The 553,299-nt window shown below is 33.8% G+C and overlaps 21 protein-coding genes and 2 long non-coding RNA genes across 43 annotated transcripts; 12 read left to right on the forward strand and 11 right to left on the reverse strand.

Moving 5' to 3' along the window:
* Positions 1–7,488: 7,488 nt before the first annotated feature.
* On the reverse strand, positions 7,489–13,202 carry LOC132698324 (uncharacterized). 3 transcript variants are annotated; one of them, XR_009618358.1, is made up of 7 exons: positions 13,062–13,202; positions 12,454–12,606; positions 11,660–11,834; positions 11,095–11,234; positions 9,992–10,476; positions 8,340–8,527; positions 7,489–7,912 (listed from the first exon to the last, which is right to left on the reverse strand). It is a non-coding gene; the product is annotated as an uncharacterized LOC132698324 (long non-coding RNA). The 3 variants fall into 3 exon arrangements; XR_009618360.1 differs by lacking the exon at positions 9,992–10,476; XR_009618359.1 differs by lacking the exons at positions 9,992–10,476; positions 11,095–11,234; positions 11,660–11,834.
* Positions 13,203–13,858: 656 nt separating this feature from the next.
* On the reverse strand, positions 13,859–18,916 carry LOC132698619 (uncharacterized). The gene is made up of 4 exons (XM_060664811.1): positions 16,921–18,916; positions 16,139–16,873; positions 15,635–16,082; positions 13,859–15,587 (listed from the first exon to the last, which is right to left on the reverse strand). The coding sequence occupies exons 1-4, from the start codon at positions 18,914–18,916 to the stop codon at positions 13,859–13,861; spliced, it is 4,908 nt and encodes a 1,635-aa protein (XP_060520794.1).
* Positions 18,917–23,036: 4,120 nt separating this feature from the next.
* Positions 23,037–23,966, reverse strand: LOC132698764 (uncharacterized). Its single transcript, XR_009618417.1, has 3 exons — positions 23,835–23,966; positions 23,436–23,604; positions 23,037–23,179 (listed from the first exon to the last, which is right to left on the reverse strand). It is a non-coding gene; the product is annotated as an uncharacterized LOC132698764 (long non-coding RNA).
* Positions 23,967–38,699: 14,733 nt separating this feature from the next.
* Positions 38,700–340,829, reverse strand: LOC132698592 (calcium/calmodulin-dependent protein kinase type II alpha chain). Of its 5 annotated transcripts, none has more exons than XM_060664775.1 (19): positions 340,350–340,829; positions 244,774–244,868; positions 212,306–212,365; positions 165,824–165,878; positions 149,195–149,333; positions 137,634–137,915; positions 129,002–129,124; positions 126,693–126,776; positions 126,595–126,637; positions 113,303–113,392; positions 92,133–92,189; positions 65,780–65,923; positions 55,657–55,740; positions 53,696–53,740; positions 51,004–51,066; positions 50,337–50,412; positions 43,416–43,510; positions 43,250–43,364; positions 38,700–40,461 (listed from the first exon to the last, which is right to left on the reverse strand). In XM_060664775.1, exons 1-19 carry the CDS (start codon positions 340,412–340,414, stop codon positions 40,326–40,328), a joined length of 1,851 nt encoding a protein of 616 aa, XP_060520758.1. In that variant the 5' UTR covers positions 340,415–340,829; the 3' UTR covers positions 38,700–40,325. The 5 variants fall into 5 exon arrangements, with proteins under 5 accessions (XP_060520758.1, XP_060520757.1, XP_060520759.1 ...); XM_060664774.1 differs by having other exon boundaries at positions 53,696–53,743; XM_060664776.1 differs by lacking the exons at positions 53,696–53,740; positions 55,657–55,740; positions 65,780–65,923 and having other exon boundaries at positions 340,350–340,819.
* On the forward strand, positions 150,716–155,099 carry LOC132698435 (uncharacterized). Its single transcript, XM_060664484.1, has 2 exons — positions 150,716–150,947; positions 154,294–155,099. Exons 1-2 carry the CDS (start codon positions 150,832–150,834, stop codon positions 155,066–155,068), a joined length of 891 nt encoding a protein of 296 aa, XP_060520467.1. The 5' UTR covers positions 150,716–150,831; the 3' UTR covers positions 155,069–155,099.
* A 3,152-nt stretch (positions 340,830–343,981) lies between the features above and the next one.
* On the forward strand, positions 343,982–366,520 carry LOC132697909 (glutamine--fructose-6-phosphate aminotransferase [isomerizing] 2-like). Of its 3 annotated transcripts, XM_060663666.1 has the most exons (12): positions 343,982–344,115; positions 353,016–353,123; positions 353,178–353,267; positions 353,322–353,635; positions 358,162–358,303; positions 358,692–358,715; positions 359,547–359,567; positions 360,765–360,919; positions 360,971–361,186; positions 361,405–362,028; positions 363,540–363,917; positions 365,868–366,520. In XM_060663666.1, exons 1-11 carry the CDS (start codon positions 344,109–344,111, stop codon positions 363,912–363,914), a joined length of 2,076 nt encoding a protein of 691 aa, XP_060519649.1. In that variant the 5' UTR covers positions 343,982–344,108; the 3' UTR covers positions 363,915–363,917; positions 365,868–366,520. The 3 variants fall into 3 exon arrangements, with proteins under 3 accessions (XP_060519649.1, XP_060519650.1, XP_060519651.1); XM_060663667.1 differs by lacking the exon at positions 359,547–359,567; XM_060663668.1 differs by lacking the exons at positions 358,692–358,715; positions 359,547–359,567.
* A 4,159-nt stretch (positions 366,521–370,679) lies between these two features.
* Positions 370,680–393,895, reverse strand: LOC132698833 (NAD-dependent protein deacetylase sirtuin-1). Its single transcript, XM_060665163.1, has 7 exons — positions 393,686–393,895; positions 392,319–392,491; positions 391,934–392,246; positions 391,377–391,879; positions 391,048–391,325; positions 382,784–383,411; positions 370,680–371,738 (listed from the first exon to the last, which is right to left on the reverse strand). The coding sequence occupies exons 1-6, from the start codon at positions 393,834–393,836 to the stop codon at positions 382,796–382,798; spliced, it is 2,034 nt and encodes a 677-aa protein (XP_060521146.1). The 5' UTR covers positions 393,837–393,895; the 3' UTR covers positions 370,680–371,738; positions 382,784–382,795.
* On the forward strand, positions 393,888–394,886 carry LOC132698834 (eukaryotic translation initiation factor 1A, X-chromosomal). The gene is made up of 3 exons (XM_060665164.1): positions 393,888–394,027; positions 394,153–394,340; positions 394,420–394,886. The coding sequence occupies exons 1-3, from the start codon at positions 394,012–394,014 to the stop codon at positions 394,660–394,662; spliced, it is 447 nt and encodes a 148-aa protein (XP_060521147.1). The 5' UTR covers positions 393,888–394,011; the 3' UTR covers positions 394,663–394,886.
* A 970-nt stretch (positions 394,887–395,856) lies between these two features.
* Positions 395,857–400,353, forward strand: LOC132698271 (aldose reductase C-like). 7 transcript variants are annotated; one of them, XM_060664246.1, is made up of 5 exons: positions 395,861–397,532; positions 397,589–397,666; positions 397,716–397,823; positions 397,883–398,151; positions 398,203–400,353. In XM_060664246.1, exons 1-5 carry the CDS (start codon positions 397,463–397,465, stop codon positions 398,542–398,544), a joined length of 867 nt encoding a protein of 288 aa, XP_060520229.1. In that variant the 5' UTR covers positions 395,861–397,462; the 3' UTR covers positions 398,545–400,353. The 7 variants fall into 7 exon arrangements, with proteins under 7 accessions (XP_060520231.1, XP_060520230.1, XP_060520234.1 ...); XM_060664251.1 differs by having other exon boundaries at positions 395,858–397,536; positions 397,592–397,666; positions 397,883–400,353; XM_060664244.1 differs by having other exon boundaries at positions 395,858–397,532; positions 397,883–400,353.
* Positions 400,213–429,706, forward strand: LOC132698269 (catalase-like). The gene is made up of 4 exons (XM_060664242.1): positions 400,213–400,353; positions 413,322–413,616; positions 415,530–416,014; positions 428,963–429,706. Exons 1-4 carry the CDS (start codon positions 400,294–400,296, stop codon positions 429,641–429,643), a joined length of 1,521 nt encoding a protein of 506 aa, XP_060520225.1. The 5' UTR covers positions 400,213–400,293; the 3' UTR covers positions 429,644–429,706.
* A 1,841-nt stretch (positions 429,707–431,547) lies between these two features.
* Positions 431,548–433,933, reverse strand: LOC132698270 (caspase-1-like). Its single transcript, XM_060664243.1, has 5 exons — positions 433,570–433,933; positions 433,161–433,411; positions 432,957–433,106; positions 432,492–432,879; positions 431,548–432,055 (listed from the first exon to the last, which is right to left on the reverse strand). The coding sequence occupies exons 1-5, from the start codon at positions 433,704–433,706 to the stop codon at positions 431,974–431,976; spliced, it is 1,008 nt and encodes a 335-aa protein (XP_060520226.1). The 5' UTR covers positions 433,707–433,933; the 3' UTR covers positions 431,548–431,973.
* Positions 433,934–437,312: 3,379 nt separating this feature from the next.
* Positions 437,313–445,800, reverse strand: LOC132698243 (mediator of RNA polymerase II transcription subunit 24). Its single transcript, XM_060664206.1, has 10 exons — positions 445,137–445,800; positions 444,832–445,077; positions 444,599–444,789; positions 443,271–443,522; positions 443,011–443,218; positions 442,710–442,958; positions 442,462–442,651; positions 442,160–442,411; positions 438,578–438,788; positions 437,313–438,526 (listed from the first exon to the last, which is right to left on the reverse strand). Exons 1-10 carry the CDS (start codon positions 445,675–445,677, stop codon positions 438,143–438,145), a joined length of 2,724 nt encoding a protein of 907 aa, XP_060520189.1. The 5' UTR covers positions 445,678–445,800; the 3' UTR covers positions 437,313–438,142.
* A 69-nt stretch (positions 445,801–445,869) lies between these two features.
* On the forward strand, positions 445,870–447,046 carry LOC132698245 (mediator of RNA polymerase II transcription subunit 27). Its single transcript, XM_060664208.1, has 2 exons — positions 445,870–446,587; positions 446,636–447,046. The coding sequence occupies exons 1-2, from the start codon at positions 445,996–445,998 to the stop codon at positions 446,929–446,931; spliced, it is 888 nt and encodes a 295-aa protein (XP_060520191.1). The 5' UTR covers positions 445,870–445,995; the 3' UTR covers positions 446,932–447,046.
* Positions 447,047–447,184: 138 nt separating this feature from the next.
* On the forward strand, positions 447,185–457,260 carry LOC132698242 (DNA-directed RNA polymerase III subunit RPC1). The gene is made up of 20 exons (XM_060664205.1): positions 447,185–447,390; positions 447,452–447,587; positions 447,650–448,224; positions 448,274–448,363; positions 449,139–449,316; positions 449,378–449,713; positions 449,772–450,008; positions 451,013–451,210; positions 451,265–451,544; positions 451,599–451,907; positions 451,964–452,077; positions 452,592–452,749; positions 453,288–453,565; positions 453,621–453,896; positions 454,542–454,671; positions 454,726–454,844; positions 456,201–456,354; positions 456,403–456,587; positions 456,641–456,809; positions 456,861–457,260. Exons 1-20 carry the CDS (start codon positions 447,347–447,349, stop codon positions 457,062–457,064), a joined length of 4,170 nt encoding a protein of 1,389 aa, XP_060520188.1. The 5' UTR covers positions 447,185–447,346; the 3' UTR covers positions 457,065–457,260.
* A 102-nt stretch (positions 457,261–457,362) lies between these two features.
* Positions 457,363–457,991, reverse strand: LOC132698246 (prefoldin subunit 1). The gene is made up of 2 exons (XM_060664209.1): positions 457,855–457,991; positions 457,363–457,802 (listed from the first exon to the last, which is right to left on the reverse strand). Exons 1-2 carry the CDS (start codon positions 457,882–457,884, stop codon positions 457,467–457,469), a joined length of 366 nt encoding a protein of 121 aa, XP_060520192.1. The 5' UTR covers positions 457,885–457,991; the 3' UTR covers positions 457,363–457,466.
* Positions 457,992–459,042: 1,051 nt separating this feature from the next.
* On the forward strand, positions 459,043–462,696 carry LOC132698524 (HIV Tat-specific factor 1). Of its 2 annotated transcripts, XM_060664648.1 has the most exons (3): positions 459,043–459,139; positions 459,197–459,847; positions 459,899–462,696. In XM_060664648.1, exons 1-3 carry the CDS (start codon positions 459,112–459,114, stop codon positions 460,531–460,533), a joined length of 1,314 nt encoding a protein of 437 aa, XP_060520631.1. In that variant the 5' UTR covers positions 459,043–459,111; the 3' UTR covers positions 460,534–462,696. The 2 variants fall into 2 exon arrangements, with proteins under 2 accessions (XP_060520631.1, XP_060520630.1); XM_060664647.1 differs by having other exon boundaries at positions 459,197–462,696.
* Positions 462,697–463,023: 327 nt separating this feature from the next.
* LOC132698244 (uncharacterized) lies at positions 463,024–472,604 on the forward strand. The gene is made up of 6 exons (XM_060664207.1): positions 463,024–463,105; positions 463,262–463,356; positions 463,663–463,819; positions 463,872–464,672; positions 467,065–467,935; positions 469,918–472,604. The coding sequence occupies exons 2-6, from the start codon at positions 463,322–463,324 to the stop codon at positions 470,241–470,243; spliced, it is 2,190 nt and encodes a 729-aa protein (XP_060520190.1). The 5' UTR covers positions 463,024–463,105; positions 463,262–463,321; the 3' UTR covers positions 470,244–472,604.
* Positions 472,605–476,513: 3,909 nt separating this feature from the next.
* LOC132698796 (ATP-dependent RNA helicase p62-like) lies at positions 476,514–481,223 on the reverse strand. Its single transcript, XM_060665081.1, has 7 exons — positions 481,082–481,223; positions 480,863–480,949; positions 479,232–480,233; positions 478,935–479,173; positions 477,278–477,456; positions 476,866–477,049; positions 476,514–476,751 (listed from the first exon to the last, which is right to left on the reverse strand). Coding segments are annotated over exons 2-7 (1,614 nt in total). The 5' UTR covers positions 480,865–480,949; positions 481,082–481,223; the 3' UTR covers positions 476,514–476,743.
* Positions 481,224–481,503: 280 nt separating this feature from the next.
* LOC132698797 (probable ATP-dependent RNA helicase DDX17) lies at positions 481,504–485,686 on the forward strand. 2 transcript variants are annotated; one of them, XM_060665082.1, is made up of 8 exons: positions 481,506–481,574; positions 481,749–481,835; positions 481,918–482,940; positions 482,993–483,225; positions 484,807–484,985; positions 485,042–485,168; positions 485,364–485,394; positions 485,459–485,686. In XM_060665082.1, coding segments are annotated over exons 2-7 (1,572 nt in total). In that variant the 5' UTR covers positions 481,506–481,574; positions 481,749–481,833; the 3' UTR covers positions 485,372–485,394; positions 485,459–485,686. The 2 variants fall into 2 exon arrangements, 1 of the variants encoding a protein (XP_060521065.1); XR_009618427.1 differs by lacking the exons at positions 485,042–485,168; positions 485,364–485,394; positions 485,459–485,686 and adding an exon at positions 484,232–484,668 and having other exon boundaries at positions 481,504–481,574; positions 484,807–484,946.
* Positions 485,687–492,174: 6,488 nt separating this feature from the next.
* Positions 492,175–492,708, forward strand: LOC132698590 (nuclear nucleic acid-binding protein C1D-like). Its single transcript, XM_060664773.1, has 2 exons — positions 492,175–492,524; positions 492,574–492,708. The coding sequence occupies exons 1-2, from the start codon at positions 492,246–492,248 to the stop codon at positions 492,658–492,660; spliced, it is 366 nt and encodes a 121-aa protein (XP_060520756.1). The 5' UTR covers positions 492,175–492,245; the 3' UTR covers positions 492,661–492,708.
* A 1,072-nt stretch (positions 492,709–493,780) lies between these two features.
* LOC132698589 (nucleoprotein TPR) lies at positions 493,781–518,171 on the reverse strand. Of its 5 annotated transcripts, none has more exons than XM_060664768.1 (12): positions 517,869–518,171; positions 517,029–517,804; positions 516,761–516,953; positions 513,451–515,000; positions 509,989–512,374; positions 509,763–509,929; positions 509,535–509,711; positions 504,174–504,768; positions 501,343–501,687; positions 501,179–501,286; positions 494,035–494,412; positions 493,781–493,919 (listed from the first exon to the last, which is right to left on the reverse strand). In XM_060664768.1, exons 1-12 carry the CDS (start codon positions 518,020–518,022, stop codon positions 493,831–493,833), a joined length of 6,918 nt encoding a protein of 2,305 aa, XP_060520751.1. In that variant the 5' UTR covers positions 518,023–518,171; the 3' UTR covers positions 493,781–493,830. The 5 variants fall into 5 exon arrangements, with proteins under 5 accessions (XP_060520751.1, XP_060520750.1, XP_060520752.1 ...); XM_060664767.1 differs by having other exon boundaries at positions 509,535–509,723; XM_060664769.1 differs by lacking the exon at positions 501,343–501,687 and having other exon boundaries at positions 509,535–509,723.
* A 2,367-nt stretch (positions 518,172–520,538) lies between these two features.
* LOC132697974 (mediator of RNA polymerase II transcription subunit 18) lies at positions 520,539–521,539 on the forward strand. The gene has a single exon (XM_060663778.1). It carries the CDS (start codon positions 520,773–520,775, stop codon positions 521,430–521,432), a length of 660 nt encoding a protein of 219 aa, XP_060519761.1. The 5' UTR covers positions 520,539–520,772; the 3' UTR covers positions 521,433–521,539.
* LOC132697973 (cilia- and flagella-associated protein 91-like) lies at positions 521,533–545,948 on the reverse strand. Its single transcript, XM_060663777.1, has 12 exons — positions 545,848–545,948; positions 545,717–545,793; positions 545,299–545,614; positions 539,738–540,045; positions 538,981–539,149; positions 538,742–538,927; positions 531,462–531,620; positions 528,873–529,045; positions 528,669–528,815; positions 528,214–528,612; positions 522,739–522,889; positions 521,533–521,837 (listed from the first exon to the last, which is right to left on the reverse strand). Exons 1-12 carry the CDS (start codon positions 545,894–545,896, stop codon positions 521,533–521,535), a joined length of 2,439 nt encoding a protein of 812 aa, XP_060519760.1. The 5' UTR covers positions 545,897–545,948.
* Between the last annotated feature and the right edge of the window lie 7,351 nt (positions 545,949–553,299).

Below are 553,299 nucleotides of genomic sequence, written 5' to 3' on the forward strand. Positions count from 1 at the left end.
TCATAAATTTATGGACTCAATCCCCATAATTGACCACATTTTTTTTGCTCAGCTGCTAATGACAAAAATTATATTTCAAGCAAAACACATTTTCGTTTGCAGTAGGTAGGTTTCGAATCTACGCTGCCATGGAGGATCTGATTTCTAGTCAGACGCCTTAACCGACAGACCAAGGCTAAATCTGTTTGAAAGTCGAACTATTTCTGGTGATGTGCCATGAGTTGAAATATAAGTCCATTATATTTTTATAAATTTATGTACTCAATCGCCATATTTGAGAAAAATGTCTGGGCTGAGCTGTTAATTAAAAAATATATATTTTAAGCAAAACAGTGGCAGTTTGCAGTAGTTAGGTTTCGAACCTACGCTGCAATAGAGAATCTGATTTCTAGTCAGACGCCTTAACCGACAGACCAGGGCTAAATCTGCTTGAAAGTAGAACTATTTCTGGTGATGTGCCATTCGAAATATAAGGGCATTACATTGTTATAAATTTATGCACTCAATCCCGATAATTGACAAAATTTTCTTGGCTGACCCGCTAGTTACATAAATTATATTTCAAGCAAAACAATGGTCGTTTGCAGCAGGTAGGTTTCGAACCTACGCTGCAATAGAGAATCTGATTTCTAGTCAGACGCCATAACCGACAGACCAGGGCTAAATCTGTTTGAAAGTAGAACTATTTCTGGTGATGTGCCATTTGAAGTATAAGGGCATTATATTATTTTAAATTTATGAACTCAATCCAAATAATTGACAAAATTTTCTGGGATAAGCTGCTATTTACGAAAATTATATTTCAAGCAAAACAATAGTCGTTTGCAGTAGGTAGGTTTCGAACCGATGCTGATAGAGAATCTGATTTCTAGTCAGACGCCTTAACAGGCAGACCAAGGCTAAATCTGTTTAAAAGTCGAACTATTTCTGGTGATGTGCCATGCGTTGAAATATAAGTAAATTATATTTTTATAAATTTATGTACTCATTCCCCATATTTAAGAAAAATTTCTGTTCTGAGCTGTTAATTAAAAATTATATATTTCAAGCAAAACAATGGCCGCTTGCAGTAGGTGGGTTTCGAACCTACGCTGCCATAAAGAATCTGAATTCTAGTCAGACGCCTTAACCGACAGACCAGGGCTAAATCTGTTTGAAAGTAGAACTATTTCTGGTGATGTGCCATTTGAAATATAAGGGCAATTTATTGTTGTAAATTTATGCACTCAATCCCCATAATTGACCACATTTTTTGGGCTGAGCTGCTAATTACAAAAATTATATTTCAAGCAAAACAAATTTTCGTTTGCAGTAGGTAGGTTTCGAATCTACGCTGCCATGGAGCATCTGATTTCTAGTCAGACGCCTTAACCGACAAACCAAGGCTAAATCTGTTTGAAAGTCGAACTATTTCTGGTGATGTGCCATGCGTTGAAATATAAGTAAATTATATTTTTATGAATTTATGTACTCAATCCCCATATTTAAGAAATATTTCTGGGCTGAGCTGTTAACTAAAAATTATATATTTCAAGCAAAACAATGGCCGTTTGCAGTAGGTAGGTTTCGAACCTACGCTGCCATGGAGAATCTGATTTCTAGTCAGACGCCTTAACCGACAGACCAACGCTAAATCTGTTTGAAAGTAGAACTATTTCTGGTGATGTGCCATTTGAAATATAAGGGCATTTTATTGTTGTAAATTTATGCACTCAATCCACATAATTGACAAAATTTTCTTGACTGAGCTGCTAATCACAAAAATTATATTTCAAGCAAAACAATGGTCGTTTGCAGCAGGTAGGTTTCGAACCTACGCTGCAATAGAGAATCTGATTTCTAGTCAGACGCCATAACCGACAGACCAGGGCTAAATCTGTTTGAAAGTAGAACTATTTCTGGTGATGTGCCATTTGAAGTATAAGGGCATTATATTATTTTAAATTTATGAACTCAATCCAAATAATTGACAAAATTTTCTGGGATAAGCTGCTATTTACGAAAATTATATTTCAAGCAAAACAATAGTCGTTTGCAGTAGGTAGGTTTCGAACCGATGCTGATAGAGAATCTGATTTCTAGTCAGACGCCTTAACAGGCAGACCAAGGCTAAATCTGTTTAAAAGTCGAACTATTTCTGGTGATGTGCCATGCGTTGAAATATAAGTAAATTATATTTTTATAAATTTATGTACTCAATCCCCATATTTAAGAAAAATTTCTGTTCTGAGCTGATAATTAAAAATTATATATTTCAAGCAAAACAATGGCCATTTGCAGTAGGTAGGTTTCGAACCTACGCTGCCATGGAGAATCTGATTTCTAGACAGACGCTTTAACGGACAGACCAAGGCTAAATCTGTTTGAAAGTAGAACCATTTCTGGTGATGTGCCATGCTTTGAAATATAAGGGCATTATATTGTTATAAATTTATGCACTCAATCCCCATAATTGACAAAATTTTCTTGGCTGAGCTGCTAATTACAAAAAATATATTTCAAGCAAAACAATGGTCGTTTGCAGTAGGTAGGTTTCGAACCTATGCTGATAGAGAATCTGATTTTTAGTCAGACTCCTTATCCGACAGACCAAGGCTAGATCTGTTTGAAAGTCGAACTATTTCTGGTGATGTATCATGGGTTGAAATATAAGGCCATTATATTTTTTTAAATTTATGTAGTCAATCCCCATATTTGAGAAAAATTTCTGGGCTGAGCTGTTAATTAAAAAATATATATTTCAAGCAAAACAATGGCCGTTTGCAGTAGGTGGGTTTCGAACCTACGCTGCCGTAGAGAATCTGATTTCTAGTCAGACGCCTTAACCGACAGACCAGGGCTAAATCTGTTTGAAAGTAGAACTATTTCTGATGATGTGCAATTTGAAATATAAGGGCATTTTATTGTTGTGAATTTATGCACTCAATCCCCATAATTGACCACTTTTTTTGGGCTGAGCTGCTAATTACAAAAATTATATTTCAAGCAAAACAAATTTTCGTTTGCAGTAGGTAGGTTTCGAAACTACGCTGCCATGGAGAATCTGATTTCTAGTCAGACGCCTTAACCGACAGACCAAGGCTAAATCTGTTTGAAAGTCGAACTATTTCTGGTGATGTGCCATGAGTTGAAATATAAGTCCATTATATTTTTATAAATTTATGTACTCAATCCCCATATTTGAGAAAAATTTCTGGGCTGAGCTGTTAATTAAAAAATATATATTTAAAGCAAAACAATGGCAGTTTGCAGTAGTTAGGTTTCGAACCTACGCTGCAATAGAGAATCTGATTTCTAGCCAGACGCCTTAACCGACAGACCAGGGCTAAATCTGCTTGAAAGTAGAACTATTTCTGGTGGTGTGCCATTCGAAATATAAGGGCATTACATTGTTATAAATTTATGCACTCAATCCCGATAATTGACAAAATTTTCTTGGCTGACCCGTTAATTACAAAAATTATATTTCAAGCAAAACAATGGTCGTTTGCAGCAGGTAGGTTTCGAACCTACGCTGCAATAGAGAATCTGATTTCTAGTCAGACGGCTTAATCGACAGACCAGGGCTAAATCTGTTTGAAAGTTGAACTATTTCTGGTGATGTGCCATTTGAAATATAAGGGCATTATATTATTTTAAATTTATGAACTGAATCCCCATAATTGACAAAATTTTCTGGGATAAGCTGCTATTTATGAAAATTATATTTCAAGTAAAACAATGGTCGTTTGCTGTAGGTAGGTTTCGAACCTATCCTGATAGAGAATCTGATTTCTAGTCAGACGCCTTAACCGGAAGACCAAGGCTAAATCTGTTTGAAAGTCGAACTATTTCTGGTGATGTGTCATGCGTTGAAATAAAAGGCCATTATATTTTTTTAAATTTATGTAGTCAATCCCCATATTTGAAAAAAAATTCTGGGCTGAGCTTTTAATTAAAAAATATATATTTCAAGCAAAACAATGGCCGTTTGCAGTAGGTGGGTTTCGAACCTACGCTGCCATAGAGAATCTGAATTCTAGTCAGACGCCTTAACCGACAGACCAGGGCTAAATCTGTTTGAAATTAGAACTATTTCTGGTGATGTGCCATTTGAAATATAAGGGCAATTTATTGTTGTAAATTTATGCACTCAATCCCCATAATTGACCACATTTTTTGGGCCGAGCTGCTAATTACAAAAATTATATTTCAAGCAAAACAAATTTTCGTTTGCAGTAGGTAGGTTTCGAATCTACGCTGCCATGGAGCATCTGATTTCTAGTCAGACGCCTTAACCGACAGACCAAGGCTAAATCTGTTTGAAAGTCGAACTATTTCTGGTGATGTGCCATGCGTTGAAATATAAGTAAATTATATTTTTATGAATTTATGTACTCAATCCCCATATTTAAGAAATATTTCTGGGCTGAGCTGTTAACTAAAAATTATATATTTCAAGCAAAATAATGGCCGTTTGCAGTAGGTAGGTTTCGAACCTACGCTGCCATAGAGAATCTGATTTCTAGTCAGACGCCTTAACCGACAGACCAACGCTAAATCTGTTTGAAAGTAGAACTATTTCTGGTGATGTGCCATTTGAAATATAAGGGCATTTTATTGTTGTAAATTTATGCACTTAATCCCCATAATTGACAAAATTTTCTTGGCTGAGCTGCTAATTACAAAAATTATATTTCAAGCAAAACAATGGTCGTTTGCAGTAGGTAGGTTTCGAACCTATGCTGATAGAGAATCTGATTTCTAGTCAGACTTCTTATCCGACAGACCAAGGCTAAATCTGTTTGAAAGTCGAACTATTTCTATTGATGTGCCCTGCGTTGAAATATAAGTAAATTATATTTTTATAAATTTATGTACTCAATCCCCATATTTAAGAAATATTTCTGGGCTGAGCTGTTAACTAAAAATTATATATTTCAAGCAAAACAATGGCCGTTTGCAGTAGGTAGGTTTCGAACCTACGCTGCCATAGAGAATCTGATTTCTAGTCAGACGCCTTAACCGACAGACCAGCGCTAAATCTGTTTGAAAGTAGAACTATTTCTGGTGATGTGCCATTTGAAATATAAGGGCATTTTATTGTTGTAAATTTATGCACTCAATCCCCATAATTGACCACATTTTTTGGGCTGAGCTGCTAATTACAAAAATTATATTTCAAGCAAAACAAATTTTCGTTTGCAGTAGGTAGGTTTCGAATCTACGCTGCCATGGAGAATCTGATTTCTAGTCAGACGCCTTAACCGACAGACCAGAGCTAAATCCGTTTGAAAGTCGAACTATTTCTGGAGATGTGCCATTTGAAATATAAGGGCATTATATTGTCATAAATTTATGGACTCAATCCCCATAATTGACCACATTTTTTTTGCTCAGCTGCTAATGACAAAAATTATATTTCAAGCAAAACACATTTTCGTTTGCAGTAGGTAGGTTTCGAATCTACGCTGCCATGGAGGATCTGATTTCTAGTCAGACGCCTTAACCGACAGACCAAGGCTAAATCTGTTTGAAAGTCGAACTATTTCTGGTGATGTGCCATGAGTTGAAATATAAGTCCATTATATTTTTATAAATTTATGTACTCAATCGCCATATTTGAGAAAAATGTCTGGGCTGAGCTGTTAATTAAAAAATATATATTTTAAGCAAAACAGTGGCAGTTTGCAGTAGTTAGGTTTCGAACCTACGCTGCAATAGAGAATCTGATTTCTAGTCAGACGCCTTAACCGACAGACCAGGGCTAAATCTGCTTGAAAGTAGAACTATTTCTGGTGGTGTGCCATTCGAAATATAAGGGCATTACATTGTTATAAATTTATGCACTCAATCCCGATAATTGACAAAATTTTCTTGGCTGACCCGCTAGTTACATAAATTATATTTCAAGCAAAACAATGGTCGTTTGCAGCAGGTAGGTTTCGAACCTACGCTGCAATAGAGAATCTGATTTCTAGTCAGACGGCTTAATCGACAGACCAGGGCTAAATCTGTTTGAAAGTTGAACCATTTCTGGTGATGTGCCATTTGAAATATAAAGGCATTATATTATTTTAAATTTATGAACTGAATCCCCATAATTGACAAAATTTTCTGGGATAAGCTGCTATTTACGAAAATTATATTTCAAGTAAAACAATGGTCGTTTGCTGTAGGTAGGTTTCGAACCTATGCTGATAGAGAATCTGATTTCTAGTCAGACGCCTTAACCGGAAGACCAAGGCTAAATCTGTTTGAAAGTCGAACTATTTCTGGTGATGTGTCATGCGTTGAAATAAAAGGCCATTATATTTTTTTAAATTTATGTAGTCAATCCCCATATTTGAGAAAAATTTCTGGGCTGAGCTGTTAATTAAAAAATATATATTTCAAGCAAAACAATGGCCGTTTGCAGTAGGTGGGTTTCGAACCTACGCTGCCATAGAGAATCTGATTTCTAGTCAGACGCCTTAACCGACAGACCAGCGCTAAATCTGTTTGAAAGTAGAACTATTTCTGGTGATGTGCCATTTGAAATATAAGGGCAATTTATTGTTGTAAATTTATGCACTCAATCCCCATAATTGACCACATTTTTTGGGCTGAGCTGCTAATTACAAAAATTATATTTCAAGCAAAACAAATTTTCGTTTGCAGTAGGTAGGTTTCGAATCTACGCTGCCATGGAGAATCTGATTTCTAGTCAGACGCCTTAACCGACAGACCAGAGCTAAATTTGTTTGAAAGTCGAACTATTTCTGGAGATGTGCCATTTAAAATATAAGGGCATTATATTGTTATAAATTTATGGACTCAATCCCCATAATTGACCACATTTTTTTTGCTCAGCTGCTAATGACAAAAATTATATTTCAAGCAAAACACATTTTCGTTTGCAGTAGGTAGGTTTCGAATCTACGCTGCCATGGAGGATCTGATTTCTAGTCAGACGCCTTAACCGACAGACCAAGGCTAAATCTGTTTGATGATGATGATGATGATGATGATGATGATCTGTTCATGTAATTAAAACATATATCAAGATTATTTTTTACAAACACAAAAAGTGTAAAATTGCACATTTGAAAAAAATTACGGATAAACGGATATCGTGAATATACTTTTAGATCAAATGGAATTTCATTATTAAATACTGTTGTTATTTTGTAATAGTTTTCTAGTAAATTAAAATGTTATCTTTGAAATCCACCGCGACATTCGCTATTGAATTTGACGCGTTACGTTCCATTATTCCATTATTAATTTATTTATTATATATTATTATTTAAAAATTTTATAACAATAATTTTGAAATATTCAAAAAATTTAAACTTTGTAGTATATCAAAAGTCGAAAGATTAGTAACGTTTAAATTGATTTTTAGTAATATTAAGTAACTGATTATTGATCACTATACAGATAAGAAAATATTTTAAAAGATTTATAAATAAAATTCAATATTAAATATTAAAAAAGTTAAACACAAATAATTACTCATGCTAAAAAGATTGAAATAATAAAATGTAATTATTAATATTTCATTTCATAATATGTTTGTAAGAGGAGAGAAATTGTAACATAATAATTAAAATAAAATTACTTGTAAATGAATCGTAATTGTACAATCACATTTGATTATACGATATATAAATATACATTTCAAATCGTTTAACCGCATATTACAATTTACATTAATTTTCTATTTTTATATCGCACCTTATTTCCAATGAATATTTTCCTGTCCTTGTTATATCTCCTTCCATACTTGTAGGTTGTTTGAATTGTTTCCTTGATTCGTGTCGTACAGTTGTTATCTTTATTTCAATGGTTGATGAATATTCTTGATGTCCAACAGGCAATAATTGGTTTCCGTCAGATGTTTGATTGTAGTCTTCAAGATGACTCGTTGCATAGTGAGGGTTTCCTTTATCTAAATAAAAATAAATAGAAAAATTGAATTTTGACTTTTAAAAAACAGATTGAAATTTAAATGAAATTTTATTTTAAAATATTTGTGAACATATAAAACGAAAATATTATGAAAATAAGTTAATGACTGCGTTATTTGATTAAACAAAGAAACAGTATATATAAATAAATTAAATATTAGTATATCGTATCAGAAAGTATTATTTAACTTGAAAAGGAAAATAAAGAATAACTAAAATTATTTACGTGATTTTGAAAAAAAATTAATACAATATTGATATTATAATTAAACATGTAACTATATAAAAAATTATTAATAAATAAAAATAATATTTTTTATATAGTTTATATATTTCAATTAGAGAATTACTAATTTTTTTTAAATATGTTCATAAATATATTGTTTTTAAAGTGTTTAAAAAAGTTACTTTTTATATTTAAATCTATTTATTGAAGTGATATACTCCGCAAATGATTTTCTTCTGATTAAATGATGATGATTCTTGGTAAAGTTTCAATGATCATCCTTTGAGTGAAATCGTCAAGGATTTCGTTTCCGATAACTGATTGGCGCTATTCTTTATAATTCAGTTGTCGATGATGATTTGTTGTCTACCTGCACAAACATAATAAAGTTAAAATATTTATTTTTGAAAGAAATAAATGTAAAATTTTAAAATTTATAAAAGATATTAAGAAATTAAAACATATTTATTTTAAATAGTTTAAAAAAAACGTATAAACGATTTAAGTATCATTCAATATATATTAAAAGTTAGTTTCATAAAAATTTTTAATATGAAACACTACATATAATATACGATATGAGTTTATTTAAAACTTACTTGGTACGTTTGAATCTTTTTATTCGAGTATCCTATTTCTTGGAAAACCTATTCTCGTCTAGATGACATTGGTCCTTGTAGGGTCACAACGGTATCTTTTTGATGAAATTATCAACGGCTTTTTTTTTGGATGGATGGTCAAAGACATTCTTCATAAAAGTGATCATCAATGGTCAATGATGGTTTGTTGTAAGTAATTTATGTAGTAATGAATATTTTTAATATCGTATATGATATTCATTTGAATTTTTTTTTTTAAATAAACGATATTTTATTCTTTATAGTTTTCTTTTATTTCATTTCTTGTCGTCACTTTATTTGCTTAAAAGAAATAAAAAGGAATCTGTAAATAATGCCGAATTTGTTTGATAGATTATGTGGATTTATATTTTACATTTCTTGTGTTAAACTGGAAAATATTAAAAATTATATAAAGTAATTATTGATTTTGTAGTAGTAGATATTACATATAATATGTTACAAAGTTTCAATGATCATTTATTTAATAAAATTGTTTTCTTTTTTTTTTTCATAATTGATGAATGATTTTCTTTATAACTAAGTTGTCGGTAGTAATTTATTGTCCACTTAAAAATATATAATAATTTTTAAATTTCCATTGAGAGAAATAAATGGAAAATTTTACATTCAAAAAGAAATATTAGGAAATTAAAATTTAAAAAACTTGAATAAATTTAAAAAATATATAAATAAATGAAACACATTAAAACACTAATATTTCATATTAAGAGTAATAATATAAATATTAAAAGAAAATTAAGATTAATTATCATCATCATGTTTTCATTCATTCATTTAAATATATTTTTTTAAATTATTTCTTTTTTTTTAGATGATATAAGTCTTTGTAAAATGGTGATGGTAATTTTTTGAATGAAATTATCAGTCGGTCCATGTTCAATAACTGATTGAAGGCATTCTTTATAGAGAAATTGTTAATGATGGTTTGTTTTTTATCTGCAGGATTACAACATGAAAAAAATTTTACCGTCAAAAGAGTAAATAAAATATTTTAAATTTATCATGCAATTTTGGGAAACAAATTGAAAATCGTCTATTTGAAATACTTACACATATATATGATTTATGTAAAAGTTGACAAAAACAATAAAACTAACTTGAATTGTATAAATAATTTTGAAAAATTATATGAAAAATTAATTTAATATCAAATATCAATTAAGACTTATAATTTGAACATGATAAAACTTTACCTGTGTTTATATCCATTTATCCAAATAATATTTTACTTGGATAATTTTCTTTCCAAATTGGCAATGATGGTTTATTTAAATTTCTTATGGTAATTTCTCTCGAAGTTATCAGAAGTCGTTTTATTGATAACTCATTGATGATAAATTTTGCTGTTAAACTACCCTCTTCTAAGCGGTTTTTCAATGGCCTAATTATGTACCTGGGACATCAGCTTTTTTTGCGATTCCGAAATAAATAAAATAAACATTTGGTTATTTTATTATTGGGGGTAGTTTTACACATTCTCGACCGCTTCAAGGTGATTGAGTAGTACGTCATTTTGAAGCTCTCTCAAGTGGCTCTTCAATGGTCTAAACCCATACCTGGGACGTCAGCTTTTTTTGCGTTTCCGAAATAAATAAAACGAATATTTGGTTATTTCGTTATTAGGGGTAGTAAAACATCTAGTTCTTGTATCAATTGTCTTTCTGCAATTTTTTGAATCCTGTAACCATCAGAAACAAAACGAATATGAATTAGAGGTTATGGAAAATAATATCGTATAAAAATTAAAAATGTTATATTAAATACCTTTAATTTGTAAAACGTATTTGTTTCTCTTGGAAATAAACCCCAGTGATGCATTTTTCACGCGATTGACGACGACATGCCAAAATTTAAAAATTCGTCGACATGTACTCATTTTGACATTTTCTATGTTTAACTGTGTTCGCGTTTACCATAGTTTGAAACTCGGATGGGCATTGTAAAACCGCATCAAATAATCCCACAACTGTTGATGACGTCATAAATTTAAAATTGTCATTATTAATATTACAATTAGGATTATGTATTATTATTGTTGATTTGACAAATAAAGTAATTATATACGATGGAAAGACATTACAATTTTTGTCGATTTCATCATGATGTTTTGATATTGTTTTACATTATTTTCTTAAAGAAGTAAAAAGGAATCTGTAATTCCGAAATTGCTTGATAGATGGCGTAGATTTACGCTTTGTATATATTTGTTTTTCAGCTTGAAAATATACGATACTATGTAAAATAATTATTGATTTTAATTTTAATATATTTTATGAAATAAATATTAAAGACTTACTTGTTAAACTAAAATTTGTTTATCCAAATAATGTATTTCTTGCTTGATTCGACAGATTCCTATCGAGTTCTGATAACATTTATTCACTGAAACTTTTTTTTTTCTTTTCATTACGTTGTCCATGGTGATTTGTTGTCCATCTACATAAATAAAGAATAAATACAAAATTGTAAATTTAAAAAGAAACGTTGCTTAAGAAAATACATAAATAATTTAAACAGTGAAGTACTAATATTTCATTTTAAAAACTATGATGTAAATATTAAAAAACTGAAATTAGTTTTATTTTGTTTTTTTAAGGAAAAGGAAAGTGAATGGCATTTTTCATAATTGTATTGTTAATGAAAATTAGTTTTTTATTATTTTTTTTTTAAGTTAAATTTTACATTTTATAAAAGATATTGGAAAATTAGATTGTGTAATTTGAATAGAAGGAAAAATATAATTTGTTTTGTAAAAATAACCTATTACCTAGTTAATTTTATAAAAATATTATAGCAACTATTAACTTTCGAATATTAAAATACTACATATAACGTACGATATGAGTTTATTAAAAACTTACTTGTTATATTTAAATATATTGATATAAGTGATGCTTTTTTTCGGAATATTCCTTTATGTCTAGATGATGTTGGTCCTCGTTACAATAGTAGTTTCTTCAATGAAGTTATCCCTTTGCAATGATTGGTCCAAGACATTTTTCATAAAACAATTGTCGATAATGGTTTACTTTCTATCTGTATGAATATTCCAAATTTTTTATTATTTCAATAAATAGAAAAACAATTTAAATTTTCCAAACTATTCTAAGAAATCAATTAAAAATAATCTATTTAAAATATAGCCATTACAAATCATATTTTGACAGAAAAAAAATGTAAATAATTTAAATCGTATAAGTAATTTTAAAAAGTTATGTGGTACGTTGATGTTGTAATGCTCAATGTCATCTATAATTTATAATATAAACATGGTAGAAATTTACTGGATATGTTTGTATTTATTTATTTAAGTGATATTTTTATTAAGTGATATTTTTGTAGTTGAATTTGTAATAACAATTGTGCAAAGTTCTTTAGGATAATCTTTTTAGAAGTTGTTGGCAGTTGTTTTGTTAATAATTAATTGATGATAATTTCCGCAATGGTATGAAGTTTAACGAGGCACTTTCATCTGCATTTAACAATAACTATTGAAGTTGAAATCCAACCAATCTTCATGACAAAACATCTCATTGTTGTACGTAATTTTGTTTTTATATAAATTTTTGGATCCCGTAATCTTCAAAAATGAAATGAGAGTGAATTAAACGTTATTAATATCGTATCGAAATGAAATATATATTATATCAAATACCTGTTATATGTAAAATGTAGTTCTTTCTGCTTGAAACGAATTTTCGAAGCACCTTCTTCGCACGATCGACGAGTATCTTGTAATTTATCGGCATTTGTTCTTATCGTAGACATCGTATCGGATAACCTCACAACTAACGATGAGGTTAGAAATCTTAAATTTTTAATATTGTTAATATTACAATTGAAATATTATTATCGCTAATTTCATAAATTGTACAATTATATAGTGTGGCACGAAATTTTAAAAAAGCGTTGTAATTTTAACTAATTTGGTGACGACATTTAGACATATATTGGTAAATGTGTTTGAAAGTTGTTCAGAATGATCTAAATTATTGTCGTTATTCTTACCCTTTTCTTCAACTGTAACGTTTTAAGAAGAAAAATAATTGATGTAATAGAGAATATTTTCAATTAAAATGTAGTTTTCATTTAGGTAATAGTTTTTTTGGAACAGAAATGGGTTCATTGTATTAATTAATTTTAGACTATCGGTGGAATTTGTAACTTTGAATTTGTATTTGATTTGACGCACGCACGCGCTGTAACATATAATATTTGTTTTTAAATTATTAAATAAATAACATTATGAAATGTAACACTCACCTGACAATGTAGATGCCCATTGGAATAATAAAAAAAATGTTTCGTCTTTGTTGAGACTCATCAGCATTGCCTAGCGCGTTTCTTTTCAATTGTTCTTCCAACGAAAATAAACGTCAGCAATGGACATTTTTTTTATTTTTTACCAAAACTTGAAATGAAAATATAGAGAAACCGAGTGCAATTGAAATCGTTATATCGGAGATTATAAATTTAAAATTAAGTTAATAATGTGCTTTATAGAGAGTGATATGAAAAAAAAAATAAAAAAAATGTCCATTGTTGAATTGTTTTACATTAAACAATATGTTGCAATAAAAAAGAAATTCAGCAATGAACTTACAAACTAAGGGGCAATTGATTTAAAAATTTATATAATAGAATATTTGTTGAATTGAGAAAATTTAATGAAGTTATATAATGTAAAATTTAAAAAAAAATTAATTTATATAAATTGCTTTACGAGAGAAATATGAACATGTTATTGTAAACAAATATAATCAACAACGACTAATTTAAAAGAAAACTGTGAAAAAGGTAATTAAATATTGAATAAAAAAGTGAAATTTATAGAGTGAAATAACAATAAGAAGGTTGTAATAATAAAAAAAACTATTTGTTGAAGATATACAATATTGATCATAAGTAAATGTCGTTGTTGTTATAACGGCAGCATTAACGAACGTGTAAATGTGTACTTTGAAAAAAAATATATTAAATTTGAAAAAAAAGAGTTTTAATTTCACTTTTAAAATGGAAATGTTGGTTAAAAAATTGTCTAAATCGAGATGAAAATTAAGTCACAACCGGTGATGGCACGTCAACTGAGGATAATGTCGTGGTTGTCCCCGATGTTCCGGGAAAAAATCGTAGTCTTGTTCGAACGAAGTACTGGTCGGTTCGTTAGACGTTGGTGGAGAGGGTGACGTGCGTGCCGGAAGCACGACTTCACCCTGACCCCCAATAATCGCACGAGTAGGATTCCAGGGTAACCGTTGTCGAAGTGGTTCGGGGTTGTTAAAAATGTTGGAGTAAACGACGTTACGCGTCAATTTAACTCCGTCTCTGCGTCTGAAAGCGCCTTGATTTGCCGTGTTTTCGATCACAACACGCACATCTTCAGGCGAGCCCACCCTAGAGAAGGCCACATAAAGCTGTCCGTGCGCGAAACACGGGCTTGGCAAATGGATTCCTACTCTTGCGTACGTCTGTCCTTGACTTTTGTTAATCGTCATGGCGAATGCCAGCCGTATGGGAAACTGCACTCTCTTGATCGGGCGAGGAAGTTGCGGAACGCTCGATGTAATTTCAATTTTGGGCAAGTTGATGGTCTCCCCTTTGCGGGGACCCGATAAAACCTTGACTTCCAAAACTTCCTCGCCGAGACGCACAATCATCATTCTGGTGCCGTTGCACTGTCCATGCCGGACGTCTAGGTTTTTAAGCAGGACGACAATCGCTCCCGTCTTGAGCACGAGCTCATGTGGCGGAAGGTTGGACGCCGAGATCCGATGAACGACGTCCAAAAGGACGTGAAATTCATCATCCTCGGTCGCCGCATTGCCGGCATACTCGTCGACCGAGTGGTAGTACCTTGGCTCACCAATGATTTTCCGATTTAAAATTAGCAAATTAATGTCATCTACCGCGACATTGGTGGGACACAGTATCACTCGATCCCCGATGTCGTTTTCATTTACTCTGTCGTAGACCCATTCGATCAATTCCTGTATGGTTGGCATTACGAAATGACGATCGATTTTGATGAGATCGGCCGGGACGAACGTATCGCGCAAAATTGCCCTCTCGATTAACCCCTCCCCCATACGCAAAAGCCAATTGCCGTACTCTCGAATGCGGTTCCAAACGACTTCCAAGTCGACCATTTCGGGATGATGAGCCGCCGCCTCGGTCGCCGATTGTACCGCGCGATTCACTCGCAAATTTGTCTGAAGACAAAACACATTCACCCTGCGCCAAATCTGACTCGATTTGACACAGTTTGCAAAGATGTCCATGCGCGAACCGCGCACCACGATCGGCAACGTTTGACGAAAGTCACCCCCGAAAAGGACTACTTTTCCCCCGAAAGGAACCACATTGTTCTCGCACACGTCACAAACATACCTGTCGACCGCGTTCAATGCATGCTTTGAGGTCATCGACACCTCGTCCCAAAGAATGACGTCGGTTCGACGAATGTTTTGCGACCTTTCGTGCTCGGCCGGCCATCCGACCGTGGACTCTTCGTCCAGGTCCAGAGGGAGACGGAAAACGTGGTGGCAGGTCCTCCCCTCTATAAGTAAAGACGCAGCGATTCCCGTCCACGCAACTGCCATCAGACGGACACCGCCGGCAGACAGAATTCGCTCCGCGATTACGTTATAGAGAAAAGTTTTGCCAGTTCCGCCGGGCCCGTCAACAAAAAATAAATTTCTGTTGACGAACGTCTCGTCCGCCTCCAGTCCCGCAACGATAGCCCTGTCGAGGTGGAAATATCGCAACGCACTCTCCGAATCTACGCTGTTTCTATTTTTTAACAAAGTGTAAATAACGGCGTTGTAAACAACTCGCACGCTCTGTCCCTGAATCTCAAGAGCACATTCTCGTGCTCGTCTGACGCCGGCGCGCATTGTCTCACTTCCGCAAACGCGTTCGCTTCATTGACGCCAGCAGCTTCCGGGTCGTCCAGACCGATCTCGTTGAGGTTTATTCCCTCGCGATTTGCCGCCACGATTTGATCAATATTAATGAGAGCGCGGCGAAGCGCGATCGGCCGCGGAATACCGCGTCTTATGAGATCAGCGATCATGTAAGGATCTTTGAACTCCTCCCATAAGGCCGGTATTTCGTGCCGATGGCGCTCGAATGAAACTAAAATAATTAGAGGGAAAAAATTTCTGACGCGCGGCGGCAAATCGCGATCGCAAACCTCGCGCATCGCGTTGCGGTAAATGTCAAAATTGGCGAGTAACCGACGCTTCTCGCAGGCTTCACGGTACGTTTGACAGACATATCCGTCGGCTAGCGTCCGGATCGATTCGAAGGAGGTGGGCCCCGTAAATGTTGTAACAAAATACGCAGGTGAAACCTTTCGTCATCCAACGGGGATACTTCCCGTATAACTCCCACGATTTTATTAAAATGTTGACGCGCACGCCATTCCCCCTCTCCTCTAAACCAAACGTAGTTTTCGGGTATCTCGACGTAGCGCAGCCGCCGTGCTTCGGGGTCGACCGCATTCAGACGGAAATACGCCACCAATTTAGACACGTAGTTTGTTGCGTCCGCGACACGGGTCAGTAATTCATCTTCGTCTTCATCTTCATCGAAAGTGACGGGTTGTTCATTCTCCAAGTGAACGGGCAACGTAACTACGGCGTGGGGACGATCGTGTAATTTATACGCGAAAATACGCCAGCACGCTTCCATCGAGCTGATATATCGACAGTCGGTATAGTTACGAATCTCGTCCCAATCGACTTCACTATTCTGCCCGCGCATTTGGATGGTGATACAATCTGGTCCTTTGTGGCAATATTTGTACAGGTATCGGATAGAGGCAAAAGATCCGACCCCTTCGAAATTAATGTGAGTCCGATATCTCATCGCAGCCCAGCGGTTGTAAGGCACGATACGCCGATTATCATAACGATTGCCTGCGAAAATGACAAACCGACCGTCATCGGGACGGGCATATTCCGGTCTTCCGTTGAAACGGTGGAAATTTAGAACGGTATCGCGTCGAAAGGCTTTTGGATAGCCTTTCGCGCACACGCGAGACTCCAAGTTGGTACACGGGGCGGCCGGATTGTCTTGACCGCAGACACGGTGCACATAATAATCACGCACAACACCGTACAGATCCGTACAGATATAATCCGGTCCATCTTCTCCGCGTCGTCGATCCGATCCGTAGGTTCGAACCCGATTAAAATGTGAGCGTGTGGCAGTCCTCTTTTTTGAAACTCGATCGAATAATGATAAGTGCGGACAATTCCTAAGAATTGTTCTTTGACTAAATCGTTCATGAATTGTTGGAGCTTTGTATGGAAGACTCGGCACACCAATTCTGGACGATTTTCCACGCGTTGATTAAAATTTAAATTTTGAGTAATTTCTGGCCAATGGGGGTTGCAGGTCATCGTTATAAATAAGTCTGGTTTACCGTGTCTGGCAACGACTGCCATAGCGTCCAGGTATAGTTTGTTCTGTCCGCGACAACTACCCTTAAACGTGGCCGGCAGGATGGTGATACGGCCGATCCTCGCATTAGGCCCCGCTTCGGCTACGCGCTTGCGCACGTAGTCGATTAAGCGGTTGTAATACGTGGTCCGAACTTGACGTTGATTCGTCCGATACCACCACAACTCTTCCGATTCTATTTTCACGTACGTGTCAATCACGTACTGTTGAAATAGTTTCGCGGAATTGTGCAATATGGAAAAAGTCCCGTCACGTACCATCAACCTGTGCTGATAGAAATCCCGGAGCGAGACCTTTTTGTCTCGTCTGCTCGCGTATCTGAGACGCATGTCATAACCGTCCTCTCCGGGAGGGAAGAGTAACGGGTACACCATGGGATCAGACACACGAGACAAATTACTAATTTTATTTTGATGGTCGATAAGCGGACGTCGTGGATACACTCGCAGATCAACATCGAACGGTATATCGTTATCAAATACCGCTGCTATTTCGCAGCGGCTCTCGGGTAAGTTAAAATTCCGTCGATCTCTATTGATGTTGTTTTTGAATCCCACCACGATGTTCGCTACCGAGTTTGGCCCGTCACGTTCGATGCGTTCCCGAATCATTTCCCGAATGCAAATGTAACTATGGACGAGTACGTTCGTGCGCCTCAATATTTCCTCGAGGATCCGGAAAAGATGCGGATCTATTCCCGTCTCGTCAAAAAAATCGTTGCGACGTTCGAGCGCTTCCGCGACATCAAGAAAATAATACTGATTGTTTCTGATTGGTTCATCACGATGCGGCACATTTAGAGGGATGTCCTGAGCGTGGTGGTAAATTTGTCCCGTGATTGTGAAACAAACAGCCCCTTGTCCAACATTAACATCCGCAGGAATAGTAGCGTGCATGGAGGCCATGGCAAAATTACTATTCAATTTCGGGATGTTATTCAAAAACTGCCGAGCAAGAGGTGTATTCTCAGTTAATAATTGATGCAATTCTCTCGGACATTCCCCTAAAGGCGGTAGAATAACTTCGCCCCCTTTGCAACAAATTAATCTAATATTATTCCGATTTTTCGGTTCCAATTCAAAAAACAAAGCGTTGCAAAAACGGCATACGTCAGTCATTGGCCCGCAAGAATGAATTTCTACATGAAACGGTTGTCGTTGTGCTAAAGTAATAGCGTGTCGGTGCGTTCTTCTAATAGGTATGTCAGCGTGCCTTCGTCTAGGAGGCGGTAATAATACATTCACCGGCACGTCGTTGTTATTTAAATTTAGAAAATGTTGATCGTTAGCTTCTGAAGGGACAGTTGTTTCAAGTAAAATATCATCGTTGGCGCATCGTTGCAAATTTGGAGAGACGGACGACGAAGTAGAATTTGTTGTTGTTGTCTGTACTTGGGGCGGTTGCGGCTGGTCTTCCATGGACGCGACTTGCAATCGAGGTTGAGAGATAGATGGTATCTCTCGTTCCTCAATTGGGAACAAAGGTGGCAAGATGACAGGGAAACCACGTAAAATAACGTATCCCTCTCTGGGAGTTCTCGAAACGCGATTTGATGTTGTTGGTAAACGATGTAAAACCACCCGCAATCCGCGCAACGTTCGTCCAAAATGTCTGTTCGTTGCCGATAATGCTGCCGGTTCATCCAATAACATGTTTCGAATCGGTATAATTACACGACGGGCATTGAAACATTGCAAAATTTGAAAAGACGTTAAAGGTCGGATAATTATACTTAAATCGCGGATGGTGTTGAAAAAATGAAGACGTCGTATTATAACTATTAATCGACGTCGAGATTCCAAAGATTGGCGACCTCTCAGTCGATCTCTAGAAATAATACGCGATTGATTATTAACAGGCATAATTAAACCGATTCGTTTTAATCTAAAAAATATTCAAAATTTATTAAATTTTAAATATTAATATTTAAAAAAATATTAAGATCTAAGCCAAATATTCTGAAAAAAAAAACAGTTGTAAAACAGCTTTTAAAATTTTGTATAATTTAAAATAATTAAAACTAAAAGACGCAAACACTAAAACGATAATCGTAATAAGAGTACTTACATTATTAATTGCCCCACGATAAATGATAGCCGGATCTCTAAAATTAGAAAAAAAAAGAAATCAATTTGTTGTATTAAAACGGTTATTTCATATTTCTCGATGGTACAAATTTAAAATTTAAAAAATTATCTAATAAAATAATTGGAAAATATTGATAATTATTTTCTAAAAGAAAAAGAATAAAATAAAAACAACACCAACATAATAAACAACTATAGCAATTAAATAATAACTTTACTCGATTATTTAAAAAAATAGTTATAGGCAACCATGCATACAAAAGACGGACAACGAAATTATAGGAGCGAAATAATTGCCTATGTGATTTTCAATTATCAATGCATTAAGTCAACGAAATTGATTTAGCGGCAATTGAAAATATTCAATTTATTATATTTTTTAACTGGATAAATTTCAAAAGAAAAAAAATTAATACCGAAAAGTAAAAAATAATTATATATTATGAAATAAATTAATAACCTATAGAGATCGTGTGAAACATATTCCTATATTATTCAATGAAATACGCAATAAACTAAAACACTTTTAAAATGTACAAAAATCGACAACGTGTGAGAGAAATAGTTTCGCGCCTATTTTTAAACCGTCAATCGTTTAGTAACAGCGAAATTAATCATAAATTTAAACGAAAAAGACGATAAATGCATTGCTTTCTAATTACATACTGCATATTTTATTTATTATCCAAATTCGAATATATATTAAATGAAAACGATTTTAAATTGCACGAAAAATTGGCAACAATGTAGCTAACGTACGAGAGAAATAATTTCGCGCATATTTTGAAACCGTCAACCGCTTAGTAACAGAAAAATTAATAATAAATTAAAGGTATAATGAAGGTGAATGTGTCGTACATTCATGAGAAAGTTTATTTGTAATAATGTCTAACTGTACAAAATAAAAATTAAAAACATAAGTTATCCGCTACATAAAAAAAAAACGAACTTACGAAAAGTGAAAGGAGAAATAATATAGCGTGAATTTTTCCAATTGCATGTTTTATTTAGATATAATCGTACGATTTAAATTTGAAGAAAATCGCACGTAGGAAAAACAAATTTTAATAATATGAAAGAAAATAATTTTATCGATTTATTTAATTGAAAATAAAATAAAAAGATACTTAATGTTTTTAAGGTTTTAGCTATCGAATTTGAAAAATAATTTGGGAAAAAATTTACCTTAAACACAGAATTTTGTAACTCGTAGACCACTGAAACAATACTGGATAAAAAAAAGTGGGGGATCAATATTTATATATTAAGCCAAATCGTTAATTTTCGCGCCTGAGATTTACACAGTTGCCGGTTTTCAACTTTACTGTTTCAAAAATTGAAATTACGTATAAAATTTAATTTCTATTTCACGTATATGGTAACGTTGATAATATTGAATACGGAAAATACAAAATTATTTCTTAAAGTGGAAAATTATTTCTAAAATAAAACAAAAAGTAACATGTATATTTGATACTGGCAACAATGTATGTATGCAATATGTATCTAAGGCGGGGTTGCAATATTTAACGAAAAAATTGGCGCGAAAATGGTGCAATTAAAAATAACGGTTTTTAGTAAATGGAAAAAAATAATTTTCACGATTATGAAGGGATTTTTATTGATAACATGTAATTGAAAATATGTATGTAAATAGTTTTGATTTTCTCTCTTCGTAAATTTGTGGGAATGTGAGAAAATGAAATTGATTTATAAATGGTGAATTCGCCGGGACTAATGCATATACATTATTTAAAAAAGAAATGAAACGATATTTTAAATGGCGAAAATGTATGAAACGTAATTTACATGTTATATGATGAAAATTACATTTAATAAAAATGAATATCGTATAAAAAAACTGGAAAATACGCAATGATAATTGAAATGTGTTTTATTCAACGAATTAAAAAAAATACATACAAATATGCGTTAATATTATTACATACAAATTACTTTTTCTAGTTGTATATTATAATTGAAATAAAATTATTAACATTAAAACATATTCATCAGTTTAACAAATTAAATAACAACGGTTCAATATAAGTTTAATAAATTTATATCCAGATTTATAATAATTTAAGAAAATATAATACAACTTTGTTAATTATATACAAAACTATAAAAATTTCTAATTGTCCTAATTGTTTATTTCTTTATTATGATAAATATAAAGTAAATGATAAGCAATACGAATCTTAAATTTATAATAAAAGTAAGTTTTTGTTTAAAAATTTTTAATGAATATAATTCAATAATCGTATCGATTTAATTAAAGAAATGTGTTGAAAAGTACATGAATTCCATTAAATGTGTAGCTTTCCTAATCTTCTTTATTGTTATTAATTGTACCATTCCAATTATTGATGAAGATGTTGTTTTTCACAAACGTACGTTAGTCATTGTTGTCCTTAAATTATAGTTGGATCTTCTTTGTGTCTACAAAAATAAATGTTTGTTATTAATAATACATCTGTTAAATCTAACAATGCACAAAAATATTAATTAAAAATGTATTTATTACATGCCTTGGTTCAATTAAAAAATACATATATATTTTAAAAGTATGAAAGTAAAATATTGTAAATATTAAAATTACTGTTTCTTTACATTTTAAAAATTTGATATTTTTACATGTACAAAAAATTTATCAATTGTGAGAATTCTTTTTTAATAATAGGACAACATATTTTTCTAAATTCATTTCAAGTACATAATTACATTAATATTTAAACTACATACATTATTTTATATAATATATATATATATATATATATATATATATATATATATATATATATATATATATATATATATATATATATATATATATATATATATATATATATGTTATTTTCAATATATGAAAAAAATATATATATTGTAATTTGAAAGTGAGAGAAATATTTACATGAATAATACTAATTTATATAAGAATTTTTTGTTTATAATCAATCTTAATTGAATTAAAAAATATTAATACATATTAAAAATTATAGGAAACAGTTACGAATTGTATAATCTAAATATCGTTTGTAATTTACTACCTGAAATAATTTTAAAAATTTACTTATTATATTTGAAGGTATGTAACTAAACAAACCATCTACGGTCCGGTCCTACATGCAATTGATGATATTCTCTATAATTAGCTTATCGATGATGATTTCTCCTCATATCCAACTAATAATTATTTCACCATTAGTTGTTTGGTAGCAGGGTTGACGATGACTTGATGAATAATAGTCGTTTCTTTTATCTAAAGAAATATAAAAATTAAGTTTTCAAACAATATATTTTAATATTTAATAAAAAAAAAGAAACAATTTATATAATTTAAATTATATATAAATTAAGTAAATGTGAATTTGTTGCATTAAAAACGATTATTTAAATTGAAAAAGAAAACAAAGAATAATTGAAATTGTTGAAATAAGTTCGTAAAAGAATTTCATAAAATATTAATTCTACAATGTCAATTGTCATTTGGAATGTAATATATCACTATATTAAAAATTCATTGTTATAGTTCGGCTTTTACCTGTGTTCTTTGAAGTATCTTTAAAAATATGGTTTTTAAGAAAAATTTTAATACACCTATTTACTACTTTTTATATAAGAATATTTGAAAAACTTACTTGCTGTATTTAAATCTGTCCATTGAAATGATATACTTCTCAAGTGATTTTCTTCCGTCTAAATGATGATGATCCTTGCAAAGTCGTAATGATAATTCTTTGAATGAAATCGTCAATGATTTCATTTGCAATAACTGATTGATGGTATTGTTTATAATCCGGTTGTATATGATGATTTGTTTTCCATCTGCAGAAACGTAATAACATTTAAATTTTTATTGTTAAATGGAATAAACATAACATTTGAAATCTAATAAAAATAATTAAAAAATTGAATTAGGTCCATCTCCAATTTAACATAATGTAAAATGATTTAAATATTAAAACTTTTGTATTGAAAATTATTAGATACCTATTAAAAGTTATATGCTTTGTAAAAATGATTTAATTACATAACTAATTAAATAAAAGCATTTTATAATATTACTTAATAAAAAACTTACTTGTTACATTGAAATATGTTTATGTAAGTATTGTATTCTTCGGAAAACTTCTTCTCTTCTAGATGATTTCAATTCATAATGGCGATGCAAATTATCAGCGACTTCTTTGCCGATGATTGGTTCCAGAAATTGTTCGTAAGGAAATCATCAATGATGATTTGCTCTTTATCTGCCCAGATATATGAAATTTTTTACTATCATGAAATATAAAAAAAAATTGAAATTCATTACAATATCTCGAGAAATTAAAATTGTTTATTTGAAACAGGTATAAAAGTATAGCAATTATTTAAATATGAATGTTATATTAATTTTAATTATATAATTTAAAGAAATTACATAAAATATTAATATGAAATATCAATTATGATTTATAATATGAATATAATAAAAACTTACCCGATGTTTGTTATCAATTATTCAAGTGATATTATTCTCGATGTTGATTCTTGTAAATTCCTATCGATGATTTCTTTAGAGGTTTTGATAGTAATTCTTATAATGGTATGAAATTTGACGAGGTACCTTCAGTCACTATTGACAAACACTATCTTAACTAAATTAAAGGATGATGATGATGAAACATCTCATTGTTCAATTATCTATGTTGTTTTATTTTTACATAAATTGTTGAATACTGTAATCATCTAAGGTGAAACAAAAATGAATTAAACGTTATAAAAAATAAAATCGTATAAAATTTAAAAATTCTATATTAAATACCTGTTATTGGTAAAACGTATTTGTTTCTCTCCGAAATAATTCCTCACGATATGCTCTTCACGAAATTAACGATGATATATTGAAATTTCAAAATTTGTTGATTTGTGCTTCTTTGGACATTTTGTACGTTTTCTTATCGACGTTTAACTATGCATTTATCTACAACAGTTACAAATTCAGATAGAAACCATAGAACAGTATGCGAAACCTCACAACTGTCAATGACGTCACACATTTTCATTATTAAAATGAAAGTCAAAATATTTTATTTCTAATGTGAATTTCATCACGATTTAAGCAATTATATATTATGAAATATGGAAAAAGTATTGTAATACTTGTGAATTTATTTAAAATGCTTAATTATAGTTATTCGAAAATATATTAAAAGATAATCAAAAATTACCCGCGTTATTATCTTTTTCTTAATTATAACACTTTGAGAGGGAAAGTAATTCATGTCGTAATAGACATTTGTAATATATGTGATTTTCAATTAAAAATTTATTTTTTAAGTAAAATTATTTGTTTACAGATTTCTTCTATCTCATTTCTTGTAATCATTTTATTTTCTTAAAGAAATAAAAAGGAATCTATAAACAATTTCGAATTCGTTTCATAGATGGCGTGAATTTAAGATTTACATTTCTTTGTTTAAACTGTAAAATATTCAAAACTATATAAAATAAATTTTAAAATTTACATATTGTATTAAAGTTTTTTCGTCTTGAACGATTCAATGGATTTTTTTGATAATTGGTCAACGGCATTCTTCATAACTAAGTTGTCGGTGATGATTTGTTGTCCATCTGCAAATATATAATAATTTTTAAAATTTTATCGACAAAAATAAATATAAAATTTTAAATTAAAAAAGAAATATTAATTAATTAAAATTTGTAAAACTTGTATGACTTAAGAAAATACAGAAATAATTAAAACATATTACCTGTTATCTGTAAAGTGCATTTGTTGCTCTCCAAAATAACTCCCTACGATGTATTCTTTATGCCATCAACGATAATATTTTAAAAATTTCATGAAATAAATAAATAAATAATTTTATGAAATAAATTCCCGTGATACGTTCCTTATGTGATCATCAACCATATTCTAGAATCTTGAAATTTATAGACATGTATGTTTTCTTACCATCATTTGACTGTAGTTGTGTCTATCATAATTTCTAAGACTTTGGATGGTGATTTAAACATTCATTGTATGTCCCTATAATATAAAAATAACTAAATTTCATTACATTAGATAACAATTTTTAATTAATAAAATTTTACGAGACACCTTTATTTATCTTTGATTCAAACCATCCTAGTTCAAATGTAACGAGTTTTCATGATGACAGTTCCTTGTTTGTTTCAATTTTGGACTTTCATATTTACTGAAAATAAAAAACAATAAATTAAAAGACATGAAAAACATTAGTCTATTCAAAGTTATTATTTATGAAATTAATTGTAAAATGCATCTTTAATAACTAATCAATGGTAATCCTTATATATTCATTGATAAATCAAAACAATGTTCAATTTTCTTTCTTTCATTATTTTAAATTACTAACAATTATATTTCGGTCAAATAATAATCTTAATATGGCAATGATATTTTCATAGCAAAAATGTTTATAAACAATATTAAATTCTTTACAGTAAATGAAATTAAAAATTGTAAAACTTTACAAAACATAAAAATTCTGTCTAACAATGATAAATATTTTTAAACGTAATTTAATTACTCACCTGATATTTCCTTAATATAAAAATAACTACAATTCTCTCTATGAAACATTAATTTTCAGTCAACTAAATTTTAGAAATTATCTTTACCTATATCCGATTGCATGAAAAGAGAGAAGGCTCCGTATTTACTGCTTACCGAGTGCTCTGCTTTAACATGAGCAAGATTGGAAGTCTTCGGAACGATCCTGATTAATCGAGATTCAACTTATGGTATTATTAGACTAAAGAAGTTACTAACCTTCTATGGAAGAGGTGGCATTTTGGACGCCCTTTAGAGCCCTCCTCCTTAATACCAATACTAATATTAATATCCATATCCCATAAAAATCATTTTATACGAATTATAATGATGCTTGACAATGAAACTTTTAAAAGTTATGTAATATTAATATTTACTTCAGAATTTATCTTGTTCATAGTCTATATAATCCCACTTTAGTGTAAATTGTAGAATCTTTCTATCACTGAAAACAAAACGAACACAAATAGAGGTTAGAAACAGACATATAAACAATAAGTTTAAACATTAAATACCTTTCATTTATTTTAGAATATGTTAGTTTCTATTTAAAAACAATCTTCGACATATATTCTTTATACAATTGATGATATCTTTGCTGAAATTTATCAACATGTTTCCAAAATTTTCTATGGTTAATATTTGCAAATTGACGTTTTACCATAGATGTATCTCTTATAGTTCCTTTATGTATTCTAAGGTTATAAGAATGCATTGAATAATCTCTCAACTATCAATGACATCACAAATCCTCAACATACCTCAAGAGTAATAGAACCACCTTCAAAATTTAATTGTTACGTATTAGTATTTTAGAATTATTTTATTAGTAAAACGTAATGTTAGACAGAATTTTAAATTATCACATTATCTTCAGCGCATCTAAAGACTTTGAAAATCTTTCGCATTTTGTTTTCGTTGGTATTGATGACGTTTAACAAAATTCCATAATGACATGAGTCTCCGACGACATGCAGAGCTTGCTATTTATAGTTAAACGCATAGATCAATAGGATTAAAGTTTGAGCAAATTGCACGTATAATTGTCGAACCAATCAAAATAAAGGATTCATATAGATCTCCCAGCCTACTCTTGAATTACAAACATTATTCACAGAATATTTACATTTCTAATGATTTTTAAAATACTTACATTGTTTCGAAAGGGTTGAATTTTTTTTTCAAGATAGCGATTAATAAGGTCCATTCGCAAATACTATAAAATCTCTCTCAACCACCCAATTTTTAGTTAATATTTTCGATTTATTGATTTGATGTTAGTCATAATTTTTTTAGCAAATGTATATTTTTTATTTTTTAAAACACTTACGTTGCTCCGAGAAAGTTCAAATTTTTATCGAAGATGGAGGTCAATGGGGTTTATTCACAGATACATTAAAATTCCCCCCCAGCCCCCTCCATTAAAATATTATTAATTATTTGCTAAAAATTTGCAGTCTCACGCATAAACCGCTCCCGATGGTAAACGGTGTAACTTGTGGGAATATTTTTATTATCATTGGATAGAGGAAGGACCAAAGTATTTAACGCACAAATTTCAATTTTTCAAAATTATAAGTAAATAAGATATAAAACGTTAAAAGTTGATCATTGATTTTTAAGCCGATTTTTCCATTTAAAATGATATTTCAAGGTTATTTCTCAACTCATATTAAGCCGAAAAAGTTGAAATTTTTATGGAAGATACACACCAACGAGATCTATCCGCAGATACTATAACGTCTCCCCCAATCTCCTATTTTTGGTAAATATTTGCAATTTATTATTTTCATATTTATCATGATTTTGTTCAGGAATTTTTAATTTTATTTTTTTTTTCTCCAAGAAAATTGAAATTTTTACCAAAGTTAAAGGTCAATGAGGTCTATTCGCCAATAATATAAAATCTGCCTCCAGCCCCCTCCATCATTAGTTAATATTCTCAATTTATAATTTTCATGGGTATCGAACGAAACGTCGAACATAATTTTAAATCATTGCATCGTCTTCAGCGCACCTCAAAACCCTCGGAACCACCATCTAATTCCAATTATTACGAATTAGTGGTCTGAAGATGGCTTCTCAGAACCACCTTCAAATTCCAATTATTACGAATTAGTGCTCTGAAGATGGTTTCCTGCTAAAACGAAACGTCGGACATAATTTTAAATCATTGCATCGTCTTCAGCGCACCTCAAAACCCCCGGAACCACCTTCTAATTCCAATTATTACGAATTAGTGCTCTGAAGATGGTTTCTTACTAAAACGAAACGTCGAACACAATTTTAAATCATTGCACCGTTTTCAGCGCACCTCAAAACCCCCGGAACCACCTTCAAATTGCAATTATTAGGAATTAGTGCTCTGAAGATGGCTTTCTGCTAAAACGAAACGTCGGACACAATTTTAAATCATTGCATCGTTTTCAGCGAACCTCACAACCCCCGGAACCACCTTCAAATTCCAATTATTACGAATTAGTGCTCTGAAGATGGCTTCCTGCATAAACGAAACGTCGGACAAAATTCTAAATCATTGCATCGTCTTCAGCGAACCTTAAAACCCCCGGAACCACCTTCAAATTCCAATTATTACGACTTAGTGCTCTGAAGATGGCTTCCTGCTAAAACGAAACGTCGGACACAATTTTAAATCATTGCATTGTCTTCAGCGCACCTCAAAACCCTCGGAACCATCTTCAAATTCCAATTATTACGAATTAGTGTTCTGAAGATGGCTTCCTCCTAAAACGAAACGTCGGACAAAATTTTAAATCATTGCATCGTCTTCATCGAACCTTAAAACCCCCGGAACCACCTTCAAATTCCAATTATTACGACTTAGTGCTCTGAAGATGGCTTCCTGCTAAAACGAAACGTCGAACACAATTTTAAATCATTGCATCGTCTTCAGCGCACCTCAAAACCCTCGGAACCATCTTCAAATTCCAATTATTACGAATTAGTGCTCTGAAGATGGCTTCCTACTAAAACGAAACGTCGGACACAATTTTAAATCATTGCATCGTCTTCAGCGCACCTCAAAACCCTCGGAACCATCTTCAAATTCCAATTATTACGAATTAGTGTTCTGAAGATGGCTTCCTCCTAAAACGAAACGTCGGACAAAATTTTAAATCATTGCATCGTCTTCAGCGAACCTTAAAACCCCCGGAACCACCTTCAAATTCCAATTATTACGACTTAGTGCTCTGAAGATGGCTTCCTGCTAAAACGAAACGTCGGACACAATTTTAAATCATTGCATCGTCTTCAGCGTACCTCAAAACCCCCGGAACCACCTTCAAATTCGAATTATTAGGAATTAGTGCTCTGAAGATGGCTTCCTGCTGAAACGAAACGTCGGACACAATTTTAAATCATTGCATCGCTTTCAGCGCACTTCAAAACTTCAAAACCCCCGGAACCACCTTCAAATTCCAATTATTACGAATTAGTGTTCTGAAGATGGCTTCCTCCTAAAACGAAACGTCGGACAAAATTTTTAATCATTGCATCGTCTTCAGCGTACCTCAAAACCCCCGGAACCACCTTCAAATTCCAATTATTACGAATTAGTGCTCTGAAGATAGCTCCCTGCTAAAACGAAACGTCGGACACAATTTTAAATAATTGCATCGTCTTCAGCTCACCTCAAAACCCCCGAAACCACCTTGAAATTCCAATTATTACGACTTAGTGTTCTAAAGATGGCATCCTGCTAAAACGAAACGTCGGACACAATTTTAAATCATTGCATCGTCTTCAGCGTACCTCAAAACCCCCGGAACCACCTTCAAATTCCAATTATTACTAATTAGTGCTCTGAAGATGGCTTCCTGCTGAAACGAAACGTCGGACACAATTTTAAATCATTGCATCGCTTTCAGCGCACCTCAAAACCCAAGGAACCACCTTCAAATTCCAATTATTACGAATTAGTGCTCTGAAGATGGCTTCCTGCTAAAACGAAACGTCGGACACAATTTTAAATCATTGCATCGTCTTCACCGTACCTCAAAACACCCAGAGAACCATATTCAAATTTCAATTATTACAAATTAGTGCTCTGAAGATGGCTTCTTATTAAAATGAAACGTCGGACACAATTTTAAATCATTTCATCGTCTTCAGCGCACCTCAAAACCCCTATAACCGCCTTCGATATCGTTATCATTGATGACGTCGTGATTCCAAGGAATATTTATAATGAAAGGAGCCTCCCACGACATGCATGGAGCAATAGGATTAAAGATTAGGAAAATTACAGGTATAATCGTCGGACCAATCAGAATAAAGCATTCAAATAGATCTCATAGCCTGCTCCTAAATTAGAAATATTATTTTCACAATATTTACATTTCTAGTTTTTTTTTTAAATATGGAGGTTAATAAAGTCTATTCGCAGATACTATAAAATCCCTCCACACCCCCCATTTTTAGTAAATATTTTCGATTTATTGTTTCAATGTTTGTCATAATTTTCTTTAAAAATTTAGATTTTTAATTTTTTAAAATACTTACGTTGCTCCGAGAAATTTGAAATTTTTATCAAAGATGGAGGTCAATGAGGTCTATTCACAGATACCATAAAACTCCCCCCACCCCCCACCATTTAAATAATATTAATTATTATTTAAAAATTTGCAGTCTTATGCATAAACCGCTCTCCACGGCAAACGGTGTAACCTGTGGGAATCTTTTTTGTATCGTTGGATAGAGGAAGGACCAAGGTACTTAACGTGTAAATTTCAATTTTTCAAAATAATAAGTAAATAAGATATAAAACGTTAAAAATTGATCATTAATTTTTAAGTCAATTTTTCCATTTAAAATAAGATTTTAAGGTTATTTCTCGGCCCGTATTGATCCGAGTAAGTTGAAATTTTTATGGAAGATACACATCAATAAATTCTATCCGCAAATACTATAATGTCCCCCCAACCCTTCATTTTCAGTTAATATTTGCAATTTATTATTTTCGTAATTATCATGTTTTTCTTTAAAAATTTGAAATTTTTAATTTTTTTAAATATTTACGTTTCCCCGAGAAGATTTAAATTTTTGCCGAAATTAGAGGTCAATGAGGTCTATTCACCAATGCCATAAAATCTGCCTCCAGCACCTTCCATCAGTAGTTAATATTCTTAATTTATAATTTTCATGGGTATCATGATGCTCCTAAAAAATTTTGGTTTTCATTTTTTAAAAATACAAAAAAAGTCTTCTCCAGCTCTCACCATTTAATTATAAATAATAATTAATACTAATTTGTAAAAAATTGCAGTCCCCGACATAAACCGTTCTCGACCAAAAACCATACAACTTGTGTAAGATCTTTTAGTATCACTAAATAGAGAAAAGAACAAAGTTTATAATGTATAGGTTTTTAAATTCCTAGAATCATAAATAACGGAAGTATTAAACATTTTTTGAAAAAAAACCGTTGTTTTTGTTAATATTTCGTCCCCCGGAAGGACTAAGAAACTTATAATTAAACAAATGATTTTTTTTTTGAATACCCCCCCGATCCCCTATCTTCGTGCCAAATTTGAGCCGGATCGGTTAATATCGACCTCGATCCAAATTTTCATGAGTGATTTTGTCCAAAAATTTACATTTTTATTTTTTTAAAATACCTATGTCGCTCCGAGAAGATTGAAATTTTAACAAAAGATGGAGGTCGGTGAAATCTATCCGTAGATACCATAAAGTCCCCCCCAGCCCCCTCCATTTAATTGTAATTAAGCATTTTTTAAAAATTTGCAGCCTCCCACAAAAACCGCTCCCGACGGCAAACGATACTACTTGGATAAAACTTTTTGATATCGTCAGATAGAGGAATGACCAAGGTATATAACGTATAAATTTCAAATTCTCAAAATTGTAAATAAGCGAGATATTAAACTTTGAAAATCGACCATCGATTTTCGAACCTGAAATGCGATTTCGAGGTGATTTCTCAAAATTGGATAAAATTCTGTATGGGGGGGTTTTCGGGGACGAGAAATTCGAATTTGTAATTATTTTTTGAAAATATCGATAAATTATCGATGATTTATCGATATCAAATCATCAGCTTAAACTATCAATTTTTGATCCAAAAAGTTACATATTCATGTCAATATCTTTCAAATACTAGCCAAAATTGGCGTCTTTAAGCATTACAGTACAGAAAATTTTTATAAACCATTAAATATCGGTGTAAAACCCACTAACTGAGTCAAATAGTTGCCGATTTCGATAAAATCTCTGCCAGAATCTGCTTTTTCGCCTCTTAATGCACCCAAATCTACCTTAGAAAAGCAGATATGTACTTAAAAACCCTCTTTTTGGGACAAATAATTGGTTTTCGCTCTCGATTTCGAGCAGATTATAGTTACAAACTGCATTTTTATAACTTTCCGAAATGAAATCTACATTAAAATTGCAGATAAATACTTAAAAACCACTTACTTGGATTTATAGTAAAAATAAGTAAAATAAGTTATAAAGATACTAAACAATATTTATTTATTTATTTATGTATTTATGTTAAAATCTAAAATAAAACTACAAATTATTTTTATTACCTACTCAAATTACTTAAAATTATTCACATAATATATCAGTGTCGTTATCGCTATCATCGCCTGTTCAAATTGTTATTTGTTCTATATTATTTGCTAAATGGAAAGACGGTTGTTCTAGTTTTTCAAAATGTACAACGGCAAACGGTAGGTACAACATGGATAAGACTTTTTGGTAGTCTGTATTATGCTGGGCCTAGAGCACTTGCCCAGGAATCCAAACAGAAGAGCAGACGAGACGCATGGTAATGCAAGGTCACTCACTTGTATTCACTTTGAGTTTAAGAATAAAAGTTGTAAATGAACCCACTTAATAATTAAATAATAAATATTAAATAATTGAACAAGTAATAACGAGTATATCATTCTTGTAGTGTGGCATTATGGCAGAAGCCTGTGCAGGTGCCGTTACCAATAAACTATTAAAAGCACATTGTTTTAGTAGTCTGTGGCGTGAGTCATACTTTGGCTGGCCACGCCTATGAAGACATAGTAAGGGAACACTACAAATGGTTGACTGTTTAGATGATTTTTAATGGTTAAATTTAGATGGCCGTATTTGTCCAGCGCAACAAAGCGTGTGACTAGTAATATTAATGAATAAAGTAGTGACTGAAGAAACTTATCAATTTGTCTCATACAACACTACATTTTTTTAAAAAATACCGCGATCAAATTCTAGCTTTTCTGGCATATTAGTCACATAAATCACGAGTTCTTGTCCAAATGTTCATTTGTCCAAATCGTTCGGGGCAGCGCGGGAGGACGACATTAAAATGTTTTCAAGATACATCTGATAATATTTACAGTGTTTAAAAGATTCAATTGCATTTTAATTAATCAAAGAGCCAAAAAAATCATTGCGGTCATAGTAAATTGCATTTAGGTACCTTGTACTCGGAAAATTGCATACGGCGATTACCACGAATCATGAAAGGTTAATAAAAAACGTGTGGCCAATTGTTCCCACAGCTAAAATTATTGATGATTTTTAAATTTATTCAATAAGCAATGTGATTTATCAATATCTTTATCCAATACTTCAGCTGCGACTATTTTGAGGATATGGTCACCAATTGAAAAACTTTGGATTATGCAAGAAATTAACCAGCTACCTAGCATACTCAAGAAGCCAAAAGTTAAAGTTACCTAAGTAGTTATCAAGATAAAAAGTATGAAAAAATTGAAAATGCATTAAAATTTTAGTAAACAGCGCCCATGACCTAAAGGTCAAATTGTAAAATAAAAAACCCTTAGGTGCCAATAAAATAGTTACACACCTTCATTGAAATATGTTTAATAGAAGTTGTAAGTTTTTTTTTTAGCTTAAACAATAGCGTTAATTGTTGTTTTTTATATCATGTCCAATAAAGTCTACTTTATTTTGTTTGTAAGTACACTGAGAGTGTAAACCACCTATATAGATAATTAACAAAAGAATAATAATTTTTGCCGCATATTATAAATTAATTTGCTATCTGAACCGTATGTGAACTTGTATCTTAACTCTCTATTTGGATAAATGTTTGGTCCGCTTTCGGGTGTTTGTCGCCGGTGCCTCGGGTGATTTGGACAAATGCACATTATAGCATTTGTGGTTTTCCCGAGTTGGATAAATGCACATTATAGCATTTGTGGTTTTCCCATACGATTTGAACAAATGAATATTTGGACAAATACGGCCATCTCTATTTAATGTACTGAGTTGGACACAGCGCTTTCTAGAAGCTAACAGCGTGTTTGGAGAATCGATAATCCTGCACGTTAACGTTTGTAGTAGGGGGGGTCATAGACAACACAATTGTTAGTTGGTTTAATCATAGTTCATCGTAGCATTTCTTCCTCTATGGTTGCATTGTTGCCAAATATTCCATTATCACTTCTAAGGTCGTGTTGCTTGTACATTCCGCTCACAAATTATGAATATTATTTTTGGTCTTTAACATTTTCAAAAAAATTATAATGGCGTATGGACTGGTACCTGTAATTAATGTTGTTTATCTCGAATTTAATCGAATTTTAATGTTCCAGCAATGATGATGGAGAATTCGTCCCTTGAAGGTCTATGTTAGTTTTAAATTATTTTTAAAATAAAATTTTGTTCACATCGGTGCTTATGAGGATTTTAATTTATAATTATTTTTTTAGGACACACGTATAGGTGCTGGTGATGACCCCTTCTAACAACTCAGTGGCGGGCGAGGAGGCGTCTACTTAAGAATTGTAAACTGTGTGTCTGCATAAAGAGGTCCGACTTAAACGCCGAGTCGATCTGGAAATGTCGAGTGTGCATGGCCAATAGGCACCTCCTGTGAAGACAGATTATAGCATTCATACTACTGTGGATTGGGCTTCCTTTTGCGGCTACATTTTTCAAAGTAATATTGACCAAAACCTATAAATAATCTGAATAATGGTGGCACATCAAAAGTGGTGGAAATAAATGAATCATAATATTTCCATCGCAATTATCATTGACGCCAGTAGACACAAGGCCATTGGGTTTTTGTGGGATATTTGTGGACATTATTCTGTAGTTAATTGTAATAGTTTTTGTATTCACTATAAGAAATTGATTTTCACTCATGTGCCACAATATCATTTCTGCTGATAGTCTGCTATACTTTTAATACCACTGTCGTAAGTGATGTGTTCATGATAATTTTAAAGCCCCAACAACTGATGTATCTAAAATAACCACATTATTTTGTTATATAATATTGCTATTGCTGTTACATTGTTACAATAATTAAATAAAACCCTACCACTACTAAACTCGCCGTTTTATATCCTCTAAATTTTTGCTGCTTGCTAACATCTTTGAAAATTTTATTTCATTTTTGCCCCAGTATATTCAGTTCATGCCTTAAACTCAACAGTAAAATAGAAAAACTGGGGGATGTGAATTTTATTACTGCATATATATAAACTAGCCACAGATTGGTAATATTGTGCATCTACCAAATTCGTTAACTACAGGATTGCCAAATTGTGACTTAATATGCTTAATGTTTTTTTTTAAATGTATATTCAACCTGACGGGATTAATGTGGGTAATGATCAGTAAGCAACGCCACTGTTACAGATCGTTAAAGTAATACCAGGCTTGGTTATATATTTTTTTCAATTTATTTTTCCATAAAAGTGATTTACTCAAACACTTGATTGTAACAGGAGAAAACGCATTACAATTATGTCGAAACTTTGCAAATAAACATTATTATATACAGTTTTTGAACTAGAGTGTCAACTTAACAAAAATAAAATTTTTAAAAACATCAAAGTATAAGTACAACAAAAAAATGGCACTATAATGAACAGGTGATGTGTCCACAATATATAGCAAATACATCGAATCAATTTCTCTGACAATGAGTTGTTTAGATCGTCTATTGTCCCTTTTCGTTTTTATAGCTGTTGCCAAATATCCCCACAAACAAAAGTCATCCTGACCCTTTTACTGTTGACGCATGCAAAGACTATTTACAATCGATTTTATGACGAACATATTTTCTTGGAACATCAACAGACAGGCGACACAATGAGGAAAACAACAAAATCACAAAAACCTAGACGCTATTCCATATTGCACAGAAACCTATTTTACACAAGAATAATTAATTGTATAAACACACAGTATATAAATTTCATTACAGTTAATATTTTATCGAAATGACACTAATTCTGAAGGTTTAGGGAACCGCAAAAGCCAGTCTTTATCACGAGAGTCTGGCCGACATGCTTTTGCGTTTCAAGCTAAATTGCGTTTATATTTTACTCTGCCATTGCCATAAATAATCAGATTTAACCTCTATAAATACAAGTGTAAAAAAACAATAAACATTCAATAAGTGTATAAAGGACTTTGTATGCATTACTTTAATAGGTGCCTTGCTCTAGTTTTAGTTGACTAGTTTTATTACCGAGTAACACACAAAAACTCCTTGCTTGATTCTTTTTATCATTATCATTGATAAAAAATTACGAAAAAATGCACTGATATACAATATTATGTTAATAAGCTCTATAGTATTTCACAGAATTCCATTTCTTTTTGTAATTACATCCTTAACTACATATTTGAGTGATCATAAAGTCAATTTAATAATTTTAATAACTATAAACTAGAGAGCGATTAGTGAGGAAGGAAGTTGTGTTCTATTTCCAACAATTTAAGTATGTTATTGAAGGTGTAACAAGTGTTGGGCAAACCTTTTCGGTTTCAGCTACAACTGATTGTTCGTTCCCAGAAAATCAATCGCGATAAATATGATTTTACTCCAATTAACTTTAGGCCGAAAACAATTTTTCCTAAAGCCAATTCACACACTATACGGCTCCCGTATATCGCTGGGATAGGAATCTCACATGCTACATTTAGCCGATAATTTTATTTTAAATTCGATAATGTTTGTTAAAGTCGACCTTAGCAATGTCAAGCTTTTCGTTAAATATCGTTGAACATTATATTACTAAAATAAATAAAGATAAAATGTTCGGAACTCTACAGGCAGATTTATTTATTTCACTGATTAAAATGTTTCATGAAGAAAACTGTAAAAGGACAATCGTTATTCTCTAAGTTTTTAAAATCAAGAGAAATAAGTTTGGCATTCTGTAGTACATTTTTTTAATATCACAAACTTAAATTGATCGAGGTGCCTTTTTTGTAACATTTGGAATGCCATGCCATCAACGACATGTATTGTAGTTAGCCTTTAGTATAGCCAGTTGCATTATTATTGTGGTTACAATATTCACTATAATTTGTTGTTTTTTGTAACTTAAGGAGAATACGATGCCCAGTGCAGATATTTTAAATTGTGCAGGTGTGCAGAAAATTGAAAAAATCCTAGACCCCTATACACCGAATCGGACATTTACAGCTACTCTATAAGAGTAAATAATTGCGATTGGGTGAACAGAGTCGAGGCACATATGAAGATTTTTCATATCCAAAAACAAGTACAAAGCTTACTTATCACCCTAAAAACCTTAATAAATATAAGGCAGTACTGCATAATGTGTTTAACGTAGTTATACTCTAACCAAGTAACATAAGGATATATCGCTTCCAAGAGGAAAAAAAGCGGTGGTAATGTACAAATTGTTAAATGTTGTAGCTAACGCTAAACTAACTAAACTGGTTGGACATGTTGCAATAAATCAGTTTCACTCTCTTTTGGCCAATTGTTTTATAAGGTTCTTATATAATTTGACGTGGTCTGAAAATATTAACGTAACCATTGGCCACTCGCTTATCGTAGAAACTTCCGATGTCTATCAGTTTAATGAATCCAAATAATTCTTTTATATTTTAATAATATATTTTTAAAAATTTAGATTTGTTACATTCATCGCTTCCTTGCTTCTTCTTTGGGAGAGATTTTTTAAAAACACCTTTTACAAAAAAGTTAACTAATTTTATGTAATAAAAGTGGAATATCATTCTAAATTATAAGTACCATTTCATCAAAATGCCGGTATGAAATAACAACAAAAATTCTGTTGTGATAATATGTTGCGCTCAGTGAAGATTCAAACCCATAAAAGTTCTGAATTCACTAGACTGAAAAAATACAAATTATATTGCGTCCCGTTGATTTTCATTTTTAATATTTCGCTTTTTTGTTGATATCAATAAGTTTTGTTTATTAGTAACCTAAGTTTTTGTCAAATTTTCTTTTAATCTGGATAATTTTCAAAAAATTTCATAAACAATTTTTGCACCCTTAATACAAAAATAATACATAATAATACAAAAATAAGTAATAACCAGTCCGTTTGCACCGCAAGCCTTCCGTTAGAGATTTTCCTCAATATGTATAAGTATTTTTTGAATAATCCTACCACTGATTTTTTTGTTCTTTCTGTTTTTTTTTTTTTAATTAATGATTGAATGATTAGAAGGTTCCCAAAAAATTTATTTATTTTATTGAATTTTTATGACAATTATCCCATGTAAGATGTTTGTACTGGAAATGAATTTTATTAATACACTAGATGCCCTGCAATTAACGCTACTAGCCATAATATTTTTAAGTTTAAACACAGACAAAACAAAAAAAAGACCATTTTCAAAATGACAAATCAATGACATAAGGAACGTAAAAATCATTTTGTGTAATTTAATAACATTTTAATAAAAACCTCGATATTTGATTTTAAAGAAATCTTCGTTTTTTTTTGGTGTTTGTTTTCGTATTTTTTAGGATACTCGTAATCATTAAAAATATTTTTTTAATCATTAAAAATAGAAGTTACGACCTATGAGTTCAATGGTGGCAATAAATAAGCTACCAGACATGAAATAAAATACATTGAACCGAAAATATAGTTTGAATCCCAGAAAGTACATGTCAACTATTGGAAATGAATAAAAATAGAGTATAATTTTTGTACAACTTCTGGACATCCAGTAGCTGATATCTTTTGGATATCCTTTAAATATATATAATGATAATAATCAAGCAAACCATACCAAAAACTTATTTCAAGTATTCTAAGAACCTATTTTTGTTGGATTTTTAAAACAAAGTCAGACAGATATAGTCACGATCTATTACGTTATAGCTGATTTGAATTGATCGCTCTATATTTTAATTATAATTATACAGTACAGGTTCAGGTAATTCGTGATGGTACAGTCTAGAGTTAGTAAGCAGCGTTACTAACCAAAAACTAAAATTCATATACTTTGGTTAAACCTTGACAGCCCAACCAAACAATTCTCGTCCTGTCATCTTGTTCGCTTATTGTGTTATTATTAACGGCTTGTAGTTAGTACAAGTACAGTGCAGTTTAAACATTTTAATATTTATCTTTTCAATATTTCTTAAAAGACGCTTTATAGATTTTAAAAGAATGTATTGTATGTTGTAATGTATTGGATGTACGTTCCAAGAAAAATCCATACTTCCGTTTCATTCATTATTAAAGTCTGCCTGGATTCCAAAATGACATGCGACTCCGCCCCACTGGATAGCCCATTTGCCCAGAAAGGGCAATTCGTTGGATTTCCAATAGCTTCAAGCATACTATTTGGGATACTGTCACACCAAAGTGCCTATTTGAAATCGTCATATCGAAAATTGACAGGATCGCTTGGTTTTTGAAAGTAAATATCCACAGGGTGAAAGGTTGAATTGATCGCATAATAATAAGCGACCCCTTTTTGGTAAATCACACAATGGGGAAAGTTCTCACAATGAACACCTCCAGGAAGTTAAATGTAAACTCAAAATTAAAAGGTTTGTCTTTGTGGATATATTGATTAAAAAATCTCACTTTCTTCCAAATTTTGGTGCAATTGGATAAATTTATATAAAACAAACTCTAACCAATCGAGTTAAGTAACTGTTTAAGGCACCATCAACCCAATGAAAAATAATCTATGTAGGTGTTCATTATATTAGAAATCATTTTTTTTAAAGGGTAGTACACCATCATCAGAACTGGCCACAACTAAAACATGTCAACGTAATTATTTATATCACCAACCTTAGCTATAACAGAGAGACTAGTACAGTTAAAGAAAGTCTTTTGCCCCATTTAAAGCAACTCTGTGCTTTAACGCAACTCTTTGCTTTAAATGGCATTTACAAAGAACCTCCAGCTAATTCGACAAGTGTGTAAGGTTACACAGACATCATCATCCATAAATAGTACGTGTGTAAGATAACGTAAAAGCAAAAATACAAAATCGAAAATTATGAATGTCACACATCACGAAGAGACTTTTTCACAGTAAACGAAGTTTTTTTTCCAGTAGGTTTCTCTAGACGCGGTCCGGTCGAAGACCACAGATCTACGGCTCTAGGCAGTTCTATTTGTGTGAACTAAATCCGAACGCGGCGCCTCCGTTACCGCCGCTGCGGTGGAAGTGGACGTTTTGCCACTTGTTGTCTCGCTTATGCCACACCCTGCTCTCCTCCGACTGATGGGTGTGTGCCTGGCCGTGCCTTAATTGCAAAAATTAGAATTACTGCCCTCCTTAAAATTTTGATCATATAAAAAGGTTAAAATTTCTTTTTTTTTTAATTTCCACTATTAAGTTAATAGAAAAATCAGTATGATATTATAGTAGGTACCCATAAGTATACTCCATTGTTACCATAATCATAAATAACGATTTCAAAACTGACAAATAAAATTTCTGTGTTAGTTTACAACATCCAGTAATAAACTAGATAAATATGTTATGTTATGAACCTTGATTTATAGAAACTTTTCTCATACAATATTCTGAGGAATTCTGAATCCTATATCATCATTCCACTATCATTCATCATTATATGAAAAAAGTGACGTGAACTGAGCCTTAGAAGAAAAAACTATTTTTTTATCATCATTATCAAACCAGTCTACCATTCTAGTCTATCCATTCGCTACACTGCAACAAGCAACAAAAAACATTTTTATGGAAACTATTTTCATAAAAATTTACTAGTCGCGTTCGTGGTAGATTTGTATGGAGTATTTTTAAAGAAAAAAGTGTCAGGTTACTGCCTTTTCCGAACATAAAAAATATTTTTGAAATTTGAAAGATAATATGCCATAAAATTTGGTGCATTTTTTGAAACACCCTGTATATTTGGGGTTGATTTTTTTATAGAAGGCGATTGCTTATTTACCGATATGTGAAACATCACTATTCTTATTTCTTGACAGTTTATGCCAGCTAGTTTAGTTATTCGTTGTTTTAATCAAAAAGATATAAGTGTATAAGTGTATAAACAACGCTTCTCTAAAAAATAAATAATGAAAGAAATAGTAACAGCTACTTCAAACGGCACAAATATATTAATATATTGTACATTTATGAGGACGACAATAAAAAAAAGAGAAAATGTAAATGTTATAATCCAAATGTAAATGTATAGTTTACAGCACAAAAAAAAGTAAAAACATAAGGCATAAATTATTTCTTTAGTATCTGTCACGAGTAGTAGTATTTTTGAATAAGGAATTCCTTCACATTTACTTTAAACTGAGAAAGCATGAGGTTCAAATTTAACGGCTTAACATTTTATTAAAACATTTAATAGCTATATAATTCGTCGGCTTTCCTTACTTACAAATAATCTTGAGAATAGTTGAATGATTGAACAGGTTTGTGTTATTTTGTTTTACATGTCCCAATACGAGTCCGAAGTATAAAAAAAATTCGCTTGAGACCGTTTCCATCAAATTTCTTATTACAAAACAATTTAGAAGTTGCGAAACTAATGTGATTTTTCCAAGTTAGTTTTTGATCCAGTATTATTTCTAAGAAACTAGTACATTCTACATTTGCAATAGACCTCCCTCTCCTGGACACAACCGGACGAGTTTCTTGGATATTCTTGTTTTCACATGATGGCATTTAATGCCAGCCAGCCCATCGTCATCACAGCATTCTCTTATTCTCTTCTATCGCAGTCCGCCCCTACTTTAGCGTTAAAATCACCAATGATTATTCTTCGGGTGAGCACTGGGTTTCGAAGGGCTGTCTAGTTTATTTACCGATGTATGTGCAATATTTCCTTTCAGCAGAAGTTAAAAAGAATAAATCTCCCTCGTTGCTTTTAATAAATTCTGTTATTACCACAATGCAATTCGTACAAAATAGGACATTTCAAAATGGGACCTATACTCTTCGAGCACTTAACCTTTAAGTAAGAAAGCAGATGTTTTGAAATTGAAAATGCAGGACCGGCTTCGACGAAATGTGAATTGATGTTGATGCGTAGAAAGCAGCGCCCTCAATCTTAGTTATGCCTCTCATTTAGACTTCGTAGTACTTCGCGGATTTATTTATAGAACTGCTTAACTACTTCATTTGATTTATCAGCGGCAGAGGTGTAAACCTGAAGAATGTTAATGTTTATGGACCATTTTGTTAACGTATTTTGTTAGTGATTAATGAAAGGGCTATACATAATGGGGCTACACTTGCATGATCGGGAGTTAGACCACCTGGATTAACTGATACCTATTATATCTGCTCGGAGAATTTTTGATTTTCCTGACATAATAAAGTGGGTTTGTGAGCATAAGATTGTTAGGTAGTTGAAGTTAGAATTACTTTCCTCAATTCTAGTTCTTTTAGTTATACCGCCGATATCCGGTCGGCATAAGAAATTGAGAAGAGAATGTAAATTATTATTAGGAATAAGGTAGATATCACATGGATCCCCCGTCGGTATTGGAGGAGAAGCTAAGGCCCATGTGGGTAGCTGCCCTGTAGTAAACCTATCCTTCACAATTTGTTGCTTAGTAATATATTGGATTATTTCTTAGGGGTTGAATTTATATTAGTATGTACCTTGATTTGTATCAAAAATCAATAGGAAAGTGTTTGTTGTGTTAGCAGACAAAGTAATAATCATGCTTAATTATATTTGCTGCATTTGGACGCATTACAGGAACGCTGGCCAAATTGTGTTAACACTACGAATGGAACAAATTATTTGTTGAGGTTTGAATTTAGCTGATTAGCGATGGTCTTGCAAAAAATTAATCACGGATCTTTTACAGCGAGAAGCATTTTATACGACATTTTTGGAGAAAATTTTCGGAACACCAGGCTGGCTGCAACCGTTATAACGACTATTTTTGCCATTTGATATCATTTCAATAACACCCTGTATAAGATTCACTGGACAATGTATTTTTTGCGATGTGTGACAAACCTAACTAACATGACTAACCCAAATTAACCAAAACTAACCAAAACTCCGTCAGTGGTTACTGGGTAAGTATACTCACTTGTCCATATACTGAGTTAACCTCACGTAAGCGATACAGGCAGCGTCTTCTCCCAACAAATGTACGTGCGGATTTAGTATTGTTGTATTCACCGCTTTGCAATTTTTGCCCAAGACTAAAACAAAAGTAATTAAGTCTTCGCGGTAAATTTACGAACAAGTCTTACCGTTGTCGAAGTAGAATTTGTGAAAGTCCATACCCTCGACTAGATTTCCCATCGCTTCCGGCTCGAAGGCTGTTAGATGAGGATCGCATATCTTCCTAAAAATGGTTTGATAAAACTTCACAGGTAACACTCTTTAGAGATGGCATTTGTATCACGTGTAGACTAATTGCAGTTCTAATACTAGGTTTACACTGACAATAAATTAATCAACGATGAAATTTTTGTCGAAATATAAACTGAGAAATAGTCATGTCTAACTGTTTTGATGTTTTAGAATTCCATTTATTCACAATAATTTTCAGTTAATTGAAATGTTAAAGCCTTACTCGTTTGTAAAGAAAAATATGATTATACAGGAATAAGAAACAGAAAAGAAAACATATGGGTCAGTCCTCAGGTAGAAATTAACAATAAAGCGGGGTGAAATTTTCTTAGTTTTGGTTAGTTAAAAAACCACTCTGATCACTTTAAATCGTTTTTGAGGATGGAAATAGAAAGTTTTGATAAAATATTGAGTCGTGTAAGCCCCAGATAAAAAAAATGAATGCAGTGGAAATTTGTCACATGTACAAATGATTTTATTCGAAGATTTACTTGGGTATATTATTAACAGTTTCATATTCCACCCATGTCTTTTTGTAGTATAAATAGAATATGGTATATTTATTATTTATAATTAACAATAACCTTAAATTAACTTCCACTTTTCACTTGTCGCTTCATTGGTGAATACTCTGGCCGAATATTATTCACCCATAGATATTATGCATCAAATTGATTGATTGACCACTCGACATTTTCGGTGACCAAGAGGAATTAAAATAGTAGATGTGACATGTATACCCCTCTAACTTTTCACCTTATATACAATAGTATCCAAAAAAAGTATCAGATAAAACATATTTTTTTTCTTATGGAAAGCCCTGTTTATTGTACCTTAATGTCAGAGCTCTTTAAACAAGGGTTTTAAAAATATTATGGTTATTTTTTACATTATCAAGTTTTAATATTACTAGGATCGTTTCGTCGTCTGAATTTAGCAATTCTGAGAGAAAAAAGTGTTTAATTATGGTGTTTCCCAAAAAAACTTAAAATTTTCAATCTATATTTTAAAAATAATAAAAATGCAGTTGCGGAAAGACGCGAATATATGGAAATCCACGGTGATGTTAACAATAATTGTCCTATACAATGTATAAAGGCATTATTATTTATTTATCATGTCACAGGAATAAATTTTAAAAAGAAGAACAAGGCAAACCATTCCAAAGCTGGATGAAGAATAAGACGTCTGTTTATATTATGGTGGTAAGATCTACTTTGAAATTTTTAAATTTCATCGTGCGTCATATTACAACCAAGAGCAAAATACAGAATTCTGTTCTGGAACAAAATTGTAGGGTCTATATTTTATGAAGGTGCATTATCAAGTGATATATATCAATTTGTAGAAGAGTAATTGCCACTGAATGAAGTTGCCGAAATTATTGGGCAATAAATATAGAGAAGGGATTATTAGACACGGAAAAAACGAAAAAAGATATGGCTAACTAACAGTCGACTTTACGCTTCGTTTTAAAAATAAAATTTATTTTAGTACGCAAGAAAACATTAATATAATAAAAGAAGTATTTGGAACTGAAATAAATAATATAAATACTTGTAATTTTAAATGGATTAACCAGCTATAAGAAAACTGAAAAGGGCTATTAACTGTAAGAATACAATAAATAAATAAACGATAAAATAATGTCGTTAACGAAGCCTAAGTATGTTTTATAATCGTATTAATATTTATTGCTATTTTTATATAGTAGATATTAAGTATTCAACAGCTTAAAAATGTATTTCTGCCAAAATGGCTTAATAAAGGCGCCAAGTGAATTTTTTTAAAAAATGAGTTTTATGGTTTGCGAAAAGCCGCGAGATATACGAATACAAATGGCTTTTATTTAATTACAACCCTGTATCATAAAAACCCTGGACAAAAATGTAAAATGGCAAAGTACATGAAGTATTCAGACGAGATTAGTATTATTTAGAAAGATAGTTCAATAGTTACCTTAGTGAAGTAAGAGACTCGGTGGAGTTTCAAATAAAACACTGTATTCATTAATTTTACACAGAAGCTTCCACAATACTTTTTACAAATCTTCTAGATTCCATGCTGACGTTTCAACAATTATCCTATTGCTTCTTCAGAGCTTCAACGGCCTCAAGCAGTATACAAGCAGGAACAGAGTAGAGTGCAAACCAGTCTTAGTTAAGCTCTGAAGAAGCGAACAGGGGGATAAGTCAAGAAGATTTGTTAATTGTATTACATTTATTATATGTTCACATTCATTTTGACGTTCATTCGTTGCCTATTTTATTTTCAATGGGACGCCTTATATAGTATCACAAATATATATGACGCAGATTAAGATGAGGTGAAATAATTCGGATTGAAAAATTGACAACAACACCGTGACTGAGAAGTGAAAATAGAGCTTCGATCAGTAACATAAGGACACACACCATATTTTATTGCATTTTTAGATTCACTGTTTCTGGTAATTATATTATTCTGCCCTATACCTGGGTAGTACGGTAATCAATTTGCGAATTTTCCTAGACAAGTCTAATATACTATACTCGTTTAAAATGAATGGTTAAAACTTTATTTTTGTAGATTATTCAAAATTTTAGACGATTAATAAATTTTCTTTATAATTTTCTGTATTTATATTTGTATTATTCACTTACTCCTTTTAATATTTTCTTAAAAAATGACGCAAAATAATTACTTCCCTTTAAGAATTTTAAATAACATACAAAAAAAAGTTTTGAGCATTTTTGTATATTAGATCAGAATTTTAAACCGCAGCAGTATCACATTTTGAAGAGAAAAAAAGAAAATAAGTATAAATAAAAAAAGTATAAATAATCAGAAGAAAGTAGTGAAACAAAAAATGTAACAAAATATTTCACATAACCATGTTGTGCCATATGCCATTGATAGAAGCGGCAACGCTGCGTCGTAAACATTTCAGTTGGATGGAGCGGATTCGATAATTTGGATCCAAGCTTAAAAAAAACTTTTTATTCCTCTGTAAACGTCTGGTCAACCATCGCAAACTACTGTGTGCAGAGTTTTTCTTTCAAGAAAGTGCTTAATTTGTATTAAAAGAAAAAACTAACGCCCAGCCCACAACACAATGACTACATACAGTAAATGGTTAAAATATGGAACAAATTCATTTAAAAATCAAGTATTGAATAGAAAATATACAGGGTAGGGTGTCAATACCAAGTTAATTTTTTTATTCATTCAATTTTTCTTAATCCATTTTCCAATCCTGTATCAATTTTTACGCTTACTTTCTATGAGCAAAAGATTAAAACACAGAAATTTTATTTTGAAAGGAACAGGCAAGTAGCTAGTGCCAGTAAAGTTCTTGAATTGTCACAATTATATTTCCGTTAGTAAAGAAAGTGTGTATGGCGTAACTAAATAAAACCCAGAGAATTGAAATTTATTTTTAGTGAATATGGAGACAAAACGAGAACTCAAAAAGAAATTTGTAATTCTTTTAAAGCAAAATATATAGAAAGTCCCATTACAAGATCCATAGTGAGCGTAAAACTAAGAGAAAACTTGCAGAAACAAAGCATGTCTACTGTCAGGTCATCCAAAGCTAATGAGATCACAAGATTAAACATTTTATTAGAAGTTGATTATAATTCCCAACGTGCATCTTCTGCAGTAGTTTCATATAACGATATTAGCCAACAGCCGAACAGCTTTGCGTTTATTAAAAGAAAAAAAGAATCATTCGTACAAGATTACATTTTGAATAACAAAATTATGGGATTCTATTTTTCAATTAAAATCTTACTGGAGCCCAAAATTTGTAATTTCTTCAAAATGACTTAATTCCTACTACCTCCATTTCTTTCCCAAATTCAAATCAGCCTGATATGCAAGATGCAACGGTACTGTTTATAAAGCTTCTAAATTCCTTCTGCGTGGGTTGTTGACGAACTCAACTTGCAGACGTTTCGCCAATCATCCTGTTGGCTTCTTCAGAGCTTAATTGAAACTGTCTCGCATTTTACTCTGTAGCTGCTTTTATATTGTTTGAAAGGGGCGGAGCTACATGAGGGGCATAAACACCGACTCGGGTGACTGATTTCCACATCTCGACCTGAGTCGCGGTTAAGATTGTTTGCTTATAGATTTCAATAGATTCTCGGATTTCCACATCGCGACCTGAGTCGCGGTTAAGATTGTTTGGTTGCTTATAGATTTCAATAGATTCTCGAATTTTTCGTTGGTAGAAGAATTGACTACATGCAAGAATTTCAGTTTTATGGAATAAAATTTGATGTCCGTTTTCGTGATTGTGTTCAGCAACTGCTGATGAATTTATTTGTCTTAAGACTCTTTCATGTTCTTTGAGCCTAGTTAATATTTTTCGTCCGGTGTCTCCAATGTATTCTTTGCAGCGCATGGATAGAATGCTGTAAACCCCTAGTACCTCAAACTGAATTTTGCCTCGCACGGATCGAATATGTTGAGAGATTTTTGGACAAGTGGTAAATCTGGTTTTGACGTTATATTTGTCAAGAACTGTTGATATGTGGTCAGTGATGTTTTGAATGTGGATTAGTGCGTGGGATCTCTGTAAACAGAATGACCCAATGTTAGCTCTGATTTTCTATTTTTTTCTAGTATTAGTTTCCAATTCAATGGTAAAACGTATGTTAGGGTGTATAGACTTTAAATGGCTAAGAAAATCTCGAAAAGATTCTTTGCCATGGAAACAAATCACACATGTATGATCAACGTAGTGTTTCCATAATTTTGGTTTTGGAAGAAAGATGTCGAAGGTTTTTCTCTCAAAGGCTTTCATAAATAAATATATTCCCGAGGACTGGTGATAGTAGAGAACCCATAGCTGTTCCCGGGGTTTGTTCAAAAATTTTACCATTCTAATAAAAACATGCTCCAGACAAGCATTTTTAATTGTTCAATGAAATGAAAAGAATTAAGTTCTAAACTATCAATTTTCCTACCAAAGAGTTTTAATATAGAAGCTAGATATTTTGCTAGAGAATGCTAGGAAAATCAATGGTGCTAACAATAGGTTGAAAGGTTTATCCTGGTTTGTGAATATTATGGAGTCCGTAGAAACGAGGAATTTTAGAATCATAAGAGGTGGCAGACTTCTGATTCTGATAGAGAAGAAGCCTTCATAACAGGGATAAGGTTGCGTTCCATAGATGACGTAGGATCTTTTTTAAATTGACGATCTGATGCATCTGTAAGAATATTTTCAATTTTTTCCCGATATTCACTTGTGTTCATGAACACTTTCTCATGAGCAGTCCCTGTATTAGCTTTTGAGAATTACGATGTCGGGATTAGATTTTAGGCTTTCATATATTAGATTACGTGGTTTGGATTTTTAAAGGATTTTTACAGTTTGAAATCGAATTTCATTAGCTGTTTGAGATGGTAGTTTGTTTAGAATACACTCGCATTTGAAATGATTTACTTTTTGGGATAATACGTGAGGCAAAGTCGAAGTTGGAACCTTTTTGCAAGAACTGATTTTTCCGTCTCAGAAAGTTGGTGCGATGATACATTTAATACAGTGTTTGATAGTTGAGAAAAGTGTGATGGTTTCACTAGTGTTAATATAAGTTTTTCAAAGTTTTGAACGTGATTCTGAGTAGAAGATAAATAAATAAAGATTTTCAGGTTTGTCATGAAACAGGTTTGAAAGACAAAGACAGAAGAGTCTTATTGATTTCTTTAAGGGGTGATGAATTATTTCTCGTAGTAAAGCTAAAACTAGATTTACGAAGAATTTTACAAGCAGATGAGGTTTTGACAGAATGGGATAATTTAAGAAAATTAGCGATAACGTCGTGGTCATGCTTTGTTTCCATAAATGTTCTGTCAATTTTTCTCAGTGTGGATCTTGTAATGGGTCTTTTCGGATATTTTCCGTTAAACAAACTACACACTTCTTGAGTTCTCGTTTTTTCTCCATATTCTATAAAAATTAAATTTCCAAATTCACTTTCGTTACTGACAGAAACAACTAAAGTACTTACCTGTTATTTTAATTTCTGTTTTTTATTATTTATGCGTGAAATTTAACACAGAATTCGGAAATGGATTTAAAAAAATGATGTTTCAGTAAAAATGAATATAAATCCTTGCGAAACCTTTTTCCTGTGGCTCGCAGAAATAGATTTTTAAAGGAAGTGTTCCGCCTGCTGCTGGTAAACAAGAGGCTAATAACAATATGTTTTCGGAGTTGTATTTGGGTGGTGCTTATGACGAAATTACTAGCCGGCTTAATATTGCAACTGTAACAAAGGAGTATGTGGAGTGAGCAATTCCCAGATTTAACTCAATCTTTCTTTCTTTTCTTCTCACCTGACACCATTGATGACCTTTATTGTTAACCAATGTATTATTACCTGCAAATTTCCCTCCTTGTGGAAAGAGAGTAATATAATACCTATTCATAAGATAACTTCACCATCTGAAATCTCACATTTTCGCCCTATTAGCTTACTATGTAATTTCTAAAATATCGGAGAGGATTATATGATCAACTTAATAATCATGCTGTTGCTTCAAATATTTGGCATGCCTCCCAACCTGGGTTTAGGCCCTGACACAGTACGACCATAGCACTACTTAACGTCACTGATGACCTGATGTGTCAAGAAATATTTGTTTGATTGTGTTGGATTATAGTAAGGCCTTTGATACCTTAAGTCATAGTCTTCTTATTTTAGTTAAGGTATTTCGGTTTAAGTGTTATTACTATTTAGGGGAAGTTACTTGGGGATCCCGGCAGAGGGTTACGTCGGGATCAGTAGTGTTTGACTTTCTATCAATTTTAATCGGATACTTACGTGTACGCTTCGAAATCTCCGGTATTGATCGCTTCGATGAGCTGCTCTGTCATCTTGATGATTTCCTGACGCCGAGCTGTGAAACGAACAGCACTTAATTACGTCCGGAAAAACGTCACCACGTTAGTCCAACAACCACCAAACAATGACCAAAAATAAAGTAACTACAAAGTAATACCAAGTACCACTGGTTTATACGTGAAACAAAAATACACAATACCGTGTATCCAAAAATTGACATGCACAAACTCCCATGTACAAACTTTTAAAATACAAAAATAAGCGAAAAAAATGTGTGTCGCGTTTATACATAAAGTTATGTTATTAATTCGAAATGGATCGCAATATTAACAATTGTTTCGCTAGCGTCGTATTGTTATATAGTTTTGCATTTCTACCAAATTTTTCACCTCCTTGGGCATGTCAAATCGAATTTTTGGTAAAAATTCACAACTAATAAAAATAAACGATAAATATTTTGGAAGAAATCTTCCACATCAATTGAAACACATTTGACTAATAAATTAAAACACGCGTTATAAACTATTCTATGTACCTACTAGCTGTAACTACTATAAAACTCAGATAGTTAGATATACACGTATACGTGATTACTGATTCGCAACCTCCTAAATATAAACAAACCCAATTTCCGTTTGAACCATACCTGACAATTGAGAATTTGTAGATAACTGCGAAAATGGCTTTTCCGGGCAGACAATCCGTATTTCTATGCAAACAAGCAATTGTTAGTTAATATAGCGAAAGGCGTGCGCAACATTTACCGACAGAGCGCATTTGCCCATGAATAGAACAGAAACACGTAGAAAAAGTAGAAAAGAGAAGTTCAGCAATTCAAAGTGGACCGAAAAACAAAGTTTGAAATTTGAATTATCTGTGCATTATTTGCTAGTGGACTTATTTACTATGGCCGGTACGGTTTGTGTGGCTTAGTCGGCAATAAAATGCCCGACAGATCTTGTTTCCAGTTATACTTCAACATAATTTAACTAAATAACAGATCAGGGTGTTCCTTAATGATATGCGAATATTTAAGTGAATCTACGTGAAAAAAGTGTGAAAATTTGTTAACCATTGTTCGAAAGCTCTGACCATTCAATAAAAATTAAAACAATACCAAAAATATATCACAATATATAAACTATAATTTGTCAAAAGTAAATATATAAGTAAATCATATTAGGTTTGTACTTACAATGAAACATCTTCATTATCAGGGCCACAATTATAACTGCTACTACCAGAAAACGACCCTTCTACATTAATAAAAAGTGGTTGTACCGTTATACAAGTGTACTCTGTGTTTCGCAGTATTCTTTTATCATATTTACTGCATTTGTTATACAACTGACAAAAATTTTCTTGGGTAACTGGCCCACACCAATTCTATGGCATTAAATATTCAATGGTAAGGAGGCAATCTCAAAGCTAGATGATCCAGTCAGTAATTATTTCGTCCGTAGCATACGGCAAGTTTGTTTTGTAAATTTTGACAATTTTGAACAACTCATATTTTAGTACATTAATTAAAGACGAACTTTGGAGCTTCGGCAGCAGTTTTTCAAAAGTGCAAGGGTGTTTTGTAGTGGAAACCACTGTAATAGACAAAGCTAGGTAATTGCAGGTAAATGGGAGGGGGGTTGCTATTCTTCAAGAGGAAGCAGCTAAAATATTGAGGCACCTTATCTCTCGGTTTTATTTCAGACTATGCCATCGCAAATCGTAGCAATTATATTTACTGTACACTTATTGTCGGAATGTTCAAAAAGACTTAAAATTACTGGAAGCGAATTCCCAGATTATTTATTATTTATTGAACTGAGGAGGCTTTTACTTGATGAAAATCCATTTATCAAAATAAATAAGAACTAAAAGTTCAGATTTCCACGAAATTATATATTTTGACATGACAATTGTTTCGACAACAATTGTTTATCAACATTTGATAAAGACACGGTGTTGTCGAAACAATTGTGGTGTCAAAATATATAATTTCGTGAAAATCTGAACTTTTAGTTCTTATTTATTTTGATTTATTATTTAGTTAAATTACATAGAATAATAAAATTAAAATTGGAAAAATGCTTAAAACACTAAAGATTGTGCAAACCGATATCCGGTTTAAACAATTAGACCGACCGTATGAAATTAAGTAGGCAGTATTGCTAACTTTTCATTATTACAGATATCAATTCGGGTAAATTAGCAAAGTAGAAATATTTTCAATTTAATATCTCATTTCCGAATAAAACAGAAAAAAACTATTTATTTATATTCTTAACTCTATGTGTCTACGAAATAAAACCACCTAGAAATAAAACCCCGTTTTACAACAAACCGGATTAAATATTCAAATATGTTCTGCTATTGTTTCTGCACATTTTATAATCTTCATAATTTTAAATTTACATAGATAATTTATTCCGTAAAGTGTTGTACAAAGCTCTCTTTGTGCAACTCAGAAAGTAACTAATAGTGATAACATGGCATACGGCAATCACAACTGAAATGTAGAGGGAAAAAGAAAAAAAGGAATGGGCTTCATTATCGTATCGTAAATGAGGTAAGCAAATAGGGAGTGTTTTTACAATATAAAGTAACCAGGGTAAATAAGTAATTCATTCTAGAAAGAAGATGATCTTTAACTTTATTACTAAATTGGGAAAGCATAAACGCCAGTACATATTGCACAGGAATTTTTATGTCCCCAACGTCAAAATGCGATTACTTTGCTAATTTAACAGATTTCTTACCTCTAACAATAAAAGAGATGGTAATAGAGCGAACTTAATTGGATACACCGTGTATAATTCGTAGTTTCTTAAAAATCCTAGGTAAAACATAGTAATACTATTTATCGAGGTATGTACCTGTAAGTACCTGTAAAAAAGCGAGTTGAAACGCGACATTTTAAAGTTCGAGATAAAACATGGAATTTAACATTGCGTAAATTGATTGAATTGAAAGATGCTCGGACCACTTCGGCAAATATGTGGATTCACTGTTTGAAGTTGTAAAATTTGCATGTTTTTTTTTTCTGTTAACCGAATAATAGCAAGAACGATGAAAACAGTGACATTTATTTCGATAAAATTTATATTTATTATTTATAATTGGACAACAGTTTTTCCTTGAAACGAATCAAAAAGAGGCAAGCAACGGTCTGTCGGTAATGTGACAACATATCTAAAAAAAACGAAATATTAAAATAATTTCATACAAAAAAATCAACTGAGATTACCCCCTTTTACTAACTGCTTCGCAATTTATTTTGAGACCGATTATGTTCGTATTTTAAAAGAAAATTTTCAAGATTTCCTGTTTCTGAAAAATCTTACCGTCGTCGCAAGACTCGAGCCGCTGATAGGCCACCAGCTGAGACCCTTCTAAAACATGCAAAAATACCAGCAACCACAAAAGAAAAACGAACATGCCAACTTACTTATATATAGAACTACGGCCGACAAAGTTTTTTAATTATTGTAAAAGGCGAACTTTATTGAAAAAGTTTCCCGTATCGTCCGTCTAGGTGCCGGGCTCATCGAATTTTGTTTGATTATTTACGGATTTCGAAAAACCAAAAAAACTTTTCGTATTAATACGGACAAGTGTTACAATCTCAAGACGTTCTTTTAATCAGAAACAGAAACAACTCAAGCTTTATTTTCCAAACTCTTTGGCCTCTTAGAAGTATTTAGTATTGTTTTGGTCATGACAGCAGGGTTGGCAAATCTTGTTAAAAGTCGCAATATTCTAAATTTGCTTTCAATTTAGAATGTGAAGTGATTTTATATGCTAATTGCAAACGTATTTTTAGTCAACATTTTCTAACAATACATAAGACTTTCTCTCAATCTAATATCTAGTATTTAGTTGGGTATCCATTGCTTTCAATTATTTTTAAACACCTCCTAGGCAAGCTTCTCTTATACTCCCGAATGGTTCATCGAAATTTTGGAAATTTCTTGAACTTTATAAAATTTGAATAAATTTGAATTAAAATTATCGTAACTTATCATTTCCAATTAGGATATCAGGATTTATCTGGGTGTTTAAAAAAATATCTTCAATTTAATAATAATAAAAAAAGAATGAACCAATCCCATCATTATAGACGCTAATATGTAAGGGTATAATTAATCCAGAAATATATGTTAATCCCATGGCGAAATTTAGCCAGTTGCTATTTAAACTCAATCACAAATAAAGTAAAATATGCATCTAGATATTTAAACAAATAAAAAACTAATTCAGTAGACGTCAATTAATAAAGTACAACTTATACTATAAGGTTCTACAGGCTGGTCTGTTTTTTAAATAACCCAACTTTTAGACTAACCAAAATTTTGCACTTATGGGATACAAATTGAAACAGATTTGATTTTAGTTCTGGTCTTTACTTTAAAAGATTTTACACAAAATTACCTAGGTGGAATAGTTTTACGAGATACTCTGTCATACTGTCATACAAAACGTATTTTGCATCTTTTGTATTCTGCATGAAAAGAATAAATCATCTGACTTTGAGCACCCTGCATGTGATTTGGGAATTTTCTCATTAAACTAATATCGATCGATCGATTGATCCTTGGATGTACCTACTTAGTAAGACCAAACTTTCTTATTTTAAAGTCATGTTTAACAATAATTTTTTTTTGAAATTAATTTATGACTTGAAAACATGTCTTCTCTTACCAAAGGACATTTTTACCAAACACATTTTTAACCCTAGATTACAATTTTTTTAAACTCGACCCTATTTTAAAGTGGAAATTATCTCATATCAATTTCTATAGATTTGTTCCTATACTTAAATAGAGTGGTATTGTTCTCATCCAAATAACTAAACAAAAATAATAAATCATAATGCTTTGGCAAGTATCTAAATCAAATGTAACACATTTCTTATGGCAACCTAGCGCTTTTTTTGGCTAATTATTCTCATAATAAATGTGTTTCGATTTACAAAATTTTGACTCACAATGGCATTGCAAAATTGAACCTGCCTTTAAGTACTCTACATGTGATTAGGAAATTTTCGCATTAAACTATTAAATCACGATATCCGCGAGTATACCTACCAAAATTAAGACGAAACTATGGCTTATTTTTCAAAAAAACTGTAACGTAGAAGGAATCCAGAATATTTGTAAATAGTAAGCCATTACCAAGTTTTATAGAAATTAACTTACTAAGAAAATAGTTGAAGTTAAAATCTATATATCGTAGGTGAATTAAATTTGGAATTATTTGTAGAAACAAAATAATCAAAGTTGACAGGTATAGAATATATACATACCTGTTGATCCTTTCTCGGGGAACATTTCCCTGTTAATTGTAGTTTCGACCCATTTTTCTATGTCCTGGTGCATAGCATCCATATCTAACGTGCAATAAACGAGCATGCATAATATAAAGCACATAACAAACATTAGTAAAAAAGTCGTCACTTACAATTAGAAAATTTATCTTAAGCTTAGAAGTTATTAATAATATATTGAATATGTTTCACCTTCGTAATTAAGTGGACAAATTTTTAATAATAAGTTCAAGAAACGGAATTAATTCAAGCCACATATACTATGTGAGTCACAAACCGCAAAAAACAGGCATGTCTCCGTCGTAATGGCGTAATGGTCGGCCAAATTCTCGACTTACAAATTACAACGTTAAAAAATCAAAAATAAAGCGCTATTAAAAAAAATATATTACGTTTTCTGGGGGGAGCTGTATGCGGTTTTAGCGTTCTGAAAGTTAGCCAGTATCATCGCGTTAGTAACGTCCACAGTGATAAACACACCATCCTTAGAACTTGCAATATGACTGTGCAAACCGTACCGCAAAAAAACTCAAATCGTCAGGGCGATTCATGGATAATTTCCCAAATATCCCTAGCAGAAACCCTAGATAATTACAAAAACATTGAAAAAAAAACTAACCCAAACTATACAACCTTAGATAAATATTTTATACTATGTAGGGTTGTTCACGATGTCACAAAAATTCGTGGTTTTTCAAAAAAGTGTTATTTTGGAATATGCGGTGGTTACTTTTTCAAATTACCTTCATATAATCCAGGCGGTATGTTTTTTAATGGAAGCCCCTGTAAATTTTCGCATTTTTTGGAATCTTTGGTTAAAATAAATACCTGTTTTATAAAGATTTATCATAAAACTTTATTAACCTAAAAAGACCACATGTTTTAACCCATCGGATGATATTAGCGCGTCTTAATGGTTTTCACATTCTCACAGAATTTGAAATAAAAGTTTTATTGCGTATGGTATTTTCAAGTGTCAGATAAATTATGTAAATTGTTAACATGGTATAAGATGGACATTTTATAGCTGGCAGTGATGAGTTCCCCTCACACTTTATGGATGCTGCTGATTCGGGCTCTAACATTAACAACCGTTTTAACTGGGGTGGTGTTTAAACCAAAATTAAAAGAAGCGTCTTTAATACTATATTATGCAACAAGTTTTATAAATGACGGTTTAATCACGAGTTTGTGTAGGCATGAGTGGAATACATTTTTTATTTTATTGTTCTCAAACATACAGTTTTATCGTCATTTCTATAGATTACATTAATATTATTAGAAATTACAACATTTAACAAGTATCCTCAGTCTATACACGAAGCCAAAAAAAAAATATTATATACTAGGCACAGTGATGGCCATAGCCTATTAGCAGTATCTGGCGAACGGATAACCGGGTTTACTTTAAATTATACAGAGGAGGTGCTCTATCGGTCTAAAATATTAGCCAGTATGCAATGCTGAATCGAATATTTTAAATAAAAGTTTTATTACATTTAGTAGTTACCTATGGTATTTAAAAATGCCAGACATTTTCAATATGTTCTCTCGCATTTTTATTAAAACTTGAGTCTCCTTTAAATTGACAGTAAATACCTAACTAAACCTCTTTTGTGAACAGGGTCACAATTTTAAAGGTCATACTTTATTAGATATTATTAGATTGTTATTATTAAATAGTTGGAAACGAAGTAAAATTAAATGAAAATGAAGCGTTACAAAGTATATTCCGTCTATCAGGGACGAATAAAATAAACATTTTTTTTTAAGAAACTTCCTCTTTTTAAATTTTGTTTTGAATTCGTATTGAAATTTTTCAACTTTTTTATTAGTAATAATACATACCTAAACGTAATAGTTTTTCCAATATTTTAATTTTTTTTTAAAAATACTAATTTCCCACGTGCAAAGAAGTTCATATTTTGTATTAGCGTTTTTCGAAGATGGCCTAAAAGATATATGCAACGGTATTGGAATAGATACTAGAGGCTGTTCAACTCAGTGTTCAAAATAAACGAATATATTTCAATCATTTTAAATTGAAAAATTGCTATATATTAGTTGGCAATGTCAAAATTCTGTTAAGATTAAAAAATTAATAGGAGAAAGAACTTTTTTCGATACCTAAAGCAACAGATAGTTATTAGAAATTTTGGTAAAAATAACAGCTACATTTTAAATTCACAGAAAAAGTAAATAATATTACATACGTATTACTAGAAATTAACGTATATTGTTTTTAATTATTACTGTCACGCAATAAATGTTGAAAAATATGCCCTTCTACTTGGATACACATATTTAGGCTTTTTCGTATATTTTCTTGTTCCTTAGCATAAACGGTTTCTCCTGCACGTGTCCGGAATTCTATTTTCCATATCTTTTGGTGCTCTAGGGGGATCCACATAAACACAAATTTTAACATATCCCCACAAAAATAAATCTATCCCTACCGTTCCATTTCTGAGGCTAATAATTATTTAAAAATTCTCGAACTTCTCGATGGTAATGAACCCAATGTGATACATCTCAATGTTACCAACTTCTTGAAGAAGTTGCTGCAAAAAGTTTAAATATCTAGGTCAGTTAAGTGGTTCACGAATAAATATGGTCCAATGAGTTTAAAGTATTTTAAGCAACTATTGAGTGTTCGAAGTGTTTTCGGAGCGCGAGCATTGAAGATGCCAAGTGAGATTTTGGCGAAACGTCTGCAGGATTCCAGTCGGATGCAGGATTTGCAGGATTCCAGTCGGAGTTCAACGAGCGAACGGATGATATCCCGGAATATATATATATATATATATATATATATATATATATATATATATATATATATATTGTTGTTAAAATAATATTTTCGGCTGAAGTTACTTTGCAAAATTATCCAACATTTGATCCATTCTGGCTACGGGAACTACAAAACTAAAACCACTAGTTGCTTAAGGTGAATAAAATACTTTAAACTCATTGGACCATATTTATTCATGAAAAAAAAAAGTTGAAAAATTTCAATACGAATTCAGAACAACATTTAAAAAGAGGATGTTTCTTAAAAAAAAATGGTTATTTTATTTATCTCTGATAGACGGAATATACTTTGTAACGCTTCATTTTCATTTAATTTTACTTTGTTTCCAACTATTTAATAATAACAATCCAATAATATCAAATAAAGTATGACCTTTAAAATTGTGACCCTGTTCACAAAAGAGGTTGAGTTAGGTAGTTACTGTCAATTTAAGGGAGACTCAAGTTTTAATAAAAATGCGAGAGAACATATTGAAAATGTCTGGCATTTTTAAATACCATAGGTAACTACTAAATGTAATAAAACTTTTATTTAAAATATTCGATAAAAAGTATATTCATGGCTAGGCTAAAGTTTTTTTAAATTTCTTATTAGATTAGAATAAATGTTTGAAGATATTTCATTATATCTGAAATTTGTTATAATTTCGATATCTATATATAGATGTAGAAATCTAGTGAGAAAAACATAATTGTAATTTGAAAGTTCATCTCAAATGGGTCAGTGTATCAGAGAAACTTCATAAACCCTTCCTCCTGGACAAAACACAGTACCTATATTTTATATAAAACTATATAAAGAGTGTTTGTAATAATATTCTACACATAGTTTTCATAAACTGCCGTCTACAACTTCTTCGCTTTTAAGTATGTGGTACTTGATACCGGTCAATGACATAGTTTCTAAACCTATAAAGGTGGTACAGAACAAAATTTCCAACAATCAGTCAACTTCTGACGTTTGGTATTGGTTCATCTTCTTAAAACAAATAAAACTAACTTGTTAGTGAAAAAAATCAAGACCTAAACATTTCGGGCAAGGTTATGCTTCTTATCCATGAAGATGATTCCAGACTAAATTTCAATCCATGTAATAATGCATTCAAAGTTGCAAACTTGCTCAGTTTTATTCAAATATGTTTAGAGGTTTGTGCGTTAAAGATAATTTTTCACATCTTGTATATTAAAGAATAAGCCGTAAGAATTCGAATTCAATAATAATATTTCCTTATACAGGGCAATAATTAAAAATCGTGAACAATATCAATATACATAGTATAAATAAATATAAATGCGAATATAGAGCTTTAAATATTGACGTTTGCTGTCGGGACATCTTGCAGAAATTACGCACGATGTTGCCAGGGTCGTGCAGAACTGCCGACATGTAGAAAACATATTTTAAGACCATAAAGAAAGTATTCATTGATTCGTTTTCCAAATAGAGCAAATCCATTATGATCCGCCAACAATACTTGCAGAAGAAATGGGTTCTAAATTTTGATAAAAGAAATGGAAAAAGGAATAATTTCGTATAAAATGTTTGAGACCACAACCCCATACCTCTGGTAGAGTTCTAAGCTCCGCCGGCCATAATTGCATTACAGTTTTAGGCGAGAAAATAACTCACTTATCGGTCCGTTTTCTAAGGATGGTTTCACTACCAAAAAATACGAAAAAAAAAAACACCCTCCACTTACACAGAATTAAATTTCGCGATCCCAACCTTGGCCGTTTAGAAAGAGGACCTGAATCTTTGCAAGACATATAAAAATAAGTCAGCAAGTCGCAAGCGCACTGAACCTGGTTAGTAAGTTAAAACACGCGGCAGAAAGTCCGTTAGCATCAAATGACGAGAATTCATCCATGTTTATCGAAGACCAGATATTTGGATAAGTACAAGTAGTTAACGCCCAGACGTGGTGCTTCTTGTACCTACTCATTAGTAACACTTTTTTCGGTTCAATACTAAATTGCGACGATATCGCTAATAACAAACCTTCTAAAATATTCCTAAAATATTAGATTATAATTAAATTTGGTAACGTGTGAAAAATGGGCAAAAATTGAAAAATGCCCTATATCTCGGTTGGTAGTTGAAACACTCTAATTACGACCTTTAATCGGCCAATTACCAGTTAATCAACAAAGGACGATTTGGTCCTTAGGTATCTCCTTTTGAGGAGTTCTCAGTACAGAAAATTGCTTTCCCAACAACTGTGCTCCTGTTTACAATTTTTGATCTTTTAAGACATCTCCTTAGAAAGTTAAAACCTACAACATACTTAATTTTCAGGTAGATTGGCGGGGCCCGTTTGCCACTAATACAGGGTGACTCAGAGTAAATTTCACTATTTAAACGCGCCTTGTACATCCAACTTAATATTTGTGGGGGGGGTTAGCGCTGGCAATGTGTGGCGACTGCGTGCGGATTATCAGTCAACATGGAGCAGTGGTCAAATGAGCAACGAGCGCTTATGGTCGAAGCGTTCTTTAAATCGAACGATTCGTATGTTGCGGCACGGCGACGTTTTTGTAACCGTTACAATATTCGGCGTTTACGTGATGCTCCGTCAAACAATTTATTGAAATCGTGGGTTAAAAGATTCAGACAAAGTGGTACAGTGGCAAATCAGAAGCTTCCCGGTCAACAGAGGTCCATCAGAACGCCAGAGAATATTGAGATTGTGCGATGTGCTGCGACTGAACATCCGAGGCGCTCAATTTGAAAACATGGCCAGGCTCTGAATATTCATCGCTCAAGTGTGCAACGGATTTTAAGCAAAGACTTACGGTTCCATCCCTACCAAATACAATTGGTGCAGTTTCTAAAGCCCACAGACTACGAATTACGAAAAAATTATTGTGAGGCAATGATGAATATGTTTTGGAACGAAGGAGAATTTGGACAACATTTTATTCAGTGATGAGGCTCACTTCCATCTGGAGGGGTATGTTAACAAACAAAACTGTCGCTTTTGGAGCCCCGACAACCCCAAAGAAAAGCATGAAAAACAATTGCATTCCAAGAAGGTAACAGTTTGGTGTGCCATGTTAGCTACTGGAATAATTGGGCCCTACTTTTTTGAAGTTGCCCATGGTCGCTCTGTAACGGTAACAAGTCAAAGGTACACTGCAATGCTCCACCAATTTTTGACTCCATCTCTTCAAAACTTTCCTGGCTATAACCCCAATTTGACCTGGTTTCAACAAGATGGGGCGACGGCACACACAGCAGCAGTATCAATGGACGCTGTACGTGAATTGTTTCCAGGAACTGTTATTTCAAAATTTGGGGACATCTCTTTTCCTCCAAGATCGCCCGATCTTACGCCCCTAGATTTTTTTTGTGGGGATATTTGAAGAGTATCATCGTCTACACTGATCCACCAGCCACTACGGAGCAGTTAAGACGCAACATTCGAGAGGCTATTGCCGACATTCCTATTGAAATATGTCAGCGGGTCTTTCAACATTTAAGAGCATCATTGGAGGAGTGTTATCTAAGGGATGGTCGACATTTGGACAACATTGTGTTTACAAAATAAAATCCGCATTTCTGTACTTTCAAAATTTATTATTAAAATTATGCCAACACTTTTTATTCCGTTTTTATAACATGTTAAAAAGGGAAATTTACTCTGAGTCACCCTGTACTTCTTATATTAATCACTTTGTAACTCAGCAGGGAGGCACATTTTATCTAAATGGTTTGGGTAATCCCAAAAGTACTCCAACTGGAATTGTAATAATAAAGAAAAGGATTAAATAATCTTTTCCTTATTATCAATTTAATGAAAAATTAAATTGATTAAAATTATAATTATAAAAGCGCCAAGATTTCGGCACATGTTTCGAATGTTGGTTGGTTCCTTTTATTTTAAATCTAATTTTTGCGATCTAGCGCCGTAAAGACTTTCCATTCAAGCGATTAAGTCATGATGTCGTCGAGAGTTTGCTTTACAGCGCCGTAACAGCTTTCTTAAGCTAAAGCGCAATTCCAATATTGAAATCTTTGCGCGGGACTCTTTTGTAATTTGGGGTTAGTTCTCTTTCTTGAAAAATTGTTCACTATGAAGTCTCCCATTAGTTTATTAAGAGTTTATTTGTTTTCTGTTTCATGTTCCAGGTATTTCAGTACAGTTATTCACATTCGCCTCAATTATTAATAACAACGTTCCCATCTTTGGCGTTTACGACTTTGTGTCAAGTGTAGGAGCCATAAAAACTGTTCATAATCTTCGTTCCAGAAATATAAACAAAAATGAGTTTCTCCGTAGTTGAAGGTGTTCAAAAAACATCGATGAGCTCAATCAAAATTACGTAGTATGTACATAGCTATAATTTAAAAATCAGGCATTGGATTTCAAGAAAAATGATCGCACACACCCATAACAATTTTTGTGACGCATTTTTTGGCAGTAAAGGGGTGGGTCAATATTTTTAAATCCATTTTGGAATTTTGTGTTAAAACTCGCGCCTAAGCCATGTAAATTGCATATAACTGGTTCTTACTTTTTATAAGCAAAAAAAATAAAAAACAAATTTAAAGAATACTTAAATTTTACTAATTACAGTTCTGTGAGTAAAGAAAGTGAATATAGCACATCTAAATGAAACCCAGATAATTGAAATTTCAATTATTATTGGATATGGCGACAAAACGAGAAGTCAAGACGAAGTTTGTAATTTGTTTAACACAAAATATCCAAAAACACTCATTACACGATCAAAAGTGAGTAAAAGTGAGAGAAAATTTATAGAAACAACACGGGTCTACAGCCACGTCGTCTAAGAACTAATTAGAACACAAGATTAAACATTTAATTATAAGTTGCGGATAATTCCCATTGAGCATCTTCAGAAACAGCTTCAAATGATGATGTTAGAGAACGAATAGCTTTGCGACTATTAAAAGAAGAAAAGTATTATCCGTAGAGTAAGTTCTCTAAATATGGACTAGGCGGATAATATTCACCATTCTGATTTTTTTCAATGGCAACAGCGCACTTATCGAAATCTTGTCTCATTTAATGCTACACTGTACATGCATAATGTCAGCAGTTTTTAAGCAGGCTGTGGGGAAAGTATATTCGGTGGCGACCATTTTCCAGCGTCTGATGATGATGCAACAAAAGATATGATTTTATCTTCGTTCTATTGCATATTATTTAAAAATATTTAAGCAAATTATTGCCTTACTTTTTTTTTTATTTTAGAATATGGTTTGATCGCAAAAGCAAAAAATTTCCTTCAGGAAACCTCGGGATAGGGAAGCAATAGAAAATGTTGTACTTGCCGTTAAAGAGAATATAATGGAGTACTTAAAAGCAGCCAGATCTTTTAGCGTTCAAACCAACACTCATTCGTTTATCTAAAAACAGAAATTCACCGACTTACAAATATAAAGCTTGGACGGAGAGCCGTTTTACCAGAAAATTTAGAAGCAGAGTTGATCAATTAAATCCTCACTATGGAGCAAACTTTGCTTTGAGCAGACGCGACATTAAGTTAATTACTTATGACGTGGCAAGAATTTAAGTAAGCCATTCTCAAGACGAAGTAATTCTGGACGCAAAACATGGTTGAAGCTGTTTCTGGTTCGTCATCGTAACTATCCTTTCGCCGTCCAGCAGGAACCTCGATTGCACGATTAAAAGCTTTTAAGAAGGAAGGCGTGACGATTTTTTAAAATTTATTAGAGAAATAAATGAACGATTTTAAATATCCTGCCTCGAAAATTGATGAATGAAACCGGGATATGGGTTTTACCCAATAAGATGCAACAAGTTTTATCTCTAAAGGGGAAAAAGCAAATAGCTGTAACCACTACAGAGCAACGAGGTCCAACAATAAAGTGCATAATTTGTATGAATGCAGCTGGATTGTTTGTTACTCCCCAATGATGATACTTCTTCAAAAGCGAGATTATTCACAGTTAAGGAATGGTGCGTGCTCCAACTGGATCGATACACGCTTGTCATCCGCCAGACTGGACACAGAGAGAGCTTTTCACTAAACGGTTTAAATGGAGCTCCAATGGAAATTTTCAATCTTTCCACTACTTGTCGGGAGCTTCTCGATATTAGATAGGCACACAAGTCATACCCGTAATATCGAAGTAGTTGATTTGGCACAAAAAAATAATGTTTTTTTTTTGGAGATAGTCACCTAAGGAGAGTAAACTGTCAAAGATAGTTCAGATGAAGATCCTGATCCTACAACCCAAGAAAATGCAACATGTTTATATTGTGGTGGCTTATTTTCGGAGGATGCTGGTGGTGAATTATTGGCTCAGTGCATTTCCTTCTCTCGATGACGACATGAAGATTACTCCGGGGTAGAAAAAAACATTTCCATATGCTAGGTTTGTAGTAGCAGTTGATGTTGTAGGACCAAGCTAAATTTTGATTTATTTTGTTATTGTTATAACACTAGTTTTCTTCCAAGAAGCAGAATATTGTACCATGTAAGAATCGTTTTGATCTATATTAAATAACAGTGATATTAGATATCGGAATGATATGCCAGATAGACAGGTTTGGTTTCAACAGGATGGTGCTCCGCTCCATTTTGTTCGACAATTGCGTGAATTTTAAAATAAGATATTTCAAAAGTCAAAAGGGATAGATAAAATATTCTGCAAAATCTTCAGATATAACTTCACTGGATTTTTATGATTTAGGTGATTTAAAACTTAAAATTAGAATATTGCCAACAAAATAATTTCTTAGACGTGACAATAAAAATTTCAATTTTAAATTGAAAAAAAAAAGATGTTTCATTTAGAAAATACAACCTTTTGACACATGTGCGTGTGCGAGCCTTTTTTTTTGAAATCCAATATCTGATTTTTAAATGAATTTGTTTGATATTTTAGCAGTTTACTGTATTATAACATTGGGGCCGTTAACACTGTCGAATGATCGTTCGCACAAGCCGCTGAATTTTACAGAGTAACCTTCACTTTGATCAAATTTTCTCTCTAAAAAACGGTGTTTATACACACACTACTTTTTTTCCGAAAATTTAACGGAATATTTTCATACTTTAACTAAACACCACACATCCAAACGGAAAACTATGCCATTAATGAACTGTCAGTGACCATGTTGATTTGGAACGTCGAAAAGTCTTATTGGTTCGTAGGAAGTTGTTTTTTATTTAAACCATTTCCAGATCAAGGGGTTAATAGTTCGATTCGTTAGTAAAACGCGGAAAAATGAAACGTTAGACGTTAGCAAAACAAATCACACGGATAGTTACTGTTGCTTTGGCACACGACTCTAACCTTGGACGTTTTGCAACAAAACCTGTCCTAAATTGAGCGCGTTCGTTTTGTTGTTGGTGGGGACAGCGACCACCGAACTAGACGGCGATCCGGAAGACGTAGGCGGTGCGGCTCTGGAAGACTGCGGCGGAGGGGTACCGGGGCCTAACAATTGGCAACGTGAAGAACTTTAAAAGCCAGAACAATGACAACGAGGCATGTGGACAGAACTAGCAAAGCGCTTTAGCGTATTGTTTACGAAAAACAAAACCGGAAGAAACTATGTTTTAATTCATATATATATATATATATATATATATATATATATATATATATATATATATATATATATATATATATATATATATAGGAATTAAAACAGTTTCTGTTAGGGCACTTTAGCGCAGTAAATACGGGTTTTGGTGCCGTCTCATATCTCAGCGGTTGCTATGGCGAAAATCCACGAATTACGGTTTGAACTGCCTGACCATCCGCCTTACTCGCCAGATTCAGCGCCAAGTGATTTGTTTTTGTTCCCTCATCTGAAAACTGTGCTCGGACGACAAGGGTACTATTTGGACGGGTTAGAGATGGGACCGTCGCTTGGAGAAGTGTATAGATTTACAAGGAGACTATGTATAAAAATCTAAAAAATGAGAAAAAATGTCTTGTATCATTGTTATATCGATATTGACCCTCGTATGTGTCTCTTTACTTTAAATCGAAACATTCGGTTAAGAAAATGCGTTCCTCAAAGGAAGAAAAGATTCAGGTAATTCGTCTTTTTCGTAGAAAACAGGGAACCGTTGTCGGAAATGAAAGTGAAGATATGAAGATTTTGTTCTTTTATGAATAGTAATTAAAAATAGAATTAATTTCATATAACTTTTAAGAAAATCCAGAAAGTTTCATCGCAATTGTTGCTGCACAATTGGGCATAACATAATTCGAGATTCAGTCCACTTTAAAATATTTAAATATCAACCCTAAAAATTTATTCTAGTCCAATGCTTATCTGAACGAAAAAAATTTCAACGATTACAATATTGTCAAGCAATGTCGAGGCATATAACAGAGGATCCCGATTTTTCTGGGAAAAAAATATTTTTACTGATGAAGCCTTCACGACAGCGGCTATGGTTAATCTGAAAAATATGCATTTTTGGGCAAACGAAAACCCATATAAGATTCAACTAGTGTGGTGGATCGGTTCCTGTGTGGTGTGGCGTGCTGGCCAACCAAATAATCGGATAGATTTTTCTGGGTGGATATCTGACGGGCAATCGATATTTAGATTTAATTGAAACTAACATTGAAATTCATGTTTGAAAGGCTTTCCAGTTCGCCAATACATTAACCTGGTTTGGCAACAAGATGAGGCAATACCTAAATGATCCTGATAGGCAAACGTGGCACAATTCAGTGGCCGGCTAATAGCCCGGATTTAAACCCGCTCGATATTTTCCTGTGAGAGTTTTCAAAAACCAAGTATACAATGACTGACCTCAAAATATACGATATGCTATTCATCATAAAATGAGAGGTAATATTACAGAAAGTTTGGGAAATAATGGTGGATATATAGAAAACACCTAACCATTTACTTCACGTTCTATTTTCATTATTGTTCGTTTAATTATCGTTGTCATAGGTTTTATTCTCGTTGTTGTTGATATTATGTTCTTTAGAATTTTTAGTATTATTGATTAATTAATACTTATTGAAATAAAGCGGACGAACTACTTGAATCTTTTGTTACTCTGGAAAACCTATTTTCCTAACTGAGGGTTTCAACTTGCGGAACGCCTGGTCAATCTGTTTAACATTTGTTTGGTTAATCAAACATTTAAACTTAACTTTGCAATGCGCAATTTGTTTACTTTTACAAGTCTAATAGAAAAATGATACAACTTTGTATTAAAAGTTTTTCTCGGTAATTTCAGTTAACCCCTGTGGATTGGCACGCAAATATAAAAAACAACGCTGTATCTAGCGCAGTCTGTAACATAATGGACTAAACAATAGTGTACCGGAGTAATCCGATTTTTATTATGGGATGACACTTATATATAAAAAAAAATTGTTCGGATTCTCATACTTTTTAAATATTATATTGTTATATACAGGGCGTTTCGAAGAGGACTAATCAAATATGGATAGTGTATGCTCATCTAGGTATTTGTGGCTAACTATGGTTTAATTTGAGCAAGGATACATTACAGTCCAAAAGTATACAAAATAGTACATTATGCAATAAGTGCGGTGTGGCATTGGAGTCATGAGTCTATTTGGCATGAGCGGAGAGAGTTTTGAATAGATGAATGGGATAAAGAGTTTACTAAACGTGTTGCAAAGTATGCTTTTTCTACGACCGTCACGAAAAAATCACAATTTAACAAATTAAAAATAGTAACGATTATCGGATTACTAAATTTCGTACTATTCAAACAAAATATTTGCTAGTTGCCATTAAACCGATCTGTTCTGCTATTGTTGTCTCTTTTTAACTGTGTACGTTAGACAGAGAGAGATGTATTATTGGATATGTCATATAAACAACAGAATAAACACAATTTTAAAACGTTATGTTGTTTATTTAACTTTTACAATTGATATTAAGTAGTTTTTTTAGAGAAAAAGACTAATTTTTGCTTTGTTTGTACTGATGAGACATATTTGAGACAGACAGATTTGAGATATATGAAAATGGTTACCGGTCGTTTGAATGCGGCCTGCTTAAATACACGAATTTCTGCTAGGTGCTTATTCGACAAAGCATCGCCCAGTTAAATGGAGTACAAACATACTAAATTAGCTAGTCAATTTAAAAAATATCGACGTAACAAAAACAGCTATGAAAATAAAGTAGCGGTTCATACACTTAAATATATGACAGTTAGGGTAAAATTGTTAATTCCAAATACTTCTTATTTTAATTTTGACATATACAGTATGTAAATTCCAAAATTGGCAATAGGCAAATAGCAAGTATTTAACTCTTTTTTCCTATTGAACGTCAATGCAGATTCGACGATTCAGAAAATGCCGGTTCATGTTGTGCACTCCAATAGAATATTATTAAACTAATCATTAATAAATTTGGTGCAGAATCTGTGCTCACATTTTATCAATTCTTACTAATCACACTTAACACAACCATAAATAGCCGCGGGTAAAATTTGGGTAAATTATTTGAGGAATATAAAACCGTACCGAAGAGGGTATGACAAAATGATGAGCCACAGACTAATGTGGCAATACAAAAATATAATCGATTCGTCAAGCTTTCACGGAATGGCCGTCAAGGGGTATGATATTGGAAGCAAAGAGGGATTTATAAAAGGTTTGCTAATTTTTCAGTATTGCTATATGGGAAATTGCCACGAGGACATGAATTCGGATGTTTTTGAAGATCGTAGATTCAGTAGTAGTTTTGAATAACGATGCATGGTAAGGACTTCGACTTCGTTTGAGAAAACAAGAAATTATCGACTGGTTAAAATATTGAAGTTAATTGAAGTTCGAGATTAATTGATAAAGAGGGAACTGCTACATATGGCTAATTTACAAAAGTAGTCCACCACATGTCGTAGAATGGAACGAGTCCATGTTAACTGTTGGACATGGGGCTGAATTTTTTTTTGGGAAACCTGAATGTGGCAGTTTCAAAAAAAAAAGGGATAAAAAATCAAGCCATTTTATATCCCAATCTGCGGCAGGCTTATTGTTGTTTTAATCTTTGCTAATGATTTTTTTTTGTGACTACATCGCATCAATCACCAATTATATATTTTTAACTCAAAAAGGTTCGAATTTTCGTATATAGATCTAATCATTAAGAAAAATAAACACTTCTATTAAATATTTTTTATAGTTTTGGACTTAAAACAATATTTTATTTTATTTTTAATATCGAAGAGTTATATTGAGTTAATTTTTGTCTTGTTAAATATAAATAGCTTTTTAATATTTTGGATGAGTTTCTAGATAGCTGATAATCCTTAATGTTTCCCATTTGTATGCTTTTTCTTACCTGATAATGGAATACTATTTCTGTAAATCCTTAAACGTGTAACATTTTCGTGAACACTATTTTATTTTACATTAGCCCGAGATGCATTATTACTAGCCTGTCAAATCTTGTGTAGTTTCAAAAGGTGATATAGGAAATATTGTACAATGTCCAGCAAAATGTCTGTATAGTCACTGCGTGACGCTTTTTCAGATGACACACCATTTTCAGTGTCGGTGAATGGATAATAATAGGCAAAACCCACAAACTGATCCAAACCCGGGCAGCACTCGATGAAAAGCAAGGATTTTGCAATGGAATCAATGCCAAACAATAAAAGTCGCTTTGGGTCACTCTATAATTCTTTGCAAACCTTATGAGGTGTTATTTCCTTCCACCTATCTAAAATACGCTATAATACTACCGGCAATGACCTTCTGCCAGTCTCTATATACACGGTTGACGGCGAACGGTACATTGCATTGTTCTGAAAATTTGGGTAGTTCCACAGAGCGTCGTTGTTCTATAGATCTAAAATATCTTCAATGTTGCGACGTTGCCGCCTCTTCGAAAAAGTAGCATCAACATTGAAAGTTTATTTATTTATTTATTAGCAATTTAGGTTGCATACAGTACAAAGTACCAAAAAAAGCAACTCCGTTGTATTGTAGAAAGAGAGGTTTACAAATAAATCTAGATTTTAGCACTCATCAGCACAAAGTAAGTATAGCATGATGTAAAGTGATACAATAATATTACAAGTTTACATTTTAATTAGGGTGTTCTATGTCGTTTTAAGTCCTAGAAAGTATTTTTTGACCCCGCATTCAAAACCTTTAATAGGAGTAACAAACATATCGACATCAAGAAAACAGTTATGAAAATTAAATATATAAATAAATCTAGCGATTGGAGAGTTCTGTCCTATGTTGGTTGGGTAGTGGTCGACATCAAATAGAGCCCTCTTGCGTTCTGCCTTGCTATTCGTAGGTTAATCTTTGGTAAGAGGTAAGGAGCGTTAATTTGATCGTTTAAAATTTTGTTCAGCATTAACATGTCTGTTTGCGTTCTTTTGTTTTGTAGAGTTAGAATTTTAAATTTTTATTTAATGTAGTTTTTCAACGTCAGTGTTAGATTTATATGCAAGATATCTTAAAAATCTGTTTTGTACTCGTTCCAAAAGCGTGATGTTCATGTTGGAAACAAACGAAAGTTTACTATGAACAAACGCATAGTGCAGTGCAAGAAGAGATTTTTGCTTTTTAAAATCTATTAAGTTTCTTTTTATGAAACCGGTCGTTTTATTCGAATCGATCATTACCCTATCCATATGAGTCTTAAAAGTTCACTTCTTGTCCAGCGTTACGCCCAGATTTCTAATCTCCGCCACTCCCTCTAAGTCGGTGTTATTAATACTGCATGTTGAGTTTATTTTTTTTTACATTTTTGGTGAAGGGATATGCTAATACATTTGGCGGGATTCAGGAAAAGATTATTACTTGACAGTATTGTTCCAAGCGCAGAAGGTCTTGGAGATTTAGACAGTCACCGGTAGGTTTCGATCTTGGTGTATATTTTCAAGTAGTCGGCGAAGAGTAGTATGCTACAATGTTTGAAATAATTTTGTTTTGAATTAATATATATTATAAAAAACAAAGGGCCAAGATGACTGCCCTGTGGTACACCGGATGTGAGACAATTGCTGGACAATCTAACCATTTCGGCCTCAACCCCGACCTCTGCAAGCCTAGTCGACAATATTTGATGGTGTATCTTGTCGAATGCCTTACTAAAGTCGGTGCAGACTACGTCAACCTGTCCTTTACTGTCAATTGCCCTAGTAACAAATTCAGAGAAACTCAGTAAGTTTCTTTCGAGAGACCTCCTTGGAAAAAAACATTATTTTATTTTTTATACCGGGAATAATACTGTCGTACATAGAGTTTCTCTAGGAGTTTGCCAAAGGCACACAACTTGCTTATAGGCGTATATTCTTAACATCCTCTCTATCGCCGCTTTTTAAAATTGGTGTAATTTCACTTACTTTCCAACGGCGGGGGAATGTACCAGACGCAAGTGACATCTTAAATATTGTCAAATTAATGCGCATTTTTTGATAAAAACAGGTGGAATGCCATCCAGTCCTATATTTAAGTTATAACATACTTCAGTGAATTTATTACATGAAAACTCGTTCTTTTTCCTTTTATTATTGTTCAATTTCAAGTCTTGCATAATAATTGTATTTGGTTCAATGTACGCTTCGGCAGCCATTTTGCCGCCCTTTGCTAAAGTTTGGTTGTGCTTTACTGTGTAGGGAATTGAGACATTATTTTTTCTTTTACTTCCAATAAAATTCCAATTTTTTTTTGGGTTTTCTCAAAATGTTGGTCTCTATGCTTGCAATCTATTTATTATAGTCGTTTCTGATCATTTTCTTTGATACGGTTCGTAATTCACGGAATCGATCATACGTAGCTTGGTCACGATATATTTTACATTTTTTATGAAATGTGTTTTTTTCTTTTATTACTGACATTGTTTTAAAACTAAAATACATTTTGTTTTTACGATTGTGTCTATTATGTTATAAAATTGATCTGTCATTGTATCCACATTATCACCTGTCAGAGTCCGATTCCAGTCTATTTCTGATATATAGTATTTACATCGTTAAAATGAGGTTTATTAAAATTATACATTCTTTTGTTTGGGGGATTAAGAAGCTTAACGTAAGACACAGACCAGAGGAATTATATAGCTTTGTGGTTGGCATTTTCGGCAACAACGGCAACAATTGACCGATTCGTATAAATTTGTTACAGTATCTTTGTTGCAGAGAATTACATCCAATGTCCTGTTAATATCATTTTTCATGTGATTGTATTGCATAAATGCGAGATATAAAAATGTGTCGATTTTTTCTGAAAATTTGTGCCCGGATTGAATTGGTTCTAAAAACGATTTGTTGGGAATTAATTGGCAACTTACCGCGGACATGTTGAAATTTCAACAGAACAGAACTATCAAGTAGAATTTTGTCATGTTTGGCCAAACCACTCAGAAACGCTGTCAATTAATGTTAAATTACAGCTCTTCCAGAACATTGGTGTCCGTGACGCGAATAATTCGGAAAGCGTCGTCTTTCCGAATAAATATCATTCCATTTTTCGACCAATATTTGTAATTTTTGTTCTTAGCGGGAAATCTTGTTTCTTTGAATAGAATTTTATTTTTTAATGTAAGATGCTCATTTATGTAGAAGTTGTCGGATATTTGACATTTTTGGAAATCCATTTTCTTTTTGCATGCGTTTTGTTTTTGATGCAGCGAGAAAGTTGTCTTTATCTCGACGACAGGTAAAACGAACGCTAATATTTTTAGTTGTATTCTATGAATTTTTGTTTAACGGTGCTCTTGTAACGTATTTCATTGTTTCCTCTTTGATTTCATAGTTTACATATTGTGCTATTTTCTGAACGACATTATTAAGGCTTTCATTCTCGCTTTCGCGTATTCCCTGAATTTCGATGTTATTTAGAAGGGATGTTGGATCTATCTCGTTTAGTTTAGACTCAAGCGTTAAAACATGTTGTTTAAGGCTTAGATTTTCCTTAATAATTATGGCGCATCCATTCGTCGATTTTATTGAGTTTCTCCTCAAAATCGCACACCTCATACCCAGTAGTTCAGATTTTAGATTTTCAATTGCATGTAATATGTCGTCGTTGGTCGTGGTTTGGGAGGGCCGTTGTTGTTCGCAACTAGGGTCAGAATCAAAGAAGCTGGAGTCCAAGGGTGCGCCTGCTGATTGCGAATTTTGTGATGTGGACGAGCGAGAGCCACGCAGTGTAACCAATTCCGAACTACGACGCCGACAATCGCCGCACCTCCACGTGGCTCCCACGGAACGCATGCCGTCGAGTTGCGAACTGCTGACACCGAGACAATGGCAATGAAAAAAACTCTCACAAAAACCCGCATACTGGATACCCGCCTTTTTCAGATTCACGTTAATGTTAAATATTTTATATAATTTGTTCATGTTTTCTTTTTGTATGCCCGATATTTCAGATATTCCAATGCACTGACTGCAACCAAAGGTTTTCACATAAACTGGTATTATTTTTTTATTAATTTTGGTTTAGAAAAACCTATCGAAAACTGTAATTTAGCGAGAGCACGATCTGCATACGACTCTAAGTTGTTAAATGTTTTAAATGTTGAAATGTTGATAAAGAGTTAAATTCGCTACCTAAATCAACATTTCAACAAAATAAAACTAATTTAAATTTACCAAAACAGAAATGTAAAAGGCCTAGAGTACAATTTTCACCAATAAAAAAAAAGTTTAAATGAGATGCCATGTATTCTTCGGCGGTTAAATATTTATTTTCCGACCAACCAGCCAGTAGAAAGTTAAAATTTTCGACATAGCTTTCTTCTACATTATACAGGGTTGGTCAAAACTAATGATGACAAATGATAATGAAATCTACCTAATACGAAAATATGCATTTTTTTAAAAATGAAACACCCTGTATATTATCACATATTCTAAGAGTAAATTAAATTCGCCTTCGAATGATGTACCATGTTCCTATACCTAAGTCGTTTCGTTTCTAAAATAAATGCAAGTGTCTCGGACAACTGGATTACTTTGGTATAATTCACCTTTTGGCTGGCCACAAAATATCCGTATTTTGTTAAATAGTTAATTTTCAGTTTGACAGTTCAATGTAATTTTTGTCGATAACACAGACAATGCAACCACATTTTAGCCAAACATGCAGAAAATTTAATGAAACGTATTCTAATTTAAAACACACGAACAAGAAAAAATTTGCCAAAACTAAGAAAAGTTTTACAAACCATTTTACGAAAAATATTTTACTAGTATATTATGCAACAAGTGTATAAACGATATTTGACTTGACTTTACTAAAAAAGTTTACCGAACGTGTCGCATACTATACTTTTTCTACGAACGTTAGTTGTTGGGTATATTTTTGTAATATATATATATATATATATATATATATATATATATATATATATATATATATATATATATATATATATATATATATATATATATATATATATATATATATATATATATATATATATATATATATATATATATATATATATATATATATATATATATATATATATATATATATATATATATATATATATATATATATATATATATATATATATATATATATATATATATATATATATGATGACACTATATTCCGGGATATCATCCGTTCGCTCGTTGAACTCCGACTGGAATCCTGCATCCGACTGGAATCCTGCAAATCTTGCATCCGACTGGAATCCTGCAGACGTTTCGCCAAAATCTCACTTGGCATCTTCAATGCTCGCGCTCCGAAAACACTTCGAACACACACACAGTGTTCGAAGTGTTTTCGGAGCGCGAGCATTGAAGATGCCAAGTGAGATTTTGGCGAAACGTCTGCAGGATTCCAGTCGGATGCAAGATTTGCAGGATTCCAGTCGGATGCAGGATTCCAGTCGGAGTTCAACGAGCGAACGGATGATATCCCGGAATATAGTGTCATCACATTTTTCCATCCGTGAATCAATACGTGAGAATATATATATATATATATATATATATATATATATATATATATATATATATATATATATATATATATATGTATGTGTATATATATATATATATATATATATATATATATATATATATATATATATATATATATATATATATATATATATATATATATATATATATATATATATATATATATATATATATATATATATATATATATATATATATATGATGACACTAAATTCCGGGATATCATCCGTTCGCTCGTTGAACTCCGACTGGAATCCTGCATCCGACTGGAATCCTGCAAATCTTGCATCCGACTGGAATCCTGCAGACGTTTCGCCAAAATCTCACTTGGCATCTTCAATGCTCGCGCTCCGAAAACACTTCGAACACTGGGAGGTTATCGGCGGTGCGTGCGGTATTTATACTCTGCGCCGAAGATGGTAACGGTGCTGCTTGTGCGTGGGGGGAGGTGGCTCCGCCCCCTGAATTGTCGCGTTGTTAATTTCGCCCGATCGTAGTTGCGATGTCCCCGTTGGCTGCTGCGCATCGCTCTGCTGTTTGATTATCGTTCTCCACGTGTTGGATAAATGCAGAGCGTCGTCTCTCGTATTGAGGTGTCCGGACTTTTCTATTTCGATGGCCTCTCGTATAATCCTAGTCCTAAAATCAGGAATATTAGCTATTTGTTTGCAAGTGCCGAAATCAATTTTATGGCCTGTCTGATGTTGGTGCTGAAACAAAGCAGATGTTGTTTGTTTGTTTCTTATGGCTAAACGATGTTCCTCGAGCCTGGCTGAAATCCTTCTGTTGGTCTGTCCCACATACGTCAGGCTGCACGATCCGCATGCTACACTGTATACTCCTTGGTTTTCCAGAGTAATTTTTTGTTTTGGGTTTCTTAGTATTGCTCCGATGGTATGGTCAGGTTTGTATGCCGTTGATATGTCGTGTTTCCGTAATATTCGGCCGATTTTGTCAGTAACCCCTTTGATGTATGGCAGGACAGCGATCGATCTTCGTTGGGTCTCGTCCTGCACTCTCTGCTGCGGCTGTTGTTGTTTACTGATTGCCTTGCTGATGGTGCGCCTTTGGTATCCGTTTTGTTGAAGACAGGTACTAATTTTCTTCAAGGCGCACCATCAGCAAGGCAATCAGTAAACAACAACAGCGGCAGCAGAGAGTGCAGGACGAGACCCAACGAAGATCGATCGCTGTCCTGCCATACATCAAAGGGGTTACTGACAAAATCGGCCGAATATTACGGAAACACGACATATCAACGGCATACAAACCTGACCATACCATCGGAGCAATACTAAGAAACCCAAAACAAAAAATTACTCTGGAAAACCAAGGAGTATACAGTGTAGCATGCGGATCGTGCAGCCTGACGTATGTGGGACAGACCAACAGAAGGATTTCAGCCAGGCTCGAGGAACATCGTTTAGCCATAAGAAACAAACAAACAACATCTGCTTTGTTTCAGCACCAACATCAGACAGGCCATAAAATTGATTTCGGCACTTGCAAACAAATAGCTAATATTCCTGATTTTAGGACTAGGATTATACGAGAGGCCATCGAAATAGAAAAGTCCGGACACCTCAATACGAGAGACGACGCTCTGCATTTATCCAACACGTGGAGAACGATAATCAAACAGCAGAGCGATGCGCAGCAGCCAACGGGGACATCGCAACTACGATCGGGCGAAATTAACAACGCGACAATTCAGGGGGCGGAGCCACCTCCCCCCACGCACAAGCAGCACCGTTACCATCTTCGGCGCAGAGTATAAATACCGCACGCACCGCCGATAACCTCCCAGTGTTCGAAGTGTTTTCGGAGCGCGAGCATTGAAGATGCCAAGTGAGATTTTGGCGAAACGTCTGCAGGATTCCAGTCGGATGCAAGATTTGCAGGATTCCAGTCGGATGCAGGATTCCAGTCGGAGTTCAACGAGCGAACGGATGATATCCCGGAATTTAGTGTCATCACATTTTTCCATCCGTGAATCAATACGTGAGAATATATATATATATATATATATATATATATTCTCACGTATTGATTCACGGATGGAAAAATGTGATGACACTATATTCCGGGATATCATCCGTTCGCTCGTTGAACTCCGACTGGAATCCTGCATCCGACTGGAATCCTGCAAATCTTGCATCCGACTGGAATCCTGCAGACGTTTCGCCAAAATCTCACTTGGCATCTTCAATGCTCGCGCTCCGAAAACACTTCGAACACTCAGTGTTCGAAGTGTTTTCGGAGCGCGAGCATTGAAGATGCCAAGTGAGATTTTGGCGAAACGTCTGCAGGATTCCAGTCGGATGCAAGATTTGCAGGATTCCAGTCGGATGCAGGATTCCAGTCGGAGTTCAACGAGCGAACGGATGATATCCCGGAATATAGTGTCATCATATATATATATATATATATATATATATATATATATATATATATATATATATATATATATATATGTATATATATATATATATATATATATATATATATATATATATATATATATATATATATATATATATATATATATATATACATATATATATATATATATATATATATATATATATATATATATATATATATATATATATATATATATATATATATATATATATATATATATATATATATATATATATATATATATATATATATATATATATATATATATATATATATATATATATATATATATATATATATATACATTCGCTGACATAACTCAAACGGTAAAATTAAACCAGTGCAGTAATATCTCGGAAGTGCCCGAGTGACTCGGATCCGTGGGAAATGAAATTGACGGGGTAAAATGAAACTTTCCGCAAACTAGATCGGTGCATAATTAAGTATTATAGAGAAGGGAATAGAAAAAAAAACTATTTAATCAACAAAATATTAGGTACTTAAAATAAAAATTGCACACAGAAAAATAAATCCAATTTTTATATTAAGTGTTCTAAGTGTTCACCATTCTCAACAGAATTTGTTCAAAGCATCATACAAATAGACGCGTACTTTAATGCAGGTAAAAATCTAAAGGCGTGAGATTGGGCGATTTTGCTGGCCAATCCCACGGCCCCAAACGTCGAAAGCAATTGTCATTAAATAATTCTCATAATTCTTGTGATACCTATTCTGTCAAGTGAGCAAATATTTATTGACCTGTCAAACGTAAAATGAGTGATTTAATATAAGACGGATGTTTCATGGCCTTCTATAAGGTAATTTAGTTAGTTTTTAGGCAAGATACATTATTCGAAAGTGAATTTAATTTGCTTTTGGAATATGTTATAATTTACTATATAATAATACCCCATATGACCCATTTAAAAAAGTTAGTTTTCACCATTTATGTATCTGGTAGGAAAATCATTAGTTTTGACCAATGCGGAAATTCTGTTCGGTACTTCCCTAATCTACGTCCACAGTTTTAACTTTCTACTGGCTCCAGTGTCGTAGTAATAAACATTTAATTGAAGCTACGTTTCGGTCGAAAAATAAAGAAAATAATTATTTCCTCCAAAACCGCTGAAGGTAGTAGGTATAGGAACGTATTATCCGAAAACAATCATTAAGGGAAATGCAATAATATGTGTTTAGAATTTCAATGATAAACTAATCCAAAACTAACCAAAATTTCAGAACAAGACAATATAGCGTTCGTCGTAAACGTCTAAAACATCATCAACCGTGAAACACCCCGTATAAATTGTCAGTAAGGTTACAGAAAAAAATGTTCCTACAAAATACCTACGAGTAATAAAAACAGTTTAATTTTTCTTGTGCGCTCAAATCGAGTGTGCCAACATAAACGTTTCGGAAATGTGACATTTCCAACCTAAATTGTCGCGCAATGGTGGAATTCCTCCCGTCATAAGCCGAGGTTTTATTTACCGGTTACAGCGGGTTAGACACGTACTTTCCCTGCGTTTCGTAGTTCTCAGCACGGCCGCCAGAGCAGACATACCGTTTCCGAAACACCCAATTTTGGCGGGAAAATCGAAACGCACCAGAAAAAACACGCCAAATACCGAGTTATTTATCGCGTGGCGATCGATCGTGGCGCCGAAAGACTTTTCGGCTGTCGCCGGTCCAAAATTAACTGACGGAACACTCCTAATCGATCTGGACAAGAAATACAACTCAAGTAAACTATTAATAGCGGCCGAAGGTACACATGCAAGCCTCAATGGGGAAAACCGCGAAACTTTCGGGTGCCTTTCCGGTCGCAACGCGCGCGTTATACAATAAACTAAAAATATAACTAGACTGGCGGTATTTGAACGTACGCGTTTATATTAGACGGGACCGCGAAATGCAAACAACAAAAATCGGAACTATAAATACGTCCGCGAAATTATTTTTTTCTCGAAGTGCTTACGAATATCGGGAATCGGTTTGCCGCCGCGATTAATCCGCAGTCGGCCTGAATCCAAATACTATTTTCATGCCGAGATTAACGTTCGAGTTGGACGATTTATCCAATGTGTTGATAAGATATTGGTAAAGTCCAGTCAGAGCAGTTGTGCAGTTACGTCACGTGTAGTGACCTAAATGTCTTAGCAATATTGCTACCATTTTTCGGATTGCAATCCTAACAACTAAGAAGGGGTTCGCTTTCGACAGATTCGTTTATAATTGTCCCAAAAAAAAACTGATATCGGTTTCAATTGTGTGGTTGTTCGTTTTCGTTTAGTGAAAGTTTTAAAGTGTGTAATCGTTGTCGGCCCCCCTGTTTTTGTCATCTACGCCGGTTGGCGGCCGCACGAGCCCGAATGGTCCGTGGCGGAAGCGGAGGTAACCATTTTTCTCAGCTGATAATAAATATTGTTTATAGTTTTGTGTACGTGTTGGTCTGCGACCAAAAGAAAATTCCTATGCGGATGCCGGACAATGGGCGACATGGCAAAATATATGGGAGAAAACAGATATCAATTAGAGAGGTTTATTTTTGAAAAACTCCCAATGATTCAACAAGAAAAACCAAAAAAAAAAAACCATAACGCAAAGAGCAAAGATGGGGAACAAAAACTAGTTATCATTGGAAGAATACAACTGAATGAAGCCAATGAATCTGATTCATGCATTTCGATAACAACTCGGAGAATATTTGCTCAAGCCTCACTTATAAGGCGGTCTGTGTACCTACATAAGTTCTTCCATTTTTTGGGTGAAACCTCAAACAAAGTGTTATGAATACTCTATTAGAAGTAGTATAATTATTTTACTTGAGGAAGTATCAGATGTTACGGGATTGATGGAATCTATTTTGGCATCATAATACCGTTTAAAATATGCATGAAATTGCGACGACCATTTTCCAATGCTAACTTGTCCAATCTTAACATATTATATTTTCAAATAATTTTCTATTCAAAGAAAAATACTTTGTCTGCTGGTCTTTCATTACACTTGGCTAAAATGGAATATTCCTTTTTTGCAGCCACTCGACGAGACTGCTTGATTCAACGTTGATTCGATATTGGCTCAGCAAGTTCACAGTGAATGCTAAAACTTTTATCTTTGTTCATAGGTTAGAAACATAAAACATAACATAAAAAAGGAATATAAATCACCTTTCAAAATGGTCAAATTTTGAATCATGGTAGTACACCGATTTGCAGCACGATTTAAAAATAAGACTGACCACAAAGTCATTTTTAGAGCCAACATGTAAAATTATATAACGAAGTCCTTCACCATTTTTTTCACGAACTATGTATATGCATATGTCTATACGTATATGGATGTATGCAGCAGATATGAAGAAAAAAAAATGAAACTTTTCCATTTTCCAAATGAATAGTATAATTTGTGGCATTGCTTCTTTGTGTGCAAAGTGGAAAATCTATATAACTATTTCCGTAGTTTTTGGATCGAAAAATTCATTCATTTTAATTAATTAAACCTGACGTAAATACCCTTCAAACATGTGCAGGTTCAAAGAAAGCCACACATAAAGCAACTATCCCATTATTTACATGCTTTGGTATCACCGAATCAAATGAATTTATTCTATACCCATTTCACGAATATTTTGACGGTATTTTAGGAATTAAAGATCTTTGTAAACTAAATCTAAATATTGATTTAAAGAAAATGAAGTTAAAAAACCAATCTATAGAAATTCCCTTTCAATATAAACAAAATTTCGACGATTACGTAGTAGAAATTCCCCCAAAAACTATACAAAGAGCAACACTTAGGACTAATCTACCTAATAATGCGATAATGGATAATGCTCTACTATCGTGACGATGAAGTTGAAATACCCTTGTTAGGATTACAAATAATTCCTATACGATCGATATATCTAACCATTCAGACAAATCAATTGCCCTCGAAGGTAGCGTTAATAACAACTTACCGTTAGAACCATTCGAACTTAACAACTTGGAAATATTTACTTTAGAAACACCAGTTCTCAATTGTCAATGATAGAAAATCTAACGTTTCAAAACAATGATATTGGAAATTTAATACGACACGATCATCTAAATTCGGAAGAAAAGGAACAGCTTTTTAAATCCATAAGAAAATTCGAAAATGTTTTACATAAACCCAGAGATGCTTTAACTTTTGCAAATGAAGTAAAACACACAATTAAAACTAGCGACGAAATTCCCGTACATGCGAAATCATATAGGTATCCGTATGTCCATAAACAAGAAGTCAATAGAAGAAATGTTAGAAGAATAATTCAACCCTCAAGTTCCCCTTGGAGTTCACCTGTGTGGATTGTACCAAAGAAAGCAGACGCATCTGGACGTAGAAAATGGATACTCGTCATAGACTACAGAAAATTGAATGAGAAAACTATAGACGATCAATACCCAATACTTAATATCACTGATATATTGGATAAACTAAGACGATGCCAATATTTCACAAAGTTGGAGCCAGGGGATTTCATCAAATCGAAATGGATCCTGAAAGCATCCCAAAAACAGCATTGAACGTACGAATATACACATATGCCATTTGGTCTTAAAAACGCACCCTCTACATTTCAGCGCGCACTTCACAATATATTGCGTGGATTACAAGGAAAAATATGTCTTGTGTACATGGACGACATCATTATATACTCGACCAGTCTTCAGGAACACATGGATTCGTTAAAATTATTCTTTGAACGACTTGCATCCTTCAATATTTAGATACAATTGGATAAATCTGAATTCTTAAAGAAAACAGCGGAATTCCTAGGGCACGTGATAACACCAGACGGAGTTAAACCAAACCCCAGAAAAATTGAAGCCAATAAAAATTTTAAAATTCCGAACACTCTTAAAGAAATTAAATCCTTCCTTGGTCTTGTCGGATATTACAGGAAATTCATCAAACATTTTGTAAAGAAAAACGTTAAAATAACCCATGATAAAGCGTTTATTAGGGCATTTAATCTTTGTAAAAATATCTTAACCAATGATCCTATATTCTAATACCCGGATTTCAATAAACCCTTCATTTTAACAGCAGACGCTTCAGACTACGCATTCGGAGCAATTCTTTCACAAGGAACCATTGGAACTGATCTACCGATAGCACACGCTAGCCGAACACTCAATCCTGCAGAGCTTAATTACTTTACAATAGAAAAAGAACTTCTTGTCATCGTGTGGGCTGCAAAGTACTTTCGACCTTACCTTTTTGGTAGAAAATTCACTATAGTAACGGATCATAAACCTTTACAATGACTCTTCTTCATTAAAGAACCTAATTCAAAATTAGTCAGGTGGAAACTAAAACTTCAGGAATATGAATATACTTATTCAATATAAAAGAGGCACACAGAATGTCAACGCTGACGCCCTCTCATGACCAGCCAAAGAAATACACCCTGTAGACCTAGTAAAACCCCCACTAACACATATATCAGCTGTATGTGAAGAAGACGAGGAAAAAGATGACAAATATTTATGCCGCGAAAAAATTAAAAACTTCGAATCACAGGAAAACCTGTTTGAAAAACCGCAGAAACCCAAAATTAAGATAGTTCCAATATTCAAATAAGACCTCCAAATACAGTTAAAAACACTACAACCCGAAAGACTAGAAGAACGAAACAAATCATCAACAAGTAAAGAAGCTCAAGAAAAGGTAGACAACTTCGAAACGGACATTATAGGAGTTCCATATCTCAATAAAGCTTTAAATAACTTTAAAAACCAAATTATATTTAAATGGACTGATTTAACACACCCTCATGCAAGAACATAAAGATTATTTGACACCAAGAAAAGACTGATGATATACATTAACAAAAACCCAATAATGGAAGAAATCCAAAAGCTTTTACGAGATAATTTACCCCCAGACACTTACTGTTTACTAATAAAGAACTAGAATCAGTAATTATAAGGACCTTCCAGGAAACGTTTAAAAATAATGCATGTAAACTCGTCATTTCTAACACGTTACTGGAAGATGTAAAGGATCAAAATGAACAGAAAGAAATAATAGAAAGATATCACACCACGAAGAAATCGCATCGAGGAATGACAGAAAACATAAAAAACATTAAGCAAAAATATTATTGGCCAAGCCGGGAAAGAGACGTAGTTAACTTGGTTAACACATGCGAAATATGACAAAAAACGAAATATGATAGACATCCTTATAAAATCGTTTACAAACCTACACCAATCGGAACTAAACCCTTAGAACATATTTACATGGATATAGACTCGATATCAGGACAAAAATATCTTACAATAATGAATGAAACTTAATGAAACGTCCTTTGAAATATGTCAAAGCTTAACTAAATTCTTTTCACATCATGAAACACCAAGTAAAATTACGCACAAAGCTTTAAAAGTAGTACAACACTTGTGTAAAACGTATCGAATCGAGTTACATTTCACTACCCCGTATAATCCAAATTCAAACTCACCAGTTGAAATTGTACTAAAACGATCCAAGAGCTAATGGATATCGCAATATTAAATTATAATAATAGTATACATTCTTCTGATGAGTATACTCCTTTCCAAATTCCAAAAGTAAATCTGAACTATCAATTAAATTTCGAGAAAAACCTACATTAATTGCAAACAGATTATGTGCACGAACTTGCGGAAATCTTTAAAGAACTGAACGAAAAAATAAATTTAAAACTTAATGCAATAAAGGCAAATGTTTTAGCAAAACTAAATGAAAAAAGCGAAAATGACCCCGAAATACCCGAAGGTACTAATCAACTATTAAATACACCTCGGAAGTTAACACAAAAATTACAACCTAAATATAAATTAACTCAATTTAAAAATCAAATACACCCTAAAGATGTTAAAAGACATTTATAACTTTTAGCTAAGAATGAAGATTGCCATTCTCCTGCTGCCGCTAATCGTAAGTGCCCAATATAAAATCGAAGATATAACAACCCCCTGTTACCAGTACATCAAGGTTGTTGTAACAAACGTTCGTCATGTCTATTATCATGTTAATTTGACTAACTTATAAGATTGTTTAAAATTAACGAAATCAACGGTCTTACGAATTAATGCTACCCTAAGTAATTTAAATACGCCCTTAGGTCACTTATTAGTAACTCGGACCCTAGATTTTATTGACCAAGCGGAATCTATTAAAGTCTTTATTAATCGTTATACTATTCCAGTAAAAAGAATTAAAAGAGGCCTCTTTAATTTCGTTGGAAAAGCACAAAAATATTTATTAGGAACTCTAGACTCAGATGATGGTCAAAGATATATTAAATAATAATAATATAATAATAATTATATATTACAATTCTTCAATAAAATCAAGAAACCTTACACCGTTAAACGTTAAACGGATAACAAAGGACATAGACGCTCAGCTGAATAATATAAAAAATAATCAGCAAAATATACTGACCCAAATTAACTACCTAACAAAAATGACGGAAACTATAACAATAACCTCTTATTTCATTATACTTTATCGACAACCTAGAAAACAATCTTCGCGTTATTAAAACACTTAACTTTGGTAAAACTCTAGTGTTTCGATTACTGTAATAATCATTATTATAATTGTACTAATCATAATCATTGTATTCTGTTATTACCTAAAAAGAAAACAAAATGTAAAGGTGAGCATAGAACTAAAAACTCTCGAAAATCGACCCCGATTTTCTCAAACTTGAGGAGGGAGGAGTTATATGGCCACTTATGATGAGCATGTTGATAAGAGATAGTAATACGAGACATATGCTTATTCAGCAGCTTTAATTATATAAATACGTGCGCTAATCGTAGGATAAAACAGTCTTGAAGTCGCTTTGCAGTAGTAATTATTGTGTTACTCGTATTTCAAATAAAAAATCGTTTTTTAAAAATACGAGTTTCACATTTCGAAATAAAATTGTACCTACTTCAATCTAATGAATTGATAAAAATCTGAACACATCTAGAAATAGCACCATAGACATAGTGATCATTTTTGATTATGTCACTATACGTGACATAATTACACAACTACTCTGACCTTGTACATGCACTTATCGTAAAACTTTTCTAGAAACACAGAGAGTCGAGAATAGGAAAAAATATTTTTCATAGACCGCTAGATTTACATTTTAATTTTTGTGTATTTGCACAGCAATAGTTTCATCAGACAGTGTGTTTCCAAAACGCTAGGGGAGTTCCCGATGCCAGATGCAACCCACATTATCACACAAATATAACAGAATTTCTGAAAGCATATATCTGCCAATGTTCTTTGTAGATCAAATATGTTGAAGCACTTGCTTAAATTTTAAGAAAAATATTTCGCTGAGTCGTTTAAGAAATTTGCTATGTAAACAAAATTGACGGAAAAAAGCTAGATTTACAATAATGATTCACATTTTAACAAAAATTCAAAACATATGCTGAAAATGTTGTCTAGGTCTCTCAATAAACAATTACATTCTTGTTTTTGACATGACACATTTGTTATCCTCCATTGAGAGCTGTTCGCTATAGTTATAAATATTCTACGTCTGTAAATGAGATGGTCTATATTCTCGTGACGGACTTGAGGCAGCTGTTCACTATAATTATAAATATTCTACGTCTCTGAAGGAGATAGTCTCCACTCTCTTGACGGACTGGAGGCGGCTGTACGCTATAGTTATAAATACTCGACGTCTCAGAATGAGATAGTCTCCACTCTCTTGACGGAGTTGAGGCAGCTGTGCGCAATAATTGTAAATATTCTACGTCTCTGAACGAGATAGTCTCTACTCGCGTGACGGACTCGAGGCAACTGTTCGCTATAATTATAAATATTCTACGTGTCTGAACGAGGTAAGTCTCCACTCCCATGATGGACTTAAGGCAGCTGTTGTAAACAAAATTGACGAAAAAACGCTAGATTTACGATAATGATAAACATTTTAACAGTAAATTCAAAACAGATGCCGAAAATATTGTCTATGTCTCTCAATTCTTGTTTTTGACATGACACATTTGTTATCGTTCTAGATATTTTAATCTCTGTAATGGCGGTGAAATGAAGATACCTGATATTTTAGCAATTACTTAATTAAGGACGCTGTCAAAAATTGCGAAAATCCAATATGCCGTAAGTACAATTTTTTTGGATTAGTCAAAATATGAAGGTAGAAAAAAATTTCAACCTGAAAAATTTCAAAGATAACTCTCAATTTTTTTATGGAATATTATCAACGTCACCGTCATATAAACCTCCACCCAAAATACGTTTCGCTAAAACCATAATACTTACATAAAAAAAATAGTACATACTCAACTGTAGAATATTTTTGTCCACAAAATATTCAATTTGATAAATATGTGATCGGACTGCCTAACCCAAATCAAAGAAGATGATTTATAGAGAAATCAAAATGAAAAAAAAAAAAAATCAAATTGAATACCTTTTACGATTTTTGTGGTCCATATCGGATTCCTCTACATTTGTACATTTAAAAGGGGATACCTTTGCCACAACCAAATGGAACGTGTTATCTCTGGTAGAAAAAACAGTAAATAGCGACGCGCTGCCATATAAAAGCCTCGCACATTTTCAATTGCATACGTCAAATAATATACTGGATGGCCTATGAAAAGCTATTATTTGAAACCTGCTTCAACGAGCGGATATTATTTTTCGTGTGCTATCCGGTATATCGTAGCCTCGCACAAAGTCAGCTTTTCGAAAAATCTCAAGCAATTAGTATAAGCCGGTAAAATTGGAAAAAAACGAATAAAACAGACACGGCGTAGAAAAATAAAAATAAAACGAGAGATGGTGTGATTGATCGCGCATATTCTGCACCTCGAAATAACTTTTACGACGTCACTTGTTTAATTTGCATCATCAATAAGCCGTAACAATTTATTTTCAATCCGAAACTATCGCACAGAAATCGCCGGAATGAAAATAATTATTCCGAATGTTCAGGTGAATGTGTTTGTCTATGTGTTATTAATACGCGTCGCTCTCTTTGATGATCGCATTTGTTGGGGAATTATTTAATTTTGGTGGTTATAAATGCCACATCTAATACGGGTTGTTCTGAATTAATGAGCAAAAAATTTAGGGGTGGATCCTAATCGAGAAATTAATATTATATTATTTATAGTAGTTGAAAAAACATGTTCCATCGCTGAAAAAAAATCTGTTTCATTTCATAGCTACAGGGTATTAAAGAATTTTTATTTCTTCGATTTAGTGTAAATTTATCGAAAATGATGCTAAATCCTAGAAAATTTATTAAAAGCTACCTCTTGAACGTTGGTCGATTTAGATTTCTTTAATGGACAAAGTGTCCATGAAGCAAATATCCCTATTAACTCTGATTTAAATAGATTTTATAATTGTGTCACTGATCATATGTTAAAGCTAACCCTAATAAATCATCAGTGGTATTGTTTAATAGCGAGGGCCAAATCGATCATATTGAACACTGCAAACAATTGTCTATTAATCAACCGGTTCTTCCCTTCGTTAACAGCTGCAAGATTTGGGTCTTATATTGAATTCTGGGTTGAAGTTTAGAGAGCACGTTACTAGTAAATTAAAGGTTGCATACAGTACAGCTTCTTTGTGATACACTAGTTTTATCTCAATTTGATCACTGCAGCAGCGCTTTTAGTAGAGTCAGCTCTTGAATTTTTTGCTTATCATTTCCGGTCTTAAAAATGGTACATAATCAGTTGTAGCGAGATCGTGGAATCGGTAGCTACAAATTTGGCTTCATGTGAAGAATATTGTATAATCCAAGAACTAAGAAAATTGCCTCTATGAATTTTTTTAAAGGTTTAGAAATATTTTCAAAATTTGGTACTACTAACTGATTAGGTATTTGATATTAAAAATTAAGAAATTGTACTGGGGGTCAATTTGAGATGCTCCTATACCTTATCCAAAATAAGTACGACTCTTTGACCCTAAGTATATATTTTATTTATAGTATTTTTATGTGTGCCAGAACAGGAACGAATAAAAGCTAATAATTAGATTTTTAGAAAATATTTATAGCATTCCATTTAAAAAATAAACTTGGTTACTGTCCTGGCACAACGGAACCCATAAAAATACTATACTTTTTGTATTTAACTTTTTTTCCTCAGTATCGTACTTATTCAGATAAGGTATAGAAGCATCTCAAATGGATCACCCTGTACATAATAGTAATTACCTTCAACAATAGCAATTATTTTGGCTAATGCCGAAAAATAAAATTAATAAATAAATCGAATCATTTTGAAGAATAGAAATTGCTCATATCAAAAGCAAGCCGTCGTTAAAAAAAACTCTAGATGAAATATTACAATTAGAAAGATAAATATCTCAGAACATTATTTTAATTACGCAATTTTTTTCGTATGTTATCAAACCTCTGTACTTCTTTTTTGTTTGAAGAAAATAATTGTTATGGTTTTCGAAACTTGTCATTCGTAAAATTTATAGTTAGTTTTTTCGATATTCCTGATATTATTCTATTTGACTTTTGCGCTATTGCCGTGGTAAAATTGGTCATTCAACATGAAACATTCTTCTGTGTAATTTAACAGTGCTCATATTTCTCAAAAATATATATCAGTTGCTTTTTAAATAAAAAAATAAGCGATTTCTAATACGTTTAGTCTATTTACGTTGGTTATTTTTAAAAGTCCATATGTCATTGTTATTGTTCTCGCAGTTTACATTAATCCTCACAGCGAAATGTTGTCTTATTGTATTTTATATTTTATTTTGTTTTGGATGCTGTTTTTTGACGTTACTTTAGTATATCTACAAGACTAATTTGAGTTTTTGCGTAGTAGTATTGTTTAGGCCACGTAGCGGTAAAAAAGCATTATCCCTTGACACTGAATATTAAATTCATTAGTTTTTATTTTCCTTAGTGCTGGGTTAGCCAATTTAAACACATTATATTAAATCATTTACAAAGTGGTCGTAATTGTTGGGTTTTAATAGGAAAAATATATTTCTGAACTAGAGAGAGCAAAATCGACATGTCAAGGGCTCGATTTAAAAAATTGAACATAACTTTCTTATTTATGGGAATTATGGATTCGAATACCAACATTATTACGGCAGTTTTTTTAGGCAAATGCAGTGGCGTACTCAGATTTTTTCTGTGGTTCTCCCTGTTCGTGTCTGTGACGGAAAAATTCGGAAATATGGGGCACACACACCGACCGACTGTTTTTTAATTAATCAAAAATATTAAAATTAAATATTACAAATTACATCTAAATTTAAAATTAAAATATTAAATGATTTTTGGGTTTCGTGCTTTTCACCTAAGTTGTTTCAAATTGGCCTTATCTCCTTTGAAGTTTCAGTGTTGATTAAACTATTTTTAGTTTTCATGTCACGTCTTTTTGAACATATTATGCACGGCCTACTAATACATAAACAAAAAATGCCCTACGATTACCATATAAAATAAGAAAGTTGTATTCATTTATGAGAAAACGGAGAATTGTAGAAAAAATCTGAATACGAGTTTATCTTAAAAATGCTCAAACAAAATTTTCACTAATAAAAAACTTAAATGTTTGTCAAAAGTCGAACGCTTGACATGGGAGTCGATTTTGCTTTATCTAGTTCAGAAATAGGTTTGCCCTGTTAAAACAATCCAATTATGATAACCCTGTACAGTGTCACTTCCTTAATCCGGATCTCAGTAACTCGAACTCTTCATTAATTCCAACGGACTTTGATTGTCATGCTTATTGGACTACTTTTTTCATGAGAAATTTAATGCCGTAACCTTGATTTCGGCTCGAGAGTTCTGTCCAGGAGAAGACATAATGACCTGCTGTGTGCCGTGGCATAAACCATCGTCCTTCACTTAGAGAGAAGTAGTTTATCAATTTTGAGCTGTGGTGGTTTTGCACTGACGATGACTGTGCGAAATAATAACTAGTAAGTCGATTAATAAGAAATAGATTGTTACAGCCAATTTAATTGGTTTAAGTTTCTACTTTTAGCACCAAGATTTGGGTTACTAAAAATAAAATCATCACGCTACGGTAATAAATATTCAAAATAAGTCCATGTTAAATCAACACTTCTCATTGATTGATTGGATAACTTTTTGAAAACATAATACTCATACCCTGACAATGCACGTCTTACATCGAGTACTGCAGTCTTGACATAAAAATCAAAAAAACCTTTACGAAAATTCAACATTTCGAGAGCACTATTTCAAATAAATAGGTAATTACGAAAGTTAGGTTAAGAGGAAGCTTTATTTTATTCGTTGGTTGAAAACTGTTGGACAATTTTAATGTTTGCTATGGAAATGGAAATGTATGGCGCTCCATGAATATATTCGAATATTTTTGAAAGTCACGTTAAACAATTTTAATAAAGTTAATTACAATTTTAGTTACTATTATATAATTTTACCGTTTAACAGTGAACAAATGGGAATTTGGCAAAATCCTTTTTAAAAATGAAACTTAAAGCAAATATACTGACAAGTTCCGCAACTTACCAATGAACAATTTGCATTTTCGACAAAGAATATATTTCATTAAACATAAAACAAATGACATGGACCAATTGCAATATTTGTAAAACAATTTTATCAAAATGTCAGAATTCCAAGTTTTACCATTTATTTCTGAAATAAGTAATGTCACATGCCATGATTCTTCTTCTTTGTTAGCATCTATCTAACCCAACGCCCAAATAACATTTAAAATTAAAGGAAAATATGTATAAAATATTCGAATTCGTCAACTAAATTGTGCTTGCGCTTCATGAATTTTACTGTACAATTTTTAAGTTATAGAATTTTTGTTTTAACATATGAATAATTTTTAAAAACCATTGCAGTCAGTTAACTATTAAACTTTAAACTATGGAAATCAGCTTAACAAAAATTTTAATTATCAGCATATAATAGGCGGAGCTGTTTTTAAAACCGAATATTAAATCTAATCAAAATTTATAGCTTACAGCGTGTGCATTAACTGGAAAACATAAGTAAATTATAAGTAATGAAAACATTTTTAGGGGATTGATTTAGAATGGACTGGCTACTGCATATTAACATAAATCTTGAATTTGATCCGTAATTAGGAAAAATTAAAAAAATATTGTGGTTAATGCGTCACCAGAGAGAGAGAGGCAATTTTCCAAATATCCGGTGTCAGATGGCGATGCGTAAGAAACAAATTAAATAAAAGAAGAAGAATTAAAAAATCCGACGGGGAAAAAAAGTGAAAAGGATTTACCTTCGGGTTCTTTAGCAATAACAGTTGAACTGCGATCGACTCCTCCCTTCTTGTCTTCTGAACGTTGTCCAGAACACAAACAAATTATCTAACATGTCATTTAGGTTATATAAAATAAAATTGTTTTGGTGTACAGGTTAGTTCACAATTGACAAATGCGTCCCGCGAAATAATCGATCGATGACGCTGGAATTCCAAAGTTTAATGCGTTTGTTTAATTTAAATTAGCCAAAGAATTGATGTGACGGCATAGGCGGATAAGCCGGAATCGACATCAATGTATCTGGTTAATATTTCCTTAAGTGTGATCAAAATCCGAGGGTTTATTTTTAAACCATGTGAAGCGAATTAGCAGATTTCGCATCAAGTAAGGGATCAAAGAAATATGCTTTCTCTACCTTTCCCGGAGGGAATAGTCGTAGTCGTTATCTTTAATCAACTCACACTTTTGAAGTCCTAGCGAGAAAAAGAAAACATTCCAAACTAAGGGAAAGTCTTTAAGAATAGTGAGGGAATAAACTTATTTATTGTAGGGTGGACATATATCTCTGCAGGGAAATTCAAATTTTATTTGGGGGGGGGGGATTGTAGCCTCTTAAATTAAAGGCAAGTTGCTAATTGTAGTATTTCCATGCTTAGAAATATGCTTAGAAAATTTTAAAATCTCGAATAGTTCGGAAAAAATGGAAATAAATGACACCAAACGCACATTTTTACTGCCAAATATCTTCAGTTTTCAGATAGGCGATGTTACATTATTGGAAAGTGTGCCATCTTCGGAAGGTAATTTTAAGGTCTTATCAACTGTTCAAAAACATCCCCTTTTACCGATAAATTGAAGGCAAAAAGGTGCTTTGGAAATGTTTTCATAGAAAGAGAAAATTTTTCAAAACGAAAAAGTTTTTGATTTTCGATTTCGATTCCACCCTGTACAGGATGAGTTAACGATAAAGTCAAATTCATTATTTCATTGGTCTCAAAAGTTGTGAGAAAATGGAAAATACGAATATTGCAAAGATTGTTATGATGCAAATTACTTGAACGCGGCGACGGATAAAAAATCTTTTTTTTTTTAAAGGAACACCTTACCCCATTTTTAAATGTTATTCTGGATTCCTTTTAAAATTCTTTTTTATTTATAATAATAAATACCTAAACCTAATAGTTATTCGTATATTTTAATTTTTCTAAAAAAATAATAGTTTTCACACTTTCACTCATATTTGATATTTGTAGCATCTAATTCAAATTCCCTTGTATATGTCTTTTACGTAATCTTCGAATAACGCTAATATTAAATATTATTATATTAACGCATTTTTTTGTGTGAAAATTAGTATCTTTTAGAAAAATTAAAATATATTGGAAGACTACTAAGTTTGGGTATCTATTATTATTATTAAAAAGTTGAAGAATTTCAAAATAAATTCAAAACAATTTACAATTGGGGTGTTCGATTTAAAAAATGTATGTTTTATTCGTTGCGCTTTTTTGAGCCACCCGGTATACCTAAAAGTAATTTGAAATTTTACATGCTAATAATATGTACAATTTTTGTATTTGCCATTTTCTCCTAACTTTTGTAACCAATGATCTTTACTCTAGCGTTGATTCACCCTGTATAGTGCATCTAAAATTTGCAGTCCCCTAAACCTATCTTAAAAAAGTTTAAGGTACATATTCGCAACTTTGGTTAGTTAGATAAACACATTTTTCAGAGTACGCTATATCTATATAACCTATTACAAAAATATATTAAATTAAAATTCAGTAGCGTGCATAATTTGCTTTTTACCATGCTGTTGTATTAGCTGTTGTATATGTATCAGGTTTTGTATCAAAGAAAAGATTTTGAAAATGTCCCCTGCATTTAGCAAAAAAGAAAAAAAATAGTGCTGCTGAGATCTCATTGAAGAGAAAACATGGGCCAAACGGCGTGGAAATGTTTAAATATTAGTTCCCAAGATAGATATGGTCACTCAAAATTTTCCTAGTGGTTAGTGAGTTAAAACAATTTTTAGTTTTATCATCTATTTTTAGTTCGAATGAGCGTAACATCTATCATCTAGGAAGATTTCTGTAAACTATAGTAACCGTGGGCTTATAATTTATAAATTTGGATACTATACTTATGTTTTCGACATCAAGATATTGTTATATGTTGGAAAGTATAATAAATCTAATATTTAAATAAAATGGACGTTAATTGCTTTTATTGACGGTTGATGGATGTAGGTGTTGGCTCGACATTTTTGAGAGTTGAAATTATATTACTAGTCTTATTACTGACACAATAATAGTAATACTTAATTGTTTTGGGTATAAGGATACTTAAAGTAATAGGCTCTATGAACGTTAAGGTTTGTTTAAACTGTAGGCGTGAATATGAGAGCAATGGTCAATATTGATCTAAATTTCTTTATTTCTTTATGATCCAATATCATCTTTGTTAGCTTTTTGATATTTTAATTATTTTTTTCATTAATTGTTTATTTTATATATTTATTATTTTATTAATAAACATAAACAAATTAGACCAATTCGCATTGTTTCAAACAAACCCATATTACAGATGTCTTATCTGATTTCTGTCGTCTTTCCGGATAAGTCTTTGGACTGTTTTTTATGAAATAACGTTTTGACGTATGTCGTTTGTTTGTATTACAGAAAAACTTTATGTAGCCTAAATTTCGCTTAACAAGACAATGTAATGTTTATAACGTTTCTAGTTACATTAAGGCGATATTATTTTTATTGAATATTTGGTGCAAAAAATACAACAAATTATGGGGATGTGGAATCAAAATCAAAATCTATAGCAGAAAAAAAAATGGCAATGAATATGTGCTTTTGGTTTTGGTATATCTTGTTAAGAAATACATGAAAAATTAAATCGAGATCTTTAAGATAATAGTTTCCGAGAAATAGAATTTTTATTTCTTGACCATGGTTTCTATTGAGCAGTCAGTTGAATATTAAATAAATATCTATTCTGTATACTTTTAAATGGCGCTTTAGTAAACTGCTACTTTTTTAACAATATTGAAAACAATAGGATACAACAAAAAATGAAAATTTGAATCTATATCAGTGAATTCACGCGCATCCACCGTTGTCAATAATACATTAGAAATTATATTCAGTCATTACGAATTTACGAATTCCAGCAAACACCGATTTATATGATAGCACACCCGTATGATTAATCTTTCCATACATCTCAAGTACATGAGAAGAGTAGATATCAAGAGTTTAACAAATAATATTACATCCAAAGGAGACCCGAAAAGCCCTTAATGTTTTCAAATTCATTACTCGTTCCCAACGAAAATATACTTCGAGAAACGCACAACTATTTAAGTTAGACAATAATTTATTTCATAGGAATTAGCAACTACACTAAAATTCTTATTAGTTGTACCACATAGATAAAAATAACTTCTTAAAATTTATTTAGTTGAAACTTATTATAAACATTCTTGACAACAGAGATTCTTTTATACTTAAATTTGCAATTTATAAGTTGAAGAATTTTAAAACTAATTTAAAACAAAATTTAAAAACAAATAAAATGTATGTTTTATTAGTCACAATTTTTTGAACCATCCTGTTTACTAGAAAATAATTTTAAATTGTGCATCCAAACAATCTTTACAACTTTTGTATTTTTCATTTTCTCATAACTTCTGAGATAATGAACTTTATTCTTATTGACTCACTTTATACAAGGCATTCTCTGAATAGTCAGTTTTTTGGTTCTAAATGTAAATCGATGTATGTAATCGAATCGATTGATTCAAGAAATTATTTCTGAGCGAATATAGTTTGATTTAAATAATATATAAATATTAAACATATGTTTGTTCACTACTTTAGAATAAATAAGTAAAAGAACCAGAAGATATTCTGCTTGTATGCGATAAAATTATCTATTTTATCTAAGAGTTCACTATTCGTTAATACTATGGTCTGTAGATGGGCTATGTAAATTTCGGAATATTATCTACAGTAAACATTTTTAGTCATAATAAAGGGAAAGGTATAAATTAAAACATATTTTTTTAAAATTAAGAGTCAACAGAAAAGTAAGTGGATGTTTAAGTAGGTTCAAAATATATCATCTAACTATAAGATGGTCCGTTTACTGAGTCCATATTTTTATTTCTTATTTAAAATTTGTTTTCAATTGATAAGAATAAGCATGCTCACTAAAGTAGAGAATATTCTTCTCATAAATTATTTTTAATAACCATTTTGAACTACTTCTAAAGACCTTATATGGCACTCCCTTATTAAATGTTGAAATTTGGATATTAAGCTACTAATTTTTCTAGTTATTCCAGTAAATATGGCGATCCAAAGTTATATTGAACTGACAATAAAGGGAAATACTTTTCTAAAAATTCAATTACCACAATATCAATGATTTATCGCCGAATCATTTGGTTATTTCTGTCAAGATTATGTGTTGTCTTGTATGTAACTTAATGTACAGGGGTGGTCCATTTAAGATACGTTATCTCAATACGTACGATACTGAGGAAAAAAAGTTAAATACAAAAAGGAATTGACTCTAAGTATATTTTTTATTTATATTCTTTTTATGCATACAGGGTGCTCCGTTGTACCAACAGAGAAACCAGTTTTTTTTTTATCGAAAGCTATGAATATTTTTGATTGATTGATTTTAAGATTTTTTGACATTACATACGAAATTATGAGTAGTTGAGAAAAAATAACTTTTCCATTTTTTTTTGCGGCAAAACAAGTCTTTGACAGAATGTGTTTTTACACTTGAAAACTAAAATTGGGAATTTTGATTATGGATTCATAAAACAGTGTGAACACAGTGTTCGAAGTGTTTTCGGAGCGCTAGCATTGAAGATGCCAAGTGAGATTTTGGCGAAACGTCTGCAGGATTCCAGTCGGAGCAACAAGCGAACGGATGATATCCCGGAATATAGTGTCATCACATTTTTCCATCCGTGAATCAATACTCCGGGATATCATCCGTTCGCTCGTTGAACTCCGACTGGAATCCTGCATCCGACTGGAATCCTGCAAATCCTGCATCCGACTGGAATCCTGTAGACGTTTCGCCAAAATCTCACTTGGCATCTTCAATGCTCGCGCTCCGAAAACACTTCGAACACTGGAATAATGTTTTCGGAGCGCGAGCATTGAAGATGCCAAGTAAGATTTTGGCGAAACGTCTGCAGGATTCCAGTCGGAAGCAGGATTTGCAGGATTCCAGTCGGAGTTCAACGAGCGAACGGATGATATCCCGGAGTATAGTGTCATCACATTTTTCCATCCGTGAATCAATACGTGAGAATATATATATATATATATATATATATATATATATATATATATATATATATATATATATATATATATATATATATATATATATATATATATATATATATATATATATATATATATATATATATATATATATATATATATATATATATATATATATATATATATATATATATATAATTTGTCGCATACAAGAAGAATATTTTCTGATTCTTTTACTTATTTATTCTAAAGTAGTGAACAAACATATATTTAATATTTATATATATTTAAATCAAAACTATATTCGGTCAGAAATAATTTCTTGAATCAAGCCATTCTGATTATTCAATAAATAAAAAGAATGCCTTGTATAAGGTGAGTCAATAAGACTAAAGTTCATTATCTCAAAAGTTATGAGAACAGGAAAAATACAAAAGTTGTAGATTGTTTGGATGCACAATTTAAAGTTATTTTATAGTATACAGGATGGTTCAAAACATCGTGACTAATAAAACATACATTTTTTTGTTTTTAAAATGTTGTTTTAAATTAGTTTTAAAATTCTTCAACTTTTTTGTTAATAACAATACCAACCTAAACCAATACTTCAATTTTACTAAAAAACATCTTGTTTCAGAAAATATTAGATAATTTCGTTATTCGAATATGACATAAAAGATATACGCAGCGGAATATGAATTAGATACTACAGGGTACTCAAAATAAACGAATATATTCCAAGAAAACGAACTGTGTTGGAGCAGTAGTTACAGCAACAGCAAATTTATAGTATAAATACTTATTACTACGAATTAACTTATCTGTTTTTTAATAATACAAAAAACAAAACAAAACAAAAATAATGGCGCTATCGTATTTTTTTTGCAAGTGCGAAAACTCCTATTATTTATTATACTGAAAAAACCATTAGGCTTAGGTACGTATTTTTAAAAATTTCCAATTTTAGTTTTCAAGTGTAAAAAAACTTGGTTCCGCTAAAAAAAATGGAAAAGTTAATTTTTCTCAAAAACTACTCAAAATTTCGTATGCTACGTAATGACAAAAAATACTCAAAATTAAGATAATAATTTGACTTTTTAAAACTTCATAGTATTCCATTTAACAAAATAAAGTTGCTTACTGTCCTAGCACAACGGAACATCCTGTATTAATAGAAATTCTATAAATAAGGGTCGTACACTTACTTAGGGTCAAATATATTTTGTATTTAACTTTTTTTCCACAGTGTCGTACTTGAGATTGACATATGATATAGGAACACCTTAAATTTACCATTTAAAAATTTCATGCCTCTTTTTTTCTCTTAATATTTTTTCCTACCATTAATTAAGATAATGAAACCTGAATGAATATTATAAATAGAATATCGGAAAATATGAATAGACGGAAACCAAGAAATTGGTGGATTTTTGTTAAAATAATATTCATTTGGTCATATGGCCTTGGCATAACGGCGTTTTAGTTTTGGTTATGATATTTTCTTTTGTATATGCTATGAATAAAGTTAACCTTTCAGATTTGGGGTTCCAATATGGGATTTAACTTAACTTAATAAACATCAAGTGCGTTGATAATTTTGACGTATTTTTGGTGATTTTGCGATTTTTGCGCTTCTCGAAGAAGTGTGATATAACAATTGTTACGGGGCTATAGTTATGCTTTTACCTTAGCCGTCTCCTTTGGATATGCGCAATGTCAACCCACTTCCTAGATTACAGAATGGTGCCGCATATGACAGAAAAAATAATCTGCTGAATCGAAAACCAAAAAAAGCGTTGCGAAAAAAGTGACTAGCGTGATGAACTTTTGCGAAAATCCTTTACAGATACGTTCGTATTGGTAAGTTAATTTGTGAAATAGTAGTATAGATAATAAGTGAATTTAAGATGAATATCGTATATATAGTACATATTTACAAACCAAGCATCCGTTAGAGAAAATTCTTTTCTTATGATCCGTCACTTTCTCAGATGAATAGTAAAAAATATGACAAAATTATTTATGTTTTTGTGGGGAGAAGCAATTTTATTAGATAACTGCCCATGTTCTTAAAAGATTTGTACAGGGTGCCGGTTTAAGAGCGGCCTATACCTTACCTTATCTAAAAATCTATGAGTGTTATAAAAACAGTTTGAATACAAAGGTTGTTTCTAGTAAAATGATTTTTAATTTTTTTATATTATTTCATTTTTCACAATTACATACAGGGTGGTTACTTAAAATTACATTTTTTAAAATGGAGCACCCTATATTTTTATTTATCCAATGATATATATAAATATCTATTCATCTTAGAGACCGATATGCACCGTTATTAGCAAATTTCTTCAGGATTAAGTTGCATATTGACTTTTTTAAAGATATTTTAGAAAATAATACTTTTTCTCAAATCAAACACCCTGAATATTTTTTCATTTTCGGCTAGCTTCGAATTTATCGACAATTTTTTATCAATTCCCAAGCAATATTAAAGTAAGTAATAAAGTTCTTAGCTTATTTCATTTAATCATTTTATTTTAATTTACATTATATAACATAACATTACATAATTTAAAAATATGCATTATTGGAGCTCTGAAAATAAACTTTCTGAATTTGAGAAAAATCACAAGGTAGAACAGAACATCATCAGTTAAAGTGTGGTGCGGTATTTGAACAGATAGAATTTTAGGCCCAATATTTTATGAAGAAAAATTAAAAGCACGATTTTTAGATTTATTAAGAAATGCTGATATGGTTGAATTTTTACATGGAAATTTTAGACAATGCATTGGACAAAGACACACCATCTGGCCAGCAAGGACTGAAGTTCTTTTTGTGAGGAATTAAAAAAAAATAGTATTCAAAAATAAACCCTTAGAAGTTTTTGCATTACAACAAATTCGGGATGCAATGAACCAATTAATTGCCACCAATCATTTATTAAATGCCATAAATCATTTACAGGTAATATATTTAAAATTTAATATAAAAATATTAATTGCATTTTAAAATGGTTGGTCAAATGTTACCTTTTTAAAAATGAAATAAACTACAATTTTTCAAAGAAACTTCCACAGGCTACTGTAATACTTTTTACAAAACTTCCGGATTCCTCCTGCGTCGGTTTTTGCTGAGTCGACCTTCCTGACGTTTCTCCAATCATCCTGTTGGTCCAGTTTCAGTCAAGCTCTGAAGAAGCCAACAGGATAATTGGCGAAACGTCAGCAAGTTCGACTCAGCAAAAACCGACCCAGGAGGAATTTACAAGTTTCATAAAAAAATATTAGAAACGCTTTTAGAATGAACATTGCGTTGTGTCTCGAAATTGAATAAAATGGTAAATAAATTCAATATTCTAAATAACAATTAATAAATAATTAATTGTAGGTTGAGTCACGAAGTGCAACTTCAACTTTGCTTCTTGTGTCATATTATTATTATATTATCATGTAAATGTAAAAAATATACAAAAATCGAGAAAAGTAACATTTTGCGAAACATCTTACTTGATAAAAATATGCAACGTAACAAAAATCTTTCCAATAGAACCTGAATGCCGAAAATATTAGCTAATAACCGCGCAGTAGACACAGACACCCTGTATGTAATTGAGTAGCAATTGAAATAATACAAAAAAAAAGATCATTATACTAGAAAACAACTTTTGTATTTAATTTTTTTTTATAACACTCATAGGTTTAGAGATAAGGTCACTCTAAACCGGCCATCCTGTATACTGCCATAAAAATAGTTATACAGGTTCTTACAACCAGCACGTACTTAAAATAGTGGATAAAGGACCGCTATTTCTGAATAATATATGCAAACAATTATAGAGCAATAACGTCACATTTTGAGTGGTGAATTGAGAGATCAAAATAAGAACAAAAGCTCATATGAAGATGTCCCCCTAAAGGGGTTGGAGCATCTGAATATTTAAGAATATATCAAAACATTCTTTTCTTTTTATTTGCTTTGTCTCGTAGAAGAGGTTTTTGTTGCATTTTTTTTCTCTGTAATATATTTGTATTTTTAAGAACAAACTCGTAAATCTCAGAGATTTCGAAAGAAAAAAAGCAAATAATTAATTTTGAAACCATGTTGCATTAAAATTAGAGTTGTTAAGGAGCAATTACAAAACTGAGTTTTAGTGAGTGATTCCAAAATACCTTTTGGTGAGCATGTTTCAGCGCATGTGCTTGAGAAAATATTTGGACCTTATTTCCACGAAGCCCTGCTATTTTTATAACGTCCAGACTAAGCTACATTTAGAGTAGTCAAACTCAATAAAGCCGAAATATTACACAAAACTTCCAACTTTAAGTTTAACATAAATCATTAGATATTCGATCGGTCAAACTTTATCAAATAAAAATAAATGATAAATTGACACGGTGCGATAAAAAGGACCCAAAATCGGCGAGACAAAAAATCGCCCTTATCCGTCACTGACCTCAATTCTGAAATTAGATTTCCAATTTATACATCCCGTGCTTAAATGGGAAAGCAAGTTGCGACATCTGTAATCAATATTTTGAAGAGCCTCGGCGAAGGAATCATCAAAAATCATTATAGGTTATTTCAGGAAAGTGGGGTGTAGACGTCGGTAAACGGCCCTCTTTATGGGATGGTTTTCGTGTCAGGTTTATTTAAATTATAATACTATCCACCTAAGTCTAAAAATTTTACTTCCGACAACATATAAAAAGACTACATATTGGCGCAAATAATATTAAGTAAATAAACATAGGCTTGTTTTCTTTCTTTTCTTTTTTCATTGTATTGCTTGTGTATTGTATGTGGCTAAATAACAATTAATAAATAATTAATTGCAGGTTGAGTGACGAACTTCAACTTTGCTTTTTGTGTCATACTATTATTATTATCATTAATATTATTATCAAATTATTCTTGATACATTTTTCACAGAAACGTCTACAGGCTACTTTTTATAAAACTTCTGGATTCCTCCTGCATCGGTTTTTGTTTAGTCGAACTAGCTAAAGTTTAGCCAATCATCCTGTTGGCTTCTTCAGAGCTTGACTGAAACTGGCTCGTATTTTACTCTGTACCTGCTTTTATATTGCTTATCGTTTTCTTTTTTTTATCGACTTTCGTCGAAATTCGATTAATATATCTATGTATATATATATATATATATATATATATATATATATATATATATATATATATATATATATATATATATATATATATATATATATATATATATATATATATATATATATATATATATATGATGACACTATATTCCGGGATATCATCCGTTCGCTCGTTGAACTCCGACTGGAATCCTGCAGACGTTTCGCCAAAATCTCACTTGGCATCTTCACACACGCACTAGAAAGACACAAGCTATCCTGGACAAAGCTAGCAAGGCCCTACTCCAAGACCAGATCAGGCGGACCCGGTACGAAATTAGTGAGAGTGAGCTACAACTTTTCAGACTCCACCTGAAACTGAGCAACAAGATCCATCAGTTGCTGTGAGACCGCATAGAATTATTAACATCATGGCGCACTGAGAAAGACAAGGACATCACGTCAAAAAAACTGTGGAAGAAATTAGAAATCCTTCAGTCAAATTCCAAAAAATCAGGACAAGTGCCAAATACAAACCGAAGCAGTACAGTTCATAATATTTCAGCATACCATCTTTCCGATACAGAAGTCAGCGTACTGAATAATAGCTCCAAAAAGAGTACCCGTCGAAGAGATCGTTTCCAACGTCGAAGCAAGTCTTTCCACCGTAGACGAACAAGATGCGGAGTTAATTAGGCAAGATGTCGCCAGAGTCTTAAGACAGTCAAAACCACCGCAACCAAACTTAAGCAGAGAAGAAATGCAAGCTTTAAGGAATCTAAACAAAAACGAAAACATTCTAATAATGCCAGCAGACAAAGGAAATGCCACTGTCGTCATGAATACGTCGGATTATAATGCAAAATTGGAGGATATTTTGAACGACCCAATATACAAACTAGTCACCAGAGATCCCACGACATATTTGGAAAAAACAACTAAGTCCAAAATTCTCGATTCATCAATAAACGAGGATACAAAGAAGAAACTTATTCCGAGGGAAAAATCGAGTCGTTGCCCAAAATTCTACGGGCTCCCAAAGATCCATAAGGACGGGGTTCCCCTGTGTCCAATCGTAAGCGCCTTTAACTCACCATTATGCAAGCTGGAAAAACATCTGGCCAGTGCACTTCAGCCTATAGTGGAAAAGGCAGATTCCTATGTTAAAAACTCAGAACATTTCACTCAGATTTTAGGTTCTCTCAGGATGGACAAGGACGACATTATGGCAAGTTTCGATGTCAAATCCCTCTACCCGAGTATTCCAGTAGAAGAGGCACTCTTGCTTATAGAAGAAAACGAAGATCTTCCGCCATACATAATGGATCCGTCAAGACATTGCCTGAAAAACGCTTACTTTATATACAACGGGAAAATTTACCGACAAATAGATGGAGCAGCAATGGGATCATCTCTCTCACCTGTGATTGCCAACCTCTTCATGATTTACTTCGAAAAGAAAGCAATAGAGAAGGCAAATCTGAAGCCAAAACTATGGACAAGATACGTTGATGACGTATTTGTTGTATGGCCTTTTGGCAAGGAGGAGCTTTTGAAATTCGTAGATCATCTGAATTCCATTCACCCAAGGAATCAATTTACAATAGAACTTGAAGAGGATAACAGTCTGCCCTTTTTAGATGTGCACATCACAAGGACCGAAGCTGGGCACTTGGAACACACTGTCTATAGAAAACCAACACACACTAATAGATATCTGAACGCTAAATCTCATCACCACCCATCACAGATACAGGCAGCGGCAAATACATTAATTGCTCGGTCCTTCAGGCTCACAAACGAGAGGAACAGAGATAAAGAACTGAAGAAAATTAGTACCTGTCTTCGACAAAACGGATAGCAAAGGCGCACCATCAGCAAGGCAATCAGTAAACAACAACAGCCGCAGCAGAGAGTGCAGGACGAGACCCAACGAACATCGACCGCTGTCCTGCCATACATCAATTGTGTTACTGACAAAATCGGCCGAATATTACGGAAATACGACATATCAACGGCATACAAACCTGACCATACCATCGGAGCAATACTAAGAAACCCAAAACAAAAAATTACTCTGGAAAACCAAGGAGTATACAGTGTAGCGTGCGGATCGTGCAGCCTGACGTATGTGGGACAGACCAACAGAAGGATTTCAGCCAGGCTCGAGGAACATCGTTTAGCCATAAGAAACAAACAAACAACATCTGCTTTGTTTCAGCACCAACATCAGACAGGCCATAAAATTGATTTCGGCACTTGCAAACAAATAGCTAATATTCCTGATTTTAGGACTAGGATTATACGAGAGGCCATCGAAATAGAAAAGTCCGGACACCTCAATACGAGAGACGACGCTCTGCATTTATCCAACACGTGGAGAACGATAATCAAACAGCAGAGCGATGCGCAGCAGTCAACGAGGACATCGCAACTACGATCGGGCGAAATTAACAACGCGACAATTCAGGGGGCGGAGCCACCTCCCCCCACGCACAAGCAGCACCGTTACCATCTCCGGCGCAGAGTATAAATACCGCACGCACCGCCGATGACCTCCCAGTGTTCGAAGTGTTTTCGGAGCGCGAGCATTGAAGATGCCAAGTGAGATTTTGGCGAAACGTCTGCAGGATTCCAATCGGAGTTCAACGAGCGAACGGACGATATCCCGGAATATAGTGTCATCACATTTTGCCATCCATATAAATATATATATATATATATATATATATATATATATATATATATATATATATATATATATATATATATATATATATATATATATATATATATATATATATATATATTTCTTTTCTATTTCGCCGAAGCATTAGCAATTTTGTATGCTAAGATGGCGTTGCAATAATTTTTTTTCTTTCTTTCGTTTTTAATATATCTGAGTTTGGATATAGGAAAGAGAATTTGTTTCGAGCAAATCCAATTGACTTTACCTTTACTTTGAGAGGCATTCTAGCCGGGTTTAAATCTTGACTAGCCTCATTTTGGAATTCTTAATTTAACCTAAATAACTGATTACATTTTATCGGTAATTAGCGGCGCCAATTTAGAAAATTTCGGGTCTTTTTTTGTCCATTTTGTTATTGGAAAATGGCACCCACTCTTTCGGCTTCCAATACTGAAAAATTAAATAGATATATCGTTCAAAGAACTACTTGTTTAAATAGTATTAGAGAGGCATACTGTAAAAGCCAAGGCTGATGACTCCCAAATTTATGAACTCAAGGGTAGATATGAAAATACATTGAAAGAATATACAAAATTTCAAGAACTTCATAACAATTTTTAACTTCTGTTTTGGGGGAACAAGAATTTTTACAACAGGATGAAGTTAGGGCCACTCCTTCAAAGATATTTTATGGGTTCAAAGCGATTTATTTCGAGCTCGTTGGTACTGGTTCTTCGTCCGCACCCATTTCGCAATGTACAAAAAAATCTATCAAACTGGAGCCTTTAGGCGTAAAGGTTTTTTCGGATAACTATAAAGAGTGGAGAACATTTCTTGACATGTTTAATAGTTGTATTCACCGCGATACCGAGATAGCCGATATCGATAAATTTAGGTAATTGCTTAAGTATTTGGAGGGTGAGCCTTTAGCTCTTGTTCGCTCTATGCCTCTTACGGACGATAACTATTCTATTGCATATAATGCACTGGTTAAAAAATATGAAAATCATAGACTGATTGCTACAAATTTTTGGAATGAAATTTACTTTTTTCCAACATTGAAAAGTGATGATAATATTACCGAGTTGAGCAAACTCTTGAATACATTTTCCAAAAATTTGGAAGCACTCAGAAACTTGCAATACCCGGTTGATCAATGGGATTTCGTAAATTTTCATTTGCTTTTGTATAAAATTCTTGAATTTGCTAATAAAACAAACGATAGTAGTAGTGGCACTTCGAAGGGACAACCGTCATATAAAGACCTGTATTCACTTTTGGATGCGCAACTTCGGGCTATGCAGGCTTCAACTGCAATACAGGTGGCGGTTAAAAATAATTTCAAAACTTCATATCCAAATAAAGATGCGCTCGCTTCGTTTAAGAAACCACAATCAACGCCTGGTGTTTTCGTAGCCGGTGGAGTTGTTTGTTCGTTATGTAGGGCGGAACATTCTTTAGCGTCTTGCAGTAAATTTTTGGGGAAAACTCCTTATGCCAGATTTAATTTTATAAAAGGCAAAAATTTATGTCTGATTTGTTTTGGAGCACATGTTGTTAAAGATTGTACTGTGTCACAGATTTGTTGGTGTGGCTGTCGCCACAATGCTTTGCTACACCAAACGAAGATCGAGATACGTTGAATAATTGTGATAGTGTTATTCCTGTCGGAACATCGTTAGTTTCCTCTTCCAATGCAGTGTCAATTTTTCCTACGGCTGTTGTTCACATTTAGAATTTTAGAGGGGAATTTGTGTCAATTCGTGTTTTGCTTGTCTCCGCTTCAGCGGCCAATTTTATTTCGGAAGATTGTCTGATGCGTCTTGGGCTGCCTTGGGAACAGTGTAAAACTCATATAGCGGGCATTGGCAACCAAGAATTCGTAACGGCGAAGCGGGTTGTTAATTGTATTGTCAGACCTCACTTTTCACCAGAACCACAGTTGCCATTAAGGGCTTTGGTCCTTCCAACAATTTCTTGTTCATTGCCAAGTCTTTCAGCGAATATTCCGCATATGCCATACTTTGATACTTTTGAACTGGCCGATAGGAAATTTTGGAAACGTGGCGATATCGATTTGCTAATTGGGGTAGCGGAGTTTACATCTAATATGAAAAATAATAGGATTAATATCCCCAACCCGGAAGGGCCCATGTTTATTGAAACAATTTTTGGTTGGGTTGCTCTAGGTAAATCTAAGATTTCGAACAAAAATAATGTCGCTTCTTTACCGACGTATTGTACAAAAATTTTGGAGTCGCTAAATAATAATATTAAGCGGCTATGGGAGGTCGAAAGCGTACCTAATATTAAAACGGTATCGCCAGAAACTGAATTTTGTGAAAACCTATACAAGAAAACCCATTTTAAAGATTCATCTAGTTGATACGTTGTCGCTTTGCCTGTTCGATTAAAGAACCCAATTTTTGGTGAGTCGAAAAATTTAGCTTTACGCAGACTTTATTCTTTGGAAAATAGATTATATCATAACCCAGCTTTGCTCGACTTGTATAGAAATTTTATGAGGGAATATCTCGAGGCTGGTTATATGTCGATCGTTAGTCGGACCGATGAGCTTGCTTACAGAGCCGAAAAATTATCTCCATCCGAGTCATTGAACCCAGAATTTAAACACCTTACCTCTGTTCTTCTCTCTAATAATTTCCACATTGAAGATATTAAACGTTCTATCACAAAATACACTGCACCATAACCCTCCAATAGCAATGAAATCGAAAGCAAGCCCAGAATTTGCCACTGTTGTCCTTCCTTATATTCAAAACATCACTGACCAAATATCAAAAGTTCTAAAGAAATATAATGTTCAAACCAGATTTACCACTTGTCCAAAAATCGCTCAACATCTTCGATCCGTCAGAGGCAAAATTCTATTTGAGATGCCAGGAGTTTTCAGCATTCCATGCATATGCGGCAAAGAATACATTGGAGAGACCGGATGAAAAATATCAACTAGGCTCAAAGAACATGAAAGAAGATTAAGCCAAATACAAACAAACTCATCAGCAGTTACCGAACACAATCACGAAACCGCACATAAAATTTTATTCAATAAAACAAAAATTCTTGTATGCAATCAATTCTTGTACCAACGAAAAATCCGAGAGTCTATAGAAATCTATAAGCAACCTAACAATCTTAACCGCGACTCAGGTCTCTACCTGTCATCAATATGGGAATCAGTCATCCGAGACGGTGTTTATGCCCCTCATTTAGCTCCGCCCTCTGACACAATATAAAAGCAGGTACAGAGTATAATACGAGCCAGTTTAAGTCAAGCTCTGAAGAAACCAACAGGGTGATTGGCGAAACGTTTGCTAGTTCGACTCAACTAGAACCGGCGCAGGAGGAACGTTTTATAAAATTTATTCTTGATACATACCCGAAATTAATAAATAGACTTTACTGTCACCTTTGACCCTAAATACCCTAAATCTGGAAGTAATTATATTTTTTAACGCAAAATTTGTCTGCAGGTCTTCTAAAAACTTCAAAGGCCCTGAAAGCTGCCATTGGGATTACAGTGGAGCTAAATGGCACTCTAAGCTCAACCATGCGATTCCTTAATTCCTTAATAACTGACAGTAGCGAAACATTGCGCCCATGTTTGCACAAAATAGGATTTAGATTGTAAATTATTGACAAACGTGGTTGCATTAAAGAGACCCAACGATTAGTGTAATGGCGAGAAAAATATTTAACTCAAATTCATCAATTTCGCGTAGTACATCGAAATATATATTATTTGGACGAAACTTGGATGATCCAGCATACAGGAAACCATTACTGGAGTTGGAAAGTTCACCCCTTGCATGAGCAAAAGTCTAGGCAGATCAGAAAAAGTCCTTGATAAGACACCAAAAGTGTAATTCGCAAAAAAAATCTTTATTTCTAACTTGATTTGATTGATAACTAGAAAAAGTTTAATCGACCATTTATGGATTTGGCAAAAATATATGTGCTTCCGAAGCTTTCATGGAAGGCCTTTCAACGGCGATTAAGGTATGTCCAGGAAAAGAGCAAAGACTAATAATATTGAAAGAAAGAGGAATTTTTAAAAGAAGCTTTTGAAATAGGCCGTGGAAGATATTGTATACCATCGGAGCAAGTGAAAGGATCTGTAACAAGACATTGAATTGAATGACATTGAAAATGAAGACCTGCGAGAAGGAAGTGGGATAGAGGCTGTGATTTGCGCTTGCGCTTGCGCATATCGATAGGTAAAAAGGAGTTTATAACCTTAAAACCTTGGATCAATTTTATAGTCAAGCAAGAACGTTCCTATTGAATATTTGTTGAACAAAGGGAAGAAAATTTCGGAGGTTTGCACTGTTGAACTAGAAAACCAACCAATAACCCCACGTCACAATTTTTTATAATTTAATTTCTGTATAATGATTGATAATAATGAAAAAAATATTGCACTCCATAAATAATTTTGCAGAAGTATCAGTGCCAAACAATGAAAGTACATTCTGTAGTCGCTGTCATACCTAATGAGGTTTTATTACGCCACACTTTTCTGCAATAGTCTATAGATTAAATTTTGGAGATAATGTTTTTCATTGTTTAAAATATGTAAAAGTAGACACAGACAATTATAGTGAATAAGGTATATTCCTTTTTGATAACACAACACGACCAAATTATTTTTAGGCAATTTTCATTTTATATCCTATAAGCGAATATTCAAACTATAACTTTCAGGCCAACATCTAATCAAAATTGTACTTTCTCCCTCGATTAAGCAAATAAAATGTTGATAAGTTTTTAAGAGATAAAATTGTTATATAATTAACTATCCAAAACTTTCCTAATTACGCATGAAATAAATAATTATAATTATAACAATTTTTATTATTCAAGGTGCAAAAATTAGTCAAAAGATTTGTGACTTTGGTAAAATTTAACATTTTATTTGTTTTGCTATTAACGCTAAAATAGTGCAATATTTCAAAGACCGTATGACCGTAACAGCAGCTATGAGCAATATTCCGGGTTATGAAAGAATTTGACGTTACCAGTTTTTATTAGGCGCCAGATTCCGAGGCCACATTGACACCTAGGTTTAACTTTTATTTTTTAGCTAAAACTTTGAAATTTTTTTAAGTTTTAAATTAAATAAAACCGATTAATAACATTTTTTAATAATATTTTCTCTTAGAAAACTATTGATTGCAATTAACGAAAATTAAATATTGTAAAAAAAAAGTAATGTAATATCAAAACACTAAAGTTTAATTTTATTAAAAAAAAAATACACACAACACACAGGTACATATATAAAAGGTCCGACAGCCGTCTGATGAAACTTTAATATGTGTTTTGACAGCATTCATAGACAGGATACAACTTTTCTAGAAATGAAATTATTTTTTTCGATTTATTATACGACTTAACATCGATTAAACAATGGATTGTTGTAATAGACAAACACTATATTGTAACAGACAAAACAATAGGTATGCGAAACTGCTGGGGTTAAATCTGCTTCGCATCTCTTGCAAAACGCACTTCTCATAATTTATAAGTATTTTTCTGTAAACCCCTTCATTAAGAAAGTCGAGCTCATAACGATATCACATTTTTTATTTTGTTGTCTTCAAAAATAGGTCTTAAATAAGTCAATCGATAAAAAAATCACTAGAAAAAAAATCGCTGCGGCTTTAATCGAAGACAACAGATAGGTATTGGCTGTGATACTAGATATTTTTCTTAAAGCACTTCTTGATGGTTTACGTAGTACAAAAAAATTCATACGACTTCAAATGTTCTTAACTAACATGTTTTTTGGGCGGTTCAAGAACAGCACATGATAATTATTGTTTTGTCCAGAAGAAAGAAAATTTTAGTGACGATGAATTTTTATACTTGTTTTCATTAAACAGTTTAGGGATCTTTATGACCACTGTCATTCTGCCATCACTATTTCAAAACAGAATCTTTATGTTTTCTCTGTAAAATGTATCAAGAATTCTCCGACGATTTTTTAAAGTATAAGTTAGGTGAGCCTAACTATACTAAAAGTATTATTATCCTTGAAACCACATTGTGCCAATTAATTTGGCAGATAACAAGACAAGAATACATGAACAACCATGTTAGTGAATTTTCCAATATTTTTTACAACGAAACTCCGGAAGTATCAAAAGCCATTACAGAAATAGACGGTACATACATAAAAATTGAAAAAAGTAGAAAATTTAGGGTTCTAAGAAGATCAATTTCTGTGCACAAACCAATACTATAACTATAACCATGGGCCGTACCTTCTCAGACAGTCACAGGGACGCACAAGAATTTTTAATGCGATCACAGATACAGATTGAGGTCCCGGTACAACTAGGCAACACACTGCAATAACTGACAGTGACAGCTACAGATTTAACAAAACAGTTCTATTTATATCGTATATGAAAGCCTTATTCGCAAAGAGAAAAACATTCACCTTTAATCTGTGGGTGATTTCTGTTACATCCTGTAAATATAAAAATATATCATCCAAATAGCTTACTATTTTTTGAACAAGTTTTGTGTTTGATGTTTTTTCCCAAACGTTAAATAAAAAAGTTACAGGGGGAGGGGCGACATTATGAATGACGGTACATGTCGATCGGAAGCTCGTACGGTGGGAACATATTGCGATATAGCGAATGTCTTGTGGCTTTCAGGTATGCTGGACACCAGGCATTAAAATAATATTTTCGAGAAAGTTGAAGATGCCGCCAATATGAATGTAATGATGCCCTTAGTGATTTAGCAATGTAAACATATATTTATTAAAGCAGCTGTATTCGCCGAGTAATAAAAACCTGTATTGTAGTTTCAGAGATTGATAGTTGAGTTGGAAAAAATTAGAAAACTATATTTAAGTTTTATGTTATTGCCTTTTTTATTGTATAATATAAATATTCCAATTTTTTTGCTAACTTTAAAAACATATCAAAATATTTCCTCCTCATTAATATAAATAGATGACTTGGGATGTGATATTAGTATATAGAAAGTGCTCGGTAATGAAAAATGAACATACTGCTTTAGTTTTCAGACTCGTTGTCTCGAAAATCTTTTCTCTGCGACTGTTACGATTCATAAATAAAATATTTAATGTACCTACTTAATTAACCGATTTTTTCGAAAGTGGATTTTTCTTTTTTAAACATATTCTGAAAAAAAATGCTTCCGTCATCTTGAATTGTATGACATTTGTCATTTTGAGGTCAGGAATTTACTATTTACTATTCTAGTGCACCAAAAAGACTTATTGTTTTAAAATCGGCTATTAATAAAAAAAGATTAAAGCAACATTTTAAAGTTTGCATTTTTTTATAACTTTATAACACAAATATATGATCTTTAAAATATTCCATTATTTTAGTCGAGGAAAGTAAATAAAATGTTAAAATTTGGTTAAATTTTATCGAAGCCACAAATCACCTATAATCAGTGCGGGGTCCTTTGTCACTGCAAGAACACCCTTTATAACTACTATGTTTGCGCCTTCCTGCATAGTATGTAAATAAAAATTGCAAAAAAAATTTTCTCCAACGGGCGATGGTGAAAGTAAGAAAGTGAAAGCAATATCAATAGCTACAGCGCGAGGAGCTCTAAAGAACGCCACGTCGAGTAAAAAATAATCTATCAAGAAAATCGAAAGATAAATGTAGATAAATAAAAAAACATTACCCAGCATCGGAAAATAAACCAGTGGTATGTGGAACAAATAAATGGATGATTTATTTTATATACACATGGGGGCACTTACAGAAAATCGAAATAAAACAGGTAGCGGAAATTTCAGTCTACTAAATGGATACAGTAAACGAGGATAATAAATAATGGGATGATCGTTCTATGTACACTAGGGAGTATATATATCAACTATGATTTATTTACAGCACTAAATCTAATCAGGGACCATGGTATATATTATATTTGCGATTTAGGATTGTTGTAGACATTTTTGGCGATTTTCACTCGCCTAAAATGTCATATTTAAAGATATTTACAGTTCAGTTTGTTCGGAACAATACAACGGCAAATCTTACCTTTAATGTCGTCGTCTTCTAGAGTGGTCGAGCTGTCGGTCGATTCTTTCACTTGAGATCCGTCACCTTTTTTCACAATTATGCTTCGACCTAGAAGGGCAAACATTTAGTAAAACCGCTGGCAGTCCAAGAAAATAGAAACGATTCAGAGATAAAAACGAACCAATTCAATATAAGGTGTGACCTATTTGTTCTGCGTTTAAAAATAGGAGCAAGTATAGCTAATAAATCATAGAATAGGTCATAAATAAGTAGATGCATAGAGTTCGGACGATCATAACCTCAAACTTTAAAATCGCCTCCCTTGCCCCTCGCGTGGCTCCGATGCTTGTAAGGTGTGCTCCGCCTCTGGAGTGTGGATCCGATGCTTGTAGGGGGGCGATTGTAAGTTTTGAAGTTATGTGAGTCCGAACTTACTTTATGCAATTACTTAAATACGTCTCATAAAAGAACCAAAACGGTTGAATAATTAAAGGTTTAATAATATCTGCAACGTTGCCACCTGTAAAGTTTTTCTTAATTTTCAGGCATTATTACTTTGAAATTACTATGATCCTGTAATATCAAATTTGAATTCTTTTCAGTGTTCTTTATCAATACGGAAAATCAGTATTTCGTTAAAAAATATGAAAAAATTTTAATATTTCGATAAATCGATTTTGATATGACGACAAATTAATATATAATATTTTGCTTATTAATATATTATAATTTTTTAATAATAATATATTTTTTTTTAATATTTTTTTTTGATTTGATTTTTAATAATTTTAATGATTCAAATATTTGAAAAGTATCATATTTTAAAGTAATAAAAAAAAAATAGATAAAAACTTATTCCAACTTGAACAATTTTAATTAAAGCTTATATTGAGCCAGTACCTGAGTGAGCACTTTTTAATTATCCATCGAATGGTATCAGTTGATCCTATAGATAACTCTTTCTGATGTTGTTTAGTTCAAATTAAAAAGCACACAAAAATTGTTTACTGACTTTTCAAGCATATGCCGAAAGGTTCCCGTCAGTATTACTAGATTATCGAACAAACCCAAAAAGTCGCATTGACTCCGCTTCAGACTTTACAACTGATTTAGATCACTTTTTATTGTTATTTAATAGCTGAGTTTTGCTCTGGTTGCTAATAAAATTAATGAAAAACCAGCCATTTTTTTCATTTATAGACCGGAGTCCCACCTCTTCTCTTTTGGAAAAAGCAAGAAATTCGTTCAGACGTACTTCAGACCAACTTAATATGACATGTCACTATCACACTCAATAAAACAGAACCATTGAAAATTTACCGAAATACACTGAATGCTTGCGCACTGCATATTAACCGTAAGTATTTTTCCGAATTATAGAACTTCTATATAGCATCTTCATCCTCATGCGCATCTAAATTTAGACGGATTTTTAAAAACAATAATGCAAAACTATTGGTCTAAAATACAACTTTCTAGCAGCAGTTTTTTTTTGAAATATGTTTGAAATTAAACATTGTTAAAATATTTACTTATTTACTTTTACTATCTATGAATACGTTAATACATTTAATACGTTAATACGATTTTAATGTTGCCTACACGCACCAAAAATTTAAAATCTCTGTATAATATTTTAAAATTACCAAATATATTAATCCTTAAGCGAAAAAAGAGAAAAGTCTAACCTAAAATGTTTGGATCTTCTATTCTTTTTACGGTTTCAGGCATTTGATTTTAGTCAAAACCCGAAGTATGTAACCTCTTGATTACTATGCTAACAGTAACTAAACAAGTAAAAACGAATGAAGGACAGCAATTCCCCATGATTAGGTTACAAAACTTGTTCAGTTTATATTCGCATAATATTTATATAATTTGTAAATCTTACCGAAAGCGATAAGTTTCAAGTATTACGTTTAGTTTCTCAAAATGTATTTTTGCAAGTAAATTACAATTAATAGTGATTATAGTGGATACTATTTCGGTGCATTGTAATATCTGAAACCCCAATTTGTAATAAATAAATCAATCAATACGTAAAATCAATTTCCTAGTCAGCTAGAGTTTGGAAAATATTGTACTGTATGACGTACACCATCTATATTTCTAAATGTATCTTAATCTTTATTATTATTATTGCTTTCGAAAGAATCATGCTCGTGTTATCTTTTAACACAAAAATATATACAACACAGTGCTGAAAATGATGTTACGTTTGAAATTTTTCAAAATAATAATTCGCAGTAGGGATAGGAAAATCAACAATGAAATTTTTTCTCAGAGATTAAAAATAACATGAAAGGAAATCGAGAATAATTCAACAAACCATTTTTTTTCTATTCACAGACTTATTAATGAACAGCTAGGGCGAGAAACTCAGTATAAATGAATATACAATGTGTTAATTTACTTTGGTACTTGGAAATGTAACAACAAAAAGTATTTTTTAGTTAATTTCATAGTAATTTGACGAAACTTAAGATTTAAACAGAAATAACGACGTGCTGAATGAAATTTTTCGATAGATAGGCTTCGCCAATTAACATAATTAAGATTTGGCATTTATTAGGTAGACACTCGTACTTCGAGTATTTTAATTGAAAACAACATCGAGGGTTTAGAAAAACGAATAAGCCACACCTTATAATTCTTGAGGTTTCGCGTTGTTATTAATCAAAAGACCGAAAGCGCCACTTCATTAACCTGAATTTTTTATATTTTCTTTGATTTAAAATTCTGTTTTGGTTGATTAAACAAAACACGCACTGCGAAATAAAAGTTTACTAATTAAACATGCCTAAAGTCGGGAAGTTAAAGCTTGGGGCGGTAAAAATAAACAATGAAAACCAAAAATTAACATGGATTTTAATCGAGAATAAATAACGGTAATATCAGGGTAAAAGTTTTTTCTATAATTTTCAAAAAAACAGAAGCAAAATTTTGTTCCCGAAATTTAAAGGTAATTTTCCGGTTTCAGTTAAGGTCTAAAAAGCCAACATGAAGATTGGCATTAATTTGCAGGGTAAATAGAATAATATAAAAGAACGTTAGTAAACATGGGCCCGAAATAGCAAAAGCGGCCCCAAAAATTGTTTTTTATTATTTCTGAAACGGTTTAAGACAGCTAAATAGAAATTTAGACCACAATTATCTTGATTTATCTTGATCAAAGTGACTACTGACAAAGTAAGCTCAAAATTTTCAATATTTCTACTTCAATAGTTGTTTCTGAAACAATTATTATATTATAGATAGTCAGTTCTTAAGTATGAAAATTGCTTAAATTCATATATAAATTCGGCCAGCATTATTTGCTAAAACCACAAATAAATTAGAAATCAATATTTGATTGACTTTAAACGAGAGTATGTTTTGTATGAAAAGCTGCTGAAAAAGTATTGTTTTGCGAATAAAATTGAACAGATCCAAATAAAAAAGTTGGCGATTCCTGAATCGTTTGTAACCTATGCAAAAAGGCTCCAGGAGATAACTGGATTTCGATCGGGCTAGTATTTTAGTGCACCAGGTGGCTTCATTAGTATGGTGGTTCGATAACATATTTTGATGACCAAGAAAAATTACTGGTAATATTTTTTCAAGCTTATATTATATCTTTCGTACGCAAGGGGGCGGGTAATTGGACGAAAGTTTTAACTTTTGAAATTATTTCATCAGTTTCAGAAAATAGGTCAAACTGACGAGACTAAAACGGCACATCAAGCAGAATAACTCACTAAGTTGCAACAGGCCCTCCATTTCCATGATCCATTTCGGCACAGAAATCAATTTACCTAATTAATATACCAAGGAAAATATAATTATAATGTTCTTGGATTTTAAATTGGCTTTATTAAATACGAAAAATATAAAATACAAGATGATATCGGAAAAATATCTGGAATTAAAAGTAAAACTCACCCTGTATATGGTTTATTAAATTATTATTATTAACATAATAATATACCATTTTAATATATTCTAGTTTCGATAATGTGTTATGTTTGTATCTTGTGTTTTTCTTACCAATAAAATCATATTTTTTCCCTTCAGTCTTCTTTTGTGTGTCGAATCGAACACGGGCGTTCATTTCGTTCCTTTTTTTTTAAGTGATGGTGCACAATTTTAGCGTTTAGTCGGGTAAGATGACCGGTGATAAAAATAGACGAAGTAAGTCGAAAGGAGGAAATCCAAAGTTTAGATAATTCTACTGAGGGTTATGGGGATATGCATATATATATATATATATATATATATATATATATATATATATATATATATATATATATATATATATATATATATATATATATATATATATATATATATATATATATATATATATATATATATATATATATATATATATATATATATATATATACATATATGCACTCCCTTCGGAAGATGAATATTCGAATAATGATAGGTTGTCGCTGACAACAACCTGCAGGTCTCGTGTTTTTTGTTAAAACATTATTTTTATTACGATTTATGGTTTGTTTGTTGTTATTTGTTAAGAATGGGTGTGTTATTTGATGACACATAGCTTTGTGTTATTTGTTGACACAGATTATTTTTATTACGATTATGGATTGTTTGTTGTTCTTGTTAACAACCTTCATGTGGTTTTTGGAGACACCTATATATAGTGATTCCCCTTTGGTTTTTTTCGAAACACCCTGGGGCTGGCGGTGGAGATATCCAAGGTTTAAGTGTTCAGAGTGTGGATCACTTTCAATCAAAATCAATACAGGCGGGCTATAGGAGAGTATTTTGCAGATTTTAGGGTTTGAGCCTACTAAAGCAGAGACATAAGATCCGCCTATTCATGCAGCTGGATGGATACCTTGATCAATGGTGATCAAGTGATGAAGTGAAATCGGAAATTCTTAAGAAATATGTTATTTCTGAAAATTTTCCCTACCTTAAAGTACCCAAGTTAAACCCGGAGACTAAGGTAGCTCTTTCGGTATAGATCCTATATAGGGACGAATGTATGGTTAGTAAAGAAGCGCAACTTTCTGGTTGACTTTCGGCTCTCGGTCTGGTCTTGACTTCACTGCTTTCAAAGGAGGGAGAGCGGAACGATTATGGTGTCAAGCTTATTGAATACTTGAATGATTCAGCAAGAATTTTATGTGACTATTTTCACTCAGAGTCGAAAATTCGCAGGGACCTAATATTAATGAACCTAAACAGGGTCTAACGTGATGTTTTGTCGGAAGGCCCTGTTAAAGGTTTTGTGTTTGGCGATTCCTTCGAAGAGCGCCTCAAGAATGCAAAAAATTTGGAGAAAGCTGGCTTAGAGTTAAGAGAACCCAAAAACCAAAATTTTTAAAAAGTCAAAGGTTGTGTCATCACCTTTAAACTTCAAGAGTCCATTTCGAGAAGTAAGAGGGTCTCGAGAGGGATATTCACAAATAAGGGCTTCGTACCAACAACATTCACAGCAATGTGCTACGACCGGTTCCCCAGAACTCTCTGTTGCGCCGACCAACTCTCAACACTCGAGATCAAGCTCGTCAACGGGTCAGGGCAGAGACCAACAGACAGAAACGTTAGCTCCCAAGGTAATTTTGGATAACAAGGCTAATTATTATTGTGCCGGTAGATTAAAAGATTTTATTAATGAATGGAGAAAAATTACTTCCGATAAAGTGATATTATAATATGTTAAAGGCCTTAAATTGCCATTTTTAGCCTTTCCTAGACATACTGTTGTTCCAAAGTAGCCTTTATGGTCTTTGGCCGAGCAGAAGTTGATTAATGACTCTATCTCATCAACAACCATACATTGACCAATATATTTCTAGGATATTTGCAGTGTCTAAGTCTGATGGCAGCGGCAGACTTAGACACTGCCCTCAAGAGATATGTTTAGCATCTATGACTCTACTGTTCGTCAGTATAATATATTTCTTAAATTGTGGTGGACGTTTGAGAAGAACCAAAGGTTGCGGAGGTTTTGCAATTTTTTACAATTCGATTTAATAGAGGTGTTTCATTTAGAAGACTTTATAAACAGAATCAATGTCGTTACTGGAATTGTCTCAGAAACTGGCAATGCTTCTGGCCTGAGCAACGGGTCAGAGAATCCAGACTTTGTCTAGCATTGAGGTTAGCAATATTATTCAATATGATTCAAAAATTGTGATCAATGTGTGGCTTCAGCCCAATCTTATTTCTCTTTTTTGATTCAGACGAGGATATTTGTCCTGCTAGGATGCTTCTTTTTTATTTAGATAAGACTAGAATTTTAAGAGGATCATCGACTGACTGTCTATTTATTACTGTTAAAAAACCATTTCATGCTGGATCTTATCAGACGCTTAGTCGATGGTAAAAAAATATTCTCAACGAGAGTGGTCTGGATACTAACTTTTTTTCTGCCTATAGTACTCGTCATGCTGCGACTCCCGCAGCTGCTAGATACCATTCGATTAGCAGCAGGGTAGACGGAGACGTCCAGCGTATCTGCTCGATTTTATAGTAGACCATTAGTGCCGAGTGATAATTTTGCAGAGGCTGTTTTTAGTGGTTAGGATTTTTGTTCCTTTTTTCATTTCTTCATGTATTTATATTTTATATAAATATGCGTTTTGTTTCTTTTTAGTCATGTTTTATGTTTTTTTTTTAATTTATTTTACGTCACTACATAGAGTTTTTGTTTGCTTTTAGTATTCTACATGTTTTGGTACCAGATATTATATTCTCTGTTCTTAATATGGTTTATATTATAGAGGTATATGTACACGTACACGTTTTGTACTAAATTTGTTATTTTATTCTTAATGTTGTTGCATTTGCTTTAAACAACTACGTAGCTTATTTACGAAACAAGGACGTAATATAATGAATTGATCAAACAAACTTACCTGTGAAGTTTGATCTTGATTATATTGATTATATTTTATATAATATATATTTTATATTGATTATAGTTTGTAACAATATGGGCTATAAAATAACTGAAGGGAACCCGCGTGGGTGTAGTAGTCGCCGTCGGGGTGGCCGGCCGCTTTGGTGGAGTGATTTTCAAGGTCTTTTTTTTGTTTGTTTTTAATTTGTGTGAGATTCGATATATGAGGGAGATACTACGTACTAGTTTTATTTACTTCAACAAGGACTAATATAAGGTAAGTTCGTTTGATCAATTCATTGTTTTCAGTTTGGTTGTGTAAATAACTGCTTAAAATATTCCATACAATAAGCAAAAGTACCATCCATATAAAATAATACTGGAATCGCAAAAAAACATTAAATTTTTAATACTTTGCAAACACAAATTTTAGATGCACACTTCAAAATTTTTAACAATTTGAAATTTATTGCTCTTCATAACATTTGGGCAAGAATGGTCAAGATGGATCTTTTAACCTGGTTCTGATAACTTTGTGCGAAAATGTGATTATTACAAGGGTTACAAAAAGGGTTTCACCAAATGTACGGGAATTTTGTGCCGAAATAGGCCACGCCTGAAAAAACATAAAAACTGCTTGCCCTTATTTTTATTCCTATTATTACAAATTAAATTAAACCTTTTGCATATTTGCTTATAGCATGGTTGAGAAATATATTTTGTGCCATGCAGTTTCTGTAAACACGTCCTGTGGCAAAACCAATGCAAATTTGCTCAAATTGACCTTTATTATATCGAATGCCGTATTGCCATAATTTTGCGTAATGCATTAAGTAATATAATGGGGCCGGTTTGCACATTTTTCAATTCCCTTTCCGATTTTTGTACGTTACATTTGATGAAATGTCATCTAGTATTGATAAAGGAGAATTGGGTGGCCATCTTAGGGAACCGCGTGTGTCAATCCTATAATCAATGAAATCAATGAAAGTTTTTATCTAAATATGGACGTATGATTTGAGAATTAGGCGCAGGCGCTCAGTCCTGTTGAAAAAATATACTGTGTAACTGAGCTAACGGGACTTCTTCGCATATTTCTGGTAAGACATTTCCAGTATTCCCGGATATTTATTTGCTGTGAGGCTACTTTCGTATAATCAAAATTATATATTACTTAGTAACATAATTTATAAGTTTTACACTTTTGGTGTACAAGGCCTTTGAGAAAAGATAAAAAAATTAATTAGGTTAGTTAACCTAAACATCCTCTACTGAAATATATAGCGCAATTTGCTTTAAAAACGCTGTGACGCTCTTAATAGACAAAGAAGGTATAAAAAAACTGCAATATTTTGAGTAGACGGATGCGTTAGAATCCAGTCAATAGGGAGTGATAAAAATTCAGTTTCCCAAGGTAGCCTTACGGCGTAAAATTAATAAGAGTGAAAATGTGATTTGATTAAAACTACATTAAAAATTCATTATTGTTGTATAAAAGCTTAACAAATCCGCATCAATATTTATTTTCAGGAAATTACCGGTAGGATCGCGACAGTCTTTTGATTATAAACAACACATTCAATTCATATATTATGGTAAGATAAAAAGGAAAAGCGTTCGACGAGTGTCATGTTGCTAGACGCGATGATGATGATGATGATGAGAAAAGCGGCCACATATGAAAAACCATAAGAAGACATACAACGTGATCGAACAAAAATCCATGCATGAAACACGTATAATAACCTAACATGCCGGCATTTAAAAATGATATAGCTGCTCCTTTATTTAAAGTCGGGAGATTGCTTTAATTATTTCAGTCTGACCGACAACATACTGCAGTCTCATAGCCCTGTTCGACTTCTTTAAACAACTGTTTATCATGTTTACGTTTGCACAAAATGCCATAATCTAGTCATTTAGTGCCATTTGTAGACTGACGGCTTGTATTGTGGAACTCGAAGTAGTTCAAAATGGTCCATATTGACCAAGGTAAACAATTAATTTGGTAGGAAACGCCGTGATATTAAGAATAAGATGCTGCGTAAGATTGTCATTTCAATAAAGAAAGTTCAAAAACATAAGAAATTCTATGACTTTCAAGTTTCAAAAATAAGTGAAAAATCGGCAACAATCAAACTTTGTTCGTGATTATTAATAAATTTGCATCGTTTTTTATATTTTAATTTGGTAATTTTTTAAATCTCCGCTCATAGTTTAATACATTTTTTTAAATGTGTTTTATACACCAGGTCCTTAGTCTTTTTCACTAAGTTTATTTAAAAACTTAAATTATTAAATAAATACCTCGTCCCATTATGGGTAAGGGCAAAAGCATGATGCTAATTGAAGAGAGCTAAAGATCCGTTAAAAAGAGACTTGTCTTAAGCTATCGATGTATAACGATTACAAGGTCAGCCACATGGCGTTTTATAACATAATTGCTAAAAATATAAATTTTCTGAAAAAAAAAAAGGTTGGATAGGGATATATCGTGCAACACTTTAACAAAAACGGAAGTAATAAAAATCTGATATGTTGGATTAAAATTAGAGTATGTATCAGTAGTTTGGTCTAGACTTAATAGCTTAAACAGACCAACAATTTTTAAAATTTGTTGATTTAATTTTATTCTGTATAATTTCGGTTTCTTAAATTCAAATTAGATAAGCATTTTCCTCTATCAAGTAAGTTTTTTTATCAACATTAAAAGAATTAATAACTTAAAATCTTGGTTATTTTAAACATTATCCTTATTAGTATAAAAACTTCATTTAGTGGATTTAGAAAAGCTTTTATAACAACAGTAAATGCAACCCATGCAACATTCGATCATGGTATTCACAAAGTCTTGAGCTTCCATAAACAATGGTCTGTGTTTAATTTTTTCAAGCAGTACTTCCAGATTTTGCTAGCATTGCTGTATTTGCACGGAATAACCAACAGGTACAGAAACAAGAACATTTCCGTTGTGCAAACGAACAGCTTTAAGACTTCTCTTGGATGAGTCAATAAAATTTGCAGTCTGCACCAAGTTTGTGTACTAGATCAGAAATATTGATGTAATAAACGAGTGAACCTCTATGTTTAAAATAGCTATAAATTCTGTCTCGCGCTTCCTGAACGTCTTGTGCCAGTAAATTTTATTTCTAAGCCTAGAAAGATCTTTCGGTTTACCTAAGTTCCTCACTATTATTAATTAGTTATTAAGTTCTGATAGTGAAAATAACTGTCGTTGCTGAGAACACTCCATATTTCAACAAGATCACTAAGGGTATCTTCATCTATTTTAGGTTGAGACATCTGGGCCATGTGGACGTGATCTAATTGCAGATTTGTGGTTCTGATAAACAACGTTTTTCAAATTTTTAGTATTATATGTAGGTATTTCAAAAAATAGGAATCGCCTGGTTCCATTAGGCCAATGTCTTAAACGTTTTTGACATACCTTACATAAAATATATGGCGCCCAAGTTTTGTGTTGCAGCAATTTTTACTTTAAAATAAGGGTAGTATTAATTTTTAAACAGGGGTGTAATTTTACGTCTAAATTTCTCGACCGCAAAACGTAGCAAAACAGACAAAGCCGATCAAAGCTAATAACGTCAGCATTTCAGATTGGAAAGCTATATCATCAGGCCAAAAGCGAAGCGAAAAGAAAAGGAAACAGATGTGGCGTTTATCTTTTTGTTGGAAAATTTCAAAGAAACGAAAAATTGCGAGATGCTTTCAGTGTGTTCTTACCGCATTCTGGTTGCGTCAGGGTGAAGTGAAGTGAGGTAAGGTGACAAGTCCGCCACAACCGACAAAACAAAATTACCAACTACCCAATGCTCACTAATTCTAAATATTATATTATGCATATAGCTACTAAGTGGAAAAAGTAGACAGAGCGTGTATGTGAGTGTGTGTATGCGTATGGCACGTATATGTGTGTGTCTGTGTGTGTGTGTGTGTGTGTGTGTGTGTGTGTGTGTGTGTGTTTGTGTGTGTGTGTGTGTGTGTGTGTGTGTGTGTGTGTGTGTGTGTATTGACGAGCATCACTTTTTTTTCCAAACGGAAAATAAAGTCATGCTCGTTTCGGAGTGAGGCGCGTTTGAGCAAAATAATTGACAAAAACGAAAAATAAACGGTGTAGCTTGGAGCATCTTCATATAGCTCTATTTACAGAGGTCAGTAAACACTATAACGTAACAAGGCCGGAAGAAATTGTCAAAAGAGAACCTACAATTTAGCGCTCGACCTAAGGTCGACTTTAATCAAAGGCTAGCACTAATTAATTCATGCTTTACGTCTCAGAGGTAGGAAATAGAAACTATATTTACAGGCTATAGAGATTGATGTAGTGCAAAGTTTCACGTAGACATCGGAACTGAATCTCATGGTATTCTTTAAGAATCGGTGAATCGAAAATATAGTTAACGTTCAAGATAAGCAGGAAACAGAAAAAGGCAAAAACCGTGTTTATAACCAAATACAAAGAAGCTAATTTTGATAAAGTTTGACCAGAGGATAAATGTAAAAGACGATCTAAATTCACATTTCCTGACTGGAATAAAATGGACTTTCAAATTTCGTTTTATGTCTGCGATAGCAATTTTTGACGTTTTACTCAAAAATCGAACCTTTTTCAAAAAATGAATATGTTACTGTGTTTCAAATTTAACCGCCTAACGATGGACCTAAGCATTTTTTTTTAAAGACTATGCGTTTAATTGTTGAGAACTAATTTTTAAAAAGTATGGAAAATTAATCTAACGAAGAGTCACTTTGTAAAGGGTAATTCAAGAAAGTGGTAAATATTTTTTAATATTTACTGCGCCCTAATAATAATCAAAAATACGATAAGTAAATTTGTTGTAATAGGTATTTAATATAATTTACTTTTTTTGTTGTTGCTTTATAAAGTCCTTTCTCCTGTTCATTTTTCAATGTTAACAGAGCTTTGTTGAATAACTTTTGGAAAAGTTAAAATAAATCGCAAAATATTAAAAATAAGAATATAATTGGTGTACCATTTAATAAAATCGAGAATTTTTAATTTAAATTAATTCAAATATATTGGTTTATTTTGAACACCCTGTATCATCTAATTCAAATTACGTTGCATCTTCGAATAACGCTAATATCAAATATGTGTGATCTACCTTCAAAAATAATGGCGCTATCCTAATATTTTTGCAAGTGTGAAACCTAGTTTTTTTTTAAATAGAAATATTGGAAAAATAATTGGGTTTAGGTATGTATGTATTATTATTAATATAAAACGATTCAAAACAAAATAAAAAAAGGCCGTTCCATTTAAAAACAATTATGTTATTTGTCACGCTTTTTTGAGTCATCCTGAATACTTGAAAATAATTTTACAACTTTTGTTCCAAGAGGATAGCAGCCAATTACAATATGGAATATGAAAACTCAGATAACCAATCAAATTAACAGGGTGTTACAGAAATCAGTACAAAATTTTTTAAGAGCGTATTTATCAGCCAAGAATTATAAGCATCTTCTAACTTTCTTAGTTTTTGAAATACAAAGTTTACAGAAACCGACCGTTTTTTTATCAATTACTCAGAAACATTTTAGCTGATTTTGACAAAACTTGGCACGTTTATTTGTCATCTTAAGTGATTTCATTTTGTTGTATCCCAGAGGATGATCTAATTGATATTAATAGGTAAAATTATTGGACATAATTGGCTTTGCGAAGATTAATAATTTTTTTCGACCAAGCAATCCAAAGTGAAACTTTTTTTTCATTGTTTTTTTTGTAACTATAACGTCATGTTCAAGATAAAAGTTAAAAACCGTTATTTCATTAATCAGTCTACAAATACATAGATAGACAAGCCTTTAGAATCCTTGCATTGCATTTTAAAACACTCCATTAAATAGAATATTAAGAAAATTTTGTTTATTTGTTGACGTTTATCGATTCATTAAGTCTGAAACACACTGCATATCATGTGTCATATGATTAACGTTATAAATTAAATAGGTATTATACAAGTTATTTATGTCTTACAGAATTAAAATTATATGATGAACCATCATCATAACGAACATTATCTATGCCGTTAGCATTGATTGATTGAATTGCATTGATCATGAAATGCCATGAAAATAGATCCGATGTAAAAAAAAAATATTGAAAAAAAATCTTAATTTTGCTCAACATTGTGTAAATTTTGTCGTGTATGTTTTCTATCGGTGAGTGTTCGGGACTATCTATCCCTTAGATTAAACAGGACGTCAGATCGGCAGATATGAGAGATAAACGTTATGTGTTCCGAACAAGTGAAGTTACACATGGTAATTACCGATAACAAATCTCTAAACATCGAGTATTAGTATCGTGATATTTTCTGAAATTATTCAAAATTGAACCGATTAAAATAATAACCGAAAATATTAATAGGTCTACCTAAAAAAATGTGAGTAAACTTACTTGAGAAGTTACGCGTAGCCAACATTGTGGTGAGAATAGCACCCTGCAACATACATTTAGTACCCAATCTGGCATTGCGGAAATTGATTCTGACTGACCTTTAGTTTGCGTCTAGCGTTGAATTTCTTGAGGCAGTCCACGGTCTCTTGTCGATGAACCACAGAAGCGACACGTTCCCGTTGCTGAAATACAAGATTGTGCAAAATTTCTTTAGTACTATTTACAAATCTTCTGGACTCCTACTGCGTTGGTTGTTGATAAATCGAACTTACTGACGTTCCGCCAATCATCCTGTTGGCTTCTTCAGAGTTTGTACCTGCTTATATATTGTTTGAGGGGGACGAGCTAAAGAAGGTTCAAGAACATTGTCTTGGATGACTGATTTCCACATTCGTGAAAGGTAAAGACCTGAGTCTTAAGTTAGGATTGTTTGGTTGCTTATAAATTTCAATAGATTCTCAGATTTTTCGTTGGATAAACAATTCGTTGTATAGATTTGATATCTGGTTTCGTAATTGTGTTCGACAACTGCTTATGGGTTTATTTGTCATAATTTTAAGGCTCTTTCATGTTGTTTGAGCCTAGTTGATATTTTTCGTCCGCTGTCTCCAATGTATTCTTTGCCGCATATTTATGGAATGCTGGTATCTCAAACGGACTTTTGTCTTTGCCAAATCGAAGACGTTGATAGATTTTTGGACAAGTGGTAAATCTGGTTATGTTTCTTAAGTTTTGATATTTGATCATCAGGGATGGTTTGAATATAAGGAAGGACAAGTGTGGAACGCTTAATATCTCTCAGTCTTAGTCATTCCACACAATGTTCATGTCCCTCCTTTAGCTCCCCCTCTCAAATAATATATAAGCAGGTGCAGAGAAGAATGCGAGCCAGTTTCAGTTAAGGTCTGAAACATCAACAGAATGATTGGCGAAACGTCAGCAAGTTGGAATCATTAATAACTGACGCAGGAGCAATCCAGAAGATTTGTAAATAGTGTTACAGTAGCCTGTGGAAGTGTTTGAAACATTTTCTTATACACTGCATCCAATTGGACACTTTTTTTCTCAGTTTTATCAAAAAAGTATATTCCTTTAGAAAGTTTTCCATGACCTGTTTTTGAAAATATCGACAATTGTTAATAGTTGTGGGCGTTGTTGTTGAAATTGATCATAATTGAAAACTACTGTCGGATATCCGAAAAAACAGTTTTGGATATCTGACTTTTCAATTATGATCAACTATTCCAATAACCATTGTCAATAATTTTAAAAATAAAGACCCTTTAACTCTTATCTAAAATTAATATTATTCGACAAACCTGGTACACGGTTCAAGAAGTTTTATAACTCTTTTAGAGCTCCTAGGACTTTTTATGAAGACGTTTCGCTAAGTAACTTTTGACGAGGTAGTCGAATCAGCGGCTTACAACCATTTTAATTTTATCATTTTAAGTGTAAATAGAATTGTCTGTACTGACTGAATACTTGATTGGTTTTAAGACAAAAAGAAGAGTGACAGGTCTTTATTACGTAGCCGATTGTTATTAATTTTTTGAATAAATTGTCTTAAAATAAAAAAACATTCAAATTTAAAAAAAAATTAAAGCACAAGAAAAGGAGAATTAAAATACAAACAACACAAGAAAATGGAGATATTTTTTCTATTACACTCAACCACGCTCTCTAACCGAATTACGTTTATACCTAAGTTAGAAAAGCATTCCAATTTCATTGACGAAGAGGGCAAATTTTAAATTTGTGGTCTGCCCTGACCGATGAAAAATGGTTTTGCGGTCTACTATGTGCGGTGTTCGGAAGTTGGTACATATATCGGAAAACGATTACTTTCCGAGGGAATTGAAATTATAAGAAAATAAATGTTTTTATAATAATTGTCAACCCATATTTCATTGACATTTTGTACAGTATTTTTAAGCAGCAAACGACATTTGTTACATTGTTTATAAAAACTTAGAAAAAATTATTTGAAACTTTTTTAAACATCTTTTTTACCGAAAAATGGTGCAACCTTCGGAAAAAAGTCAAAAGATCAACATTGTTCCAAATTCAATGGGGATTTATTTCTTAAAAAATGTTCCACACAATTCTGGCATGGATGCCACTGTCAATTTTTTTAAGAAATATGCTGCTCGAAAGCAAATATCTAAATGAAATATAAAATGGTTTGAAAATTATGATAAAAAATAGTTTTATAATGCCAACTCCCAGTATCTCGAAGTAAACTATAGCATACATTTCAGAACACCCTGTATAGTCAAATTCTATCGTAACAAAGAATACCGAGATTCCAATAGAGGTTCAAATAAATCATTTGAATTGAGACGCAAATGTCGCAACAAAAACTAAATGACGGAAATTCAAGAGGAATTACTTCTCTCATACTTACGCAAATCCAAGGATGTTTCAAGGCTTCCGCCGCCGTGATCCTTTTGCCAGGATTCACCGTGAGCATTTGATTGATTAGATTCTTGGCTTCTGGAGTTACGGTATCCCATTCAGGACTGGGATACTGGAAGCATAAAAATAAAACAGTATTTTCTCAATAAATAAAACGTTCATTTCAACATTTGTAACAATTTACAACCCTGACCTAGTATCACTGCATCATATGAGAATATTTTTTATAATTTTTTTTTATTAAGTTTTAATTTTTAAAATATTAGATAAATCAATTTACGATTGTTTATGAACATTTTCCTTTACTTGTCAAAATATTAGTTCTATAGAGAGGGTGTTCCACGATATAGCTTGGGAGAGTGTAGCTGGGATGATTAAAAATGCCAAATGAACATATATCCTGAACGTTATCCTAACTGAGCTTTAAAATTTTAAAGACTGTTTAAAAAGAAACCGCTTTATTGAATTAGTTGATCCAGTATTACGTTCGACTGGTGGTATTATTATTAAGGTGACTGTGAATCTTAGGTGATAGTAAACGTCAATTAAATTAATTTTGCGTGTTTATTTTCGTGTATTACATCTTCAAGGTACAATGTTTACTTTTTCGAATGAAGAATACGCCGACATTCACTTTGTTCATGGATTGTGTAATATCGTCGAAGATTTTCCACTCGCCGAGTGCCTTGTAGAACTGGTTTTTAGCAATGTCCATCGATCTTTGAAAGAAACAGCAACTTCCGTACGCCCAGTTCAACAGGAACTTGCTTAAAAAAAGGCAATACTTAATAAGAATCATGCTCAACCTTCTACTAATGTCCGAAGAATAGATAATAGACTTAACGTAAGCGGGATGAAAGTATGGACAACTTCGCACAATATTTGGTGTGGCATTATTGATAACCGCCTCATTGGTCCGTTTATAATTGAAGAACGTCTCACGGCCATTCGTTATTTAAGCTTCGTTGAAAATGATCTTCCAATATTACTGAATGATGTTCTTCTTAATGTAAGACGACGAATGTGGACTCGGCACAATGACACATCTCCTCACTCTGGATATGAAAAATTATACAAACCGGTAGATTGGAAGATGTTCAGCAGTTCCTCACCCATCAAGGTCACCTGACCTTAATCCCTAAGATTACTTGTTATGGGGAAAACTGAAAACTTTAGTTTATGCAGAAAGTACTGAAAACAGAGAACAAATGGTAGCTAGAATTATGGATGCCGCAGAAACTATTCGTGCTGATGCTCTTCAATTCTAAGAAGAGCTAGACCATGTATACAGGAACTGGGTGGACATTTTTAATAATTAATTCAATAAAATATAATTTAAATAAATAAAAAATAATAAAATAAAAAGTAGGTAAAAAAAGGTTTCTTTTAATTGGTCTAAAAATGGTTGTAGCTCAGTTAGAGTAGCGTTCCTGGTAAATGTTCATTTGTTAATTTTGAATTAATATCAAAATAATTTATCGGAAAAAGTTATTTTTTCTATTTTCTACACTCAACTTCAAAGCAAATCTTGAAATGCACCTACAGAAATCGTCAAAATTGATCCAAAGTTAATATGGTTTTGACATTCTAAAATTAAATTAAGTTTAAGTTAATTTTATGGGAACTTAAAGAGGTACCTGAATTAAAAATGCTATAATTTTTTTTTATATTTTTAAAAACAACCTATATATTAAACAAATGTTGAAAAACTCTTGTAAATCGATTTATTTATTATTTTTGATGCACAAACTATCTCCAGGAACACAATTTGCCGAAATTTAATTCCAGATGATGCAAATGTTAACTGGAACTATGTAGTATCTAGGTACTTCCATAACAAAAAATGAAAGTTTGAACAGTCAACAGACAAGAACAAAAGTGCTTACAAGAAATAAAACTAATCACAGATTTCACCATCGTCACAATTTAGACAGTAAAAATAGTCGGTAAATTGCATTTACAAATAAGTTCTTAAATATCCGGGGGAGCCCCATTAACATATTTTCTAATTAAATTTACACCCAAAGCGCTTAAAGCGAGAGAAGGATTTTTTCAAGTGTTTAATTTTAGTTGGTGCCACATCTGCTCTATAGGATTGAAGGTACATATGGTGGCAATATTTTATTTTCCATTTCTTCTGCTTACGAGTCACAATTATGCTTTTCTTTAACTTATAAAAGCTAACTTATTTTTACAACTTTCTTCTAAAAAATCTGCTGCCATCTAATTATCAATATCCAACTTTTATTTGATCCTTGAACTCTGAATAATGTTAACTTTATGAACCATTGTTTCAAAAAGTCTGCAGTTGTATCATCATGGTAGTTTTAACGTGTTTAACCATGTTTGTAAAAATCAATATCTGACAAAACAACTTTCCCTGAGCAATTAAGACTAATTTTGTAAAAATAATAAACCATATGGACGTACTACCTTTTCAAATAATAATTTTAGTCCGGCACATACTACTGCAAACTTACGACTGCAGATAAGACAACTTTTTATTGCAGTTATTAGGCGAAACCCATTTATCTATGAAAGGACTATACGTGATTTGTGCTCATATGCAATGAGCTGCAAGTCGCATCTGAGCTAAGCTTATAAAATGTCAGCTGAATCATCACCTGTGCTATCGTTCGGTTCATCTTTTTCTTTTAACTTTAAATTTTTGCTTTCTTGTTTTATAGATGTTGTAGTTTTTGGGCTCAATTATCGTCACTATCCACTGTTAAATTTCCTGCAGGTCTGAGTAGCTTTTGGAAGTGACCTTATTTTCTCAAGCAGACTAAGAACTACCAATTTTCTCGGAGTCAAGGTAGCTGGGCCAGGAATAGCAATTTGGTCAAAATGTATAATCGAAATCTTTTTCAGTATAAACACAAAAAAGATAACAGCTGAAAGCATTATATGTTTTGATAAAGCTTGTTGTTGTTTTGACGAAAGAACCCTAGTATGGGTATTGTAACCCATTTTTGGAGTTTCATTATTTTTAATTTTTTTCAAGTAGAGTGACAAATAGTTAAATCTTGCTCGATAAGATATTGTTCTAGAACTAGGTTAGTAGCTCTACATTTGTTCATCTGGTGTGTCACATGTCACAATTGTACTTTTAAAACTTATTACATTTGCACCACAAAGGACTCCAAATTTACATATTAAAAAACAAAAAGTCAAATACTTCGAAAATTCCAGCCATAGCCACCTGTCCCATGATTACAACGAACATACAACAGAAATGGAGCGCAAAAAATATATTTTGCATTCACATGATAGCATTACGTCGATTGTCACCATGGATCCGAATATTATTTAATTTCGCCTATACGAAACTACGCAAAACACATATATACGAATCGCATAATATTCTTAAATGAAGATGTTATAAGTGCACAATCATAATGGATCTCCCCTATAAACAAAAAATTAAATTAAATGTTATAAATGATGCACTCGCATGCCTGTGACCTATTAGCGCTGTAATTGTTATTATTCCTTTGTGCTTAAAGTTTTTATTTATTTCATGTGTTGACTTTTAGTACTTGTGGAGAAGGTTAAATATTCTAAATATTCTAAAATTCAACAGAAGTCATTAAATATAGGAAGTAAATAAAAAAACGGATTTTCAAGTTTTCCGTTAATGTTTCTCAAGAGTTTATTTCGAAAGTCATAGAAAATGTACAAATAGGTATGCTGTCTCTTATAGGGCTATTTTGTGGTTTAAAATCGATGTCAAAATCTCTGGCCTTTAGTGCCTTTAAAAAAAACCTTATTTATCTCACCAACTAGAACGGAATTTCGTTTTAAAACAACAAGTTAATTTATACCCCAGGCGAAAATACCAAAATATGAACTACAAACTGAATAACTGAATATCATTATAGACTTTTAAGAATAAATAAATAATAAATAAATTATATATATCCTTACAACGTCGACTATTAGCACTAGATATGGATTAACGAAGAAGATCGGTTGGTAAATCAAGGCTCCAAAAAATTAGAAACGAAGTCATTAGAGAAATAAAGAAATACAGAAACGAAAACTAAGGTGTTATGGAAAGAATGGATGAAAAACGTATTCCGTAGCAAATATTGAAATGGATCGTATGGATATATATATATATATATATATATATATATATATATATATATATATATATATATATATATATATATATATATATATATATATATATATATATATATATATATATATATATATATATATATATATATATATATATATATATATATATATATATATATATATATATATATATATATATATATATATATATATATATATATATATATATATATATATGGAATCCTACAAATCCTGCATCCGACTGGAATCCTGCAGACGTTTCGCCAAAATCTCACTTGGCATCTTCAATGCTCGCGCTCCGAAAACACTTCGAACACTCAGTGTTCGAAGGATTCCAGTCGGATGCAGGATTTGCAGGATTCCAGTCGGATGCAGGATTCCAGTCGGAGTTCAACGAGCGAACGGATGATATCCCGGAATATAGTGTCATCATATATATATATATATATATATATATATATATATATATATATATATATATATATATATATATATATATATATATATATATATATATATATATATATATATATATATATATATATATATATATATATATATATATATATATATATATATAACACTGAGTGTTCGAAGTGTTTTCGGAAGATGCCAAGTGAGATTTTGGCGAAACGTCTGCAGGATTCCAGTCGGATGCAGGATTTGCAGGATTCCATATATATATATATATATATATATATATATATATATATATATATATATATATATATATATATATATATATATATATATATATATATATATCCATACGATCCATTTCAATATTTGCTACGGAATACGTTTTTCATCCATTCTTTCCATAACACCTTAGTTTTCGTTTCTGTATTTCTTTATTTCTCTTATGACTTCGTTTCTAATTTTTTGGAGCCTTGATTTACCAACCGATCTTCTTCGTTAATCCATATCTAGTGCTAATAGTCGACGTTGTAAGGATTTCTTGATCTGCCAGGTTTTGTATCCATATAAGCCTGTACTCAAGAAGACACTTTTTTCGTTCACGAGATTTACATCTGGACCACGCGGCCGATTGTTTGTATTCCTATCATAATTCGATGTTCAACTTCTTCTTCTGTCCTTGTTTATCAATTTTTGTCCCTAGGTAAGTATACTCAAGATATGCATTAATGATTGTTAATCAAATTCCAGATCCTCTATTTAGTCCTCCCCTATTCGGAAAAACAATGAACAACAACAATTTGACCAGGTTTAATACGTATGTAAACTTCTTTAAGCGCAAATCACTGAAAATTTCAAATTCTTATATTCCCAACAAAACTAATGATAATGTCGTAAACAGGACTCACCTGCTTGATGATCTCAAAAGGTTAGCTTTACATATTTAAAATCAATATATGGAAAAGATCATACATAACTAAAACCACTAAAATGAATCTGGTCCGAACGTTGGTCTTTCCAATCTTCTCATATGGCTCAGAATCGTGGACACTTAAGAGTTAAAGAATGCAAATATCGCAAAGAGAGATCCCAAAAAGAACTAATCACTCATATTTTGAACACATAGCTAGATGACAATATAGACAGGTGATGGGATAAGTACAGGGAAAGAGAAATAGAGACCGATCGCCTATGAGATGGTCTCAGTCATATCAATAAAGTTCCAGAGAAATATGTAAGGAGACAATAGGAAAGGAAATAGGGACATTCCAAAGAGGTCACGATCCTCATGAATGAGGAAATGAGCAAAAAAAGTGCGAGATTTTTTGTATTTTTCGATTGATTGATCTCGAAATTCTGTTATGGTTCCTAACATTTGCTTAGTTATTCATTCATGTATTTATAAATGAAAACATGTCCAATAATTAAGTACGCCAAACATAAAAGAACGGTACTTTCCGCAAGCGAGTAAAACATTGCCACACCCTTCAAGAAGATTTATTAGTACTCGACATAGCCAGGCTGTAGTGCTTATCGTATAATGATCGGGGATAGAGGGCGTTTGTTTAATTGGGGTTAATTTCTGACCGTTTGTTAAAATGATATTATGGGTAGATATCTGGAACAGTAGACACGATTTGGCAAGAGCCTTTTTCCACAGCTCGTCAGATTAAGCTAATAACAACAATAATATTATAATAAGTTTCGATAAAATTAAACAAATGAATTACGTTCTGAAAATATTATGTTCGAATAAGAATTTGAATTTAGAAAAAATTATTGGGGCATACATGCTACGGAGTTTGAAGATTTTTCATGAAAATTTCAATAAAATATAAGAAAATTTCTAAATATAGGTGACAAAACTTGTGTTTAAATCTGGGATATATAAGTTTCCACTATTGTTATAATGAAAAATTTATTTATGTAGCTAACTTTTTTAATATTTAAAAATATGTTTTCATTAGCGCTTGGCAGGCTGTCCTTATCTATTATGCTTAACTAGTATTACTTTTAGTTTGCATTATTAAAAACCCAGAAAAATGAAACTAGCCCAAATGTTGAAAACCCAGCATTACAACATATTTTGTGGACCACAAATAAAGTCAGCGGCGTACCATATTATTGGCGAAGAAGCCTCTTAGGACGTCACTGAACTTAATGTTACATTTTTAACAATTCCTTGAAATATTATTAAAAAAGAATCAAAAAAAGGACCTTTACATGTTGAAAATCTAAAATAAAAGCTGAATTTTACAACTTCTATTTATAGAAACTTATTTGGTCAATTTAGCACTAGGAGTACGCCCTTAATTTAGTACCTACATACTTTTAAGTAAACTCAGGATGATGGAGTGCCAATAATAAATATTTCACAATAAGATTTGGCAATCCTAATATTAAATTTCAAGTGGGCGGAAATAAATAAAACGTGAAATATAAGTGGTCCTTATACAGGGTCTTTTACGGTTGATGGTACCTTAGACGTTTACCTCGAACGGTACATTGGAACGTCCTGAAAATTTAGTAAGTTCCAATAGCGGCGATGCTCTATCGCATTTTCCGATTCGCTAAAAAGTTATGATTGCTTTTGAACAATACGGTCCTAGAAATAATTTATTTTCTTTATTTTTCGCTTCATTTAAATTTTTGTTACTACGATACTGGAGTCAGTAGAAAATTAAAATTTCGGTAATAGCTTAGAGAGGTACTGAAACATCCTAATATCGAAATTAGTTCTATATCATACAGAGTTGGCCAAAACTAATATTTTGCATAATATACAAAAATGTCGAAAACGGCTTTTTTTTAATGAAACGCTCTGCATATTACCAAATATTCTCAGAGCAAATTAAATTCCTTTTGGTTTCTGAAATAAAATCAATTATCTCCAAAAACTGGATTTTTTTGGGATAATTCATCTTTTAGGTGGCCATGAAATATCCATCTTATGTAAAATAATTCATTTCAGTTCAATAAAGATTTACCTATTTCTTGATTGTGACGCAAACTGTTGATACAATCGGTTCAAATTAGAAGGAAACCAGTATTTTAATGTTGTTTTAATGAATATCTTTATTATGCATCGACAATGGATAATAACCACATTACCAAAACATTCAGAAAATTGAATGAAATTATTCTTGTTTCACAACACAAGAAAAAATTTGTCAGAATGAGGAAACGCTTTACAAACTATTTTACGAAAAACATGTTAAAAACTATTTACAGTAACAAAATATTAGTTACTTAAAACAAAAAATTGACACAGAAAAGTCAATCCAAATTTAAACACTTTAAAATCCGCTGAACTGACGTGATAGTAGTAGCCTTTTTCATTTCCGATAGATCTATTTGTTCAAAGCAACGTAAAATCCGATGACAAAGCTCTTTCTTGCTCGGCACCGGTGCCAAATAAATTTAAAAATGTACTTTTCACAATTTTTTGTATCTGGTAGTTAACCCAAACGATTGAAAAATGCATTGTATCTAGTTAAATCAGAAGTTTTGAGCAACCCTGTATAATGTATGTCCAAAATTTTAACTTTCTACCGGCTCCAGTTTCGTAGTAATTAAAATTTAATTGAAGCTATGTTTTGAACGGAAAAGTGAAGAAAATAATTATTTTCTGGAAAACCGCTGAAGATAGGTAAGTATTAACGGATAAGAAAATGCAATAACATACATTGTCTGCCATTAAAATATTTTACATCGCTAGAGCATCGCCGCTTATACAACAACAAAAATTTTCATAACAATTCAATGTACCGTTCGTCGTAAACGTCTAAAGTAATATCGACTGTGAAACATCACGTATTTTATTTCCAGTTTTTTTTTTCAGTTACATATTGTTTTTTTAGTTATTAAATACTATTATTATATGTACATTTATTTATTTGTAATAATAATATGATAGATACCAACAGCCAAGAAAAACAAAAGAAAAAATCGGTTGAATACATAAAACAAGTAATTAAATTTTTCCTATGCTTCACGCTTACGAAATATACTGAAAGTCACATAGCACAATCCCCCGTAACTAGAGAAAATTGTAAAACTACAGGTTTGTAAATTTTTTTAAATGTTTGCCATCTTACGTCATAAGCCCCGGCTTTTATCTGGGCATACAATCGGTGTTGATCCTCGTCCCAAAACGGTGGATAACCGACGAGCAGAATGTAGAGTATGACCCCACAAGCCCAGATGTCCACCGGCTTCCCATAAGGTTCCTTCTTGAGCACCTCCGGGGACAAATAGCCGGGGGTACCAGCGAACCCGAACCATGCCTGTTGCTCCCCCTGCACCTCGATCGCCAGTCCGAAATCAGCCAGTTTCACAGCCGCTCCTTTCGCCTTGCTGGCTAACAGAAGATTTTCCGGCTGTAAAAAAAATAACACCAATTTTTAATTTAACGTTTTATTTTCTCCGTTAGAAAAAAGGTAATATAACGTTTGGAAACATCGTTCAATATTCGTCTAAGAATTAGCAACACCACCACCGTATTCTTACAGTAACTTGTTGCAGACATGTAAGTAGTGAAGTTCGATTACTTATCCACCCTACCGACCGCTACTTATGGACTTGCGTTAAAAAAAGATGAAAACTGGTCTACGTAATTTAATACGCGGAGAAAATAAGAAATTACAAATCCGCGACGTACCGACCTAAACTCCGCAAAATTTAATTGCCGTCCCCACAACAAGTTGACAGCCCGTTTAGTACGTAATTCCCAAAATAATAGAAATACACAAAAGTTAAATTTCCTTAGGTGATCACCACAGGCTAACAGGGGCAATATAGATAACTAATTATTAATAACTCGACAACGATCATACTCAGTATTACCGGTACGTCAACTTTTGTATACAAATTTTTCGAGAGTAAAACTACATGATTATTGAATCTCCGTGTCGGTATAGCACAAAAAAATCTAACGATTATACGACCGAGCGTAGCAGAAACAGAAAAAAAAGGGTATGCCTAACAATATCTCGCGAAGCGCTTACATCGAATTGAACGTCACCTCGTTTATTCCCGACCAGTGCAGTTGAACTGTGCAACGAGATACTTGTAGTGTGGGTGATTAGGCGATAACTATAAAATTTTCGTTCAAAAATCTTAAGTAATTTGCGTGATTGCTTCTGCGCATGTGTAGTCCAAAATAGCGTGGGCTCCACGTTGGGCGCCGAAAATTTGCCACGCAGCTCCTGGTCTAAACAATATATAAAAGCAACTCGAAATACTGGTTAAAAAAAGGAAAAAAAAAGAGACATAATTATGATAAGAAAGAGGAAAAAAGGGAAATAAATGAATAAATAGATTAAAAAAAAAGGATTCAATTTCTTGCAAAACTGGGTCGCTGGGTGTTTGCAAATTAGTTACCCGTAGTGCTCAAAGTTCTGGAACGATTTACAATTTACAAAAACTTAATATATTAAAGTTATAAATCGTTAATGTATAAATAACACACAATAACGCGTTTTACCACAAACCGAAACTCAATTTTACGTACTCGACGCGCGTTTCGCCAACCAAGTTGGCATCTTCTACTAACTAGTTTTAATCTTCTCCCGAAGATGCCAACTTGGTTGGCGAAACGCGCGTCGAGTACGTAAAATTGAGCTTCGGTTTGTGGTAAAACGCGTTATTGTATGTTAGTACAGTGCCGAAGGTTCCAGTCAAGAGTTTGATAATATATAGTCTGCACACTTTTGGTGTTTCAAAAATTTACAATTAATTAAGAAATTAACAACACATTAGTTCCATAGTAGATGGATCAATCCCATCTGTGGCCCATAAAATTTTAATAGGGCTTATTTCAGACAGATGGAATTTCTTCAGTTCCAAACACTAGGTGATGTTCTACTTTAAAACAAATTACATTTTGTTAGTAAATCTAAGATTCCTTAATATTTAAACTTCCCTATTGCTATATGAATTATTTAAATAACAAAGCTTACATATAATTCATAAATAATAAAAAAAATAAACCAAAATATTCCGATTTTTACTATCTTCATTATCTCAGACACATTAATCTTCGTGGCCTAAGCCGATACAAAACAATCCCAAATTTCCGTGTAATATTTTTATTAAAAAAAATATTTTTTACCAATTAAAGTTTTCCCTACCAAAATTTTGTAAAATTACTTATTTTTTGAACAAAAATTTCTTTTCTCAAATTTTAACAATTTTAGATTTTCAGATAAATGGATCAAACTTACCTTCAAATTAAATTTTCCATGATTTTTTATCCAAGTTATTTTTTTTTCACAGACCTATAAATTTAGAACCCCAATCGGAACCTGCACAACCCTCTAATTTACTTAATACTTAAGATTCACTTCCAAAAATGAAAAAAAATAGCAATATTGATTTTCTATTCATGGCTAGTTGCAGGTTAAGCAACTACCAACAAATTAATTGAGAAAACTAATACAAAATTGACAGGTTTCTAATAACTATTTATTTGCTTGGCCAACTTACAAGACGCGATTTGAAAACTTTATTTTGTAGTTTAATAATATTTTGGGCTTTAAGAAAGGCAGAATTTGTAAATTAATGGAAAGAAAGGAAATATTTTTTCTTAAAAGTTTAGGTATTCATGTAATTCATGGAATTATAATATACGGGCATACAGGTTTCATTTGCTTTTTTATCTAAAATTAATATTTTTAATTTTTACTCACTTAGCATAAACGATTCGAGCTCACTTCAAGACAAGTAGATGATACTGCATTACTTCATAAAATTGTTGGAATAATGAAATTACAGCGTCAAAAAAATAGGGTATTAAACACAGGGCATTTTTGACGAAATAAATAAATCCGAGAGTACTCAGTATAGACCACAACAACCTAGTATAAAACAACCTTGAGTATAAAAAAGTATGAAAAAATATTTTCCATATATTTTTGAATCAGCTTGTATATTTGAAAATAATTTTGAATGGTTTGTTTTAGTCTCATATTTATATTTAATAGAAAATCATGGCCGATGGTTTTTAAACAGGGTTTAATAAGGAAAAAAAATTACCAATTTTGTTGGAAGGGGTTTTCGTGATGGGAGATACGTGGTTTGTTCGCTTTATTTTTTAGCCTTCCTTAAGAAATCTTCGAAAATTAAACTTAGTTTCCTTTTATTATTTTTTTAGAATTGTACTGATAAAATTCTTCCTGCGCACTAGCAAAATTTCATTCCATAGAAGCAACTAATCACTGTTCTAAAGAATAGGTCGAAATAATGAGAAAACTGAGGAGAATCGGCAACAAATATGGTCTAAATCTAATAAAAAAAAAATGACGAAAATAATCTTCAGATATTAGAAGTTGTTAAGATGTCTGAAAGAAGGATGTAGATTGGCAATAGCACGTAACGCAACCATAAAGTTATATGGCAAGGTTCGTCAACTTCTGAACACCACAAAATGAAATTATTTGTGATTTTGGTATTCGCTATTACAACTTACGCATCTAAGACATGGCACTACACATAAGATTACACAACACACAAGACCTTGCCAAAAATAAATCGTCCTACTTCAGATACTCTGGACATATTCTTAAATTTGCATTATTTCGTGATTCGCATTAGAATAAAATAAAATAGAACTTTATTAACCACTCAGGTAAGTTGTACACCAACAAAAGGTACGTCCAAAATAAAAAAAAATTGATACAATATAGAGAAGTAACTAATAACTTTTATATTATAGACAAATATAATAATAGGACACAAAATATTAAAAGTTCATCACAGCGTATTATGACTAAGTAGCTCCAAGTTATTGAGATATTATTCGATTAATCTTAGAGGAATACCTCTGATGCCATAGAATTCTAATTTATTTAAGAGTAGACGGTGGGCCACACAATCAAAGACTTTAGTAAGATCGTATTGTGAAATGTCGTCATCATCGAACCCTTGAACCACCCTGCCTACAAAATGCATACGCGCATGTGTAATAGTTTTGTTGTCACGATAACCGAACTGCGATTCACTTAGAAATTGGTTCGCTTCAAAGAACATGACTAAACAGTTTTTTAAAGCCTTTTCAATAACTTTCCTAAAAAATGAGGCTATTAGCGATAGGTCTGAAATTATTTGGAATATCTAGATCCCCTTTTTTTATGTACGGGAATTACTTTAGAAATCTTCAAATCTGTAGGAAATTCGCTACTCGAAAATACGGCATTTGTTATAGCTAGCTATCACATATACTTTATACTGTGCTTTATTATTATTAAATTTAAACCGAAGCAATCAGTGGAACTTGAATTACTTAGGCTCATAATAATGTCGCGCCTTCAGAGACTGGATTCAAAAAGAAAGATTGGATTTTCTTAAATGCATATAAGGGTCATTCGATTTATCAATGGACACAATTAGTTCCTTAACTAAATTCGCGAAGAACAGGTTGAATTCATCTTGCGTAATCGATTTCGGCGTTGAAGATCGGGTAATTTTCATGTATAATTAAAGTTTCTCTAACGAGTTTTTTGTAATTAACATTGGCCAGTCTATACTCAGACCACTAATCACTCTTTTATTTTTGATGTGATAGTTGAACCAAAGAACCAAAGGACAGACTTGGAAATGTTTTTCAATATTCGTTGTATAAATCTGGAGCAGTTGTCTTGTAGCAAGGGAAGAATCGAGGGTATTTTCAAAAAAAGGTTCCCAATTGACACCATCAAAGGACGCACAGGGATTGTTCAGGTCCATCTGAGTAGTTCGTCTAAACATAATTCAATAAATATTGCTGAATGACCCGAGAGCGCCGGATCTACACTACCAGCAGTAAGCAGCACACGGGTATGATCAGTAAGTGTAGGGAATAAATCAAAGGAGGCGAGTAAATTGAGAAACTCGGTTGATAGAATGTCAGATGTCAAGTTAAATTTAATATTAAAATCACCAGTAATAACAATGTTTCTTTTTTGACAGTAAAATTCATTTTGAAGAAGCTCTAACCTAGACATGAACAGATAAGGTTCACTGTGGCTTCCCGACCTGTATACGTTGATAAGTAAAACATTCCGCGTGGATGTCTAGAGAGCATTTGTCTAAAACTAAGATTTTGCATAGAATTTTACTTTTGCTAGTCAGTATGAAGTTGTCTGCAAATAAATATTTTAAAACTTCCTCATCACAGAAGAAATGCTCGCATAGACAAAGAATATCTATATTTTTATCTATTAAATAACTATTAAGCAAGTCAATTTTACTTGAAAGACCATTTGTATTTAAATCAAAATACTCAGGTTACTTGGTTACTTGGTTATTTGGTTAAAAGGTTCATAATTTTCTGGTACTCAGCATCTAACACCGTACATTTGAATGAAGCGCAGCTCTCAGGGAACATAGACCGAATCTGGTCGATTTTGATCTCTACTATAGACTTCAGGTATTCTTCGATGTGACAAGGTTTTGTACTCGGATGCATTTTCGAGATGTGAAGTTGTGCCCTCTTGGTCGCCACTTATAGTTTGCACGAAATAATGCCGTTAAGGTTGCAAACTATATAGTTGAAGCCTGAAGGTGTGACCGGGACAATTTGGGTACAACCAACAACCAATAAGCTCAAAAAGTCATGTTACACCAAGGTTTCATATTAGGAATATAGGTTCTTCCCAAGATGGTTGTTTGAAGTTTATCACATATATTCCGTACTAAACTTGCGTAAAGTGTGTCACGTGACGCTGACACCTATCAAAACACCCTTCTGTACGGTTCGAAAACCAGACTCGAGCAAGATACGTCGTCGGGTGACGTTTTTATCAACGAATTTCTAAAAGCTTTTTCGCACCTCGCTCGGAATAAATTTAAAACGGATTTCCTTAGTTCCGACTCCAATGTCGAACGGCGAAAATCCCCTTTTACTTTATACCGAAAGAGGATTTGGCTTTAGTCGTCAAATATTTCCTTGGAATATTTGTTTCGTACGAACCAATGAATCTGAAAGGCACATTCTAAATTTGTCCGTTTTGCGCGGAACAAAAAGCGGTTAGAGGAAATTCGTTAGCTCGAATTCAACCAAATTCGGGTTTAAATTTTAAGTAGCTCGTTAAAAATAATATCTAGTCTGCAGCCAAAACACCCTTTTACCGACAATTTGAGTAAACTCCATAACTATCAATTTTTGTTTAAAAAGAGGACCATTGCTTTGCCAGATTATATTTAATTTTTTAATTTAATATTAATTTATACAAGGTGTATTAAAAAATCAAAAAACGTTGGTCCCAGATTTTTTTCCTTTCGAAGGTTGGCAATCCAAATGGCTAATGACACAGCTATGCAAACAATATCTGGCGGAGGGCAAGTAAACTACAGTTTGGTGTACCGATGAATTTTTTTTCGTGAATTTTTCCTTGCATAATTAGGTCACAGAATTTCACACTTTTCATGCATGAGGCTTTACTGAACGGGACATAGAAACTCCCACGTAAGTTTTTAGGTGCTCGAATGTTGGCGCCCCTATAAAGTTAATAGCAAAGTTGTAAAATGACTTTTTGAAGCGGCTACTAGTATGATTAACTCATGTGCCAAGTTTGAACAAATTTTAATACGCCAATCGTCAAATTCGTGACAGTAACAATATTTTTAGTTGTGATTGTTCTACATTATTAAACGCGATTTAGTTAAAGCTATATATGCTTTATTCAATTAAAGGAATATTATCCCTACGCAGGAAACAGTCTTAAAGCAGTGTCTGAAATGAATTCTTGGACTTATTAAATTAAAATTAAATTAAATTAAATTAATCTGGACCCGCTGTTTGCGAAGGTCAGGAGATCAAGAGATCTGGATATCTGGTACCAGATTGATAGTTGTCCCGCCCACAATTCTCGCTTGGTTAAGAAGTATTTGGGGAATACTTTTAACGGGAATATTATTGGCCCAGGTCACCCGACTTCTTTCCGAACGATTTCTTCTTTCTGTGCGGTCATTTGAAAATTCTTATCTATAAAAATGTTTAATTTGAAAATCTTCACCAGTTATACAAAACACTATTTCTTTAGAATATTAGAGGATTTCCCAATATCAACTAAGCAGTGGTAGAAATGAATTTTATGGTTGCTTGGGATATTGTTTAACTGTGAATGGAGGGTTATTTGAACATATAACATAACATAACATAATAATAACATAAAATAATGTTTATTTTAAATAATGTTTCTTTTTAGCAATGTTTTGCAGCCGCAATTTTATTATAATTATTAATTATTGTAAATAAAAGATCTGAGGGTCAAATTTATAGTCGTTCCTTGATGCTTCAACCGTCCTTTAAATAAATGAAATTGATTGAGTGTGATAATAATCATATACTCACATACTAAGTTTATTCTAAATGTGTGAAATCAAATGTGCATGTTTTTATTGTAAACCAACCTTTATTTGGTTTATCATTGTCCAGTCAAGTTTTAGAAATAGCATCATGGAAAATATTCGCTGGTGTTTGTTGTATTGATCTTTCGCAATTTTGCCATCATATCTAATTCAATAACTGAACCGTTCGGCAATGCATCACCTGGTATTCAAAAAATACGCATTACACTTGGTGGGTAAAAGTGAGACTACGCAGCGATCATTAACGTATTCAACGAAGGATTATATATTCAACGTATATGAAAAATATTTTTATAAACTATGACTAAAAAAATTAGATACAACTAAATATAACGTAACGACAGACAGAAAGGGAATAGATACAGAACCTCGATTGCTCCAAATGAAACCTCAGAAAAGTATAGTAAAAAGGAAAAAGAAAACTGCATTTGCGGGATAACACTATGTTCCAGTTAAAGATATTTTTTATATTTCTTACGAAAGTTCTATTTTTTTATAATTTGATATGATTAGGTATGGCATTCCACGTACTAAAGTAATTGTGCAGTTACGTCATAGCACGATCTTTATCTAGTTGTAAATTGACACAGAAATTTTGTTTGCCAGTTTTGAAATCCGTGTCAAAAGCCGAGTCAAAAAAGAAAAAAGAAAAGAGCAACAAGTTTTTTTTTAAACTAACCAAAACTAGAGAAAAAAATTCAAAACCACTTTTAACCTTTATGTACGCAGCAGCTCTGGAACAAATTTTAATATATTCCTTTTCCTAAATAATATGATTTGTGGCACTGCTTCGTTGTGTGCAAAGTCGAAAATATATAAAACTTTTTCGTGGTTTTTGGATTAAGAAACTTCATTCATTTTAAGAATTACTTTTTCTCCCTTATAGGATAACATATCGCAGTAGAATATTTCTCACATGGCTTTTTGGAGTATGTAGTCTTATGTTTAAATCGGATTGCAAATCGGAAGATTACCATGATTCAATAAAAACTGAAAGTTTGGAAAGGTGACTTTTATTCATGTTTTTATGGGAAAGTAGACTTTTTCTAACCTATGATCTAATTGATATTTGTTTTCTCCCATATATTTGATGCGTTTTATTTTGTCCATTCGTATAGATACGCCACTGAACCAAGTTGTCATAATCTCATTATAACAAAATTCAAATATGACCGTGTTTCTAATAGGTTATATTATGTATAATACGAACTAATGTGCACGTTACAAAAACCCTTACAAAATAGAATTGCAAAAGTCTCCATAGATAATGTCACCGTAATCAACCAACGATAATAGCAGAATATCACAAAACCGAATCTTTAGTGTAGATGGCAAGTGTTATTTAAAAAAGTTTAATTTTGTTAAGCGCATATAGGTAATTTAAAACTTTTTCCGAAATGCATTTCAAACGATAATCTGGTATCAAAGATTACGCCCAAATTCGTTGCTTCATTAACCAGTATTAACCATATCTTGAATTTTTTTTTTAAATGGTCTTAGTGAACTTAAAATGATTTTGAAAATATTGAAATATGTGAATGACATGGGTAGTTGAGAGTCGTCAGCGCATTGCTGCAATTGAGATAACGAAGTGCATTTACCCGAAAATAATAAGCGGCCTACAATAGAACCGTGCGGTATAACCGCGGACACTCTATCGTAATTTTCAAAAAGCTTGATTGCACTAGATGAAAATCCTAAATAGCGAAGCTTGGCTAGCAATAAAGGATGGCTAATAGTATCAAGCGCTTTGCTAATGTTCAAGAGGGCGAGAACTGTATTTTAATTTTTATCGCGGTTACGCTTGATTTTATTTAAATTGTTTACCAACACTGAGTATGTACTATAACTTCAATGAAATCCAGATTGATAACTGGGAATTATGCTGTTTGAAGTTACAAAATGGTAAATTTCATTAAGCATATGTTTTTCAACCACTTTGGAAGGCGTAGGGAAAATACTAATTAATCTGATATCCCTTTGGATCTGAAACTTTGGCCGATGGCTTAATTATAGAATTTTCCCAAATATTGGGGAGCGTATTTAACAGATTTTCTGGCCATTTTTTGGTTTTGTTTTTAATCAAGTGAAGATGAACAGTGATTAAAAAAAGCATTATGCCATATTTTGTATAGTTTCTGAATTGTCTATAGTACTGAAAATGAGGTTGTGTTCTAGTTGTCAAGTTTGTGTTTTATACTTTGTCTTGCAAACGTCAGTTATCCAACACATACGGCTTTTTTGTTTCTGTTTTTTGTATTACAGGGGAGCATGTTTATTAAGCAGACTCAAAATATTATTAACAAATAGCTTTTCGTTAAGGACAATTTAATACTGCATACACAAGATGATGGTCGGTGACGGCCTCAGAAACTGGTATAGAATCGGAGTTAATACAGGTGCAATAATTGTTCATTACAATAACGGCTATTAGACTGATCCTTGATTGTACGCGGGCTTTCTTTTTGTTTTCGCTTGCGACTAAGGACTTCTTCATTCGTGTTGAACCCATGATATACGTAACGTACAGTACAGATACATTTTGAATGCATCTATTTTCCTTTCCATAGAGGGTCCTGCTCTCGCGTCTAGACAGAAAAAATGTACATGTGAAAAATTCATGATCTCTTTCTCGTTCTTTCTTAGATTAATTTTAATTTAATTGTTAAATATGTTCGAAGATCCTTAAAAAAACTCATTTGTTAACTTATTTGTCGATGACACGCTTATCTCAGTCTCTGGAAACGATTGCAAAGAGATAGCTACCAAACTGAATACCGAAATTCAGTATTTATGTGAATGGATGTGCCAAAATAAAGTGAAATTAAATAGCTCCAAACCATGGTTATAGGTTCTACAGTTAACTGTCAAAAATTCTACAGAGTATTAAAATTGAGTTTGTTTCCGAAATTAAATATTTAGGAGTGTTCTTAGATCCACAAATATGTTTTAGTATTCATGTTGAATATGTATGCAAAAAGATTGGTAAGAAAATAGGGTTTTTTAATCGTGTATCCCGGTTTTTATGACAGTGGACTAAGATATCAGTGCATAATAGTATAAATTTGCCTTATTTTTCGTATGTTTGTTCATTGCTTATATTTTGTACAAAAGAAGATTTAAATAAGTTACTGATACAACAAAATAGTGTTATGAGAATCATACTGAACTCTGATAGATATACTCATATAAAGATTATGTTCGACCAGCTAAATGGGCTAAATGTCGGACAGTTCATTAAAAGAGCAAGTTTAATGTTGGTTTCTGGAATTGCGCTCGATCACCAACCAGGCTATCTCAAATTATGGTTGGAAAAATGGTAAAATTTTTATGAGTATAATATAAGTTCCAAGCAGCATTTTTCACTTACAGTTACAACAAAATAGGGTCATGAGAATCATACTGAACTGTGATAGATATGCTCATATAAAAAGTCTGCTAGACTAGCTAAATGGGCTAAATGTCGGACAGTTCATTAAAAGAGCAAGTTTAATGTTAATGTTGGGAAAATGTTAAAATTTTTAAGAGTATAAGTTCCAAGCAACACGTTTCAATAGCAAAAACTACAACAGAAAACTGTATTCTGAGATGGTGTTAGCAGTTTTAATGAAGTGCCGGATAATATTAAAAACGAGTCTTGCCTAAGAGTATTCAAGAAGAGATACACGGGGTATTTGCGAAGTTCATAGTTTGTTAATGTAAATTTGCTTAAGCAAATAGTCAAGTGGTAACTAAATTCATAATAATAATAATAATTATTATTATTATTATTATCATTATTATTATTTATCTTTAAAGCTGTTTTGAGTCAAACAGTGCAAAAAATTAATGTTTATAAAACTGGTCAACGCAGAGTCAAAAAGTAGTACACAGAAAAAATTGAAAATGACACAGTAGCTTGCACATCTCTATGACAATATTATTCCCCAAGATTCCCGGGGCGCAACTGGCAACACAATGTTAATATAGGTAAACCCGAATTATCCCTTTTTATTAATAAATGACATTACCAAATTTAAACAAAATCGGGCAAAGTATATTTTTAGATAATATATAATATATAAACATTAATAGACCTACGTTCAGGTGGATTTTTTTTTACAATTTACAAATTACAATTAGCGCCAAATTATATACTAACAACAATATCCTTGATTATTCAAGAAACATATTACCGTATTAGCGTAGTAGCCTTTTAAATAAATCTTGCAAACTAGCTGTTCAAACTAAAAAAGGTTGTCGTTATTGTATAAGTAGACAGCATTTTCTTTAGTTGCAGTTCAATAATCAATAAATATACATTATTTACCTTGAGATCTCTATGTACTACGCCGTTTTGATGACAGTGATTTACGGACTCTAGAATCTGTTGTATACAGTGCGATGCATCTGCTTCCGAATAAAATTCTCTCGCTACAATATCTTCGAACAATTCACCACCGGTTACCCTGAAAAGTTAAACGAAACATTACTTTAAACAAGTATAAAAAAATGTTCCTTTACAATTTCTTGCAAATTCGTATTTTATAATTATACCGCGTTAAACCGCAATAGAAAAAAAGTTAGATTAGAAACAGGTGCATCAGACGAACAACACATGATGTACTACAAATTATGTGTTAATAAAGTTATGATCTTTCGTATGAAACGTCCAATAGATTTCTTCATATTCATTTTGCTGAAATCACGATTCAACTGCTTAAGTTAATACGGTCAGCGCTATATATATATATATATATATATATATATATATATATATATATATATATATATATATATATATATATATATATATATATATATATATATATATATATTGTCTCAAATATTTGAGAGAAATTTAAAAACTTCATACCTCAATTTCTTAAGATGGAATATTTATTTTTTGGTTTGAACGGAATAGAATATATTTTACCTGGCAAATAGTGTTAAATAGGGTGGTTTGACCATTTCTGCGCAATAATTCCTGAATTAAACAAAGATTAGTAGTTCAATATAACTACCACTTTTTTCAACGCACATTAAGAACATAGATCGTATTATTCAAATTTAATGTGGAAAATTCCATCTTTATAGCTATCAAGGCACACATCCAATGTGACACTTTTGGATTATCACGGCCATCTTTACGTTGTAACGAACCAACCAACTTTTGAACCGAATAAAGGAATATCATATTGAACGAAATGGCATTCCATTAAAAATATATATCATGTTTCCAAATTTCTTCGTTTCTATCCAATATTTGAGCCACCTTGCTTTGAAATTCATATATCTTTTGCATAGTTAATAAAAAAACTAGTACGTTTAGCCATATCATATAAATGAAAATAATTATGAGTTACACGTTTACAGATATCAACAGCCGAAACACCATTGGGACACCATGTATGTATAGAAAAACTGACAAACAATTGAAACACACACGCACACAGAGGGAAACTCAGAGCTAAATGATTTGTTGGACATAAAGGAACTATTAAACTTTATTGATAATAAATAATCATATAAAAGACATAAAATTCTAGATTTCTCTTTCTAGAGTAACAAAAGTGCGCGAGACCAGTATTTACCTAGTCTGTCACATTTCATTACTGTCTGACTACTTCATAAATGTCATTTTTCTTTCGATGTAAAATGTAATATGGTAAAGGGATGAGGCAATAATATGAAATAAATCGGATAAAATGATGAATGTAAAACGTCAAATTACTCCTGACAAGTGTTTGGGGACAACCATCAATTTTGTATGTAAACGTAAAGTTGGGAAAGAATTTGAAAACACATTAACTAAATAAAACAAATTTTGACAATAAAAGTCAAAAAATACCTGACATTACGAGCCTTTCGCACAAATTTCAAGTCATTATTCTATGTATACCACCTCCGATCATCTGCCAAAATTTTGGTATTTCGTCAGAGAAATCATGTAATTAGGAAATCGCAATGGAAACTCCGACTGAGTGCCTGATGTGCGGTCAACATTTGGACAAGTTTCCTTCACATCACTCTCCTCAGGCGCATCGACAGTGTCACAGGCCGGGCATAGGAAGACCCGCCAGGTACGATTTTTAAACGAACATTTCTTAGAAATTACGGTTGCCAGTCAAATAACTCGAACACATAATCTGCTTTATGCTGGGTATAGTCCGTACCCATTTTAAAAGCGTGTTTTTGGTAATCTGAATTGTGGCAATATCTGAAAAAACTAAAACGGTAGGAACTCGGTTCTACAATTGCGTCGAAGTCTAAAAAAATCACAGAAAGATGTCGCAAACCTTTGTTAATATACGTAATCAATCAATCAATCAATCAATACAAGCAAAAATCAAAAGTTTAGCTCTAACGAAGGTGAAACCGTTTTCTTGTACAACCTTGGAATAATTTTGTCAAAGGAAGGAAATTGTTGCCAGTTCTTAGCCTCATTTTTAGCTTCGTTTATAAATTTTGATAGCTCAATGACTAATTAACTGTTTAATAAACAAACAAAAAATACAATCCTCTACAAAAAGGAGAAAAATTTAAATTAACACAACAAAAATTAGGCATTATGTAAACAGTATAAGGTATGTGCACTTAAACATTAAACATGATGAAACTTGGTAGCTTAAGGTCCATTATTTTTGAACTATTACTGTTGTGTCTTGATACAAATCCACTTGTGCCCATATAAGTGGGGTGGGTACTTAACTTTTCAAAGAAACTTTCACACACGCTGTATTGCTCTTTACAAGACGTCTGGATTCCGCCTGTGAATGTAAATTGCTGACCTTTTGCCAATCATCCTGTTAGCTTTTTCAGAGCTTAACTAAAATTGGTTCGCACTCTACTCTGTGACTGACTGCCATATTGGTGAAATATGTTTTTTTTTCTTAACAAAAAAATTCTATAAAATCAGTTTTCAAAATAAAAACATCTGTCAAAGTTTAATTTTGTAGAACGGTGTTGTTATTACGCATCGGCAATCGTATCTAACAAATTGATGATGTGTACAATTTAAGATTTCGCTGGTACATATCTCTTCCACCGCATAGCACAGTCTACTATGAAATATATTAAATAACATAATAATATAACAATATATCAAATAATATAATAATATTTCTTTATTGTTTAATAATATTCCTCACAATTTAAAAACATTATTAGTGGGCGGTTTTAAAAACCAATATAAACAGTTTTTTTTAATTTAATATTATATGAGTGACCTTTTTTATATACAGTTTTTATTAAGTGGACATCGCACGAGTGAGTCCTTTTCTGTCTCTTTCTTTCCTTCTCGTGCAGTCTGCTTTTTGTAGAGGATTTAGAACTTTAGTGTAATGGTCAACATTAATTTGACCTTATATGCATACAGCTTACCTTGGGGGCTGAACTAGAATCTTTTTCAAATTGAATTTTGAGACTCAGTTTTGCCTATGAAATTGGTTATTGGATATAGATTGGATAGAACAAAGCACCACAATGCGTTTGCGGGACTGCAGGTCAAACCATATCACACATTGTGTCTGTCTACCCCTTCAAGTCTACCGAGAAAATCCTGATGAAGTGCGGAACGTTCACCAAAATTTAAAATATGTCTTGTCGATATACATTTTTGTTACATGTACCGTTTGTTATGTGATGCATTGCCCAACGGAGCATAGGAAATCCCATGTAAATTTTTAGGTACCCGAATATTGGCTCCCCTATACATTTTATAGCAAAGTTGTATTATAACTTTTTGAAGGGACCGGTATGATTAACTCACGTGCCGAGCTTGAATAAATCTTAATAAGTCAATCTTCAGTTATTGATTTAAATGTGATGGTAGAATTGAATGGTCAATACAACGATCATCAGCGAATATTTTCCATGACGCTATTTCCAAAACTCGACGACGTCAAGCTGGACAATCACATAAAGGCTGCACATTTGGTTTCATACATTCGAAACAAACTAAGTATGTAAGTATATCATTATGTTTTTCTTAGGATCATACTCATACTCGGGTCTTAAGACCTCCTTGGTCATTAAAGCGTTCTTGGAATGAATTTCATTTAAAGGACGATTCTAGAAACAAGGAAGCTTCAAGGAAATTTGACCATCAAGTCTTTTGTTTAAAATAATTAATAATTAACATAGAAATACCGTTACAAAAAATTGAAAAAGAAACTTTACCAAAAATAAACATTACTTTGTAAGTAAGTGTTCAAACAATCCTCCATTAACAGTTAAAGAATATCCTAAGCCATCATAAAATTCATTTCTTACATTGCTTAGTTGATATTGTGAACATTGCAAACGTTTTGTAACTGGTTAACATTTTCAAATTTAACATTTTTATAGATAAGACCCAACAGAAAGAAGTCGTTCGGCTGCAGGTCAGGTGACAACCATCCATTCGATACCAGATCTCCGTAGTTTCTCGAGCAACTTCTTCTAGTGCCGGTACAATTTGATTTTTGTTGCGAGGTTATAGTTCATAACAAATGGCCCAATAATATAATGTCCGCAAATTCCCATTACAAAGTTTATTTTTTGAGGATATTGGCTTCGAGTATGAACAAAATGATATTCTTGGTCTTGGCCTCAATGCCGCCAGTTTTGAACATTTGGTTCGTTGTTGAGTGTGAATGTACATTCATCAGTTACACAGGTATTTTTTTAAAAATCCCGACCATTATTTGCTGTTTCCGTCATTTCAAAACAAAATGTTACTCTTCGTCTTCATCGTCTTCCCGGAGCTCTTGGTGCTTTTCGTATTTGTAGGAAAAATATTTGTGTTTTTTTAATGCGCAACACTGTGGTTTGATTGTTTATTTACAGTTTGTCCAAGAATCCTCATACTAATCATAATGTTTTCCTCCACATGCAGTAACCTGTCTCAAATCTCTATTGTCTCTTTCTTGTGTTTTATTATCGACATTTTCAGTTGAACATTTGTTTATTACAGTGCTTTTGAACTTGAGTTGGGTAATAATACGCTCAATTGTTGAAATATTTCAGACACTGCTATAAGACTGGTTACTGCATAATACCACTTAATTATGGTTACTTTTTTTTCAATTGAACACATATTTGGCCTTAATTGAAGAGCGCGCAAATACAAATATTGTTACTGCCAGGAATTTTCGTGTTGTCATTGTTAAAATGTGTTTTACTGGTGTTTGATTTATTACCTAAACTATAAAAATTTTCTAATTCTGCCATCATATTTATTCAATAACTGAAGATTGGCTTATTAAAATTTATTCAAACACGGCACACGAGTTAACCATACCCCTTCAAAAAGTTTTATTATTATAACTTTGCTATAAAATGTACAGAGGAGCCAATATTTGGGCACCTAAAAATTATATGGGATAACCATGTTTGTATTTCACATATTGAGTGTAATATAACAAATAAATAAATAAATTTCTGTAGGTACAGCGCCAATGAAACGCCCACCTTGGGCAATCAAGCGGGTGGATGGCATGGAGACGGCCACGGCGACGAAGATAAAACATTCGAAAGCTTAATCGGAATGACCAAAGAACAATTTTACGCGCATCAGTCGGATCAGAAAAGGGACGGCCGTAAAAAAGCGATGAGCGTACCGAAACCGAGATTTCATTTGTCCGTTTACTCGCGGGGACCCCTCAAATGTCCCCATAAATCGTGTCGGAAAACTGTTGCCGTGGCCCATTTCGTCAATCATTTCAAGTCGGAACACTCCGACGTGGGGATTTGCTCCGTCGAGAGGGACAAAGAATTGTGTGTACCGCTTGATATATCGCTCGTCGAGCACGGTCTCCATTTCTGTCTCACAATGATCACCGTCTATCAAATGAATCGGGTCGATTTCGTCAAGTCGGGCAGCTCGGAGAGCGTGAGACGCGCGTGCAGCAAGTTCTGTCAAAACGTGCCGGTCGACACGTTTTGGTTGATGGCCAGCGGGTCCGTCGAGAGGAAATCGAACGTGGCCTATTGTTTTTTCTGGCTTTTGACCAATTCGGAAGGGAGTTACAAGTGCTCGATGGAGCTGAGTTCGAAGGACGATTCAGTGTGTTTGTCCACGTACTGTGCAGTGACGAATTTCGGTAATGGCGATTTTTCGCGAGCAGCGAAGGAACTGAGGGCGCTTCTGGTCACCCGGTCATCGCTTAAGTTCATTTTAAAGGAGGGCGCTCCGTTAAATTTAAGGGTAACCGTCCATTGAAACTTTGTCGCACGGTAAACGATAAAGTGAATTCAACAACTTGTTTGAGTTATTACATTTAACCTAGTAACCTGCACTTTGCACCATTTTATTTCTAAACAGCTATTTCCACACTTTTAACTCGTTTTGTACAAAGATTTAACGAGATCTATGTACATTTTAAGAAAATACTCCCGTAAAATGCCGCACCTGAACTTATTGACAATTCGTTGATGACTCACGTTGGTCCCCCCAGCCCACTCAGCAAAGTCGTTGGTTAAAAACGCGGTTTTAAATCTCGCGTAAGCGCACGATCAATGAACCTTCTCAATATTTTTTCCATTACTTCCTAAATTCCTTCATAAGGGACTCTATATATCTAGTGAATGTCGGAAGATCTCTCAACCGTTTTCGGCTAGCTCTGAAAATTGCGCAATACTTAAATTGCACAGGACGTATAGGCAATGTTAATGGCGCCAGACAAAGATTTTACATATTTATGCAACCATCTAGAGTCGATACGATGGCGATGGCATGTCATCACCAAGAGGGAAAAGGGCCTTAGTATTTTATCTGCTTTCACTATTCACTTTCACCTGCGATGTGTTTTACGCATTACTGAAAAACTGCTGTCGAAACTCTTTGAATTATTATGGATAATGCACGATATCATTGTAGACTAAGTGAAAGTGTACCAAATACATCGACAAGAAAAGAAGAAATTATAGATTGGCTGCCCAGTAAGCGGATTAATTAAACCGAAAATGGTCTAAAAATTGTCAATAACAAAACAAACTTACTGTATGCTACAGACGAAATAATTGCCGAAATCGAACATCAAGTTTTAAGATTGCCTCTTTACCACTGTATATTTAATGCCATCGAATTTGTGTGGGCTCAGTGCTAAAATATTTTTGAAATAAAAATATTGTAAGCGAGGCAAGGCACGATGATACTGCAACAGTATCTGTTTCGAAGGCAGTAGTCCAGACAGTTAACAAAGAAAATTGAATCAGTTGTATAACACATACGAAAAATATAGTAAAAGAATAATGGGAAAAAGATACTTGATATAGCGGTTCCACCAATTGTTATTAATGTAGACGAAAGCTCATTTTCTGATAGTAGCAGTTCCAATTTTGGCTCTAATGATGAAGATATTTCATCGAAAATACAAACTAAATATGGTTTACTTGTATATTTACCCTTGGCAAATTATATTTTATAGGGTACGACATATATTTTTGGTATTATTTTAATTTTTATTATTTATAATTATCATAATTTGTTATGTAGATTTTATGTAGACTTTAATATTCGCACATAGTCATCATCAAGGAACACCCTGATCTATTTTTCCAATAAAATACGTCTTTGAGTATGGGCGTACTATTTAAATTAATAAATGCTAAGTTCAACTGATGCTGTCTCTTGCATTGATCAACAATATCTATTGAAGTATAAGTGGAAGCAATATGAATGCCATCATAAATTGTACCGACTAGAATGCAACATTGTTGCATCTGATCTAAGTGTTCAACTGACATAGACTCGTTTTTGTAATCGTGGAATGCACAGCGATTTCTCAACGTAAAATAATTCTCTTTTTGTGAAAAGAATGTGGGAAAACATCAGAAAATATTCAGTAACTGGTGAGCCTTCAGAATCCAAAATTACAGTTTACCGGTGGACCAGTCGTTTTTGAAACCGAAAACACATAACTAAGAGAGGATTAACATAAGCAACCAAGCAAATCGTTAAATGAAAGGAACATTATATAGAAGACCTACTTAAAGGGGACAACGAAGTCACTTTACATGACAAGTTCATACAATCTTGCATAATGGCGTTATCACAGTTTGGACGCGTTGGATGCCAAGGACGGAGAAATGAGAACAGAAATCTCCCTCAGTGATTAAATTCATGAGCTGTTAGCCTATTATGGTGATGAATTTTGGCAAAGAATAATAAACACTGTAAAATTGACAAAAAATTACAAAATTAGCAAGATGTTTCCAAAGTTCAGGAAACTGTGCTATAATTAAATTACACAGAATTTATACGCAAAGTTATTGCCGCCAGACATATAGCTGTCATCTGTAGGTTTGAAGTTATTTTCAAAAACACATATACAAAGGAATGAAACAAAAATTTCTAGGTTAAACCAAAAATGTAAACAGAATCACAGCACAGATGAAGAATTAACTGATGCATATGTGCACAACTGTATTCCAAGATGAATGATTGAATGATTTGACGGTTTTGCATTAATGACTGGAATAAGAGGAGTACAAACTTCAGACGTAAATTTATATTACCACTGGTGTGGGATCGAGACGATAATTATAAGGTAAAAATTAAATTAAATTGAGGGTATTTCATTTTTTCAAAATTTGATCTTAATTTCTCACGGAAAGACGTCGTAACGTTTTTGGTTAGAAACAGTGTTTTATTGAAGCACAATGTGTTGCTGCAAATGAATAACCATATAACTCTTCATTTTTGTTAAAGTAGTAGTATCAAATTCAATTAAAACAAGAAGAAAAAGTAAATATTTGGGTTGCGGCAAATGTTTTGACGAAGATATGTACACAGAGCAAAAGCAAGTGGTATCTACACTACGAAGCCTGAAATGACGAAACCGAAATACATCATAAACATCATGATCAGAGCACTACAACCATAGGCTAATCGCTTGTTTTCCAAATGACCACCTTCCATCAACTTCTAATCAAAAAGATGTCTAATTTGATGAGTCCGAGTGCTCTTTGGCTTGTTGCGATCTCCACCCACATTAGGAGTCTTTCGCGAGCAGCTATTGTACCTGTCCAGACCACTTTAATTGCTGGGACAATGTACGACTATTGGACATACGTAGCAATTGGTGGACGGAACGTTTAATTAGCCTTTAATAATTTTGTCCACAATCTAGTTCAAATATCACAAAATAGTCAAGAATCAAGTACTTATAGAATGCCAACGATAAGAAATTTCCATCTGATCAATCATTTACTTTAATGTTCCCATGCTTCCAGTAGGTGTAGAAAAACAGCTTCCTCTAATAAAGGGAAAAGGATGAAAATTTTATGTTTCAATTCAAAACACGGTTGCGTCCCAAAAGCTTTGTGGTAAAAATATTAAAGACCTGTGTGTCGAGTACCATGGAGATACAACAATAGAACTTTTAGAACACTAATTCGATCCAGTGTTTCCTAGACGCCCATGTTGTGGTTATTTTGGATACACACAAACATAGAATACCTTACTGAGGTTATCTAACAAATCGATATATAGTGGTAAAAGGTGGTATTACAATTCAAGTTAGCAGAATATGACCCTAATTGGAGTGTTTTAATAGGAAATACCATATTTCTGACCTAGATAGTGAGAAATATTTAATGGTAAAAATCAGCGACCGAGGTATAGGGTGTTTTTTTAACTTTCATTATGTCAGAAAGTGCCGACATTTTCTCTTATTTGTTAAAATTTCTAGTTGGGATGAAAACATTGCCACATTTTTTTAAATCAAATCCAGTGGCGTACTCATACTTTTTATAGTTTTTTGTTTTCCCCAAATGAATACGACTTTATTAATTTTTTATGTATAACTGCGCCGTGTATACATCTGTCAATAAACATTTCACCTATTGGATTACGTGTTTTGTCACATATAGATTTAGTTTGCTTGACTTGGGAGTAAACTATGTCCTTCACTTGTAAGTATCATCTTGTGTACATAACTATTTAGTAAGGGGTGTTTTTTTTCGATGTATAGAACTTTAAGTTGCAATAAAACAATGATGGATTTTATTTATCCGAAAGATAATCTTGTGGCATTACATATTAAATACGATTTCTGGCATATCACCGCCACGGCTGGTGCGAATGTAGTCCAATCTGGACGTCCAATTTTCGAGGACTTTTTCCAACATTTGTGGCCGTATATCGGCAATAACACGGCGAAAGTTGTCTTCCAAATGGTCAAGCGTTTGTGGCTTATCCGCATAGACCAATGACTTTACATAGCCCCACAGAAAGTAGTCTAGTGGTGTTAAATCACAAGATCTTGGAGGCCAATCCATAGATCCAAAACGTGAAATTAGGCGGTTACCAAACGTGTCTTTCCATAAATCGATTGTGGCACGAGCTGTGTGACATGTTGCGCCGTCTTGTTGAAACCACATCTCCTGGACATCATGGTTATTCAATTCAGGAATGAAAGAGTTAGTAATCATAGCTCTATACCGATCACCATTGACGGTAACGTTCTGGCCATCATCGTTTTTGAAGAAGTAAGCACCAGCCCATAAAGCGCACCAAACAGTCAGTTTTTCTGGATGTAACGGTGTTTCGACATACACTTGAGGATTAGCTTCGCTCCAAATGCGGCAGTTTTGTTTGTTGACGTAGCCATTCAACCAGAAGTGCGCTTCATCGCTAAACAAAATTCGCTTAAGAAAATCAGGAACAATCTCAATCTCGTTTTGGGCCCATTTGCAAGAGTTGTTAAGGCGTGAGTCTATTCATGATGAATTGGCAAACCAAACTGAACAGTAATGCCAACTTAAAGTTCTATACATCGAAAAAAAAACAACCTTTGTAAGTTTTTGGGTTACATTACAAGTCCCATTTTTGATGTAATAATCACTTATCATTTTACATTTTATTTTATAGTTAACCAAAAGATGAAATTGTAAGGAAACATTCCTTGTCAAAAGTAGGGCGATAACTTTAGAAGAGCATCCATATGTGGGGATCACATCACTCCTTCAAGCTATAGGAGAAGTGGTAATCGCTTGATCAAGTAGTGCAGTGTCTTTTAGGTAGATATTGTTATCAGTTATGTATCGGGTTACTTGTTTTCTGGTCATTTTAGTTGTCGATGCTACTTGACAGTTTATATTTAGAATGCCAAACGGTATAATTAACAACAGTTTAATGTATTATAAGTAAACATTTTTTTATTGCTTTCATCTCCTTTTTTGCAATTTTTAAACCAAGTACAATTTCTACATGTATTTTTAGCAGATAACAATGGCTGTTAAAAATGCTTGGCAAAATGCGCTTGCTTATTTCGATGAAATTTCTTTTTTGAATGTTGTTTCTTAAATTTTGATACAATAAACAATATGGCAAAACTTTCTCCAAAAATGTTTTTATCACGCGTATGTTTATGGGTATATAAGAAACATCCATAATGCGGATGTTTTTTTAAAGTGCTAAATAAAATATATTAATTCTCCAAAACTAATTTATATGCAATTCTCATAAATTTATTTAGGATATATATTGAAATAAAGTTTTTTTAAACAAATTTTTTATTGGCGTGTTTTATAGTCTGTAATTTTCGTGGTTATGTTTTCCAATATCCATAATTATTTAAACAAATTATCCATTGCCACTTTTCATAATTACATATTTGGTTGGCGAAACTTTCATCTGCTAAACGTTCTGTCTATAGGAGGTGCTTCTTGAACATTTTTTCCACTTAGATGTTTCTTGTGCGATATCTAACATCTCAAAGTTATATTTACACTTTTAATAGAAGTTAAACCAATGAGTTTCTGAAAACGCTTTGCGCGGATTTACAAAATCGGGAAAAATAGCTTACATGAAAAAATACATGCAGAAATTGCATCGTACTCTACAGCACTTACAGAACAAAACCGCCAGTTAATTACTAATTACAGAATTATACTAATGCTGACACCCACACACCTTAACTGCTTTTTTTGCCTGAAAATTTAATAGGATTTCGACATATTTTGAGAAAATACTACCCTAAAAATATCGCATTCAAACATTGACGATCTTATCAGCGGCCATGTTGTTTGTTGAAAGCCGGAAGGGCTTATGGGTCCAACGTCAGAATTTGCAATTTGAGCTGCCATGGCTCATGGGTTCCTGTACTATCAGCATAGGGAGGGCCTCTATATGTCTGGTAGCTATATGGTTATATGACTTAGAAGCACTTTTGTGTCGTGTCTCTTAGGTCATCTCCTTCCAAAAAAAAAGTGCTCTAATAATCTACCAATCTCAAGATCATTTACTTAGATTTTACAATTTTCAGACGAAATTGGAAAAATCAACTTTTTATATTTTTTCGATTTTCTCTGAAACGGATTACGATGGAATTGTGAACAGATTTAAGTTTCTAATAAAATTCTTTAAAACTTTGCTAATTTAATCGATACTGTATCTACTATAGTTTCCTATGTGCCCTTGCTATCCCATCCGTATATTGAAACTTGAGAATTTAATTTTTATATTTTGACAAAAAGCAGAATACGTATTTCATGCGGTCCTTACAAAAAGATCTGGTGATAAATATTCCGCCATGATTCAAATATAAGCTAACTGGTGGAATATGAAAAATGTCTAAAATTACGTTTTTGATGTGAAACCTAGTTGTGTAGCAGAGCAGGTTAGCGAGCAGTAAGAAACCAACAAAGCTCTCATTTTATGTTTTATGCACTAGATGGTGCTAGGTACAACGTCATATTCGCAAAATTGTGTTGGTCGTCCGTTGCAAACAGTATTATTTCGGCCCACTACGCGCGATTTTCTGATTTTCCGAAGAAAAGTGTATTAAGTATTAAAATAAATATTATAATCTAAGATAAGATATAAATGTCTCTTCCCCGGTCCACATTTTGAAACAAAATTCCCGAAACTCACTCAGTTTCATTTGGACCCACCCCTTTCTCAAGTTTGGAATCAACAAAATTAATAGGCGTAAGCTGAGGGGCCAGGTCATTATTAAAACACGTTAGAACGTCTCCACCATCAATAATATTATGATATGTGGCGGTGTAGTCAAATGCCTCAACTAAGGGTAATTTCGCCTTCCTTCTAAAAAAGTTATGATTTTCTTGATAGGCAATATATAGCCGTAATCGTCTCCGATTCCAAAATTGCCCTGCAGAGCTTCGGATGCAGTGCGGTTGAAGCCTCCAACAGCTACATTCTACTAGATATTAAAGCAAAGATTGATATTTTGAAGCGCAGACTTGGGCGGAAAATATCGTTATGCTGGATTCCAAGCCATTCGGGGATAAGACATAATGAAACGGTGGATAGAATAGCCTCAAAAGCCAGACTTTTAGACCCGCTGAATTTAAGGCCCCCTTTCAGTGAATTTATCCCGATAATTAGAGCAAAAATGTGGCATATCTGGACCATCAAGTTGAAAGATTGGGGCCGTTCAAAGGGCAGACTTTATAGTGCAGCTTATAAGACCCCTCCAACAGTTCCATGGTTCCATAAATTGCAGCTTTCCAGAAAGGAGATTACAACAGTGTGCAGAATGAGGAGTAATCATTGTAGTTCCCTGCACATCTTTACAAGATAAACGTAAAACCATCTAATCGGTGTGCTTGTGGAGAGGTGGGAGATATTGAACATATTTTGTTTGATTGTGCTCTGCCCGGAATAACTCCCAAATTTTGTATGAGTCCCTTATTGATGCCAGCTTACCCGCTCCTGTTAGTACCTTTTCTGCACTTTTTCACCCTGGATGTATGGATTTTGTTGCACGACTTGTGGTTAGATTCCTTGATGCATGTGGTATCTGCTTATAACCGCTTTTGGATTTGCTAGCTCATAGTTTATGGGTTGGTTTTAATGATTATGTATATTAGCTAGAATTTCAAAGAAGAACTCCTTCGCTGGAGAATATCCGAAAACCCTCGACATTTAGAACTTCTGAGATTAGTCTCCTTCGCTGGAGAAGATCCGAAAATCCTCGACATTTGGAACTTTAAAGTTTAGTCTCCTTCGCTGGAGAAGATCCGAAAATCCTCGTCATTTAGAACTTCAAAATTTAGTCTCCGTCCTGAAGTCGGCAATGGACGAATGATCCTGGTAGTCGTGCCCAACAGTTATTTGTAAAACGCATCATTGAATTGAATTGAAGTATTAAAATTGTGTACTGTGCGATATAAATTTCTTATAATTTTTTGAAGAAAAGCGTATTATTTGTCTTTGATACGCTTTTCCTTCAATTGTCAAGGTAAGAAAATTCTATTTTTTTTATGGATAGGTGTATTATATGCGTTATTCTTCAATTATGTTCGCGTGTGGGTAGTATTATCCTAGATTGATACCTTTTTTTTATCAAATAATTTTTTATAATATGAAATTTTAAATTTGAAAAAGGTGGTATAAGTTCTTAATACATTTTTACAGTAAAAAAGTTAAATTTTTCTTAACTTAAAAGAGAAAGGTTCCTCCTTTGCTCCTGGAGCTACTGAAGTAACGTCTTGCATTTTTAAGTACTTAGAACAGAAGGCAAAGACGGTCAATAACGCAGAATTGGAAATTGCTTTTTATAGTGATAACTGCGGACCTCAGAATAAAAACAAGTAAGTACTTTTAGTTTTGTGAACAAATAAACATTAAACGGTGTTTATCTTGTTTCGATACATGATTGCTCTTTTAATGTATACTGTACAAGTACTCAAGATAAAAGAGCATTGCTCAAAATAAAGGAGACAGCACACAATCAACAATTGAAAAAGAGGTATTTTTTTTGCTATAAAACTGTTCTCGAAAACTTCCGAAACTTAAAGAAAGAAAAGAATTAACACACAAAGACTTTATAGATGTCAAACAATTAACAACAGATATTGATAATAATTTTGATAAAAATGTTGAAAATGAACAGGTTTACTTATCCCAGATTAAAATTGTAAAAGTAGAAAAGGAACAGCCTTTCATGTTTTTTTATAAACAGTCATGTTCGGATAGCCAATGGAAGTGTGTTAATGTTAAACAAAAAAAAATAACGAGAAAATCTAGATCTGCGGCATCTTCTTTGCCAGCAGAACTCAAACTTAAAAAAGCGTATAATTCAAAACGCCCAATTAATGAGAATAAAAAAAGGATTTAAAATTCCATTTTTACGGGCCTCTGTTTTAATTAAATTTTAAAATTGTGTTGACTTAACTTAATAATACTTAGAAATAAATGCCATTTGAGTCATTTGTTTGTTTTAATTCATCTTTCATCGACAATTCGGAAAAAAATAGATTATATTTTTTTGAGAAAACTGTATTAAGTCAACAAAATCAAAGTTTTTTGGGGTTTTTGAAAAAGTGACCGAAATATCATTTTATATTTTGTAAATACTTATTATAGTTAACAAAAATAAAGCAATATAACAAATATCATAAATATAATAAACTCTGAGAACAAAATGTATTATATGAATTCTTTAAATGCTCCTCCTATAAAATTGTTAATTAGGCCCTTAATACAGTTTTCTTTGGGATGTGCGATATGTTGGTATCATTGCACACACCACATAAAAGAGCAAAAATTATGCGGAATAAAACAGACTAAAAGATAGGAACAGTTCCGTAAATTGATAAAGTTGTTTAAAAACTGTTAAACTTTCTAAGTCAGATGCAAACTATACAGCACCATTTTTACACTTAGGGAATAAACGTTGTAAAATTTAAAAAAAATTCTAACGATTTTATCTAAATGAAATATGATTTTGCTTTAAATAAATCAATAACAAGTCTTCTTGAAACTCATACGTGCATGCTAATATTTATTTGGATTGAAAAGGAAACCACTGAAACTATAACTAAAAGATAATAATAAAATAAACATCACAAAATATTATTTCAAATGTTTAAAATAAAAATTTAAATGTTATAGATTTAAAATAAAGAGGCCATCATTATAAATTGAAAGGAAAGTGCTTTTTTCTGTTAATACTATCCTTAGACTAGAAAGTCAGGTTTTCTTATAAAATATAATATTTTCATTTGAATTAATAATATTAGTCTTACTTAAAATAAAAGGAACAAATTTTTTAAATTGCGTTTACTTAGGTTGTGCTAATAAAATGAAAGAAAATTATCAACAACGTTTAGGCATGATCTTTCACCTCTTCTTGATTGCACTATTTTGTAGCGCTTGATATTATACAGGCCATATATACTACTTGATTGTATGCTTTGGCCCAACAATTTAAAAAATAAACTACTATTAAAACCAACAAGAAAACGGTTACAAAAACTTGGAAAAACTGAAAATGAAAACAACACAAGCGGACTACAGAGAAGCACCATGCAGATGCCAATGGCGGCTTTATCCTATTGCTCTATTGGCTGGTAAAAAATCTTTTAAAAGTAACAACCGACCGCCCGTAAAATATAAACGTTCAAGTTTCATTAATGTAGTTGTCTTATTATTATAAGAGAACGGAAAACGTTCTGTAATAACTTGTTTTAAACATAATTCCGTTTAAAACAAATACGCAATATACTAAATATAGGAAAAAAGAAAATCGTTGAAATTTTAAGGTAACCAAACCAATAACTTATAAACAAATCAATATCAAAATATTTTCAAACGTCCCTAAATTCTTATATTTTCATTAGTTAAATTGTAGAATAGAGTTGGTATATTATTAGGTGATTTTTTGTGCCTATTGAAACACATTTCTGTGTAACAACAACTGCGTAACAACTTCAATGTCACCCTTTTAAATCAATGCTTTTACAAAACCGCCAAAGTGATTTTCTACAACGAGAGTAAATATCAAGTGCCAACTAACTTGAAAATAGTTTGACAAGTGGAAATATCCGAAACATAAAACAAAACCCATTGCGGCGGATCTGAAAAACTTCCGCCGAAACTTTGCACACGTCTATGGCTTGGCGTGTATATATACCAAAACCGAAACACAAACTTGTTGATTGAATGATTGATATAGCGAACAAACAACATAAACAAAGACGAAGTAGAAAAAGTTATACTTACAAATCAAACACTAAATAATGAAAATTCTCCTCTTGTATACTATCGTGTAATCTCACTGAAAAAAACAAGAAAATAATTATCAACAGACGTATGGGATGGCGCTACATTAAAAAACATGCAATTCGAAAAGAATTTTTTACAGAAAAAAATAGAAGCAATCCTAAGAGCAGTATCAGTTAATCCGAACGACCAATAACCTAAACAATTAAATAGGCATTTTATAACAAGTTGTGGTTGCGCATCATAGAAAGAAAACCAGGCAAGTCGTAGATAAAATGCCTAAACAGTTGCAGCGAAGCCAAACCAAGGCTTAACATTATTAAATGAGGCTTTTAGTGCTACCACGCTGAATTCTCAACGCTGACTCCGGGTACCTGATCAAATTTATATTTTGCAGGAACGGTTTGTTCTTTCTAAAGGTATTGGTATTAATAAATTATTAATGTGACAACTGCAACTACAGAACTTGTGCGGCTTGTTGAGTTTCCTTCAAATGCAGGGAAATTAAAGCACATAATATTACGGCCAAAATAAAAGGTGGTCGCTTTTGGTACAACAATAGAAAAAGACGACGTAATGGGGATTCCAGTCCTTGCTTTTCTCATTTATACAGGGTTATTTATTCATGCTGGCGCGGAATGTTGCGGACGAAATACAAGGTTTTAATTTTAGGTTATGGTTGGATTTATTATTAGTTAGTTTTTAAAATAATTTTCACATTAAAGTTTGCCTAAAAAGTGCTAAAAGTATCAACGTTGTGTTATTAATGGAATCCCCGATATATTATAGCACTAAGGATCCTTCAATAATTTGAATTTTGTCAAAAAGTTTTAATTTCTCCAATAATTAAGAAGTATTTAAGTTATACAGTGAAGCGAAACAAAAGTATGATTTGTAGCAGTTTCTATATTTCTATTTGCGGCTGTGAGTTGAATTACAATTTGATAGAGGGTGCCCCACGATTATCGTATTGAGCAACAGCCGGTAATGCCCGACGGCGAGAGAGTTGTAGGCCGGCATCTCACAAAATAGTGCTTATAATTCTAGAACTTGTGTAATTTGAGATATTTTTCAAATCGAGAGAACCCGTGGCCTGTTATATCGCCGTATTGTGTGAATACACTTTACCGGACATTTGCCTGGTCTTTTGGAAGGTAAAAAATGCCTTCTAAACAAAAGCAATTGGGCTGGTTCGAGGAGTAAAATTAAAAAATATATATTAATATAATATATAAAGCCATCACATAAAGTACACAACAACGCTCGACATTTTCTTACCAATAATTTTCATTTAGAAGTCCCCAGGATGCCACCGGACTTAATAATTTTAATTTGCTAGGGTCCAATTAGCCTCATACTCTACTAGTGTGTACGTTGATAACAAAACTTCATCGCAGGTAGTCCAGATAAAAATTGTATTGTTAAATCTGAATATTAAAACAGGCTAGGGTCCTGACGGTAAACCCGTGTACTTTATCAAACAATCAAACATCGACTGTATCTGCTTGCTTGCTTTGGTATAGTTCTTTTGTGGTCAAGAAATTTAGACATCAAATTATACCTCTGTTAAAAATACAATACTACGCTGAATTTAAAGCAAAAATTGGTGATCAAAACAAAACTTGGGCGCCGCATATTGTTTCTAAGATATGTGAAGAAGGTTTAAGTCTTAAAAAAAATTAGTAAGTGAACCGTTACCCCGCGGTGTTGATAAACTGCACCATTCAATAAATCCTTGTCTAGTTTCTAGTAACACTTTTATCGTGAATACATAAGAATAATGGAACCAAGCGGCCTTTTGGAATACCTATGATATAGAGAGAGTGAGCAAATCTCCATGATGACTGCTATTCCTGCATGTGTAATGTTCGTAGATATAACAATAACAATAAGCCCAGATGTCCCAATACCTGAGAATCCAGCCAATTTAGAACAAGCTACCAAAAGTATTTTTGAACCTGAAATAGATGAAGATGCCCTCAGTGATGACATATGGAGTATTTCTCAATAACCACAGTTATTTTCACAATCAGAACTTAATGACTTAGTCAAAGACTTAGTGTTACCTAAGGATCTTCCAAGCATCTAAGCATCTACACTTCAAAATCAAAATTTACTGGCAAAAGACGTTAAAATCCATATTTCAGGAAGCGCCAGGCAGAATTTATAGGCTATTTTACACAAAGTGATTCCCTGGCTTACCGCACCGATATTCCTAATTAAAAAAAGAAACTTAGTACAAACTACAAGTCTGAGTACTTTTTATTGACTTACTCAGAGAAGCCTTAAACCTGTTCTTTTGCACAACGGAAATATTCTTGCTTCTCTGCATGGTGCTCATTTTGTGCAAATGAAAGAATGCTTCAAAAATCTACTGAAAATCGAATACAAAGACTATAGTTCGATGATTTGTGGTGACTTAAAAATTGTGGGGTATACGAAGTATACCAGTAACACTTGCTGAAAAATAACTGGCCAAAAAGGGTTAATTTAACTCCCGGATCAAAGAATATTTTCTCGATAGTCTTATTGATTCACGAAGAATTGGAGCTGCAAATAAAGATGGAGAATGTTTTTAATACCTATGTAGAAAATTTGACGCAAAGTTTTTGGAGTTTTTCAAATAAGGCGATTAATGGAAGACGGAAGACGTTGTGAATTACAAAGATATTGTAGGAAACATGTTAGATAAATTTAGGGAAATGATGGCAGATTACCGCTGGTCATTAAATAAATGCATCAATGCAATATACAAGAAAATCTTTTTAACGAAGTTTTTATGACTAAGAGGTTTAAGAAACTTTGTTATTTAATGTAATTTTTTAATTCGTTTTTTGTTCTTGTACTAATAAAAAAATGCTTAAATCAACCGAGTTGGTGATTTATCATTTCTTTTAATGTTGATAAAATGCTACGTGATAGAGGAACCATGTTTGTCAGATTTAAATTGAAGAGGCCTAAATTATACAGAATCAAATATGTTATAGACCGGTTCCTCTCTGAACCATTTCGGTAAGATCTTCAGATAACTCATGAGTTGTTCTTTTTGTCGAGTGGTTGTTTGTCTGTGGAACAGTATGAATTTTATCAAAAGCGTTTAGTGGTAACTAATCTAGTACCATATACACACTACATTTAAAATTCGTTTGATGAGGGGGAGTCTGTGGGCTCCGTGTATTTTTCTAAAGCGTTCGATAAAGTTCACCATCTGCTTAAGAAATTAGACCTTTTCGGTGTGCAACGACTCTCCAGCAGCGTGTTAGTTACCTCCGGTGCAACACAGGGTTCCCACTCAGAGTCATTGCTTTTCCCAATTGTATTCATTTCTCGAAACACATACGCGGATGACCTTAAATTCTTTTTGAGTATAAAGACCTTCACAGACTTTATAAAGTTTCAGTGTGACCTTGACCGTTTCGAGAATTACTGCAAAAATTACAGCCTTCAATTGAAAGCCGAAAAGTGCAACTCAATTGATTTCTCACATGTCAACACAACAGCAAGAAAAGATATTTTCATATTCATCAGAATGGTTTTGTTAATACCACTGAAGACTCGGGAATTTATTTAGATTCAAATTGACATTCGAGGGCCACGTTGTTAAAATAGCTGCGAAAGTCATGGGGATGGTTGGTTTCGTATGGCGTTTGGCGAAGGATTTTGGCACAATTACTTCTAGCAGTATAAGCAACGGTCATTTTCATTTTCAAAATAAGATAATTACGTATTACCTCAGCAACACCATGCTATGTAAATTATGCGCTATCAAAGAAAGAATCTCCAGTGTTGCCGAGTTTACCCCGTAAACACCTATGACTAAAACAAGCGTTACGATATAAATCTCCATATTGGATTAGGTTAATATCTGCCCTTCTAATACTGAATTATCACTGAATTAAACGGTATATTTCATGTTATTCACGCAACGCTATCTTATTCTGACCTATTGTGGTAGCCTATCTCGATAGGCCTTTGACGTTTCTGTTAAATATTGCTCTATCTTTGGGTCATCTCTTCAAGATTGGTCTTCTTGGAGCGCGACTTCCGTTTTTGGGATCTGGCGTTTTGAGATAGTCGAATCCGAACGATTTCCGTTGTTTTTCCATCTTCCGTTTGCCGATATAGAAGTGCTTGCCATAGGACTTGAAATTCGGATATTCTGTTTTGCGCTAGATTTTGACGAAGGTCACGCATTCCTCTTGCAACCAAGTTTGAATGCATGTTTCTTTCAATAAAGGCTCCCGTATGAGAAATCCGATTTTCCTGATAGATTGGAAGACAAGTGCCCTATTAATAAGATATAATCTCTTTTCCGGAATATCTCGTGCTATAAGCACAATCCCGTTATAGAATGGGAATATAAAACAATCATTCTCGAATATTTTCCGTTATCTAGGGTTTTATTGGTGGACCAAGACTTCTCAACTTACGCTGATACCTGTGCGTTTCATCGTTAGGCCGAGCTTGTGCATGCTTACGACGTAGCAACTCTTACATCGAAGCTACAATAACTGTTTCGGTTTGCTGCTTACACTGTCCAACTACCGCCATTAAGGTAAGATCGATTCGTAACAAGGAAACTGAGCTTTCACTCATAGTTACATAAATTATTTCCGTCTCTGTGCAACGTGAGACATAAATAAACTTCTGGACAAGATTAACGCAACATCATAAATCTACCAGATTTTTTATGCTATTTTTTCCTGAACTCAGGATCCGATTTCAAAGATTTTGTTTACATTGTATGTTAATTCCTTGACAATGTCATAGTTTCTACTGATAATAATAGAATGTTCATTTTCGATTTATACCAGTTGTAATAAAAATGTTACGTGTTTTCCGAAAATTCGTAACACCGGTGGAATAAACTGGTCACTGAAATGCAGTTGACATTATTTGACAATTTTTTCTTTTTTGGTTTACTTCAATATTTGTGTTATTCAAGGAGATACACAATTTTATAGCATAACATGTTTTTGTAGATTATATTGTTCAGCCCGTAGACTCTGAAATTTTTCTGATATTTCAAGGGATTTGTGAACACATGTTGTGTTTTAAATTGACAAAGATCAAATAACATTCACCATACTGATAAAAACTGTTCGGAAACTGCTTATTAAACGTTCTTTTCGTGTGCCCAGTTGCCCGGCGATTATTTTATTCTTGAAAAATGAATCGACCAAAAAATTAATGAGAAGAAGAAAAGCTTTAATTTTAGTGGATGAGGACTATTCAATGTGTCATGTTGCCAATGTGATAGGAAGATCTCGTTCGACTATGTCGTATGGTTGTATAACAAGGACGAAAACGATATACCGATCCAAGGGATGAGCGTTTTATTAAGCAAACTGCTCTAAGAAATAGAAAGATCACTAGTACTAGGCTAAAAAGTAAACTTAGAACTGTTGAATATAAGATGGCGAGGAAGGTTTAAGAAGCAGAAGACGGACAAAAAAAAACAAGTGCTCGCCAGAGAACACAGAGTTGCAAGATTACATTTTGACAGAAGTTATGAACATTGGGGTGTTGATGATTGATGATTGGCGTAAACGTGTTTGGCGAAGGACAGGAGAGAGATTTTCAAGTTGCAATATCTCACCAAAAATACCATTGGGCGGGAGCTCTGTAATGTTTTGGAGAGGAATATGTTTCAATGGACGCACAGAATTAATCCCTATATGTCAGATCAATGAACGCCGACTATTATATAAAAAACATTGTAATTGAACATGTAATATCATTTGTGGCTTTTTTGGGACCGAATAGTTTATTTATGCAGGACAATGTTCGTCCCCACGTGACTAAACAAGTTATGGATGACATGAACTCTGTAGCTATTTCATTGATGGAATGGCCACCTCGCATTGTCGATTTAAATCAGATAGAGCATCTATGAGGATGTATTTTACAGAAGGAAGTAAAAAAAATTGTTGCAAGGAATAGCGTTATCATAGGGTGTAAGCACATGCGTCCCTCTGCATATTACCTAAAAAAATAGAATGTAACCGTTTTCACCATCTCAAAAAAACCCGAATCCAAGTTTCGATGTCGATATTTCAAAAACTGCTTAAGTCATAAAGAACTGACCAATTTCTGCAAAAGAAATTGTCATTTCTTTTTATCAGATAACAGTTAAAGAAAAGCACACTAGCTCGTGGATAACCTATAATATAAAACTTTTAATGAAACTAAGGGATCAGGCGCATCTAAAATACACTAAAAATAATACGCCAGCTAGATTACAGCCCTACAGGGAACTTAAGAATCATACAAGCATGCAGTTATTAGGGAGAAGATTTCTTTCTCTTGTCGGCAAAAAAAGGAATGGACTTTTGGGTAGGGGCAAAACAACTTAATCTTACTCGAACCAAAATAGGTGATCTCCCGGAGGAATTATGTAAGTACTTAATAAATATTTTGCATCGTGCACTTAAGTCGTTGATAGTGTTTCAGTTGATAACATAAACTATTACAACTCCAATGTCCATCCAAATATTACATATAATCTAAATATTACTTTAATTAGCAAAGATAATAAACAGAACTTCCACAAACGCGACTGGAGAAGACAGAATTTCTTTGCAAGATGTGAAGCTCTGTCTTCCATACTGTATAAATCCTTTAATAAATATTATTGAGTTGTATCTTGGATAATTATTTGAAATAATTATTTACCCATCGATACCGAGGCTAAAAATTTAGGAGAAATTTTCCACAAATCTCCTGCTTTTCAATCACACATTAATAAAAAACTGAAAATTGCTTATATGCGTTTAAAAAAACTGCACAATTTTAAAAAAGTTTTGCCGCTAAATCTAAATAATATTTGTGCGATAGTCTCATTCTGTCTTTGATTATGCGGATTGTGTTTATGGGAGCTCACTAAATACTCACCCAGCTCATGCTACACAGAATCACGTAATCACATTAAGCCATATTTAAATAGTTTAGTTTGATAGCTAGTTAGATATTTTTTGTATATTTTTCTTTTTGTTTATTCCTTATACGGGCTGGTCTGTTGTTACATAAATGCATAGTTGTGCCACACATGCTTGATGCTTGTGCGACGGTTTTTCATTTGATATTCCAGAATATTTTTTTACCATATATAGAACATAGAATTTTTTTTGCAATAATCTTTGAGAAAAAGTAGCGGAACAGAAACAACAAAGTAGCATGAAATACCGAGGATAGGATGTAACTAGCGCCATCCGCATGTTTATTTATTTATTTGTTTATTTATTTATCAAGCTATTATTAACAATTTGTGAATAACAATAATAGTAGCACAAAGGATTGCACGTCGATTATAAAAAAAAAACCGTCGCACAACTATGCATTTATGTAACAACAGACCAGCCCGTATAAGGAATAAACAAAAAGAAAAATATACAAAAAATATCTAACTAGCTATCAAACTAAACTATTTAAATATGGCTTAATGTGATTACGTGATTCTGTGTAGCATGAGCTGGGTGAGTATTTAGTGAGCTCCCATAAACACAATCCGCATAATCAAAGACAGAATGAGACTATCGCACAAATATTATTTAGATTTAGCGGCAAAACTTTTTTAAAATTGTGCAGTTTTTTTAAACGCATATAAGCAATTTTCAGTTTTTTATTAATGTGTGATTGAAAAGCAGGAGATTTGTGGAAAATTTCTCCTAAATTTTTAGCCTCGGTATCGATGGGTAAATAATTATTTCAAATAATTATCCAAGATACAACTCAATAATATTTATTAAAGGATTTATACAGTATGGAAGACAGAGCTTCACATCTTGCAAAGAAATTCTGTCTTCTCCAGTCGCGTTTGTGGAAGTTCTGTTTATTATCTTTGCTAATTAAAGTAATATTTAGATTATATGTAATATTTGGATGGACATTGGAGTTGTAATAGTTTATGTTATCAACTGAAACACTATCAACGACTTAAGTGCACGATGCAAAATATTTATTAAGTACTTACATAATTCCTCCGGGAGATCACCTATTTTGGTTCGAGTAAGATTAAGTTGTTTTGCCCCTACCCAAAAGTCCATTCCTTTTTTTGCCGACAAGAGAAAGAAATCTTCTCCCTAATAACTGCATGCTTAGTATGATTCTTAAGTTCCCTGTAGGGCTGTAATCTAGCTGGCGTATTATTTTTAGTGTATTTTAGATGCGCCTGATCCCTTAGTTTCATTAAAAGTTTTATATTATAGGTTATCCACGGGCTAGTGTGCTTTTCTTTAACTGTTATCTGATAAAAAGAAATGACAATTTCTTTTGCAGAAATTGGTCAGTTCTTTATGACTTAAGCAGTTTTTGAAATATCGACATCGAAACTTGGATTCGGGTTTTTTTCAGATGGTGAAAACGGTTACATTCTATTTTTTCAGGTAATATGTAGAGGGACGTATGTGCTTACACCCTATGATAACGCTATTCCTTGCAAGAAATTTTTTTACTCCCTTCTGTAAAATACATCCTCATAGATGCTCTATTTGATTTAAATCGACAATGCCAGGTGGCCATTCCATCAATGAAATAGCTACAGAGTTCATGTCATCTATAACTTGTCCAGTCGCGTGGGGACGAACATTGTCCTGCATAAATAAACTATTCGGTCCCAAAAAAGCCACAAATGATATTACATGTTCAATTACAATGTTTTTTATATAATAGTCGTAATATAATGATCTCCGACTGGAATCCTGGATCCGGCTGGAATCCTTATTTTTCCTCTTTAATTTTTGTAATTGGGGAATTTTTATATCGAGCAAATTGAAATTGGTTTTCATTTAATTAATTGCTGCGGTTATATTCTCCGCGTATTTTGGTGACAATCTCATTGGGTATATGGCCAGAAAAAACTCGTAAGTTGCTTAGGTGTTGTACTCCACTGTGATCGGGACTAGTACGACTCAGGTAGAGACCAACGTGAGAGCATTTTCCACGTGCCAGAATAAAAATCTCGAGTGCCGTCAAGTATTGCATACCTAATTGTGCCGGTCAACAGCCAGAGCTACATCAAGGTAGACCAAGAAGAAAAGAGATTTTCATTTTTCGTCTCGTTACATCGATATATTATTTTTTGAATCGCCGCGTTATTTGTAGCTCCAATTTAACAAAAAATTACAGTCCATTGCTCTTTCTCGTCCATTTTTTGGTCCAATCGATCACAAATATTTAATTAATCGCGAAAATAATGTGGCCAAATTTCAGTTTGCTCGTTTGAAAAGGAACGGAATTTAAAAATTTGAGATTTTTTGTGGTTCCATTCGGACAGGCACCGAACTCGCACCGATTTAACGTAGACGTCGCCGTCGCATCCAACGATCGATCGCGCTATTTTCGGCACTGCGTACTCGCAAAAAATTTATTGGTCGCATAAGAAAGATTATTATTTCGGCGTTTTATATTTTTGTTTAGCATTTAATTGTCGCATTCTTTAAATATTCTCTCAAATATTCTAATTTAAATATTAGCTCGTTAATCAAAAAATTTCCACGCCACTCTACTCTCGCTCTCTCCCCCGTGTCCCCTATTTCTCTCCCTATCTCTCCGGTGTTTGCAAGCATTTATATAGGACTGCCTATTGTTCACTACTAACTAAATTATTTTAAACTTTTGGTTGAGTGATTAAATATTTATTGATTATTATTATTGTGATCATTATAAGAACTTGTAGAGTTCAGCTTGTTGTATTTTGGCTCAATTAGCTGACCGTAATTGATATAATCAATTTTTCCTTCACATTTATTTCTTTGCTTAAAAACAAAAAAAAATGAGCGATAAAAAACTTAAAGATTTGATAGCCCAAAGAGATAATGCTTCTAGTCGTTTGAAAGAAATGTTCGCAGTGGCTACTCGAGCTTTAACCGATAATGCAATTCACATGGAGTTCAAGGTTCGTTATATGCATTTACCAGCTATTCTTACGGACTTTTAAACCCCACATGCAGCTATTTTAAATATTTTGGCAACGGTTGACGATAGTGACCTGGACGAACAGAGACATATTAGGAAAGTTTTTGACGACACATATTCCAAGATTGACCTTTTTAATTCTATGATTCACAATAACTTAACTCTTTCAAATGTTGAAAAGTTTACATACCTCACAAATTCCTTAGAAGGGCCCCCATTGAGCATTGTACAGTGCAATCCTTTAACTGAAGGTAACTATATCATTGCTTATAAGACATTGACTGAGCGCTATGAGAACTCTCGCTTGATTTCTGTCAGTCATTGGCGTGAAATAGAAAAAATAAAACCCCTCCAAAGTGAAACGGACGTGAAAGCCCTGCAGTCATTATTAGATACATTTTCCGAACATTTATCAGCCCTCGACTACTTAGGTCATCCTACTAAACAGTGGGACTTTGTCCTTTTTTACATGCTATTCGATCGTTTAGATTCAAGCACTGCAACTCGATTTGAGCTGGAATGCGGAAACTCATTATATGATATTAACTACAAAAACAAACATTTTGAAATTTTGTTAAACTTTCTCAAAAAACAATGCGTTGCTTTAGACACTGTCTCCCACTCTTCTGATTCCAAGATAACGGTAAAGGAAAAACCCTCTAAATCGCAGAAAAGAACCTTTCCTTTAAATTCTGACTCCTCCAATTGTCATAAACGAGGCCATTTAATTTATAGTTGCCCAGAGTTTTTAGAAAAGGATTCTGCTAACAGATATAAGTTGGTAAAGATTAAAAATTGGTGCACTAATTGCCTAGGTTTTAAACATACAGCATTCAAATGCTCATCTCGTGTACGTTGTGGAAAATGCTCAAAGCCACATCATACTTTATTACATCATGATAAACAGCTCAGCCGTGATCATAATCCTTCCACCAGTTCAAATAATTTTATTAACAAATGTGATGCAGGAACACAGTCAGTTACTTTAAAGAACATTGATTCTAGCCCTGATGGTAGAGATTCTTCAGTTCTTCTAGCTACCGCTCAAATCAAACTTTTAGACTCGCTTGGTTACTACCGACCTGTTCGAGCTTTACTTGATAGTGGCAGTCAAGTGAACTTTATAACATCAAAATGTTCTAATAGGCTTGAACTTACTCGAAAGCCTCTCTCACTTTTTGTAAAAGGCTTGGGAAATACCACCTCGAACGTTTCTCAAGAGGTTACTTGCACGTTTATCCCTCGAATGTCCAGTGAACCCCGAATATCCCTTGATCTTGCAGTTATACCCCAAATTTGTGATAACATGCCCAGCTCTGATTTACCGGATGTTAGCTTTAGTAAATTTTCCCACTTAGACCTTGCGATGATAAATTTAATATTTCAAGTCCCATTGACATGCTTCTTGGTTGCGATGCATTTGGATTTCTCTTTAAGTAAGGCTCTATTTCTCACTCTATCAATGAACCTGTGGCTATTAATACACATCTGGGTTGGATTATTACAAGTCGAGTACCAACATCACCACCAACTCTCTCAAACAATACCCTTTGTTGCACCTCTACACTTTCACTCGAAGAGGTTGTTAATAAATTCTGGCATCTCGAACAGATTCCTCAAATAAATGCCCACTCCCTTGAAGATCTGGCTGCAGAAAAAATCTTCGTTGAAACTTACTCTCGAGATAATACTGGTCGATACATTCTTCATCTCCCGTTTAAATTCCCTTCTCTACCGGTATTGGATCATTCAAGAGACATTGCCTTACGTAGGTTTTATTCACTTGAACGACAACTCTTGCATAATCCAGAACTCCGCAAAGAATATAACCTATTCATGCAAGATTATTTGTATTCCGGTCATATGGAACTTGTTAAACCTTTGCTCCATACTAATCATCAATACTATATACCTCACCATTGTATACTTAGACCTGAAAGTGTAACTACTAAATTTCTCGTTGTCTTTGACGCTTCGGCAAAGGCGGCTAATAACTTATCTCTTAACGACTGTTTGCTAGTTGGACCCAAACTTCAACAAGATATATTCTCTCTACTCCTCCAATTTCGCACTCGCTCTGTCGTTATTACGGCCGATATAAAGCAGGTGTTTAGGCAGATACTGGAGTCGGAACCCCACAGAGATTATCAGCGGATTGTCTTCAGATTCTCCAAAGATTCAAGATTATAGGCTTAATACTGTCACTTACGGAATCTCTTCCTCCCCTTTTCATGCCATTAGAACTTTAATCCAATTGGCTCAGGACCACGAAGATCAATTTCCTCGAGCTTCAAAGGTTATAAAAACCAACGTTTATGTTGATGACATATTGTCAGGTGCTGATTCTGTCGAAACAGCTTTGAGCCTTCAATCGATCTCCTTGCCTTAGGGGGTTTTCAACTCCGGAAATGGGGTAGTAATAATTCCCTTCTTATTTCCAATTTAGATAAATTGCTCTCCCAAGTTCCGGTTTCGCTAGAAAGTGATCAAACTATTAAAATTTTGGGTCTGCAATGGTGTCCCACCTCAGATACATTTACTTATGAAATTGATCCCAGACAGCATACATGTACTAAACGTAACTTACTGTCCGATTTGGCACGAATATTCGACCCTCTCGGGTTTTTAGCTCCCGTTACTGTCTTTATCAAATTACTATTTCAAAAACTATAGTCTTCTGGAATAAAATGGGACGAATTGACTCCAGAGTCGGTGTCGTCCGCTTGGGCTTTATACAAGGAGAATCTGCCACTCTTGTCCTCTCTATACATTCCTCGAAAGGTTACCTTCGATGACATGAAATTCTGCGAATTACATGGATTCTGTGATAGTTCTGAAAGTGCTTACGCCGCTGTAATTTATGTACGAGCGGTGCTAGGTAACCAAGCAAAGACTTTTCTTCTTGTGTGCCAAATCAAGAATAGCCCCACTCAAGAAAATTTCAATTCCTCGTTTAGAGCAATGTTTTCTGTACTCTTAGCAGATTTGATCAAAATTGTGATGCAGTCGTATCAAAATATGTTACCCATCAGCTCAGTCTTCGCATGGTCTGATTCAACTGTTACGCTTTCGTGGATTGAATCCTCACCCCCTAAGTGGGCAACATTTGTTAGCAACAGGGTTACCCATATTCAGGAAAAGGTATCTCCTAGTCAATGGTTTCATGTGTCTACACAAGAAAATCCTGCTGACTGTGCTACCTGCGGCATTGTACCCTGCGAATTACTCCATTTAGAAAAATGGTGGGCGGGGCCGTCATTCCTAACTTCCCATTGTGACCCTTGGTCAAACGAGTCTCTAAAGATCAACGAAGTGACATTAGAAAGACGAAAGACGACTCTTACAATTTCGACTACAGAGAGATGTTGCTGGGATAACCTAATAGATCGGTTCTCATCTTCATCAAAATTCAATCGCATTTTCGCTTACATAATGCGCTTCATCTTTAAGACTAAAAATCCAACGCTGTTGCTAAATGAATGTTTTTCTCTATCTGAACTCGACCAAGCGCTCTTAATATTAATCAAGCAAATTCAAAGATTTTACTATAACAAGGAAATAACTGCACTCCCTAAAAAAGACTCGTATAATTTGAAGTCCTTCCCGAAATATTTTCGCAAGCTCACTCCCTTTCTTGACCAAGATGGTATTCTCAGGGTGGGCGGACGTTTACATCACTTTTCTATTCCATATAGTAATAAACACCAGTGTTTACTTCCAAGTGATCATAGGCTGACTCGTCTGATTATGGAGCATACACAAGTTAAGTACTTACACGTTGGGCTACAAACTAGCCAATATTTACTTAGCCAAAGATATTGGATCCCGTACTCTAAAAGAGTGATACGAAAGGTCATCTCTGCTTGCGTTCGTTGTTTTAAAAGTAACCCCTATTCTTCTCCTCCGGTAATAGGTAACTTACCTGCAGTGCGAGTAAATGAAATAAAATGCTTCACCAAATGTGGGGTTGATTTCGGTGGACCCTTCCAAGTAACGATGGGCAAAATGCGAAGCTCGAAAAGTTATAAGGCTTATATTTGTCTTTTCGTATGCTTGGCCACCAAGGCTCTCCATTTAGAACTCGCTACTGAATTGTCTACCGATGCATTCCTTGCGGCGTTAAGACGGTTTATTTCTCGGCGTGGTCGTGTTACGGACATTTACAGTGATTGTGGCACTAATTTTATTGGTGCCGCCAAACAACTCGCTCAAAAGATGCGTAATGCTTCCACACTAGAAGGCATAAGTTGGCACTTTAACCCTCTTTCGGCGCCAACTTGTTCGGGTAGTGGGAACCCATATTTTAATCTACGAAGAGTTCATCACAGTTCTGACCGCAATTGAAGCGATTCTAAATTCTAGGCCATTGTGCCCTGTTAGTTCCGACCCTAACGATCTAAGCGTTCTTACTCCTAGTCATTTTCTAAATCTTCAACCTCTGAACACAATTATTGAATCATATTTAACAGAAGTTAAATTGGGAAGACTCTCGCGTTGGCAGTTATTACAGCGCATGCATCAGAATTTTTGGAGTGAGTATCTTCACACCCTTAACCAAAAATCCAAGTGGTATGATCCCTCCACTGATATTAAAATTGACACCCTGGTGTTAATTAAAGAAAATCTCTCTCCTCCATTGGCTTGGCATTTGGGGCGCGTAACAGAAATCCATCCGGGTACGGACGGAGTGGTGAGAGTAGTCTCTATTAAAACGGCAAAGGGTATTCTCAAACGCCCAGTTTTAAAGGTTTGTCCTTTGCCAATATATTAGTTATTAATGTTTTCCGATATATTAATTTTTAATTTTAAGCTTAGAATTCGCGTGGGTATCGGAATTGTTATTACGGTTTTTGTTCATTATTTTCTTTTTTTTGGATTTATTAATAAAATGTTGCCATTTTAGGTGGGCGGTATGTTCCGTCCAATCGGAATTGTTTTTTTTTATTTTTCCTCTTTAATTTTTGTAATTAGGGAATTTTTATATCGAGCAAATTGAAATTGGTTTTCATTTAATTAATTGCTGCGGTTATATATATATATATATATATATATATATATATATATATATATATATATATATATATATATATATATATATATATATATATATATATATATATATTTCAATTCCACTGTAATTCCACAGAATTCTACGGGGTTTCCCCGGAATTCCTTGACAGTGTACACTATACTGCGGCCTATAACTCGACTCGACTGGTTCGTATAATCGACGCCTCGCGGTAATTTATATATTGAAGAAAATTTATTTTTTTAGTACGGTCGGTCCTTAGGTGATTTTGCATCGAGTGAATTTAATATGTCCTCGCTTAAGGGACAATATTTCTCTAGGCAGGACTTCGAAACGTAAGCCAATTTGGAGTCAAATTGTTCCCCTTTGGAGTTAATAAAAATCCGCACTTATTAAAACTCATTTCGAAAAATGGAGTAGGTTTTTATTCGGCAGCGCAAGAAAAAAAACGGGCGAAAATGAACGTTTCTCCTGCAATATCGTCGGAATCGTAACGGACCGAGTTTTATTGCTTGTAATGTTGCATGGCCGGTTAGATTTTTCGGGCGTCGGAAGTATCGGAAAATATTTTCGCCAACGCGGCACAAGACATAATTGGACGGCCGTCGTTAGTCAGGTGCATCGACTTATAAGCGGCAAATCTGTAGACGCATTAAGCGAATACAGTTAAATTTATCAAAGGAAGTTGATTTCTCGGGAAAACGCCTCGTATCGTCTTTCCATTGGTCGTTTCGATAAGTGGCAATTATTCGCTGATTCCAAACTATTATCGAGACTTCTATCGTGTCGAGTTCATTTAGAATATTTTTAGGAGCATCTGCACTCTTCTACAGGCCGTTGAGAAATACTCGATTGGAAAACGGTGAGAGAGAGAGAGAGCGATAAAAAATGTGTTTGTTTACAACTACCTCGATGCCAGGATACGTTCTGAACAGGACAATAACTATTTTATAGAGACTAGATGCAAGTCCGCAGCCGCGAACATAAGTAAACGTGGTAGCTCTGGCACCTGTCCATCTGAAGCAAACGACATGACATTATCGTTTGCAGTAACGTTGTAGAATATGTTTATTTTGGTGCATAAAAGCAAAATTATTGGGTTTACTTGTAGTTTCTTAAAAAATACTAATTTACATTCAAGGTCTGTTTATGTATAGTCCCCCAATTTGAAATCTCAAAATTTTTACTCATAATCAGGAGGAAATGTTATCCAAATATCTAAAACTTTCTGCAAAAATGTGCTTTGGCTTGACCACGGTGCAAGTCGGAGAATTGGCATATGAGCGTGAGGGGAAATTAGAAATTCCCCCTGAAAATGGCTTGCACGGAAGATTGCTAGTGTAGATTGGTTAATTTTCTTTTAAGAATTAAAACTTTCACAGTTGGAAAACCTAAGAGAACCTCATTGCCAGGACCACTGGTTTTAATATAGTTAATGTCAGTAACATTTTTGTTACCAATGTTACAAAAAAATATGCATTTTCGGAAAATATGATCTAGCATCTGGACATTACTAATATTCCAAAAATTATACCTTACACAGGTATCAAAAGGGTGGGTCAAATTAGCTCCTCTGAATGTGGTTCGTTGGTTACAATTTTGTTATTCACCAATGCAGATGGAGGTAGTAATCAACCGGTTTTTATATTTCCGCGAATTAATTTAAAAGATACTATAATTCAAAATGGCCAAAGAATCGGGATGGGTTTTCTAAAGTAATTGAAGCAATTCGTGAAACTTATAGTACTAGACAACCACCCTACTCATATATAAATGTAATCGTATTTGCTCGTCAAAATAATAATTCATACTTTCCCTGCACACTGCAGCCATCGGATGCAGCCTTCGGAGTATTTGGTTCGTTTAAGGTAGGTTAACAATCACCAATGAATGACACAGAAATATTTTTAATGACTTTCTTCCATCAGCAGTCACTGGGTACAATTGGCTCAACCAAGAAATACAAATTCCTTAATTGAATAAATGACGGAAACAGCCGTATGTTGTTTTAGAAGAAGTTCAAGAGAAATAAAACCTGAATATAGATATTTTCTTTGCTACAGTATCAACTTCAAAAGACTACTTTGCTGCACCATCAACTTCATCAGGCGGCATTCTTACATCATCCACGTTAAATAGCGTTGACATTCCAAATTCCGGAATCTATGTATTCTAATTAGTCCAGAAATGATTGGTTCTCCCCCGAAAGCTTTACCACGAAAAAGATTGATTGCTTGCTGAATCTATGACCGAACTACTATCCAAGAAACTACAGGCGATGTGACTAATGTAAAAAATATTTTAAAAATTCTTTTGGGAGAAAAAGACCAGAAAAAACGCGAAAAAACAAAATCAACTTGCATTAAGCGAGTAAATTTTATAAAACTGAAAAAAAGAAAGATTGTATATACATGAGCAGCAATGAGGATTCAGATTTTTGCAATGATGGCTCCGACACCACCATGGCTTTACAGAAAAAATCTAAAATGATGAAATCTACACACTCGTCTGACAATGGGTGTTATGTCTGTAAAAAAAATTGATACCAGTGAAGAAGACAACCTTTGTGAAAAATGGGCATACGAATCATGCGAAATAAAGAGAGCGTTTAATTGTTATTGCACACTGTGTCATTAGTTGAATTATAAAATATTTGTCTTAAGTTTATTAGAAGGCATTGGCAGTTATTTCTCTAGTATTTATGCAGATTTATAGACCTTCGTTAATGTTATATTATTTTTAGAATTTATTTTGTTTTCCTTCTGATAAGTTGAATACAATGAGCTATTTGTTATTTTATTTGTCTCGTTCATCACTTCCGTGTGTCCCATTCGAGGTATCAAAGGGAAAAAAAGAACGAAATTACAAACTTATATATTTCAGTAATACATGAAGTTTTTTTTGCCTAAACGTTGCCAAATATGTGTTTAACTAAAAAGCCATACTAGAAAAAATGTCCCATTTATGACGCCTATCCCCTACATTGTCTGCTTACTAGTACTGACTAAGAATCGCGTGATTTTTTTGTATTTGTTCAGTACGAAATAAACTACAGAAGAAAAAAATATAACATATACAGGAGAAATAATTAATTGATAAAAGTAGGAAATATTTCTGGCATTAAATAATTAAATACAAAGTTCGGTTCGTTAGTTTATTTAATTGATGAATTTTTTAATTGTGTTATTTGGTACACAGCAATACGTACAGTTGGGACAAGATACTACTACTAAATTTAAGTGTAGAGTCATCATACGAATACTTAAATTTTTTCATTGTGTTCATATTTGTTTATAGAAATTTGAAAAAAATTGAGTAAAGTAGTAAGTATTTTCAAATAGCGGAACGCCAAAGAGTCTTGAAGATATTAAAAAAAACTTTAAAATTAGGATCCTTTGACGTTTAACGAAAAGAACATGGGCAGACTTTCAAAACTGAAAACCAATACAGTTAAAATTGCAGCATTGAGAATCCCCTCACCTAGAACTAAGCTGTTTTTTAAAATGAAAACCTAAAGCGAATCAAAACACCCTTATAACATTGTTCATTCCGCCGCCTGTTTTCCATATCCTGAAATACAGAGAATTATAATAACCAACTTAATATTATTACAGTTGACCATTAATAATTGTATCTCCATGCACTGGATGAATAAAATTTGTTTGATCTTTGGAAAAGACTAACTATATGTAAAGGGTTGGGGGAAGATTAACGCTAACAAAACTCAGCATTCCTTTCTTAGGCGATATATAGTACAACATTAAAAATATTTTATGTAAAACTTTTTTTTAATTTACAGGTTCCATTCAGAATGGTTACTAATACTTTTTACAAAACTTCTGGATTCCTCCTGCTTCGGTTTTTGTGGAGTGGAACTTGCTAACGTTTCGCCAATCATCCTGTTGGCTTCTTCAGAGTTTTGTAAAAAGTATTACAGTAGCCTGTGGGAGTTTCTTTGAAAAATTAACGGTTAGTACTCTTACAAAGTTGCTCTAGAAGCTCCTCAAAAGTTATAAGAAAATGTAAAGATTGTTAGGATGCACAAGTTGAAATTATTTTGAAGAATACAGGGTGTACATATATATTATTATTTTTTTCTGATAGATCTTACAAAAATCTATAACTTTTATTTAGTATATCCTAGACCTGTTTTTAATATTCTAGGATTTATTTTAACTTTCCCTATATATAACCTTCTTTCTGTCTGAGACTATTGCAATAACATTAGTTGTTCATGACAAAATAACATTGTCAAATTTTTACTTGTGGTGTCAGTAAATTTAAAAAGCAACAAAGTGTGGATTTTCCTAAAGAGGAATTAATTGATATGATTTATATACTCGGTATATGAATCGTTAAAGGAGGATTCATTGGATGGTCCCTCAATCATGTGACTTAAAACCAGTAGATTTCTTTTGGTGGGGCTATGTTAAAGATCGTGTTCATATAAATACTCTTTAATACCAGAAGATATGGAAAATTGGAGATGGGACGAGTGCAGAAGAATAACACGCTTTATGCTAAGTAACGTCCAAGAAAACATACGAAAAAGACTAAACATGTGTATCCAAATAGAAGAGCATATTTTTGAAAATTAACTGCGCCACAATAGTAATTAAAAAGAAGATAAGTGAATAATAATAACGCTATATTGCTTTATCTAGGGATCCAACAAAGTTCTTTCTTCTGTTCAATTTTTGATATTAAGAGAGCCCACTTACTAACACAAAAGTTTTATGAATTTATTTACTCAGTTGTCAGGTAAAAATTTGACAATGTCATTTTGCCATGACCAATTAATCTTATAGTAATAGTCTTGAAACAGAAAGAAAGGTGAATATTGGAAAAGTTTAATTAAATGACATATATTATATGACATATATAATAAAAGTTGTCGGCTTTTGTAAGATCTTATATAATCGTTATTTTGAACAACCTTTAGCTTCTAATTGAAACTCCATTACATACATCTTCCGCGTCGTCTTCGGACAAGGTCAATATCAAATATGAGTGAAAGTGTGAAAACAATTTTTTTTTTGGAAAAATTATAATATTGGAAAAACTATTAGGTTTAGGTATGTATTATCGTTAATTAAAAAGTTGAATATTTTAAAAAGAATTTTTAAAAAATGCCTGTTTAATTCGTCGTGCTTTTTTAATCCCTACGTAGTTTAAAATTTTAAATTGTGTAAAAATTTTGTATTTATCATTCTTTCACACCTTTTGAAACCAATGAGATAAAGAACTTTTTCTACTCCCGCCTCTAAAATGCCTGATTACACACCGATTAACGTGCGGAAAGAGCCACTTCAGTCTCGTTTCCAACAGATCTGAGCCACTTCGGACATTTCCGGGATTTTATCGCACGGTTTGAATTTTAACGTTTGTCAATTTTGATGGTCATGTTAGAGAATGTATTCAACAATGCACTCAAAAACTAATACACAGAACAATGTTATGCAATATATCAGACAATTTAAATTCTAAAATTGAAGATTCGGACCTGTTTTTTCTTGCTTATATGATCTTAAAAATTTAATCCTTTTACATTTTTTTTATATTCCATACATACGGATCTAGCGTGCGGGAAGCGTCACTTTACCACGTCAGTATCCTCTCCCACGGATCCGAGCTACTTCGGACATTCCAGGGATTTTATCGCACGGGTTTGGGAGCAATTCGATGTTTTCGGAAATATTTCCCACGCCTTGAATTTTGACGTTTGTCAATTCTGAAGGTCATATCAGTGAATGTATTCTTATTGTTTTGCAAAAATGTACCCAAAAACTAACGTGGAAGTATAGTATGGAACACGTTCGGTAAACTTTTTAACTCACTCGTTTGTTAAACAATCGTTCCGCTGTGCTCCGCAGATTACCGCACTTTTGCATAATATACTATTGCCACTATCGTTAATGCACCCTGCACTGTTTGTTATACTTACCCGCAATTTTTAAGTCATAGAGAAAAATAAAGATTCCTTAAATCTAGCCAATACCAGATATTTTTATGTTTATGTTTTACCAATCACATCATAAAGGAGAAACACTACTTTGAATAATGATGCTTGCAATCTTAATTTTCGATCTAAAGGAACAGGTAACTGGAACACCTTAAATTCAAATATTCTAAATCATCTTGCTTAAAACGGCGTGATAAAAAATTATTCAACACCTATTTTCTAAAAAGAAACGATGATAGGGTTGGGTAAACTTAAGCTGAGTCAGACTGTCAAGAATTTAATCCAATTGATACCCACATTACTGACAGGCGGAAGTAACTAATTACATTACAGCACTTTTGATTATTTTTGGTCAGCTTTAAAATTCAAGAATTTTTCGGTACACGCAGAGGGTTTTTTGTAATTTTACAAAAATAAGAACGTATAAACACGTTTATGTCAATTTTTTTCCAGTGGAAAATAATAGCAAATTTTGGTTGATCATGATTCATGGCGCCGAAGCAACATTCGACCAACACGCAGGCTTTAAATTTTTGAGTCTTACTTCTTTTAGAAAGTTTGTGAAAATTCACGGTTAGAGAAGCTAAGCTAACTTGAAAAATTTGCCAAGAACCGCATTATTGTCAGATATACAATTAAACTAAAATATGTCATTTGAATTGGGTATACTGCAGAGGGCGATAATGAAGAGGACATTGTGTCTTCAAACTAGGAAAATTAAATGAAATTATGAGGTTATTAAATATAGTAGAATGGCTGTAGAGCAGTAGCGCTTTTGTTAGGACAATTCGGCTTCGTCGCCCAATCTTACATTTTTACTTCTTATAAAATTTAAAATGGGGAAGATTCTATTTCAACTGAGACACTTTAAATGATTCTGAGCTATTGACGAACTTTTCTTTATGTCATAAACAAGTTCTTGAAACTGTCCACAACTTTATATTAGCTAAAAATGTTCAGGTGTTCATTTACACAGAAAACCAAAATGGTATCTTTGACATTTGACAGATATTACTGTTTTGAATCACATATTTCACTTTATTGTCCAAATTTACAATCAAAACGTCTCGTAAAATTTGAAAATAGGTTTTAATTTCAAAAAATACAATTACCTGAATCTTATTCTACAAGAAATTGTTGATCGAATGACGAATTCGACAGTTCATCGTTTTTAAATATCCTAAGCTTAGCCGTGAAGTAATGAATGGCGAATCAAATCCATCCTCGAGGGTAATCAATAACACGATTCAAGCTGTCACGGAATCACTAGGCTTAATGCAAAGCTCAGTGTTCTGTGCGGGAGGAAAGCTGACACCTAAGTGCTCTTGTGCTTGTGCCATTGAAAATACAGATACCCACTTATCTGTACACTGATTTTTTTGTTACGTTGTAGAGAACATAACATTATGCCTATTTTTTTTTAAATATCCCATTCTGTCAAAACCTTATATGCTTCGTGTGTCTAGAAAGAGGAAATCATTTCAAATGTCTATCCTAAACAAAGTGCCATCTCAAACAGCTATTGCAATTCGATTAGAAACCACAAAAATCCTTAAAACAACCAAACCTCCTAATCCTAATATTCCAAAACCTGAACGCATTGCTTTAAAATCTCTAAAATCTCATCCCGACATGGTAATTCTAAAAGCACACAAGTGAATATGAATATGAAAAAATTGAAAATATTCTTACAGACGGATCATATCGTCAAATTAAATAAAAACCTACCTCATATATGGGACAAAACTTTAAATCTGCTGTTCTCTATCAGAATCCGTGATCCATCGTGACTCTGAAATTCCTCATCTCTACGAACTCCCTAAGACTCACAAACCAGGATTACGCCTTCGACCTATTGTCAGCACCATTGGTCCTCGAACATATTCTCTAGCAAAATATCAAGTTTCTATATTAAAACCAAAACCAAAACAAGAAAAACTGATAGTTTCCTACTTAGTTGCTTCCATTTCATTAAACAATTAAAAACAATTACATTAGATCCAAACGATTTTCTGGTTAGTTTCGACATATAATCCCTCTTGACTAAAGTCCCTATTGCTGAAACTCTCAACATTCTTTTAGATATCTTAAAACCCTAGAACCTTCTCATCATAAGTCCAGAATCCAGTATAGAAGATTTGTAAATAGTATTACAGTAGCCTGAGGAAGTTTCTTTGATAAATACAATTGCTATCCTATTCAGAGAGATCCGGCAATTTTTGTTAGTATGATTATTGCCTAGCCGTTGTCTGTTGCGACGACCTTAACGATTCAGGCATCCAGACTGCAACCACTTAATCGAAACCAAATATCTTGAAATATACTATACTAGAAAAACCCTAGTCTAAACAATGGTTTAGCAGGTCGCTACCTAATCAATGGAAGTGTTTTACAACTAAACGAGACGCACGCCACAAAGGGGCATCCAAATAAAGTATAAACCACGAACAATTTTTTTCCTTTTTGTTTTGTTTGTTGTTTAATTTGGCGGCGTACAAAGGGTCGGAATAAACAAAGATTATTCAATCGCATTAAAAAATTTACAAATCTACTAAAAACGGCCAGGCTTTGATTAAGGATGTGTAATATCTGAAACGATTCTACTAACCTCTAAACATTCCAGCAACTTTCGCCGCTTACCTTCGTCTCAAAGGGGCTGAGAAATGTATTGGTCTCGAAGGGGAGATTGACAAAAGGCCATTATTGTTATTTTACCTTACTCGACTCTCAAAATTACCAATCTATAAAACATTTATAAACAAAGATTTTATAATATCAATTACACCGAGTATCCCCAGGAGCACGAAGGAACGGTATTTGGGAAACAAAAAGGCCCTAGAAATTTGAAAAAATAATTTCGAATCGAAAAAATACTACTATTTTGGCTTCTTCAGAGCTTAACTAAAATTGAAACTGGAAACTGTAAGTCTGAAGAAGCCAACGCCCAACAAGTTTGATATATAAACAACCGAGGTAGGAGGAATCTAGAAGATTTGTAAATAGTATTTACAGTAGTCTGTCGAAGCTTCTTTGAAAAATTAAATAATTACACATTATCAACTGCTTAATTACCACATTAAAATTAGCGATAATTTCATGAAGCAGAAATTATTTCATATGGCAAATTTTCACAAACATTTTTTTACGCCTGAGCTTACAATAATAATAATAATAATCTTACATATACCATAAATATAAATTTTATATATATATATATATATATATATATATATATATATATATATATATATATATATATATATATATATATATAAATTCAAGACTTTTTTCAAAAATATCTAAAAAATTGACAAGGTTTTATACAAGGCAACGCGAACGAGAACAATAAAACTTACCCTAATTTTGAAATCGATATAGAAATAAAAACATTTAAATACAACACACGACGGCACGATTTAAAATTGTAGAAATAAAACTGTAGATATAAAATTGAGATATAAACGATGTAAATATTGACAATAACAATTTGTATGCGCGTGCCTGCGAATCTATCGTGCGGACTGAGATATAAATATTGGCATGCGAAGCAGAACTACGAAAGTACGTTATTTTTCCGGCGATGTTATTTATTTACTTCATTTTTTACTTTAGATTTAATTTTGTAACAGCTACCCTTATTTATTTAGTTTTTAGATTTTATTCTATATTTAAATCAGAATTGCATGGTAAATTTTACTGGATTGTTTTGCTGGTATTTTACTCAGGTAATCAGTTTGATAGTTTGATGAATGTAGTAATGACTTCACTATGTTTTCAGCGACTGACCTAAATCACATTAAAATCATCTGGTTTTAAGTTGTCGTTCACTGAATTCATTTTTCTATGATTTTTTTCAGTATTAACCAATTTCCAGCAATCTATTTTTCTATTCTGGAAATTCTTGGTAAGCACCCCTTTTGCAGTAGAGATAGACATCCTGTAGTTGTTTTTTAACGATTTATATAGCTTCCAAAGATAAAGATCATTTTGTGTAATACATTTTTTTTTTGTTTTCTAGGTCCTTATTAAACCAGCTTACTATAAGTTTCTGTCCATTACGAAATGATTTCCTAGGAGGGAGACACTCCACAAATATCTTTCCCCTGCTCCGTGTCATACGTGCAAGATATACAATTATTATTTTTAACATTGGTAAAAATATCAATACATGTGGCAGACCGCGGGGTTACTCTAGTAAAGTTCTAAAAAATGTGCTATAAATCGAAAGAAGAAAAAATAGCAATAAGCTGATTTCGATGTGCAGATTGAATATTAAAATTAATATTAAAATCGGCTGCAAAAAATATCTTAAAATTATTGATATCACTCTTCATTCTTTCTAAAAAATGTGCTATAAATCGAAAGAAGAAAAAATAGCAATAAGCTGATTTCGATGTGCAGATTGAATATTAAAATTAATATTAAAATCGGCTGCAAAAAATATCTTAAAATTATTGATATCACTCTTCATTAGACCTTTAAGCTGATTAAAAAGGATATAAGGATCACTATTACAAGATTGATACGCAACTATATCAATAATTTTAAGTGACTTTAATTTGAAAAAACAAAATTCAGAATGGAATTCCTCAATGTAGTCATCCATATTATATTGCTCTGAGACAGCATCATTTTTTATAAAAATACAAACCACTCCGTATTTGTTTACCTCCTGCAAAAATAATTTGCTTATATGAATTGTTTCAAATGTGTTCACATAGCCAATGCTCCGAAAGAAAAATTATATTAACATTTAGCTTACTTACTTCCTACCTTATCAACTTTGTTGCCTAGGTACTGACGATTTAAATGAAACACACTACAAGAATTTCTCTGGGCTGAGAGATATTTTAGTTCGATGTTAAAGCTGCAGGCATCAAGATGTCTTTATTTTTGCTGCAACCCTGTGAAAAAAATCTGTTTACTTGCACATTTTTAGGCCAAATTGAAGGGTCCGTTGCTAATTGTAGATGGTCCTCGTGTAATGGTAATAGTAATTTGAAAAGTTTGCATTTTTTCACATAAAACTTCTGGAAATAAAAACCGAGGAAACAGCTGATCACATCCATCATTGAAACACAAAACCAACAATAAATGCTTCTAAAAAATGTCACACAACTTTCTTGACTTTAATAATTTATAGCCGAAACGTGATAAAATTAATTGATTAAGGTATTATGCAACAAACACATAATGCATCCTCAGATAAAATCCAAAGTTTTCGACTTGTGCAACGTAGCTTACAGACAGACCAGTTCAAAATTATTTAAACTTCTATTTTAAGCCGGGGTAGTAAAAAGTACCGGAAGGCTTAAATAGCTGCAAAACTGCCAAATCCGGAACGATAAAATTGGAGGTTTTTAAATATGCAGAATTCAAAAATGCTGCCCGCATTATGACTTTTACGTTATACGTCATAATTTTATTATTTTAAATAAAATGCCCTATTAATTTTTGTTGCAATAAATTGCGCATGTGGAAATTAGTAAGGTCTTATCTATTCATCTATTCCACTCTATTTAGCACGGCTTTTGAGTAAAAGGTATCGGAATTCGATATTGTCAGATTTCGCTACAATATTTATAATTTTGGTAACCCAGCAATAAGAATAAATAGGGCATTTAATTCAAAATAGCAAAATTATGACGTGTAACGTAAAAGTTGTAAATCTGACAATACGTTAAAATTTTTGTATTCTGCACATTGAAAATTTTTATTATATTTAAATTATATTTCTTTAGAAATGATTGGGAGATTGTAAGAATAACTTTTACTTTAAGAGAAACCAGTGGCGTACTATCAATATTTTCAAAATAAATAGGTAAAATTCCGTACCCCCGCCACTGGTGTATTTCAAAAAAATTAAATAATGCCTCTTGATACATGGTACATTTGTGCCAAATTTCATTACAATATCTAAAGTGGTATTGGAGATATTAAGAAAATATATTTTACTTTTAAAAACTTTGCTAGCCTGTATCTCAACAGTTAAGACATCTTATATAAAGTAATTAGACAATCCTAATGTTCGCGTAGAAATGTGACAAAACAATTTTGTAAAAAATAAGAAACAGAGCACAGTTTTGGCAAAATTACATTAATTCATTAGGTTTCAACACCCTTAAAGCTCGTCGTGACGAAGCCGACCTGACGTTGCTGTTCAAACTTATAGTACATTTATTTGTACCGTATTACAGAACCAACTATGGACGTACTGAGAGTAGGTTTAGGAATCAGATTCAAGCAAGAATAACATAACATTACATAGCTTACATTAGTTAATTATTTTTCCCTTCTTAGCTTGTGAGATTGTTGCCTAGGCCTTTACTTTTAGTTTTTACTTTTGTATAAGCCCGTAATTTAACTGTGCATTTTTCCGAAGTTTCATGTAAAAATGGATCTGTCCGTAAAATTAATAACAAATAAATAAATAAATTTAGTTATTTGGCTGTTACATCTTTTTGACGTTATCTATATTTGACAACTGAAATGGATTAAACAGTAGGGTACCAGAAGGTTGAATTTTTAACTGTAGGACATAACGAAAACATTAAAGTAGAAACCAAGTATATCTGCGAACGCTACGATATGAAAAGCAAATGTTAAATAAATAATAATTGCGACGGAATAAATGAAAATATGCAACTCGAAAAACCCATTGTGTGACCTGAAAACAGGACTGGAAAAAACGAGACTAAGAAGAAAAAACGACATTTTAACATTTTCATATTTTAAACGATTTCAACGCCATGGCAACAAAGAGCATACCCGTGTGAAATGAAAAATGCAACACACTCTGATTGGCAGACCATCTCCGTGTTTTTATTCTGCACACAAATCGTTCATTACCGAATTATAGCTTTCATTTGTCCGCAACTAGAAAGCTCTGCCGTTATCCGAAATCTAATATATTGATCAAATATCAATATTTCTAACTTACACCGGTTAATGTGAACAACATTCATCATGCAATCGCTCATGGTGTATGTAAAAAATATTTGTTTTTAATAAATGAAAAGAGAATAAAAACTCCACAGGTTATTTATGTTTGATTAAAACATAAGAAGAGTTTTCCAACATAAATAAATTGTTGAACTTAAAACAAATAACAAACATATTTTTGTAGTAAAATATTGAGAAAAAAAAAGCACGAATTACAAAAAAGACAGTCCTGTCCGACATCGACAAAAGCGTAATTGTGTTTCACGATATACAATGCAGAAAGTCTGAATTTATAATAAAACTAATAATTGTTATTATACATTTATAAAATAAATGGGCCCGTGTATGTATGTGTTTCGGGCATTCACTGGAACATATACAGTGAACAGATAAAATATGAATCAAATTAATTTAAATATCAGGTATTGGGTATCAAGCAAAATGTTTGCACATGTCCTCTGCCAAGAACAGAAACAGGGTGGGTCAAATGTGTACGTAGATAACAAGTTAGTTTCTTAAATGGAAAACCATTTTTCTAAATCGATTTTCGAATTGTGCGGCAAATTTCATTCATATTTCATATAGCACACGCTAAACCCATCTATTAATTTTTATGAGAAAAAGAAGTGCAAACAAACATTCAATTTTGAAACGAAAGGTAAGTACCATTAACGTTCTTAAATTGCATTGCAATTACGGTGAATTACAGTCGAGAAAGTGAAGATGGCGCATGTAAATGAAACCCAGAGAATTCAAATTTTCATTTTTATTGGATATGAAGGCGATACGAAAATAAGGGGTGTTTTTTTTCGATGTATAAAACTTTAAGTTGCAATAAAACAACGATGAATTATTCGATTGACATGAATTTTATTTATTCGAAAGATAATCTTGTGCCATTACATTTTAAATATGATTCCTGGTATATGACCGCCACGGCTGGCGCGGATGTAGTCCAATCTGGACGTCCAATTTTCGATAACTTTTTCCAACATTTGTGGCCTTATATCGGTAATAACATGGCGAATGTTGTCTTCCAAATGGTCAAGCATTTGTGGCTTATCCGTATAGACCAATGACTTTACATAGCCCCGCAGAAAGTAGTCTAGCGGTGTTAAATCACAAGATCTTGCAGGCCAATTCACAGGTCCAAAACGTGAAATTAGGCGGTCACCAAACGTGTCTTTCAATAAATCGATTGTGGCACGAGCTGTGTGACATATTGCGCCGTCTTGTTGAAAACACATCTCCTGGACATCATGGTTATTCAATTCAGAAATGAAAGAGTTAATAATCATAGCTCTATACCGATCACCATTGACTGTAACGTTCTGGTCATCATCGTTTTTGAAGAAGTACGGACCAATGATTCCACCAGACCATAAAGTGCAGCAAATAGTCGGATGTAACGGTGTTTCGACATACACTTGAGGATTAGCTTCGCTCCAAATATGGCAGTTTTGTTTGTTGACGTAGCCATTCAATCAGAAGTGCGCTTCGTAGCTAAACAAAATTCGCTTATGAAAATCGGGAACAACGGCAATCTCGTTTTGGGCCCATTCGACGAATCTACGCCTTACTTGATGATCGTTTGGCTTCAATTCTTGCACGAGTTCTTCCATAAAGTGGATGGACACAGATCCAATTTCTGTGTTCGATGGCGGATGAACTCATTCGAGTCTTCCTCAATGCTACGCTCTACAGCAGCAATAACTACTTCTGTACGCACCGTACGGCGTCTCTGGGGATGCGAGTTACCAATAAGAGTAAACGTGGTGCGAAAACGTTCCATGGTTAATCGAATTAATTGCTCTGATGCACGGTTTTGTCGACGACAAAATGGACGTAGTGCGCGATACGTATTCCGCACAGAACCATTATTTTCGAAATAAAATTGCACTATTTGCAAGCGTTGTTCAGGCGTGAGTCTATTCATGATTAATTGCCAAACCAAACTGAGAATAAATCACTTGACAGCTGTCAAATCGGTCACCATCTTGAACAGTAATACCAACTTAAAGTTCTATACAACGAAAAAAAACACTCATTATTTATCTAATGAATTGGCTAATTAGCAAACTAAAAGAAAATGCAAAAAATATTGATATAATTATACCAGATATTCTGATGGAAACAAGGATTGATAAATGTACTTGGATCTGTTTTTAATGCTATTACAGAAAACCTTGATGCATCTGTTGGTGAATGCTACCAGCACCTTATTAAAAAAATGCAACACAACGAAAACGAGTGAACTGAAAGTATTTTAAAACATAATTCTTTAGCTCTTAATATTCTCGCGAAGTTTAACAAGACCTCCCAACAAACGAAGATTAATCAAATAGGTCTAATTGTTCAAACATCAACTTATCTTTATTAAATTAAAGCTTTATTAAATATGTTGATATAAGTAGTTATTTGAATATTTTTACAATATTTAGAAAATTCGATAACTTTGTGAAAATTAAACATTATTCACCCAAATATAATTAAAATTAGAATTTAGAAATTAGGAACGAACTTTTTATTTTCCAAACTAAAATGAAAAAGAACAAATGATTCTACCTGTCACTTTAGAAAACACTTTTATTTTTGAAAAATTAATTATTAATAATAATTTATAAGCTTAATTACTTTCTTAGAATACCAGAAACGTATCTAACAAGTTTTAAATAATCGATTCCCTTAAGACATGACAGGAACGTTGGTTATTTTTTCGACGAGTGCAAAGTATTTAATAAAAACCGAAACACATACCAGAATGAGCCATGTAAAGAAGCTTCTAAGAGTCTATTCGTCTGTACCCATGAAGAACTGAAGAAAAATGAAGATAGCAGTATTTGCGAAATCGCCTTGTAGACCGCAAATCCACAAAGCACAAACTGCTGTAAACGCAACTTCACCCTGTCAATTGTTAATTATTTGAAAAATTCACGTTAAATTTAAATGTAACGCTCAAGGCCAATATCAAAAGCTCCATGGAACATACCAGGTTAAACTTAAAAATGGATGTCTGTTGGACATAACTGTTCATCTAAAGGAAATTAAATTAGACGAACTCCTGAAGTTCTAGGATTTCTCCAAATATATGGACCATCGTCGTCTATCAAAATTAGTCTTTGTCGGCTGTTGTTGTTTGTTGTTGTTACAGTTAAGATGTAGCAAATAAACCAAGAAGAAATCGGAAGGGTCTGAAGAACCCAAAGGTCTAAGATGCGTCCAACCACCCTTCTTTCCTCATATAAAAACGTTAATTATTATTTTCTCAGGAGTGAAGATATGTTGTTGCAACGCCCTCATTGCAAAATAAAATACAAATTTTAAAAAGGCAACGGTCGTCCGGAGTAGTTAATTCATGTTTCTATGACATGCAATTACTGTTTTTAGACTGTCCACCGTACCAAAAGTGTGACTTAACTTACTTTCAGCTTAATTTTAGCACTAGTGCTCTATCAATTACAAATTTAATCTAAATAAAGCAATTAGAGGCCCTAATTAATATATTCCTCAAAAAGGTTGCCTGACCTTAAAGGGTAATTTTTACTCTCATCTTGATTAGTCAAATCTTGCTAACTTGCGGTTAACTGAAGATGGCTTCTAACAGTAAAAATTTCCAAATTAGTTGTGATGTAAAACTGTTAAATTATTATAATGGTAGGAAATAATTAGAGGCTTATTTGCTGCACTCAGGATAATTACATTCGACTTCAAATGACGGAAATATATACTGGTGCCAGAGAGAAGTTGAATTTGAATTAAATATGCAACTTTGCTAAGATATATTAAATGTAAAAGTGTTAGATATAGGTATACTTACAATACTTAATAGAAATAAAAACCCTGTATCTGTCTAATTAAAAGAACTGCTTAAATTTTAAAGTCATAACGGGTGACAGACTTTATCGCGGATTTAATAACAGATTTAAAGTTGTCTTCCATAGATGACGTAGGATCTTTTTTAAGTGGACGATAGGACCCTTCTGCAAGAATATCTTGAATTTTTCCCTGGTACTCAGTTGTGTTTATGACTACAGTAGCATTTCCTTTATCTACTTTTAGAATTAAATTAGATCTATGAGATTTTAGAGCAATACGTTTTGGCTTTGGAATATTGGATGTCACACGATACACTGACAGAAAAACTCAACTTACATTATTGTAAAATATTTACGAGAATCCAGTCTGCATTTTTCAAAAAGACATTGCCAATTTTGGGATGTTACAAGTAAATATGGATAAATTAAAATATACACCCATAACTTTTTGGATGTCACAGAGTAACCAGTGTTTAATTAATAAGTATAAAAATATACAACACAGGTGGAGTCAAGTAAAACGCTTTATAAAAATTTCCTCACGATGGCCGTACCCGTGGCATCCAGAAGCAAAATGCACCCCCTCATTCCCTTGCCTATATGAACCGAAATCCAAATCCAATTTTATTAGAAGTTGAGGTTAATTGAAATAGATTTAGATAATGATGTAATGAAAAGTATCATCGGTGCAAGATTACATTACTAGAGGAACTGAACGGAGATGATCTATGAAACTATCATGGAAATGGGTTTTCACCGTCAGACAGATCAACAAAAAAAATTAGTGTTTGGAAAGGGATTTTCATTTATTTTTTAATAGGATATTTACAATTTCTTCAAAATTCTTACTCTCGCAAATTCTTTCCCAAATAAAAATCAGCCTGATATGCCGAATAGACAGAATTGGTTTCAACAGTATTGTACCCGCCCCATTTTGCTCGACAAATACGGTATTTCCTGGCCAGTGAATTGGTAGAAGAGGATGAGTGGATATAATAAAAGATCTCCAGATATTAGACCACTGGATTTTTTTCCTCTGGGGATATTGAAAATCACAACCACGAAATTTAGATGATTAATAATTTAGAATTAGATACGAAATAAAGCAAATTAATGAAAATATCCTGTGTTTTGGATCTGTTTTTAAACTGATTAGCGTATTGTCAACAAGTTAATAATGAGCATTTTCAACACCTAATAAAATCATTTCTTTGACATGTTTCTTATTGTTTTGCCCAAAAAAGTAAGAGATTTAAAAAAACTCGTGTTCCATTTCAAAAAGTAACTTGGTATTGAAATCTACTGTTTGACCCTCGCTGAATATTTTTTGTTAGTGAAATAAATGAATTTACATGCATTTGTTCCATATTTTAGCCGTTCATTGTATATTAAAATATTAAAAATTATTTTAGTATTTTTTTAAGGTCAGCACAAAAACATGGGTAAAATTTTGTTAATATTTCAACTATTTTTGACTATCTGCTAAAGCAAAGTAGTGGGGGAACGTTAGATCTGATTTAATTTAAATGTTAGTAACTTCCTGGGTTATCCGATTCACACGAGCTGAGTGTCCATAAAAAGAGAGCGCCTTTATTATTCTACATATAATATGACAGCAGAGAATTTTCTCTAAACGTTCAAATGCAATATTTTAACTAGAATTAAAATAGTAAAGAAGAAATTATATTTATTCGTTTCATCTCTACGAATTTTGTACCTATCGCGTGTATCTCCTTCAGCAGAACTTCTGCCCATATCTGCTTTAATTTTTAGGACTTCATAAAGGATCCAGTCGTTCGACCTTTTGAAATCAAGCGTGGTTAGAAAAAATGTTTTGTAGGCTTTTTGCCGCTATCGGTTTATATCATTAAAATAATATTGGTAGGTTTGCTTGCGCACATTATTAGCGGATGGTCTTTTAATTAGTTATAACTATATTTATTAAGTTGGAAGTAAAAAAATTGCTTTGTCAACAAATTCGAATTTTTGCGAAGCCTATGAAGCTTATTTTAACCTAAAAATCAATGATCATGATCAAAATTTGAATCACAATAGTAGTAATTATGTTGTTTCTAGCTTGGTATAGACAAGAAAACCGACGTGAAGTTTGCGGTGCCACGGCTTTGGAGGGAACCTAGTGGTTACGTCCATGTTTTTTTTGTATTTTTTGTATAGTTAATCCAAGTAAGCGTCGATCTGGTGAAAATTCTGAAATTTTGCTTATCCTGATCTTTCTTCATTCTCAGCTATTATAACCAAAATTTTCGTGCGCCATCACGTTCAAATAGCTCTGAAGTTCAAGCGTCACAAAGTTCAACAGAATCCGGTACATCACTAACCAACACAGATTGCAGTGAATTCATAATAAAATCCCAAAGTCTTGGGCCACATTTTATCATTCCAGGTGAATTTGATGATTCAGTCCGAGGCTTGAATGTATCCTAGAGTAAAGCGAAAATTGTAGGTTCACGATTAAAGCAATGCAACTTGCTCGAAGATGACGTAAATATAACTGAGCAAAGAACACGCGATGAAAGTTTTTCATGTTTTTTCACAAAAGAAGCCAGCATTTGTTAATGTAACAACGTGACTGATATGTTTGAGACAATTGGAATATCCTTTGTAGTAGTTGACTGGCAGCTTTTTATCGATAGCACTTCCAAAAAATTTAAAAGCATTTCTGCTTCACAATAGAAATTAAGTGCCTGGTTTTTCTCTAGCACAGTTTGTATTGTAGAAACAAAGCTATAACAGCGTGAAAATAATACTAAAAAAATTGAAATACACAGAGTACCGGCGACCAGTGACCGTGATCAATAGCGTATCGGGTCGAATTTCATATTGGAAAACATAACTTAAAGTCGGAAACAATCGTACAGGCTCCAAATGTACTGATGCGGCCATTACATATAAAACTAGAGTTAATGAGCCGATTTCTGAAAGCTCTGAATTTGAATTCCTTTAAATATTTGGGAATTCTTTTTCCTAAGTTATCTGAAGCTAAATTTAAAGGGAGTATTTTCGTTGGACCACAAATAAAACAAAACATGAAAAACGATGACTTCACCAAGCTTCTTAATGCTTGTGAAAAACGAGCCTGGAAGAGTTTTAAAGTAGATGATGGTTTCGCTAGGACATCGTAATGCTGACAATTATAAACAATTTCTTAAAACCATGCTTTAAAATTATGGGCTGCAGAATGTCTCATAAACTTCATATGCTACATTCTGTTCTCCGAAGAACAAGGTGAACGTTTTCATCAAGATGTGATGGACTTTGAACGGCGTTATCCATACGTATATAACGGCGAGAGTATGATGGGAGATTACATTTTTAGACACGTATGTCTTGTTGTTTTTCACTTATATGATATTGTTTATTACAAATTTTGCATAAAAAAGACACTGATGTGAAAAAAAAAAGGTTTTTACCATAACTTAAAAAATATATATAAAAAAAACTTAAAATTAAGTTATTTTTGCAGAAAAAATGAAAAATTGCAGTAGTTTCTAGAAAAGAAAACTTTGATTAAGAAAAAACTAAATTTTCCTTGTTTTTAGTGTAAGAGAAACTGAAATTTAACATGTAGAACTCAGACCCCAAAAATCGTGTTGACTGTTGTTATTATTTATTATAATTGTTATTATTATGAAACACTCTGTATAAATGAGCAAGACAAAGACGAGAATCCCCATGTCTTTTTCTATTGCTTTGCCTCACAGTTCTATTACGCCGTTGCTATTCCAATTTAGATTGAGTTCGTTGGTAACAGACCATCGACAATTAATACGCTGGAATGATAATACGACCGACAGCAGCGACGGAGCGGCAAATCGGGTGACTAAATATTGAATCGCTGACGTCGTAATTCGGACGAACGAACGTACGGCGTTTGGACAGACAATCAAGTCCGATGCTCGCGTGACCGCCAGTCGAAACGTCACGAAATGTTAACCAAACAGAGTTTAAAATCAATGATTAGTTTCCAACGAAAATAATTCGCTTGTCGAACGCAAACACGCAGAGAGCGCTGCGAGCAAATTATCCGACGACGCAGCGTTTCTTTGATATTTATTTCCTGGAACAGACTTTCAACGCCTTAATTAGAGGATACTTTCCAAATAATAATATAGCATCCTGTTTAGGGGGGAAAGAAATCTGAGCCAAAGGAGAAGGTTGTTTGTTCTCGCGCTCGATGATAATTTACGCACCGATACCCTAATTGCCAGTTAGCAGAAGTTCCGGACGACAACTTCATGCCATAAAAAGAGCAAAACCGGCCAGATGTTGCGTTAGAAGCTTCTGGACGATATTCTGAACTTCGATGGTATTTATTTTCTACAAGAAGAATGCAGTAGAGAAGGATTTTGGTGTAGACCTCGGTATAGAGCACAGGTAAAAATAAAGTGCCAAAACTACCCCAGCGATCCAATTTGTGCAAAAAAAATATGCACGCAAAATATCTATAATATCGATTTTTTAGATCACAAAATCATCATAAAAAACCAATCATAAAATTATCTACGAAAATAGTCCTTATATTTTTTTACTATGAATCACCATCGATGCTCCAGAAAGGGAACAAATACCTGAAGTGCATTAAAAAGAAAGAATTGTATAAATTAATCTCAGCATTATAAGATAGGTAGTCTGCATTTTATACAGTGCACTAATCATTGGTGTAATTTTACTAGAAATGTGTCTGTGTTCAAGGAACCGCAAGATATAGCGATGGTAAATGATAAAAGAGTTACAATCTATATTATAGTCACACAGATCCATACGTATATACATCGTCAAGCGCATAATATTAGGAAAAATGTCAATTTGTAGTTTCTTATATGTTATTTTTTATTTATTTTTTTTTATTTAGCGTATGGCGCTTTACACACTCTATACAATATAAATGGACACATATTTCTAGATACGAAAATATACATATACACAATCATAACACAGCAAGTATACTACGTTAATACACAATATGGACATAAAAATAGAACAAATAGAACAAATAATTTCAGAGAGCGATGTCCAGTCCATTCAGCCATTGGATAGCCTCTTTAGGGAGTCCAACAAAGTCTGAGAGGGGGCCGGGGTATGCGCGATTGGGACACTCGGTCGAGATATGGCGGATCGTCTGAATACCATCTTGGCAGTCACATTGAGGAGACTGCTTTATTCCCCATTTGAAAAGTGAATCACCGCAGCGCCCGTGGCCCGTGCGAACTCTATTTAGTTTCGACCAAGTGTTACGGGGCAAATCGAAGCCACTTGGTGGCTTGTTCACATTAAGAACCTGGTACCATTCAGGGGGCGCGGCCTGGAGCCACCTTTGTTGCCAGCTTTCTTTAACATTGAAATATGAGTTTGCAAGATTGATAGCCGTGGCAATAGGCAAGTGCCTCGATTTCAGGCGTTGTCTCCCAACTGGGAAGTCTTCGTTTATAGGAAGATCCGGATTGCTTATTATTTTGTTGTATTCTCGGAGCAGGGCACATGAGCGGCGAAGGTCCGGTGGCTCGATATGGCTTAGGGCGGGTAGCCAGTACAACGGTGTTGATTTTATGGTGCCCGAAATGGTGCGCATTGAGTCGTTTAGTTGTACATCCACTAGTTTGGTGTGGCTGATGTTGATCCATACGGGCGCGCAGTGCTCTGCTACAGAGTGGACGAGGCTGAGGGCTAAAGTTCTCAGGGTGTCTGCAGCAGCACCCCATGTAGTTCCTGCAAGTTTGTGTAGGATATTATTTCGCGTTTTCAGTTTTGCAGCCGTGTTGGTGATGTGTTTTTTGTATGTTAGAGTCCGATCCAAGGTGACACCAAGATATTCAGGGGTTGAATTATGGTGGAGGAGTGCACCGTCGAAATATATACTGAGCCCTACGTTGGCCATTTTGTTGTTAAGGTGGAAGCAGCAAGACTCAGTTTTGCTCATACTAGGTTTCAATCTCCATTCTCGAAAATAGACTGCCAGTCTGGACAGATCATTTGTTAAAATATCTTCTGTTGCGGTAATGTGCTTGTGTTGAACGGCAATCGCAAGGTCATCCGCATATCCGAATTTCTTGGATGTGGTGTGAGGCAGATCCGTAATATACAGGTTAAATAGTAGAGGGGCCAGCACAGATCCCTGGGGCAACCCGTTGTTGAGTGTTTTTTTTGTGCTGTATTGATCGTCCTTGTTCACGACAAACTGTCTGTTAGCGAGCATATTATTAATAAGGCTGGTCGTCCTGCTGCATCGAGTGGCAGTTAGCAGTTTCATAAGCACCCCCTCTCTCCAGACAGTGTCGTAGGCTGCTGTAAGGTCCACGAAGACCACTGAAATTTTCTCGATGTAATTGGTAAGGGCAAAGACTTGGTCACAGCAGCTGCGACCCGGGCGGAAGCCAGCTTTCTCGACTGGGACGTTATTCAGAGCTGTCTGGCTTATTCTGTTATATAAAAGTCGTTCCAGCATCTAGTAGCGCAATGGGGCAATAACTACTTGGAAGATGATCCGGTGTCCCCGGTTTTAGGAGTGCAATAATTTTTGTTATTTTGAACTCTGGCATTTGGGCCGGTATTGACAAGGAACTCATTGTGCATTCCGTCAAAGCCTGGGGCCTTCCCTGTCTTTAGATTTCTGATAGTATCGTATATTTCATCCATAGTGAACTGAGCAGGAGGCGGGTTGGCAGAGACAGTCTTCCTCAGGATTGTGTATTCGCGTTTTACGCGGAGAAAGTGTTCCTTAACTGATGGAGCTCTGGATGTGTGGACTATGTGTTCGGCGATTTTGTTGAGCGAGATTGTTTCCTTGGGTTTAGTGATGCTGGTGCTGCCACCAAGTCTCCTTAAGAGGGACCAGGCCTTGCGGCTGGAATGTTTAAAGTCCATCTCCTCCACGGTCTCCCGCCATTTCTGTCATCTTTCATTGTTTAGGCTCTCGATTAGTTCGTCGGCTAATTCCGTATCGCCAGATTCCATAAATTCCTTCTATAGTCTATCGCTTTCCTCCGTCCACCCCGGAATGTATTCTTTCCAGTAACCTCTTGGTATGTGCTTCTTACCCACTGCAACCACCGCTCCGACAAATCGGCGGTAGTTCCCGGGAGTAGGTGGGATCCATCTGACATATTTGTCCAAGTCCGCAGCATAGGCTGCCCAATCGGCCTTGCTGAAGTTCCATCGAGGGCGTGGAGAAGATCTTATGATTGGAATCTGTGTGTGGGAAGTCCTCCAGGACTTTCCTGGCTATGTCTAGAGGTCTACCGGATTCGTCGGAAGAAACGAAGCACATGTCCGGGTTGTATTCTCGACTCCATCTCGCAGAATAGAACGATTTTCTGTCCTTGGCGTCAAATATTAGGTGGGCATTTGCGGTCTCCGCCCATTCTGAGAGAATTACCCCATTGGTGTCATTTGTGGCATATCCCCATAGTGTATTGTGACTGTTAAAGTCTCCAGCATATATTGCTGGGTGGGGTAGAGTGGTTAAAGAATCGTTTGGCCACTTGTACATGTTTAGGACCTTAATTCCCCCTATGTCTATTATTATTTGATGGATATCGTTGGCCACCTCGGCGGAAATTAACTGGACATTCTCTATGTCTGATCTAGCATAAGTTGCTATGCCATAGGCGTGATGGTAGGTTGCGCCAATAATGGTATTGCCGTGAATTATACCTCTCGTTTTAATGTCTGCTTCAGTTGCGACGTGGATTTCTTGAACAACTGCTATATCGATATTTCGGCTAAGCAGAATTTTGGAAAGGCATTGATTTTTTCCCTTACTAGATCCTTCTATGTTCAGCTATGTTTTTGTGCTTGTCGAACAGAACTAGTTTAATGTGTGTTTATTTTTATCATCCATTTTTATTATTAATGAAAAATAATTTAATATTTGTGCCCCTGTTTAGTTTTATGAAACAAATATCTGAACGACGAGAATAACGAAAAAGTCAATATAATTGGAGCAGGTGTCCCTTTTTAATAAGAAACAGTTTAAAAAAGAAAGAGTAAGTTTCTCTGAAAACTGGCATAATTCAACTTTCAGGTGGCCATAAAAAACCCTTTATGTTAAATAAGTCAATTTCAGTTTGACAGTTCAATAAAGATTTAATTTAATTTAATTTAATTTGATTGTAGTCCTAATTTTGTCGATAAAACCGGTTTAAAATGGAAGGAACCCAGCATTCTAATGCTTTTATTATTATTTGTGCATTGATGCATTGCAACAACATTGCATCCAGAACATGCAGAAGATTTAATGCAATGAATCCTGATTTACAACACACGAACAAGAAAAAATTGCCAGAATTAAGAAAAGCATAAAAAAACATTTTTAAAACTATTTACACTACTACAATATTAGATACAAGAAAAATTGCACACAGAAAAATAAATGCAATTTTTACATTAGGTGTTCGAAATCTTCACTAAACTCCTAAACTAAACTAAATCCGTTGAAGTGGAATGTTAGTAGTAGCCTTCTTTATCTCCGATGAATCTATTTGCTCAAAGCATCGTACAATCCAATGACGTAACTCTTCCTTGCTCTGCACCGGTGTCAAATAAACGCCCGACTTTAACGCATCCCTTACGTAAAAATTAAATTGCTTGAGATCAGGCGATCATGCTGGCCAATGCCGCGGCCCCAAAAGTCGAAACCAACTCGTATAATCCTTGTGACACCTCTTCAGTGTAGTGAGTCAGTGCCCCATCTAGTTGGTACCAAAAGGTCCGAAGTTCCTGAAGACTAAGATTATTGAGAAAATCATTGACCACTGTTCTTGATATTTGAAGGTATTTCGCAGCATTCAATTTTTTATCGTAAATTGGAAAACTTACTCTATTATCTCTTAACAAGCAAAAATACATTTAAACCAATTTTTTTTTCTTTTGAAATTCCATTTTTTTCTGACATGAGGAATGTCGACAGTTGAAAAGTGTTTATTCCTGCGATTGAAAATACTCTCTTCCGTGAATTTTGTTTCGCTGGCCAGATGAATTTTGCCAAATTAATCCAGTTTTAATAGAAACTTGTTGTGGTCTCAGAAACCAAACAATTTAGGTATTGGGACATGATACATTCATTCGAAAAGGAATTTAATTTGCTCTTGCACTTTTCAGCATTTTTGTATGTGGTAGACAAATAATTAGTTTTGGCCAACCCTGTATAATGTAGAACTAAGTTAAGTAAGTAAGTAAGAAGCTATGTTTTGGTTGAAAAATAAAGAAAATAATTCATTTCTCAATAACCACAACATAAAATATAAATGTTGATGCTACTTTTTCGAAGAAGCAGCAACGTCGCAGTCTCTTTTTATCACAAGATCACAAGCACTTCTCAGAGGAGGACAACAAAGAGAAAGAAACAAAAGCTGTACAGGCGGCCTTGAGACAGAATGGCTTCTCCGAGTACCATATAAAGAAAGCTGTAAGACCACGGCCCACTAAAACCTAAGATGAAGAAGAAGACAAACCTATATCCAAAGCTCTCCTGCCTTATGTTAAACGAACAACAGACAAAATAAGCAGAGTCCTTAAGAAAAACAAAATAGCAATAATCTTCAATTCAGACAAGAAAATTGCAATGTAATTCCATCACCAAAACAAAAATTCCACTGGAGGACCAAGGAGTGTATGAAATACCCTGCAAAAACTGTGACAAGAGCTACATTGGCCAGATAAACAGAAGAATACACGTACGAAGACGAAAGAACTTCTTCAATAGCCCAACATGTAAGGAATACTGCATACACAATAGACTTTGACAACACGAGGACAATTGCTAGAGAAGAACACACATATAAAAGAATAGTCAGGGAAGCTATCGAAATAGACAAACACCAAAATAACCTAAACACAAGAGACGATACGCAACGATTACCAACAGCTTGAAAACCAACAACAAGAAAGAGAGCAGCCCCAACTCCCGTTCCACATCGTCGAACAGACAACGATAATGCCCTACCGCCAACCACAAGGAGCCGTACGCGAGCGCAGCCAACCAGCACAAACCAGTCGGCATATAAAGCAGAGACAAACCAGCTGAGCACCAGTTCAAGCCGAGTTCAGACGAGAAGCAGAACGACCCGACTTGAAAATGGCAAGTGATATCTTGCCGAAACGTTGTCAGTAGAGGACTACCTCCACTTGGAGCCAGCCAGACCAGACGCGGAGTAACACCCGGAAGAAACGACAAATTGAATAAATCAAATTTTGATTTAAATGTATATTAATTTACAAAAAATTAATTCATTGAAACGAAATTAAATATTTGGGTGATATATTTAACTCAAATTTTGCGTTTTATAGTTATGCCGATTACATAATGATTTTTTTTTAATTAACTTTGTATAGGCAAAAATTTGTAATTATCACCAAAATCTTATTCTATAATAGCGTAGCTACTTCACTTTAAGAATTTTGTTCAATTTGCCAAATTATAAATTAGGGCAATTGCAGAGTGTTCAAAATATTGTATAGGTAACAGATATAGGCCCAATTCAAAGTATGTGAGTGCACTTTTCTTGTGTGTAAACCAAAAAGTTATATTTAATTTCAATGTATTTATTTTTAAAATTAAACAGCAGTGTTCCTGATAATGTTTGTGAAAAAGTTTCCTACTTTACACTACACGAAATTGTGGTCATTTTATGTTGAGAGAAGGTTATTCTAGTCATGTGTAAAACTCCACATTAGAGGTGTACATAAATTGATTTGTGTGCTTAGCTCTTAGTTTCTGTTTACCTTTTTATATTTAAAATTTCTGTTTTGTATTTTTATGTAGCATAATACCAAATAAAGATATATTATTATTGTTATTATTATTATTATTATTATTATTATTATTATTAAATAATAAAAATCACATAAATCCAAAATATCTCATTTTGACATTCAAATAAACATAAGTAACTGCGGTTAATCTTAGCAATAAATTGTTCAGAATATCTCGAAACCCCTGTTTAAATACCAATTTTAGTTGAGGGTACACACGTTAATTTTGAAAAACTGATAATCGATATCGGCAACCAATGAAAATGATATAGCAACCGAGCCGCGTCGGCGGCGCATAGATTTTCTATATTTAGCGCAAATATCTCGGTCAATTTAAATTAATCTTGTTAAATAAACAATGTACCCGCGCACGAAAATTATTTTACTCGCAACAGTAACTTCCCATTACGTCGCAATTAGAACAAAATCCAGTAAGCCTGGGGGGATTGGATAAGACTGCTCACGTTCGCTTTTTATGCCACGCCCCCAGCCCAAGGCCTGGTGCTTTGTAATCTTGCGAAGTGGGGGGCGTCTTAAACATATTCGTCGACTACTTAATTCGAATTAGAATATTCGACGAAAGCGTGTGACTGTAATTTTAATACTATTTTATAAAGGGCTAAGCAGAAGTAACCTTAAAATCAACTACGGTAAAAAACATCAGCAAAATATTGTCGGATGACAACAACTTCTAAAAAAAAGTGAACTTCTTAAAATCATGCAGCATAACTCAGTGACGACCCTGCCATATTGGTGTTTATTTATGGCATGCAGAATTAAGACAAAGTTGTCTTCCAAAGTCAGCGTGATTCATTTTTTACCAGATTATTTTGAAGGCCGCGAAAATTGTAAAGGTTTGCGTAAATATCAGCATTCAAGTATACATGGTGTCCCCGAAAGGTCTGTCGTAAGTTAAGAAATTGCTGGAAATTATTTTCAAGTAACTAAAACGGTCGTTACAGGGTGCATCTCGTTTTCGTAATATGGAATAAAGCACCACAATCAAACATTAATGTAAACGGCATTGAATTGGAAATTAAATCATAAGTAAAAAAAAATATGATTATAGAGATTTTCTCACGGTATACTAAGTGGACTTTTGTAATGACGTCATTAGCTTCAATTTAAACATCTTCTTGCAAACCTCTGATCATTTTCAGATTGTCCTACGTCTATACCGTGTACGGCCTAGCTAAGCTAAGCTAAGGGCAAGAGACTGCAAGGGAATCAGAATTCATTTTCCAGATTTGCTTTTGGCATTAGAAAATATGAAAGTATTAGTCAAATGATATACAATGAAAAAATACTAAAGTCAAAGTCACTTACAAATTTCTAATCTAATATTTCTAATTGTTTGCAAGTGCGAAAACTAATATTTTTTAGAAAAATTAAAATATTGGGGAAACTATTGGATTTAGGTATCTACTATTAATAAGAAAGTTGAAGAATTTAAAAATGAATCCAAAACAAAATTGAAAAATGGGGTGTTTACAACTGTGTACTAACTATTTTCTTATAACCTCTGAAACCAATGAGATAATGCACTTTTATCGTTGACTCGCCCTGTCTTTAAAAGGGTCAACCCTGGCAATCGTTGCCAGTATGTTAGAGTTTCTTCTGCTTGGATTGCATTTCTTGTTGCTTGGCGTGATATACCCAATATTGGTGGTGGACCAATCCCTGTTGTCTCCGCTTGCTGGAAGATTGGCTTTTTCATCTTCCAGTCCATTACATCCTGGTACCTTATTGAAGCACGCTAACACGGATAGGGCCTCTTAGCAATTTTTTACAGTCTTCCATTTATTTTGAGACGTTTTGCCTCTGCCTTTTTATTTAAATCGTTTCATTGTGAGTAGTACTGTTATATAAACATAGGTGGACCCCGGTACTCTATTATTTATTTTGAAAAAGCCTCAAAGATTTAACATTTTCAATAATTTACTTTACTTTTAAATTACTAAGTAGTAGGTTATAGCTAATTGCCAGCGAATTATTAATTTTTTCTATGTATCTCTATCCATTGACATCTACAGAATTTAGGTTAAAATTCTAGACAGACCACTTGGGAACACCCGGTAATTCCAAAATCTCACAATGTTAACAGCCAATTTCGATACTCCATTTTCCGTCAAAATAATCGATCCCAATAATTTGATAAATTTTTATCGTAAATGTTTATTAAAAACTCGATTTTTCTTTTATATGTGCGGTTCAATCTAATATCCCGCTCAACAAAAATATAAATATAAAAGTGAACTATTCAAAAATATCAGGGAAAGATACTCCAGCGTATTATGGCAAAAATTATTTCATGATTTTGTTTATTTGTTTTTAATCTATAATATGGATATAGTTTTCCATAAATGATATGAACTAAGAAAAATAGTTAAAACCGACTTTCAAATAACAAAAAAAATATATATTTACGATCAAAAATTATCGTCAGCGGATCGATTATTTTGCGGTGAATATACAGGGTGTTAAAAAAGTACGCTCTCAAACTTTAAGGCACGATTTCTCCTGAGTGATTCTAAGACAAAAAGTTCATCTTAGCTATCAAGATACGCAGCGTGGATTGGGTAATGCAAATCCTGGTTACCTTGCTGCTAATTTGACAATTATCTAGTTGTTTAATTGTGTTTGTTATTCAAATTATATTGCTTGCATTAGTGGCAATTTTTACTTATTTGTCTACAAATGAAAAGAATAACATAATTGAGAACTTGACCGAAACTAAAAACTCAGTTTCAGTTAAGCTCTGAAGAAGTCAAAAGGATCATTGGCGAAACGTTAGCTAATTCGACTCAACAAAAACCGACGCAGGAGGAATCCAGAAGTTTTATAAAAAAGTATTACAGTAGCCTGTCGAAGTTTCTTTTGAAAAGTGAAAGAGAAAGCAGAGATTATGAAAATGTCCGAAGAAGTGTTTGTCACATTTTAAATCAGGATTTAGGCATGAGGGGTGCGCGTTGGGTGCCGCGTTTACTGTCGTTAGACCATAAACGTGGTCGAATGAATGTTTCCAACGCTCTGTTAATGCAGTTTAGGAACAATAAATTCGAGTTTTGAGGATACACCATTATACGCCCGAATCAAAAATACAGTCAAAAAAGTGGACTGCGAAGGGGGAAACTCAGCGGTTCTCATGGCGAAAATCTACGAATTCCGGCTTGAACCAAATCTAGCCCGAAGCTCCCTCAACTGATCGCCAATTGAGAAGGCAATCAATCATCTTCGTGAACAATTATTTTGCAGAGAAAAACACTGGGTAATATTTGGACGCGTTAGACAGAGGTAGAGTTACAAGTTACAAAAAAAAATCGAAAAAATTTCTTCATTCTTAGGTCGGAAACTTTTCAAGTGACTCTCGTATCACTTATTATTTATTTTTCAGAGAAGTAGAGGTAAGGTGTTACTTATAAATTATTATTAACTTTTTTAATTTAAATTTGACAGTTATTTTTATGAAAATAACGGGTCAATTAGGCCAATTGGGTTCAAAATATTTTTGGAAAAGTACAAGTTTTTGAAAGTTTTTTAGAATTAAGCAACTGGAAATACAACCTCCATTTACGTGGTGTGAAATGTTTTTGTTATTTTTTTTATCTTAAAAACAAAATTATAAATTTTGGCGTACTGTTCAAACACACTGTATATTAGCGGTCAACTAAAAATCTTTTTACAAATTTTTCGGTGGTTTAGATATTCCGCATTCCTTTTTAACCACTAAACGTATAGTCGGTATTTAATAAATAGACTATTTCTTATGTAGTTCTGTTGTATGACAAGTTCGCCGCAACAAGAAAAGAATACAAAGAGTAAAATCGAAAATACAGGTAAGAGAACGATTACCTAAATGTTTGATCACCTCAGGATTGCAAACTATTTACAGATGGAGAAACAAAAAAATATGTTAAAATCACATTCAGAGGCGTCCGCATGATAATAAATAAATTGGAAAATTTAAACGGATGAGCTCTAATTTTCGGAAATAAGCACGTTCATGGAAAACATTTTCGATCCGACCGGATTTAGCTCGAACTACATACCTATATTCGGGTGCTGAAGTTTTCTGCAGATTCTCGCCTCTCTTTCTAACTTTTGAAAATCTGAAAACAGTATGCAATAATTATATTAACGACTAACGCTGCAGTATTTATTTTCGGATAATATTTAGGGCTGATAGTTCACTGATTAAATAATCCATATGTTAAAATCGAACGCATTCAGTTCAAATCTATGTTCAAATGTTTATAACTTTATATTGATTTAATTTAACCACAATTCATATGATTAATTTGGTCCATATTTCATTTCTGGGTTTAAAAAATGGCCCAGCATAACTACTGCTCCGACGAATGGCGGAAGTAATGATTAGCCACAAATGCTACCGAAATAATGAGTTTATAAGGTGACTGGCTGAAAAATCAGGAAAGTTTATGGCAGACTCTATCTATAAAATACCTTCGAAATAACCCTACGCCAAACACGCTATATAATAAGCCCACTAATAAATTTATAAATATATTTACTTTATCCTAAAAAATAGTCTCAAAAAAATACTCCAATTGATAGTACATTAATACTTTAGCCACGAGGGTCTGCAGAATTTTATAAACCTATACTCACTCTATAACCAGGACGAAATAAATTACAATTCAAGAAATTATTTAAAACATTGACTTCATCCATGACACATTTTTTTATGATTTTTAAAATCACTTTGAGATATATAGCTACAATCATCCAAGATTCAAATGTAAAATGTAATTATTTTTTGCATAATATTTCAATTGACACAACTGTTATGGATAGTCTAATTCGCCAATATTTCGTATATATATATATATATATATATATATATATATATATATATATATATATATATATATATATATATATATATATATATATATATTTCCTTCACAATTAAAGATTTGTAGATGTGTCGTTGCGTATTTTTGCCATATATTCAATATATTCCAAAATAATGAAACAGAATAAAAGTACCCCCAAAAATGTCTAAATTCTTATTAAGTTCCGATTGCTCTTAGCGCTTGTTATTTTTAACGTTTGTTCCGTTCTACTTGCTTCCTCTGCACTTAAAATCTTAAGTCGCACGCAGCGACTCCGCTCTAAGAGCTATTAAGTGAACGCGCGTGTATAATAATTACCCGTTTTAATGTGTAATGAACACTGCTATGAAAGTTAATAGGAAACCGGGGGTGCAAAACAAACCCAAACAAAAATAGAGGTGTGGCTCAAATTTGCCGCGTCGTGTAATTAAAGTTTCCCCGTATTAATTTTCATGCGGATAAAGATCGGCCTAAATATAGAGCCATTTAATAATTTAACTTGATGGGATTTTTTGTGTGAGAAACGAAAAGCTGCAATTAATCTGCTACGCTTGTACTAAAAAGTGGAACTTTGTACCGCTGCTCGAAAATCGATAAAAGAAAAAGTCAGTATTTTAATTATATAAAATTGCCTTGATATTTTTAATTTTGCATGTTTGAAAGATGTTGCAGAATGATTGGAATTGAAAATAAGATTGTATTTAAATTGTTGCAGTAAATAAAGGTAGCAGTTATTATTTTGATTTTCTTATTACTAACAGTTACACCATTTAACATATCAAGTCAATTAGAAAATAATCATGACACTGAAATGCACCTTACGAACAAAACTTCTTTTAATCCATATGCTGCAATACGTAAAAAAATTCTAGCTTGTCAGTATGGGTGATTCCGTTCTGTTATTTTTTTATTTAAAATTACAGTAAAAATACAACTTGAAAGCGTCAAGAACGAGAAACAAATTTCAAATTTTCCGATACACGGTACTGACCAAATTAATTTGAGTTCTAAAATCATATAACTCTTTGCACTATTTCATCAACTCCATGTTTGTAAATAGTAATCAGATGACGTACTTTCAACATGATTCACTAGACGTTTCATAAATCTCAAGAGAGATGGCGCTCGAGTCATATAAATTCAAATTCAAATATTCATTAAATTTTAAAGACAACAGTTAATGAACCGGAATGAACTTAAAACACGAACTAAAAAGAGTTTTTGTTTGATCATAGAAATAAGAATTTATGATCCAATTAGTTTAAATCATTTATCAATCATTTAAAATTTAAGAATTTATAGATGAATTTTAGATATGAATATGACACGGTACTGACATTTAGCTCATATATTGTAGGTTCTCTCTGAATGACAAATTATGTTATATAAAAAATATGTTGAAATAATATGTTTATGATCATCTACTTACAACAAAAATTGCATTATTAGATTATTAATTAATCGCCTTGAGAATAAACAATACAAGACATTAAGTAATGAAAGAATTCAATATAAAGAGGCATCACAAATTAAGAAAAAACAAAATCCAATATTTATTAGTAATATGTTCTCTGAACCGCAACTGCGAATCAAGAGTGAGACCCAAAATTTTGCATGACTCAGAGAGTGGCAATTTTACGTTATTAAGTTTAATTGTTATATTATACTTTGCAGGAGTTAAATAATTATCATTTCCAAAGAGTATTACTGAAGATTTATTAGGGTTAAGCTTTAGGAAGTGATCTGCTGCAATGTAAAAAAAATTTGATAAATCAGTATTGATGACATCCTCCGCGGTAGGTTGAGGAAAAAATAAGTAGTAAATTTGAGTGTCATCCGCATAAAAATGACAGTTGCATTGGTGGAGAGCTCCAATGAAGTTAAAAGTAAAAATAGTGTACAACACGGGACCAAGAATGCTGCCCTGTGGAACACACATGCGAACACCTATGAACGATGACTCCTGCTGATTGTAGACAACCCGTTGTGTCCGACCTGACAAAAAGGAACACAGAAACTCTCGAGCACCTTCGGAGAAACCAACGTAAAGGAGAATGACCAAGAGAATTGAATGATTTATCATATCAAATGCCTTACTGAAATCCAATAATATTAAAGCCGTTATCTTTCCTTCGTCAGTCGCTCTAAAAATCAGTAATGTCCAGCATGGCACTCTCACAACTGTGATTAGGTCTAAAACCAGACTGTTTCTCTGGTAGAATATGATTAGAATTTAAAAAGTTTACCATTTGATCGTTCATAATTCTTTCAAGTACTTTAGATAGAACAGGCAATATGTTAATTGACCGCAGGTGACTAAATTCGCTTGGATTGTTTATTTTCGGTAAGGGGATGACGCTTCCGTGTTGACTGAAAGTACGAATTTAAGATACACTCATTTATTGTATGCGTAATGTATGGGGCAATATATGGGCAGCAAAGAAGTATTAATTATATATTTATCTCATCATGGCGCGCAGCTTTAGATTTTATATTTTTCAGAATGTTGAGAATCTCATCTTATGTGGACAATACAAAGTCAAATTGATCCGTTCTGTCATTTATTTTTTATTTTTTATTATTATAAAAATTCAACAGTTCTTGATTGGGGCTATCATTATTTTCCACACTGTTTATAAAGAAATTATTAATTTGATCGACATTATCTAAGTGATTTGGCAAAGTACCTCTGTTACGTTTTACAACATTAAGTTTTCTTAGTTCGTTCCATTTCTCTTTGGCATTACCATGACAAAACTTAGTTCTTAAATAAGCTTTTTTCTCTGATCTAATGGCCAAATTTGTACAATTACGTAATTGTTTGTAATACAGTTAAAAAAATTTTAGCGCTTTATTACTCAGCTTTTGTAGCAGTTTTATGTTTTCTGTTATCCAAAGCGCATAGTTATAGTTTTTATTCTTCCTAAAGCGTTTTAATGGCGCGTACTTATTAAATAGTACCAATATGCAAGTATTTAGGAGGTTTAGCTTTTCTTCAATGTCACAAACATAAATTAAGTTACTTAACGGTAAATCTAGTAGATCTTAAACTCCTGAAGATTAATGGTTTTTAATGATCTATAATAAAAACTTACAGGTTCATTACCTGGCAAGTCTAGACTGAATTTTATGTATGTTAAAAACTGATCAGCGATGTTATTGTCGACAACCCCTACATCAGACACGTTTTTTACGTTGGTAAATATTAAATCTAAGAGCGACATAGAATGTAATGCAATGCGGGTAGGTTCTTGTACATATTGGTCCATATTGAAAGTAGAAAACACAGAAGTTAATCTAGTTCCAAGATCAGTATTTAAATTAAGCATATTGATATTGAAGTCGCCAAAGCATATTAAGCTATTATAGTCTGAGTATATATTAAACAAGCATTCCTCAAGGGTATTAAAAAATTGTGATACGTTAGTATTAGGTGGTCTGTAAACAGTACCCACCATAAAGGTTCGATTATTTAACAGTACTTTAACTCATATATATTCAATATGCTCAAGACAAGCAGAGGCCAAAACTTCACACCTTAAATTATTTTTAACGTGCGCCTCCGCGCCTGTCCAGACGATTGTGATGCAGAAAATTATAATTCGCAATGCCTACCATCTGATCAACCCCCGCACCCAGCCCCGTTTCAGATACACCAACGATATCATAATTGTTACTCAATAATTGGCTTAGAAAAGAGTCAAAATTGGCCAGCAAGGACCTTACATTAACATGTGCGGCACAAAAATTAAGATCCATTGAGAATTAAAGGAGGGAAGGTTAGGAAGGAAGGAAATAGTTATCAAATTCAAACAAGCAGTGGAAAGTACGAGGGTACCAAAACCAATAAAGTTGGTGCTGCATGTAACCTAAAGTTAATTTGAAGTTCGTGTATTATACAGAAACATATAAATACTGAATAAAGCCTGTATGGAACATGTGGCATATGTGACATACCTAAATTACAAGATATAAAAACTATTCTTCGAAAAGTATATTATAATTGACTAATCTCATGGTGGTAAAGAATTTACCTGGCTGGGAAATGTGAGGTTAACATTGCTTATCACTTAGATTAATAACGAAGAAAAAAAAGTAAGCTTTTTATAATTTGATTCACAATTAATTTCTGTAAAGTTGGAAAGAAAAAAATAGCTGTGAAGTGAAGTGAAAAGAAGCTACATACAGTTATTCCTTGATTTGGTCGGTGATTTGGCATATGTCGTCCTCATCCTGAACACGATACACTTCACCACGGCATTTAATGTAAATATTGCCGTTAAGACATCACACGCTTTTTTCGGAAAATTTTTTAACCGCCACTTTAAATAGGTGCAACCGTGATTGGGTAAGGTCTTCCCTAATTACGATGCCAGAGTTTTTAAGTGCTTTACGATGTTTTAACGCCATTGCACGAGCGTCAGCACTATGGAACTGGATTAAAATAGCCGGCGGCTTGTTTACTAACGGATTTTTTGCTCGTACTCTACAGCAGTTTGTTATATCATTGTTGTCAATAGTAATGTTCATCTTTTGTTGAAATACTTTCTTTACGGTGTTCAAAATATTCTCATCCTTTTCGAAATGGACACCGAAAAGACGAATATTCTGATTGCGGCTATGTTGTTCCTGCTGATCAAGTCGTTGTTTTAAATCCTTATTTCCTGCGCCATCCTATTCACCTCTCTCCCCAAATTGGACACTTCGCTCTCAACCCTCTCTATTTTTGACACATTTTTTTCTTCGAGTTTGGCAAGTAGAGAGCCAATAAGTCGGTCTTGAAAATCGTCACCAAGAATTGTAGCGGTAATTTGATCCGCAACAATCTTCCGAATATCCTCAATACCACTCCTTAATAGTATCATTGTATAAGTTAGGTGTACAGCAACCGCACGGTAAACAAAACACTTATGCCCTCACGATATAAATGACAAAGCAACTTCCACCACAGTGCTTCAGAAGAAAGCAACACTGATTTAGTAGCGAAATTAATTTTTCAGTATAAATGAAGAAAATTTGAGGACACACCGCACACCGATACCTTCTACTCCAGCGCCATATATCTATCTTGCTTTGCTTGCTTTACAGCTGCTAACAGGATTCCAATACAGGAGAGGACATTTTTAATGAAGTTTGAAAGGTTCTTAGTTGCCATAATCAAAATTAGTTGGAGTATGCACAGATGGTCGACGTACCTACAGGTTGTATCGCAGTTCTGAATGAAAAAGCAACTGAATTAAATATGCAAAAAGACGATTTGCCGGCTATTTGAATGATTTAAATTTTAAACTTCCTTCAAAAAGCAATGTACAAAATGCTCCAATACACTCAGAGTTGGAATTGGAATTGATCGAGAAGAAGATTAATTTGTGCGTTTGGCAAATGCAAATGCAAAATGCGAATACCTTTTTTCATTGATGAAAGTTAATACATCAAAACATCGTACAAAGTTAACTAAGGATAATTTGGAAAATTATTTACACCTTTGTATCAGTGGAATTAATCCAAACATAGATGAATTAGTTTCAAAAATTCAAGTTGAAGTGTCTCATTGATTTCGGTGTCGCCATTTAACATTCGTAGTGTTTAATAATTCAAAATTTCATTCATAATTATAATGTTGTATCTTTTTTGTTGATTTAATACATTTTGGTTTTTTCATACATCCCAGACGGCAGGCCTTTTCTGCACTTACAGATAAAAATGGAGAACTGCACTTGAAAAAAAAATTACTGGTGAATCGGCTTGTTTTCTGTTCAGGGGTATAATAATGTGATATTTCTCCTCATAATTTAGAAACTGAATATAGTGCTATACATATCATGTGAGCATTACGACTTGTTTAGATAATATGTATATACACATATAATTAATAAAGTCGTGCTGTTTTCTATGATTTGTTATTTGCATATCCACCAGAGAAGTTTTACTACCGCTTTTAAGTTAAATCCGAATAATTTACAATATACAATACAACCTGATGCTACTTTGTTGTGCCATTATTATTTCATCACTATTTTAAGCAGATTTATTGCCCGCGCTGAATGCAGAGATTAAAATTTATAAATTAAAAATGCACAATGACACAAGCATAAAATTTTGTAATGGGCGTAAAGAGAGACAATTGTTAGAGTGTTTGTAGATGCATATATTAACATCATGAACGAGGTTTTGAAAGTAGAAGTTTCGCACATAAAAATGTACAGTGCTGATACCACAGAACCTTTCATCAATTATTAAGTAAGGAACTGATCGATAATACCAATACACAGTTTCGAACAGAAACCAAAAGAACATCTATGCGATGTATTATTACGATAAAAATATTATGTATGAATATATATAGTGGTTCTCGTTCTGGTCAGTTTGTGGCACACTATGTTTAGATTAAGAATATTGAATTCCTCAAAAACGGAAAAAACGAAATATTAAATATTTTTATTTACATTAAAAAGTTTTAAATAAAAAAAAAAGTAACTTGGTGCGACATCTCATTAAATGTCAAAATATCTAAATCTAGATGTCTAAACATATATCTACCAAAAGCCTTTTTACACGAAACCTCCCCTAGTCTCCAAAACTGAAATTTTGAAAATTCCTTCGTCGATCCAAAAATACACCACGTCTCAAGATGAAGTTTTCATATTTGTGCTTATCTCAAAACAATACCTGCCAAAACATCGAATTTGGCGGACCCTGTACCTATGCGTAAAAAAAAGCAATGAAACAAATGGTAGCAAACGATTATTTTCAAGGACAATTTATTAATTAAAAAAAATAACAAAAACCTTTGTAGTTCATTTATCCATTACAGTTACAAGTTTTCGAATAGGAATGAATATAAACATGTTCGCACATAACTAATTAGATTTCCTTGTAGTAATATAAACTAATATTGCTTTACATAATCCGCAAACTGCAAGCCTCTATTCAATACATTTCATAACAATGGTCCAAATTTTCTTGGTACATAGTACCTCAAAATCTTTAATAGTTGAAGGATATCGAACGGCCATAAGAATTTTCGGTCTATTCAGTGCAGTAATTTTGTCCCAGCTTCCTGGTGGAGTACATATTAATGTTATTAATACCTACCAAATAAATTTAATTATAAATAAATTTAACTGAAAACTGTTCAAAGAACACACTATCTACAAAATATATTCCTCTTGCGTCGGTTGTTGATGAATCGAACTTGCTGACGTTTCTGCCCATCACCCTGTTGGCTTCTTCAGAACTTAACTAAAACCGGCTCGTATTCTACTCTGTACCTGCTTATATACTGTTTGAGGGGGGCGGAGCTAAAAGAAGGGCATGATTATTGACTGACTCTCATATTGGTGAAAGGTAAAGTCGCAATTAAGATGGTTTGGTTGCTTATTGATTGATATAGATTCTCGGATTTTTCGTTGGTAGGCACTAAAGGAATTTAAATTACTTTCCATCCACCATTTCTACATTTGCAAAGTATTTCCAGAACAAACCAGTACAGTAACATCCGCGAAGCTCAGAATTTTACTTGCAGACTGTGTCTTGGGACACCATCACTACCATCGATACTCACACACTGCTTTCTATTTGTCAAATAACTAACTAATAGATCTAATATCCTACCTCTGAAATCAAGGTAATTCATTTTTTCTAATAACTTTTTATGACAAACGGTATCGAAAGCTTTACTTAGACTCTGAAAGAGGCACATGCAGGGACTACGGCTATAAAATAAAGTGGAAATTTGAGCTGTGAGACATTTAATAGTATCTTGTGTTTATTTACCCTATCTGAAATCGAACTGTAATTTTGAATTTAAGTCAAATTTGTCTAAGAAACTGCGTTCAAATATGTTAGCAAAAACTGAAACTAAAGATATACACTCAAAAATATATCGACAAAATATCTATCAAATTGTAAACTGAAAGCAACAGCACAAAGATCTGACGATCTCATACGTGAAGGAAATCTCAGAAAAAATAGGTCAAATAGCAAAACAAAAAAGTCCGGTCCGATATTAAGGAGCATACAAAACAAAATGAAGGGTGAAATCTAATCGCGGAACACGTATGGACCAAAAAACACAATATCAAATCGTTTTTACATTATTTTGACGTAAGAAAGACAAAATTTCCTTTCTAGAACAAATTTTTATAATTGACAAAGTAATTCAGTATTATAACAGTGTCAAAATTTAGGTCTAATGTTGGACAATGAATTGCGGTTTTCAAATCACAAATATAAATCTCTTCAAAATGCATACTTCAGTTTAAGGATTATTTCCCAAAACAAGGATTATTTCAACAGCAAAACAAAAATATTGTTGTGTAATTTCTGTGATGTTATCTATCATGCATGTTTAAGTCACACTGATATTTTTCGTGTTCAGAAGTTACAAAACTACTCTTTGAGGCTGATATTCGGTGTAAGTGTATAATTTCCACTCTGCAAACGGTGGCATGTTTATTGTCTAAAATTTTGGTGAATAAATCTCCTCCTTACTAATATGAAAAAATAAAATTCAGAAGTGACGTGCACACTATCAATATTTTCACTAGCACTGACCTTTACGCACGATCATTTTCTTATGTAATAATAAATGATATTGTCAAACAGTTATTGTTCCTCCCTGTAAGGTTAAGGATTACATTGTATATGATATTTTTTCATAATTGTCACATCTGCCCTATTAGGCCTTAATTTTTAAAGTTAAGTGGAAGAACGGGTCAGTGATACGACACTGAACTGAACCTCGCCTTTTCCTAAACTTACTTGCTTTTGTTTATTATTGACTTGTTGACTATTGTAAATAAGGAACTTTATTATTATTATTATTATTATTAATTATACTGGATTTCTAGTTCCTGCCATATTTGGCATTGCCTATGCATAGCCCGGCTTTACTAATATCGTCTAACTCGCAATTTTAGAAACCTATTTCGTAAACAAATAAACATAAATAAAATACCAAATCCACAGAAAAAAATATCGATGTTCCCGTTTCTCACCGAAATTGCCAATTAAATTATATCGACATTCGCAACAATTCCGCCGTTTCTAACTATATGTGGTCGTGAATGAAATCGACGGATCGATTTAAATAAAGACGAGCCTTTTTCCATGCTCGAATTACCATTGGTAATGCCGCGACATCATGTAAACCGTTCCTTTCGAAACGTGTCCATCAGTATATGTCGATCCGCAAAAGAACTTAAGCGATTCCTTTTTTGCTTAAACGGTGAACGACTCGCATTTCTTTGCGTATTCACCGATCCTGGTACCATTTTATTAACTTCTTTCGCGAAAAAGACCACCGCGATATAGAGACACGTGTCTAGTGTCTCACATTTGCCGACTCGTTATTTTCCTGCTAAAACTATATCTCCGATTTTAACAGCTTTAACAGTATTATTACCCAATTCGAGACCAAAGGCATCGTAATAAATAACAGACGAAAACAAAATGCAAGCTGCAAATAAATATCGAACCACAATGTTGCGCACATTCAAAAATATTTTTTCTATAAATACGAAAACCATCAAGAGTTCCGGGAAGGTGAAGTGAAGAAATTTTGCATTTTGTTTTGAAATGGTGGAAAAAGCAAATAATGAATAGGACTTTTTTTAAATATTTGCTTTACTGATGTATGTACATTCACATTCAACAACCAACCAAATGATCAAAACTGTCGGTATTGGAGCTAAGACAATGAATATTGTGTTATATATTATTGAGCCATTTCTTAAGGACTATAACCTCCAAGCAGAAATCTATTTGGACTAATTACAAAATTAAATTGGATCCGTACTAGAAGAAGTTGTTCTAGAAGATCAGGAAATGTGGTGACAAAACGCTATTTTCTTAGAATGTGACAGGATTTGACAATATCAACTAAGCAATGTTATAAATGAATTTTATGATCGCGTAGGGATTTGTTTAAGTGTTAATGGAGGATTGATATATATTTTGGACTAATTATTTTTTAAACAAAAACTTGAGGAACTAAAATTTATAGTCGTTTCTTGAAACTTCTTTGTCGCTTAAGCCGTCCTTTAAATGAAATTAGCTTTAAATGACTAGGAAGTCTTAGGACCCCATTATAAGTTTGATCGTAAAAAAAACATAATGATATACCTACATGCTTAATTTATTTTGAATGTGAATGTGAAACCATGTCTGTATTGTAAACAAATCTTTATTTGATTTGTCATTGTCCAGCTCAACATCGTGAAGTTCTGGAAATAGCGTCACGGAAAATATTCGTTGGTTAGTTTGTTGTTGTGTTGACCTTTTGCAATTTTGCCATCATATTTGATTCAATAACTGAAAACTGGCTTATTAAAATTTATTCAAACTCGGCACATGAGTTAATCATACCGGAGCTTTCAAAAAGTTGTACTACAACTTTGCTATAAGAGGATTTCATATGCTTCATTCAGCAATGCAACCCGGTATAAAACAAATACAAAATTTTACGTAAAAAAAAACAACAAACAAAGAGAAAATTATTGTTTCATGAAATACAAACTTTTTTGGTTTTAAGTTTTTGTTATGCTTTTTTTATTTTTTATTTTTGTTATGCTTTATTTATTCGATCCGAGTCTACTTCTCTTCCCCAACTTATATTTTAAGACATTAATGAATATTCTGATGAGTCATTTAATAGAAAAGAGAAGAGGTATTTAAAGAGGATTTTAATGTTAAGATATCAAAATAAGAGCTACTTAATTTTTTTGATACACAGGATATTTGATTGGACCACCTTAATTGACAGTCAAGTTCTGGACCTAGAAATCATTTGGTCTACAGTGTTTTCAGGGTTTAATATAAGGTGGTTTTATATTGAGTCTAAAGACTAATTTTCACATTTGCAAAAAAATTACGATAGCACCATTAGTTTGGGAGGTAGATCACTCATATTTGATACTAGCCTGAAGATAACGTAAAAGAAACATGCAACGGAATGCAGGGTGTTTGAAACAAACGAATACATATATTTGGATCACACAAAAATAGAAAAATCTCGATTTCCTTCAATGGCAGAGTACATATATTATTATTATTTCTGAAAGATCTTATGTCTGTATGTCATATGCCTAATTATAATACTTTGTTTTAACTTTTCCAATATTTGTACTTCTCTCTGTCTAAGACTACATCAGTTGATTCTGACAAAACTATTAGCCAACAGCGCTCTGTTAAGATTAAAAAACGAACAAGTGAAACAACTTTGTTGGAGCAGTAGATAAAGCAACAGACAGTTATTAGCAACTTTGCAAAGGCCAAATTTTGAATTTATAGGAAAACTAAATAATTAAATATCTATTGCTTCAAATTAACTAATCTTATTTTTAATTTTTATTGTGGCGCAAAAAATATTCAAAAATATGCCCTTCTGCTTGCATACACATGTTTAATCTTCTTCGTATAATTTCTTTTACCTTCCTTAGCATAAAAAACGCGTTATTCTCGTGCTCGCATTCCGAATTCAATTTTTCATATCTTCTAATATTGACGAGGTGACTTTTTAAAAAACTTTATCTTCAAAATACAATCGAAATTAAGAGTTTCTGCAGCAGCAGTTACAACAAGAATAATCATATTACTTAAAACTAAGACTTTATAGGTTCGTATCCGAAAAGCTGACAATGTGAATCTCACGGTCTCTTCATAGTACCATCGTGGCCAAATGCTGACATCGTAGATCTCACGGTGTCCTATCCTTATTACGTAGAAATCATTGTACATAACTCGAGCGTTCAGATAAACACGATCTTTAACATATCCCCACAAAAATAAATTTACTGCTAAGTCACACGAACGACGGGCCATCCAATGAATGCACCTTTACCGATCCACTCCTGTGGCTAACGAATATTTAAAAATTCTCAAACTTCGCGACGCTAATGCGGCGCAGTCCATATTGCTGAAACCACATTTGTTGGATCTCAATATTACCAATTTCTTGAAGAAGTTGAAGTAAATCATTCTCCAAATTAAGCGGTTGGCGACAAAAATGTAGTCCAATAACTTTAAAATGTTTTATTCCGGAACACACATTAAGTGACCAATGGTTTTGGTCTTGCACTTCCTGTACCCAGAATTAATGCATGTTATGACGATTAGCTGTACAATTACTGCGAAAAGTAACTACATCACAAAACATTATTTTAAATAGAAAATTTGGATCGGTCTCTATTGCTCATTTAGAACGGTGCAAAAGTTTACAGAAGGGTTGATATGTGAAATGTGAAATTATTTACTCAGTTGTCAGGTACAAATTTGACAATTTCATTTTGTCATGGCCAAGTAATGTTATAGCAATAGCCCATATACCATATAGCTGTTAGACATATAGAGGCCCTGCCTTTGCTAATTATACAGGAACTCGTGAAGCAAGTATGTCACAAAATTTTGAGGTGTGTTAAATATACGCATGCGCGAGATTTGAAATTTTGTTTTTAACCAATGGCAGCTCTAATTGCAAATAGTGACGTTCGACCTATAAGACCTTGCGGCTCTCAACAACCAACATGGCCGCTGGCAGGTCGACAAGTGCAGAGTTAATAATTATGCTGAATTACAGCAGACGGATCGGCGTCCTTAGTATAATTTTGTATTTTAGCGTTTTGGTTCTTTAAGCGCTATTTGCACAATTTGCTTTTATTAAATTTATTGGTTTCACCTCTATTGAAAATGTAAATAAAGTGGAATTCACGAAATGTGACTCTAAAAGTGTAATATATATCTATATGCATAATATATATGTAAAATAAACATCTAGTGTAAATATAATTTATATATGTAAAATAAACATCTATGTGGCAAAATGTTCATCAAGCACCTCGTATAGACAGAGTGCTCATTCTTTCATCGCAATTGCAGAAAATTTCGCCTCTCAAATATATTATTATGAAAAGTACCAATGGACAAGCTCGTTAAAAAACTGTAGGTATTGGAAAATGTAACCAAGAAATTTAAAAACTAGTATAAAACAAGTCAATAAACATTAACAGAATTAACATTACCAAACGCTAAAGAGTGTCGTTTATTGTCTCAAAATTTAAAAATCATTAAAAAATATTTAACAGCAATTAAAAATTTTTAAAAATTAAATGCTAAAATTACATTGCATTGTGTCTACCAGGCTTTAAATACTAGTATCAATTCACGCAATAATTATTGTCATCTGGATTCAATTGAAATAACCAAAAATTACTTTTCCAGAAATGCTCAGAATTTTTTAAAAGTGTAAGCTCACATGAAACATTCTAAAAGGAAAATTGTCTTAATAAGAAATTGTGTTATTAAGAAATATTTTTGTTTTCAGATGCACACTCCAGTCCTGTTTTGTATACCAGATTGTCGTCTATGCCACAGCTACTACATACCTTTAATTATATTAACATTTTAGACAGTGTTTTATTAACTCGTTTTGAAGTTCGCAGAAGATATAGTTGGAAAATGTAAAAATATAAATGAATAAATACATGAATTATTTAATAAGGCCTTTATTGAAAAGAATAAAGTACATTGTTGCTTATAAACGGAACAAGAAATCAAATTAAAATATATGCTGCATTTTTTAATTGCATAATTTTATTTTTTATTTGCACAATGGCGTCCGACATAAGATGCTTCGTGTTACTCTTTTCAAGAAAATTTTATATTACTTGATTTGAGAGGATCACCACGTTTAAAAATTTATAATACATTAAACTATTTTTAATTATTAGTAGAATAACTAAAGCAAAAATTTCATTAACTGCAAATTAGAAACAAAATTTAAATCAGAAGCACTTTACTTGTTGACAATATATTACTGTACTGCTAAGTATTTCCGAGTTTTTGAGCCGTGGTCCCGAGATTACACTCGACGTTTCATCTACAACTGCGGCAGACATTTTCAAGAGCGGCGATGCGGTAACGGTCGAAGTGATCTTCCCTACTGCTCTCCGATGACTGATTTGCTTAGTGGAGAATCACGGTATTTAAGCACGCTGGAGTGGGCGTGGCCTCGCTATTAGGAATAGGTCGTATTCGTCCGGGTAGACATGATGTTTTGTTTATGACCTGAATCCACGTTCTGCTGACGTTAAGGCCTTCTTCTTTTCTGTTGAAATTATTCTGATGTTTCTGAATTTCAATGGCTTCTCTGAAAAGTCGTGGATAAAAATGTGTTGTCCTGTCCAGTATCTGAGTGTCTTCAAACATAATGCCATGATTGTCTTTGGTAAGAGTATGCTCCGCCACTGCTGACTTGTCCACATGTCCCAGTCGGCATTTGGCACTCTAAATATGGGCTGGCTGTTAAGTACCATCGGCAAACAGAATGACCAGAAAACAAGTAACTCGCTTTACAACTGATCACAATATCTATCTACCTGAAAAGCACTGCACTGCCTACTTTATAAAGTGTTTACCACCTCTTATTTTAAAGGGGTGATATCGATGCTCTTCTAAAGCTATCAGCCTCCGTGTTATCCTTTGTTTCCATACACTTTCATCTTTTGGTAAACTAAAAAATAAAATGTAAAGTGAATGACACTACTTGGATATGTGATTAATATATAAAAACTAGGAAACAGACATACATGCAAGTCTACAAAAAAGATGGGATAGAGAACATGGATCAGTCTCATAACTTGTCCAAAAACATGTACTAAATAGTTATTCACACAAGGGAGGTAAGTGATACTTACGAGTAAAGGACACAGCTTACTCTTGAGCCAAGCCAAAAAGGACTGGGAACATAGGCGGAGACTAATCTTCTTCCAAAGTTGTGCATATATTTTTTCCACTCAAGTTGTCCCGAATCCAACAAGCGGATTTACAAAATCAGTATTTATTGATAGAACTATATCTATTTAATCAGTGTCAAATTGTGTGTGTACATACGGCAGTATTCACCTACCTCCCTAAGGAGGTAGATGACCTATAAATAAAGTAAAGTAGGTTAATAGATATATGAAAGTGACTGATACGAATTAAGGAAAGGTCCGGGCAAGCTGTAAGAATGAAATATGGCTGAACAGGTCCGTACTTTGCCTAGAATTGAATTATTTGGGGTTTTGTTAGGAAAGATACTAAACAATATTTATTTATTTATGCATGTATTTATGTTTAAATCTAAAATAAAATTACAAATTATTTTTATTACCTACTTAAATTACTTAAAATTATTCACGTAATATATCAGTATCACTATCGCTTTCATCGCCTGTTCTAATTATTATTTGTTCTATATTATTTGCAATATGAATATACGATTTTTCTGCTTTTTCTGTATGTTTAACATAATTTGCCCAACTTTGTGGAGGGATGTTAAAAACTTCAGTTTCTATAAGTTTGAAACATGTTCCATGGGATTAAATATATAGTGGTATGCCCTAGATTTTTTTGCATAATTATCACAGACGTATTCCTTTTGTAGGTTGAAGCTTTGTAGAACCTCAATTAATTGCTTTTTGGTATAATCTTCGCGAAAATAAATGTCGTTATTATACATGTAGTTTTGGATTGTTGCTTTTGTGTCACATGAGGAAGAGATTTTAGAAAACCGTCTACTGTGATAACTTGCATTGTCCATTACAATGACGCTGTTAGGAGGAATGTTTGGCACTAGTTTGTTTTTAAACCAACTTTCAAATAAATCAGCGGTGGTGTCTTCCTGGTAATCCAGAGAAGAATCTTTAATATTTTTCGCAGATAGAGAAAGTCCATTTGGAATCCAACCATCTTTAGAGCCTTTACCCCTTTTTGATGGCGCGTTTGTTCAGCACTTATCAGTTGAGTCAATCCAACTCTTTTTCGGGGTATCATAAGTGTCGAACCAGGTTTCATCCAAGTAAATAATGTTGTTCTCTGTAAATTTTCATTTTTTCTAGATATTCCAGTCGCCATTTCCGAATTCTAAAAGATTCCATTAAAACTTGCCTTTTGTCAATTTTTTAAAATCTAAAACCCATGTGTTGAATACGTTTCCATAAGGTAGTTCTGCCACATTTAACACCGGTTTCATCTTTTTCAAGCTTCTTAATTTAATTAAGATATCTAAAGTAGGCACGCTTTGTTCCTCGTATAACTGGTAAATTTTACGCCGTATTATATCTTCATCAATTTCATCTATACTCGATAAAATGTCAGCATCGCTTCTTTTTTTCCTCGCTGAAATGGGATTATTCACAATTTTCCATACAGTTGATGTTGGAATTTTCGTCAATGTGGCCGTTTCTTCTAAAGATGCTTGCTTGCCAACCACGTTCAATGAGAGTCAAATAAACATTGTCTATAACTTCCTTAGTCTTAATAGAATAGTGTTTTCTAGATTTGGGCGGGAGCATCTCCCGAGATACACTAAACTCGCACATATTTTGCATAATTCGCACACGATTCAACACACGCTGTATTATACACGAAATAAGAATGATTACTAATAAACTTAAACTAAGTAGTATACCAAACCAAAGAATATTAAACACAGGTAGGTATAAAATTATTTTCTATTACGGACCACAATTTTACCTGAATTTAAATTCCGAAACTTTAGGTAATAATCTTGTGGCATTGTATGTTAATGACCACCCTTGGATAATCCCATTCAAAAGCAATTGGTCACTTTCTTATATCTATGAACAGACCATACCTCAAAATTTTAAATAGTTGCCTAGAATTCCTGGTAACTCTCAGAAATTTCCTGTAATGCCTTCAGACTTCCCAAAAATATCCTGCAGATGTATTGTTTAAATTCTTCCTGTTGCAGTTGCAGTCGAACTGATTCTGGTAATTTCCCACTTTCTGCGGTAATAATTTCTGTAATTTTTGAGCAACCGAAAGGCAATTTTATTTTCACTAAGCGTGATGACAAAGGAAAAAATTCCCACAGTGACATTGACAAGGATGCATAATTGTCAAGGAGTATTTCTTGTGATTGTTCTAGTAAAACTTGCAGCTTAATTGTTTTCTTATATTTCCTGTAATTCTTGTACACTAAAACATATTACCCAAACATCTTTCCTATGTAGTTATTTAAGGGTACCTTGCAGTTTGCTAAATCACTCGGGTTTGTTTAAGATCCTATTAGGTCCTCATAGTTGCCATACTTGTTGTAATTTCGTGAAGTAGCAAGTATTCAAAATACAAATTATACAAGTTTGTGAGTGGGAGTCCCAGAGAAACCACTTTTAAATCTTTTAAGTTAACTTGTACATGAGGCAACACTTACCCGTACATTCCTTCCTTACAATTTTGACCACAAACACAACACAAAAACACGAAAAAGGTAGGGAGAGAATCATAACCACCAAAAATGTAAACAACAATGGCACAGACTGTTAGTATTCTCTGGTAATAGCAATTTCTAGCTCGGCGTTGCCAATTATGATTTTGAAATTTAGTCAATTTTTTCAGAAAAATTAGGGCAATGTGACAACTCGTGGCTGATCCCTTCCCACGAGTGGAAACCAAACTGGTAGTTGGCGAACCAGAACCTGGAGTAGCGCCTTTTACAGAAGACGAACTAAAAAGTGCTACCAACTGCATAAAAAGCGGAAGGGCCCCTGGGCCGGATAAAATACCACCGGAGGCAGTAAAGGAGCTGGCTAGGATTGCACCCCACTGGATCTTGAACGTAGTAAATCTATTGCTGCAAAAACATTAATTTCCAAAGGTGTGGAAGGTCGCCAAACTAGTGTTAATATTAAAAGGGGGCATGCCTCCAGAACAAACAAGCTCCTATAGCCCACTCTGCATGACGAACGCTCTTAGCAAACTTATGGAAATACTTATAAGGGATAGACTTATAGTAGAAATCGATCTGAGAGGCGGGCTTCATATGCACCAGTTTGGATTTAGAAAGGGGAAGTCGACTGTTGGGAGCTCTAGAAGTGGTATTGAATAAAGCGGACGAGTTTCGCAAGGTATGGTGTGCTTTGGTCACACTGGATATAAAAAATGCTTTCAACTGTGCTAGTCATAAAATAATAATAGAAAAACTGCAGGCCAAAAAAATATCCAAATACTTATTAAACCTGATAACAAGCTATTTGGCAGATCGAAAGCTACAAGTTGATCGTGGCGTAGTCATGGATCTAGAGATGGGGTACCGCAGGGATCAGTCTTGGGACCAACCCTATGGAACGTCCTTTATGACGGTTTGCTCAGCCTGGAGCTCACTAGAGGTGCAACGATTATAACATACGCTGATGATGCGGCACTGATTGTTGGTGCAAATGATGATGCATGTCTGATGAATAACGTCAATACCTGTCTGAAACAAATTTCTCAATGGATGTCAGACCACCAGTTAACCATAGAACCAACCAAGACGGAGGCTATAATACTAAAAGGGAAACGGATGAGAGACCATATTAACTTCGAACTACTTGTCACACAAATAAAGCCTACAAATAGGATTCGTTATCTTGGCATCACATTAGATAACAAATTGAACTTCGGAGGACACATAGACATGGTTGTAGGAAAAGCAGAGCAAAAAATGGCAAAATTAAAAAGATTGCTACCAAATGTAGCAGGGCCATGAGCTGGGAAGAGACAGATACTGTGCAGTGCAACGCAAAATATAATAATGTATGGAGTACCCATTTGGAGCAAAGCCATCGAGAAAGCAAAATGCAGAAACAAAGTCCTTAGCGCACAAAGAAAGATGCTTCTGCGAGTGACATCAGCCTACAGGACGGCATCCGCGGTTGCACTTCAGGTTGTGACGGGTGTCCTACCTATGGACTTACTTATAAAAGAGCGAATATACATACAAGAACACAAAGAACAAAGGGACAGAAAAAATAGGGTAGAGTGGCAAGACAGGTGGGATAGAGAGACAAAAAAAGCGCAGCGGACTAAGAGGCTGATAAATAAAATTAAAAAAATAAAATAAATATTAAGAGCTGGATAGATTGTGTGCATCGAGATATAGACTATTTCTTTTAAACAAGCATTGACTGCACACGGATGTTACAGGGCGTATGCGAAGCGTTTTCATAAAGATGAGGCAGATCGGTGCATATACTGCACAGAGGAAGATACAGCAGAGCACACTCTATTTGATTGTGCCAGATGGAAAGATATGAAAAGGGATGCAAGTGATAAAATAGGGTACACCCTGACGCCGGGTAATATAATTCAAACTATGACCCTAAAAAAGGAATATTGGAATGTGGTGCACAAAATGATCCGTAACATTATGAGTTTAAAGGAAAGAGACGAACTCGAAAGGCAAAGGAGAACCAGCACTTAGCCAGATGCACCTGAGGTTATGTCCATAGACGGTTCCGGGTATATCGAACGTGGCGAAGAAGGGGGTAAAAATCCCACACGCTAGACTATACGGACAGGATAGTGTCTTCTTGAAGATTTCCCCCTCAAAAAAAAAAAAAGAAGTGACAACTCAGTTATTTGGAGGTGACGCATGCGCAAAAGATCCACAACTTCTCTACGAAAATATCATAGCCACCTGCGGCGGATCACTTTTTACCGTAATAGGGTCACTATATTGTCTAATAGCTATGTGCCATATACGTATAAAATGATATAGCGACCCTACTACGGTAAAATTTTTAAGTTTAAGTTATGGAGGCAAAGGTGCGAGCTTTGTAATAGGTCGCACGAAGACTCCATCTTTCGTTTTAATTTCCGCTACTCTGACCTTATTATCAGAACCAGGCATTACTTTTAGTATTCTTGCTAAGGACCAGTAAAGCGGGGGTGTGTTGCCCTCTTTTACCAAGGCTAACATATTAAGTTAAAGATTCTTGAGGGATTTAATCCATTTGGGTTTATGTTGAAGTCTGTTAAGATATTCGACGGAAAATCTTTTCCAGAATAAATGTCTAATCTTGGAACATTGTTGCCAAAAAGAAATTCTGTTGAAATTTGAAAAACGAGAAAAGATGTCTATGCGCTGACACGTGTCTTTGTTCCGGCAAAGCGTCTAGCTTTAAGATTCGCGGGACAGTTTCTATTTTGAAATCTGGATCTGTCAAACAAGTAGGACCGTGCCACCACTGCGAATTCGATAATAATGAGTATGTGTCAGCTCCTCTGGACACTAGGTCCGCTGGATTATTTTTGGAATCTACGTACTGCCAATATGAGGCGGGGAATAAATCCTGGACTTCGGAGATTCTGTTTGCAACAAATATTGTCCACCGAGATGGCGAATCGTTCAGCCATGAGAGTACGATCTGGGAGTCCGTCCAAAGAAACACATCCAAACCTTTGTAAGGTAGTATCGACTTGACTCTATTGGCAAGTTTGGCTAATAATAGCGCACCACACAGTTCTAACCGGGGCAAAGAGATAGTCTTTAAAGGTGCTACTCGGGACTTGGAACAGATAATGTTCGAAGAGACAGTTTGGTTGTGGTAAATCGTACGTAAATACAGTACTGCGCCGTAGGCAGCAAGAGAGGTATCTAAAAATCCATGAATTTCTACCTTCTTGTATTCCGGTGAATTATGAAACCATCTAGGAACTTTCAATTTTGGAATTTGGTTAAGACTTTGTGAGAATGATTCCCAAGCAATTTTTAAATCAGGGGTTAGTTTATCGTCCCAATTTAATCTTTTCAACCAAATTTTCTGCATAAGTATTTTTACGGTGATAACTATTGGGCTAATGAAACCGAGAGGATCAAACATTTCAGAAAACTGGGATAACACCTGCCTTTTTGTTATTGGGAGTAATTTTAAAAACGAAGGACCAGTGATATTGAAGTTATCTTCGAGAGGGTTCCACGACAAGCCAAGAACTTTACTTGTCGCATCCTTTATGATAATGCTTTGCATTTGATTTGCGGTTTGATCGTGAAGATCGTGATAATTGTAATGCCATTTATGCCAACTAAACCCTGCTGATTGCAGTAATTGTATGAGTTCAGAGCGGAGATGAATCAGTTCAGATTTGGAATTACAACCAGACAAAATATCATCTACGTAGCACTGATACACAATGGTCTCAGATGCAAGTGGGAAAATGTGTGAGTTGTCTTCAGCTAGCTTGACTAAGCATTTGGTAGCTAAGTAGGATGCGGGTTTGGTACCGTAAGTAACAGTTTGTAGTTCGATACATTTTAAATCATCATTGGGATTATCTCGCCATAAAATAATTTGAAAATGAACTTGAGAGGGATTGATTTTCACTTGTCGATACATTTTTTAAATATCGCACGTAAATACGTATCGAAACATCCGAAATCTGCTGAGAATATCGATTAAATCAGGTTGGACAGTAGGGCCTTTCAACATGATATCATTTAGAGAGAGGTTAGAAGATGTTTTCATGGAGGCATCAAATACGACTCTGAGATTAGTTGTCTCATTTCCTTCTTCTATGACACAATGTTGAGGCAAAAAATATTTTTGTGGTGAATTACCATCGGACAATTGGTTAAGTGGTACATATTTACCGTGATTTAAATTGGCATATTCATCAATAAATGATTCATATCTTAGAAACAGATCTTGATCTCTTAGAAATCGTTCTTCCAAAGAGAGGAAACCTAGCTGGGATGGGGCATTTTCGCTACGAAATGTACCGTCAGACAATTGTTGTGTTGTTTGACTAAATATGGACTCACATTGTTTATCTTCTGGAGATAAGAACGTTTTCTGAGGGTATTCCTCTAATTTCCAAAATTTAGGAAGTAATTCATTTAAGATCAGGTGTCGAGGTGAATAGAGCAGTGCGCAACAGTGATTGAACAGAAAGGTTTTGCATTGGAGTCGGTCCACCGACAACCCATCCTAGACGTGTGCTTTGGAGTGTTGGCAGATTTTTTCCAAGGTTTATAATTCCAGGAGCCATTAAATCGTAGTATAGATCTGCACCTATAAGAATGTCAATTTGAGAACGCCAGTAAAATTGATCATCTGCTAGAGATAAATTTGGTGGTATGTTTATTCGACTTAAATCAACTTGGACGTGAGGGAGAACCGATGTGATTTTGTCTAAAATAGCACACGTTGCTAAAATAGAAAAATCTTCCTTTGAAGAGCAAATTTTTAAGCTTACGGCTTTAGTAATTTGACTTGTTTTGTTTCCTATTCCAGTGACAGATATGTCAAATTTAAAAGATGGTGTGAATAATTTTTTGAATGATTCATTCGTTATGAATGTGGTTTGAAAAGCTGAATCTAAAAGAGCACGAGCTTGAATTTTACATCCAGTTTTAGACAGAAGGAGGACCTTAGAATTTGCTATAAGAACTTGAGTGTTGTTGAGAGACGAGCATAAAATGTTACTTGGAGAAGGATTTTCATTTGAAGTGTTTGCCGAAACCAGAGTTGTATGTTCATTCTGGGTATCAGTTTCTTGACTGACTTGAGCGTTTGGGCAGAGTTGCTCATTGATAGCGGGAGAAGATGACAGCATCTTACCTTGAGGGTCATGTAGCAAGGTGTGATGTTTTTCTGCGCAAACTGAACAACATCGAGTGGAAGTACAGCTCGAAGCAATGTGTTTGTTGCCTAGGCAATTTAAACACAACTTGTTTTGCATCACGGATTGTTTTCTTTGAGCTGGAGTGTGCTTAATGAACTTCATACATTTGTAAATAGTATGATTTTTCATTTTGCAATAAAAACATTCAAAATTGAAATTGGTATTTTGAGGACTTTCACTTGAAACATGTGCTAATCTTTGCGGTTTTGATTTGCTGTCTAAATTTGTATAACCTGTCAAAGTTTCTAATGATGAACACCGTTTTTCTAAAAATTCATTTAATGTGGGAAGGTGTTCCGAATCTCTTTCGAGTTCAAATAGCTGTCGCGTGCTAAAATCTAAATGTTTGGAGTACAAGAAAATTAGAAACAAATCCCAATTTGAAGTCGATGCACTTGAAGCTGGTAATGCTTTTAATTTTTTTTTTTAATTTTTATCACTCAAATCAATATTTTAATGATAAATTTTCTTAAAGTAAAACTGTTATTTTTAGAAATCTGTGGCACTTCTAATAAACCTTGTAAATGGGCGTTAATAATTACCAATTTTCTGTTGAACCGTTTTGTTAGCATGACCCATGCTACTTGGTAATTTTCGTTTGTAACCGAGAGATTGCTTATTAAATATAAAGCTTCATTTTTTAATGATGATTTTAAATACATGAATTTTTGTACGCCAGAAAGAGAATTGTTTTTGTCAATTAGCGCTAAAAAAAGATCAATGAATGCGGGAAAATTTTCAAATTTGCCTGAACTTGAATTGAATTTACTTGAACCGCAGATTGCGTACTTACATCAGACGGGGTTAAAGACCGCTGCAAGGGAGTATTTTCACTTAATTGTGCTTCGGTGTGTTTTTGAATCAGTGAACGAAGTTTTGCTGAATAAGAATCCTATGCTTTATTTAGTTGTAACTCCCTTACAATGAATTCATTTACATTTTCAGTGGTTTCGCAATTTTTTACAAAATTTTCTATGCGAGTTATTATGCTTTTTGTACGCGCACGTTTCCTTTTGAGAATATCAATGTCTACGCTTGGCTCCGACATTTTCCTTGTTTTTTGAGCAATGTAAATTCAAAATAAAATTGTCGACAAGTCGTAGCGAATTGACTTTCCAAATGGATTCGAACGTAAAGCAAACTAGTTAAAAAATGCTTTTGAGACCGTGTCCATTCAAATGTTTTATTTTTTTTTAATAAATCACGTATCGCAATTTAACCGGGTAGATCAAACCAGCGTGCTTCTCCGAAACACTCCGGTGCTGCGTGATCGTCGACGGCGACGGCGGCCGGGCGGCAAAGCGCGACAAAGAGGCGCCGCGGTTCGAACTCTTGCTTTGATGCGCCGCCTGCTGCCGGGTTTCCCGGTGCTTCGATGCAGCTAGCGTGCGTGCTGTTTTGAAGCGGGGGAACAGCGGGCTGCTGTCTGGTCAAAACCTCGTTCCAGGCTTACCTGCGGGTTTTGTTTCGATCCTCAGGAATAGCGGGGTTGCTATCTGGTCGAAACTCGAGTTTTGAAAGCCGTGTGCTTTCTTCCTGGGGGTTCTGAAGCCGGGTGCTTCCTTGGAAACCAGGTGCTTCCTTTCTGGGGCGTTTGAAAGCCGAGTGCTTTCTTTCCGGGGGTTTGGAAACCGGGTGCTTCCTTCCTGGGGGTTTGAAAGCCGGGTGCTTTCTTCCTGGGGGTGTGAAAGCCGAGTGCTTTCTTTCCGGGAGTTTGGAAGCCGGGTGCTTCCTTTCTGGGAGCTGAGTAAGCCGGGTGCTTTCTTTCCTGCGGGGTTTTTTTTTCGATCCTCGGGAACAGCTGGGTTGCTGTCTAGTCGAAACTCGAGTTTTGAAAGCGGTGTCCTTTCTTCGTGGGGGTTTTGAAGCCGGGTGCTTCCTTGGAAACCGGGTGTTTCTTTTCTGAGGGGTTTGAAAGCCGAGTGCTTTTTTCCTGGGCGTTTGAAAGCCGGGGGCTTCCTCCGAGCCAATTTTGAGCCGCGACTTACTTCACTTGTTGCGAGGGTAATTGCACTTGCAAACACTTTCGACACAATCGACGAACGAACCGAATGAATTATCCGGCGAGAGGACCAAAAAATGTGCGTGCGGGAACGCAATTGGGAGAATCCTTCGATGAAAATGAACTGCTTTCCTTTTGAACGATCTTATTCGCACACTTGTACAAACCGAACAAATTTGCGTCTTAATTCGGGAGGTTTTTGAAATAGTTTCTGCACGTTGTCATAGCAAGACGGCGACTGGGGAGGCTGGCGCGCGAGTGCGACGTTGATGCGCAGCGAGGTTGCCGAATGAGAATGTTAGCGTTAATTGCGCGATTTCTCCTTCGAAGGTTCCAAACCTCCTTCCTTTCATGGGTTTCCTGAGTTTTGGGAAAAGGAAAAAGTCGAAGAAGGCCATATCCGGTGAATATGGTGGCTGAGGCATGATTGTGGTTTTGTTTTTGGCCAAAAAGTTAGACACAAGCAACGATGAAGAACGTGTGCATTATCGTGATGCAAAATCCATGAATTGTTTGGACGTTTTGTTTGTATTGCTTTTTGCAAGCGGCGCATAACTTCAAGGTAATACTCTTTATTGACCCTACGACTGTGGTAAGAACTCTTGATGTACTACGCCACGATAATCAAAGAAAACAGTAAGCAAGTAAGTCTTGGAGATTCTAGTTTCTTCCGACACGGCTTTGGGTTAGACGTCATAACCACACACCCATGATTCGTCAGCAGTTCATCATTGACGTCCTTCAACAGCTTTTGGGGAAAATTGCATGGCACGAGCCAATAAAGATTCCAACGTCTTCAGTCACTTCTCTAATAATGATTCGACGATTTTTCAACACCATTTATTACACTTCTTCCACGGTTTTATCATTGACGGGGCGTCCAGAGCGAGGTTCTTCATCGGCATCTCCTCGTCCATTTTGAAACAGCTTGTACCATTTATACACATTTTTTTGCTCAAAGTAGATTCACCATATGCCGTTGTCAACAATTCAAGTGTTTTGCAGTACTGTTTTCCATTTTTTACACAAAAGTTTATGTAAATGCTTTGTTCCACTTTTTTTGCCAGCAGAAAATTGCCGAGCACACAAAACACGTCTAACAAACATCCGAATACTAGAAACGAGAGAAATGAGGATGTTTCTTTGAAGTGTTAAATAAAATATATTAATTTATTAATTCTCCAAAACTAATTTCTGTGCAATTCTCTTAAATTTGTTTAAGTTGCATATTGAAATACAGTTTTTTTTTAATATTAATTTATAATAGCCCTATTTGCCCTACAATTTTTTAAACAAATTGTCCATTGACGATTTTCATAATTATATATTTGGGAGGCGAAACTTTGATCTACGCTGAAGTAATGAGCATCCTGTCTATAGGAGGTGCTTCTTGAACATTTTTTCCACTTAAATGTTTCTTGTGCGATATCTAGCATCTCAAAGTTATATTTAGACATTTAATAAAAGTTAAACCTATCAGTTTCTGAAAACGCTTTGAAAAGAAGAAATGCATGTAGAAATTGCGTTGTATCTACATGGCTTAAAGAACAAAAACGCCAAATTAATTACAGAATTATTTTCCACACCTCAACTCTTTTTTTGCTTGAAAATTTAATAGGTTTTCGACATGAGAAAATACTACCTTAAAAATGCCGCATCCATACATTGATGATCTGTCAGCCGCCATGTTGTTTGTTCAGAATTTGTCATTAGAGCAACCATGGTTAAAAACGAAATCTCAAATCTCGCACATGCGCACGTTGAATGGACCTTCTAAAAAAATTATATTATTGCTTTATGAGTTCCTGTACTGTCAGCATATTATCTATATTATGTCTAGTAGCTATATGGGCCGCGGCCGCCTTCTTTTCTAGATATGTATGTATAGTCGCTCAACCTCAGATTTTGGATGGCGATTCGAAATTTCATAAACAATGTTAGTACCTGTCTATCTAAATGTTGTATTTTTGTTTTTGTCCTCTCTATTACGCCAAATGAGTGGAATAACCCTGGTTCCGTTAAGTTTTTAAAATTATTTTAAGCCTTTGAAAGAATTCCGTTGTTAGTCTTTCTTGGTTAGTGTTCTTGTCTATGCTCAGATCCCGCTAAATCGCTAAGTATTTATAGCTATCCTCTGTCCGTTAGTGTCAAGTTACATAAATAAATAAATAAATAAGTCCTTATTTTCCAGCACAATTCAACAAAATATACTACTTGAATTCTCCGTATATGTGAAGAATCTAAGCAGCTTCAGTCTTTGGTGCTTGTTTGAAACGAAATATGACATTACCAAATTTTCATGAGTTGCTTAGTTTTTTAAATACAGTGATTTTGGATATTATCCTATGAAATGTCGGAAAAACGAAACGCGCATCCCATATAGATTTTGCGTAGAATTTAGTGGCGTAGTCACTTTTTTCATGTAAATGGTTTCGTCTTTAAAAAAAAATATATAATGGAACACATCTTATAGGTCAGTTTGATTCCGCTCGGTATGAACTTCTGAAAAATGTATAATAGTATGGGATTATTTGTATAAATGACCTCACAAAAATGATTTTTTAAAATTTTCATGAAGTTATTTGCGGTACGGTAGACCTTGGAAAAAGGATTTGACAATACTTACACAATAATGTAATTTGCATGAAGCCAACTTATATTAATATTTTGTGGGAGTACCAAAAACTAGGATACAAAAACATTAATGGATCATAAATTTAAGCTTTATAAGATCAACGTAGTGCATCATTTACAAACTAGCGATCCAGATAGGCGACTAGTATATTGCAATTTGTTTTTGAAGAAAATTAGGCGAGACCATCATTTTGCTAAAAAAGGTAACTTGGTACCAATATATAAAATTTGAGATAGAACAAGGACGTTTTGGTTTCAGCGTGACCTGTTTCATCTAAAATCGTATATCGTATTTTTGAAGGTGTTTTGACTACCGGGTGGTATATGAAAACATTGCGAGATATTATATCAGGATTATTAGATAATGTGCAGTTGGCGCAGGTAAATTCCATATTTTTTCAACAAGATGGGACACCCGCCTATAATTCTAGAGAAATAAATCCTTTTTGAGAGGAAGAATTTGACAGATACTTCAATAGGTACTAATGGTAACAGGTGGCCTGCGAGGTCTCCCAATTTTTTTTAGATTTTTTTTGTGGCCACATTTAAAAATTAAAATAAATGCCAATCACCACAATAATATCGGAGAGCTCCGAGCAGCCCCTGATGCAACTTATGAAAGTTTGCGGATGCAACGTCTTGTTACTCGGAAAGCTTTGGACAGAATTGACACTGTACCTAAGTTGTAGGTTAGAGATAGTCGTGGACATTTTGAACAGTTGTTTTTTTAGCATTCCCTATCTTATTAAATAATTGTTTTAACGTCTAGATTCTCGTTTTGGTTTATCTCTTTTATTAATATATAGGTCACAAGCCAATGTGAAATGTTACAAATAAAATGTTAATATTAACCTAAGTTGGCGTCATGCAAATTATAAAAGTTATTGTGGAAGTATTGTCCGGAATAAATAAGGTAATTGTTTTAGATATTTAACAAATCCAAGGAATACCGCAAATACTAACCAAAACTAACAATATAGATATAAATAAAATACCTTTTAAAAAATCATTTACACAAATAACCCCATACAGTTATACATTTTTGAGAAGTTCATACCGAGGGGAATAAAATTGACCTATAAAATAAAATGCCATAAAAAGAAAACCATTTAGAAAAAAAAGGACCACGCCACTACATTCTTCGTAAAAATCTATATCGGATGCATTTTTCATCTTTCCGGCATTTCATACGATACCCGAGATACGAGGGGTGCCCGAAAACTTGAAATTTCCAAAATCACCCTGTATTTTAAAATCCTAGCAAGTCGTGAAAATGTTGTGAACGTCATCTTTCGTTTCACAAAAAAGTATCAAAGTGCTGGGACAAGACTCCATCTTGACTAACAACGGACAGACCCCTCAGTCGCTACGAAAATGGGACACAGTGTATAAGCATTTTTTAAGTCTCATTTCCATTTTAATTGCTTTGTTGAACGACCTGATAAGCTTTAATGATCTCAGCTGTTGTGGGTATTTAGCATATACTTTGATATCATCCATGTAGACTGCGTGGGACAATTTGGTATTTTCAAGAGCGTATGCATGGCCATTCTATTTTAATAAATTACTTAAGGGGTTAAGCGCTAGACAGAACCACATTGGACTTGGACACTGTCGGCTTGGAAAATCCTCTATTGATTTTAATCTCATCTGTTCTGTATTTATTGTTATTAATATTATTATTATCATTAATAGCACGCAAAAACATAAAAACTGTAACACCGCATAACACTCCACTCGAGCGAACTTCTCTGCAGTCTGTGGAACCTGGCAATGTCTATTTATTTTTATTTATTTAATCGCAGGATAAAATCAGCAAGCGGTGTAGCTATGGGTAGCGTCGCATTTCGACGCAAAACTTTGTATTATGAACGTTTCCCTTATCGCATGTTCCCACATTGTGTAGCTTTTTAAAATGTCACGAAATGGGATAAGCGAAACGGCAACGAATGGCTATACGATATGCACGGGCACGATAACTGTGGTCAACGAACCACGAAAATTTGTAACATCACCACTCGTAAGTTGGTAACGTTCGCGAAACATTCAATTTTGTTCTAAAAGGCCTTAATAAATAATTTTTACATCATTTACAACGTTCGGCAATAAATTATATAGGATGTTCGAAACATTTTAATGGTTATTTTAGAGATAAAAAGAAGTAGAGGCTGTATACCAGATGTTTTTATGTCTTTATTTTAGAAGATAGCAAAAATCTGTAAATACATTCTCATTGACACTTTTTAGGCTTCATTTTATGACTAGGTAAAAAATCCCCTACAACGTTTTGTTTTTCTCAAACCATAATCAACATTATTTTTTCCTATCGTCGTTATATTAGATTTTTGCAGTCTAGAATAGCCCGTATACCTTTTTAATAATGTTGATTTTGTGTTCCTTCAAATTCGAAATATTGAACAAAAATTTTATACAATAGTCACCTATGAATTTTCAAATCTGTCGATGACATTTGAATATCTAGTGCATTACTGTGCCGTTAAAAAAGGAATTTACCAATCAAGAAAAACGAAATATGGTAAAACTTTATTGTAAAAACGATAAAAAGGATGTCAAGACATCGGAAATGTATTTGAACGTGTATCCTGAAAGATGACAACCTATTCGAATTTTGTTTAAATTATTGGATGGATAGAAATCTCGCTGAGTTTGCTTCGTTTCAAAAACTAAGTTAAAACTGTGAATGTACAATTAAAAAGAAACTTCAGGACATTTTGAAAAAGATAACAATAATAATGGCTATACGTAAAGATAAATTAACACTTCTCTCCATGTTATGCACTGCGAGATGTATTTCCCGTCTGCGTAATCTCCCAACCTCTGTAATGATGTTGATTTGGAGATCTTCAACATTTTGGTATTCACCCTGCCCATGCATTCTATTTTTAAGTGTATCCCATAAAAATGTGTCGAGAACTCTGAGATCTGGAGACCTGGCTGGCCATCTCACTGGTCAATTATTCCCAATCCATCTGTCACCGAAATTTGTCGAAAGATAATCAGTTACCTGTATTGTATTGAGACGGGGCGTCATCGTGCTGACACCACATGCTGTTGTAGTGTATCAAAGGTAAATCATCCAAATAGTCCAATTTTAATAACAGTCAAAAAAGAAACAAATCAACACGTTTTATACACGGGACTGAATTAAACTGCTCTATCCATTTTTCGTAACTCAAATAACTAACCAAAACTCCAAAACCAAACCAAAAATCACTTGACCAGTTTATTAGAAATTTTTTGTCTCCTGCAATGTTTTCATCAAATCTGCAGTTTAGAAATAAAAAAATAAAATGTAAAGCATTGCATATTTATTAATTTATTAATTTATTAATAAACATTTCCGAAACTAAATTACAAGCTTAAATTACGAATAAATACCCTCTTTAAAATAATTTTGTAACTCAAATAAAAAAACAAAAAATAAGCAAGACACCTAAGGCAAATAATTTTAGGTGGTTATATATCTGTTTAAATTGAAAGCGCTAAGTAATTTGCAAGAAAATCCGCATTTATAACAGCATATTTGTAGCACGATATTTATTTATTGACAATTTTGGTACCACACAGCACAAAATACCACAACGGGGATGGTGATGGTATCTTACAAAGATAGATTCACAAGTAAATGTAAAGTTCGGCAATTATCAGCACACAATTAATAGCATCATGAAAAGTAACACAAAAAGACTATCACAGGTTTATATTTGAATTAGGCTGTCCTAACCTTTAATAGGAGGAACAAAAATATCGACATCAAGAAATTAATTTAATTTTTGATTAGAGTTAAACTTAATAGATCGTTTAAATGTTTGAATTTTAGTTAAGCTTTGAAGAAGCCAAGAGGGCGATTGGCGAAACGTCAGCAACTATAATTTATAAACAACCGGCGCAAGAAGAATCCAGAAGATTTGTAAATAGTATTATAGTAGCTTGTAGAAGTTTCTTTTAAAAAATAAATAAATAAATTTTGATCGAATATGGTTGTCATCATGATTTTGAATATTCGTCATAGTTTTGTATGCAAGATATGGCAGGCGTTATTATTATTAATATTAGGATTCCAAATGACTGAAGCGAACGAAAGTTTACTGTGAACAAGCGCATAGTACAGCGCAAGAAAGAATTTGGGGTTGTTAAAATCTATTGAGTTTCTTTTTATTTCTATTTTTTGTTATTCTTTTTATCTCCCTAATGGTTGGCTCTTGACTGAGCGTTTATATAATGTTGATGTTCTAGACATATTTTAACCGCGATGTAAAAGTGAAGAACACACATATTCTACACGATAGTAATTGTTAAATTCGGTTATAACCAAATTTGTTGGAAACTCTAACGGATGCTGCTTTTAGCATTACGTTATTTATGAAAATTAAGCTTAGCACATGGATATCAGTTTTAGTTTTTAAAAGGGGAGTTTCCCTTTAAAAGGTGACCACCCTGTACATCTTCAATTTTTTATTGAAATTTATTAAAAACTCATTGAACTGAAATTAGTGAACTACCAGACACGAAAGAGAGATCGAGAAACAATCGATACCGAATCTAAAGCACTTACCTCTTGCGGACAATTTTTTCGTATTTATAATTTTGGCGGCAAATTCCAAACCAGTCGATTTTTGCACGCATCTTCTAACTACCGAGAATGCACCTCTGCAAAAGAAAATATAAAAATATTAATTACAAGGCGATAACTTGTTTCCAAAATATCAATCACTATCGCCTACAAGGACAACCAAATTATATACCGATAAAATGAATGTTACCAGGCTACAGACCAGTGGAAAATTTGTAAATTCAGGAACCAATGATAGAAAGGTCTCTCGCTATCACCACAAAGTTTCGAAAGAAACTTTTGCGTATTTTCTGTGCACTTTTGACACTTTCATTCAAGATAAAGATAGAAAAATGAGGATTCCGCAATTATGAGAACTTCTTTGTGAATCGAAACTTGCCACAGGTGCCACTATTAATTGTTACTTATACAATTTTTTTAATGCGAGGCTCGCATGTAGCAAGAGCTGCCGAATCCATGTGCTGTGATTGTAAACTACCAAGGCAACCTTCAACTAGCCAGACACTGGCATATGTCTAGCCCTGCTCAATGTATAATTAAAAATTGTATTTTCTTCGCAATCAACTATCTCAACTGTTTCAAATGCATTTGATTAAATAAACCATGAAATTCTCCATCGAACAGCTTATCGCGAGCATTAAATATTCTGAGTTTTGACATGAGTATATATGAATAGCTAGTAGCAAGTGAAATTCTGAACAGCTTTTATTTAAGGTACCCTACATCTAAAACAAAGTGTTTCCGGGATATTTGACGTTTTCTGCAAAAAACGTTAGTTAGGCTCTTTCCAGTTTATTATAATTTCAGTTCGTAAAAACAGTACAGTATCCAACATATAATCTTCTTCTGCCACTCGTTTATTAAGCTCAAACAATTAACTTAAAATGTCATCATCACTGTAACACTGTGGTAATTATAATTTATTATTCGTAATATCGCTCCAAATGAGTATTGTATATTATATATAATTATATTAATAACTTAACGTTTATACTCGAATAAGTGAAAGTGATTGAAATTCTAACATTAAGCTATGACATTAATAACAATATCAGAGAACCTGGGAAATTCAGGTGAAATTGCTTTCATTAAACTTGTGGCATAACATACTATCAAAAACATATAATCATACCAACAACTTATCCTTTATACTCAAATGACTCAAAGTGATTTTGGGTTGGTCATAGAATTTACGATAATAAGCTGATAAACTTTGACCAAATTGTTGAGGATCAAACTTGTTGCATAATATACTATCAAAAACATATAATCATATCGACAACTTATCTTTATACTGAAATAAGTTAAAGTGATTGATAGTATAAATTATTGGATTTAAGATTTCTCCAAAAATTCTAACATTAGGCTATAACACATATAACTACTAGGCATATAGAAGCTCAGCCAATGCTAATAGTACAGGAACTCGTGAAGCAACTATGTCACAAAATTTCTGTTCAATATGCGCATGAGCGAGATTTGAAATATCGTTTTTAACCAATGACAGTTCTCATTACAAATTCTGACGTTCGACCTATAAGGCCTTGCGGCTTCCAACAACCAACATTTCCGCTGGCAGGTCGTCAATGTTTGGATGCTGCATTTTTACGGCGGTATTTTCTCAAAATATGTCGAAATCCCATTAAATTTTCAGGCAAAAAAGACAATAAGGTGTGGAAAGCGGTGTTAAAATAATGAGCGACAAGTACAGAGTTAATATTATGCTGAATTACAGCACACGGATCGGCATCCTTAGTATAAATCTTTTAAGTATTTTAGCATTTTGGTTAGTAATACCAAATAAATTTTTCCGAATTTGTGCCCATAAATGGGCACAAACAGTTCGTTTTTATAAATATATTGGTTTAACCTCTATTGAAAATGTAAATAAAAGTGTAAATATAACATCTAAGTGAAAAAAATATTCAACAAGCATCTCGCATAGACCGAACGCTCATTCTTTCATCGCAACTCTAGTAATTGCAGAAAGTTTCGCCACCCAAATATATAATTATGAAAAGTACCAATGCACAATTTCGTTAAAAATCTGTAAGTATCAAAAATGTCAAGCAATGTCAATAGACAATTAGTTCTAAATGCTGGAGAATTAATATTAACAAACGCTAAAAAGTGTCGTTAATTGTTATTATTTAAAATACATTTTGCTAGCAAAAATTGCATATTTAACAGCAATTGTTATCTGCTAAAAATAGGTGTAGACATTGCATTGTGCCTACCGGGGTTTACATACTAGCATCAATTAACGCAATAATTTAGCTATATTTTGTTTCAATCTGGATTCACAATGAAGATAACTAAAAGTTACTTTTCCAGAAATGCTTGGGATGTTTTAAAAGGTAAGCTCACATTAAACATTCTATAAGGAAGATGTCCTATTAAGATTTATTTTTTTCCAGATGCACACTGCAGACTGGTTTTGTAGACAAGATTGTGGTTTATGCCACAACTACGACTTACCTTTAATTATAATAGCATTTTATATAGTGTTTTACTAACTCGATTTGAAGTTCATAGAAGATATAGTGGCACGTTAGAGAACGAACACAATGTAAAAATATAAATGAATAATTACATGAATTATTTAATAAAGCCTTTGTTGAAAAGTATAAAATACATTGTTGCTTATAAACGGAACAAGAAATCAAATTAAAATATATGCTGCATTTTTTAATAGCATAATATTTATTTTTTATTTGCGCAATGGCGTCCCACATAAGGTGCTTCAGTGTTACTCTTTTCAAAGAACTTTTATATTAGATGATTTGAGAGAACGCCATCTTAAAAATTCCAAAAAAGAAAATGAAAGCAATAAAAAAAATGTTCATTTATAATATATTAAACTATTGTTAATTATTAGTAGAAAAAACTAAAGCAAAAATTTTATTAACTGTAAATTCGAAACAAAATTTAAATCAAAAGCACTTTACTTGTTGACAATAAATTCACAAAGTTTGTGTAGAATTTTTAAAACTATGAAAATTTTGAAGGAAAAATATCAATATTTTAGACGGCAAAAAAGTTGCTGACATATTACCAACAAAATAATATTTTTAAGGAATGTGGAATTTGATAAATTTTATTAGTCGGGTCAGATATACATCAGAAATGAAACAGTTAAATAAGTAAAAAAAAAAAGAAAAAAAAGGTACCATTTGGCACTCTAAATATGGGGTAAGTAAGTAACGCGATTTACAACTATAGCATAAAGAAGTGATGTGGAATGTTATACATTGGTTCCTTAAAATTTCATGTTATGGTAAAGTAAAAAATAAAGTGTAAATTGAATGACACTACCTGAATAAGTAATTATTATATCAAAACTAGGAAACAGACATGTATGCAAGTCTACAAAAAAAATGGGATGGAGAACATGGATCAGTCCCATAACTTGTCCAAACACGTGTTGTACTAAATAGTTATTCACACAAGGCAGGTAGGTGATACTTACGAGTCAAGGACATAGCTTACTTTCGAGCCAAGCAAGGGTTGGGAAAATAGTTGAAGACTAATCAAGATATCTTCTTCCAAAGTTGTGCATACAATATTTTTCCTACTCAAGTTGTCCCGAATCCAACAAGCGGATTTACAAAATCAGTATTTATTGATGGAACTGTTTCTATTTAATTAGTGTCAAATTGTATGTATACGTACTGGAGTATTCACTTAAAGTCTGTTCATAGATATAAGAAAGTGACTAACTGATACGAATTAAAGAAAGACGCGGGCAAGCTCTAAGAATGAAATATAGCCGAACAGGTCCGTACTTTGATACTAAACAATATTTATTTATTTATGTAAATATTTATGTTTAAATCTAAAATAAAATTACAAATTATTTTTATTACCTACTTAAATTACTTAAAATTATTCACATAATATCGTCGCCTGTTCTAATTATTTGCAATATGGATAAACGATTTTCCTGCTTTTCCTATATGTTTAACAGAATTTGCCCAACTTTGTGGAGGGATATTAAACCCTTGGGTTTCTATAAGTTTGAGGACATTGGAGTTAACACGGGGAAAAACATTGTTACGACGAATGGCAAATTTCAGTTGGTGCCAAACATGATCAATGGGATTAAATATACAGGCCTTAAAACTGTATGTATTCCTTTTGTAGGTTCAAGCTTTGTAGAACCTCAATTAATTGCTTTTTGGTATAATCTTCGTGAAAATAAATGTCGTTATTATACATGTAGTTTTGGATTGTTGCTTTTTGTCACATGAGGAAGGGGTTTTAGTCAACTGACTACTGTGATAACTTGCATTGTCCATTACAATGACGCTGTTAGGAGGAATGTTTAGAACTAGTTTGTTTTTAAACCCACTTTCAAATAAAACAGCGGTGGTGTCTTCATGGTAATCCAGAGAAGAATCTTTAATATTTTTCGCAGACAGAGAAAGTCCATTTGGAATCCAACCATCTTTAGAGTTAGCATGCAAAATAGTTATCCTTTTACCTCTTTTTGATGGCGCGTTTGTTTTACACTTATCAGTTGAGTCAACCCAACTCTTTTCCGGGGTATCATAAGTGTCGAACCAGGTTTTATCCAAGTAAATAATTGACCTTTGTTGTTCTCTGTAAATCTTAATCTTTTCTAGATATTCCAGTCGCCATTTTCGAATTCTAAAAGATTCCATTAAAACTTGCCTTTTGTCTAAAACCCATGTATTGAATACACTTCCATAAGGTATTTCTGTCACATTTAACACCGGTGTCATCTTTTTCAAGCCTCCTAATTAAGATATCTAATGTAGGCACGCTTTGTTCTTCGTATCACTGGTAAATTTGAAGCCGTATTATATCTTGATCACTTTCATCTACACTCGAGACAATGTCAGCATCGCTTCTTTTTTTCCTCCCTGAAATGGGATTATTCACAATTTTCCATACAGTTGATGTTGGAATTTTCGTCAATATGACCGTTTCTTCTAAAGATGCTTGCTTGCTGGCACCACGTTCAATGAGAGTCAAATAAACATTGTTTGTAACTTCCTTAGTCTTAATAGAATAGTGTTTTCTACATTTGGGCGGGAGCATCTCCTGAGATACACTAGACTCGCACATATTTTGCATAATTCGCTGACGATCCAACACACTCTGTATTACACACGAAATAAGAATGATTATTAATAAACCTAAACTAAGTAGTATACCAAACCAAAGAATATTAAACACAGGTAGGTATAAAATTATTTTCTATAATCTTGTTGCATTGTATGTTAATGACCACCCATTCAAAAGCAATTGGTCACTTTCTTATATCTATCAACAGACCATACCTACTTAAGAAAGTAAGTGGCCTACAAATGAAGTACCCCAAAATTTTGAAAAGTTGCTGGTAATTCTCAAAAATTTCCTGTAATGCCTTCAGACTTAAATTCTTTCTGTTGCAGCTGAACTGATTCTGGTAATTCCTAAATTTCTGCGGTAATAATTTCTGTAATTTTTGACCAACCGTAAGGCAATTTCGTTTTCACTAAGCGTTATGACAAACGAAAACTTTCCCACTTTGAGTTTTACAAGGATTTGTAATTGTCAAAGGGTATTTCTTGTGATTGTGCTAGTAAAACTTGCACCTTAATTGTTTTCTTATATTTCCTGTAATTCTTGTACACTAAAACATATTACCCAAATATCTTTCCTATGTAGCTGTTTAAGTGTACCTTGCAATTTGTTAAATCACTCGGGTTTGACTAAGATCCTATTTGCCACACTTGTTGTAATTTCGTGAAGGAGTAAGTATTGAAAGCACAAATTATACAAGTTTGTGAGTAGGAGTTCTGATCACAAACACGACAAGTTTTTCACAAAAATAAGAAACTTAAATAACCAAAAACTTAAACAACAATGGCACAGACTGTTACTATTCTCTGGCAATAGCAATTATCTAGCTGGGCGTTGCCAATTATATTCGGATTTCAATGAGTGATTTTGTGTTTTTATGAACATTATTCAATTTTTTCAGAAAAACTAAGGCAATGTGGCGAATAAGTAAGTTGGGGGGTGACGCATGCGCAAAAGGTCCACGAAAATATAGCGACCTGTGGCGCATCACTTTTTACCGTACTAGAGCCGGTATATTATCTTATGCTATAACATTAATAACATTATCAGAAAATCTGCTCAATTCAATCGAAATTGCTGTTGATCAAACTTGTCGCATCATATACTATTAAAAACATATATATAATCATACCTAAAACTTATTCTCTATACTCGACTAAGTGAAGGTGATTGATAGGGCGATTAACATATATTATGTTTAAGATTTATAAACAAAATCTCGAATTAAGCTATAATATTAAGCCTGACGAATTTCGCATTAGTGTATAAGAGCGCAGGAAGAGAAGGAAGGGGAAAATAATTTGCAAAATTTTGTAATGAAGTTATAAATTTGGTATCTTAAAGCTCTTCCGGTAGTTTTCGTAGTTTCGTAGTTTTTTAATGCAGATGTATCTATTAGGTATTAATATTATTAACAAATTGTAATACCCAACACACACGTAAAGTATAGAAAGATAGAACTCAAAACATACCCAAAAATCGTGTAAAGCGAACTTTTAAAAAACATATCCAAATTAGACTTTGCTTGAATGCGAAAGGAAAAGATGAAAAATGCTTAGTTTCAATATTTTAATTGGCAGTTCAAACTTACGGGAAAGGCATTACAAAATACATCATTTTTGATGTATGTAAATAATATAATTTTTTGTAATAACTCAAGTAATATCTTAAACGTTTTGCTGCTATTTTGAGTTAGGTTTCTAGCCTGTTTAAGCTTTTCATGTATTCTATTGTCCCTTTCACGTTCCTTAAAACTGACGGTGCAATTGCGACACACTTACTACTCACTGCGTTTCATTTTATTTCTTAAAAATATATCAATTGGCAGGAAAGACGCAGTAAACCGTTCTGAGATAAATTTCAATTACTCGCGAGAACACAGATATATGTATTTTCCGAAGGAGCGAAAAGTTATTCGAAATTAAAACCATTTATTACCCTTAGTAGCTGATTTATCGGTCGCCATTACAGTCTGAATGGGTAGTGTGTCAATTGGCAGCCGAATGGACACTGATCATGGCGGATAAAGGGTTTTATTGAACTCTGGTCTCGCGAAACACGTCATTTTATAGGAAGGAATAAGACAGATTTCATTTTTGAAAGTATTTATTGTCGTTTTGAGAGTTTCACGAGTCAAAGCTGTACTTTTTTGGTTATGGACTTGAGATACAAAGAACAAAATGAGTTATTTGTTTTATTTGACATTTCGTGGGAATTAACTAGACACTTTTTAAATTTTAATTTATTTTAAAACCTTTTGAGACGTTTGTTCTTAAAATTAGTAGATGAATGAATGAAGTAAAAAAAATGTCATTGGTCACAAATAGATTTAAATCTCGCTACTAAAATTTCTATTGCTATTTAAATTATTGAGAGTCAAAAAATTAAGCCAGTGTTTCATAATCTTAAAACTTAAAAACCTGGAAAGATATCAAATATGGCCAAATAGCTATGTTATCCAACATCGGAGATCATCAATGGTCCGTAAAAGAAATTTAATATCTTTACAATGTTTACCGAAAACTGGGATGCCCCAAATAGAATAGCAACTTTTAACTCTAAATTAAGAAAAAAAAAATGTCATTGGTCACAAATAGATTTAAATCTCGCTACTAAAATTTCTATTGCTATTTAAATTATTGAGAGTCAAAAAATTAAGCCAGTGTTTCATAATCTTAAAACTTAAAAACCTGGAAAGATATCAAATATGGCCAAATAGCTATGTTATCCAACATCGGAGATCATCAATGGTCCGTAAAAGAAATTTAATATCTTTACAATGTTTACCGAAAACTGGGATGCCCCAAATAGAATAGCAACTTTTAACTCTAAATTAAGAAAAACTAGGTATACCTGTAGATAGGCGCAGATGGGGATCTTATAATCAAAACACGAAAATATAGTTTCAGTATTTTGTTAAGTGAACTTTACTTATTTATTAGTTCAACTTACATGCTGATCACAAAATAGCAAGTTGCAATTAACTTAATAAACTAACTGAAAAACTAGCTTAAAACTAAGAACCACTACTTACAATATGCAAAGCAAATTGCTTCCGAAAGAGGCACAGGGGATCCGTTATTTAAAATAGATAACAATCTGGAATAAATTTTGTACTAATTTTGCAAACAATGCTTTTGAATTACTAAAGATATCTACTTCATTTTGTTATTAATTGTAAGATGTAACCATTGTCTTAACTGTGGATTTCAACTGATAATTTGTTCTTGTTGTACTTTCGATGACTGTTCTGCAGTGTTAATATTTTATAACGTTCAAAGTTCAAAGTATCAGCTTCCCTTCTTAAAATAGAGTTGGCCAAGATAAGGAATTGCATCTTGTTGTTTTCTGTTAAGAAAAACACACAACCATCAAAACGAGAATATTGTTCGTTGCCATACATACCAAATTTAACGGAAAAAATCTCGAATGTGTTTAAGGGAAGCTCTGTAACAATCTGCCACAAGGGTCAAAATTTGTTAAATAGGAATTTCAGTAAACTAAAAACACCAATACCCAAAGATAAAAAAAGTCACATTGTATATCAAATACCATGCAACGACTGTGACCAAGTGTACATTGGACAGACTAGCCAACTGTTGAAGAACCGCATCAATGGTCATAAGTACGACAAAAAAAATAAAACAGCCATCAGCAGCCATATAACGGAGAAAACACATACCTTTAACTTCGATGACACAAAAATACTTGCTACCGAACCAAACACACAAAAAAGGGAAATAATTGAGATGATACATATTCAAAGGAATAAAAACGCCATAAACGCGAAAACCGACATAAAACACCTGAGTGAAATCTATTTCGAATTGTTAAAGTAGACCATTTTAATGCTCAGATGCTTCACTGCGTATCAGTAGATCTTAAACTTAACACAAACGTACACTCTAAAAAAATAAATAAATAAAAACTAAGAGGGAAAAAAAAAGACATCAGATACAATCAATGTTTATTTTCCACTTCTGTTTGTGATTCGTTCGCCAAAGCAAGAACGTTATTGTTTTTGGCAATGATGTATGTTGTGGTACTTTTTCACAAACAGCGCTAATAATAGACATTTAAAAAAAAATAATAAATTTGTGAGTATGACTAATATATGTCATTTGTTTTTGTAATATTTGTAATTTTTAAATTCGTATATGTCTACTGTTTAAGATATTCTGTGTTAGACCCTTTTTTTGTCCTTTGTTTTGCAGTTTTTGAGAAAGACCTGGGTTGCCGGTCGAAACGTCAATGACAATTACAGTGTTTTAAAATTATTTGTGAGTTTTGTTCACTGTGGACCAAACCCTAAGAATCATCCTATAAAAAATATACAAGGATCCAAGAAAAGCATATTTTTCAACTATATATATATATATATATATATATATATATATATATATATATATATATATATATATATATATATATATATATATATATATATATACATCTTCTGTTCAATGTTTAACACCACTGCTTGGTCGTACAGAACTCTATTGCCAGTGTCGTTAACATGAATGCTCAGGCTTTTGCTTAATATTTTTTAACTTCTGTGATGTATTACCAATGTATACCAAATTACACTCACACTGTAAGCCATATACCACATGGGATGTCTGTAGGAGTGAGGTTTTATCTTTCAGTTGAGAATAAAAAGTTCCGATGGGCCTTAGGTTGTAGTTGCCCATTTTTCTATAGATGTTTTTTATTGCATGTAGGTTAAAGGGGGTGGGGGGTAATTTATCTGGTTTAATGTTAAGCAATTTGACATTTCTTTTTCGTGATTTTCAGTTGCCGTTTTAGCAATACTTCCTTGTTTCCAGTGCCGGAGTTTATCTATTTTTTTTTCGTGCATATTCTTATTTAATCAAATCTTGATTATCTTTTTATGTCAATTTCGACGTTTATCTAATTTTTTGTAACTAAAATTAGTTCAATAGAAACATTTAAGGCGAGATTATTAGGTATTAAAAAAGTCCATTTGGATGAAGTAATACTTCTTTTGTCCCGACAATGTCCAAGCAAAAACCTGTTCTAACCATAGCAAAATGGGACCCAAAACTGTGACACTAGGGGAGAGTATGCGTTATTTGAAAGTTAAATTTTAAAAATCCATTGCAAAATATTCACGGACAGGGGTCAATTTTTATAAAAATCGGAGGTCAGTGTCGGAGAAATAAAGATTCTTCCTTTTTCTCCTCGTCTGTTTTTAACTCCGTTTTGAGTAATTATTTTAGAAAAAAAAAATCAGTATCCGAAAAATTGACACACATTTCCAAGCATCAAATATAGGATAGGCATAAAATATAGGCGCCATCGCAGGCAATAATAAGTCAATAAGGGAAGTTACATTTTTAAACATTAATTCAGATTTTCGTTGGCAATATGGCTCTATTTTTGTGTTTGTTAGGATTTATAAACATAATATCAAACCAACCTTTGGACTTCCTTCGCCAAGAAAAAACTCCTAACGCGCCATCCTTGTAAATTAAAAATTTCGGTGAAGTTCATCATTGAGGGTTTTTGAATAAATTTTGTAGTAATAAGAAAAAAACCAGTTACATATTATTTTGAAACGAAAATTGGCAGCGAACAGGCTACAAGAATTTTATGTTGAAACTGTAATTAGGTCCAAGAGTACCTGACAGCATACAGAATCGTCTGGTTAATGGCCACAGACCATTAGCTTCTAAATAAAAGCGAGAAATTATAAAAACCGAAAAAATTTGAATGGAATCTAATGTTTTCTTTTTTCAAAGTAGTAATTAAGGGGAAAAGTATTTGTACTACAACCTAAGATAAATAAAATGCAAATTAAATTATTAAAAATTACCGCTTTGTTGTATTCGTTATTTACTATGCCCGAACCTACGACGACACTGGAGGGTAGCTTAAATTTTACCTTCTTGGTATACCTACCTTTCGTAGGAATGCAGGTTGTTTCACGTGTCAGTCGAAGTTTAAAGAAGCGTTTGCGTTAAGGGTTTGTTTCTGTTATCCACGTTTGTTGCTTAATGTAATATCGCCAACGAGTTTAAGTTTTGTGTTCATTGTGGATTTGATATAAGGATAAATAAAAAAAAAACGGAAAAGGATAGGTAAAAATCTTTCGAAATTGCGACTTTAATGAGTAACCGCGAAATATTTTCACCTAGTATTATGTATATGCTCGACGAGGTTTCTATACTTAATTAAAAAAAATAGTTAATTACAAATTAAAATAAAATGAGGGGAGTGAGCAAAAGAGGCTGAGGTCGGAGATCCAGATCTTGTTTAGTATCCATTTTTGTTTAATAAAACAACCACAATGCTCGCTTACGTTTTTGAAGTAGGCAAGAAGGAAACAGAATTTTAATAGAAATAACACACGATATATCTCCCAAAAAATTCAGCCATTTGAACAACACGAAGAATTTAAGCAGATAAAATTTTACAAGATTTTGAGAACAAAGTGTATATTCGGGTTGTGGAAAGTAACAGATAGAGAGAATGAGTTAACTATATAGAAAAAGAGAAACAGAAAGGTTTTTTTTAAACGTTTCTTAATCATCCACCTCTGGAGATAACATTCGCTAGTTTTTTTTGGATGTATTAAGTGGAGTTAGGAACATAATTATATCAATAGTAACAATTTAAATATGGTAATTTCTGGGGACTGTCATACGTCCGGCACCGTATTAAAAATATGGCTTTAGGGGGTAGAACTTTTAAGTTTCAACAAAAAGACCTATATCGAAATTTTTGTATTCGGAAGCTTTTGATGTTTATTAACTTGTAGACAATGGAAAATATAATATTAAACATCCTATAGTTGAAGATACGTGTCCGCTTAAACTCGAAAAGAGCTAATTTATCTTAGAAGAGCACATATTTTTGGTAAAATAGATATTTTTTATATTAAATATTTCACAGATCGATGTAATTCATCAAGCAGAATCCGAGAAGAAAAGTGACGGATGTGCTGTTTGTTGACAATCTCACCCTGCTTCGTGTACAAATGCAAATGTGGGAAGACCTGAAAGTTTTAGGAAGGCTACGTTGGGCAAATTTTGAACATGTCTTAAGGTTTAACGAGTTTTTGACATTTCGGCAGAGCTATAGACTACGAAACCTTTCGAATTCGAAAAGGGGCTTCTATTTTGAATAGGTACTTAATATTGGGATAAAAGTAATAGATAATTTTGTTTTACGCTAAATATTTGACAGATCGATGTAATTCGTCAAGCAGAATCCGAGAAGAAAAATGACGGATGTGCTGTTTGCTGATAGTCCGACCCTGCTTCGTGTACAAATGCATAGCGGGGAGGCCTGAAACTTTTCGAAACTGCGTGCGTGGAATTCTGCGTTGGACAAATTTTGAAAATATCTGAAGGTTTAACGAATTTTGGAGAATACGACAGGGCTATAGATTACGAAACCTTTCGAAGCGAACACACGTGTTTTGTTGAACTTGAAAATGGCGAAATTATTTTTAAAAAGGTATATTGTAGCGCATAGCGGCGAGACGTAAATTTTTTTCGAAATTACGGACCTTATCCTCTTGGGAGTCTACGTTGGACAAATTCTGCAAACGATCCCAGAAATATAATTGGTGAGAAAATAGTTTTTTTGGGTGTGTTAACAGTTAACAATTTTTGTGGAAATAAGGGGTTTCAGCATGTACAGGGATTAGTGAATCAGCATCTTTCAACCCCCATCTTTAAGTTAAGTCACTTTTTTCATAAGAAAATTGAAGATGTACCTACCATACTTTAAGAGCCCCTATTCCCATTTAGAGGTGATGAAATAAGAGCCAAAAACTTGTAATTAGGACGTGGAAAATGAAAAATAAATTTTGGCAGAAAATATAAGTTTCTCATATTACTTGATATGATAAGTACAACACTTGCCTCGTTTTTTTTAAGTAGGTTTAAAGCGGTGCAACGTGAGCTTTCATATATGAAACCAGTCGATGGGGACACGAGATATGGAAAGTTTAAACGTAGTCGTCGCCAAATTGCTTCCAAAACCGCATATATCACGAACCATTCTGGTAAAATTTTTAAAACATATTTACGGAAATATAGAACATCTCTTTTTTACAGGAATATTGAGACGTAGAACAGTATCTTTTAATTCGGCATGTGGGGTAAAGAAGAAGCATAAGCTCCAGTCGGGTACCATCGGTAACGTAGGCGACTGATATATTTCCACCACTATATATGTTTCCACTGAAAAATCTTCCCTTGATTGCATTCGAATTTCCTATTTGATGGTTTGACTGACTAAATTAGAAAACTTGGAGGTAACCTCTTACGGAATGCTATGGAAATATGTTTAGGAACATATTGGTGCATTACTCTGTCTTCCAGTCAGTTTCACATAGACTTTGCACGTATTACAGAAATGGCACCTACATTTTTGTGTTAGTAGTATTGAAAGTAGGAGGTGGTAGCTGAATTCGTAGGCCAATGTTAGTAATATGGGTGGACTTTCGAATATCGCCTCCCTGTTTTGAACATAATACACAAATTGGGTGTTCAATAACTCTCATTGCTTAGACTGGATGGCTTTTAGAGTGGGCGAAAACTATGGTCATATACCCTGATCAAATTCAGAACTAGAAAATCGTTGTGTCACTGCATTAAAAATAATAGTAAAATTTATTGTAGACACCTAGTAGAGTCTCGAAAATTTCCATTTTTAGTGCCAAATTGGTTACTCCAGTAAGTTCCAACTGTTCTAATTTTTTAAAATAGTTTATGATGTTAGTGAGTTTCATTTCAATTATTTGTTACTTGAATTTTCTGCGCATTAAACCTTACTTAACAATAAGCTATTAGTTATCGCAGGTAGAATTAATGACACTGACTGACCTGATTTTGTCCAGGGGGGCGTAGTTTGGTAGTGTGCTATCATTTATAAAACTGTGGAAAGTTGATTAGGACATGTACTGAATAACAAATGATCTAGCAAAAATATTCACACCCATTGCGAAAAACGTACAAATTTATATTAGAGAAAATTAACTATTTTTACAGGTTGGTTTTTCAAAAGGTGGGGATTTAGTTAAAGAACAGATATAGACTAAAGGAAGGCACTATGATAAATGTTATAACTAAAAAATCAATGTTTTCGTGTCATACAAAAAAATAATAGTTACCTTTTCACAAAATGAAGTATTTAAGTAAATTGGTAAATTATTTCTTAATATGGCTAACAAAATACACAGACAGAAAAGTTCAGATACTGTTCGTTAATGTAGCACATAAAAAATTAGAAAAGAGAACGATTCGTGTAATGCATACGTAGTTAGTACGTAATATTAGTCTGAAGGCTGCAAGACAGTCAAAGATTGATGCGCTTAAGTGTAGTTCAGAGAGGCTATTTGGGCTGTAGAAGTTTTTCTTTGAACGGGGTTGAAATAGCGTCTCCTAGAGCGTTAGCAGCGTATTTGTAGTATTTGAGTTTGAGAGTCCAGATTTCATTATTGTTGAGATTGTCACAGAAACACACTTTCATGTAGTAGCAGCAGCAGGTTTAAAGTATACGACTTTTTAGTTAAAATGCCTTTCGAGTTTGCCTCATGGGTTGATCGGAGATTAGAGGGTGGATACAGATAAGTTACGAAAAAGAAAAGTATGTACACTATCCTGAAGAATGAGCAATAAATAAAAGGAACTGATGAAATAGTAAGGTTAACTGCGATATTTGAAAAATCATCAATAAGATAGATAAATTAATTTTGAAAATATTAAATAATAAAAAAAATAGCAAAGAAAACCAAAATCATCAATAAGATAGATAAATTAATTTTGTAAATATTAAATAATAAAGATAAAATTAAAACAGCAAAGAAAACTCTAATGTAAATATTTTTAACCACGGCCACATACATATAATATTTTCGAAATATGAACTTTTCCCAGATAAATAGTGAAATATTTCAGGGTACCTTAGAACAGAAGAATGCGGAAATATGTATGAAGTTAACGCACGGTAGATGGCTCAGTAAATTAAAAAAATGTATATGGCTTCTAATATTATACTTTATTAATGAAAATTTTAAGCATGTTTTTGTTTTGCAGATATTAATGGTAGCTTCCAGTTCCGAAAAAATAAATCCAACACTTTTCGTGTTTATTTCTCCCTGTCCTTGTGCGCAATAGTAAAAAGTGCAGTTTGTACCCGCGAGGGTAACATTCGCAGAACTTTATATTTTTAAAATAAATATTTCGGTCAATATTCACTAGGTGGGGTTACCTAATTACAGAAAATCTTATTCTAAGAGGGGCACTAGTTTACATTCGAACCGCTAGAGGGTGCTGATAGTCACGCGATCAATATGATCATGTCAAGTCTCATTGACACCTTTGGGGCCGACAGTGCTTTTCTTACGGGTAGGAAAATATCTGGACTCTGATTGACTTCGCCGCCATCGCTAAGGGGCAGGATACTAGAGGAGGGGGATTGACTAACCCCACATTGGTGCTTGCTTATCCAATGGGGCGAGTTTCAAAGGATTATGAGTAAAGTGGGCGGGGTCTACAGCCATTGTGGGAGGAGCTAGGGAGTTGTCGGGAAGGAGGACATGCCCACAAAAAAGGTAGAGAAGTGGGCTGATCCCAGAGCATACACATATCTACTTCCTTTCCAACGACTTCAAGTTTGACAAAATGCATTAAGCGATTGTGAAGTCATTGACATTTATTTCCGAAAATATTCGAACACCCCCACCACTTACCCGTAAGAACTAGAGCAAAAACTATTACACGAAAAAAAATAGAATTTATATCAACTTCAAAGTGGTGTTCGTCTGTAAAATAAGCTTTTTCAGTCAAAGTCTTTGCGACAGTTACTTTTTTCGACAAAGGGCCTAGTGTCCTTAATTGGCCACGCGGTACAAAGAAATAGTAACCCCACAACAAATCTAAGCGGAAACTCGGACTGGAGCTAAAATTTCATTATAGCGACGGGAAGAATGTTCCATACTATATAGCAGTACAAACAGCCAATGTATGCCCATCCACCGATCTGATTACATTATTGGATTATCAAACATATTAGCAGATATCAAAGGCCGTGTTTCGCAATTCAACGGGTCGTGATGCAGTTCCATATCGGAATAGGGTATTAACACCGTCCAATGACGGTACAGCATTAATTCGTAAATATTAAAATCAAAACTGGAATCGGGAGAAAATAAATAACGAAGTCGAAACAATTGGAAAATATTTTTGCCATCGCTATTCTTAGCTACCGCGTTAGAAATAGTATCGGAGTTATTTCCGTAACAAGTACCGCGGGGTTCTATTCTTAGACGGTTCACCCAATTATTTCGATGAAGTGGCCATTGAAACGCGCGAAAAGAGTAAATACGCAACCACAGGCTCCCTGGTGGATATGAATATAGTTAATCTAAAGCTAAAATTTAGAGCTTCACAAAAAAGACCATATCTATATTTTAAATACGTTTTTACAAATATAATGATACTTTTTACAAAACTTCTGGATTCCTCCTGCATTGGTTTTTGTTGAGCCGAACTTGCTAACGTTTTGCGAATCATCCGTCAAGCTCTGAAGAAGCCAACAGGATGATTGGCGAATTGTTAGCAAGTTCGACTCAACAAAAACCGACGCAGGAGGAAGCCACAAGTTCTGTAAAAAGTATTACAGTAACATGTGAAAGTTTCTTTGAAAAATTAAATATAATGATACTTAATAGTTTTGTCGTGATAGTGTAAAAAAGAAAAAAATCAAGGTGGAAACGCAGATTCATTTTCTTTCATTGGAAAATTAAAAACTATTACATTAAATGCACAGAACATTCTGGTTAGCTTTTACATAGAATCCCTGAAACTCTCAACTTTATATCAGATATATTAAAATTCGAAAATCTTGAATCCAACCATCCCATCTAAATTGAAAAATGCTTCTATGGAACGGTCAAAAGTCGGTAGCAGCTATGGGTTCTCCAGTCATCGCAAATATATTAATGGAAGCCTTTGAGAAGAAAACCCACGACACCTTTCATCTACAACCAAAATTATGGAATCGCTACATTCATCAGACTTTTGTTATTTGGCCCATTAGCCATCGAATTAGAAACTAACAATAATCTCCCATAATCTCAATCAGGTCTAACATTGAGTCACCATACGCCCAAAAATCATCGGTTATCAAAGCTCTTCAAGTGTCAACAAACTTTCAAAGACAACAAGTCCGAAAGCAACCCCACACTTGCCAGTGCTATATTCATATCAATATCAACATATCAAAAGTTCTTAAGAAATTTAACGTTAAAAAAAATTTACCACTTGCCCACAAATCTCTCAACATCTTCCATCCGTTAAAGGAAAAATTTTATTTGAGATACCAAGAGTTTACAGCAATCCAAGTATACGTGACTAAGAATACATTGACAAAACCAGACGAAAAATATCAATTAGGCTCAAAGAACATGAAAGAGCCTTACATCTGAATCAATAAAACTAAAATTCTTGCATGTAATCAATAAATTCTTTTACTCACTTCCCCTTCAAACAATATATAAGCAGGTACAGAGCTACTTTCGCTTAAGTTCTGAAGCCGGCAACAGGATGATTGGCAGCAAGTTCGATTCATCAACAAACCGACGCAGGAGGAATCGAGAAGATTTGTAAATCTATCTACTATCTCACGAAGGTACAAGAACATTTTATAATGCAATTGTGTAATCTTCAATTTGTTATAGAATGTTTTTAGAGCATCCTCCTTATTCGCAAATCCAATAAATGTGGATATACAAGATTCTTTAGTGACAAAAATAAATCATGCTTCCGTGAAAGATTGAAACATAAAAATTGGATAAACATCTATAATGCTGACCTTTTAGATTTCCATACGCATTTTAACACTTTCATGAAAAAGTATACAAATATTGTCAATGAATGCATTCCCATTAAAACCAAATACTAAATACCAAAAACTGAATAAACAGAAACTCGATGTATTGCTAATTATGTCGAAATCAAATAACACCAATCTGTTCTTATAGAGAGAAACAAAAAAGCGCGAAAAGAGAATTGGAGATTCCGATCATAAAATGTAAAGCATGTGGTCAATTTGTAGCGAAATCACAGGCAAAATAAAAGGAAATTTCCCAGTATGCAAATGACATTAATCAGCACTTGATAACTGTAATCCCACATGTTTTGAACTCGCAAGCTCATTTTCTTTTTCAAAAAAAATATTAAAGCAAATATAAGGACAAATATAGCAGCGGTTATGGCCGAATTCCAGCTACTATAGTAAAATTATGGATACCAGAAATACCACTACTTTTGTACTATTTGGTAAATAGTTCCAGAGCAACTCGTAGTAGCTTTAATTAAACCATTAAAGAAATCTGAACAGACAACTATCGATAAAGTCTTTTTCCCACTTTCTCTAAGCTGTTCCAAATTGATTGAATTTAAGAAAAAATAACTCCTATAATGCGTACTTAAAAATGGAACAACTACCACTGCCATTTTTTCAATTTACTAAAGTTATATTGGAATAATTTGAAATAAAAAAGTAATAGGTTTATCTCTAGATTTGAGAAATGCGTTTGATTGTCTAAACTTTCTTGTTTACTGTAGTACTTTGTAGTACCTTACCTTATAGATGAGTTTCTCGTATTCGGCGAAACAAAAGACGATCATGATGCCAGAATGAATCAACTAATGGAAACTTTGAAAAGAAATAATGTTTTGTCACATGTAAACAAGTTGCAAGTTTAAGGCGACCGAAGTGAAATTTCTGGGACACGTCCTCACAAGAACGAGAATCAAGTGCCAAATTTAACTACTATCATAGAACTCTTAAGAAGATTATTAAAAGAAGCCAATAAACAAAACACCATAGTTTAGAACAATGACAACAAATGCCATTTGATAAATTTAAGGAAAAACTATTGAGAGGCAAATGTTTAGGTTACTATGGCCCAATAGCTAATATGCAATTAATGGCAAAGGCAAGTCCGGTAGGTCTAGGTGCCATCTTAATACAGTGTAATTCAACAACTTCAAAATTCGAGACCAAAACCTAGAAGCCAAAATCTTACTTTTCCAGCGAGAGTCATATTAATTTGGGTTGATTATACAAAACGATATTTATAGGATAACGTACAGTGAGAAACCACAACGAAATTGAAAAAAATCTTTCGAGTATCGGCAATTAATTGCGGTTCCAAACAGTCCCTATCCAGATTAATTTCCCATCGACCTTAACGAAAGCTATTGGGTTACTAGGTCGCAACAACTTCGAGCAGACCAAACCCTCACTTGTAAATTCTAAATATAGATCGCCGTATTAAAATAGGCCATTCGGGAGCTATAAACAACCCCGAAACTCTGAAATGACGTGAACCAATGCGAGTTTTTCTGATCGTTTGCGTGTCTGGCCGTGAAGTTGCAATTGACGTGAAATTGCACTGCAATATTCCTCTACAAACCGACGAGAAGAAGCACGACATAAAAAATCGCAAGCATACACCCGTAATTCCTTCTATACTTACAATTCTTTGAAATTCATCTGTAATTCCTCCGCAATTCTGTAGTGACATAAACCTTAACGGCGTTAATTCTTCGGGAGAGCACTTTGAGTGAAAATTCAAAAATACGATATTTATATCTTGAATATCGAATTTTTCACAAAAATTTACCAAAAAACATGCAGCGTTTGCTTTACTATCATGATTCTTAAAAAATTTCTGCAAAGAAAGACTCTAGTATATTGAAAAATCTATTGAAATACCTATTATAGTGATAGACGTAGAAACAATATCTGAGATTAATAACTTCGAATTAGTACAGTTTAAATTAAAATGCTGAAAAAAATATATATGGTGTTACGTGCTTCTTCTCACAATGTGTTTATACCGAGGGTATCCCATAAAATGCTAAATCACTACTTATATTGGCAATTTATTTATAGAGAATTTAATAGAGAAGGCGCCTCAATATTTTACCTGATTCCACTCATATACTAAAAATGACAAATCCCACCCATTCACCTTCCAGTTTTCTATTTAACTTTGTCTATTACGCCCCGATGTCGGACACGCGACAGAAATCGCACCAAATACCGAATAATCCACTGCAAAAAAGGCAAGAAAGGCCTTCTATAATTATTATGGATGATACACGATATCCTATTAGTGAAAGTGTACCAAATGTATCGACAAGTAAAGAAGAAATTATCAATAATTGTCAATAATTATAATACAAACTTGCCGTATGCTACAGATGAAATAATTGTTGAAATGGGTGTTTAAGTTTTAGGATTGCCTCCTTACCGTTTTATATTTAAAGATATACAATTGGGCTCAGTGTAAAATGTTTTTTAATAACATATTGTGAGGCAAGGCACGATGATACTATAGTAGTATCTGTTTGGATGGCAGCTCATCAGACAGTTATGGAAGAAAATTGGGTTAGTTGTATAACACATACAGAAATATATTAAAAGAATACTGGGAGAAAGAGAACACATTTGATATGAATGTAGATGAAGGATCGTTTTCTCGTAGTAGCAGTTCCAATTTCCAATAAAGGTGTTTCATCATAAAAACAAAAAATATGGTTTACTAGTATATTTATTCTTCGCTAATTATAGTTTATATTTTAGGTATTGTTTTAATTTTTATTGCATGGACAGAGTTTTCACACAATAGTTTATTTAATAAATTATCATAATTTTTTCATGTACTTCAATATTTGTATATCTTTATTGATTATGATCTATTATTGGTGTATGGGTGTATGGGTGTACTAGTTAAATTAATAAATGCTCAACTGATACTGTTTCTTATTGTTCAGTAATATAATCGTTATCGTTACTGGGGGAAAACATCTGTTGAAGTATAAGTGGAAGCAAGATGACCAATCTATTTTATTCTGTCTAGCATTTTATGCCAACTATTACATCACACATCGTACCGACTATACATTGTTGTATATATTTGATAGCAAGGGTCCTATTCAGACTTGACAACAATTCCAATACCATCTCGTAACAAACCTGATTGAAGTATTAGTATTATTTTTATAATGAGGATTGGTGGCTCGCAATCAATTTGTTATAAGAAGAAAAATCTTAAAATAAGCAAAACAATAGAGAATGTTTTCAAAAATATTAATAAAATTGGTACAATGAATAAAGTAATTAAAAACCTTTTTCATATATAAATTTGTGACGGACAGGCCAATCTGAATCTTGAATCCTGTTCTCACTTTTGAAGTATAGAGTGTCCGTAATTCGTTGTCATTGCGCGCTATCTCGCTTATGAGTTAAACTAGTGGCTTGCCGTTTGCGGGTCGTGTTGCTACTTTTTTTTGTGACATGAAAGATGCCGTCAACAGAATTTTCTTATAGAATTGCGTTTCTGAGCTAAAGGGTAAATATTAAAATTTCGCGATTGATAGCACTCCCTGTATCTTCCGGGGACCAACGGAGACTAAAATTTTGTCATTCCTACTTAGAAAATATCAATGGCGATTTTTATAGGAAAATTATCTCTTCTGATGAAGCTTATATTAACAGTGCCGACATTTTAAACAAGCAAAATAGTCATTGATGCTTCCAGTAAAACGAACATGAATATGCTTAGGGGCAACAAGTCAAATTGGACTCTAGTATTTCGTGTTTTATTTTAGGAAGTAAGATACAATTTTGCATATACGAATGCAGAATTAGAACAAACGGACATCAGGAAATACTGGAAAATATCTTACCAGAAATTGTTAGCTCGGCTGAACAATAAAACATTAAAAATTCTTAAATCTTATGTCCATATTTAGGCAATAATTTTCATAATCATTTTATTAGCACACGCGCACCCATAAGATGGCCACCCAGGTCTCCCGACTTATCATTACTTGATAAGTTCTTCAAAATCAAACTTACAACAATCAGCATCATAGAATGAAAGATCTGCGACATACCACTGAAAGGAACTTAAGAAATGTGCAAGCCTGTCACACTGTATTACTTAATACGTTACGCAGAATATAAAAATTATAAAAATGCTGCATTCAATATTCAATTTAAGCAATTTCTTTAGATGTAAATTTAGATTTATGTTTAGATTGTTTTTCTAAAAAATATCATTTTTAAACTAATACAAATTGAAACTAATTTTGCGAGAGGAAAATAGGTAACACGGATAGAAATACTAAAATAATAATTTAGTACTGCATAGTAATTAATATTAATCAATTAAAACTAATTTTTAAATATATAAAATTATGATGAAATATACTTATTAAATAAAATATGTTATTTTATTGAATTAAAAACAAATGGTAAAGTGTTATATATATTCGGAAAGCCCGTGGCGGATGCAATGCAATGAAGAAAAGTTATGCAGGATCTTCCATTCATATGTCATAATTCAAAAAATTTAAAATATCTGGAAAACTACTGGATTGCATTGATTCTGCGTCAAAAAATCTCTATATTCGAATTTTTATTTTTTCGATAGATTAAATATTAGGGGTGTCGAAATTTTCAAAATCACCCTGTAGCTCAGCAGCTCTCGAGAGACTCGCATAAAAAACAATCGACTTTCATTGCTGCTCACTCAAAAGTTCATGGTAAAAGACCAAGAAATATTGTCAAGTTGATTTGAGTAATCTATTTTAAACAGGGTTTATATTTACATATCGGTGTAATTAAATCCTAAAAGGAGAAATCATTGTCATTTGCCGTATCTAAATGCCCATTATTCAAGTATGGTTCGCACCTACCAGTGCTGTTAGGTAAGTGTTAGTTCTTTCTGAAATCGAATTCTGGTTCAACAAAACGTCCATTTTATTACACCATTTAATGGTTTTAGTAAATATATCCGCTGTCATCATTTTGTTGCCAGTGCCTTCCGAACTCTTGGCCTACCTGCAAAATACAGCCGTCGACACGTAAAAGCTAATTTATCTAATTTGGAATTTTACGCGTTGCTGATCTGTCGTACTTCATTACGCTAACAAGCCAAATCAGCAGCCATTATCTGTTTACGCGACACCTGCTGAAATAGAACCCTCGAATATATGCGCCAGATCGATAGATAACCCCATCGCCGCGGCATCCATCTTGCTCTTCATAACAGACATGTAATTTGTAACTCGGCTTGTCGACTCGGATCCGTGTATATATTTATGGCGGTTTTTTGTCGGACCAGCTTTATGAATTATTCACGGGCCGTAGATAAATGGATGTGTAGCCGAGAAGTAAAGGGAATTAAATGAAACCGCAGAGAATTATGTCATGTCCGAGACTCCGGTAGCATTCCGTGCTAAGGTAATTTGCAAACAATCCACCTATGGTGTCTCCAGTGACCAACACGAACAATAATGAAGTCACACCGGTCCCAAAATTCGTGAGAAATAAAACAAGCCGCAGCAGAATGTTGTGAAGAAAATTTAAAATTTTGTTTTTTGTTGGTTGTTGTTGTTGGTTTATTTTAAAATAATCGAAAACGCACTAAGAAAGCGAACTGAGTTTTGGTACAGGCTATTGCTTCATTAAAAGGGACGTTTAGATGTGATTAGATGATTAGCAAAATTCCTACAGTCGGGTCTATATATTTAGCGAAAAAAAAAATGAGCGCCACTTTCTGAAAGTCAGAGTAAAGGTGCTTAAAAAGGGTCTCTAAACATTATTTTATTAATGTTGATTAATTGTTGTTAATGTTATTACTTTATTTGAAATAGCTTTCGAACTATTTTTCGGGGAACAATGTATTAAATTAGTTACATACAATAAATCGTTTTTGTGTATTTTTCTGACTGAGCAGAATGTATTTTTTTTGAAAGTAATATGTAATAAGTTTATTAGAATAATACATATAATAATAATCTCTAACTATAGAGATGGGCAGATAATTGAGAGATTAGTTATTCTAAGATAAAGTAAATAAAAACTTATGTAGAAGTAAAAATATTTTTCAAAGAAACTTCCACAGGTTACTGTAATAGCATTTACAAAACTTCTGGACTCCTCCTTAAATTCGGAAGTTTATATTAAAGAGTTTTTTGTTGCACCTTTTGTAATTACAACTCGACTGTATCCAACTGTTACAATGTCTTATAAGATTTAAGTAATTACTTGAGAATCCAAAATACTTCAATTTTGCAAATAATAAATTATGACTCACAGTATCAAACACTTTACTCAAATCAAACATAACGATAGAAGTGCCATTTCTAAATTCATTATACTTTACATCAATTACTATGCCAACTAGTGCTGTTGTGGTGTGTTGGGTTCTAAAAACTCAGTAATTCACTTACATATATGTTTTTCCAATATTTTAGAAACTGCTGGGAGTATGCTTACAGGCCGCAAATCTTTCAGTTCTTAAGCATCTGCCACCTTGGCGTTTAATGATTGCTTTTTTCCAGATATATGGGAATTTTTCGACCAAAATGCAAGAATTTATGAAGTTTATTAATGCACCAAAACAAACAGGCCAGCAGATCTCGAATTGAAATTCCATATTCTCCAACCGCATTTGAAGTAATTGTCTGTTCCCATATTACTGTTGTTAAAAATTTAATACATCGGAAGATGTGGTATCAGGTAAATTATCGGTATCTTGAAAAAAATTATGGATATCTGTGCTCTCCCGGAATCTCGAAACGATTTTGATTTTTAAATATATTTAGTTTATCAGCGGTTCTGCAGCTTTTAGTGTTAGAGCTAGCTAGCAGCTAGACTTCGCTGCATTGAAGCACTTTGATTATCTGTGAAATGTAATTTGGGAAAAATGTAATTAATAAGATACATTTTATTACTATTAATTAACGTCAAAGTCAAGAGCCCTTCTTAGATGGAAAAAAGGAAACAAATAAATCATGGCGTACTAAATAATTAAGATCCAACTTTACGAAGTGTGTGGATATGTCTTCTGAACCACGCAGGTTTTTCTGAGCATCCTACATCGGAGGATAAGAAGCGAGGTGATCGGTATTAGTTCCTGCGGGTCTGCAATGGTGGCGCCCCTGTAACGTTGTTACTCCTAAATTACTGCCGTCGTTTCAGCGCTTTGCTTCATATTCCGTTTTGATATGAAAAGCGAAGAAATTTCGTTTGGCGCAGTCAAAAAAAAAACACGGTTTACCCCCATTTGCGAATGCCGCTATTTCGGTACAAGTATGGCCCCCAGCCAAACTTTTATGGGCGCAAAAAAGAGCCCTCGACGATGATTTAATGGACTCAATCGTTAACGGGAAAAAGGAGAGAAAATAATTGGAGAGAAGAGCGGGGCAATTCGCGGCGGACAGACGAAAATAAAAGAAAAATTTGAAGGGAAATTACTCGCTAAGGGTTTGGCGTTGTCACTCGATTTTCGATAGATTACGGGAGAAAATTTGGGGGCGCCACAAGGCTGCTCGTTTAATCTAGGCCGTCACCTTAAGTTATGAGCATTACAGGGTGTTTCACTTACAATGTCAGTGCAGATACGGGGTGAGCCACACTGTTAAAAGTGTTCGGGAACTAATAAACGCATGCAACCATATTATGTATGTATGTATATAGGATGCTCCATTTAAAATCTGGAATCTGGAAACCCTGCACTTGGCCAAAATATTTCTGAAACCTCACACAATATTTGGCCAAGACTACAAAAGTTGCCTGCCTTTTTCTGCAACGTGTTTGCAATTGAGGTTAAAAAAGCGCACATCTCAATAAGTACGACATTTAGGAAAAAATTTAAATACGAAATGCGTTTGACCATAAGTATAGGTATATTTTATTTATAGTATTTTTATGTATGTGTTCCGTTGTGCCAGGACAGTAACGAAATTCTAATTATTCGCTTGATTTTGAATATTTTTTGTCATTATATAGCATACGAAATTTTGAGATTATTTTGAGAAAAATGAGCTCTTCCATTTTTGTGCGGATGAAGATGTCTTTGGAAAAATGTGTTTTAAACACTTATTTAATACATATTTTATACACATATTTAATGCTTTACCCTATCTATGGCGAAAATGTAGTATAGATGGTGGTCACAAATGACCATCAAAAAATGTTCTTTTTTTATTAAAAAAGCATTTTTTTTTAAATAGAACATCCTGTACTTTTATTTGGTTTGGCATTTAATTCTGTGTCATATCATATAAATAGCTATTATTTTAGAAACTGGTAGTTCAGACGTTATGGCCAATTTTCCACAACAACTCGTATATTTTATTTTAAATCTAACTTAACCTATATAAGATCCTATTCTAACCACGTTTTTTTTTAAACATTAATTAATTAAATTCTTTTCAATACAAGTAGTATATATTATTTCAATTTTCGGAATACTATTTTTAACCGCGTCTGTTAAGTGATTCTACCTCTTGCCGAATTCTTATTTTCAAGCAACTATTACCCATTTCGTTTTTTATGCAGCACTATAAAAAAAGTTCAGAGGTGTGAAGTCAGAGCTCCTTACTGATCAATAATCCATGTTCCCGTACCGACCAAACCAAAATGGAAACCATTGATTTAATCAGTTTCTAACAATTTCTAAAAACAATCTCTTCTTTAATATCGTCCTGCAAATTTTGGATTAACAGGATCGGAGCAAGTTTAAATGTGGCGTGGCATTATACTCCATCGAATAATGTACTCAGTATTTCATGACTTTGTTCTGAATGGAAAGAGATATTTAAAGTTCTTGGAAAACTACATATTTCCATTAATTAATTATCTGCCGAACGATATAAAAGGAATTATATTTCAACAAGATGGTGCCTGTTAGAAGTTGTTAAAATCAACAATTTTTATTTTGGATTGGTCGGAACGGGACCATGGATTGATCAGCAAGGAGCCCTGACTTGAAACCCGCGGAGTTTTTTTATGGGTCTACCTTAAAAACGAAGTGAATAAAAATAGGTATGTCGGAGATCGTAAAATAAATAATAATAATTGAAATAGAAACCCGGAGTGCGGCGGGTTCTGATAGCGAGCGAGTCGACGTAGGGTTAGACTTTTCGAACATATTAAAAGAATGCACAACACAGTGCTTAAAACAAATAAATAATCTAATCACATAATTGACTGTGAAAGGGAATCCAACAATCTGCGAAACGATAAATCAACTACAAAATAGCCGATCAAAAATAATATATCGGAGCTACTCAAAATATGACCTCACCAGTGCTTCTATAAAACCAAAGTATCTTCGCCGGGTAGAGATTCGTTTACTTCGGAAAAATACCAAAGTGAGTTCCCATGAGTGCATAATATTACGAATGACAGAATCATAACTGTTTAGGCCAGACTGATATATAATGTGAGTCAAAAACAAACATTCCAAACACCCAAAATGAAATATGAGAAAGTATCGACCACTTAAAGCTAACAGACGTAAAAATGAGAATTCGGCAAGAGATAGAAATTTGGCCATAACTTCTAAATTAATAATTTTTGTAATAATGTGAAATAATACAGATTTAAATCCAAAAATTTGAGTTTTTTTAATTAGAATAAACATTTTTTTGGTGGTTATTTGTGACCACCCTGTAAAATATATTTTCTCTATAGAAGGTCAGAACATTAAATATATAAAAATTCCCAAATTTTAGTTTGCAAGTGTAAAAAAACACATTTTTCAAAATACCTGTTTTTCCGCAAAAAATGGAAAAGTTCATCTCTCTCAAAAAATACTAAAAATTTAGAATGCTATTAACTGACAAAAAATACTCAAAATCAAGCGAGTAATTAGAATTTTTTAAAATACTCATAGCATTCCATTTAAAAAAATAAAGTTGGTTACTATGGTAAATAATATATAAATAAATAAATTAATAAAATATAAAGAAAGGTAAATATGGTGAGCCATTCAAGAAAATCGAGATTTCTCAATGTAAAATGTTTCAAATGTATCCCTTTATTTTGAACACCCTATACATTCTAATTCAAATTCCGATGCATATATCTTTTACGTCATCTATCGTAATTTTTTGGCAAGTTTGAAAACTAGTATTTAAAAAAAAAATAAAATATTGAAAAAATTATTAGCTTTGTATTATTGTTATTAAAAAAAATTACAAAAAAATCTAAAAATAGGGTGTTCCATTAAAAAAATATATGTTTTATTTGTCACGCAGTGTATTGATAATCAACTTAACTCCATCGTTGACTCACCCTATAGATATCTATTTTTGCTTGAAGCAGTTTTTAAATACCACATAATTGTTAAAAGATTAACGGTAATGCAATGTCAAAAGTTGGTGGGAATAGAATCATAAATATTTAACAGCTATTAAATAATATAGGGCAGAAAATCGACAATTTATATGCCATCTGGTTGGTCGGAATACAAAATTATATATAGATACATACATTGTCATCACATTTATATATATATAAATATATATATATATATATATATATATATATATATATATATATATATATATATATATATATATATATATATATATATATATATATATATATATATATATTCTCACGTATTGATTCACGGATGGAAAAATGTGATGACACTATATTCTGGGATATCATCCATTCGCTCGTTGAACTCCGACTGTGTTCGAAGTGTTTTCGGAGCGCGAGCATTGAAGATGCCAAGTGAGATTTTGGCGAAACGTCTGCAGGATTCCAGTCGGATGCAGGATTTGCAGGATTCCAGTCGGAGTTCAACGAGCGAACGGATGATATCCCAGAATATAGTGTCATCACATTTTTCCATCCGTGAATCAATACGTGAGAATATATATATATCTATATATATATATATATATATATATATATATATATATATATATATATATATATATATATATATATATATATATATATATATATATATAGTTGAAAAATATGCTTTTCTTGGATCCTTGTATATTTTTTATAGGTTGATTCTTAGGGTTTGGTCCACAGTGAACAAAACTCACAAATAATTTTAAAACACTGTAATTGTCATTGACGTTTCCACCGGCAACGCAGGTCTTTATCAAAAACTGCAAAACAAAGGAAAAAAAAAAGCGAGATCATACAAAGAATTAGTTCGCTATCAAAAAATAAAACGTCTAACATAGAATGTCTTAAACAGTAGACATATACGAATTTAAAAATTACAAATATTACAAAAACAAATTAAATATATTAGTCATACTCACAAATTTATTAATTATTTTTAAATGTCTATTATTAGCGCTGTTTGTGAAAAAGTACCACAACATACATCATTGCCAAAAACAATATATATATATATATATATATATATATATATATATATATATATATATATATATGGATATCACGAATGGAGAAATGTGATGACAATGTATGTATTCGGGGATATCATCCGTTCGTTTGTTGAACTCCGACTGGAATCCGGCAGACGTTTTGCCAAGATCTCACTTGGCATCTTCAATGCTCACGCTCCGAAAACACTTCGAGTGTCGATGTTGGATGTTGACAAGATGAAAGCAATTTAAAGATGTAGGGGATAGAAGAGTCTTATTGATTTGAGTATTGAGTATTGAGTATGAACAATTATTTCTTGAAGTATTTTATAAGCACGTGAGGTTTTGACATGATAGGATATTTTGAAGAAAATTGGGGATATTGTTATGGTCTCTACAAGGAATACAAAGAATACAGGGTAATCATAGGTTTAAAATGAACAACATACTTCAATACTTCATGTTGGTGTTGCGATTCAAAAAAAGTTGTATCTAAGATATTCCATGCATCCGTAATTGGTGGAAAATATAAAAAAAAACTAGGTGCAAAAGATTTCTTTTGATAGGACGCCTGTGTTGTTTTATTATGTATGTATATATTTGTTATATTCTTCCCTTTTCTTCAAATATGGATGAATCCAGTCGGGGCAGAAGGTTTCGTTCAACGTTATCGTTAAATTTAGTTACTGAGAGTTAAATAGTTCCGTGAATTGGTAATATCCGACAACCTTTATGAGTCTTCAGTATTTACACTTTTAGTTAAGGACAAAAAGTTTTAATATGCCTTGAGATTCGACTTAAACAAGGCTTAACCCTGCGCTGTGAAAAGCAGATGGAGAACGAACTGTCTTCACACTCTTTGGTGTAATCATCCCCCACGAAATAACGGACGTTAATCGAAATCCGAATCTAGGGGAGTAATATATGTAGAAGTGCCCGACATTGGACCAACAGGTCACAGCGGGAGGCCGATATATCGATCACACACGATGAACCCTAAATACTAAATCTAAGCGACAATGTGACTGCAATTGGATGAAACTTCTGTGTATATAACGTCACTGTTCCCAACTTGTCGTCCTTTGACATATATATATATATATATATATATATATATATATATATATATATATATATATATATATATATATATATAATTTTTTTTTGACAATAGGACTGGAATCCTCCAGACGTTTCGCCAAGATTTCATATGGTCCGGAAACAAATAGAACACTTTAGGAGCGCGAGCAATTATTCTACGGTTTCTTATTTGTTGTTTTGTTGTTGTTCAGTTTTGGTTATTTATTTTGTATATTGACACTAAATATTAATTCATTACCTGGGTTTTCTATATATTGATTTCTTTATGATTCGGGGTTAATCGAATACATTTATCAATTTTTATTTTAATTTAATTTTTTATATACTTTATGGTAAAAAACGCGTGTCATTTCACCGCGATAATATGAGCCCTCGGGTTTTGTTTGGCCGAATTACCGCGCATAGTTTTCGCGTGTTTGCGATTGGTAACCCCCACTACATTGCTGCAATGGACATGGTGTGGAGAAAGAAAATCCGAGAGGCCTCGGGGGTCTTACACTAGAGTGCACATAAGGTAGGCCGTTTATTTTATAATTCGAGGGTTTATCCGTAGTTTTGTTTTGTTTGTGATCAAATTTTAAATTAAGAATTTATTTCGATGAACTTGTATACTATTATTCCACACGCGGCTTCTACAAGGAAGTCTAGGAAACATTGAGTCTCTTACAGTTGTAACTTTTTTAATTTCTTAATTAGAAACGATAAATCGCAATTAACTTTAATTCAAACTAAAGGAACCTATTAAATTAAAAGCATGGCTTTTCGTTTTATAAACAAACAAAGGAAAACCATTCCTTTAATATGATTTTTCACGGGGACGTTGTCGGAAGCTCCGTTAATTTATTTAATAGCTTTTATGAATTGCATCCATTTGCTTCACTTTGACAGTGCGTGTGTTTGAAAACTAGTTATTAGAAACATGAAACATTGAAGAAAATATCTGCAACATTTGGTTTTTCGTAATAAAAGTTAAATAACACAGCGGATAAATTTTACACTGAGCTGCTATGCTTCCTCATATAAATTAATGATGATTAATTAACTGTATGATGAAACATGAAGAGTCACCGCCAATCTAAATGTGGAAGGGTAGAGTGACCTGCCTCGACGTCTCAAGGGCTGGGGCTCTGTTCGGGATCCAAGGACATGGCACCGAAAAGCAAGGGTTTTGCTCTTCCCGGGAATATTCCCCATTGAAAATAATATTTAAATTCCCTTTAAAGCAACAGCGTTCGACCGCTACAACTAGTGGTGATGTTAACTTTGTGTGCGTTTTCTGGTAAAATATGTATTAGTGAAATTTATATAGCAACAAAGTAGAATCAAGTGCAATAATAAAATCAACATTGGATACTTTGGATAAAATACACTCCAGGCAACTAAGGAAATAAATAATGAGATTATTTTGACTAGAGCGCTCCTAACAATTTATAAACACATACGTCACTACGTCTAGTCCGGGACCAGAGTGACTGTATAATGCTTGGAGAAATTTTGAATAGAATTCTGGAATGGTCTGGCAGAAATAAATTGAGATTTGTTATTTCTAAGTTTTTTAGCTTTAGTAGGAAAGCAAAATGGACAATCAAGTAAAAACGGAAGAATCCGTTGTAACACGCGTACTTGAAATGCGAGACCTTGGAGTAATTTTACGAAAACATAACGAAAAAATCATCCTCATCCACATTGTAAGACATTGTAGGGGCTTTAAAAATTTCAACCGTATTAAGCAGCTGGCATATGTCATATCTATGACGTACATCAGTATGCCTTTGAAAACGTACAGTTTAGATTTCTGAGATTATAAAGAAATGAGACTGTACGATTTTAGCATAACTAAAGCAGAATTAATATGTGATTAGCAAGGAACCTAGTTTCCGCTATAATTAGGTTCTGTTATACCTGTGGCGTTTGTAAGCAAATAAATAAAAGAATATAAATAAATAAAACATCATTATGGTTTTTGTATTTATGTTTTGCACCTTCACATCACAGGACTTGGAACAGGTATCAGCAGACCTATTGTAGCTCAGCCCAGCATTAAGGCCATCACAAATCTAATATTCGTTCTCCTGACCCCCGTAGAAGATTGACAGGAAGTCAGAAGTTAGGTAATTCGCACAGAGTATCTGACCTATATTACAATTTACAATTTTAATTTTAATATCTTCCGAGACAGCAGTTTTCTGGTTCATCCGAACGTTTAATAAATTGTGACTAGCTTTTTTCTAGTAGACCGCTAGTAGAAGGCTACAAAGTTCAGTCCGGCAGCGTGATTTTTATGGACTGTGCATGTTCCGCCATGCAGATAGGTTTACAGTGTGCCGTAGGTACGCACACTGTAAATCTTATCCATAGCAGCCACGATATTAAATTTGAGGGATCTGAGGTACGCGTCGAATTTCTTGTCGTATTGATGTGCTTTTGTCTATATGCAAATTGACACAAAAGCTTATTTTAACCAAATATTCTCAATTAGTTGCAGATTATGTAGGTTTTATCCATAAAAAACATAATCACCTCATCTAACCTAGTGCCTTTCGTTTGGTATTGGTTTACGCGATACTTGCAAAGTCAGAGACACCTCCGATGCCATTTTAATCGAGTTTTCTTGCGGTAGCAAACAATATGTTAATAAAAAATCTCAACAAATAAAACCACTGATGAGATGCCCTTTTAAAGTGCCTAATTTTCGTATTTGGCCAATATATAACAGAATGCCTCTTGAATGGATACAATTATGGAGAAAGAATCCCGTGGACACGCTTGGACAAAGATTACAGCAGAAGTGATCCAGAGACACCGAGCTACACCAAGGAGTCATTATGGAAACTATGTGGTATAATTAGAGAGACGAACCTAGATAAGCTCTGCAACTATATAGTGGCAGCAACCGATAGGTTCAAAGTTAACAACTTTGTGTTACTGCCTTTCTATTTATTCGCAGATTCACAATGTTTCATATCAAATTTAAAATGTCTCCATTTTAAAATAACAGTATTTAAATGAAAATAAATTGTACAATATTACAAATAAAATACTTTATCAGATGTACTCGATTTCCTATCAATCCATCAAACACATACCATTACATTTTTACGTCTGTCCTTTTTAAAGCATACGGTAAAGCAAACAAAAGCGTATTCATGTCTAATACGCCATTTTATCGAACGCGTAATCGCTTCCAGAATTATTAGCTCATGCGGAGTGTAATTTTATACAACGGAGTGTGGGGTGTAAAATTATCGCGTGCCTAATTCCACGATATCAATAAAATATTATTATACAGGAAGTAAGTGAATTTTAATCATTGAAATATGTCGATCTGTAGGTTAAAGACATTAATGAAGCCGTAATGCAACATTGAAAATGGTCAAAAAGCAGCAGAATAATAATTCGTAAAAAAATATTTAATGAATAACGAGGGTGGAAAAAATTAATAAAATACGGTGCCACTCTGATAAGCCATGTTCCTGTAAATCGATGGTACTTGGTGGATATTCTATGCATACTGAATTTGAGACAAGAAGTTTTCAGGTGATTAGTAAGTAAGTAAACATATAATAATAAAATTTATTATCTGCATTATACCCCTATCTACTGAGTGATTGAAGAATTTTAGTCACGTATTGCATAGAGGAAATGAGGGTAATTCGGAATACGTTGGTAATTTGGAATAATATAATAATAACTTGAACTCATTTGGCTTTCCATCCATTTAACAAAAGTAAATTAGAACAACAAATTTCAGATTTTCACTGTTATGTATTGATTTATTTATGAAGCTCACGGATGGAAAAATGTGATGACAATATATTCCGGAATATCATCCGAAATATATTATCATTACATTTTTTATATATATGTTCGAAATGTTTTCGGAGCTCGAGCATTGAAGATGCCAAGTGAAATCTTGGCGAAACGTCTGCAGGATTCCAGTCGGAGGTAGTAATAAATTCTTAATTACAATTGTACGGTTGTAAATTTCTAAATTTGTTCTTATTTAATTGTGCAGGAAGCTGCTGGACTGGCAGTAAAGCAGAGAAAAATCCAAATCCATAAACTTTAAGGTACCAAGAACCAAATTATTCAGATTAGTTGATAAAAAGGACACACCAACTGGACAGTTTGTTTGTAAAAATATTGGGCGAAAACTCGTTTTTATTAAACACTTTGAATCTCTTTTGGTGGAATATGCGCTTAAAATCAAGTCCAAATTATAGTTAACTCAAAAGGATATACCAATTATCTGCTAAAAATACCATATTATTTATTTATTTTTCCTTCCTACAGAATAAAAAATGATTTTTTTTTATTGAAAAAATACTATTTGTTATCCGTGGAAAGATTAATCATACTGCAATGGATTGGTTTCAAATAGGTAATAGTACAACTACGAGTATATTCGTACTTTCTTCCCAGTTCTAAATTTAAAATCAAAAGTAAACAAAATAAAAGTCTAGTTATGTCTTATGTGGGGTCGAGTTTTCAACTCACTTCGTATAGCTCAAGGAGCTGAGTGTAAGACGACCAAATTATTCAAATTCACTAAATTTTGCAAAGTTCGTATTTGTAATGGTTAGTTATCACCAGGCAAAGTAAACCAAAGGGATTGGGTTGGTTACTGGTATAACTACGCTTTTAATATAGGTTAACTAATTGGTGTTTTATCAAATTTTTAATATTCCATTGTCCGATACGTACCAACTAACCTATCGCAAATATTCAGGAGGCATGCTACGTGAAAATAATAAGTGTTTTACTGCATATGACATTGTCCAATTGTTTGGAAAGGCGTGTCGCAAGTGTTAAAGTAGGGCATGCCTTTAGTGACGCCGATTACATGGAATACCGGGTCCATCTTCAAAGAATGTTCCAACACTACAGCAGTATGTGGCACTGGTTTGCTTTAAACGCCTTCTGATACTTTACCGGTGCCATTACCGCAAAAACGAGGTCGGGGTCGAAAAGCAACAAAATAAACAATTACTTAGTTCTCCATACAAAAGGAAACTTGAGGAGGCAGCAATGAAAAAACCACCAAATAGATGGTCGACTTAACTATGAATGAGACCATTAAGAAAGCCGAAAAAAGAAAAAGATTTCAGCAAGGAAAAAGAAAGCCAAAAACCAAAAGTCCTAGACAGTCAGTCTAACGCAAACTCAAATATTTCAAATTCCTCAGAGGAACTTGCTCCGGAATTCGATTTAGACAGAGAGCCAGAAGATCAGGAGACTGTATGCTTTTTCTGCAATGGAAAATTTAGCGAACATGCACGAGGCGAGCAGTGGGTTCAATGCCTCACATGTGAACTATGGGTGTATTGTGAGAGGGTCGCATATGACGAGGGATGGAAATTGTTTAAAATTTATTAAAAACTTTCAAAAATATAGCATGTCAATCGAAAGGCATTTCTTGCATTCTCATCTAAATTTTCGACAAAAGCTTGAAGACTATGTGAGACTATGTGGAGACTGTTCATTTTAAAGCCTAAATATTATAAATGTAATGCTTTAGCAATATGAAATGACAGATATCCGTTTATTTTTTTGAGCAATCTTTTCGCTGTTTTTAAGAATTTAAAACTCTTAAAAGTAAAAGAACGAGCTTATAAAAATTTTCTTTTTCTAAAGTCTCATTCTTACAAAAAAAAAATGTAATTAAGCTATAAAGAAAAATACATAATAAACAAAACCAAAAATAAATTTGATACGTAGTGTAATTGCTACAAGTAATTATTATGTTTCAACGTTTTTACGTTTTGAGTGACATAAATGAAATAATCGTCATTTGGACCTTCTTCGAATCGACAACATACATAGTGAATCTATAACAGTTTCCCGACAATGCACTCCCGCTTTATTGGCTTTGTCTGTATAATGCGGGGTATTGATTTTAACTTAAATACCCCTTAGCTTGCATCCAAAGTAAGAGAGCCGGGCCGCCTCGAGGGCTTGGGCGTCTCTGGTAATATAGCAATTCATCTATCAGTAAAATAAAAATTTAGGGCCCTTCTCGGCAACGTGAATTGCGTTTCTTCGTCATAAATTTTATCGCCAGAGACAAAGCCAGACATTTGATGAACGCAGTCATAACATGCATTATAAAACTTCGTTGCGGTGTACAAATTTTGGAAATGCGCTTAAAATGTGAAAACTACACCCAAGATGTCTTGTCTGATGGCCAAGGGGTGATGAAATTTTAACCAAAACCCCAGCCAGAAATGGTGGGGAATTTGTAAAAAATAAAAAACCAAACAACTATATTTACAAAGAGTTTACAAGAAACCAAAGCTTTATAACAGTATCTACGGTTTCATAAGAAAAAAATACTTCGGTGTTTACCGCTTTTGAAAACGTTGCAGTTTTAGAACTTACTCTGAAAAGCCCGTATAAATCTTAAAGCAAATAATAAATCTTCTACAACTACTATGAAATCTCAGAATTAATAGAAAATTTATAGCTCAGTAACAAATTTTTCATGTAGTTCATATGTTTGTTGCATAATTGCATAATTGGAATTTGATATTTACAAATGTTTTTATAAATAACTTTCTCACCCCAGGTAAAAAAAAACAAACGATTTAGGTATAGGAATACGATAAATCATTCGAAAGAGAATTTAATTTACTCTTAGCATCTGTGGTAATATACAGGGTGTTCCATTTTTACAAAATGCACTGTTCACCATTTTTGTGTCTAGTAGGCAAACATTCGACATCAAGAAATTCGGGTTGATACGTCTCTAAGCTATATCCAAAATTTTAATTTACAGGGTTTTAGGTTAACAAGGCATAAATAATAATAATAAGTGGGAACACCAAATGATATGTAATAGTTGGTTCCTTAATTAAGATAAAGTACGCTAAAACCCGTGATACGATTCCGGCACTGAATTTGGGTACGGGATCAACTATCTTCCCTTTTCAACATTTTTATAAGGCATCCTTAATTTAATTCTAAACTTTATCTAGATATAAAAAACCTTACTTATAGTTCTTTCAAAAACCAATAAATAACTGAAAAGAGAATTTTCGATTGCTTAATTGCCAACTGGCGTTAACACGCTAACGAATGTTTTAAGTTAGCTTTTTTTATATAAATAAGTTTTTTTATATAAATAATTAATAAATAAGAAATGTCTCTAACTCTTTGGAAACTTTAATAACAGTTACCTAGGTGTTTCATAGCAATAGGAATAAAACCTAAAGTGATTTGGAATACTTATGGCATTATAAGTTTCCAAATCACTTTAGGTTTTATTCCTATTGCTATGAAACACCTAGGTAACTGTTATTAAAGTTTCCAAAGAGTTAGAGACATTTCTTCAAAAATATTTGCATTCTTCTTACCTTTTAAAGTGATCAAAATAAACACGCGTTAGTTTTAGGAACGATAAAGTATAATATTATTCGATACATTCTTGCGCCTCGTAGGAAAACTTAGGAAAGTTTTTGAGCTATTATAATATTTAATAAGACATTTTCATAATAACACCAAAAAATTCAATCAACTTTAGAGTGTTTACAAACTCTGTAGGTTGCGAAGTTTATAATAATATTCCTTGCGTTATAAAACTCACCGTAATAAATATTAATTACTATAGCCCAACTTTAAGATATATTTCGACAATTTAAAAATATACTTGTTTTCTATGTTAATTTGATTCCAATTACTATATTATCATTCTTGTATTTTTTAAGAAACTTTCACAGCAAAATATATAGCTTCTATATTAAAACCCTTTGCAAAGAAAACTGATAGTACTTAATTCCTTTCATGTCATTGGATACTTAAACACCATTACATTAGATTAAAATGATATTCTGGTCAGTTTCTACATAGAATCTCTCTTGAATAAATTCCTGAAACTGTAAACATTATTTCGAATATATTAAAATCCAAGAATCTAGAACCAAACCCCTTACTTGTGTGAAACATACTTTTTATATTTTTCTTGTAACTGTCAAAACTATGAACAAACGTCGGAAACTGCTATGGGTTCTCCATTATTACCAGTCATCACGAATATATTTATGAAAGTCTTTGAGAAGAAAGCCCTTGACACATTCCATCTAAAACCAAAATTATGCAAATGCTACGTTGATGATCCTGTTATTTGGCCTGATTGTCAAAAATCCTTTCAGATTGTCAGTAACCCGTAACGTTTTAGCATTAAATTAGAAAATAATAACAATGCTAACCCTAACCTAAAATTGGGTCATTCTGTTTACAGGAAATCTACGCACACAGGCTGATCCCTTAATGCATTGTCATATCACCATCAACTTTCTTGTCTATGGAGCCGTAAAAGTATTTAAACCCAAGTTGCTGAACTCAAGACTTTTAGCATGTTCCTCTACTAAATAAAAATCAGAGAATCATCAATCAAACAACCTTACCCGCGACTCAGATCTTTACCTATCACCAATATGGGAATCAGTAATCTGAGACAATATCCATGCTCCTCCTTTAGCTATGCCCCCCTCAAACAATATATAAAAAGGTAGACTAGAATGTGAGCCAGTTTCTACGAATTCTGCTTAGAGCATTTGGGGGATAATTGATAGATCGTAGAGTCCAGAATAAGTTGGAGTACTGAGATTTTATATAAAGTATGAATTTTGAGATACAAGTCATATGAAAAAAAGCAATGTGAATTTTAAAAATGTGTAATTGTAAATATCTTTAAAAATTGGTATAAAAAATTACACTTGTTGATTTGCTTCTCTAAAATTCTAGAATATATTAAAAAATGAATATTTCAGATTATAATAATTTCGTAGTTCATTCCCATATTGCTTTCTGATCAAAGACATCCCAATATTTTCATAGTTTACTCTCAAATTATTTTTTTAAACAATTTATTTTCACTCTTTTCAATGAATACATAATTTTGATAATTCTCTTAAAAAGTTTTAGTGGTTTTCGCGATACTTACTACATTAGAGTAAGTAAAAAATTGTTCTTATCAGAAATAGAAACAGATCCTTCAACGCAACGCTCGACAGCTGTGCATATCGGTCTAGACAGGGATCAGGTGTCAGCGAACGGAAAGAACGGTGAAAAGTTACCATCCATACGTGCACATTCAGCAAACTTTGGGATACATTCAATTCTAATAATGGAATGGAAACTTGTTGCAGACGCAAATAGCCGCCATAACTTCTTACGCAAACTTACCCGGACGTTATATTAAATTTTCCAACAAGGCGTGGGTATTTTCACAGAAATTGTTACGTATTATGGACCGTTGATGCAATACCGATTCCGACTCCGTATATACGTCAATTTTTCCGCAACCTTCATGTATATCACTCAAATAAAACAAAATTTGAAGAATCAGAACTACAGAATAAACCGAAACTCTTATGTTGGAGTGTGGCAGCAAAAATGTTATTGATATACTTTGCGGCAAAATATGTTAACTTCTTAAGGCGTTTCTTATTATTGTTTTATTTGACATTGCTCAATTAAATTGAATAAAAAATACGACCAATTTAATACAAAATTTATTATCTAATCATTTAATTGTTGAATAATAAGAGTTTTAATTCAATAATGGTGAATGAGACTAATGAAAAAATTCCTTGGAAGCTTGTTTGTATACACAAACGCATCCTAATCGTAGACCTCCTTATCACACCTTGTTTAACACCCTACATGAATCTGGAAATTTCGAAAATTGAAACGCCTGCATTAGAAGTTGCTGTGCTAAATATTATTGAAGGGCGGCCGGATACAAGTGCCAGGAAAATTGAAGCAGAATTAAATACTGATGCAAAAAAAATGCAGGAGAAAATAAAGTTTCTAAGTGGGTAAGTTTTTCTTTAAATTTAGTTAAAAAGAATGATAGGGGTAGTCTAAGTCAAGCCTCTACAATTATTTAAAAAAAAATGTAGCGAGTGCGTTTTTATTAAACCGAATACTTCTGTAAAATTTTATTATTCCATTTTTTTAAGATCAAAAATAAATTCCCTATTCCCTAATGGTTGACTTTTAACCCAGCGTTTATATAGCAACCTACGTATTATTTTAAACAAGGAATCGCCTCCTTAAGTTTTGGGCATTTGTGTTAAAACGTCCTGTATATAACAATGTCATCTTTTTGATTGCCAGTAAAGTAAAACTTCGGTCCTCATATTTTAAGGCAAGGTGTCATCCCGTAATAAACGGTGAAGCGCCATTTTTAAAAATACGCAAGCTTCGCTGTGTAAGCCGCTGCAGGAAATTAATTTGAAGCTTTTAATTAACCGTGGTATATATTTTAAGTAAAATCGAGATCTCGAGAGTTTCGAAGGAAGTTCACAATAACCTCAGAAAATACGCTGCATGCAAGCAGTGGGAAATGAGTTACGTAATGGAAAATATCGATGTTGGCGTCGAAGTTACTCGCTCGAGTAGAGAGACCAACGCGGTTCATAGTTCCCTGTTCCCACCTCAGGACCCTTATTTTTGGTACTAAGGGAACACTCCTATAAAAAGGCTCTACATTAAAAATTACGCCATTTTGTGAACTGTAGCAAGTCAAAATTCTTGAAAATTAGAATTTATGGCCTCCTGAGGAAATCACAGCGAGAAGAGCTATTAATTGTTCAACAAATAATGGACAGAAATGTGATTTCATAAGGTTTAATAAAGCAAATTTTGAAGAATGTTTAGGTTGCAACTCGTAATTCGTTCTTTTTGATTTCTTATCCTGGTGGTTTGTGAAGTGTGTTTAATTAAGATCACAGAATGTGCAACCATTACTTAAAGTATGTGATAGGGGATATATCCTAGAGTAATTAAGAAAAAAAAAGTGTATTATTTATCACTTAAAAAAGGCGACAGATTTATTCGCTCTGACGGAAGACCAGAGTGGTGGAAGGAAAATAGAGGATCAGTGGATAAGAAGGACTAATATGGAGCTTAAAGGGCTCTATGGAAAACCATCCATAACATACGTTGCAAGATTAAGGAGGGTGGGCCATGTAGCAAGACTGGGAAATGAACTTGCTTCTAAGCGGTGGAATAACTGGAAGAAGAGGTAGAGGTAGGCCACGGACAAAATGGATTCAAGCTGTTCAAAATGACCTGAAGGAAATGAAAGTGCAGGACTGGCAGCCTTTATCGAAGAATAAAATCAAATGGAGACTTCTTGGCACGACGAGCTGATTTATATACTTATCACTGAACATTAGTTCTGCAAAGTTAAAACTTCGGTACAATACTTTAAGTACACCATCACCAGTTGGTACAACCTAAACTTTTATCTATTTTTCAAAATAAAAACATTAACTATTGGTGAATATTGTTAGAAATACGTCGATTATAAGAACTTTGTTATGGCATATTATTTACGAAAATATTGTTTTTACACAACTAGAGTCGCCGCCGGTCGCCCGATTTGAGGCAGATCAAAAGTATTACGATGAGGCATAGTTTTCAAAATGTCTTTTTTGTGAGATGATGTGATTTGGAGCGAATATTTGTTGTGAAGCCATTCAATTCAAGGCTCTCGGGTAATATGCCGCTCAAAGATTTATTTGCATTTAAAAAGCTAGTACATAAAGTTAACAGTCATCTATATACGCTGAATCAACGTTTGGTGTGAATTATTATTTATTTTTAAAAATAGAGAAAATTACAAGGAGAGCTGCCTGCGTCCTGATGGAGAACTCAAGCAATAATAATGCCAAGATACCAAAAATGCCCTTCTTACACATTAAGATAATCCCTGAGCCGAAGAAAAATATATCAGCACACAAGTAACAAAAAAGCATTAAAAATTATATAACACATATCGATTCACAAACCAGACGCAAGTGACTTTCAAAGGAAAGCGATTAATAAGATAAGAAAATAAGGATCCTTGCCGTCTGGTCCGCTGATGTAAATTTAGGAAATGTTCACATACATATCTTTGATTCGATACAACTGCCCATTTTTTATGGAAGTTAAAAAGGGTTAGAAACACACTGATATCAACAAAAAAAAACGGATTTTTTTTAGTTCAAAGAGTTCACGTATTTTCGAGCACATAACTTCGGCAACACTGTCAACATTGTGGCAAGAATGCGAGCTTCGCATATGACGTTAGTAAGAAACAAGAATGTTCTGACACGAGCCTTCTCCTTTGCATTTCTCAAGAATAGAGCAACAGGAAATTTCACCCAGATAAATTATTAAATACCCGGTGACACAAAAAATTGAACATTTATGTGACAAATCGAAATGATATGCGACACAAAAATTACAGTCCAGAATCTGCAATGCACCGGTATCCGTTTTGACAATGGCTATTGGATATGCAGTGTGCTATTTAATTTCGCTCTTACCTTTAAGGGCCGCTGTTTACATACTCACTTTTTAAATGCTTATGACATTTGGTACGACCGCAGTATTATATTTTTGGTAAAAAAAATATCAATCATTTTTATGTGAAAAATCTTAAACAATTGTAAAAAGAAAAAAGATGAAGTACAGTTGATTAGGAGAGAGTAGGGATAATATCAATATATGCAAGTTTTTTTCTTTTAATGATAAATTTTACCCACTTCAAACATTTCCTGATCGGATCGGATCTTTTCCGAGATATTAGGGCACGGCTTGAATTTTGACGTTTGTGAATTCCGACGGTCATATCAGTGAATGTATTGGTGTTGTTTTGCAAAATGTACCCAAAAACAAACCGTCATGCAAAAAGTATACTGTTAGTGCAAATTGAAAAATTTGTAATGCTGTATTTTGGCGACAAATTTACATTAACATTCGCCCCACTTTCTGCTGGCTCCTCTGGTGATCTCCAGGGCCCTCGGTGGTTCGCTTCTTGATTGTTTCGGGCGCGACAAGCGATTCTATTTCCGTGCAATTAACGGGTCACGAACAGCGGTACCGAAGTCGTGCGATTTATTCGACCATATATCGCTGACAGGAGCTCCTGTGCGATGGCGCTGCTGTAGCCGCGCCAGAAGGGGCTCTTAAAAGTGGTATGGCCGTTTTCACAGAGAAATATTTTATTTTAAATGTATCAAATGAAACTCACCAGTATAGAAATCTTTGCACGAACATATAGTATGCAATATATTTTGTAAACTTTTTAACTCACTCGTTTATTAATCCTTTTGGCGTTTACCACACTTACATGTACACTATTACATTTCAAAAACTTTTTCATGAAACCTAGAGTCCTATGGTGTATAGTTAAAACGGGCAGCAACCCAACCATCAATGAAGTAATCTTTAATATTTTAGAACGCCCGAAAACGAGCATCAGGAAAGTAGTGTTGACACATACAATACAGCTTTTAATTCAGTCAACAAAAGACTGAAACCGGAACAACCTCACAGCGCTTGTTTGGGTGGATTATTCGAAAGCTTTCGTCGTATGGTTGTGGTATTAAACTCAATTTGTTTTTCAGAAAACTTTGTGAAGACATCCGTAATAATGCTGCTCCTAAAGCCGTCGAGGTTTTCCACTAATTTGCTAATTAATTGCAATGGTCAAAGGATCATGGACCTAGAATCTTACATTTGAAACAAAGAAAATCGAACTAATATTTCAATAACGTTATCAGTGATGTTATAAAACCAAATTCAGTTCGTAATTTGGTTATGCATTTCGATGGTGATCTATTGAAAACGCGTCAATCACAAGTTTTTTTTTCAAAGAAACCTCCACAGACTACTGTAATACTTTTTACAAGACTTCTGGATTTCCCCTGTGTCGGTTTTTGTTGAGTCGAACTTGACAACGTTTCGCCAATCATCCAGTTGGCTTCTTCAGAGCTTGACTAAAACTCAACAATTAAAAAGCACAAATTTTTCTGCTAAGAAGATACTGTGTGTATCTCTAGTTCTTTCTAAATTTAACCGAGAAAATTATATGAATGGGCCTTCCTTGGACTCTCGAAATACAAGAATAAGCCAAGTTGTTCAAAATTTTTGTCTAGTATGCAGTGTTAAACGTTGTATTCTATATCTCGGAAACTGACACAAGCTAACGACGTAGTGGTATCGAACCATGAAATAGAAATATTTATACGATGCTTAAATCATCAGGGGTCAAAAATTCGGATTTCTCAGATATTTTTCTTTAATTCCTAATTCGCCTGGGATTTATTGCATCCAGTCCCTATTTGACAAGTTGGTCAAGTGAGTTACAGCAATTTTATTATTACTATTATAAATAAATAAATAATAATAACAACCCTCATTTATCCTTCTGCGAAAACTGATAGTTCCGATGATTTTACAATTTATCTTTGATCTTCACTAGTTTGCCGATTATGCCTGCCACCCACATGAAAAATTTCATTCTCCTACTTAAGCAAGGATTATACAAGAAAGCCAATTAAAAAAATATTAATCTTCGAAGCGTACGTTATCTGGGAAAAACTTTTTAACGAGATTATAGCAGTCTTGACAACCTATGGTCCATTTCGTTTGTGGAGGGATTCATTTTACCTCTGATCACGTTTATTCTGCGTTTTAATGTACTCCCGGGGGCTAACCTGAGCCACTCAAAATTAATTAAAAAGTTCGCGACCACCGCTGAATAATTTTTCTTTTGATCTCCGGTTTCTATTGCGTTGTACGCTAAAAACGTTTTAATTTCAATTAGAAAAACTTCCGCCATTTCAATGGATTTCCTGTGCCACAGTCACTTAAATGAAAAGTGGGAATTGTAAAAAATGGCCATAAATGAACATCTATAAAAACTAGATGAGTGCCATACACGCTTTTCTTTATTAAATGTCTTTCTTAGACCATTATGCCTCTTTTTTTAGCTTCTTTGTTGTTTGTAACTAAAACTATACAAGCGTTAAAAAAGAGCAAGAATTACGGAAAGAGCCGAACAACCAGTGGAGGCGGAGATTTCTAAACCGGTTTAGGAAGCAACTGATTTAAATTTAATAGATCTCTCGCTTTCGTTTCCAAAGAAAATATTCGTTTGCAGCTCCGTACACACTTTCATTTCTTATTTTTTTCTACTTTAATCGAAATTCACACACTATCATTTCTTTCGCTTTCGTTTCCACTAAAAATATTCTCTTGCACTCATGTACGGGAGTTGCTCTATGGTGAAACAAAACAGTATGACATGTTTTTTTTCTACTTTAATCGAAATTTACACACTTTCATTTCTTGATAAAAAGTGTTCTCAAAGGTTAGCTTTCGTTTTCAGTAAAAATATTCTCTTGCACTCCCGACGGGGGAAACAGGGTGAAACGTAAACATCTGCTTGCATTTCTGTTCTGTTTTGTGTGTTGTGAAATTTACAAGTGAAAAAAAGGTTGATTTAATAATATAATGAGCAAATAATAGGATAATTTCTATTTCCCGATAAACCTTATCAAAGGCAACTGCGGTTTTCAACTCCAACATATAAAACCAAGCTTAGTAAATATTATTGCCTTAAAATGTTAGAGCAAATGGTTTCCTTTTGTTGCGTTTGCGAGGTGTTCTTCAAATTAGGGTAATTGAACATATATTCGAAAATGTTTAATCATTTGAAGTAACTTTTATTATATATGTCTTACTTTGAAAATTGAAGATAATGCCATAAATAGATGTTATTAATAAATTCATTTTAGTGTGCACCTCGAAAGCCGCGATCGGCGGAAATTAATAGTAAATTCTCCCGTGGGCTTTGCGTTCACGGGACCTTATCTACTTTCGATGGTTCGTTTGTTTTTTTGATCGCGTAAAGGAATTGTATCCTCATAGTTTTTAAGATTATTTTTCGTCACAATTAATTCATATTTTATTCAACCGAGTGAGTTTGATTTATTTAAGAAAACACTATTTACAAAAATCAAAAAATCATTCATTGATACCTCTAAACCCAAAATTGGCAAAAATAGGTAACTTACAGAATGTAAAATTCGATCCAATACTAAGGAAAATCAGATCTGAAGCTCTTGGTCATTTAGATCGCAATAAAAACGAACTTTGGGATTTAATAATAATGCAGAGTGATCATCCAGGATACATTAAGCAAGTATCAGTGACTTTTCATGCTATAAGTAAAGGCTGTAATGGACTTCCATTAATCGAATATCTCCCACTATGTTTCAAAAATTGTGCAGACAATGAATATTCAGACGATCTAATTACGATACATTTTTGTAGCACACATGTTACGAAAATGTTTTCAAAAAGAGAAATGTTCCTTAAAGACGTTTTTGCACATGCTACAACAATAAAAAATTTAAACGAATTTACTGAATGCTTTATTAACTTTTTAATTATTATAAATTCAGAATATCAACGAATCAATTGTTAAACTCGTTTCATAAGTCTTGAAATGTAGAAATTCGACAATGACTATAACAACGTTAAAATAGTATTTTATCCAACAAGTGTGGTACACGGCATTTGACTCATGAGTTTATTTGGCGGAGCAAGTGCTTGGCAAACGAGTGGGAGAAAGAGTTTACCAAACGTGTTGCATACTATACTTTTTCTACGACCGTCACGAAAAAAATCACTATTTAACAAATTAAAAACAATAACAGATTATCGGATTACTAAATTTCGTACCATAAAAACAAAACACTTACTAGTTGCCATTAAACCTATTCGTTTATCGTTTAGAAGGGTTCTGCTACTGTTGTCTCGTTTTAATGTATTATTGGATATGTCATATAAACAACACAATTTTATAACGTTATGTTGTTCATTAAACTTTAAAAATCATCCATGGATAGGGCTTTTAAAAGGATTAAATGTTTAAGATTCTATAAGCAAGAAAAGCAGGTCCTAACCTGAAAATCGTACAATTGGTCTTGGGAAGATATTAATATAAAAACTGTAAAAACAGCCAAAGTTCATGTGAAGGTACTTTACTTACTTTACTTACCGACTAGTCCATTAGATCTTAATTGTAGCTTAGGTATAGCACATAGTATTTAAATTGATATATTGCATAATTTTTTTCTGTGTAATAGTTTTTGGGTAATTTTTGCAAAACAACACTAATACATTCACTGACATGACCGTCAGAATTGACAAACTTTAAAATTCAAACCGTGTGGTTAAATCTCCGAAAACATCCGATGTGTTTAAAGGTTCTCAATTATTTTTAATAAATCATTGCGGTCATAGTAAAATTCTATTTAGGTACCTTTTACTCGGAAAATTGCATACGGCGATTTTCACGAATCATGAAAGGTTAATAATAACGTGTGCCCACTTGTTCTCATCGCTAAAATTCTTGATGATTTTTAAATTTATTCAATAAGCAATATGATTTATCATTAGGTAATAAAATATTAAAAGACAAATATTTAAAGCACGACAAATTATTTAGTTTGGTTTAGGCTTTCACTTCCCATTAGGTATTTTTATTTCACATTTCACGACACCCTATTGACGTCTTTGTTTATCTTTGTCCAATATTTGAAACCGCGTTGACAACAAATAAATTCTTTATTCACATTTGGACAAGTTAATATTATAGTTTTTGATGCTTCCCAGCTTACAAAGCCAAATTTAGTAATATCGTTTGGCAACATTGTACGAACCGACTCCTTGGATTAGATTTGATTTCCGGATTAGAGTTGATTTCCCCCACGTAAAGCGCTTGTATCTGTAGGTCTTTGTATCAACCTCTCTCTTTATTTGGATAAATGTTTCGGCCGCTTTCGGGTGTTCGTCACCGGTGCCTCGGGTGATATGGACAAATGCACATTTTGTGGTTTTCCCATTTGAACATTCGACCATTTGTATTGTTCCCGCTTTCTAAACTGTTTTAAAAATCTCCGCCGCCACTGGTTGTTCGGCTCTTTCCGTATTTTTGGCTGCTAACTTCACACCGCAGACACGCAAAAGTTTTCAAACTATATATGGAAGTAAAAAGGTCATAAAAACGGGCATATAGATTTAGAATAATTTTACATAAATTTAAGCACGTACTGATTTAATTTCATAGTTTAACAAAATGAAAATATCTATATACTCTTCTTTTTATCCAATAGATGGCTGCACCATACCTAAAAACGAAAGATTTATTTACCGTTCTTTTTTAAACAGGTCTCAAGTTAGTATGGCGCTAGTGCTTTTGACAAAAAACTAGCGTGTCAGTATCATATATTTGGGGTTGATGGTTTTGCGATTTTAGAAAAGTGTTTTATTTTGTATTATTTGTATTATTGGTTTGTTGTATGTTCCTTTATACAATTACTTCAACAAAAACAATAAAACAATCTATCTGATCGGCTTGATGTTCGCAGAATTTCAATATTAAAACTTCCAAGTCTGGGAGAAGCAATTTGCATATTAGTTTAGGCTTAAAAATACAAAAGACCATTTGGACGCCCAAAACTTCGATCGTATGATAACATCCGGCTTCAAACGTCAACTGGGAAAAGGCGGAGAAGATGGAGGAGAATTTGATATTTCCAAACGTAGAACTTGATTGGCTGAAGAAAATCATGGAAAATTCGTTCTAACGCCATAAGACTGGAAACTAAACCTACCGGTGTGCATTTTACAATTTACGGTCGTGTCTCTTTTCGATATAAAATAATTGATTAATATCAAAAAAAATTACGGTCGTGTCTCTTTTCGATCTAATATAATTGATTAAGATCAAAAAAATTTGAATTACCAAAAACCCGAGAAAAAGCCTTATTTTTTAAAAAAATTCACATTTTGTCTCCACGAGGACGGCCACCTTTAGGTCGCAGTAGGTAAGTTACTCAGTTACTGAAGGAACATTTTTGTGCCCAATTCTTCAATAAAAACTAATTTTAACAAAAACCATGGAAGGGCAGTATTTTGCTAGTGGCATTGTCTACTAGTGAAGGAATTACCCATATTTGTGGCAAAGTGTAATGTATTTTCAAAACACATCAATAAACAAGCAACTAAAAAACAATCTGAAATAGAAAATTGCAACGTATCGCTTTGGCACTGCGAATGCGAATTGGAATCGATGACATTTTATTTGCTCACGCGATATAAGCGATCAGTTAACAAACACAACCTGCACGTGTCGCACATGTCAGTGGGTAACCTCAATGGCATTCCCAAAACATTGCCAAATATCGACTGTCTATGAATAATATTCATCATCATTAGTATATTTATCCGGGAATGTTACATCAGCATTTTGTCTAAACAAAGATTCACTATTTTCTCTCTTTAAAGAGGCCTATAGGTTTTGGTTAGTTCAGGTTTTTATCGAACATCAACATTGCATTTTTAAACAAATTCTTTAACGTTTGGCGACGTTGTATATAGATATATGATTCAGTCTCAAGAGTCCTCATTTAAGCTGCCTTTGTCTTCTCCCTCTTTCGTCCAGCACTTCTATAACTTTTATATCTTCCCTTTCTTCCAGTCCCTCACACTTTCTCTACATATGTTCAATGGTTTAATTCCGTGAGTTGTATAATCTCACTTTGCTTCAGTTCGCCAAACATCAATCTCCACACTTCCATATTAGTTTTGTGCACAGTAGATTTCCTTTTCATATCATTCTCTTTTATTTATTATCTCCCACCAAGGTCATATTTCTGCTAGGCAGGGATGTTACACGGATATGACCTCAATGATGGATTTAAAAACATATCGATACAAACAAAGCAGCAACGACAGCAGACTAAATTTGTCAGATACAACTAACTGTCGATTTTCCAATAGTGGATTGAGAATATTTTGTAATTTTTGCACGCGAAAAATGTTTCATTTGTAGTCCAAAATTACATTTTTCTAGCAAAAGATTACACGTAAGTCTAATCATATATGCTTGCCTTTTCTTTTCAACGTATACAAATATGTAGGTAACGGTTAAATCGTTTTATCAATAACAGCGATAGTGACGTATTTTTATTTCGTGTAACGGTATAATTTAAATCTTAAATATTTAAGTTCGGTAGTCCACAAAACCAAGTCACATATCTTACATTCCTTGTTAAAAAATATGAAAAAAGATACAGGATGTGAAGTTGGAAAAAAAAGGAGACACTTATCTGTGCCTTAGTGAATAAGAATAAGAATTATGGTTACCCGCAGTTGTTGGCAATCGTCCATGAAAATTGCTAGTGTTTCTGAATTTGTTCTGAATTGTTCAGAGCTCTTCGCCACCAAAACACCACATTCAGAGTTGTAAGCATTGTTGAAATATGTTCTAAAATGACTGGAGTTGAACAGTCAACTTGTGAACGATAATAAACGAGGCCCCATCGGGTCACCAAAGAAAAGTTCTGGAAGAAAAGAACCTATAATAAATAATGATGAAACACTCCAATCAGAAGAATAACGCACTCGTTTTACTTTAAAAAATGAAATACCTTTTTTGAGCAATATAATATCTGAAATCAAAAAAGAAATTCTGGAAAACTGGAAATGATTTTTTGCTAGGAAAAAAACTCAAAACCGAATTTATCTGCTCGCGTCAACTATTTTTCAGTGTGGTTAGATAGTTTCAAACCGAAAACAACAATATCTATTTAAACGACACTTGGGGAAAAAGCGCCAGGCAAGCTTTCATGGAAGGATGGTCCACTGCAATAAAAGCAGTGGTGTCTCGAATGTAAGGAACCATAACAGTGCCAAGTGTGGGGTTCCTTTCGGACTTGTGTTTGCAAGTTTGTGGTGAAGTGTATTTTGTGATGGCACGCTTAATATCTCTAATGTAGAAATTATTAGAGGGAAGAGCAGATGTAAGAGTTTAGAGGCTCGGGCTGAGATAGTTTTACGACTCTGTAAACAAGAGACTTGATAACCGGTGATTTTTGGACCGGATGTTAATGTGACAATACCTTAAGTATCGGTCTGTGTGCGTAGATTTTCTGTAAACAGAATGACCCAATGTTAGGTCGGATTTTCTTTTGATAAGAATACATAGTTTCTAATTCAATAATAGGGTGCATAGAGTTTAAATGGATTTGCAAAATATCTAGCTTATATATTAAACCCCTGTATAGTATAGCATAAAAATATACTTACTCTGTAGAGCAGCGTACGGCAGAGCTATTAATGGTATCTTTTTTATAATTGTACGCGCACCGTGAGGGCGCCACTTGACTTGACACATGTTTTGACTAAGAAATTATTAGGGTGCTCCAGGGAATGTTCCAGTAAAACAAATATTTAAAAAATTAAAAATGTATTAACTAGTATGGTACAAGAGTTTAATTTAAGATTTGCGATGAGTGTTAATGAATTGAAAAAACTTACTTAGAGTATTTCAAAACAGTTAGATAATTGAATGTGTCATATGTGCGTCAATTCGAACAGGTACCTTTATGAATAAAAAACAATTATACAAATATTAGTAATTTAAAATGAAAAATTTAAAAAATAAAAAAAGGTTCATTTTAATTAGAAGCGAAAGATTTTACAAAGGTTATACCGGCCTGGTCTTGACAGGAGTCCGATTCTGTGAGTAACCCAAACTGAAAGAATCTCTCTTTGTGAGGCGATTACGCCCCTTTATCGGAAGCTGCTTCGGTTGTACTAGCTTACCTAAAAAATGTTCAGGAAGTATTCGAAGAGTATCGCAGGTCCAAAATCCAAAAAATCAAACTAAAGCTAAATTTGCAATCCAACTAAAGTTGAGACTGGGGTTCCATAAAAATTGCTATAAAAGAAAGAAATTTTTGTAATATACGACCTAACCACTAAAGTCAACTTACCAAATGGGGGTCGTAGAGGACGATTATATTGAAAAATAAAAAAATATGTATTCACCGCGTCACGGGCTAATTTAACTGGCTACGCCATCAAATAATACTGGCTGAATTACAAGTGATGGTCCCTAAAATAAAGGTAGATTTCCTTAACACGCCATGCGCCGGCTTATCCAATAATACTAACTTACCACAAAAGAAACTAACCAAATACAAACTAACTATTAAATTAGACATCAAAATACGATCTCTATGGAGGATGGGGTGACTTTGGTGAGAAGACATCAAATCGTGCTCCAAAATTTAACGGCAGCTGCAAATCAACCAACCACTTCAGCTTCTTCACCGGAAGTGAAGTTGAAAATTTAACTATCGTCAGACAATACCACAATACCAATAATGGTCAGTTGAATAGACGTCGGCAACTAAAAGTTCCGCCCAGTTTATAAGATCACCTATCCACGCGAATTCGGACAAACCAACACGAATACTATGAAACACTCAAAAATATTGATCAAAATATGCATAGTTGTAAAAACATTAATGGGATTTTCGGAATTCCAATGTTTACTTGGAAAGGACAAGAATTAACGGAAGAACTTTTTTACAATAAGCTAAGCTGAATATCAGGTTCGAACTTAGGTTGATATTTTATGGCGGAATAGAGGTTATGTTGACCATAAGTGGAAGCTTTTAATATTTACAGAAAAGGCCTGAAACTTGAAGGAAACCTATGTTGCTGAAACATCTATCCCTGTGGAATGTCCGTCTTAGAAACCTATATTGCTCTGTTATGGTACCGGGTGGAAAATTGTATTTGTTAGTGATGGCACCGTATAAAATCCGACTAATGTTATTTATTGTTTGTAAATTGTCAATTTTATTACTAATTAAAAAAATAAAATTGCTACAATATGATAGTATCGTACTTAATTAATTTCATTTAATTGAACAATTAAAAGCCTTAGATTCTGAAGATATACTGGTTAGTTTCGGCGTAGAATCCCTCTTTACTAAAGTCGCCATTCCTGAAACTCTCAATATTATTTTAGATATATTAAAATCCGAGATTATGGAACTAAATCTTCTTATCTTAATTGAAAAATGCTTGTCTGAAACATATTTTTCTTAAAACGGTCAAACTTTTGAACAAACATGGGGAACATTATCATTACCATTATCACCAGTCATCGCGAATATATTTATAAAAGCCTTTGAAAAGAAAGCTGCCGACACCTTCCATCTAAAACCAAAATACTTTTGTTATTTGGCCTCATGGCCAAGAATCCTTACTAGATTTTTTTAACCGTTTAAACTCTGTACAGCCTAATATACGTTGTAGAAACTAATAATAATAATCTCCCATTGGGTCATTCTGTTAAGGAAAACCTACGCATACAGACTAATACCTTAATACATTGTGACATCACCATCCGGCGAAAAAATCATGGATTATTAACTCTCTTGTTTAGAGAGCGGTAAAATTAACTCAGCCCGAGTCACTGAACTCGGAATTAAAACACCTTACCACTGTTGTCCTTCCTTACATTGAAAACATTACCGACCGCATATAAAAAGTTCCTAAGAAATATAACTCCAAAACCAGATTTAACCTTTGTCCAAAAATTTCTCAATATCTTCGATCCGTCAAAGAAAAAATTCTGTTTGAGTTTACAGCGTTTCGTGCATATGCGGCACAGAATACATTGGAAAAACCGGACGAAAATATCAACTAGGCTCAAAGAATATCAAGAAACCGGTAATAAAATTTTATTCGATAAAACTAAAATTGTTGTATATAATCAATTTTTCTATTAACGAAAAATCCAAGAATCTATAGAAATCCATAAGCAACCAAACAATTTTAGCCGCGACTCAGGCCTTTACCTTTCACCAATATTGGAATCAGTCATCCTCTCCTTTAACTCCACCCTTCAAATAATTTATAGGCCAGTGCAGAGTAGAATGCGAGCCAGTATGAGTAAAGCTCTGAAGAAGCCAACAGGATGCAAGTTCGATTCAACAAGGACCGACGCAGGAGGAATCCAGAAGGTTTGTAGATAGTATACGAATCGACTTGAGAAAGATAAACCGAAAAAGCAACAACTGGAGGTTGTAAATTTAAATAAATCTCTTTGTACGAAATTTGTTGTCGACGTAGTCGCTGGAAAATGAAATGTGGTGTAAATTAAACCCCATAGAAATTGCATGGGCGCAAGTAAAATGGTTTGTGGGAAATCGTTACCCTGCTTTTAAAATGAGAGACGTCGAAACCCTCTTGCAAAAGGCAGTGGATTATGAGAAATGAAGCAGAGAAGAATAGAGGAAACATTCTACAAAATACTGTAGCGCTCTATTATTTATGTGAACGATTATAGCTCATATGACTACTCGGAACATCATGGTCAAAATTTACAAATAGCGTTATTTAAAAAAAATCTACTTTTTAAATAATATTATTTATTACAATTTATCTATTTTCATATTATTCTTACGTCTATATAACTTTTTATTTACTTGATCTTAGATTACAATAATTACAACGTAAATTATAATTATATTTATTATTCGAATAAACTACCTGCAGTAACGCCGCTGACACATTACTGTGGTTCACTAAACTCGTATTTCTGCTATATACAAATTAGTGGGACTTTAATTTAGGGAAAATTCGGACAATTACACACTAAAATTCGAAAGTTTTACGATATGTTCATTGCTTGAATCTAAGAAAATAAAATATATTGATACCACAACATACAATAAATAATTTAAGCCTTTTTGATTTAACAATATCAACCAAAACTTTCATGTATCGGAAAAAGACTCTGCGTTTACCCTTGCCCCTTCCCCTACGACATTGAAAACAATAGTTTATAATTAATGTGTTTTTTTTTGTTCTTAGTGTAATTTTGTATACATCAAAAGCAAGGCTTAAATAGTGACTGATGATGTCTGCGTTTTATTAGGTCTTTTGTTTGCCTTAAGATTGGTAATATCTACATTTTGTAGTATAATAATACGTATATTTGGCACAACAATAAATGCATTTATTATTATTGTTACAACTTTGAAGTTGTCCCTGTTATTGCAAAATTCAGGCGGCGATACATATTTCCCGAGTAACTCCCGGAAAAGGCGTCTCACCTTAATAACCACTCAGACGCGAACAAACTTTACGTAGCGTAATAGTTTAACCAACTCTGAAACTTTGCATTACCTACTCCACATTCCGTTTGAAAATTGCTGGGGTGCAATTTGCATTTCGCTCGGCCGCCCCTTCCATCCCCCTCCACTGCCACCAACCCCCTGAATATTTATGCGGGACTTTCGCGACGCCGTTTATACGGTAGCGCCCTATCGCCATCAGATAACTATTGCGGTATTATGCGAAAATTGACCCAGGCAACTGAAGTGCTTTTATATGCCTACACTTTTCCTGCAAATAACGGGAGATGCGTTTTAAAGTTAATCGATTTTCACTGGGAATCGCACTCCCATTCGTAGAAGACGATTTAAGGTAAAGAAAAAATGACCTTTGCTATATTAGAAACGCGTAGGGAGATATTTTATTATCTACGTCTCAATCCTACTATTGTCGATACAAGTTGTGATGGCATAGTCGGCAATAAAATGCCAGACAGAATAAAATAGATTGCTCAGCTTGCTTCCACTTATATCTTATTCCGCCCTAAATGTCTATCTGATCAATGCAAGACAGCCGGCACTAACGATCACGATGTCATAATACATCAGGGTGTTTCTTAATGATATGTGAATATTTAATTAGGTGTCTATGTCCATGCAATAAAAATTGAAACAATACCAAAAAAATCGGAAAATTAAAAATTGTATATCATACCGTATAAAATATAATTTGCCAAAAGTAAATATACAAGTTAACCATATTTAGTTTTGGTTAGTTTGGTTAGTTTATTTATTTACGATGAAACATCTTCATCCTCAGAGTCAAAATTGGAACTCCTACTACCAGAAATGTATCTTTCGTGACAAATGGTGATATCGTTATGTCAAGTGTATTCCCTTTCTTCTTTCTATTATATTTTTTGTGTTATACAACTCATCCAATTTCCTTTGGCAACTGTCTGAAGAGTTGCTTTCTAGACAGATACTACTGCCGTATTATCGTGCATTACCTTGTATGGAGGCAATCTTAAAACTTGATGATCCATTTAAGCAATTATTTCGTCTGCAGCATACAGCAAGTTTATTTTGTAATTTTTCACAATTTTTAACAACTCACATTTTGGACCATTTTCTGGTTCATTAATCCGCTTACTGCGCAGCCAATTGGTAATTTCTTCTTTTCTTGTCGAAGTATTTGGTACACTTTCACTAAGTCTAGAATTATATCGAGTATTATCCATAACAATTAAAGACGGCCTTTCGAGTTTTGGCAGCAGTTTTTCAAAAATTGCGACCCTGTTTTGTCGTAGAAAGTACTGTAATTATCAGATAATTGGTGCTCTATCAAGTGTACGATACCGGGGCGTAATAGACAAATGTAGTGCGCTATCAGGTAAATGGCGGACTTTTGCCAGTCTTAGTATATGAGTCGAAGCAGGTACAAGACTCACAAAAAGAAATACTGCCCTTACCGCCATCAATGATATTAATAATTTGCTACTCTGAAGAGGAAGTCAAAAAAAAATTTCGACAAAGTTCCCCTACAAAAAAAATGTTTAAAATCGTGTCACGCTGGGGCTTTTCAGGTCAAATATAAACAGTTTATACATGTAGATTCAGGTCACGGCTGTGCCTGTATAGCGCTAATTTTAAAAAGCTCAATTATAAGAACACTTTCTAACCCATTTCATTAACCTTCTCCTTAATTCTTCATAGATTAAACTTAATCAATCGTAATAATAAAAGCTTGTTCCAGAGCGTAAGAGTTTTAAAAACAAATTTCAACTTGTTACAAATTATATAAACTATTACCTGGAATAAATGCTTTTTTTCTACTCCCCACTCTAAAATACCCAATTATACTTGACGTCACTTTTCGGTACTTTAGTCACGCCCATGATCCCACCACTTAATAAATGTATTCGTGCTGTTTTGGAAAAATGTACCCAACAACTAATGGTCCTGAAAAATGTACAGTATGCCAAAAATTGAAAAACTTCTTCAGGCACACTAAATACTAGCACCAAAGTGTCGTTCACCAAATTTGATGCATCATATACAATTGCATAATAAAATTTAAGCAGTGAAAATCAATATTATGTAATAAAATAATTTCAGTTTAGTAACAAGTAGGTCAAAAAAATACGAGGATTCAGCAAAAAAAAAAGATTTTAAAAATATTATATTATCAAATGACAAACACATTTAGGCATGCAATACAAATCGATATAAAATAAAATATAAAGTAGTAAACAGGGACTGAACTCGTATTGACGGAATATAAATACAGTTTTTCCAACTTCTCAGATTAGTTTAAAAATAAATAAAATATATACAGGCCCAAAAAAGTTAAACCTGAAAGCGGTAAGTTGATATATTAAAACATTCATTACCTAAAACTCATCTTTCAAAGAATACGTTACGTTTTATACGTTACTACAGGGACTAGCCACATAAACTGAAGCACTGCATGGTTGCTTTTCTGCAGCGGCATAAGTTCCAACAATCTGATTTGCATTTACAAAATACGGGCTTAAGAATAAACTCCGGAGCTATTGCTTTATCAGTAACAGCCTTCAGTATTGCTAGTACCAATCCAGCCTTGGATTTGAAAATAAACCCGCTTAAAATGGTAGGCTGCTGAGTCAGATTTAGCTCTTGTCTGCCAGTTGTAATTTTATATTGAACATGTAGCAGATTATCTAGACTTTTACAAGATTTTTTAGCACCATAGAAAGCTGGTAAATACTCTTCACCGGCCTGCATTATTAGATCTGTATATGCCTTAGGTTTTAGAAAATTTTCTACCCATTGCTGCAAATCTTCCCTTTTTTCTAAAACAGGTAAGCTTTCCCTTCCTCAACAAAGCGGAAGTGGTGTCACGTCCTGAAATGGTATGGGAGAACAACATATACTTGAGCCTAGCGTTTCTTGTAGTTTTACGATTCCAGTAAGCTTGTGGGGCTTTGGAGAAGATCCTAGCTTTAACATATAAATCTTCTCACTTTTTACTTGAAAGATAGGTAAAACCATTAAATCGATATCTGCCCCTACCAGAGTCACAGAGTTTTGAGTGTTTCTCAATTCGAATGATTGGTAACCAGATTTTTCTAGATGTTTACTAAGTGGTAATTAAAAATGTGGTCTATTGATTTCGTGGAAAAAAGGAGCAATACTAGTTGAGTTGAGTAGTTGATTCGGAAAAGTGTACATCTGGGCAAGATACTTCGAATCTGGTCTGTGTTATGTATCGAGTGGGGTGTGTGTAGGCACACACTTTTTATGAAATATTTTGTATAAAGTTAAAAGGCCAAATAATATGGTGAAAGTGCGTTCGAAAAACTTTTGATGTTTTCGTCTGCATGCAGTAAAATATTAAAATCTTTATTCTCCCTTTCTTCTGTTCTATTATCGACATTGTCAGCTGAACATTTGCAGTTATTTATTAGGATGCCTTTGGAGTCGAATTGGGTAATAATAAGTTTAATTGTTGAAATCGAAGGTATAGCTTCAGCAGGAAAATAAACTGAAAACATTTCAGACACTGCCACAAGACTGTTTCCTGGATATTTTTCAAAAATAAAGCTTAATTGGCTTTAATTAAACCATCACAAATACAAATATTGTTACTGTCACAAATTTTGGTGTTGTCATTGTCAAAATGGTGTTTGATTTATTACCTAAACTATAAAATTTTTCTAATTTTGCCATCATATTAAAATCAATAACTGAAGATTGACTTATTAAAACTTATTCAAACTCGGCACATCAGTTAATCATAGTAGCCCCTTCAAAAATTTATACTACAACTTTGCTACAAAATATACAGGGGAGTCAATATTTAGACACTTAAAAATTTATATGGGATTTCCTATGTTCCGTTCGACAATGCATCACCCTGTATATAGTAACTTTATGGCTCATCTTTATTGTCATGAATTCCGCATCACAGAACAGCAGCAAAACATCTTATAGTGTTTTAAAAAATAAAACGGCATAGTAACGAAACCACCCTTTCTCCCCAGTCGCTGTCTATATCAAAATTCTCATTAGTCGGGGATTATCAACTTAAAACTTTTGCGCCGACGATATTCATTATCTCGGCAGAGCCGTTCGCCGTTTTTCCTTTGTCAAGTTTGGATTAAAGCTTCACTTTCATTGTCACATTTTCCCGGTAAAACCTCCTCCCCCCGGTTTACCATCGACGACAATATTTGAGTTAATTTAACTTTCGCCCGGCCTATAGTCGGCGTGACGTTCCCTCAAGATGCCTCGGGGTTAATGGCTCCGAAGTTGTTTTGGTCGATCAAGCGTCATATTTAAACGGAGAATAATTTAAACAAAATCTTATTGCGATTTAAATGAACGACGCTCCATTTTTCTGACCCGTCAATTACGATTCACGACGTGTGACGTAGGCCGCGACCGCATTCTTGGCCGTTCGCTCCAGTAATCTCCAAGATTTAGCGAGAATAAATCAGCGACAATCGTAGGTGACAAACTGGTTAGCTATTTAAATCGTAAAGATTTATTTATCGCCGAGTAATTGGCAAAAAAGAAATTCCCGCGAGTCCAGACGTCGCCATTCCAACCTACGTCTCTGTTGCCAATGGATATTTTTTCATTCTCCGACTTTATTTAAAAACAAATAACAAGTTTTTGAGGCGCAGAATGGCTTATCGAGAACGTACCTCAAGGCATTACGAGCTTGGAGAAAAATTTTCGACCAAATCCAAAAACAAGTGAAGCTTGTTTGTGAGGGGCTTCCGTTTCTGATGAAAAAAGAGTGGCAAAACTTTCAACCCCCTAAATCAGGTAGGACATGTTGTGGATCGAATTGTAGCAACAACAGTGTTATAATTTTTAACGATAGATATGCGACATTGTAATTATAATGGGAAAAATAGGTACAACATTATAATTAAATCCTAATATTTTGAACTATTACAAACTGCAAAAGTTAAATAACGACGTCGAAATCAATAAATCTTGCACTGCTTGCATTCTAGTGTGTATCTGCTTATATATTGTTTGAGAGGGGCGGAGGTAAAGGAGGGACATGAAAATTGTATCGGATGACTGATTCTCATATTGGTGAAAGGTAAAGACCTGAGTCGTAGTAAAGATTGTTTGGTTACCTATAGATTTCTATAGATTCTTAAATTGTTCGTTGATAGAAGAATAGATTACATGCAAGAATTTTACTTATATCGAATAAGATTTGATATCCGATTCCATGATTGTGTTCGGCAACCGCTAACGATTTTATTTGACGTAGTCTTAAGACTTTCATGTTCTCTAAGCCTAGTTGATATTTTCCATCCGGTCTCTCAAATGTATTCTTTGCTGCATATACATGGAATGCTGTAAACTCCTGCTATCTCAAATTAAATTTTGTCTTTGACGCTCCGCCCCCCTCAAACAGTATATAAGCTAGTGCAGAGTAGAATGCGAACCAGTTTCAGTTAAGCCCTAAAGAAGCCATCAAGATCGCCAATGATCTTGATGGCTTGAGGAATCCAGATTCATCAATAAGTTTAGATGCGGCATTTTTACGGCAGTATTTTATCAATATAAGCCTTGAATATCGTTAAATGTTCTGGAAAAACGAGTTAAGTGTGTGATTATCGTTATCTGCGGCGCATCAATTTTTACCGTATTGTCTAATAATGGTATGCTCTGTGCGTTACCTATAATCTCCTCGAAGAGTCGGTTACTACGCAATTTAGCAAGTTGGACATCTACAGGCAAGGCTAATATTAGACCTTGTCTCCATACAACGGTAAAGCGATAGATGCAAAAGCTGATGACAAATTTTAGGTCACGTTATTCCGTTTAATATTAAATGTTGTTGCCTTTTTTATTGTATAAAAATTGAATGAGCATTTTTCGTGCATTAAAAACAATTTATTGTTGTAACTGTTTAATATAAACTCAGCTTTAAACAGTGTAAATCACCGGGAGGTGGTAGTCGCATCTGTGTTCTGTATTCTATAAATTTGGAATAGAAGGTGTCCTGAACACACGTGTTTTATTATATTAATCAAATACAAGCAATAAATATTAAATATCAAATATAAACAGCTCAGAGAAAGCATAAGCCAAATCGACAGTAATGACTACCAGTGAAGAGACAAAAAAGAAGAGAGACGCCGAGGAATTGATAATAAACATACATACAGAAATAACAAAACATACAGAACACCAGAAAAAGCACCAAAAAGAGAAAAATTGAAATGATCAAAGATCCCACCTAAGAAACAAAACAAATACGAGCAGAACAGGAAGAAACTAAACTGGAAAAAAACCACGGAGAGATGGAATATTGGAACCTGGAATAAAAGAAGTTTAACGGGTAAAGAAATAGAGCTTGAAGAAAATTTTGAAAGAGTAGGGCTGGTTCCCATCGCGATAACAGAAACAAAGACACAAGGGCCATAAATGACAAGGTGGATTAATACAACTTACTAATATATAGTGGAATCAATGAAAAACTCGAGCGGCTGGAGGAGTGGGCATTATCACAAAAAATAGAAAAACCTATCTCAGGATGGAAAATATTATCAGAGCGAATTTGAATAATCGAAATTACCGATGAATACAAAAACAAAAGGAGTTTTATAGTAATTTATGGACCTAATAAAGATGACACAACGCATAATAAAGACTAGTTTTGGAAAAAAGCTAACAATTGCAACAGAACAAGCAAGAGTTCTGAGAGATATCAATAGCAAAGTTGGGAAGAAAGACAAAAAATGTAATACTGTAATTGGACCATATGGTGAAAATATAAATGTCAGGAATAGCAACAGAGAGATGATATTAGACTATTGTATGATGAACGACTTGATTGTGACTAATACCTTCATTCAACACAAAGAGATACACAAATTTACTAATGAAGTGAACAGCAGAAATGAAAAATCTCTAATAGATTATGTCCTGAGAAATATAACAGAGATTATGTAATTGATACAAAAGTGAGAAGAGGACCAGTAATTGGGAGCGATCACTATTTGGTCGTCTAAAAAGATGAAAGAGGAAAAAATAATACGAAAATACATCAATAAAATCAAGAGGATAGAATACGAGTCAATAAATACTTACAAATTAGGAAACAGAGAAATTGCAGAAAAATATAAACCACATAAAATAAAAAAATTGAAAAGAAAAAAAAGAAATAGAAAAAGCAAGCATAGAAACATTATAGAATAACTTCAAAAATACACTAATAACCACTACCAAAGAAACACAACAATATAAAACAAACAGCACAAACAAAAAAGAAAAAAGAAAGATCGAAAACATGTCTAAACAGCAGAACGGAAGAAAATTATCATCGTTATAAAACACTAAATGGGTAGAGTGCGGTGAAAAAACTGAGACAAATAGCAAAGCTAATCAAAACTTTTACAGCACGATCAAAAGATTGTTCCTTGAACTATAAGGACAAAGGGGAGATCATGATGCGCAGGAATTACAAGAAGAAGCCACGTAAGTATATAAAAAGGGAAGAAATACAACAAGTAATAAAGGAACTCAAAAATAAAAAAGCGATAAGAGAAAAAACGCTATGATCAAACGCGTTGGTGAAAGTGGAATAATAAAAATGTTTGTAAACTTATATCATAAACTGTGAACCGAAGAATGCATACCTCAAGACATCTTTAATAACCCCAATATTTTAAGAAGGGAATAAATTCGACTGTAGTAATTAAATAAAATATATAAACAAATCCTGAACAGAAAGATAAGACCGGCGATAGAAATTACTCTAAAGAATCTCAAAGTGCATTCAGAAAGAGAAAAATATACAGGATCACATATTCACAGTAAAACAAATAGCTGAAAAGGCAGTAGATCATATTTGAGCTTCATTGACTTGGAAATAGCCTTTGATAAAATACGAAGAGACAAGCTATGGAGGAATCGAAAACAAAATGATAAAGGTGAGGAAAATAAACATTTCAGAGCCATTAACAACCAAATCAGGATTATGGCAAGAAGGAGGACTAAGCCCTTCGCTCTTCACAGCCTATACTGATGAAATAATAAAGAACTGTAGAGCAACCGCAAACAAATATAATGTAGCCTATAGATACATGAGAAATGTAAGAGTATCCGAAGGAGTGTTTGCAGACGACATAGTAGTAATAGCCGAAAAAGAGATAGATTTTCAGAATAGCAAGACGATCTGGAATAAAGTTCCAATCCATTAATATAAATAGTTCAAAAACAGACGAAAAATAGATAGATTAAGGCAAGAAGGAGGACTAAGCCATTTGCTCTTCACAGCCTATATTGATGAAATAATAAAGAACTGTAGAGCAACAGCAAAGAAATATAATGTAGCCTATAGATACATGAGAAATGTAAGAGTGTCCGAAGGAGTGTTTGTCGACGATATAGTAGTAATAGCCGCAAAAGAGATAGATTTACAGAATAGCAAGACGATCTGGAATAATGTTCCAATGCATCAATATAAATATTTCAAAAACAAGACGAAAAATAGATTTTCTTCTTACAAAAAATTCAAGAAGCAAATGAACTTTGTTGTCCCAACGATCTTGGCATAACTGACATATCAGCTGAAGTGAAATTGCAAGCTCTATTGAACCACTCAGCAAAGCGTCTGATTCAGTTGCATAATGAAGTCTTAGAGACGTTGGCCGACGAGGAAAACTCTACATCGACTATAATATCAAAATGGAGATGCAAGGGAAGTTCGAGACATGACCGCCATAAACAACGCTTTAAAAATCCGGATGAAAGCATTTTTTAGAAATATTTAGTTCCAAGAAAAATTAGGTCTGTTAGTAGATAAACCTAAGCCTGGATTCGGTAGCACAAACGATAGAAATATAGCCAGACGCTTTTTTTCAGAATCCTAAATTGTCTTCAGAAATAATTGGTATAGATCAAGAGGGTATTCATTGCCAAAAAGTAATACTTTAAAATTTATCAATACATTCCGCATAAAACAGATTTGTTTCAAAAATATTGCCTATACTGCTATATCGCTTATTGTGAAATATCTTTGGTAAAACATGCCGAGTCATTCTGCTACCTACTGAACAGAGGCATTAAAATAAACCATAAGAAATACAGCGAAGGATTTTCACGAAAATGTTCAGAAAGCAAACAATGAAAGATGTTTTTAAAAGACTTTTGTTATCATCTGACCCGTTAACATCCAGTTTTGGAAAGCTACCAAAAAAGAACATTAAATTATTATTCGCTTCTGAACTAGATCAATCTATACACTAGGACCAAGAAGAACCCGAAATAGATCTCGAGAAATCGGCAGATTTCAAATATACCGAATTAAGGGAAATGTAAATAGATTACATTTATTTTTTAAGTGTTATTTTCATTTTCTTTTGATATTTTCATGTTAATGCGGATATAAATAATTATTGGAATATGAAGTACCTGTTTTTTTTGAAGAGTGATAATTTATCAAGGCTATACTTTTGGTCAGGTTTTTAAAATTCTGCCGCTCTGTGCGCCGATCAGTTTCGGACGTTTAAGCACGCCAAAGAGCTCATCATTTATCGCTCGGCAGATGTATTTAGGTGCTGCCAACGTCAGACACGCCAACCCGATCGACCCGATCCTTGTCCACGTTTATTCATCCGGTTGTTCGAGAAATCTCCTATTCAATTCCCCGTTCCCCTGTTCCTTCATTAAATTTCAAATATAGATTTACGGTCGCATTTCATTTTCGTTCTGGCATATCATCGCATGGAAAATTCATATTGGTTGCTTTTTCCGGTTCCGGTCCGCGGGTAACGTCAGACAATTTTCTTATATTGGACCGCCCCGAAAACAAAACGACTTTAATAACATCTTGTTGCCCCGGATATTTAGGGGACCTTTTTTCGCATTTCGTCTGGGGTCGTCGTCCCATAAAAGTGCGGTCCGCAAAGTTTTAAGAGCGGGTAGCTAGTTTTGGAATATTTGATGCGTCTCTCAATATGTCCCAAGTTTCAAAGTGTCGTTCGCGAAAATTATTAAAGTAGGAAAGTATGGACTTCCAAGAACGGAGCTTTCTAATGAATGATGTCATAGTGTAACTTCCAAGGAAATCACTCCAATTCTGAATTTGTTGAAATGGCGTTACAGTGGGAGTAGTTATGTTAGGCCGTTTAAGGAATACAAAATCAAACATAACCTTAAACCCTCTTTTTTTCGGTAAACTAGGTGAAGTGGTGTGCACAATTTTACGTCGGTCTGAGAAAATTTTCATCTTTTTGGTGTAATTCTCGTCTTCAAATGAATTTTTTGGTCTGGGTGGGTTTTATATTTGGTCTGCCGTAAATATCTGCTTTGGATTGGTGTCGCAGTTCGCAATAATAAAGACCTCCCGGATAGAAATGATCGATTCTCGTAGTTCGCATAGTGTTCGCAGATTAGTTTGATTCCTTTCATGCTCAACTACGCTTGCTATAAGCTTCTAGTTCCTCTAGTAGGGGTTATTCCTCAGCCTTGACGCTTTCAACTTTAGCTAAGAAAACGGCACATGCAATTCCCCAGCATTAATACTTCTGAACACCCAGTAGAGAGGAAATACAATTATTAGAGATAGAGCTTAAATCTCTCTTCGTGGAACATCAGGACGCCCTCAACGAAATTGCAAGAATTTCACTCAACATAAGGAGGACACTTATCCGGAAATACAAATATGAGCTCACTGACCAAGGGCCATTCCTTATCATAATGGAGGGAATAGCTTCTCAAGTTGGAAACATTCACCCGATGAATATTGGCAAAACCTTGAACAAAGGTGGGATCCAACGTATAACGAAAATTAATAGAAAAGGAGCTAATAAAATTGGAATTGAATTCAGAACATCAGAGTATGCTAATGAATGAAAGTTTCGGTTCAGCTAGGGGCTATAATTGGTACATGCCACAACGTCATGTCATTTACAGAGGACTAATCAAGGATCAAATCACCGAGGAGGATTTGTACTCAGAAGCGACAGCTTATACAAGAGAAGGATCCCGGTCCAGATAGATCAAGATATGAAATGTAAAAAGAGTCTTAAGAAGGAAGGAACGAAACAGTAATGAAAAACATCGCCGCAAACGAACAGTTGAAGGCAAATCATTACCCCAAACCGTAAATAATTTTAATAATGAAAGAGAAGTGGAAAAATATGTTAACTCGGTTATAATCTGCGTCAAGATCATATGTTTGTTTGTGAAAAAAAAAACACAATGAAAAAAATGAAATGCCCTGCAGATCGTCTTAACAACCCGACCAAAAAGTGTAAAATTCCGAATTGTGAATTAAATCCAAAACCAAGCTGTATAAATTGCAAGGAACATCACACTGCTACTGACAGAGCATGAGCTTCTACAACCTTCCTTTTAATGAAGCAGCAAACTGCATCCACGGTTAATTAATGCAAACACACGAACACAAGAAGATTTTCCTAGTTTAAATTGAAAAACTCAAAATAAATTTCCTCATCAAACACGTCCCCAGGGCGGTTCCTCATATACGTCAGTACTTAAAAGAAATAGGCCTGTTACACAAGTCATCAAAGGGTATGGTAAAATAGCCTAGAAACAAATTTTGCTACCCTCAAGTGGCAGAAGAAAAGTATAATCTAATACATATATATATATATATATATATATATATATATATATATATATATATATATATATATATATATATATATATATATATATATATATAAATACTCAAGCTACTCACGGGGAAGCAGAAGTGGTAACATTCTTTATGATTTCATTAAGGTTCACGATTTGTGTGTGCTAAATGATAGATCAGCTACTCGTCTCACAAGTCCAGGTATACACAGCGCTCCAGATGTGACTTTTTGTTCCCAGAGACTGTCAGGACTTTCTGACCTCAGGGTTCTCCTATCTTGTGCATCATAGGAAATAACCAGCGCAACCCAGGTTCGACGAGAAACTCCACTAGCAAATATAATTTCAATAAGGTAGACTGGGAGAAGTTTTCAGAAATTTAGAACCTGACCACCTATAAATTACGAAGATTTTATGGATGTAATTTTCCTATCTATTTCAGAATCTGTTCCGATTCACAAACCCTCATTAAACTATGGGTTACTTAACAATTTAGGGGTCCATTTTAAAAAGAAAACTTCATATAAGCATAGGTCTTAAACATCTTAACTTTTGATATTCAAGATGGTCAAGTTTTCAAGCATAAAATATATTTCTTTAAAATCTGTAATACCACTTTTAATGAAATTTGGAACACATTTAGTGTACCTTTTTTTTTCGCCTGTCCATTTTGGCAGATATTGATGGTACTGCACTGATTTCTATTAAAATAAAAATTATTCTTTCAATTTTATTTAATCCAATGTACGGGTTTCGCTCAAAAAAATTAAAACCTAATCTCTGCATGGTCATGTAGTAGTAGAATTTAAACATTAAGTTTAAGTTAAGTTTTCAGTACATGTTCGGGCTGAAATTGTTGGAAATTACTTAATTGTACCCTTTTTCCTTCCAGAAAGGCTAAATGGCCATAAATATCGCCGGTATTTAGAAAAAGATTTGCCAATATTGCTAGAAGAAGTACCATATTTAATTAGGAACAGAATGTGGTTCATGCATGACGGCACACCTGCATGTTTTAGTGTTGCAGTAAGAGAATATTAAAATTACATCTTTAATAACAGATGAGTAGGCCGCGGCCCACAAAGTCCCTAGATTTAAATAGTTTGGTCTTTTTCTAATGGCTTTAAAGTGAGCTGGACAAATACCAATTATAAAAACATGGTTCATCAGAAGAGTTAATGGTAATACTAATTCGTCTAGTTATATTTTATCAATAACAGGGGCCTTTCTTAACTTAAGGTCTTTTATTAATTCCGATACTTCATTTGAAGTGGTATTATGTAGAACAAAGTATTTCGTTGATTTATGCCTTGTAGGTTTAGGATTTTAGGGTATTTTAATTTTTCCTGCCAATTCTTTCCTTATTTGTTACATTTATTTGCTATTGTTTTCTTGTCGGTGTTTGGTGGACCAATTGCATTATTTACTTGAATGCTAGTTTCTTTTTGTCCATCTCATTTCTTTTTACTTGTTCTTTATAATAATTAGCTTTGGCGTTTTTTATTGACTTTATTAAGAACGCTTCCATGATTTATGAATCTGTTTTTTAGCTCCATATTCATAGCAAGTTCGACTCAGCAAAAATCGACGCAGAAGAAATCCAGAAGTTCTCTTCTATATCGGCGATGCTATAAAACAAGGTAAAAATTTGTATTTTGTAAATGCCGTGTTATCCCATAATTGTCTGTAATGGAAGTTTGCGAAATTGCTGTGAAATAGTTATCTCTATGATTTTCATTAAACAGGCTATTAATAAATATGTGGTCTAAACAACATGGATTCTTATTTTTGAAAGAAACTTCCGCTAGCTGCAGAACTTCTAGGTCTCTATACTTCTACAGAGCGCTGTCTGAAAGTGAGGATCGTTTGCTCTGAAACCATCTTAAATACCTGTCGGGGTGGGACGAATGGAAGGGGTCAATTACGGAGCTACTTTGTGTAAGGTGTTATGGTTCAGTAACTCAATAATGAACCCCCATTCCCAATGTAGTATGTTCAAAATATAACCGATAAAATATCAAAAATTCTGAAGAAAAAAAAACATGACATGATCACGTACGATCGATACAAGACAGAATTGATCAGGTCTAAAAAAGCAGACCTAAAGAACACCAGACATGTCAGATAACGACATCACCACTTCTCACTATCATCACGAAACGTAACACAAAATTTTATAGCGCGTTCTTCTAACTAGGAAAAATTCGAGAGTCTATGGGCCTAAAATAAGAACAAACTTTATCTCCCTTCCATTGGGGATCTCGTCATTCTTGAAGCAATAAAACCCATATATTTAAGTTGCATACAGCGCTATGCCACCAGATCCGTATGCCAGTAACTTCGTTTTTTGCTGGTATTGATTTATTTGGGGCAATATTTCAGACACCTAATACGAATAGTGTTAAAATAACAAACCCATTTATACCTTTATATATCAACAGTACAATGCAACAGTTAGAGATCAAAAATATTAAAGATATTAAGATTACGCGAAGCATAATAAATCATAGTAAAACCTACCAAAAGCAAGCGAAATATAAACAACAAAGCCACAAAAAAACTAAGGTATTTTCATTGCGCTAGATTATATTAAGGGCTATTATTTCTCTAGATTAAAACCTACGACAAAAAGATTCCAGAAATAAACACCCCTGCCAAATTTTTACGAAACATATGAACATTGTTAGTAGAAAAATCAATATATCTCTGAACAGAGTTCACAAAATACCGCATTCTATACATTGTGCCTAGGTAATATCCTAGGGACAGAAAAAAATAAACTGTTGGTAAGCAGTAAGGCATGATCAATTTGACCGTTCACTATTTTTTATACAAATGGCAAAACGCCTTTGCCGGAGAGATGTCATATTATGTATATTTGATGCCATTAATAGGATTATTATCAAAATTAAAAGCAGCTAGATTATTTAAAAACAATGCGGGAGGCACCCCGTCAAACGCCTTTGCGCCTCTCAGTATATACTGAATCGATTTGTACGTTTTGATCCAAGGCATTTGGAATTACTTACGTTCAACATGTTTGTTGTCGTTGAACGCCATGGCATAAAACCATGCTGATTTAGACTTTTTAAATTCACATATTCGCGAAGCAAACCAAATGGAAAATAGACTGAATCAAGGCATAAAAATATTGACCTAAACGGACCGAAACCCTCGCAATCTGGCAAAAACTCGGACCAATGCTCTCAAGTGCGATACAAGTTTTAGATAAATATACAATGCACACTCACGCGAAGTCAAAATTTAATAAATTCCGACGCATATTTCACTACGCTCCAGGATTGACGATGCATATTAAATTGTCTTTGGATCCCGTCCAACTATCTTGGAGAATTTAATGGGGATTATTTTGAAACCGGTTATTATTGCAAACGCATTTTATTTGTTCCGGTAGGAGACACTGGCGGGCTCACGGGTAAATAGTAGATACCCAAGAGGGTTGTTGTTATCGTCTTATCATATTCGCCGATCGACCAGAAAATTAAATAAGATTCCTCAAAAATGTTTGTTAAGTGCGTTTCAAAAACATTTTTAACGTACACGTTACACCTAAATTCGAGAAGTGACTGTCGAGTAGACTTTGATTCACTAATACCAATACCAATATAACAATGGAAAGTTTCTTCAGGATAAACTCGCAATATGTCTTTAAAAATATAAAAATATTATATAAAACAAATTCAAAATTTTACGTGAAAAAGACCAACAAACAAAGAGAAAAATTGTGTCATGGATGACAAACATTTTTCGCATTCAGATTATATAAAATGTTTGCTGCCAATAAAGATTATAAATATTTTTTGAATTTCTTTTCCTCCGAGTCTCTAGTTTCATCATGAAGCATTATAGTATGTTTGCCCGGAATAGTTATTAAAAAAAATAACTTGAAGTTATTTTTATTTCTTGTCGAGTAAGAATGAATATCAGATCTTGTTTGAAAGTTATCTTTAATTTATGTATATAAATTAATAGTTTAAGTAATAAAATACCTGACACAGTTTTAAAAAAATTAGTTCTAAAAACATATCTGCACGATTTTACTGGTTTTAAATTGTACATTAGTCGAATTATCCATATTTGTTGGACGAAGATTCGGTCCCAGTCTACTGCTCTTCCCCGACTTATGATATTATAAAGAGATTACGGAGTATACCGATAAGTAATATAAATTTAATAGAGAAGAGGTATTTAAGGAATATTTCAATGCTAAGATAGCAAAATAAGAGCTCTTAAGTTTTTTTGATACAGAGTCTATTTGACCTTAATGGACAGCCAAATTCTGTACCTAGAAATTTTTTATGCGAATTTTTAGTTATATCATTTTGGTCTATTTCGGCACTTAACCCGACTTATGTATTGACTTGTGAATTGAACTAAATCAGTTTTTTTCAGAGTTTAAATAAGGTATCGTATCGTCACAAGATCGATATAGTTGGTTATCATTGTTGTGTAGCGCTTGGCGTTGAAGATGAGCGGCTCATCAAGGTCGTGGTATGTATCATGTAATTATAGTATGACTGATGTTGATGACATCCTTTTATGAAAATATCAAAGATAACCAAAGCTTACTGATCGTTTGAGACTTATGAAACGATTGAGAAATAAGGCCTTGTCTAAATACAAAAGATCAAAGACTGCGGCAGCATAAAATGAACCTGTGCAACCTTTTTACTAAGGCTCTCAGAAATGAAAAAAAAGCTTATCCATGTTATAAATTTAGCTTAGATCCCAAAGGATTCTGGAAGGCACTGAACTAATTGAACATTAAAGTTGTTTCTGATCCGTCCACATTTAATCAGTCTTTCAAAGAAAATTTTCCGCCTCCTGCTGTTGCAGAGCAGGCTAATAAAGAAATGATTTCAGGGTTGTATTTGGGCTGTTTGTATGACGGAAGTGCTAGTCGGCTTAACTTTAAAACCGTAACAGAGAAGATATGGAAAGAGTAATATTCAGAATTAAATCAAACGCAAAAGGTGTGGACGGCAGCGATTTAAAATATATTTTCTTTAATTATTCCTCATCTGACATCATTGCTTACGTTTATTATTAACTAATGGATTATTACCAAATTTCCCATATTGTGGGAGGAAGCTAATATAATACCTATTGGTATTGGTATTGGAATTAAAGGGGGGCGCCCTCGCGGGCGTCCAAGCACTTAGGCCACCAGATGGGCCCGTTGTACCCCTAGGCCGCTCTAGAGGGCGTCCAGAATGCCGCCCCTCCTATAGAAGGTCAGCAACTCCTTTAGCCCAATACCGTGCACTGAGTCCGGATGGATCAGGGCCGTTCCGAAGACTCCCAATCTTGCCCATATCAAGGCAGGGCACTCGGTGAGCAGATGATACGGGGTCTCCTCCCCTTCCATGCACCACCTACACTCCGGGTCGTCTCCAATGCATAGCAAGCAAAGATTCCTCCTAAGCCTACAATGTCCTGTGTAGGCCCCTGTTAGTGCTCTACACTCCCTTCTGATCAGTCTAAGCAGCTCCCTGGTCCGAGGAAGGGCGGACCCATCCATCATAAGCCTCGCCTGCCTCATTCCCGGAGCAACTCTCCAGCCCCCCGCGGCCCGGAGCTCTCGCCCAGGCTTTGAGAGCTCCCCGCCTCACACACGGGGCGATCCCCAACCGGGGCTCTGGCCCTATATGCCTATGCGAGGAGCCCTAGTACCTATTTCTAAGATAAATTCACCATCGGAAATCTCAAATTTTCGCCCTATTAGCTTACACTGTGTAATATCTAAAATATTGTAGAGGATTATATATGATCAACTGGGTTTAGGCCAGGATACAGTCCGACCACAGCACTGCTTAATGTCGCTGATAACCTTTTTATGGCCCAAGATGTGTCAATAAATACTTCTTTGACTTTGTTGGATTATAGCAAGGCCTTCGATAACTTAAATCATAACCTTATTTTAAAGTTCAAATTCTTTGGCTTAAGCGACACTGCTATTACTTTTATGAAAAGTTACTTAGTAGGTTGCCGGCAGAGGGTTACAATGGGGGTGTCTGACTTTCTACCAATTTTAAGGGGAGTTGCACAGGGCAGCATTTTAGGACCGTTACGGTTCTCGATTTACACGTCTCTAGGCACCTAAATAAATGTTATTCTCATCAGTATGCTGATGATATACAAATATCACCCTTGGTAAAAGATGTAGCTTTGTCTTTCAATGGTATAAATGAGGACCTTCAAGTGATTTCTAGAATATCCAAAGCCTGTGGACTTATATTAAATGATTCCAAGATCCAGGTTGTTCTTTTTGCCAATAAAAAATAGGAAATATTATATAGTATAATGATCTGAAAATTTGCTTGAATGGTACTCCGCTATGATGATAGACTGATCAGCGGTAGTGATATACAAACAGGCAGACTCGCCACCATAACTAGTTCACTATTAAAACATACAATTCACTTCCACTGGATATAATTGCTTGTTCATCTTAAAAAGAAATTCAAAGAACTGGTGAGATTAAGGTGAGTCTGAACCGCTTAATTTCTTTTTTTTTGTCTTTCTTTTAATCGCTTTTGCTTTCTTCCAATGTCAATTGTTTTTTCTCTATCTTTCTTTGTTGGTGGACTTATGGGCTGATATTTATATTTGTTCGTTTTTTTTTCTTGTTAAATTCAGTATATTCGACATTACTAGACCTCGCAATCTGTGCAACTCTATTGTATTTTAATAAAGACTTTTTATTATTATTATTATCTAATACACGAGAATTTTCCTTGTTAACTAGCCATGAATTTTCGGCCAAAATTAGGGTCCTTTGCCAAACGATTTGAAGCTCAATTAGCGAACAAATGACGTTGTCTATGGTCGTGAACTTTAAGCCTCTGGCTCAGTTGACTATTGTGAGGGTGTAGGTCAAGGTCCCAGAACACAATTCAAAAAGTTCCACTTCCACCCTCTTGCGGCGAGGTTCTCCTCCGATTGAGCATACGAGTTTTGACTGGTTGATTACCAAACTAGTCGTCTTTAATTTTAATGGACATTAGATCACCATCAAATTTTTGCAGACTTTTCGAATTTATAAATGAAGATAACAAGATGTAACTAATATCTTTAAGAGAGGCCATTTTAAACCTTCGCTCGGCCTTTGCTTATTGCAACGACCTTAACAACTCAAAAGTGCAGATTGAAATAATGTAGTCGAAACCATATATTTTGAAACATACTATACTAAAGGAATCTCAAGTCTAAACAATAGGGGTTTGTCAGGTCGCTACCTAATTAATGGAAAGGTTTTGCGACTAAACGAAAGTTAGGCCACAAAGGGGCGTCTAAATGAACTATAAGTCAGGAACATTTTGTTTTCTGTTGTTTAATATTGTTCGTTATTAAATTTCGCGATGTACAAAGGGCCGAAATTAACTATCGCATTAAATAATTTACAAAATTAAAACTGGACAGGGTTTTATTAAGGATGTGTAATATCTAAAACGATTCTATCAACCTATCAACTTTCGACCAATTTCGGCCGATTCCCGCATTTTTGTTTGATAGAAAAATTGAAAGCAAGCAAGCAAGTTTCATTGATGTCCGGCTTCATGATTTTGTGTTCGGAAACTGGTGGTGAGTTTATTTGTAGTAGTCCTAAAGCTTTTTCATGTTCTTCGAGCCTAGTTGATATTTTTAGTCCTGTCTCTGCAATGTATTCTTTGCCCCATATGCACGGAATGCTATAAACTCCTGGTATCTCAAACGGAATTTTGTCTTTGAGGGATTGATGATAAATGAACCAATGTTACGCCTGATTTTCTATTGATAAGAATATCTAAGAATGGGAGATTATTATTAGTTTCCAACTCAATGACAAAAAAGAAAAATATGTTTCAATTAAGAAAAGGTTTAGTTCCAGATTTCCGGATTTTAATATATCTGAAATAATGTTGAGAGTCTGAGGAATACTGACTTTAGTATAGAGTAAAAAGACTCTACGTCGAAACTAACCAGAATATCGTTTGGGTCGAATGTAATGGTTTTTACTTATCCTTCCTTCCATTCAAAAAGTTAGTGACCAATTAAGAAATATATCGCCACATATCTCTCAACATATTCTATCCATCAAAGACAAAATTCTGTTTGAGATACCAGGAGTTTACAGCATCCCTTGCATATGAGGCACAGACAACATGGGAAAAACAGGACAAAAAATATCAACTAGGCAAAAAAACATAAACGAGCCTTTCGACTATGACAAATAAACTTATCAGCAGTTGCCGAACACAATCATCTGAGACAATGTTAATGTCCCCCTTTAACTCCACCCCCTCAAACAGTATATCAGCACGTACCCAGATAGCACACAATATCCCCAGTATATCCGGTCAATGTCCCATTTAAATCCCGGGACATGTGGAGGATATTCTTAGGATAGATATACATTAGCATATACACTAAGGATATACTGTAAAATACATCCCGGGGATATCCTCTGGATGGATAACTTGCGGATTTACTGTACACTATATACCACAGAAATCCTTTAAATAGATGGACTGACGATACCCCTTGTGCCATAATGGGAATTAGAATAGAAATAAGGGAAAATAAGTGAAAACCCTTAAAACAAAATGAAACCTAAAAAGTTAAATTTTGACTAGCTGAAAGAAAATACAGATACAGACAGAATACATCACACATTGGCAATGTGCACATCAACATCGACGGCAAGTCCTAAGAAAAAACGGAATCAAACCGTTAAAATCATCTTGTTATTATTTTTGGACACGAACTAGACAAGAAACACTTTTTTAATAAAAATAACACAGAAAATACGGATTCAGCTAAGTAAAAAAAATACAAAAACATAAAAATAATATATTTGTTTATAAGATTTCAGAATGCTGTTCGGCTGCAACCAATCACGCAACTACTCGCGGTCGTGCCGTGCCGGACTCGCTCGAGTCTGGTCGGCTTCTCCTCCATCTCGTCGTCCGCCATCTTTTCAGCCTTGTTTTTATTGGCGGTATACGGTATACTTCAACTTGGCGTCTATTTTGAGTATTTTCTATGCTGTGCTTACTGCTTTCAGTGCGTTCATTTCAGTTATTTTTTTGTAATATTATTATCACTGAAGAACTTATAATTCATGTAAGTAAAGGTTTATGGTAATATATAACATAAGTTTGATAAATTCTAACGAACCATTTTTGTGTGGTCTACCAAAATCATGCCTTGTTTTTTATTATTTTGCTAGGTCAATAAGATAGCTGATTTCAAATGAACTTGCAATGAAATTTACTTGGTTGGGCATGACGAAAAAGGAGAAATTTTCAAAATTAAAATTGACCAAATTAATATTTCGTAAGTAGGTATTATGTTTTTTAAAAATAAATAGGACGTAAATGTAATACAAATAAAGCAAAGAAATATAATTTCATAAAATGTATATTATGGTGATTGCTTAGTTGATACTCTTTTTAAGTGTTTGCTGGACCGAGTTTCGTATCTTATTGCTTAGTTTTTGAAAACAAAAAAAAACACTTTCTAATTTTTTATTTAAGTAAAAAAGTAAAAATGTTTAAGAAAATCCCCAGAACAAAATTATATTTTTAGTTATATAGTATAGTGAGAATATTTTTTTCTTAAAATGTATGCAGGGTTAATTCATGAAAACGTTTTTCCCATTTTTTAAGGCTTGTTTTCATAGTGATAGTAGGTACCATCACGAGCAAAAAAAAAAACTTGGAAAATTTTTAGGTTGACAAAAAATATTGCATGAAAATAGTCCTTTACTGTCAAACTGAAAAGTCATATTTGTTCTAGTTTTTTTTGCGGATGATAGAATCTTCTCTCATGAAACAGATCTTACCGATAAGATTAATGAGGTTTGTATTTAATCAAATGAAATACATAAATGTATACCTACATCATCGTGGAGATCAGCATCTAAAATCACTTTCATGAGAGTACTATTTCCGTTAAATCAAGCCTTTACGGGGATTTTTTAAATCTATTTTTTAAACATACAAGACACCAGTCTCGCATTTTTTATTTTTTTTTATAAAGTACAGATACATAAAATCTGCCTTTCTCCAAACTAAAATATTTTCACAAGCGGATACTTTCACCAAAGAATGACAGAAAACCTGTCAAATATTAGTTATTCTTTTAGAGTTTTAGTTCAACATAGAATATTACTCTATATTTAACATACTTTAGGTTAGGTTGTTCTATATTTTTGTTATATTATATACCTACAATTTTTTCGTTTCTATAATAGAAAAAAATGTGTTTTATCAATGGTATCAATCGGCAGCCTTTCACTTTTACCATCAAAAGCAAAACAAAGATTAAATATTAATTGGAAAAAACTTGTGCATTTCAAATATCGCTTGCTATTCCAGTGATGACTTCACCAACCATACCTATTGGGTTAATTCCATCACACGCGAGTACCAAATACTGGGATAGAATTTTTGTAGTAGTACAACCAATTGGACTACTATACATAACTACTATATAATAACTATATAATATATAATAACTATTACTATACTACTATATAATAACCTAATCAGTAAGGTCCACTGGTATATCTATATAAGATCCTATATCCTCACAGTCAGATATACTAGTAACAAACATCCTACAGACATACCCATCTGATATACTGTGAACGTTTCAATTATCTTATATCCTTGAGACGTCTTAGCTGAAAAGGAGGAATAAAGAAGATTTTTAAATAGTACATCAACAATGAAATTTGATGGACACCAATCTAAAGAACAGACCAGTTTCAGAAAACGGTTTAGTACAAGCGACCACTTACTAACAATGCAAATACTTATTGAAAAAGTCTAGGAATACAATATACCACTCTACCTAGCATTTGTTGACTCCGACAAAACTTTCGTCACCGTAGAGTACTGGCCTGTTAAATATACTGAGTTAATGTCGAACATATACAACTGAGCAAGAACTACCAATATGGCTTTGGAAGACATATTCAAAAATCTAAATTGTGACAGAAAAGAAATGTGCGGACAAAAATTGGGCCAGTTAGGATATGTAGCACACAGCGGTTCGAAAATTCAGGTACGCAAGAGGACTGTAATGCTGGAATTTAATTAGTCCGTGTGTACAAAATTATGACCGAAAAGATAATTCCATAGGTACAATTGCGCAACACACAACGGCGCTAACCGAAACAGGGTAGTCACCGGTAGCTGCTGGTGTTCTGCTTCTGGGACCCCTGGTTTCCAAACCATTAACTTCACTTCTGGAACTGTATAAGATTTCGTAAGGTGTCAAATAGAGAAGAGAGCGTCCGAAAATTTCGCCGATAGCAGGTCGTACTCAAAATTTTTGGGCAATCGCAGTATGGTATCCTGCACGTAGGATCACAGTTGTGTGTTTTAAATATAGATAACAATAATTTCTTTTACTTTGTTGCGTGTACGCTAACACATATCACTAATGGCAAACAACAACTAACAACGAGTTGATTCAAAGGATCGAATATATGCAAGGGCTCAAAATGAATTATAATAAAAACAAAACCATGATAAATACACAAGAGAAAACTACAAATAGAATAGGGCAACAAACAACAGAACTAGTCAAAGATTACACGTATCTGGCACAACATATCAAAATGGATAAAGACAGTCAAACAGCAAAAATCAAAAGGAGATGTAAACTTGCCGGGGTAGTACTTGAAAAGCTGAGTTTTAGCTTAAAGAATAAAAAATATCCACAATAATCGAAGGCCAGAATTTTTAGCCAATGTGTACCCTGAGTACTCGCACATGGGGCACAAGTATAGATATTTAAAGAAAGATAATGTAAACAAAGAGCGATGGAAAGACTTATGCTTTTGTTTTTACATACGGATTTTATTTTCTATAATTTATATTTTATTTGCATCATTTAGTGGTTGTGAATTTCTAATAAAATTGAGAATAATTTTGTTATGCGTTTTATTTAAATATATATTAAACACTAGCATAGTCGTTATAACAAAAATGTAAATACTAAGAGATTGACGAACTTACATTGCCTTTATTTTTTTGTTTACACAACGTCTCGGGCAGATGTATCATTTAAAACTCACGCTATAGATGACGCAATTATTAAACCTAGAAACGATAGAACCTAGATTCCTTACTCAATCATCTCAATTCCTTGCAACTATCCAGTAAATTTACCGTTGAGAGAGAGAAGACCGGCTGCCTATCGTTCTTAAATGATTTTGGGTATAACCATTCTGAAGCAAACAAACTAGGAACCATGCACTCTGCAAAACAGCAATCCTAATGTACTTAAAACGTTGTAAACAAAAAAACAGGCAATCTCTTAATATTTCTACTGAATCATTGTCTACCATCTTCAAACAGAAATTAAAATGTCAACTTCAATTTTCTAAAAAATAATGTTTTACCGCTTCAAACAAACTGTCGCAAATAATTCTTTACCCGTCATTTCTTTCCACCTTGTCCGTGACAAATTCAATCATTCCCTTAAAAATTCTTTTTCGGTTACATAAACACGCGACTATAAAATGGCAACAAATTTCAACAGATCGTTTAATACGCTTCTGCTCTCGATCGACCGATTCAACTTCATACGATCCAATGGCAGTTTGCGTCGTTAAGCGAAAAATAGTTAACCCATATACAGAGCGGATGCATCAGGACATCCAACTGAACGACAAAGGAAAATAGATGCGTACCTACCCGTGCGTCGAGTCGTAAAAATTGACGACGGAGGAGAATTTCTAAGCGACCGTGTAATTGCAGGATCGTGAAAATAGGTCTCATTTTTTTTAAGTCGCTTACAGCAACATTCTTAAGAACAGTAAAAATATTTATTGTCTTACCGATTAACACCCATTTACAGGAAATTCCCGATATAGAAACGCGAGTATGTCAGTTTACTGCCTCCAGTACAAAAGGAAGAGAATATAATGAAAATTATTATTTTCAAAATTAAATTTTCATCAAATGAAAATGGTTAATTTTTTAGAACAACAAATTGGATACTTCTAAAGGATCTGCAAAAATTAATATAATAATAATATAACTGTGACGAACTGGTTGTGGCTCTTGGTTGAACGAGAAATTTGAAATAACAACTCTTATTGCGCAAATTGTTTTTTTTTTTTTCGTAAGCTTTTCCAAAGTTTCTGTACGATTAGAATACCTAGGACCCCCATCTCCTAACCTAATTAACAGTAATTTCAGAAGAAAGGGCCAAAATTTTAAGTTCCATCTTTTTCTGTTGATAACTATTGATTTTAAAAATATTATGTTTATAAATTCCTTTACCTTTCACCACCTCGTTTAGCTCTAGCCCAACTCAAACAATATATGACCAGGTATTAAAATAACTTGTGGAAGTTTTTTTTTATTCTAAGAAGCACTTCATTATTGGAAACATGATATTACTACAGGTCCCTAATTTTGAACAATTTTATCATCTTACGGTAACTTACTTAAAAAATTTAATTCCAAATGTAAATAACATTCCACAACTCGAAGGCGAAATAGAAAGTAAGAGGACAATGGGTAGAAAGCAGCTGTCATGGGCGAGGAACAGCAGACAATAGACGGGTCTGGTGTAGCAGAGCTCATAAACACCACAAGGGACAAAAACAACTTCCGTTAACATAAAGTGAATGGATAGGGGTGTAAAGAAGAAGAAGGAATGTGGAGCGGATCTTTTCAATTCGGCATCCTATTTCAATCGAGTGGTCAGAATCTTCGTTAATAGGCTCTTTAGATGGGTGTATTGTACATGGGTAGCTGGCTGTTCACTCTTAGAAATAATCATGATTTTGGGTCTTCTTCTTCGCTTGCCTTCACTTCTTTGTTCATGAGTCTTTGGAGCCCCCGCAAATCACTTGACATAATAAAGTTTTTATTTCATCGACATTCTAATAAAAGGCAATCGGCTCGAGCAAGCCCTACAAATCGCACTAGGAGGACCGAGTTCTCCCACAAAATGAATTTTTGTTTCTTTATACAGTAGAATCCCTCAATAGCGCCCACCCTTGGAGAATCGTTTAGGAGGAGTGGCCGCTTAATAACAATTAAGAACTTTTTATGTATAATCCAGCATCAAGACTTGCCTGGCCAAACACCATTTATTCTCAGTGGGGTAGGTGGGTTGCTTACAATTAATCAAAGCAGATACCCTACTTAGAAACTAGGAGAAATGCAGATTTGCCACTTGCCTCAACTAGTAACTTGAGCGAAGTAAGAACAATAGCTTTGATAGATAACAAAAAAAGTGGTTGTTTTTGCCAACCCAGCAGAAGGGTTATTAAATCCCTTAGGGATCGAAGAAAATACATGGACAGTAGAAAGAAATTATTATGATTGAAAGTTATTGAGAATTAGTGACAAATTAGAGTAACTTTCCTGAGGAAAACGAGTAGGGTTGATTATAATACAATAAGCCCGTGATAGTTAATGCAAAGATCGTCGTAATGTTCCTTTTTTTTCTATTTTAAACTAACATTTTAAATACTCCTCTGCATTATTTGAAACGAAGGAAATTAGAACGGACACTTTATTATCTTTATTATCAGACAAATGCACATACTACTTATAGGTATTGAAATTTAAAAAAAAATGTTTGAACTGACGTTTACTATAATATTCCTGCAATTTTAACATAGCAAGTCAAAAAATCCACTAATAATTTTTATTGTTTAATGCAAAGTTGGTCTGGTTGGTTGGGAGGATAGTGGATTTAACTGGGGTCAAAAGATTGACCTTGCATCAATTCTTTGATAACGATTCACTAAAACGGAAGAAACGGATGTGAGAAAAGCATAATGAAAGTGTTGATGATGCAGAAAGTGATGATGATGCAGAGTGGATTCGCAGAGAAGTGTAAGCGATATCAGAGTAATAGTATATGATAATGATTTAGCTAGAAATGTATCAACGATCACCAACAAAAACGTATAGGTATACAAAAAACAACTAGTTCAAATTTTAAGGACCAAACAGTATGATAAATCTTATTTCGTAGACAAGCTCATAAAAAATCTGTTATACTGCTTAGAATACCCCATTATCGCGATAATTTGAATCCTATAGAAACGATATGGGCCGAATTAAAATACAAAGTTAGACGCAATAATACAAACCCAAAAATGTAATTGATGTAATTAAAACTCAGGGTGAATTAATACCAGAGCTCAGTTGGCGAGATATGTTAATCATATACTTAAAGTGGAAAATAATTACAAAAAAAAACTAGGGACAACGTAAAACCATTAATGGATGCTTTGGTTGATGGTGCATAGCACAGATTCAAACTATTCTGACGACGACAGAATGTATTCATTAATATATTTTATTTTTCAATTCTCGTAGGACTGAACTTGGAGGAGTAGATAACAACGTTTATAGCATTATTACAGCCATGCCCATTTATCGAGATCTGACTATACATAATATAAAATATTAACATGCCAACATGTTTTATTAATTTTCATTTCATGTGAGTAGATAATAACCTTAAAATACAGTTGTTACTTTTTAAAATAGTCGTTTGATACATGTTAATTTATTTTTATAAAATTCCGATTCACATTTTTACAGTTTAGATATAACTAAAATAAGAAAAAATGTTTCCAAGTCTCTCATACTTGCACATGTTTCGGACAATACAGTCGATTATCTTTGGTCTCTATTACAAGTATTATTTAAGGTAGGAAACAATTCGGCAAGGACGTCATTATCTTCATCATCGAAATCCTCCACATCTATGTTGCACTCAAATTCAGCTTTAAAAAAGCACTTTTTATTAGAGTAATGTTTTTTTTTTTATTTGGTGTAGCGGATACCTCTGTCTACATATGTTAAAAGTCTCTTAAAAAATAATAGGTAGACAATGTGAAGTGATGTTTGATAGAAGAAAAGCAAGCTTCACATTGTGCGTGAAATTTCAGACTTCGATGTTCCATTATGTTGCCTATTCTCTCTTTTCATCTATTTTTTTTTAACTGACAACGATTCAAAATACGATTAAAGTTTATAAAACAGGTAAAGCGTGAAGCCCATAAATGTAAACTCTAATTAGGCTAATAAATATTTATTATATGTGTGGCCCATCAAAAAATGAACGATATGCATCCATATTTTAATATGACGATTGCTTTATGCAGGGCTTTTTTCGCATATTTATAGATTACATAAAAAAATATCTAATATTAAAATATAAAAAAGTGTGAGGTGGTAAATTCAAAACTGTTCCTACAATAAAAAATCATTTTTTTTGTGGCGTCATTCACAGAGAACCTATCGATTTGCAAAGTACTATAAGATTTTGCTCATGATTACAAATTAGATAATTCTCCTAATAACTTTAAAGTTTCTAATTTATTATATTGTGAGCGCGGTGACGACACAAATTTATATTAGAAAATTTTCAAAAAAGGAGTGTTTGAAGTCTCAGAAAACTGTGTTACTTCATATATACATGTATCCAAAGACCATTTCTTCTATTTTGTACATCCAAAAAATGTAATCCATCGAAACAAAAAGTAATTAGCCGACCATATGCATAGCCCTGCCTTTACAAGTCGTAATAATATTTACTTATTGAGATAGACAAATGTGGCAGTGAAAACGTCGAATTTTATAATTCAGGCTACCAGACATAATCGAAATGTATAGCTTTACGAGACCGCTGCAAGCTGAGCAATACCTGCGAAATCCAAATGTAATTTAAGACGTACGTGTTTGTTTCCGTGGTGACTAGCTTTCATTGTTCTGAGCAATAAAATAAATCTATAACCTGAGAAACGAGAATTTCTTAATAAAAACGCGAGGCGCGTGGGAGCCTGATATAATATTCGAATGTGTTTCGGCTGAAATGAACTATTTTAAACTTTTACAGATATGAATAGATGTCAAAACGAAGTAATTTATACGTGGGCGCGGACCAGCTTAATTTATATATAAAAACGGTTTATTTTTTGAAAAAAATCTTATATCATCATCATCCTCACCGGAATATCCGGTTATTGCTAATGTAGCTTTGTGGTTGCAGTTAACATGTTACCTTTGAACCCTTGAGCAGCTCATTCCACCTGCCCAAGCGGCAATATCATTTATTATATTTTTTTGTGGTGTTTTGTTTGACGAAAATGACGGAATAGTATTTTATGCAACAAGTGTGGTAAACGGCACTGGAATCACGAGTTTATCTGGCACGAGAGGAGAGAGTGTTTCATAAACTAGTGACTTAAAAAGTTTACCAAACGTTTTGCAAAAAAACACGAATACATTCACTGACATGACCTTCGGAATTGACAACCGTCAAGATTCAAGCCTTGCGGTAAAATATCCGGTTGCTCCCGTGCTGTAATATACTGGAAATGTCTGAAGGGGCTCGGATCCGTGGGACAGATCACAGATCGGTATTTTACAGAAGGGAGTAGAAAAAACATCTTACTAGCCAAAGTTTTGTAGAAGCGGAAGCATTATTATTAAAAGCCAAACAAGTAATTGGAACCGATAACTTAACGGTCATTTTTACAGTATGCCTTCAATCTAGAAAAATCCCTATGAGATTAACGGTCAAATAAATATTGCAACAGGTCAAGTATCCATAAATCCCGCTTGCTTTCATTTACATATAATACAGGGTCCTGCATTAATGCGTCGTGCAGTCATAGCGTCTATATTTACCACGGTATTTTTAATTATTTTAATTTAATATATTTAATTTATAAAAATAGTTATTTATTTGCTTCGATATTTCAGGACCAATAAATAAAAAAAATGAAAATTGCTTTGCACGCTTGGAACAATTATAAAAAAAAATGTTAAATCTTTTTTTTTCATCTAAATAGTGTGAACAGTAATACTAGAGGTCTAATAATACCTTGACAATAAACACGTTTTTCTTATTTTATACAGGATGTTTAAAATTTATTTGCAAAAATGGCAACTTTCAAATCAGCTTTTCTTGATATTTTTAAATGGCACACCATATTTTATTTCATAGTTTAATGTGGAATTTAATTACAAGCATATTTTGTTATTACGAATTTATTAAAATTCTCAATGGTTTTAGAGATATTTACCAAAAACCACCAATATCCTCATTGAACTAAAGAAGTATTGGGAAAATATCATAGACTGCCATGGAAAAATAATATGTAGGTGATTAATTATTAAAAATGATTACAAGAAACTGGATATGTGAAAATCATTTGTTTGTGAAAAGTACCCATTATTTTTCCTTAGCTTGCTGGGATAATATTTTAATTCTGGGGCATTCATGGCTGGTAATTTTACAACGCACTGTACTAGTTTAATGAGGATATATATGGTTTTTCGTAAATATCTCTAAAACCATTACGAATTTTATTACATTCGTTAAAACAAAATATGCTTGTGCCATTTAAAATAATAAAAAAAACTGATTTGAAGGTTGCAAATTTTGTAAAACAATTTTGAACACCCTGTTTAAAATAAGAAAAACCAGTTTATTGTCAGAGTATTATTAGGCCTCTGAATGATATTATTTTAATTATTGCTTCTAAAATATCGAAGCAAATAAAAAATCCAAATACCAAATAAAGGAACTTAAATGTGCCAAAAAATATGCGGTGTGTTATTTAAAAAATATATATTTCATGATGCCACACCAACGCTGCACCAAGTATAATATTTTTTTAACATCGGAAACGTATTTCTTTTGTGTTTGGACGTGAAACCGGTAAGCTTTTCCTTTTGAACACTCGGATGAATCCAAAAAGGCACTGAATCGCGAACCATACCAAACAAACTATTTTTTAAACAATATCAACATAAACATATGAAAACAAAACAACCATTTCGAATATGTCAAAACGAAAATACTGTTTTAATTTTATAAAAAAATGATTTTTCACATATCAATACACAATTTGAATCTGCGTGGAAGACATATAGCTGTTTGTATTAACTCTATGACTAATTTTAATATTAATCAGAAATAATTTCAAAAGATAGTTGTTGCACAGTGCATGTGCGCTGTTGCTTCCCCTCCCCCTCTTCTCTTCTGTTCCCTTTAGAAGCTAACTAATTAATAAATAAAATTGTGAGTACCTACTATTGGCGCTTTCAAATTAATTTAGTAATAATAAAATTTCGCTGTTTTAACCGAGGCCTGGACAGTATCTAGACGTTCTATGATCGGGAAAGTATTATTTAAAAATCTAAGTTTTTCCACGAAAAACATTTCAAAGTTTAGAGATGTATTTAGGATATAAGCCTATCACACATTATGTTGACAATAAAGGACATCTGAAGCAATTCAGGGATCAATCAAGAACTTGCCATGAATTGAACAAAATATTATTAAAAAAATCTAGGGGACAACTGGGACAACTACCTGAACAGAAAGGGATATCAATCTAAAATATTTATTATCAATTTGACTCTGTTGCACTGCTTTCTTTCACTAACATAAAAGAAAAAAAAAGCACCAAGATAGGTTGGATAGGAAAAAAGATTTCTTGATTGTGGGCGAGAGGAACCTTGAATAGCCATAGGGACCGTAGATAATGAGGCAATCAATTCCATTTGCAAAACGAGAACTGTGTTACTTTTCTAAAAAATTAACCTTCCCCAAAAGAAAACCGTTCTTCCAAGGGGTAAGCAGGTTAAGCCATTTTCTACACATCAATTATGTACAAAAATTACAGTATATTGCAGCAAAAATTTTGCAATTGCAATTGTATTTTTTCATCTATTTTTTATAAATAATTAAATGTATAATAAATAAAAAGTGACAAAACTACTAAAAAGTAAGAGATGGCTGTAGCTACAATGGAAGTTGGAATAGAAAGATTCAGAAAGGAAACAAGTTTGTAACAGCTATACATATATGATTTGGAGACCAATAATTTACACTTGATAATGCACAGTGGTGATCTCTGTCCACTAGTTTTTACTTTAAGTGAGAAAACGACTACAAATTACAACTCATTGCAGTCAAAATTACATCACATTGCAAAACATTTCAATGCATTGCCCAAAATTACGTTAAATTACATTAAAATACACTCCAATATATATAAGAAGAAATTGCACACAGATTTCCGTTCAACAACACTTAATTTGAGGCTGGAATTTTCAAACAATTCAATTCGAGATTAAATACTTACATACTTAATTTGCTAAGTAATTACAATGCTTAAGGACACGGATAACTACGTGGTGAGGCTGCAATTATGTGCGTTAGAGTCAATAGAGTCGCACATAAACACCATAATTAGTAATTGCTTATGGAATGGTCATTAAATGGATTTTATGTTTATTTATGGCGTGTCGGCTTGTTTATAACGTTTAGAAATACATTGTGAGGACTTGCCGAATTCATAATGGATATAAGTCTTTGATTTAATCCGCTATAACAGTACGACACAGTATATTCGTGATCCGTGACCAACACAAAACCCCTGCAATGGTTTTCAATAGCTTCTTAATTTAAAGTTCCACACCGTAGTTCAAGTTGAAATTAATACACTCAAACCATTTGATGAGGGGTACTGAAACTAATATGCAGCACACTACCGAATCAATTTCTGTGGTCATCATTCGCACGGAATGTAATACTCTATATTTCTATGTTTTCTAAGTTTCTTTATAGTGAACTTTTAAGTTTTACTGTTAAGTAAGTACCTGTTCTGAAAGTCCCAAAACAATTTGTAAAATTGTACACCAAATGGTGGTGGCATCCAAATAGTTGATAATGGTTATTTTTGGTTAATTTTCGTAACTCCTCTGTAAATATATATTTACCACGTTTGCATTGTTTTGCTAAGCTGTGTGCATTGGGCAGTTCTTATTTGTTGTTATATTTAATAGTAACTAATTTTCCAGAAATATTTTAGCTATCAACTAGTAGTAATTTTGGTACTGATTACACACGCCAACAAAGATTTTGTGATATGGTATTTTTCATATTGCATAATGACTTAGCAAGAGACTTAAGTTTATCTAAGGATCTTTCCGAAAGTGGTTCACCTGTTTTTTGCACCGATATTCCTAATCCAATACAGAATCTTGGTACAGACTACAATTCTGAGGACTAGAGGCTTGACTCGTCCAAGAGAAACTATAAACCTATTCCTTTGTGCAATGTAAAGGTTCTTCCTTCTGTACCTGTACTGCTTGAGAAAATCAAATACAAGGATGATTTATGGTGGCTTAAAAATTGTGGGAGTTCTTCTAGGTCTGCAAAAAACGGAGAGAACTTCCAAAAATAAATGGATGGTTGTTTGAGACTGTGTTATTTAATTTAGATTTTTTAATTCGGTTTTTGTTCTTGTACTAATAAAAATTATGATTAAATCAATCGAGATTATCATTTATTAATTCTTTTAATGTTGATAAAAAACAGTACGTGATGGAGGAAAATGCTTATCAGAATTAAATTTAGGAGGCTTAAATTATACAGAATCAGATGGAAATCACCTTTCAACAGTTTAAAAATAATTGGAGTGTGTTATTATTACAGGTTTAATACTGATTTTAAAAGTCTAAAAAATCTATCCATAACCTTCAATTATTGACTTACTCCGTACTTCGTATTTTCAGGCTAAGAATCAAAAATTATTCATTTATCACACACACATATTTTTGAAAATATTATAAAAAGTGAAATTTCGGTAATTGACTTTTTTGTTAGAGAGAATGAATCTTTATTTGGAGTATTATTTGAATGATGTTCACCGAGTTTCTGACAAAAATTTCATCTCTCTCTGCAAGCTATCAAACGCCCGACAAACATTAACGAAATACATTTTTCAGCAATATATTGGGCGTTTCGCCGTGGATCGCAGATTAGATACGCCGGACCGTTCTGAAAATTTGGTGGCTTACATAAGCGAGGACAATCTATCGATCACATATTTTCAGCGATATGACAATATTGAGTCCCTCGGGCCATATATTTGAACTACTCCTTATGATTGACGTATACTTCAATATTATACACCCACATACCTCTCCTATACCTCCATACTTTTCCATATGCTTCTATATCTCTATATACCTTTCCTATACCTCCATATACTTCTTCTATATCTCCCTATTCTCCCTTATATCTTCTACCTTTCCTAAACTTCCATATACTATATCTACACACACACATACCTCCATATATGTTGGGTATAATGGGATAGGTATATAGAATATTTGGAAGTACGTATATGTCAGGCATAACTGTAGTTCAAATGGCATATCGCACCCTTGATTTCAAAAGTGACACAACTCAAAAATTAGATAGATAGATATTAAAAAAACACTTTATTTTCCAACAAAACTGTATTAATTTTTCCAAGAAACTTCCACAGTAATACCTTTTACAAAACTTCTGGATTCCTCCTGCGTTGCTTTTTGCTGAGTCAAATTTGCTAACGTTTCGCCGATCATCCTGTTGGCTTCTTGAGCTTGACTGATCAGTTTCAGTCCCTTCTTGTGATGCTAATGCTATTAGTGCAATAAGCTCTTCAGACAGCAGCGGTAGCGAAGAAAAAACTGATGAAGCAATGAACACTGAGAAGAAAAAAGTTAAGAAAAGACTAAAAAACTCTGGAGAATGGAAAATTACGAAAATTAGTAAACTTAGGAAATCTGGAAAACCGTGCATTTCAAGCTCGAAATCAAAATATCAATTTCGTGAAGAAAACTCCGTCCGGCATGTGGTAAAAAATGTAGATGCAGACTACTCAAGTGCAAAATTATAGGCAAACGAAGGCAGCTTTTTATTTTGATATTGACCATACTCGAATTAGGGTATGCAAAACATTTTTTAAAACAACTTTGGATATTAATGATAGGCCCATATGTACGGCTATTATATCATAGGTTTAAGCCTGTAAAATAAAGTCTGCTAAAAATAAAAAATACTAGATCCCAGGGTAATTTGGAACCAACTTTAGATATTCAGTTAGCTCGTCCATATACATATAATTTGCCATTGTCGAGAAACAAAAAAAAAGATTTACAAGAGTTAACCGACAAAAACATAATCCAAAAATCTTATTATAATTGTTTTTATAAAAATGTCTAAAAATATTTTTTTATTTTTAAAAAGTTCGTTGAAATATTTATATACATTAAGTTTAAAATGTTTTAAACAGTTGATGTTTGCGTTATTAATTTAATTGACTTGATTTAATTGTTTGTGCTTGTAGTATTACCTACGGTTTAAATAATAAATAATCTATCCTAAGTATTTAACTTAAAAAACTTACAAGAGTTTCGCTTTTCCAGCGCAAAATTTTAAATTTTAAAATATGGCAGGTTTATTTTTTTTTGCTGCAAAAATGTCTTAACTATAAAAAATCGCCAAAAACGTCACAATTTTCTTTTAGCCAATTTTTTTTTGTTAAAAGTGACTTAAATTATTATATTTAAATTATTTTTACACTTTAAGTGAAAACTGCAGATAATTAGTTTTATTTTTTTATTTTGGAGAAAAACACGCTTATTTCGTCTTTTTTTTATAAAACTGATAAATATGCAGTTTTTTACGTTTTCTGGGAAATTCGTTTTTTAAGTTGTGTCATTTTTAAAGCAAGGGTGCGATATTGTTATTATTATTGGTGCAATTGACAACATGTAATTCAATTCAAGCTAATGCTTAATGCATTAAATCAGAGAAAAAAGGCAGCAGTAGCACAACGTAAAGTAGATAACCCCATCTCAAAATATGTCACAATCGAGATGGTGAAATGACTGTGAAATAATAAAGCATCTTAAAGAAAAGACACATTCGCCAACAAAACAAAAAAAAGGGAAAATGTTTTTCCTGTTATGTTTGCATTGATTTTTGAACTATTTGCTATTAAGGTGTAATTTTACCTGTGTAACCTTCTTATTGAATACGTTTTAAATTTATATTATGTAGCTAAAATTACATGTAAAAAAGTACATTATGAAATGGCTTTGGATGTCACTATTCTAGCGTGAGATATTCTCGTGATGTGATATTCTATTGACGAAGATTATGACGGAAAAATTAAAAAAATCGTATTCCAGAAATCTGCCACAAATTCTTTTCAAATAAAACACCGTCACGGTAGGTATGGTGCGCATTTTGCTCAAAACGTGCGGACATCTCAATTTGCAAATCGAAGGGTTGCGTGCCTTGCGAACAACAAACAGCTTTATCCACCAATCGAGCTTCCAACCCAGGCTTTTCAATTGCGGTTTTTCATGGCATCGCGTGCACCAAATATTTGCAATTCGATTCCGTATTAATTACTTACGGCTGTTAACGTATTTTTGCTTATTGCTCGAGATTTTCACCTCGCGTTTTTCTCATTTTAATTGCCAGATATAGGATAGAGAAAAAGTTGTGACTAAGTACCTACTATATCTCCCTTAATTATCATTGTTTTGTAAGCATGTTTTAATAGATGTTTCATAAAATAAAAACTTTGAAAAGATTTCAATTGTACGCAACAAATGTTGGTATGATTATTTAAGAACTTTAATGCGACATTGCCATTTGGAATATAATTTACAAAACATTTTTTCTTATGATAGGAGATTATAATATTTGTAAATATAATAACTTTATATTATTAAAAATAGTCAAATTAAGAGTTAAGTAAAGCACTTAAGCACTTTTATACAGAACGTTTTCAAGAGTTCTTCTGTTTGTGTGAATTACAAAGCTCCGTTACAGATTTATATTCTTATTTTCCTAAAAATTAAAAAAACAAACGCCATAATGCAGCAAATTATTAAACAATATGCACAACTTTTCTAAGCGCAGCTCTGAAATCTACGCAATAGGTTATGCAACTTGTCATACCAGGAACAGTTAGTTTTCGATGTATCTCAAAAACGAAAAGGTGCCCTTACTGAAAAGTAAAGACCGAGATACAAATATCCATCATCAACTTCAATACAAATGAATGCAATTCAATAACTGGTCCCGTCTAACGAATAATATGACGTTCTTTATAACGTGTCATTGCTGGAAATCTTTGGGATATCTGTAGTTATCCGCCATTGACATTTTACTTATTTTTTAAATTTCATAATCACAAAAAAACTCTTTGGAGCAAAATTTCACTTGTCTGAAGAAATAGAACTGGAAACGGATAACTCAATTTAACGTCAATATTTAAAATTATTTTATATTAGTAAATAATTAAGTCATTAACTTAAAAAACGAGACAAAAAATGTTCAGATTCCCTAACTTATTTATTGGTTTATTGGAAGTTTTTGGCAACATCGTGCCTTTATGAAATACAAAAAATGAAAATATTTATATATATAAACAGAAGTAATAGATTTCTAATTACCGTTGTAGGGTTATAAATTTACATATAACAAGGGTGACACATTTAAATCCAATTTGTCATTAAGTAATAGGTTCGAATATCTGTTAACCTCCATTGCTTCCCACAAATTTAGTTTTTTGATTTTTGATTCAATATGGAAAATACCAAAATTATCATCAAACTTGTGCATTTCTTAATTTAAATGAATGACATAGTTAGAATCCATTTTTTTTATTTTTATACGCTGTTTTATGTTCGTTAATGCGTTTCTTAAATGTTCTACCTTTTTGTCCGATATGAGTTTTTGGATATGATCCACATTTCAACTTGTAGTTTTTTTGTTTTTTAAAAATTTTGATATGGTGTTTTCAGTTCTAAAAGCAATCTAAGATGTTTCGAATCTTTCTTGCTAGGTTCTCTTAGGTATTTTATTATTTTATAAATTTTGAGTTCGGTGTTTAATATCGAATAGATAAAGTTCAGAATTATTTGAAATTGTGATGTAGTTATAACCTTATCTATCAAAGAGTGGTCGTCATCTATTTGTTTTATAACATTTAATTCTTTTTCAACTTTTTCTGTGGAAAGTGGTATATTAAGTCTGTGAATAAAAGAATAAAAGGCAGCTATTTTGTGTGTGAGGGTGATTTGAGGTATTAAGTATTACTATGTTTAGTAATAGTTAAATCCAGAAAGTTTAAAGAGTTAATATGAGTCAAAAAGGACTGTAGTTTTTTTTCCGTTCCAGTGAACCAAAAACATCATCTACGATATACCACCAATGAAATCTTTAACTGACAATTAAATACAAAATAATTTTGGTCTAAGCAAACTGAGTGAGAATATTGTCTATTAGGTTTAATACGTCAATCGGTGGAATGCTAGGAAGTAGATTTTGGACATCAAAGGAAACTAGAGTTGCCGTAGGAGGAATTTTAATGTCTTTAACTTTGTTGATTAGTTCGAGTAATTTTTGGTAATATATCTAGCTTTAAAGGCAATATGATATTACAAAATTTTTATTAATCTTATTTAAAGTTTAACTAATAGTGCTGTTACAAAAGAAACTACAGGAATAATTAGCATATCGGGTTCATGTAATTTAATTAAGTATTTTTCTCTGTCATTAAAAAGTGATGAATCTGTAAATACAGTTTTGATTTGTTTTTGATATAACTCGGTGGGATCCAATTGTATACTTTGATATATGTCTGGTTTCAGAAATGATTAACGAACGTAACAAAACGTATAAAAATAAAAACTATACCATTCATATAAATTGAGGAATGTACAAGTTTGACGTTAAAACGCAAAAAACTAAATTTCTATCTATTCTAATTCTAAATCTTAAATCTAAAATCTAAAACTTAATGACCGATTGAATTTAAATGCGTGAATTTTTGACAGAACATTTCACTCAGATTTTAGGTTCTCTCAGGAAGGACAAGGACGACATTATGGCAAGCTTCGATGTCAAATCTATAGCATTCCAGTAGAGGAGGCTTATTGAAGAAAACGGGGATCTTCCACCGTACATAACTGATCTGTCAAGACACTGAATGAAAAAAGCTTACTTTATGTAAAACGGGAAAATATACCGACAAGTACATGGAGCAGCAATGGGATCATCTCTCTCACCTGTGATTGTCAACCCCTTCATGATTTACTTTGAAAAGAAAGCAATAGAGAAAGCAAATCTGAAGCCAAAACTATAGACAAAATACGTTGATGGCGTATTTGTTGTTGTTTGTTTGTTATTTGCCTATTGGCCTTTTGGAATTCCTAGAACATCTGAATTCCATTCAACCAAGGATTCAATTCACAGTAGAACTTGAAGAGGACAACAGTCTGCCCTTTCTAGATGTGCACATTACAAGGATCGAAGATGGACACTTGAAACACACTCTCTATAGAAAACCAACACACACCAATAGATATCTGAACGCTAAGTCTCATCACCACCCATCACAGATACAGGCCGTGGCAAATACATTAATTGTTCGGTCCTTTAGGCTCACAAACGAGAAGAACAGAGATGACGAACTGAAGAAAATTAGTACCTGTCTTCCACAAAACGGATACCAAAGGTGCATCATCAGCAAGACAATCAGTAAACAACAGCAGCCGCAACAGAGAGTGCAGGACTAGACCTTACGAGATCGATCGCTGTACTGCCATACATCAGGGGGGACAAAATCGGCCAAATATTACGGAAGCACGAGATATCAACGGCATACAAACCTTTATTATTAGAGAGTTATTACTCTGGACAATTTTTAGATGACGACTTCCCTCAAGAATAGATAGGTACCAACGGACCTCTAAGATGGCCTCCACGATCTGCAGATCTTTCAGTTTTAGATTTTTTTTTATTTGGATATATGCAAAATAAAACGATAAAACACGATACGAGTCTGTAGCAGAACTTCGAGGGGCAATTGATTTAGCTCTACGAAGAAAACCAATAATTCTTTCAAATAGCATTAAAAAAATAAGAAAAATGTGCGAGTTCTGCATTCGAGAAAATGGTCTCTAATTTAACCAACAGTTTTAAGCATAATATTATGTTAATATTCTTTTGATATGATGTTATTTCTTACTAATTAATGTAATAATCGACTATAATAAATTAAAAACTATTGCAAAGAGTAGTTCATAACGTATGAAACACATTAGTTGAAAAACAAACGAAAAGGAATTACTCACATTTAAATAATTACATTTTAAAGTAATGAGTTTCTTGTATGTTAATACTTGTTTACTTGGATATTGTTTTTAATACATTAATCATGACCTACTGCTACAAATAAAATAAAATATAAAAAAAATATTTTGAATTTAATTTTCAAAACAACTTTATACTAACATAGATCTATTTCTGAAAATCTGAAATTAATTTCCAATCAATATAAAAAATAATATACAGGCTGTTCCATTTAAAAAAATATATGTTTGCTTCATAACTAATAAACGGTTAGAGCAAGTAAAAAAATCCTATAAGAACGTTTTGTAAACTCTTCAATAACCTAAAAGGCAACGGCGATACAGGGGGTGGTCACCCGTATCTCAAAAATCAAGAAGTTCATGATAATTTTTAAATTTTTTAAAAAATTGGTCGCGGTGGAGACAATTGCACAAACGGTTAAAATAACCCCCGACAGAAAAGACAACCACCTGTCATACTGCACAGGGCTGAACCGCCACAATATTGATTTTCCGCACAATGCAGATATATCGAGGCAGCGGCAATATTTTAGACTAACCATGTATCATAAAATTTGTGCTGGCGCTCCAACCCATCGCAACGACACGCATATTATATCGCAATTAGATGGAAGTTATTTTAGCGGACGAACAGTCGCCGTCGTTACGAAACGCCTGTTTGAACGCGGCGTCGCGGCGCTCGACGTCCCGTCGCATCCCGATCTAGCACGCGAAAAATCTAGAGAAAAAAGTCGGGTACTTACTTCCCTAGTTCTTCTTTCAAGTCGTAATTATCGCTGAATCTTGTACAAGCGAGCGGAACTGCCATAACTCGCTCTTTTGTCAGGCCGACAGCTCGGAGCTCCCGATGATTTGATGGATTCGAAGAAAATAGGCTATGTCGCGCACAGCTTGCAAAACTACGCCACCCGAAATACACTACTGTCTTTTTAATGCGGATCAACTGACCTTTATTTTCCCCTTTAACCAAACGATTTTCAACTGTTTGTTAAAGCGGTGAACGCGGACGTCGCACAGCGTATTAAACACGATGTCTGATCCCCACTAGAACCGCTGAAATGTACGTCCACTGGGATCTAACCTAAAAGATCAATATTGGACTTCGTCTACACGGCGCTTTACGAACGAAGTCAGCAGGCCCGATCGACAACCATAACCTTGCAGTGTTTATTTTTGTATTGTTTACAGGAATCGTGCGGTTTCACTCCCACACCTTATCCCGCCTCATTTTTTCTTCCTTTGGTTACTTTAAAAATTATCCGATTATTCAACATATTACGAACAAAAAGAGATTCCCATGCGCCACGTCCTTATTTTCAAGCACGTACGTAGCGCGAAGCTACCGAGCGGTTGTCGTGGCGACCGAATTAAATCCGGGCAGTAACTCCGATAAGTAATTAAATAAAATTATAAGGGATTTAATCGACGCTAAATACACGGAATTGAATTAATCCAGTTGTTATCTTATACTTATGTCATAAAACTATCAGCAAATCCAACACAATTAAATACGAAAATTTCATAGCATTTCAGCAGATTTCTTTTCCAGTAGTGCGAAATTCTGGTACTTCGAACCATCTACACGACGTTGTGCCAATTTTCCGTCGTTACAGGAATCTTCTTAAACGTTTCGGAAGGTAATTACATCTATTGTTCGTAAGATGTCACCAGCAAAACAAATCATGATCGATTCTCATTACTACGTTCACAAGCAGGATTACGACGTTCAACGACAGCTCCTGCCTATATTTATTTATTAATATTTGTTCTCTTAGCCCGGTTTGGTTTCAAAATGCGCGTTCAATAAAATTTTATTTATCTTCATACTACGCCACAGATTCCTGTGTGTCTTATCTTGCTTCAAGGAGTTGATGTAAATTTCTCAAATCCAGTGCCTTGAATATTTGATTTGTTCAGTTCTTCGAAAGTTTCATATTGTCTAGAGTTCATATTTATTTGTTTATTCTAAATATTGAAAATGAAAGTCCGTACAGACTAACCAAAATTATTTTATACGATTTTTTATGTGACGCTGTTTTGCCAACAAATCAATCAAAAATACATGCTGTATGAAAGAAAAATCGAAAACTGGCATCTGTTTTGCTAGGAAGGACATAAAATCAATTTGCTTGCAATTAAACGAAATAATAAATAATAGAGATGCTTATTTATTTCTTACTTCACTGAAATTTTAAAATGGACGGTTTAACGAAATCAACATCAATCTGGCATCGCTGTCCCAGGAGATGACTACAAACAGTACGATCTCCGATCATAGCCGTGATTGTGCTTACTAGATGTCTATACAGCTGTTACACAAATACCAAGCACCACAAGATAGGTAAAGTCTGTTCATAGATATAAGAAAATGACTAACTGATACGAATTAAGGAAAGACCCGGGCAAGCTGTAAGAATGAAATATGGTCGAACAGGTCCGTACTTTTAGAATTTAATTATTTGGGGTTTTTTTAGGAAAGATACTAAACAATATTTAATATTTTTCGCAGACAGAAAAAGTCCATTTCGAATCCAACCATCTTTAGAGCCAGCATGACAAATAGTTATTCTTATACCTCTTTTTGATGGCGCGTTTGTTTTATACTTATCAGTTGAATTCAACCCAACCCTTTTCCGGAGTATATAAGTGTCGAACCAGGTTTCATCCAAGTAAATAATTGGCCTTTGTTGTTCTCTGTCAATCCTAATTTTTTCTAGCCATTTCCGAATTCTAAAAGATTCCGTTAAAACTTGCCTTTTGTCAATTTTTTTAAATCTAAAACGCATGTGTTACTTCAATAAGGTAGTTCTGCCACATTTAACACCGGTTTCATCGTTTTCAAGCCTCCTAATTAAGATATCTAATGCAAGCGTGCCTACGTTGTTCCTCGTAGAAGTGGTAAATTTTACGCCGTATTATATCTTGATCACTTTCATCTAAAGTCGAGATAATGTCAGCATCGCTGTAGTACACACAAATTAAGCATGATTACTAATAAACTTAAACTAAGAAGTATACCAAACCAAAGAATATTAAACACAGGTAAAATTATATTCTATTACGGACCACAATTTTACCCGAATGTAAATTCCGAAACTTTAGGTAATAATCTTGTTGCATTGTATGTTAATGACCACCCATTCAAAAGCAATTGGCCACTTTCTTATATCTATGAACAGACCATACATCCACATAGGATCCCAAGTACGGCCCGACGATGTACATATTAAATAGTCTCACTTTATTAATGCTATTTTGGTATTTTGGATCATCAATCACATCACAATTATGCTTAAACATTTTTGTATATAGGAGGTCGATTTAATGCGGAGCCAGTAATTTTTTCCAGGAATTCCCACTTCCTAAAAATATTTGCACTTTGGCCTTCCGTTTACAAAAACAAACCACTTCAAGCGGGATTTACATTGTCATGAAACACGTACGATGCAGTGTAAGTTATACAGATAATCCATCGATATTAGATTTAGGCATTAAATACACCAACAACTGAATCTTGATCCTAATCTATTAACGAAAAAAACACCGGACCACTTAAACGGTGGTGATTTCGTAAGAATTCTGATTGATCTATTTTAACTTTATTTTTTTACTTCCTGCTCTAAAATGCCCAATTATGCCATATCAGGCATGGGCATAGTGTCAGTTCATTGGACACTGTCACGAGCCACTTCGATTGTTTCCGGTACTTTAGTCATGGTTTAGAAGGGACCGCATGTTTTCAGTAGATCAAAAATTCATGATATTTTGACATTTGTCGCTTCTAATCGAGAGAGAGCATTGCATTCTTTTCAAAGCGATGCGAATGTCTTGACAAGCTGAGACAATGTTGCCAGTGCTGGACATGACCAATACACCAATATGTTTTTAAAAGCATAGTTAAATCATAAATTTAACTTAATATAAATTCAAAGAATGTCTTGCTAATATTTCGTTGCACATAACCCATAAGCATAGTGATATGACTTGTAAGGAATGTCTTTTTTGATTTAGCAATGTTGCAACAGATAAACGGTTTATCACAACAGTAATTTCGGAAATGACTCTATTAGGTGGACGGTTGTGTATTAAATATATTCGTGAGTTTTTGCAAAAACGCACCCAGTAACGAATGGTAACAAAAATTGTTCAGATATCTTCTCGTTTATTAAACACACTTACTTCGCTCGTTCCTAAATAAACACGTGTTTAATGAACTTTTTTTATCTCTCTTGGTTTAAAAAATGTGAATTCAACATTATGTTATCAGCACCAAATCTCGTTAATCCGATGACGAAAAATTCTTATCAAACTCGTGGTCCGGGATAAAGATAAAGCGCGTAAACCGGCGGAAACGTGGCAACGCAGCTGCGACTTTAACGATTTGACAGTTCCTTTGCACTTGCAGGTTATTCATATATAAAAAGCTGTATATAAACTTTTGGCATTAGTTTGTTGTATAGTGTGTATGGAGTGTGGTGCTTTAAGCTTCTAAAAACTGAATCATGTGTGGTAAGTTACTGTACCCAATTTTTCATGTACGTAACCTCGATCGTTTTCGGGGATGATCGCGCTTGATCTACTGGAGTTTTCGAATTTTGCTTTTCATTACTATTTGCCAATCAATTGACATAGTGTAATTGGCAAAAAACATTTTTGCGGTTGAAGCCATTGTCGATATGGCGCAATTTAGTGATAAAATATACGTCCACGTAAACTTAAAAACATTGCCATAATTTCTCTTTTCGGATGGAAAAATATGGGGCAACATTTTTCGTTGCAAAATCTGAATTATGTAAGCAATTTCGTTTCAATATTTGCCTAATTATCGATCCGTTATAAATTGATAGTCTATTAGAACAAACGCAGGTAAGCAAACTTTTAGAATTATCTTAAAAGTGAAAGTCTACGATGTACGAAAGTATCACCGTGTAGGAAAGCAATCAAAATACCAAGTTATTTGATATTTTGTTTTATTGCTTTTAAGCATCAGATATGATGTACTCTGTATGAATGTTAAGTTCTCTTCTGGAATTATAATATTAGACAAACATTTTTTAAATATAATTTTTAGTAACAATGAAATTTTTTAGTAATAATGGAATTTAATATTTCAATGCATTTGTTGCTAACAATTTGAATATCTTAATTCTTAAGGAATTTAATTAGTTGAAGGCTTTATTTGTGGCAAATGTAGACAATTTATGTTGTTGGCTTCTAGCTACACTTTCTGTTATTTTATTACTGCATTAATTGTGGTTTTAAGCCTCACCTCGTGCCATAATACACAATATTACTATTGGACTTCTCATAAATTCATAAATGGCTACTTTCGTTAATATTAAACCTGCGAGGAAGTTTAAATGACAAGAGTTTTGTATTTTGTAACTAAATTTATTCCTTTTGCTTTCGCGGGGTTGGTATGTAAAACTTACAGAGCAATCAGAAATAAATGTATCCAGGCCAGATGATTATCACACTAGAATTAAAATTTTGTAATTTTTTTGGATTCAGGCTGCGTTTTGAGAACGGAGAAAATTTTCAGCAGATACATAGATGCTTGGGCTTTTGAAAAATCCAATTACTCAGCTATACCTAGTGGCGCAAGTTCCAAATGTTATAAGTATGCAGCACAAACCTGGGAGAAAAATATTTTTGAGATAGACCAATCTTTTGTTACCTTTTGATATAATTTATTCAATGTACATAATATAGTATAAGTGATATCAGTCAAGTGTTAATAAGAGCTGAGTTTCAGAGCTTATTTGTCTCAATAATACTTATGACTTTGTGGGATGGTGAGTTATACCTCTTTTATAACCATCACAATCATAAATTTACATTTAAACCAATTTTTAATATTTCAGCTTTGTTCGTTAAATACTGTATGAATATGTAATTAAGAGTTTAATGTAAAATAAAAGTCATAAAGCTTGTAGCCATCTTGGCGCACCCTATAGTCTCCGGTAAAAGTATATGTTTCTGGGTGTAGGTATAATAGTATATTTCCTTATTTGATTTGACGGTGAACTGGATTCGTATGGATTCGGTTTGACGTACCAGCAAATGCAGAACGTTCAAGGTTAACGTTTAGGTTACGCGTTTCTTGCAACTCATTTTCTGATTTTCGTATACTTTCTATTCTTTCCGTCGCTACTTATTAATGTGACGGTAATAGAAGACCGAGAAAACTTGACCTCCGCAGAAAACGCTAACTGGTTTGTTTGGGTGAGGACTCGTAGCACCAATGCAAGGTGAATCGCGACATGCGAATTGTTTTACGACCTCGCAAACCTACGCCAAGATCTTTTCATATTGCCAAAATTCTGCATCAGTTTAATCAATTCAAAGGATTGAATTTAGTGTTAGTAATTATATTATTATTCATATTTTCTTATATTAAGCATCAAAAATCGAAGCCTGAAATAATTTTTCATAATTTCATTTCATTTTCTTTGTTAAAAAGCACAAGTTATTAGGCATTTTTTTAAATTTGAGCACAGCATAGTACACTCGCTAACTGTTAAATACATTTTGGCAAAAGAGTCTTATATACTGTGCTTTTCTCTCGCCAGTTGCGAACTAAAACTAACCAATATAAGTTTTTTATCTATGACTGCGAATGCCGTTGGTATTCACGAATGTAGCACTTTTTGAAGATAATGTTTTGGTTAGTAGAAAATAGGTGTGTCCGCCGCAATCTAGTTTTCTAGCGGCTGCAAGGTTTTTGACAGATTATGACGTTGACAGTTGCGCTACCTGGATCCGTTTTTTAAAGCAGCGGGAAAAAAATGTAGCTTCTATTTTTTGGCTGCTTCTGTTGTTAGCAGTGCACACAGTCTACACAGTCTACTACTCAAAAGTCTAATGTTAAAAGTAACAAGAGAAGATATAAAGCAGAGGAAATGAACTTAAGGTAGATAGCCACACAGACAGGATATAGGAACTAAAAATTCTTATAAAGGAATCAAACATTACTCAACAGGAGACAAATAATTTATTCAGAGATTATTTTAATCTAAAAAAAATACACCTTTTTTGCATGCTATCCAGATATGGATTTAAACTAATTTTTTTGTTGAGTCTAAATTGTTGAGGAGGGTATACTAATTATGTTTAAAATATTTTATCTTAAGTGTTCCATTATAATAGTTATAGTTATTCCCATTAGAAGTTTATTTGGTTTAATGGTGCATAGTGAGAATTGTATTTGTTTATTCCTACTTTATCTTTTGTGTTAATGTACCTTCATTTAAAAAGGTACATTTCATGTATAAATTAAAATAAATACTCTGAACTGATGACATTAAATTTTTATTTAATTAAAAACGTATAAATAACACAATAAAAAAATAAATGAAATCAAACTTAATAAATTTCTGGCCAGCAAGAGGTTAAGTTATAAAATATTCTTAAACGGTGCCCCATCTAGCCTAATTACAGGGTTGATAAATAATGACAAATTGCATTGCTCTTTTCAGTACCATTAGGTGTTTCTAAATCTAAAGTTTCAATAACATTCAAATAAAGACATTCATGTTAAAGGGGCTCATTTGATAAAATAAAGTTGTAAAATATTTTTCTTACTCCAAGTACTGCAGTCTCCTAAATTTACCTTTTACTTGACCAAAGGATCATAAAAGTTCCTGGTTCCTTCCGTTTTTTCAGAATAAGGGTCATTTTTCTTTAAAATGTTCAATCAATTTCTGGAAGAAAGAAAAGCGGTAAATTCTTCCTTTTTTCCAGAATAAGGGTCATTTTTCTTTAAGCCGTTCAATCAATTTCTGGAAGAAAAGGGGTAAATTGTCGACATTTGTAATAAAAAGACTTTAACTATTGTTATATTAATATTTTAATCCCATTTTATTTCAAAAATAAAATAGTGTACAAGCAAGTACCATTTATAAATATGGATAAACTTAATTATAAAAATGAAATAAATTTGCCTGCATGATTGAAGGACTTATATGAAAATGTGCAACATACTCTTGTTCGCTATATTTCGGCACTTCTGTTCTGCAACTTAGTTTTAAATCCTTCAGGACCAATAGTTTCCACAGCGGCTGTATCTGTGGAGCAGTTTCCTACTAATTCTTCTAATAACACTGCAACCTTATGGTTTAAATTAGTGAATTCATCTAGCTTTCTAATCCATTTTATCATCCATTATGAACTATGAACAGTTTGGAAATGCGTATTAAATTTTTAAGAGGTTAGGTTAAGCTAACGTCTTTTAAGCTGCTGCTAAAATTTTGCATGTAGCTGCTACCTTACGGTGATCCGCTTTATGCATCAAAACCAGCCTTCAAGACGAGAACATCACAACCTTTAATTTTAACAAAATTATAACAATATAAAACTTTCAAGCGTATGTACGTACAGAAAAAATAACAGCAAATATTGCAGCTGCACAGTTGTACATAGTTGGAACACTTAAGCTATTTTCTATGGGTGGGATCTACTAAACTTTTAATTTAATTTAATTGAAGCTTTTAAATTTTGGGGTCAATACGCAAACTAACAATTTACCAAATACAAATACTTATTTTTACTTACTGCACCGGACTACGGGCGGATTTATATTTGCATCTTTATCTAACCCATCGACACTTGTATTTCTTCTTCGTTTTCTTTGCCGGCTCCATTCGCAGTTCTCTAAACATTTAACCACGCAACAGATTCGTATTATGCCTGATTGGGTTTTTAAGCGGTTACGATCGATTTTTAGTTTTTTTTTGCGATTTTTAGAGATTCATACCACGCTTTTTTATTATTTGTGTCGATGAGAGTTGTGATTTGGCATAGGTCTATAGAGTTATAAATATAAAATAATATTATAATAGAGTTAGAAATAAGAGATGGTACGTTCAAATATTTCGTGAACTCCGTTTTTTTTTACTATTTTCAAGTTTCAAAATCCCAACATTTTTATTAGCAGTAGAATCTGACAATGGATACTGAAACACCGTTTTCTACAAAATTTTGCTGACGTTGCTGTTTAAATCCAAGTAAATAGGGACTTTCGAACTCACATAAAACTCAACATTTATGTTGTAAAACTATACAAATTGGTGACATCGTATATTTATACTTATATTTAGGGCAAAAAATATCCAAGTTAATACTGCTTAATCCATTTTTGAGTAATTAATCTCAAATGTGAATCGAAACACAAATATATAAGGTTTTTCCCAAGGTTGAACACAATGTATTAAAAAAAAAATCACTGAACTTTAAAAGTATTATAATATTTAAAATAGATAATTTTTTTAATTTTTCCTAGCCTTTTCCAAAACCTATTCTATATTCTATTTCTATCTTCTATATTTATATTATATATTATTATTTATATTTCTATCCGCAATGAGTTGTTTGTTGACTTTTCCATGTTACTTTCCCAAACTTTTAGTCCCTTTGTCTCACTGTAAATGCCCGGAGTACTTGCTTGACAATGAAGATAGCCTAATTTAGCCGAAACTCGATTGGTTCAGGAGGGTGCACTTAGTTCTACTAATATATTTTTCTGCAAAGTTGGACAGAAACAGCATTAGCTTCTTACTAATAGGAAACACTAATGTTTCGAGAATTTGTTTATTGTCACAATTTAGACTCAACTTCAGGGTGGCGTTTCCACTCCCAACCATCGGTATTAAAAAAATTTAACAGTGAATTTATTGCGAAACACGTTTTTACCTTTTGTCCTTTTGCCGAGAATGCCAAGGTCGCCACATTTATAAGCCATTTCAAAACGATTTTAATTATCCGCGGCGCGAAAGCGAAAGTAGCAGCGTATTATCAAAAAGAAGTTCACGCTCATCCTCGTACGAACTAAAATAATCGTTAAATGTTCAACGGTTTTGCAGGAATGAAAATAGAGATAAACATTTGGTTAGAAAATATTTATAAATATTTTAAAATGTGACTATAGAATTTTTCAACGCTATTGTATTTAACTAACATGTCACTTTTCCGAGAAAATAAGTAACTCCATTGATTGGTAAAATAATATCGAAATAAAAATAAACTTTATAATCTTCAATTTCAAAAAAATATCTTTTCTTTTCCCTGCTCTAAAATATCCGTTGCGCATTGATCAGACGAACGTCAGTTTTATGAAGCACTGTCGCGAGCCAATTCGAACATTTCCAGTATTTTGGTCACGAGTTTGTGTGCAGAGACTATGCCTGAAAAAAACTTAATAGTTTATATGTTGCCATATTAATATTCTTTCTTAAATATATATTACTCATATATTACGTAGTACAATAGATTCTTTCAATTTTGCTTAGCATATGTATAGCAAAAATTTTTTATATCGAATATCGTTTCAATATCATAAGTTTCAGTTGGGCAGTAGACTCGAAAGGAATGTTTGTCTAACAAAAATGAATAATTCGTTTCATAAAGTTAAAACGAATGGACTCATACCGATATGTTTTAAAAGAAAAATTTAAGTCTAACAGATATTTATTTACTTAAACTATTAATTTACATACATAAAAAGAAACAAAATTTTCAAACAAGATTTGACATTCATTGTCACTCGACAAGAAAGAAAGATAAGTTTCAGTTAAAAAAATTAATAACTAATGCTATAAAAAATCACATTCTCGTTCCAAGCAAACATAATACAATATGCTTGCCGCTGAAATTACAGATGTAAACCAAAAGAAATTCAAAAAGTATTTAAAATCTTTACTAACCACATATGTTTTTTATATTTATAATTTTTAAAAAGACTACTAACGCGTTTATAAACTTCTCCCGACATTCATTTATTAAACACTCACTCCGCTCGTGCCTAAAGGAACTCGTAACTAAATTATATATGTAAAGTTTTCTTCAGATATCAATTCATATTGTACTGAATAGTACAATATAATATATAATATTTACAATGTTTCTTATCAAATGTATTCCAAAAATTTTTCAAATAAATATAATTTAAGAGCGTTTCAATAACGACAGATAGGTATAACCATTATACAAAGTTACCCTTATTTTTTGTCACCAATCTAAAATAACTAACTTATACAGTGATTATACACATCGATCTTAATTTTTTTCTTGCAGTAAACAGAAAATATAAAGGGTGGATCAAATGTCGATACCAATTTTCTTTTTTTAAATAGAAAACATTCCAATTCCAACAAATCCATTTTCAAAGTCTGTGTCAAATTTCACGCATGTTTCATGTAGAATATCCTGTACGATATAAGGACGGCTACAAAATTTGATAAAACAAGCCGTTAATATCTGGAGCAGTGGACTTGCTTTCTTACCAAAGAAATAGATGGATGTATTTATTCAAAAGCAATATATTGACTGTAATAAAGTTACCGAAGTTTTTGACGATATTTTCATTAATTCTTAATTACATTATATCACAAAAAATAACGGAATGGAACACAAAAACCCGTTGGCAAGTATTCAAACACATTCGCACCAACAATCTTCAGCATGAAAACTTTTCTATTGTAATTGATTATATGAAATGAATGAATGTAATATACGGGCAAATGCTCCAGTAGAAAGAGTATTTTCTATTATGAACAAATTGTGGACATCTGAAAAAAAAACAGTTACAAATTTCCGCCCTCAAGGCGATGTTGAAATTAAGGTGAATATAAGAAAAACGTGTCAAGAGTTTCATTCTTACTTGAAATCGTCAACAGCTCTATTGAAGCAAATTTGTGTTTATAAATATATGTATAATATGTAATGTAATGTATGTAAATATATGTATAAATATAACCAAATATTTTGATTCGTAACTTGTAGGCCAACTAACTTTTTCTTAATAAATAACTTTAAAAAAGAGTTGTTTTTTTCATTGACTACCTATGATTTGACTTAAATAAACCAATATTTCGTTTTGAGTCAAAAAATAAATGGTCACATTTCCTATCTTACCTTTTGTAAGCAAAAGAATACAACACATAATTGAAAAAAAATGAAACCCACAGAATTGAAATTTTAATTGTAATTAATTAAATCTTATTTTATTAAGTTTATAATTTGTTTAAGGCAAAAGAACCAGAGAGACCGATTATAAGATTCACAATGGCATGGAAAAGATCGGCTACGGCCAGTTCGTCTAATGAGAACACAAGATTAAATATTTTATTAGAAATTGAGGATAATCCCCATCGTGCATCTTCTGAAATAATTTCGAATAATGATATTAGGCGCATACTATACTTTTGTGAAACTATGATGCAAATGTGCAACTTAAATCCATTTTTTCATCGTTAGATAGTATTTAGCAATGAACTAGGTTTTTTAAATAAACAAAATTGTAAATGTTGGAGTATAAATAATCCCCGATGGATTAAATAAATGTTGGGAAGGGATTTTGAATAATAAAATTATTTCACCTTATTTCGTGGATATCAATATCTTAATTTGTACTCTCGCAGTTTCTTTCCCACATTCAAATGAACCTGATATACTATATAGACAGATTTGGTTTGAACAGGGTGGTGCTCCTCCACATTTTGCTCCACAAGTGCGTCGATATTTAAATGCGATTTTTCCCAAACAATGTGTTGGCTGAAGGGAATTAATAGAATGGACTGCAAGATCTCGACGGAATTTTTAAAACCACAAAATTGTGATGATTTAAAATTAGATGCAAAATAGGGCTCAATTAATGAAAATATCCTGAGTAATGTTTTGGAAGGGTTGTTAAAGCAGTTAAGGGTGAGCATGTTCTACACCTAATACAAAAATTTCTTTTACACGCCCTGCTTCGATCAATTTTTTTCTCAATTTTACTCGCTGTGGATCTTGTAAAAGGTCTTTCTGGATATTTGCGTTAAGCAAATTACAAACTTCAGAGTTCTCGTTTTGTCACCATATCCAATAAAAATTAAAATTTCAGTTCTCTGAACTTCATTTGTTTACTACCAGAAATACTCATAAAAAGTAAGAGATGATATAAATAATATGCTAACTTTCTACTTTTACATTTCTACATCTACTTTTTATCGCATCCTGTATATTTTCTAGTTACTACAAAAAATGCGTAAGAAAAAATTTTCATTTTTAAATGAATTTGTTCCATATTTTATATTAATATTTATTTTCATTGTATAATTGATATCCACACTAAATAAATGAAATAAAATATTAAGGTATCATTAATCCTTTAAGTAAAAATTAGCAGTTTTGCAAAATATACTTATAACATTTTCAAATTTTGTAATGTAGGCTGCTACATTTAATTACTAAAAACTGATCTTAGCCCTTGAGCCTGCATACATAATCAGAAACGTTTCTTTAAAAACAAGAATCCTTTGTCTTTAACTGATTTTCGTAAATCCAGCTTCTGACAAAGATGATCGTGGCATCCTGTACAACATAAAGTAAACTGTATAATGTGAATGCATAAAAGTCTCCATTTCTTTTAGGAATATTTGCATACCTGAACTACTTAACCCCAAAGAAAAGGTTAGAGATCTTGGAATTGCTGGTCAACGGTCTAAAACGATTGGAATACAGGGGCTATGACTCTGCAGGTATGCGAACTGCCTTATCCGTTTTCGGTAACACTGATTGACCCTTTTTTTAAGGCATCGCGGTGGATTCTTCAGATGAGACGGCCATCGCCCTCATCAAGCAATGCGGCAAGGTCGCCGTACTAGAAGAGGCGATTAAACATGGTACCTCGAAACATTTTCGTCAGCTGTCTCAATCCTAACAAGTGACACCGTTAGTTGCAGAGAAGCTAAATTTCGACGCGTTATTGGAAACGCACTGCGGCATCGCACACACCCGTTGGGCGACTCACGGAGTCCCCAACGAGATCAACTCCCACCCCCAACGTTCAGACGAACACAATTCTTTCGTGGTTGTTCACAACGGAATCGTTACCAACTACAAGGAGGTCAAGACGTTTCTAGAGCAGAAAGGGTTCCGGTTTGAAAGCGAAACCGATACCGAGATCATTGCGAAACTGATTTACCATTTCTATCAGAAACATCCGAATTTTTCGTTTAGAGAGCTTGTAGAGAATGTGGTTCAGCAATTGGTAAGTAATAAGCAAAGCGGTTAAATAATTATTTACATACCTTCCCCAAATGTACAGTAGATATCGGTTAGAACGGCATCTTTGGGACCTAGAACATTACGTCATTACAACACTGGTCAAAATTATAATATAAGAAAAACATACATATGCACAGTATCGGACAAAAATACTGGAATGATGTCCTAAATAAGTATTGGTATGAGCAATCAACGACTATTGACAAATATGCCACATGCATTAAAAATAAAAAACCAACTTCCTGTTTACCGCGACAAAATTAAAGCTTCTAACCTGCTTAATATTAAAGTGACAAATTACTAATTGGAAGTCAGTATTTGGTCCACCCTTTATTCACAATAATCGGCTAGCATCTTTTTGGCACCGAGCAGATCAGATTTGAATTTTTTTCATGGCTTGCAAGTATTTTGGATTTCTTGAATTTTTTTAGAGCGAATTTTTTTTTAACGATCTTTCATAGGTTCTCTGTCGGGTTTAAATCCGGCATTGCCCATTCAGCATATGGCAGTCTAACTTCTTTTATAGCATTATATGAAAGTTGATCCAATTTAGTATCAATTTTATGAATAGGGCCTATTCGATAGGATTATTTGCTTGGCTTCTTCCAGGAAGTGCCGCTTTCACCAAACGACGTTGGATGGTTCTCGAAGGCACCCCTTCTGTACCCAATTCTGCTAAAATCTGACTTGCAGATAACCGTGGACAGCTTTGATTAATGTATTCGTATTCGTAGTTTTTTTTTCTCCTCGCTTCAAGTTTATAATCCTTCCACGGGGCCGAAAACTTTGTATTAGTTTTGAAACAACTTGTTTTGTCACCCTAATGGTTCCTTTATTGTTTTTTGTGGTATTCCAGCTTTATAGGCTTCTATAATAATATTTTTTTCTTTAAGATGAACAGAATAATGTATCCCACGAGGCATCTGACACTATTAGGTTGTACCGAAAAACGTTATCTTCAATGGGTTATTAGCCAACAGAAAATAAAGCAGTCATTTTAATTTTGTCTTGAATGAATGAATTTTTGACATCATTTTCTGGTTCGTTGTGGAAAGAAAAATATTTTCTAATGTATTGGATTGCGTTTAGAGCTCCTTTAGCTGTTGGTGGATCTTCTACAATATTTTCATTATCATCTTGATATTGACGAAATTTCTTCAATCGTCTTCAGCAGGGATATCATTTTGGGTCTTTCGAAAATGATTTTTGGGGCTGAGATATCACCTTCATCTAAAGGTTTGAGAATAGCTGTGGTGCTGACTTAACTTCATTGCCTTTAAATTTTGTACAAGCAGAATCTTTCTCTTTTGTGCAGTAAACTTTAAATCATTTTTTTCTAACAGTGCACCTTTCATCCACGCTTTTCTGTTGTTCTCATATGTCATGGGCAAAGTCTTTATGTTTCTCAAATGTATTTTTCGCCTTACTAATAACGATTGATTTTAACCTTTCTGTCTCTGTCATCTATGCTGTTAGTAGGAGAGTTATTCGATCCTTTTGAAAAATAGATCAGTTTCATCTATATTGAATATATCGCTATCTTGGTATCCTTCTCTGATTTTAGGTCAAACGTTTTTTAACCAATTATCACGGACAGTCTCGAAAACGGCAGTCGCTTCACCTGAAAATTTCCCCCAAGACATAGAGGGCCGTTTGCGCTTTTTTTGTAGATAACCAACTGAACACTTGAAATTTTTGCACTACAATTTTTGAAGCTGGTTCGTTGGCTTGAAACTGGTCCATTAATGGGCATGTTGTGACTTCTCTGATTTTTGATCCACTTCAGTAAAGACTGGTCAATGGTCGATTTTTTACCGTGTTCTCCCAATTGTTGCAATAGTAGAATGAGAAACCTGATGTAAACGGGGGTTAAAAATGATTTGTACATTTATAGATTAAGTGTTTAAACTTCCGTCTAAAGCAGCTGCTATGGCAGATTCTTCTCTACGCTGAACACTTTACTTGACACTTCCTTTTTTGAGCGTTCTCTGTTGCGCCTTTTAGTTCACAGCACGTTGATAACTTTAAGCTTCGAAGAATTACTGACATCAACTGTCAACGCTATGCGGGTAAGTAGGTTGCATATTAGAAGGCTGGACAATTTTCGCCGTTACACCCAATATGACGTTATTTCGTCGACTAGGTTCTTTTAAATATTTTTGAATATTCGGAAGCGAAATGGAAGTTACACTTACAAGCGAAACTAAATGTCAAATAAAAAGTACAGACTGATTTATCTAAATTTCAAAGTGAGCTTATTAGGTGTCAGATATTAATGTGCCGAGAATTGCATAATTAAGATTTAACATATTTCGTTGTACTTCAGTTGAGAAATATCCGATTTACATGAACTTGTCACTTAACACTGCTCACTTGACGAATCGATTTACAATTTGGCAGCTAAGCACTAGCAATAAACTAACCAAAGTGTAAATTAATAAAGTAAACTCAAGTGTTTTTTCTGGTTTAAAATATTGTGGGTGGTATGAAGACTACAATAATAATAAATAATAAATTTGTCTTTATCATTGAAATCAGAACAAACTATTTTTGGGATTAAAAACACAATATGGTCTCTAGAAGAGAAAATAAAGGTGATGTCAGCAGTCCAAAGAAATCTGAAAGCCTGTAATTAAAAAATAATATCCATGAAAATGGGCTTTTGATTTTGTGCTACCTTACCAAATAACGCCAGTTTTAAAAGTTACGTTTTCTTCGATTCTGTTCTTCTAGCTTTTGATCTATTTAACCCATTTTCTTTATTGATATCCTTCATTCATTTTTGATCACATGATTTGACGAAGCATGCATAATTTTTTATTAAATAGTTGCCTAGTGGCAGCACGCTGACTATAAAAATTAAAAAGATATTTTATTACACTTATGTAATAGTGTTATATGCAACAAGTTTCAAAAATATATTCAATGCGTGGCGTACGACAAACGTCAAAATACCATGACTAAATTCTGCGGAAAACATTCGATCGCTCCCAACCTCGTGATTACAGTAACGGACAGGTCAGAAGTGACTGGTGAGCTTAGGCAACCAAGCTGACGCTTGCAGCATGCTTGATTAGTGCATAATTGAGTAGGGAGTAGAAAAATGTATTTTTTAAATTGAAAATATTAAAATTTTTTAAAAATCGCTAAACATTGAAACCTTTGTTGTTATCGAACAGAAAAATATGACAAAGCGTGAAAATTGAAAATATACATTTTTAAATTAAAATTCCTTTATAAAAATGGCAATTTTTCAAATTTTGATAGTTTCAAGTGTTAAGTTGTCACTTTATGATGTATGGATGTCAGATAACAGACATTCTATAACGAATTTAATCAAATATTTCAATAGGTAATGGAACCGGATAGATAGCGTGAAAAAGAAGGGGAAACGTAGTTTACTTTTTTGAAGTTTCTGTTGCTCTCGCTAAATTAAAAAAATACTCCGAATTTTCCAACTAACCAAAACCAAATTATATTGTAACAAGATTTTATCCAAATATTTACTGCACTGCAAATTTATGTTGCGTTGAACATGACTAATTAAAATTATATTTTTTCTAGAGCTCTATAATAGGTGATTGTTTGATTTTCTTATCTGTTAATTATTATTTACTGTGTAGATAACATTCTTCTTTTGGGACACATTACAGGCATGTGTTGCATTTTTTATTTTGTATTTTATAATAGGCGACATTGGGAAAATGTAAATATAAAATGTCAGTATCAATCCAAAAGCCAATATGTTATCATAATATCAAATATAAATACAACAGATTCATTTCAAATTAGACAGGTGTGTGGGTTAAGCATATATTTTATTTTATGTTTAAATAAATATTTTCCTCAATTTTTAAACAATTTGGATCAGTACAAGGAACTTAACGGACTTACTGTCGAATACGCGATAACATTTTTTAGGGATTGATAAAATATACCCGATTTCTCAAAAACAATTTGCAAACACAATTGGGACAGACCGGTAGTGTCAAATATTTTAAAGTAATATAACGTTATACATATTTGGTACGGGCTATTTATGTCCTTCGCATATTATATTAAAACCACTGCATCGAATTAAAAGATAAGAAAGTCTTCTTAGACAGTCCCGCCCGATGTCTTTTATAGCTTTAAGGTCAAATAAAATGAATAGCAACATAGCTTAACAACAAACAACAAGAATAAGCGGTTTTATTTTTATAACTTTGGTTACTTTTTTTTAATAGTTTTGTGAAATTGTCGAGATATGTTTTCATACAAACACAAAATTTTCTCTATCAAAAAAGTTACACCGATTTCTTACAAATGCAAATTTTATCATTACACTGACATTCGTTTTGGTTAGTTGAAAACGGGGAGTGCCCTTTTAGAAGCGCCCCAATTTTTTTGGGCCGGAGTAGCAATGTAAGGTCGATTAAGGAACACAAAATCAGACATAACTTCAAACCTAAAAACGGCGTGCTATCAGAGTGTGAGGTTATGTCTTTCCTAAGAAATACAAAATTCCAGGAGGGAGCATTCGCGCTTTGCTTCAAGTCCAAGTACTTCCCTGGCGAATGCGTGGCGACAAGACGGGGTTCGCCCTTATTGGTCGGTATAAAGACCAAAACGAGACTAGCCACGGACCATGTGCCCATATTATACGGAAAGGGTAAGAACGCTTCTGTTGCACTCTTGCTCTCATTTTATTACCAAGTCTTGGTAGTTCTGTGTGGGACAAAACTTTAAAAATTTAGGTGGGTTGGGTGTCTCCTTTTAATTTTGTAGTTTTGGCAGTTCTGTTAAAATGCATGATTATGTTTAGAACGTGCTTTGTAAACTTACTAACATATATGTTTCTTTACTAGATTGTAATAACATTTCTGTTATATTGTGATAATTTACGCCAATAATCACTATATTATCCATAATATTGTCATTGTAAATAACATTTCTGACAAGTCTGTGTATTGATCCTTTTTTGTATTTCTGATGTTTATTAATTAACCAATTGTTTGTTTTGGTACTTTGTTCCTTCTTGCGGACTGTGGCAATCGTAGACGAACCTCCAATCTCACCAAAAGGTATATATAATTATTTCCTATGCTAATACTACTGGGTACTGGATTGTCTTATTTATATTATTTCGTTCATTTCAGTGAAACCTTATCTATCGTTTTTAAAAATACGGAATTTGCGGTTGTGCAATATGCAAATGTCACCGTAATGTAAATCGCGATTTTGATGTTTAAAGCGACTCGAGGGAAATGAACGAAATCATAATATAACGCTTTTTCTGTTTAAATTTATCGGCACGTTTATTGACTATCTTTTGTAACATTGTAATATGTTGAAGTAAAGTGCAAATTTTAAAAGGATTTACCATACATTCCCAAGGATTTACCATACATTCCCGGATAGTATTCCCAAATTTTCCACAAATTTAAGACTCGTGTGTATGATACCTTAAGATGCATTGCCGCGTAATCGAAAAATTAAGATAAACGCTTTATCTAATTACTTATAGTATTGACCATATATATACTAATAATTGAATGTGACCGTTGCTGTTGTTTGTCACCTAAAAATTTATTTATTCCTGGGTTATCACAAACAGATAAACATCCATTATATTGTCGTGTTAACTGCAGATTTAAAACATTGATAAACGCCAAATGCAAATGCAAATATTAGAAAAAACGTGGTTGTACTTGTTTTGTTTAGTCGCTTTTTCAACTTTATTAAAGGGTTAAAAATACGAAAATATTTGAACATTACCTACTAGTTTTCCTTCCTATTTGTTTTATAAACGAACCCATTAGTAAAGTTGAATTTGTTTATTTTTAGTTTGTTATTTTCTTTTTTAATGTTTGGTTTGTTTTTTTTTCGTTTTATTTTCCCGGGGACCCTTGCAGCCGAAACAGACCCAAATCCAGGTAGTAATCTTTTACTATTTATCCATTCTTTATTATTTTACTTACATCGCTTTTAAGCTTGGCCTCCATATTTGTGGTATTGGGACTTACAGTATTTGGGGGTGAATGACACACATTTCTAATGTCTAAGGTAAGTGGAGCGGCTTCAGGAATTTGGTTATTTGCTTTTTCTTTTTTTTTACTATATTAATTTAAAAAATGGTGAAGGCAATCATGTACTGAAATAAATACTGTAACGTTAAATTAATACTATATAACAATGATGAGTATTCTAATGTATGAGATGACTTTTTATCTTACACAATGAAATAATGCTTCGGAGAGTCTATTTTATGTTTATTCTGTTATAATAATACTAATAGCAATATTATGTAAACTAGACTGTAAATCGTATAAATAATTAAGAAATGTTTCCGAGTTTAGACCTATATTATTTTCTGTGCAGTTAAAACAAAAAAGTGCCTATTTTTTCGATGTGTCGATGTGTCCTAAAAAAATTAAAAAAAATCATCTCCTACATTAATGGAGAATTTTGTGCTGTGTAGGCTTTACGACATAATCTATATTTATCTGCGGTGTGTGGATATCAGACAATGCTTCTGCAGGTAAAATCTTTTATGCGATATTATATATATTATATATATACGTTCATATACAGTAAAACGTAAAAATTCGAAAGTTTCATCTAAACTTATAGGTTTTAAGGATTTTTTTTTAAATAATTAAAAAAAAAAGTTTTACACAAAAGTTCTTTTTCTCTCATCAATGCTATAGAGCATCTAAAAATATATGCTTCCTTGAAAAATAACGAAGTTGACCTTCATATGACCTGAAGTCGAGTGGAAGCTACGTCATATTATTTTAATTAATAGTTTTTTTGATAAATACACAAGGTAGGCCGTTAGATGATGCAAGCTTAAAGCTGGGACCCAATGTATATTTAATAAATTAATTAAACAAGCGGGTATACAAATTTGAATTACATACAGTGCATTCCATATTAAAAAATCACCAACCTCTCAAAATTTGACATTTACAAACAAAAATTACATTTTTAACAAAAATGTATTTAAATTGAAACCTACCTATAAAGTCCAAGGAACGATGATTCCACTTTATGACGCTAGAAAAATTCATCGAGGTGGTGGCCCAATTGTTCTCAAAATAATGTTCATATTAATTGGTGACTAATTTTAGAACACAGACCACACGGTCGGAACGAATACCCCACTCTGCCCAGGACCGGTTCCACTTCTGAATTTGAGCCCTTGGAAGACAAACAGGTGGAATATTTCTTTGCATCTGACGCATCTGCCATTATCGAGCACACCAACCGCGTTATCTATTTCGAGGTACGCAATAGAAACTAATGCGGAAACTGTTTAAATTCTCGTATCGTTTAGGACGACGATGTGGCGGCTGTTAGAAACGGAGTCCTCAGTATTCATAGGGTTAGACGCGGCGGAGACGACCCTAACACTCGTGAAATCACTACCCTGAAAATGGAACTGCAGCAGATCATGAAAGGCAACTACGACTACTTTATGCAAAAAGAGATCTTTGAACAGCCCGAATCGGTTGTCAACACCATGAGGGGACGTGTCAACTTTGAAACGGGGGTGAGTGTTACATATTGCTTTCCGATTTATAGAAATAACAATAATAGAATTGATACGATAATTATTAACCAAAGTAATTTCAAATTAAAAATGAGAAAATTTACGATGCTAGATAATGCACTGGGCGAGAGGTTAGAGGTTAATGACGTCAGTGCTCATATTAGTTTGCTAGACATTTGTTAGTGTATACTACCCAAAACTATTTTTGATCATTGTAGACTGTTACTTTGGGCGGTATCAAAGAACACATCCCAGAAATTAAACGATGCAGAAGACTGATGTTAATCGGTTGTGGCACAAGCTACCACAGCGCTATCGCTACCCGCCAATTGCTCGAAGAGCTCACAGAATTGCCCGTCATGGTGGAATTGGCCAGTGACTTTTTGGACAGAACGACACCCGTGTTTAGAGACGACGTCTGTTTCTTTATCTCTCAGTCGGGCGAAACAGCCGACACCTTGATGGCGCTGAGGTACTGCAAGCAACGCGGTGCCCTCATAGTCGGAATAACCAATACCGTGGGAAGCTCAATTTGTCGAGAGTCGCACTGTGGGGTCCACATAAACGCCGGACCGGAGATCGGTGTTGCTTCCACCAAAGCCTACACCAGTCAATTCATATCTTTGGTTATGTTCGCCTTGGTGATGAGCGAGGATAGATTGTCGCTGCGTAAAAGGCGGGAAAAGATCATCGAGGGTCTGAGAAACTTGCAAGAGCAAATTCGAATCGTGCTCAAACTGGATCAGAAAGTAAATGCACTAGCCGAGGAGCTATACAATAAGAAGTCACTACTTATTATGGGCAGAGGATTTAATTTTGCCACTTGCTTGGAAGGAGCCTTGGTAAGTAGAGAAGCTAGTAGTATAACATCACATCAGCTAACAATTATAGCATCCAAAGTGAATTTTTTCTTTATGAACATTTTTAACATTAATAGTATAGGGATGAGGTTATAATAATGGTGGAAAGACGCAAAGATTAACAATTAAGCTATGTACATTTTGTAAATTATGCCATTGAAAGTAGGTGGAGGCTGAGCATAGTGTCTCTGATGAATGATGCAGCTGTTTAATTCACATCCTGCTATAATTTTTGAAAGTGGTCATTGCAAAGTAAACATTTCTACAATGAAATAGCTTCTTAAGTTATGACCAATACCTTATACAGAGGTTTCTTTGGTAGACAGCCGGCAATATTTCACGAAAACTGGTTCTTTTCTTCTGTTATCACATGGTTTTTTAGAAAACCAAATATAATATACGTATCCATGCCCAGTTAAAATAATTTGAAAAATCTGACCAGTTAACAGGTCGAGAGAGACTCAAAATATGAATCCGCTGCTGTTACCACACCTCTTTTAGTAACACTTTGAGCACCTTAGGCTTGTTTTGCAATATTGTTCACGATTGATACTCCGTTACTTTACACCGGGTTTTTCGGAATTCACAACATATTTATCTGTTAAAATAACGTCTGTTCTTTATATAAACACGTCAAAATTTATAAAAATATTCTTTAAGTTGATTTTAATAGTCTCTTACGTCTGCAAGTAAGCTTGTCCAATTTTTTGAAAATCAAGTTTTTAGTAATTAATAAAAAATCGATATTTCGGAAAGTCCCGAACAAAGCTACAGAAAAAACGGAAGGAACATAACAGTTTCATTTTTTATTGTTTCAAAACATAAGTGGCGTACGTCATGACGACAAATAAGCGTGCCAAATCTTGTCAAAATCAGCTATAAGGTTTTTGAGTAGTTAATTAAAAAGCGATATTTTATAGGAACCTTGAAAACAAAGCGTATAATACAGAAGGTCAGGAAATAACAGGGAGTGACTTTAGAAAACAAAATAAGAAAAAAGTACCTACATTTAAACATATTTAATTTAATTTAATTCATTGCAATTTTGCAGAGGGCAGCACAAAATAATGAAATGTGATTTGCTTAAGACATTTCGTTCTGGACTTTAGAGAGTTATTGCGGTATTTTTTTTTATATGTTTTTATTTTTTTTTAATTAATTTCAGGATTTCAAGGCAAAAAAGCAAAAGCAAGCAAAAAAAGTAGACGTCATTGCACAGAAATTGAATTTATTGAGAAGTAGTTATTATAATGTGGCTAGGTACCCCCTTTACGAGTCGCCCTTACTAGTATATTTAATAATATACAATACAATTTTGACATTTCAACCTATTTAAGTAAATCTAATTTCAAAGTTCTATCTGTACACTTTTTAGTCCGCTTTGTAAGTACGTTTCAGGACACATTCTTATGATTTTTTTCCCTATTTTTAAAATTATTTCCATAACATTTCTAGCCTCTCTGACACCAAAGTAAGTAATTTTAAACTTTCAGAAAGTCAAGGAGTTAACTTACATGCACAGTGAAGGTATCATGGCAGGTGAACTTAAACACGGACCATTGGCATTGATTGATAACACCATGCCGGTCATGATGATCGTCATGAGAGATCCCGTTTACACCAAATGCATGAACGCGCTTCAGCAGGTCAAATCACGTGACGGAGATCCGATTTTGATATGCGAAGAGGGGGACGCAGAGACGATCGCGTTCGCCAGCCGCCATCTGGAGATACCCAAGACTGTCGATTGTCTGCAAGGCATTTTAACTGTCATTCCCTTGCAACTGTTGTCATTTCACATCGCCGTCAAGCGCAATTGCAACGTGGATTGTCCGCGAAACTTGGCTAAAAGTGTGACCGTGGAATAAAATGTGAGTTTTAACCTGAAACACTAATATTAATAGTTAATACAAACTCAGAGATGATGATGATAGTGGTATTCAAAGTATGCTAGGTGACGTGCATATAAAGCTTGCAGGTAATTGTCTGAAATAAATGTTGAATGTTACTTAACCTCAAATTCGTCCCCACTTCTCCGGTAATCAAATAATAACCTGTTGCGTTCCATTGCACGCTGTATTTTTTCATGTCAATCCTTTACATCTAGATTGCTTTTTTGCAATTTGCCAAACTCTTTATTAATAGCACTTTTTTCTGTTTTCTTAAATTTTAAAAAATATACAGTCGAAACTCTATATAGCGACATTGAAGGGACTGCTTTTTTTTTCATTATAAAGAATTATAGGCACTTAAAAAATAATAATACTCATATGTGTTCTGTAGTATTTAATTATTTTATATAGATATTTTAACACCTACTTAGGAACATTTTATATAAATATTTAAGAACTACATTTAATGTTTCAAATAATCGGTCATTTTCTTTTGAATTTTTTTAATATGCCAATATGCATCTCATACTTTGGCTTGTATTTTCACCATTTCTTCGAGAGGAGCATTTTCCCCATGATAGATAAAAAATTTTTCTAGCAGCTTAACGGAATATAGGGCTTGTTGATTGGTTGGTGGTGGTGCCAGGTCAACTTCTTCATCTTCTTCTTCCTCTTGGTGCTCTTCCTCACCTTTTCTTGCTTGTTGTAATATAGCTTCCTCTGTCAAGTCTGCTGTTGTAGGCAAATCATGATCTATCACCATAAAATCTTGCAACTCCTCACTTGTAAACGTAATTGTTGTTTGAAACTGGTTTATCCACTCGCTTAGTGGCTGATCATCTTCCAAGTCCTGTTCGAATTCTGTCTCGGTAATAAGCCCTGCATGAAGATAGGAGTGTGATAAGAATTTTATCTGGCATCATTCTGGAAAAAATACCATTTTCGTCAGCATTAGAAATGTCGTCAGAAGGGTACTTTTCTGCTAGTTTTGGCCACGTCTTCTCCAGCCAATCGTTAGTGATGTTTCTGTCGACATCGCTGGGTTCGCCACTTATCTGTCCATAATTTATACCACGTCTGTGTTTGAACTACCCCAACCATCCTTTCGAAGCCCTGAAATCGATAATGCCAAGCTGTTCGTCAACCTTTTCTGCTTTTAATTTTATGATGGGTCCAGAGAGTGGTACATGTTTAAGACGTTGCTGTTGGAACCACTGTAACATTGACCGATCCAGTCGACGGTGTAAGTCCGTATCGACGTCCCACATCACTTTTCTTTTCTCCCCGTTCTATCTCCCAAATTAAAGCAACTTTATCATTTAGAGATAAAATTTTTCGCTTACTTGCCATGCTCGCCGTATTCACTAACTCAAATTAGAACTGATTGAAACAATGGTGTGCTTTTATACATACCGATAAAGGCATTAACATAATCGCTTATTACGAGAAAAACATTTAGGACGACCAGGTTCTCGGTAATTAGATTATTAGGGTAAGAGACTCTACTAATTACAAGTCGGCCTACATTCCTTACTTTGTTACCTGATGTGCCCTTTTTTCTTTTGGTATAGAGAGTGAGAAATTCGTTATACACAGTGGATTAATACATAGCTTTGTATGTAGACCTAATAGTATAACAAATTTTGTTCGGAATACAGAGTTTTACTTTATACAGAGTTTCGCTATAGGGAGTTTGCACTGTATTTCTATAATGCATCTTATTAAATAACCTTTCTTAATTCAATTTATAATTGTTTTTAAATAGTTAACCTACCAGTTGGAAGAGTTAGAGCAAGTTTTGTTACAACAAATTGATGAAATAATTGTACATTTTAGCATTATACAGGGTCCATACTGTGAACACAGATTCGGAAATTTGAACAGAACGGATTTTTTAGAAGTAAAGAAACTTTTTACTTTTCTTTGCAGATCACAGGCAGTGCATGGATGATATATGAAATCAGCACCAACATTTTGTATTTTTAAAATAAGTGATTGTGTAAAATCTTCTCTAAAAGATACCAAGATGTTGCAATACTGTAATAGTGTGTGTATAAAGTATGCCACCCTTTTAAACCATTAGGAACCATGTTAACATTTTAAGAATGTGATAAATATGTTTACTAAATTTTTAGATTAAATTACTCAATTTTCTTAATTATATGATGAAAATTTGCACTCGATATCTTTAATGATTCAAAAAATAAGAGTGGAAAAGGACTTCCTTTATACACCTATATGAGTTTATAACTGTTAGAAATATTAGCGGAGAGAAAGATTGATTACATTGGTGTCTTTCAGAAAAGCGGTTTATATGGTTGAGGTGCAATATTAATTATTAACTTTATTTTAAAGTAGTTAATGAAGCTAAATATGAACAGCCAAACGCTCATTATCCGAAATACTTGTTAAATCCCATTCCAAAAATAAAGATGACATTGTTTTGGGTTTCTATTGAGCTGTTTGTATTAAAAATGTTTTGTATATACATATTTTTATATTTGTATTTGTTCTCGATTTTTATATGTAAAATCTGTTTAAAATTAAATAAATATATATTTTTATCATATTAGTATTGCAAATGATTTCAAAAGCTTTGTTTATTCACCGTTGGTGGCGCTGCCGGCAGTGAACAAATAAATGTGGCTCTAAGGAAGTATTTCATGTTTAAATTTTACCTTCGAAGGTTTGGTTCCCATTGTTTTCAATTGTGAAGCGGTTCCTCTTTGCAAGGTCTATCGAGTACAGGATAAGCAAACCATACAGTAAATCTCATTGGTTTCAAAAGTTGGTTTAAAAATTATTTGTATATAGTATACAGAGTGGCTTAAAAAAGCGCGACGAATAAAACATACATTTTTTAAAATGGAACACCGTGTTTAGTGTTTTTTTTTTTAATCTTTTCTTGGACCTTCCTTATCATAAACGGTGTTACTCCATATCTTCTGGTGTTGTAGGGCTATTTATTATATATTTTATATATATATTGTAGAAAAATATAGCGGCGAAAGCCGCATGACCGAAGGGGCCATCGAATGAATCCACGTCCAGTGATCCAGTTCTGTTTGTAATGATTGTTTAAAAATTCTCGAACTTCTCGATGGTAATGCGGAGAAGCTGCATCTTGCTGAAACCACATTTGTCGGATTTCCATGTTTTCAACTGCTTGAAGAAAATCATTCGGCAAAAAGTTAAAATATCTAGCCCGGAAGTGATTTCGCGTAAAATATATGGTCCAATAACTTTAAAGTTTTTTACTCCACACCACACATTAAGTGACTAATGGTTTTGGTTTTGCACTTCTCATGGCCAGAATGGATTAATTTTTAAATAATAACGCACATTATGATAATTGACTGCACCATTACTGAGAAAACATTATTTTGGACAAAAAATTTGTATCGGCCTCTATTGTTCCATTTATAACGGCGCAGAAGTGTACCTTTTGTTCAAAATCACTGTCTGTTCTTGGTGTAGTTCCATATAAAAGAGATGATACTTGTGTTTTATAGTGGTGCGACTAGCGGTATCACATAAGCTTGAGATTGTCTGGTTTGGTCAAGGTAGTATTTTTTCCGCCTCGCCTGCCCGATAAATAATATCAAATAATTCAGAAAAATCCATACTTAACATTTTTTTAATCTACAACACAAGAAGTTAAGTACTAATATCTTTCAGAAAAAATAGTAATATATATGGTGTGCCATTTAAAAAGCTCGAGATTTTTCAATTTAAAATGATCTAAATATATTCTTTTACTTTGAACACCTTGTCGCATCTAATTCAACTTCAGTTGCATAAATATTTTACGTCAGAGATCGTAAAATAAATATGCAAAAATATAAAGGGGGGGTGGGGGGCTGATGGCGAGCGAGGAGACCTAGAATTAGACTTCTCGCACATATTAAACGAATGCGCAATACAGTGCTTAAAACAATTGAATAATTTACTCACTTAATTGATTATGTACCAGTGCTGCTATAAAGCCAGACTATTCTCGCTAAATCGTATTCCGTTCTCTTTGGAAAAATACCAAAAGGGATGCAAAAGGGTCCACAAATATTACGAATGACAGAATTATAACTGTTTAGGTTAGACCGATAAATAATGTGAGTAAAAATTAACACTCTTCCATCTTGACTAACGAAGAAAAATAATAAAAGCGATGCAATTCTTCGTTATGGTTATTATTATCATTAATCAATATACAAAAACCTTCAAGCCATCAAGAATATTGTAATTCGGTTCCACCACCATCATCCAATAAAACACTATTTACTGGAATTTTTATCCACCTTTTGCGTCACATGCCCCTTCAATAACGCAATGCTTGTCAGGATAATCTTCGGTGACACGCCTCTTCAACCAAGCAATGCTCATCGAAACAATCACCTTGGGCAACACATGCCCATATAAACCTAACCAGCCAACAACACATTTTCAGTGAACCTGTTCTTACTTAGTAAACCAAAGTAGGTAACACTATGCCACTATCTTTGGTGACACTCGGCCGTGCAATAAAGCAATGCTATTTCGGCAGTTAAAAAACAATACAAATTTGGAAAATACATCGGTTATTACAGTGGTATCACTTTTGCCAGTTAGTTTACCGGAAATGTCAATACGAATTGTATACATGGGTTGATATGTCATATTTTACTATAAAAAATATTGCTTGGAATTATGGTTTTGGTTAGTTTATTGCGACAATAACGTTTAGAAGGACCTCCTCAGGTCGTTGTAATTCGATATGGTACCTTTTTCTTTAATAGAATCGTTGGAATTAAAAAGATAAACAACCAGTTTTTATTATATTGGGTTTAAGTAAATCATCAATTACGAAAATGCCCAATCTCCACTGCGTCCATCAATCGGCGCGGTTGTCTCTTTTGACCAAACTTCCATGCCATCCGTGTAATAAATAGAACACCCGATACGAAAATTGTTTATTAATTGAACAATAATTAAAATTTGACGTCCAATTTTGTGTAAATTCGAATCCGAAATTTATATTTTCTTTTTCCCGATCTTGGACATTTAATTCACGATTAAAGGATAGAACATTTAAATCAAAAACGAACAGCGATACCCAATTTGATTAAATCTTTGTTCTAAAATAATATCGGTTGTCATAAAGTCGATCATCCATAAAAAATAAAGATTCCTGAATTCCAACAACATTTAAAATTTGCTTATTACATATTGAAAAGCTACTATTAATGACAGACAATCTGAATCCGCCCTAAATAAAAATGGAAAGATCTCATCAAATTTAAGCTTCAAAGGACCCAAGACTGTTATTCGCTTTACGACCGAAAATGCAGCGAAACTTGCCACACATATACTATTTAAAAATAAAGCTGCCTTATACCCACCAGTTAACCGTGCATAAAATTTCGGAGATTTATAAAAAAAAATCGGTACACTAGGGCAACAACGAAGATTAGCGCTTCGATTCAGTATCACGACCGGAGGAAAATAAAGCCAATCGTTTGGCTAGTCACTCTTGCCATATAGCATTGTCAAAAACAGCAAAAAAATTGAAGTGAAAAAATATTTCTCCATTTTTTTTCCTGTTCTTTCTAGAGCCCATAAATTCAAGAGTAGCGCATTTATTTGACACTGTACTAATTGTGGTCATTATAGTGACTTTCACTGATCCCACTCTTGATGTCAGAGGTCGTAAAATAAATAATAATAAAAAAATACAGAAAAGGGGGACGGGGACTGATGGCGAGCGATGCGACGTAGAGTTAGACTTCTCGGACATATTAAAAGAATGCACAGAGTGCCCAAAACAAATGAATAATCACTTAATTGATTATGAAAGGGAATCTAACTATACGTGACCCGTTAGATCAACTCCAACATAGCTAATCAAAAATAAACTATCGGAGCCGAATCTATAGTCAGACTATATTCGCCATATCGCGCTCCGTTCACTTCGGGAAAATACCAAAGTGGGTTCCGATGGGTCCATAATATTACAAATGACAGAATTGTAATTGTTTAGGCTAGACTTACTGCGAGTCAAAAATAAACATTCCAAAGACCCAAAACAAAATATGAGTAACGACCACTTAAAGTTAAAGATACCGAAATAACATAATAAATATAATTCCGCTATCCTATTTTTTTTTTGTATTTGTGAAAACTAGATTTTTTTAGAAAAATTAAAATACTGGAAAAACTATTTATTTTAGGTATGTATTATTATCAATAAAAAAGTTGAGGAATTTTGAACGGAATTCAAAACAAAACTGAAAAATAAGGTGTTCCATAAAAAAAAAACATGTTTTATTCGTCACGCTTTTTTGAGTTCTCTTGTATACTTTAAAATAATTTAAAATTGTGCACCCCAACAATCTTTACAACTTTTGTATTTACCATTTTCTCATAACTTTTGAAACCAATGATCTTTACTCTATCGTACAATTTTTACATCAGAAGCTATTAATAGCGTAACTTTAGCGAAATGCATCAACAATTTTTGTTGATGGATTTCAATTTCAACATAAACCATACCACGCAAACATGAAACTTCTACGAAAGCAACACAACCACCATTCCAAATTGTACTTCCGAAGGAGTTTAATTTTTTTTTTCACCAGAGGTATCCTTGAAAGTATTTTTTAAGGACTCCTTAGTGACCAAAATGGAAAATTATAAGTGACACAAAATTGAACCGAAATCAGCTAAGTGGGAGAAGCGAGAAACAAAAAAAAACGGTAAATATGAGAAACAAGATTTTATTGCTTCAGTACCGTTTGGAAATATTTACACACAAACATATTTGTTAAATAGAAAATCGCATCAATACAAAATTATAGGTTCCATTTTTCACTTTTCTTTCGCTATAAACTAGATAATATCAACTAAATTTCCATCGTATCAGCAAGACACAAACATTTAAATAAATACTCGTAAAAAAATAATTCCTATGTTTACACTAGAAATAATACGAAAAAACTTAAACAAGGTAATACAAAATCATATAAAAAACTTACTTTTATATTACATTAGTAATTATTCAACATAGAAAATCATGTTTTATTTCTCCGTAATTAAGATATTGAAATTTTGTTAAACATGGAACACATCCAGAGTATGATCTGAATTATAAACCCAATAAAAGTTTATTATTTACAAAATTTAGTTAGAACTTTTTACAGATTACTATATAAAAAATACACTTTGTGCACAACCTCAAGGAAAAAGCGCCGAATACCCTAGCTAAGGTAGGCGCTGTTTTTTCTTATTTTACAGGAAAAATAAAACTAAAAACTACACAGAGTGACTAAGTGCAAATAATGAACTACATCATATCTACAAAATTAAAAAAATGCTCTTAACCCACATTATCATAATATTTATTTTTATCATAAGACCTCAAGGAAGAACTATTTTTACATAATAGGTATTATTACTTCAGCATTTGGTTTAGGTAAAATAAATTGGGCACACTTCAGTAGTTTTTTGGCTAGAAATATAAATTTGTGTAATCCATATAAACTAAGTAATGTCTGGCCTGATAAAAAAGGACAATGCCGATCATTTTAAAAACCCTCTCGTATCCATACGAGGGGTGACGTTAAATTTTAACAACTTCAAAATACTTATTGCATTACTGTGTTATGTTTAAAAACGTCCTGTGAATATTTCACCGTTTCCCCACTTTTAAACATCACAATTCGATGGCTCAAGTCCAATGCACAACACAGAGGTATGGACCAAGCAAACCTTTAGTACGCTGTATTTGTGATGAAGTAGGATCAGCCATTTTGATTGGTACCTGTCACCCTAAATCCAAAGAAACCGATTTCAGTGTGTTTCTTTTTTCGGCAAGATCGATTGGCATCTCCTAAAATTTTGGAATTTTTCCTTTGATTGGAGTACCATTGAAATTAAGACCAAACTTAAAATGTGGGATACTGATATTTAGAAACTCCCCCATTAATATTTGGAAGTAAGTTTAGTTTGTCTCAACCATATCGCCGAAAATTGCTACTTTTGCGTGCAAGTATCACTTAATGACCCTGAAGTTGTTAACACGTTCTATCCTTTATCCCTAATACTGAAACAATAAACAACCTGCATCGAATTCTCAACAAAGTAAAATCTAGTCTTAAAAAGTAAGTAAAAAAAGGTCAGGTTTGAGAGGGGGAGGGGCGTTCCTAGTGGACAGTTATTAACGTCCACCTTCTCGGTAAAGAAAAACGGGATCGCTATCGTTACATTAGAAGTTATTCTGGTACCGAAAACAAGTTTTTGGGGTAATAAAAGTAGAAATGTAAATAAATATCAGTCCGCTTTGAAAAAATATTCGACGCCATTTGCATAATATTAAAAACAAAACTTCAGTCTCACAGCGCGCCCACCCACAATTTTTACCGTATTGCACAAATTTCGACTAACGAAAGTTAGACGGGCGGAAACACTTTACAGTTACTGCCGTCCACAATTAAAATACGGAGTTTGCACGAATATCGAAAATTGTTTTTTTTTTGTTTTCCACCAAATAGAAATTAACTTTGATGAAACTTTGTGAAATTCGTGCTAAAAAATACAAGAAAATATACGAGGAGTCAGCAAAACAAAAAGGTTGATATAACAACACGGTGTGTCTGATCATTTTGTTCAAAACAAAACAAAGCATTCGCTGTAGTGTGGCCTCAGTTTTCAATTTAATTGAGATTCTAAGCAAATAATAACATGGTAAAATAATTGCGCAAGCCAAAACAGACACATTGTTCACGTTTTTGGTAAGAGTTGTAAATTCAAACGAAATATCTACCAGAACAATTAGAGTAAAGTCGGGAAGTAAGGAATTTGTTATCATTTTAAAATAGGTGGCTCCACCTCTAAGGTTATTGTAAAAATTTTAGACATGAAATGAAATTACCACGTACGTCACAAACGCCAAAAAAAATTGAGGTTATGATTTCTATGTATTTGCAGTTCGTGCATGGTGTCAGTTAAAATGGTTTTGTGACTACAATCTTTTTAAATAAACCATAACCATTTGCTTCGTTATTTTCCATAATGAAAAGTAGGGAACTTGCTTTGTTTACATTGTGTGTAGCTTTAATATGGAATATTCCATATCACCTCTATTACTATTGCTTACAGTCCGTTGAGTAAAAAGTAAGAGATCTTTTTTATTTCTAGAAATAATGTCTACTGGCTTAAGAAAAAGCAAAAACCACAGCAAAAAAAATGTTACACGCAACACACTTTTTCACCTCTGCAGCACTGAAGGACCTCCAACAACTGTTGGGTAAAAAAATACTTTTGTCAGAAGAGTTGGAAGTCGCTGGAACTGGAACTTCCATAGCAGCAGCCGTTGAGAGAAAATGTCACTTGATTTTTCGACAGAGTATGACGGAGCGAAATTATGGACCTCAGCAAATATATAACCTAGATGAGTCGGTGTTGTCTATAGTGCAATCAAGATGTCCAGAGGCAAACTACAAGTTGGTGCTATTTCGTCAGCAGAAAGAGGATCTCTTATTTTGGGCCCCCCATTATTATATTTCCACACACAATAGTCAACGACCAGCTGAAAAAGGGAGCATCTGGATGGATTCAAACAGATTTATTTACAAAATGATTTGACCACTCCCTAGAAAAAGCCAAACCCTCAGCAACCAATGCAATACTACTGATATTGGACGGCCATCACACTCCCACTAGAAATCTAGATGTAATTATCTAAGCCAAAGAGAATCATGTTAATATTTTATGCCTACCACCGCATAGGACACATAAACTTCAGCCCCTTGACAAGACCGTCACGGGTGCATTCAAGAACTTCTATAACTTAGAAGTGAGGAACTTCATGAGAACGGAAAAACGTGTAGTAACATATTATGATATTGCCAGTTGTTTGGTACAGCTATTAAAGGGTTTAGTGCGAGAAGAAATATATAAAGAAAAAAGAATTTTCGGCCTAAATTCAAAAAGAATATCAAAATCTACCGAATGATAATACACGTTCTAAAAAAGAGCAAAATAATAGTAATATTCATTCTAGTGACATAGTTTCCTTGCCACAACAAAGAAGCCGGGAAATTGGCGAAGGAAATATGAACGTTCTAAATAATTATGTCAACGCTGAATAAGGAAGAATTAGAACAATTAATTAATCTTTCACAACAAAAAGTCAGCGGAAAAATGTTTTGGGACCTGGACCTAGAGGATTACAAACCGAGAGGGTAGTCATAAAAAAAGTCCCCTCTAATTGATCTGATTCACAATCTGAGCTATTAGTTGATTATTCATCATTAAGCTGCTACAATAAAAATCCAACCGATGAAGATATCCCATGCATTTTTTGCCAAAAAAAGTTTTCGAGTGAAAGCAGAGAATCTGCAAAGAATGCCCTCACGAAGTACGGTACACGGCATTGGACTCAATAGTTTATTTTACACGAGCGGAGCGAGTGTTTAATAAACAAGTGACTTAAAATTTACCGAACGTGTTGCATACTATTCTTTTTCTACGACCGTTAGTTTTTGGGTACTTTTTCGCAAAACACGAATACATTCACTGACATGAAAGTCAGAATAGACAAATGTCACAATTCAAGGGGTGGGAATCATCCGATGCTCCCAAACCCGTGCGGTAAAATCCAGGAAATGTCCGAAGTGGCTCAAATCCGTGGGAAACGAAACTGAAGTGGTAAAGTCTTCCCGCATGCTACAGCGGTGTTTAATTAGGTCGGGACTAGAAAAAAGATGTTTTTGTTTGCGATTTTTGCGATTCCTAGATGCCTATCTTATGTTCCGAATTTAAATAATTTTAGTAAGTGTCTAAATATTTTTTATGCATGATAAGTCTGTTCCATATTAGTCCTCCACTTGTTATTTTAGAACAAAAATGCGTTTTGTAAAAATATTTTTATGAAGTTACCAAATCCGTTTTAGTTCTCAATTTAGCACCTGTCACTCTTTGGAGATACATAGAACTATTTATTAATAAAATATTGCAGCTTTAAACACTTTTGTTTTAATGTTATTACTAAATAATATTCTATATACATATGCCTACTTTACCATCAGATACTTTGAACACACCTAAGCTTGTAGTCCAAAAATTAGTAACAAAAAAATTTAGCAATTTTACGTCTCGTCAAAAATTAAAAAAGTTCCGGGAAGGTTACATTGGAATATAAAAATTATATAAATTTTATTATATTATATAAAATAATATATAATTATATAAAATAATATATAAATTATAAGTTTTTTTCATACCGTATAATTTGGAAACAATTTATTTATTTAATCACAATATTTCATTAAGACGCGGCAAGCTGTAATTTTCCCAGTTGTTTCTTCATTACCGCCATTTTTTATTGTGGACGGCAGACCTACCGAGACTGAGTTCCGCACGCGCGTTATCATCATTTTTCGAAATATATATTCGGAGATCAAAAAATTTCGGCTAGGTCCGCAACAACAATCAACTAACAAAACTAATAATTTATTCAACTCAAAATCACTTTCGGAATTCCACTCGCACACCAATAACAACGAGAAATGTACAAAATTACCGTTCCGCGGGCGTCCTCGCTCTGTAAAAAAAGCGCTTATACTAGTTTTACACTGACGATTTCCTCATGGATTCATGAAGTTGGTTGACGAGTGCAACTATGATGTCAAATACTCGTCGAACAAATTCACGGACTTCTTCATAAATTAATTCAGGAAATAAAAATAATTTTATTCAAAATTCAGTAATGCCAACTATTAAAATCAATCAAAGAGCAAGTTTTTGAGTTAAGACGCTTTTGGTGGTTATTTGAGATTTATCAGGGGGAAAAAACACAAAGTCTCAGCCTCAGAAAACAAATGTATTACAGTTACACGTATTTCGCCCGTTCGAGCATCATCACACCTATAATATACTATAATTAATATTAGAATTGGGTTAAAAACCAACAATTTGTTACCTTGGATTTTAAGTTAGTCATTTAATTAAACATCAAACGTAACAAATTGTTGGTTTCAACCCAATCCTTACATTAATTATAGTATATTATAGATCCTATGATGCCCGAACGGGCGAAACACGTGTAACTGTAATACATTTGTTTACTGATGCTGAGACTGTGTTTTTTGAGTAATGGACGAATTATCACTATTTGAGATTTGTTGTTGTTGTTGTGGTCGTCTTTTAGTCAACTTGGTGAAAGAGAATAAGGGCAAAGAGAATGTCAGCGACAATGTACCATCCGAATCCGAGTGGCCTCAGGATATTAACCTATCAAATGAAGAAAACTGCTTAGCCTCACCTAAGATAATTGCGGCTGCAGCGGTTCATCAAGCGATAGTAGTATTGTTTTGGAGGGTGAACCTGAACCAGAAAATCTTCAGGAAGGTACTATTTCCACGATTGCCGAATTTCAACAAAATGAGCCCAATCTAGAAGAACGAAAAGGAAAGAAGAGGTTAAGAAAAACGAAGACATGGAAATCAAAAGTCGCTACTAAGAAACTCCGGTCAAGCCTATCAATCCCTATCCAAAAGGAAGAATCACATCCCAGAAAAAAACTTCGTCCACCTTGCGGAGCCAAATGTGGACTAAACTGTACGAGTAAGATTGATGAACCATCTCGACAGCTGTTCTTTGATTCATATTGGAAACTAGCGGATCTTCATAGGCAAAGAGAGTTCATAGTACGGACTCACAAGAAATTAAACCCAAATACAGGTATTCTAGTACACAAAATCTAAGAGCTCTAACAGGACATTTTATTTTGAAGTAAATGGATCGAGAATTAAAGTGTGCAAAGCATTTTTTAAGTTCACTTTAGGCCTAACTAATAGGATGATAAAACTGCACTTTCCAAAAAAACAGAGTCAGGTATGATATACGGCGAAATGAGAGGAAAACACGGAAAGCAACCAACTGTTGACCCAGAAGTTAAAAGTAGTGTTAAAGATTATAAAAATTCAATTCCGAGAATTGAATCCCACTATTTAAAGGCTCATACAACAAGAGAATTTATTTGCAGTGAAAAATCTCTGCCTGATTTGTACAGAGATTACAAGGTAATGCGCGAAGAAAACAATTTGCCTGTTGCTACGCAATCAACCTTCAACCGAATTTTTAATACGGATTTTAATATTTCATTCTTTGTGCCAAAAAAAGATCTCTGTGACCTTTGGAAAGTTATAAAAATTCTGAAGAAGAAGGAAAACAAAAATTACACCAAAGCTATGAAGATCATCTTAAAGAAAAAAGACATTGGCTCAAACAGAAAAATATAAAGATAAGAACAAAACTGATGGTACCATTGTTGCAGTTTATGACTTGCAAGCGGTTATGCAGGTACCAATATAACTATTCTTTTACAAATCGAGAATTAAATGTCTCAATTTTACTGTAAGTGACTTGGAAGCAAAGGATGTGGTTTGTTACTTTTGGCATGAGACTGATGGAGGAAGAGGAACTGTGGAAATTGGAAGCTGCATACTCCAATAGAGCTCTATTAGACCGAAATCCCGAAAAAAAACTCGATCTCATTTTTTACTCAGACAGACAACTGCGAAGGTCAACAAAAGAATAAATATCTTTTGTCTGTCTATGCCTACGCCGTTGTCAACATAAGAGTCAAGTCAATAACTCACAAGTTTCTCATTCGTGGGCACTCCCAAAATGAAGGCGACAATGTCCATAGTGTTATTGAAAAACAAATTAAAAGATACTTAAAGTCGGACCCAATCTAGTCACCACAAACATAATCAACCTTAATACGTACGGCCAAAAAGACAGGACATCCATACAAAGTTGTGGATATGACACACGACAAATTTTACGACGTCAAAATTTTGCAAGCTTCGTGGGGCAACAATTTTAATACAGACGAACATAAAAACCATAAAAATCCTTTATTTCTGCTCATTTGACTCTAGCATACACAGAAAGAATTCCCCTCTCTGAGTCCAAGAAAAAGGATATAGAACTGATTAATAAAAACGTTATTCCCAAAGAGTATTAAGAGTAAACTAAACGTTTTAACGGTAAAATATACTTAAGTAATAATACCTTTGTTTTTCTTATGCACAGATTTTTGTTTTATGTAGATCCCTAATATTTTTGATACCTAGTTATAAGTTTAAAACTTACCTGTCTGTAGTTTTAGTTTTGTTTTTATACTCTTTTATTTATTATGCTTTTATTTTAAAAATAAGTTGAGGCATTATAAAGTATTGTTTTATTTTCCAGTAAAATACAGTAAACATCTTATTTTGAAAGGTTGTGTTACGCACAGGTTTTTGGGTTAGTCAAGGCCCGGGTTTTTTGGGTTTTACTGTTATAAAAAAATGTCTTTGAAATATTTGTCACAAAGACCTACTAATTCCAAAGCTAAGTCGAGTCCGAGGTCTAGCCATTAGTGGTAACGTAGGTACGTGAAACTTTCGGTAGTTATAAGTTAAAAAACTCTGAAATAGTTTAAAACAAAAATCTTTTTTAAATCAAGTATATCAAGGTTGTACTGTTTAGTTTTTGATTTTTGATTTTTTTGTTTAAATAAAAATTTAAATAAAACAAATTCTGGTGTTTCATTTAAATTTAATCAATACACAATGGCTAAGTGCCTTTTTCATGAATTGACTTATTATTTTTTCTCTCAGTTGAAAGTGTATCAACTCAAAAAATTTAAACAAAACTGTTTTAAGTCGAAATAACGAAAAAAAAATGTTAATAAACAATACCGTAGAAAAACCAAAAATCCATGTTTTTAACTTGTTTAAACCATTTGCATCAAATTTTTAATGAATACGTTGTTTTAACGGCAATTCTAAGTCATTAAAACAATCCATAAAAATTAATTATAAATAATTTACCAAAAATCACTTTTTCAACAATTCTGCGAAACTTGTTTTTTTGAGTTAATGTAGTTTTGATCTAGGTGTGCGATATCGAAGTACACCGAGAATATAGGCGAATTCCATCCCAATGACATTTAAGATATAGAATATCTTTGAAAAAAAAAGATATACAGAAAAAATTTCAGAAAACATCAGAATCAATGAATTGGAGGAACTTATATAGCAACAGGATGGCGCCCCTCTTCATAATGTTGCTCCAGTGATAGAATATTTAAATAATACATATCCAACATAGATTGTTGGATATATATGGCCTAGATCTTACTCTCCTAGATACCGTTAATGGAATTATTTAGAAAACAAAACTTATTGCATGGCACTGTAGTTGACAACAAAGAAATAATTAGGAGTGAAATAAATGACATTAACGATTGGCAACAAGACTGACTTAGATAAGTTAAAAAGACGGCTTTCAATATTGTACTGTATTATAATGTATTGGGCGCTCCTATTTGAATTTTTACAATTTTTTCCATAAAACGACATAATTTCGAATTTTTTGTCAAGTGAAAACATGATTTTTTTATTAAATTTTAAACACCACACACTGTCATAGATAGAGATAAGACGTGACTGGAGTTGGTGTGACGCCATGATCCAACTAAGTGACGATTTTATTTTTGGCAAATTCCGACCTTAGGTAAAAAAATACCTATATGTTCTATAATTTTTAAATAAGCGTAAAACTACCTTTCTTTTTATGAAATAATACACTACACATTATGTCTCACCTTGTATATAAGGGAGTATGTAACAATAAATCTACCCACTAAACCTAACTTTTTTGTCAAAAGATTCTCAAAAACTGTTTAAAATGGTCAGGGTCCTTTTTAATTAAAACTAATTTAACCCTCCCCAGTTTTTATTTTCTGGGCAAAGTCTGACCCACCACCTCTTTCAAGGTAGCTGAAAATTGTTTGAAGCAATAAAGGCAGCATTTCTTAAAAAGAATTCCAAACTCAACATGTGAGTCACAGTGATGACTTTTAATTCATGCACTGATATTCGAGCAACACAGTAACATTTTAAATGAAGTGCTAGAACCAGGCATAACTTTAAATCAAGACAAAGACAAAGAATTACAGTAGATCCGGAAAAAATCTAATCTTTACAAATAAAGGAGGGTCGGTCTAAAGTTGATTTTAAAAATGTCCTGTTTGTGTCAGACATCAGTAAAATGAAATGTTGAATCCTCGAATAAATTGTTCTCAGTGTAAAGCCAGTGTGTAGTCGAGAACTTCATGAATATATTAATCAACTCACTAAGTACTTACAGCAAGAAATCATTAAATGTTCTAACTAAAATATTTTCTCTTATCAAAAATAAAATTCATAATATCTCGCATTCGCATGGTCATAATGATAAAAAACTGCAATCGAAATCCCGACCAACGCGTAGGTAAAGTCGACCAACCAACCTATGCGCTATCGATGTCCATGAGTTTAGCGGGGCCATACGAACGTGCTCTCAGAGCTCTCAATAAATTGACAAGAAATTTTGCTTTTAGATTTAATCAAATGCGCGGGAAAAAGATGGTGCAAATTTCCACTCAAAACAGTAAAATGGAGAAAATAACATAGAAAATAATATATCACCTGAGAGCCAAAAAGAAATTGATTCAAATTTTCAAATGCAATCATCAACTGTGTACAAACTACAAAGAATGTTACAAATTATTTAAAGAAATCATAATCATTATTCAATAAATATTTTATATACTCAAGAAGGCAATAAGGAAAGCCTTACAATACCAGAAATATGTAGTTCAAAACCTAGCAAATACAATGGAAGATAAGAAAAGTTTCTTCTTAACATGATGAAGATTCAGACTATGTACTAGACGAATCCGGCCAAACAAACAAATTTATGAAAAATTGGTATTGGCTCGTTGATAATTTTAGACAAGTCTTTTTATATTATAGATATTCAAGAAAATAGTGATACAGAATACGAAAATGATGAGTTCCGTCCAAGAAATATCCAGCTGGAGGAGTTGACCAAAATACTGCATCTATTGAATGTAAGTTATACTTGATTACACTTACCCATAAAAATAATAATTATCATTTTTAAATAAACAATACTTATTTCGGTACTTGGCATTAATTTATGACATATTTTAGAACATCTCACAAAGAAAGGCAATCCAAGAAAAGGAAGAAAGTGCGCTATATCATTCAGAGAAAGGAAGCTGGAAGAAAAAAGAAAGCATGACCCCTAGCATGCGAAAACGAATAGTTTAAATGTACAAGCAAAATAGATGAAACTAGAAAACAAGAAATAAACTCTCAATACTATGATCTACCCTGGATTAATTGCAGAAATTGGATCATCAAATATACTCAATCTCATCCAATTAACAAACTGTTCGTTTAATGTAAAAACCTACAGCGAGAAAAAGTCCGCAAAACATTTTTTCTAACCACGCTTGATTTCAAAAACATATTGCATCTACCAATCCCTACACGAAAAAGCACACGATATTTGCCTAGTCAAGTTATTTTTGTCGAAATGTATAAGGACTTCCTAAGTTTCCTGACAAGTTTTGCTGCTATGATTTGTACATGAAAGCCTTAAAAGAGAAGAAAATTAGTTCTACTAAATTGGGACCAAAAGAATATGAGATTCGTCGAGCATTTCAACAACCAACCAAAGAAAATTTGGATGAAAACTGTCTTATCTGTAACAAATAACCTCAAAACGTTCCGAAAGCTAACAGATCAAAACAAATTTACAGAAAATTTGTAAAAAATGAGATACAACAGAAAAATTCCGCTGATGCCTGGGAAAATTAATCTGGTTTGAATAATTAATGACTCATTTTTTCTGTTTTGATAGCTTTTCAAAAATAAAATTCTTTGAAATTCAAAGCTTCTTGCGTTGTTCATATTTATAACCTTAGTCAGAAGAATAAATGTTTTGCATTTATTAAAAAAGGTATTATAATTAGTTATTAATAATTATAAAACTAAAAGTAACATATTCTTATTTACTAGCTAAGCACGGTAAATAACAAATACTGGGTTATTGCTTAGTAAGATAAGTGACTCGTCAACTACGTGTATTAATCAAAAACCATTTAATGAATATGCCAGCAGAAAAAATATGACATAGTGACATTTTTAGTATGGTAAAGTTTTTTTTCAAGCGTTTTCCTTAAACTCAGAAACAAATCAGCTTAATGCCAAAACTCAAAAAGCTGTGTATTGTGTCTTTCTGATAATTTATATTAACTGTGAACTATGGGGGTAGTCTTTTATTAAATTAATGGGAAGAGATTTTTTTCATATGAAGAAAAGTTAGAATTGATAGCAAAAGGTAGGCCATTACCAGATATTACTTTTAAAAAAGCTGGTATAAGTAGGGGAAAAAGTTATACACAGATATTTAGTACTTAAAAAATGTTCCATATTGTTTTCCCTGCTTACTCTTTGGTGGCGATAAAGCTTGGACGTAAATAGGGGTCACCGATCGAGAGCATATAAGTTTGAAAATAAAAAGATATGGTAATTCTAAAAGCCACCTTCATAATTGTACAAAATCTTGCATTATTAAGGTCAACCAATATTACTCAATTAGACTCTTGTGACAAAGAATATTAATTATATTAAATTTTATATTATTTTAAATTTTGAGGCTTTTGAATTGACTCTTTAACTCTAAGTAAGCGCCTAAAAAATTCATCGATATTTAAGGGCACTTCCAAAGAAATTCAGAATAATCTGCTCGAAGTTTTTCATCAACAAATAAAAAGGAAATTAATAATTCTCCATTTTTGGTTAAGGTAAAAAGTTTTTTTGCAAGAATTGCAGAACACCGCCGCTGCATCAATTGCTTCACGAATTCATAGTCAGTGTAAAACTGGTATTAGAATAATTCCCCCACCCGCCACGGGAACGCCTCCGAAATTAAAGCCTATACAAAAATAACAACAAGAAACCAACCGGGGAAACAATTTAATCTTTCTCGCAGCAGTCGGAGTCGTCCAGACTGTCGGAGGAACTGGAATCGTCCCGGCACGACGACTTCTCGTCGGGATCGTAATAAACCTCGGCGCCGGGAAATATGTACCGGCTGGGCGGTACCAAGTGGAACGAGTTATCCGGCAGGCGATCCGCGAGGCTCTGCTTGACTTTCGGCTGCCAGAAACCGCGCATGTCCGAGCTGCAAGCCGCCTCCTTCTTGTACCCACCGCATTGCGAGTCGTTGATGGCCAATTCCAATTGAAAAGTGCTCGCCTCCTTGCTCTCGCTCTCCAGGTCGGCGAAATTCGAATTGTCGCCGATGCCCGAGTCCCGCGCTGAATCGATGCTCATATGCCTTTCTTTCGAACACTTACCTTCTACTATTTCTTCGGGGTTTTCTATAATTGACGTGTTACACGAGCACGACGTGGATACGTGGCACCCCTTTGTACTATATTCATCCGATTTTAGTCCGACGGCGTTCGGTTTTTCGCTCTCCCGCCATTTGTCGAAGTTGAAGGAGTGCGTTTCTTTGTAGGGCAACAAGTTAGGAACTTCCGACAGGGTCTGAGCGTTGTACACGCCCCTTTCCCAGTTTCTGCCCAATCTGTAATTAAAACAGCTAACAATAAAAACTTATTATAAATAAACGGATTTTTTTAGTCATGGGCAAATACCCGCCAAATATATTTCAGTAAATATCGGGGCATTTACCCTTTAGCGTTAGGGAAGGTATGGAGTTCTATAAAATACAATGTTTTTAAATACCCGAATGTATTAGGTACTCTAAATAACAGGAAAAAAAAGAACATTGTATTCTCAAGGATATGAAATATAGAAACCAAAAGGTAAAATCAACTACAAACTTTAATAGTAAAAACAAAATCAACATCCGTAGACAACTAACAAAAAAAACACAAAAACATATAAAAAAAAAGGAAAACAGTTTTTAGCCCACTAAATAAATATATAGATAAATACTTTGGTAAAAATAAAGCAAAATCCAATCTAATTCTAATCATTTTCAGGCTCGGACTCGACCTCGGCGGATGTATCTTTGTCGATGTTAATATGTGCCACTTCTCTTTCATCTTCCATATCCGTTTCCGTTTCGACTTCGTCCGTATCGTCAATAATATCTATCACTTTTTTTTGTACTAATTAAATGACATGATTTTTTTGCAACACCAGTAGGACCTGCTAATTTTGGTGTTGGTGGTAATATACCTGACGATGATGATTCCAACTATTCCAACACCATAATCAACTTATTTTCAGTCTTATTTGAAGTTATTGTGGGGGACTTATTTTGCTGCAACTTCCAGTTATGTGCAAGGTAAGTAATTTTTCTTTCTCTTACTTTTGTGATGTAATAACGTCTTTTATTGTTAATCCAACTGGAAGTGTTGAAGGATCACTCAGTGGCTGCTGAACTAACTGCAACTGATCATATACACCCCGCACCCAAAAAACCACCCCTGACACAGTAACAAGCTAGATCCTAACAGTAACTCTTCAATATTCATGTCGGCTGAGACTTAATGGATAAATTCCATTACATCTACATTCTCATCGGCGCTTCGGTTTCAACATTGAAAAGCAGGATCTAGCAGAGTTGCAGCCAAATATATTTATTGGATTCAGTGCCATTATTTTTTCTTCTTTTTTCGTGTACTCTGTAGTTCAGTAATAGCATAATGCACCATCATCATGCAACGTTACTATCAAAAATTTTAATTAAAGCTAAGATCGGTTTTAAAATTTGCATCACTTTCTACTCTACTCGCACCAAAAAAATTTCGTCATCTAAAATACGGGCTTTACGTTCTTTTGACAACAAATCTATGACTTGTTAATTTACAGCCAATGTCTGTAGTGCCCTTTGGCAAGTAAATAAGCTCTGAAAAGTATCTAGGTAATTACGCCAGCGTGTTTTAACTGGTTATTTTAAAGTTTTTTCTCTTTATTTAGCTATGTGAATAAATGCCCACTTATGTTTTCTTAGGCGCTGATTGTATCCATAAAAGACGTTAACACTATTTACAAATCTTCTCGATTCCTCCTGCGTTGGTTGTTGTTGAGTCGAACTTGCTAACGTTTCGCCAATTATCCTGTTGGCTTCTTCAGAGCTTAACGGGAAACACATAACTGTAAAGCGCTTTTACCTGAAAACGATGAAAATACTTGAAAAGAATAAAGCAGTACCGAAAAGTACCGAAACGGAAGATCGGGAGATTACACGAAGGTGAATTCAGATGTTTCGGGCTGATAAATAACCCAAGCTGTCATTCACGACGCATAGAGAAGATTCGAATTTCATCTTGGTGAAAACAGGATATTGGCGACTGGGCGACTGGTTAGTCACCAACAACATTCAATTTAATGATAATGAAGGAACTATTACATATAACAAATTTTGATCCAACCATGAGTGTACCTATAACTATGGACATTAAGGCCAATTTTTTTTCTTCTTACGAGTATCCTACCGGAACGTCTTTGGTTAGTTGTTTGTAAATTTTAAAAATTAAAAAAGAACGTATCTTTTAATTTAAAATAAAACTTCACACACATCACAATCCGGCCCAAAAGTCATCGGTTATCAACTCTCTTGTTTACAGAAACTAACCAAAACTATCTCAGCCCGAGTCACTGAACCCAGAATTAAAACATTAATTCAACCTCTTTCTCTGTTCTTCTCTAATAATTAGTAATAATTTCCACATTAAAGACATTAAGCGTTCGATCAAAAAATACACTTCACCACAACCTTCCAATAGCAATCAGGCCGAAAGCCTTGCCACTTACATTCAAAATATCATTGACCATATATCAAAAGTTCTAAAGAAGTATAACCACAAAACCCGATTTACCACTTATCCAAAATCTCTCGACATCTTCGGTCCGTCAATTTGAGATGCCAGGAGTTTACAGCATTCCATGCATATGCGGCAAAGAATACATTGGAGAAATCGGACGAAAAATATCAACTAGGCTCAAAGAACACGAAAGAGCCTTACGATTAAGACAAATAAACTCATCAGCTGTTGCCGAACACAGTTACGAAACCGGACATAAAATTTTATTCGATAAAACTAAAATTCTTGCATGTAATCAATTCTCCTACCAACAATAAATCCGAGAGTCTATAGAAATCTATAAACATGCTAACAATCTTAACCGGGACTCTGGTCTTTACCTGTCACCAACATGGGAATCGGTCATCCGAGACGGTGTTTCTGCCTCTCATTTAGCTCCGCCCCCCTGAAACAATATGTAAGCAAGTACAGAGTAAAATGCGAGCCAGTTTCAGTCAAGCTCTAAAGAAGCCAACAGGATGATTGGCGAAATGTCAGCAATTTCGACCCAGCAAAAACCGACGCAGGAGGAAGCCAGACGTTTTGTAAAAAATAAATACTAATATTTAGATATTATTTTTTAAAATTGTTTTCTAAGTTCTTGACGGTTGACTTATTTGCAGATCAATAAATTATTGTAGCGAATTAAGAAAAACTGTTAATTTAGAAATTAATGTCATTTTCAATTATTTTCTTTTACAAGGCTAACCGACGCATCATATTATATTACTGTTTTGTGTGTTTAATGTTGGTCTAAAATGGGCCAATGTTAGTTATTTGGAATACTTAGTTTTAATAAAAATAAGCATTCTTAAAATTTTTATAAAATTATAAAAAAATACAGACAACTGCGATGAGACCGGCATTCGTTAGTCGTCAAAATTAACATTTTCTTCAGAAGGCTATTTATAAATCTCCTAGATCCCTTCCGCATGCTGTCGACGTTTGCTGACGTTTCGCCAATCATCCTGATGGCTTCTTCAGAGCTTACGTGAAGCTTGCTCACATTCTATTCTGAACCCACTTATATACAGTCTTAGAGAAGCGGAGCTAAAGGAGGGACATGAATATTGTCTCGGATTTCCATATTGGTGAAACACAGAGTCGCGGTTAAGATTGTTTGGTTGTTTAGAGATTTCTATGGATTTTCGGATATTTCCCGGTAGAAGAATTGATTATATTCATTAATTTTTAATTTGATCGAATGAGATTTCGGTTTCATTATTGTTTTTGAAAACTGCTTATGACTTTATTTGTCATAGTCGTATATTTTTTTCTCTGTTTCTCTGGTTAGTTTTGACATGGCTCTTTAAGATATATTGCAATTCGGGAATCTGGAATCAAGCCTACTCTACCGAATTTAAAAATGCTTGTCTGAAACATATTTTTCTTGTAGCGGCCAAATTTATGAACAAGTTTTATCAACCACCGACGCAAGTAGAGGGCAGAATATTAGTAAATAGTCTGTGAAAGTTTCCTTTAAAAAAAAATCTTCAAAAATCTTTGCTAAACAAGTTTGATAAACGCCATATTAGTTTATTTGGCACGAACGGAGCGAGTGCTTAATAAATGAGTGACTGAAGAAATTTACAAAGTTTTGCATAATATATGCGTAGCTCTACCCATGAGAACCGAAGCCCTGGCTAATATGTCACTGGAAATATCCGAAGTGGCTCGCAGCCCTAGGTAACGTCTTTATACTGAATAATAGGTACTTTAGAGCAGAAATTTGAAAGCGGGATTTTTGTTAAATGAAATTGGGAAAAAAATTTAGATAGTATCCAAGGAACTAAAGAAACACTTTTTATATTGAGGCAAAAGTTTATAGAGAATACGTCGAAAATCACCTAACAAGATACTTTAGTACGGAGGTCCATAAACTAGGTATGCACTTAAGAGTATATTTAGAAAAACATTGTTACAACTTACGTTTAGGTACATTAAAAAAAGTAATACAGCAAAATATTGTTCGGTGGCAGTGGTGACATATTATTGAATATTCCGTACTTTACGTACTTTACTTTTTATCCCTCTCATTTTTGTTCAATTTTATTTTTATTTACATCTTGGGGAACAGTGACATTTTAAAATGATAATTGTTACTAAAATATAGAAACGTTACTTTTGAAATTTATTTTGGTTTGGTTAAAAGCAAAAGTCAAGAACTTAAATCCTTTAATAAAATAGTTTAAAATAGTTTTTATATGTTTATATGTTTATATAGTTTTTATATATGCGAAATATTAATATAATATAATTAGACGATAAAATCAATATACTTTATTACCCAATTATTTAGATAAGTATTTGGCAAATAATATGTTAATTTGCAAATTCCAACAACTTATTTTCCTATTGCATTAGACAACCATTTATATTGAATATTTCTATAATATAAATATTTATATGCGATATTTTTAATATTTCGAACACCGCTCTAAATAGTATTTAGCAGAAATTATCGAAAGAACATAATTCTAAAAATGTACCCAAAAATTAAAAAATATTCAAAGGTTATTGCATAATATTCGCATATAAAAATCTAAAACTTGTTGGTGCCACTTTGTTTAATTAAAACATTATTTTAATAATGTTGCTTAATGAAGCTGAAGATTTATATAAAGCAATAATAATTAAATAATCGAAAAATAGCAATTCGTGCAACTAAATAAAAAAAGAATATATTTTTTTAAGTGATCGAGGATGGCTAGGTTGGTACGACCGTTAGACCTACAGCAGCAAGTTGTAGGTTCAATTCCCACCTGGAGCCTTGGGTGTTGTTGTTGCGTTTGTTGTCCGACTTTAACGACTGACTTCAATCTAGTCAGCTGTCTAAGTAAAGACAGACGCGAGTTCATTGAATTAAGGAAAAAAATTGTAACGAATGGACAAGTAGTTGAAAAAAGAATAACTTTATGCAATGAGCGGATTTTCTCAGAATGAAGAGAGCAAGCGAAACAAAAGAGTTTCCCGATGTGTGTCACACAATATTGTTTTAAATTCTATATAGTCTAATATAGTCCCTTTGAATATTTGAAATATCTGTAATACACTAAGTTTAGGTTAGTTTTCAAAGACATACTTGTAAAAACTTGTAGATACACCAGCGCAGGAGAACTCTAGAAGATGGTGAATCTAAAAGTTTAACAACGTTGTTCTAGTCAGATTATATTAACTTACTTTAACTCTAATGACTTGTCTCTAATGTCCACTACGCTGGGTGTAAAACTTTTGAATGACTCCTTTTTGGAAAATAGTGAATTCTTAAGTGACTAGCGATTTTTTAAAAGAGTCGAAAGAAAAAAATAGTTGCCATTGCACACTTTCTTGCCTTGAAATTGATTGATTAAATTAATGGCGATATAAGAGAATAGGCGATTTTTTGCAGTTTCAACACATCCGTATATTCAAACTTTCATTTTTTGCGATAGAGAGCTTTATTTAACTTTAACAAAAAAGGTTATTCACAACAACAAATAAAGCTGAGTTTTATACCTGAAGTACAAAAAAAACATCCGACAATTCATCATTTGAAGTCCAAAAAATATTTGTTTAATAGCTCTTAACGCAAACTCTTATTTAAGGAGCGCCACTATAACATATCACAAATTTTAGAAGGACTTTATTAAGTATTTGAGTAATTGGTTGTATCATAATTTTGTGTGATTATCATATTCGCTTCTCGTCTCACAAAGCAAATCTCAACATAGGGAAAGTTTTGAGCAGAAATTGAATAAGATACAAGTTTACCACAGACGCACCTCTGTCGCGACAGTTTTTCTTGTTAATTTGGGGGTTTTCTGACATCAGAAATCCATTTTCGTGAATAATTTTGGGGCAAATTGTAGACTGCGCTACGTATATTTTTCGTGCATTTGATACTTCCAAACTTTTTTGCGTCATGATGTATGCAGATTTTTAATAAAGGCATCACTTCTTACAACTTTTTTACACAAAAAATGTCGCGCCGAGTCGCTTTTTAGAGAAATCCGCATTTGAAATTTTTGCACCTAATTGAACAGAATGGTGCAAAGTAGGTTAACAGAGTCACAATAAAAGACAGTAAACTAGTGTGAAGTACACTGTGACGAAAACAGACACGATAAAATACTTGCAAAACTTTTCAAAGTAGACTTTGACTAAAACAAATACGATAAAGGCACTTAGGTTCTTGTGCTTTTCTATGCTGTTTTTCAGTATTCTGGGTGTTTGTAAAAAGTTTTGCTTAGTTTTACGATAATATCGAGACCACTTGTTTTTAAACGCGCGACATGATGTCTTTATACGCATAAGAGAATTTTAATAGGTGCCGAGCTCATAGACGTTATTTGGAGATGCTCCAAACCCAAGGAGCCCAGATTTTAAAATTTTAAAGAATATTTCTAACAGACGGCGAAACTGGTTTGTTCCGCCCCGAGAGGAATTCTGTGGGGCGACCAAAAATGATTCTGATGAAGTAGCTGAAATCCGAAAAAAAGCACAGAACGAATATTAGTGGGAACCGGTCAGCAAATCTACAGTTTGTAGAGTTTTTCATCAAGAAAAGTTTAAACCACGACCCAATGTTTTTAAATAATATAATGTTAACAGATGAAGCACGCAGACGTGTCAATAGCGTCAGAAATAAGCATGCGTGGGACTAAAAAACCCCCATTTAACAACTGAACGCCATTTCCAACAGGAATTAAATAACGTTTTATTATGATAAGATCCATCGAACTACCACCTAATTCAAACGACAGGCTGTGTCTAAATTTTTTGCAAATCAATTCGCCGATTGTCTCGATGATCTATCCTTAGAGTTATTTCATGCAAGATGTAGCTCAATCAATTTCCTTCATGGGATTGGCTGCCTAGGAGTCCAGATTTCAATCCCATTGAATTTAGTATTGAGAATGCCGCTGATTATTACAAAATGAAGAATTATTATTTAAAATCAGGCAGTCTTTCAATAAATGTGTCTCTAAATCCATCACTGTAAATAGAAACTAATTTGAATATTAATTACCAAATAGAAATCTTTATTTATTAATAGTTTTTGTATTTTGTAAAAATCTCAAAAATAAATAATATTAAAAACGCTATTAAAGTCTGTACTACCAATATTAGCCCAGTTATATGCAATATCCTGGTTATTTTAAAACTGATGACATAAAAAAATAAAAGAATGATGTATTGAAAATTTCAAGCCCAAATTTCTCGAAAACCACGGCTGGGGACGATTTTTGAGTAAAAAAGATATCAGATTGATATATTTATTAAAAATTTGCATAGACTAAGGTGCACAAAATTTAGTGTCAAATTCACGAAAAGTACGATACATAGCGCCCTCTACAATTGGCTCCAAAATTATTCACGAAAGTGCTAGCGAATGTATGTACTTACAGTTGACAAAGATGATTGATGATGACATCGCAGTCCCCAAGCAGCTCAACATCAAAATGACAATGCGGCAAGGGCTCCCTATTGATCAGTATTTGCGGCACATGGGCCGGCAATGAACTGGGGATCAAGGCAACTGGCCTCACCTTCAGGGAACTACCAATGACAAGGAGCAAGTCACAATCCAACTTATCATTGGCCATCGCTTGGTGAAAGGTATCAGGCAGTCCTTCACCAAAGAACACTATGTCTGGTTTCATTATTCCAGACATGACCAAGTCCTAAAGAAAATCACAGTAGAGGTTTTTCTATGCAACAATAACACAATATACTTTAAAATCTGTAATGCTGCTTCCTAAGTCATCAGTAGAAACAAAATTTGGTTTATTTTCATGGCATACTTCGCAAAGTGGTATTTTCTGTTCCAGAACGATATCCCGGATTTTGTCAGCGCTAACCTTATGATCACACTTGGTACAGGTGGCGGTGGCAAAGGAACCATGACATTCGATAACACTGTCGATACCAGCTTCCTTCTCTAAAGTATCAATATTTTGCGTGTAGTTCCTTAACAATTTTCTATGCTCCTCCAACAATTTTATAAACCTGTGGCATGGGCTAGGCTTAAATTTCCCTGGATATATGTCTCTTGCGAATTTAAAAAAAGGCCTAGGGTCCTGAATAAAAAAATTGATGTCGAACATAGCCTGAGGATCTGGCAAGTTTGGAAAATCTATTGCTAGCCTGGAATAAATCCCATCACGGGACCTAAAATCGGGGATGCCACATGATACTGACACCCCAGCGCCGGTGAGGACAATTACATTTTGAGCACCTGAAAGACAGCTTATAAAATTAAAATAATTTCAACTCCAGACAAAGTTGGCACCTTTTAACAAGCGAACTACATCATCTAGTGAATTGACATGCCTAAGTTTATTCCTTCTAGGCGGTTCAGCCAGCATATTAATTATGATTTTCCACAAAGTAAGATCATCAACATACTGCGGAACTTGATCAAGATCAACACCAAGTTCTGTCAATAACAACCGCGGACTCATGCCTTTCTGCATTTGGTGTTGAATCCAAATCATACTGCCTGCCATAGGTTTCCATTCTTGCCCGCTCAAGTCTGATAACCCGCTAAGTTCACTTAAATGGCTTACTGTTGATGCATTATCATCATCTACTTCAAGACTGTCCTAGAAATGGTACAAACAATGAATTCATTGGCTTAATACAAAAAATCCAATTTTAAGAATAAATCTAATTACCTGTGATATTTCCAATTGATCTGTGTGTGTAGGGGTTTGAAAAAAAGACTCTGATAAACTACACAAACTCCCATGCATGTCTCCAGAATCAGTGTGCGGAGATGTGTGATGTGAGGGAGTTCTAGACTCCATGGTAGATGCTTCATATCCTGAATCGCAATCTGTTGTTGTGGCTGTATTAAAATTGATATTTTAAAATTTGTGCCAAGGAGAGAATACAATTGCAAGAAATATGTCATTTTGTATTTAACAAACTTAAACATTCGTATTGGTGGAAAAATTTCGTTTCTCCAAAATCAGTTATATAAAAATAATTATTTTTGAATTTGTAAAACAAAAAGATTTTCATTTTCCGGACTTCTTAGTTACCAAAATTGATTAAGTTTAAACTCAAACTAACCAAAACTATTTTATTATTTATTTTCGTTTTATTTATTATTGGGCCCAAGAATATATGGAATCGAGCAAAAACACTTGAATAACTTGCATTAAAAAATATATATAATATATAATAAAAATTCAAGCGCCAAGAATATTTTCTTAACACAAAAACGCCAAAAAATAACCACAATAAATAATGTCTAATACAGGTGTATCTGTAATACACTTTCTTTGTAGAAAATACATTTATAAAGATTTTTCTTCCCGCCTTTTAATAAAGGGCAAAATTATTATACTAACAATACTTAAAATTCTTAGAGATATTTACACATCCGCCGAAAAATTGTTGCAGTTTTATATTCTAAAAAAAAATTAAAATCCAAGGCGAAACAAAATTTTAATGTAACAGATATCGGTTTTTCTAGCGATTAAAACTTCTTCGTAAAATAGATAACATTTCCGCAAGAAAAGTTCCATGTTTTATGTTCACAAAAACTTCATAGCAAATTTCAGTTTTAATGTACACCTTAACACATAAAGAAAAATGTTTCAATTTTCCCGCGTTAAAAATTAACAAGGAGCTAAATGCGCAACCAACTGCACATTATTGACAAAAACATTTTTTTTACGACTAACAAAGCTGACCAAAACTTTATTCAAAATAAAACCATAACATAATCACATAAATATTTTTTCAAGTCATATATAAATATACGGTTTAATATAACAAAAACGAAAATAAAAACAAATTTTTAACAATTTTCAGATAATTTTATTGCTTTTTTATGGGATTACAAAACTAACAACGAATTTAACAAATTTCAATGAAGATACAGGTATTTTGAACGAAATAAATAAATAAATTTCGAACGTACACCCCGGTGCACCACGCCTACAAAATGTCCGCAGCTTCGCCTTTGTTTCTAGCCGCCATATTGGATATAAAACTTTTCCCTAAACAAATCAACATACTTTGAAAATATTACCTTCTGTGATGTCGATCGAACTCGAAATTGACGTGGAAAAACGCGAAAATCCATTTCCGTCGGATATTTCGTCAAATTTAGACCCAGAAATATCCAGTTTTATTCTTTTTGCACTCGATTCGTAGTCTTGCACGTCAGGATAGGAATCCATCTTTGACACGAATAAAAACCTTTTGGAAGAGACTAATACCGGAAGCGGACGACGACCGCGCTCTCTATCGGCAGTTTCCCGTTTACATCAGATTTATAAAACGTCACAGATGGAATTTATTGATGTCCATTTTGTGGTAAAATTATTTCTGTGAAGACTTGTAAATCCATTTAATATGCCGAAAAATAAAGGTAATGATTTTAGGTGTTATATAACAAATGAATTTAATGATTTTGGATAAATTTTCTACCTTTTTAATTTGAAAGGACAATTGTTCTCAATATGCTGAAAATTTAATTTTCCTTTTTGTGTTTAGGGAAAGGAGGAAAGAACCGTAGGAGAGGGAAAAATGAAAATGAAACGGAAAAACGTGAACTAATTTTCAAGGAAGATGGCCAGGAATATGCACAAGTTACAAAAATGTTGGGCAATGGAAGGTTAGAAGCTATGTGCTTTGATGGGGTAAAAAGATTGTGCCATATTCGAGGGAAGCTAAGGAAGAAGGTGGATAACTGTTTTAGTTTTAATTGAGTTAAATGGAGTAGATATAATGTTCCAAATTTAAAGGGATTTTTTTTTGCAGGTGTGGATAAATCAGGGTGATATAATTCTGATAGGTTTAAGAGATTATCAAGATGCCAAAGCTGATGTAATATTAAAATATACACCAGATGAAGCTCGAAATTTGAAAACATATGGAGAATTCCCTGAGTCTGTTAGGATCAATGAAACAGTAACTTTTGTCGAGGATGGATTTGATGAGGACATTGAATTCGGTGATGATATTAGCTCAGCTGATGAGGCCGACCCAGTTGATGGCATCTGATAACAAAACCTTAGTTTCCAAATATCAAACAATAGTTGTTACTTCGTATTATATGAACTTCTGAAAGTTTAGACAGGATCGATTATTAAATTGTTTACTTTGCTGTTAAATTCAAGTAGAGAGTTATGAATAGGTTAAAATTAAAGGAATCTAAATTATTTATCTGATCATACTCTGAATTATCCTATAGAAATTTTGCGTTGTAATATAATTTTGTATGATAATTCAATAGTTTCTGTTTATTACATGATCCTGTTCATGTCATGCCATCAGATAAATTGAGTTCCACAGAGTGTTTCTAACTATAATGGAGAAACTTTAACAGCATATTCATTTATATAACCTTATGTCCTAAAATGTAATATTGGGAAAAATATGTTTTTTTCTATTTTTATTTAATTAATTTAATTTTACCTTCAAATTGGGTACTTATTGCCATGTAAAAACAAAGTTTTAGCACAGCTAAACTTGTTTTTGGTTAACCAGTGGCATTTGTGAGACCGTATTAGTTAATTTAAAAAATGCTATAAGTCTGAAGGAATGGGGAAGTTAAAATTGGGAGGGTTCCTGGTACCCTATTTTTTATGGACTAAAAGGTCTCGCAAACAGAAATGATATAGATATCTTCGATTTTTAGATACAGTGATTTTATAAATTCTGCACACACTCTTCTTTTGAAAAGGGAAAACTATAGGATAGGACCCAGTGGAATAGTTTTCTTCTAAAATCCGCAAATTTCGATATTTAAACAAAACTTGTGTTTTGTTGTAATGGAACACCCTGTGTGATTTTTCATATTTTTATTAGGCTGGTTATTAGTTTCTTAAAAATATGTCATATGAGCATATATCTTTTTTTTGGTATAAGTAGACAAGGAAAATATAATTTTTTTCGCATAAATTATATAATTTTTTACAAAAAATTCGGTACGTGTCGACATAAACTTGTGTGTGCGCAATATTAAATGCACATTGATAATCACCTGTATTATATCCAATTTCTCATATTTGTCAATTTGAAATAATAGCAATGAACCACAAAAAAAACTATAAAATGCTATGGCTGGACCAACTGACAATTATGGTATCTATGGTCTCATTGTCATCAAATGCGCAAATTGCAGGAATACATTTTCAATTATACTCGTATATCTTTAATATGTCGTTTGATGAGTCAGCCATTGTGCAATGCAAAATAAATAATCTACGGCAATTAGTCTTGGCGCGGACTTCTATGTTGTCTTGTCAAAATTAAATAAATAAGACAGAAAATTCTGTGGTAGCGGACCGAGAATACCACGGTTGGCCAGGCATTAAACCTGCCAACTCGACTTGCCGGAGTGTGCGGGTTCAATTCCCTTGGGTGTTGTGTGTGTGTACAAAATTGTTATCCGTCAAAATTTTCCTCGGTGGATGCCGGAATTAGCCCATTTAACCGTAACAAAAAATTTTGTGGTGAGCGGATTAACCTCTCTTTGCTGAACCTCACTGCCGAACCATGGCACATGGTGGACATTTGTTCCAGCCCGGCTCCAAAAGTTAGATATCGGTTGAAAAATTGTGTCGTTTGAAAAAAAAATGTTTAGTACATTTTCTAATTGAACTGCTACACGCGTAGTACCTATAGTTTTGTGAATTACTGCTTGTTTTGTGTGGATGATTATGGATTTGTACAGTGTAATGCTCGGTTTCCGGATGTCTTATATTCATGCTTGTATCCAGACCAAATTACTCTAGTTGCAGGGCCAAATAAACTAGAGTTGTGTCAATCACGATTGATTCGGTCACTTTGATTCAATCACTTCATAGGATCGAACGACCGAATCCCGCTTGTTCGTAACGATTCGATCACCTTGTTTGCTGTCGCTGCTGCCCTGACCGATCTGAAGTGACCGAATACAGGACGATCGATCGACCGACCGAATTCGCCGGAATCATTTGAATGGTATAAGATTTAAATGCATGACTAAGACAGGTCACGAAAAAGGAATGGGAGTATTGTTATAATTATTCTATAGTATTGAGTTGCGACATCGATCTATAGATTTGCTGATGTGTTGAAATGAATATTGAATGAAATATCTATTTCCACACAGGTATTTAATTTAAGCAAATTGATGTATTACTGGTACAACCCAATACGTAGCACCTATTTTGATAGAATCGTGATTCAATAAAAAGCAGAACCCAGCTAAATATTATACTAACTACGAGCAGAATAGAAAACAAACCCAACAATCATTCAAAGTCAAATGAATCTGAATCGGTCGTTCGGACTGTTCGGATTCAGTGACTATTGCCGCTTATGTTGGCATCAAAAAGTATTGAAATGATTCGGTCCTTTTCGAAATCGGTCACTGATTGATTCGGTTCTCGTAAAATGAACGATTGACGCAACACTAAAATAAACCAATAAATAAAAAAAACTTTCTCCCTACAGAATCCTTTGTATTCCGTAAATAAGTTTTGGTTTCGGTTTGAATTATGTGGCATCAGCCATTCGGAATTCGGAAATTTCGCCGGTACGGAGGCTGGATGGACCTAAATTCGGTGGAAGCCGTTTTTATTTTTTGTAATTGGAGCAAACATTAAAAATAAATTGAATATGTTAAAGTTTGATGTTGGTCAGTTACGAAAGAAAGTGTAATCGTCACCGGATGTCGGCAATGGACGAGTGTCCCTTTGCAAGCGGCACGGAAATTTTAAATAAAGGAGAAGATAATATGACAATTGGCAATTAATATGCGGCATAGATATAAGGTGTTGAGTAAAGATACAACTTCAGTTTTCAGCATTTGAAAATGGAAAATATTAAAGCAAAAGACATGAAATTCAAGCTCCATTCAGGCGATCTGATACCCTTTATAGGGTGTAGGTTAAAAAATGTGTTATGGTACTGTCGCAGACGTGTAGCTATTTTTGTTTAGTAGGAACTTATCTTATTGAAGGGCGATCCACACTTGAGATTCTAGACAATGCACTTGCGGCTGGATACAGACTTTTTGGTAACCGATTATTTAGTGCATCTTTATTGTAAGTTATTAATTTTTTTAGATACTGCAAAAATGTATGGCAATGAAGATGACATTGGTAAAGCATTCAAAAACCTCTTGCCTAAACATAAATTGAAAAGACAGGATATCTTTATTACAACAAAACTCCGTAAGAGATTTAACAGGTCTAATCCTTTAACCTTCATATATAAATTTTGTTCTTAATAGTACCTAGTGATCAGGGGGCAAAAGCATATAACGCCTTAAGGGAATCTTTAACAAAACTGGATTGTGGTTATATTGATTTATATCTAATTCACTGGCCTGGCACTTATGGTGGAGGTAATGCTTCTAAACTGAGAGCAGAAAGCTGGAAGCAGATGGTAAGAGCTGTTAATGAAGGTCTTGTGAGAAATATTGGGGTTTCAAATTATCTAGTCCGACACTTACAAGAACTTCTAGCTAATCATCATGGTGTAAAACCAGCCCTGAATCAGGTTAATTTTAAAATGTTTGGTCTGTTTCATATTGATATTATAGGTTTAAAGGTTGAGTGGCATCCACACTATCATCCATCAGATTTGTTGGAATTTTGCAAGAAAGAAAATATTTTATTGCAAGCTTATATGCCTTTAGGGGGTTCTGGTAATTCCAACCTGCTTAAAAATAAACAGGTGCAGCACATTGCCACTAAACTAAAGAAGAGTCCTGCACAGGTGCTTTTGAAATGGTCTTTGCAACAATATGTTGCAATTATTCCTAAAGCAAGTTCTAGAGATCACATGGCAGAAAATATTGATCTAGATTTTATCATTCCCAATGATGACATGGATGTATTAAATAGTTTTAAAACTGTTAAGTATGATTGGGATCCTGAAAGCATTCGCTAATTTTTAATGTTTGATTCATTGTAACATATTTTATAGCATTGTAATACAGTTTTTTCCATTAAATTTGTTGTAACTTGTACCATCCTCTACACCACAAAAATAGATTTATGGTTTCATATACCTAATTTTCAGTCGCATTGTGTTAGACCTTGGGCTCCTCTTCCAACCTTATGAATAAATCCTTTATTTGCCAACAAAAGAGAAGTTATTGGGCTCCACTTGCAAAGTTAAGTAAAAATAGAGATATTGCTAAACTAGTTTATAAATTAGCTGATAGACAATTGTAAAATTGAGTTTCCACTTGTTTGTGATTCTGATGCGACAAGGGTCAAGTTTATGAAATTAATATGAAATTTCAGATTCTAGACGGATATAAACAATTTATAACTTGTTCTTGTAAAATTGCATCAGGTATTAAGATTGCAGTTGTCAGTAATTTATTTGTTAATTGATAAAATGAAATTAAAATGTGTAATTTTTATCATGGAACGGCCCTTTATATTTCCTCCTATTGGACCATAAATAAAAATCGCTTTTATCAATCTTGGGGTTGATTGAATTCGACCGTCGGCAGTTTGACTTGCCATTTTCTGTGGCGTTTTTAAGGCAGTATTTTTTTAAAATATGACCAAATACCGTTCAAGGAACAGCCAGTTTAGTGTGTTTCGAAATAAAATGCCGCGAACTGCAGGCGTGTAAAATGTAGGGGCATGCGCAGAACATTCCCACGAAAATATAGTTGCCTGAGGCAAAGTAATTTTTAACTTTATAAGCTATCTTATCTAATAGGTAATGTCCAGCAATATAGTGACCAAGAATATGTTGGTTAGAACCACTTTAATCACCAAAAGAGTGGAAAGCCAATCCATTTCCCATTCAACATTTTTGTTTGCTAGTTGTACAGACATAATACGTACTAAATTTTAGTATATAACCGTCTAAAGAAGCAACTTATTGTGATCGGGAAAAAATCGCGTTTATGCCATTTTTTAGAGGTTTGCGATTGATTCAAGAGTCGTAGGTAATTAGGTATTGCTTTTTTGATTTTAAGATTATATTGCTACTACGGCAGAACAGTGACGTAAGTGCAAAATTTAATCATTAATCTTTAAATATAAATATTTTTGTTGAATGTCATTTAAAGGGAAAATTTCATTTTCGTTTTTTGCTTCTCCTGAAGAATTATGCTTTTTGCAGTTCGGTCACTGTTCTGCCGAACAGCGATATGAGGTTCACACCGTTCAATCAGTTATGGAAACAATTACGCCATAATTCTAGATTGTACTGTAACACAATTAAAACAATAAAATGTTATATAAAATATAACTGCACGCCACTGTTTTGTTGTTGTCGCGTTGCCACCACTAATTTGAAAACGTCACATCTGCCGATAACAAGACAACGTTGTCAGATCTTCAGGAAGGTTTTAATGCGCCAATGTTCTATTCACCTTTCAAAAAGGCTTTCAAGTTTTTTATATTATCAAACAGTTACAGGCAAAATCTTAGCGCCTACTTACAAATATTAAACGATATAAATTATCTCAAAATTTTACATCCAGTGTAGAAACCCAACATTCTGCAAGCGTTCTGAAAATTTAGCAACATCGCACAGCTTTTCGAAAACGCGAAACCTTAAGCACATAAGTTCAAGTTCATGGAGTATATATATATATATAAAGCTGGTGCAGCGAACTATCAGCTGTTTGTTTTTGTCATTTGGTTATAACAATTTAGATAAAATATCGGGATGACTTCGAGAGATAAGGCTTCGAATCAATTGTTGGACTATAAGATTCAAAATACTGGGGTAAGTTCTAGTAAGTTTTGCTAAGTCGTTTAGTTTAATTCTGTTTCGTTTTATGGGTATTAGCATTATATTATGTACTTGAATTTGAAATATATATATTATAGTTTAGTTTAAACAAATGATACAAGTACAAACTACCTAATAAATAATACAGTCATTTAAAGTAATTATACGCCTATAAAAAAACAACAAAATAAAAAATAGGCTACCGCAGTGTATACAATAATAGGTTTTTGCGGTTAATTTTTGGTAAGACATTTAAACAAGGGGGCAATGTCCCTCTCTGCCATGGCACACAGTATACCATGGATTTTCTCATTGTCTGTAGAATAAATGGTGCATATTAAGCTTATGTGATTTATAACCACCTTCAGCTGACGAATATTCAGCGCATATGTTCAATTTTTAAAAATTCAGGCAACCACGAAAACCGTTGGTTCGATCCAAATAATTATTGAACCAGAAGATGCCAAGACGTGCCAGTTATGTTTTGTATTTATTTTCGCTGTTCTAAAGGGTGCGTGAGATTTGAAACATATTTTATATTTACCAAAGTGCTCGGGTACGTCTATTAGTATTTGAAACTACGTTTTTGATGTAAGAAAATTTTACAAGTGGTTTTGGCAAGATTGGCAACTATTACTAAAGTTAAAATTTAAAATGCTGTACTTAACCGAAACCCCAATATGGAAATTTTAATTACGATTGAACTTGGAGAGAGGTTAAAAGCAAAATGAATTGAGACTCCATTCAGTGTAGAGGTCAAAATCGATTTAATTTTCTCTGTTGTAAAATAACAATCCTTCAGAAACTCACAGAAGATGATCTGGATAAAAGAGACTGCGCTGACTGAGACTGAGACTAGACAGAAATGTTCTAACCAGAGAACACATATTGTTTTCTGAGGATTAAGTTGAATTAATTGGAATAATATATTATGCAAATGATTTGATAAAGGACATTTTAGTCATGAGTTTGTTTAGGCACCAGCGCAGCGGAGCGTTGCAAAGCGGGGAATAAACTGGGGACTGAATAACTGAATAACATTAGAACTAACAAACATGAGAATACCAGCTACTTAAGTATCGGAAATGTCCGAAGTGGTTCGCGGCAATGTTTAATGAAGTTGAGGTCTTGAAATATCACTTTGTGCGCGCTTAATCATAATTGGGTATTTTATAGTAAGGAGCAGAAACAATTAATACATATATTAGGCAACAGCATCCAATGGTTATTTAAAAATTGCCATTTTAAAAAATGGTCGATTATGTCATATCTTAAATTTGTGATTATTATGACACAATAGTCATGACTAAATCCCTACATCTATAAATCTAACATGTATGCAAAATAGTAATAATAAAACAAATTTCACAAATTAAGCTTATACTACTTATCACAGATTACAGATTCACGAGATATTAATGGTTTATTTCAAAATTCCGCCAGACAGACTTGTCTTATTTTTAAAAGGATTTAGATTTTATGTGAATCATTTATTAATAGGACAATGATCTCGTACACTGACTATTTCAAAATTTTTAGACCTCTATATATGTAGTTTTGGAAATTATGTAAGTACTATGTACTACATTTACTGACGATAAACCAAGCAATAATATTAAATTACTGTGGCAACTTAAGCACGCAATGTTTATATAGTTTTTATAATGTTATTGAGCTGCAAAATAACTGCGTCGAAACATGTGGTTTGAAGTAACAATTTTGATTTGATGTTGGAAAAATATTTTTTTTCTCAGTTGTTTTTTCAGGCTAATTTGACATTTAATGAACACTACGCTCATGTTATTAATGAAACAGTAGAAATACGTAATTAGGATACCTACCATAATTAAACTCTATTGTGCTTTAGTGAGAATGCGTTTTGACAATGACATTGATGACATAATACGTTTCTATTTAAAATTTTATTTAAATTAAACTGAATATCTTTAAGACAATATATCTTCTTAGATAGACGCAAACTATCTTTCATATTTGTGTATTCAAACCAAATGCAAAAACGCTATTAAGTCTCGATTTCAAAATTTTTCAGAAGAGCAATTTTAAAATGGGAAATATGACACATTTAACCATATTAACTAGGTAAATATGTTTTCTAATTGCGTGTTGATGATACCTAATGTACAATTAAGCACAAAATAATTGTTTTTGATAAAAATATAAGTAAAATCATCTCTTTTGCTTTATTTGGGGTTAATACTGTCGGGCTATTATGATGGACTTAATTATAGTACAACTTAATACGACATTTTATGGCTTAACTTTGATGACGTGACATGAATTTTTGTATTTTGTGTTTCTACTTCTTGTTCTTTTATTTTAATTTTAAACAAAAGGAACTTCTAACATTCAGTAAAAAAACAAAAACCCTTCATATATTAACTCTAGACAATACTTTTTTTTTATTTAAAAAATGAAGAATTTTTATTCATCTTTAAAATTTTATGGGGGTAGGTTTGTAAAAAAATTGTGAAATCTGAATGCTCTTTTAACAACAAATTTCAATTGCAAAAAACCAGCACAGATTAACTTAATACAGGTAATGTGTTATCATCCCTTAATCGTGTGACATTAGGTACTCAGCCGGGATTCTGTCGGTGAGCATTGCACGCGGTATAACCTCCGTTCGTTCCCGACAGAATCCTTTGTATTCGTCCCCAATAATTATGGAATCGGTTTCCACCGAGTGGATTTAGTGTTTTTAGTGTCTAATGAGTGTTTTAAAGGTGCAATCGTCGCCGGTCCCTCGGTTTTTTCCTGTTCACACAGGTATGGAGGCCGGATGGGCTCGGGGGAAGCGGGGGAGGGCATTTTTTGACGGTAATGGGCGAATGGCCATAGTAGTGTTGCCCAACTGTTTGTAAAGAGCAAAGAAGAAGAAGGTACTCAGCCTTTAAGTAAGGTAGATTATTAAATGGGGTTTGGAAAATTGCCTAATAAATAAGTAAATAAATTTTGTACTCATTAAAACAACGTAACGGGCTCATTCTTACTTTTCAATATAATATGGCGAACGAGTTGCTCAATGTTACATTTTGGAAAACAATAATTTTTATTTAAATATTACCAACATTGCAAGAGAATTACCATTGAATATACTAGAAAATTAGCATAGAAAGCGAAACTAAAATGGAGAATTTTCAATGCCGCGCGGTCAATGTCGGGGGTCGCGAAAATTTTAAATAAATTTAGATAGGTAAATATTAAAAAGAATGAAACCATATAAAATTTGTCATTGCGAAAAACATTCGGGTAATGTGGATAGAAGGTACACTATTCGATATCTTATCGATTAATTCGCAATTTTAAACAAATAAAGCTAATTTTCCATCACGTTTTAACATTTCGTGATTGTGCTACGTTTTGCTGGTCCGTTGCAGTTTCTTTTTATCGCATCGATTGACGTAAGCCGATCTTACAAATATTTTAAGTTATTAAATGCTGATATTAGTTAAAATTATTGTCAAAATGGAAATAAAGATAACCTTTTACTGTTTATCAAAAAGTTAGATTTGCTGAATACTTTTTAATCAGTCGTTGACTTTTATATACAGAATGACCCATCAGAAAAATACCGCAAGGGAAAGATGTAACGTTTCGATAAGATCCATAACACGAGTGAATCGTGTTTCAGATGCACAGCGTAATTAAAATCCTTTTAATTTAGGTGTCGGATGACCCCCGTTCTCGCATTTAATTTGAGAGGTAACGTCTTTACATAGTGAGTTTAAAGTTTTGCTGTGCTATTTGCATGACGGGATTTTGGATTTAGTCTAAGTTCGGTCGGAATTGCCTTGAGGTACTTGAGACGTTTTCTTCTGCGAAAATCTTGTCAAGTCATATGTTTTGAAGTTGACCGAATGATTTTGCAAATTTTATTAGTTACCATTAAATCGATCATTCAGACTTGACAACCGTCTCCATAGCTTCGAACTTCTCCCTAAATCAGAACGAACCAACGATAGCGTTCCTCCCTTCTATTTTGTGGGACATACATACGTTTCTAACGCATTTGTTTATTAAGCAAGGTTTTAACGATTACTAATGAAATTTAAAAAAGTCTTTCGGTCTTCAACATTTCTGCACTCATTGGCACCATCCACAGACACAGAGGATAGGCTTCTCGGCAAAAGGAGCGCTTCACGAAATGATAGCTTGTTATAGGCTATTTCATAAAAGTATAGTTCAGTCGGCTGTAGGCGTGGGTAAACTATTGGCAATAATATTATTTTTGAGCCCTATTGTAAATCCTGGACTAATAAATCCGTTTTATTGTCGTTTCTTATTGTTTATCATATTACCTGATATATGTGATAAAATATCTTTCAGCTGATTCAGTAGTAGTTATGGATAACGTAAGCTAATATTTACGACGTATAGAGAAAATCATCATCTCGAAGAGAATAAGAAATTATCGTCTGATTAACCACAAAAATTTTGAAGATAATTTGATAAATGAACTATTACATACATCTACTACTCTTTGCTTAAACCATTGAGGAAGTGACACCAAAGTACTAGGAAAAAGCAGTCTAGCAGGTCATCAAAGAAAAGAAAAAATGTGGGATCTTGACTACTATTGCTAACGGACCGTCGCACAGTGGTTCAAAAAGACAATTCAGAAAATTATTATCAAAATATTCAGACACTTTTTGCCCATTAAAGCAATATTATGGGTGTAGTTGGGTTTCAGAAGATGTGATAAAGGTATTCCAATCAAATTATGTGCAGGGTGGTTAACCAACTAAAATAATAGAGGATCAAGCAAGGAAATATTATAATTATTTATTATTGACACGATTGTTCCTAACATAGATTGATGATTAAACTGAAATAGTTTTTTAGTCGGAATCAATTTCTGGAGCAACAGCGATGGGTATGTTGAAGCAGACTTCTTACTTTTTCTGGCAAAGAATGTCTAGGTTCATCTGGTACTTTGCGGTAACAATTAATTAACAGGGCGGTGGTTAACAACAACATATGCATTAAATCTTCCATAGTCTGCTGATCTTCCGTGTATGATGTTCTCTAAATCGTTTGCATGCATGCAAGCATGCCCTAAGTTATGTAATGTTACTGGCATATAGTACCAGGCATAATTTTTGTGAACCCAGAGGAAACAAATCGTAAAATAATACCTAATCTGTGCCAGTAAAGTAGGAACATACTTTTCTATTTGAATATTTCCTGCCTTCTATATTTATTTCAGTTGGATGTAGGGACTGAATTTGTGGTTTTACTTTTTCAACCTCTGTCTGAACCAATTTTGTCGTCTCCTTCGCAAACATAATTTTGATCGGACGATAACAGGGCGTCGATGATGCTCTGGGGTTGTTCCACACAACGATATTATCATTATAAGTAATGCGAATCAACATATCGCTCATCGCAATCAGCCTCCTTCATAAACTTCTGCTTGTATTCACACTGTCTTACGGCACCGTCACCGTAACACCTCCACTAGTATAGTGTCAGCAACTTTATGTCGGAATTTGTGTCCGATACTGAGGGTAAATTTAACAAAACATCCTTCTGTACCTCGAATAGTCTTGCGCATTGTATGATTTAAAAGTTTTTAAAGTCCAACGCTTAAAGTTCATGATAATTAGGATATATGTCGGTATTATGCTTCTTATTAAGTTCTCGTGTATGCAGAAATTGTTGTTTGGTGAGTCTAGGTTGAATAAAATATCCTAATCCTTCTTCACGTGTTAACTCTGTAGGCAGCTGAATGTTTTGTTGCTGTTTGATATTCTTAGTTTCTTCTAGAGATTCTGATATGGTTTTCAGCATTGACACAGCTATTCGTTTCACTTCTGCATATAGACACATTTGACAAGATAAAAAAAGTTGCTCGGAGCCATATCCTAGCACAGGCTATGCGTGGACGAACAATGCATTCACTGATGCAAGAATCATGTTCTACATTGCTCAGCAATGCTCAGTACTGTTTAACCACGCTGCTCAAACGTTTTTTTGTTGTAGTTGCACATACGCCATCTATTGGTAAATTGTTTACATAAATTGCGTACTATTGTCCAAACTCGTCCGGGGAGGTTTTCTTAAAAATTATACTTCTCTTTTGTAGGTAACTATACACTTCTGAAGTCGTTGCAGTGCAATCCTTCTCTGTGCGCCATACATCGAATAACTCCCTTGGTCCTACTTCGCAAAAATCTGTAAACAAAAATACAAAAGCAGGTTGCAACTGGTTAACATTCAAGTTGTATCTACTACTGCAAAAATAGTAAAAGCACCTGCAAGTTAGAACAGGTCTTGCGGTTATGTTCGAAATGGTATAAATCATTCCAGACTTATAAATATACGGATTGTTTGCGCGGCTTCCACAGAGCAGTTACATTCAGCGATACGTCTGAACTACTAAGTAAAAAAATATTGGGTAAAATTAATTTAAATTTAATAAAATTAATGTTTGACTCGCAACAGAAACACTTTAGCGAATGAGGTTAACTCTACAACTTGAAGTCGCTGTGGGCCCGCAACATATAAATAGCAAACTTGCGGAGGCACTTACTCCTTCACTAACGCGTTTTAAATGTACTGTGTACGACTGGTTTCAATTAATAGGGCTCTTTTTAAGTTTTGAGCGGTGTATTATATGTCACCATGCAAACTTCATTGTTTTCATATTTCTAATACTGTCATTGTCAAATAAAAAAAAATTGTCAGCGTTGTCGCGAATACTTTAGATAACAAAGGGGGCCTAAAATGCCTCCCCATACGCGCAGACCAAATTTGAAAATCGTTGGTCTTTGGTCGTTTTTTCTATTAATAAATGGTGGAGACAAAAAGAAACGTTTGAAAGGAACACACACAGACTCAACTCTATGCGTATATTTTTTTTTTTACTTAAAATGTTTAGATCCCATATTGGACGTCGAAACAATCATTGTTTTGTCAAAATGTAATATGACAGCCTGATTATGTTGATACTGCTCAAAATATAAAGTGGAATTTTCAAGCCGTATCAGTTTTTTATGAAACTAGCTGTACATAATGGCCAATTTTTATTCTGTTAAAATAAAATTCTGTCTTTTTGCGAGTATCCTACGGTACGCCTTTGGTACACTATTTTTTAATATTTCTAAGTGGATACAATACAATAGGCAAAACCTATAAGTTGACTCAAACCAATTTAGCACCGCCTTGATAAAAAGAAATCAATCATGAACAATGAAAGTGGCTTAAGTATTCGTTGGGTCACTCTTTAATGCTTTTATATACCTAATGCGCTTTTATTACTTTACACCTTTCTCAAATAGTCCTTAATAAGCAGATTGTTGTTGTAATAAGTTGCCTGCTTCCTCAAATTCGTTGAAGATGATTTAAATGTTGTGGTGTTGCAACGTTCGACCAATTCCCACTCTAGGAACGTGCGGTAAGAAGTATTTTTCTGTATTATCTTGATGATTATTTGGTTCCTCCGAAACCAACATCGCGACTCTCCTTTTCAGTTCCATCATCGAACATCGAAAATCATTTTTCAGAGAATGACGGTCGCGAAAACGTAATGAACTTTAAACTAATTTTCAAAGATATCTTGACTTTATATGTATCCAAATATTAATTGGTTTGCTGCTTTTTTATCAGTAATTGTTGCAAACAATACTCGAAATGTTTTTGTATTTTTAAGTGGCTCGAAAATATTGTGATCTTAGTAAGATGTTATCGATATTGATGTGTGTATCAGTCCAATGTCTATACAGAATGTCTCAACTTTCTAGATCTGCAATGGAAGGAAAGGAAAGATAAAGTGAGGTCGGTGGGAACCATCCGCCAATTTTGTGTCAGTGTTACTTTAAGGCGTCAGCTTCCTTAGCCATCGGATGTTTTCGTTTGATTCCAGCAATGGTATACTGTTAGTTCTGACAGTCATATATCAAAACTTATGTTATAAGAAAATTTATAGTATGCAATCATAAATGCCCGCTCCGACCGGTTTGTGCCACGTCAAATTTTTGATTAAAATGATGTAGGTACTAAAAATACATTTCTGTAAACATCTATCGAAATGGATCGATATAGTTTTGGTTATTTTATTATGGTCACTTGTTCGGATGACCATAACAAGGGAACTTGATTATGTAGATATATTCATATTAAATTGTTGCCTGGTATTTTTTAAGTTGGCCGTTTAAAAACAACTTTACTTTAACTTTTACTTTTAAGCCCGAATTGAGATCTTAAATTTACAACAAAATATCCGCTTCAGTCTCATAATTTTATGAACGATTCGTTTTTTAGAATATTTTGTTTCATTTTGTTACCTGGATTTTTTTTGTACTTAATATTTTAAACAAATAAATAACTTATTAAATTAATAGGCGCCCGTATTAATTTTTTTCATTAAGTCGGATGGTTTCAAGGCTTTCTTGATTGTGATTTTAGTAACAAATTACGTAATACACGATAATTTCTTACGCTTTGCAATAACAACAGGTCCATTAAAGTTAGGTATTTAGATCGTAACTTGCTAAAACACAATCCGTTTTTATTTAATGCAACATTTATACCGGGTGGCACAGAATAAAATGCCGATCCTTAAATGATTTCAAGAGAGTTCCTAAAGCTGTAACGAGCTACAAAAGTTCTAAAAGCTGTAAAAGTTTTAAGACAAAATACTTTTTCTTGTAACTTTAATAAAGTCCATTTTAGAAAGGTGTAAAATAAAAAACCTCAATGCAAAGAAACTATAAAGTAAGCTAACGAATACTTAAGCCGCTTCCGTTGTTTGTCCTTGATTTCACTGCAAAATTCTATCTTGGGTCAATTTATCGATTTTGTCTATTCACGAGAACTACAAATGATGTGCCAAATTCGTCCCGGTAGAATAAAAATTATAGAGGCATTATACACATAGTATTAGATACCCTAATTTTTTATTAAACATTATACAAAAATTTATAAAAAATTATGTCATTATTTGCTATCTGAGGAACTGTCGTCTCTTCTCTACTCTACCGACAGTCGGATCGATCAAGTAGATAAGATTAAAGAAGAGGAGTAAACGTGGGATTTACCCCTCTTCTGTAATGACATAGTGGACTGGTTTAGTGTCAATTTTCCGTATGTGATAATTCATGAAATTATCTTCAAATCCAATATTTTATAGTTGGAGTGTTCTCTATGCGTCGTGACTGAATAAAACGGAATGTCGTGCTATTATTTCACCAAATTAGACTTCAAAAAATTCCGAATTCATCTCTCGTAAGGCACGACTGAAACCTTCTTCGCTTCCAATAAGGACGATTCCCTCTTCCAATTTCCTGATTAACTTAATACCCGTTGACAGGCCTTCCATGAAATTTTGGCGAGCAGTTTATATTATTGTCTCGCCCCATTTTTGGTACTATATAATCTTTATTAATCTCTGTTCTATCAAAATAAAAAGATTTTCTTTTACTCTGCTGCTTTATACCTTTCAAGTATTTTCGTCTCAATGTGTTCAAAGTTTATCTACGCCTATGGCCTAGACAGAAATTGAGCGAAACTGGATAGAATTTGCCAGTTTAATTCTTTCTTGAAATATACATAGATATTTGTATGAAATTCTAGACGATCACCTGAGAATCAACAACCGATCATGGTTTATAAGATATAAATCACCCTTTTTTTAAATGCTACATACGAATAAATTATAAAAATGAAAGAAATGACTCTACGATTTTTCCATTAAAATTTTTGAGCTACTTCTGATCACCCTGTATTTATTTACTTTTGTAATATTAATACGCAGCAATAAAGTAGATGATCTTGTATTATAAGGACATCAATCCCAAATATATAACCATACGAAATAAAAAATAAGCAAAACTATACCGATTTCCCTGTTCAAAATTACAAACGTCTCAAAAAATCTTTGCTTGCAGTCGGATCAATCGATAGGCCTTAGTCCTGCGAACATCACTTTGGACCTAAAATTCAAAATATGTCAGAAAAGGTGTGGAACAGTCTGGTTGCGATAAAGGGAATATATATTACTTCTTATAATATATTTTGGCGTTTTTGTACGTAGTTATTGCAAACTTTAGTAAATATAAAAATTTGTACTAGTAATAACGATTTCTGAATGAACTGAAACTCTCTCATTTTAGTTTCAGGTTAAGATACTGTTTAAAAGAAATTACACCATCTGTTACAAATTTTTCGTTTACTACTACTACAATTTTCAGCGTTCTTTATATTTGTTGCCCATTACAGACCCACCCTACACATAATCGAAAAAATGCCTAAAGTAAAGGTTGTAGCCCTGGAACTTCCACGTTTTCTGGTCCATGAATGTTCAAGAGAGTTAATGGTTTTCGAGTAAATATTTTTTTTTCGAAAATATACAGTACATCGTATTAGCAAATGACGTCATCGTGTCCAGATTGGCGCTAAAAATGGCGAATTTCACATGGATTTTTTCAAGTATCTCGGGAACCGTGTTTGATAGACGAAACCGATGCGGCCTGCAGCACTGTTAAAACCAAATAGCTCTAATTTTAATTTACGGCTAATAATTTACTCTGAACAAGAACAATTTTCAAGGAATTTTATATTTTAATCCGAAATGAACCCTGTATATAATCTAAAAAATGCTTGAAACAAAAGTTAAAGCCCTGGGTATCCCGCGTTCCCTGTTCAAGAATTTTGCCGATCGGGTAAATAATTTTCGAGAACTAACCCAACAAGTTTTTTTCGAATTTTTAAAAAAATACTTTGCCAGATTTGATTGCGCCAAATTTGAACTGTTTAAATGTTAATACATTTCTGGAAAATATGGAACACCCCGTACGACAGGTAACACCTTAAATAGAAAAGTTTTAGCTGTCTGAAATGAATTGACTAATGAATCACATAGTTATGGCCAATTTTCTTTAAAAAAGGAACCCAAATTACAGTTCTTTGCGAATACCGGGTACACGCTATATATTTTTCAAAATTATCAAGAATAAAATTTATAGCACTGGATCTCGCGGATCTTTTCATCCAATAATTTTTTTGATCGTAGAAACGGTTTTAGAAAATTGTTCTTTTTCCTAACCGAACGCTATTTTCTTCCCAAATTTGAAGTTGATAGCTTCAAATTTCGGACAAATCGTGTTTCAAGGTCCAATAAACAGTAGAAAAAAAAAAGAAATGATGAACGGCAAAGTTTGACCGCGGCCATTTTCACATAGACTCCTGGACAAAATTAACGCAACATCATCAATTTGACACTTTTTGGTGCTTTTTTTTTCTGAATTTATGATCCGATTTAAATGACTTTTTTTTAATTGTAGGTTGGTTCCTTGATAACGTCATAGTTTTCGCTGATAATGAGAAAAAGTTCATATTCGATTTATATCAGGTGAAATAAAAATGTGTTTTTTCCGGAAATTCTTATCACCTTGTGGAGTATATTAGCAACCGAAACATATAGCGGTAGAAGGTAGCTCCATCTTTGGCCAAGATTTTCTCAATTTATGTTCTGGACTCTGTTTAATTACAATGTTTTCTAGATAATAATCGGCGTTCATTGATCATACACTAACCAAAACTAAATCTGTGCGTCCCCAAAACATTACAGAGCCTCCACCAAACGGGATTTTTGATGATATATTGCAACTTGCAAATCTCTCTCCTGTCCTTCGCCAAATACGTTCACACCCATCAGGACAATTGAGACTAATTCTCGTTTCATCATAAAAAAATCTTTCAATCATCAAAACGCAATCTTGGAACTCTTGTGTTCTCTGGCGAGCAATTATTTTTTTGCCGGTCTTCTGCTGCTTAAACCAGCCTTACTTAAAGGTCTTCTGATTATTCGAGACGATATTTTAATGATGGCGAACAGTTCTGAGTTCCCTCTTTAGTCTAGTACAAGTGATCTTTCTGTTTCTTAGACCAGTTTGTTTAACAAAATGCTCATCCCTTGGATCGGTACATCGTTTTCGTCTTCCTGTTTCATTAAATCGTTCAACCATACGACTTATTGTCGAACGATGTCTTCTATCACATTAGCAACATGACACATTGAATGGCCCCCATCCACTAAAGTTAAAGCTTTTACTACTTCTTCTGCCGATAAATTTTTTTTCGATCCATTTTTCAAGAATAAAATAATCGTCGGGCAACTGGTTAAACGAAAAGAAAATTTAATAAGCAATTTCCGAACAGTTTTGTAAATTTAAAAGAGAAAATCTGTTTAAAAATGGTGTTAAATGCCAGAAAAATTCCAAAGCCTACTTGAACATATTTAACAATGAATGTACTGAATAATAAAGTCTACAAAAACATGTTACGCTATAAAACGATGTATCTTCTTAAATAACAGAGATAATGAAGTAAACCAAAAAAGAACATTTTGGGGAAAGATGACCTATATGTTTCCGTTGCTAGTATACTTCACAGGGTGATACGAGTTTCCGGAAAAACACTACATTTTTACTATACCCGGTATAAATCGAAAATGAACTTTTAATCATTATCAGCGAAATGCAAAAAAAAATCATTGAGATCGGAGCATAAATTCAGAAAAAAATAGCATAAAAAATGTCGGGTGAACCGTTAAAAAGGAGTTTGGAGTGCCTAGTGCGCCGAAGCGTTTTGTGATATTTGATTATTATTTTATTTTAAGAGTAAATAGTAAGTAATAGTAAAGTTCGGTTACGTGTTTAATTGTGGTCCCGAATCTTACATTTGCTATAATACACATCCTTCGTAATTTGTTTTGCATCTAAGTGTTTCGAAGGGACATCACGAAAGAATTAGTGATATAATCGCAAGAAGCTTTTTTGAAATGCGCGATAAAACGACACGATCTACCTGACTCGCCCCACTCTATGAAAAGGTCGCAATCGTAATTACTTTTTGGAGGAGCTGAGGCGATATACTTCGAGACATACTTTACCCTCTTTGTTTTTCATCTTGCGAGGTTGGTCAGTTCCGATATTTTTCAGAAAAATCCCACGGCAACTACGGGGTCAGGCGCTCCTGTGGTCGTGAAAGATGCAACTCTTACCATCGGCCCGAGAGGCCCAGTGTTGCTGCAAGACGGGGCGTTTGTCGAGGAGATGGCTCACTTTAACCGGGAACGTATTCCCGAACGCGTGGTCCACGCCAAAGGGGCCGGCGCCTTCGGATACTTCGAAGTAACCCACGACATCACGCGGTACTCTGCCGCGAAAGTCTTCGAGCACGTTGGCAAAAAAACACCCATAGCGGTTAGGTTCTCTACGGTTGGTGGCGAATCTGGTAAGTATCCGGAAAAACGATTCTTATTCACAGGTCAGCAGATGTTAAATTTCAGTTTCTCTTACGCTATAAACAACGAAATTTTTTTTAAAATTAAAGTCTACTTTTCATTTTTTCTGCAAAAATCACTAAATTTTACGTTTTTTTTATAGTTTTGTTTTAATTTATGATAAGGAATGTTTTTTTTAAATATCAGTGTGTTTTTTATTCAAAATGTGTAATAAACAATATAATCTAAATATAATAATAATAAGAAATAAGTGTCTAAAAATGAATATTTTTCGTATTTCGTTTATGTTCGTATGGGCTCTCCCGGATTAAACCTCAAATGTAATCTTCCATCACATCTTGGTGAAAACGTTCTCCTTGTTCTTCGGAATAGGCACGCATGTTATCTTTAAATTCGTCTAAATGAGAATGTAGTATATGAAGTTTATGAAATATTCTCCAGCCCATCAATCAATCAATTGTTTATAACTGTCAGGTCTATGATTTCCGAGGAAGCCGTCAATTGCTGCTTTAAAACTCTTATAGGCTCGTTTTTCACAAGCACTAAGAAGCTTTCATTATTTATTTTAATTGTGGTCCTTTTCGTTGGACCCCCTTTAATTTTAGCTTCAGATAACTTATGAAAAAATTCTCTCAAATATTTAAAAGCTTCGGAATTCTGATTTAGAGCTTTCTCAAATTGCTTCGTTAAGCCTAATTTCATATGAAATGGAAGCATTTTTAGGCTATACGTTATGTTTTCCTATATGAAATTCGACTCGGTCAGGCTAAATACGCTATTGATAATACACTCAATCTGCCCTGCTATCCCACAAGCAAAGATGACAGAGGTATTTAGTATATCCACGTTGCATTCCCATAAAAAACTACCATTTTAATATCACCGATCACTGTTCCACTGGTATTCGTGTATTTCAATTTTTCAAGTATTATTTTCAGACTGTCATAGCTCTATTTCAACAATAGAAAATGTGCTAGTGACTAGGCAATTCATTTCCGTTGTGAAGCAGAACTGCTTTTAAACTTGTTGAAGAGCTATCGATAAAAATCCGCCAGTCAGTGCATTCCAAATGTCTCAAACAATTCAGTCACGTTGTTACACTAATACCAGCTTCTTTTGTGAAAAAAACATGATAAAGTTTTATGGCGCTCTCTTTGATCAGTTATTTTTGCGTAATCTTCTAATCCGAGCAAGTTTGCTCTAGTCGTGAATTTCCGCTTTACTCTTGGATATGTTCAAGTCTCAGAATAAATCATTAAATTCAGTTGGAATAATAAAATGTGGCCCAAAACCTTGGCATTTTATCATGAATTCACTACCAGCATTGTTGGTTAGTGGTGTACCAGATTCTGTTGAACTTTCAGATGCTTGAGCTTCAGAACAATCTGAACCTGAAGGCACAAGAGTATTTTCATCATATGGTATCGGAGCTGAGGTTCAAGGAAGTCGGTGTTCTCCTCTATACCAAGCTAGAAATAAAATTTACTAATACGACAATTACGACCGTTGTAATTTAACAATGTTAAATTTTAGTTTTTACAATTATTGCAGAGAAAGTGCGCAAAATTTTAAATTTGTTCACAAGGCAATTTTTTTATTTCTAACTTTAATGAATTCTCTACAAATAAAACAAAACAAATCAGCATCATATTTACACTGTGTAATACACAAATACAGTTGTTATAGCTGAGATAGACCAATTACTGCTAACTTTGATGCTACTTACAATATACAATATACTTATATATATAAGTATACTTATCGACATAAGTCAAACAATAGCAAACTTTATGAAATAACAATGGAAATTTGAATATTTTTCAATGTCTAAAATCAGAATTTACGCATAAAAACAGAAACCCAAAAAATATATTTTTTTTTTCACTTGTGTTATAACTTTTAGGCTCCGCCGACACTGTACGTGACCCCAGAGGATTTGCCGTTAAGTTTTACACCGACGACGGTGTTTGGGACTTGGTCGGAAACAACACTCCTATTTTCTTTATTAGAGATCCCATAATGTTCCCCAGTTTTATTCACACGCAAAAAAGAAACCCGCAGACACACTTGAAAGACCCCGATATGATGTGGGACTTCCATACACTGAGGCCGGAGAGTATGCATCAATGGCTGTTTCTGTTTGGCGACAGGGGCATCCCCGACGGATATCGTCACATGAACGGCTATGGTTCCCACACATTTAAGCTGGTCAACAAACAAGGGAAATACGTCTACTGCAAATTCCACTATAAAACCGATCAAGGTATTAAGAATATTGATGCCAAGAGGGCCGACCAGCTCGCCGGAAGCGATCCCGATTATGCCATTAGGGATTTGTACAACGCCATTGCTAACGGAAATTTCCCAAGCTACACTCTGTCTATTCAAGTGAGTACTATGATGTGACTAATAAGTACCACGTGTTACCCTCGTGAACATCGCATTTCTGGTACCCACGAAAAGATTAACTACACTGGCGAGCAAAAACTTTAGGTCGCTCACGAAATTACAATTTTTTGGGAGAAAAAGTAAATCGATCTAGTAGATGATAAATTATGTATCTTATTCTATTTGGTTAACTGAATTTAGCATTTAATCTGAAAACCTTAAGTTGGTTTTCATGATTTTGTCGGAAAACAGAAAATGCCTATTATAATTAAAGCCAAATTATTTTTTATTTCCAACTATTTGGAACGAGTAACAATTAACAATATTGATAAAACCTGAAAATCAATAACTTGTATTCCCTGCTCTTGCATTTATGAGTGCTTGTACTCACCAAGACATGCTTTGAATTAAATTACGGATAATGTTCTAGTCAATGTTGTTCTATTCGTGGATTAGCAATTCTGTCAGCCCTTGAGCACTTCTTGGAGCTGGTATATATCTTCGCATACGTCGTCCCATCTCATCCCACACATGTTCGATGGGATTCATGTCTGGACTGAGTGATGGCCAATCAAACCGACTCATTCTCACCTCATCTAGATATTCTGGCTAGCATTATCATGCATAAAAATGCCATTTTCGCCCATAGTGATCATTAAATGGTCATAGAGGATTGCCGTAATATACCTGTGACCTGTTGTAGAGCCATTCTGTATAAAAACCAACTCTGTGTGTGCTTTCCGGCCTAACCATACCCGAGCCACCACCATGTGGAAATGTTTCTTCAATACAACCTGGAGCATATCTTTCTCCGAGTCTCCTCCATATTCTTCGACGTCCGTCTGACCCAGTGAGGTAAAAACGGGAAAACAGTACCTTGCTCCATTCACAATCATTCAAATCTATGTGATTTCAGGCAAAAGCTAATCTTGGTATTCGATGGCGTCGGTACCATGGCGGCTCTGTACCCATCTTTCGACAAAACAATCCATTAGCATAAGGCCTTCTTCTGACAGACCATTATCCTAAAATTAGCATTTCGAACCTGAGGTTGATTTCGAAACCAAACAGCAGAAGTTGTTCTATTCCACAAACTTGCGGAGACCAAATATTGATCATCCCTTTGGTTTGGTGATCCTTCTTCGACTAGATCCTGGTCTTCTAGTGACCAAGCCAGTCTCCTTGTAGCGTTGGTATACATAGACTGCTACCAACAATTCTTGCAGTTTCCCGTTTTCCTCGACCATGTTGTATTAACGCGACAATTCTAGCCGCAACAATAGGATCTACAGACATTATGACCAGTTCAATACACCTTAGATCTAAGTTTTATGGGGATAAACGACCAATAAACTGGAAAGTACCTAACGTATGAATTTTTAATTAGGCCGAACCTACGTTACTTCATAATTAATTTAAATTATTTGAAATTTCTTGAGTGACCTAAATATTAAAATTACTGAATTTGAACTGAGGTGGCTTTTACTTGATGAAAATCCATTTATCAAAATAAATAAGAACTAAAGTTCAGTGTAAAGGGTTGGGGGAAGGTGGTTGTAAATCACCCTCAAAATTTAAACGAGAAAGAGCGGCAAGAAAACGGTAGGACATACAACACCCGAAACGGTTAATCACCCACCTTGATGGTTTCCCGCGTCGTCGTCTGCCCGGCCGGGTCTTCTTAGGGGTATTTTCTGGAGGGTTGGGGGTGGTATTTACCACAACACAGCGCGGGGTTCTCGCGAACCGGTCACAAAAGAGAGCTTGTTTTTTCGTGGTTCGCACTACGGACGCTCACGCAAGTCTGTCTTTTCGCGCGGCTTAACCAAGGTTGGGTATGGTGGGGGTGTTGTATACACAGCGCGAAAATAAAAGGTTAACCCAAAACAAAAAAATTATGAAGTTACCGAAAAATGTTATTCAACCCTTAACATTCCGGCCTCCCAAAAATACCCAATTTTTCCCATAAACTTATCCTATACTATATACACGGTTGCCCCTTGAACAAGTTAACAGTTAGGGACAAAAGATAATTTGACCAAAGGTCGATCGAAAGTGCCTTTGGCCGTGTGCACTTGCACAACGCGAATTTCCTTGTCGGAACTGGGGTACAAGCGCGTGATGCGGCCCAGAAGCCACTTTAACGGGGGAGGTTCTCGTCTTTAATTAAAACCAACTGACCAACTTTTGGGGGGTTAGTCGTGGTGTTCCGCTTGTGCCGTTGCTGCAGCTGGTGGAGGTATTCCCGATGCCATCTGTCCCAGAAGTGCTGATGCAACTGCTGCATGAGCTGCCAACGAGTGAGTCTGTTAGTGTTCAGATTAGCTAAAGGGTCGTCGGGAGGGGCAGATAGGGGCTCCAGGGTCAGAAAATGCCCAGGAGTAAGGCTATGCAAATCGTTTGGGTTGGAACTCAAACTACATAAGGGCCGGGAATTCAGTATAGATTCCACCTGAGTTAACACTGTCGACATTTCCTCGAAAGTCAGGATTTGAGAGCCTATCACACGAAACAAATGGGTCTTTACCGACTTGACGCCGGCCTCCCAAAGACCTCCAAAGTGAGGACTGGAGGGTGGGTTGAAGTGCCAGCGCACCTCACATTGGTCGGCGGACTGCTGGCAATACTGTACCAACAACCCGTTAGCACCGACAAAATTTCTACCCTGATCACTATACTACTATGTCAGTGCAACGCCCGCGGCGAGCGACAAAGCGCCGAAAAGTGGCCAAGAATGCGTCTGAGCTGAGTTCAGAAGCCAATTCCAAATGGATGGCTTTGGTAGCCATGCAAACGAATAGGCAAATGTAAGCCTTCTGAGTCTTAGCGCCGCGCCTTCGCGCAAGGGTAATGGAAATTGGACCGGCAAAATCACACCGGTATGCGCGAATGGCTTGACTTGCGATACACGAACGGGGGGTAAATCAGCCATGAATGGCTGTACACAAGAAGGTTGGACACGGAAGCATCGGTAACACTGCGATAGGGTGTGACGAATTGCTCTGCGGGCGGACAAAATCCAGAATTGTTGTGAAATCTGGTACAACAACGATTGGGGGCCCGGGTGGCAATTTTCCTTATGGAACTTTTCGATCACGAGTTCGGTAAAGCGATGGTCTCGAGGTAGTAGAAGAGGATGTTTTGCGTCGAAAGACAACGCAGAACCTCGGAGTCTGCCACCAACTCGAATGAGACCGTGCTCGTCGATAAAGGGCGCTAGGGAGCGTAAAGGTTTGGGGCACAGTTTACCGTTTCGAAGACACTTCAGCAAACCGGCGAACACCTCACGTTGGACGTATCCTGTCAACAACGTGCGGGCGTGGTACGTGTCCGCAAAAGACAAATTATCAAGCGCTCGCTTGGGAACGGGGGTACGACAATTATTTAGAAACCTACAACAATAAGCCAGGATCCTCTCAATTTTTCGTAACGACGAGAAACGGTTTAACAGTTCTCCGAGCGAGTCAACTAAAGGGGTGGACACAAAAGTCAACACTGGTTTACGTTCCAGTTCCAGATCGTCTCCGGGGGTGAAGTCGGAGGTGGGCCACTCTTCCACCGGAAGACGCAACCAGGGGGGACCACAGAACCAAGAGGGGTGAATTAATATTTGCTCGGGGAAAAGCCCTCGGGATGCGCAATCAGCAGGGTTGGATGAACCGGCGACGTGATGCCAGGAACTGGGGGAAATGATGTCCTGAATGAAGGACACGCGATTGGCCACAAAAGTTTTCCATCTGTGGGGGGAGGACTTTATCCAAGACAACGCAATTTTGGAGTCACTCCAGGCGAATACTCTCGTGATAGTCAACTCAGAGGCTATAGTGGATCGGACGAAATCTACGAGTTGGGCGAGCAGTAACGCTGAGCACAACTCCAGACGGGGGATCGACACTCGCTTCAAAGGCGCTACCCGATTCTTTGCACACAGAAGGGTGACAGAGATATGGCCCTCTCTGACGCTTCGCAGATACACGGCTGCACCGTATCCGCGCTCCGAAGCGTCACAAAATCCGTGCGTCTCCACCTGGACGCCATTGCTAGGCAGTACCCGACGAGGGATTGTCAGCCCAGAAAGACTGTCCAGCTGAGACGAAAACGAACTCCAATCTTCGAATATGTCGCGGGGGGGAGGTGCATCCCAATCGACGCCCTGGGACCAAAGTCTCTGTAGGAGAATTTTGGCAGTCAACACGACCGGGGATAAAAAACCTAGGGGATCGTATATTTGGGCTACTTGCGACAAAATATTCCTTTTTGTGCACGTCCTATCCGCTACTTGGATGCGGTAGGAGAACACATCCCGTAACACCTTTAAACTGGGATTGTCGTCTCCGCATAGGGAAACGGGTTGATGATGTGAAGCGGGGAGTGAACTCAATAACTCGGGGGAGTTGCTCGCCCATTTGCGCAACTCGAAACCACCCAATTTTAGCAGCGATACTAATTGATCCCTCAACTCACGGGCTTCCTCCAACGAGTCTGTTCCTTCGATAATGTCGTCGATATAGGTTTGGCAATCTAGGAGACGGGCTGCTAACGGGTAACGCGCTCCTTCGTCCCTAGCAAGCTGACGCAACACGTGAATAGCCAAGTATGGGCTACAACTTATTCCATAGACCACCGTTGACAAGACGTACTCTCGCACTGCTTCGCGGGGATCAAAACGCCACAGAATCCGCTGGAAGAGGTGGTCGGCGTCACTCACTAGGATTTGACGATACATCTGACGAATATCGGTGGTGAAAACCACACAGTACAGTCGAAAGATGAGCAAAATGGCTCCAATGTCGGGTTGGAGCTTGGGACCCGTAAATAGAAGATGGTTCAGAGACCGTCCGTTGGAAGTTTTGGCTGAAGCATCAAACACAACACGCAATTTAAGGGGTTCGCTATGTGGCTTCCAGACGGCGTGATGAGGAATGTAGTAACCTTGGGGAGAGGGGGGCAGGTCGCTAACGAGTGCCATGTGACCGTGTTCCCAATAATCTCTCAAGAACTCGTTGTAGGCTAATCGCAAAGTTGGGTTCTTGGCCAAACGCGCCTCTAACAACTGGAATCGCCTAAGGGCTTGAGGGTAAGATTCACCAAGTGAAGGGTGTTTATTCTTAAAGGGTAAGGATACGACGTATCTACCTGAAGGGGCACGGAAATGGGTAGAGAGAAAGATCTCCTCACACAATTTGTCTTCAGGAGACATAAAGGTCTTTGAAGGGACGGACTCAAGTTCCCAAAATCTCTTCAAAGAAACATCAACAGCAGTGCTCACAGTGGTATAAAAACTAAAGGGAGAAGATGGTTCTAAAGAATTCACTTTTCCTAGGACAACCCATCCGAAGATGGTCCGAAAAGCGCATGGGCCACCGTTCTGTCCTTTTCTAAATCCAGGCAAACAAATATCTCCGTAAACCTCTGCCCCTAAAAGCACGTCTATTTCGTTGGGTTCACAGAAGTGGGGATCAGCCAAGGGTAGGGACCTGAGATGTTTTAGATTCTGCTTATCAATCACCTGGTAGGGTACCTTATCACAAATAGATGGAATAACTAAAGCCTCTATATGGAGAGCAGGGGATTTTCTTTGGGAGGGGGTCACGTTCAGGGCAACCTTCCTTAACGCAGACGTCGACATTTGGTTGAGGGCTTGAATTGGTGTCGGAGAGAGAGACCTTGGAAGCTCCAATTTCTTCGCAAAGGAATCTGTCACAAAACTGGCTTGACTAGCTGAATCCAACAGTGCACGACAAGTAACAAGTCTACCAGATTTATTCGAAACGGACACCAAGCAAGTGGCAAAGAGCACGACCTTTTGAGAGGAGAGATTGGTCATCATGGTCACCGGACTAGGGATAGTACCTTCCTGGTTGTCGGAAGCAGGGGGAACTTCATTCGCCGGGGAGGGGGTAGTAGCATTTCCAAAATGCACTAAAGTATGGTGGCGCTTGCCACATACACGACAATTAATCTTGGAGGGGCATCTTCCAACACCATGGGATCGCGCGAAGCAATTAAAGCACAAACGATGTTGCTTGATGAACACATGCCTTTGAGGGGGCTCAAGAGATAGGAAGGAATCACACTCTGTCAGAGGATGGTAGTCCATAGGGCAGTATAAACACTTACTGGTGCAACTCACATCAGCACTCGGAGGGATAGACGTCGCTATCATAGATGTGGGTCTACGTGTATCGGTTGAAACTCGCTTCGAAACCTCAAGCCTCTTGGTAGGGGTAATACCTTTTGAGATAACTAAAGAGTTTTCTAAAGCTTTACAATTCTGTTCCAAAAAATCACATAAATCTTGAAAAGTTGGGATATCTTTATCACAAAATTTGAGTTCGAACCTCGTCTTGAGAGTCGAGTCGAGTTTCTCTAAGAGCAAATTGAATTTTGTAAAATCCCACAAGTCGATATCGAATTTATCGATAGCTTCAAGATTCTCTGAAAATGTTGAAAGCAATCTCCTCAGTTCAACAACCGAGTCACTCTTCATAGTCGGAACCCGAAAGATCGACAGCCAATAATCGGTTAACAACAATCGATCGTTTTGATAACGCTTCACGAGGGCATTGTAAGCTATACTATAATTGGCATCCTTAATTGGCAAATTCTTCACGACACTGAGAGCATCCTTTTCCAAATAAGACACTAAAAATTGAAATTTTTCAATGTTTGAAAGGGAAGAATTATTATGGATCAACGTGTTAAACATATCAAAAAATGTAGGCCAATTTTTCAATTCGCCATCAAATTTCGGAATGATAATACGGGGGAGTCGGAGATTACTATTTCTTTGCGACTCTCGACCAACTACAGATGGTACCGGAGAGCCTGCCTTAGGTTCCACTTTCTCAAATAATCGCTTGGCAATAGATCGAATTGAATAATGCAACTGATCAAAGTGATCTTGAACCGCAAACTGTCGATCTCTTTCTGAATCATTCGCTAAGGAGATTACTTCCAATTGCAAGGACTCAAAAGTGCTAACTAAACTCGGCAAATCCTCCACCATGCACTGGAATTTGCATAAAATTTCATCTTCATCGGGTTCAACGCGAGCTTTCTGACCCGCTGACAATATATCGTTAAAGCGTCTAAGTGTTAAATCCCGCTTAGCAATAAATTTATCTATTTCCGACATTGTAAATCGTTTTGTAAACAAATGCACACCTAAGTCTCGAAACAAAGTACCCACGTAAATTAAAAGGAAGAAGAATTTGAGCACGCAGAAAATATGCTTAGAACGAATCAAATAAAAAGACGGCCGCAATTCGAAACGACGGTAAACACTTTTTATGAAACCGCTTTTTTGCGCTCCGAACTTTACACGTTTTTTGCTAACCTGTTCACGATAGCGAACATGTATTTAAAATTACTAAAGTTTATGAATGACTATAAAAATCCAAAAGACTGATTCTGATCCGGCTCGAAGGACCAATATGTAAAGGGTTGGGGGAAGGTGGTTGTAAATCACCCTCAAAATTTAAACGAGAAAGAGCGGCAAGAAAACGGTAGGGCATACAACACCCGAAACGGTTAATCACCCACCTTGATGGTTTCCCGCGTCGTCGTCTGCCCGGCCGGGTCTTCTTAGGGGTATTTTCTGGAGGGTTGGGGGTGGTATTTACCACAACACAGCGCGGGGTTCTCGCGAACCGGTCACAAAAGAGAGCTTGTTTTTTCGTGGTTCGCACTACGGACGCTCACGCAAGTCTGTCTTTTCGCGCGGCTTAACCAAGGTTGGGTATGGTGGGGGTGTTGTATACACAGCGCGAAAATAAAAGGTTAACCCAAAACAAAAAAATTATGAAGTTACCGAAAAATGTTATTCAACCCTTAACATTCAGATTTTCAAGAAATTATATATTATGACATGACAATTGTTTCGACAACACCGTGTCTTTATCAAAATTGCTATTATAATGCTGGTAGCACAAACATATGCCAGTATGACATAAAGTTAAATCTTCACAAATTCAATAAACCAATTAATTATTAATCCTGCTGCTAAAGTGCTCCTTGTTTTGCTATTTTTGCAACTCTTTTAGTTAAATTTTAGTCTTGTAGTCTTCTTTGTAAAAGTCGACTACAGCATGACTCACTCCATCATACCCCAGTTCATTAATGGAATAACCAAGCTGAAGTCGGTCATGACAATGTGTCCCACATTGACTTCTCCGTACAGGGATCTCCGCTCCTGTTATACCTACAGCAAAGGTTAATTGGAAAAAGTTTGAGCGGAAAGTTAGTGCATTTGATAACCGGTGTCAGATTTACGATCGGTCATTTGGTTTGGGAAATATCGGCGAAAACCTAGAATGACGAATTAGGTTATGCGCCAGAAAATCCAAATAAGTTTTCAATTGTTCAGACACTTCCTTAAGATGAGTGAGAAAAAGTGTATGACATGTCTCAATCGTCATTTGTTATCTCGCAACGTTATCTTATTTAAGTTAGGTCTTAATTATTTTATAAGTAGGGCATAATTTATTTAACATTAACAATAAGCAAGAGATATGCAAAATCACGTCCATTTGCATCGAGATATTTTTGCCAATTCGTGACTGTTTTTCCCACCACCAAATATGTCCAAAACTCTTTGTTTCAAGGTTACTATAATCTCTCTCAAAAAATGTTTTGTGGGACCCTAGAGGACGAAATCAAAGGGCGAAGGGTTAGGAGGTCTAGGAGGCCAAGATATCGGACCATTTAATGAAATAATTCTTTCGTCAAACTGCTTGCTTAAATGTGCCTGTTACTTTTATGATTTATTTTACTCCCTGTAGAGTACCTAATTGTACACCAGTCTAGCATGCGGAAAGAGTCATTTTATCATTTCCCACGGATCCGAGCCACTTCGGACATTTGATCACTAACAGTTTCAGTCAAGCTCTGAAGAAGCCAAGAGGATGATTGGCGAAACGTCAGCATGTTTGACTCAGCAAAAACCGATGCAGGAGGAATCCAGAAGTTTTGTAAAAAAAATATGATATGCTTTGTAGTAGTTACTATTATTATTTGAGTTTGAGTTTTAAGTAAATCAAAATCGTTTATTAGAGGTGGCAAATCAAAAGTTTGGACAAAGGACCAATGATTAGAAATTATTTTGGATGTTCCCAGTTTGAAAGGAAAGATCCCTGGGTAGTCATTTAGGATGTTGAATTTTACGTTGGTTGCTCCGCCGGTACAGAACCATCTGTAAAAATGGGCATTATTTTACTTTTGTTAATATAAATTATTTCTTTTCTTTTATTTTTGGGGTTTTCTATTTCGATTTTGCCGTTTTCGAGAATTTCAGTTAAAGTGAAAGGACCTAAGAATTTATTTTGTAGTTTATTAGATCTTTGATTTGTCGTTTTATAAACTTGAGAACTAATAGTTGGAATTTGAGTGATTTTATTTAAGTTAATTTTGGTTTTATTTCGATGGTTATCTAAATAATCGGTGAATACGTACGTGTGTGTCGTACTGTTATAAGCAGTAATAGCATAAAGCATTAGTTGGGTGATTTCGGTATCAACATTCTTCAATATTCGAAGGTTCGATCAAGGTAGAGTGTAGACGCTCTACAGAGGAATTTGATTCGTGATGTGAAGGAGTCGTGAAATATATTTTGATATTATGAGACCTTAAAAAACCTTGAACTACTTCATTGCGAAATTCGGATCCATTGTCTGAAATTATACATTTGGGTACGCCAAGAAATGAGAAGAATGTGACAAGTTGTTCACAACATGATACTGGGTTAAGTAAGTGCTTGTCCAAATTTAGAGAATTTATCGATAAATGTCAGAAATTTTTTATTTGCTGCAAGAAAGGTGTCGATGTGTGTACTCTTCAAATGGTCGACTGGGTGTCTCAGAGATAATTAAAGGTTGTTAGGGTGGTTTCCTATTATATGTGGATGGCTGACAGATTGCGCAATTGTTGATGTAATTGGTTACATCGGTTTTTAGGGATTTCCAATAGTAAGTGGCTTTCAAAAATTTTAGGATTTCATCTATACCACGGAGGTTTGTTTTCCCTTCGTGCTTGTATTTAATCAATAGAATTCTCTCATCTTCTTTGACATTATGAACTAATTTCGTACATTCGATTAGTTGGTAATTTCGAAAATGATTAGTCATTTCTTGTTGAAAGTACTGTCTTAATTCCTTAGAAAATAAATAAATATATGATTTTGTTGCGTGAACAATTTTATTTCAGTCGACTATTTCTTGGGTCACTTTTACGTACGGATCATAAGGTGATTTTTTAATGAATATTTCTCGCGATTTGTCGACGATGGTCATTTTGTTGTAATTTTCATCCGCGTTCGTAGTGCGAACAGTGAAAATAGGGGTGTCATTTGTTAAATTTATTTTGTGTTTTATTTGGTTAGTGAACGTTAACGGAGTGTTTTCGCAATAGAAAATGTGCCTATACTGATAGCATAATTTACGTATGGCTTCGTATTCTTCCTTGTTACAATGTTTTAGGCGTAAATTTTTAAAATTTTCTTAAAAATATTGTAGCATTACCCGAAGAGAAATTTTCTTGTTCAAGAGCGAAGCTCATTGCTTCTTCCAAAGACTGTGGATTTTTTTACCTAACCACCAATTGCATGTGGTAAGTTCGACCATTAATAAAGGTTTTTAAAAATTATACCATCATATTCGGTAATTTTTAATATTTTTAACTCTCTAGAATCATCAGATATGTTAATTTTTGAAAATAATAAACTTCGTGCGTCTTGCAAGCGTAACCCGAAACTTTGTGGATTTTCGTTTTTTTGCGGTTTCATGGTTGTAATATCTTGCACTACACAATATATCGATCTTTTATCCGAAAAAGTTAAAATGATTGCTTGTTTATTAAGATTAAGAATTATTTAACGTCAAAGTCAAAGCCCTTCTTAGATGGACAAAAGTGATATTTATCACAAAACTAATCACAAATGTGACAAATCAATCATGGCCTACTTATAAAATAATTAAGACCCAACTTTACGAAGTGTGATAAAAACATTTGTGCACTTGTGAGACCTCAAAAATCGAAAAACCCATAATGGCGACCATAACAAAAATGAACGTTAAGTCGGGTTGCGAGATAACAATAGACGATCGAAGAATGTCATATACTCGTCTTAAAAAAGTGTCAGCACAATGCCACATTTTGACAGCTGTCAATTTAACCGTTTTGTATTTTCTGGCGAAAAACGGAATCCGCCATTTTCAGTTTTTCGCCGATATTTTCCAAATCAATTGACAACAGGGACACATTTTATATCTACAATGTATCCGAGATAAGTATGTCTACCTTGGGGATATTGCAAACCATAAGAGATACGAAGATGGATAAATTGGAAAAAAACATATCAGTTGTAATGTTTTGAAAACCTTTAAGAAAGGGTCTTCTTAGTTAATCCTTAGTCTCAAAAACTCGCTGGTAAACATAATTTTTACAATATCCAAATACAAAAAAATAGAGTGGGGTGAGGTCCTGTGTAGTTTCTAATTTTTGCAGTTAATAATCAAGAGAACTACTGTAAGGTCAATTGAGAAGACTTGGAGCCTGAAGTCTTTCAAAACATTAATTAATTAAAAAAATTTATAAGTTAAAAATATTTTAAATTTTACAGTTACAAGGTGTTATCTGTATTTGGAAATTAATGGTCACTTGGATGTTTATTATAATTTCTTTTTTTCTTCTAGTAAGTTCTTTTTAAGTAATATGTTTAATGAATTAACATGTGACTACGTATTTAGCTATCACTTCGTTTTTATTTTTTTATAATGTTATTTAATAAAAACCCTTTTTTGTGATTTAAACAGTGAAGAATCATATTGTGTCGTATATTCTTCGACACACTTTATATATCCTCTTCTACAAGGTTCCCAAATCAAAGTTGTAATAATCATTGATAATTTTATCTGTTTCAATAAGATCACCTTCAATCACTTGGGAGCTCCTTACTCTCTTACTCTCTAGATAAATAAGTGCGTTTGAGTTTTTAAATTTATTATGGAACTTGTCGCCACTTTAAATCTTTTAGTACTATTAACACCAACACATTCCTGGATTTGCACTTTGCAGTTTCTCTATGTTTTGTTCTGTGGCTACAATAACCTCTATGGAATTCAGTGCATTTAGAGTGACTTAATTGCATTTTCCAAGTCCGTTCCTTTATGCTTTTCAGGTCTTGTAGTTATTATTGGCAAAGGGAGTGTATTCTCTGACTCTGAGATACACCACTGTAAACATTGTAGTCTACCCTAACACAAAATGTACAATCCTTAAAGCTCCTAATTAACTGTAGAAATCCGCTCCTAACACCATAGTTCCAAATTAGACTTTCAACGTGAATCAAAAGCTTTCTCAAAATCTAAATATCTATCACGTCAGTTGGTTGATAATTATCCGATGTGTCCACCTCTGCAATCTAGGAAGGAAATTTGTGACGTGGACCTTCCATGTTGATCGAATTAATAAAAAACGTTATCAAAAACAAACCAAAAATCTCTCAACATGTTCAATCCGTCAAAGACAAAATTTCGTTTGAGATGCCCGCAGTTTACAGCATTCCCTGCATGTGTGTTAAAGAATACATTAGAGGGACAGGAGGAAAAATATCAACTAGGCTAAAAGAATATGAAAGGGCCTTAAGACTGCGACAAATAAACTCATCAGCAGTTGCCGAACCCAATCATGAAACTGATAGAACTAAAATTCTTCTACCAAAGAAAAATCTGAGAATTCATAGAGATCTATAAGAAACCTAACAATTTTAACCGCGACTCGGGTCTTTACCTTTCAGCAATATGCTCGTCCTTTAGCTCCGCCGCCTCAAACAATATATGTAACGCTTAAGTAAAGCCAACTGGAGTTCTTATGTTGTTTAGATATTATTACAAGAATGTTTAGCCAATTGTCAATTTTTCTGAACACTTTAAAGCGTTCGCAATTTTTTAGGTAATGACACCCGAACAAGCAGCCTCCAGCAAAGTGAACCCATTCGACTTAACTAAAGTCTGGAGCCATTCGGAATATCCACTAATTCCAGTAGGAAAGTTGGTGTTTAATCGAAACCCGGAGAACTACTTCGCGGAAATTGAACAGATGGCGTTAAACCCAGCCCATATGGTTCCCGGAATCGAACCGTCGCCGGACCGAATGCTCCAGGGACGTTTGTTCGCTTATGGTGATACTCATCGTCACCGCTTGGGGCCAAACCACCTTCAGATACCCGTCAACAGTTGCCCCTTCCGAGTACGCACCTACCAACGCGATGGGTTCATGACAATTTCTCACGCCGGAGGAGCTCCGAATTACCATCCCAACAGTTTTTCTGGTCCTCAAACCGATCCGGTGGTAAAATCTGTTTACCCTCCGTTTACTGTGACCGGAGACGTGAACAGGTATGACGACACATGCACTGCCGACGACTTCGTGCAGCCGAGAATATTCTGGCAAAAAGTGTTAGATCAGGGCGCCAAAGATAGACTGGTCGAGAATCTCGTGGGTAGTTTAAAGCAGGCCAGCGATTTCATCCAGGAAAGAGCAATCAAACTGTATTACCAAGTCGACGAAACACTTGGGAGAAAGCTCGAATCACAACTGAACTTGATAAAACGGACGAAGGCAAATTTGTGATTTTTTACGGGATGAAGGATTTAATTTTAAATATTGTGGTGCCTCAATAAAACGATAAGTGCAGGTCTAGTTTTTTTTACTCTAAAATATCGGCAATCGAGTGGGGACTATTACATGCCGCATAACCAAAATATATGCAATGCCTGCGTAAATGACGGGACACCCCCTTTTATTTTTTGTTCCCTCGTTTATAGCACGGTGAAATTTGGCATGTACATTAGGCATTGAAATTAGCTCCTTGTGCATTTTGACAATAATAACATCTGTCAAGCGAATAACACTAAACATTTCGAACTCAGTCTTTCAGATCTTCAACTGAATTTGGTCTTGCAAAATAAATTTTACTTTTTTGATATCCCCAAAGAAAAAAGTCCAGGAGTATTAGGTCAGGCGACTGAACTGGCCATTCAATGGAGCCTCGTCTTCCGATTCACCTTTTAGGAAAAGTAGCATTTAACCATTCCCTAACAGGATTGTTGACAATGGTAGCGATAATCTCAACTTATTCTCTTCTGAAACTGGTTTTATGTCGGAACTTCTCTTGTTTTTAACAGTGCTAGTAAAAAAAATTGTTTAGCAATTTTCCGAAATATAGCTGCTGTGTGGTGGGGTTTTCAGGGATATCTTTCGCTAAAAATTCTAACTGTTTCATGTAAATTGCGACTAGATTCACCATAAATCACAATAGCACATCATATAACATAACAGTACTCTCTAATGCTATATTCACACGCAACCTTACAATATTTATTATTATTTGTATTATATTAAATTGTAACTAAAAATGCATTTACTTAATTTGTGTCTTGCAAAAACAGGAATTAAATGTTTTCAGAATTGGTATGCGAATAGAACATAAAAAGATCGTTAAAAAGATATATCGCATTACCTCTCTTACCATTAAAAAAGGATTGAGATATTGTTTTTATGTCAAAAAGTAGACATTTTATTAATAAACATGCATGTCAAATTTCACGTGGCAAACATTTTTGAACTCATGTCAGATGTCATATTTTTGACATTACCAATTTGGTTGTTGATGGTTGGATGTTTTGCTTCTAAATATTAAACAGTAATTTAAAATTGTTCTGGCGGTTTTTAGTGTGTGGAATAACCAACTTCCGTTTTCATAGTTCAGTTATACATATTGTGGAGAAACCAGTAACATCGGTCGTCGCCACAGCGTATATGGTAATCCAAACATCCATATGTTTGCCGGTGTATATCCCTAGGAATTTTCGTTTCTAAAGTATATATACTATCTTTCTACCTGTTCTTAAGTTTTTATTTATCTTTACTATTAGTTAAAATTATACATACCGTTAGGTACATTTAAAGTTTTAAGAAAAACGACCAATATTTGGTAAGATGTATAAAACCTCCCCCTATTGTCTAGCATATTATTATTTTTCATAAGGCAGAAGTAATGGCTTTCGGAAGCTTGAAAAAACAAATATTTGGACAGGAAAAAAGGAAGGCTCTTCTTTGAGAACTTGGAAACAAGTTATGCTGCAACCCGCATCTAATCTATTAAATAATAGGAACTTAAAAAAATCATTTAACTTTTAGAATTACTACATCTGTTGTAGAAGATAAGCAACAATGACCGCATTCGTGCAAGGAACTTAGTCACATTCCTCAGAAAATCATAGATATTTATGCAAAAGGGATACACAAAAATAATTACACTTGTTATAATTATGAAACGATTATGAAGGAAAACTAAACGCAAATTTCACAAAAAAATTGCAGCTACAGTACTGTCATGAAATATCAATATATTCCCTCCCTATCATCTGTTTTTATAGAGCGCCTCATTAAGAACCAAATATTGATAAGTATAACACATAATAATAATGAAAAATAATTTTGCTATATGCAAATTAATCATTCCAATATGAGCATTATGTATGAACAACCGATTTTTTTATTATTCAAAAATAACATGTCAGGCAATTGCAGCAGGTAAAACAGCACACTTTGATGCTTCTAAAATCTATAATATTTGATAAATTTGATCTAAATAAATGTAAAATATACCTTATATCTAATAACTATTACCTAATACAATAGACCCTATAAGTGAGCAATACCATATTGACAAATAAAGTTTGACCTAAGGCAATAAAATTGTTGAACACTATACTTGTAACATCTTTTAGGTAAACAGACATATCACAATATAGGCAGAGATACTCTTAATTATAGTTTTTGTGACATTTATGAAAGACCACGATATCCGATATAAAAAATAGATGATCGAGATTCTCGATTTTGCAGAATTTTTAATCTAAAAATATTGTAAAATGCCATTTGTGCTTCCAGTTCCTTCAATATAAACCAGTTCTGTTTCTAGGATGTACCATTCCACTAGATCTATGTGCTTTAAAAACAATTCCTTTTGAATGTGATCTAAAATATTAAGTATGTAAAGGTTTTTTGATTTTTGAAGCTTTAAAAACCAAATATTTGGTCAGCAAAAATGGAACATTTGTAAAGCCAATGTTCGAGATTGCAAAACTTAAATACAAAAATGTGTTATAGTTGTGTTGAACCTGGGGAACAAATCTTTCTGAAAATTTACCAATTTGTTACAAATTAAATAAAGGCTAGAAGAAAAGTGAGTTTGATTTATATGATAGACCTCAACCTTTAATCAAACGTTTGACAAATCTGATCAACAAAAATTAACATAAATGCTAAATCAGTCAAAACACAGGAAACAGGTTTAAAATTTCATTAATGGACAAGAATTTGCTAATATATGCAGAAAATCTGTAAGACTAAACCTGTTTCCTTCATTAAGAGTTAATAATCTTACAATGAGTTGACAGAATTGGTACTATACCCTGGCATGGAGAACTGGATTAATCTTGTCAGCATGCTCATTACACAGGGTATCTGTTTCTGACGGTGCATTGTAATGGAATCAGGCACATTGCTTTCAAAATCTATTGCAACTCTTTGAGACACAAATGTCAGTATTGTCATCAAATCTAACTCATGTGCTCTATTTCTTAATTCATCACAGAGGGCCTGGACAAACCAAGAGCCTTTCGTTGTATTTCTCCAAGAGTAGTATCCTTTTACAGTTGAATAGACAATCAAGAAATCAGCCTGAACAGGTATTTTGTAAGTATTATAAATTTCTCCATCTGTTTCAGTTGTTCTTAAGTTTACTCCTCCATCAAGTTTATCTCCTTGACATGCTTGAAGAAAGAACATTTTTGGTTTTCCTATATAAAAAAAAGATAATAACAGGAAATGTATGAATGAACAACACCCCACATCCTTTATTTGTAAAACAATTTACCTGCAAGTGATGGACATCTATCAGCAGTAAATAATGACCACAAATTATCAGGTTTGTATGGAGTGTCCTTCGCATAAATTATACCCATTTCCCCATGAGACAAAACTGTTAGCAACACACAATCATGATGAGTGTGATCCATAGCCGCAACTAAAAAATACACTATAATTTACCGCTGCAAACCTCTAGTAATTAAACAGTAACCTTGTTTCACATGGTATTCTAAATCCAAATAATTTAAATCTTTAAATACTTGTACATCAAATCCTAGGACAGATAAGCAAGTTTTAAGATTTGCACAATCTTCATTTGTCCCTGATCTGGCTTTCAGTCCACCACATTCAAATATCTCATGGTTGAATATTAGAGCTAAGCCTCGTTTCGGGTGGTCCATTTTATAATGTGTGGCATATTTTGGAACTGGCATGCGAGCATACATTTCACCAGGTCGACCACTAAAAGCCATCAATTAATGTTACCACTTTTATAAATGAACTTTTACCATGAAAAAAACAATAAACCTGACTAAAACCTATTAATTAACGTTATCGTTTTGATCAATAAACTTTCAAAACGAAAAAAATTAAATAACGCAAAAACCAACAATACATACCCAGGCCTTCCCAAGGCGTCTCCTTCATCGTTTATGTTTTGCCTGCTTTTAATACAATTTCCATCGTCCGCATCATGGAAGATTTCCTTTTCTTGATTGCCATTACCAACTTCATCTTCACCATTGATACTTCCCATTCTTTTATTCAAAGAACTTCATTAGAAAAAAAAGAGTTTCCAAACAAAGAGATACACGCTTAAAGTGCACCATGGACTACGAATGCAATGGAATATGGACCAACTACACCATAGCCCAAAAATAATTCCCACTTTAAATCACAGACTAAATATCAATTTATCTATGCTTTGAATGACACGGATTGTAAACGTGATTTTAAAATTAGCATAAATAAAACAATGTTTTTTTTTTAAATAAAGGCCAAGAACAATAAGCAGCTAAAAAAGAGGTCGAACTCGATCTAAGCCGGAGATGCATACTGAGGATGATTGAATTGGCAAGGCCAACTGAACTAGCAGTAGTGATATGACACCGAAGTGATAGAAAAGTGAAATAAATTTTTGCAACAGAAAAAGGCTTCTTATTGTATAGCTATTAGATATATAGTGGCAATAGCACGGTAAAAGAGATGGAGATGATCTAAATTTCATCTACTAACCTGCACTTTCCGAAATTTTGTTTCTTAACAGCGATCTCCACACACTTACCTCCTTTTCATAGAACATTTAGCCAGATTTGGGCGTATCTTAAGAAAATATTACCGGAAAAAATCTATATGTCGTATCGATAAATTGTCAGCGGCCATGTTGGTTGTTAAACGCCGCTCATTGGATGAAAACATATATTTGATACACTAACCTGCATTTTGCACCATTTTTTAAACAGCTCGTTTTCCTTAACTTATTTGTTACTTAACTCGTTTTCCCAGAACATTTAACGAGATCTAGGTATACTTTGACAAAATAATGCCGCAAAAATGACAAAAATGAAAATCTGTCAACAACCATATTTTTTGTTAAAAATTTTTGCATATCTCTGAAAACGAGATTTCAAATCACGGCCCATGCGAATATTAAATGGCGCATCCAACATCGACATCAAACTGCCATGAAACGCTAAAATCCGAGTCATCACATTAAGAAACCGATGTATCTGGTTGCATGCTATTCATATTATTAAATATGGGTAAAAGTGGATAAAAACATAAGTTTAAAATATAGTACCAATATGTAGAATAAGTAAAAATGGTATAGAAATCCATAGAGGTTTTGTATAGGTATGTTAAAAAATTATTTCTTTCTTTCTCTGTAGTTACATTCGAGCTTACAATCAAGTAAAAGAGGCTCCTGCACCTTCAATAGTTACAGCCGAAACACATAGTTATTGAATACATAGTCCATAGTTCAAATTTTCATGTAATCAGATAATTGATTACATAAATATGAGTCTACAAACAAAACAAAAAAATAACACAAATATCTCATACATATCACTCAGAGATTGACACCGACGGCTAAACTATTCACACATGTTCTCTTTCTTTTAATTTATAATTTTCTTTAAATTTAAATCAACATATAACCCTATAGCTACCACATTTAATCTCCCATTCGTGACGATTTATCGATTATATACAGTCTGCATATCTAGTAGTATAAGGAGCTCGATGTTTAACTACTCCATTGGACGATGTAATTCTCACCGAAACCTTTTATTTTTGTTACTTTAATTATTTATAAAAAAAAATCAGATCAGTAATATGCAATAATCGTAAATACTTTATTTACCCAAAAAAAATATTTTAGTTTTCGAGATATGTTAATTGGCAAACGCCAAGCAACAAAATTTACCATTTTAAAAAATGTTTGTTAATCAACACCGGCATGAAATTATTAGTTGGTATTCTATATATACAAGAATGTCAGCTTCAAAAATTTCACAGATTAGTTCAACGAAGGAAAAAACGTTAAAATGACTCCATAAAATACCGATTTACTTTCCCAACATCCAAACAAGTAAAAAAAATAAAGAGATAATATAAAACAACCTCTTGTTAAGACGAACATCAACCTCCTGCTGTTGGTTTGTCTTTGAGAAAGAGTTTTTGCAATCGAAAGTGGGTCCTTTTTGTCAAAAGTACCTTTTTTGGTATAAATCATGAAATTGCATTGTTTTCCTTTACAAATAAAGGGTAACATTATTATTAAAGACAAGGACATAATTTCGTGTTGTTTAATGAATATTTACTATTTTTGTTAATATCATTGATTTTAAATACTCCTCTGAAATTTTCTCAAACATTTTTAATTCCGTATTGGAATTATTATAGCATTATGATATAGTAGTGTTTTAGTTGTGTTCCGCGTGGTCGGGCTTAGCAGTGTTAATATATTTTTTTCTACGAGTGAGTTTGGCCACCGACGGACTGCACAGATCAACAAGCTGCCAAGATGTTCACACTGTGAGAGATCAATAAAGGACAGTCAACCTTCAATATCATGCCGTGCCTGTCTGTCGTGGTTCCACAAGGGTTGTTCGGGTCTCACTAACCATGAGTTTAACAAGCAGGCAATTATGTGGAATAAAACCAAAGCATCCCCCGGCGTTCAATTGGACCGGGTGCCTGCGTCGCTCCAAGATATCTCTAGTGGTGATGTCTCCAACTCAGCAATAACCCACAACCAAGTATCTTTGAACGACATATTGGAAAAATTAATAGGCATCGAAGCTCAGTATGCCAACCTGCTGGCGAGATACGAAGACCAAATCAAAATTAATGCTGATCTTAGATCAGAGATTGCACAGTTAATAACAATCGCAGTGATAGTACTTAAGCCGCCGAACAAAATCACGAAAACGGCATTCTTCAAGAAGTGCTGCAAGACAGGCACATATTAACAATTTGATGATTTTTAATCTTCGCCGAGACGAGAGCAATCCTGAATCACTTCAAATCTCTTCACTGCTTTCCTGCAGTGGATCTACACAGATTGAGGTCATTGGCGTTGTTTCCGTCGGTAAACCAAACTGTAATGGCTACAAACCAGTTAAAGTGATGCTGTCTAAACCCAGCGACGTGTCACTTGTACTGAAGAGTAGGAGAATGCTCGCTGAGAATCACCAAATTTACGTCGAGGTGGATCTTTCTCTGGCGCAACATAAGCATATTCGGGATACTAAAGAAGAACTGCAACATCGTCGCTCGAATGGTGAAAACAATTTGATTCTAAAATACATCCATGGTGTTCGCACTATCGCCACAAAAAACCCAGCTCCACCGCCACCTCAGCCAAAGAATTGACCTGTATGTACCAGAACGTTAAGGGTCTCAGAACTAGGACCCATGTCTTTTACCGTGGCGTAACTTCCTCAGGGATGGTATCGTTGCTGTTGCTGAATCCTGGCTTCAACCAGATTTTCGGGACTCTGAACTCTTTCCCGATTCTTATGTGGTCTACCGCTCAGACAGAAGGCAAGATTTAACCGGAGTCTCCAGGAGCGGTGGTGTCATGCTCGGTGTTAGTGACAGTTTTGAGTCCGTACTTCAGGATACCTCCGGCATCAGCAACAGTGCTCCAAGCATAGACTTTTTAGGCTATAAGATCTCTTTAGATTACTTTGTATTTTACTTATTCATAGTATACATTCCTCTCACTGCTGCCAGCTTCGAAGTTGAGAACTTTTTTGAATCTTTGTCGTCGCTGGACTTGTTTGGCGGATCTGTCTTTTATATTGGGTGACTTCAATATTCCTTCTTTCATTGTTTATAAATATATAATAAAATAAATTTTAAAAAATGGTGTTTTGTTAAAAAAAGGAACTTTGTATCGCTATCTATTTTTAAGTGAATATGTTCCATATATCAGCCGTTCACTGCATAGTGTGACATAATTTCTTTCTTGAGTGTTAGTATAATAAACGAAACCACCAAGGTTATGACAAAGATATTTCAGTATCACAGAGAAATTGATTAGACATCCAGGTCTTGTCTCAGGCTGGAAAACAAAAGAAAAAATATTAAACTTACACTTGCTCTATATACATCGAGATGTATTGCGCCTTACTCGAGTTGTATTCCCTTTTAGCTACAAACAGAAAAACCTTTTTTATGAAAAATTTTGTTCACGTAAATCAAAAAGTCTTGGTTATCTCATTATAAATATATTTAAAAAATGAGTAAAAATAAAACTATATTTTACAATAACTATAATTCAGAGCTGTGTATTTCAAATCACGTGTTGATAGATTTTCCATAGTTGTTTTTTAGGTTTATAGTATTGTCTGATATAGATGTCTCAAATTAAATTAAATTGAATTGAACTGAATACTATTAGCATTTGCATGTGGTAAAATGTATATTAGAGTCCAAACAATTTGGGTTCGTGATATAAATCTCAACGAGGTCTGATATTCATGGGATATTAAAAAAAAAACAATTAGTCTTCGATAAATAATCACTAATCATTAAAATAATGTTTCACTTCTGAAACCCATGGGACCTTATGACTTAGGTTAGTTGCACTCGAAGATTAAATAAATTACGTTGATTTTGTTCATACTTATCTGCGAACTTCAAAGTTTACTTTAAAAATGTAAATTATTAATATAACTACAGCTAAAATTTCTTAAGCCGATAGTTTCTTAAAATACACAGATCCTTCGCCATATTAATTCTTCCAGAGCTATTGCACACGTCGTGCAAATGCAGCAAAATTGAATAATCAAATAACTCTGGTAAAGTCTTCAGTAAATCCGAAATCAGGAGAGGTGGTATAGCAGCCAAAATAGCGACCGCGGAATTTATTTTCACCTCTACCAGCGACTTTATAAAATAAAACACGAAATACGTTTGGGGCGTCACGCTGCCCTCTTGCAGGCCTGTTTCGAACATCGCCAGTAGCTGGCGAAATGAGTTTATAAATTCATCAGTGGGGCTTCTTTCCCCAATGTTTTCAACCAGTCGTGGGATTTTTGGTTGCGACGGCTCTCCTTCCAAATCCTAAAATTTACAAATTCAGTAAGAAAATAAATTGTTATTACTTTTCTATACTTCTGAAAGACAGTCCCACGCTGTATAAAGACAGCAACTAGTTAAGTAGGCTAAAGCGGACAGTTGCGGCTCCATCAGAGAATAAGCTTGCATGTCAATGTACAACAACTGCGGCAAAACGTGGGAAAGGAGTTGGGAAGTACAAGATGCAATATCCACGTGAAAAATCGCCAGAGCTAGATCTACGCCCCTCTGTAATTGATCTTTGAATCTAAAAAGAAGGTGAGAAAGCATACATCGTGTAGCATTCATCAATGTCAGTCGACATGTACCGAAATGAACAATAACCTTTATTTACCTATATTTTATCCAGTCAGCGCATTTTTTATGTAAGTAATGGTTAAATCTTTTTTGAAATGGCAGGAAAAATTTCTTTCGCGTTTGGTACTTCTCGTGTGGATTACATTTAAAGCCTCTAAAAACTAATGTCATAATTTTGTAACAAATATAACCCATGAATAATAAAACCTGGTTTTACAAAACTATAAAGATTCAAACCCACTCATAAATCAAAGTGTCAAAAGTTATTATTCTCAAAATTAACGTCTTTGTAGATAGATAGATATACAGATGTCCTTAATTGGTTTCAGTTATTCCATTTTATTTTATTTTATTTATTCATTTAGCAACAACATGAAAAGTGTCCACAATATAATCATGACGCTACAATTTTGGCTGCACAATGGATTCATGACAAACTGTGTGTGCTTACTTATACTGTGTACTTACTATGAAATTCAAGTCTCCAAGAATAAACTACGAAGTGTACAATTCAATACAGATCAACAATTCAAGCATTTATTTCATTTTTAACTTTCCTATAGGGCTTCAATCTAAAACACTGACGCAGAGCATGGCCAAATGTTAAACCAAAAGTGATGGGATATATGAGATATCGTCACTGAGAAAAGTCACTTTTGTAATAAGAATCTCTCTCTTACTATTCTGCTTTCGCATTTACAGCACTGCTTGTTCTGGTTACAATTTTAGTTACCTTAAATGATGGGGAGGTTTTTCTGGGTTAGGCCGAATTTGGTTGTACCCACAATCAACAACAATAAGCTACAATCTAATTAATTCTTCAACCTAGATACCACACACACAAGAATTGTAGGAGAAAAAACTTTCTAAATAAAGTAAGAAAAATATATTTTTTTATGTCATGGTAACTTTTTCCTTAAATGTAGTTAAGAAAATTGATAGGGGTCGTCTAATTCAATCCCCTCCACTCCTTTTAAAAAACTGTGTTTTTATAACAGTGACACTTCCGTAATTATTTTATTATTCTATTTTCGTTTTTTAAGATACAAAATAAAAACATCATTTTCCGCCATATTTGTGGCGCGATATTTCGCTAATAGTTGACTTTGGATTCAACGTTTATATAACAAACTTTATTTTAAGCAAGGAATCCTCCCTTAAGTTTTTCGCGTTTGTTTCGGAATGCCCCGTATAATACAAACAAGCTATATACACAATAAATAAAAACATTTATACGATCTGTGGCTAACATATCACAGATGAAATAACACACATAATTAATTTATTATTTTAAACATTTCTGTTTTGTGATGATGCCCAAAATAATAGGCGTTTGCACCTACTATATTTGCTAGATCAGCAGATGGCACCGGCTGAATGAGCACCAATGTGTATCAACAGGAGCTACTTTCTTTTTGTTTGGGACTTTATTAAAAAAGTTCAATTTCCTACTACAGTTATATGAAAAACTAATAAATCAATATTAGTAAATCAACCAAAATGTTAGGATATGCTTATAAACCGAGTTTATTTTATCATGTACGCATTATCTACAGTGTGTTATTGAAATTAATTATTATAACGATCTGCCACATGCACCTCAAATATGAAAGCAACATGATTTTGCGGTTTTATTTACTTTGTTTAGTAATACCACGAACGATTCCAGAATTGTTTTTGTCATGAATACTACTAATTTCGTAAATTCAAACCAGAAATATAGTCCAATCCATTACTAAACCAGTGTAAGAAAGAGTACATTAAAAAGTTCTATGCACTGCACATTGTCCAAGTCATGACTTCATTACTTATTTATTTAATCAAATTCATAACAATATTGGCACTCAATAAGGGTATATTTGTTTCATCACTCCTCTTTGATTTGACAAAATTCCAATCATAAGTTTTTTTATTGAGTTTTTTAATTTGCTTTTATTGGTAATAAGTGCATTTTCATTATATACCTGCTTCTCATGGTACGAGTCAACCCATGCTGTAGAACTTGTAAGTCAATAAGTGACCTAGTAATACAACTCTGAACTTTAGTAGATATGAAAAAGCTCTGTAAATTTCTTCTTACATAAGGCAAATGCACACTGCAAAACATATAATGAAATCACGACTACCTGAAAATAAAAATGTTATTGTACTTATGATTCCTTTTTGGGCAATCATTACCTCCCCACACTGTTACTTCAAGCTACAATACCATATAACAATGTGGGGTTAACATGTGCATAATAAATGGATAGTATAACCTTTTTAATTACAGAGTTTCTCAGTTTCCACAACCTAAGAGTAATGATTCATTTTGTTAGTAACTGATTTGATATAACTGATATAACTTTCCTTGCACGATCAGATGCGGAACCATTTATCTAATGAATATTACAACAAGAGCCATATCATCTGCAAATAATGATAGCTTGCCCAATATATTCAATGGACTATTTTTTATATCATCAATAAAACTGAGAAAAAAGAGCACGCCAATCTGAGTGAAATTAGTGTAGCCCCTCCTTTCTGGGGAGCCAACTATAAGGCAGACCCCTCACTCCATATGTAATATGTTTGAATTTAATAAAAAACTTCCACAGGTGACTGTAATATTATCTACAAATCTTCTGGATTCCTTTTGCGTCGTTTGTTGATGAATCACTTGCTGACGTTTCGCCAATCATCCTGTTCTACACCGAAGCTCTGAAGAAGCCAACAAAATGATCGGCGAAAAGTCAGCAAGTTTGATTCATCAACAACCGAGAAGATTTGTAAAAACAGTAACTTCATATTTCTTTATCCAATTTCTGAATATGAAGTTTACTATGTATATAATAGCATCCTGTGTGCACTTACCTTTTTAGAAGAGGAACTGACCATCAAATAAGTAATTGAATTCACTTAGAAATTTAATAAGCATAGTGAAATAAACTTTTTTGTAATTTTTTTAAAAACTGGGAGCAAGGTCACTGCCCTATAACTGTCTATTCTTTCTTTATCATTTTTTTTCCTTGGCCTTGGACTTATAACGGCCTTCTTCAGAGCTACTGGAAAAAACCCGTCACTGAAAGATTCAGTAACAAGAAATGCCACACTCTGTAATAGCAAATCCAACAAGTTTGCCAGCACAGAACATGATAATTATTTTTGTGTCATCTCTCAAATAGAATTTGTGGGTGTCACCTGACTAGATTTTGTTTACAGTTTTTTATCTTACCCCAGCTATTTCAGTATTTAGTCATATTACATCGTTATATGAGTGATTGCGTAGAAGTTAACCTAATGGGAACGTATAAAGAAAAAATAACTGGTACATTTAAATACCTAAGCTTCAAAAGCTCCTGGATAACGGCGTTTACCAGCCATCGTGGACCGGCCGTGTCCAACAGGCAGCGCAACGTGCTCGCAGAATTGTGATCAAGCCAGCCTTTGGTGATGCCCCATGTCCAAGCGTTATGCAGCTGTTCCGTCGCAGGATGGCGCGACACCAAATGATCGTTGCTTTTCGTCGGTAGGGGTAACTGTACATCTCTTTGCATTTTTCTGATGATTTCACAGGTTAGGTGCCAACGATCCCTACAAAGTATAATGTTGTAATTAAATCTTAATTTCTTCCCTTTTCTAACCTCAAACTATCTTCTTCCGTTGCAGGAGTCGCGAGCAATTGCTGGACCATGTTAATAGGTTTAAGCAAAGTTTCCTGGGGGGCAGTCCTCATGAACGAACACAGCCAAGCTGCCGCGGCTATAGGGAGGCAACACATCTTGCCGCGGACAGCATCCAGAATTCTTTTCACGTCTGAAGCGACCAGAGCCCCTAAAATTAAAGTCGTTCCCAAACTGGCATCGCTGCAAAAAAAATGTGGGTTACTCGCCCTGTTCCCAAGCCATCAGAACCTCGTGCATTACACCCGACATACTAAACAAGACATCCTGCAGTTTTATGTTCGGTTTAAAATCTGTTTCACCTGAATTAAATTGTGTAATTAAACTTTCTATGACCATAGGATCACTTAAGTTTAACAGCTGAGTTGGCGCCTTCGGTTTCTGCCGATCTACCATACAGCTGTTTACCCATTGCTCAAAAAGGGAATCACCGTCGGGATCCAAAACGGCGGCAGCTCCTGCAAACAGCATGTTAACCCAAAAATTTTTATTTATGTTTTATTCATTCACCATAAGTCTGAACAATGGATATGAGCATGACAAAGCTAATGTCAAATAACTGTGTCCTGGCTTTATCGCCACCTAACTTTGAACACTCGTTAAACCTTATCAATCGACTGACGAGTGTTCTCAACTGTCCCGAACTGCAGGCAACGGCAAGTATGAGTTCAAAACTTTTGCCGGTCAACACCTGATGTAACATGCCCAAAATAGCATCCTAGAAAAATCACATGAGGATTAGTGGAAGAAATCATTTCACATTTACTTACCTGTATTTTATGGTAATCTGTTGACAGGGTCTTTAAAATTCCCGCCAAAGTAGATTCGGCACAAAGTATCACTTTAGGAATACCCGTGCTTTGGTTGTTGTCCAATTTAAGCGTGGTTGGGAGCTTTCGTTTGTCTAAAAGACTCTTTACCTGACCCTCGTTCAATAGTCGGAGTTTTGCCAGTTCATCCAGCAGACATTTCAAACTCGAACAGGAACTCTTTGCGTCCATTGCATCTAATAAGGGATTGTGCTAAAAAATTATGAATTTATAGTATTAAGCAATGCAAGGGCCTTAAGTGAGCTGATTAAAAACGAATTAGCAGATGGATTGACTAAGCTGGCACCTACTGGAAGACAAAATTTGAGTGTAGTAATCCTTTCAATCCTTCATATCGCTTTTCACCTTTGAGAGCTCAATTACAACTGGCTGGTGAAGAATATCATAATTACTTTTGGGGTCGCGGATACTCAGACTTATTAGACTTAATAGAAAAAATACCAACAATGACTTGTTGGTGGTTGTTGGTTAGTTTTAATTTGTAAAGGTGCAAAAAAAAGCAACAAGTCGGTAAAATTTGAATTTTATAGGAAATGTACCCTAATCCATTTTTCTTTAAATATTAATTTAGATTAAAATCAGAAACACGTAATTTTTTGTCAAGGAGATTGAAACCATTTAACCGACCGATGGAAGCTGTGACAATAGAACATGTGTTTGGAATGAAACTTCAAATATAATTATATCTTCTCGGCAACTGGACACGGTTAGGAAGCAGAAGATTCAGAGTACAGTTTAATTCAGTGAGCCCGAATCATTATTAAAATTTTGCGACGTGGTTTTACGGTTTTCGCTAGTCAGTGTGCAGGCTAGGAGCTTATTTTGCGGTGCTGACATTGCCACAAACTAATAAAGATGTAGATAGCCCGAATATGCTGATAAACTTATGAAGCAATTATGAAAACAAAATCGTTTCTAACCAATGCCTTGAGGCAAGCTAACCAACTTGGTGCCTGTTTAGAAAGAAAATTGGGCAAAATACCCTTATTTGAAGATTTAATAACATAAAAAAAGCAAATAACACCCTGGACATTCCATTTGAGATGTCATATTGGTTTTGTGATAGATTTCTTTGTAAAGTTACCATTATGGAAAAAACATATGAGAAGGTCCATTCAACATGAGCATGTGCGCGATTTATAATCTCGCTGTTAGCCAATGACCTTGCGGCATTCATCGACCAACACGTGTGCTGATAAATCGTCAATAAGTTTGCAGCATTTTTGTGGCATTTCTTTAAAATAATAATAATAATAATAATAAATTACCTGAAGCAGCAGTTCAATCGCAGCAACAACACTTGCACTGTCAGCCTTTCCAGAAATTTCGAGCAAAATGTGTGGCACTTTCAAAAAGGCAAATGCACCCCAGTGACTTTCTTGTGAAGTCTGACCTCCATTATACAAAGCTAACAGACTCCCTCTAATTAATTCAGCATACAATCGGGCATCACTAAAACCTTGGGAAAAAGTAAGTACACCCAACAAAGTTCATTTAATACCTTTGAGCCTTTGAAATGTTTGCAATTGCTCTGCAAGTACAGAAGTTAGTGCACCTGGATCACCAATAAGTTTTACTTCAAGCCAGCACTGAATTAGTGAGCCAGGCCATTTTTCACTAGTAACTGGCAAACATAAACTATTGACATCAATATTTTCCAATTTGGCAACATACAACCTCACTTCATCCCCTTCCAAAGTTGTGGAGAGAAGTTCATTGCATTTCCCACTTGTTTCTTGGAACAACTCTACAAACCCAATTTATTAAAAATTTAACCAGAACACTTTCTTATGTTCAGCTTAATACCAGGATCATTGTATTTTGCCAAGCACATCATTGATATGTAAAAATCATCTGTAATTAAGACTTTTAATAGTTCTGTAACCTTTTGCACTAAGTTAGTAGACTGTTTGCATTGTTGTAAAATATTTAACAGCCAGAAGGCAGTCGATAAAACCGCCGTTGCAAGTACAGTTTCCTCAGGTTTTCCACAACATGTTACCCCTGGTAACATACCTTCCAAAAATTCAAGTAAACTTAGGACACAATGCACTTTTGTCATTTGGCTGTATTTACTCAGTCTTTGTAAAACGGCCGCGTGCGAAACTAACTGAGCACTTAATGAATGTCGAAGATAACTTAAAACTAACTGGTTGGCTCCTGCACCAACAACTGCCTGTTGTAGGATGCAATCCGCCAAATTATAGACATCCCCGCTAACTCCACGAGGCAAAACGGTTTTTATATTAATGCCCCATTGCAAATCAGTCCACCTTTCCCTCCAAGCTCTCAATAACAATGCCTTGAGTGAACTAGTTTTACTAGTTGTCTTTGATTCCATAACCATCTTGTATTATCGTTTGATTTGGTGACTGTTGAAATTCATAGATAAATAATTTAAATGGCTTATATCCCGGATTGACGCTCCTTTTTATTTAAAAACATATCGGATATTTGACATGTCTAAGCACCACTATTCTTCTTAGCTGCGGTTGGCTTTGTTGCACGTTACTTCTCTACCATGGCATTTCTATGTCAATTTAGCACAAACTAGAAAAGCAAACCTAACCTCATCATCTATTGTCTGGAGTATAATTTACCCGACAATTTATACTTGTGATTGAATACTATAAAAAAATCTCTAGCTTCGTTCTAATTCCCAAAAATGGAAAGGGACATAGAACAATTAAATTTGGCGTTAAACTCTATAAAAATACTTCGATCGAACGTTCGTCGGGTGTTTGAATCCGTTAGTAATGGTTTAAGAGCCGATCACGGTGATGATGGAAAAGAAAACAAATTTATTTTCGAACTACAAGAATTGTTGACCACCGTCAACAATAATTTAAGAGACGTTGAGAATTCTGTAGCAAATCTCACACCACCTCCTGGGGCATTCAGTTTGGGCAACACAACATATTTAAGTCAAGAGACCACTCAAGAACGGCAAGCACTGTATGATCAATTAGTCAACAGCTATAAATGGACAGATAAAATAAGAGAATACAGTGCTCTTGCTGGAAATATACTAGCTGCCAATTCTTTCAATAAGACATACAAAACTTACAGTACCTCAAAAAGGAGGAAAACTCAAACCAGCAATCATAATGTGCCACCAGACGTTATTGAAAGCTTGATTACAAGCATTGATAGGCTTTTTAATGATGTTACAATAACTGCAAGCAGACCATTTGTACCTAATCCTGTCATTCAAGTTACCCTTGGGAAAGTATTGAATGCAGTTATAGCTTTTAAAGGTGAGCTGTAAGATTATTTGTGCTATGACTACCTTTTATATTTTTTAGGATTGATGATTGAGTGGGTAGTTGTAAAAGCTCTTTCTGAGAGCAATGATTTATGGTCAGAATCTAGGTTCAAAGTGTTTAAAAAAGTAACAGAAAACTGCCATGCTGCCATGTGTCATTTTCATTCCCCCATGATGCCCGAGCTTGCTGTCAGATCCTTTATGCATTGGTTTCACAGTTATATTAGCCTATTTAGTGCTCCCTGCAAGAGGTGTTCCAAACATCTTCATAACAACTTACCACCTACATGGCGGGATTTAAGATCTTTAGAAGCCTATCATGAAGAGTGCAAATAAAAACATCAAAATTACATTACCTAGAAATTGTAAAAATTATTACTGATGTGTAAAGATGTTTTTAATGTAAGCTTTAAATAAAATGCAATATTTGGTCCTACTTTCCATTTATATTCATTTCAATTGAACAGTTAAGTTTTTATGGATTTTTTTTTTAAATTGTTAAAATCCCTATCTCCAAGTCTCGTTTCTACGGAAATAGTGTAAACGAAAATTACCATTTCCCCTTCAACTAGACATATTACGTAATTGATTCATTTTCTGACAATGTAGAAGATTTTTGGATCTAACCGTAATATTAAGTATGCACTTTGGATTCTTTAACATGTGGTTACTATCCTTAATTCCTTATAATTTGTAATGTTTTGATTATTTCACATTCTTTTTTTTATTTTCATCTGGTTAGACTTTAAACATGCCGAAAGAGCAATACAGAGAAGCAGATGTAGCCAAAAAGATGTATGTATTGACCCATACTAAGAAAATGTTGCCGCTTTAATCAGCATGAGTTGCCTTTTAGATCACACCTTAGTTTTGGGGTGGAGAGTGCTGAAAGTATGCAGCAACAATCGCACATTCATGTTGTTGCGAAAAATCTTTATAATCAAGATGTTGAAAGGAATCCTGTGCCATATGGTGTATTGGATAAAAGATTGGTATTACATAATACTCCTTTTTTGTATGGGCAATGTTTAAATTTATATATTTTTATTATTAGGGTACCAATTCTAAAGACTCACCATGTCAAACATGCGGTCAAAAAATAAATGAATGTGTAGGGCATTTTGGCTACATCGATTTGGAATTGCCTGTGTATCATGTGGGTTATTTTCGTAGTATCATAAATTTACTGCAGACAATTTGCAAAAAATGTGCTCGAGTTTTGCTCGAAGATTCAGAAAAAGATGTATACAGACATCGTTTGTCAAATCCCCTGTTAAGTTACATGACCAAAAAAGTTATCAGGAAGAAGATCATTGACAAATGCAAAAAAATTGTGAAATGCCCTTATTGTAAGGCTACCAACGGCTTCGTCAAAAAGATGACAAGTGCCAAAGGAAGCATTGCAAATTCCCCACTTAAAATAGTACATGAGATTTATCGTGAGAAAGACAAGGATAAATTAATGGAGCAACTAAAGGAGGACTTTAGCTCTGCTTTGAAAAACAATCCCGAGATTGAAACGGCCTTGTCCAACAACATTTCTCAAATTTTTACCCCAATAGATGTTTTAAAGTTATTTGAAAGAATACCAGAGAGTGATATTCCATTTTTAGTTATGGATCCTGAAAAGTAAGTTGTCTTGTCAGTTTTGATTTTTTTGCTTAAATTTGGATTTCAGGGCACAGCCAAAAGATTTAATTTTTACCAGGATGCTGGTGCCACCAGTGTCCATAAGACCGTCGGTAGTGTCTGAGTTAAAAGCAGGAACGTAAGTATTTAAATTAATTGATGAATTTTTTTAAATAATAATACATATGTATACATTAAAGTTAATGTCACATATTGAAGTTGTTAATACATGGACACCTATGTATAAAATACCCGTATGTGCTTATGTAGCTACAATATAAAGTCCATCCTTGCTTTTATTATTACACATATGTACATAATTCAAGATCAAAACTCCCAATTTTGTCACAGATGTAGTTTTTAAATAAATATTTAAAATGGTTTTAGTTCTTATGGATTTTTTATTTAAATTCATTGTATAAATTTGGTCCTAAATAAGTGTCAAAATGATGACCCAGACCCTTATTTGAGAATATCACATTAAAAGTTTCATTTATTATTAAGGTGGATGAAATTACAAACAGTATAAATATAAAGTCGTTTTAAATCAAAAATATCACTCTAAAGCATGTGGAAAAGTCAACGTTTTTTTTATTGGAATTAATGTAATCTCTTCAGCTGTTCCAAGGGACATCTCACTTTTTTACAGATATATAAAATATGACCATTCCATTTTAAACATTTGTCCAAGGTACTTCATATTATTGCTTTTTGTCAACAGCTTCAAAAGAATTGATCAAATTTATGTCTCCATGACTTAGAAAAAAAACTATGTATTATATTTTTTGAAAGTTTTTTAAAAGAGTTTAAAAGTATCAAAATAGTTTTTTATTTTTACAAAACCCGATTTTTTCTTATTTCTAACACTATCTAATGTATTTATCAAGCTTAAAATAAGTAGACGACAATTTTAGAAATGAAGATGATTTAACTATGAAGCAATCTGAAATAATATTCATTAATGATGTAATCAAGAAACATAAACTTTCTGGTGCTTCTGTCAACATGTACCAAGAGGGTTGGGATTTTTTGCAACTTCAAACAGCACTTTATATCAATAGTGAGTTATCTGGAGTTCCTTTAAATATGATGGTATGCTAGAAAGTTGAAATTAATGGTGAATAAAATTAAATTATAACTTGTGTTTTTTAAGCCTAAAAAACCTGGTCGCGGTTTGGTTCAACGCTTGAAGGGCAAACAAGGTCGTTTTCGAGGCAACCTCTCAGGCAAGCGAGTAGATTTCTCATCTAGAACTGTAATATCTCCTGATCCGAATCTGGAAATAGATCAAGTTGGTGTTCCAATGCATGTGGCAAAAATTTTAACATTTCCTGAAAGAGTTACTCAGGCAAATGTAAATTTGATGAGACAGTTAGTCATTAATGGACCTGATAAATGGCCTGGTGCTAACTATGTACAACAGAAGAATACTCTGTTTAAAAAGTTTTTAAAGTATGGCAACAGGGAAAAACTTGCACAAGAATTGAGGGTTAGTTTAACACAATTTTGAAAACTACTACTAGATCCACTGTATATATCTATTGTAGTTAGGTGACATTGTTGAACGCCATTTGCATAATGATGATGTAGTTCTCTTCAATCGGCAACCTAGCCTGCACAAACTGTCTATCATGGCACATCGGGCCAAAATTCATGAACACAGGACATTCAGGTTTAATGAGTGTGCATGCAATCCTTATAATGCTGATTTTGACGGTGATGAAATGAACCTCCACCTACCCCAAACTGAAGAAGCAAAAGCTGAAGCGTTAATTTTGATGGGGGTAACATTTTTTGCATTTAGTTTCATCATTACCTATTTACCTCTGATAATTTTGCTTTCTGTGATTAAGCTTAAGAAGCATAACAAAGGTGAAATAGTTTCTCTTGCAGATCGATAACATAACTTCGTTGCACGGATTGTACTAGTTTGATCTTATCAATAATCTACAGCTGATACAAAACAAATCAACAAAAACCGTTTTCTCAATGAACTGTTACACACCTACCAACTACTTTATTTTAATAGATGCGTCAAAAGATGTTAAACAAAAAGTACTTAACACGTAACGCTAATATTTTCCGAGGTAGACTTACCGATTTGCTCCTCAAATTTTATGTAAAGTCGGTTGTAATACTCCCAGCCGATTAAAATAAGGAGTCAACTGCCTTGCTTTTCAATTTATTGTAGTCTTTTAACTTTACTAACTTTACTTTTTCGTTTTTATAGTTATTATTATTGTCCATCATATTAAAATTTCAATAAACTCTATGAAGTTCTTTAAAAGTTATTCACAAAAATGTGATATATTATATGTTGTAAAATCCGGAGTTGTCTGTAAATGTCGATTGATTAGGAGATTTTATTGGTAAAATTCTAATAATCGGAAGTTACAAGCAATTTTAAAGTTCAAATAATTGACAAATAGACAAATTATTAAAAACCCATCAATGGGCAGCTTTTATAGTACTCCAGTTTTCAATGTGTAGGGAGCAGTTGTTTAAAAGGCCTAGTTTAACTAAATGTGATATTTTTGGTATTTACCGTTCAATTTTATAAAATCCACGATCCATTCTGTCAATTGTGCTTTATTTCCTCCTTTTTAGTACTATATGATTTTTCATAGCAGATTCTTTTGAATTTTGATTAGCAGTAAAACGTCTGTGTCCTACTTATGTACTAAGGTTAAAGGGACCGGTGCATTATTATGATTATGCTTATACTTGTCCTCCCTGTTTAAAACGTTACTCTTCTGTGTCAGATGTTTTGGTAAACATTTTGTTCTAGAACAAAAGCAACTTAGTCACGCCGAGAAATGGAGAGCTTCTTATTGCCGCCACTCAAGATTTTCTAACAGGGGCTTATTTGTTGACTCGCAAAGACACATTTTTGGATTTTGTTCACGCAACGCAATTAGCTGCCACACTATTGGCGGGCAAAGACACTCATATGAATATCACTTTACCACCTCCTTGCATTGTAAAAGTATGTTTGTTTTTACAGTATTGAAGGGGCTATTCAAATACTTTCTTATTGCAGCCCAGATATTTGTGGTCCGGAAAACAAATTTGTAGTCTGATATTTAAACCAAACTCAAAATATATAGTGTCAGCTAACTTGGAAGCTAAAGGGAAAGCTTATACCAAAAACCGGGAAATGTGTGTTAAAGATGCATACGTTATTGTCCGTAATTCTGAGCTTATAGCTGGTACCTTTGACAAAGGTCACCTGGGCAGCGGCGGCAAAGCCGGCAACATTTTTTACGTTATACTTCGAGATTTTGGCCAAGAGTATGCTATAAGAGCTATGTGGAGGCTGGGTAATTTAACATTTTTTTAAGGATTGTCCACTCGTTTAAGTTTTATATTTTTAGCTCGACTATCTTCAAATTATTTAATGAATCTTGGATTTTCGATCGGTATCGGGGACGTAACGCCCGGTGAGAACCTTATAAAAAGAAAGAATAAACTCTTAAAAACCGGGTATGAAAAATGCGACGAATACATAAAGCAAATGGTGCAAGGAAAGTTGACGACGCAGCCGGGATGTACTGTTGAGGAATCGTTGGAGGCGGTTCTGTTAAAGGAGCTTTCTGATATTAGAGAGCAAGCTGGTCAGGCCTGTGTGGCGGAACTGCCGTCGACTAACAGTCCTCTCATCATGGCACTATCTGGATCCAAAGGTTAAATAATAGAATTAGGCTTACCGGATAAATCTAAAATAAAATATTTCTTTCAGGGTCCTTTATCAACATATCTCAAATGATAGCCTGTGTGGGGCAACAAGCTCTTAATGGTAAAAGGGTGCCAAATGGATTTGACGATCGATCTCTGCCACACTTTCCTCATCATTGTGAGTTTATTTCTTCAAATGATGTACAGGATAACTAATTAACCATTTCTCGAGGCTGCTTTAGTTGCAAAGATTTTTACCTCAAATCCCTGTGTGCAATTAATAATGCAATTAATACTGATAATCTTTAGCTCAAATCATGTCGAGCACAAAAACAATTGTGTCACAAAGTTACAACTACAGATTCTACTATTAAAATTTGTCTCCTTTCCTTTTTTAACCGCTTTAATCACATATTTTTAAATTTGCTTAGGTGGGTGTTAAATAGCTTCACACATATAGTACTACAACATAGAGCTTCTAATTCGAGTATGACATTTTGAAAATTCAGTGCCATAATCAGATTTTTTCTATAAATCTTGTAATCATGTATAGTAGGTATCTGTCATGAAAAATGGCGGAGGTATAAGCTATATTTTGTTTATGTGGAAGTAGGCCTATATAGCTATTTACGTTTTTTGCTCAGTTTACATTTATATATTTAAGCAATTGAATTGTTGTTTGCACATTATAGCTAAGACTCCGGAGGCAAAGGGATTTGTCGGAAATAGCTTTTATTCTGGATTAACCCCTACAGAGTTCTTTTTTCATACTATGGGGGGTCGCGAGGGGTTAGTCGACACGGCTGTAAAGACGGCTGAAACAGGTTACATGCAACGAAGATTGGTAAAAGTAAGTTTGTACAATTTTCATTTTTATATCCAAAGTTAATTAGCCTGCTTAAAACTCTAAAGAATATCTATTGTTTTATGGTTCTCTCATGTAAATAAGATTAAAAAACATATCACATCGCACTGGCAAAATAATCTTTTATAAATATTGCAAGTTTTGCTAGCAGTGAGACTGAACAAAAAGATGCACTTACTCAACTGCTTATCGTCCTACTCCCCATCGCCTCCCGTCCACTTTTTTTAAGTGTGGAAAGGTGTCCATACAAGGTGAACAAAAATGCAAGTTTTTGGTTGAGCGTACTCATAAACTCACTTACGTCGGTGTTGCTATTGATGAACTAGTTACAAATTTGTCGCTTCTGCTCTCCATAGCATAATCTTGAATATGAGCACTTCCTTTGAGAACAAGGTTTTAGTTTTTCTAATTAGGTCTTTATTGAAAAATGTTTAGTTGTTGCTAATAAGAATTGTTGTGAATATTTGAAACTTAATTCAACGGAATTAGGATATTGGATATTTAATATATATATCATGTTTAGTCGCTTGAAGATCTCGTCGTCCATTACGACGGTTCCGTGCGCAACGCCGAAAGTGACATAGTTCAAATGACATATGGCTCTGATGGATTAGACCCTACTTACATGGAGGGCAAGGATTGTCCAGTGGATTTTGACAGAGTTTTAGTGCATGTCAAAGCCAAGTGCCCTTACAGAAACGAAATTTCGTTGGACGCGGACCAAATTCGAAGGGCTACGAAGGCATTTATAGCAACAAAAGCCCTAGACGAATGCAGCGACGACTTTAAAAATGGACTGACGTAAGATGATTCGGCGCATGGAAAATCATCTCTATCTATAAAATGTCATTTGTAGCAAGTTTATGGACACGGTAGCGGATAGGGTGGATAAAGTGTTGAAAAAGTATGGATATTCGAGCGTGGTAAAAGAGATCGAGCGACTCACGTGCAGCCAACTGGTTACATTTTTGGGAACCTGCGGTCAGAAATACACCAGATCGATTATTGAGCCGGGCACTGCGGTTGGGGCCCTGGCGGCTCAGAGTATCGGTGAGCCTGGCACCCAGATGACCTTGAAAACGTTTCACTTTGCTGGTGTCGCCAGTATGAATATTACCCAAGGCGTTCCCAGGTTAGAATTATCGATACTGTTAGCTCTTTGCCTGGTTAGTTTTTTTTGAGAATTCCACAAACAAATACAGTGAATAGTTACAATTTTCGTAATTATGAATTTAGTTATATTTGATGGTAAGGATACTAATAATTAATGCTCAACAATTTTTTCACGATGACTTGAAAAGTTCCTGTATTATCAGCGTAGACATTCTCTCTAGATATCTGTTAGCCATATAATCAGTACAGGGCAAATGAATCAGTCTGAAGGATGTTGTTCAAAACATGAAACCATTCAATGTGTTTAGAATAAGTTAGTCTTTTTAGTCACTTTGGTAATTTTATTTTCCAATCCTATCATGTTGCCCTTTACACCTCTCCTAAATGCAACAAAGTCCAGTTTAGTGATTTATACCAGTGGGAATTTGTGACTCATTTGTTTCGCATTGAAAAAAGTGTCTTTATTTTTTGTGCTCAATTGTGTATTTTAGAGTAGGGAATAAAAAAATGTGATTTAACCGAACCCGATTTAATGTCATTTTAAAACTTATAGACCATATTATAATGTTCAATATAGATTAATTTATTCTGCTTTTATAAAATTTAAACCTTTTATAAAAACTGTCAGAGCCAAAGCTAAAGTGTTTGGATTTTTTGGATTTAGGATTAAGGAAATTATAAACGCTAGTAAAAAGATAAGCACCCCTATAATAACTGCATGCTTAACGAATTCAACTGATCCCTGGTTCGCAAGGCAAGTAAAGGGTAGGATTGAGAGGACCACACTTGGGGAGGTAAAATAAGATTAAACTTGTACATGGATTTTAGTAACTCGATATTGTTTTCAGATATCGACGTTCATCGATGACGTTTACACCAAAAATGAAGCCTTTCTTTTAATTCAGTTAAATGTGGAAAGGATCAAGTTGCTTAAGTTGGAAGTAAATGCGGAATCCATACGATACTGGTATATAAAAAGTATTCTGGAATTGATTCCACATAATTTTAATGAGTGAATCTAAAAATCCATTTCTAAATTAATCCTGATTGATTCACAAATAATTTTTTGTTGTCTTGCTATTAACTAAGATTTAAAATTGCTAGAAATAAGATTATATCTAGTGCGAAGCTGAGTGAAATTTTTGGGTATTTCAAAAATTATCGTCGAGCAAATTATAAACATCGCAGTTACAAGTTGCGCAGTGCCATTTAGAATAAAATATGTGAGCTCAAGGCAAAAAGTTATCGGACCCGACATCTTTTTTTTTTTTTTTAATGGAATACCTATAGATTGTTTTATTTTCATTGAAAAATGTGCTCGAGTTTCATTAATAGATTTGTTTATAATTTTTTTAACCAAGCTCAGATTTATATTCTATCTTTTCTTAATTTTTTAAATTAAACAAAAAACACAAAGTTGACATTAAACATGATAGGGATAAAGAAGAAATTAAGGCACTAGTTTAAGCCAACTTGCCGAAAACGCGACGGGACAATTAGGATAGCGAAGCTCAAAAAATTTTGAAGAAATATGAAAAACCGGATATATAAATTTAAAATTCTTTTCATAACAGCAGAACTCCCTTATTTATAGTGTATTGAAAAGCCCGTATATTATATTAGCCAAATTTGTCAGTTGTCTTTGCGATTTCTAATAGAACAATAGCCTACTCTCCGACTAAACTAAGTAATTTATATAAAAAATCCTCCGCTTGTTTTATAAAATACCTGTATATGTATATATGTTGCATAAGAAAATGATTAGCTTTTCGGTAATTTATTAAATAGAAAAGATACATTACAATGTAATATCCTAAATCTCAAAAACACCCTGTACGCGTACATATAACTATAGTATTAAAACAACAATGAATTTCTCTAGATATAATTTGATTTACATGATTTACCCAAGTGATCAAGATTCTCCGCCGTTTATAATTCAATTCAATATATAAATATGTAAGTACCACGTATCTCAGTAACATTGTGATTCGGTCGAAGTCTTACTAAATTATTTTTTTTTGTCAAATTGCAAATATTAAAAAACCATAGGTTTAGTTATAACGAATTTGATACAAAATGTGTTTAAAATTAATGGTAGGATACAAATATAAAAAATACTTTACTTTTTTTAAGCCTTTATTTCAAATCTTGTTTAACACGAACTATTGTCTCCAAGGTACCAATCGCCGACGCACTATTGGGTCACCCTGTATATTCGATTGGTTTGCCAATTTGAGATTCACATTAAAATTATGTGAATTCCATAGCATCTTGTATCTGTTTTGTTGATTCAACACATACTTATAGTTTTAATTTTAAGCATCTGCACTTCAAAATTGAAACTAAGACCTGGAGACGTTAAAGTAGAAAGCGACACCATAATTACTGTTTACCCTAATAAAAGTCAACATTCCAGAAGGCTTAATTTTGCCTTGAGCGAACTTAAGGAGTTAATTCCCAATGTTGTGGTGAAAGTAAGTTGTTTTTTAATGTGACAACCCTTGTTTAATGCATTTCTGTAGGGCTTACCAACTGTCAACAGAGCAGTGATCACTCGAGAAGATAAGGGCAGCAAGACGACATATAAACTCTGTGTAGAAGGCAATAACTTGCAAGATGTGATGGCCACTTATGGGGTCGACGGCAAACGAACTGTATCTAATAATGTAATGGAAGTTTATCAGACACTGGGTATTGAAGCCGCTAGGTAAACATTTAACTTATTATTAATGACGACTGTCAAGGTTACTACAATTTTAGGGAGACTATCATGTCTGAAATCAAAATGGTAATGGAAAATCACGGTATGAGTGTGGACTACCGCCACATTATGCTGCTGGCTGCACAAATGACCCACACAGGCGAAGTGTTGGGAATAACCCGACAAGGTCTGTCTAAAATGAAACAGTCTGTATTGAATTTAGCATCAGTATGTATGCATCAAACATTCCCACTTTGTACTAGGAACAAGCTGTTTTAGTTTGAAAAAACTGCAGATCACCTGTTCGATGCCGCTTATTATGGACAGACCGATAAAATTAGCGGCGTCTCAGAAAACATTATCATGGGAATGCCAGCACCCATAGGAACAGGAATATTTAAATTACTTCATAAGCCTCAAAGTGTTGATCGTAACCCTCCCACAGAAACATTACTCTTTGAGTCGGCAATGTCTTCAATGTGATAATGTCATAAGAATTATTAAACTGTTTTGGCAGATTTTGATTTTTTGACATAAAAATTGTCAAAATTTCTTGGGTTTTAGCCTCTGGTTCTAATCAGAGTTGGTATTTGAAATATATATAAATATATAAATTAATAAATAAATATACTATGCACTGGTACATACATATTTTGCGATTTCACAGCAGAACATTTTTTGTTCTTGGCGTTGAAATTTTATTTTCCCTCAGTGTCGTAAGGAATTGGCACAAATTTATACTAAATTCAATCCCTACTTTTTCAAATAAATGCCAGCGAAATACGCAAAATTAAAAATATATATATTCAAGATAAACTAGTAAAGACGATAGTATACAACATAAGCCATAACTAGTATAATTCATATTATGTAATTGAAAACTTTTTAGGAGTCCTTTTTTTGCTGAATCAACTCACGTAAAGCATCTGTGGCACTTTTTAAGGATTTTTCCAGATAACCCATTTCTAATTCTAGGTTTTTAATTTTCTCATCAGCTTGGGTTTGCTTTTTCCTTATATTCTCTTCCACTTGGCTTTTGGGAGTTAAGATGAACATTCGACCGACTGATTCGTAAGTTTTCGTATCATCGTCCAATGCTTGTATTTCCTTTTCTGTTAAAGCTGCGTGCTGCTTAGCTCGCTTAACGGCGGCGATTTGGATACCTGACATTCGAAGTGTTTGTTCTGTTCCAATTTTCTTTTCTTGTAATTCTAAAAACGCCTACCACAAGCATATCAGCCCTATGATACGAATTTACCCATAATCAAGATACCTTTTTCAACTCCATATCGACTCCCGACATTTTAAATTCTAAATTTTTTTTTTTGTGGCAATTTAAGAATTTATATCAAATAAGTTAGAATTTCATTAGCTTGCAATAACTGACATGAAATGTCATTTCTTCTTTTTGAAGATGGGCAATGGTATAAATCAATTTGGTGTGTTTCTTTTTATAGATTTTCTTAATATCGGTAGTTGAAAAAGAGTTAAATTCTGTCAGTTGATTTCAATTCAAGATATAATTAAAATAATAATATCATAAATTATCTATAAAAATAATTACAATAAGGGATATATACAGTCTTGTCCATAGGTGCTTCTTATATCGATAGTTCGGCCACAAAAATTCCGAGTAGTGTTGAGCCATTGATCCTGCTTATTTGCCTAACTATTAAAGAAATTGAAATACTTTGCGGAAAATAAATATTTGGTTTTCTTCGCTGGAGAAAATCCGAAAACTCTCGGCATTTAGAACTTCTGAGATTAGTCTCCTTTGCTGGAGAAGATCCGAAAATCCTCGACATTTCAATTCAATTCAATTATGCGTTTTACAAAAAAATGTTGGGCTCGATTGCTAGGATCATTCGCCCATTGCCGACTTCCGTCGAGGATTTTCGCTTCTGGTCCATGACCACCACGTACAAAGAAGAAAAATAACCAATAATTTGCTCAGCTAGCAAAAAATGATTCTGACCGATACCAAAAAAATCGTCTTCCCCCCGCTTCCACCACGGACCATCCGGACCCATCCGGCCTCCATACCGGCGTGAACAGGGAAAAACGACGGGGTTGACGACGATTATCACTTTAAAACATGCACTGAACACTAAAAACACTAAGTCCACACAGTGGAAACCGATATCAAACTTTTGAGGACGAATACAAGGGATTCTGTAGGGAGCGAACGGAGGTTAAACCGCCGCGTGCAATGCTCCACCACAGAATCCCTCCTCGACATTTAGAACTTCAAAATTCAGTCTCCTTCCTGGAGAAGATACGAGAATCCTCGACGGAAGTCGGCAATGGGCGAATGATCCTGGTAGTCGTGCCCAACAGTTTTCTGTGAAACGCATCATTGAATTGAATTGAAATATTTGGTTGAACCCTCGACGGAAGTCGGCAATGGGCGAATGATCCTGGTAGTCGTGCCCAACAGTTTTCTGTGAAACGCATCATTGAATTGAAATATTTGGTTATGTTTAAAAAATATATAAAAAGGGGATTTATAATTATTAGGTTTTAGAGAAAAATGGAAAAAGAACGTAACAATACAATCGGTAATGAAACGCATGTAATAGAAAGTTTCATCTATTACTGTATTTTTTCTTTTTTAGAGGTTTGTTGTGATAAAGACAACGCGAAGAGTGATTACCAAAAATCATCCGAAAACCAAAGCAAAACAGACGAAGAAAATGAAATAGCGACCCAAGAAACTAAAATACCTGATACTGAAAAGAAAAGTGAAACAGGTAATATTTGTGATCCTAAAAATGTACATTATGAAAGAGATGTTGCTGTTTACACTGACACTAATTCTGGATGTCAATATCAATGGGATAAGGATAAGAATGAATGGGTTTTACGAAGTAATATAGTATATGGCTATGAAGATGACACCCATGTGTATACTGATGCTGAGGGAATAAAATTTTTCTGGGATAAGGAAAAAAAAGCTTGGTTCCCGAAATTAGATGATGATTTCATGGCAGTTTATCAAATGAACTATGGCTTCACAAATAATGTGACTAAAGAAATTACATCTGGTGATGGACAATCAAATATAAATAAAATTGAAGGTGATATAACAGATGATTCAATAAAAGCTAAAGCGGAAAAGAGAAAAGCTTCAGAACCTTCATGGTTTGAGGTGGATGAAACTCAGAACACTAAGGTCTATGTATCCAATTTACCATTAGATATTGATGAACAAGAATTTGTAGACTTGATGCAAAAATGTGGACTTGTTATGAGAGATCCAACAACAGGTCAGTTTAAAATAAAATTGTACAAAGATTCCAGTACAAATGATATAAAAGGTGATGCCCTTTGCAGTTACATTAGGGTGGAATCTGTTGAGTTAGCTTTAAAACTACTGGATGGGTATGATTTCAAAGGCAAAAAATTAAAAGTGGAACGTGCAAAATTTCAGCTAAAAGGAGAATATGATCCAAAACTTAAACCCAAAATGAGAAAAAGGAAAGAAAAAATGAAATTAAAGAAGCAACAAGAAAAACTATTTGACTGGAGACCTGAAAAGAAGGCGGGCGAGAAGACAAAACATGAACGAGTTGTAATTGTAAAGAACCTGTTTGAACCAGATATCTTTGATAGAGATGTCGGATTAATTTTAGAATTTCAACAGGATTTAAGGGAGGAAGCTGGTAAAATTGGAGAAGTACGCAAAGTTGTAATTTATGACCGACATCCAGAAGGTGTTGCTCAGATAACCATGGGAAATCCTGAGGAGGCAGAACAAGTTGTGTCTATGATAAATGGCCGATTCTTTATGAAGCGGCAACTGCAGGCTGAAGTTTGGGATGGCAAAACTAAATATAAGATAGCTGAGACTGATTCTCAAATAACACAAAGGTTGGAAGGGTGGGACAAGTTTTTAGAGGGAGAAGAAATTGAAAATAAAAATGAGGACAAACCTGGTGGTGAAATAAAATAATGATGCTGTTAATATTGTTTATTTTATTTTTTCACTTACATGTTGCCAGAACTGGTTATGAAACATTAACATGACATGTACATATAAGCCCGTTTTTGCTTTGCTAAAATGTTGTTTTTCTAACGAAAGTTTCCAATGCAAAAGAATTTTTCGAATAGCGAAATTTCAAATTTTGTTGCTCTTTAAAATGTGAAATTCTTCAACAGTACCACCTTTTTTGGATACCTGTGCATTGTTGGCAAACCATACATTTCAGTTCTGCAATATTTTTGAAATTACTTAATCTAATCAGCTAGAAAAGAGAAAGTTAATTATTAGGAATGGAAAAAGGGGTAAACAATAGTTAAATATTTTTAATATTTGTTTAATATGTGTTAAAAAAAAGTAAACAATGGGATGTACCTAATATACCTTTGTTCAGATCTTATTATACTTAATCTTAATACTCCAATATTGTATATACAAATACGAATACTTTATTAATGTTACTATCACAGATGATTTACATACATCAAACAAAAAGGTATAAAATAACATATACTTAAAATGGACTTGGTACATTATAATTGAAATATAAATATTCATCAAAAGAATAAAAATGTTGATTAATTAAAAATCGTCTGACTGTACATACATACATATCAAATGGTAACAGCATTTGGAAGCGCATTAAAAAACTTAACGGACCAATAATTTGGACCAGTTTGACACCTCCCCAAGCGGCAGTAATAAGTGGTAAATAGACGCAAATTTTTCTTTATAAATAATAGATTTTCGTATATAGGTGTGAATGAAAAAATACAAAATATGCAGTCTTTAACACACCAGGAGAGACATTTTCAAGCGTCGAAGCAAATACAAATTCTTGGTCAGTTTTTGAGCAACAAAATCCATATGGGAGTCCCACTGAAGTTTAGGGTTTTGAAATCTGGTATTTATTTTATTAAAATTAACTGTACTTAAATTTCGCATGGAAAAACCGACTCTCTCGGTTTTATCATTATTTAAAACTAATTTATTTGCACTAAACCAGTGTTCAGCCTTTTTCTGTGACATTCTTGAACTCTCCAACGTGTCTCCTAATGCATCCCCAGAAACAGACTCAGTGGCGTCATCAACAAAAAGTGTGTAAACATATGTAGAATCCACAAGGAGGAGGTCATTTATATGCATTAAAAATAATATGGGAGCGTAAATGGAGCCTTGGGCACTCCAATGTTCACGTCACTCTTTGCTGACGCCGCTCCAGAGTACTTAATCTATTGTTAAGGTAAAATTGCATCAAACTAAGACTGCTATTTGAAAAATTGTAAGCCTTTAACTTGCGCAGAGATGAGAAAACAAAATAATAGAGTTATATTGCCAATTCTGGAATGCATCTGTAATGATCTGAAAAAGTGTTTCTATTTCTTCTAAAACCAAACTGATTATTATTAAATATGGCAAATATTGAACTAATTGTTTAGCTATACATTTCTCTACAATTTTTGAAACAATTGGAAGTAGAGATATAGGTCGATAATTTTCAACATCAGGGTTACTTTTTTTAAATACTGGTATTACTAGAGCTTCTTTTTAAAATGTCTGGCAAAGTGTTGGCTTGAATACTTAAATTTATAAGTTTTGTAAGAGGCAGTAATATTTCATTCTTGACAGACCTTATTACTCGCGTGCTTATGCTAAATACGTTTCGACTATTTTTATTTTTGACATGATTTTGATATGATTTCCCTAACTTCATTAGAAACTAAATTTTATCCAAATCTGAAATGGGATCTATATTGGACGCAGTACCCTTACTTACAAGAGACTGACCTATATTTGCAAAATAAATGTTGAATTCATCAGCAGTTAGGATATCTGATGGCTTTCCTGTACGGATTGCTCGATTTTATTTATAACATCCCACATGCATTTGGACTTGTTAGTTGATGAATGTATCAAATTATCATTGGTTTCGATCTTAGCTTTATTTATTGTAGCTCGATAAAGCTTTTTATATTCTTGGTATTGAGAGAATATTAGTGCTGTATTGCCTAAACAATTCGGAAAGTTGTTATAGCCCGCAAATTGTCATTAAACCAATTAATATTATTAGAGTGGTCAGAATGCACAACCTACATTTTCCATAAAATTAGTAAATTTATTATCACTTACGTTTAAATTGTTATCTAAAATAAAATCCCAAGATGTATTTGACATGATATTGTAAAATTGGTTCAGTCCCCTCTCTGTAATCGACCTGATTATTTTTTTGGATCGTTGCGAAGTGTCAGGTGGTTATTTTACTATTGTTATATTACAAACATCGCAATGAATGAAATATATAATTTTTGTTTATGTTAAAAATTAAAATAAGTTTTATCTATCAAAGGCAAACCTAAAATCTTCAGATTTTTATATTTGCTTTGGAGTTGGAATTCAATTTATTTACACTTTCGAAGAATATTGATAACGCTGACAACACTGTCCCCTCCCATTTTTGGCTGTCCAACTCGCGCATGTCAATAAAGCACAATAGGAAGGGAAAGGAAAAAGGAAGTCGTTTGTTGGCCGGTCTGGTTGGAGGAAGGTGAGATTTTTACAGTTGGATTATATTTCGTCAAAAAATGTTTTGTACAGTCCATTTAACTGTAGAAATATTGTGCTGTAAACAGCATTCCCTACAAACTTTATTAAACCTATCTTTCATCTGCGACGTTCTAACTTGCGAAAAATCTATTTGCAGATTTGTTAACTGGTGGCCATTTTTTGGGAACACGGTGCGCTGAAACGATTCACTGCGAAAATGCAATACAATAACGTATTTCAAAGTAACCAGATGTAAGTATCGTGAAATTCAAACACCTTTTGTACCATTGCATTACTTTTATCAGTGCGGACAAAATTTGTACAATTTATATTAAAATGGCCGCCATCTTGTAAAATCGATCCACTTTTTGGGCTTGCGAAATCAATAATCGCGAGATGATCTTTTGACGCGAATTTTCTAGACCTAACGTGTTATCCCATCGAAGTCTTGTGTTCTTTGTTCGAATATTGTTGCTCCCTATCTAAAAAATTTAATCGATACAAAAAAAAAACGCGACCGAAATAACTTTAATGCCAAAAAACGCTTTTTGTGTTCAGGTACAGATCTAGACCCGATCGGAACGAACAATATGGGAAGCAGGCAAGTTATTGGAATGGTCCTCCTCAGCACGCAGTAGCTCCAGTGCAGGATTTTGGTGGCCCGAATATGAGACAATTTAACAATAGGAAAAGACAGCAGATGCAACAGTACCAGGTTTGTATAAGTTGAAAAGTAATTTCTCTTATTTGATATATGTTTTGTTCAGCAACAAAATAACGAAGAAATTATCATGCAAGCTCCTGTATGGGAAGAAACTGAATTGAAACCCTTTCGAAAGGACTTCTATGTTCCTCACAAAAACGCCAAAAATAGAACACAGAAAGATGTGGATGATTATAGAGATCTTAAAGATATTATTGTCCAGGGAGATAATGTACCCCATCCCAATTTTTGTTTCGAAGAAAGTAACTTTCCTGACTATATTATGCAAACTTTGATGAAGCAAGGTTTTAATGATCCCACTGCAATCCAATCCCAAGGATGGCCCATTGCTTTAAGTGGAAGAGATTTAGTTGGAATTGCCCAAACCGGGTCTGGAAAGACTCTTGCCTATATGTTACCAGCTACTGTTCACATCAACCACCAGCAAAGGCCGCAACGGGGAGAAGGGCCGATTGCACTTATTCTTGCTCCAACCAGAGAACTGGCCCAACAGATCCAGAAAGTAGCACATGAATTTGGACAGAATGTAATGATTCGTAACACCTGCATTTTCGGAGGCTCCCCCAAGGGCCCCCAAGCCAGAGATTTGGAGAGGGGGGTAGAAATTGTTATCGCTACCCCAGGGAGACTGATAGATTTTTTGGAAAAAGGAACCACAAATTTACAAAGGTGCACTTATTTAGTTTTGGACGAAGCTGATCGCATGTTAGATATGGGCTTCGAACCACAAATTCGAAAAATTATTCAGCAAATTAGACCAGACCGGCAGGTCTTGATGTGGTCCGCTACATGGCCCAAACAAGTTCAAGCTCTGGCAGAAGAATTTTTGGTCAACTATATTCAGGTTAGATAATTTTTTTTTTAATGGTAAATTAAATGGGCCTCATTTTAGATTATTTCTAAATATTACTTAACTGGAAAGAAAACATGGTCAGTAGAATTTGTTTACTGCCAAATAATACTTATTATTAATTAACACTAAGGCGAAGACAAATTAAAATTGTACATTGAAGTTTAGGCTCATTACAGTCCCTCTAACCATAAAAATAGCCAAGCATTGTCCAGCTTAATTTTCTTGCTATTGCCAATTTATGATAATGGAAATCATCTATAAACCTTAACTGCTGTGTGTACTTTTATTTTTTTATTTAATTTAGACAATGCTCTCCATTATCCTTATAGCTGTGTGATGAAATGTCTACACAAGGTAGTTTTGCACAATCACGCAAATATCTGAAATTTGACAGACATAGAAATTATAGAAAAAGTTTCTTATATAAAATGATCATTATCCCATCATAAAGGTTGAAGGTAACATGTTAAATTAGGGATTGCTTAAATTTATTTATTTAAATTTACAACAATATTGACACCCAAAAACATTTCATTAAAAAAAAATCTACAAACAAATCCAATACAGAAACGATACATAATAAGGTAAAATATAAGTGGTACAGTGCAAAACAATGAAATTTCAGCTTTCTGAAAAAAAAATCTACAGGAAAAGGTAGTCTTTTTAAATGTTATTGTTATTGTGATTCATTTTTGGGTATCAATACATATTATTGTGTGGAGTTAACATCCAAGAATAGAATGGAATAGCACAACCTCTATTTACGAAACTCCTCAGTTTCAATAACATTAAAAAGTACTTATTGAGTGGATTTTATTTGATAACAATCAGATGCGGAACCAATCAGCTGATAATATAATTATGATAGCTTGCCCAATATATTCAATGGACTTATGTCATCAATAAAAATTAGCAAAAGGAGCGACCCTAGGACACCCCTTTCAACTAAAGGCCACTCTGAGTGGAATTCATGTCGCCCCTCTTTTAGAGTCACTTTTTGCATCTGTCTCTTCCAATATGAGGATTACTGTTGTCAATCGTTCATTTTACGAGGACCGAATCAATCAGTGACCGATTTCGAAAAAGACCGAATTATTTCAATTAATCGTTCATTTCAATATGTTTTGTTGTCAACATAAGGTGCAATAGTCACTGAATCCAAACAGTCCGAACGATAGATTCAGATTCATTTGAATTTGAATTATTGTTGTGTCTATATGTTCCGTTTGCTGTTTTAGTTAGTATAATACTGTGTTCTGCTTTTTATTGCATCGTGATTTTATCAAAATAGGTGCCACGTATTGGGTTGTACTAGTAATACATTAATTTATTTAAATTAAATACCTCTGTGGAAATAGATAATTCATTCAATATTCAATTCAACAAATCATAAGCAAATCTACCAATCAATACCATTCAAATGAATCGTATTCCGCAAGACGAATTCGATTTGTTTTGGTACGGTCGGTCGTTCAGTTGTCCTGTATTCGGTCACTTCAGACCGGTCGTTACGAACAAGCGGGATTCGGTCTTTCGATCCTATGAAGTAATTGAATCAAAGTGACCGAATCCAGCCATAAGACAGAGCCCTCAATTCACATTTCATAAATTTCCACTTTAAGATATGTTGCATGGGAATAATCAAAAAATTAGCTAGTAACTTAGGCTTTTCATTCACTTTCTGAATGATTAAGTTACTATGTTTATGTATTCTGCATGCATTTTTCTTTATTATTCTTTTTATACAGGGTGTCGCATAAGTAATGGTTTATGGCATGATTTAACGAAACTTCCCTTAGTCCAAAAGTTGATGTTAACCAAGATACAAGGTGTCAAAGTTGCAAAGTTCTTTTTAATAATTCCTTTTTTCACAAATATTTGGCAAAATTTTTGACGCGAGAAATCCATTGTTTTGAATAATTTTGGGGCAAATTGTAGAGGGCGCTACAAATGGTCCTTTCTCGTGCAATTTATACTTCTTAACTTTTTTGCGTCTTAATGTATGCAGATTTTTAATATAGATATCAATTCTTGCACCTCTTTTACACAAATATTGAACATAAAATATCCAATCACTGCCATTTTTTTAGTTAAATAGATATTTACTCTGTGAACCTGCCATTGACACAACTTTGGATGTTGTTGACAGTAACTACCACCGTGATTTGACAAGACACTTAAATCTATACACAATCTTCAACAAAGGGTGTGTATCCCAAGGCTTCATTGGTTCAGTTACTAAAAAAATGTAGTAATGTAGAAAGTTAACGTAAGTTCCCAATTGCTATTTAAAAATTTTTAGAACTCTTGTTTGTAAATTTTACGGGTGGCAAATGGGTTTTGCTATATCAGTACTTTATTTTTAGTTCGGCTTTTCTTTCAGATTAACATTGGCGGTCTATCGTTATCCGCGAATCACAATATAAAGCAGATAGTGGAGGTGTGCGACGAAATGGAGAAAGAAGGAAAACTTTCCAAACTCTTGAAAGAGATTAGTTCCGATCGCAACAACAAAATCATAGTTTTCGTCGAGACGAAGAAGAAAGTGGACGATATAACTAAAGCGATCAAGCGAGAAGGATTTTCCGCCCTTTCCATCCACGGCGATAAATCGCAGCCCGAGCGCGATTACGTACTAGGCGAGTTCAGAACTGGCAAGTTCACGATCTTGGTCGCTACGGACGTGGCGGCCCGCGGCTTAGACGTAGAAGACGTCAAGTACGTTATCAACTATGATTACCCAAATTCCAGCGAGGATTACGTCCATCGCATAGGCAGGACCGGGAGGTGCGAACAGATCGGCACCGCGTACGCGTTTTTCACGTTGAACAATCAAAGACAAGCCAAAGATCTAATTTCGGTGCTAGAGGAGGCCAATCAGAATGTTTCGCCGAAATTGCAAGAGTTGGCGCAAAACAACCGATCGAGTCAGAACGGTCGGAACCGTTGGAACAATCGCAACAAAGATAATTCGTCGCCTACAAACCGTAACAATAAGTCAAACTGGCAGCACAAGCAGAACACATTCGTGACCGGCATGGAGTTTTACGGGAAACAACAGAGCGGTAACACATCGCCCAAAAACAGTCCCACAAACAATAGACACGATAATGGCCAGAGGAGGAATAATTACAACAATTACAATCAGTACCAGAATCCGCAGTTCCAAAACGGGCAACAGTACCAGCAGTCGTACAGTCCACCCGCTTACTATCAGCAACAGATGCCGCAGGGTAGTCAGGGACGTCAGTATGGTGAGTTGATGATAGAATGATGATTCTGCTGTGATGGGTGTCGTCTTCTAAAATTTCAATTATCTTCATGCAGAGTTCAAAAATGTTGGCACGTTTACCACTTTTAATTTACACGTTATGATTTTGTTATTTTAAATTCAATGCTCTTTTATATATATATATATATATATATATATATATATATATATATATATATATATATATATATATATATATAACTTGTCGTATAAAACAGACGAAATATTGAACTGAGGTGGCTCTTACTTGATGAAAATCCATTTATCAAAATAAATAAGAACTAAAAGTTCAGATTTTCACTAATTATATATTATGACATGACAATTGTTTCGACAACACCGTGTCTTTATCACGGTGTTGTCGAAACAATTGTCATGTCATAATATATAATTCGTGAAAATCTGAACTTTTAGTTCTTATTTATTTTGACAGACGAAATATTTGCTGAATTGGTGTGGGCTCAGTGCAGCTGTCCAGTCAGTTACAGAAAATATAATATAATAAAGGAATACTGGGAAACTTGATGTAACGGTACCACCACTTGCAGACGAAGGATCATTTTCTGGTAGTAGCAGTTCCAATTTTGGCTCTGATGATCGACTTGTTTTTTTTTTACTTGTCTACAAAGTTTTCGGACAATAGTTTTTTTAACAAATTATAATTTTTTCATGTATATTCACCTACTGAAATAATCGCATATCATTAAGGAATACGCTGATCTATTATGGCATAGAAAATACATGAATCTATCTCTGAGCATTTTCGTACTAGTTAAATTAATAAATGCCAAATACAACTGATTCTCTCTCTTGCTCCTATGTAATATAAACGTGTGATCGATAATGGCAGTTGTCTTGCATTGATCAGATAAATATTTGTTGAAGTATGGACGCAAGATGAATATATTTTATTCTGTCTGGTATTTTATTGCCGATTATGAATAACTTCGTTACTTTTATTATGCGTGTACTTTATATAAAATGTCTGTCACGTCTTATCGAACTTCAAAGACACGGCAAACTTTTCGCCAACCCTGTATGTAGTCGAAACCTGAAACTCTCTCTCGACACAGTTACAGCTAATAATTTATCTACAAAAACAGCAATTTTCAAGGTCTTCGATTTTTTTTTTTACACACCCTGTATATTACCGAAAAAATGCTAGGGGTGAAGGTGGATTTCCCACGTCTCTTGGTTCACGAATTTTTCCAATAACTTAAATGGTTTTCAAGAAAATATTTTTTTTTCCTGAAACTATGCAGTACATCGTAATAGTAAACGACGTTATGGAGTGTAGACAGAGCGCGAGGAATAGTGATTTTCATATGGATTTTTCAAATATCTCGAACAACGAAACCGTAAATACAAAAATTGTAGCTTTTCATGCTGTCTATATTATTATGGTCAATTATCATTACAAGGGGACCCAGTTTTCAGTTTTTTGCAAATTACCGATGCATTTTTTACATTTAAAAAAATTATCAAGAATAAAAGTTTTTGACCCTGATATCGCACGTCTTCCAGTTCAATAGCTTTTTCAAACATATATATCGTTTTTTGAGAAATGATTTTTTTCTCGAAAGCCTGCAAATGCGGTTTCAAATTTTTAAAAATACTTTCCGACTCCCCACCCAATTTCAATTCGTGTACGAAAATCGCAAAAAAAAGATGAACGCCAATATCGGATCGCGGCCATTTCTTATGGGATAGTGTGTCCCGTGGGCTGTATACAAGGAGCTAAAATTCAGCTTCATTGCACACACCATTGGGAAATTATTCGCGTTTGTATAGAGAGAACAGACAAAAAATACAAAAATTATTTTTTGATGCTGATTCCATCTGTACTAACTGTGATGCTGTACGACGCAACGTTTCCGAGATATGAGTTTCGTTGCTAAACGCGACAAGTGCTTTATACTTTATTATTTTTAGGTGTGCTGTACTCTTAACACACTCAAATTGCAGGAAACAACCCGCGCAACTACAACAACCGTTACAACAGCAATCGTCAGCAGTCGTTTGGTGGCATGCAGTCGAACTCCTACATGGCCGCGGGCCAGGCCCCCGTACCCTACATGATGCAAGCGGCGCCCTCGGCCGGCGTCCCGGACGGTTTGCAGTCGATTATCAGCCACAAGTTCTTCCAGAGTCGCGGCCTGACGGGCGGCGCTAATCCCTGCGCCTACCAACAGAGCCAGGGAGGACCTTACGGCCAGTACGCACCCGGTCCCGTCTCTTACACTTACACGCCGCAGTACGCGCAGCCTCCCACCGCCACCGTGCAACAGTAAATCTCGCTCTCGAAAGGTTTTTTCCGTTTTGTTCCGCTTCTTATTTTCTGTTATTTTATAGGCGTCGATCACTGGGGTATGGTTCCTCTAATAAAAAGCAAGTTGCATTTAATACACCTAATACGCTTTATTAGTATGACATCAGCTGTCTTAAGTTTGGGATCTAAATAAATCGATTCCCCAATCAGTTCTTATAGGGTTGCTTCAGTTTTTGTGTGATTTTTAGTTATTGAAAATATTTAACAGAATTCGCGATCATTTATCAATTATTGGAAATGAAACGAGGAGTATAATACACGGGTAAATCTCGTATATCAGACAAATGTCCTCAATTTTTTGTCGTTGCACCACGGGATGTTTCTGGTTTTGGTTTAATGGTTGAATATTCTGCTTCAGCTGTCTAATTTGCATGCACTTTCTTTGTCTTAACTATCCCCATAAAAAAAGTCGAGCTCAGTCAAGCCGGGCGAACGACCGAGGTGAATTTTTCGAAATGGTATGGCAAAAATACGGTATTGTTGTTTTCTGTGGTATTGCGATATCAGTATTTGCAGAATTTTAATTTTAAGATCCAACTTTAAAATATCCAATTTGCTGAATGGAGGGCGAGTTGAGGCAGATTGATCATCTGCTGCAAGACTGTCGCACAGTTTCGTCGTTTTGTTCAGCGTGAATATTTCAAAGGGCTCTGGCACGGTCGGCCACTGAACCCTCAAAACGTACGCCCAAACTTCTAACTGTGGGAGTCGATAATTTTAATACGTTGGTTTGTGCAAAGGCAAAATATTATATGACTGCTAGGTCTTATTTAAGCAAACCTGTAGTTTCCGGTAAGTAAGTTATCGAAGCCGATTATTTGAAGGCTGCCATTTCCAATTTTAATACTTACACCGTAGTAGTCATACTACACTGTTGATAAATAATCACCAAGTCCGTTAAATGGTCTTCAATAATTTAAAAAACGCACAAAAATGAGACACCCGTTAAAACTTAGGGCAAATGGGTTTGGATCCCAAACATGGCAATTATCAACCAAAATGGCGAATGCTACGTATTCATTAATATAGCAAGTATTTTCGACGTTCTGACATTTTTCATTACTACGAAAAAACCATACCCGTTTTTTTTAAAAAAAAACTAAGTGCTTTTTCTGATATTTATAGTTAGAAAGGGTGAGGGTTTGCACAGCTTCACTTAATTGTTAGTCGTCGGTAAATGTATGACTTGTTCTACGAAACGCACGTAGGTGTTTCCCAATTTGCTGCTAAGCGGTAGCTTGATCCGGCTCCCCGCTCCGAGCAGCCATCGAAGAAAAACATGTTTATCATTTAGCGAGTAGTAGATACGCGTCGCGCGTTGATCTTGCCCCGCCCATCCCCCGGCAAGGCGAACGGGGCGACAGTTTGTGTGTGAGTTGTTTAGTATTTAGTAACTATTCTGTATGCCATTGAAATGCACGAAACGTATAGAAGGGGAGTTTGGGCTCATTTGTTGTCCCGTTTCGTTTTTTTTTGTTTTCATTTTTTTAAATAGTATTCCACACGGTACATGATTTATATTTGATGCTATGCGGTGCGAAAAATCATACCGAGATCCCGCCCCCATCCCGAATTTGATCCGGGTAAGTAAATTCGGTCGCCGGTGGGGCGTCTGGCCCGGGAAAACCGATAAGTTAATTTAGAAATTTGAATATTGAGAAAATATATATGTTAAATTGAAAATTTATCCCTAAACCGGAAATTGCATTATCATTTTCGTCGCTTTTGTATGAATTGTGCATTATTTCGAAAGGCAATTTCTCAATTATTTTTAAGGTAAGAAGTCGCTAAGGTGTGAAATGCTTCAGGTATAAAAACAGTTGAACAACAGTTTATTTACACGAAACGATACTCTAGAAAATTAAAAATTCAGTAACATTATAAGCTATTTATTAGAGACTGATTTAATTTAATTTGATTTCAGTAGATTAAAAAATTTAATTGCTATTGAGTCGGCAGGCTTCTGTCCACAGTCTACACGATTAATGTCATAATAATATAAATATAAGAAAATAAATCGGTGTTTGCTTCTAATAACGCGAATGCCAAATTCGAGAAGAATGGTATGACTTATTTTCCAGGGCATTGAAGTTTTATTTTTGTTTTTCATGAATAATGGGTGTTTTTCGACATGAGCAGTTTCAATTTACTTATTAGTTTTGTAGCTCTTGTAGAGAACTTTCAACAAAAAAATGAATTCCTCAATCATTTTACGTGACAAAAGGCAAAAGATCAACTAGGGTAGTAAGTTAATTCTACAATCCGTTTTGTTGTTCGTATTGTTAACTTAAAAATACAATTTTGACATACAGTTGTGTGATAAAAAAATTGATACTAATGTTGTTACCTACTTCAACTGTCAAAATTTCATTCTATTTTGATCTTATTTTCCGTAGAATCGTTTCGAAATCTAAAAAAGCTTACTAAACTGACCAACATTATCATACATACATATTTAATGAAGCACTTTCCCTTTTATGTCGATTTTTTATTTTGTTTTATGCGGCACCGCGTGTCTGGGAAACCACACTTTCAATAGCAAATTTAACGTCCTGTTTTAGAGGAAAGTTTCGTCGCTAAACTAGTTTGCTTTTATTAATTTTTCGTGATATCTTAAAGCTTGTCCAAAAATGGCCCGGCTAAAACCTACGAAACTGTTAAAAAGTTCGACCGTGTTAATATGTACGTCAAAGTTTTATTAGCCAGACGTCCCCTCTACACGAAAATGGAGCAATATTACTGTCTTCGTTTTGCACTCTTACGAGCGTTCCGAGTTCAAATAGCATCGACCCGGGTCAAAAGAACCAAAAGAAAGAGAAAAGTTAGCATAGTTTTCCAAGCAATCGCATGCCTCTCATTTCCTTTAGCGGTAAAGTATATTTTTTTATTTCATACGATACGGTAATATTTAAAGTGCGGCCGAAAGCAAAGTTGCATTGTAGACTAAAAAAAATAAGGTTTACTTTAGCGCGCGTTACGCCGAGGTACGGATGTTTGACCGCGAAACTTCGACAAAGGACGTTATTTGTAGTGCATCGTCCCTCTCATTTGGTTTCATTCACTGCGAGACTATTAGGATTTTTTAAATTTCGGATCGTAATCTCTTATGTAAAGGACGAGTATTCTGTCGGATAAGATTATTAATTATAATTTCGTGATCGAGGCAGTCGAGACGGTGTAGCGCGAGCGATAACGCCGAAATTTGTTATTTTTTCTTAACTATTAATTATTATTTAGTTCCGGTTTTCGTTTCCGATATAAAAAAAAATTATGTTACGTAACACGAGGATCTTGTCATGACTGCTAGTGTCGTGTAAATATAGTATTGTAGTATTAAGCGTGTAACTCGTTTTCTCAGTTATAAGCGTGGTGCTGAATAGTGCTCACGGTGTCATCTGTGATATTTTTAGCGAGGTAGCAAACAAAAGAATAATATCATTAACTGTTCGAATTGCTTACGAGGCGCGTTAAAGATTTTAACGGTTTTAACATAAATAGAAATGTGATATTTATTCCGTATTTAAGACTGAAGTAATTACTAGAACATATTTTTCGTTTTTGGAAATTATCCCGGAAATATGGTACTCTGGTCGAAAACAAATTCGCGTTTTGCGATGCGCCACAGTAATATCAGATTATGTTGTTTGAAACCCTGACGACGGTAATATACGATCTACTCGGTAATCGTTGAAATTTTCTCCCCGCTGTGGCCTATATTTGAGTATACACGTAAAAGTACTGAACGTACCTCCTAATTCGGACTAGGTACAACAGGAGAGAAGAGTTGTACTAAGCAAAAAAAAAGTAAATTCAATCTGTGATGTTATCGTTAAGCGCCATTGCATTGTAACATTGAAGATTTCGTTATCGTTTCGTTCCGATACGATTACAACTTCCAGTACCTTAATATTATAAAGTCAGCAACCGTGGTTGTTTGAATGTGATCTTCGAGAGACGAAAAAATATTTGTTTACCGAACCACTCGAGAATCTTGGTTACATATAATGAAACTCTCTAAAGATCGAAAAAAGAACATAAAAACGTTATTTATTACTCTTCTGTAAGTTTCTAAAGAGTGCATTTCTTGTATGTAATACAGTATTAAAAATATATCTAGCGACATCTCTTTGCTATATTTTAGTTGTTTATTATTACTTATTCAGATTGGATGTGTATTGAAAAATCCATTGAATTAAATTGAAAATACATTAAATAGTATTTTATTTCCAAACCCTATGTCCGATTAATCTAATTAGAGAATGGGGGAGTTCAGAGACCTAATTCTTAAATAAATGAACTTGCGGAGAAGTAGGCGTCGTTGGTCTTAAAACGTTAAAGTCGTATTCTTAAAATTGTGAACGTTCTCGGAAATTCAAAGTTTGCCGCTCTAGGTAAGTTATGGAAAATGCTGCAGAAATGTTTTGTCAAATTTGTGCCATGAAATAGTAAACATGGTCACTCCATACATTATTGTTCCGATTATAGGCGTTAACAGTTATTTTCTGCTTTACAACCAAATATATTTTTTATTGTAGTTTTTACACGAAATGCAGGTTTCGGGGGCCTATAGGATGTATTGACTGTACCATATAGCTATTAAATAATGCTTCGAGCTTAAGGCATATTTAATTTAACTTATTAATGACTTGGCGAGCCTCATGTTTGTTGAATGTCCTAAGGTGATTGTTTAAAATCGAAATTTCAAATCTTGCGCATGTTGACGGGACTTCTCAATTTTTTTTTTTCCGGAGTTGCTTCGTAAGTTATTGTTTTATCGGTATGTGCATTACCTATATTTCTATAATAGCTATACGCTGTACGCATATAGCTACGGTAGTGTGGCCCTACGGCAGCTGCAGTTATCTGCTTTCTATACTGCAAGTTTGCTCTTTTAAATTTCAGGCCTTGCACTAGGATTTCCTTTTCAATATGGTCTCGCTTGAGAAAGTAAACCTCGCTTATTAAGAAAAAAAATCTGGCAAACCGGTTGTCACTGTTCCCGCCAGAGGGCGCCACATCAAACAAGGTTTTTAAATGTTTTTTAATCAGAAGCACAATGTAGATCGAATTTCCAAAAATAAAATATTCACCGCATATCGATAACTTTACGCGTTCAAGAGTTAATCCCACAAGGGCTTTTTTAACATTTGAGATCAATGATATTTGCATATAGTTAGCAGATAATGTATGGACCCGCTAACCTGCGCTTTGCGCCATTTTCATTCTAAACAACGATTTCCACACACTAACTCGTTTTTCCAGAAATTTAACGAGAACTAGCCAAATTTCGAGAAAATACTGGCGTAAAAATGGCGCATCCAAACTTATTGACAATCTGTCAGCGGCCATGCTGGTTAATGAATGCCGCAAGGTCATTGGTTAACAGCGACATTTTAAATCGCGCACATTGAATGGAGCTCAATTTTTTTTTCATAATTGCTTTATAAGTTCATGCATTAGCATTACGTCGTTTTAAATGCAACATAATTGCGCATAGATAAATATATTACATCTGACAAATGGAATGGCCGGGGTGTTATTTGCTGTTCCATTGTTGGCACTAATTATTGTTAGATATTATTTCCCCATATATCTACTTCGGCAGCCTATATCATTAGCACAAAAATAAAATAATGAACAAAGAAAGAAAAACAAAAATTAAGTCAGTTATTCCGAAATAATAATTAATAAATACCGATAATAATCATTGGTTCATAATGTTTAACGAAAATTTGTATTTTTTGGTGTTAATTTTGATCTACAGTAAATGTTTATTTTATAGGGAAAATTGATCAAACTTATTTTCGAGTGGTCCCGAGTTTGTGGCGTAAATCGAGAGGCCAAAATTATCTTAAACTAAGTTGCTTTACAAGTTCCTGTAGTGTTGACCTATTTTAGTGCCATGACTAAGTTAATAAGTGTTTTATGACAAAACATTTGAAACAATTTAAAGCATGGAATTCGAATAAAACATTTTAATCTAATGAATCATCATGCATAGGTGCAATATGAAATCTCTGGCAGCGGCTTTTTTGTACCAAATTCCTCAAGCTATTTAAGAGCATGGGGCATGTCAGAACTTGTACTTATTTCCTATTATAATTACATAGTAATTCTATTTTTTATAGCAAATCACTATTCACTCGTGATAGTATTAACACCAGCATGTTGGCAAAATGTAACAGATTCTAATAGAATTTTTGTAAACAATTTTAAATTAAAAAATAAAAGAAAATTAAAAAAAATCTTTTATTCTTACAATGTCAAAATCACATAGAAATCTACTTCTATCACAGTTATAAACAGATTTACAATCATGACAGAGAGATTGTCAAATTAATAAATACAACAAAGGCTTTTTAAATAAAATTCTATTTAAATTAGAAAAATTCAATTGTCCTAGTGTGGAATATGTGAAGGAAAATACTGATATTGAATGAAATGTCCATACTCGAATGCCTTTCAGTAGCCTGAAACAAATAAATCTAATTAAAAAAATGGCAACCAAAATTCATCCAGATAGAGGACAAAAACTTCAGAACAGTTAACGAACACATCACAGATAATACAAAGACATCACTTACTCTTTCCATATCCATTGCTGGCCTTGTATCCGCCAGAACTGCCCCCCCATCTGCTATGCTTTGGTCCACTGTTTTCTCTGCCTCTATATGAGCCACCTCCATTACCCCAACGGCCAGATCTTTGGAAACTGCTTCCATAAGCATTCGACTTGCTTGCCATTTCGGATAATTTTGGGTTAATGACCTATAAAAAAAAAAGAATTTTGCCGGGTACTAAGAAATTAAGGAGGTGAATTTAAACATGTTGGGAAACTTGAGGATGGGATCCAGACTTGTGAGTGTGGACACCGAAGGCATATTTCCCATTATCATTATTTCCCTTCTAAAAGCACTCATGCTTTGCCGATAGTTCTAGGCGATGGCATGCCAAATTAGAAGGGCAATTAATTAGGTACTCAAATATTCCGTTTACCTGGTTTGCCTCCTTGAGTACAGAAACCAAATCTTTTGCCTGCCTAATGTTGGAGGGAGTGAAGAATGCGTAGGAAGTGCCGGTACTATCAGATCGACCGGTCCGGCCTATTCTATGGATATAATCCTCGGAGGAGTTGGGATAGTCGTAGTTTACTACATATTTTATACCGTCCACATCTAATTTGGAAAAACATAATGAATGGACGGTTCCCGCACAAATTAACAACTTCAACTGCGAAAGACATTAATTTACTAAAAAAAGTTGTTACTTTTCCAAAAAAATAGCAGCAGTTGAAAATGTTAACAATCACTATACCACCACATACATTGAATTTACTGACACCAACGTAAAAAGAAAGTGATCTGAAAATGTGAGTACACTGTCTGCTCACTGTAGCATGCATGAGAAAAAAAAAGCAAAATCTTAATCTAATACTAACCAGTATCCAGTTTCTAACGAAAATCCGTCAAGTTGTCAATTATTGATGTGTGAAGAATCACACATGAAAAACCTGTCGAAATTAGTAGCAAATCTGCCTTGCTTCAGTGGACCACATACAAACTACCCCCTCTTTTTTTTAAACTGTAATAGGGTCTACTCAAACACCTTGGCAGATAACACCAGACCAAAAGGAAGAGGAAAAAAGATTCAAAAATGGCTTTTTACTTCAAATTAGAGTACCGGAGGAGCCTGAGGGAATCCCGGTATTTGCCATTTATTCTGATGCTCTCAAAATCTTCCAATGGTCTTATAGAGGCACCCGCAAGACTGTAAAATCCATTGTTTTTTTTTACAGTGGGTAAGGCACGTGTTTAGCACTTAAATGGCTAAATTGCACCTCATCCTGCTTGTGCCTCTGAAACAAAAAGGACACCCAGACTGATTAATACAAAGTGAAATTACGCGAAGAATAAGCTGGACATAATAAAGTTTCACTCCACAATACAAGGCAATTGCCGTATCGAAATTTGAAAATTTAATGTCGCTTCCTATAAATTTTTAACAACTTAAAAACGCATATCATTTATAAGGAAATGTAGTAAGTAATAACTAGGGCGTTTCAAGATTCAAAACAAATATAATTATCAAAGTTTTTGAGTAATTAATAATAAATCGATTACTCAAAAATTCTAAGAACAGACACACACGAATTTTCATTTGAAATAGGCAGTTAGATATATGAAAACAAAAAACGGAAGGAACACAATAGTTTCATTTTTTATAGCCTCATCTAAAAAATTATTCAATAAGTTAGTGCCTTAGAATGATTTTAACTAAAAACATCAATTAGATAGAACACTGGGGACTCTACTGGAATGAGTAATTAATACAAAAAAACTATTTTTTCTAAATAGTACCCTATCAAGGAAACACAAAAAACCGAATTATTTTTAGCTAATAAGTCATTAAAATATTCGTAGTCAATTCTGAAACACCCTGTATAGTGACTAAAATTATGAACAAACAAAAATAAATTGACAAAGATGTTCTTTGCAAGCAAGTTTGTTCTAAAACTTTTTTTTTTGGTCAATAATACCAGTCTGGAAAATCCAAAACGTGCTACTAACATTGAACCAGGTCAGTAAGGTTTGACAATTTTAAACTTAGGATTCCGGAAAAACTGATCGGCAACGTAAACGTGTGAATTTCTTACCTAATCCGCGAGCAGCCACATCGGTAGCGACCAAAATGGTAGACTTTCCGTTCCTGAATTCGCGCAGGACATAGTCCCGTTCCTGCTGGCTCTTGTCGCCGTGCATGCAAACTGCGGGCCAACCAAGTCTTCTTATGGTCCTGGTAATGCCCTCAACCTTCTTTTTCGTTTCAACAAAGATAATTATTTTCGCGTCCGGTTCTCCATTTGTGCCGATCTCTTGCAACAAGTGGTTTAACCTAATAGTCAAGACAAAGAAAATGAATATGTCAATGCTTTAGTTTAGAAATGACTTACTTAGTTTCCTTTTCATGTTCCTGGCACACGTCGACAATTTGCAGAATGTTGTGGTTCGCGGACAACTGAAGTGAGCCAACGTTAAGCTGAATCGGATTGCTCATAAAATCTTGTGCCAATTTTTTGACCTCTTTAGGCCAAGTGGCAGACCACATCAGCGTTTGTTTATCAGGTCTGATTTGTCCAATAATTTTTCTAATTTGAGGTTCAAAACCCATGTCCAACATACGATCGGCCTCGTCCAGCACCAAGTAAGTACACCGCTCCAAGTTGGTTGTACCCTTTTCCAAAAAGTCTATCAGCCTACCGGGAGTAGCGATGCAAATTTCGACGCCCCTTTCTAAATCTCGAGCCTGTGGTCCTTTGGGGGCGCCACCGAATACGCAGGAATTTCTAATCTTCGAGCTACGTCCAAAATCATTAGCCACTTGCTGGATCTGCTGAGCCAGTTCTCTAGTAGGAGCTAAGACAAGCACGATTGGGCCGTCGCCACGTTGCACCTCCGGCTGATGGTTAATGTGAACGATGGCAGGCAACATATAAGCCAAAGTTTTGCCCGAGCCAGTATGTGCAACCCCAACCATGTCATGTCCACTCATGGCAATAGGCCATCCTTGTGCCTGAATAGCAGTAGGAAATTCGTAACCTTGTGCAACAATTTCGTCCATGACATAGTCCGGAAAATTGGCCTCGTGGAAACTTTGTATAGGCTTTGGCGCATTACCCTCAACGGTTATTTCTTTTGCCCCACGAAATTGATCTACTTCATAAGTAGATCGGTTGGATATCGACTGATGGGGCACATAGAAATCCTTTTTGAACGGCCGCAGCTGTTTGCTACTCCATTCGACAGTCTTTAAACGATTGTTAAAACTAGCTCGACTGTTTCTGTAACCACCACCGTCATAGCCATTTCTTTGTCCATAACCCCCCTTATCTCTCACGCTTGTATAACTATCATCCCGGCTCCTATAGCTGCTTCCGTTTTGTCTATTGTATGACCTACATAAAAGAAACAATCTTACAAAGATGCATCTGTACCATCTGTAAGCATGTATTCATCCTATTTTTTAATACCAAAATCCCAATTATTTCAAATATACATTAGAAAAGATTAATTATTCTTTAGATTAACTCTATTATTAAATTATTTAACATTAATATGTAGTCACATGGGTAGATATCCCTACAGTGGTGTGAAATTAAATTGAGAATATCCACTTAAACTACAAAATTTCAGCGTTTATGAGCATACGAAAATTTTAGAAAATGGGTAAATATCCTAATTTATAATAATAATAATTCTATGGTAAATTTTTAAAAACGTTTTTGCCGATGACTGCGCTCCCGTTAAATGACATTCATTTCATCCGCTTCGTAAATTTGTTAGTACGACTATTGATCAATTTGCTTAGAGAAAGAAAGTTCTGTAAAACTGACGTGGCCACTTACACGTTTTTCAATTAATAATTAAAATGGACGAACAGCATGGTAACCATTTAAGATGGCGGTTGCTGACGTAATACTCCCTTTCTAGTTAAAAACGTTACTTAAATGATTAAATTAAACTATCAAAACTTTAATTAATCACAATCGATACTAATTCGAAAACTTTGGATTTTTATACTTACATCTTTATTGCTGTAGATAGAAGTATATTTCTCTTGGTATTAATGTCGATTATTCCTTTGCTAAAGGACAAAGAAGTGACCACAGATCTACAAACCAAATGAAACATTTTTAACGTTAATTGTTTAACCTACAAGAATTAATTATAAACTTTACTCGGGTCACATAAGGTTTAGTTAAAATGTGTCCTTTAATCGAAGACAAAAAATTATCTGACTCACCTCTTCAACGTCCAAACGGAAAGAGAATCCCAGTAGAGACGTTCGCTTGAGCGAATTGTAAAATGTCGATATTAATAAATTTGGTGGGGATGGAAACATCCAATCCACTTGCACTCTGCATTGCGCCGTCCAATAACAACATTCCATTTGCAGATCAATACAGAAACTTGGTTTCATGGGATTATCCTTCCTTCGTCATTTCCGTTAGAAATAATGCCATATTGCCAAATGGCAAGTTGCAAAAATAATTCCTTTTATATAATTAAGTACTTCTCAAGGCTTTAAATTGAAATCTTTATGCACGATATAAAATCGTAATTTATGAGGAACGTTTTGAACTTTTTATTTTTTATAGCAAGGATTACAACTCTGTTCTGTTGGCTGGGACTTCGTTGTCACGTTAGATCCGACAACGTTGCATAGAGTCTACGAATGTCATTTCCGGCTTCATCGTTGGATGTGGAATTTCTCTTTTCAGTCGTCGGGTGAAGAGGTAAGTCTTAATGTTTCTTGTTTTTTTTATATCGAAATATAAAAGGCTTTATTATTGGTCTTATTCTCTTTATTTAAGATTCGACTTATATATGTCACCATTAGCCACTAAATCGGCGTATAATATCGAACCGTTTTCTTCCTTGATATCTGACCGTCTGATTTTTTTTTATAGATTCTTATTCTCTTCTCCTTCATTTGCAAAGAACTATAAAATTTAGAAATTTCGGAAGAAATCTGCTTTTATCGAAATCAGTAACATGTAAGTAAAAATAACGCCTAAATTTTTGACAAATCAATATCGGGGTAAGCTAATTTTTTGTTCATGCGATTCCTCCATTTAGGTCGTTCGATAGACAAAATGGCGGAGGCCACTTCAGGAATCACCAAAACGGATTCCGACCAAATAACTACGGTAACAATTTTGTTCAGCGCAGTAATTGGGGTGGAAATAATGGAAATAGGTTTGGTAATGGCTACCAATCTGAAGGCATTCCTAAACAGTTGCAGGAGGTTGAATGGGGTAGCAAGCAATTGCATCCTTTTAAAAAAGACTTCTACATCCCTCATCCTACCATCACAAACCGATCTCCCTGTGAAGTTGATCAATTCCGTGATGGAAAAAAGATTACAGTAGAAGGCGAAAATATTCCAGCTCCAATTCAGAATTTTCATGAGGCAAACTTTCCGGATTATGTTATGGACGAAATCGTAGCTCAGGGCTATGAATACCCAACTTCTGTTCAGGCTCAGGGCTGGCCAATTGCTATGAGTGGGCGGGATATGGTGGGAATTGCCCAAACTGGATCTGGAAAAACGCTAGCATATATATTACCAGCTATTGTTCATATCAACAATCAAGCATCAGTGAGACGCGGTGAAGGTCCAATTGCTCTGATTTTGGCTCCAACAAGAGAATTAGCGCAACAAATACAAAAAGTCGCCAATGACTTTGGTCAGACCTCTCAAATTCGCAATTGTTGTGTATTTGGGGGTGCCTCAAAAATTCCACAGGCTCGCAATTTGGAAAGAGGAGTTGAAATTTGCATCGCGACTCCAGGCAGATTGATAGATTTTTTGGAGAGAGGCACAACAAATTTGGAAAGGTGCACCTATTTGGTGCTTGATGAAGCAGACCGTATGTTGGATATGGGCTTTGAACCGCAAATTCGCAAGATTATTAGCCAAATCAGGCCTGATAAACAAACACTGATGTGGTCTGCAACCTGGCCAAATGTAGTTAAAAAACTAGCTTCAGATTTTATGAAAAATTACGTTCAACTGAATGTCGGTTCCTTACAACTCTCTGCAAATCCCAACATCAATCAGATTGTTGATGTATGCCAAGAACATGAGAAAGAAAACAAGTGGGTTTTGGTCTGGTTGAGAATTTTAGTTTTATCAAGCAAATAATTTCAGATTGAGTCAGCTTTTGCAAGAGATTGGAGCAGAGCTGGAAGCGAAGATCTTGATTTTTGTGGAGACCAAAAAAAAGGTTGAGGCTATAACCGACACTATTAGGAGGACGGGTTGGCCAGCGATTTCAATCCATGGTAACAAGAGTCAACAAGAGCGTGACAACGTCATTCATCAATTCAGAAGTGGAAAGTCCGCAATTCTTGTAGCGACTGACGTCGCGGCAAGGGGCCTTGGTAAGCACAATAGGCATTTTTTTTTTCTCTCAATACCAAGTTAAATTGTGAAAAAATTGAGTAATTACAAAATTGAAAATATGTTAGTAGCATGTTTTGGATTTTCCAGACTGTTGTTGCATTTGAAAAATTATAATACAATACAATAATACTAGGATTTTGGGATATTTGACGATGTACAAGGTGTTTTGTGATAATTTATTTGCTGGTAAACTTTTTTTTTTTAAGAGAAAAAGAGTTTTTATAGAAAGTTTTATTGTTTTGATTTCTCTTGGTGTATGCTTTTTCTTTAAGATATCTCCATAAAGTGTCATCCTTGATCGTTGGTCATAGGCTCAACACTTTGAAGCTATTTTTTTTAAGACCAATCAAAATAAGTTAACAAATCAAACCAACCTTATATTTTTGAAAAAAGGAAAGACATCTTTCCGTGAAATAAAATACAGGGTGTCCCATTATGTAACTTTATATGAAGAAAACAATTTTTTTTTTGTTAAAAAAAACTGCAAAACTCATAAAAACTTTTTTTATCTCTTCAAATAAAAAAGTCTATAGGGTTGGCCAATTATGAGGAAACACCCAGAACATCACAAAATCATTGTTCGCTTAGGCTATCTTGAGAACCTGAAAAACCATAAACCATAAATGAGTCAACTCATGTCTTGTATCTTGTGAGTGTTTTGTGGTATTAAAACGTTAAAAATGTCTTTTGATTTGAAAACACAATCTCTACTTTTGGCAATGAAAATATATATTTTTTTAAAATCTGTCATATGTGCTAAACTTACATATACAACATCTATCAAAGGCCTTTCTAATATTGCAAGATTGCTTCTGCCCATTTCTCAAGAGGAAAGTTAATCCAACAATGCCAAACCTGGAAATTGGTGTCTTTAATGGTTCTCAAGCTACCCCATAGAGGACAATAATTTGGGATTTGGATATGCCTTCTCGCCTTTATCAAGATGATATACTAATCAGTCTGGTTGTTCCTTTTTTGTTTCAGAGGCACATGCAGGTTGAGCATGTTTTTTAACTATAGCCCACCCACTTATATGCATTTGCGCTAAAAAAAAAAAATGCAATTTAGTCTTGCCAGTGCCTCTTTACGACCAACAGGATTTTCATGGATAACTGGGTTACCTCTATTTCATCCCAATGTTTTCTTATTCCATACTTTCCTGTCTACACTATCCACCCTCACTAATCGGTAGAAGGCAACTCTGCGCTGGAATATGTTGGCAAGACGAAAAACTGTTGCTGTCGGCAAGAGTTTTCACTTCGTTCTGGTCAGCTTAATCTGTCGAAAGTGAAATTGCTGTGGTCCGTTGAAGCAGATAAATTTGCTACTAATTGCGTAGTTTACTCATGTGTTTTTTAAATTTCACAAAAGACACAGTTCACAACTTGACGGATTTTCGTTAGAAACTCGAGTTCCAGATGGTTAGTATATAGATATAGTATATATGCATTTGTTTGATTATTTCACATTGTAACGTATTATTTGCGCTAAAAGAAATGGGTGACATTCTTGCTTTCTTTATTTAAAATCTTCATTAATTTTTGTTCTTATTTAATTAGATGTAGAAGGTATAAAATATGTGGTCAACTATGACTACCCCCATTCTTCAGAGGATTATATACACAGAATTGGCAGAACTGGTAGGTCTGATACTACCGGTACGTCCTACGCGTTTTTCACACCATCAAACTTCAAGCACGCCAAAGATCTTGTCTCTATGCTGATGGAAACTAAACAGGTTTTTGATCGCAGCGTATGGAATGGGACCGTATGTGAATTTGCATTCCGTTTCAGTTTGTGAATCCCAAATTAAATGAAATTGCATCCAGGGCTAGTCGTTGGGGAGGTTACGGTGGAGTCCAAAAGCAGTTTCCTAGGTTCAATAACGGATTCCATTCAAACCAAGGATACTACCCCAAAAGTAAGAGATTGTTTTGAAAATTTCAAGATTTTGGTGCGAGTATTTTTTAAAAGATAAATGATGAGCATAATATATGAAAATTTCTGATTATTTCATAATTCCCTGTTAACCTCTAAGAAGAACTGATTTATTTCAATTTGAAAAATATAGCATTTCTTTAATTGTTCTTTCCATTAAAGGTATTTCTTTTTTCAGGTTATTAAGGGTTTCGATCATCTCACTGCATGTAAGTTAAACATTGCTTGATTTTTTTTTGTTTTATGTTTTTTATAATCAATAATATTTTTTAGGAGAATAACAGGGATTAGGATGGTCTGATCCCATTTTTGTTTTCCTTTACAAAATAATGAAAGATTGTATCTCACTTTAAAAAAAGTATTGTTTAAAATAATTACTATTTAGTTGTTAAGTTGGTTATTATATTTTTGTATTAATTTAATGAATGTTTGACTGTGATAGAATCAGATTCCTTCACTTTCTATGTATTTCACATAAAAAATAAAAATATATTCAGCAATTATTGCTTTTTATTTGCATTATAATAAATAATAAGCCCTAAAGCGTGTTAGTTTCCTCATACCAAAGAAGTCGTTTCTATTGGCGATTTTACAATTAAATGCTAGCTAATATGCTGGAACATCATTGGGGAATTGATCACCAAAAATGCTGCGATTGTAATTCACGGCAAGTGCTCTTCTGCATCCTAAAACTTTATAAAACAAATTTTCCATTGCAATAAACATTTTTTTTGTTTTAAATAACTAGAGAAACCCAGGAATTCTGAACTTCACTTCACACAGGTACTAAAATTCTTAGTTATCGCAACCATAGTTCTTTATGGAATTTTTCATCCATGTCCAATATTCATATTCAATTATAATATATAATAGTCTGCTATACTTTTATATACATTTTATCCTACTGTCAGAAGTGATATTGCTTTCATGAAAATTTTGAAACGCCAACACTCGCATCTATTGCTCTTACAATAAATAAAATTAAATTTTTTCTAGGGTAAAAGTATTTCGCTAACATCTTTGAAAATTTGATTTCATTTTAACCCATTATATTCGGTTTACGCGTTTTGATTAAAAAGTGAAATAGAAAAGCAAAGAGGGTATGAAGCTTTTTTGGATGGGAAATATTGGAATTTTTTATGAAACATGAAAGAGGTCGTTTATATAACTATAATTTTGATATTTTGTATAACCGAAACCCAGATTAAATATAACCTTTTAGAGTATAAACCAAAAATGTTGAATTCAAGATAACGTCAAAAAAATTATGTTATAATCCGTTAATAACCACTAAAGTCCTTTTTTCGGTGAACCAGGTGAAGTGGTGTGCACAATTTTACCTCAGTCTGAGAAAATTTTCATCTTTTTGGCGTAATTCTAGTCTTCATCTGAATTTTTCGGTCTGGGTGAGTTTTCTATTTAGTCAGCCGTAAATATTTGCTTTGGTTTGGTGTCGCAGTTCGCAATAATTTAGCGCTTTTCATATCATGGCATGTGCTTCGGGGGGTAAAGACCCCCCTGGTAGAAACGATCGTATCGTAGTTAATAGTCCGATCGTGTTCGCAAATGATTTTGATTCCTTTCAAGCACAACTAAACTTGTCCCAAGCTTCTACCTCCTCTAGCAGTGGTTATTCATCAGCCTTGACGCTTTCGCCTTTAGCTAAGAAAACAGCACATGCTATCGCCCAGGATCAATACTTCCTAGTACCCACTAAGGAGGAAATAGAGTTATTGGAGACAGAGTTACAAAAGCTTAAAACCGTCTTCGTGGAAGATCAGGATGTCCTAAACGAAATTCCAAGAATTTCAGTCAACATAAGGAGGACACTAAACCGAAAGTATAAATATGAACTTACAGACCAGGGACCATTCCTTATCATAATGGAGGGAATGACTTCTCAAGTTGGAAACATTCACCCGATGAATATTGGAAAAATCTTGCACAGAGCTGGAATACAAGGTATAACGAAAATCAATAGAAAAGGGGCTAATAAAAATGGAATTGAATTCAGAACATCAGAGTATGCTAATCAGTTTTTGTGAAATGAAAGTTTCAGTTCCGCTAGAGGCTATAATAGGTACATTCCACAACGTCTTGTCACTTGTAGAGGACTAATCAAGGATGTAGGGGACCAAATTACGGAAGAGGATTTTCACTCAGAAGCGGTAGCTTATAGAGGAGAAGGATCCCGGGCCAGGTCGATTAAGATATTAAATGTAAACAGAGTCTTAGGAAGGAAGAAAGTACTTGCTATTTCTGGCGAAACAGTAATGAAAACCATCCCCACAAACGATTATATTGTAACATTTGAAGGCAAATCATTACTCCAAATTGTAAATATTTTTAATAATGAAAGAGAAGTGAAAAAATATGTTAACCCGGTTATAATGTGCGTCAATTGTTGCAGATTTGGACATGTGAAAAATAATCGTAGAAGCAAGCCTCGTTGCGGTTTTTGTACAGAAGATCATCTTATGTTTGTTTGTGAAAAAAGAGAGCAAGCAATGAAAAAAATGAAATGTGTAAAATCCCAAATTGTGAAGTAAATCCAAAACCAAGCAGCGTAAATTGCAAGGGACACCACACTGCTAGTGACTGGGGATGTCCCGAATACAAACGACAAAAACAAATTAACGAAACCATGAGCTTCTACAACCTTTCTTTTTATGAAGCAGCTAAACTGCATCCGCGGCTAATTAATGCAAACCAAGGCTTTACCCGAAAACCAGAAGATTTTCCTAGTTTAAATAAAAAAACTCAGAGTAAAACTCCTCATCCAACAAGTCCCCATGGCGGTTCCTCATATACATCATACATACTTAACATACTTAAAAGAAAACGGCCTGATACCCATTTTATCAAAGGGTATGATAAAGTAGCCCATGAACTAACTTTGTTACCCTCAAGTGCAAAAAGAAAAGTCTCATCTATACAAGCAGGTGAAAACTTGACTTCAGAGCCGGAAATGGAAGTAACTCCTCTAGGAAATGGTTGGGAAGAAGTCTGCAACAAGTTTGAAGCTTTCAAAAAAGACGTCATGTCAATAAAAGGTATGGATGAAAATTGTGTCAACAATATGAAACAATATTTTGGTTCTTTTGACCTACGGTGGGGGGGCTGCTGCGATGGCAGCGGTTGACCAACAGGGGTTAGAAAAAGAAAAGGTAATCTTATTACTAGTTTTAATCTAACAGTAGTTTTTACGTAGCAAAACTAAGTTTAAGTTCTAGTCACAAGCGTTTTATAGTTGAGCTATAATGCATATCGTTCATTGGAACATTTGCGGGGCTGAAAAAATAAAGATGCTATCATTAGAGTTATAAGGGATTTTAAGCTACAGATCTTATTGCTCAATGAAACCTTGCTCAAACCCAACACTAACTTCAAAATATCAGGATTCTCTTCTGTAAGAGCTGATAAACCAAATGGTGCAGATGGTATAGCAATTTTCTTGAAAAACAAAATAAAATATAATATCATCGACTTAAGCAGAATCAATATACCAGAGAGGTGTCAGGTTATTCTTGCAGAGCTTGTCGATTTTTTTATTTGTTGTCGATTCAATTTTCGATCTAACCCGTAATAAACCAGTCCTCTTTACGGGAGACTTTAATACACATAATCCAATATGGGGTTCCCAGGTCAGTTACTCACGGGAAATTAGAAGTGGTAACATTCTTTATGATTTCATTAAGGATTACGATTTGTGGGTACTAAATGATTGATCAGCTACTCGGCTCACACGCCCAGGCGTACACAGCGCTCCAGATGTGGCTTTTTGCTCCCAGAGACTGTCTGGACTTACTGACTGCAGGGTTCTCCAGGATAGAGTGAATAGCGATCATTTTCCTATTTTGTGTATCATCGGAAATAACCGTTGCAACTCAGGTTCGACAAGAAACTACACTAGTAAATATAATTTCAACAAGGCAGACTGGGAGAAAATTTTCGATTTAATCTCCACGAAATTTAGAACTTTCACCTCCTATAAATTATGAGGATTTTATGAATATAATTTTCCTATCTATTGCAGAATCTGTTCCAATATATAAACACTCATTAAAATACGGGTTACCTTGGTGGGATAATAAGTGCACCAACGCCATTAAACGGAAAAGACAAGCATTCAGAGATTATAAAAGCCACCCCTCTGAGACCAACTTCCTGGAATCATTAAGGACCCGGGCACAAACAAGACAGCTGCTACGTAGGAAGAAAAAGGAAGGCTTTGTACAACTTTTGTGAGAATCTATCTCCAAATACTAGTGCAAAAGAAGTTTGGAGCAATATTAGAAGGTTTGCTAAAGGTACCAGGCACCAAAATTATCATTTTCCCTTGAACTTCTCAATCCTACAAAATATGTTTGATCTTTTGACGCAACCTCCCTCTATGTTGCGTACCATCCCCGAATGTCGCTTCTCATCTGCTGTTAAAGGTCGGAAGAGCAAGAGTCCCGGTGTGGATAAAGTACCTTTCAGTGTGCCATCTCCCTGTTGAAGGAGCAGACTTTCTTATCAAATTTTTCAACAAAATACTTCGGGGGGAAACCACCATTCCAAAGACGTGGAAAACCCAAATGGACCCCTCAGCGTTATCGTCCTACAGGCCCATCAACCTAGCTTCTTGCATAAGCAAAACTTTTGAAATTATGATCAAAAACCGACTGGAATGGTTCGTAGAGAACCAAGGTTTAATCGATGTTCGCCAAACTGGACTCAGAAAGGGTAAGAGAGCTTTCGACAATCTTGCAGTTATCTCCTCAGAGGTCCTCTGCAGTTTGGCTCGCAATCAACTAGCAGCAATGGTGACGCTGGACATATCCAATGCCTACGATAATATAAATGTTGACTTATTGACCTCGGTGCTGGCCAAAATTGGAATCGCCAGAGATTTGACTTTGCTCATTAAAGATTTTCTCACGAACAGAAAGATACAAGTTAAAGATCCGTCTACTAATACATTTGTGTCAGGCAGAACCACCAGCAAGCGAGTTCCCCTCTCTCCATTACTATTTAATATTTACATCAACATTCAACATTCAATTAAAGAAACAATGCCTGAGAACATAAGACTTTTACAGTTTGCGGACGATACCGCCTTGCTGAGTACTGGGACTGATGCCCAAAAAATAGTGAATAATTTGAATAGAACTTTGCAAAATATACATATTTGGTTTTTGAATGTAGGACTTGAGATTAACCCCAATAAATCTGCAGCTATATTTTTTCCAGGAAGAATTACAATGTTAATTATCTCCCCAGACTTCACTTCAACACTCGAACCATAGCATGGAGAAATTCCATCACTTATCTAGGAGTGATTTTTGATCCAAAACTGTCATGGAAGCCACAAATTAGAAATATGATACAGAAAGCTTCAGGTGGGTTGAATATGATGCGATTTATAAGTAGAATCTGGTGGGATCTAATCCCTCTACCCTTCTAACTTTTTACAAAGCTTATGTCAGACCCCATTTGGATTATGGAGCCTCTTTTTTAGGTGGTAGCTCAAGAAAGTCTATTGCTCAACTTAACAAAATTCAATTTGAGGCACTGAGAATAGCTCTGGGATATATGAAGTCCACACCTACTAACATACTTCTAGGGGAAGCAAGTGAAATGGATTTAGAACACAGAAGATACATGCTAGCGGCTAAATCATTATTGAAAGCCGCCAGTTTAGTGGACAGTGAAACCTTAGCTGCGGTTAGATGGTTATATATCACTTATAATGAACACTATTACTTTTTTCAGAAAAAGAGTATTCCTGCACTTGTGGACGCTTTTGAAAGAGTTGATTCACTGTTAGATACACTCTACAGGAGCCCAGTTTATTCCTGTTTTTCTCATCCACTGCCGAACCTTTTAAGCTCTGTTCAAATCCAAGACTTAAAACTAAAGAAAGATAATAATAACTCCAAATTATTTGAAATTAAGAAGAGCGAGACTTGGACCCCTGATTTTCATTTAATTTTTACAGACGCCTCAAAAGATAAAGAAGGCCGTGTAGGTTTTGGCCTTTACAACTACAATACGAACCTTAAAATGGGACAAGGCCTATCAAGTGAACTATCCATTTGCTCTGCCGAGATTTATGCTATTGTTAAGCTCTTGATTGGATTGAATTGAATGACATCAACAAAGCAGTCATCCTTTCAGACTCCAAAAGTGCCCTCGAAGATATCAATAAAACTGGGATGGATGCAAAGTCTAACTACCTAACCTCGCAGGTTAAGAAAAAAAACTATTTACCTTAATAAAAACGCAAAATAAGGACATCCAATTATGCTGGATACCAAGCCATACCAGTAAAAAAGAAAACGATATTGCTGACCAGATCGCCAATGCTGCACGCTTAGAACCACGGGAAAATATAAAATTGAGCTTTAGGGAATTCTTCCCTAAATTAAAGCATAACATCTGGAATGCTTGGAGCCACAGATGGAAACATATAGGATTAGGGAAAGGAGTTAATTTCACCTCACATTATTCTACTCCGCCAACTAAACCCTGGTTTCATAAGTAGACTGAGCAGCAACCATTGCTGTTCTCCGGCTCACCTAAATAGAATTAAAGTCAAACTCTCCGAATACTGTGAATGTGGAGAACTGGGCGAGTTAAGTCATGTGCTGTTTGACTGTGCTCTTCATTAGGAAAAATCACAACAGTTGTATGAGTCACTCATTAGTGCTAATTTTCCTTGGCCTCTGTATATTAATTCCATTTTATTTCGCCGCACTCAATTGAATTTTGCTGCTAGAATTGTTTGCCGCTTTTTAGATGCATGTGGATTAAAACTTTGAATATGGTTTTCACATTTTCTAATTCTTTGATCCATTATTTTTTTTGTATAGCCGTCCAGTAGGATGATGGTATCACCCAGACCCTCATTATGCAGGCATCCTTCATGGAAATAGTTTATTGCACATCACTACCGAGAAGCTGGCCGAATTGCCTTAGCAGCATTGGCCAAATAAAGCGTAATTAAAAAAAAAAAAAAAACTAAAAATTTCTACGAAATATTTAAATCTGGAAGTTGCAGCCAAGGATTCTAAGGATGTCCAATCAGCCTCCACAAATGGATCTTCCGCTAAACGAGAAACTTAAGCAATTGGATCATAATATTGGAAAACTGAACCAAGTAGTAGATCAGGCATTAAATATGGATCGAGAGAAACTAACGTTAAAAGAGAAAATAGATTTAGATTTGTTCGTCGCCTATACGTTAAATGCTATGTTTTGGACATATATAAAGACGTTAGGGTTGGATCCGACGAAAAACGAAGTGAAAAATCAACTTAATCGTGTCAAAGATTATATGGAAAAAGCAAAACAGGTAATTTATAATTTGTGCTCCCCTTAAGCTTTAATGTTTGTTTTTCAAGGCTCATGAGAGGCAAACAATACGACCAAAACTTGTTCAGAAAGTGGCCGCCAGATTCATCAAACATGGCATTAATAACAAGCAGTGATTGAAATATTCATTTTGACAAAGAAAAGTCAATTTCAATAATGTGATTAAACTTTTTTATATTATGTAGATTTGTTTTTGATATAGGTGAAATGGGGAAAAACCAAAGGTATGACTGCAAAGGAGACAAAGTTTAATTCGTAAAATGAGTCGAAAAACCTGAAGCCAACATAAACAAATATTTATGAATGCTGCGTCTTATGTGACTGATATTTTATTTATTTTATTTGAGATGGGAATGATTATAAACAGAGACACTGCGTTCCAGACATATATCCGAAGTTATTGACGGTCTGTTCATCATAAGGTGATTGATTAAGAATGAGATGTTGTCAATGTAGGTGCAGCTTACCTATGGAGACTGGTTATTCCTCATACTAAATGGCTCAAAACTATTTTGGACTACTCCTGAATCAATATAAATAAAACACTTCTCCAGTCTCAAAAAAAAATTCTCCAGTGCCATAATAAAATGGCTACGATAAAAACTGGTTTTTCATACTTTTAAAACTTTACATTAATGTAGTCATGTCTGCGAAATGAGGACGCACACAAATCACCGACAGATTGCCGGGATCTGTGTTACCGACAACATTCACAGAGTATAAAACTAAAATTACATTGCTACACCAGAAAAATTGCAGAGCAAAGCAGACTCAAATTTTTTATGTACTAATCCCATTCATGTATCGTTTGGGGGTCTCTGTCACATGGATATAATACCTTTACAAAAAAACACTTTTGATATCAAGGAACCAATAATGAAATACAAAAATATCTTAAAAGATTCATTTTATTACACCAAAGGAATAATACTAATCTAATTTGAAAGTTAACTACTTCCCTAATATATTCTTTGTTTCAGTCATATTACACAAAGTTTCATGACATCCAGAGTGCTCCCAAGTTTTCAAATGTTTTGCTCATCAACTGCCACAGACACTAAGAGCAATTCAAGCTAGAGATCACTTTCAAATATGCCAATTTAATATACCTTGGGAACATTCCGCACAAGAGCTTGCTTTAGTTAACAAGTATTGAAAAAAAATAATTATAATAATGCAAAACGAATACATGTAAATTGAAATAGTCCTTTTAAAATCAAACCTCGTATAATTCCTAAATGAGATATGGAATGAATAAATGACTAAAAGAAATTGAAATAATACCCTCAGTAACGCCCATTGAAGGGTCTCTGTATCCTTCCCCTGGTTCGCCTAGCCACCGACCTGGAATATTGGGGTGCGCCCCGGTTTCTCTCTGCAATAAAAAAATGAAATTTTGAATGTGACCAGTTTATTCCTGATATGCTTAAAATATATTGGGGGAAACAAGTTAAAAAGCATATTATGGACCAAGGATCAAGGAACTTTACCTTGTTGACGGCTAGGAGAAGCTCTTTGATTTTCCCACACAAGGTGTACTGGTCCAGACCTATGGCCTCTGGTAGGCAATGATAATCTCGTCGATCTTCTTGCAGAAGGGCCCGCTCCCCTCATTCTCGATTTTGAATTCGTGCTGGGAGATGCTTCAGCTTCGCGACCTTCTTCCTCACCTTCCTCAGTCGAAGGGGGCTTTTCACCCTCTGAACTAACTCCGTCCTCGGCTTCATTTTCGTCGACTTTTTCTGTCTGTTGTGCGCTATCGGATGAAGGTCCCGCCTGAGGCGGCGGTCCCATGCACTCCTCTGAGCTGCCTTCGCCGCGGTTTTCATCATCGGTGTCTGCATTTATCAGCGCCCCCGGCGTTTCCGCTGAAAATCAAATTTATAGCAAATGACACGTAGGGCAGAAAAAAAAATCCGGTTCATTATGCACAGCGTTTTATTACAAATACAAACATAAAGCACAAATTTAAATTAAGGTTGATTAAAGCAAACAAAAGAAAGGGCATAAAGAGGCTAAAAAAGTTTCAAATGTCAAAACAACTTGGGTGTAAATAGAATAAACCGTATAAAATATTTTCTGCCAGTTACAGATTTATTTATTGATATATTCAATGTGGAGAGCCTTGTGTGATCTTCTTTTCCTCACTTGGACAAGTCACTTGGGCGGAGCAATGTTCCTACGCTTCTCAACTTTGGAAAAGACAAAAGAACTGAATTAAAACTACAACTAAATTTATTTATCGAATAAGTTAATGCCCGGTAGACAAGATGCAATTTCTCCATGTACAGATAAAAATGCATGTATTTTTGACTGGTCAATTTTTGGTGGTAGGCACTGTACAATTTTTTTGAGTAAATTATGTGTGATTATTTTGGTGTAAAGTTGTTTTTTTTTTAACTTTTAACCCTTTAGTTTTTACTAAGGAGCGTTTTAATTATGCCTCAACTATATGTACACATTTTTTGACCACGTATTATAAACATGTAGGTAAGAAAAATCTAAATAATTAAACAAAAAATTTGGGTTAAATTGCAGTGTTTTTTTAAACAAATTGTAACCTGCTTATTGTCATTTTAAAAATAATAATATGTGGGAGACGACTCTTCTATCGCTAATGTGAAGCACTGAGCGATCAGTCTAGGAGAAAGCTGAGTTCTGTGGTGCAAACCGCTTGACTTCGTTCACTTACAGAATAATATTTAAGTTTTTATTAGAAACAATTCCATTTTCCTGCAGTTATTGGAATTTTCGTGAAGACGTCGACTTTCTAAAGAATAAGTCGAAGCTCTACAGTTACCTCCTGAATATTTTGTCCATTGCCTGAATCGATGTATAATTTCAAATAAAATAAAGAAAATTAAAGTTTTACGATCTCTTAGTCTCTCTAGTTTTTTCCTGTCACTTTACAATATACTAATAAACTCAGCTGCAGGATGGATTTAAACCTGTGGGTGCATGCAAAATTAAATTATAAGTTCCTTATATAGCTGAAGGTTTATCCATCATCACATTCGAACCGACCCTGTTATGTTCTAGTTCCATTTACATACCACTAATTAAGAACCCGGAGGTTGGTTCGACTAAGATATATCATTCATGTTAAAAAATTTTTATAGAACTAACTAAATATGTGGGCACTAGAACCCAAACGCAGCACACTAATTAATGCTTTTATGTACAAGTCCGGTGGGAGATTTTTTTCTTTTTAGAATGCATACATTATTTTGATTATATATTTTTGTGTAACAATGGTCTTTTCGGCATTTCCTGAAACAATCCAGAAGGAATATAACATTCAAGAAAATTTTTCTCAAATTGTTTTTTCGAATTAAAAATCTGGTCTAAGTAAACGCCTACATATTTAATATGACTTACTTTTAGAATTGTACTTTCACATACACAGTTTCTAGCAAAGTTTGATGCATTATTCTGTGTAAGACTTAAAGATATACATTTTGTTTTATTCAGATTAAGGGGTAATAGACTAAAATCAAAATATTTATTTTATTTTTGTAATAGTTTGCTCTGTTTTTTGAACAGTAACATCCTAACTATCCCCACCTATGATTGAGGCAGCGCATCATCTGCGAAATAAAACATACAATTCTGCTAAATTAATATTGAATTTTTAATATTTATAGTAAATATTTACATTTTACCTGGACGTTAAAACTATAAGTTAATGTAAACAAACGCATTGCGCCGATTTTTAGGCACTATTTCCAAATTACTTTGTGAATAAATATAGCTGTTGATTTTATATGATAAATTTCTGGTATCCTAAGTTGCGTCATGTCTACCTGGCTTAATGGTGCAATTCCATAGCGGAATGAAAGCATCCAGAAGCAATATGCGAGTGATGTTGAGCAATTAAGTATGAACGATGTTACCAAAGTTTTGGGAATTTCGCTATAACTTTTATTATTTTGACAATTTTCATCAATATTACAATGTAGGTTTCCAACATAATCTCCATTTCACTGAATATGATAAACTAATTTTTTGAAGATCTCCTCAAAGAACTTTTTTTGTGCCTCGTCAATTGACATTATTGTTAGAGATAACAATAATGTCAATATTCTTTATTCCCGATAAAGTCAAAATATGATAAAACAATGCACCACAAATACTAAGTACCCTACTTAGAAGGAAACATAATCGAGTGTGTAGATACAATAAAATTTTTAAGACTTGTTTTTGATAGCAGACTTATCTGGCAAAAACAAATGAGGAAACTCACCATAAAGTGTAATCATACACAAAATGGGGAGCCGATCCGAAAAGTTTACTTCAAATCTACAAAGCCATCATCCTGTCATTAATTGACTATGGTATTATTTATTCATCTGCGAGAAAAAGCTTGCGGGATCTACGACATCGTATTCAAAATTTGGGAATTAGATATTGCCTGGGTGCTTTTCCCAGAACACCTGTGCAGATCCCCTACTGTGGATCTGAATTGTATGTAACACCTTGCTTGGAAAAACAATACCAAAAGTAACGGGAACATATGAGCGCACAGATCTCCTCAGACTGGAATCAGTAAGAGCTTTTAGAATGTCTATAGGATACACAACCCTTACTCACAAACACCTCCTTAACGGTGAACCTCGTCCTAAATGTGACGTAAATTTGACAGTCGTTGACATAATCGGTGAATCTCCAATATATGGGTGATGAATGCCACGTTTTGCTTAAATGGTACGGTAAATAAAGAAAATTGTAGATATTGGAGTACAAATAATCCCAGATCCTCCACAAAAAATAAATGTTTGGACAGAGATTTTGAATAATGAAATTATTGAACCTTATTTAGTTCCATCAAAATCTTACTGACTTAATTCCTACTTTCGCAGTTTTCTTTCCCAAATCAAAAGCAGCCTGATATGCCAGATAAACAGATTTAGTTTTGGTTACTTTGATGATCTAAATCTAAAAAATTAAATTAGATATGAAATAAATCAAATTAATGAAAATATTCTGCTATGTTTTGGAAGAGTTTTCAAAACTGATTAGTAGATTGTCTAGAAGTTAATGGTTAAGTTTCAAAACCTAATCAAATCTTTAATATGCTCTGTTCCTATCAATTTCCCCCTAATTTTACCTACTGTGGATATTGTGGATATTTTGCGTTAGACAAATTACAAACTTCTTCTTGAGTTCTCGTTTTGTCTCCATATCTAATATAAATCAAAATTTCAATTATTTGGATTTTACTTAGATACTGAAAGAAATGTAATTGTGACAATTTAAGAACTTTACGGTACTAGCTACTTACCTATTGATTTCCAAATTAAATTTCTGTTGTTCATTCTTTTCCTCATGAAATGTAAGAGATAGGTATAGGATATGGATTTAAAAAAGTCGTGTTCCATTTAAAAAAAGGAACTTTGTATCGACATCCACTTTTTGACCCACCCTGTATATTTCAAAAAATACGCAAGAAAAATTATGATGGACGTGTGGGAGCTTTTTTTTCGAAATCAAATACCTGAGTTTGTTCCATATTTTAGCTGTTAACTGTATACTATATACTAACCTACTACACCATAAAACTATTTCGGATTACCGTCCTCGATGTTAGTGGTACTTGGGTAAAATTTAACTCCTGTCTAATTCATACAACTATTTACCTTACTTAATTACACACTTTTGCTACTTCTTTATAACCAATTTTTAGTTATAGTTTTATAGACGAGTAAAATTGTCATTTTCATAAATATACTGTTATCATCGAAATAAATAAGAACTAAAAATTCAGATTTTTACGAAATTATATATTTTGACATGAATTGTTCCGACAACACCGTGTCTTTATCAAATCTTATCAACATTTGATGTCGAAACAATTGTCATGTCAAAATATATAATTTGAATAATCTGAACTTTTAGTTCTTATTTATTTTGATAAATTGATTTTCATCAAGTAAAAGTAAAAAAAAATATTATCATCGAATATATCAGCCTTTCATAAACGTATTTCATAAATTCCTTTTTTAATCTTTTTAGAATGGACAAGTTAGGAAAACGGCCATCTCTTTTTGCGGCTTTGGTCAGATTGTAAATGGTATGACGCCAAAATAGGTTCCATCAATCCTGTAACATCTGATACTGTACTGCGTTTATTGACTTTGAGCACGTGGCGTTTATTGACTTTGAGCACGTGCTCAAATAAAATAATAATGGAGCATTCATAACACTTGTTTTCGGGTTTCATCCGGAAAATGGAAGAACTATTCTAAATACACAGACCGCCTGATAAGCGAGGCCTGGAAAAGGGACAAGTTACATCTCATGTCCCAGTATTTTTTTTATGATGACTAGTTTTTGCTTTTTTGCTATTTGCGTTATGCGTTTTTGTTGTTTTTGTTACAGAAGCATTGGAAGTATTTCAGAAATAAATCTATCTAATTGATATTTGTAGGTTTTTTCATAAATTTAATGTGTTTTATTTTGTCCGTTCGTATAAATACGCCACTGAACCAAGTTGCAATAATCTCAATATAATAAAATAATATGTACCTAAGTACGACTGGTTTCATAAAAAAACTGATACGATTCTAAAAGCATTTTTTTTTCAAAGTTTTGAGCAATATATTACAGGCCACTACGTTGTTGTCATGCAAACTTCATTGTTTTCACATATCTAATACTGTCACTGTAAAAAAAAATGTCAGCGTTGTTACAAATACGTTAGAAAATAAAAGAAAGCTTAAAATCGTTCCACATAAAAGCAAAGCTTTAAAAGCAAGAAGTGTGAACAAGTTGGAAGATGGTGGGTCCTTATCAGCGGTAGCTCAACATTTTAATGTAAGCAGAACCTTTTTTAGCATAGTCGAGAATAGCCCGTTCTGAAGGGCAAAGAACACAAGATTTCTATCGGAATTTCCAGGCAGTAAAACCACAGTTTGTCGAACAATTAAGGCATCGTACCTCAAGTGCCGGATTGCGGCAAAAAAGACCGCACTCACTCATCGAGTCATATTTTCCGATGAAAAGATCTTCCAGTCTTCCAAAACATGTAAAATCAAAGTGTACACACCAGACAACCAGTATTTCAACCCTCGATTTGTCGACAGGTACAGAACTGAGGATTGAGGGGACATTTCTGGCTCAAATTTATGCCGAAATATTGCAGAAAGCTATGGCTCCCAGCTTTATCTGGAAATTAATTAAATTTTCCAACAAGACAATTGCCTTGTCCTCACTGCAAACATCGTTACACCATGGCTCCAAAATGCAAACATTGAAATCTGAATAATGGTGAAATACCTGCATTGAAGAAATTTTATGACTCAAAACAGCAAGGATCTATGGCAAGGTATTCAGGAAGTATGGGAACAATTGTGGCTCGAAGAAAACTTCATAACTCCTTTCATGACCATGAGCCGAAGACTTAAAGCTGTGATGGAGAATGCTCAAAATGTTGAATTTCTTTCAAGTGTTGTTTATGTTTTTTCTTACAATTCTTGCATTTACCCAAAACTAATTATTTTCATTATTATTTAAAAGTTAAAAATTATCTTTTTATTTTTAAAATAAATAGATAAATAATAAATAATAAAAGATAATAAATAGATTACTTTAGATGTTTTTTAATGATAAAACTTACGAGAACAACCAATGGTAAATAATAAAATTGAACAAAATACTGCATATTCTAATACCTATATAATATAGGCCAATTATACATTTTTTGAACATGAATTTCTAGTAGGTTCTACCATTTGACTAACTCACTACAATTACTAACATTCACGTTGCAAAAACCCTTTCAAAATAGAATTTAAATTTAGTTATTGCGATTGCATATCCAAACTAATCAATTAATTAAAATCGGAACGCATCCAAAAATGGCAGCAATATAGCTAAGACATACGGATAATTTTTGATTACGTCACTACATGTGATGTAACTGCTCAACTGATCTGACTGAAGTTTACATTTCAAAAGAGGGGCATAGTTGGTTAAGTTGAGTAGTTCAGGAGCAAGGGATACCCAGACTTTATGATCGAAAAAATACTCATTTTAAATTTGAAGAAAGGATATTTACATCACGCTCAATACCGCTCAATATATCGGGTGTCCCAATCAATGACGTACGGTATTGGGAAAACTGATGTTCCTAAAAATATGAAAAAAGAAAACGTATTAAGTAAATCGGCCAAGAGAAAATGCTAGAAATTATTTTTGAGATTCCGAAATGGCCATGTTGGATTAGAGTGAACACTGTTTTAAAGCTGAGACAAATTCAATTCCTTTTTGTTAGATGCTAATGAGAAAGTGGTGGGGATGCTCCAACATTTCCAGAAATAAATGTCCATAACTCGAAAATGACTCAATGGATTTTAATAGGCTTGGAGTCGTTAAAAAGGGCTTTTCGTAGGCTATGAAACGTGCGATGATTTGCATTGCCACCAGATGGCGTTTTAAATTAAATTAAATGCAACGATATGAATGTTTTTGTCACTACATAGTTGCTTTGTTGATAGTTGGTTAGATGGTTGCATAAACGCGCCAAGACGTGTTTGGCACCAATAATAAGTTCCGCAAACTTTAATTATAGCCCAATTCCCACAACTTTGGAAAAGTCCCTCATAGATGTCAGTTAAATTTTTGGACAACACTCACCATCGGATTGTGTTGACGCGCCAGCCCTTTCCGCATCTTCGGAACCGCCTGTTATCGATTCCTGGGGCGACGACTGCAACGGCGTCGTCGGCACGCTACGTCCAGTGCCTGAAACAAAGGTCAATTATTAAAACAATCCCGAACCGTACGACCGTTTCACATACTGTTGTCATCGGGTTGGTTAACCTCTAGGGTTTGTTCGGGCACCGCTTCGGAAGCGGCGCCGCCCGACGGGCCGGCCACCAACGGAGATTCGTTGAAAGTGAACCGTCCTGGTGCGCTTGACGGCACATGAGGCGAGCTAATGGCCTCGCCGAACCCGTCGGAACGGCGTGGAACAAAAAGGGTGGGGGTGGACGGTACGATGCCGTCATCGAGCCCGGCGTCGTCTAAAATGCTGCCCAATTGCCGATAAGGCAGGGGAGCGACCAAACGGGATCTAGAATGGGGCGGGGTAGTCGTAAAGGCGGAAGTCGACGCTTGCGAGATCGTTACCCTGCCGGAACTTCCTGCAGATTCATTAGAATTTTTGTGATACTTTTATAATCGTTGCAAATTATTTTTTAGAAAATTTGATGTGTCTAGTAATTTTGCATCTGTTTTGCTTTTTAAAACGCTTAAAAGAAGCTTAGAGGATTAGTCAAAAGTTGCGCAACGGCCATACCGGGTGATGCATTGAAGGGGCCGGTATAATTTAGTCATGTGCCAAGTTTGAATAAATTTTAATGAACCAATCTTCAGTTACTAAATTAAACATGATGGCAAAATTTCAAAAGGCCAATACAACAAACACCAGCGAATATTTTCCATGACGCTATTTCCAAAGCTTGAAAACATCAAGCTGGTTAATGACATATCATATAAAGGTTGGTTTCACACATTCAAAATAAACTGAGGATGTAGGTATATCATTGTTTTTCTTAGGATCAAACTCATACTCGGTTCTTAAGACCTTCTTGTCCCTTAAAGCTTTCTTCGAGTGACTTTCATTTAAAGGACAGTTTAAGCAACAAGGAAGCTTCAAGAAACAACTACATATTTGACACTTAAGTGTTGTATTTAAAATAATTAATAATTATTATAAATATACAGCTACAAAACATTGCTAAAATGAAACATTATTTTTAAGCCAATGTTCTAATAACCCTCCATTATCAATTTAACAATATTCTAAGCGCTCATAAAATTCATTTCTAACATTGCTTAGAAATCCTGTCCCATTCTAAGGAAATAGCGTTTTGTAACTAGTTAAGATTTTCAAATTTAACATTTTTATAGATAACACTTTTTAAGTAACCCCACAGAAAGAAGTCGTTCAGTGAGAGGTCAGATGACCTGAGTATTTCCATTAAAAGCATTTCCCAAATACTCCCTGATCATACGGGAATTATGGGTAGGACAACCATCCATCTGGTACCAGCTCTCCCGATCTTCGCGAACAACTTCTAGTGGGCGTTCAATTTGATTTTGTAATATGTCCAAATAATCCAAATCCCTATCCTTTGCTTTTTTGCATCATTTCAAATAAAATGCTACTCTTTTTTCTTCATCGCTTCCCCGTAGTTCTTGGTGCTTTTCGTATTTATAGGAAAAATATTCATGTTTTTTTAATGAGCGCAACACTATGGTATGATGTTTATTTAGAACTTGTCCAAGAATCCTCGTACTCATCATTTTGTTTTCCTCCACATGCAGTAAAATGTTCAAGTCTCTATTGTCCCTTTCTTTTACTCTATGATCAACATTTTCTGGTGGACATTTGAAGTTAGTTATTACAGTGCCTTTGGACTCGCGTTGTGTAATAATACGTTTCCTGCATAATACTACTTAATTATGGTTAGTTTTTGTTCAATTCAATAACGCATATTTAGCTTTAATTAAAGCGCATTTAATAACATATAACAATCACAAATAAAAATATTGTTACTGTCACGAATTTTCGTGTTGCCATTGTCAAAATGAGTTTTACTGGTTTTAAAGCAAATAGGAGGGCTAAATGGGATCAAAGGGGACTAGGTGTATTTAAGTCCTGAATGCACATTCCAGAAAAAAAAAACTTTCATCGAATCTAAGAAAAATTTCAACAAACATTCAGCCTAGCCAGAAAAAAGAGAACCTTGGAAAGAGATGAAAAAAGGGTTGTTTTGCCATACCATGTCAGAAAAAATTAACGTAAATGATGCTTATTTAAAAAATGTTTTTTGGACCGATCAGTCATCGTTTTCACCCAGTGGTATGATAAATCGAAAAAACAGCACAACGGTAACCCCGCATGGCTATAGGGAATTTCAATTTCAAGGACGTCAAGCTGTAAATGTATGATGTTCTATTTTAAACAGATGAATAGGTCCTTCGACGTTACTTTTAATAGTAATGGTTATCTAAATTTCCTTCAGAACAAATTAGAAAACTATATGGATGAGCTCCCAACTAATGAACTTCGTCTTTCAACAACATATTGTTTAAATTTCTATGGGTTCTTGGATTTTTCGTTGGTAGATTAGCAAGAATTTAAATTTTATTGAATATGATTTGATGTCCAGTTTTATGATTGCATATGCATGGAATGCTCTAAACTCCTGGTACCCCAAACGAAATTTTACCTTCGGAGATGTTGAGAGATTATATTTTTTAAGATCTTTTGATATGTGCTTATATCCAAGACTCTATAGAAATTTAGAAGCAACCAATGACACAGGTCTTTAACTTTCACCAGTATGAGCCAATGTTTATGCCCCTCCTTTAGTTCCGCCTTCCTCAAACAATATATAAGCAGGTACAGAGAATACGAGCCAGTTTCCGCTAAGCTCTGAAGAAACCAATATGATGATTGGCGAAACGTCAGCAAGTTCGATTTATCAACAACGGATGCAGGAACAATACAGATTTGTGAATAGTATTACAGTATCCCGGGGAAGTTTCTTTAAAAAATTAAAGACTTCTCATGCTTTTTAACTCTGGACGATTGTTGTATTAAAATATGTTTATTACTCACCATCAGTTCCGCTGCTTATGGCTTCCGATTGGGCCTGTTGTTCGCTATTTTCCCCTTGAAGGTTTTCACTCCGATTTGGCACTTCACTTGAATCTTCAATCACTTCCACCTCATTGCCGCCTTCCTCTTCGTCCTCTACCTCCTGGCAATCTGCATCCTCATAATTGTCCTGTTCCATGACCTCCATGTCATATCCTTCAGTATCGTCTGGATCATCTTGATCATCGTCGGCCCCTTCACCTTCATCAGCGCCTCCTTCATCGTCGCTTTCAACTACAATGACATTGTCGTCGTCGTGATCCCTCTGACTGCTCGTCGGTACTTGATATTCAACTTCCAGTCCGCTGTCGCTAACGGTTCCCGCTTGCTGCATCCTTGTTCTCTTGTTTTGCTGTTGCATTTTAGATTGTTCTTCCGCTTGCGAACTGTCAGTGTCCGAATCCCTTTGCCTTTTCAGTCCCGCTTGCGTGGTCGTCACCGTATTCGAACTACTAGAGCTAGTTCCCTGCTCTTGAGTAAGGCCGCATCCGCTTGATGGATTCTCCACGCGCGGGGACACTAATGCCACAGCTTGTTGTTGAGGAGCAGCTTGGATCTACAAAAAGTTCTTTTGCTTAATTATACAATATATGTAGTAATTCAGTTTTCTTTCTTATCAATTGTTTTCACCAAATTTGGATAGTAAAAAAGTCTAGGTGGTAATAGCAGGTTTTTCTTGTTGCCACTGACAGATAAGGCAAAAAGTTTTTGCATTCCTGTTGAAAACAGTTAATTTCTTCAGTAATTTTTTTGTTTAACGCTGTTTTTCTAGTGACAATTCGTTACCCCAAATACCATTTTAGTAGAAGTTGGAAGAAGTTAATAACCCCTAAATCATACACGACAAACAAAGCCTATAAGTTGTGATGGTAGCAGCTACAGTGCTGCTTTTTAGCTAGCCCTCAATTAAAGAATCATATAAGCGTTACTTTTTCTCACGACTTGCAAAATAAAATTAATTTCCTCAAAAATTCTATAAATCTGTAATAGTAAATAAACGGACTGAAACCGAAAAAAAATTGCACTACTCGAATGTAATTAGGCAAGCAGAAAATAAAAATAAAAAGATCAAGGGAATTGATTTACGAAAAATTGAAGAAACAAAAAAGTCCAGCAAAAATGAATTTACAAATAAATGGCACATTAATTATCAACTTGAAATAGGAAATAATTTCGGAAACTATTTTGCCATTTCAGTAAAAAACAAAATAAAAACGCATAAAATAAAATACATAAAAATAAAGACAACTTTCAAAGAACAGTCTTTTAGAAAGGTAGTCCCAAAAAAATATCGAAAAAAAAATCGTATTCTGTGATAAGATCTCTTTTTTTACAGTTTCAAAAATATAGAGTTTGTATAACGTATTTTGAAAGGTTTTAAAAAAATATATTTTTTAAAATATTAAATTGTTTTAATGGATTTGATACGTTTCGCGAGGAAAGAGACATTACTTTGATTACAATTGCAAATTCAATCTTGTTTTATTGCAAAAAATAGTGTTAAATCATTATAACAAACAACAAAAACTAGAAATTATGTATTTTTTAAAAATAATGACAACATATGTCAAGCAAGAAGAGAATACAGGAAATTACTTAGGGGACCTGTGCCGTCATGAAGCACATTCAGATATAGAAAATTAAATAAGGGAAAAAAATCTTTAAATAGAAAACCGCGGATCGTTAGAGTCCAGTATTTTTCTTTAAAGGTATGAACTATTTTTATTTATTTATTATTATATGACAAAAATTCTCTAGCAGTATCTGACGGATTGATTGTTATCTTTTTTGGCTTTTTTGGCAATTATGAAAAAATCAGTATTGAGGGTGTCGGTATGTAACTACAAACCTGGATAAAAACAAAAAATATCTTGGGTATTCCTTGACTTATCTAAAGCAAAATAAATAAGAACTAAAAGTTCAGATTTTCACGAAATTATATATTATGACATGACAATTGTTTCGACAACACGATAACGATAACGGAGGGATTTTACGTCTTTTGGCCCTGGTGAGCCTCTTGGCCATGTCCCAGGGCCCGCGATCCTCGTTATTTATTTGCTGCAGGCGCTGTTGCCAGAGCTGGTCCTTGATCAGTCGGGAGAGTTGATTCGCCTCCCGCTTGATCGAAGGATCGAGGGTCGCTCTGGCTCTCCTGAGCTTTTGGTTACGGAGCCTGACAAGAGCTCAAGTTCTGGCCCGAGCCTTTGTACCGGGGGTGGCTTGGTCCTGCTTGTCGTGGCCCTGTCCATGGCCGAGACGATGTCGTCCGTCAGTTTCTCGACGGCTGCAAACTACCCGCTACTATATATACCGAAAAATGGCTATAAAACCTTAATTAATGTTGTTGTGAGAATTTAAGTTCAATAAGGGAGAGGTATTTAAATCTAATTGATCGTTAAGCAATACATTTGAATGTCTCATTTTGTTAATCTCCATGGCTTCCAATAAATTTATTTTCTACTTTTTGTGGCTGTATGTAAAATATGAAAATTGTCCTCAAAAATGTGTTTTTCTGGGTTTAAGTGTGTAGCATAATTAGAATCTAAACTATTGTTTTTAAACGCTCTTATATGTTCGTTAATGCGTTTCTTGAAGGATCTACCTGTTTGTCCAATATAAATTTTAGGACAAGATCCACATTTCAACCTGTAGACACCTGATTTTTGGGATTTTGGACATTTCGTTTTATTGTTTTTTAAATATTTTCCTATTGTGTTGTTAGTTCTGAAAGCTATTTTTAAACCACATTTTGACAAATGTTTTGAAACTTTCGCTAGGTTCTCCTAAGTATGTAATTGTTTTAAATTGTTCGTCTTCTGTATTTGGTTTCGGATAAATAGAGTTTACTATTGTCTGTATTTGTTTTTTATTTATAATTTTATCTATAATGAACGGATTATAGCCGTTGTTCAGTGCAATTTGTTTAATGATATTAAGTTCTTTGTTGTAATTTTCTGTCGAGAGTGGCGTATTAAGAAGTTTGTGTATAATAGAGTTAAATGCAGCCATTTTATGTGTATAAGGGTGATTTGACTGTGTCCGTGTGTGAAGGTTTATGATATATTGAAAAATCTAATTTGTTTTGCGCTTTTGTAAAAGTTAAGTCTAAAAAATTAATAGAGTTATCCTGTTCAATCTCGATATTGAATTTTATACGATTATGTAATGAATTAATGTAATTTAAAAAAGAATTCAATTGTCTGTCCGTTCCAACAAAGCAAGCCAAGATATCATCCACGTATCTATACCACCATAAAAAAACTTTTACTTAAAGGATGTTCTAGTATATTTTCCAAATTATCCATAAAAATCTCGGCTAACAAAGGACTAAGTGGGTTTCCCATAATCAAACCTTCTTTACAGATATAAATCTGTCCATTAAATTCAAAATAATTTTGGTCTAAAGATACTATTAAGCAATCTAATAAATCTTGTTTCACCAATGGGTTAACCTGTTTCCGAGTTAGGGTAAAACCTACTAAATCTATCACATCCATAGGTGGCATACTGGAAAATAAGTTTTGTACATCAAAAGACAATAGTGTTGCGTTAGAAGGGATTTTTATATCTTTAATTTTGTTAATTAGTTCAAAAGAATTTTTTATTGCAAATTTTGGTTTAAAATCTGTGCGGAACTTTAAAATATTTACTAATTTTGTAGAGACTTTAACTGCTGGAGCTGTTCCATAAGACACCACTGGTCTAATGGGCATATCTTGTTTATGTAATTTAACTAAAGAATATAATTTAGGCGGTTGTGGACTCATAATTGTTAAAAAATATTTGACTTTGTCACTAAATAGTGTGGAGCTAGTAATTACATCCTTGACTTGTCTTTGATATAACTCTGTAGGTTCGTGTTTGGTACATTGGAAAAGTTCTGGTTTAAGAAAATTGTTGGTTTTTGAAATATATTCTGGGAGATCGATAGCTATGACTGTCTTCCCTTTATCTGCACGTGTAAATATTATGTTATTTTCAGAAGCTTTGTTTTTGATAGTTTTAACTAGTGACATTTGAGAAATTTCTTTGTGTTTGTTGTTATCGATTAATTGAGAGTTTATTAAATTAGAATCGTTAATGTCCTTAATTGCTAATTCACAATCGATCCCAAAACAGTCTAATTCTCTATTAATGTACGAGTGTTTTAAGTTAAAGTTGAAACCTTTTTCCAGAAATTCAACTTCACTTTTGGAAAATGTTGTGTCTGTTAAGTTTATGAACCTGTTGTAAAATTGATGGTCGGTCTACTTTAATAACTGGCTTGCTTTCAGCTATTTTTGAATTAGAAATTAATTTGTCTAACTTAAGTTTTTGTCTAATAAACTTTTTATGAATGATAGATGAAATGTCTGTTCGAACTTTGTAATAAAATGTGTCAAATTCTATGGGATTAAGTCTATGAGACAATTCAGAATGTATTACCTTTACATAAATGTTGTTTGAATCCCGTTTTCTATACTCGTGTCTTCGTTCTTCCTTCATCCATTTCGTCTGGCCTTGGATCTGGGCTTTCCTTGCAGCGGGACTTCTGTTGTTGGTTTTTAATTTTATGTATTTGGGAAAAACCTTATTTTGCAGACATTTGTTAAAAAACCAAATGTTTTGGGAACATATTCGGCAACGTAGAAGCAAATTATCTAAAGCATCTGATACGGTTTTGCACCCAATTTTATTCCAGGTATTGGAGAACTATGGTACCAAAAATACATCTAAACTTTTACAGAATTACCTAACAGATCGGGTACAGTATACTGATTATTAACGAACCAAATATAAGACTTGTAATGCCACAAAGTAGAGTATTTGGCCCACTGTTTTATAACGTCTATAAATGTTTTAAACCTTTGGGGCAGAATAGTGTCATATGCAGACAATACAGCCACAGTATTTGTATGTGTACATGGCAAAAGCAACAACTGAATTAGAAGAAGTTTTATCTAGTGATTAAACATTTTTTAGACTCGTTTAAATTATTTTTAAATGCGAAAAAATTCAAATACCTATCAATGACGCAAATAGACTGAACTATCAAAATATCAGTGTTAACAATATTGTCGACCCTATTGAACTCGTATTTTTAGGTCCAATATATAACCTACCTTTTACCAAATGATATCAAGCAAAATAAAGGTGTTGTTTTGTAAAAATGTATCCAAAAACCAACGGTTATAGAAAAAGTATGGTATCCAATACACATAGTAAACTTTTTAAGTCACTTGTTTCTTAAACCCTCGCTCCGTTGCGCTACAATTTTTTTCTAATTTAACCATCCCTTTAACTCCTTATCTTGGACGGACTGTATATAACAATCCTTACCTGTATGTTGCTGTCATCATCTTCAGTATCTTGGGATGACTGTGTAGGAGGAACTGCTACCTGTCTAGGTCCAAGCATTGTAGAACTGGCAGAGCTAGTGGCCGGTACATAGTCGGTATGGGATGATGTAGGGCTACTAGACAGGGCCTCCACAGAGCCTGAACCAGTGGTATGAACCTGCAAAGATGTCTTCATCAACATAACACATTTTTTGATCTAAAAGGCTACCTGTTGTTGCGGTGGCACCATAACTGCACTTGGCGTCTGAGTAGTTGGTAACACTGCTGCAGTTCGTAGCTGCTGAGACATGGGTCTAATGCTGGCTAGCGGAGGCTCCCCCCCACTTCGCCAGGGTTGAATAGGAATTGATTGTGTTTGAGTATTAGTAGAATGTCCTATACATGAAAATCATATTGAATTTAGGATCTAAGATGGGGAAAACAATTTTACTCACCTGCCATTGGCTTAATGTCTGCGGTGGGCCTTTCGGTAGAAGTCTTGTCGGAGGATGCCGAACTTGTGCTAGGTTTTGAACCCTGCTGCTGACCTAGTTGTCTTTGCAGCTGATTAATTCTCTGATTTAGGGATTCAATTTCTAATGTGTGTTTTTCCTTATCTTGTTGCATAGTTTCCATAATATCTTCCTTTTCTCTTTCAAGGGAAGCAATTTTTCCTAATAATTCATTAATTCGGCACCTGTCATTTTCAGACTGTTCAGTGCTCGTTCCGGCCTTGTCATGTTTTGTTAATTCCTCTCTAAGGTTATTATTCTGCTCAGTTAAACTCACAATCCTATCCTTGGCATTTTTGAACAAAGTCTTGAACTTTTCATCTTTCTCTTGGTTAGTTTGCTTAAGAGTTTCAATTTCCTTTTTGAGATTATCAACTTGCTCTTGACTACTCACCGCCTGTTGATTTAACTGTTCTACCGCTTCCCTGTGAGTCGTTTCGAGCTGTGATATTCTCTCTTCATGCTCAGATCTCTGCTGCTCCATCAGTTGATTTTGTTTTTCTGCATTGGTATTTTGCTCGCTTTCTTTTTGTTCATTCTGCTGTTTAAGTGACTCGATATCCTTAACCTGGGTCTCATACTGATTTTTGTATTTCTTGGCTATCTTTTTCACTTGCGCTAGGTTATTTTTTAGTTCTTGGATGGTGATCTCTTTGCTAACACTGTCTTCCATGAGAATTTTGTACTTTTCTGTTAACTCATTGTGGGTCTGGGTTTGCATCTCCACTTGTTGGGTTAATTCTGACACTTGGTTCTGCAAGGTGCTTACTTCACTTCTCAATTTGCTAATTTCTTCCATTTGATTGTTGTTTTTATCTCTTAGCACCTTCAGCTGTTCCTCCAACTTAATCTTATCTTGTTTCAGAGTGTTGTTTTCATCATTTAATTTAACATTATTGGATCTCTCAATGGTCAGCTGCTTGGCTAAAGTTTCCCGTTCTGTTTGCAGTTTCTTCCAATCTTCTGGGCTAGTTCGATTTGTTCTTTCTATTAACTGATTAGCTCTCTGCCTCCACCTGGTACATTCGGCACGCAGTGATATATTTTCCGACTGCATCTGATCAGCCTTTGTCATCAGATCACGATTTCTTTCTTGCAAAGGAGCAGTCTCAGTTTCTAATTTCTCTGTTCGCTCTCTGAGCTCAGTAATTTCGGAAAGAAGGCTGTCTCGTTCTTGCCTCAGTGCCCTATTACTGTCAGTAATAGCATTGAGAGTTTCGAGTTTCCTCAACACCTTAGAGTGTTTGGCAGCAGACACAACTGACACTTCAGTTTTTTGCCTCTCCACTTCAATTTGAGTTTGAGCCTCTTCAAGCTGCTTACTCACAGTCTCAAACTGGGCTTTAAGTCGGAAATGCTCTGCTTCTATAATATCGGCTTTGCTGACAGCTATGTCCTTTTCTTGTCTCAGATATTTAATAACTTTTAGCAACTGATCAGAAGATTTTAGTTCGTCTTCTGCAAAGGACCTATTGAATGATCCATCACCTGCCGAAACATTATGGACGTCGGCAGACGTTTGAGCTTGCAAAATTGTAAGTTGATTATTAAGAGCTTGAATTTGATCGAGGAGCAGTCCATTCTGATCTTCCATATCCTTAAATCTTTGCTTCAACTTCTCCCTTTCTTCAGTCAAAATCTTTTGCTGCTCATCAAAACTCAGGCGATTCTCATTCAACTCGTCCAGCGCCTTCTGCCTATCTGATTCAAGTTGTCTGATTTGATTCTGTGTTTGGTTCAATTCCTCTTTTGAGTCAGTGAGACTCTGCAAATCCACGGAATGAAGAGTCACTTCCCTGGCGTACTTATTTTCTACAGCTTTCAACTGCTCCAACAGGGACTTGATTTCGCTCCTAGCATTTTCTAACTCTGATCTTGCAGTGCGAAGGTCCATAGTTCTAACATTCAATTCCTCTTGGAGCTGATGAGATTTGGTTTTAATATTGGCATTGGCCATGTCTTGATCGTCCATTTGAATAGAAAGCTCTCCCTGCAATTCTTCGATTTTCTCCTGCAGCTCCCTGATGGTGGTTTGTTGCTTATCAATTTCGTCTTTCAGAGTTTTCTCTTGATCAAGCACCTCTTTTAATTGTTTCTCTGCAGCCTGAGCGACGTTAAAGTATTCTTCAGAAGCGTCTTTAGTGGTCTTTAACTTAGTCTTGAGGGTGTTGATTTCCGCTTCGGCATCAATCAGTTGCTGTTCTAATTCCCTGTTTCTGCGACACTCTGAGCTGCTGTCCGGAATAGTGAAAACGGAACTTTTCAATTTCTTGGACAGGTCTTCCACATGGGATGTTTTATCGATTAATTCCTCTCTTAATTCAGATACCTGTAAAAAATATATCTATCTATCTATCTATCTATCTATATATATATATATATATATATATATATATATATATATATATATATATATATATATAGCCTCACAGCGTTCTCACAGAAACTTTATAGAAAAATTATTTTAAATGTGTTAGAACCAGACAATTCTCAATTTAGTTCTCTACAAAACAGAGTACAATGCTTGTGTTAAAGAAGACTAACTTTACAGTCCCATGTGTATCCATTCAGTTTAATATTATCAAAACAAAATACTCATTTGTTTTAAGAACATACGTTAACGACAATTAGTTTTACAAATAATTATTTTTGAATGGATCCTTATTTTTTTGAATTTTTGTGTTATCTGCATGAATTGTCACGAGCTATCCCTGCAACCATAGAAACAAGATGCTTAGTTAGATTTTGCTGCATCAGCTTTTAACCACATAAAACTGTTGTTTTGCTTACTTGTCAGTTGAATACGCCTTTCAGGTAAATTAATAGTTTTTGTAATTTACAAAAATAAAGTTTTTGAAAAGCGACTTTCGGTTTTCTGTAGGAAAAATCATGTGTGTGTGTTTTTACGTAATAATTCGCCCTTGTACTATTTAGCGTATATATTTAGTATAAGTGAAATACAAACATATGAAAATGAACAGGAGACCTAATCGTCATCTTCCATGGTTAAATTAAATTAAATAAAATTAAATAAATTCAAACTTGGACCCAGAGTTTGTTTTTTTTGTCTCTTGATATTGTTGGCAAAATTAAAAGATGCATTATGTAAACTACATTCAATGCAGGATTTTTTTTGTAAATAATTGAAGAGAACCATCGAGCATTTTAAACCATTTGAAAATAAATTACTTAATTTGTTTTTGTGTATTAATGTTAATTATTAATGTTTCTTTTCTAAGGGCAGCACTAATCAATAAACTTTATCCATATATTAATAAATCACCATGACACCGCAATTATAATGACAAGATTTAAAATTAAAAATGTGAATTAAAATTCGTGAGACTGTATTTTTCTAAATTACAAGCAATAAAAAAGGAATATAGTAAAAAAATAACATATTACCTGTTTCCGCAATCTATCTGCCTCTTTCTTCTCTTCTTCCATTCTATCTTCAGCCTGTTTTACTTTCTTCTCCAGGTGTTCGCTCAACTCCCTAAAGTGAGTCTGTTCCTCTTCCAATCTTCGTCTTATAGCTGAGCATTCTAAATGGGCCTGGTCTAGTTTGGCTTCCAATTTTAACTTACTTTCAGCATCAGTGCGTTCAATAGTGGCCTTAATTAGTTCCAAATTGGTGTGGAGCAGGCTGTGTTCATGGGAATGTCGTTTAAGCATTTCAACCTCTTTTGTTAGCCGCGTTTCGGCATCCTTTAACAGGGCGTTCTCTTTCTGCAGATGACTAAGCATTACTTCCGCCTTGGACAACTTTGTCTGACTTTGAATGGTTTCGTCTTTCAAATATGAAGCTGCCTGCTCATGCTTGATGAGTGACTCGCTGTAGATTCGGTTTTGCTTCTCCAGAGCTGTGATCTGCTTCTTGTAGATTTCTGAATTGTTGTTAAGTACCCTAAACTTCTCTTCATTCATTTCAGCGTGTGCTGTTATCTGGCAATTGGTCCTGGTCAATTCTTTGATTTCTCCTCTCATGGAATCAATCTGTTCAACGAGGATCTTTTCATGATCTGACTTCTCTTTCCTGTATGTTTCATATTCTTCCTTTATTTGATCAATCTGCTTTTTATATTTGTCGATTTTGGCTTGCAAATCATGAAGTTTGTCATCATAATTTGGAGTGGACTCTGAATCCGTTTGCATTTTTCCTTCTCCATTATCAAGCAATGAAAAGTTTCTTTCCAGATGCGAAGGTATATCTGTGGCACCCTTCATTGCCTGAGTATATAGATTCTTGTACATGTCCCTCTGGTTTCGCAGAGTTGCCATCATTTTAGTTTGCTGCTCTTTCTCTTCTAGCAGTTCATTCTGAGATTCCCTCATTTCACCAAGCTTCCTCTGCAAATTAGCAATGGCAGCAGGATCAAAGGATTCTACCTCCTCCTGTCGTTCACTCAGCTCCCTAACAAGTGCCAACAATTTCTGGTTGGTGGCCTGCAGCTCCGCGATGTCATTGAAGGTTACTAACCTCTTGGAGATTATGTCAGCTGAGCTAACGCTATCGCTCAAATCATTGTCTGAAGTTGAAGATGACCCCACGCGAGAATGTTCAACTTCTTGGAGTAAGTGGATCACTTGCCTTGACAAATCGGAAATTTCCTTCTTCATTCTTTCATTTTCTCTGATCACCTGATTCTCTTGTCGTTTATTTTCCATCGTGGCCTCGCGCAACTGCTGCAACTCAACCTCTAACTGATCATTGGAAGCCTTCAACATGTCTATTGAATCTAAAGCGTCACTGTATTCCTGACGTAGTTTTTTTATGTAAGGTCCTTTCTCCTCAATTTCACGCACAATACAAGTGATGTAGTTATTAAGTCTGGTACACTCTTCATCCTTAACTGTGACCTGATCAGACAAGCTTACATAACGGGAATATAGTTCCGTGTATGTCATCCCTGATTTGACGATTCGGGATGCTGAAGTTGCTGGTGATGAAAGACCTATCGCAAATAAATATCATATACTTTAAAATATAAATTTGCCTGAAAATCGTGAAGTTATACATTTAATACATATATATATATATATATATATATATATATATATATATATATATATATATATATATATAAATATAAATTTTATATATATATATATATATATATATATATATATATATATATATATATATATAATTTCATTAACAGAAACTGGTTTAAAAACTGCATTTATTACTTTCACAATTTAATATGCTGTTGTGTTTGCTGGTGGGTCAACTTTTTTTTTAAATTTCAAATGACCAAACAAATAAGAAAAACTTACCGAGAGTGATTCTTTGTTTAAAATAATGGGTAATTTGTTAAGTAAAGCTTGGGCCAAAAGTCAACCGTTAGGAAGATGTCGCCCTCCAAATACGGCGGAAGCATAATGTTTTTATATTAAAATCGTAAATAGAAACAATACCATATACCCAAGTATTACTATTATAAAAACACATCTTCTGCATATTTTTTTTAATGAGTAGAGGGGATTGAATTATGCTACCTCGCTAATCATTCGTAACTAAATTTAGAGCAAAAATGATATTTTAAAAATAATTTATTAATCAACATTTCAACATTCATGCCTAAACTAACGCAACATAAAAATACAGTATAGCGATATAATGCATGCATTTATGCTACTCATCATTAAGTCCCTAGTGCACAGGAATATGCCTTGATTATTGTTTATGACATTACCAGACAAAGTTATCCTATTTCTTAGGTCTTCTGTATTGCGCTAGTGTGGACTAATTCTTTTAGATATTCGCAGATACAATAATCCACAGGATTTAAATTGGGGGATTGAAAGACCACCTCTTCCTATCCAGAGGTTTTCATACGTATGAGTTAAAAACCTTTGCAAATTCTACTAGTTAATAGGGGTACATTTTCTAGGAAAAGATGTAATTCTTCTTGTAGAAAAATGTGGCCCAATTATATGATCATCAATAATACCTTATCAAATGTTAAAGGAAAACTGATTTTGGTGTTATTGAAAGCGGATTACCTTGAGTCCATACATGAATGTTGTGAAACTTTTTAATTGTATCCCTTGAGAATTTTTGTATGAAATAAAGGATTTTCGTTAGATGAGGTCACTGAGAAAAAGTCATCCTCAGTTCAAAATCTCCTGGTAAAAAAGTTTCGAACTCTGTGCATGGTATGGATACAACTATTGTTCTACTCTGCACCACCAAACAAATGGGGGTAGGCTTATGAGTCCACAAGAGAAGGCCGCTTGGAGGCAATTTTTGGCAGTTAACCAAAAGGTTGAAACCTTTAAGCTAGGAACTGTCTTTCTTTTTTTTAGAAACAAGTGTTTCAATTTTTAGTTCCATTAAAAATAAAATATACAGTCCACAATGGGTTTAAGTGAAGTTTATGCATTTTGGAAGCATTTACTACTGTGTTTTTATAACAGTAATACTTAAATTTAGTTAAGAAAGATAGGGGTAGTCTATTTCATTACCCCCTCCACTCATTTTTAAAAATAAAAAAGATGCATAGTTTTTTTTTGTTTTATCTAATTTTACTTTTAAGATATAAAAGAAAAACATTATTTACATATATTCCTAATGGTTGGGTTTTAACTCAACATTTACATAACAAACTAACCTTCATTTTAATTAAGTTTTTTACATTTGTTTTGAACCACCATGTATACAACATATATGGGGTGTGGAATGGGGGAGCTTTTAATACAGATAATCATATACCCTCAATATCTTTTCCAATTAAGTCCTGTTTGGATCTCTCAATAATTTCGTTGGCAGTTTCCAATTCTTTTTTTAACATCGCAATATAATCATTTTTTTTGGAAATTATTTCCTCATTGGCTAGGGTGGTTTCTTTGTGTTGGGTTTCCAATTTGCCATATTCCTCTGTGGCTTGCTTCAACAGATCTTGCACCTTAAACATTGTGATTAGTTGTAAAGCTTACACTGATAGAATTGTTTCAAAAATTATATAAAAACAAAAATCTACCTCGGCAAGGGCATCTTGTAATCCTTTGGCATGTTGTTGACTTTGTTCATACATTGTTTTATAAGCATTGGCCATTTTGGTATTGGCTTCAATTTCTGACATGTAAGATTCACTCAGCTTAGAGGTTTTCTCCCTCTCATTAAATATTTTTTGTGCCAACTCCTCATTTCTGGTTTTCAAGCTGTCATTTAGTTCTGTTAAAGTCTTGATCTGATCCTGCGCAACAACTAACTCTTGGATTTTTTCTGTTAACTTTGTCTCTAGCTGAACACATCTCGATGAATTGTCACGTCTCATGTTTAGTAGTTCATCAGTTCTTTGATGAAGTTCTGCTCTTAAACTTTCAATCTGATTATCTAAGAGTTGTCTATCCTGTTCAAATCGCTTTTCTTTATACTCTACTGTTGCTTTCATTGAAGCCAACTCGTTAACTTGAGCCAAAGCCTCACATTTTGCATTGATAGCATCTTCAAGTTGTTTAGTTAATGAGTTAGTGTCTAGTTGCATACGTTCAATCTCTTCAGTGCGCCGCTGAACTAATCTGAGTTGTTCTTCGCGTTCGTCAATAGCTAAATTGCGTTGATGACGATATTCGGCCGTTTCGGCTTCAAGTTTATTACTACGACTTTGAAGCTTTATCAGTTCAGAGGATAAATTGGAAACTTGCAGCTCCAATTCACTTATGGAAGTGCTAGCAGCCTGAAGTCTAGCGTTGAGCGCTTCTTTTTCACTCTGTAGTACCTCATTTTGCTCCTTTAAGTCTGAATGTGTTTTTTCTTGTGGAACAAAGATCATTTCTATCAAACCTTGTTGGCAAACCAAATAAATCAAACAACCTACCTGAATTTAAGCTTCTGGTTTCTAAAAGGGCTTTAGAGGTGATAAATTCTTCAAATTTTTCATTTACGAAATTAGAAATTTTTTTTCCGATTTCCTCCGGAATGCTGCTCCACTCTTCCTCACTTACCACCGAAGCAAAAATGTACGTTTCCATTTTAACCAAAACCAATATAAAAACTTTCGTATTACGTTTTGTTTGAAATTTCTTAAATTAATACATTTTTCTTTGAAAATTGTAGCTGTTTCTACTTGCGGTTATCAAATTGTCGAAAGAGTCCACAACACTACCACCGCGCATTTTCACTTTTGCCATCCTGAGAAAACATGCCGGTAAGTGTTCGCTGTGTTGCCGATTGGGTTTTGGCTGCCCAATTTATGAAATGCAAAATGCTAAAATTTTCCTATTTTAAAGATATTTATTACGTGACAAACAAAAAAATTAAGTATCCAACGAAAAAAAATGAAACAATCCTTTAGAGACAATGAATGGAGGAAATTCGATTGTTGAAATGGAATGGCGGTATTCTTCAAATGTGCGAAAATATTTGTAGAGTTGACAATGTCTGCTACAAAATCCTGCGTAATCGATAGGAAGCACCAATCCTAATTCAAAAATATGAAACACAATTTATATTTTATTTTTATTTGCTGGCAGATAAATGTTTTCTGCTTATTCCAATTATGTATTTAGAATAGATTAGAGACTGTTCGGTGACTAAAAATAATCCTCAAAGTAATTTATAATTTGCAATTCGTCAATACCAAGTTGGCAGCCCTGTCGACGTTCCAGGTTTTTGTTTCACATTAGCATGTTCTGATCCCTTATTATTCTGTGCTTCTCATTCCAAACCTCAAACAACATGGTGATTCAGGTTTTAAAAGTTTTTTAAAGTAATTAATTTTAATAAACATTTCTCGAATTTAGAATGCCCAATACAGACCTAAATGAGTACACTGAACAACAACTACTGAAGAATTCTGCTACATTTCTGCAATCTGAATTCCACAGATACAAGCGATGTAAAATGTTATTGAATGTAATTGAAGAGTGTTCCCAGGAATCCAATTTTTTGGACAGTGGTCTAAAGAAGAAGATAAAAAATATAATATTGAACGGGCATGCTTCTCAAATTCGTTTGGGAAACAGTTATATGGATAAATTTTTGCAGCCTTTGTTGGGTGTTTCTTTGGAGTTGAGCGATTTAACTTATGCTGAAAGTGATCTGCTTCAACATGCTTTGATGTCAAAATTGAATCAAAAATCGGAAGAGCTGAAGAGTGAACGAATTAAATATTTTGAAAAAAAAATAACTGCAAGCAAAGACAATGAGTTATTTGACATTGATACTGATGATGCAGCATTACTTAATTTTAAAAGGCAATTACTAGAAGAGCAACAACTGTGTTTAGAACAATATAACAAACTCTTAAAGCTTCTTGACGAACTGAAGAAACTGGTTTTGGAAGTAGTGCCAGAAGAGACACAGAAAAAAATCCAAGAGTGTGAACTTACATTAAGAGTGAACTCTTTGAAAAGTCAACTTGCTAAAAGTAAATGTCGGATTGACACCTTTATGGAGTCGAGTAATTCATTAGAAGCATACACAGTGATAATAAAAGATCTGAAAGATCAGCAAAAAGAATGTATTACTGAAATTGAAATGTTAAAGGATCTTAGTCAAAAGTATGTCCAAGTATCCTGTAAGGAGTATAATGAGCTTTTAAAAATGTATTTGCAATATAAATCTGTACTTGAGAAGAGAGAACAATTATCATCACAGGTTTAGTCCAGCTCAAGTCAAAAGCAAAATGTAATATTGTTTTTTTTTTCAATTAAGTATATTACTTATTATTTATATTACTTATGAATTGTTGTTGTAATATATGTGTTGATACATGTTCTAACAATTGTGTTTTTGATCTTCGGTGAGGTCATTGCTCTTGCTAAACTTCCAAAGAGATATATCAATTTTTGTACATTTTTGTATTATACGTACTAGAATTAGGCTATTACAAATTGTAAATAACTAGTAACTAATTTTAAAGTCTGCTACTGCCTTTCAATCAGTTGTCAGGTTCTGAAGTTGGTTAAGCAAATGTCAACAAAAATTCCACCTATTCAATAAAATTCTCTCTTGTTTCCTTATTTTCATTAGATATCACATCTAACGTTAAAAGTGATGTGTATTTTCTCGAAGGAGTTGTCAAAATTTGAGACGGCATATTTCTATCGTCCAAAAGGCGAGAAACGGAAGATAAACAACTTAGTTTTGGTATTGACCAAAACTAAGTTGTTTATCTTTAGTTGATTAACCATGGTAAAACATTGGTTTTACCATGGTTAATCAAAGTTGGGCACGCGCCAACTGAAAATAGTTGAGCCCAATGCCGTAGTGTTCTGTGGTTGAGTCTATCACCGGTATGTGGGGTTTTAAGCTTAGATGACATGTTTTATGATCACGTGTATAATCTACAAAGTGGTTTCATTTCAAAACCAGACTACCATGGTTGAAACTCTCATGTCTCTGGATTTGATTCTAGGAAATCTTTCTTCGGGTACTAGGCCATTATAAATCTGCTCTCTGTTTTTGTCACTTTAATACAATGCTAGTTAGAAATTCGAAATGTAACAAGGAACATTTGGGTCTCAAATTTTCAAATAACGGCGCTATATGTCTATAGCTTTTTTAAAACTTATTTCACTAATCTTTCGATTAGTGAGTTGGTAAAGGGCGCTTATCAGTTGAACCTGAAAAAAAGAACTAACTTTGGTCGAATGATCCCGGCAATTTTGATTAACAGTAGTAAGAAACAAAATTAACCTTAATTATTGTAGTCTTTCTAGAATTCAATCTTAAATATTTGTTGTAAATTATAACTATATTTAACAAAAAAAAATCAAAAATGTCTGCTCCAGGTACAGCAATCGAGTCTTTAACTGCAGCCATGAAGTGCAACATAATACCAAACCAAGAGTATTTGTTGCAAGGATCTGTGTTAGATCAGTATGTGGAAGTCTTATTGCACAGGTTGCGGGGCTTGTGTGATAACGTTGACAGTGGTCCAGAAACTTTTCACGATCGTGAACTTTGTTTTACCTTGAGAGCTGCCAACACAAACACTCCTATGGTACTTCCTCTTAGAGTAAGAAAAGCTTTAGATGTGAATGATGCTCCCTACCAGTTGCGGTATGTCGGTCAACAAGAGTTAGGGGACAAAAATCGACCTACCATAGTCAGATCATGTATAGATATGGCATGTAGTTCTACTATTTTGGAATTTTTAAATGAATTGGGTTGTCGGTTGGATTTTGAATATATTGCCAGAGGTTATATGTTCAGGAAAGGCAGAATGAAAATTACAGTGTCCAAAATATTTAAAATTAATGGCATAGGAAATAAACCAGGAGAAGGAGTTGAACCTATTTCACAAAGCTATTTAGTGGAGTTATCGGTTCAAGCGCCATCAGGACAAGATGCTATTGCTGAAGATATGAGAGTTTTTGCAGAACAGTTGAGACCTTTAGTGCAGTTAGAGAAAATCGATTTTAAACGTTTGATATGAATGTGATTTAGTATGGCAAATATCAGTTCGGTTGGCAAAATATATACTTTTGTAACAATAAAAAACACACTGTAGCACCTATTCCAATATATTAGTGATATTATCCATTTAAATCAGTTTCAATTTCTTCAATATTTGCATCATCAGCAGTGGTAGCCACACTTTCAGTAATTTCTGGGATAGTTTCCAAATTGTTGGTAAATCCTTGCTGGGTGGATAATATTTCAGGCATTTCAAAGGGACCTCTTTGGGTTTCTAATTGATCATCATCTTGTGCAGCAAGCATGGATAGATATATTTCCAAAGCATCAGGGTGCGTTATTGGTATTTCATTACCACTAGAGTTGAAGTCAACTGCAGGGGAATTTGGAAAGCCTGATGCATCTGTAGATGTACTAGGAGTATCTAAAATTACATTTAAAGTATAATTTATTTAATCTGTTAATTCAGTTTGTTGTTTAGATTGATATGTAATTGGAACAAAATTATGAATTCTTGTGATTTTTAACTAATTAATCAGTTATCAGTTTATTAATAGACAAGTGGAGCAAAAATTTATCCATTTATCCATACTTGAAGAATGGCCTTTGAAATAATCTCAGTTCTACTCTAGTTTAGTAAAAAACTGAATCACTACTTAAAAAAGATTATACATAGATAACTACATAATAGTTTGTTTAATTTTGGTGAAGATCCAAAAATGTGTAGTACCTTTGTAGAAAGTTGTTATGAAGAATCTAAGAAACAACTTTCAAAAACTGTAAATAAGGATAATGATAAAACACAGATGCTTTAACACTATCGCAACGCAACGGGTGCCTTAAATATTTGCAATATACATACATACTTTTAGATAGAAAAAATAAGTAGAAAGTTGCATAGATACATAAAAACTTCTACAGGCTGTGGAACTTGTAGGTACAATTCTTCTCGATCTCTCTTGCATCGGATATCGTGTCTGCGTTATCGTTTCGCCAAACATATTGAGCTAACTAAGTGAATACCAATCGAAGGGGAAATGCAGAAGTGTATCAACAACAATTATTTTAAAAAACTTAAAACTTAAGCATTGTCAATTATTTATATAGTTAATTTATTGATAACAGTGAGGCATATACCATATAATTGGGTAAAAGTGTCGAATGATCTAGGTCCTGCTCTATCTGCCCGTCATTCAAGAAGCGAAACCTTACATCGCGGAAATATAAATAATAAACTTGTAGAAATAATGGACGTTATATAAATTATTATCACAAATATTAACAAAATTGAAAATTTAAAAAAATAACCTCTCACAGATACTTACCCGATTTTGGTATAGTTTCAATGTTTGAATAAATGGTGTCGTGTATAAGTTTCAAGTTTTCTTTCTGCTTTTTGAGCATTTTCTGCCTGATGATATTTTTTTCGATATCGGGCAATACAAAATGATGAACCAGATCAGCAATCATTTCATCCTGGGTATAATAAAAAATATTAACATAAAAATATGAGGCGTTTCTTAAGAATCTAAAATCAGGCATGGGATTTGAAGAAAAATGCTCGCGCACGTTCGTCACAATTAGATTTCTGTCAGTAAAGAAAGTGAATCTAAATGAAACTGAGAGTTGAAATTTTAATTTTATTAGATATTTTAGATCTAATTTTTTTTTGGAGTTTGCTCTTAGACTTAATTTTAAATATCCACAGAGGAATAAATCTATTGTCGATTCTATTCATCCCCTCCTAAATCCACTTCACGCACTTGTCAAGCAAAATGTATTGGATTGGATTTGAAAAAGTTATTTTGAAGAAATTGTAAATATCGGACTCCAGTAAGAATCTGATAGAAGGAATAAGGTTCAATAATTTTGTTATTCAAAATTCATGCCCAAATATTTATTTTTTGTGGATATTGCATATGATTTTCCTTCATCCGTCGGGGATTATTGTACTTCAATACCTACAATTTTGTTTATTGACCATACCATTTAAACAAAACGTGGCTTCATCATGATGAAGGCAAAACTGTAGTCTGCGGTCGGGTTCATCTTAAATAAATAAAGAAAAAAGTAAATTTTCAGCACAATTCAACAAAATATTTTTTTTTGTGTGTTACCAACTAAACTCAAAAATAGAATAAAGTGTCAATTCTGATATCTTAAATAACTAATATAATATAAAGAAATCGAAAAAAAAAATATTATGATTCTGTTTTGTGTCTAGAAATTCTGAACCTAGGCAGGTATCTTAACTGGTGGTTATTATGAGGCAAAATTTTGTTATACAGATAGGTTGGCTTTTTGTTTAATAGGATTTTATGAAACATACACACTGCATGGAAGATTATCCGTTTCATATTGGTATGAATTTACTATCGCATAATTTATGAGAAATATGTTGTGTTCGTCTGATTCCACCAATGAAGAATCTAAGCAAATAACAATCCGAGGATTCTAGCTTGCGCGACGTGAAGTAACTTTCGTTATCAACTTTTATGAAAGTCTTGTTCGCGGAGTTTTTTTTATTTTTCTTTGTTCCAAAGATCATTAAATTAGTCGGTTATTTGACCAATTAACAAAAGTAGATATGTCTTCGTTGATCATATTCATGACCAATAAATAGTTTCCGGCTGAAAAAGATATATGTAATTCAGTATCATCTGCATCCTGGTTTCCTATATCTAATATCTGAGTTCAGGTTTATACGTGTAATAAATATAAAGAAGAGTCTACTTCGGATATAACATTTCTAGAATGCGAAAGATGATCATTATACTTGACTCTTTGGGTTCTTCCTGACAAAAAAGTCTGCATTCCGATCCTGCAGTATCTAATATAATCTCGAACGGATGATAGTTTTGTTCTTTTAATACATACAAAGCTGTTCGTTGACTAAAAATGGCTAACTTCTTTTTGAGTTTTGTCTCCATATCCAATAAAAATTAGGATTTCAATTCTCTGATTTCATTTGAATGCACCACATTCACTTTCTTTACTGATTTAACTATTTCAAAGTACTTAAGTACTTAAAGAAAGAGATATGAAATTTGACCCAGAATTCGAAAATGGATTATAAATCATAGGAAGTTGGTATCAAAATTTTTTGACATACTCTGTATATTTTCTATTTACTGCAAATAGTATACAAGAAAAAGTTATGATGATTTTTGCGATTATTTTCCTTTAAATCCAATATCTGGCATCGATATTTATAAACTTTAAAAATTTATTAATAAAAATGTATGCCACTGGCCGTTTCATTCAGCAAAATCTATCCAAAAAAAAATTACTAAAATTCATCAATAAACAAATATCTTACAGAAGTAGTATAGCGAATCACCCGCGATTATTGGAACACCCTGTATTCGAGCTTCATGGAAATTAGTATAGTTAGGTTTTAGATACTCTTCAATAATAATTCGTTGACATTTTATTCTTAAAGAAATCCCAGGTGCGTTTTCGAGAGGTCAGTGTGCAACAAAAAAAAATCAAAAATCAAAATCAAACCGTAATCAAAGAATGTTAAGTCTCAAGCGGAGTGCAAACGATATTTCAAAAAATCCGTTTTTGAAATATCAGAGAAATTGATATAGTTGCGTTCTATGTATTCCTGAATAAGAATTCGTTGCCAATTTATACTTTAAAAAATTCCTAATAGTACTTCTCTCTTTTTTCTTAGAGCCCCAGTTGACTATGACTTTAGGTTGAAGCACAATTAATGCATTTTTGAAAGATTTATCTAACAAAAAAACCATAAATACAGGTTTACAGGTGTGTACGGTTCTTCAGTTTTTAAGTACAGTTCTCAACACTGTGTATTTGAGTTTGAATTTTTTTGAACTTTTAATTAAGAATGAAGGTTTCTGTAGGACTGCCTTACTACTTTCAATTATTAACTAATTAATAATTAATTAAGTTTATAAAATGCGGTATACAAAAATAGAATAAAAACATACCCTTTCTATTTAAAATAAGAAAGTTTGGTAACTAGGGAAAAAAACTATAAATGTGACAGCGCCGCCTATGTCACCATTGGAATCAGCCTAATCAGAAATACCGGTAGGTATTTCATAAGTTTAAGCCTAATAATGAGATATACGGCCGTTCCGCGACTTATAGAAAAAGATTGGATTGTTTCTAGTAAAATGATCTTTAATTTTTTTGCATTATTTTAATTGTCACTCAGTTATTTACAGGGTGGTTATAAAAGTTATATTTTTTATTGTATTGTAAAATGTTTCTCTAAAAGACGAATCCAACGTTATATATGTATAGATATATGGGTATTTAATGCATCGTTGTTAGCGAATACCTTCGGGATTCGGTTTATGTTAGAAAACTTTTTGTTACGTTGTATATTAACTTTTAAAACAGTTTTCTGCGTAACATATTTTAGAAAATAATACTTTTTCTTAGACAACATTCAAAATTGAAATATTTAGGCGGTGTTGTGATGTTTCTCTAAATGTTACTTCTATCAATTTTTGTACACACTGTATATTTTTACATTTTCGGACAGCCCTTTAAAAGACCAGTCCAACGATATATGTGAACATTGGCCTATAAATTACATTTCTTAGCTTTCTGCCTTAGTTCTGATGGGGTTTCTAATATTTTTTTAAATAAAATTCCCGGTTACTTCAAATACCGTTAAATATTATAAAAATTCTTTATTGTAAAATAAATAAATTAAAAATAATTTATAAATAATGAATTATTTTTATTTTGAATTTGATACAAATAAACAAGGTAGAAGCTCAGTTGAAGTGTGATGCGATATTTGGAGAGAATCTTGGGGGCAATATTTTATGAAGTAAATTTTTAAACGGAAATTTCAGTCAATGGATTGGGCAAAATGACACCATCTGGCTAGCAAGGAGCCTGGATTTAAGCCCACTGGGCTTCTTTGGGGCACTTTAAAAGAGGTAGGATAGAAAAATAAGCCAATAGAAATTAACCAATTAAATGCGACCAATTATATATTAAATGCCATCAATCATTTGTTAAATGTTACTGTTTTAAAAATAAAATAACCTATAAATTTTACAGTATTTTAAATAAATGTTCATCAATATAGCAATTTTATTAAAAAAATATGAGACACCCTTTCAGAATTAAGGTTAATTGAGTGAATATTGCCTCGGAATTGATAAAAATTCTCAATAAACCAATGTTCATATACATCGTTGGATTCGTCTTATAAAGGACTATCCGAAAGTGCAAAATTGTATAGAGTGTTTGATTTAAAAAAAAAGAGAGAAGTAACATTTTGCGAGACATTGCAACACCGCGCACAGTAAAAAATATTTGTGTATATTTACCTTAATTATCATTGGTAATATATTGCCTTCGTTATTCAAGTAAATATTCTATGAAACGTTACGTAAAATATTTACATGTTACTATATTAAAATTTAGGTTGTCCGTTATGTAAAAAAATCTTTTACTCCAGACATTTTTCAAATTTAAGTAACCGATAATGTAAAAATACATATGCAGTCGTATTAATATCAAAAATCTAAAATTAGCCCGTCATTTATTTATTCGCATACAGATAGGTAGATAACATGTATGATCATATAATTTCGTGATAATTGTTTTGCTTTCCACCACCAATAAATATGTGGTAAAGGTTAATTTTAATTGAATGGAAACTTTAAATAGTCCAAAAATAAAATATTTTTTTCTTCAAGGGTAAATTTTTATTGTGGCCACATTGTAGCTAAAACATTTAAATCATTAAGCCTCTTTATATTACATTTTGACGCAAAATAAATAAATTTAGCAAAATTTACATACGCAAATTTTTATTTAAACATAAATCGGAGCACATAAGTGCCAACTACTTACCGACTAATAGAATTACGTTTCAAAAAAGCATGTTTACAATACCCATTGAAACCAAATAATTATACTTGATGTGTTTTATAAAATCCTCTTTTAAAAACACACTCCTAAAGACTCCTTCAGGTGGATCATTTACTCATTAAAATAAATCCTTTTTAATAATTTTAGGGGGTGTAGTAAAAACTTTTTAAAAAGTAAATGAGTAGAAGTAAATAAGTTGTGTTTAACTTGCCAATATCTGAAATTCCGGAAATTAAAAATTGTATTGATGCTTGATTCGTAAACAGATTTAGCCCTGATGATTGGATATAATTTTTTTTAAATATCAGATTTCACTACGTTTTTGGAATATGCTCTGCAAGAATGCATCCTTGGTGTTTCATTCTTTGGAAAAATTTGAACCAAAGCCTTTGACGTACAGGTAAATGTGAATAAAAATGCTTCTTAAAATTTTTAACCGAAGTTGTTTTAAAAATGCAATTAACTAAGGTGCAAGTCAAAAAAATTGTTTTATTTTTATCAGATTTGTGACTTCATTGAGGTATAGCCTGAAAACTGTTAATATGTGTATGAAAACCATGGTACAATTTTCATACAAATACCGAAAATGTCTTTTCCTATAAATAACTGATGTAAGATACTTAGCACACTTTGACAAAAAATGCACTTATACATTTTCTTACCTCATGCTAATATAATATAACCACTGTTAAACAAAACTTTAACAACGCTATGAGGGTCACATCATTCGAAACCTGTTTAGAAGTAAACATTATCACACAGAAGGGAGAAAACACATTACATGATATTTATATATCTTTCCTCTTTTAAAGGGGCATTGAAAAATTAATAAAATATGGGGTGTTCCATTTAATTTTTTTTAACAAATTTAATAACCTTTTTTATAACACTCACAGATTTAGAGATAAACCGGCCAGTCTGTACGTTCTTACTTGGGGTTCAACGCCTTCCGTAGAGTACGCTTTATCGATTTCGTCAATTTGTCCCTCCAGTTTCGAGGCCAACTTCATTACATAGTTGGTCGCCTCCTCTTTCGACGCGAACTCTATCCCTTCAGTTATTATCTCTTGCAGGTACACGTCCACCGAATCATGAACCACTGTTACCACTTGCTTGAACATCTCGTCATGTTCTTTCCTGCGCCGTATCTCCTTTTGCCTGCGGCCCGCTTCTACGGCTTCGCGAATATTCCTTTCGCGCTCGTTGGCCCAGCAAATCGCGTGGGCTTTGCGCTCCTCCAGCAACCTCCTCAATTCTTTGTTCAGGAAATCCAAAATCGACCCGACTACTTGCCCTTGCAACTTTCCGAGGGTGCTTTGCAAACGCGAAACCTACAAGCAAAATTGCAATACCAAAAGAACAAACTAAGCTTTATAAAGTTTACTACCATGACACTCTGTATGGCTTCTTCGCGTTGCTGGGACCTAACTTTGTTTTTCTCTTTGGCGCGGAGCTCCTTTTGTTCCTTCAGCAAGCCAACCGAATTTTTCAATTCCCCGATTAACTCTTTGCAATTGTCTCTACCTTCGTGCACCTACAATTTTTGTAGCTCACCCGAACTGCGTGCTTATGGATCGGCTTTCGAATTTACCAGCATTTGGACGGCTCTGCCTTTAATAACACTTTGCAAAAACACCATTGCTTGGTATTGGTCTTCCAACTCCTGAGGGATACCTTCTACTTCCGGCGTATTGGAATCCTCTACAGTTTCTTTGTTTCTAATGCGTAAAGTGCAAGGCGGTTTTCGACGTCCCTTTTTGAGATCTAAAATTTCGTGAAGTGAAGTGAAGTAGATCGGATCATGTGCGGAGATGGTACAGTGTCGAGAATTAAGGAATTTTTCAGAAAGGTGTAGAGTAATAAAATCTCATTAGGTTTGTAGAGAGAGTATTTAGTGACGCCCCAACGAATGCTAAACCATTTTCATTGTTCGGCATTGATTTCATTGCAAATTTTTTTCTTCTTATCTAGTGCAGGTGGTACCATTCGGGTTAGGGTCAATTTATGGATTTTGCCTGTTTTTGTCTATTTACCAATACCGAAAATGAAAAAAGAAAAAATTAGGTATTATGAGTAGTCCATTAAGAGTGTTACCTCCTCAAACTTTTTTATTTTGCGTTTTAGAAAAATAGAGTTTTATAAATAAAATTCGTAGGGATTAATGTAGATTTTATACTATTTGTGTACAAGGTGTGCCAAAAAACCACAGAAAGTCAAAGTTTTTTTTTTCTAAATTGGCCGTGTATTTTTAATAAAGATAAAGGTTTTACGCTAATTTAAAAAATATGTTGCATGTATGCCATGCATGATAATGGCATTTTGCCAAAGCCATTTCTTTTGTTCAAAATTCGATCAAACAATAATTTTTTTCTACTCCCTTCTCTAAAATACCTAATTGTACACCGACCTAGCTTGCGGAAAGCGCCATCTTATCACGTCAGTTTCATTTCCTATTTCGTTTACCGATAGTACTACTTTCCAGCCGGCTGGAAGACCAGCAATCGCTGTTGTGTGTCCCATCCCTAATGTAAGTTCTCCTGAATCGCTTTAATGATCTAAGGTCGATTACCTTACTACTTGTTGAATACTTGTTACTAGTTTTGTTGAATATGACGGATCGAATTTTTCATCGTTAGATGACAAACTTGGGACCATACAAATTCTACTCGACTTTTCTCGAGCTTTGGATTGTGTGAATCATTCACATTTATGCGCTAAATTGAAATACTTTGGACAATATGACGATCCACTGGCCTTCTTTTGCAACTACTTCCAAAATAGTAGAAAAATTGTTAGGACGACTGCTGGTGGGTCTCAAGGATCAATTTTGGGGCCGCTATAATTTTTAATGTATGTTTTCCATTTGGGCACCGCGTCCCAGTTTTACCAGTCTCAGTCATATGCTGACGATACGCAGCTTGTTTATATTTTTGATCCGGTCCATTATGACGAGGTAGAAGCAGGTATTAATTTCGATCTTCAGCAGGTTTTTACTTATAACGGGAGACATGGTTTAAGGTTAAATGCGGCTAAAACTCAGCTGCTACTCTTTGCTCGCGACTCTGCAATCCACTTCCTGACAAGATCTTGCATCTTGAGATAAATCGGGAACTCTTGTCATTTGCTACCAATGCCAACAGCACATTTCAAATTTAAATAAAAGAAAATAAAAGAAATATTGTTTTACCCATGTTTAACATCCTTCAAAAAATACAAAACAATTGTTGTGGGTTTGACCCTACGTGTCCCCTAAAATTAAATTTTTGCAGTGATTGAGAAGAGATAATTTCGCTGTGTTAATTGTTATTGGAAAGATAAGCTATTTTTCGCTGTGAAACCCACAATGTAAATATTTGGGAGAATACGCTAACTGTGCCTCAACACAGATCTGCTCTTTACGAGCGGGGGTTTAGACATGCCTTTGCGGTATCCTTAAAACTATTTTGAAAAAACATTAAAGATGTGTTATAAGATAAATAAAGTGCTTATTGGGGTTTCCATCTAACTTATTATTATTATTCTACAATTATTTCCTTTTTCTTTTGTTTATATTTTATTTTTCTTTACTACGGGTTCTCTTGTAATAAATTGTCTGTTAAAAAGGTGTGTAATATATAGATCAATTGTCTTGGATTAATGTTGAGTTGACTTAGTCAGCTAGTTTGCTCTTTGAAATTTTGAAAATTATTGTATATTGTGTATTATGTATCTTATGTACCTCAATTCTCAATAAAGAGTATTATTATTGCCATTAATCGGATGATTTCTGAGATATTACCGCACGGCTTGAATTCTGACGGCCATGTCAGTAAATGTATTCGTGTTATTTTGCAAAAATATACCCAAAAACTAATGGTCGTAGAAAGAGTATGCAACACGTTTGGTAAATTTGCTGTAAAATGCCGTTTAAGACCCTTGTTGCATAATATACCATTATTTACGACCTTTAGTTTTTAATAATATTTCTGGCAAAAAACACGAAAACGCTCACTGAGGGATATGTGACTTGGCCATCAGAATTGACAAAAGTCAAAATACCAAAAAAATCCACCGAAAACATCCAATCGCTGAAGTCTTAAAGTAACACTTTGAGGAGGAACTGGACGAAATTTCCCATTTTATTACTCTACGCTTTTCTTCTTTCTTTTCTAACTTATAGAGGGCATCTAAAGTGCTTTACTTTTAAGTTCGTCGTGCAGCTGTTCAAGTACGGGAGTTGTCCATTTGGTTTCCCTAATGCATAGCTGCGGTGGTCCACGTTTACTTTCCTTTTTATCAAATTTCCTTAGTTCGGTAGCTCGATCCAACCATCGGGGAAGTGTACTGAACTGCTCCACGCCTAATTACAACATAGGTTCAGATTGCATATAATGAAAAAAAAAGGATAAATGATAAATTAAAATGTGTGAATTGCAAACCAAACTATTCTCAGTCTCGCAGCAAATTAAGAAATTAGTGGGTCAAAATTGAAGGTTATTGGTTTTCAAACCCCGCTGTAGATTTGACGAGCCCAAATCGTCTGAACTACATTAAACATCTTAATCTGCAATAAATCGCTATCGGACATACTTGCTTTTTTTGCTGATTGCTTCACAAAAATATTGGTATATTGGCATTTGGTGTATTGAATGCGTCAATCCAACTAAGCAAGGATAAGAACTCTCGAGGTAAGTGTTTTAAAAATTCTTTGAAGATTCAGCATTCAGTATTAATTACTACCAAACAATACATATTTTGTTTATCCATTTTTTTTTTCTAGATACTTACAGAAAAATAGTTATTCATTTAAAACATTACATAAATGTAATTTATTTTGTTCGATGGATGGTATAGGTTCTCTAAATATGGACTACTGTAAAGATTTTTTGAATAAAAGTAAAGAAAAAATTTGCTGGTTTCTTATTTCGATCAGTCAAGTACACATCTCACAATGCGTAAAGTTCTTCCTTAGAAAAAATAAAATAAATCAAAACTTAGCTTTGACCCATAACATTAGCGGCTACTGCAAAACTCGCATATAAAAATGTATTTTTCGATCCCGGAGCAATCTTCGTGTGTCCATCGAGAGCAAGCACATAATTCAACACAACCATCCTCCGAAAACAAGCCATCACTGGGCTGTAGGATCAGCATCTTTATCTGACGTATCTTTAAGCGAAAAATCACAAGAATCCTGAGAACTGGATCATTCTTCTCCTGATTTAAGTTGATATTTTCTTTACATTTTTTCTGCCACTTTTTGTTTTCTCTCCTTAGGTGACTTTATCTCCAAAATTTTGTTTACTCTTTTATTTGTCTTGAGATTTATTTTGTTTTTAACCCTTAAATGATTGTTTTAATTCCAGTTTGTATGGAAAAGATATATAGCTTTTCTTTCGCTCTTGCTTTTTGTTCTATTTAAATGCGGTATTGGACTAAGATTTTCTGGTGTTATAAAAGCGGGAGCAGTTGAAGGACATGGAAGTTGGAATGAACGATTGATCTTACTGATTTGTCCGATTTTCAGTTGGTACTGCTGTTGGATTTCCGTTATCTTGTGTGGAATGATCGTTATCTGGCTTATCGTTTAGGGTTGTTTCAATAAACTGATGATGATGAGGTTGATTAAGCAGATAAATCCCTGTTGTTCGATTGCCCTTGATAGCCAGTTTTGCGCTCTGACTTCGCACATATCGACGACCATAATATCATGATACCATATATCCTTTTAAGTGGCCCGTAAATGTTTTGTCCAAAGGCTGGCCTTTATGACAAGAGTGCGGCAGTATTGACCGTCAGCGAAGATTATTTTTTCGTGCCAAATCAATTGTGTGCTCATCTAATATCAGAAGCTCCGGAGAAGCGGCGGAAGGTTTAAGAATTTCCAAAAAGTGTTTAAATCATTTAGTGAAAAGCTCTGACGGATGACAACGGTATTGATCCAGCTGGAGCACTATTCATTAGCAGTGGATGATCTCGCTTCCGAGGAAATATCATCATTGAGGAAACAAACAATCTAGCTGCATTCACACAGATTATTCACGTTATTATTCAGTCTAAGACTCGGATTCAGAACATTCAGAATAGCTGTTGTAGGTGCGGTTGCAATCTTTGTAAATATGATCATGTGTCAGAAAAAATAAAAGAATTGAGCTGGTTACAAATGAAAAAGCGTAAGACTCTCCATTTGGCAAATTTTACTCATCAACTTATTACAGGGAGTCACCTTTCCAAGCCAAGTTTCAGGTACGTCATCAGAGAAGTTCACATAGTAATTTAAGAAATGATAGTGTGTTTTCAATTCCTAAATATCATGTTTAGGAGAAGCTAGGTCTATAATGCAATTATGTTGTACAATTCGCTGCCAGAACATTAAAAAAAAAATCTCAAAAAAAGTTTAAAATAGAATTTAAAAAATACTGACTTTCTTGGTAAAAATATTAATCGAGGTATACCTAATGTGGAGAAACAACTTGTGTGTGTGTGGACGTCTATATCACCGATTGTTTGTTTATTTTTTTTATACACTTTAATTATTTATGAAATGTAATTTTGGAAAAAATGAAATTCATAAAAGACGTTTTATTATTATTATTATTAGCATTTTTCCTCTTTCGAGATAAAATTTGTGGGATCTTATTGGGTAAAATCGATATCCCGGTTTTATCAACATTGTAAATATTCGAGGCAGGATATTTAAAATCGTTCATTTCTTTCTCTAATATATTAAAGAAAATCGTCACCCTTTCCTTGTTAAAACCTTTTAATCGTATAATCGCGGTTCCTGTTGGACGGCGAAAGGATCAATTAGGATGACGAGCCAAAAACGGCTGTATCCATGGTTTGCCTGCAGAATTACTTCGTCGTAAGAACGGGTTGCTTACGTTATTACGTAATGCCTCTTGATAAGCAATTAACTTAAACTCAAACCAAACCCAGTTTTTTCCATACTAAGGATGTAATTTACCAACTCTGCTTTTAAATTTTCTGGTAAAACGACTCTCCGTCCTGGCTTTGTATTCGTAAGTCGCCGTAGAAGTAAAACTGTTTTTAAATAAACGAAAGAGTGTTTTTTTTTTAATGATAAAGGATCTGGCAGCTTATAGATATTCCATTCTACTCACTGCAAGAATAGCATTTTTCATTGCTAAATATTCTAAAATGAAAAATAGGGCTTTAATATTGATCGATATTGGAAACTGATAGGTGTTTCATATTATAAGAACAAGAAGTTCTTTTGGTTAAGCCTTAAAAAAAAATACGCAAAAATTTGCTTAAATATTTAAAACCGTAATTACTAACTAACCTCTTTTTATAACTATACAATAGAGCGAAGATAAAATGATATGTTGCACGTTGATGAAATTTACCGAAAAATGTACATCAGACGTTGATAAAATCACAAAATGGTCTCTACCGAATAAACCTTCCCCACATCCTGCTTAACAACTTCTGCCTTTATGCAGGTACAGTGGAGACCAGATTTGGTTATTTGCGCTATTTCCATTGAAGAAAATCAATGTGGTATTATCCGCCCAGTCCAAATTTGGACAACATTCTATACTTTCATGCTTCCTGTTTTCACAAACAAATATGATTTTTTAGATAGTTAAATATTAAGTGGTATGTAAGAAAAGTTATTGAGATTTATGAAGAGGGTGTTAAAATTGGTACGGATTATTTTGTCAGTATTAATATCTAGAATAGAAAATTTTGGATCATAGATACGTTAGAAATCTAATACTTGATAATACAGGAAATTATGAAGCAACTATGACAAAAATTTTTATGGAGGTTCATTCAACATCAACAACAACGTTGCGGCATTCAATAACCATGGCCGCTGACAGATCGGCAATAAATTCGGATGCGGCATTTTTATTGCAATATTTTCTTCAAAGAAAAAGGCACCAAGTGAAGAGGGAACGCTTGAAACCCAAAAAAAAACTATCTTTTAGAAACGCGCTAGTCTTATGGGAAGCGGTTATCCAAGTCAGTACAGTATAATAAGTAAAGAGATGAAGGGTCACTTACTGTTGGCGTCCTAAATACTTATTAGAACTCGGCACACTAGCATACCGAATGACGCATTGCCGAATAGAACATAGGAAATCACATGTAAATTTTTAGGTACTCAAATATTGGCTCCCCTGTCCATTTGATAGTAAAGTTGCAATATAACTTTTTGAATGGGCTCGGTATGATAAAATTATGTGCGGAGTTTGAACAAATTTTAATAAGCCAATGTTCAGTTATTGAATTAAATATGATGGCAAAATTAGAAAATTTTTGTATTTTAGGTAATAAATCAAAAACCAGTAAAATACATTTTGACAATGACAACACGAAAGTTCTTGACAGTAATTAAAGCTAAGTAATTAAACCTAATTATTCAATTGAAGAAGAAATAATTAAGTGATATTATGTAGGAAACAGTCTTAGACCAGTGTCAGAAATGTTTTCATGTTCCTTGAAGCTTCCTTGTTGATTACTTCTGTTCATACTCGAAGCCAATATCCTCAAAAAATAAATGTTATGCTGAGAATTTACGTACATCATATTATTGGGTCATTTTTATGGGCTATAAACTCACGACAGAAACCTATTTGGACTTATTACAAAATCAAATTGAACGCGCATTAGAAGAAGTTGTTCGCGAAGATCAGGAGAGCTGAGCATAATTCCCGTATGATCAGGGAGCATTTGGGAAATGCTTTTAATGGAAATACCCAGGTCACCTGACCTCTCGCCGAACGACTTATTTCTGTGGGGTTACTTAAAAAGTGTTATCTATGAAAATGTTGAATTTGAAAATCTTAACTAGTTACAAAACGCGATTTCCTTAGAATGTGACAGGCTTTCAGAATATCAACTAAGCAATCTTAGAAATGAATTTTATGAGCGCTTAGAATATTGTTACATTGATAATAGAGGGTTGTTTGAACATTGGCTTAAAAATAATTTAAAAAAAAAAAATTTTAGCAATATTTTGTAGCGTTATGTTTATTATAATTATGAATTATTTTTATTACAAGACTTAAGGGTCAAATTTATGGTTGTTTCTTGAAGCTTCCTTGTTGCTGAAACTGTCCTTTAAATGAAAGTCATTTGAAGAACGCTTTAAGGGATAAGGAGGTCTTAAGAACCGAGTATGAGTTTGATCCTAAGAAAAACAATGATATACCTACTTAGTTTACTTTGAATATGTTAAACCAAATGTTCATGTTTTTATTATAAAATATTGTGCAGCTTGACGTCGTCAAGTTTAGAAAATGGAAAATATTCGCTAATGTTTGTTGTATTGACATTTTGCAAATTATTTAATTCAATAACTGAAGATTGCTTGGACCCTTTAAAAAGTAACTTTATAAAATAGCTACCGCTATAGCTATATGCATAAGTAGTGGCAGTGGCGATTCTGTTACAGTTTGGCAGCACCATTCAGTTTTTAAAAATAATTTTGTCCGAAGTATATGTCTGTTAATTAGTCTCCCGCGACGTTTGTTTCTTGGTTAGTTTCGGTTAGGGAGGTGATATTCAGTGTATTGAGTACTCGAAGAAGAGAGCTGAGATCTTGTTAAGTTTTTGGCGCCTGGTTTTGCTTGGACTCCACTTTTAAGAGTCGAGCCGTGTCTGCATTTGAACATATTAAAATCAAGAAATAGTCAAAAATCCATATGATATTTTCAAACACACGCTTCAAAGACTACGAGCTCGAAAAAGTAGTTAGACCTTCCATTTTTCTCATATATCAAATTTCATCGTCATAGTTCAGAGTTATTTAATTAAAAAGAATCGAATCAAATATTAAAAATGTCAAATTGTAAGTTTTTTAGAATTTCAAAGCGTGATTTACAAATTGATAGTTTCATAATTAGTTAATTCCAATTAATAAATCGGGGCCCGACATCTGGCAGTTCTAGGGAAACTGAAAGTAATGAGGATCTTCTAAAGTTTTTGAAGACAAAATGCAGTTCCACTTCCGTAGTTGCTCTAAACCGGCCGTTTTGAAAATTTTACTTCTTTTAAGCGGATAATAAAACGCTTAATATAAAACGGTGGAAAAGTTAACAAGTTTAATGCGACACAAAGATTGTTGCCTAATTTTTATTTTATTTAGTCGCATGTGATACAAAACAAACAAACACAAGGCCTCACAAAATATTAAATCTTACCCAAAAATGTTCATTAGGCAGCCAAGATAGAGAAAACTAAGGACAAAAAAAGTTCGTGTACAAAATCAAATCAAGGTAGGACTCCAATAGCTTTTTGTTATAGAAATGAGGGGTGTTTTTTTTTCGATGTATAGAACTTTAAGTTGCAATAAAACAACGATGGATTATTCGATTGACATGAATTTTATTTGTCCGAAACATAATCTTGTGGCATTACATTTTAAATATGATTTCTGGTATATGACCGCCACCGCTGGCGCGGATGTAGCCCAATCTGGACGTCCAATTTTCGATGACTTTTTGCAACATTTGGGGCCGTATATCGGCAATAACAGGGCGAATGTTGTCTTCCAAGTGGTCAAGCGTTTGTGGCTTATTCGCATTGCCCCACAGAAAGTAGTCTAGCGGTGTTAAATCACAAGATCTTGGAGGCCAATTCACAGGTCCAAAACGTGAAATTAGGCGGTCACCAAACGTGTCTTTCAATAAATCGATTGTGGCACGAGCTGTGTGACACGTTGCGCCGTCTTGTTGAAACCACATCTCCTTGACATCATGGTTATTTAATTCAGGAATGAAAGAGTTAGTAATGATAGCTCTATACCGATCACCATTGGCTGTAACGTTCTGGCCATCATCGTTTTTGAAGAAGTACGGACCAATGATTCCATCAGCCCATAAAGCGTACCAAACAGTCAGTTTTTCTGGATTTAACGGTGTTTCGAAATAAACTTGAGGATTAGCTTCGCGGCGGTTTTGTTTGTTGACGTAGCCATTCAACCAGAAGTGCGCTTCATCGCTAAACAAAATTCGCTTATGAAAATCGGGGACAACGGCAATCTCGTTTTGGGCCCATTCGACGAATCTACGCCTTACTTGATGATCGTTTGCCTTCAATTCTTGCACGAGTTGGTAAACCAAGATCCTTCCGCAGAATCTTCCATAAAGTGGATGGACACAGATCGAATTCCTGTGCTCGATGGCGGATGGACTCATTCGGGTCTTCCTCTACAGCAGCAATTGCTTCTTCTGTACGCACCGTACGGCGTCTCTGGGGATGCGAGCTATCAATAAGAGTAAAGGTAAAATTGTACTAATTACACTATTTGCAAGCGTTGTTCAGGCGTGAGTCTATTCATGATGAATTGCCAAACCAAACTGAGAATAAATCACTTGACTGCTGTTATATCGCCATCTTGAACAGTAATGCAAACTTAAAGTTCTATACATTGAAAAAAAAACACCCATTATATAGTTAAACCACATTTTAGCTTGGCTAAACTAAATACGCTGGCCACACTCTTACCGATAAATTGGGCTCTATATTTTTTCAATCTCTCGTCCACAACATGATGCCAGCGTTTCGGATGTTCGCCGTGTCTCATCAGTGGACCGTATATTTCCGACTTTTTGGAGGTATGTTCTTCAATTATGTTCTCTTCTCGATACTTACACCCCAGCCGGTTTTGGGCCAAATTCAGTTTTCTTAATTCTAAAAAAAATACATAAAGCTATAGTTCAATTAGATTCAAAAATTATTTTCACCTCTAGCCGCTTTTTTGCGCACTTTCTCGAGCTGTTCTTGTTTGCGCTTTAGTTGAATCCTCATAAAATTGTTCAGTTTGCGTTCTGTCCTATCCGCCGCTTTTTCGTGAATTTCACCGAGCATTTGTTCTAAAAGGCCCAACCTAAGCTCTTGAATTTCTTGTATCTCCTTCAAAATTCAAAGCATGTTATTCACTGCCCTTATATCGTAATTATACTGAGTTCAAAATTTTAATATTTAACTACTGAGTTAAAATAAATTAAATTGAAATAAGTAAATAAGATACACTTTTTCATGATGATAATATCATCATTTTATGAGAAAATTAAAGTTAAAAACTATAAATTTTTAAAAATATTTCAAAAAAATCTACAAAAAAAATTCAATATGTGTTTATTTTTTTTATTTTATATTTATATATTATATTATTTTATACATTTAAGATCGAAAATCTTCCTTCCAGCATTGTACAGGAACTCATCAAGGCGAAAATTTTTGAATATTATAATTTTGAAATTGTTGGTAAGATACACCTTGGTAAGTATCCGCCTGCAGAATTCAAATGCTGTAGCCAAATTATTTCAGTCAGTGGCATCAACTTTAATATTTTAAATTGGACAGCCAGTATATTATTTGATTTTATATTATCGGCGGTTTTCGAGAAACTAATTATTTTTCCTATTTTCCATTATTCTTAGTTTAGTTTATTTTTTTAAAAATAAGGAACACAGTTATTGTCATTAAAATGAATCTTACCGCCTCCCTAAAAACCCATTCGTCCCTTTCCAATGCTTCAACATAATCCCTAAACTTCATTAGCGATGCTTCATCATTTATGTTGGGCTTGATCACATTTTCCCAGGCCCTTTTCATCCTTGCTCGTTCGATTAGTCTAACCTCGTGCATGCCAACAGGCAAACCGCTTCCCCACTTCAAAAAATCCAGTTTTAATATTTCCGGATCACCATCACCGACGATTTTGTGGTCAGGTTGCCAAGGTACTGTTTGCGCGGTCGAATCCCTATACACGGTTTCAACTTGAGCATCTTTTGTGTTCTTTTGACCTTATTAAATCAGAAAAAACGTATTTGGTATTGTTCGGATTTGTTATCTCTGTGACTTATCTTACATGAAGAGTTTTCTGAAAGAAATGTTAAGTCTGGAAATCGGTCGATTAATATTTTTGATAATTTTTCAATACTGATGAAGTTCAACCACATAAATAATAAGTTTTTTGTAGATACACATCTACTGACTGTTGCCTTGATCGAGTAATGAATGTCCGTTGCTGAAGTTTCTTCAAACTATGTACTATGTATAGTCTCACACATGATTAATGGTCATAATTGTAATAATGATATTTGTGTCTTTATCTACTCGTAGGCATTTTTGGGATAATAAATGAAACCAATCCACGGTAGTCGTAAGGAAATTGAAACACAAAATATATGAATACGTATTATATAAAATTAGTCGTCAAAATAATTTGAATCTTGCTATCAGTATCGTTCAAGGATATAATTAATAGTTTTATTTATTATTTATTTATTTTAACGTAAACAAAACAGCTTTTCAAAACTCAAACAAAAATTTTATACTGAAATTGTTTTTATAGATTTTTGAATCGTATCATGAATTCGTAGACTAAGGGGTATTTGCTGTTTAAGTAATTTTAAAGCCCTAACAGTCCAGACTCACATTTAAAAAAATATTTTATAATAGTTCCATCCCTAAAAAAAATCATTTGAAGCCTCTGTATATTATTAAAACATTATAGAAATTAATTATGAAATATTCAGTATCCGATAAATTAGAGATATTAAGTGTTGGTCCGGGATCATTTTAGCCTCACTGATTGCTACATATTGATTGGGTTATACATTTACAGGAACCAATACAATTATGCCTAAAATGTTTTGCCTAATTTAAAAAAAATTATTTAACAGAAAAATGAATGTCTCTGTACCTTTTTTACCTTTTTTTTTATATTTATTTTTGGGTAAGAATGATAAATAATAATAAATAATTTGCACTACCAGTTCTGATAGCAAACTTGAGCCTAGAATCAAATTAAAGCCCTTAACGAAAGAAGCTGCTAACACTAAAGGAAAAGTTTTTAATTTCCAATTGTTTGTAATTTGTCAAGGAGGCGGGAATCTCATAACGTAACGGCAAAACAAATATTCAAACACAAATTAATTGAATGTACAAAAATCCGCACCGGCAAGGATTTAGTGAAATGTCACACTGAAACGGAATCCAACTCCAACTCTCTATCCTTTAGTTCGTCAGCAATGACGAAGATTTGCCAAAATATTAATATGGAAATAAATGGCATACCAAGTAATGCAAAATTTAAAAATTTAAAAATTAAATTTTTAAAAAATAAATAAAAAATTAAGGATTACACAAAGCACATTCCAAATAATTTATACTTTTTAATAAGTTTTCTTGTCTCCAGCGAAACATGTAATGCCAGGAAAGAAACAGAAGTACTTAACATTTGTCAAGACATTATCTTTGCGAATTCAAATGGAAACAAATACACCCCTGAACATATTGGTTTGGGACTATTAGCCCATCAGGAGACCAGGTCAAAAAAACTTGTTGAAACCATACACGCTTGTGGTCACTTAATATCTTACTCGGATACTCCGTCGCTCAAGAATAAATATATAAATAATAAATATATTTTAGTCACATTAAAAACTACTTTACTCCCTCAAGGAGAACTATTTTGAAACTTAAAACGCAGACATAAACAATACATAAAATCATCCTCGCTGCGAAAACGCGTCTACAAGCGCACGTCGGAACCCCCAAGTCGTTTATTGCCTGACTGTTCTCGCAAATCTGACCCTTTCTCGCAGCTTCTCTGGCGGCAGCGATATTCACGACATGGCTTCACATTTTGCTAATTAAAAAAAAACTATTCATCAGATAGGGGTTTTTAAAAAAGTAACGGATTCGTTGATCTTTTTTGATAAACCATATAGTATTCAAGTTACAGCGAGCTAACCGATAACATAAAAATGAGTTTTCAGAGTAAGCGTTTATTTGTTAAAGACTCCCATGTAAAAGCATTATGTGTTTTTAAAATGAAACAAAATAGCATTTCTAATAAAAATATTGAAAATCGGTCTTGTCATTTTAATGGCAGTATAATAATTTTTTGACATTTTTTGAAAAATTCACTCCCACCACCCCCTGCATGATTTTTGGACGACCAGTTCATTTTGCATTCTTAGAGTATAAGAAATGATAAAAAGTGGTTCTTTCATTTTAGCAATAAAGTGCAAATGAAAATACATTTTAATAGACTTTTCCGAGCTTATTAACTCTACTAGGGAAAAAAGGCATTTCTACTACTACAAGAAGGAAAAAATATAAACGAAGTATGGAAATATTTACATCTTAGCTTTTCAAAACCCAATAATATATCCCCACCTGAAAACCTCCAGAACATAGATCACATAAACCAATATTTTATCAATTTTGCAAAAAAAATGGCTGTAAATAAAACACTATTGAATATTATTATAAAAATAAACTGCAACTATTTCTGTGGCAGACGTTCTAAAAACCATATCAAAAATCATATTAAAAGCGATCGGGGTTGATTGATTGGATTTTTGACCAATTTTTGTATGAATATTGTACCGTACAAGGTGGTCGTAAGTGATTTTTTTTTAACAGAAAGAACCTGTTTTTGAACTACATTGGGCAAAATCGACTTGCATCTCAAGGGCCCCATTTTTGAGAAACATTTAATTGTTTGGAAAATTGCCCATGACATTTTTATTTATGAAAACTTTGGATCCGGATAAAAACATTGTTAGGGAATTTTAATGCAAATGCAGTGGCGTACTCGGATTTTTTTTACAGTTCTCAGTTTTGTCATTAATGAATACAACTTCCTTATTTCATATGACAATCATCTATGGTGTCAAAAAAATGTCCCTGTAATTATAATACGAAAACGCAGTGGCAGCCAACGAACTTTATTTTAATAAATATCCAGGGAGGCAACAACCAGACAAGGAACCAAGGCAAAATCAAACCCACTTAAATGGAGAACAGAAAATCCTGGAATTGAATATAAATGGAATAGTATTGGATAACCCAGGCATATCCTTAGGGGCGCTGGCTGATGCAACAAATGCTGAAAAAACTCAAGTTTTCACTACTTCAAAAAAACATAAATAAGAAAAGGCCAGCAAATACATAGGGAATGCCGGTAGATGAATACAATTTTGCAACTGGTTTATCGGAAAATGCAATGAAAACATTTTTTTCCCTGGAGTGATAAATCGAGAATTGAGTGTTCCATATTTAACAGATATCATTCTTATCGCTGGAGCACAGTAAATTCTCATGCTGTAGTGTATTAAAATCGGCAAGGTCGCTTTGGATTCAATGTATGGGTAGGAATTTTCCGAGATAAATTTGTGGGACCTCATTTTTAACATATGCTATTCCATTCTTGGAAGACCTACCATTAATTCTTGAAAGTAGTATTTATTATCTGCAAGATGGTTGCCCCGCTCCTAACGCTAGGATTGTAAGTGAACTTTTAAATGAAGAATTTTTACAATGTTGGATTGGAACTAGTGCTCTGCGAAATCGTGTGATGCTAACTCCTCTAGATTCTTTTTTATGGGGGATATTTAAAGATCTTTTATTTAAAGACAGATTTTTTTAAACCAAAGCAGAAATAGAGGAAGCCATTCGAGAAGCGTTTGCTTCCATCAATCTTATAGAGTTAGTGAATTCAGTAAGACAAGGTATGTTCAGTGTATTCAAGTATTCAGTTTATTTTGTATTCTATTCTTAGTGCGTTCTATTTATTAAAAAAACTATAATTTATCAATAATAACTAAAATTCCAATTAAAATATTAAATGCTTCTTAATTTATCAATAATAACTAAAATTCCAATTAAAATATTAAATGCTTCTTAGGTTTCGTGTTTTTTACTTAAGTTATTTTAAATTGTCCTTAACTTATTTTTATGTTAGGTTCCAAAGTTTATTAAATAAAGTAGGCACTCTGTCCAAAATCCTAAAAAAAATTCTTCTCAGTCGTCCTGTGACAAATAAATTACTGTGACGTAGTGTTTAAAGCAAACTAACTATAACAGATTTCAGCGATTGCGGAACTCTTATTAAGCTCTAGCACACTAGAACTCAAAGTGAACCAATACAAATAAACATATCCTAAAAATATCCTTTACCAGCATTTGCCTATTTAATTTATCTAGCGAATTCTTCGATATTTCAGGCTTCTTACATTTTATTTGATGTTTTCCTTTTATTTTATTTATTCTCTTGACATTAATGTGCGTAAGCACCTTTTGTGTATAAATAAATTTTTCAAGGCGAACAAGTTTAAGATTTGGAAAATTATATATTTGTTTATTTTTTATCATAAAAGTCCTTTATTTTTATTAAAGATAGAAAAATAATTAAACCGCCAATATTCAAATGGATCCTGGATCATATCTTTTTGAACATTTTCTTGTTTTTATCCAAAACCAGACAATGCATTAATTTATTACTCCATCCACTTTTTAAGTAAGTCACAAAATGCCGTTCGTTACCCGCAAATACGCCACAAATATAGTCGAAATGAATCTTTTTAAGAAAATCATGCGCGTAAAATAACGGCCTTGAACTACGCAAAAAATGCAACGTTGCCAGTTTACTATCACGTAGGAAGTCGTAAAGTACTACGACTAACCATATTGCCCATGGTTTACCACGGAGATTCAAAGGGAAGTCGCTACGTGCGACAGGCATACAAAAATTACATTAGGGATTGCGATGCGAGCGCTAACGATCTACGCCTGAACTAAAATTGATAATGTAGGAATAAATGGCCCAACTTGTGACTTCATTAGAAATTTTTGCAGGAACGTTGCTTAGGCCCTCAAGGTCATATTTTAAAAGTTTTACATAGGAAACATTGTGACTTCTGAAATCGGAAGTCACAACGTTGTAAATGAAGTCACAACATTAATTGAGTATCTATTTTAGAAGTCGTAGAGTATTTATGATAGTACCTGGATAGTCCTATCTGTACGCGATAAAGAGAAATGAGTGCCAGACTATAAAAGTGGCTTGAGTATTTCTTTAGTCACTCTGCAGCTTTTTGCACACCTAATGGGATTTTATTACTCTACACCTTTCTAAAATAGACTATAGTAGCTATATGATTTCATCTGATATGAGGGTACATAACATTTTGTTGCTTTATTTTTATTTCAGTGAATTTCTTTAAATAATTCATTTTGATATTTTACCGTATTAAAGATCTTACCATTGGCCGCAAGAATAATACTCGATGTTGCGGCCTGTTCGGATCTCTGTTGGTCTTGCCTCTGAATACTAAACGAAGGCGTTTGAGCAGCATAGGGCATAAATCCCTTGGGTGGTAAATTAATTACTGCGCAAATAAATTTTGCCCTATCTGCACCGCGTAGGTCCACAGGTCTGGTCAGTGCCGCATCTCTCTTTCGCGAATTGCGTAGCTTTTCTGCGTAAGATTGTACGGGTGGGGTTCTTCTTTGGACTAATTGAATTCTGGGGTGGCTTGGCAAATCCGAAAACATATTCGGGAAAACCGGGCATATTTGCTAAAAAAATTGACGTATAACGTCACTGATATTATTGACATTTATTAACCGCACGTTAAGTCTTGCTGCGGGGCGTATATTGATGAAAAGATCTCTACTTACGAATTTTAACGACGACATTTTCGCCACCATAGCAGCTTTGTAATGATCTGCTGGACCCGAAACTGTAAATATGGGATCTGCAAAGCAACATGAATCTCAAACAAAAATTTGGGATATAAAAATGTGACTACCGTATTTGTAGTCGTGAGGCCTGTAAGGTATCAGTTTCGAGGAAAACATTCTGAAATGTTCTTGGGCCGTGATACGTAAGTAATGCCCCAAATATGCTTATAATGCGTAACTAAGGAACGTGTTTGATCCATAGACGCTTTGTATACAGGGTAAGCTTATCGAAACCTTTTCGCAAAGCATTACATTAAGTTTGTTAGTTGGAAGGACATCATGTTTGGATGGTTTGATATTATATAAATTTTTCAAAAATTCTTTTACAATGCGTTTATATAGGTCATAAATAGGAGGGAGGCGTGATGGGGTGTACTGGGCAGGGAACTTGCAACTCAAAGTCCAATGAGAACACACGAAATTATATTTTGAGCACTTATTAAAATTGAAAAAATAAATAATTATATAATAAAACGCTTGGGAAAACATATTACAACAAGATATTTATCGTATTATGTCAAGTTAGTCGAATGGGCTGAGGCTGGCGCTTAGACGCGTCTTGTTATAAAAGCGATGCGCCGCCCTGACTAGCCAGTCAGTCGAAGACAGAAGCCGGAGCGTGCCTATATAGGTGTGCAAATAGTTAATGAGTTTGTTATTTTGAACGAAATTTTACTCGGAGTGACTTGTGTAATTTCCCAATGGCTTCAAAATACCAACATTGACACCTTGCCATGGCCAACGAATGGTCCTGGTGAATGGTAAAACTGCTGTATCGAAGAAATACAAGGTATTCAGGAAGTATGGGAAGAATTGTCGTTTGAAGAAAAGTTCATAACTCCCTTCATGACGATAAACCGAATGCTTCATGCTGTGATTGATGCGGATGGAGGTTGCACACAATACTAAGTGTTTTTTCTTGTCCTGTTTATGTTAAAATGTATTCGTACTAATAAGGTTCAACCATCTTTTAAATTTGTTACAATTCTTGCATTTACCTAAAGCTTAAGTAAGTTAAATAAGTTGTTCATTTAAAAGTTAAGATTTATCTTTTTATTTTTAAAATAAATAAAAATTGTGTATGTTTAGTTTAGACGTTTTTTAATTATAAAACCTAAAAGAACAACCAACCAAAGAGGATGTCTCTCTCGTATTGCTTACAATAATTTCAAACTGTGTTCAAACAAACTTTAAGGCCGTATTATCGCAAGACTTTTTAGTAATAAAAATAGGTTTAATAAAATATTTTATTCCAGGAAATGGATACGCTTTTCTTGTAGTTATGAAGTGGCTCACGCAATGACAATGCAATAGAAATACGAGTTTTTACGCCTTTAGTTAAAATAGCTAAACTGAACCATTCGATATTCACAAAGAAAAAATTTTTATTAGTCAAAAAATGTTTCGATAAACCTGCCTTTCAGGTCCTATATTCAACCTCAAAACAAACTTTGTTTTGTCAAAATGTGATATTTTACTGCTCAAAATATAAAGTGGAATTTTCAAGCTGTATTAGCTAGTACCTGTGACTTTGAGATAGGGACTTTTCCTCTATTGAAAAATCCATATCGATTTGGCGCCAATGGATTTGAAAAACTCTACAAAAATTTGTAGACCGCAAGACGGCACGTGACATGCATCAACCAATTAAAATTGCAGCATCCACTTGCTTTCGTTTCGAAGTAGAGTTGCTACTTTTATCAAAATAAACCTATTTAGGTATGATTCTTGTATGCATTTACTTTACTTTACGGATATGTGAATAGTAGTTTACTCGTTTGTTCCAATTTCTGCCCGTCATATTTGTATTGGAATTCGTTATCTAGCGTGGATCTTCAAGTTCCGTGTAGACCTGTAGAAATTTTTTCGTGTTTTAAATTTATTAACTACAGTTAACTTGTGCTTAATGATAATATATAAATTAGGTATAGATAATATAGTGGCCCTACTACGGTGAAAAGTGTTGCGCCGCAAGCGACATTTATATTTTCATAACCTGTAATTTGCGGTATTTTCTTTCTAATTACCGGATTTCCACACACTTAACTCGTTTTCCCAGAACATTTAACGAGATCTAAAGCTTATTTTGGGAAAACATTGCCGCAAAAATGGCGAATTCAAACGTATTGACGATTTGTTAGCGGCCATATTGCTTGTTGAATGCCGCAATATCATTGGTTAAAGACAAGATTTTAAATCGCTCGCATGCGCATATTGCACAGACCTTTTAAAAAATTGTTTTCACGTTGGCTTCATAAGTTCCTGTATTATCAGCATAGGCAGGGCCTCCATATTTCTAAAAGCTATTTTAACATCAACCATCAAAGTTAAAAAAAACTGAGAGGTGAAATCAGTCTTTGTTTCTTTAAAGCGCGTAGCCGAAGGGAAAATTAACATAAATGCTGAAATGTTATAAATATTGCTATTTTTATTTAATTACTATTATCATTATTTATATAATTGTTTCAAATTAAAGCAGACTTTTGCCTTTACCACTTTTAATAAAAAGAATGCGAAGGCATTATAGCCCTAAGTGCAGTTATGCATTAGGTTTGAAAACATGTAATCTTTAGAGAACACATAATTAATGTAAGATTCATGGAAAAAATGTTTCTTTTTTGGATAATATCTATTGACATTTTTCTACGCTGAAATAAATCTGCTGTTTTTTTGTACAGTAATGTCCCATTATAAATTATCGAGTTGGAGCATTTTTCCTAAACTTTCCGTTCTACCATAAAAAATATAAAATAAAAACTTTATCCGTTAAATTTTGACTGATCCACATTTTTTAAAAAATACCCTGATTTGAAATATATATGAGTAGTTTTGGTTTTCTGTGACAAATTAGCCATGATAGCTGGAAACTGGCGTAGTTAACTGTTATTATAGATTGAAAGGGTATTTCCACAAGCGGAAAAGTTGGACATATTGTCGGTATTTTTAAAATGTAACCAAAATCAGGCTACTGCTTGTATTGACTTGTATATCTTCGCAGAGTGATTCCAAGTAAAAAAAAAAACAGTTTATAACACTTACAGTAGCTTGAAAAATAGCGGCTTAGTCAAAAGAAAAACAAAACAAGTTCCTTGTAATGTTAACGAAGAACTTGGTGTCTTGTTATATTTTCAAAGTGAGTATTTCAATCCTTATTATTAAAATGTTTTGATTTGAATTGCAGAAACTAAGTTATAAAATATTTCTTTTCAGAGCATCCCAATTGCATGCGGGAAACGAATTTAAGTAAAAGTAAAATACAGCTGATTTTAAAGAGCCACAAAATGCAGGCTTATAAGCTGACAAGAGTTCAACATCTTCCCAGATGAAGATTAACAGAGACGTCTTGAGTTTTCCACATTGTGTTGGAACGAATTCAAGAATCTTCTAATTTTATTCACAACATACTGTGTACACATGAGTCCTCATTTAATACGGTCTTGTCGCCTAATTTAAAGAACACACATTTCTGGTCAAGCGAAAGTCCCCACGAAATTTTGCCGATTAAAAAATCTGGTCGCCAATCTATAGCAGTTTGGTGCCGATTTATCAAAGAGTTGCTGTGGTTCCAAATATAGTATGGCAACAGGATGGGGCACCATATCACAATGTAAGAGACTATTTGCAAAATAAATACAATGTCTGGATAGAAGAAAATGGTGTAATACTGTGGCCTCCAGTCCAGATGTTACTCTGCCCGAGATCTTTTTATGGGAATTCCTAAAATCGAGAGTATATAGAAGAAGGCAACAATTCTAGAAATACAAAACAGAACACGAGAAGAGAAGTTGAAGCTCTAACTGGGCAACCAGTACTTCTTAGAAGGTGTATCGAAAACCTACACAATTTTAGAACACTAAAGACGATGCTTTAGTAAAATGTTGTTTGAGAATGCTTAAGTATGCAACATTGTTATTTTTTTTGTTATAAGTAGTAGGTAGTAGGTACCGGGAGAAAAAATGCAATCGGAAGGTTTGGAAAGAATACTCCAACTTTGGCCAATTAAACTTTATCGTAGTAAGTTATAATAGGACACTAGGTAAAATATGTGGCGGAAAAGAATATTTTGACTGGAGTCTGATTAAAATCAATAAGAAACAGCTTCTGTTGTAATAAGCGGGGAAAAGTAGATTTCGTTTAATGGCGTACTGAAATTGAGTAGAAAGTGCTCCTGCAGAATTTCATCTGCATATTTTGGCAGACATGGATGGTTTACCACTGATTTAAAATTATTCTTACAATCTTCAATCATTTTGAAAGAAATTTAATTTCTTGATTTTTTTGATGTACGGTATTCGCGTAAAAAAAATCGAAACCTCGTCTTTGCATGGCCATTACAAAATCGTTAATGACACCAAGCAGATAAATTAGTTTTGATTTTTAAGTGCGACGAACTCAAATAAAAATTAAGACATTACATGTGATCATAAATGAATGCAACTGTGATTATTTTTTAAGAAAATCAGTAGCGTGCCAATTTTGTTTGTTGCGTAAAAAATTGTATTTAATAATAATAATAAAATATCTATCTAAAACAAAATATCTAGGTTTTAGTTAACAACTAGTGTCCTTCAGAAAAAAAAATTTGAAGGCTGTTCTTTTTACTTTTACAGTTTTAATGAAATAACATAACATCCTAATAACAAGAAAGAGATAAAGATAAACGATTGTTATTTAAAAAAAAACACTACCTACTATTAATAATTTTTAACAAAATTGTCTGTTAATAAATTAATAACAACTTTTTTGAAAAAAGGTAGAACATACAAACTAGATAAGTTGTTGAAAGTGTGCTCCACCTTGAAGGATACACGATTCATCCCTTTTCCTCATATTGCGGCGCACTCTTTGAAGTATACTTCCAGTATTTTTTATTAAATCGCAGTGTTAACTGGGTGTGCGATAAACTAGACTTTTAAGATGGCCTATAAGAAAAGGTCCAAACTATTTAGATCTGTAACCCATCGGTTATTAAATATTGTCTTACTGCAACACTAAAGTGAGCAGGCGCGCCGTCATGCATTAACCACATTCAGTTCCTTATTAGATACGGTACTTCTTCTGGTAATGTTGGCAAATCCTCTTCTAATAACCGGCGATAATTATGGCCATTTAGCCTTTCTGGCAGGAAATAGGGCCCAATTAAGTAATTTCCAACAATTACAGCCTAAATGTTTTCTGAAAACAATTCTTGGTGTTTAAATTCTAATTACTGCCTGGGGTTTTTCATCGGCCCAAATATAGTTATTGTGGAAATTTCTCGTTACATTTTTAGAAAAGGTAGCTTCATCTATAAATAATATTTCTTGGTCGAACAAGGGATAATGCGCAATTTTGTCAAAAAATCATTGACAAAAATTAACACGCAAGGGAAAATCTCTGGGAAGTAACTCTTGGACTCGATGAATATGATTTGGGTACAATAAATACACAATCGTGCAAAATTTTCCAAACCAAGCCATGGGAGATTTAAAACTGATTTTTCAATTTCTGTGGTTTTTACAGTGCGATGATTATTTGCCCTCAATGTACCTGTTTCAGTCAACCTTCTATGTACATTTGAAAATGTTCGCCTATCTGGTATGATTGCATTGGGAAAGCGCTCTTGATACAATTGCCTAGCTTCCGGCGCACTGCCAGCAACCAAACTCTCGACCATTCTATTTTAACATTACATTGCTTGGATATTTTAAACACCAAATTAATAAAACGAGAAGAACCAAATTTAAAAACTGATGTCAATCAACTGTCTTGATAACAGAATTAATTATTCTTATAGACACAGCCTACTACAATGATAAGAAATAATTATAAAGTTTTTCAAAAATACGTCGAGTTTACGTACTTCATATTAATACTTCGATTTTTTGAAGTATTTTAGTAAAACAGATAGACAATTACTTATGTAAGAAATGATAATGATAATTATTCTATGCATGTTGTCATATTAATGATGAGAAGAGGTTTCTATTTTTTTAAGCAAAAACTGTACATAGGATTAACAAAAATAAAGAAATTACATTTCTTTAGAAATGATTGGAGAATGTAAGAATAATTTTTATTTTAAGAGAAATTAATGGCGTACCATCAATGTCTGCCGAAATATGCAGGTGAAATTCCGTACGTCCGCCACTGGTGTATTTAAAAAAATTGTGGTACACTAAATAATGCCTCTTAATACATAGTACATTTGTACGATATTTCATTAAAATATCTAAAGTGGTTTTAAGCCGGCCACTCACATAGAGGGAAGAATGTGCAATTAAACGTGTGCACGCTTGTCCTAAGTTAAAAGTTTACTCTTTGTACCTCCACACAGACTACGTCCTTCCAGTCATGTTCATGGCTATGTCGGTAAAGAAGGAGCTATACTACATGATAGTGCCGTGCATTTGTGATATAATAAAAGAAAATGTTATCAACAATAAGAAAACAATTCGTCGATCACGATGGGTTAAATAATGGCTACAAAAGCGCAATGAATATTCTAATGTTAATTTGCTTGAAGAATTGCGACTTGAACCTGCTTATTGGCATAACTACTTGTGGATGGATGTAGAAACGTATGGTGAGCTATTGAAGTTGGTTACTCCTCTTCTTCAAAAACAAGACACTTCGATGAGACCTGCCATATCCGTACACGAAAAATTAACTGCTACTTTACGTTTCTTGGCAACTGGCCGAAGTTATGAAGACCTCCAATTTTCTACATTTCGCCATATATTCTGTATTAAAAAATGAGTTTATGAAGGTAAGTGCATAATAAGGCTATACTTTAATAAAACGTATGAACTTTATTTTTTTAAAAGCAGAACACAGACAAAAATCAAAGAAAAACCAAGACGGCATAAAACAGAACGTCGTTGATTAGCTTTTCGGCAAACACTCTTTTTTCTGCTGGCAGCCTTCTTAATTTTTGAGCGACATTGTGGCCCACCGCATTAAACTCATCATCTTTTTCTGGTTCACTTTGTAACTTGTGACCAATTAATGTTAATGTTACGCACGGAAAAGACTTTACAGAAACATCAAAAAAGAAATTAGATATGCTAAAGGACATGACACTTTTAATGTACACAAAAAGATAAAAGAAGTTCGGGAAACGTAAAAGATCAAAGTGGCAACCTAGTTTACATTATTTTTTTGTTTTAGTCGCTGTATTCTTTGCTTTTAACATGCCACAAACAGGGGTGTTCTCGATATAATTCAATGAATTCTGTAATAAATTCTCGCGACATATTTCGTAAATCAGCCATATTAATCAATGTAAATTATTTTCTTAATTTAAAAAGTTTGCCTTATAACAATAATTAGCACGACGCTACTGAAACAATAACGCAGCGTGCAGCGACTTGTCCCCCATCCACAGTCGGCTTTCCCCGCGGAGGTTTAATTGCAAAATCAAGACAATTCTGATTTTAGCAGACTTCGCCACACACGAGGAGTTTTAACTGTTCCCCGTGGTATGTGCATTCAAGTCTTGAGTCTTCCCTGTGCGTGAGTGGCCGGCTGTACAGATATTA

This window comes from Cylas formicarius, unplaced genomic scaffold (genome assembly GCF_029955315.1).
Source record: "Cylas formicarius isolate icCylForm1 unplaced genomic scaffold, icCylForm1.1 PGA_scaffold_2__14_contigs__length_35257938, whole genome shotgun sequence".
Lineage (NCBI taxonomy): Eukaryota > Metazoa > Arthropoda > Insecta > Coleoptera > Brentidae > Cylas > Cylas formicarius.

What these genes read in the sequence shown, in the direction of transcription:
- LOC132698619 (XM_060664811.1), bottom strand. Translation starts at nt 18,916, where the DNA reads ATGTTATTGGATGAACCGGCAGCATTATCGGCAACGAACAGACATTTT. An exon ending in GATTATATCTGTACGGATCT is followed by an intron (nt 16,874 to 16,920) that starts GTACGGTGTTGT and finishes TCTGCGGTCAAG; the next exon opens with ACAATCCGGCCGCCCCGTGT. An exon ending in TTGAGATTCAGGGACAGAGC is followed by an intron (nt 15,588 to 15,634) that starts GTGCGAGTTGTT and finishes GTTAAAAAATAG; the next exon opens with AAACAGCGTAGATTCGGAGA.
- LOC132698435 (XM_060664484.1), top strand. Translation starts at nt 150,832, where the DNA reads ATGGAAACTCCGACTGAGTGCCTGATGTGCGGTCAACATTTGGACAAG. An exon ending in GGCATAGGAAGACCCGCCAG is followed by an intron (nt 150,948 to 154,293) that starts GTACGATTTTTA and finishes AAATTTCTGTAG; the next exon opens with GTACAGCGCCAATGAAACGC.
- LOC132698592 (XM_060664774.1), bottom strand. Translation starts at nt 340,414, where the DNA reads ATGGCAGTTCCGCTCGCTTGTACAAGATTCAGCGATAATTACGACTTG. An exon ending in GAAAAAATTGTCCGCAAGAG is followed by an intron (nt 212,366 to 244,773) that starts GTAAGTGCTTTA and finishes TACTGTTTTCAG; the next exon opens with ATTTTCAAAAGTTAGAAAGA. An exon ending in AGAAGACGACGACATTAAAG is followed by an intron (nt 92,190 to 113,302) that starts GTAAGATTTGCC and finishes GACAACGTTCAG; the next exon opens with AAGACAAGAAGGGAGGAGTC.
- LOC132697909 (XM_060663666.1), top strand. An exon ending in AGAAGAGGCGATTAAACATG is followed by an intron (nt 353,268 to 353,321) that starts GTACCTCGAAAC and finishes TGACACCGTTAG; the next exon opens with TTGCAGAGAAGCTAAATTTC. An exon ending in GTGTCAACTTTGAAACGGGG is followed by an intron (nt 361,187 to 361,404) that starts GTGAGTGTTACA and finishes TGATCATTGTAG; the next exon opens with ACTGTTACTTTGGGCGGTAT.
- LOC132698833 (XM_060665163.1), bottom strand. Translation starts at nt 393,836, where the DNA reads ATGGATTCCTATCCTGACGTGCAAGACTACGAATCGAGTGCAAAAAGA. An exon ending in TGTAGTTCGCTTGTTAAAAG is followed by an intron (nt 391,880 to 391,933) that starts GTGCCAACTTTG and finishes GCTGTCTTTCAG; the next exon opens with GTGCTCAAAATGTAATTGTC. An exon ending in GCAGCATTACAGATTTTAAA is followed by an intron (nt 391,326 to 391,376) that starts GTATATTGTGTT and finishes GATTTTCTTTAG; the next exon opens with GACTTGGTCATGTCTGGAAT.
- LOC132698834 (XM_060665164.1), top strand. An exon ending in GAGGGAAGCTAAGGAAGAAG is followed by an intron (nt 394,341 to 394,419) that starts GTGGATAACTGT and finishes TTTTTTTTGCAG; the next exon opens with GTGTGGATAAATCAGGGTGA.
- LOC132698271 (XM_060664244.1), top strand. Translation starts at nt 397,463, where the DNA reads ATGGAAAATATTAAAGCAAAAGACATGAAATTCAAGCTCCATTCAGGC. An exon ending in GGCTGGATACAGACTTTTTG is followed by an intron (nt 397,667 to 397,715) that starts GTAACCGATTAT and finishes TAATTTTTTTAG; the next exon opens with ATACTGCAAAAATGTATGGC. An exon ending in CTTTATTACAACAAAACTCC is followed by an intron (nt 397,824 to 397,882) that starts GTAAGAGATTTA and finishes TGTTCTTAATAG; the next exon opens with TACCTAGTGATCAGGGGGCA.
- LOC132698269 (XM_060664242.1), top strand. Translation starts at nt 400,294, where the DNA reads ATGACTTCGAGAGATAAGGCTTCGAATCAATTGTTGGACTATAAGATT. An exon ending in ATAAGATTCAAAATACTGGG is followed by an intron (nt 400,354 to 413,321) that starts GTAAGTTCTAGT and finishes GATATTTTTCAG; the next exon opens with AAAAATCCCACGGCAACTAC. An exon ending in GCTACACTCTGTCTATTCAA is followed by an intron (nt 416,015 to 428,962) that starts GTGAGTACTATG and finishes GCAATTTTTTAG; the next exon opens with GTAATGACACCCGAACAAGC.
- LOC132698270 (XM_060664243.1), bottom strand. Translation starts at nt 433,706, where the DNA reads ATGGGAAGTATCAATGGTGAAGATGAAGTTGGTAATGGCAATCAAGAA. An exon ending in GACGCCTTGGGAAGGCCTGG is followed by an intron (nt 433,412 to 433,569) that starts GTATGTATTGTT and finishes GATGGCTTTTAG; the next exon opens with TGGTCGACCTGGTGAAATGT. An exon ending in TAGATGTCCATCACTTGCAG is followed by an intron (nt 432,880 to 432,956) that starts GTAAATTGTTTT and finishes TTTTTTATATAG; the next exon opens with GAAAACCAAAAATGTTCTTT.
- LOC132698243 (XM_060664206.1), bottom strand. Translation starts at nt 445,677, where the DNA reads ATGGTTATGGAATCAAAGACAACTAGTAAAACTAGTTCACTCAAGGCA. An exon ending in AACATTTCAAAGGCTCAAAG is followed by an intron (nt 444,790 to 444,831) that starts GTATTAAATGAA and finishes CTTTTTCCCAAG; the next exon opens with GTTTTAGTGATGCCCGATTG. An exon ending in CGTGGGACTGTCTTTCAGAA is followed by an intron (nt 438,527 to 438,577) that starts GTATAGAAAAGT and finishes TGTAAATTTTAG; the next exon opens with GATTTGGAAGGAGAGCCGTC.
- LOC132698245 (XM_060664208.1), top strand. Translation starts at nt 445,996, where the DNA reads ATGGAAAGGGACATAGAACAATTAAATTTGGCGTTAAACTCTATAAAA. An exon ending in TGCAGTTATAGCTTTTAAAG is followed by an intron (nt 446,588 to 446,635) that starts GTGAGCTGTAAG and finishes TATATTTTTTAG; the next exon opens with GATTGATGATTGAGTGGGTA.
- LOC132698242 (XM_060664205.1), top strand. Translation starts at nt 447,347, where the DNA reads ATGCCGAAAGAGCAATACAGAGAAGCAGATGTAGCCAAAAAGAT. An exon ending in AAGAGCTATGTGGAGGCTGG is followed by an intron (nt 451,545 to 451,598) that starts GTAATTTAACAT and finishes TTATATTTTTAG; the next exon opens with CTCGACTATCTTCAAATTAT. An exon ending in AGAGGACCACACTTGGGGAG is followed by an intron (nt 454,672 to 454,725) that starts GTAAAATAAGAT and finishes TATTGTTTTCAG; the next exon opens with ATATCGACGTTCATCGATGA.
- LOC132698246 (XM_060664209.1), bottom strand. Translation starts at nt 457,884, where the DNA reads ATGTCGGGAGTCGATATGGAGTTGAAAAAG. An exon ending in TCGATATGGAGTTGAAAAAG is followed by an intron (nt 457,803 to 457,854) that starts GTATCTTGATTA and finishes TGCTTGTGGTAG; the next exon opens with GCGTTTTTAGAATTACAAGA.
- LOC132698524 (XM_060664647.1), top strand. Translation starts at nt 459,112, where the DNA reads ATGGAAAAAGAACGTAACAATACAATCG. An exon ending in AGAACGTAACAATACAATCG is followed by an intron (nt 459,140 to 459,196) that starts GTAATGAAACGC and finishes TTTCTTTTTTAG; the next exon opens with AGGTTTGTTGTGATAAAGAC.
- LOC132698244 (XM_060664207.1), top strand. Translation starts at nt 463,322, where the DNA reads ATGCAATACAATAACGTATTTCAAAGTAACCAGAT. An exon ending in GTATTTCAAAGTAACCAGAT is followed by an intron (nt 463,357 to 463,662) that starts GTAAGTATCGTG and finishes TTTTGTGTTCAG; the next exon opens with GTACAGATCTAGACCCGATC. An exon ending in AGCAGATGCAACAGTACCAG is followed by an intron (nt 463,820 to 463,871) that starts GTTTGTATAAGT and finishes TGTTTTGTTCAG; the next exon opens with CAACAAAATAACGAAGAAAT.
- LOC132698796 (XM_060665081.1), bottom strand. An exon ending in GAACATGAAAAGGAAACTAA is followed by an intron (nt 479,174 to 479,231) that starts GTAAGTCATTTC and finishes CTTGACTATTAG; the next exon opens with GTTAAACCACTTGTTGCAAG. An exon ending in TACTCAAGGAGGCAAACCAG is followed by an intron (nt 477,050 to 477,277) that starts GTAAACGGAATA and finishes TTTTTTTTATAG; the next exon opens with GTCATTAACCCAAAATTATC.
- LOC132698797 (XM_060665082.1), top strand. An exon ending in GAACATGAGAAAGAAAACAA is followed by an intron (nt 482,941 to 482,992) that starts GTGGGTTTTGGT and finishes AAATAATTTCAG; the next exon opens with ATTGAGTCAGCTTTTGCAAG. An exon ending in CGTCGCGGCAAGGGGCCTTG is followed by an intron (nt 483,226 to 484,806) that starts GTAAGCACAATA and finishes TTATTTAATTAG; the next exon opens with ATGTAGAAGGTATAAAATAT.
- LOC132698590 (XM_060664773.1), top strand. Translation starts at nt 492,246, where the DNA reads ATGTCCAATCAGCCTCCACAAATGGATCTTCCGCTAAACGAGAAACTT. An exon ending in ATATGGAAAAAGCAAAACAG is followed by an intron (nt 492,525 to 492,573) that starts GTAATTTATAAT and finishes TTGTTTTTCAAG; the next exon opens with GCTCATGAGAGGCAAACAAT.
- LOC132698589 (XM_060664767.1), bottom strand. Translation starts at nt 518,022, where the DNA reads ATGGAAACGTACATTTTTGCTTCGGTGGTAAGTGAGGAAGAGTGGAGC. An exon ending in TACAAGATGCCCTTGCCGAG is followed by an intron (nt 516,954 to 517,028) that starts GTAGATTTTTGT and finishes ACAATGTTTAAG; the next exon opens with GTGCAAGATCTGTTGAAGCA. An exon ending in AATTGGAAAAGATATTGAGG is followed by an intron (nt 515,001 to 516,760) that starts GTATATGATTAT and finishes TATTTGCGATAG; the next exon opens with GTCTTTCATCACCAGCAACT.
- LOC132697974 (XM_060663778.1), top strand. Translation starts at nt 520,773, where the DNA reads ATGTCTGCTCCAGGTACAGCAATCGAGTCTTTAACTGCAGCCATGAAG.
- LOC132697973 (XM_060663777.1), bottom strand. Translation starts at nt 545,896, where the DNA reads ATGTTTTCCTCGAAACTGATACCTTACAGGCCTCACGACTACAAATAC. An exon ending in ATATAGAGCCCAATTTATCG is followed by an intron (nt 531,621 to 538,741) that starts GTAAGAGTGTGG and finishes TGTTGTAATTAG; the next exon opens with GCGTGGAGCAGTTCAGTACA. An exon ending in GCAGAGCCGTCCAAATGCTG is followed by an intron (nt 528,816 to 528,872) that starts GTAAATTCGAAA and finishes CAAAAATTGTAG; the next exon opens with GTGCACGAAGGTAGAGACAA.